The sequence below is a fragment of the Bemisia tabaci genome, chromosome 9 (genome assembly GCF_918797505.1).
Source record: "Bemisia tabaci chromosome 9, PGI_BMITA_v3".
Classification (NCBI taxonomy): domain Eukaryota; kingdom Metazoa; phylum Arthropoda; class Insecta; order Hemiptera; family Aleyrodidae; genus Bemisia; species Bemisia tabaci.
This window is the reverse complement of record NC_092801.1, coordinates 26146392-26675470: the sequence shown is the minus strand read 5'-3', so window position 1 is coordinate 26675470 and position 529079 is coordinate 26146392. Positions and strand designations below refer to the sequence as shown.

At 39.3% G+C, this 529079-nt stretch overlaps 9 protein-coding genes across 20 annotated transcripts; 1 reads left to right on the top strand and 8 right to left on the bottom strand.

Moving 5' to 3' along the window:
- Positions 1–17901: 17901 nt before the first annotated feature.
- Positions 17902–46060, bottom strand: LOC109037653 (uncharacterized). The gene is made up of 9 exons (XM_072304226.1): positions 45881–46060; positions 40482–40738; positions 32236–32431; positions 29865–30400; positions 28090–28201; positions 25428–25702; positions 23298–23388; positions 19400–19446; positions 17902–18289 (listed from the first exon to the last, which is right to left on the bottom strand). Exons 2-9 carry the CDS (start codon positions 40713–40715, stop codon positions 18206–18208), a joined length of 1575 nt encoding a protein of 524 aa, XP_072160327.1. The 5' UTR covers positions 40716–40738; positions 45881–46060; the 3' UTR covers positions 17902–18205.
- Positions 46061–53426: 7366 nt separating this feature from the next.
- Positions 53427–125519, bottom strand: LOC109037716 (putative aminopeptidase-2). Its single transcript, XM_072304467.1, has 26 exons — positions 124639–125519; positions 122563–122773; positions 121258–121553; positions 120962–121117; positions 119590–119904; positions 117643–117826; positions 117201–117357; positions 115686–115951; positions 114152–114353; positions 112721–113001; positions 109564–109841; positions 108166–108372; positions 106778–107015; positions 82159–82347; positions 80059–80348; positions 75759–75914; positions 73257–73568; positions 71848–72031; positions 70459–70638; positions 68604–68760; positions 66441–66706; positions 64345–64552; positions 59763–60043; positions 58435–58601; positions 56363–56546; positions 53427–54069 (listed from the first exon to the last, which is right to left on the bottom strand). Coding segments are annotated over exons 1-26 (5757 nt in total). The 5' UTR covers positions 124641–125519; the 3' UTR covers positions 53427–53679.
- A 3077-nt stretch (positions 125520–128596) lies between these two features.
- On the bottom strand, positions 128597–148549 carry LOC109037757 (acyl-CoA Delta-9 desaturase). Of its 3 annotated transcripts, none has more exons than XM_019052574.2 (7): positions 148270–148549; positions 147696–147815; positions 138892–139156; positions 136723–136853; positions 135258–135463; positions 133126–133311; positions 128597–130994 (listed from the first exon to the last, which is right to left on the bottom strand). In XM_019052574.2, the coding sequence occupies exons 3-7, from the start codon at positions 139124–139126 to the stop codon at positions 130598–130600; spliced, it is 1155 nt and encodes a 384-aa protein (XP_018908119.2). In that variant the 5' UTR covers positions 139127–139156; positions 147696–147815; positions 148270–148549; the 3' UTR covers positions 128597–130597. The 3 variants fall into 3 exon arrangements, with proteins under 3 accessions (XP_018908119.2, XP_018908121.2, XP_072160249.1); XM_019052576.2 differs by having other exon boundaries at positions 148399–148471; XM_072304148.1 differs by having other exon boundaries at positions 147696–148549.
- Positions 148550–151517: 2968 nt separating this feature from the next.
- On the top strand, positions 151518–226996 carry chp (leucine rich repeat containing G protein-coupled receptor chaoptin). Of its 6 annotated transcripts, none has more exons than XM_072303936.1 (20): positions 171933–172114; positions 173586–174014; positions 193715–193830; positions 196251–196465; positions 197886–198056; positions 200867–201134; positions 204365–204569; positions 205859–206175; positions 207679–207898; positions 209210–209431; positions 209871–210167; positions 213254–213364; positions 213978–214196; positions 215431–215715; positions 216566–216760; positions 217898–218182; positions 218687–218812; positions 219607–219720; positions 220163–220398; positions 221456–226996. In XM_072303936.1, the coding sequence occupies exons 2-20, from the start codon at positions 174012–174014 to the stop codon at positions 221718–221720; spliced, it is 3870 nt and encodes a 1289-aa protein (XP_072160037.1). In that variant the 5' UTR covers positions 171933–172114; positions 173586–174011; the 3' UTR covers positions 221721–226996. The 6 variants fall into 6 exon arrangements, with proteins under 6 accessions (XP_072160040.1, XP_072160037.1, XP_072160038.1 ...); XM_072303937.1 differs by having other exon boundaries at positions 171933–172133; XM_072303938.1 differs by having other exon boundaries at positions 171934–172096; positions 173795–174014.
- Positions 153710–156174, bottom strand: LOC109037654 (uncharacterized). The gene is made up of 3 exons (XM_019052422.2): positions 155978–156174; positions 154639–154899; positions 153710–154012 (listed from the first exon to the last, which is right to left on the bottom strand). Exons 1-3 carry the CDS (start codon positions 156032–156034, stop codon positions 153785–153787), a joined length of 546 nt encoding a protein of 181 aa, XP_018907967.2. The 5' UTR covers positions 156035–156174; the 3' UTR covers positions 153710–153784.
- LOC140225360 (uncharacterized) lies at positions 201164–206029 on the bottom strand. Its single transcript, XM_072303943.1, has 3 exons — positions 205898–206029; positions 202848–203088; positions 201164–201833 (listed from the first exon to the last, which is right to left on the bottom strand). Exons 2-3 carry the CDS (start codon positions 203074–203076, stop codon positions 201739–201741), a joined length of 324 nt encoding a protein of 107 aa, XP_072160044.1. The 5' UTR covers positions 203077–203088; positions 205898–206029; the 3' UTR covers positions 201164–201738.
- On the bottom strand, positions 226355–344830 carry LOC140225358 (Y+L amino acid transporter 2-like). 2 transcript variants are annotated; one of them, XM_072303941.1, is made up of 13 exons: positions 344435–344830; positions 334886–335132; positions 310852–310977; positions 239891–239984; positions 239553–239597; positions 237796–237919; positions 236245–236348; positions 235500–235596; positions 235039–235113; positions 234116–234275; positions 232811–232903; positions 231857–231912; positions 226355–230767 (listed from the first exon to the last, which is right to left on the bottom strand). In XM_072303941.1, the coding sequence occupies exons 1-13, from the start codon at positions 344702–344704 to the stop codon at positions 230765–230767; spliced, it is 1494 nt and encodes a 497-aa protein (XP_072160042.1). In that variant the 5' UTR covers positions 344705–344830; the 3' UTR covers positions 226355–230764. The 2 variants fall into 2 exon arrangements, with proteins under 2 accessions (XP_072160042.1, XP_072160041.1); XM_072303940.1 differs by lacking the exon at positions 231857–231912.
- Positions 263947–266367, bottom strand: LOC140225359 (uncharacterized). Its single transcript, XM_072303942.1, has 2 exons — positions 265666–266367; positions 263947–265378 (listed from the first exon to the last, which is right to left on the bottom strand). The coding sequence occupies exons 1-2, from the start codon at positions 266142–266144 to the stop codon at positions 264664–264666; spliced, it is 1194 nt and encodes a 397-aa protein (XP_072160043.1). The 5' UTR covers positions 266145–266367; the 3' UTR covers positions 263947–264663.
- A 15019-nt stretch (positions 344831–359849) lies between the features above and the next one.
- LOC109037722 (Y+L amino acid transporter 2) lies at positions 359850–528830 on the bottom strand. 4 transcript variants are annotated; one of them, XM_072303933.1, is made up of 14 exons: positions 528555–528830; positions 516635–516818; positions 484771–485145; positions 464465–464711; positions 440946–441071; positions 375681–375774; positions 375047–375091; positions 372654–372777; positions 370977–371080; positions 370201–370297; positions 369704–369778; positions 368156–368315; positions 366307–366399; positions 359850–364262 (listed from the first exon to the last, which is right to left on the bottom strand). In XM_072303933.1, exons 3-14 carry the CDS (start codon positions 485038–485040, stop codon positions 364192–364194), a joined length of 1506 nt encoding a protein of 501 aa, XP_072160034.1. In that variant the 5' UTR covers positions 485041–485145; positions 516635–516818; positions 528555–528830; the 3' UTR covers positions 359850–364191. The 4 variants fall into 4 exon arrangements, with proteins under 4 accessions (XP_072160034.1, XP_072160035.1, XP_072160036.1 ...); XM_072303934.1 differs by lacking the exons at positions 516635–516818; positions 528555–528830 and adding exons at positions 505387–505575; positions 505958–506246; XM_072303935.1 differs by lacking the exons at positions 516635–516818; positions 528555–528830 and adding exons at positions 365354–365409; positions 505387–506245.
- Between the last annotated feature and the right edge of the window lie 249 nt (positions 528831–529079).

The window sequence follows — 529079 nt, the reverse complement described above, 5'->3', positions numbered from 1 at the left end:
GTGTTTGCCGAAATGCGTGAAGTATTCATGCATTCTTGTAGACGCTATCCGTCTCACGCTGACCGCAATGACCGCATTGTGTTTGATGCAATGCGTGAAGTATTCGTGCAGTCTTGTAGGCGGTAATATGTGTTACATGCCGATCGCCGCGCCGAGGGCTTCTTCTTTTCATCTCAAGTCCTTGTCATCATTTCTCTCTAAGTCGCGCCGTTCCAGGCCAAATTGCGTGTTTGGTTTCTCTCTAAACTCGACTAATTAAAGGTGCTATCTCTTGTATCACTGAAAGACGACAAAATTAAAAATTACTATACTCTTAGGAAATGAGGGATTTTGTCGCCTTTCCTCGTTTGTAACTTTTTTTTTCTAAATCCAATTTTTTTTATACCTACATTAAAAACAATTGCAAAATTTGCCGCCCCCTATAGTTTGCCGCCATGGGCCGCGGCCCATGTGGCCACTGGCCACCCCCTTAATCCGGCCCTGTCTGCGCTTAGTGATTTTGTTTGCAGCCTAGGAACTTTGAAGGCGCTTTAAGTAACCTGCTCATGTGAAGTTATAAGTGGTCGAGTACTGGCTTTGTGGAGGTACTCCCTGTGCTTCCCTGCCAGGGTGAACTGAACATCTTCCAGAGCCGGCTGGGTTCGTTTCAAATACCTCCTCGCCAAACCCTTTGAGGAGCTTTTTTCGCTTCTGAGTTCAGCCACGAACTGTAGCCAATGTTTGGTACATACATTATGAGTTACTCTACTACGATATTGAAGAGAACCGTAAGTGAAAAAATATAGTTTTGAGAAAATCGGCTCAGTGGCGCATGAGCGTAAAATTTTATTGAAAGGAGCCTTCGCTCTTTATCTTGCCATCAATCACCCAAAAGACACTCAGTAATCGTTTGGATGATTGAAAATCGACGAACTTTTTTCTCAATTTTATGAGAAGGGTCTCTTTCATTCTCATGTTTCTGCGGGTGCGTCATGGACACACACTGAAAAAAAAATCTCGGTGTATTTACTATAAGAAAAGGGTATAATTACCAAGAATTCAGGGTTCTATTTGATTCCAGTTTTTTCTTGGTAAAATTACCATTTATGGAATTGGTAATTTTACCGAGAAATCCCGGTAAAATTATTGACTGTCTCGGTAATTTTACTGGACCCCGGTAAAAACGCCAATATTTTTTATCGACTGTGGTAGAATTACCGAGATAAAATGGCAAGGTTACCGGGAATTGATTACCAATAAAAGTGGTATTCTTACCTGGAAAAAACAGTAAAAATACCGGTTATTAGGTAAGCTTACCAGTCTGTCTTGGTGAAAGTACCAATGATTGGTAAAGAAAGTGAGATGGTAAAGGTACCAACGGACCGTGGTAAAAACGCCGAGAATTTTTTTTCAGTGCACGACGAACAAATTTCAAGGTTGAAAATTGGTAGTTGAGAGCACGATTTTCCTTAAAGGAACAGCACTCAGTGGATGTCTGTGAGGATAAGATTCCTTACAACTGTTTTTTTCTGAAACAACGTCAATGTGTACAGTAGTCCTGCCGCACAGTGGAGCGAGTCAATTAGAGGAGTCGGACGTGAAATGTTTGACTAAAACTGTACATTTTGATGTTTCTCTCGTCACATTTTAAAGTTCAAGGGGTGCTACTAGAAGCGAATTTCACGAGAAAACCAATGGAACCACTTTGAGAACCTCAGAATTTTGTATGAACGGAGTTATAAGTGTTTAAAGTTACCAAATTTTGTCCGACCTCTCCTATTGACTCGATCAACCGTGTGCCGGGGGGCCGGGGCCCCCGAGCCACCCGGTTCAGAATTTTCGGGGTGCCAACCCGTAACCTCAAGGATCCCAGTCGCACACAGCAACTTCATGCACGTCCCAAAACCGGTTCTGCGTGAGATAAATTTTAGAACCGGTTGGATCCGTTTCAAGGACTCTTTTGCCAAACCCTGTTGATACGCTTCTTCATCTCGGCCATCTTCGCTCTTCGCCGCTCGTTCTGGATGCGGAAGGACTTGACGGTGAACGTGATGTCCTTCACGCAGAACGCGAGCGTGGGCGGCCTGTTGGCCAGGTCGCTTTTGTCGGTGACCAAAGTGCACTTGCAGACCTTGTCCGAGCAGACGCCGCTAACAGCCCCGAGGCAGGCGGGCTCGATGATGTCTTTGTCTTTGTAGTAGACGAGCGTGCGCGAGAACTCGGCCACGAATTCGCAAGCGGTCGCGCACTGCTCGTTGAGGGTTTCCTCCTTGGAGAGGGAGTTGCGGCGGGGGAGGTTTGGGTTCCCATGAACTCGCACGTGTCGTGGATCCGCCCGATGAGGATCAGCATCCCGACCAGGAGACGCCGGTATTTCTGCACAAGAAAAACATCATGAACAAAATGAACATAATGAACGTAACGAACATAATGAACGTAATGAACGTAATGCACGTAATGAACGTAATGCACGTAATGAACGTAATGAACGTAATGAACGTAATGAACGTAATGATCGTAATGAACATAATGAATGTAATGAACATAATGAACGTAATGAACATAATGAACATAATGAACGTAATGAACGTAATGCACGTAATGAACATAATGAACGTAAAGAACGCAATGAACGTAATGATCGTAATGCACGTAATGAACGTAATGAACGTAACGATCGTGATGAACGTAATGAACGTAATGCACGTAATGAATGTAATGAACGTAATGATCGTAATGAACGTAATGAATGTAATGCACGTAATGAACGTAATGAACGTAATGAACGTAATGCACGTAATGAACGTAATGAACGTACACTGAAAAAAAAAATCTCGGTGTATTTACTAAGAAAAGGGTAAAATTACCAAGAATTCAGGGTTCTATTTGATCCCAATTTTTTCTTGGTAAAATTACCATTTATGGAATTGGTAATTTTACCGAGAAATCTCGGTAAAATTGTTGAACTTTCTCGGTACTTTTACTGGACCTAGGTAAAAACGCCAATATTTTTTATCGACTGTGGTAGAATTACCGAGATAAAATGGCAAGGTTACCGGGAATTGATTACCAATAAAAGTGGTATTCTTACCTGAAAAAAACAGTAAAAATACCGGTTTTTAGGTAAGCTTACCAGTCTGTCTTGGTAAAAGTACCAATGATTGGTAAAGGTACCAACGAACCTTGGTAAAAACGCCGAATTTTCTTTCAGTGTAATGAACGTAATGAACGTAATGAACGTAACGTACGTAATGAATGCAATGCACGTAATGAACGTAATGAACAAAATGAACATTATGAACATAATGAACATAATGATTATAATAAACATAATGAACATACATAATAAACATTTGAACATCAGTGGCGAGGCGTGAATGATCGATTATCAACACCTCCCCATTGGAAGCTGTGGTATAAAGAATCGATTGTTAAGGTGTTCGTTGCGAACACCCTGTCTATCAATCCTTTTCCATAGGTTTAAATAATAGAGCAATCGATATATCGCAAAGCACGCCACGCGACTGATGAACATATTGAACAAATTTTGTTGTTGTTGTTGTTGTTTGCTCGGCAATCTACTCTAGGTATCCAGCCTGGATATTGATGGGACGATTGTCATTGGCTGGTGTGATGTGCGCGCGGCCCAATGGCGGCTATCCCGGTATTCCGAATGAACATAATGAACTTTTGTACATAATGAATTTTAAATCGTGAAAAATCACGGTGGTTTGAATGGCCACCGCCCGATTCTCTCCCGGATCCCGATTTCCTCCCGGCTGTGAGAAAAAAAGACAATCGGCAACACCGCGGCAATCATGACCAGGAATGTAAAAGGACCGCGATCAGCAAAAAGAAACCAAGCCACATCAGTGGTTGCCAAATTTGACTGGGCTATTCACTTTTTACCAAAATAACGTTTTTGCGGTTTTCTTTGAAAATTGTAGAGAATTCGCTTCGTGCTATGCAGAAAAATTCACTGTTTTCACAAAAATCCGCACAACTGTTTTCATGAAAACAGGTAAATAACCCAATTAAATTTTGCAATAGCTGATGTGACTTGGTTCCTCTCTGCTAAACGCGGTCCAAATATAAATTGGCATTGGTTTGAAATATTGCAAACCAAGAAGTGTCCTCTCTGCACCAAAAGCAGCCAAAATCATGAAAATTGGCTTGGTAACGAACTGTTACAATACAATAATTCAAGAGGTCAAAGAGCTCATAGTAATGCTGTTCCCCCCAAAAATTACTTGAGAAAGAAGAAAGAAACTGTGATGTAAAAGGCCAAAAGTGCTCACCGTTTGTGAAATAATGAATATTCTAAGCGCTTGTCTTACGGTGAGCTTATTCGGTTCGTCAATTTTAAGTAACTTCTTCTGAGGGGGCTGGTAATTGGATGCTGATTCTCTGCGAGCCTCCGCCACCGCTGTCAGAAAGAACTGATCTACCTGTGAAATCAAAAGAGTCCATTTTAATTTATGTTTAATTTCTTCCAATGTGGCCGTCTACTGAAAAGAGATTTCAGTCTGCTGTGCTGCCGTTTACAACACTGTTGAAATGCAACGATGTCTATTTCTTTGCTAACCAGCGTGTTTATCGGCAGCGCATAGCACTTATGTGAGTCATAGATAAAGAACCTCAGCGCCTTCAATTTCTACGTATATGCAACACGCGCAGCCATTGAGCACGAATAGTTGCATTCAGAAATTTAAAGTAACCAATATTTAGTTGCACTTGCAAATCAAAAGCGAGTATAAATTTGACACATCAATGCTGAAAAGAACTGTGTGCAAATGACGTAAATGAAAAGGAACCACGAAGCATGGAAATGTTTGCATATGTTCATTTTGAATTAAGTTATGTTTATAATATAGTTCTCACTATCGGAAATACCTCCGATAATCACCCTCGCATCAGATAGAACATTTTGCGCCCCCCTCCCCCTCCCCCGGTTCACCCATGGGTCAGAAAGGAAGAGATTAGAGAGGGAGAGAGGGGGAGAGATAGAGGAGAGAGAAGAAGCTGAATGAAAAGTACGTAATAAATTAGGATACCAGAAGGGCGACGAAAGAAGACAAATACGAAAACGAAAAAGGTGACTATAAGGAAGAAGAAATAAACAAAGATGAAATGAATACGAAGAAGATGAGGGAGAAGAAATGTGAAATAAGAAGAAAAAGAGGAGAAAGATGAAGTTTATGAGGAGAAAGGAGAGGCCGAGGAGGAAGATAAAGGAAAATAAGAGGAAGAAGAAAAAGAAAGAGGATGAGGATTAAGAGAAAGATAGAGAAGAGCATAAGAAAGAAGACGAGAAAGATGAAAACGTAAAAAAAGAGGGAGGAACACAAAGGAATTTCTGAAAAATTAAATGCAAAAAGATACGCAAGAAATTATAGCACCTTATTTTTCCGCCAGAATTCTCCCAGAATTTTAAATGAATTAAAACGCAAGATGTCCAAAATCTAAGTTCAGATTCGGATTCCTCGTGAAAAATCGATGGGATTTCATGTATCATACGTTAGCACAGGATGAAGGAAAGAGGTTCAACGTAGGCATACTGCCTCTAGCACATCAGCAGGCCAGTATAGACAGCGCGGCGCGCCGCGCTGTCTGCGGAGTGGGGTGGGGGGGGGGGGGGGGGCGGCGCGGAGTGGGGAGTGGGTCAGCGGAGAAGAAACAAGAAATTATCTTCCAGGAATCAGACCCTTTTATCTGCGCCGCCTGCCGAGCGAAATCTGTCCGGGCGCCATGGCGCTAAGCATTCGGTTTCGCCCCGAAGAAATTCTGAGACCCACTCAGTGTTACCATGTTGCCAAGTTCGGCAAATATGTCAGACTCAGTATCCCTTCTTTCAGCCTCTTTTCATCACGCTATGCTACCGTATGATATATGAAACTGCACAGATTTTCGACGCGGGCCGCGAATCTGAATTTAGAATTTGGATATTACGCGTTTTAAGTTTAATTTCCAAATTTTATTTCAATTCCAACATGAAAAGTATGAGATTCAAATATGACGGATGTGATTTCTTGTGATTATCAAGATTTTTAGGGGGAAATTTTTGGGGCCACGTTGGAGCAGAGCCTTCATTATTTAGGTGCATTTGGCGCGTTGGCGCCTGCGAGTTTCGAACACTCGTACTCACCGTATCAATATGCCTTGGTTCGAGGTACAGCTTGTGCTTGTACTTTTTTAGCCGGTGCTCGGGGCTGAGGGCGTTGACGACGGTGGTGAAAACGGATTCGTGGAGGGTTTTCAGGTCCTCCTTCGTGATGAACGGGTTCTCGACGGTCGGCGGCTCCAGCACCATCTTGCGGCGTCTCGCTTCCTGCATGTATGGCGAGTCCTTCTGCAGGAACTGACCGGCCAGCACCCGTAGCTCCCGCTTGTAGTCTATCGTGCTTCTCAGGGTCTTGAAGAAACATCTGAAAATTTTCGTGGAATTGAAATTGGACCGCGTATGGCAAAAAAGAACCAAGCTACATCAGCTATTGCCAAATTTATTGGGCAATTTAATTTTTTACGAAGGACAATTTTCGAAAATTTTAAGGAATTCCCTCCGTATTATGCCGTAAATTCACTGACATTCGATCGATTCGACACTTTCGTGATTTGATTGGGTGGTCTTTCTGGGTGGTCAAGGCCTTCCATTCATCAGAAATGAACGAAAAAATTATGAAAGAACAAACATAAATGTGGTTTAATGATTTTAACCTTCGCCGCCGCGCCGCCGCGCCGCGCTGACCGCACTGTGTTTGACGCAATGCGTGAAGTATTCACGCAGGCTTGTAGGCGCTATGCGTTTCATGCTGACCGCAGTGACCGCGCCACCGCACTGTATTTGATGTAATGCGTGAAGTATTCATGCAGTCATGTAGGCGCTAATATGTGTTACATGCCGACCGCCGCGCCTAGGGCTTCTCCTTTTCATCTCAAGTCCTCGCCATCATTTCTCTCTAAGTCGCGCCGTTCCAGGCCAAATTGCGTGTATGGTCTCTCTCTTAACTCGACTAATGAAAGGTGCTGTCTCTTGTATTACTGGAAGACGTCAAAATTAGGAATTACTATACTCTCAGGAAATGAGAGATTTTGTCGCCTTTTCTCGTTTATATTTTTTTTTTTTCTAAATCCGATTTTTTTATTCCTACATTTAAAAACGTTGCAAAATTTGTCGTCCCCTAGATTTGCCACCATGGGCCGCGGCCTATGTAGCCACCCCCAAAATCCCCAAATACACGCCATAGAGCGTACACGTATTTAAATCAATTTCGCAGAATTGGAATGAAGTTACGCTCTTTCGTCCGGAAAACTACAAATGTCGAAAACATCGTAGAAAACAAAGGGAATATCTCCTCTGACGTTGTTGAGTGTATATTACCTTTTTTATGTTCATCTTTCGACAATAATGTTCAAAATATAGCAAAGTGCGTCATTCCGATTGCGAGGAGGTTTGTCAAAATTTTTCCTTTTTCTGATTTATTTTGAGGGGTTCCTTAAAAAGGTAATGGTCCGCATAAGAGACTGCCCTTAAATTACGTGACGCACTTTTTCGGCATTATTGACCCCCCTCCCCCTTGTAATGCTTTTACGAGGTAGGTTCCCATCCATTAACACGTAAAAACAAAACGGCGTAACGCTCTCCTGGAACCCCCCTCCCCCCGCCATCCACCCAGAGCGTTACGTCATTTCGAGACGGCCCCAAGGAGCGACAATGAATACGAACATAAGGTCATTCGATGGACGCTATATTTTGTGTCAGAGCGACATGCGATGTATAGCATAGATTGATTCAATTTTTTCAGCCACTCGTCATTTTTCTCGAATTTTGAGATCGCAATTCTGTTCTGAGGATACGGAAGAATTCACTTACCAATATTGACAAACAAATTCAACGTAATAAAGGCGTGGTTTTTTTATTAGAGAAATATAGCTTTTGATACTGATATCGAAACTGCACTCGAATGTGATATTTTCCCTCTAAAAAAACTACGCCTATATTACGTGAATTTGTTTGTCAAAACTGGTAAGTGAATTCTTTAGTCTCCTGACAACAGAATTGCGATCTCAAAATTCGAGAAAAATGACGAGTAGATGCGATATATTGTATGTCGTTTTGACACCAAATATGGCGTCCATCGAATCACCTTAAGTCACTCTGGCTTCGCTTATCTGAAAATCGTAATTTCACTTGTAAAATTGCATACAATTTTGAAAATCTTACTCGGTCATTTTCTCCACATGCCCCGGGCGGGTCCAGTTTGGAACGATGACAAAATCCTTCTCCTCTAGGTACGCTAGAACAGAGCTGACGCAGCCCTTGGGGACGTAGGGCTGTACAATAAGGGCCGTCTGAAGGTTCCCGCTGCCCGTTTTCGCGAAGCCCCGTTCGTCGGGTTCGCAGTGAGCTGTGTCGGGCAGATAGTGAAACACGAAGAACTTCGCCGGGTCGATGCAGAAACCATACACATCGTGGTCTTTCGCTTTCTGGGAATTAAAATGAATGAAGGAGTTGAGCAAATTGATACGCAACACGAAGAAAAGCAGAAGAAAGGATCATTAGCGGATCAAGCAATCTGGCAACATTGTTTATTCTCAATTTAAACCTATGGAAATTTATCGATTCTTGAAGAGGCCAGGTGCTCCGACAAGAATCGATTATTTAACATAGGTTTAAATGAAGGAAATCCCGACTATGGAGAACACAGGAAGGAAAAGAAGAGGAGAACAAGTTGGATTTTGCAATCGCTAGCGATAGCAATATTCGTCATGGGAACGTTAGCTTCTGGGATATGAAAATGTTAAGGTACAGTTCGTTTGTAGTATCTTCTGAATTGAAGGGGCTATATAATTTTGTGTTGACATCTCTTTTTTAACATTTTTAATTATTTTCTTTGCATACAAGAAAGCTGTTATGTACCAATTATTTATTTTCGTTGGATTATATATGGTTTTCGGAAGTTAACGCATTTAAGTTTCAGGTTCGCTTTTTCGGCGTAAAGTATACATAAGGTGTCCCAAAAGCACCGGGACTTGTTCTGCAACTTCGAAAGTAAGATAGATACAGACATGATCTTGATTTCATTTTAAAGATCAACTCAATACCTATCAATTAAAACCAAGATCAGCTCAATCGGATAAAAAGTGACCGAGTTATGGCAATTTGAAATCAGCGAGGAAAGTTTACGCCTGCGGTTTTTAAGGAAGATTCTTCATCGCCGTAAATCGAAAAGTCGGCCGATAAAGTGATGCTTATTGTGTTTTTTTTATTTTCGAGGTGTCATTTATAAACATTTTGTACCATCAAACACAACAGTTGACAGTGCGTATTATTGCAAAGTGCTAAAGGAGTTGAGAATGCACATTTCCCGGAAACGGTCGGACTTGAAAGCTTCGTGGATACTCCATCAAGACAATGCGCGGCCTCACACATCGAGCTTAACACGTGAATTTATGAGTAAAAATGGAGTTGAAGCAATCCCTCATCCCCCTTATAGCCCTGACTTGGCTCCATGTGAATTTTGGATGTTTCCTACGCTTAAAAAGGAGCTTCGCGGACGAAGATTCGTATCGAAGACCGAAATCCAATTCAAAACTTCTTCAACTCCATCCCAGAGGAAGAATTCAGGAAAACAATGTTGGATAAGTGGCAAGAGCGCATGAAAAAGTGCATCCGGTTTGATGGATGGTACTTTGTAAAGCAAAAGGAAGTTATGGAAGATTCGGAGGAAAGTGGATACGAATATTAACTTTTTGAATCCCGGTAAGCGAAAAATCTTCCTAAAAACCGTAGGGGTAATTTTCCTCACTAATTTCAAATTGTCATAACTCGGTCAATTTTTATTCGATTGAGTTGATCTTGGTTTTAATCGATAGGTATTGAGTCGATCTTTAAAATGAGACCAAAATCATGTCTGTATCTATCTTACTTTTGAAGTTACAGAACCAGTCCCGGTACTTTTGGGACACCCTACGTATATTTTTACTCTACACATATGCCCGAATACGCATCATAAGGGACCTATGTGCTTCCTAAGTTGCCAAGTATTAATTATTGTTAGATGATTGGTCTAAAACATTCAATACAACCAGTAAAAATTAACTGTCCCCTACGAGATTCGAACCCCCGCTCGTATAAAATGGAACGCCGACGAAGCGATAGAGTGGTGTCGAAGACGACTGAGGTATGTCGACACCCGTTGCGATGAAGAGAAAAAAGAACAATTAAGGGATCTCGGACGCTGAGCGGGGCTTCACAAAAGGCGTCCTTGAAGTTTCGGCGCGGTTCGGCCCTTGCGGTGATATGAGACAACGGATTAAGCGCATTTCTTTGTGAGACATTGTTTGCCTATGCTTTCATGTGTCACAAGGTTCATCTCAGCATGCATTTGCTATCGCGGCAGTAAACTGAGGCAATATTCCTGTATTCATGGATTAAATCCATCAATCGAGTTCTGATTTTGGCTCATATATCCGTAACGGGTCCTCTAGAGCAATTTTCCACCTTGTACGATGGTTTTATTTCTTTATATCTATGTTTAAAATTTGAGGTGGGATAATGGCGGCTTCTCAAGAGCAACGATGTAGGCGATATTTTGCACCAACGAACAGAAAACTGATGGCGAAAAATAACCAATCGGAACCTCCCAAAAAAAAGAATTTGCCCAAAATCGGAACTTCGTGGTTCTGCGCAGATTTACCAGTCAGACACGACATCTCAAGGTGGAAAAAAACTCGCTGAAAGCGAATTTTAGAAATCAACACAACTTGACGTAGAGACATGATTGGCTAAAAAATACAACGGTTTTTGATACATCGGAAAATCAACCAAAAATAGAAGACTGGGCGAAACGCTCAAGGTCGCAGAGGCATAGGGAATCACATAGCAATAGCAACGGAACGATTGTAAAGACAGGGGAACTCCGTTCCCATGCCAAAAAGAAGAAGAAGACGAAGAGGAAGAAGAAGAAGAAGAAGAAGAAGAAGAAGAAAATAAGATGAAGAATGAGGAGAAGAAGAAGGAAAAGAAGAAGAAGAAGAAAGAGAAGAAGAGGAAGAAATGTAAGAAGAAGAAAAGAAGAATACCCAAAAAATCAGTAAATTTCTTTGCAATATTGTTTCTTTCTATATTACCTCTCTTTTGACGACGAAAACCATGCTGACATCTTGATGGCACAAGATAGGTCTGATGCTCTTATCAAAGACTTTTCCGACTTTCTTGCACATCCATAGCGGTTTGGTCACGTCAATGGTCGTCCCGAGACACTCAAAAGCTTTCTTCTCCTTTTTTTGAAGGCCAACTATCTTTTTAAAGAAGTTCTTCTTCACCGGACCGCTCACGCGAGCAGCTTCCTGCAAAGTACACATGGATTGCTTTTAAAATGTCATTAAAGTCCGAGAGCACTTTAATGACTGTCAAATTTATTGACTTTGTTTTTTTTTGTAGTCTCTTCCATGAACGAACAACCTTAGTATCTCGGTCATTTTCCAATACGTGGAATTGTCGTATTCAGTCTTTTACTGGAACTTTCAGTGACGTATTCATGCGATTTATGATTTTGAATTCTTGCATTCTCAAGGTTTTGGTCAATAATAGCTGTTTCTTTGTGGTACAGGTCATATAGTTTCTTAAATAAGAACTAGTTTCAGGCCTTCTTTCAATAGGCATTAAATAGAAACATTTTAATGTTAAAAACGGCCATATTAGAAAGGATCGAGTATGTAAAATAGATTGAGCAGGTAAAACTGGCGTCAAATTCATGTTCAACGATCCAGAAAACACTTGAATATCAAATTTGAAATAAATCCATCGGAAACCGGAAAAATATTCTTCAAGTTTCAACTTGATGGCTTAACCGGTAGGAAAGTTACAGGGACAGTGTAGGACTTTTAAATCACCCGGGCTAATAACTAATGGGTCTGTTACCTTGACAACTGCGTCTAGAGATTCGTTCTCTGTGGGGTCCATCTGAACACATTCAAGAATTCTGTTAGATTTGAGGTCTTTCGTGATGACTTGGATGTAGAGAAGTTTTCGTGAAACCACCAGCCCAACAAAGCACAGAAACAAGAGAGTCAGCCTCAAGCACATCACACTGCAAAATGAAAGGATGGAGAGATACCTCGTTTAAATAGACTTCGACTCCCAGACCTTCTAAAATTAAACAAATTCGTGAGATACCAGGTAAAACAGGAAATATCTCTTATTGCGAGGTCTCTCTTACGCTGGATTTGAAAATCATTTTAAAACATTTTCAAACAACTGTTAAATTTTATAAGACACAAATCTTAATGTTGTTGACAACTGTTAAATTACCATAAAGTTCTTGAGTATAGAATTACAAAATCTTACTTGTGGTCATTATAAAGTACCGTTAAAAGTGTGGGAAAGTTTGATTTTATTTTCGTAATAAAGTATTATCCCAAATAAAGTTTGGAAATAATTTTAGAAAACAATTTGGGCAATAATATTGTCATCGAGACTTTTGTGACGATCTGAAATTTGCTAATTTACAGGGTGCACTTCACGAAACGAATAAATGGTAAATGAAAATAGAATTTCCGATTGCACCACAGCAGAGCGACAGCGTGTGCACGTCTATTCATGTGGGAACGAAATTCAAAACGCCTTCAATCTTTCGCTCATGCAACACGGACGACCACAGAGCACGTATAGTTGCATCCAGGCGTTGACATAAATGCCGCGTCATGCTCACCGGCTGCGGACGTTTTGTTCGCTTATATTTTTGTTTCATGGTGGTAATTTATAGAAAATCCATATCAATCCCCCTTGTAACGCTTCGTAACGCAACCCTGACCCCCCTCAGTATTTATCAAACGCTTTACGTACCCCCTGATATTTGAGAAACCAAAAATTGTGGGAAACTGTTGAATACATAGCTGGATAATAATTTGAAGTAATTTTAATGATGATGTGCAAATAACTCCAAAAAAATGAGGTTGACATATTTTAGATTCGGCTTGTTTCTCTAACAAAAGAGAGGGTTAAAGTGACGATGCCCTGCTAAAAATGGTCCGTACAAATGAGTAGAAAATCGAAGTCATATGAATAGAATTTCAATTCATATGAATAGAATATCAACTCATATGAATAGAATTTCAACTCATATGAATAGAATTTCAACTTATATGAGCAGAATTTCTCTATCCAGTTTTCCCCAACTTCTATGACTAGAGATTCCAACTCATATGACTAGAGATTTCAACTCACATGAGCTCAGAGTTGAATCTACCGTGTCCGATATCTGAGAATCTAGTCACTGCATCAAAAAAATCATAAGAACAAAATGTTTTTATTTTCCAACTTCGCACACTATGTCGAAGTCTCCTGGTCTGAAACTCACTTCTGAAAAATGAAAACAATTGAATTTATATGAGTTGAACTTTTCTACACTTCGACGGAGTTAAACAGAAAGGAACCAAGCCACATCGGGATCGAACCGAGAAAAAGAGGTTTAAAGTTTAGCTCCTGCATAAGACTCAATGTAAAAGATAAACTTCAAGTTCAATTTCTGCAAAATTTGCTCCAACAAAAACTTTGAATTTTTGGCGATAGAGAGTAGAGCAGTGGTTGAGTTCAAAACTACTCATAACTCAATTTTTTCCATAATGTGGGTTGGTTCCTTTCTGCTTAACTTAGTCCACTTATGAGTAGAATATTATAGTGAAATGAGTAGAATTTCTTCTCATATGAGTAGGATTTCTACACATATAAGTAGGAAGTTCTACTCGAATTCTAAATAGCCTACTCGTCATTTTTAGCAGGGTGGCACTGATCTCCTCTCCTCCCGTGTAACGCAGGCTCATACCTCCTCCCCCTTACGACGTTACCAATTTTATGAGCGCTCGTATAAGTAAATTTAGACATTTGAAAAAAAGGAAAAGAAGCAAAATAAACAAATATAACTTACCAATACGTTTTAAGGCGGCTCAAACCGATTCAGTTCAGTTGCAGCAGAATCACGTAAAACTTTTTTCGATACAGTCACCAGTCACAACAAAATTGTATATGTTTTATAATACGCGTATGAGGATCTTGATAAGTTCTATTATCCGGAAACTTGTCTATGTTTTTGAGGGTGTCCTGAGCAGGATCCCAAGAGGGATTGAAAATATTGAGTGCGTGATTAACCATAGCTCCGGATGATGCTGTGAGGTGCAGTCATAGATCAGAGGAAGAATAGTGCAGGGCTGAAAAACATCTCTGACGCAACCGATGCGAACGTATGCGCGCGTTCGAACGGGGAATGATTTCACACGTGTCGTTTATGCCATTTCTTATAAATCACTTTCCTCGTCGATTGCTCGCTTGCGTAACTGATTTGAAAAATAGGGGGATTTCCTGCTCTTTGGAGATGCAAAATTTGTGTTAAATTCCCAGCGAAAGATGTTGGGAAGGATTGAGAAATATTTCTGGTTGGGAAGATTTCAATAAATCTCGAACATTGCTCTAAAATTGATAAAAATGGGCCGTAACACGGACTAAGATTTCTTCGCAAAAGATTGGACAAAAAAAAAAAAAAATTCTTGCGTATCATGAAACAAATAAATTTGTCCATGGTCAATCCAAAAAATTGACTTGAATTTACTTTTGAGGCTCTTGGATTTGCTGTCAAAAAATTCCTCTTGAATCAAGCAGAGAAGATTATTTTATCAATGAAAAGCTGTGGCTGGATGCATTCAGCTGATTCCATCAGAACTGAGAGAATATATCGTTACCTTCCGGCGAGAGTATCACAAGTGCCATGCGACATTAAAAAAATTCCGCCGCAATTCTATTTATTTACAGAAAAATTGTTCAACGCAAGTGTCCAAAAATTTCACGGAATTCAGCGCAATTTTCAAACAGATTCAACCACCAATGTCTTTGTAAAAAAATAAAATGGCGGCGGAAATTTTGAATCGTCGCATTACGCTTGCGAATTTTTGGCCGGAATGTGACGATATTTCATAGTCCCGCACTGCTTTCTTCCCTAAGTTGTAAAAGTTACTTTCGAAAGTCAACGCTCAAATTCTCCGAATCGTGACGAATTATCAAGGTTTGGAGTAATTGGTTCAGCATAATCCTGACTTACTTTGAAAAATCTCGCTTCATACTGACGTTCAGCAGTCTTCATTAGGCAAATTTCATCAGCTTTAATTCTCAACTCGTCATTCATCATTAGGCGGAATTGTAAAAGTTACTTCCGAAAGTCAACGCTCAAATTCTCCTAATTGTGACGAATTATCAAGGTTTGGAGTAATGGTTCAGCATAATCCCGACTTACATTGAAAAAATCTCGCTTCATACTGACACTCACCAGTCTTCATTAGGCGAATTTCATCAGTTTTAATTCTCAACTCGTCATTCATCACTAGGCGGAGTGTAGCGTTGACTTTGGAATTTAACTTTCGTCGCACCCGATTATACTTCTTGGATTGTGAGTGCGGGATCTCTAAAATACATTGTTCCTGCTCGTGCAGCTCGGAGGATTAGTTAAGCTGATTCGATGGACGCCATATTTTGTGTCAGAACGGCATGCGATGTATCGTATCAATTGGTTCCATTTTTTCAGCTACTCGTTATTTTTCTCCAATTTTGAAATCGCAATTCTGTTGTCAGGATACTAAAGCACTCACTTACCAATTTTAACAAAGAAATTCAACGTAATAAAGGCGTGTTTTCTTAGAGAGAAAACATCGCATTCGATACTAATATCGAAACTGCACTCGAATGCGATATTTTCTCTCTAAAAAAACCACGCCTTTATCACGTTGAATTTCTTTGTTAAAATTGGTAGGTGAGTGCTTTAGTCTCCTGACAACAGAATTGCGATCTCAAAATTGGAGAAAAATGACGAGTAGCTGGAAAAATGGAACAAATCGATGCGATATATCGCATGCCATTCTGACACAAAATATGGCGTCCATCGAATCAATTTAACTTTAGAAAGTAAATTTAGCAACACAAATTCGCATGATACAAATTACGCGGATTCTGAATCTTCCACGAATCAATTCATGATTTCCCGTCGGCCCCACGCCTCTTCGGTAGAATAGGCGTGGGGCCAGATTTACGTGACGTCATTCGACCTACAATAAATTGCCGCTGAAAAGGAGCATAACCCGATTTTCCCGTGAGCTCTGGTAAGTATAGAGTTATATTGACAGTAGGGCTCATACGAAAATGGAGTTACGGGCCTACGTCTGAGGAGCGACGATATATGGGCCCGTGCGTAATAATGAATTACTCACGCAATCCGTTTTTTTTAAAACTGTGTCGGAATGTCGTCAATACTCCAATTTACGATCAAAATTTGTTGCGTAAGGTGCCAACGACAAATAATTTTTTTTCTTTAAAAGAAAAAATAAACGTTAAAAAATAATTAAAAGAAATGAGAGGTTCCTGCGGACCGAGCGTGGAGGTATTGATTGCGAATGTAATTATTTTCGAAAAATTGCAGTGCTGCCGATTTTCCCGAGAGATTTCCGGGTTTTGGAAGTGTTCGGCTGTTGTTGGTTCTCTTAATAAAAAAAAAAAACTATTTTTAAATACTCTTGGCAGTTTGGAACTGCTTATGGAACTTTCAAAAAAGTCATTCGTGTTTTTTGCGTCTCTGGAAGAATTGCATGCACCTTATTCGGAAAATCCCTTCCAACTCAAGTGACAACAACTCACGTGACTCAAGTGATGGGTCAAGTGTAGACTTCTGGAGGGGCAGGCCTCTCAGGTTCCTTATACAGTAGACTCTGAATTATCCGGATTAATTGGTGCCGGGAACGATCCGGATAAAAAAATCCGGATAATAATAGGAAAAATAACTTTCCAGTTTTCTTATCGAAACTTATCGGAATGCGTACGTAGTTACATGGTTGCAAAATCGATCCGGATAATCCAGAGTCCGGATAATACGAAGCCGGATAATCCAGAGTCTACTGTATAGTCCCACTCCACGCCTGTACGTTGGAAATTTTCTTGAAATGAACAAATTGTGCTTTGGGCAGTTTGGGTGCCCCAGTTCGGATATGCCAACGCACATTGTTCACTAATTGTCATTACTATAAGCTCTCTGATCCCTTAAATTCTCATTTTTTGTCGCAGTTCGTGCTGGGCTGATTTCCAATATGTTTGCAACTATTGACAGGGGATGAGCCTTTTAAGAGCCCGCTCTATTCACATCTCGGAAATATGATACAGGTTTTCGGTAGATTGGGGGTTTCAGGATATTTTTTCAATGATTTTTTGTCCGCGCACCTTTTTTGTCCAGTAGTTTACGCCCACACGTAAAATAACCAACAGTGACTTGGTCCAAGCGTTATATTTTAGTCGGTATGCAAAATTATACTGACAATATGGAAATGAGAAATTGAGGTAGAAGGAGGTGTTGTTATGGTTGCTCATTTTCTAAATGAAATTTTATTACTTTCTCCTTTTGAATCATCTTTTTAATTGGTCATTGGTGAATATTTGGTTTTATTTCCATCCTTAAAATATTGAATGTACAATATACCTTATATATGCATGGGTACTTTATTTTACTTTTTCTTTACGAAATTATTACTTCATTTTGAAAACATTTATACTTTTAAAACGTGACAAATATTTGTAAAACCTTTTTCAAGCGACATTAATCTCAATGAGCCGCAGTTGTGCCGACAGAAACTGCAAAAAAACCAAGAAGCACACAATCTTTAGTTTTAACCCATTTGTACATCGATCTTTTAGAGTTAAATAAGTCAAATTTTGAGCGTTTCGTTGCGCGTACACCTCGCTGCAGCACAATAAAAGCACAAAATGTAAAAGAAAAAATTAAAATGCTTTGGAAATTATTAAATTTGACACGGAACCACCAATATTCAGAAAACACACATTATATTATTATTCTTTTTTGATAAATTGATACATATTTTTTCCCATCATTTTAAATGAGAAGAATCAATGCAGAGTGTGCTAACATTTCAAAATCATGAGTTATAAAACGCTAAATATGAAAGCCTGACAAAGCGGAGCGGCGGCGTGCTGCCAGCGCAAGAGGCTCACTGGCGCCTACAAACCTAAGTGGATACTTCACGCATTGCACAATGCTTGAAGTATCCACTTAGGTTTGTAGGCGCCAATGCGCGTTTCGCGCTTCTGCTTCTTCCTTGCTGCTTCTTCCTCCGTCTATCATCCGTCAACTGTGAGGGATGTCATGGTGTTGCAACCGCAATAAGTTTGCTCAAACTCCTACTAGTTCAGTCTTTCAAGTGGATCTTTTATTTCAAACGCTCTCAAGCCTACCCCACACCGTCCTTTCTTTACGAGGTAGTGACCCTGTGAAAACCAAAACCATGAATTACGAGTGGGTCTGTTGCAGCCAATGGACAGTCAACTGAATTTATTTCCCGAATGGTTAATTCCACGAAAGCAACACGAAATATGCACGAAATTTATATGTTCCAAATAAACTTATACTTTACAGTTTAATAATAAACTGTAACGTGCAATTAGCGTAGTGTGCCTAACTAATTTCAAATTGACATCTTAATTCGGCACTTCTAAGTTGAGAGGAATCGCAGGTTTTCCCATAGATAAGAATGTAACGAAATCTTACCTACATATGAACAGGATGGCATTAAACGTAAGAAAGAAATGAAAGATTGGAAATTTCAGTGAAATATTTCATGAGGCTGTGAAATATTTCATATTTTTCAGGGGCTACAGTATGCAACCCGCATTCAATCACTGAGGAAAAAAACGCTTGGATCTAGAGTTCAGACTCTTAAAAACATTGACAAGAAAAAATACTCTTGACTCAATCGGAATTTTGCTTCAATCAAGAGCCAAGCCTCTTAATTTGAGTGGATTTCCTTTTGATTAAAAAAAAAAAAAAATCCGATTGAATCAAGAGTATTTTTTCTTGTCAATGTTTTTAAGAGTCTGGACTCTGATCGAAGCGACTTTTTTTCCAGTGAAACTCGCAAAAATAGAAGTAATCAAAATTTTTACATTTTGCGAAACATGAAAAGGAACCGGTATATTTCAATATGTTTCATAAATTTCTGAAATTTCATGAAATATTTCAGAAATTTCAAGATTTTATTTTTCATGCAATTTTGCCACCCTATATATAAACACTGTCACTAACGTTTCTCATGAACGTGGTTTTTAAGGAAGGAACATAAATAGTAGTTCAAATTACAGTACTTTATTGGGGAACTAGTGACGATTTTTGGTAACTGGCATCACTGTTTTTCTTCCATTTACGATTTAATGTATGTAAAATAATCGATTCTTGGTGAGGCAGCTTGCTTCACCTAGAACCGATATTTTTAATGGACTTAAATGGAGAAAACACAGTGTTGCCAGCTTGCAAGAATCGTCACTGATATGAACACAGCTTCCCATGGGAACCCTGAATAAAGGATGTTGTACATTTATTACCTGCAAACCCCAAGCAGGACCACAACTGTTCCGTAGAATCCATGAATCTGAAATAAAGAAGGAAGCTTCCTCAATGGTTAAAATTTTTGTGACAACCCAACTGGAGCTGTAAATACGCATTTAGGGAAGAGTGAGTTTTGTGCTGATCAACTGAAAGTTAAAATATTGATACCGCCAGAGACGGATTAAGGGTGGCACATGAGGAGTAATCGCAACAGGCACCATCACAACAGGGACTCTTCAACCCATGAAAAATAGCTTTTTTCCTAAAAACAGTTCAATTTTATGAAAAGTTTACCAAAATTCGGAATCCTGCTTCTAAAGCTCAGTGACATTCCCATAATGACAACTGCAAAATTTGAATAGTAGGCACCCAGCAGATTCAGAGAAAAAAGTGTACCTAAAGTTGACTAATTTTAACACGGGTTAGATAGGGAGTAGTTGGTTGTCTAAAGATGCGTTGTATTAAAGCGCGCACCGTAGTGAACGCGCAATGCGTGAAGTATTCTCCCGGTCTCGTAGGCGTTAATATACGTCAGGCGCGCACCGTAGAAAACGCGCAATGCGTGAAGTATTCTCCCGGTTTCGTAGGCGTTAATATACGTCAGGCGCGCACCGTAGAAAACGCGCAATGCGTGAAGTATTCTCCCGGTCTCGTAGGCGTTGTTATACGTCAGGCGCGCACCGTAGTAAACGCGCAATGAGTGAAGTATTCCCCCAGTCTTGTAGGCGCTAGTATGCGTTCTCGCGCCGACCGCACTGTGATTGTAGCGATTAGTTGAACTCGCGGAGTCTGAGTTTTTCAACTTGTCACTACTATTAAGGTGACCCGATGGACGCCATATTTTGTGTCAAAATTACATGCGATGTATCGCATAGATTAGTTCCATTTTTTCAGCCACCCGTTATTTTTCTCGAATTTTGAGATCGCAATTCTGTTGTCAGGAGACTAAAGAATTCAATTACCAACTTTGACAAACAAATTCAACGTATTATAGGCGTTGTTTTTCTAGAGAGACAATCTCGCATTCGGGTGCAGTTTCGATATCAGTATCAAATAAGATTTTTTTCCTCTAAAAAAAACCACGCCTTTATTCCGTTGAATTTGTTTGACAAAATTGGTAAAAGAATTCGTTAGTCCCCTGACAACAGAATTGCGATCTTTCATTCGAAAAAAATGACAAGTAGTTAAAAAAATGGATAAATCGATGCGATATATCGTATGTCGTTCTGACACAAAATACAGTGTCCATCGAATCACCTTACAATAGTGCGTTATAGCGTGTCCCGCTGATCATGCCACAAACCGGTTCCTCCCTTCATATTCCTCTATGATTTTACAAATGAACCACGCTCTGAAGAGGTGCAAGGCTGCTGGAGAGGGGGGGGGGGGGGCGCAGGGCGGCTAGGGTGCGCAGCCTCTCAGTGAAGGATAATTGAACTTATTATTTTCCAAATCACGTAAACGTCAAAATTGCGAATGCAAGAAAAACAAGGAAACCCGTTTAGTTAGCTTTGTTGACAATCTTCGAATTCCAAAGCATGTATGTTCTTTTAGAAGGATATTTTAAAACCAGACATTGTTGATTATACCGGAGAAAACAAAAAAAAAGCAACTCCTCTACCGTCAAAATAGACATCGGCGCTTAAGTGATTTAGAAATCATTAATATAAACTTCGAAGGATTCAGACTTTCGGCGATTCTACCTTTTTCTATTTCACTTGAGAGGTTGCCAGATTGTGCGATAAATGTGAATATTTTACAAGGATTTGAATTGGGAAAAATGCTAAAAAAGCAACTTATCTGGCAACAATAGAGTCCGGGAGGGACGAGAGGCTGCCCTCCTGGGAAAACCCATGATTTAGCCGGAAATTTCATTAAAACAATTGATTCCGTTTGAGGCATCAATTGTATACTAGGGGAAAGCTATTTTAAAATAATAATTGTAAATGGACAAAGATGCTACAGAAAAGGAAAAAGGTAAGGGGAAGGAAATGAAATGAGGATATGATTACTAATATGCAATCAGAGAGAATAAAACAAAAACATCAGAGAAATTTATGTGCGATGAAAATATAAGAAAACAAGAAGAAAAAAATCCAACATGAGTATGTTGGAAAAGCGTGCCGAATAACTGAAATGTTGGACAAATACCTCTTATTTTCACGTCTTTGCTTTTTGCATCAATTGGTACTTTTTGCTAAATTTGGGAGAAAATATTGATTCATGAACGTTGAATGTAAATTAATTTTAAAGATTCCGTCCAATTATTATCTTGATTTTAAGCTGATATGCGGCATTTGCGCACGACCGTGATTTGGGCGAACTGCCGTGCATCGAAATCGCGTTCAGTTAATCTCTTTGGATTTCGAACTGTACCTTCTCTCCTATTCGGCCGATTTGTACAAATGAGGTCTCCTTTTATTTGTACTTCAACGGAAAGTAAAGAAAAACTCGCTAAATAGACGGAAAACAATTTTTGAGAAAATTTGGTGGATCCTGGCATCACGCGGTGAATGGTTAATCGGTTAATCGCCTCGCCGTCTTTTATTGCCTTGCTCGAAACCGGACACCCAAAGCTATATCGCGAGATAACTGTAGTGGTTTAAGTGGATTTCGGCAGGGGCCATGGTTAGTACATAGTATAATGAGTCACGAGGCTCATCACAGATTGCACTTACAGTGCAAGACGCTCATTGGCTATAGAGTTTTGGCGGGAAAGAAGGTTCTAGAGTTGAGTCCTCCGAGCGTAAGAAAGCTCCTATGAGGTTTCTGTCAAATTGAATAATACGGTTTTGACAGAAAAATGTTCTCAAGGGTTTTCAATTAGCAGTTCATTAGATTTTTTGGTAAAAGACCATCAGGACTTGACAGTGTAATGGTTCAAAGACAAAGAAACGGGTGCGAGGAAAAAAGTATTTGGACGACCCGTTGAATAGCATTGGTTGATCTGTGTGCTGTACTATGGTACATCCGAGTGATTTCAAAAAGCGAGCCCTACTGGCAAGCTTAAAAACACGAGTGGGCTCATTGCGATTCGGAACTCGAACTATACTATCGTTGAGCAGTTTTTAGACACCTACGCCACCGATAATCTTCATAAGAGGTAAAGATGAACTTTTGCTACTTCAGCGAGTCAAATCGCGGAAGGATATCCATGGATTGTCTTTTTCCGCCACCCGAAGGGATGACGTCCCAGTCAAATGCGTTTTTGAAGAAATGATCGATCCCCATCATCGCTTCATCTCCACACATTCTATTCATCTGCAAATGATGGCACGCTCCGGCAACAAGGTTCTGTGACGAAATCATTTTTGCCTCCAGAGTCTCCAAAATGTATACATCTTAGTGATCAAATGTCCAATCACTGAGAAAAATGGCTCGCGGAGCGAGCCGAATGTCACTCGCGTAGCGAGTGACCGGGGGTCCAGGGGGCGCAGCCCCATGGCTGGCCGTGACGGACGCGCAAAGCGCGTCCAGAACGGCTAGTACAATCATAACAGCCGCTCTAACAACTCTCTTTGGTGCTCTGCGACGCCTAACCGCCGCAAAACTCGGTCCTCCCACAAGTCATCAGGGAGTTGGCACTCCCTCATCTCATCCAAAACCCCCTGCTGCCACTCTTTCACCGGACGTCCCCTGACTCCCCCCCCCCCCCCAGTGATTTGGAAAAAAATCGGTTCAATTTAGGGCTCGATTTCATTAGAGTAGACTTATGTTTCAGAGCGAGAATTGTACATTGGCGCACAGCAAAAATGTTACTTTCTCCTTAATGAGTTGAATTTGAGATGTTTTGATGAGCATTTGTGTTAGTGATCCATTGTGATGGAGTCAGAGACAAGAGAGCGTACCTAAGAGGAAAATTTGAAAAAGATGTATGAGCTGATGTAAGTCTACCTGAGTAGTGGCCAACGATGACAACGGCGTGATCGAGATCCTCCAAATTGCCCTTGCATTCATCCCCGTCGTATACTCCCGATAGGTAGTGCTGAAAAAAGGAAAAGTATACCCCAATCTCTTGGTAAAATAAATTTTGCACGCCGAGATATGCCTCAGACACCTCATTCGTCGAATCTCAACGATTTGAATGTATACTCGGGTGAATCGAAACGTAATTAGTGGTGGCGCAACGATATATTAGTGTAACGATACGCAATTCGATATTGCGTTCGTCGTTAATTATCTACTTCTGAAACAATTCTGAGCCACTCTCATTTCATTCACAGTTTCAGAAGTAGATAATTCACGACGAACGCAATATCGAATTGCGTATCGTTGCTCTTGCTGCAACTCCGTGGTCCGCGGGTAAACTCATGACGAAACACAAGAACACACGTCGTGTTCAGGCCGGACGATTTCACTAAACTGACTTTGCAAACAGAAAGAAACTTCTCGAATGTGATGGGAACACTTGCTGACAAGTTCAAACTTTCATCCAGACAAGTGGAAACTTGAATCATAACGTCTGAACCAATTGCACAGCTTGCGGAGGCAAAGTTAACGGAATGAAAAATTACCGAAAAATCTCGTAGGGGTATTTCTTATACACGTCTCGGGAAAATTGATGTAAATCGTTGAGTTTTCAACCAAACTAGCTCAACTTGGGCTCGTTTAAGAGCTAAGAGTATGAGCTATCACCTCCCGTAAATCGCATGTCGATATCTATTGTAGTTCCCGAATGACAGCCTTAGTGCCAGTTGTTTTGGGACAGCCTATGTAGGTTCGACATCCCCCTACTCCCCCCCTTCAAAATAAATTTTCTTTTTTTTGGAGGTCAAACAAGCAGTTCCAACGCCAAAGCGTTGAAGGGCGCTTCTTTAACACTGCGCATGCGAGGAACGTTTTCATACGGCCAAGCGAGAGTATTGCGGACGGACGATGTATAACAAATTGCCTACGTGAAGGTGGTTCGGCAGCAACATACCCGCCGCTAGTCTCTGGAAAACAATAGAAAATAGTAGTTGCGTACGTTGCCAGCGAGCGCGCTGCGAGCGCATCTGTTTCAATTACCTAGCATCGAGTCGGGCCTCTAACTTTCTATTCTCTCTGACATAACCTTAAACCTTTTTTTTTTTTTTTGCTGGTTTAGTGGCTTATATTCCGTTGGAACCTACAGCCATCGATAGACAGTATTTATTGTCCTTAGACATCATGAGATTTAGGCACATCCATGCTCCAGGCTTTCAAATTTTCAGGGATTAAGGCCGAAAGGAATCTGTTTCTGCAGATCCACTCGTCAGTTCCATGAAAATTTGTCGCCACCACCGGGATTCGAACCCGGGACCTATTGGCCTAGAGTCAGACGCGCTGACCACTAGGCCAACCTGGCCGGCTAACCTTAAACCTTCAACCCAGAGCCGCAAACAGCTGACGCTTGACGATGCTGCGCCGAGAAAATGAACCAATCACAAAATAGCACAGTAATACGTCACTAAAATGAAGAGATCACGTGACTGTTCGTGCTTTTTTCGAATCAATCTGAAAGTACAACCTCGAATATGAGGCATTTAAGCATAACGAAGCCCCAAAATAGTTTAACCAGGTAATACGTCCGTGCGAGATTGTTATGCTTAAAAGCAAAACATTTCACGAAAACTCTTACGAATACCAGATGCAGAAGAAAATCAAATTTTCCCGGGTGTACCAGAATGGCGTCATTACCCATAAGGCAAAACGGTATGTAGTATAGTACATGTTACATCGGGGGAGTCGAACGGCTGGAAAGGGCGCATCTGGTACCCAGAAGCGCCCAAAATGAAAATAGCGCTAAACATTACCCCCAGTTACAGATTGTCATTATTATTGGTTAATAAACATCGTCACAGTGTCAAAAAGACGATTTTTTTCTCCAACCGTGAAGGGCCGTGGCCCCCATCAGGGAACACGTTTTTGGAAAAGAAGTTATACCACAAAAACGTCTTTTCTAGACCCACAGAATCGACCCCTTCAATATTCGTACTTAAGCCTGGGACACCCTGTATATCTTGCATGTTACAGACCCTTTCTCCAATTAAAGAGGCTACATACTTGAAACTCGTCCGGGAAGTGTATGAGTGTAGGCAGCGGGCTGTCCTTAAGAGCTTCCTCAAGTTTTTCCTGTCTCTTCAAGTAGCTAAGCTTCTCCCCAACCCTGGCCCAGCCACCGATCCTCAAGTATCCGGGAATATCTTTACAATCACCAGTGACGGCCTTGTAAGGGTAATGTTTCGCCAGTGCGATTCCGAACACTGACATGTGTTCCAGGGCATGGTGCAGCCAGCCTCCTTCGCAACCGTCATTTTCCGGCACGCAGTCTATCAAATCTATCGACAGTCAGGACCAGTAGTTAAATAAATTGTCACTCAATTGGACGTATTTCTGCCAAACGGAACTAAGCGCCAATTTGAGTTCCTTTTGAGGAATTTGGAATGCCGGATAGCGCGTTCTGTCAAACGGATCTAAGCGCCATGTAAAAGCATTGCGAGTATAGGAATGAATGAGCCCGACGCCCGGTTTCGCCGCCAATCCAAGCCCCCCTCCACCTTCCTCCTCCGATGGCGCTTAGTTCCATTTGACAGAAATACGTCCAATTAAGAGATAGTTATTTTTTGGGAGTAAAATTAATTAATTTAATATCGGAAAAATGACAATGCAGGGAAGCTAACATTTATAGAGAACCTGAAAAGTGAGTAACACTAGGGTAATTTAGAGCAAACATGAGTACTCGCATCGTCAAAAATGGACTATCCGCTCCTCTAGCTCGTTCAAAATCACCATTGGCGTGGCGTGCTTTGCGATATATCGACTGATCTCCCATTTAAAGCTATCGATAAGGATCGATAAATAGGGAGTTCGCAACGAACACCTTAATAATCGATTCTTTACCATAGCTACAAATGGGGATTTATAGAAAATCGATTATTCACGCCTCGCCCATTGAAAATCACGATCGTCAAATGGGCAATACCGTTGCGCTGTCAGTCTGAACAGTCTAATAATAACAATTTTGGTAAAGGCATTTGGCATTCCTATCTAGTCAGCACAGTGCCTACCAAAGTTGTTATCATTGATTGAAAAATGTAATTAAATGTACTTTTTTGCCTCTAAAGGTCCTACTGATGGCAACCGTGCCAAGAAGCTTCGACCAAAAATTGTAATTTAGTAAACAGCTTTAGGTATGGTAATCCTTGCACATTTGTCTAGCACGTTGGCTATTATATACTCACTAATCAAGTTAAATAAGTGCTACTACCAGTATGTTACAAATCAATGAGCTCTGATTAAATTAGAGTACCTGTGTACGGGATAGTATTGCCATCTCTGTGCCGCTCTCTGATTGGTTCATCAGTTTTGGCTTATCATGGAGCTCCAAAGTTGGACCAATGTATACAAACCCGTCCCATAGGAATACATATTATCGGCTGAGAAATGAAAGATAATCACACTCAAAGGTTAATTTTTGGCAAACATATCCATTAAAGGTCGATCCGAACTCAGCTCAGCAGTTGATCATAAAGAAATTTCTATCACATCCAAAATCACGTCTAGAATTTTGTAGAACTTTGTCGCCATCTTGTTTGTTCACATTGGGCCAAACTAGCTGCGAAAGGGGCTGGGGTTTGTTTACATTGGTCCAGCTTTGGGTCTCCATGATAGCCGACCTATCACAGAGCGACACACTTTTTTTGCAGTAAAAGGACTGAGATGGCAATACTCAGGGTGGCACAATTGCATGAAAAATAAAATCTTGAAATTTCACGCGAAATATTTCATGGAATTTTAGAAATTTATGAGAAATATTGAAAAATACCGGTTCCTTTTCATGTTTTGTAGAATGTGAAATTGTGATTTTCTTCTATTTTTGTGTGTTTGAGTGCGGGTTGCATACTGTAGCCCTTGAAAAATATGAAATATTTCACGGCCTCGTGGAATTTCAAGAAATATTTCACTGAAATTTCCAATTTTTCATTATTTTCTTAGGTTCCATGCCACCCTGGCAATACTATCCCGTATACAGGTACTCTAGAATAGATTTGATAGTTTTATGAGTCGTCCAGAAAACGTCCCTATTTAATACTTCCTAACCAATGGTAGATGGAGAGAATGGAAAAATGGGATCCGAAAACGCTGATAACGTGCTGTGGAAGTTTCCGGAATGGACCACTAGACAAGGTACGAATTTAAGCGATCTGATACATGTTTCTTAACCAGAATTTTACGTAGAAAATGATTCACACAACGGAAATTACGGAAACCAACTCCTAACGAAGATATTAACGTTTTTATTTCACATTGGTTACGAGGAATTTGAACTGCCCGCTCACAAGAAACTCAAAACTCTACGTGAGTCAAATCGCCCACTACAACGGTTTCAGCAAGCTTCTCAATCGAGCAATGTTCATTTCCCATCATGTGTTGTTCAAACTATTAGCAATTTGCTATAGCTGAGCCAAAGCGTCAAGATTGAGGTTGCCAGCTTTTTATATCGCAGAGACTGTCATGATAGCGTTTAGCGCGCGATGCGATTCACGTAGAGCATTGAGTTTTCATGAGCGGGTGGTTTGAATTCACGCATTAAGAATCATTAAATATCTTCGTAAGGAGTTAATTTTGGTAATTTTCGTTGTGCGCATCGTGTTTTACGTAAAATTTTGGTTAAGAAACATGTACCAGAATGCTGAAATTCGTACCTTATCTAGTGGTCCATTACCTTGTTTCGAAAGATAAGTGACACCGTCCACCTCCTCCGTCCAAAGGATCTCCACTGCTCCCACGGCTGCGAAGGCCCAGCAAGCGCCGCACCGAATCTCCTCTGATAAATGCTGTCGGTCATTCCGTTGCCCAAGAGAAAAAATGAAACAATGACAAGGGTTGATTATTAGAACGACGAGCCTTGTTTCTTGTTGCATGATAAAACTAAATGTGTAAAGACTGAGGCAGTCTGCAAATGACTATGTGGATTTGTTCTATCGTAAGTTCACGATAAAAAAAAAGAAAAAAGAATGATAAACCGACAGACCCGGATCTACGTATTTGAGGCTGGAGGCAACGGAAAAATTTCCGATCTGACGCGTCTATCTTACGAGAATTAGCTTGCTGTACGATTTTCACTCTTGTGTAATCTATAGTATCATTCAAAATTGAAGGCGAAACTTGCGCGCGTTAACCGTCTCTCCTTCCGAGTCTCAGCTCCACAAATCGACAACCATGCTTCCATGCATTTTGCATTCAATGCACCCATGCATTTCGATTCTTTCTCTCTCTAAATTAATGCCTGTTACTTTCCTTACCAAGTAATATGTCGCAGACAATTGGTTGAATCAGGCATTTTGCCATATGCCCAGGCAGATAGTCAAATTTTGACGGTCATCAAAATTTTGTAAATTTTAGGCGAAGAACTCCCAGTGTTCAATGTTTTAAATGTAAGAGTTCATCAAATCTACGAACTCTCCTTCTCTTTTCCTCTTCAAATGCTTCTCGTATAGTTAAATGTGAAAAGTTTAAAACTTCTGTATTTTACAACATGCTGATAATTTCAATATAAATGCAATATTATTGTAAGATGCATATTTTTACAGAGAATTCTTCCTCTCAGGAGCAATGAATTGGACGTATTTATGCTAAAAGGAACTATGAGCATAGGGATTGCGTGAGACATAGTTCCTTTTGGCATAAATACCTTCAATTATTCTGTACAACTCTCACTCAATCTTACGGCTCTCAACTAACGAGCACACTCCTCCTTTCCCATCCGCGCGTCTCTCGTTCTCTTTAACAAATACGTCCAAATGAAGGAGTTTGAACTCCCTGAAGGGTTGTGGGCGGGTCGAGCACTGTGGCGGCTGGATGTTGCGTAACCTAAGTAAGGACATTTGAATATTTGCTTAGGCGTTTGACCAAATGGAGATTTTGCATGTGTGAGGAATTTGCGATTTGACTAATGATTCTTATGTAAAAGTTCGCGAGAAAAACAATGGCGCCACTGGTTTTCACTGAAATCAACTCCCAAGCTCAAAAAAAGCTCTCAAAGTTGAGGCTGTAATGAACAGGATATCCCACGCTATCCTGAGAGTCCACCTCTACATCAAGACAAACTCTCCATGCAAAGATAGGGGGCAAATACATTAGCAGGGTTGCTGTGATTTCAGTTTTAGAGTCCCCAAATAAGTCCCCAAGGTGGCAGCCCTGTCAATGTATTTGCTCCCTATCTTTACATGGTGAGTTTGTTTTGATGTAGAGGTGGACTCTCAGGATAGCGTGGGATATCCCCTCCATTTTGGTCTCAACTTGAGAGCTTTTTTTGAGCTTAGGAGTTGATTTCAGAGGAACCAGTGGCACCATCGTGTTTCTCGCGAACTTTTACGTAAGAATCACTTGTCAAATCGCAAATTCCTCACACATGCAACATCTCCATTCCTGATTTTACTGTTTCCCTGCGACAAATAAAAGCATCCTGCAAAAGTTCATCTTACATCGTAGCCGTACCTGATTCTCCGCGGCCGGATACTTATAAGCGGGTACTCGCCAATCGATCAACGGGACACCCTGAGGCTCAGCACCAATGATATACCTCGGCTCTGGAGCTTGGTCACCCCGGCTGGTGCCCTCCCCGTCCATCCGGACAAACGGGTCACGTCGCCTTGACCCCTGCCTTCTCGGTGCCGATGATGTCGATGATGTTCTCGATTGCGATGATATCAGTGATGTTCTCGGTTGCGATGATATCAGTGATGTTCTCGGTGGCAATGATATCTGTGATGTTCTCGGTGGCGATACTCTCGGTGTTGTCATCGGTGTTCTTTGCGATGTTCTTGGTTGTGCGCTTGGAGATCTTGATGCTCGTCTTCGCTCTTCCTTCTTGTCAGAATTAGAGCGCGATTTTCGTCGGAGCATTCTTGGATGGAGTGAGGGAGCCTCTTTGGTTTTGCTTTTGCGTCCACGACTAGACGACTGGGTGGATTTTGATTTTGAGTTTGATTCCGGTTTGAGTTTCCCGATGTAACTTTGAACGAATTCCTCACCTGCGGAGGTAGAATGAACGTCATATCGACGGTATGAAACTACCAGACCATGTATCTCGTATGCGGTGTTTAGAAATCTCGATTTCAACATGGAAAAAAATCGAATGTTGATTTAGCATCTATACTGTTAAAAAATTATGCGAAAAGTATCGAATGTTGAATTCAAATGAAACCAATGCTAACTCAACATTGAATTTGTTTAATTGGACGCAGTTAACCTAGCATTCTTTTTATTGTAAAATCAGCATGTATACTTGTCGCACATTTTTTCAACATTATAAATGCTGAAGCAGCGTTCAATTTTTCGTGTACTTTATTTTTAACGCAAAACAAATAAGTATTACTCAGTGAAGTTTTTGCCAAGTTTTCTTTGCACAAAAAATAAAAATCGCCGATGTTTTCAAGAATGGAGATGTTGCATGTGTGTAATTTGCGATTTGACTATTGATTCTTATGAAAAACGTCGCGAGAAACACGATAGTGCCACTGGTTTTCTCTGAAATCAACTCCCAAGCTCAAACAAAGCTCTCAAGTTGAGGCCAAAATGGAGGGGATATCCCACGCTATCCTGAGAGTCCATCTCTATATCAAGACAAGCTCTCTATGCACAGATAAGGAGCAAATACATTGACAGGGCTGCCACCTTATTTGGGGACTCCAAAACTGAAAACACGGCAACCCTGTCAATGTATTTGCTCCCTTTCTTTGCATAGAGAGTTTGTCTTGATGTAGAGGTGGACTCTCAAGGTAGGGTGGGATATCCCCTCCATGTTGGCCTCAACTTGAGAGTTTTTTGAGATTGGGAGTTAATTTCAGAGAAAACCAGTGGCACCATCGTGTTTCTCGCGAAGTTTTACGTAAGAATCAACAGTCAAATCGCAAATTCCTCACTCATGCAACATCTCCATTGATGTTGAGTAATTTTCCTCATACAAAATAAAGTATGCCAGGAAGTCTGCAACGTCGCAAACTGAGAAACGTGCACTTGTAGTTTCACCATCTATGACTACTTTTGCACCTAATTGCAATATTATATCAATATTTGATGGCCGGAGTGAAAAACCACGTATCTCCGTTTGCGACTTAGCAGACTTCTAGTCATACTATATTGTTTATTCGGAAAACTAGTTAGCATAATTTCTTGTACAGTTCCTTGATTTGCCCTCTCTGTTAGTAGAATATTCTGTAAACATTTGAAGCTATAAAATTGGCCTTATTCTCTTAGGAAAACTAAAAAAGGAGCGGGAATTTTGAAACACCACAAAGGAGAAACATGGTTTCGTACTTTGGGTATCGATTTTTAGAGCAATACTGCCGTGCTAAGGAAAAACGCCGTATGAACCTTCAGACGTTGCCAAATATCCTTTGATAAAACAATAATTTCATTGTAAACACATGAAAATTTTTCTTTCAATTTTGCATATCATTTTGTTCGCAATTTCACCTAAAGCTCCTGAAACTTTCAAGGAAAAATATTCTTAACTTGCCTCAAAAATAAATATTTTATCAAAGGAAATTTGGCAACTCTCGAATGTTCATACGGCGTTCTTCCTTAGCACGGCAGAATAGTGTAAAATTATGCTAAAACACTTGATATGAATTTGATTGAAAAGAAGGAGAAAGTTTTCAGGTGACCCTAAAAAATATAATTCATCTCTATTTCGAAGAATTTTTGACACTTTCCCGAAGTTCCGGAAAATAAGAATTTAGAGTCCATATACCTTGGGGCGCATTACAAAACAATTGGACGTATTAATGCTAAAAGGAACTATGTTCATAGGGTTTGCGCGTAACATAGAGCATTTTAGCATAAACATGCTCGATTGTATACTTACGAGTGAGATCCGTGAATGGGCCAATGCCGAAAACGACGTCATCTTTCCTTTTATACATTAATTTGTCGATCTTGACCAGGTTAGCACTGAATATTTTGAATCGCTTTTTCTTCTCTGCACTCGTTCCATATTGTCTCTTATACGCCTTAATGAACATTTCAAATTTTTGGGCCTTGCTTAGCTTCGATACTTTAGCCTGGACACACAAAAAACAAGAGGGTAAAGATGGTTTCAGCCCAGTAATACGTCTCTCAATCGTGTTATTTGAACAAGATGAGACATTTTATTTTGACGACAATTAAGATGAATTTTGCTGTCTTAGTGATTTCAGTGATTTCGCCTGAAAGAGGGAGGAGGCATTTTGAGGGAAAATTTAACACTTACTGCTCTCTTCGCTATCACAGGAGCATAGGGGACATCTTCAGGCCAAACATTAAATTTTAAGCGCTCAGCCGATAGGCAGCGCTTTTTGATTTCGACTTGCCTCTGAGCACTAGTATACTAGTGCTAATGCGTTTAAATGGCGCACCAGCTCATCGATGTGTAGGCTTTTTTTTTGGGGGGGGGGAGGGTCCATTTTTAAAATAAATAAAGCGGTGAAAACCGTATTTTATGCTTTTAACGTAATGCGCAGGTAGTTTCGATCGTTTGTCTATAAGAAAATTTCTTAGCGGTAGAGTAATTCTTATCGAAATTGATCGTTGAACTCAAATGAAGCCTAAAAAAACGTGCCTGATGAGCTCAACGGCGAGCTCATTTTCGGGAAACAAAAATACGCGTTTACGGTTTCCTTGGTAACCTTTGTTTGCTATCAGCTGATGTTTTATTTCCATTTCCCAGCGAAGTCGACGGAGTTTATACTTCCTTTCTTCACTAAATACATTGACTAACACCTGAGCGCTTTTCTAATACGACAGTATTAGAACTTTCCCGCTTGTTTTTTAAATGTTTTAAGTTGTATATGGTAAGTGTGAAGGAAATAGGCTCCTTTGCTATAGCTCAGTGACGCCAGTAGGGTGGTAAGAAAAATGGTCAGGGGGCAGTGGCGTGGCGTGAATTGCGATGTATCGATTGTTATGACATTTACCTATGGTAAAGAATCGATTATTAAGGTGTTCACTGCGAACACCCTGCTTATCGATCTTTTTCCATAGGTTTCAATGGCATAACAATCGATTTATCGCAATTCACGCCACGCCACTGCCAGAGGGACCGTACCCTCCGCTCCCTTCCTGTTGGCGAAAAGCGTCAGCTGTTTTGTAAAGTTTTGATTCCTCCAGTTTTTCATTTCTCAGTTTCAGTTCGGTATGATACCTTGCCCATAAAGGTGATCTAAAAGCGTCCTCCGAGTGTTATTTCTTTCCATACCACCTTTAGCTTTTACCTTTAGCCTTTAGGTTATGGGCCCAGAGCAGTGCAGTTTTTATTCGTGATTTCATTAAGTGTCCAATTAACAATGAGTGGTGACCATAAAACTAAAAGAAATATTAAGCCGTTCGACGGTACCAAATACTCAATTTGGAAGTTGCGAGTGCGAGCGGTCTTGGCCGAGTTAAAAGTCTTATCCGCCGTAGACTCGGTAACCACGGTTACGACTCAGACCGCGTCGGGCGATAACAGTGTTGCAAGTGGTGCAAGTGAAATCTCGGACGATTCGGACCTAAAAGCGAAAAATGTAATTCTCGAGTATCTCGCGGACTCTCACATTCACTTCGTTAGCAACGAAAAAAGTGCACGAGACATTTTCTTAAGTTTAGATGCCATTTACGAGAGGAAGAGTTTGGCCGCGCAAATATCGATTAAAAAGAAGTTGCTCGCGTTAAAATTCCAAGGACAGTCAGATTTAATGAAATTCTTCACAGTTTTTGACGATTTGATGACTGAGCTGAGTGCCGCTGGCGCCACGTTGACCGAATCTGATAAGGTGGCTCACCTTTTAGTGACGTTGCCAAGCAGCTATGATGGTATCGTTACAGCTATCGAGACTTTGTCAGAAAACAACTTGACATTAGCTTTTGTTAAGACAAGGCTACTTGATCATGAAACAAAGCTGAAGGGTGATGATGATACAAGCCCCAAAGTCCTCCTCTTGGACCACCAAAAACGAAAGTTCCCACTAAAGGGTTCAAAGTTCAATTCTCAAAAGTTCAATCCGAACATTAAGAAGAAGAATAACTTCAAACCTTTTCAGAAGAAATCAATGGGATGTTTCCATTGTGGCCGTAAAAATCACGTGATCAAGGATTGCATTTACAGACGCAATCAATCGAGCCAAAATTCACCGAGACCCAACTTAAAGAGCGTGAAAGTTAAAGATAAAGATGACTATTCACCCGAAAGTGCAAATATCTCTGCTTTTGCCTTCATGGCGGGTGAATCTCAAGGAAATCAAGAAGCTGGATTCTGGATCCTGGATTCTGGAGCATCGGCCCATATTTCAAAAACTGATGCATTCTTCAACAGCAGCGTGACACTAGATCCTCCAATGAAGATTGCCATCGCAAAGAGTGGAGCCTTCATCACTGCCCTTAAAAAAGGGAATATCAACGTTACGACTCAATCCGGGTTCAGCGGACTTCTCGAGGACGTTCTATTCTGCCCTGAAGTTCCTCATAATTTATTGTCCGTGAAGAAAATCCAGGAAGCTGGATTCACGGTCACCTTCGATCAAAAGGGCGTACAAATTACAAAGGGAAGTACAGTGTTTTTCAAGGGTAAGCCCTTTCATAATTTATTTTCGATTACATTTTTGATTAATTCCCAGAATGCAAACATGCAAGTTTATAGTGCGATGGGCAATACTACTTATAAACTGTGGCATGAACGCTTAGGACATATTGGCAAGGGAAAATTTTTAGAGTTGAAAAGACATAACATGTTTGATGATATTGACAGGATCAAAAATGTTGCAGTGAGTGAACATTTTTGTGAAGCTTGTATTAAAGGTAAGCAAGCAAGGTTACCATTTCACAAGATAAAAGATAAAAGTCACGTCAATAGAGCGTTATTTATAGTACATTCAGATGTGTCTGGACCAATTAGTCCTCCAACTATTCTGAATAATCAGAATTACTTCGTTTTATTTGTTGATCAATACACTCACTACTGTGTAACTTACTTGCTTCAACAAAAATCGGGAGTTTTTCCTGCTTTCAAAGATTTTGTAGCCAAAAGTGAGGCTCATTTTAATTCAAAATTCGTTACTCTCTACTCAGATAATGGTGGCGAATATTTCTCCACTGAGATGAAACAGTTTTGTATAGATAAGGGAATAACATATCATCCGACCATTCCACGAACGCCTCAGTTGAATGGGGTGGCTGAAAGAATGGTAAGAAGTATCACAGAACGGGCACGTGCAATGCTTCATGGAGCTAAGTTAGATGGCCTTTTGGGGCCTTTTGGCCTTTTTGGCCTTTTTGGCCTTTTATTAGGCCTTTTGGGGTGAAGCTGTCCTAACAGCTACGTATCTGATAAACTTGACTCCTACCAAAGCTTTATCAGCACGCATGACTCCGTATGAAGCATGGCATGGAAAAAAGCCCAAAATAGAATTTTTGAGAGTTTTTGGTTCTACGGTCTATGTCCACAACAAAACCAGGAAACGAAAATTTGATGAAAAATCCTGGAAAGCCATTCTAGTTGGTTATGAACCAAATGGATATAAAGTGTGGGACGTAGAAAACGAAAAATTTGTCAAAGTTAGAGATGTAATTGTTGATGAGACAAATTACCTGGTTTCGAGGCCTGTGCTGAATTTGAATAATATTCTAGAAAATCGAGATAAATATGGTGAAACCTATGGTGATAGGAATAGTGCAAACCATAAACTCGATAATGGTCAAGTATCAGTTTCACAGCAACGAGCTGGAGTAAATGAAAAATCAAACACGTGTGAGAAAACATGTGAGCCTTTTAAACCTGAAAACTCTAACAACGACAAAATGGATGATAAGGATGTGAATGTTAATTTACCTACAGCAAACTGTGACTCAAAGCCCCATGAACTGAGAAGGAGTGAACGAATTAAGGGATTGCCACATGTTAGTTATGATGAAACCGATGATTTAACTCGGTACATATTTTTAAGTGCTCAATCACTCGAATGTGACATTCCCTCTTCCATTAAAGAGATCGAGAAAAGCCCCGACAAATTAAAATGGAAAAAAGCTATTCAGGAAGAAATTGATTCTTTATTAATCAATAAAACCTGGAATATTGTGCCAGAGCCCATAGGAAGAAACATTGTTGCATGCAAGTGGGTATTTGCAATTAAAAACAATGAATTTGGGGAAAAAGTAAAGTATAAAGCTAGACTTGTAGCCTGCGGCTATAGTCAGAAATTTGCGGAGGACTACGACCAAACATTTGCGCCAGTTGCTCGAATCGCTAGTCTTAGAATCTTAACAGCTTTTGCAAACCAATTTGACCTGTTAATTCACCAAATGGACGTCAAAACTGCATTCTTAAATGGAGTTCTAAAAGAGGAAATTTACATGAGAATACCAGAAGGGATGGAGAGTAAAGAAAATCACGTTTGCAAACTAAATAAGGCACTATACGGTCTTAAACAAGGAGCACGATGCTGGTTTGAAACTTTTGAAATAAAACTCCTTAAGGTAGATTTCAAAACTTCACCTGCGGACCGTTGCATTTACTTTTTGGATAGGGGTGATATTTCCAAAAATATTCCCGCCCGGCAAAGTTACGTTGTGGCAACGTTGCCAAAACGTTGCAATTTCGCCATTTACGTATTCGGGCAACGTTGTAGTAACGTTGCCACAACGTGTAATTTTGTCAGCTTGCATGAACGTAATTGGCAATGTGTCTGCAATGTGTTTCAGCAACATAATGGGAATGTTGCAAAAATACGTTTTAGCAACATATTGGGAATGTTGCAAAAATACGGTGAAAAAATTTCGGTGATTTTTTTTAGGAGTACTCTGCAATTTTACTCCTAGAATTCAATGTGGACCGCAGAGAAGCGTTTCTTAGGCACCCGAAATTCACTCTAAGTCCGATAGTAGCCGCGCTCCGCCCGGGTTCCCAAGCGGGCTCCCATCGAAGTACTAACTACGCCCGACGTTGCTGAACTTCAGTGATCGCCCGTGTGTCGCTGCCACTCAGCTACGGACGCTCGCGTGATAGAGTTTGGTTATTTAGCATTAATAAACATCCCTAGATCTGGTTCAATGATAGAAAGCAATGATATTCTTGCATTTCTGTGCATAATTCTACAACGAAGGATACTGAACATAATATTAGGAAGATCAAGTTTTTAAAAAAAAGGAGTATGAAAAAAAAATTAAAAAAGAATTGAATAAATATATTCATTTTATATAAATAAAATTATTATTATTTTAATTATTTATTTAATTATATTATAATTATTTTTTATTATTATAACTATTTGGTATTTTTATTTTGTATTCAATTATTTTCTAATTATTTATATTTATTTTTTTTATTTTATTTTTTATTTTTAAATTATTTTTTTATTTTTTTTAATTTTATCTTCATTTGTATATTTTTATTGTTAATTTTTTTATTTTTTGAATTATCTATCAATTAATTTTTGTTTATTTTTGTATATACATATACATATTTTTGCGACATTGTATGAGGGCGCATTCCCTTATATTGATTGGAGAAAATCATCTGTTGAGAAACAACAGAAAGGAGAACACCTGAAACAGTGGAAAAGTGTCCCCTCCGATTTGCAGCACAGCATCTGCTTGACCTCATATCTGAGTTCTACGACCAAAATTACACAGGGATTGATACCTCACATGACACTATATGCGCATTTTAAAAAACCGAAATCCCAGAGGCCTTATTATGGCCGCCATTTTGAAATTTAGGCATTTTGGGGGGTGTTCCGGGGTCGGACCGTGGTAAACTTTTGGTATGTTGTTCAGGAGGACCTACTGATGACGTTTACATAGGAAAAGTTTGTTCAGCAATTTGTTCCGGGTCAAATCGTGTTTCTCCCTGACTAATAATGTTTAACAACGTTGTCACAATATATCTAAGAAATATTTATTGAAACGTTTTTTAATAATGTTCCAGAAACATTTCTAAAAACGTTTTGAAAATATTGTCTAAAATATAATGTCAGGCAACATTGCTGAAACATTGCTTAAACGTTGCTGCTTTACCTTTACAAAGCAATATCATCAAAAATGTTGCCTTGCAACGTTGCGGCAACGTACACATTGCTCCCTTGCCGGGCGGGTTTACGTTATTCTTTACGTCGATGACGTGGTAATAATTTGCAAAGATCTTAAAACAATGATGAGTTTCAAACGCTATTTAATGAGTGAATTTAGCATGGTAGATTTAGGCAGCATTCGATTATTCTTGGGAATTAAATTCGAAAGAGGTAATGAAGAGATAACCATGAGTCAATGCGCTTACATTGACGCAGTCCTTAAAAAATTCAACATGAGTGAATGCAATCCTATTAGCAACCCTCTTCCGAGCAAATTAAACTTCGAAGCTCTCAATTCAGACGAAAGGTGCGACGCGCCTTGCCAAAGCCTTATTGGATGTCTCATGTATATAATGCTGAGTACTCGACCCGATTTAAGCACTGCAGTAAATATTTTGAGTCGATTCGCTAGTAAAAATAACAAGGAGCTATGGCAGTGTTTAAAACGAGTCCTGAGATATTTGAAAGGATCTCGTGCTTTGAAACTTACGTATAAACGAAATAATGATCATGAGCATATTCTAAGTGGATTTGTTGATTCTGATTGGGCAGGAGATTCAACGGACAGGAAAAGTACCACTGGGTTTTTCTTCAAACTGTTTGGTGTGTGCACCGTTAGTTGGAATACAAAGAAACAGAAATCTGTTGCTGCCTCGTCTACAGAGGCAGAATACATGGCCCTATTTGAAGGGGTTAGGGAAGCTCTCTGGTTGAAGTCATTACTGCATAGCGTAAATTTGGCAATACAACGACCAATCCCTATCTATGAGGATAATAACGGTTGTATTAGCATTGCTAACAACCCGTCTAGTCATAAAAGATCGAAACACATCGATATTAAATATCACTTTTCCCGAGAGCAAGTTGAAAAAATACTATTATCCTTCATCATTTGTCCACAGGTGATCAGCCAGCAGATCTGCTCACGAAGCCTCTACCAACTCCGACCTTCTTGAAATTCAGAGCTGAATTTGGGCTCCAATCAGCCAGTACCGAGTGAGAGATTTGATGAGGTTTTCATCTGGGTTTCCCTCATCCTTGCAACAAATGTTGAATCTATTTTCTTTTCTTCCCAGATATTAGATAAAGTTAATTTTTTTAAAAAAAAAAAAAAAAAAAAAAAAGAATTTTTTTTTTGACGTTTTAAACCCCCCCCCCCCCCAAAAAAAAAAAAAAAGTCAAATTTACATTTCAAATTTACATTTCATTTTTCAATGTCAAAATTTAATCCCCAAGTTAAATTTTGAGGGGGCGTGTTGGCGAAAAGCGTCAGCTGTTTTGTAAAGTTTTGATTCCTCCAGTTTTTCATTTCTCAGGTTCAGTTCGGTATGATACCTTGCCCATAAAGGTGATCTAAAAGCGTCCTCCGAGTGTTATTTCTTTCCATACCACCTTTAGCTTTTACCTTTAGCCTTTACTTCCATCGCAGATAAGGCTCTGATCTTATCTACCTAAAAATGGACCTCTAGACAAGATACGAATTTAAGCAATCTGATACATGTTTCTGAACCAGAATTTCACGTAAAACACGATTCACATAACGAAAATTACTGAAACCAGCTCTTAACGAAGATATTAACGTTTTTATCACACATTGGTTACGAGGAATTTGAACTGCCCGCTCACAAGAGACTCAAAGTTCTACGTGAGTCAAATCGCGCACAACAATGGTTTCAGCAAGCTTCTCAATCGAGCAATGTTCATTTCCCACCATGTGTTGTTCAAACTATAAGCACTTTGCTATAGCTGAGCCAAAGCGTCAAGATCGAGGTTGCCAGATTTTTTTATCGGAGAGACTGTCATGATAACGTTTAGCGCGCGATGTGAATCATGCGGAGCATTGAGTTCCCATGAGCGGATGGTTTGAATTCACGCATCAAGAATCATTAATTATCTTCGGAAGGAGTTGATTTTGGTAATTTTTGTTGTGCGTATCGTGTTTTACGTGAAATTTTGGTCAAGAAACATAAACCAGAATGCTGAAATTCGTACTTTGTCTAGTGGTCCATTGCAGTATTCATGCACTCTTGCTTACCTGATATTGCTTTTCGGCCATTCGCTTATTCGTTTCAAGGGAGACCACAGATGACATCCAGTGGCATGGCATAAATTGACGGAGATCCACTTCGTTTAAACTGCAAACGCAAACATTCTTCTCGCACCTCCCGTGGGCCCAAGGGACGTTGAGCAAAGGGACTTTGCCCCACGTGGAAATGCAGAGGAAATCGCAACTATCCAAACCGGTTGCGTCATTTTTGGTACACAGCATGTTGGGCCTAATTATTGCGAGACCTTTAAACGAGATAAGTAAAGCGGTTTCAGGATATTTTGTCAACGATTTTTTGTCCGCGCACCTTTTTTGTCCAGGAGTTTCCGCCCACACGTAAAATAAGCTACAGTGACTTGGTCCAAGCGTTCTATTTTATTCGGTATGTAAAATTATATTGACAATATGGAAATGAGAAATTGAGAGAGAAGGAGGTGTTGTTATGGTTGCTCATTTTCTAAATGAAATGTTATTACTTTCTCCCTTTGAATCATCTTTTTAAATTGCCATTGGTGAATATTTGGTTTTATTTCTATCCTTAAAATATTGAATGTACAATATACTTAAAGGTACTTTTTTTATATTTTTTTATATTTTTTCTTTACGAAATTATTACTTCATTTTGAAAACATTTATACTCTTAAGACGTGACAAATATTTGTAAAAAAATTTCCAAGCGACATTAATCTCAATGAGCCGCAGTTGTGCCGACAGTAACTACAAACAAGCAGGAAGCTCCAACGCATTGGCGTCGGAGAGCGGCTCTGGGGGCAGTAGTTGTAGTCAAGAATGAGGGCCTAGACACATTTTGTCATTGATGTACAATCCGACAACTGTCGATTCAATCAACGAAAACGATTCAAACTGTCGAATCGCCCCAATGGCCACGATAGTTGTTAGACGTTTACGGTTTCCCTGGTAACCTTTGTTTGCTATCAGCTGATATCAAGTAATATGACTAGGAAGCTCCAACCCAGTGGTTAAAGCTTCCTTAACCGCGAAAACTTTAAAATTCAAATTTTCAAATTTTGAACGTAAAGTACATTTTTTCCATCACGAGATAAAAGCACAAACAAGTTTTGAATTGTTGACTGTATCACCATGATTCCAAAAATACAATACACAACATAGCATTGACTAACAATAAAACAGTATGCAATAAAATAAAGTCATGACAAGGAACATAGCCGAAAATGGCGCCGATTCCCATCAACCAACGCGCGGTCTCTACAATGTAACATGCTGCATTGATACTCCCCAGCTGGGACCGTCCGGAATAGCAGCTCTAGTGCAAGCACCAGAGCCGCTAAAATGAATAAAAGAGGAAAAAAAACCAACAAGCACACAATCTTTAGTTTTAACTCATTTGTACATCGATCTTTTAGAGTCAAATACGTCAAACTTTGAGCGTTTCGTTGTGCTTACACCTCGCTGCAGCACAATAAAAGCACAAAATGTAAAAGAAAAAATTAAAGTGCCTCGGAAATCATTAAATTTGACACGGAACCACCAAGACTTAAAAAACACACATTATATCATTATTCTCCTTTGATAAATTGATATATATTTTTTCCCATCAATTTAAATGAGAATAATCAATGCAGAGTGTGCTAACATTTCAAAATCATGAGTTATAAAACGCTAAATATTAAAGCCTGACAGAGCGGAGCGGCGGCGCGGCGTGCTGCCAGCGCAAGAGGCTCACTGGCGCCTACAAACCTAAGTGGATACTTCACGCATTGCACAATGCTTGAAGTATCCACTTAGGTTTGTAGGCGCCAATGCGCGTTTCGCGCTGACCGCCCGCCCGCCGTGCGGCGGCGCCTGAAGCAACTATTTCACAACAGAGGTGTTGCACGCAGTATTATACGAAATTTAACGTATTAAGAATGACAGGCATCCTTCAAAAGTACAGATCTTTCCTCACAAAATAAATCAAGATACTTATCGTACACAGGAAAAATCTTAGAGCCTTTAGCTGAGGTAAATATAGAGGTTTATCCGGTTCAGGTATGACAATGTGGGACTTACTTGACAGATAATTAAGTCCTGTTACACCAAAGAGGTGTAGAGAGTTTTAGTGAATTTTGTCTCATGGAATTGACGCTCCCCCATTTTTACCAAAACTCTCAACTGTATATTATTCTCCGTTTGACCAAACAGACAAAACAAAAAAAAAACCCTCATTCTTCCAAGACATCATATATTTTCATCCAAAAACGTCGTGAGCAATTGTCGTTTGTATTTACATGTGGACCAATTAACTTTGGGTCTCAACTGGCACGTGGACCAAAACTCTTGTGCCGAAAAAACGCATGGACGTAAATTACTGGAAAAAACAGATGCGCGGACAAAAAATCGTTGACGAAATATGAGCGAATACCGTGAGTCTGTAACAAAATTTTGCTGGAGCAAGATGGCAGCCTCTCTTCCGTCATCCTATTGACATGACCATACCAAACAAGTTTTTTGGTCATGACGTCGAACACGATGTCATTTTCGACTTCCATTATCTGACGCACTCTATCATTACGGACCCGATCTCTCCAAAAAAAATGGAAGCAAAATACAAAAGCTCTGGAGCAAAATACATTGCGAAAAGTCAGAGAAGCTTCAACGCAAAATTCTGGAGTTGTTTTTATATTTCAACATGGAACATTTTAAAACACACGGGAATGCGAATTCACTAAAAAATTATGTAAGTATAGTTTCACAGTTGACAGTTCTTTCCTCTCTGTTTTTTTTATGTAATTTTTTTTACATTTATCGCGACCTGTTTTGCCTCCCTGTTGCTTAGGCTTTGGAGGAGGAGGGGGGGGGGGATCTCGATGGCGAATCTCATGCGTCAATGTGAGCAGCGCAAGAAGAGCGTGGAACTCCTGAATACTTATAACAGCTATACAAACTCATGGGTGGTTTCACGATAACTGCGGGCCGATTATTGAGATTTAAACCAGCCCGATAAGACATAGAACTGCGATATATTGCATGGTTGAGATAGGGCTATGTCTTGTAGTGTCGGGCTGACATAGTTTCAATAATCGGACCGCAGGAATAGTTTTGTCGCCGTAACAGACAACACATTTTTCGGTCATATTTTTAGTAGTAATCTTAATCACTCGAATTTTTTTGCATTAATCTTGAAAGGGTTACGTATTATAACTTTTCCTAATGATTTATTGCTCTACTGCACAATTAATATTATGTAAATTCCGAAAATGTGCTGTCTGTTACGCGGTAAGAAGTCAGCGTAACAGACAGCACATTTTCGGCCATTTATAGATTAAAATTGAAAAGTAGAGCGATAAATCGTTGAAAAGCGTTGTAACACGTAACCCTGTATAGATTAATGCAAAAAAATTCGAGTGATTATCATTACTACTAAAAATATGACCGAAAAAGGTGTTGTCTGTCAGAGCGACAAAACTATTCCAGTTATCGTGAAACCACCCTCATCATTGTTGGATGTAAAAGTGATTTCTCCGCACTTCACTCATGACATAGCATTTTTCAGTCACGCCTTCACTTCAGTGGCGTGGCGTGCTTTGCGATGTATCGAATGATCTGCCATTTAAACCTATGGAAAAGGATCGATAAACAGGGTGTTTGCAGCGAACACCCTAATAATCGATTCTTCACCATAGGTTTAAATGGCAGATCATTCGATATATCGCAATGCACGCCACGCCACTGGCCTTCACTTAATGGGGGCACTCGACTTTTTTTTATTTAATTCAGCGAAATCTCACGCAATGACCCTCAACACGTCTGAAATGAAGTAATTTTTTGCGATCGAACATGATTTGCTTGTGCGAAATATTGAAAGTGCTATTTTTTCCCATACTCGATACGTTCATTGCTCTAATGGGAGACCAGCAATATGTACTACTGGAAATTTCGAGCTCAGCAGCTCTGGAAGATGAATAAAAAATTGGTATTTGATGATTAACCTGCGTTATGACCTTATAAAACGACAGGAAATGATAACTTCAGCAACGGTAAAAGTTTTGACATTTCCACCTCAAAAACATTCGCAAATTCGAGAGAGAGAGAGTCATTTGAAGGTTCGATTTGCCGTACCTAATGGGTCTGTTGTAGTGCTGTTGCACGCAATAGACGCAATCAGGCGGGTAGGCCTAAAATCACAAAAAAATCCCGATGGGTTCATTAAAAAAGTCCGACCTTTACTCTCTTTGCGATTTTGCATAGTTTGTAAATGGCTTTTTCGAATTTCGCGTGTTCACAAAAGGTTTTTGCTCTTCATTTCCGGAGAATAGGTTTGCTTTGAGAGAGACGTGCTAACTGTAAAGTAGTGTATTTCTTTCGGAAAATACACATTGACTATAGTGTATTTCCTTCGGAAAATACACTAGTCAATGCCAAATACTGTTTCTCATGTATGTTTTCAAGCGTTTGTTTCCTCCTTATTGGTCTGTTATGCAAAAACAAGCGTTGCAAATTTATTGAAACCTCACATAATGAAAGTCTGTAACAGTGTGTCAAATGTTTTGATTATATATATATTTATATGAGTCGCTTTTATAGCGCTCTTTGGCGCTTTACGACGCCTGATCGCCACAAAACTGTTTTGTTTATTATTTTGCTTATTCTTTAGGTTAACTTTGATTGTGTCTCTCTCTGGGCAGACCTGATTGCCGGCCCCTAAGAAAATACTGCTTGCATCAAAATGGAGATGTTGCATATGTGAGGAATTTGCGATTTGACTACTGATTCTTATGTAAAAGTTTGCGAGAAACACGATGGTGCCACTAGTTTTCTCTGAAATTAACTCCCAAGCTCAAAAAAAGCTCTCAAGTTGAGGCCAAAATGGAGGGGATATCCTCTACAGCAAGACAAACTCTTCATGCAAAGATAGGGAGTAAATACATTAGCAGGGTTGCCGTGTTCTCAGTTTTAGAGTCCCCAAATAAAGTGGCAGCCCTGTCAATGTATTTGCTCCCTATCTTTGCATGGAGAGTTTGTCTTGGTGTAGAGGTGGACTCTCAGGATAGCGTGGGATATCCCCTCCATTTTGGTCTCATCTTGAGAGCTTTTTTTGAGCTTGGGAGTTGATTTCAAAGAAAACCAGTGGCACCATTGTGTTTCTCGCAAACTTTTACATAAGAATCAACAGTCAAATTGCAAATTCCTCACAAATGCAACATCTCCATTGAACCGATTATTTTCCAGATCACGTAAGCGCCAATATAACGAGTGCGAGAAAAACAAGAAACCCCGTTTTATTCGCTTTGTTGACAATCTTCGAATTCCAAAAAATGTATGTTCTTTTAGAAGGCTATTTTGAAAAAACCAGACATGATTGATTATAACAGAGAAAACAAAGAAAAAATAACACCTCTACCAAGAAAATAGAGATTGGCACTTACGTGATTTGGAAGATAATCGGTTCGATTTAGGGAAGGCCCCATAGAAGGTGAGCGAGGACTATAGTACCTAAATATAGAGAAAATAAAATTGCTATCCTGATGTAACTCTTACGCACCACGATAATCCACCATCGTGTTTCTCGCGAACTTTTACATATAAGAATCAACAGTCAAATCGCCAATTCCTCACACATGCAACATCTCCATTCGAAAATCGTGTTACAAACTACGCAGATAGCGCTCGGAGAAATAATTTTCAGAGTTTTTTCATAAGCCCTCGCACCATTTTTGCATGATTTTACCTAAAAAGAGAGTGTATTCGCGTGGTCGTTTTTCTTGCGTGCATCAGACCCATCCAGTCTGAAAATTGTTGCATTGCGATGCATTTTTTCCCCCTGTCACGTCATCTTGCTCTTAGAATTTTAAATCAGTCACATATTGTTTTTCTGGATACTGGGGGACGGGGGGGACTACTTTTCGGGGGACTGGATTTCGACGAACAAAGAAATCATAATTTTTTTACCTCGGTACACCCGTGTTCCTTTTTTATGGATGATCACCAAAAAAAAAAAAGAGAAAAAAGAAGGCACTATATTGGAAAATTTTCGCTGAACGCCACCTCAATTTAAAGTACCTACGCAGGGAGAGTACGTAATATGTACGAGAGTAACATGTCATAAAATGGACTTCTCAGGGCCAAAAAAGCAGAAAATCTCTGAAAACGAAAAATGTAATTCACTGAAAAAAAAGTAGCTTGGTTCTAGAGTCCAGACTCTTAATGACATTGACAAGGAAAAATACTCTTGATTCAATCCGATTTCTTCTTGAATCAAAGAGCCGAGCCTCTTGATTCAGGCGAATTGCCTTTGGATTCAAGCAAAAAGTCCGATTGAATCAAGAGTATTTTTTCTTTTCTATGTTTTTAAGAGTCTGGACTCTGGATCCAAGCGACTTTATATCTATTGCTGCTTATCTTCAGATTTCAATATCAAACCAAAATGGCCGAGAATGTTCATAATTGAGTGTTCTTCCACAAAAATGAGTAAATTTGTGCAAGAACTAAGTCAAATACTTGCTTTACCAACGACTGGTCGTGACAAGTTGATGATGGCTAATGCCGTCATAATGAATCACTGAAAATAATTGGAATTTACAGATTGATCTCTACGTCTTCTTTATCTTGAGCTCTGACTATCAATTCCAAAAATCAACCCGCAGGTTGTGACAAAAAATTATAATTAAGGAGGTTAGAGAGCGTATAATAATGATGATAAATATAATATCGACGGTGTAAGCCTGCAACCATGTATCTCGCTTGCGGTTTCTTGAAAATGTCCACTACTATTTCATCTTTTAATGGAGAACTCATCGGCATCAACCCCTGACATTTTTGCAGAATTTTTTTTTGCACAGAGAAGAAAAATGACAGCAGCTTTTTTCTAAGAATTTCCATTGAGTAGTTTTCCATTCAAAAAAAAAAACGCTTTCCAGCCACAGTGGAAACGAAAGGTAGATTTCGACTAATCGTTTCTATGAAAACAATTGCGCCTAATGAGCCTGACAAGTCGGAAAATCGTCCCCCTTGAACTTGAGATTTTCCGGATAAGGAGTGGTTTTAGAGGGTAGGTGAATATAGGTCGTTTTGAAGGCCAAGACGAGACGAGTTTTTTGACGTATCACCGACCAAGATCGGACGAGTTTGAAAAATCATCCCCCTTTGGACTTGAGATTTTCAGGATAAGGGGTGGTTTTAGAGGGTAGGTGAATAAAGTTTGTTTTGAAGGCCACGACGAGACGAGTTTTTTGACGTATCACCGACTAAGATCGGACGAGTTTGAAAAATCATCCCCCTTTGGACTTGAGATTTTCCGGATAAGGGGTGGACCGATTTTCACGAAAAAGGAAACTGATCTAGACCTCATAGCAGTGAAGAACCATGCTTAGTTTCGTTTTGATCGTACGGATAGTTCCGGAAAAAAACGGTCGCAAAGGTTCGTTAGATCCCAGTTATATATATATATATATATATCGTACTTTTTTTATGACCCACATTTTTCAACTCAGGGCTTCAGGATCGATGCTCTTTGAGCGAAAATTCCGGAAAATTACGAGGTCGTGCCGTCTGCAATAGGTAGATATTTCTTCGAAATCTACCTAATAAAGCACGTCAAGAAGTCTACAACATGAGGAATCGAGAAGAATGGTTGATGACTTACATCGTCGATGTATTTCCTCCTCATACGCTAGTGATGCGTAAAGAAGTAGAATTTTTTATCTTTTAAGACGTAGATTTTTACATTTACCTTCGTGGAATACCGAGAGACCAGCAATCACCGTCAAGATTAACGTTTCAGGCCTCTGCATCTCTACATTTGTTGAAGATCACCTAAAATTATGACGATTTATATATTTTTGCCTTAAATGAAACGAAATTCTAAATAATATGGTTTATCATACCAAGTAAAAAGGTGACAAGGCTTGACTGTCGTAATAATTGTCGATAATATTGTTTGAATTAATTTTGCTTCATATCCCCATACTATTGCATACAATGAAATAAAAATTTTACAGATTTTAATCCTAAATTATTAATATAAGGAGCAAGATTTTCTCCGGTGACAAAATACATGAATTTTATATCCCGGGTATGTTTTACAAATTTGTAAGAATTGTACGGACTTTTCATAATGGTCAACTGCCTGGAATGATGTTAGGTAAAATTAGGAAAATTAAGGATTCCCAAATTTTTTCTGTAAAGAACTACTCATTTGGTAATCATGCTAATACATTATTTTACAAAATTTTTATAAATTTTCAAGATAAAAATATTTAGGATGTAAAATTTACGTATTCTTCTACCAAGCAATAATGTTCATAATATTGTTGAATAAGGGGATTTACCACCGGCGATTTGGCTTCTTTAGCCCCAAAATACCTTTAAATTGACTTTATTTTCAAAGAGTTCGACAGCATTTTTCCTATCTTGCCTTAAATTATTCAGTAACCATCATGTTTTAAGAATCTGATAAGACTTTGCTAGAGGCAGATCAAAAAATGTAAACTCGTTCGAATGGCTTGCTGCGTTCTTAATACACGGTCTTGTCGAGATGTGTGGTTTACCTCGCAGTGTTGGATTGTGAATTCTCCTCATGTGCTGCTTACCTACATTAAAATCTCTGTAGTGAAAACTAACGAGGTTAATATGCACAAGTCAATGACTCGGCTTATTAACACATTGTGTTGGAGCTCACTGCTTCTTTGTTTTTTTTTGTTTTTTTTTAAATCAAATATTTCTAAATGTACTTTGAGTAATAATATTACAGCAAAAATATTACAATAAAAAAAGTTCTGGTTTTTGTATTAAAATAATTCTTAAGCCATAATTTTGAATGGGTGACGTAGAACTTGGAAGAATGTATCAGCTCTTATTTTTTCAGCTTATTTATTTACTGATTACGTATTTGAAAAAAGAAGGGTTTCGGTTAAATATTTTTCCGTGTAAATACACTTGTTGTAGGCGTCATAATATTTTATGCATAAATGGCTAGTTGTAATTTGGACTATATGTATTGATTGTTGATGTTGCAAAATAGGAAAACTAATCAAAATTTTTCCCCGTAATTTTGTGTAATCTCTTTGAAATGAGTGAAATCCCTGGAAAATGCCGATAGAAACTGTTGGTTGATTCTGCTTTAACGAAAAAAAATAATACAAAAATAAAAATAAATTAATAAAAAATAAAATAAAATAATATAAAATAAAATAAAAAAATGTGCAGAAACTGATAATGTCACAATATGAGATCCGATCTCTCGACTTTAGCTGCTTCCAGGACTTTATGTCCACCTACCTTTCGTCCATTAAATAAATGTCCACCGCTATTTATGTCCACTAAACGTTAAGTCCAGTCTTTATTAAGTCCGCACGATTTAATGTCCAACCATGAATATGTCCAAAACTGTCCAAATTGTGGACATGTTATGTCCACATTTTTTTTTCTCATTTAAATGACAGGAACCACCTCAAAAATAAATGCATACTACTACTACCTGCATTCTTAAAAACATTTCATTCATAAATCAAGTCATGAAAGAGAACAGACTCTAAGAGCAGATAAATACATATGTTCATGTGTGCACCGTACGGATATGATAAGATGAAAACCAAAGCGGGAGCCTAGGAAACGCTCCAATGCCAAATTAAACATTTTTCAGTAACAGATGCAGTCAAAATTGAAAGTCCTTTTTAACTAGTTATTTCGTGCGCCTTCAATCTTGTAGGATACCGTGCAACGCCTCTGACGTGAAATAGTTGCTTAAGGCGTTGCGGCGCGGCAGGCAACCAGCGTGACACGCGCATAGGCCCCGACAAACCTAACGGGATACTTCACGCGTTGCGCAATGCGTGAAGTATCCCGTTAGGTTTGTAGGCGCCAGTGCGCGTTCTGCGCTGCTAACACGCCGCTCCGCTCTGTGTTAGGCTCTAATATTTAAACTCGCGGAGTCAACGTTTTTCAACTCATGATTTTGAAATGTTTGCACTCTCTGCATTGATTATTCCCTTTTAAACTGATGAAAAATAAATATGTACTACCGGAAAATATAATGTGGTTTGTGTAAATATATTAGTGGTTCCATGCCAAATTTAATGATTTCCAAAACATTCCAATTTATTCTTTTATGTTTTGGGCTTTTACTGTGCTGCAGCGTGGTGTAAGCGCAACCAAACGCTCAAAATTGGACGTATTTGACTCAAGGGGGTCGATGTACAAATAAGTTAAAAACAAAAAATTGCGTGCTTCTTAGTTTTTTTCCTCTTTTATTAATTTTTGTATAGTTTCTTTCATCACAACTACGGCTCATTGAGATTCACATCGATGCCATTGCTTGGCAAAGGTTTTACAAATATTTACCACGTTTTAAAAATGTAAATGTTTTTAAAATGAAGTAATTAATTTCATTAAAAAAAGAATGTACATTTAAGGCATATTTTATATCGGAAATTTCAAGGATAGAAATGAAACCAAGTATTTACCAAAGACAATTTGAAAAGATGAATCAAAAGAAGAAATTAACATTTCATTTAAAATATGAGTTACGATAACAACACCTCATTCTCTCTTAATTTTCTCATTTCGATATTGTCAATATAATTTTACGCACGGACTAAAATATGACGCTTGAATTTGATTTTAGTGGACTTTACATTTGTGGACTTAACTTAGTGGACGTTTAAGTAATGGACTTAACAATAGTGTGGGCTTTAGAACCGTGGACGTAAAAATTGTGGACGAAAAGTCTGTGGACTTAAAAAAGTGGACATAAAGTCCGTGTACCCTTTAGCTACTTGAATTGTATTACATGAAATTACGAATGCGAAAAATGTATACGTCGCAGGCAATTAGTCAAACCAGGCATTTTGTCAAATGCCTAGGCGAATAGTCAAATAATCTTACATGGATTAAAATTCTGATTCTTTTGCTAATTTTAGACATAATAATTATTTTCTCAAGTTGACAAGGAGTTTCCGTAAAAATTGGCATCATACAATTGTTAATAAATCAAATTTAGTCCTTTAACGAGCTTTCATCTCGGGATTTTCAGCATATCATTTGATAACGACTTTTGAAAATTCTGAAAGTTCAAATATATGAGGAGCATTTTGAGGGCAAAATACAAGATTATAGTTGGTAGTTTTGATGAATTATTACTTTCAAAACAATGGAAAATTAATAGTTCCTCGTCAAATACATACAAGTCTTTGTATACCATCAAAAGGCTATCTGCCTGGGCATTTGATGAAATGCCTGATTTGACTATTTGCCTGCGACATATTTTTTATTTATTTTTTTAAACGTTTCTGCTGCTCGGGAATCACGTAAGAGAAAGATATAGTTTGTTTCGTACAAACCTCAATGAGACCCAGTTTAGTGCCCACATGGAAACAACTTGTGTCCTGGTTCTCAAAGTCGGCTTCGTCCCCTAGGTTCCACCATCACGAGCAAAAATCGCACAAGTGCGCAAAAATTCAAAGACGAAACACATCCTACGTGGGCCCCCAATAAGGAAAAAAAGAAAGAAAAAAAAGAAAAAAAAAGAAAAAAAAAAATACGCAGAATTTGTCTGCGTCTAAAGTTCGTTAGATGCTCTTGCGGGCGGCTCAGTTTTCCCCTCTGAAATGAGGTATGAATTTAAGATTTTCAGTCACTGAGATGGACCGATGCACGCGTGCACGCAATCATAAATCATCTGGGGGTCGATTAAAGAATCGTTATCGAATAATGTTGATCGATATATACCATTGCAAAGATAGAGACTCATCTATCGAGTCGGTTCCATGCAGTAGTATGGCATGCTTTTCGATATATCGATTGATATGCCATTTAAAAGAAATAAGAAATCTATGGAAAAGGATCGATTAACAGGGTGTTCGCAACGAACATCTCAATAATCGATTCTACACCATAGCTTCAAATGGGAAAATATCGCTAATCGATCATTCACGTCATCGGTTCGATGACGATTTTACAATCGAACCACTGGATCCAAAGTTCTAAAAGAGAATGTGCTGCATTAATTCAAAAACGGTGCTTTAGAAACTATCGCCATCATCACCTCTGTAGTTAGGCAACAGTGTTCGCGTTGAGGGAAAAAAGGGGAGTGCTTTGAAATTTTTGCTCTTCAAAGCAGCAATTTTTTTTATAAAACTTTTCCTTCTTCCACCAGCGTATAGCGATTGTCTTCAGGGATGCCATTCGTACTGTCATGCTAAAAACAGCACAGCATGTCTGCCGTGCTAAGGGAGAACTCCGAGGGAACATTCGAGAGTTGCCAAATTTCTCCGGATAAAAGATGTATTCATGAGGAAAGTATATTTTTCCGTGAAATTTCCGTGGAGCTATGTTCAAGTTGCGAATAAAATCATCTGAAAATTCGAAAAAATATATTCAAAATTTTTCCAGTAAATTCGATTTTTAGTAAAAGAAAACTGGCAACGTTTAAAGGCCCATGCGGCGTTTTTCATTAGCACAGCAGATGTGGCGAATCTTCTTTCAGAGGAGCGCAACGGGCAATCTTTCGTTGAAAATATTTGACGGGAATTTCGCTTGACGGAGTAATTGGATTGCATTTTGCGAAAAGGAACCAGGAGCATTGCAATGTTGCTAAAATTGTGCATCTTCTTTTGTCATGGAAGGAAAACCTGATTTTCCATTAACAGTTTCTACTTTACTCACTAAAAACTGTAAATTTAAGACAAAAATTATCATGTTAATTTCATATTTCTTCATGGCTTCAGTAATTTTATTGCCAAGGATGAAGTTGCACAATCTTAGCACCATTGCAATGTTCCGATTCCTTTTTGCAAAATGCAATCCAATCGAACTGGACGAAAATGTTCTTTGAAATTTCAGGGAGCGCGCATAAATTACGTAACGTAGTTTTTCGGCATTTTGACCCCCTCTTCCCACTTCTAACGCTTCGTAACGCAACGGCAGACCCTTCTCTTTAAAAATTACGTAACGTTAAAAAAACAACAACAACACTGGTTACTTACAAAAACATGTATTCATCATGCAAAACAAAAAATAATCAACTTTGGACGGTAAAAAAAATAAAATAAAATAAATTAATGATATGTACAAAGAGAGCGCGAAACACCCGGGAATCGCAGTGCGGCGTTCGGAATTTTGCTGGAACAAAATACAACACCGTCAAATCAAAAAAGTGTATTCATCATGAAGGAGGGGTGGAAAATCGACTCTTAGTGGCAAACAACAAGGAAATAACTGGAAAGTGCGTTCACAGAGATGGTGAGAGGTAATCGGGTATGGCGGCGTAGTGTTTGGAGTGCCACCGGGCGTTTATGTCTATCGATTCCAGGGCTTGTTTAACGGAGAGCCCGGAGAATTTCAGGTACTCTTCGTGCTTCTGAGTGAGTTCCTTCATCTCGTCGTACTCGGCTCTTGAGATCATTTGGTTGGCGAGGACTTTGACGTAGCTGCCCATTCTGGAGTTCTTGGCGCCGTGGTAGGCGAAGATGTCGGCCACGCGCTGCGCGAAGAATTCCTTGGCGAGGCTGAAGCCTACCTCGTTGTAGGCGACCGACGAGAAGACGGAGGCGGCGTCTTGAGATCGGATCCCGGAGGTCTTGTCGATCGACCATTCTAAGTATCGGTTCAGGAGCCAGACCTGCACAGGAGTAAACATGGGTTAGGTTATAACCAGGGAAAACTGGTCTTGGAAAAAATTATTTGCACTGAAAAAAAATTATCGGTGTTTTTACCAAGGTCCGTTGGTACCTTTGCCACCTCAATTTTTTTACCAATTATTGGTAATTTTACCAAGACAGACCGGTAAGCTTACCAAAAACCGGTATTTTTACTGTTTTTTTCAGGTAAGAATACAACTTTTATTGGTAATCAATTCCCGGTAACTTTGCCATTTTATCTCGGTAATTCTACCACAGTCGATAAAAAATATTGGCGTTTTTACCGGGGTCCAGTAAAATTACCGAGAAAGTCAATAATTTTACCGAGATTTCTCGGTAAAATTATCAATTCCATAAATGGTAATATTACCAAGAAAAAACTGGGATTAAATAGAACCCTGAATTCTTAGTAATTTTACCCTTTTCATAGTAAATATACCAAATTTTTTTTTTTCAGTGTGGTCAATCAGCAACGTCCGATCCCCAAGTAGCACAGTGCAACAAAAATATCGAAATAATATTGGGATTTATAGCAATTAAATTGCAATTTTTTACCATATTATTGCAAATTTGTAATAAATTTTCTCAATAAATGCCGATTTTGAATATTCATCAAAATGAGCTCCATGTGTCAGAAAGATGGCAATATGCAATACAATAAAAAATTGCTATTTGTTTCAATTGTGTTGAAATAAAGTCCATGACGAAGTGCTCCTTCAATCAGTAGATAGGCAACATACACATCACTTCGATGAAATAGCAATAATTTTACCATGTAATTGCAATTTATTGCAATCTGTGCTACTTGAGTCAATCGTTAATCGAACGAATAATTTGACGATTGATCTATCTTATCGGGTAGAGAATTCTAAGGATCGAGCGTATAGTCAATTTTAGTAATAGCTGAAGTAGTCACCCCCAACTCTGGTCCTAAGTAGCATTTTTCAACGGAAAAGTCGCAATATTTTGAAATTCTTTTCTATTGTGTGATTCTTTACGCTGTTCGAGCGATAAAATCGCTAAGATCATCAACACCTGGACGATTAACCATATCCTGTCGCAATTTTATCTCGATAAAACCGCGTTCGATAAAATCGGAACTTCAAGATTTTTTGTTCAATAATATTGCAATAAATCGTCGTAAATAAAATCGCGTTTTTATTGCACATGTATGTGATGAAATTACAATTTATCGCTATTTTTTATCCGATAATATCACAATAAATCGGCATTGGTAAAATCGCAATACACCGTCTCTCCTAGGGGTGTTCAAACGAATTCTTACCGGAACACTATCGACATCGTCTCTTATTGAAACTGGCGGCAGTACCGACAGTGGCCATGATATCGAAAACAGCCGGCCTTATCGGAGTTTTGAGAGCTCGCACTCAATACATTGTTGCCCCGTGTGTTGGTTTATCAGATTGCCTGGCGCGGCGGCGCGTAAAATAGATGTACATACAATTGGCAACAGCTTATTTTCGCCAGCTCCGAAAACTCTGATCGCTATCGGTAAGAGCGCTCTTATCGTAACTTTTTCTTAACGGAACTGTTTCGGTGGCTTACCGACAACCGATTGTACAGCCCTAGTCTCTCCTCGAAATAATCAAATAGAAGTGGACATTCTGAAACACCACAATGGAAATACATGGTTTTGCACTTTAGTAACAGATATTTATTGATAGACGCTCGAAAAATTATCGCTTAATATTAGCAGGATTCGCTAATTTTTCATTTGAGTTTGAACCATTATACAATGTCATCAAATTGCTAAAATTATCAACTGTAAAATTTATCTCTAGCCCAGTGAAAGGATGGTGACGGAGAACTTTACAAGAAACGAGGGAATGCTAACTCCCAGAAAAACTAAGGGAGGATATGCTGGAGCGCATTTAGCAAAAAAAACCCAGCGCAATTACGGTATTTCAAAAATGTTGCTTCTTCATAATTATCTAAAAACTCTCCGAGAGTAGCGAATAGTTTTTGCTTCTCACCAAAAAATTGTTAACTTTAAAGGAAAATAATTGTGTAAATGTTCATACTGTGCGTACATTAAGTATTTTTAAAAGTAAATCAGAAGGTGTACCATTTTGGAAACCCTGTAATCGCGCTGGTTTCTTGTCACTAAATGCGATCAAGTCACTGTGTGGCGGCTATAGGAGTCGCAGAACGCTGTAAAAGCGGTTCTTATGTTTGTACGTAAAATTTATCTCTACCGATAGTAATAGTCGAAAAAAAAATTACAAAGAGGATTACGAGAGAATGAAAACAAACCTTTCTTGAACATCCGAGGGCGGAGAGTATGGTAGACTTCTCTGTAGCCAAGTTGGATTTGAGGTATCTGGCCCAAAGGAACGCCCATTCCTCATCACCGCCGTTCTTAATGGCTGTGCAATAGATTCGGCCCCTGATGTCTTTCGGGATTGGGTTGACCGTATCTGAGTTCTTGTGATTATACCTGTAATGAATCCCGGGTATTTAAGTTAGCCATCTTGCATTTTATGAGTACATATAAGTGCATAAATTCTATGCAGTGATAAGGTCCGAGGTACACTAGAATTGGATCACACTTAGCAAAAAGGAACCAGCGCAATTACAGCATTTTCAAAACCGTGAAATTTCGATTTTTGTTTTGAAAATACTTAATTTATGAAGAGTATTCAAATGCGAAGACTTGTTTTTCTTTAAAATTAACAATTCTTAGGTGAGAAGCAATAATTTTTTGCTATTTTTGGAGATTTTTTAGGTAATTTTGAAGAAGCGACATTTTTAAAATTTTGTAGTCGAGCTGATTCCCTTTTGCCAAATGCGATCCAATTATTATTATTTGTCCAAAACATAGTATGTGCGAAAAGAAAGTTTAGCAAGTGGTAACACTCGACGTTTTTCTCATCAAGCATCATAACCACTATGAAAGGCAAAGTTGTACCCCGAAAGAAAAAAATTGATACAAGAGTCTCTCCCTCCCTCGACCATCATTATAACGAGGACCCAGGACCTCTCTATTGCGAGGAAATCGGTCAGTGCCTTAAACTTCCTATATTAAATACATACATGTAATACATACAATACGTGTATTTTCCTACCGACGTAACAAGCGTGGCAATGGAACGACTCTCTCTGCAGCGACGACATGGCTCATGCGTCAAAGTGCAGGTTCGTACTTAGAAATCTGCCTTCTTAAGAGCGTAAATAATGACTGCTGCGTTGTTCACGAGTTTTCAGCGGCTGACAGATCAGTGCAATTTCACAAGAGAATAATCATTTTAAATGACAGTGATCTATACAGAGTGCGCGAAAACTTAATAGCAGTAACAAGTTGAACAACAAGTTGGTTTAACTAATCGCGACAAACAAGGTGCGGTCGGCGCGGAGCGCATACTAGCGCCTGCAAGACTGGGGGGATACTTCACGCATTGCGCGTTTACCTACTACGGTGCGCGCCTGACGCATACTGGCGCCTACAAGACTGGGCGAATACTTCAAGCATTGCGCGTTCACTACGATGCGCGCTTTATTCGTTGAAAATGCGTAATTTCTCGGTGATTGAGGGATCGTGGAGATTTTGCACCCCTAAATGGTATCTTAGTTTATTGAGTCATTGATGTCGGGGTTCGTCCGTCTTTTCTGATTGAATATCGTCATGACGAGAACCTCTCTAAGGGAAAGAGATCAGACGGCACACAGTGGATCGAGTCAATTAAGGAGGTCGGAAATGAAATTTTTGACTAAAACTACAAGTTTTGATGTTTATTTCGTCACGTTTTAAATTTTAAAGAGTGCCTCTAGTAGAAAATTTCACGAGAAAACCAATGAACCTACTTTTAGAACCTCAAGATGTTGAAAGAACGAAGTTATGAGGTTTTAAAGTTTCCAAATATTGTCCGACCTCTCCCATTGACTCGTTCCACTGTGCGGTACCTTGAGTTCTTCTTACAGAGAGAGATTACTTTACCGACATTATCAGAAAAAAAGCCAACTGCGTAGACTTATTTATGAAAACGGCTATTCAAATAAATACATATTGGTAGATACGTCATTTTAAAACGAGCAAAAAAGTCTGTTTCTCTTCTGTGTTACACTTCCCGACTACGTCAATATTGCCAACAACGTTTTGACCAAAAATATTTTTTGGCAACGTAGTGGGACGCAAAAAATGAAGAGGGTCCAATCGACTCATGGTAAAAATTTAAGTAAGGCCGTTTGAATGAATTATCAAAATATATGATTGGAGCATTAAATTCATTCGAATCTTCCCTTATGAACATATGTTATATATCTAGTTGGTAAATTTAACAGCTGCAGAACGGTTCTGTCGTCTAGGTGTTAAAAAAGAATCAGCATACCACTTCTTGAAGAGCTGCAAGGCCTGGTCTTTGAAATCACCGATCTCATATTTATCCGCCAGACCAGTGACCAAATTCTTCATTTTGATCGCCTCAAAGCCTTTAGGTGTCTCTGTTAAAGGCCCGGATCGTTTGAATGCTGAGCTTACCAGTTCCCGGATGTAATTCTGAAATAAATGACAAATGAGATATGAATGAATGAATTCATAAAATAGAACTGGGATTCCTTGCAAACCGACTGAAAACGACTCAGTTTTGAGTCGAAAAGTCTCGGATTTTTAGTGTCGTATGTTTAGCCTTGTTGTTTAAAAAACTGTTTTTTTTTCTCGGATTTCGGCCACCAACATGTTCACTGGTAAAAAAAAACCTCTTGGCTCAAGAGTGCAGTTTCTTGTCGCCGGATTTAAGAGTCTGGACTCTTGTTTCAATGCAAAATTCGCTTGAATCAATGCAAAATCCGCTTGAAACAAGAGTTCAAGACTCTTAAATCCGGCGACAAGAAACTGCACTCTTAAGTCAATGCAATGCGGTATTGGTCCAAGAGATTTTTTTACCAGTGATATAGGTCCCAAGTTTTTTCTTCATTATTTTTTATTTCTTAATTTATTCTCCGACTGAAAATGACTCAGTTTCTGAGTCAAAACGTCTTGGGTTTATAGTGTTGTATTTTTAGCCTCGTTTCCCGTTCTTTCCCCTTTGATTTTATTATTTTCTTTTTTTCATGTTTTTGAAGACCTCACCTTGAAATAACCATCGTTGGCTGTTCTTCGAAGCATGATATCGGTTTGTCTGAGGGCAGAAACTAGCCTTGTTGTTTAAAACAACTTTTTTTTTCTCGGATTTCGGTCACCAAAACGTAGGTCTCAGGTTTTTTCTTCTTTATTTTTTAATTTTTAATTTATTTTCCGACTGAAAATGACTCAGTTTCTGAGTCGAAACGTCTTGAGTTTTTAGTGTTGTATTTTTAGCCTCGTTTTCCGTTCTTTCCCCTTTGATTTTATTATTTTCTTTTTTTCATGTTTTTGAAGACCTCACCTTGAAATAACCATCGTTGGCTGTTCTTCGAAGCATTATATCCGTTTGTCTGAGGGCAGAAGCTAGCCTGGTTGTTTAAAAAACAGTTTTTTTTCTCGGATTTCGGCCACCAACACGTAGGTCACAGGTTTTTTCTTCGTTATTTTTTATTTCTTAATTTATTCTCCGACCGAAAATGACTCAGTTTCTGAATCAAAACGTCGTGGGTTTTTAGTGTTGTATTTTTAACCTCGTTTCACGTTCTTTCCCCCTTTATTCCCCCCCCCCTTTTTCCATGTAATTGAAGACCTCACCTTGAAATAACCATAGTTGGCTGTTCTTCGAAGCATGGTATCGATTTGACCGAGGGCTGAAGCAGCCGAGCTCCATGGCACGTATTCCGTTTCGTGGCTGAGATATCTGCAGACAGAGAACGCAGTCTTGTATTCCAGGTCGCCCATCCAGGCCAAATCCATCGCGTCGGCGATCAATTGCATTCGGTTCAAGGGGTGGATCTTCTTGAAGCTGCTCTCGTCGTTCAAAGCGCCTGCCAGCAGATTCCAGTTCTTCAGGTCGTAGTTTATCCTATACAAACCTGTTAAAACAAGATATCACAGTTTTATGGCGAGACCCTGAAAACACGCTCAATGGAACAACTGGACTACATTTTGCAATTTGGAACTATTAATTGCCCGGTTCAAAAACAACGTACGTACCATTAGTTTCCCTCTGCACATACGTGTTTTTCCAGAAGAACCAGAATTTATAGTTCCAAATTGAAAAATGCAGTCCGACTGTAATGCCTCACGGTTAAAAATGTTTGTGTTTATGGCTTCTTTGGGTTACTTTGTGATCGCTAGCTTGCAATTGGACCGCGCACAGCAGAAAGGAACCAAGCCAGGCAGCTATTGCCAAATTTGACTGGGCGATTTAGTGTTTCACAAGAGAGCGTGTCCGTATGGGGGACTGTACTCAGTACTGTCACAGGTTTAGCAATCCTGCGGACCCCAGCTGGTAGCCCCTGCCTTAAAGGGGGGTGGAGATGGTCACCGGCTTCATGGCGTATGAACCACTCATCAGAGGGGCAGACAGGGCTCATAGCTGTGGTGAAAGCAGCCTGTCTAGGAGACGGTACTCCAAAATCAAACCCTGGTCCTCCAGGTTGGGGGTTGGGGCATCGGGCTAACTCCCCGATACCCGGAAAAAACTTAATGTTAAAAAGCCTAATAAAGATAGCCTCGGTGATAATGGAAAAAAACGGATTTTGCGACACAAACTACGGAAAAGGACAATGGTTTTTGGGACATGGAATGTACAGGGCATTTCTAATAAATTGACAGAGGTTGTATCGGAGGTAAAAAAGTATAATGTAGATGTCGCCGTGTTAACAGAAACGAAAAAGAAAGGCACAGGATCAGAAAACTTAGGATGTTATGATCTGTTCTATAGTGGTGTCAGTAAAGATCAACGCGCACAGCAAGGAGTCGCCATACTTATCCGGAAAAGTTTGCGTCCGTCTATAACTACTTGGGAAGCAGTAGACCAGCGGATCATCAGAATGCATCTTACACTGCATGGTCACAAGGTGGCCCTGTTAGGAGTATATGGTGTGAATGATGATGCTCCCGTCAATCTAAAGGATCAGTTCTTTGAGCAACTCAACGACGAGGTTCTGAGGGTTGGAAGGACAAGGGAGGTCATTATCATGGGAGATTTGAATGGTAGAACCGGACGAAGGAATGGTTCTAAAGTTGTTGGACCTTTCGGTGAAGAGGCGATGAATGACAACGGTGCACGCATCATTGATATGTGTGAACAAAACGAGTTGAAAATACTGAACGGATTCTACCAACATCGAGATATCCATAAGTACACATGGGTTCAGCAAACTCGGGGGCTGAAGTCAATCATCGACTACGCGGTCACCAGGCAAACGAGTACCATGAAGGTTCAACAAGTAAGAGTTTGCCGGGGGTTCTCCTGTGGTAGTGATCACCATTTTCTCAAGGCGGAGATTGCATTTCCGGTTAAGTATGGGCTGCAGAGGAATACCTTGCAACATCAGAAGTGCCAGCCACAAGGAACGAAGATCGAACAAGTGCACTACAACATCGATAGCTTACAGCATGAAAGCGTGAAAGCGCTCTACAGGAAGCGGCTGGATGAGAAACTGGGAGTAGAAACTTTCGATACTGCAGAAGAGTTGTACCAGTTCATCAAAAGTTGTATACATTCAGCTGCGAAGGAAGCCCTGGGTATGTGTAATGAGAGCAAGGATGTACAGAAACCCTACTGGTGGGACAAAGAGGTAGAGGAGGTAATTGAAGAAAAGCGTAGGAAGTACCATGACTATCTGGCTTCTAGGACTGCAGACACCCGCGGCGCGTATAGGAAAGCCCAGGCGAGGGTTCGTCTTTTAATCACCAGGAAGAAAAACGAGTCTTGGGAGACCAACTGCTCAAGGATTGACACATACCTGGGGGGAAGGAAGAGTGCTGAGAGCTGGAAGCTGATCAAAGGCCTAAGAAGGGACATGAAACGGGACATTATATCTCCGATAACAATCTCACAGCTTGACGAACATTTTAATAAATTATTGACGGAAGGACGACCAGAGTTTCAAACGGGGAATGCTGAAAATATAGTCGAGGATCACTCAATGGAAATTCGAGTTGAGGAGGTGGTCAAAGCAATCAGGGAATTGATGAATGGAAGAGCTCCTGGGCCAGGAAACATTCCAGCCGAGTTAATTAAATGTGGGACTGGCAAGTTGGTTAACCATCTCAGGGATTTGCTGCAGAAGTGCATTGACGGTGATGACATCCCGAAAGAATGGAAAGAGGCCTGGATAACAGCGTCGCATAAAAAAGGAAGGAAGGATGACTGTGGGAACTACAGAGGGTTAGCGGTGACAGGAACGATAAGTAAAATTTATGGAAAAGTGTTGAAAGCGAAGATCGAAGAGGAGTGGACCCCGTTCGAGGCGGAGGAGCAAGCAGGTTTTAGGGCTGGTCGGTCTACCGCTGATCATCTGTTCTGTGTTACCCAGTTAACCGAAAAGAAGAGAATTGTTGGCCAGGAGCTTCATTTAGTGTTTTTGGATATTGAAAAGGCTTATGATAGTATTCCTCTTGTGAAACTCTGGGAAGTCCTAGAAGAAACTGGTTTTAGTAAAGGACTTATTGGGGCAGTCAAGCAGTTTTATCGGGGGGCTTTTGCTAGAATTAAGTGCCAAGGAAGGCTTTCAGACGGTTTTTTTGTCACCAAGGGGCTTAAGCAGGGATGTTGTCTGTCACCGACGCTGTTTAAGATATATCTAGAGCACGTTCTGAAGGAATGGAAAAGAAAGTGTGCCGGCATGGGCGTCCCTCTAAATGACCAAGAAACACTGTTCACGCTATGCTTTGCTGACGACCAGGTAGTCATAAGTCAAGATCACGATGACGCGGAGTATATGACCCGGAAGTTGGTGGAGGAGTACCGCAAATGGGGCCTCGAGGTTAGTGTCCGTAAGACAAAAAAGATGTCAGTCGGAGGTGCTCAGCAAAGCATAGTCCTGGAGGATGGTCAACATATAGAAAGTTGCGAACAATACAAGTACCTGGGGGTGAAGCTGACTTCGGATGGGAAGCTGGATCAGGCCATTCGGGACCGTAATCTTCTAGGAAGGAAAGCCATCGCCATGCTTAATGGGATCCTTTGGGACCAAAGGATTTCCAAAGACAACAAGAAGAGGATTTATAACTCGGTTGTCAAGCCTATTATCACCTATGGCAGTGAAGTGTGGCAGTTGAAGAAGCGGACCCAAGAAATGCTCAAGGCGACCGAGATGGATTTCTGGCGACGATCGGCTGGAATCTCGAGGAGAGAACGTGTCAGGAATGAACGTGTCCGAGAGATAATGGGCGTTGAGGGGACGATTGTGCACGATATCATGACCAAGCAATTGGTATGGTATGGGCATGTGCAGAGAATGGCTGATACCAGGTTGCCGAAGAAGGTGTTGGAGTGGGTCCCCCCAGGTAGGCGACGGAGAGGGCGTCCAGCCAAACGGTGGGTAGAGGGCATCCGTGAAGAGATGGAGAGATGCCAGCTTCCGGAGGATCTCTACCATGACAGATTCCTGTGGAGAATAGGCGTCGCAGAGCGCCCTAGCGCGCCGTAAAAGCGGCTCATACATACATACATACATACAAGAGAGCGTAGATGCGGATTTTTTTGACAGTTTTGATGAGGAATTTGCTTTGAGCTATTCAGAAAATTCACTGAAATTTGCGCAAAAATCCGCATTCATGCATGTCTTCATATAAAAACCGTTTTCTTGTAAAAAGTAAAATTGTACAGTTAAATCAGGCACTAGCTAATGTGGCTTGGTTCTGTTCTGCTTAACGCGGTCTAATCAGTTAGCTTAGTTTGAATTAGCTGGGTTCTTCCTTGTTTCTCCTATGCGGTTTTGTGCTTTGAAGTTTTCTTCCGTTGTGGTATACGCTGCAAGATGGGGGAAACTGCCTCTGAAATGCATCCGTACAATGTATTAAAGAGTGAATGAACATTTCTAACTGTGGTCCGGCTTCTATCAAATATTTGTTTTTAAATGTTGAAAAATCCACGCATTATTCGACTCCGTACATACTTTGAGTTACTTTTTTTTCGGACAGATCAACGAAAAGGACTTGGTTGATCGTTCGAAATGGATAAATCTACCGTGACTTGACACATCTGAAATCTGACATCTGGCAGCTAGCAACTGACATCTGACATCTGACATCTGACATCTGACACCTGACATCTTGACACACATATTAAACTGGGTAAAAGCAGTGTTGCCGACTTTTAAGAATCGCCATTGGCTAGGGGTGATCGGTATGAGGCAATTCACCGCACTGAGGCTCATACCTGAGACTTGGATGTTGAAAATGATCCATTGATCCTCGCTCGCTCCAAAAGTTGAGATATTCAGAGGTCCTTCACAAGTGAGCCATTTCTCCGGTTTGGTCTCGGAGAAATCAGCAATTTCCTGATACGTGTAGCTGAGAGGGACACGCCAGCATGCTTCCTGCAGGCTTCTCTCTTCCGCAGATGGCTCTATGCCAAGATAGCGCCGCTGAGGTACAAATCGTACATGGGGATCAGTGACGTGTTATAATGCTACATTTATACATTTTAGGTCAAGATTTTGCACATTCTTTGCTAGAATATGACTACGAAGGGAGGGTAACAAGTGTGTTATAATTCGATCGCATTTAGCAAAAAGGAACCAGCGCGATTACAGTGTATTCAAAATGGTGCACTTTCTCCTTTTCTTTTAAAAAACTCAATGTATGTACAGTATTAACATTCACACAATTATTTTCCCTTCAAATTAACAATTTTTTGGTGAGATGCAAAAACCATTTGCTACTCTCGGAGAGTTTTTAGGTAATTATGAAGAAGCAACATTTTCAAAACACCGTAATAGAGCTGGTTCCTTTTTGCTAAATGCGCTCCGATTCATGACATGTGTATCAGGCCATGCGAAACAACTATCCTGACTCTTGGGAGATTATGTTGCATAGCCTTTCGGAATGAAGGAGAAAAATTAATTGTATCACATTGTATCAGCTTTTCAATCATTGATATCATGTGTTACTGTCTTGAGATAAGTTTTCGGTAGCATTCAGGGAAGAGAATTTTTGATTTGTCTTTTACTTTTACGTGTCCGAGAGATAATGGGCGTTGAGGGGACGATTGTGCACGATATCATGACCAAGCAATTGGTATGGTATGGGAATGTGCAGCGAATGGCTGATACCAGGTTGCCGAAGAAGGTGTTGGAGTGGGTCCCCCCAGGTAGGCGACGGAGAGGGCGTCCAGCCAAACGGTGGGTAGAGGGCATCCATGAAGAAATGGAGAGATGCCACCTTCCGGAGGATCTCTACCATGACAGATTCCTGTGGAGAATAGGCGTCGCAGAGCGCCCTAGCGCGCCGTAAAAGCGGCTCATACATACATACTTTTACTTTTATAAAAATTACTGTAAATGTGTGCAAAAACTATGTCAAACACGTGCTTTACAAATGGCGGGTCGTAACAGTTAAAACAGTAAATCACTCTAAATAATTTGAATTCATGTATTGGCTCCCCTTTTTGGCCCTGAAAGCTCCATAACATAACATCAAAATGGGTCAGTTGCGCTTGATACAGAATCGGAGTTTGGTGCTCGATTCTTCTAGATTATCTAAAACTAATAAGATCTGTCCAAGCAGCAACTTTCTACGTTCAATATCAGCCCAGATATCACCCTTTGAAAAGTCGAGTTTTTAACGGTCATCCACCACGGTAATGACACCTTTGGCTTCTTCCACCTTGCTTTCATCTAAGTTTCATGTTGAACTACCGGTGCAAATGTGCGTCACACCGACTGTTGAAAGCAAGGTGGAAGAAACCAAGGGAGTGACTATCGCGGTGCGGGTGACGTCAAACACTCGACTTTTCAAGGGGCGATTTCTTAGTTAACATTGGACGTAGAAAGTTGCTGTTTAGATGGAGCTTATTATTTTTAGCTGGTCTACAAGAATCAAGCATCAAAACACAATTCTGTAACCAGTGGAGCCTACCCATTGCCATGAATTTTCCTAATTTTTCTGTGTTGCAACAATATTGAGAGCCTCCTCGCTCTTTGTGATACACCTATTTCAGTATTTAAGTAGGTAAAATTGCATATCCACGAAATGGAGGAGAACGTAAACTATTGACTCAGAGATTGAAACGTCTGACTCAGAGACTTTAACACATGGTAGAAAAGTTGGATGGGGTGATGCGTGTGATACAACTATTTCAACTTTCAAGTAGGTAAAATTGCACATTTACGAAATGAAGGATAACGTAAACTCTTTTCGGCTAACTGACCCATTACCGACATGTTCGTACTCTCCCTATATATGTACTCTATTAGAAACTGACGAAAAATAAAAGATGAAATTGATCCTACAACTTTTAGCACCTAAACTCACCTGTGATACTGAGATGTCTCCTGTCTCATAATTTCTGACAACGGAGAGCACCGGATATCCGGTTTGAACGGTCCACGTGTCCATGATCATCTTCACCGTGACGTCCGGGTCTAGAACACCCCTTTCGTGGGCGATTTCAGTCAGAGCTGCCCACAAGTCGTCTTGCCTCGCGTTACCGAACTTGTGTTTCGAGAGGTAAAGAGTCACACCTGCCCGGAAGACGTCTTCACCCAAAAACTGATTCATCATACGAATGATGCACGAACCTAGGTGTTGAAGTCCAGAAATTAGAGGAATTTAGAGAGACAAGAGGACTTTAGCAACTCATGCATGATACTTATTTTTTATTTTTGGCGGGAAATATAAAGAAGAGTATGGATTCGATCGACATGAATTAATCCAAAGATAAAAACGTGAATCGATTGACCTGGACCGATCGATTGATGAACCCACGAGTCGATTGACAACTCCGTGAACCGATCGACAAACCTGTGAATCGATTGAATCATGTCAATCGGTTCACGTTTCTATCAATCGGTTGATTCATTCCGATCGAATTGACACCAGTTTTTTAAAAATTTGTCGATCGAATCGGTGTCAATTGAATCAATGCCCTCCAAATAGAAAGTATTTTACGGTAAATTAAACGTGGACAACTACTAAATTGCCTGCATTCTTGATAATGAAATAGTTGAAAATATGTTTAGCTATAATAAATACTCATTGAATCCTTAAAAATGTATAGGTTCTCACATAAAAAAAACACAAAATGGGTCAAAACTATTATGTTCCACAATTCAAGTTTTATGAGACAGTTATTGAATTCAAATGCTCTATCTTTTTAGGGTGATATGGTTCATGCATAACTCTATGTAAGATTTGTGCAAAATTGAGTACTACTAAAACCATGCCATCACTTAATTCTCAGGCCAACGTCACTTGCAAAGCATATCAGATTATGCATATTTCTATGTCTCTTATTCCACCGGCACCAAAAAATGTGTTATTAGTCATAAAAGGTATTTATTTTAGGATCAAATTAGAGATTAGACCCCACCAAATTCCAGCATCATTCAAGTCAGAAGATTATCTAGTGCAGCCAAGCTTCCTTGAGCCAAAAAGAATGGATCTGAAACTGATACATCCGTCCCAGGCTAAGAGTAAAATCAGGAATTTTTCCAATGCATTGCCCAGGTAAACAGTGAAGTATTCTATTTTAAAGTTTAATTCTATTTTTTTCTTTCTTTATTTCTGAACAAAACTCTATCATAACAGGTCCTTAAAATTTCTCATGAAATAGTCAATCATTGCTCAGAATTTGTTATCTCTAACTCAAAATATCTTAATTTTTCAAAAAATATAGATTATTTAGGAATTAGACAGGGAAAATTTAGGTGAAAGATATTAAAAGGTGAATATCGAGAAAAACTGTTATTTTTATCATTTTCTATTTTCAAACAGACGAGAAACTCTAAATATTGACGTAGTTGTGCTATGGAAGAAGACAACTAACACTAAAAATGTGGTGCGAGCTGTAAGTTACACCACATTATTCTACGGGGGAAAACTTTCCAAAATGTCATTAGATTGTTTGATTTTATTTCAGTCTTGCAATAATACTTATAAAAGTTCAAATTCTTGAATCTGATACTTTTTTTTTGTCTTTGATTTTACTATTCTATTACTATTCTACTATTTTATGACTTTTAAGTTTACACCAGGAAAATTTAAAACCTTGGATAGCATTCAAAATTTAGCTTTTATTCTAGAAATTTGACAGAATTCCAATTTGACTTTTAGCCTGCACCATGAACAAACATTGAACATGCATTGAGACATGACGTTCACGGAAAAAAGAGGGAGGGGTTGTTGGATGATATGGTCATTTCCAATTAATAGCGGTATTCTTCCAATTAATTTCGGTAGTCCCCCAATGAATTTCGGTAGCCCCCAATTACTTGTGGTAGTCCCCCAATTTATTACAGTAGTACCCCAATAAATGAGATTGCTAACCGAAACGTTGTGGCTTTACCCCAATTAATCGGAGATGCCCATATCATTCAACAAATTGGGTTAGACAGTTTTAGAGGTTAACCCCTCGCACTCTTTTTCGTGTTTCTCTGCTCCTGGGACAACATATATATTAACGAAGAGGATAAAAACCTTTCTCGTAAGAGATGTTGTCGAAGATTTGAGCAATTTCATTCGGGTGTCCAATAGGGACGGAGACAGGGTGCGAGGATTGAAGAGAATCAAGACGGAACACCGCCAACATGTTTTCGGTCACCTCGTGCACTAACGAATTCCACTCTGGGTTCAGCTGTAAATCAACAAGGCGTCTCAATTCCTGCATACGTCACTTCGGTCCTACATCCAACTCTCTTCGGACATGATATCAGAGGCCCAGAATGGAACATTGAAGTCATTGGCGGGCCCAGCAAATTGGCAACATGGTATTTTCTCCAGTTAAACCTATTGAAATATATCGATTCTTGGAGGGGCCAGGTACTCCGACAAGAATCGATAATTTAGCATAGGTTTCAATGGAAGAAATCCGGTGTTGCCAGATTGCTGGATCCGCCTCTGATTGAAGTCCGTGCGTGTGTGGTTGGTTGAGTTAAGCGCAAAATAAGGACGTGACTGTGAGAAAGCTAATCGTGATTTTTCAGATGTATTCGATAAAGTAAATTTAGGGTTGCTTTGTATCCGAAGTAAGTAAAGATCGAGATATCGAACAAATTCTGCTATAGATTACAGTTTCTACTTTGATTTGTTCACTGCAAAAAAAGTCTCGTGGATCCAGAGTTCAAACTCTCAAAAAGTTTGACAACAAAATATATCCTTGAGCAGTTTAGGTTATCCAGTTTAGGCAAAAATCCGTAGGATTTTTGCCTAAATCGAGAGCCAAGCCTCTCAATTTAAGTGGATTCCTTTTTGTCTCAAGCAAAAATTCGATTAGATCAAGAGTATTTTTTCTTGTCCAATTTTCCAAGAGTATGGACTCTTGATCCAAGAGATTTCCTTTCCAGAGTTTGTTAAAAGTAGAGCCATTTTGTTCAAAGGCATATTTCAGCTGTAATTTCCAAAAAATATATTCCGTATTTGTATCGTAAAACCCAATTTAAAGTTCAGAGTGACAGAACGCAAGAATTATTAACCGTTCGAGTTGACTGATCAATTGCAATTCTATCCGTTCCGATACACTGAAAAAAACGATTGGTAGAATTTACCATTCCTTCGCGCTGTATTTCACACAGCGTGAATGAATGGTAAATTCTACCAATCTTCAAGTCGATTCTCCTAGAGGAATGGTTACTTGTACCAGTATAGTAACGTTTATCTTTCTTCTGGCAGAATTGACTCTAAATTGACGCTGTGTAGCGTGACAGCGTTGACAGCGTGAAGGAATGGTACATTCTACCGATATTTTTTTTCCAGTGTACCTGAAGCTACAAGAATTTACAACATATATTTTTTTGGGAAGAAACAGTTGAAACTTGGCATTGGGCGTACTGAATCTATGATTTTTTTTTAAAAAAGTGAAAAAAATTAAAGTGAAATCAATACGTGTCTCAGCAAAATTTGTTTGATAACTTAATGTTTTTTACCTGTGGTGTAGGTGCAGGAAAGAGAAGAGAAACCGAACCATAAAAGAAGTCTAAATCATTGTTGGTAAAGAGTATATGTTGTGGCCACCTATTTGCGCTTTGCGCTTTGGCGACGTTGTTCATGCGTGACATGTCCTCGTCGGTCAAAAATATTACTAACCTTGCAATTCGACTTTCGATTACAAAAAAATATTATGTCTTGTGGGCATGCGATTTATTTCGAATATATAAATTGTGCAGTGATAAAAGTTTGTATCAGCTCCGTCAACCAAAATCAAAGTTAGTAAGAGCGAGTAAGAGTAAATTTGTCAAGAGTCAGAAGTTGTCTACGTGCGTGTCCTAGTCAACTTTTAGAAGCCTCGTCAGAGTGGTGCAAATAGCGTCAATAGGTTAGTGCGATCTCCATTCACTTTGCTGAGCGAAGAGACGGTACCTTTCCTGTAGGATATCGTATCGAATATTTGAGCTATCTCTTTAGGGTTTCCGATGGGCACGCTCACTGGATGAGAGGATTTCAAAGCATCCAGAGCGAAAACGGTATTTAAGTTGTTGACAGTGTCGTGTTGTAGACTGTTCCATTCTGGGAAAAGCTGCAATTATAAGTACATGAATGCACATGGAATTATGGATAAATCACTAAGGTGTTCAGACCAAAATTTTGACGGTTGAGAGGACAGAAAAGGTTAATTTTTTAAAATTTTCCTCCCTTTTTTTAAGTCGTATTTTGCGAACCCCGAAAGTACCAAATTTCTTCCTTTTTGTTTTGCTTGAATTAAACATTTCATGCCAGTGTGTTTTGTTTTCAAAGTGGAAGTTTTAAGACAATTTGTTTTAGTAAATTCCTTACTAAAAACGATTAAGCTGATACCATGTCGGTCTGTCCCAACATGGTGTCCAAGTCGAGGAGTTAAACATGGTATCATGTTGCCATCAATATTGTTTCAGCATGGTATCAACATGTATCGACATGATATTATGTTGGGCACTATGCCGACACCAACAAGGTATCAACTTGGTTAATGTGGGCGACTTGATACCAACTTGGTTTTTTGGTCATGTTGATATCATGTTAGGATAAAACCCTAGTTGAAACCATGTTGATATCGTATTAATACCAACTGAGTTCGTTTGCGGACGACCTTGGTATCAACATGGTATCAACGCGATCGTTTTTAGTAGGGTATACACTATACACTTTCTCTGAGTGAAAAAGGCTAAAATAATTTTTTTCTAATCTAAAAGCGATCGCGCATATCTCTCTCATCTTCATATTTGTTCCTAAATTTTTTGCAGTATTCTTTTTTTATTTTCTGGAAAAGAAGTTCTCATTTAAAATCATCGGTAATTTAGCATATCGACGGTGTAATTAGTCCGGAACCACTTCGGTTTGCGACGTGGCAGACTTCCTGTCATACTTTATTTTTCACTTGAAAAACTACTCAACAGAAATTCTTAAAAACTGCAATGATTTGTCTTTTCTGCGCAAAGAAAACTCTGCGAAAACTTTGAAGAATGATGTCGATTTGTTCTCCTTTAAAAAAATAAAATAGGAGCTAAGATTTTCAAACGCCGCAAACAAGATACGTGGTTTCGGACTTACACCGTCGATATGTAATTCTTCCCAACTAATTTACAAGAATCTAGAATTAAAACACGATTCTATGACCAGCACAAGTGATTCATCGTTTCTTTTCTAAAGCATGGATCTAAAACGGTCCGAATCGATCATCTGTTTCCGATCGTTGTATTCCTCCACGAAATGAGGAATTTTCGGTGGATGCAACATTGTGGCAACTTACATGATGGAGACCAATGGTAGCGACGTATGTGGCGAACCCCTCGTTGAGCCAAAGGTCGGTCCACCATTCCATGGTGACCAAGTTTCCGAACCACTGGTGAGCCAACTCGTGGGCGATAACCGAGGCGATTCTTTCCTGGTTCAAAGATGACGAAGCCTTGGGGTCGAAGAGGAGAAGCACTTCCCTGCAATTATCCAAAGCGAATACCGGACGATTAATAATGATAATTGGAGTCATTCGCCGTTGTCGTGATAATTGCCGGAAGAATGGCTTTCAGTTTTGATTATTGCGTAACAATGGACCTGTTGCAAACTTTTGCTAGAGCAAAATTAGAAGTTGTATCTTATAGAAAATGTCTCAAAAATCACAATGAGCGAATTGGCTAAGTCTGAAATGCACCCCTAACTTCACGATTTACGTGAAAAATGTGTGCGTTTTTTAAGCCTCATGCTTCAAAAACGATACTATGACACAGGTGAACATTTTTTAAGAGGAGCAGCTCTTTTTAACTTAGAGACTTTAACGCACGTTAAGAAAAATTAACCATTGTAATGGAATTTTGGTGGCCGGGTTTTTATCACTGTATAGACAATGTTTTTTTGACGAGATCCCCCAGAAGAGGTCAGTTTGTTAGCAGAATAAAGAAAGAAAAAGGAAACAAACCCTCGAAAATAAATGAAATTATACAATAAGAAAGTTATTTAATTGTTCGTTTACTTTAGGTAGTTCTTTCTTACTCCTCTTCCTGTGCATACCTAATTGGGGGTGATTGACAACAACTGCTCGCAGACGTGGGAAACTTGAGGAAGTGTGTTACAAACTACGCAAATTGCGCGCTACGGAGCACTTTTCAGACTTTTTTGATTTGCCCAACGTGACTTTTGAGTGAATTTACTCTTAAAATTGTTTTCAGCCACCGAAAAAAAGAGGTAGGGGTTAAGTCCCTATTGTTGGATGATATGGACATTCCCAATTAATTGTGACAATACCCCGATTAATTGTTGTAGTATCCCAATTAATTGTGGTAGTATCCCGATAAATTAAGTTACTGACCCAAATGTTGCAGTAATACCTCAACTTGAGTTGCGGTGCTACCAAAATTAATTGGAAATGTCCAAATGAGGCAACAAATTTGGGTAGTAGAAAAATTTTGGGGGATAACCCATAACACTTTTTTTTTCCGTGGTCGGCTGTGCCTCTTGCTTGCAACAGACCCATTCAGTGAGGTGGCGTGAATTGCGATGTATCGATTGTGATGTCATTTGAACCTATGGTAAAGAATCGATTGTTAAGGTGTTCGCTGCGAACACCCTGTTTATCGATCCTTTTCCATAGGTTTAAATGACAGATCAATCGATTTATCGCAAAGCACGCCACGCCACTGAACCCATTTATGGGAAGCCTCTTACCTGTAGGTGATGAGCCCCCAGTTCTCCATGGCGCCGGCGCTGAAGTCGGGGATGGCGGCCATGTCCTGCTTGGGGAGCGGGTACTTGGTGTCGAAGTATTCCTCGTAGTAGGAGAGCACCTTGGGTCCGAACTGGTTGGCGAAGTCCGTCTGGTTGACGGCCTCCTCGCGGGCCCACACGCGGAACGTCACGCCACCCTCCGTCATCGTCGCTTCCTTGTGGGTGAAGTCGGAGACCATCCAGGCCACCAAGTACGTGGACATGGGCACGGATTTCTGGAACTTGTCCTGCACCCAGCCCGGCTTATTTGGCCTGAAAAATTAGGAATCAGTCTTATAGTGAAGCAATGTCGAGAACGATTCAGTTGTCTATCAATCAATGAAAGTGTTCAGACATTTTTTATGCACTGGAAAAAAACCTACTGGATCCAGAGTCCAGACCCTTAAAAACATCACCAAGAAAAACTACTTTTTATTCAATCAGAAGCTTAAATCAAGAACCCAGCCTCTTAATTTGAGCGGATTTCCTTTTGATTTAAGCTTTAAATCTGATTGAATCAAGAGTCCTTTTTCTTGTCAATGTTTTCAAGAGTCTGGACTCTAGATCCAATGTGTTTTTTTCCAGTGTGGATCAGTTACCCTGCAGTCTATGATTGTTGAAACTTTAACTGACCATGTCGGCAAGATAAGACAAGACATAGACCTATCTGCGCCGTGTAATATATCGATTTTCGATTTTTGTCGTGCCGACATAAATTTCAACAATCGGGCTGCTGGTCACAGAATCGTGTTCTGATGCTAGATTCTTGTAGATTAGTTAAACATGTAAAGATCTTTCCAAATCGTCGTGCAGTATCCTTTGCTTTTGAACATTCATGAAGAATATTACCTCGCATTTAGGCGTGAAAACTTGTATGGAAACTCTTAGCAGCATTAATTTGTAAAAAAATGTTTTTTTTCAAATGTATCGTATCTTGGTGGATCCTGACTTATCCTATAAGAAAACACGGAAAGGATGCAGGTTCATTCGATCCGTTTACTTGGCTCGCGTTGTTGTGAGTTACGCCAGACTGTTGCTACCAGTCGAAAAAGCCTTCAGATTCGCACGATACTTCACCACTCACCCCAGAGTTAAAATATTTGTATCATAACTAGTCATGCAGAATAATCCTTCGCTCTTTGAACATTCATGAAGTATGTTGTCTGGCATTTAGTCGGGAAAATCTTTATGGGAACTGTTGGCATTACTCTGCAAATTTCTTTTGATTTCAGACGCTGCTTATTAGTATTTGGGTACTTTCAAAAGAATCACTTCATTAGGATTTTTACGAAAGGCCAAATTTCGGTAAATGGTTCTGTTGTGCTGGTCACGGGATTCTGTATTGATGCTTGATACTTGTAGATTAGCTCAAAATAATAAGATTCATCCAAACAGCAACTTCCTACGCTCAGAATAAACCAAGATATCGCGCTTTGAAAAATTCGGTTTATGACGTCATCCACCGCGGTAGTGACATCCTTACTTTCATCCACCATGCTTTCACCAAATTTCACGTTGAGTGTTCAGAGCAAACGCGCATCACACTGACTGATGACAGCAAGATGGAAGAAAACAAGGTGTAAAGATCGCGGTGGATGACGTCTTCTACCGATATTTTCAAAGCGCTGTATTTCTGTTAATACTGCAGAGTATGGAAGACGAATGCTTCGTCGTGCGTGCTTTGTTGCTTGTTGTACATTTGAAGGCGTTTCTAAGAGCTGGTGCTACAAGCTTTTTCCCTTCATTCAAGCTATATTCAATGCGCTTGCAAATGTAAGTACATGCGATTTATTTAAGTTTTTCATAAAAACTTTATGTTAAAGGTTGCGAACTCGTTTCATATCTCAAATTGAAGACAGGAGTATTTTATTTGAAGTAATTTTGAAGGAGTAGCGACAGGGAACCGTCGCACAGTGGATCGAGTCAATCAGAGATGTCAGACATGAAATTTTTGACTAAAACTGCAATTGATGTTCATTTCGTCACATTTTAAAGTTTGAGGGGTGGTTCCAGAAGAAAATTTCACGAAAAAACCAATGGAACCATTTTTAAAATTTCCAAGTTTCAATGTAACGGAGTTATGAGCTTTTAAGTTTCCAAATTTTGTCCGACCTCTCCCATTCACTCAATCCATTGTGCGTCGTTCAGTCTGCGAGGCGTAGATGATCGATTATCGATATATCTCCCTATTTGAAGCTATGGAAAATAGTCGATTATTAAGGTGTTCGTTGCGAACCTCCTGTTTATCGATCCTTTTTCATAGGTTTAAATGGCAAATCAATCGATATATCGCAAAGCACGCCACGCCACTAATGAATTAACATTTTTTGCGCTGAATATATAGCCACGGCACGGCGTTTTGGTCGCCAGCTTGCTCTGGTGTATCCTCTTAGTGTAAGGAAAAATACAAATTTATTGGAAATAATAACGGAAAAAAGTAAAATTCTGTAGAAAGTTACTCACATGGGAATTGTCTCTTCAAGCGGCATGTTACTGAGTGATGTGTATTTTTCCGGATGCCCGATGGTTATTGTGAATGTCGCTTTCATTTTGGGCTCATCAAAACAGGGGAACGCCTTTCTGGCATCTGTAGACTCGAATTGTGTCACGCCAAGCCACCTGAGGAAAATCGATGTTAAATGTTATGTACTTACGAGCTTGTTTACAATTTTATAAATATTTTGTAAGGAGAGTCATAGGCCGGGGTCATTTAACTGTGTTTCGATGCCTGGACCTCGAACGTGAGAGAAATGTGTTCTATCGAAACGATATTTATCTAAATTACACACATTTGTTAGTGACAGTCACAGTCCATCTTCTAGAGGCGACACTGAACACTTTGTGGGCGCTTTATTGAACATCTGACACATTTCAAGAGATTTATTACAAATTGCAGACATATAATTGCACATGCGACATAAATACATATTTTTTTACAAAAAGTCATGGTTCATTTAAGGATATGCTTATAGCATATTTTGCGCTTGCCTCGAAGTCACATGTTGAACCATGCATGTGTTGTTGCTTGCTTTGTAACTGAAGGCGTTTTTGGTTTCGGTACTAAATCGCATGGATGAACTAATTATAGTTCAAGATGGCAATGGTTACACGGTGCATTTGTAGATCTAAGTGTGTGTGATGTTTTGAAACTTTTTCCACAAGAACTATGATAGAAGCCTCATACTTGTTTAAATTCCTAAATTGAAGAGAAGAATAAGTATACTTTGTGAATGAAGTAAAATGTTGTATCCATCCATTGATTTTTCTCAGGAGAGGCAACCTGATTATCGTGCACAGCACAAATTTAGAATAATAGGCTTTTTAAAAAGCATTTTTAAGGTGGTTTCATCTCTTAAAGATGAATTAAAAATATAATATCTATTTAGAAAACTCAAACAGTGTTCAAGAAATTGGCCTAGGTAGTAAAAATTTGCATGAAATTGTCTCATTCTCTGTGTGCAGTGTTGTCGAATCGTGCCATGACGAAAACTGTACTAAACTGTCTTCTAGCTGCCGTGGTAAGGAAGAGTGTCATAAGAACCATCGTCAATTACCAAATTTTCTTTCATTCTGTGCAAATTTTCAGGAAAACTCGTGAATATTTTCGTTTAAAATTTGCAGTGAATTTTCTTCGTAATTAGATCTAAATTTTCTAAAAAAATTCAAGAGAAAATAGTCTACCCAACCCAACCCAACCCAACCCAACCCAACCTAACCTAACCTAACCTAACCTAACCTAACCTAACCTGACCTAACTTTCCTCAAATATAAACATTTCATTGGAGGAAATTTGGCAACTTTAAAATGTTTATACGGCGCACAGTGGATCGAGCCAATGTAAGAGGCCGGACAACATTTTGAAACTGTAAATGCCTACGTCTCCGTTTAAACAAAACTTGAGGTTCTAAAAATGGTTTCATTGGTTTTCTCGTGAAATTGACTTTTGAAAACACCCCTCAAAATTTAAAAATGTCACGAATTAAAGAGCAAAATTTGCAGTTTTAGACAAAAATTTCATGTCCGACCTCACTGATTGACTCGATACACCGTGCGGCGTTTTCCCTTAGCACGGCAGTGCTGTTCCCAGCCGGTCATCGTGCGTAGTCTGGCAGCATAGGAATAATATCAGATGTGAAAGTTGATGGGGTCTGGCGGGTGGGGCGTCGAGACCTGACGCGACGCGCCGGACGGTGACAGAGGGTCGTGGATCAATGGATCCGATTAATGATGCGAGCCATCAGTGATCATTGATCGACAAGCGTATTGTTTAATGTATCGGCGCGCGCCTTGACACCAATGTCCCGGCCAGCAGCGTGAGCCCTCACGGCTTGTAAACCAGTCGCCGACAAAATGTTAGCGATGCCTCCAGCGTTTAAATTACCGGCCCTGGCTCATCCTTAGAATGAGTAAAAGCACGCTTCTCGTGATGGTGGCGACATAATTTGAATACATTCGCAGTGAGAAAAAATAGAAAAAAATCGGATTTTTTTTCAAAAAAAATTGAATAAATTTGAAAAACAGTAAACCATAAAAAAAATTTAAAAAGAAAAAATTAAAAATATAAAAAAATAGGAAAAACAAAAAAAATGAAAAAATAAGAAAAAATCAAAACAAAAACTCGGAAAAAAATAAAAAAATAATAAAAAGAAGAAAAAAATAGAAAAATTAAAGAACAGAAAAAATAAAAAAATAAAAAAATAGAAAAAATGAAAAATGGAACAATTTAAAAAAATAGACAAAAATAAAAATATTATAAAAAATAAAAAATAGAAAAATTAAAAAAGCAGACAAAAATAGAAAAAAACAATAAATTATAAAATCTCTCCGTTTATTATATGGCTGCGGAACCGATACTTTTGTCGGAATACAGGGTGTAGCAGGGTCAGACCGTCATAGCGCAGGTTTATGCCCATAGCGCAGGAGCGTGTGTTCTACGGGTAAAAATAAGACTTTTTTTTCTGAAAAGTTTTCCTCAAAAATGTTTCCAGTTGAGGCCACGCTTCTCTCACCCTCTCCCCAAATATTCAAGAAATTCGTCCTTGTTACGAAGCATTGGCATCTAGGGACTAAAACTCATGAAGAACGACCAAGGACTAATGAAAAGTGACGACTCCCTGTGATTTTTACCGCGCTGAATGCATCAATGGTCTTACAAATATAAAGTCCAAGGAATTCCAGAGAGTCTAAAGGGTGAAAGAACTTAGCTTGTTACCCTAAGAGATCCAGGCCTCTTGAAATTGATTAATTAGGTAAAATATGATTTATTTTTAAAGAACAGGAAAAGAGGTGCACTAGGTATATTAATGAATATGGCAAGCTAAGACTCCAATTCTCAGCAATTATCTGACTTGTGTAAATAAACCCTAAATATGATACAATTCGGATATCTAATATTGAAACACAACAATGTAATGATCATAACAGGAACGTGAAAAACTGATCCTCTATTCGCATACGATTCTTTCACAAGATCAGGTTTAAGAAAAAGCAATTTTCCGTCTTCCCACCTTTCATCGACGGAATTTGAACTGGAATTTAAAGGTGATTTATCTTTTGTTTTCTGTTCGTATTTTGTGATCCTATCCTGCTGTCTGCTCTTTTATTTTAAGATGTGCAGCAAATCTTGTCCATCTTAATGCCCCAGTTTTTGCAAATGTCTTTCCTTAAAACCCGTTTCGAAGCCGATCCCGCAATGACGCGTTTCCCCTGTTCGATAAACAGATTTCCTTGCCAATTCCTCTCTGGCAGTGAAAAAGTCGCTCTCAATAAGGGGAAACGTTTATCGAAATTGAATTAATTTGCTGAGCGTGACTATAAATCAGTGGTCAACAGATTACTGTGTCGGGCAGACAGATGATCGAAGTCATTGTTGCTACCTTGCGGGAGAATTCCTCTTAATTCTAATTGCCACGGTTTGATAAATCTGAAAAATAAATAAAAAACTGACAGCACCGATTGTGGCCAAAGTTTATATCGATGTTTCGGTTCCAACACGATTGCATTATTCATGTCTTGAACTTGTGAGAATCGCATAGCCTCCGTGAATGTCATGCGTGGATCGTCTCGAAAATATGTTTGAGGATCATAAGTACCTTACCAAATGGCCCAAGGAACCCTAAAAGACACTTTTCGGATGTTTTAAAGGCATTTTTTACCTTAAGACCTATGAGATGGACATGGTCAAAAATTCGACTCTTCAAGGCAAACTCAGATGAGTTTTAAATTTTCTTTTCTATACTTTGAGAAAACAAACATTGTGGTAAAATTAAAAGATCAAGTATCAGTTTTTAGGGGTGATTCAAAGCACTCTACTAATCATTTAAAAAAAAAAAAACCAGAGACTAGAGCTTTTAAAGGAAGGACGGGATTTAAGAGGTCTTAGAACCAAAATTTATCAAAAAAGACGACCAAAATTAGTTGTTGCAATATCCTAATTTGCATTTTATGGGGAGTTAAAATGTATATTATTACTTCCAAGGCCAAAAATGAGGAGAGTGCCTAATATTACTCTCGTCCAAACATTTTTACCTGATTAAATCCAATAGCATTGTCTTATGTAATATGGGAAAAAAGAAGAAGATAAAGACGTAAACATTCGGAGATCGCAGCTTTGAAGAGAAACCTACGGTTACTTTTGAAAGCTATTGGGAAATATGGTATTCCAGGGAAAAGTCTCATTTTGATCCAAGGTCACTGAATAAAATCCGAGAATTGGAGTACTTGATTTTGACTCACCGTAAATATTAATTTGAAATTAACTTACTTGGTTTCATTGGTTTTGCTGTCAGTGTAACTTGAGCGGTAAAATCCTGCCAAGTCATCAGGCATAACGCCACTGAACGGTATAAAGAGGGAGTAATTTTGGCCGGCTTGCAACTTTGAGTCAGTTTGGGCGATGTAATATTCATTCTCTTTGTCGTATGAATGACTGGCGATGTTGAATTTCTTCAGATTTTCAGGGTTCAGGGCCTGTGTAAGCGTCACATGGCTTTCATCTATCACGAGATTGTGTGAGTGGACAGCAATACGGTCAGTTTCTTCTATGCAGGCGATCTGAAATTGAAATTAGTGTTTTGTTGATATTTTTTCAAATAAGGGCATAAGTGAGGATTTTTTTTTAAATATAAAAATCGCCATGAGCTAGACCATACCCGGTATCTCGGGATCGATGTAACACATATCCTGATCTTTTTATTTTATTCCTTCGATTTGTTTTTGTTTCTTTCCCTCATTTTGTTTATAAATGGACCACTGTACGAGATGTGAATGCAAACGTTTTAATGTGAACATGTGTTCTGACCATGATTTGTGCACCAAAAATGACTGAAATCAACTCTTGACCAAGATATCAATGGTTTTAGTTTACATTGGTTACGGGAATTCGGAATTTCCCGCGCAGAAGAGAATTAATAGTCTGCTTGAATCTAATTGCGCAGTAGGTTGGTTTTGGCAGGCCCCTTAATCGCGCAAATGAAACCCCCCTCCCCCTCTTTCCTTGCACTGTTCAAAGTGTAAACAACATGCAACAGCTGCGCCAAAGTATCAAAATAGAGGTTGTTACATTTTCATACCGAACGGACTACTGCGGTAATGTTTGGTGCACGATTTGCCTCACGTAGACTTTAGTTATTTTATGGGCGGGAGGTTTGAAATCACGCATCGAAAAACATAATATATGTTGATAAGGAGTTAATTTCCGTAATTTTCATTGCGCAAAACGTGCAGTCATGATACGAAATCATGTATCAGAATGCTTGAATTTGCACCTTGTCTAGTGGTCCATTGTCCGATAATAGATATTATGTCACATCTTCAAATATGATCTGATTATTTATGTAGTAAGTTTTAATGGACTAGGGGGTTACGGAGGACATCCACAACCCACTATTACTATATTTTCTGTCTGGAATAATGTTACGTAAAGGATGAAATCTTGCAAGTTTTAACACATTGTAATACAATTCCTTGCAGGTTTTAGCTTTTTGAAAATATTACAATGTTGAGTATGAAAAAACGTGGACATACATATGGCAACGTCGCAGTCATAATGACACCAGAGTGAAGGACAATGCCAAATTACATTAGCAAACATTCATTCACCTCAAATGGGCAACATGATTGCTCAAAGTCTTGTGGGGCAATGAAGAAAGTCCTATCGAGGATTCGCAGTTAGCTCATAGAGCGATCAGATCCTCTCATTGCAATATTATCAATCACGGATCTGTGCAATTGCTTTATGAAAATGTTTTATTTGTCATTGTAAAGTATTATTATCACTGTCTTAATTCTGAGTAGATATCATTAATAGTCATATATTTCATCTCCTTCCACAGTCAATTGCTTTTGGCTATGGATAAGATACAGCCCCAAGAGGCGTCCGCTAAGCCTCGCGAAGAGCTTTCGGGGGGTTCGGCCGCATAGTGGCCAGGGGACGTAGCCCCCTAGTTACATAAAAACAGTGGAAAAACAAGGATGAAAAACGGGAAACAAGGCTAAAAATACACAATGAATGAAACCCAAGACGTTTCGACTCAAAACTGAGTCATTTTCAGTCGGAAACAATAAAAATTTAAAGAACCTCTTTCTCTCAGATCCCGGCCACCACCATGTAGGGCTCAGGTTTTTTATCGTTTTTTCTTTTAAATTTTTATTGTTTCCGACTAATTATGACTCAGTTTTGAGTCGAAACGTCTCGGGTTTCATTAATTGTGTATTTTTAGCCTTGTTTCCCGTTTTTCATCCTTGTTTTTCCACTGTTATCATTGTCTTGGGCTGCTCTTAAAAAATTGTATCTATGTTACATAAAAATGCACAGAAAATAATTTATGTGAGGAAAAGGATTAATTTATTCTCAGTGACGCACCTCAATAAGAGCGCTTCCCCAGAACTTGAATTCGTCGGTTTCAAGTCCGGTGTTGATGACCAAGTCGTAGTGTCGGGGCTCCACTTTTCCATCGAGGCGATACGGAGGCAGATCTGCAGCTGAGCATCCCGTCGTACCGAGAATCAGTCCTATGATGGAGTAGATGAAGTATGTGTTCATGTTTCTAATTTACTGTTCCTCCTCTGAAACAGAATAGTAAGAACATATGAGGATAGTTGCCCTTCAACAGAAAGGGTTTCGGCTGATTTCACCCCTCAATGCAAAAAATGGGGGAAAACACTAAGCATCGTGGACCGAACCAGGGTGGCATGAAAAGAAGAAATGATGATGAAAAAGAAAAAGAAATGGATAGATGGAAGAGGATGAAATGAAAGATTGAAAATTTCGGTGAGAGATTGGAAATTTTTTTGTAATATTTCATGAAATATCACGACGCTGTGAAATATTTAATGGAATTTCACGAGGTTGTAACATATTTCATGTTTTTCAGGGGCTAGAGTATGCAACCCGCACTAAAACTCACAAAAATAGAAGAAAGTCACAATTTTTATATTTTGCGAAACATGAATAGGGACCGATATTTTTCAATACCTTTCATACATTTCTGAAATTTCATGAAATATTTCACGTGAAATTTCAAGATTTTATTTTTCATGAAATTTTGCCACCCTGACCCGCACAGTTTGTAAGAGGGAGGTAAAATAGTGCTGGGTCTACACTATTTTGCGGGGTGTTCATACAAATTAAAACTTTTTAAAACATCGTGAGTCAATTCAAAGTATGGAAAACGGACTGTTGCGCCCGTTTTTTGGCGCAATTCAACACAAAATATAATTTGAAACACCTTTCAAAGTAAAATTTGTTTCTACTACAGCAGCTCTTGGAGTAATAGCAAATTTTTCTTCCATACCCAACGCAATTTTTGAGAAAATAAACGACAAAAATGTCTCCACTCACTTACGTCATTGACCTCTTTCCGAGAGAACCAAAATTCAAACACCTTTTTCCCCCGACGTGAAAAAAACATCGAACCACGACAGAGATTAAAAACCCGATAAACGTTTTTGAATTTCTTGGAATTCCTTGGACTTATTTTTGCGACGGTTATGATTGGAGCTCCATTGCATGATGCTCTCTTGATGCACGCAACCCGAGTTGCTGACGCATAACAGGGGGCATTAAATTAGACAGCTGTTTACATCATTGGAGCCCGACGCAAGCACGGTTCACAAGTGCATCGATTTTTCATTGCTCATCGTTAAAAACGCACAGCCTCCAGATTTAACGAACCCAGGCTAGAATCAGCCACATTAAGCACTATACAGGGTGATTCAGGGTTAAACGACCAGACTGCAGGAGCGTGTTCTGTGCTGCCGTGTTAAGGAAGAACGCCGTATGAACATTCGAGAGTTACCAAATTTCCTTTCGACAAAACGATGATTTTTTAAGAAAGTTATGGATATTTTTCCTTTAAATTTTCAGGAATCTTAGGTGAAATCGTGAGAAAAATTATCTGAAAAATTGGAAGGAAAATATTCACGAAGTTTACCAGGAAATTCGTGTTTTATCGAAGGAAATTTGGCAACGTCTGAAGGTGAATCGGCGTTCTTTTTCGTACGGCAGTATGGGTCAAAATAAGACTTTTTTGTTGTAAATTGAGACTTCGATTTTTTTAGATCATTTGGATTTCATTTTGCAAAAAGGAACCAAGAGCATCGCATATGTTGCTAAGATTTGTGCAACATCATCCTTTGCAATAAAAGTACCGAAATCATGCAAAAATATGAAATTCACAATGTCACATGATAATTTTTGTCTTAAATTTACAGTTTTTTCGGGCGTAAAACAAAAACTGTTTTTAAATGATCAGGTTTTTCTTCCAAGCAAAAGAAGTTGCACGATTTTAGCAACATTGCAATTGCTCTTGGTTCCTTTTTGCAATATGCACACCATTTATGAATTCCTAGCATAAAAGTAGAGGGTTAAAGTTACAAATTCTCATGAGATTCGGTTTACAACCGTTGTTGCCACAATTCAGGAAAAACGGTTTATTTTCCGAAATTTTGAGGGGTCCGTAGCTACGTCAGGGGGCACTTTCGGAAAAAACGTTATACAACTAAAAAGTCTTATTTTGACCCATAGAACTCGCTCCTGCAGGATGGCTGTTTAACCTTGGTTCACCCTGCATATGGCAAAATCATTGACGATTCTCTCAAGGTGGCTACTTCAAATGGGATTGTTGTATGCAAGCAACACAGGGAAATGATGAGTTATTTCTAAGGAAAAATCATGGAGAGATACCGATGAGCATATCAAGACACTCTGAAATTCATTCGGTAACACAGTATTAGCGCAGTCCGAGTCAAAAGTTATCAAAGTTCCCGCATCTTTGGACACTTTTTCTTCGAATTTGGCAACCACGTACACCCAGAAAGAGGTTTTGGAGAATCTAACCCGTGATCGTAAATAAAATCTCGCGAACTGCTAACGATCTTCCTCGCGTGTGGTTATTGTTGCCTTAAAGCACCTCTTTTCGCATCATCATATAGAAATGGAAGTTAAAACCAAATGCTTTGAAACGACTGAAATTAAAGTGTAGATTATTGTAGAAGTCTGCAAAATTGCTCGAAAAATTTAGGTTAGGTTTTCTTACATCCTTTTCTAACAAAACTTCGTTGCCTACGCCCGAGAAAAAGTGCCCACAAATGCGGGAGACTGATAATGCGTGATACAGGCTTGTACGTACTGTAATACCCCGGTATTCGCGACCCCGCCATCGATCCGCGATCGAATTTTTGCGGCATTACCCCGCTATCCGCGACTCCGTGACTCGCTTATCCGCGATCGGGGAAGAGAATCTTGAACCATGAATGAAATGACTGTGGGAAGGTTGTCATGGAAGTGAAGCACCAACTGATAGAGTTTTCCTCTTCCTAACCTTACTTAATTATTTTATTTCAAATCATTCATATTCATTTGTTTTGTCACTCTAGTGACTTTCTTCCGCAAACCATAGGTGAATGTAAGCATTTTTCATTTGACAAGTCCCCTAACTCTTCACTTTCCATAAGACCAATGCCCCCGTGTCCGGAAATTTGGTATCCGCGGGGTTTACGCAGAACGTAACCCTCGCGGATACCGGGATATTATCGTATAGCAAATTGTGTGTATTTCAGACGTATTCATCATACCTATCGTAATTTTAGGGCTCAGTTTTGGGCAATCTGAAAAAATTCGGCGAAAAAGAGAACCAATTTGCACAAGGCAGTATGAGTGCCTTATCGAGGGGTAATGCGGAAATACAGCTATTTTGTCAAAAATGATGTACAATTGAACCGTGATAAGGAGAAAGGAATGAAGGCCAAATCAGTTATTGCCGAATTTAATTGAGCAATATAATTTTTTACATAAAAAGGTTTTGCAGATTTTTGTACAAATTTCAGTACATTTCCTGCATGGTATACGAAGGATATTCCTAAAAATTTTCGAAGGACTTCGCACAAACGTTTTCTTGTAAAAAATTAAATTGCCCGGTTAAATTTGACAAAAGATGATGTGGCCTAGTTCCTTTCTGCTTAACGCGGTCCAATTTTTCGCCCTCTTGTTCTCAGACAACTCTGGTTTTTCGCAAATTACATGAATTTCGCCGTATCAACAAAATCACGCTGTTCACTTTAAATGGATCCGTAAAATTTTGAAAAAACAAGAATGGCAGGACTGTCTGCTGCGGTTAGGATCCACAAATCACGCAATGAATAGGAGATTGACAACGCTGGAATGGATGCGAATTTAATTGCATCATATTCGCCGGTCAATGAAAACAAACGCAACTCTCTCCGAGCGGTCGCCCGGTTGGTCAGCTACCGATAGATCAACATCCAACACTGTTGACAGTTGTTTGCATAAACACGAGCCGCTATCAGCCGCAGACGATGTTAGACGAAGTGGACACATACCTGTCACTGCGCAACTTCTCCATCTGGAGACGCGCTTCCGAACTTTGGCGTTGCCACGTTTTTCCACGAGTAATTCAAAACGTGATTGCAAGGTCATGAGAATACATCTCGTCATAAAAAAAAATAATAAAAAAAAGTAACGAGAATGGTGATGTTGCATGTGTGAGGAATTTGCGATTTGACTACTGATTTTTGTGTAAAAGTTCGCGAGAAACACAATGGTGCCACTGGTTTTCTCTGAAATCAACTCCCAAGCTCAAGTAAAGCTCTCAAGTTGAGGCCAAAATGGAGGGGATATCCCACGCTATCCTGAGAGTCCACCTCTACATCAAGACAAACTCTCCATGCAAAGATAGGGAGCAAATACATTAGCAGGGTTGCCACTTTAGTTGGGGACTCCGCAACTGAAAACACGGCATCACTGATAATGTATTTGCTCCCTACCTTTGCTTAGAGAGTTTGTCTTGATGTAGACGTGGACTCTCAGGATAGCGCGGGATATCCCCTCCATTTTGGCCTCAACTTGAGAGCTTTTTTTGAGCTTTGGAGTTGATTTCAGAGAAAACCAGTGGTACCATCGTGTTTCTCGCAAACTTTTACATAAGAATCAGCAGTCAAATCGCAAATTCCTCACACATGCAACATCTCAATTCCCATTTTCCGGCGTAAACTTTTGTACGCTGGACCATAGCATGCTAAGCACTGCCATTTTTACCATATATTTTGGTCCTTTTTGAGGAAGGAGATATTGGGTGTTACCTATGTATATTCGGGGAGAATTAGAAATTTTTGGTAGGGGTGAAATGGGGATAGAGAGGCACTTCATCAAAGGGGATCTAGGGGGTATCATAAGACACCCCACCAAAAAAGTTCCGTGGGACACCACACTTCCAAAAGAGACCTCGGGAGGTTTCAAAGGGGGCACGAGGGAGGGGGGCGACTCCTCGGGCAAAAGTTAAAACATTAAATAGGAGTAATTTTGAGCTGTTCTCATCGAATTGATCGAATTACAATTTCAAAGATGAAAGATATTTAAAGCACTCATTTGGCAAAATACCTCAAATTTCTTAAAAGGAGCCAGGAAGATTCCTGGGGGAAACCAGGCCCCCTCGCGGCCCCCCTGGTTCCGCCCATGTTCCTTAATAAGAAATACACAGTCAGTATAAAAATTGCGCAGTTAAGTGAGAAGCGATTCTCTGATTGTGCTAATCAGTCCGTCTTTCATTGCACAATCGTTTATTTTTCTTTCCGAGTCCACTTCTTAACAGTTGGTTTTTGAAATGTATTGAATGTGAAAAACCGAAAATGTAATTTACAGTGCCATTTTTTTTTAAAGATCGATTCAGTTCGTTAGTTCGTCTCCGAAAAGCGAGAAGCGAAAAATTCACCGTATGATTCAACCCTTTTTTAATGATATCAAGCAACGTACGTCACGAAATCTATTTATATGCTCCAAAAAATATCGACGATAACGAGGCCAAAAAAGGAAGTGAAGCAGGATTGCGGGAACTTCGATGACAACGCGGAACCTACAACAGCTATTGCATTTTATAGATTAAAATAAAATTGTGAGCATTCGCAGGAAAATAAACTCTGGGCCACGAAGAGCACGTTTTCAATAGGGCGATTTTCGTTGTGTTAGTCAAGTTCAAAAATTGTACTTCAAAATGTCAACGAAAACGACTCCCAGTCTAAAAAATTATAAATTGCGAGTTATTTTGTTCATTTGTGTGCCAAAAGCTTTTGTAAATAAGCTATTTGATCTATGGATTCCGTGCTAATCTTGACAGGCAGATTAGAATTTTACATAGCATTCTCTTCCAAACTACATCTTTTGTACTCGAAACTTCAAACTGCAATTAATTCGGTTGGTTTGACAATTTCGGGCTAGTTTTATTAAAAATTGTGTTGAATATTCGTCTGAGCTGAAGAATCAATAGCTTATTTTGAGGTTCTTCTTCCAGGGCTGGATTTACCTACTTGCCGCCCGTGGGCCGCCTGTATTTTGCCGCCCCCATCTCATTCGTTTTGAAACATCAATGAAAACCATCAAATGAACGTGCCAGCGGGGGAGGACTGCATGAGACGCGTTTACTTGTGTTGAACACATTTTTTGGGAAAGCCCTGTCAACACTGCTTGCAAAAGTGCACGGAACTTTGCGCGAAAGTTAAGTCTCGTAAACCTATCTCTGTGCGGACAAGGCCAAGGCCTTCCATTCATAAGAAATGAACGAAAAAATTATGAAAGAGCAAACATAAATGAGGATTAATGATTTTAACCTCCGCCGCCGCGCCGCGCAGACCGCACCGTGTTTGGCGCAATGCGTGAAGTATTCCGACAGTCTTGTAGGCGCTATGAATTTCACGCCGACAGCTAGCTGCTGAATGCACTGTGTTTGACGCAATGCGTGAAGTATTCACGCAGTCTTGAAGGCGCTATGCATTTCACGCTGATCGCACTGTGTTTGCCGCAATGCGTGAAGTATTCATGCAGTCTTGTAGGCGCTAATATGTGTTACATGCCGATGCCGACCGTCGCGCCGAGGGCTTCTCCTTTTCATCTCAAGTCCTCGTCATCATTGCTCTCTGCGCCGCGCCGCTCCAGGCCAAATTGCGTGTTTGGTTTCTCTCTCAACTCGACTAATTAAAGGTGCTCTCTCTTGTATCACGGAAAGACGACAAGAGTAGAAATTACTCTACTCTCAGAAAATTAGAGATTTTGACGCCTTTTCTCGTTTGTAATTTTTTTTCTAAATTCGAATTTTCTATACCTACATTTACAAAAATTTCAAAATTTGCCGCTCCCTATAGATTTGCCGGCATGGGCCGCGGCCCATGTGGCCACCCTAGGGTGCGTCAAAAAAAATGAAAGTCTGAAATGTTCCGCTCCCCAGGCGGCAATCGATGACGTTTGGTAAAAAAACATGTTTGCCAAAATTTGGGCCAATTTCAACCATTTTAAATGGTGCCAAAGGTCAATTTTGTGACGAAATTATGATATTTTGGTTTAGACGACCTCGATTTCGTACAAAAAACTCGATTTTACGCTGAAATCGTGCGTTTACGAGAAAAATGCCAAAGAACTCGACTTGTAGAGAATGAAATTTTACATTAGGAGGACGTCTTTGTAACCGATAAAAAACAAATTGAATTAGAAAAACTCAACTCGGTATTTATTTTTTTGGTCCTCAGAATTTCCGAGGTCTTACAAAGTAGAGGTTTAAAAGACTCATTTTTCACGAAAATAAGTCGAAAGAGGGTATAAATGAACTGCAGGCAAGTGTTGAGGATGCAAATGTCATCAGAACTTCCTCAGTTTCAAAAAAAGTTCCAACTATTTTGTACAATCCTCCAAAAAGTGTACGGCTCGAGAAGCAGGATCGTGCTATAATAGTAAGGGGAAAGTGCGGTTTGACCGGGAAAAATTGCGTTACAAACTTTCCCTACCTATGTAATCGTCATCAGTAGGTCCTCCTGAACAACTTCCTAAAAGTTAAAAATGGCCCGACCCCGGAACACCCCTCAAAAAAGTTAAAATTGAAAATGGCGGCCGTAATAAGAGGGTCCGGGAAATCGGTATTTTAAAATGCCCATTCTGTCTCATCATGCGAGGTATCATTTCCTATGTTATTTTGGTCGTAGATTTCATAAATGAATTCCGCAAGGCCCTCCGGCCAAAGGGGGCGCTCCAAATCAAAGATGGCGGCCAAATGTGAAAGGCAGGAGGTTGCATTTTTTTAAATATTCACCGAAGGAACAAGGAAAGTGAAGTGTCTTTATTTTCATGTATTTATGGCCAAGAAACTTAAATTTGATGTTATAAATGTATTTAATAAAGGAAATTTAAGGAAACATACGACTATCGAGAAAAACGTAAGCTCAGAAGGGGCCTTGCGGAATTCATTTATGAAATCTACGACCAAAATAACATAGGAAATGATACCTCGCATGATGAGACAGAATGGGCATTTTAAAATACCGATTTCCCGGACCCTCTTATTACGGCCGCCATTTTCAATTTTAACTTTTTTGAGGGGTGTTCCGGGGTCGGGCCATTTTTAACTTTTAGGAAGTTGTTCAGGAGGACCTACTGATGACGATTACATAGGTAGGGAAAGTTTGTAACGCAATTTTTCCCGGTCAAACCGCACTTTCCCCTTACTATTATAGCACGATCCTGCTTCTCGAGCCGTACACTTTTTGGAGGATTGTACAAAATAGTTGGAACTTTTTTTGAAACTGAGGAAGTTCTGATGACATTTGCATCCTCAACACTTGCCTGCAGTTCATTTATACCCTCTTTCGACTTATTTTCGTGAAAAATGAGTCTTTTAAACCTCTACTTTGTAAGACCTCGGAAATTCTGAGGACCAAAAAAATAAATACCGAGTTGAGTTTTTCTAATTCAATTTGTTTTTTATCGGTTACAAAGACGTCCTCCTAATGTAAAATTTCATTCTCTACAAGTCGAGTTCTTTGGCATTTTTCTCGTAAACGCACGATTTCAGCGTAAAATCGAGTTTTTTGTACGAAATCGAGGTCGTCTAAACCAAAATATCATAATTTCGTCACAAAATTGACCTTTGGCACCATTTAAAATGGTTGAAATTGGCCCAAATTTTGGCAAACATGTTTTTTTACCAAACGTCATCGATTGCCGCCTGGGGAGCGGAACATTTCAGACTTTCATTTTTTTTGACGCACCCTAGGCCACCCTCTTAATCCAGCCCTGTCTTCTTCCTGTGAATTGTTACTTAAACACAGTTTCTTAAGCTATATCTAGGAAGCTTTCTTGGGAACTACTCTCTGAAAATGCTAACTGTAAACAGCTACGCTATTAACTACTTTTGACTGCGGTGAGTATTTGAAATTTGTGGGTCTACCGCTACCCTAAAATATTTGTAGAGCACTCCATAATGTTCTTATATAAACACGATTTTAAATGTGGGTGGACTGGAGTTCCTACTTCTGAAGACGGTCGGTAATATAAATAAAACCATTAAAGAGAATTTATAAACTTGAGTCATGGTCCTCGGAATATCAGACAATTCAAGTCTGAATGGAGTGGTGAATCTTGTTGCCGCTTCGTTGAACACACTCAGGAAGCATGCCAGGGGCAAATCGTCTGATTATTACCCACTTAGTTCTGAATTGCGAAAATAATGAACTCATATGTTCCTTGTACTGAACATCGCAGTCACGATCGACGATGTTAAAGTTTGGCCAAGACACCTTGATTTTATAGTTATACCTATAGATAGTGGTAAAATCACCTAGAGGATTCTCCAATGACGAGGCGTTAATGATCGATTTTTGATACTTCCCTATTTGAAGATGTGGTGAAGAATCGATTATTGAGGTGTTCCATGCAAACACCCTGTTTGTAAATCCTTATCCATAGGTTTAAAAAGGCAGATCAATCGATATATTGCAAAGCAATGGAAATTTTGATTTCATGGATTAAGTTCCTCTTTCCCATGAACGATCACACCGTCACCTTCCGGCCAAAGTATTACAAGCGCCATGCGACGTTTAAAAATTTCCGCCGCCATTTTATTTTTCTATAGAGAAATTGTTCATCGAAGCTATCCGAAAATTTCACTGAACCTTCTTTGTGCTGCCGATAAGATTCAGTGAAATTTTCAAACAGATTCAACCAACAATCTCTCTGTAAAAAAATAAAATGGCGGTGGAAATTTTGAAACGTCGCATGGCGCTTGTGATATTTTGGCCGGTAAGTGCCGACATTTCGATTTAGAGATTCCGCAATCTAAACTTTTTAATTTACCTAAATGTTTACATACTTTCGAGACCACACGCTCCATCCACTCCATGACTCCATGAAATCGCAGTATCCTCGTTTTGTTCCTATGTCAAACACATAGTCCGTGCAAGGAGTCTTTGAGATTCTATAGAGTAGAAAGTCAGTACTAACTCTTACATTTGAAGGACTGCGAAGGTGTAGATTCTCGCTATGGATTAGTGTCGCTCCTTACTTGCAAGGGCAGTTTTCATCCACGACCTTCAATGCATCTGAACTGATTCTAATTTCAAAGAGAGTGCGAGCTTAATGCATCATTGATCTGACACACTTTCTGATTCGGAATCCACGATCTTTTCAATGAGGAATTATTTTCGGGAGCTTTCAAGAGTTTCCAATCTTTGCATAAAGCTACCTCGATGGGAAGGAGTCTGAGTTTTGCTTACGGGGTCTTGCGAGAAGGAGGGGCTCATACTTGCGGGTCGATTACGTCAATTCGATAGACAGAGCTGTAGGCAAAGATACAAAAGGGGTAGGAAGGGATCGTATTTGAGCTAAATTTCTACATTTTTAAATTAAAGATTATCAATTTTATTTAGATATATTTGGTATTTTAAATTATTTTACTTTTAACACTTAACTTTTAAAGTTTTTTATTGTTTAAACTTTTAATTTAAGTTATCAAATAAATAAATAAAACAATATTTAATTAAATTATTTTATTTAGTAACTAGATATTTAAAACATAGTTTTATTTAAAATATAAAAATTTAGCGGAATTTTGAAATCTTCCACACGGAAGCGGGTGGTCGCAATGGACATAGGAGGTAGATAATAGAGTAACTAACTGCAACCTACGAGAGACCCTATATTTAGTCCATCATTTTCTCCCTTAGTCTACAGGAAACAACTTATTCAACCGATAGGATCGCTTCAAAATACTCCCTATGTCTTCTTTGTCTATAATTTTGTCTATAAATTTCAGTAATCAGCCTGCTGGGGAACGTGAGTGTCCTTATTAGAAAATACATTAAAACAATATTCTCCCTTGAAAAAAAAAATCTTCGATAATTTTTTAGGTTTTCTACGTTATAATTTAAGAAAAAGTTAGGAGGACATTATGAAGCCTGTCCAATTTGCGTTATTCACAAGGAAGAAGGAAGTTGGCTTACGGGAAGGAAGGGGGGAGTGGGCCAAAGAGTTTGACAAAAAGGTTTACCTAGTACTTGAACGGCCCCCTAAACTTTTCCTCACCCCCATGAAGAATTTTGAACAGAGACCCGTGCAGTGGCAAGGCGTGCTTTGCGACATATCGATTGATTTGCCATTTGACCGCGTTAACAGAAAGAACCAAGCCACATCAGCTATTGCCAAATTTAACAGGGAAATTACATTTTTTACGAAAAACGCTGTGCAGATTCCTTTGCAAATTTAAGGAATTTGCTTGTATTATGGAAAAAATTCACTGAGATTTGCACAGAAATCCGCACACGTTTCATGTAAAAATTAAATCGCCGATTAAATTGGCAATAGCTGATGTGGCTTGGTTCCTTTCTGTTAAACGCGGTCCATTTAAACCTATGGGAAGGATCGATAGACAGGGTGTTCGCAGCGAACGCCTTAATAATCGATTCTTTACCATAGCTTCAAATGGAGAAATATCGATAATCGATCGTTCACGCCTCGCCACTGACCCCGTGCAACCCCACTAACTAATTCTAGCTACACCATACTAAGCCTCAGTCAGACTGTTGGTGTATATATACATCTAATTCGTAAAGTTACTACATTTTTACGGTCTGCAGTTACTTCCGTTAATTAATGGATAGAATTTTAGTGGGTAAAATCATCCTTCCGGGGAAACGATGTTAAAATAATTACTGTCAATCTTTTAAAAAAAAGCAACGCAATTCCAAAAGCACAGCACGGAAGATGCCACTGGGCTTCCATTAATGAAACAAGTCGTCGCTATGCTGACAAAAAAGAGTATCTACGCTTTAAAATGAGTCATGTTGTCTATTTCACTGCACGCATCCCATGGCTCACGTGAGAATGCAGGAAGCTCTCATATTTCAGATGTGTGAATTCGACGTGAAATATTCTCTGCGTGAGTGCCTTTAATGACAGCCTTTGCATGATCTGAGAATTTAGGTTGTTTTTCCTCGCTGATGAGCTGGATGTCGACTTTGTCACATTGCACGCAAAAAGAGTCAGCATCTCATCTATTTTTTTCGTATGACTCATCAGGACGCCTATAAGATCGTTCCAACCAATCGCGTGCCGCTCTAATCCTGTCACGTTCCCAATGAAAAAGGGGGAACTTCGGGAAATATCAATCATCAAACATACATCCGATCTTGGCTCAAAGACCTATTCATACGAGCCATGAAGTTTTTCGTCGAAAGAAATAAACGTACAAGAATACTTAAATTCCACATGTTTCACATTATTAAATTAAATTATAAAAATATAAATACATCAGGGATCGGAGGTATTACATGCCCCGAATCTTCTAAATAACATAACCATTATTTAAAGTTCATTTTTGTTTATAACCCTAGTATTTATCCATTTTTTGTAATTTTCTCAAAAAAAAAAAAAAAAAAAAAAAAAAAAGTACATGCGAATTGCCATTTTTTTAAATTTTAAATTTGTGTAAATTTTGAAAGCCGCACTCACTTCTACAGCATTGTGTGTTGACCGGCGTTTGATGACCTCATAAGCTCACATCCAATTTTCTCACTGGAATGAAAGTGTACTTAGGCGTTTCCTACTTTCTAAAGAACGTTCGCGAATTTGGAAAACGAGCGTGAATTCAATTGCCACTCTTATTTTTTTGCGCATCGGTTTTTGGTTTGAAGAGAAAACCTTTCAAAAAATACGTGTGAGCGATCACGTCATCTAATTGAACCACGTGTTTGTTATTGCATGCAAAGTTACACTTTAACCTTTCAATGCCTAAAGTTAAAACCTGCGCATGCCCTTGTAAAAATTGACAGTAGGATGTGTGTTTCAAATTACTATAGAGCTACAGCCGGCTGTAAGATTTCCTATAGCTGCTGTAGCCGGCTATACAATTTCTTATAGCCTTTTATAGCCGATGGCGATTAAGCAACTCACAGCCAGGCGATAAAGTGTATGCTAAACGTCACTAATTCCGGATGCTAGGACTTAGTGAGTTTTTGGACCACTGCTCTCTTTTTGGGCCGTAAAATCTTGATTTATTTTGAGAGGAAAACTCCGTACTTTTGATGGATGCCTGCCATTCTTGATATATTAGAGCGCCTTCAGTTTCGTATGATACTGTGCAATACCTCTGATGTGAAATAGTTGCTTCAAGCGCCGTGGCACGTTGCGGTGCGGCAGGCGGACAGCCAGCGCGAAACGCGCATTGACGCCTACAAACCTAACAGGGACACTTCACGCGTTGCGCAATGTGTGAAGTATCCCTGTTAGGTTTGTAGGCGTCAGTGCGCCGCCGCGCCGCTCCGCTTTGTGTTAGGCTCTAATATTTAATCTCGCGGAGTCAGCGTTTTTCAACTCATGATTTTGAAATGTTTGCACATCCTGTATGGATTATTCTCGTTTTAATTGATGAAAAAAATATGTATTGAAGGAAAATATAACGTGAAAATATATACGCCGCAAAAGTCTCACACTTTCAAAGTTTATAACCATACCATCGAATTTAATTATGCGTATTTCGCAAAGATAGCCACAGAGTATGAACAACATTCAACAAGACACAGGCCATCCCACAGTTCACGAGTTCTTATTCTACAATAATTATAATAAAGTTTTCATATCGCCTAGAAATCCTCTTCTTATCACTTAGAAATCATCTTTGACTTTTCAAACTGAACTGTGAATTTCGCGTAAATAAAACGCAACTGCTGAGACTTCGAGATGACATGACGTTTAGTCGACTTTCAGGTAGCGCGCAAACTAATGTCACGGCGAATTCTCGAGTTATAAATTGTCATCATTAGAGGAAATTACAATCAGATAATTTTAATGTTTGCAGTGTTGCTTTGTGACATGCGCGCTTTGAAGACGCAGAAATAACTCAACCGTGGCAAAAATCTCACCTAAAGGAAGACGCTTTTGCCTTCCCCGATAGTTTATCCGCCAACGCACATTGCTATTTCACCTTCAATTTTCAAAACAGCCCAAAAAATATCTTCCGTACTGGAATAACTATCCATCTAAAGATTTGTATTTGATACTGATTTTTAAAAAAAGTGAATTATGTTGAACTCTTGCCTGATAGGATTAATACAAACGCTCTTTTTATATTTGTCTTAAAGCTTTACAAAATAATATAAAAATAAAAACTCATTTTAAAATTTCTGCAGAGTGGCAGAAAATTATCATCCGTGGGTATCAAATGGTTACATCTCCAAAATTACATGGAGCCTTATGGCGTAAATAAAGTTCAAACTTTCTTTTTGATGCGTAAAAACTGGATTTCAGGGGTGCAAAATTCTTTCACTGAAAATAATTTACACTGGAAAAAAAAAACACATTGGATCTGGAGTCCAGACTCTTGAAAACATTGACAAGAAAAACTACTCTTGATTCAATCGGATTTTTGCTTGAATCAAAACGAAATCCGCTTAAATCAAGAGGCTTGGTCCTTGATTTAAGCTAGATTTTGATTGAATCAAGACTACTTTTTCTTGTCGATGTTTTTAAGAGTCTGGACTCTAGATCCAATGTGTTTTTTTTCCCAGTGTAAGACCAATTGGACTAAACATTTTGCAATTTGGAACTATAAATTCTAGACTGGTTTAAAAACAACGTATATGCCATTGGTTTCCCTATGCACATAAGTGTTTTTTCCAGAAGAGCCAGAATTTATAGTTCCAAATTGCAAAATGCGGTCCAATTTTAGGGTAAATCATTAATATCTCATTCTTTTCAAAAACTGCTCTCACCCTAAGTGTCTCAAGCCCCTCATTACACCCTGTCTAAGATGATCTTACCTTAACAATTCATTCCCCGGTGCAAAGTTAATCCAGCCCGAAACGACGACGACTCGAAAACGACACTGCACCTCGTAAAAACAAGTCGCGGATCCGTGGAATCGGATTCCGGTGCGAAAATCGAACGCGTGCGCCCGATGATCAGACGCCGAGTGGGACCCGACCCGGCTCCGCCGCCCTGGCTTCCAAATACCCGCGGACGGCCCCCCCCCCCCCCCCCCCCCGGAACTCCGTCCTCGGAGGCGCACAGTGGAACGATCTAGTGGGAAAAATGGAACATTAAATGGCACCGTTAAGCAGAGAGGAACCAAGTCACATCTGCAGCCTGATTGTTGAAATTTTGTGTCTGTCAGGTAGACATAGATGACATAGGTTAAAAGGCGGAGCGTGATTGGTCGGCTACGTCTCATCGCCGCTTTGTTGTGCCTATGCCGGGTGGAACTCACGACAAGTTAAATGCACATCTTAAGTTTCCGACAAGCCTGCCGGGCAACGGAAAAACTCCGTAAACACCATTTTTAACTTTTTGGAAATAATGTATCATAGCAGAAAAACCTGTGTACTTTGGGAAATATTTTCACAAAATTCACTCTCAAATACCATCGAGAACTCAACCTGAAAAGAGGTGCAGAGGTAAAACAGTTTTTATTTTATAAAGCGTCAAGTTCGAAAAAACGCGGGAAAATATTGATGGATTTACGGCGTTCTTGCTTAGCACGGCAGAATATGTCGTCCATTTCACTTGACAAAGGTACGATAAAGCAGAGATAAGACATAGCCGACCAATGACGTTCCGCCTTTTAACCTATTACCTATGTCCACCCGACAAACACAAAATTTCAACTGTCAGGCTGTAGCTATTGTAGCTGTTTGTAATTGGACAATTTAATTTCTTACAGGAGAACGTTTGTGCCGGATTCCTTTGAAAATCGTGAGGCATTTGATTCGCACTATGCAGAAAATTCACTGAAATTAGCACAAAAATCCGCACAATTGTTTTCATGCAAAAAGTTAAAGTGTCCCATTGAATATGGCAATAGCTGATGTGTTTTGGCTCCTTTCTGCTAGACGCGGTCCAATTGGATATTTATTTTGTCACATTAACATTTAGGAGGGGTGATTTTGAAGAACATTTCATGAGAACATAAACGAAATGATACTGTTGAAGCTTTATGCTTCCTTTCAACAAAGATGAAAGCTTTATAGGTTTTCGCATCTTGTCCAACATCTCCTATGAACTCGTTCAGTGTGCGGCGGCGGTTGAGCTCCGCGCCGGTGTCTGCGCCCGATGAATCCGAATTCGAAACCGGTGCCCGATTAATTACGCACCGATTGACATTCCGTTCGACGCCGACGCCCGCCCTTCCGATCTGAGCCAAGCGTCCCGTCGCGTCGGAGGACACGCTTCCGCGCCTGACAATGACCTCTTTATCTGGGCATTTTTGGTGTTTTTGGTCGGGGAATCCTTAGGGGGCCGCCCCAAAATTACGTAACGCAATTTTTCGGCATTTTCGACCCCTCCTCTACACCTTGTGACGCTTTTGTAACGTAGGTCCCTATCAGTGTTCGAAACTCACCTGCGAGTTTCAGGAGCCATGTGGCGCATCAAGCTCGATTTTTAGGGACCAAATTGACTTTTTGCCTATATATCACGGCGCATTTAGTGAAAAAGGCGCAAGATGTTTTAGTTACAGAACTTGTAACTGTATGCAAATGTGTAACTGGGGGCAATTTCGAAAAATCACCAAAAAGAAATTTAGGATTTTTTTTGGAGGGGGGAGGGGCAATTTTTAGGGGCCACGTTATAGCGCAGAGCCTTCTTTTTTTCATAGCGTTGCGCAGTTTTAGGACAGTCCCTTGGCGGGAGAGTGAAGACTAGGGTACCTACATTGAGAGAAAATAAAATTGCCTCCCTAATAAAACTCTTGCACAACACGATTATTTTCAATTTCAGTACTCTATTTTGTGTGTAATTTCGCAAGAATAGAAGAGTATCTTCCTTAGCATGACAGTATAGTCAAGGGGTATCGTGGTAAAGCTTAGGAGTAGCGGTATCCGGAGCAGCGTAGTTTCACGACGCGACGTTGGAAAGGAAAATTTTGCCCCGAATCAATTCAAGGAAATTTTCCAGATGCCTGATAAATCCGCGCACATGCTAGTCTAATGCGGCGTGCCATTAAAAAGTGCTTAACCTCTTTTCTAGTCATCGTAGGAGGTCAAAGGAAACAGTGGAACTCTTCGGTGAAAAGTTGGGAAGGAAAAATACCAGCCGCTTCATCATGAACTAGGAACGTAGAGCGTAGACTTGGACCTTCGTCATAGATTTGAATTTTTCCTAAATATTGCACTTTCTCATTTCTTGCGCGAAAAGAATGCCGTCTAAATGTCTAAAGAGATCAAGTGTGCATTGAATTACCACTTGCTCTTGCGTCAACCCTTGTGTTTGGGAACTAATCTCTCTGGCTCATTTTAGAGACAACATATGTGCCACGAGTTTCCTTTTGCAGATAGGTGCTTTTGTGAGTGAACTAGTAGTAGTTGATCCTTATTGCCATATGGATCGCATTTACCAAAAAAGAACCAGCGCGATTACGGTGTTTTAAAAATGTTGCTTCTTCACAATTATGTGAAAAGTCGCCCAGAATAGTAAATAGTTTTGGCTTTCCATAAAAAAATATGAATTTTCCAGGAAAATAACTGTGTAAATTTTAAAACTGTACATATCAAGTATGTTTAAAAGAATAGGGAAAGTTGGACGATTTTGAAAACACTATATTCCCTCTTGTTCCTTTTTGCTAAATGCGATTCAAATGTAGCCCAACTATGTGTTAAACAATAAAAACACACTAAAATACAAAAAGCAAATGGGTATACAAGGCTAGATGAGACATAAAACAACCAGGACGTTTCGGGTCAATTACATACCCATTCTCAACTGGAACAGAAACTAAAAAATGTAAAAATTAAAACGAGGAAATGAGCATGCAACTGACCGAAGTTAAATTAATTAATTTAATCGAAGTTATGTGTTAAATTTTACTTTCGTTTTTTCCCCTTTCAAGGAACAGCGTTTTGGAGTTTTGAAATGCTTTTAGGTTTTATTCGGCCGCAAATTCAAGAGACAGATGTGATAAAAGTTTGCGAGTAAGCTCTCATATTTCTCGCGTAAAATTGCGCAAAATTTGATTTACTCTTACCCAGGGGCTGGTCATTTTCAAACATCTCGTTGACCTAGAAAACGAAGGCCTGCCGGGATTCGAACTGTGAACCTTCAAGCGCGGAATCAGTTGCAAAATGCTGAAGTCCGACGTTCAATCACGCAACTCGTGATCAATATCGTCGGATTTCGTTTTTGGCCATATTCCTCCACACTACTTCACAACTGAGCATTTCGAGATGGTTATTGCCGAACCCAAACAGGTTTCCAGGATCATCAAACAAATAATCCTGGTGACCAATGCCCCCATGAGATACCTACGGTCAATATAACACTCAAGGTTTAAGATGTAAGTGCTTCTTGGGAAAGATGGAAAGAGGAGACAAGATGTAGCCACTATGAATAATGCATGAGAGAGCAGAATTCATGAACTAATAAATTGTGTCATCTGAGCCAGTATCATTAATTGTGTCATTTGAGCCAGTATCATTAATTGTGTCGTTTAAATGAACAAGAAAGATGGGATTAGTGCTTGTAAAAAAAAATGATGGTGACAGGACGTTAGGGTGTGTCTTATTTTTGAGTTTTCCGAAAATCAAGTTGGTCAACCCCTAAAAAGTTTCTATGTGGTCTCTAAATGAACCCCCTAAAAGGAAAAAATTTTAAAAAAATTTTAACCCGTGCCTCAAAGGGCCTAAAGGGCCTAAACCCAAAATTCAAAAATTTTGGCAAGCGACACATCAATTCTGAAGGAAAATGGCAAGTTACGGCCCTTTTAGGGCAGAAATTTCGTCCGTTTTGCCGTATCTTGAAGCGTAAGGTCACAAACGGCCCAATGACGACGTGAGGCTATGGGCTGGCGGGGCGCGCCGCGGCCGGCCCGCCGCTGAGCGTGCGCGCGCGGCAGGGTTGCGCATCGCCGCTTTACACCGGCGTAGAGGAACGAACGGTGGAGTGGGAGGGGGATATCCGGTGGAAAAGCATCCACATTTTCTATCCATAATGAAAATGCATTATACTTTTTCAATATAGGTGAGGAAATATGAGCCATACAAGGAAGTGATGAAAAGAGTGACAAATACATATATAGTTTGTACGGTTAAGAGTGTAAGTGGGGAAAATTTGCCGTAACTACAGAACAGCCCTGAAAATCTCGGGGAAATAAAAGCTGCTATTGATGAGAGGTTTAATTAAGGACTAATTAAAAAGATAGGTGCGATGTTGTCGAATCGTAAGCCCTTTACGCGATCAAAAGCGATTAGTGTAAATTTAATTGGAAAAGTTTAAGAAAAATTTGATGAAAGAAAATTGCCCCAAATTCGGGAAGTGCTTAAAGTGTTTTTCTATTATGTGAAGTTTTCGCACATTAATGTCAATGGCGGTGCGTCGAAAACCTCTGATCTTGTAATTCCAATATGGAATGAAAAATGTAGAATCCCTGTGATACATAGTGTCCATGTTTTTAAAAATGTTTACATTTTTATGAGGAGTGGAGGCGCGTATCAATAAATGCTAGCCGTCGATCGCTGGTTCAAGAGAATTTGGAGACTGATTTTACGGCAAAAATCGACGTGTTATTCGACATTGCTTTATGCAATACTCTAGATATCATGGAAAATGAAGAGGATGAAGCATTTTTAATTCTTCAGCAAAAACCTGAATGAGAATGCATAATATCCACAGTGAAGGATACTATCCTTGCAGCAGAGGTGAAGAGAGCAGACAAGAAGAAAGCTCGCGCCCAGGAGAGAGTTTCTCGACAGGAAAAATTCACGCTCGCTTATGAGTCCCGCCAAACGGAAGAAAATAAGTTTTTTCATTTCATATGAAATCACTGAAGGTTTGATGCATCAATTAGAAAGTTTTATTCAATCGGTTCAATCTGGCTTCGCCAACTTACAGCTGATGTTGATTGCCTGGCCTCACCCACGGGGCTAAATGACACATTAGCCTCGTTTACTCAAATCTTCCCCAGTAGCCGAGTGGTCAAGGGCATTGCCCACGGTTATAAAGAGTGGGGTTCAAACCCCAAGTTAAATCATATTTTTTCGAGAAACTAATATTACATTTTTGATTATAGCAAGTAACTGTGGCGGGGGGGGGGGGGGGTTCAGTACCAGAAAATGTAAGAGGGTAAGCCATATTGAACCTCTCGAATTAAACTTTCTAATTGATGTCACGTTAAATGCACTAATGAAAAGGAGGGTAAACATAGACACTATGTATCACAGGGATTCTACATTTTTCATTCCATATTGGAATTACTGCCATTGACATTCATGTACGAACACTTCACATGATAGAAAAACACTTTAAGCACTTCCCGAATTTGGGGCAATTTTCTTTCATCAAATTTTTCTTAAACTTTTCCAATTAAATTTACACTAATCGCTTTTGATCGCGTAAAGGGCTTACGATTCGACAACATCGCACCTATCTTTTTAATTAGTCCTTAATTAAACCTCTCATCAATAGCAGCTTTTATTTCCCCGAGATTTTCAGGGCTGTTCTGTAGTTACGGCAAATTTTCCCCACTTACACTCTTAACCGTACAAACTATATATGTATTTGTCACTCTTTTCATCACTTCCTTGTATGGCTCATATTTCCTCACCTATATTGAAAAAGTATAATGCATTTTCATTATGGATAGAAAATGTGGATGCTTTTCCACCGGATATCCCCCTCCCACTCCACCGTTCGTTCCTCTACGCCGGTGTAAAGCGGCGATGCGCAACCCTGCCGCGCGCGCACGCTCAGCGGCGGGCCGGCCGCGGCGCGCCCCGCCAGCCCATAGCCTCACGTCGTCATTGGGCCGTTTGTGACCTTACGCTTCAAGATACGGCAAAACGGACGAAATTTCTGCCCTAAAAGGGCCGTAACTTGCCATTTTCCTTCAGAATTGATGTGTCGCTTGCCAAAATTTTTGAATTTTGGGTTTAGGCCCTTTAGGCCCTTTGAGGCACGGGTTAAAATTTTTTTAAAATTTTTTCCTTTTAGGGGGTTCATTTAGAGACCACATAGAAACTTTTTAGGGGTTGACCAACTTGATTTTCGGAAAACTCAAAAATAAGGCACACCCTACAGGACGTGTTAAGTTGTTGAGGTTTGTTAACAGAAATGTCTAATTCTATGGAATACTGAGGCAGAGTTATGGGCATGTAATGCAATCTAGATCGCGCGTAAGTTTTGCCGTAAGGTCGAGGTGATGGGACAGTTTTGGGGAGAGGAGGAAGGAAGGGGCTATAACGCGCCTTCGCTTTCAGTGCTGCAACCTGATGCACAAGTAGAACTCACAGCAATCAGTGGCTCCCATAACCTTGTGAAGTACAGACGAGTCTCAATTATCCGCGATGCGGGTTATCCGCGGTTTTTTCTATGGTTCCCTGTGGGCTGATTGTTGAAATGTATAGACAAATCTATAGACAAAGAAGACAAAAAGGATATGAAGGCATCCTATTGGTGGAACAGGTGATTGCAATGGACAAAGGAAGTAGGTAATAGACTAACTCACGGCAACCCACGAGAGACCCATTGCTCAGTCCATCATTGACTCCTACAAGAACCATATATTTCAACTAACTGGATCGATCCATACTTTGTCTATCGCTTTGTCCAGCGATTTCAACAATGAGCCCGCTAACGGAGCTATACTGATTCTAAAACGAATGGAGAAGATTGCAACACAAGAACATTGTAATTCTAAGGGGCAAACCTCCATAAATATCTTCCGGAAATGCTGTTTGCTCAAGTAACCTCATTCCACCGGGTAAGTTTATTCATTTACTATTAATAATTACATCTCTGTCTAATATTTGACAAATTTTTCTACTGAGTCTTTTGAAATACAGCCTTTCAGTTCACTTTGTTTGGCCAGATAGCTATGGGACTAATATTTGAAATTAGGAACTACAATTCCAGGGTCAGTTCAGAAACAACGTATGTAACATTACTTTCCCTGCACATAAGTGTTTTCACTGATGAGCCGGAACTTACGGTTCCGAGTTGAGGCACTGGATGCGAAAAGGGCACTTATCGCTTGCGGTGTTTCAGAATCTCTATTGCGAATTAATCCTTTGAAGAAGAATTTAATGGGTGATTTTTCCAGAATTCTTTCTATAGAAAATTGTGGAATCATAAGGAATATTCAGTAAAATTTTTAGTGAAATGGATGCATTCACTTTCCTTACAACGAATGAAATATAAGATGAGACTCTGATTCACTGCAACCGAGATGTGCCCTTTTCGCATCCAGTGCCTCAATAGCAAAATGTAGTCCAGTGGTTAGGCTTTTTACACCTTCATGAGTACTGACGCTACATGAGTCCCAAAATGATGACGGTTAGATGATGAAGAATCTTTCGAAGCTCAACACTGGCCCAGCCCGGCGGCTTATCTCATTACGATTGCATCGATGGAATCAATGCATGCAGGCTGTCATGCGATTTGAACTGATGTCGTTTTCCGCGTGACTCATTGACTCATCCGGGTTGAATTACCACGCCACTTTTGTACACTTTTTGAAGTAAAAAGCCAAAAAAAGAGGAAATTGCAAATTTCTGCGGGACTGGTGAGGTAAAACTGCTTCTTAGAATTCGTCATGGCCCTAATAGCAATTTTAGAGCATTGCGATTTTACATGAGGATCAACTGAACGGATGTAACTAAAATTAGCTCACGTACAATTCATGTCACTTAATTTTGCGTTTTATTTACACAACGCACCACGAAATATTTAAAGGCGCTATGTCTACCACTTCGTTTGTGAAATAATAAAACTTAGAAAGAACTCGAGAGACATAAAATGGATCACATCTAGGCAAAAGGAACCAGCGCGATTACAGTGTTGGTAAAATGTTTCTTATGCATAATAATCTAAAAAAACTCCCAGAAAAACGGATAGTTTTTGCTCCCCACCAAAAAATGCTTAATTTAAAAGAAAAATAATTGTGTAAATTTTAATTCTGGACAGTTATTATGTATTTTTTTAAAAAAATAAGAAGCTGCACAATTTTGTACTTGCATAACTTTAATTGCGCTAATTTCTTTTTGCTAAACGCGATCCAAATATGCCTCTGTTACATCGCTGGTTTCATCTTTGGCAAAATTTTCTATTAAACCAATAGAAACGCCAAATCTTGCAGCGGTATCCGCATTTCGACGGTGAAACTACCAAACCACGTATCTCGGTTTGCGACGTCGCAGACTTCCTGTCATACTTTATTTTTCAAATGAAAAACTACTCAACGTCCAGTCTTGAAAATTTCTGTGATTTTTCCTCTTCGTGCGAAGAAAATTCTGTGAAAATTTCAAGGAATGATATTGATTTGGTCTACTTCAAAAAAATAAAATGCGAGCGTAGATTTTTAAACACCGCAAACGAGATACGTGGTTTGGTAGTTCCACCGTCGATTTGCGTTATACTAAGTCCGCATCCAAGGCCACCAATGCTTTTGTTTTTTTTTGCCTGGTCAATGAACCGATAAAACTGTACCTCGCCGCAACGATCGGCGGAAGAATTTCCAAACTCTCACCTGCCGCGCGCTCGCTGGGTCGATGGCCAAACATTTTCCTTGATGACGACTCACTGACCGAGGAAGTGAGAGATGATCGCTGTTGTGTAACTGTCGATGTCATTGCTTCGAAAGAAACTGCACTTGATGAGCTGATATAGAGAGTCTACAAACCTTGTTGTCTGGTTTGACAAAATAGATCATTGGGCAGGGTAAACGGATCCATCAGCAAAAATGCTGAGGGAAAAAGCTCTATCTACTCCGTCGTGATAGCAAAGAGAGCAGTAAATGCAAAAATAAAGTTTTCTGAAAACGAGCTTAGATGCGTCTGACCGGAAAATTTTATTGAAAGAAGCCCCCGTGTTTTGTCAAATTGCCACTAATCTTCCGAAACACTCCTAGAAATCGTTTGGATGATTAAAAATCCACTGATTTCACTTCAATCACATAAAAAGGGTATTTTTCATTTTCATGCTAGGCCAGTGTTAGGCAAAGCAGCCGTAAGCGCCATCTTCTGCATGCTTTCTGTAGTTGCGTTTTGGACACACAACAAACGCATTTTCAGGTTAGAAATTGGCAGAAGAGGTCGGCACTTTACTTGAAAGCACTGTTTTCATTGGCTCTTTGGAGGAATATTGTCACTTCCTGCTATCTTGCCCTCAACTACGTCATTTTGTGCGCACTTACGGTTTTCTCCTATGTCTCGTTTTGATACAAATAAGATGAATTTCGCTGTTTTAGCAATTTCAGTGATTTGATCTAAAAGAGTTTCGACGAATTTTGAGGAAAACTTGATTTCGAAAAGTTGACACTTACTGCTCTCTTCGCTATCACGTCAGTGATGGAGAGAGTCTACAAACCTTGTCTAATTTTACAAAACAGATCATTGGGCAGGGTAAACAGGTCCATCTGCAGGCAAAAAGCTCTATCTTTTTAGGACATTGGGTTGGCTATTCAACACGTTATTTTCTTCGGCTTAAACGATTTTTACTAAAAATAAAGTTTTGCTACAAAAATCTTACGGGCCAGTCTCTTCATAATTCGTTCGAGTGAGAGTTTCTTGTAGTTCAGAATAGACATTTTTCCCGAGTAATTTACAAAAGTTCAATAGTAACAGTAAAAAATATTTATTAAAAAAATAATAAGCATAAAACGCTTTGGTACGCAATTCATTAAAGAGCTCTTCTTTTGTTCTCGTAGTTATCTTCATACAATAAATTATTTGGGTCTCAGCGCACTTATGACGTTATTTTGATTGGTTTTAAACCACAATATGTTGTTTTGAACAGTTTCAATGAACTGGTCTTGAGCAAGTTTAGAATATTCAAAAATACTCTCGTTTCTTGAGATCACGTTCTTTATTTCGTCCAACTCTTTTTGCGTATTCATGTAATTTGCAAGCACGGTCAGGTACGAGCCCATTTTTGCAGTTTTCACGCCGAAGAAATTATAAATATCATCCAACCTAGAAAGAAAAGGAAATTTTCTTTATTCATTAAAGTCGTCTGATAACTTCATTTTAATAAATGCCGATTCCTTATTTTTTTAATTTTATTAAATTTTTATTTTCCAATTTTAATTTGTTTTATTTTTTTGACTGACTTAAGCACTAGCGATCTGTTGATTCTGTGAAGGCCACCTCACTATTACACCAGAATTCAAAAAATCTTATTACAAATGTCGTGTGGAATCCTTTGCTTTTCGAACATTTATGAAGTAAATCATTTCGCATGTAGGCGGGAAAACTTTGATAGAAACTCTTAGCATTGTTTGCAAATTTTTTTTAGATGTATTGTATCTTGGTGGATTCTGAATCGTCTTCAAAGAAATGACGGCAAGGATGCACGTTTATCTGATTCTTTTACGTGGCTAGCGTCGTGAGCTACGCCAAAATGCTTCTACCATTTGAAAACGCCTTCAGTCTCGCGTGATACTTCACCGCTCACACCAGAGTTTAAATAATTGTATCACAATTGTCGTGCAGAATCCTTGACTTATCGAACATTCATGAAGTATATTATCTCGCATTTGGTTGGGGAAACGTTTAGGGAAATTGTTGGCATTATTCTTGACGTTCCTTGTGATTTCAGACATAACCTAGTAGTATATGAGTACTTTCAAAAGAATCACTTCATTAGGTTTTTACAAAAGGACAAAATGGATCAGTTGCGCTGGTCATAGAATCATGTTTTGATGCTTGATTCTTATAGATTAGCTAAAAAGAATAAGATTTGTTCAATCAGCAACTTTCTAATGTCAATTTGAACCGAGATTTCGTGCTTTGATGAATTCGTTTGATGATGTCATCCACGGCGGTAGTGACACCCTTGGTTCCTTCAACCTTGCTTTTTATCAGTCAGAAAGACACACATTTTCACTGGTTACTCAACGTGGGACTCGGATGAAAGCAAAGTGGAAGAAACCAAGTGTGTCATTACTGCGGTGGATGACGTCATAAACCGAATTTTTCAAAGCGCAATATCTCGGTTAATATTGAACGTAAAAAGTTGCTGTTTGGACGGATCTTATTATTTTTAGCAAATAAACAAGAATCTAACATCAAAACATGATTCTGTGATCAGCGCAACTGACCCATTCCGCAAATTGTCTCTTACCTGCGGACAAAAAATGTTTTGGCGATGGGATATCCGATCTGATTGGCAGCAACCGATCGGAAAACGGTGAGGGAATCCTGCCGCCGAATCAATGAGTTCTCGTCAATGGACCAGCTCAAATAAGCACCCAACACTGCATCGTCTTTCGAGCATCCGAGTGCCATCAGGATGTTCTCTTTTTCTGCTGGGATGTTTGACTTCACGTATCTGGAGAAAAAATACGCTAGATTAGGCAAATTAATTAAGTTAGATGTCTAATAAAACTCTACCTGGACAGTTCATAAAATAACGGGTATAAAAGTGAAAAACTTGTAATTTTTACAAGTGCAAACATTTCATTTCAAAGAATGGAGATAGCTAAAAGACCGGAAGGAAAATTGGGGGTATGGAGTAAGAAAAGGGATAGCGAATTGAAGGGGCGCAGAATGCGTAGGTAGGGACGATGCGATAGAAGGGAAAAGGAAGGAAGGGTTTGGAAGGGGTGGTGGACACAACCAGCGTTAGGTTTTTGGGTTAGAATTTTTGGCGTTAGGGCTACCTGAGCTTAGCTTTCTATATGTTGTAGGATTTTGAATATAATTTTAATTTCACTAGATTGTTCATTTCCGGCACTGATTTTAGTGCACTGAATAAAAAAAGTCCGGCCGTGGAAGCCTTACTCGCGGGCTGTACATGTAGACATACCATCCGAGTTCCGGGCGTAGCACCCGGAGCAATCGAAGCCACGGCTGAGCACCCGGAACTTTCGGCCTCTGAGCCCGGAACGGATGGCACACGGAAAAAATGAGATTAGGGCTGGGCCCTAGAATTGCTTTACCTTATACCCCACAGGGGCAGGCCCTACGTGGGTAGGGGCAGGCCCTACGTGGGTAGGGCCCAGCCCTACCTAGACAGGGTCCAGCCCTTACCAAATAGAGCTGAACCCTGAAGTAGGTAGGTTTTGGCTCTACCCGCGCCCCTGTGGGGTATGGGTTAAAGCAATTTTACCTTCACTAGAAAAAAAAAAAAAAAAAACACATTGGATCTAGAGTCCAGACTCTTGAACAAATTGACAAGAAAAAGGACTCTTGATTCAAGCAGATTTAAGCTTAAATCAAAAGGAAATATGCTCAAATTAAGAGGCTTGGTTCTTATTTAAGCTTAAATCTGATTGAATCAAGAGTATTTTTTCTTGTCGATGTTTTTAAGAGTCTGGACTCTAGATCCAATGTGTTTTTTTTCCCAGTGTACCCGGTTAGGGCTGGGACCTTCCGCGCAGGTACCAGCCCTAAACTCGGTTTTTCCATGCATGTCAATACATCCCGTAACTTTTTTTTTCAGTGTGTTATTTGGAATAGTGGCAAACATTTAGTCATGAACGCAACCGTGAAATGCGCAAGAGACAATCGTAATTTTCACCTGTTCCACATGAGTTTCCATTCTCTCTCTCCGCTGAGCGCGACCCCTGTACAGTAGACGGATCCCCGGATATCCTTGGGGATGACGGGCGAGTCACTGCTGGAAGTCATGGCCTGCTTGAAGAGCTCCTTCGCCTCCTGTTCGTATAAATCAAGTCCACAGCGCCTGGCCATCGCGGTAATCACAGATTTTCGCTGCGAAGTTTCACTGTCATCGGGTTCCTCCGCAAGAGGACCTATTTTCTCGTAAGCCGGCCTCACGATGCTTTGAAGGTACTCCTGTGTAGGCATAAACGTGAAATAGTTTCATTATTCGTGTCCATAGAGCACATAGCGTCGTAATGTTAATGGGAGAGCTGGTGCCATGCAGGGTGGCATGAAACGTAAGAAAGAAATGAAATAAATTTCAGTGAAATATTTCATGGAATTTCACGAGGCTGTGAATTATTTCATATTTTTCAGGGGCCAGAGTATGCAACCCGCACTCAAACACCCAAAAATAGAAAAAAATCACGATTTTTACATCTTGCGAAACATAAAAAGGAACTTGTATTTTCAATATCTTTCATGAATTTCTGAAATTTCACGAAATATTTCACGAGAATTTTCAAGATTTTATTTCTCATGAAATTTTGCCACCCTGGTGCCATGTTCCGGTCGACGAGTTCCGAGCCCGGTGTGCGCCAAACTCCGGTCACTCTTTTAATACATGTTCGATCCAAAATTGCGGTGTGGTATACATAGTAATTCCTAACTTCTTCAAGGCCGGATTAAGGGGGTGGCCAAATGGGCCGCGGCCCATGGCGGCAAAATGTAGGGGGCGGCAAATTTTGCAATCTTTTTGAATGTGGGTATCAAAAAAAAGAAGAAAATGAATTACGTACAAATGAGAAAAGGCGACAAAATCTCTGATTTTCTGAGAGTAAAAGTATAGTAATTTCTAATTTTTTTGTCTTTCGGTGATACAAGAGACAAAACCTTTAATTAGTTAAGAGAGAATCAAAACTCGCAATTTGACCTTGAGCGGAGCGGCGCAGAGAGCAATGACGACGAGGACTGAGATGGAAAGGAGAAGCCCTTGGCGCAGCGGTCGGTATGAAACGCATAGCGCCTACAAGACTGCATGAATACTTCACGCATTGCGTCAAACAGTGCGGTCCGCAGCGGTGCCAGCGGTCGACGTGAAACGCATAGCGCCAACAAGACTGCATGAATACTTCACGCATTGCGCCAAACACAGTGCGGTCGGCGCAGCGGCGGAAGTTAAAATTATTAAACCACATTTCGACGATGCAAGTCGGCAATCACATAACTCGTTTGCGGTGTCTGAAAATCTCCGCAACTATGTTATTTTTTTAAAGGAGAACAAATGGACATGATTCCTTGAAGTTTTTGCAGAATTTTCCTCGCACATAGAAGAAAAATCACGGCAGTTTTAAAGAATTACCGTTGAGTAGTTTTCCGTTTGAAAAATAAAGTATGACAGGAAGTCTGCGACGTCGCAAACCGAGTTATGTGATTGCCGACTTTCACCGTCGATTTATGTTTGTTCATACAGTTCGTTTCTTATAAATGGAAGGCCTTGTCCAAACAGAGATGGGTTTACGGGTTCACTTAACTTTCGCGTAAAGTTCTGTGAACTTTTGTTGGTGTTGACAGGGCTTTCACAAAAAATGTGCCCAACACGAGTAATACGTCTCATACACCCCTCCCCCACCGGCACGTTCACTTAACGAATGAGAAGGGGGCGGAAAAATACAGGCAAGTGGGTAAATCCGTGTTAGATCCAAGTGGGTCCAAAGTGGTCCAATCCAAAGTGGGTAAATCCCATAGAGTACGTAGAGTTGTAATGTAAGTGGGAGAGCTGGCGCCACTTTCAAGCATTTTCCATGTCCCGAATTCCGAGACTCCTGTGTGACGCCGGGTCACTTTTTCGATACATAATCGATTGTTTGCGATACACGGGTACCCGGCCATCCGATGACAACAACAACAACAACAAAGGAGATAGGAATTACCACGTATTCCACACCGCCATTTTGGATCGAAAATGTATCGCGCCAGCTCTCCCATTTACATTACGACTACATGTACTCTATGTTTGTGTACACGGTTTAATGATTTAAAGCTCATCACACAAGTGGACCACGTGTAGCCGGAAGGAACCAAGCCACGTCAACTATTGCCGAACTTAACGGGGCAATTTAATTTTTAACAATTGAACGTTTTTGCGGATTACTTTGAAAACTTTAAGGAATCTCTTTTAAACTGTGAAGAAATTTCACTGAAATTTGCACAAAAGTCCGCACAACCATTTTCATGTAAAATTTAAATTGCCTGGTTTTTAGGAATAGCTGATGTGGCTTCGTTCTTTTCTACTTAACGCGGCCCATGTCATGTAACCTTTTCTTGCGCCAACTTTGAATTTTGGATTTTTTTGGGGGGTTTTATGTTTTTTTTAGGCTTCCTGATGACACGTCATTTTTTCTAGTAATTTTAATCTTGAAGTCATACGTAATTGGAAGTAAAGATGAAACTTGTTGCGATGCTCGATTTAAAACAAGCGGGAAAGTTCTAATACTGTCGTATTAGAAAAGCGCTCAGGTGTTAGTCAATGTATTTAGTGAAGAAAGGAAGTATAAACTCCGTCGACTTGGCTGGGAAATGGAAATAAAACATCAGCTGATAGCAAACAAAGGTAACCAAGGAAACCGTAAACGCGCTTTTTCGTTTCCCGAAAATGATAGTCATCGTTGAGCTCATCAGGCGCGTTTTTTTTAGGCTTCATTTAAGTTCAACGATCAATTTCGATAAGAATTACTCTACCGCTAAGAAATTTTCTTATAGACAAACGATCAAAACTACCTGCACATTACGTTGAAAGCATAAAATACAGTTTTCACAGCTTTATTTATTTTACAACTGGACCCCCCCAAAAAGCCTACACATAGATGAGCTGGTGCGCCATTTAAACGCATTAGCACTAGTATACTAGTACTCAGAGGCAAGTAGAAATCAAAAAGCACTGCCTATCGGCTGAGCGCTTCAAAGTTGTACAATCTTGGCGTCAGGATACACTTGCTCCGAAATCTGGTCTTAAATCGGATGATTCCTCTTTTGAATCTTACAGAAATTTTACCTACCGTAATTATTGTTACCTTATAAATATCATAATCCGGAGTATATCGTAGCATAGCTGCAATTTCAGAAAGATGAGCATCAGCTGCGTCCCATACTATGAATTCCGGTTCGTACTTCAGATAAGATGCTAGTTTAAAAGCGAGGTCATAATTTAAGTCACGAGTCCAGGCCAGGCTGAAGGAGTCAACCACGAGAAGCATTCGGTTCAATGGGTCAATCTTCCGAAACTCACTTTCATCGTTCAATACTTCCGACAGCATTTCCCAATTTTTTAGATCGTAGTTAATTCTGTAAGTACCTGGAAAATACACAGTTGTAATTAATAGCGGCAGCAAATAAATATTTCAAAATAAACAGGATAACTTACACAAATTTCAACACAGAGACCTAAAAATTGATCTAAACTTAGTTCTTAACTTCTCAAAATATTCTTTCAATACGTTGACAAAAATGTTACTAAAACATCCCATTTGGAAGCGCTTACTAATATGAGCATATAAAACATTAACTAATTCGATGGCTTTAACTGAAGTAATATCTACAGCAATTTACGTTTCCTAATTTTGTCTTCGTGTTTCATTTATTCCAGATATACATGTCAGCAATATTAAGCTATATAAAACTGTAAAATATATTAAAATTCTTAAAAATATCGGTTTGTTTTTCATAGTTTTCATTAAAAAAAAAATCCACAAGGAATAAAAAGAGGCATCTTCAACACGTTATACTATGTATAGGCATATGTTAGGCATGGTTGACTAACATACTGAATACATACTAACATACTACATGTTTACTAATTGCCGAAATATTTACTTTCTATTTGTGACGCATGAAAAATGCTAACATTGAAAGGTAAAGAAGAAAAAAAACACTGTTTGTAATGCTTCTTTTGTTGGTATCAGCTTGCTTCGTGCAGTAAAATGAGTAAACTAACAATGTGTTGCGTTCAGTTAGGTCACGCAACTAAACTAACCTCCCGAAGAAACGAGAAGTATAGCCAGATTTGAAGGCGTTCAAAGCGTTTGGTTGGGTCACGCAACTAAACTAACCTCTCGGCAAAGCAGGAGGTATCGCCAGATTTGAAGGCGTTCTAAGCGTTCGGTTGGGTCACGCAACTAAACTAACCTCCCGGCAAAGCGGGAAGTATCGCCAGATTTGAAGGCGTTTTAAGCGTTCGGTTGGGTCACGCAACTAAACTAACCTCCCGGCAAAGCGGAAGATATCGCCAGATTTGAAGGCGTTCCAAGCGTTCGGTTGGGTCACGCAACTAAACTAACCTCCCGGCAAAGCGGGAGGTATCGCCAGATTTGAAGACGTTCAAAGCGTTCGGTTGGGTCAATATGAATCGCACTTGTTTTCCGAGAGTGGAATGAAAGTTGATTCTGAAATAAAATCTTTCAAATTGGATTGGCCGTTTACTCAAGTTATGTACGGAGTTTACCCACCAGTAGCTTTTAGGTTGAATAGAACCCACGAATCTTCATTTGGCAAATCCGTGATCACAATGGGCCCGCTACAGTTGAGCCACGCTTTCGGTTTCGTTGAGTTGAAATCGGAGTCGTGCCCGGTCGTGTAACTTAGAGGAATCCACCAGCACTGTTTGTTTCCCAACTTTTCTTTTAATTCTACATTTTGGAAGTAACGACTCTAAAATCAATCAAATTGTATGAAAAATTCCACGATTAGACATATTGAACTGATCTATATTAATGTGTTTGATCACAGATATTCGGATGGAAAAATAGTAAAATTTATGTAAAATGTTCCCAAATTCCAGAATTGAAAGCAGTCTAAAATGCATTATGTGGAATTTTGACGGTTACACTCCCGAACTACGTTTCTCAGTTAGCGATGTCGCGGACTTCCTGTCATACTTCAATTTTGAACTGCACGGAAAAAACGGATAGCTGATCGTACATTTTACAATAGTGGAAAGCTAATTTAACCACGGGAATGGTTAAATTAGCAAATTTTTGTAAGATCTACATGGAAACATGTCGGACACTTTTTTCAACCACAACATTGTTAAAACAGCAATTTAATTTTTTTCTGTGTGGAGAACAAACCATAAAGTTAGTACTTTAAAACTTCCGTGATTTTTCTTCTTAGTGCGAAGGATATTCTAAGGTAACTTCAAGGAATGATGATGATTCGGTATCCGTCAAAAAAATAAAATCGAAGCCGAGATTCGAAAATAACACAAACGAAATACGTGGTCTGGGAGTTTCACTGTCGATTTACGAGCAAATCGATAATAGTCAGCCTGACACTGAGTATTAATTTAAATACTTCTATTATTGTTCGTAGTATTCATCTATCAATTTGGACCTCGTTTAGCAGAAAGAAACCAATCCGCATCAACTATTGCCAAATTTAATTTAATATATATTATTATTTAATAATTTAATTATCAATTTTCTTTGAAAATTTTTAGAAATTTTCTTTGTACTATGCAGAAAATTCACTGAAATTTTCACAAATATCCGCGCAATCGTTCTCATGTAAAAAACAAAATCGCTTAGTGAAATTTGGCAGTAGCTGATGTGGCTCTGCTCCTTTTTGCATAACGCGGTCCAATTATGACTAATTTTCACCCAAAAATAAAGCAGAAACATTAAGAATCCAATTAAAAACCTAGGAATTTTTGTGTGTACATATGGATTGCATTTTGCAAAAAGGAACCACTAGCATTGCAATGTTGCTAACATTGTGCAACTTCTTATGTCTTGGAGGAAAAACCCGATTATCCATTAATAGTTTCTATTTTACTCGCTAAAAACTGTAAATTTAAGACAAAAATTACAATCTAAATTTCATAGTTTTTCACGATTTCCGCAATTTTATTGCGAAAGATGAAGTTACACAATCTTAGCATCATTGCAATGCTAGTGGTTCCTTTTTGCAAAATGCAATCCATATGTTGCTATTTATCACAGGTACTTGCTCCCCTCCTGGAGAATTCTCATGTAGAAAATTTACCTGTGACACCTTCGCTGTGCCTTGTTCGTAGTCTCTTTGAACATTAACAAGAGGGTAGCCAGTCTGGACTGTCCAGGAGTCCATAATTATTTTGACGCTGGTTTCAGCCGGGAGAGCCCCTCTAACGTGAGCCACCGACGTTAGTTCGTTCCAAAGATCGTCTTTCTCCGCGTTTCCATACGCAAACTTGTTTAAGTATTGTTGCAATCCGGCTTGGAACGTTTCATCCCCCAGAAAGTGGTTCATCATACGGATGATTAAAGGACCTGAAATATAATACAGAAAGGACAAGATTAGGTTTTCGTCACACGATCATTGAATTAATCAACTTTAATTTGGAGATAACGATCACTCCAATAAAAAGAGGTTTAAAATGTAATCCATCACAAAGGACTTAATGAGAAGGACCAAGTTTGTAAACCGTTCTCATGTTTAAAATATTTTTTTTTTCAACTTTGAATTTTTGATAGAAGAAAATGTACGACTGCTTAAATTCTAAACTACTCCTTCTCATTTGTTTCCAACTTGATGTTCATTTGGACGTATTTATGCGAAATGGAACTGAAATGTGCGAGCGGAAAGATGGGGTGTGCTCGTCAGTGCTCGGTCCATAATAATGAATGAGACTTTAAAAGCGCCAGTGACGTCAGCGGTGAGGACGGGGCGCGACAAGGCGCGACACGAGCGACGACAACTAGGTCATCAGTCTTTAACTCATGAGCCCTGTCCACAACGCTTCCCTCACATGCCCACGGCTCACGAGTAACCGCTCAGTTTCTTTTGATTTAATGTCAAATCCCGCTTTTCCATTTTCTCAAAAGGATCTATATCCACTGACCACATTGTTTCTTATGCAGCTTCCACAAGCACACCCCATTTTTCCACTTCCACATGGTTTCTTTTAGCATAAATACGTCCATTTGCTTCACTTAAAAAAGGAAAATGTTTGTAGAATCCTACTATGTGTGTCTTTTATCAATAGCTTTGATTTTGACCAAGAACCCGGGTCTCCTCTCTTCCACACTTCCAACCTAGCTCATATTTTATAATAAAAAGTAATCTCACACAGTGAAGAAAGGTTCCATGGTTTAGGAAAAAATGTAACAGAAGTGGTTGGAATGATCGTGGTAGCAGAATTACCCATTTCCGAGCGAAATTGCAGCCAGCGGGTCGATTGTTGAATCGTTATCGAATGACCTTGATCGATATATAGCATTGTGAAGATAGGGATTTATCGATCGAGATCATTCGATAACGATTCAACAATCGACCCGCTGACCAGCTTACATAGGCAATATACTCCTTACGCCTTACACAATACGCATCCAGCTCACACCTTGTGCGTCTAATTGCATATCCAAGTTGGTCCGGCTGTAACGTACCTAACATTGAGAATTTGAGTTACTGGGTGAGTATGGTCACTTTGCATCGCTTAAATTCTGTTTAAATTTTCCGTCAATGACCCGAGTATCTCCTCCATCCATTCTGGGTAAATCTACGACCATTTCACCTTACCTTTGGCGTACGGTATTTTGTCGAAAAGTTGTGCTATCTCCGCCGGGTTACCAATGGGAACGGATACTGGGTGTGATGAGTTCAGGCTATCGAGAGCAAATGTATAACCTAGGTCTGTAGCCACTTGGTGGCTCATTGTTTGCCAGTGGGTAATAACCTGCGCATAAAAAAGGTATATATTAACATTTTTTGTGGTTATTTGTCTTGCATTATCACCAAAATGTATCATAACGTATTTTCATGGCATGCGATTTCTGTTGCTCTCGAGTACTATATTCTCATAATAGATAGAAAAAATGTCGCAGTATTACAATAAAAACAAACTATGTGTTTCAAAATATCTACTCCTATTTTATTTTTTTCGGAGAGAAACTAGTCAAATGTATCGCTGAAAATGTCTACGGAATAATAAAGAGTGGTCACTAGATGAGATGAGGCTTACATTTTCCATGGCTATTGCCCCAAGGTAAGATGCGAAGCCTTCTTTCAGCCAGAGATCAGTCCACCATTGCATAGTGACCAAGTTGCCAAACCACATGTGTGCTATTTCGTGGGCAGTCGTAAACGTCAAAGATTGCTGCAGGTTCACGGATGTTGATTTTGGATCATACAGAATGGCCTTTTCCCTGAAATGGTATGTAAATGAGTTACATGTTTCCACAGTATTATTTCGCAATTATTCCATTGCGTTTTACGAATACTAGTGCCAAAATGAGCTTTTGATGAATTCTGGATGGTCCAAACTTTTTGTCATAAGAACCGGCCGAACTCATGAGCCGTGGGCATGTGACATTGTGACAAGAGCGTTGTGGACAGAGCTCATGAGTTAGAACGCGTAACTCCTCGGGACAGGGTTGAAATTTTTCATGAAGAAAAATCTTGAAATTTCATGTGGAATATTTCATAAAGTTTCAGAAAAATATGAAAAATATATTGAAAAATATTTTGCGAAGATGAGAGGCGACTGGTTTTTGGTTTATAGTGTTTTTTTAGTGCGCGTTAGATACCCAACCTCCAGGGCCGGCTTTACCTACTTGCCGCCCATGGGCCGCCTGTATTTTGCCATCCCCTTCTCATTCGTTTTGGAATATCAATAAAAACCATCAAGTGAACGTGCCGGAGGGGGAGAAGTGCATAAGACGCATTTACCTACTCGGGTTGGATGCATTTTTTGCGAAAGCCCTGTCAACACTACTAGCAAAATTTCACGGAACTTTGCGCGAAAGTTAAGTTCCGTAAACATATCACTGTGTAGACAAGGTCCTCTATTTATAAGAATTGAACCAACAAATTGAAAGAACAAACATAATACTTTTAACGTCCGCCTCTGCGCCGCGCCGCGCTGGGCTGATCGCACTGTGTTTGGCGTAATGCGTGAAGTATTCCTGTAGTCTTGTAGGCGCTACGCGTTTCACGCCAACCGCTCCTGACCGCACTGTGTTTGACGCAATGGGTGAGGTATTCATGCAGTCTTGTAGGCGCTAATATGTGTTTCATGTCGACCACCGCGCCGTGCCGAGGGCTTGTCCTTTTCATCTCAAGTCCTCGTCATCATTCCTCTCTGCGCTGAGCTCCAGGCCAAATTGCGTGTTTAGTTCCTCTCTTAACTCGACTAATTAAAGACGCTGTCTCTTTTATCACAATAAAAACGATAAAATTAGAAATTACTATACTCTCAGGAGTGAAAGATTTTGTCCCCTTTTCTCATTGATATTTTTTTTTCTGAATCCGAGTTTTTTTATACCTACATTTAAAAAAATTGTAAAATTTGCCGCCCCCAAACTTACCGCCGTGGGCCGCGGCTCATATGGCCACCCCCTCAACCCGGCCCTGTCAACCTCCGAAAATATGTCTCATATTTCTCAGAACTTTGAGACATTTCAAGCAGTATTTCAAGATATGCACATATATCCGTTTGACAGAAATACATCCAATTCATTGTCAGGGCAGTCCATGCGTCCCCCCACTCAGCACGATATCTTAAAGCAATGTTTTTATTTGCAGACATATGTTGATGTAATGTTACTAATATAGATAGAATGTTAAATCAGTATCGTCAGGATAAGACTGAAAATATCAAAATTGATGTAAGCTTGATAGACCGGCAATCAAGGAGATGTCAAAAAGTGTCAACCTGATAACAATGTTGACGGGGGCAATGGGGCATATCAATATTATGTAAGATTATTGTAATGTTACTTCAACCTTACTATCAATGCTGTTGCAATGTTCAGGCAAGTCCCTGGCAGTAGCACATCAACATTGATGCAATCTTACCTCATTCTTACTAAGATGGATATGATATGGCTGCAATGTTGATGTGTAAGATGTGCAATATTATACTAAGATTGTATTAAGGTTCTATGCTGAGTGGGCCGATTATCCTCACCGGAAAGTGATGAGTCCCCAATTCTCCATGGCGTTGAAGTTGAAGTCGGGGATGGCGGCCAGATCCTGCTTCGGGAGGGGGTAGTTAATCCCGAAGTATCCCTCCAAAAAGTCCAAAAGTTGCGGGCCGACGAAGAGCGAGAAGCGCGTCTGCTCGAGGGCGTCCCTCCGAACCCAAACTTTGAAAGGGATCTGCCTCGTGGCCGTCTCCGTCGGCGGGAGGTGCTCGAAATCCGAGATCATGAAACCGACCACGTACGTTGACATCTTGACCGTCGTCTCGAACTCGGTTTTGACCCAGTGATCCCGATCTTCTCTGGAAAAGTAGCAGTGCAATAAATCGTATAAATTGATATTTAAATTCGTAGTTTTCCTCACGAAAGAACGTAACTGTATTTTAAAGTTGCCAACACTGGAAAAAAAAAACACATTGGATCTAGAATCCAGACTCTTAAAAACATCGACAAGAAAAAGGACTCTTTGATTCAATCAGATTTCAGCTTAAATCAAGAACCAATCCTCTTAATTTGAGCGGATTTCCTTTTGATTTAAGCTTCAATCTCACTGAATCAAGAGTCCTTTTTCTTGTCGATGTTTTCAAGAGTCTGGACTCAAGGTCCAATGTGTTTTTTCCCCCAGTGAAATGCCTCCCACCTTGATAACTAGTTATTAGGATTAGTTCTGCCTTGCTATGGAATAACGCCGTATGAACCTTCAGGTGTTGCCACATTTCCTTTGATAAAACTCAAATTTCCGAGTGAATTTATGGCTATTTTCTTTTCGATTTTTCAGAGAATATTTTTCGCAATTTTACCCAAAGTTCCTGGAAATTTCAAGGAAAAACGTTCATAATTTTTATCAAGAATGATCATTTTACCGGAGGAAATCTGGCAACTCTTGAATTTTCATACGGCGTTCTTACTTAGGACAGCAGAGTTGAACTCAGTCTTTTTTCTTATGAAATCGTCTTAATATAGGTTTTTTGGCGTAACTCTATGTTATGTCTTTTTCCATATTAATAATTCTGACTTGGAACAAATTTTGTCTCCAACTCCTGTTCTCTGAATCTGATCTAAAATCGAAAATCTGTCCTAGTATTTTTATTGCTGTGACTCCACGGCAAGCAACTTGTATTAACTTTAAGTCTACATATATACACTGTAATGTTTGTGCTTTATGTACCTACTTTTGATGAATAAATAATTTATCTGTTCCCCTTGCAAGTTGCTTTGTGCCAGGGAAATCTTGGGAATTTGTAACTGGCAATTTAACCGACTTTCACCTGATCCCATGCAAAAATCAGACAAAATTTTGACAAAAATGGCGCAGGAATTGAAACATTGATTTTATGATCGATTATCGATTAGACTTACAGTATAGACGTGTGTTTGACCGGCATGTTGCTTAAAGCTGTGTACTTTTTGTCGTGTATTAAACTTATTGAGAACGTCGCTTTCATTGCAGGCTCGTCAAAACATGGGAAAGCTTTCCGGGCGTGAATCGGAGAAAATTGGGTTACAGCCAGCCATCTGCAAAAAAGAAGTTCACATTCAAACCATAATCTATAATATATTATAAATCATAAGCGTAATGAATGGTAATGCTCAAAAACAGTAAATTTATCTTCAAGTGATATATTTTACATGCATTATTAACTTTGAATCTTTACCTTGTTTCATTAGATTTCTGATCCAGATAACTCGATCGGTAAAATCCCCACAGGTTGGTGTTCAGAGTGCCTTTGTAAGGGATATCGTATATGTAAGTGCGGTTTGGCTGCAGAGGCTTGTTCGTTTCGGCGATGAAAAACTCATTCACCGTGTCGTAGCTAGAGTTTGTGATTTTGATGTGCTGCGGTTTGGGAGCCCCTTCAGATCGCGCCTCCGACACCCGCAATACGTCGGTTCCTATTGTCAGTGTGTATGCGTGCAGGACAATTTTGTTTGTGGCTCGGATGCATTTTAACTGAAATTAAGGCATAACAGGAATTGTTAGTTTGCTGCATAGGGCATAAAATCATAAAATCTGAGTTCATTTGGACCGCGTCTGGCAAGGAGGAACCAAGCCACATCAGCTATTGCCAAATTTAACTGGGAAATTTAATATTTAACAATATAGAACGTTTGTGCAGATTCCTGTGAAAGCGTTTCTGATAGCAAAATGTAGTTACATTCTAAGGTTTTTTCGTAGAAGCAATACACTGTTTTTTTTGGCTACTAAACATGACTTTGATCCCTTCACCCCCCAATTATAAGAAATATTGAATTTTCTCCAGAAAACCCATTGGCAGAAAAAATCCCGGATATTGAAACCGTAATTAGTTGGAATTTATTAGATATTTTTCCTAAACTAAGCCGTCGTTTTTTTGCGTGTGAGTGTGCCAAAGTAGCAGTTGTATGTGAATAAGTGATTTCACCAATGGAGATGTTGCATGTGTGAGGGATTTGCGATTTGACCATTGATTCTTATGTAAAAGTTCGCGAGAAGCACGATGGTGCCACTGGTTTTCTCTAAAATCAACTCCCAAGCTCAAAAAAGCTCTCAAAGTGAGGCCAAAATGGAGGGGATATCCCACCCTACCCTGAGAGTCCACCTCTACATCAAAACAAACTCTCCATGCGAAGATAGGGAGCAAATACATTGACAGGGCTGCCAATTTATCTGGGGACTCCACAACTGAAAACACAGCAGCCTTGCTAATGTATTTGAGCCCTATCTTTGCATGGAGAGTTTGTCTTGATGTAGAGGTGGACTCTCAGGGTAGGGTGGGACATTCCCCTCCATATTGACCTCAACTTGAGAGCTTTTTTTGAGCTTGGGAGATGATTTCAGTGAAAACCAGTGGCACCATCATATTTCTCGCGAACTTTTACATAAGAATCTATGGTCAAATCGCAAATCCCTCACACATGCAACATCTTCATTCTATTTTATTTCGATAAGAACATGTTGAAGGCTATGGCCCATCGTTTACCTTGATGGTGACTCTTCCGTGGTAGGTAAAATCGTTGTCGTCTAAATTCGTTAAGATACTGATGTTATAATGCTCAGGGATGATGTCACCAGGGAGCCGATATCGAGGCGTCATGGCTCTGGCCGACCTGCTCCCAACCAACAGGAAATGTGAGATCCATAGTAAACAAAGGTTTATCATGCACAGAGGAGCTGTGTTGGAGCGGAGGATCCTAGAGTGAAACAAACAAGTTGAATCGACGACTAAGCACATGAGAGATTCACTAAGACCTGCTCTTTTTTCATGTTGAAAAATAATCGACTAAAATCTAGGTTACAGATAAGTGTGTATCAGTGTTCCAGAGCAAGACGGTCATAGGGTGTCTCCATGGGCGTAAATAGGGGGGCCGGGGGGCGGCCCCCCACCCCACAATGCTGCTTGGTCCCTTCCAAAAAATGTCAAGGACCCCAAGCTACTACTAACTTTGTGGTAAAAGGCATATGAAATGTAATAATTATGAGCTTAATCCTAATATAATCGATCAATGATGTCAGAAAAATAAAAATTACTCGCAAAGAGGCTTCCTCCGAGTTGGGAACGTGGAATGTAGTTTGACTGTATCCGGTTGTGGTTTTTTGCGCATTTTAGCGCAATACTTGTTTTTGTGAGAGTTAAATTAAGATAAAATCAATTAAAACCCACAGTAAGATATGATATTTTTAAAAACAAGTCAGCAAAATTTAATATTTAATTCTATTTAATTTGTCATTGAGAATGGCTTGAAACTGCTCTCAAGACGTTCCAGTTTTCAAAAAGTTTCAGGGAGAGGCCCCCCGGACCCCTTCTGCAGCTGGGTGAGTCCCCTCAGACTCTCCTTAGCCCAAGTTCTACATCCTTCTGTGCTCCCCCCCCCCCCCCCCACAGAAAACTCTTAGTTCCGCCCATGGGCGTCTCATATTTTCTAACTTAAGAAAAGTTTCGTTGCAGTTCGCTCACAATATTCTATGATAGGTCAAAATCAAGAATCATTTGAAAAAATATATTTATATTTTTTAGAAGTCTTTGAAGCGCTAAGAAGGTCGCAGGTCTATAAATTGGTGAATCGGCAATAGCATAGTCGTTTTTCAATGAAATTTACCAGTTTACAGCTCTCTAGACAATAATGTTGTCCGTTTGGCCGTATCTTTAGCCGGAAAGCTGCAAACGGTCAATTGATGTTCGGAAACCACCCTCCGGTGCGCCCTTTTGGCCTTGCTGTGAACTTGAACCTCATGCTGCTAACATAGGGGTGCGAATATAATACATTCCAGCTGAAAATCCACGAATTACGCCCTGATGGACTAAAATTTCGGTCATTTTGCCGTAACTCTGAGCGTCTGGCTTTCAACGACCATTTTTGGGGGAGCTGGAGAGGTAAATATACTTATGCATTCCTATGCAAACTGCCTGAGCTGAACACTCTCCCCCCTCAGTTTCGTACTGGTACGCATTAGAGTTCAAAAAATTTAATTTTGACTCTGATTTTAATTCTTGGAATTTCTTGGCTTTGTTTTTCCCGCGAATTGATGTGGACTCAGCACCACTTCTCCACCTTGTAAACATTCTTACCGAGCAGAGTCCATGGATTTGATTCATTTTCGTATAATGTCTACTGAATTTCGCTGTCTATACCTGAAGCATTGCAGCTTTCTTGCACTCAGAAGACTTAGTGCGTATATCTCCTTCTCTTTCCTTCGGTCTTTATTATCAAATGGATTAATCGTCTTGGAGGGGGGGAGGGGGGATCCAAAATTATTCTCGATGAGTTGCTATCAACATTTTCAGGGCACGAGACGGTTGGAAATTTCATGTTCGTTCGTTTTTATTCTCTTCTTCAGTCCTCTTGTAGATCTGGAAGGTCTGTATCATATTTAATTTTATTTATTGTTCTTTTATCAAATTCTTCCTTCACAAACAAACGAACAAACAAACAAACAAAATAACTCAAAGATGCCAGTTTATTTTTTCGTTCGTGAGAGTAGAATTTGATAAAAATATAAAAATAAATTTTCTTGAATATTTTTCTAGAGTTCAAAAAAATTCTAAAGAGGTACTTACATTTTTTGTTTTAAATAAGGATAACGTAGCTAAATCACTGTACGCATTTGACTAATTTAAGTTGTTCGCAGGGTTTAAACTATAGATCCCACCAAAAACTATGAAAACAATTTGTAAATTCTATGGACAACTGTATAAAATGTTCCTCTCGATCATTTCGATCTACTTGTTTCGGTTCAGTCGCAATGCCCTAAAGGCGGCATGATAAAGGCACAAAAATGACTATAAAAATCTCTGAACGGTGAATGACTTCGCCGTTTTCTAGGTACCTAGACTTGTTTCTCTCTCCAGAAGAAAACAACAAATCTGATTAATTTGTAATAAATAGAGTTAATTTGTTTTCTTAGCATTAACGACTGTTGAACATTTTAAAGAACGACTATTCTGAAAGGAATGGATAGATTATTTTATATACATAAATTCGAGTTCGTCCAGAGTAGTATCACTTGGTGCCCGTGTTCACGAGAAAGTTGCAATTGAACTTAAAGAAAATTGAAGGTCAAAGATCGATGCGCTTTTCATGGGACCGGTTTTTCCTTTTCTACGTTTTATGCCACGCACTTCTTTTAATTTTTCCTGGAGGCGTTTTCAAATGCAACGTTTAGTGAAGAAACAGCACATCTGCAACAAATTACGCACGAGCACAGTCAATCTAAAAACTGGAAGAGGAAAACTGGAAACTGGATGCAGTCGTTTTTAGCAAAAATTTAAAAAAATCTCAACTCATGCTTTTAATTTCGCCATTTTTGATGAGATCTTAAACACCCGCACAGTTGAGTTTTAATCGTTTTTTAATCGAAGACTGAGACAATGCTCGCTTCAGAGAATTACGAAGCACACCTCATGGCAAACATGACGTAACAAGAGACGACAGAACTGACCGAAGTGAAGATTGAGCACATACTGAACTTGATTCCCAATATCTTTTATGTGTCCAGCGAGAATTAGGTGGCACTTTGATTGAAATTGCCAGATTTTGCGGGTTAAACAGGTTTCGTAGAGGGAAGGGAACCAATCGACGATTTTACTATTTTTTTGCAGCTTGGCAATGTGCGACGATAGGTTAATGTTGACACAGCTGCCAGCTTGGAATAGAATGAAATGGCGTGAGTCTTGATTGGCAAAGTAAGAGGTTGAGGTTCAAAATTATTTCCCCTTTTACCTTTATTTCTGATCAATTATGACCGAAATCGACTGTTGGTTCGATACTCTTTGGAAGTTTATTGAGTGGATGATTCTATTTTCTGACAATTTATGATACATACTATGAATCCATACTAAAGACATATCAAAAGAGGAAAGAGCAAGTTTTAGTCGAAGAACTTTATAATTTTTTAAGATTTTTTTGATATAGACATTTCATGAGGGAAAAGCTTAGCATTGTTTAATTAAATTTTGAGAGAATGTCCTCCACATAAATGCAAAAATTCCACAGAGAGTGTATTGGGACACTCTTGGCTGGATACCTGTTTCAAAAATAAAATACTCGATGAGGAAATCTCTCCATGACTAAGTATTTCAAATCATTGATGATGGTGGAACTTAATAGACCTATTTCGTTTTAGGTTGCTCTTAAATTTTCTATTATGTATTCATATTTTAAAGATCAACCAGTAATAGATATTAGACAATTTTGTGCTTACTTTTTTGAGTCTTTTGAAAAATGCTCGCTGATGGGATAAGGATAATGATCGTGCAAAATTCTTTTGAAAATTTTAGCACATGCAAAAGTTTGATTTCACTATTTGAGCAAACGCTTTCCTAGTTTTACCTTTAATATAGTAGTACATTATTATTTTGACAGAAAAATTAAATTTATCAAATACATTTTGAGACTAGGAAATACAAGTTTCTCGGTTTCGCGGTCTGTCATATTTTTGCTCTTGCCTCTTTCTAGAATAAATCCCAGAGAATGTTTTCGCAACCACGCAGTGCAGCATAGAGCGGAGCATTGCGAGTTCACGCTTCTCGCCATCGCGCCTTCAAGATTGCAGACGCAACACAAACATCCATCAAGCACGAATAGTTGTATTTCTGCGCCGTTGCCGAGCGTGTCCTTTCCCTTAGTGTATTTCCATACCGTGTTTATGTCAATTTGTTGTATTTGTAGTGGTGTCATTTAAACAGCACAGCCCAATATAGGGGAGACGTAAAAGAACGACTTTTTTTTTACTAAAGACTTTTTTTTTTAAAAAATAAGTTTTTTTCATCTGAATTTGAGCGGCACCTTGCTAGCGTCGCAGAGCGAAGCATTGCGGGTTCACGCCGAGCGCCATCGAGCCTTCAATTGTGTAGACGCAATACGGACATCCATCAAGCACGAATAGTTGTATCTCTGCGCCGTTGCGTTGCCACGCGTTTCCTTTCCCTTGGTGTATTTCCATTTCGTGTTTTTGTCCATTTGTTGTATTGGTAGTGGTGTTTCAAGGGCCTCTTAACCAGCACAGCCAAATATAGGGGAGACTTAATCCGACTTTTTCTTTTGACTTTTCTTCTGAATTGGAGAGGCACCTTGCCAGCGTCGTAGAGCGGAGCATTGCGGGTTCACGCCGAGCGCCATCGCGCCTTCAATTGTGTTGACTTAACACGGACATCCATCAAGCACGAATAGTTGTACCTCTGCGCCGTCGCAATGCGTGTCCTTTTCTTTGGTGTATATTTCCATACTGTGTTTATGTCAATTTGTAGTATTGGTAGTGGTGTTTTAAGGGTCACTTAATAAGCAAAGCCAAATATAGAGGAGACGTAATCCGACTTTTTTTTATAGTTTTTTTCTTCTGAATTGGAGAGGCACCTCGCTAGCGTCGTAGAGCGGAGCATTTCGGGTTCACACCTCGAGCCATCGCGCCTTCAATTGTGTGGACGCAATACGGACATTCATCAAGCACGAATAGTTGTATCTCTGCGCCGTCGCAACGCGTATCTTTTCGCTTGCTCTGTTACCATTTCTTTCATTCACAGTGAAGCTTCAAAAACTATTTAACCAACACAGCCAAGGATATGAGAGACCTAATACAACTTTTTTAAACGTTTAAACGTTAAAACTTTTTTAAACGTTTGTTTTTAAACGTTTGTTTTAAACGTTTTTAAAGTTTTTTTCTTCTGAATTTGAGGAACACCTTGCTAGCGTCGTAGATCGGAGCATTGCCGGTTCACGCCGAGCGCCATCACGCCTTCAATTGTGTAGACGCAACACGGACATCCATCAAGCACGAATAGTTGTATCTCTGCGCCGTCGCAACGCGTATCTTTTCCCTTGCTCTGTTTCTATTTGTCTCATTCTTAGTGAAACTTCAAAAACTTCTTAAGCAACACAGTCGAGGATAGGAGAGACGTAACTCAACTTTGTTTTTTAAATTTTCTCCCAAATCGGAGCGACATATCGCCAGAATGCAGCACCCCCAAATGATAATTTTTGAACGTAAAAAATATGTCCCGTTTCATAAAATGGAGATTGTTGATTTTTCTACTCTAAAATAAAATGTGACAAGGGCTTTGCAACGTCGCAAAGTGAGATACGAGTATTTCTAATTTTACCATTCACACAATTATCTGTGTAAAAGTAGGATGAATGGCGCCAAACTACGGGCCTTCATAGGCTTTTCCTTGACCGTCGATCCGGATTGTGTTTTTAAACTACTAAATAAATCGTATAATGTTTTAAAAATACAACAAATTGACGGACTCACACTCTCTGATTTAACTGACCTTAGTTAATCACTCAATCACGCAAATAGACTTTAATCGAACAATAAATTTATGTTTACCTCTTATTTGTGCATTCAAGATATAACTTCAATGCATGGAAATCAATTATTACTGATGCGAGGTCCTCATGTTGTTTGAAATTAATTAACAAGGGTATAAAAAGTAGGAGGTAGTTTTATATTATGTTTTCCCAGTTTTACTTTTTATTTTCTTAAGAGAAAATGAGTAATAACGTATTTCTAAGTAATTCAGGTAAGTAGGTCATCTAATTCGACCCGAGTCTACATGATTTTTGAAGTGCGCATGATACGGAAAGTCCCGGTTTCATTTATCAAACTTTATATGTAAAATCTAAAACATGTTTTTGAATGTCACAATGAGTCAGGTTACATTCACCAAAAGTATTAGTTTGTCAAAACTCATCAAGAATTTTAATGGGTCATATCATACTTAGACGCATATTATTTAAACGACAAAAATCTACTAAGATTGGGAGTTTTGAAAAAACACATTAGTACCCACAAATACACAAGTACACAATAGTTTAAGACTACTTCAATTTGTTGTTAAAGACAAAAATTCTGTTGGAAAATACTTACAACTTCTCTACCTACATTATTAAGCCTATGACATTTCTTAGATTGGGTTTCTTGCGTTTCATTTATTGGCCATTCGTCATTTCGAAATGACGTTGAAATAATGAAAGATGCATAATGCATAGTCGTGACTTATCACAGGATTCTATTATACAGGTTTGCAGTGCACGTAAGACAAAACAAAAATACAATTTTGAATTTCTATATTTTAACAGATGATTTTTTTCGATTCAATATGAGTCTGAAGTGTGATGCAATAATGTAATGTAACAGTGATTTAATGACGGGAAGTTTTCAAATTTTTCTGAATCTCTTATCCCTATTCTTCGTCCTTCTCTTCCTCTTCTCCTTCCTCTTGTCTCTAATCATTTTCTTCTTCCAATTCCTCTTCATAATTTTTTCCTCCTCATTATTCTCCCTTCTCTTTTGTCCATCTCCTTCCCACAATTTCCAACGCGCCCTCATCTACCTTACTCCATCAGACATCCCACACCTTGAAGCACCAGATACACATGCTCGCTAGACGCGCGTCTAGACGCGAAGAGTGGGATCCGATCCTACTTGGAGCGAGTTACGGGCGGCGAGTTGCAATCTGAGTGGCTACGGAAATTGCCAAACACGGCCTAAAGTACACACGCCAATTAATTGCCGCGAGTGAAAGACGAAAGTCAATGGGAAGCCTTAATTTTGATCCATTGACGTCGATATATCGAAATCAAGGCTCTCCATTGGCTTTCGTCTTTCACTCGCGGCGATTAATCGCGTGTGTATCTATTACAGGCCTTAAGGCCCACTCGCCGCTCAATACGCGCGTCTAGCTCGCAGGTGTATCTAGCCCTTCAGTCTGACTGCCAAGGGTGTCCGCTCATGAGTAACCTCTCATCGAGGCATTTGCGGATCCAGCAATTTGTCAACTCTGTTTTTCTCCATTTAAACTTACGGAAATGTATCGATTCTTGGAGGGGCCAGTTGCTCCGACAAGAATCGATTATTAAACATAGGTTCAAATGGAGGAACCCGGGTGTTGCCGAATTCTGCCGTGATAGCGAAGAGAGCCGTAAGTGCAAAATTTTCGAAATCGAGTTTTCTTCAAAATTCGTCTTAACTCTTTTAGATGAAATTACTGAGGCAGCTAAAACAGCAAAATTCATCCTAATTTAATGAAAACGAGACGTATGTAAAAGCCGTAAGTGCACAAAAAATGACACAGTTTTTTTTCAAGACAGCCGTAGATGCATGAGAGCCAATGAGAACAGTGCTTTCCAGTAAAGTGCCGCCCTCTTCTGCCAATTTCTAACCTAATAATGTGTGTGTTGTGTCCAAAATGCAACCACGAAAGCATGCAGAAGCTTACGGCTGTCTCGCCTAACAATAACCTAGCATGAAAATGAAAAATACCCTTTTTATGTAATGGAAATAAAATCAGTCGATTTTTAACCATCCATACGATTTCTAGGAGTCTTTCGGACGATTAGTGGCAATTTGACAAAGAACGGAGGCTTCTTCAATAAAATGTTCTTGTCAGAAGCTTCTGAGCCCGTTTTCTCAAAACTTCATTTCTGCACTTACGGCTCTCTTCGCTATCACGGCAGAGAAATGTATCGATTCTTGGAGGGGCCAGTTGCTCCGACAAGAATCGATTATTTAACATAGGTTCAAATGGAGGAACCCGGGTGTTGCCGCATTGCTGGATCCGCCTCTACACGGAGGAGCTGCGGTATGGAGTCCTCCTCCCTCTCGGTAAGGATCTCCTCCGGTGTCTTTCCCCGGCTGCCCATATGCTTGATGACCATCTCGAGTGGGAGGTCGGCCAGGGGGTGGCTCCCGTCTCCGTCGCGGAGCATCTTACGGGCGACCATCCTGTCCGTGGCGGCCTTGAGGTCGTAGGCGAGTTCGAGTTGCTGGAGCCAATCGATGACGCGGGTCGAAGCGTTGGGCCAAGCGCCTGCCTCTGAGGTGCGGTAGTCCCACGGGAAGACGTGGTGGTAGTTGTGCCACCCCTCGCCCAGGCAGAGCAGTGACACCCAGAACGACTCCACGGCAGCGATTTTCCTGACCGAGGGGAGAGGATGTTTTTAGTGAAAAATAGGTCCAGACACAATTAATCGGATGAAATGGTCATTGGATTCAGCTAAAACAAGCTGCGGTTTCACGGTGATTAGTTTCCGACCAGCCTCAAGGAGTCACAGTTCAGACTAAACCAGGGCCGGGCCATAGGGGTGGGGAGGCGATGGCCCCATAACAATTTGCCGCAGAAGCCCTGGAGGGGCCCTCGCGGCGATTTTTTCGATTCGTCGTTTTTTTGTTCCCGGTAATGTTGTAATTTTCCAATCCTTTAAGTCACTACCATGCCTCAAAATCCTTGAAAATCTGTCTCTAAGAGACATAAAAAAGTCACCTAAAGTTTTTAATAAAGAATATACAGGGAAATCTAGTGGGCTCCTGGGGGCCCCAGAAATGCTGAAGGGGCCCGGGTCTCCGAAGAATCTTGAGAATGGGTTATTTTGAAGTTCAAACACTCTTGAATTTGACTCCAAAAATGCTTAAAATTGCGCTTGAAAGAGTGTGAAATTTTTAAAATTTTCCGAGGGAGGGGCCCCCGAACGACGCAGGAGGGGCCCCCAAATCTAGGTCGCCTCCTAACTTTTCGACTGCCAGTCCGCCCCTAGACTAAACTAGAATGAAGGTCAATAAATGTTGGGTTGGACACGTGTTAAATTATAAAGCATTATTTAGCGTATTACCAACGAAATACGTGAATATTTAATTGAGAAAATTAAGATCAATAAAAAGGACTCGCTGCAAGAAAAGTAACTGTCTCGCACTGAAAATTAGGATAGCAGGTATCAGCTGATACAATTATGCTTTAACAACACGTGTCTTTTTTCCGTCCAACGTCTGATAATTCGAAAATCTATTAACAAAAACTCAGTTAGAATCGATTTAGAAATTGGCATGGCAAAATTTCATCGTTTTTCATATTACACGCTTCGAGGGTCATTTAATTTTGATATGAGATTCAGGACGTCAAGATTGTAAGGACTGCGTAGTAGTAAATGGAGCATTTCGACTCGCAATTTGAAACAAAATTTTTATTCGCCGTTCGTGAGAAAGGCAAATCGAACTCGCAAAGCGTCTTGCGAGACACCGCTGTCAGCGATATAGAGGGCAATTTACTCTAATCGACAATATCCTTATTGGAGGCCGTGATTTTGGTTGCATTGGACTTGCCAGATCGAGAAAAAAATTCATACCGAAAACTTTAGTTTCGAAATGGATAATATATACCATCAGGACGTTCATTTTCGTCTTGAGAAACCCAAAACCCACGTTAGATCAGAATTTTCCAACGCTTTTTCTTCCTGACATTGAACACATTTTGAGGGAATTGCGATTTTTCAGGAACTTTTAGGCAACAAAAAAAGTTATTTTCAGACGTTGAAGCAAAAAACTCGCGAGACAAGCCGAAAGAAACACCAAAACTCCTCCAACTTTTCATTGATACGGATGTGAAGAAGCGGGCTGATAGTTAAAATTGATAAACAAAGTGATTGTCAAAGATGACAAAAAGGATATGAAGGGATCCTTGGTGGAAGCGGATGGTCGCAATGGACAAGGGAGGTATGTAATAGAATAACTAACGGCAACTCACGTTAGCCCCTTTAGCCAGTCCATCATTTTCTCCCTTAGTCTATCGGAACCACTCATTTCAACCAATAGGATCGCTCCATAATCCTTACATCATTTTGAAAGAAAAATCTGTTCAGAATTCAGTGCTAAAAAAACCGGTAATAGTAACTGTAAAAGCTCATTGAAAGTAAGAAAACGATACTTTTGTCCACTTTTCGCAGCTTTTAATGATTATATATTACATTTCGATGCAGCTTTCAACTTTCCTGCCTTTTTTTTGAAGGCACATAGTACATCACAATGACACAGTCCAAACAGAGGCGTGGCGTGCTTTGCGATATATCGATTGTTATGCCATTTAAACCTATGGAAAAAGATCGAAAAAACAGGGTGTTCGCAGCGAGCACCTTAATAATCGATTCTTTTCCATAGGTTTGAATAGCATAACATTCGATACATTGCAATTCACGCCACGCCACTGAGTCCAAACAATCTAAAAATCCTGAAATAATTAGCTTTTGTCGATCTTCATCCTCACGAAGGAGAAACTTACCTATCGTAAGGTTTGGTGCCGCTCCAGTGTGCCCAACTGTTAACAAGCCAGACGATGTTATTGGTAACCCATAAGCGAACGATCAGTGCAATTATGAAACAGTTGAACAGTGTTTCATTCCACAAATACCAAGGGACAGCAACTGGAATGAGAACACCGAAGAACGTGAACAGCGACTTGTAAAACCTGTAATCGAAGTGAAACGTGCTCTATTAAGGACATCGACTCGCAGCCAGTATACTCCTGCATCTGGAAGCGCCTTCATTTTGAGACTAAGCACCTTCCGTTACACTGTATCAACTTTAGTTGCGCAAATCATTTTTGAAGGCGATTTGACTTTTCAATGGCTGAGTGTTCCCAAGTTTCGTATGTGGTATTTTCTCAGTGAGGTTGATTAGTTAATGCGGACATGCACAGCACAGGTGCTTTGACAAAACATAGTCCATTACCACCTTAGAAAATAGAGATCAATAGGAATGTGCAAAAATAAAAAGCAAGACAAGGATAGAATAAATTGATTTTCGGATTAAGTTGTCTAAAAAAGAAGGGCTATGATGAACAACTTTTGACTTTATGGTATTGAGATCCGAAAGTGGAGGGAAAATTTTGGATCTTAATTGTTGATTGGTAGGACAGTATATTAGACAGTGGCGCGGCGTAAATTGCGAAGTATCTATTGCTCTGCCATTTAAACATATGGTAAAGAATCGATTATTAAGGTGATCGCTGCGTTTAAATGGCATACCAATAGATATATCGCAAAGCACGCCACACGGGATGCAACTATTTAAACTTGATGGATGTCCGTATCGCACCGACTGCAGTGCGAAACCACGTATCTGCATTGCGGTGTTTCAAAATTTCTGTTCTTATTTCATCTCTTCACTGAGAAACAATGCAAATTTACGACTTTTTTTTTAACCAAATCGTCTGCTATCGAATACGAAAAATCATGGAAAATTTAAGTTTTATGTTGACCAGCTTCTCGAAAAAAAATTAATTTCTAAAGAAGTCTGCAACGTCGCAAATGGAGAAACGTCGTCTCTCATTTTGGGCGACTTTCGACGACTTCTCTTGGGCGACGATTATGTTTTTCCTCTCTCAACGTATATTCGTCTGTAACGATAAAAAATGGGACGCGTTTGCTACGGCGCCTTGATACAACTATACAACCTCGACGGGTGTCCCTATTGCGTTCAAAAAATTGAAGGCGTTTTGATTCCTGCTCATACTACCTGTAGTTGATTCGATCGAGAGACGCGTTGGTCGGCGGTGACGGGGACTTGATGCAACCCACGCCACTGATATTAAAACATGACGGACTGAGAGGGGGACATTACAAGAGAGGTAAGTTGAAGGGGGGCTTCCTAAATGAAGTACTGGAGGGTTAGGGAAATGTGTGCAGCGTCCTTAAATTGCAGTGTGGTTGGATGTGCAACACTGAATATGATTTAGGTTCGCTCTGAGATTATTCTTGTGCATTTCGAGTATACATTGGCATAATATTTTTAGTTTAATACTAGCGTGTTTTTAGTTAATTATAATGTTAATTATAATTATAATTAAAGTGCCTCCATGTTGTTTCTAGAGTCCCTCTATACTGAAAGTTAAGGCAATGAATCAATTTCTTATAGGTTCCTGTATTTCAGGACTCCACAGTGTCACAAACGGGAATAAAGATTACATTTTCACCAATTACAAAGATTATAATCTGGATCGGACCGGGGAATCACGGGCTCGGCAAGGAACAAACGGAATGAGAAAAGGAACGGAGAAAGGAATTTAAGAATGAGCCGATCAAAGATTACGAAAAACTTTCAATTTGTGTAATCTTTATACCCGCTTGTGACTCCATGAGGGGGTGTTGTCTTAACTCTCAATATAAAGGGACTCTAGTTGTTTCCAGCTAAAAACTTGGCAGTGCTTTCAAGTTCATTGGCGGATCCAGCAAATTGGCAACATTGCTTTTCTCCATTTAAACCTACAGAAATGTATCGATTCTTGGAGGGGTTAGGTGCTCTGACAAGAATCGACTATTTAACATAGGTTTACATGGAGGGAATCCGGTATTGCCAAATTGCTTGATCAGCCTCTGCTCAAGTTTGCAAAAGAAATGAAACTCATGAACCCGCCTTTTTTGAAACATGACAAACGGATCGCTGCTCATGTCTGTCATGTCAATGGTGCGACCTTTTTCGATGACCATAGGATGTTTTTTCATCATGAGCCAGCCAACATGCGAGAAGAAAAAGCCACGTTTTGAGTTGTGCGGGTCGGCGTCTGTGTCGCTGAACTTGTGATGTTGCCGATGATCTCGCACCCAAACCCATAAACAATTCTGACCAAAGAGAGAGAGAAAAATAATTTTAAAGGCTCTCATGAAAGTGAAAATACTTGAACATGAAGTCCACCCAACTCTATGTGCGTGTCCTAAGTAGCGCAGATTTCAATAAGTAACAATTACATAGTAAAAATATTTCAATTCAACTGAATGTTGTGTATGTTGCCTAGCTCCTATTTGAAGGGGCACAATTTATTGAAACTTACTGCATTAAAATTGAAATAAGTTTCAATTTTTCATGGCATTGCATATTGCCCATCTTTCTGACACATGGAGCTCATTTTGTTGATTGTTTAAAATCGGCATAAATTGACTAAATGATGTAAAAATATTGCAATTTAATGGTGAAAAGAATTACAATTGAATTGAAATCAAATTGCAATTTAATTTCAATATTTTCGATGCACTCTGTTACTTAGGTATGGGTGATCATCCATGAAAAAGAGACTTCATCCCTCAGATGTATATTTTTTTATGGGCCAAATATGTCGTCGTTAAGCATAGTCGTTAAGCATAGTGTCGTCGTTTATCAAGATCATGTGTTGATGTAAGATCAAGGCAAAACGTCCTTAAAGGATTTTGAGATGTCGACGGAACATTCTCTGGTGTTTTGTGGAATAAGTTGCGACCTACACTGAGAAAAAAACTTCGGTCATATGAACCAAATGTACGATATTCAATATTGACCGTATTGTTCGGTTCACTCGACCACTCTCTCGGTTCTTAGAACCGTTTCCTCGATTCATTCAACCGAGTATTTAAACCGAACAGAACTAACGAAAAAGCTCTGTTCATGAATCCAGGATAATCGAAAGAGCGTCGAGTGATTGAGTGAACCGAACAATACGGCCGATATTGAACATCGTACATTCGATTCATATGACCGAAGTTTTTTCTCAGTGTATCAATGTGAATCGTACGCCGTGCGAAAAACGCTAAGGTCCATATTTCCGGTCTTGAGTTTATTTCAGTTGATCGTTTTTTTCAGAGTCAGACCATGTTGATGCAACAACGAAAGTGGTGTTGATAAAATTTGCCACATTTAAACATCTCCGGTTTTGTATTATTTTCTTTGAAAAAACCTGATCAACATTTGTCTTTATAATTTTTTTTGGCTTCAAAAATCAGTCGGAGGATTCACAGGTGATGTATATAAAAACTATCGCGGTCAGTTGTTTTTCTACAAACATATGTTTTTCTATCAACTTATGAGGACTATTCAAAAATAAATGATATTAAACTTATACCGTTTATACCTGTCCAGCAAGAGTTTGGCCAATTATGAGAATGACAATCAGACTTGTTGTGGCTTTGAAAGACCGATGCGTGAAGAGCCGATGTGCTCCAACTGTAGTTGAAAATCCAGCATAGCCCATCAAAACAAAAGCTGTAAACCACAGAAAATGTAATCATCTCTCTCTCTCTCTCTCTTTCTCTTGGTCTACTCTTTGATCCCGATCTCAAAAAAGTTAAAAAATCGAGTAATATAGTGATAGAAGAGAGTTTTTTGAGTGTCTTGGATGTTTCAGGGGAAAAAATATTAGTTTTTCGGCTATTTAATAAGTTTCTCGAAGACAAAACCTCGGGAGAAAACTATTAAGAACCCCTATATACTAGATAATTTAACGTCCAATGCAATTATGTTTAGAAAGTAGCCTCTTCATTGGACAAACAAGCAAGTTTCGTACCTTAAAATATAGACAATTCCTTGAGATCCCCATTAATTTTAAGTTCTTCATATTTTTACGGTCATGGTTCATAGATTAATATAGAAAGACGCTCGCCGCACAGTGAATAGAGTCATTAGGAGAGGTCGGACAAATTTGTAAACTTTAAACGCTTATAACTACGTTTATACAAAATTTTGAAGTTTTAAAAGTGGCTTCATTGGTTTCTCGTGAAATTTTCTACTTGAAGCACCCCTTGATATTTAAATTGTGACGAAATAAACATCAAAATTTGCAGTTTCAGTCCGACCTCTCTGATTGACTCGATTCATTGCGCGCCGGCCAGGTTGGCCTAGTGATCTGCGCTTCTGACTCTTGACCAATGAATTCTGGGTTCGAATCCCGATGGCAGCGACACATTTTCAAGGAAAGACCGACAGGATTCGCAGAAACAGATTTCTACTCAGTCTCAATCCCTGAAAATTTGTGAGTCTGGAGAATAAAATTGTACTTGTCTAGTGCGGTGACCGTTTGTCTACGAACTGAGGTCAAAATTAACCCTAACAAGAGATAGCTCCAAGGAGTCCAAGCTCTTAATAAAATAAAGAAGAAGAAAAAGGGGAGATGCACGACACAGCACAACACACACTGAAAAAAAATTCTCGGCGTTTTTACCAAGGTCCGTTGGTACCTTTATACCATCTCACTTTTTTTACTAATTATTGGTAATTTTACCAAGACAGACTGGTAAGCTTACATAAAAACCGGTATTTTTACTGTTTTTTTCAGGTAAGAACACCACTTTTATTGGTAATCAATTCCCGGTAACTTTGCCATTTTATCTCGGTAATTCTACCACAGTTGATAAAAAATATTGGCGTTTTTACCGAGGTCCAGGAAAATTACCGAGAAATTCAATAATTTTACCGAGATTTCTCGGTAAAATCACCAATTTCATGAATGGTAATTTTACCAAGAAAAAACTGGGATCAAATAGAACCCTGAATTATTGGTGATTTTACCCTTTTCTTAGTAAATACACCGTGATTTTTTTTTTTAGTGTAGTCTAGTGCGGTGACTGTTTGTCTACAAACTGAGGTCAAAATTAACCCTAACTAGAGATAGCTCTACGCTCTTAATAAAATAAAGAAGAAGAAAAAGAAGAGATGCACGGCACGGCACAACACAACGGCAAATCTGCCATGCCAAGGAAGAACGCCGTATGAGCCTTAATGCGTTGCCGAATTTCCCTTGATAAAATACGAATTATAAAGGAAATTTGTGAATGTTTCTCCTCCAATTTCTCTGATGATTTATTTGCTTATTTTGCCGCCTTAGAGATGGGCACAAACTGGCTCTCTTCTCCTGAGGACAATTGAAGATTTCATTGCCGTTTTTATTGATTTGACGAGTCCTTTATTTTTAGTAATTTTTAGATTTTAATATTCATATATAAAATTTATTGTGCTCAGTGTTGGATGGCTTGACAAACAGGGATATGTCCTAGTTGTTTGTAGAAGAAGAAGAAAAATGAGGAGGAGGAGGAAGAGAAGAAGAAGAAGAAGAAGAAGAAGAAGAAGAAGAGGATTTTATCTGCAACTTAACCTACAGTATCCGACAATTCAAAGATAAAACATTCATAAATTTCCTCAAAGATGAATGTTTCTTGGCGGGGAGTATGGCAACATCTAAATGTTTTTACGGCGTTTTGTCTTAGCACGGTGGAAATTTACACGGCATAAGTGAAATGTAACTTACTCCACAATAAAGTGGCGCCTTTGGATGAAAAGCACGCCTGATAAAGGCCGTAAACAGTGGTGACGTAGAGAACTAAAAATCCAACAGCATTGAACCAAACGATTTGAACGTGAAACGGTTTAACTGAGATGACGTCTGGCTCCGGTGATTTGGGGTCCTGGTTTTGGTCCGGTTGCATATCAGGCGGTAGGATGTCCGCCATCAGTTTGCTCTCTCCTGGCTCACAGATTGTCATCGCTTCTTCTTCATTTCCTCACGTGGGTACCTTCGAAGTTTAAATTCAGGTCAATCAATTTGATGAGACTAAACAAACGGGACGTCCCCCTAGTATTCTAGAGGCAAGTCGAAATCAAAAAGCGCTGCCTATCGGCTGAGCGCTTAAAACCAGCAGGTGAGCTCTAATACTTTCGTATCAGATCTTGGGTTAGAACAAATGTTTACTTGTTAAGGAGTACTACTATAATAACGTTTGCAAACATTTTCTTGTCCTCCGAAAAATAATCAAAGCTCAAGCTCTTAATATCCATCACGGTCTAAAAATATTGACACGCCTGAAAAATTGGACCAGGGCTGAGTTCCGAAAATGATCAACTGAAAGCTCCCCTACAAAGGTGAGGAAGCTCAAAAATAGACCTACAATCAGTGCAATGAAAGCTGATTGTAAGTCATTTATGTCGTACGCCCGTGGTTCAGCGCCGTCCTTTGTCTGAGATGAATTTCCCCACCTCACAAAGTCATCCAAACTTTCTTCCAAAGCTCTACCGGCATGTCCAGTCTCCAGCAGGTGAGCGATAACCCGATTCAGCTCATCATATAAGAATGAATTTTTTAGGAGCGGCATCGTTAAAGGATACATCATGAGACACTCTTGCATCAAATGGTATTCACGTGTCCCTACAAAACTAGCTTGCTGAATAAGTACAGTCTCTCTTGGGTTTGACATGAAAGGCAGGCTCACTAAAAAGGCGTTTGAGAGTACATCATAACCCCTTGAAAAATTTTGCCAGAAATGATCAATGTCAGATGGAACTGGTCGCGGAATATTACCTGGTGTCTCCAGAAAGATTCTAGATATAAAGAACATATAATTGTTTACCAATTTTGTGCTCAATGATTTCGAGTGGTTATGCTGACTGAAAAGATCAATGTCAGGTTTCAGATCGTAGAGTGTATCGATTAAAAGGTCGGATTCGTCTAAAGCCTCCAAAGAATCTATTTCTGGGTACAACACCCGGTTGCTAAGTAATGTTGTCATACTACTTAAAAATGCTGTAGAAATGATGAGAGTCGAAAAACTGAATATTGAAAAAAGGATCTTTCCCGTGACCAAACGGCCCAAATTTAGGCAAGGCGGACTTCCACAAACAAAATATGCGTACACAGTCAGGATCGATGAAGTGCCTCTGAAAGTATTCCTTTGCGCTTCGGAGTAGAGTCGATCCAAAAATTCACATTGTGAATACTGAAACAAGTATTGAGCTAAGCTGAAAATCGAGATAGTAATTAGAGTCAAAATCCAAACAATTGGAGTGAAACTTTTAAAAATTACCAACCCTTGAGACATGAAGCTACTGTGTGGAACGGCAATGCATACAGCGATAGTTTCAACACTTACAAAATAGTCCATTTTTGAGAGATCAGATTCCCCTAAATTGACTCCATTTCCGAATAAGTGTAAGTCAACGCCATATCTCAAGCCTTCCTCTCCATCCACGGACGAAATCTTAAAACTGCAGTTCACTAAGTTTGCGAGGTGTTTGACAGCAATCTCATGAAATAACACCCACCTGCTCCAGGCAGCCAGGTTTTCAACATTCAAATTAGGTTTATTATAAAAATCTATGTTCACATGTATGGGTTTCTTATGCATATTTTTCCAGGAGAAGTCGAAAAATGTATCATCATTCAATCTTTCAAAGGAAGAGAGGTTTTCCATAAACGGGTCATACTTTTCGCAACCTTGAGGATGGCAAATGATCACTTTTTGGCCCTTGAAGAAACGCCAAAAAAACCTGAAGCAAAAAATCACACTGCTAAATGGATCAATTTTCTGATTCTTGATAGTTTCATTTGCAAATATATATTCTTGTTGCCGAGAGTTCTGCTGAGGTTTGGCGTTTGAGTTACTGAAATTGCGGCGGTAGTTTTTCAAGAAAAAAATCAGGTGATTTTTGGAGTTCCAAATTATTAATGTAGAGGGCACGAGTTGCATTAAAAACTGAATCACTAAGAATAGAGTCGTCTCCCATCTCGGCGGATGATATATCTATTGTTTTCTTCACAGATTTTCCGCCCACTCGACCAGAGGAAATTTTCGTCAACTCTAATACAATGGCGAAGAAAATAACTTTCTGTGCGTGACCTTCCATCTGTTTCATGATCTGCAGAATTTGTTGGAATTTCACTGTATAATCCGAACGAATTTTTCTGTTCAATCGAATAAAAAATTAAATTAAATATTTCATCGAAATCATTGACGACGAATACCATGTTTTTGCTGTGATAAGAGGACACTGAACTTGCCAATTTGCTACCGTGGGATATTACTATGGTTTGAATGGACGCTTCGTGCAAGTGTTGAATAAAATGCTTAAACAAAGGGTCCGCATTAAATGCGATCGTGTAAAACAATTTTTGTTCCGACCTTTTAACTATGTTTTCACATGCGCTCAAAACGAACGAATACAGAGGGTCCCATTCATCGGAGGTAGTATGCTGAAGACGGGTAAAACCATACAATTGGAACTTTACCCATGAGTTGAGAAAGAACATTGCAAGGAAGAACTTGAACATTGATATCATAATGTATATGCAATCACAATCTAATAAAACACGTTAGAGGTATTTATGTCTTAAAAATACGGAAGTAGAGAAGTTAACTTAATACCTCGACGCTTCTGACAAATTTTAAAATGAAATAACAGCTTCAATATTTAAGGTTTCGGAAATCTATGGCTATTTTAAATCCTTCTTCCAGTACCAGCTTAAAGCCGCCAAAAATAAAGAAAATATCAATAAAAAACCGATATCGAATGATTTTCACTTAATTTTAGGTGTTTTGTAGTCGAAAAATCTGCACATAAGCAAGAAAGGAAAAAGCGTGATGTGGAAAACCAAAATACTGGAAAACCAGGTGAGTTGAGCACCTTTTAAAGCCAAGGATTTGACCCATTTTTCCTCCGCAAAGTAAATTGAGGAATTACACTTGGGAAGAAATGTAGCTTGTTTTGACAGCACAGCAAAATACTACAATCAAAAAGTCCATAGTTGTCAAGAATTTGTCAAAAATTCAAAAAAAAGTTCTAACTGCTAAATTCATAACGAATGGAGGAAAAGAGACTAAAAGCTCACTGTAAAGGCAAGAATAAACAATTGAAGCTACATATAGGTCAAAAGAATGTCAGTGTGCGTTATGTTTCACGTTATGTTTTTTTACCAACCGATATTCATGAAAACTGTCATATTGATTTGTTGAAGAGAGTGTTTCTGACGAGTTAACAAAATTGACCTTAAAACGTCCACTTGAGGAAACACCTCTTTCATTTTGTGCATTTCAAATCTATCGGACATAAATTTATTAATAAAGTATTCTTCCTCAATAATTTGTGGTTATAGAGTATATTTCTTATATTCTATAGTTTTTTTTCTTTTATGTGATTTTACCTGTAAAAACTGCACTCATTTTTGCACAACGGACTTACCGTATTTGAAAATATCTCCATCAAGAATTTTGAGAACGCACCGATGCATAACATTTCAGAACTTCATATTAGTATTTTTCTTTAAAAGGAAACAACTGAAAAATCAGCTCTTGTCACCAGGGCCGGATTAAGGAGGTGGCCACATGGGCCGCGGCCCATGGCGGCAATTCTAGGGGGCGGCAAATTTTGCAATTTTTTTAAATGTAGGTATAAAAAAATCGGATTTAGAAAAAAAATTACAAACGAGAAAAGGCTACAAAATCTCTCATTCCCTGAGAGTATAGTGATTTCTAATTTTGTCGTCTTTCAGTGATACAAGAGACAGCACCTTTAATTAGTCGAGTTAAGAGAGAAACCAAACACACAATTTGGCCCGGAACGGCGCGACTTAGGGAGAAATGATGACGAGGATTTGAGATGAAAAGGAGAAGCCCTCGGCGCGGCAATCGGCATGTAACACATATGAGCGCCTACAAGAATGCATGAATACTTCACGCATTGCGCCAAACACAGTGCGGTCAGCGTGAAACGCATAGCGCCTACAAGACTGCGTGAATAATTCACGCATTGCGCCAAACACGGTGCGGTCGGCGCGGCGCGGCGGCGGAAGTTAAAATCACTAAACCAAATTTTGTGTTTGTTCTTTCATAATTTTTTCGTTCATTTCTTATGAATGGAAGGCTTTGCCATTAGAGGTAGGTTTAAGAAACTTGACTTTCGCGCAAAGTTCCGTGACCTTTTGCTAGTATTGTTGACAGGGCTTTCCCAAAAAATGTGTTCAACACGAGTAAATGCGTCTTATGCACCCCTCCCCCGCTGGCACGTTCACTTGATGGTTTTTATTGATGTTTCAAAACGAATGAGAAGGGGGCGGCAAAATACAGGCGGCCCATGGGCGGCAAGTAGGAAAATCCGGCCCTGCTCGTCACATTTCTTTAAACAAAAAAAGAAGAAAAAAGAAAAATTGCATGAATGCTATTGAAAATGTCAGGAAATTGTCGCTGTAGCGTGAGGCAAATTCCCAACATTGATCAAGATAATCGATGCAATTGTTCTCTCTTGTGAAAAAAGAGAAAAAGAAATCAAACATAATTGTACTGTAATGTACTGCTTATTTTTGAACTGGTAAAATGAGATACACAGGTACTCGTCCATCATAGGTATTTTTTAGATCAATCAGAACCATGTTTATAAAGAGGAAAAGGAGCGGAATTTGCCTACATTTCAATGAGTATGCAATTTTTGCTAATCCAAAGTTGACATAGTTGCATTGCGTAATTTGATATATCGATAAACTTTCAAGAGAAGAATGGAAACATTGAGTCCGCCTTTGCCTCGTTAGGTATGCAATTTGAGTTACTTGGAAGAAAAAAATGAACTACATTTTGCAATTTATTATGAAGTAATGATTCTGGCTCAGTTTAGAAACAGCGTATGAACTATTAGTTTCCCTAATCACATCAGTGTTTTTACGGGTGGTCCAGAGATTGTAAATCCTAAGTGAGGGTCCTAATTGCAAAATGTATGACGAAATGAGCCTGTTGCGAAGAGGAGATGCAACCAATTGAATATAATTTTCACGTGTAAAATCGCACAAACTTCAGGTTGAATAGGTCTTTCGTAACTTTGGGGGTTATTTTTACTTAAAATTTAGCATCTCTTTTCTTTCCTCGTTAAAAAGCGGATCTGAGAGGCGAGAACACGGCCAAACGCAGTGATTTCCCCGAGCTAAAGCGCCTATTACTAGCTTTCAACAAAGAGAGAGATTCGACCTACTGAGTCCTGATCATAAATCGTTAATCCTCGGACATAAAGGCGTAACAAAATTTTGAGATGGCCCCTGCCGTCCGTCTAAGACCTTACTTTCCATGGATCAAGTGCGAGCAAAGTTACGCCCTTGCTCCAGAGAAGCGGTAGAATAAGGCGAGTTGACATTTATCGTGCAACAGCTATGTTTAGGGGTGGTTATAGGGTGAAGGAAATCTACTCCTTCATCCTGAAAATGGTGAAATAATGATGGGGAAACAGGAAAGTGAGGCGTCATACTAAGTTTCATCCGTTGATGCATTGTGAAATTGGGGCACGAGGCAAAGCGCGGCGTGAATGATCTATTATCGATACTTTCCCATTTTAAGCTATAGTAAAGAATCGATTATCAGGGTGTTCGCTGCGCACACCCTGTTTATCGATCCTTTTTATGGGTTTAAATAGCAGATCAATCGATATATCGCAAAGCACGTCACGTCTCTGGCACGAGGACAAAACGAGGTTTCCCAATCCATGGCTCCGATCACATCATACGAGTAATGCTGGAAACTGCCGTGCTAAGGAAAAACGCCGTATGAACATTCGATAGTTGCCAAGTTTCCTTCGATAAAATGTTTATTTTTGCGGGAGGTTAGGAATAATTTTCCTTGAAATTTTCAGGAACTTCAGGTGAAATTGCGAATGAAATTATCTGAAAAATTGGAAAAAAAATATTCACAAGTTTACCAAGAAATTCGTGTTTAATCAAAGGAAGTTTGGCAACGCCTGATGATTCATATGGTGTTTATCCTTAGCACGGCTGGAAGAGACACTTCAGAAAAACCGAACGATTGGATTTTCCTGTTTATTCCTCAACGCAGTGAAAACAACATCTTTGTTATTGAGCCGTGTTCAATTCAATGTCATTTTTTAAACATTTTATTTCCTAGGGGGCCTCATATGGTTTGCAATGCGCTTTAGGGAGCACTGATGAGAATGTGTGTGCTCTTGTGTTACTCTTGGTTAATGTATAGGAAGTGACACACAAACCAACACAAATTTCGTGTTGATTTTGGTACAGTTTGCGGTGAATTTAGCACAAAAAGTAATGGAGATACTAGGAAAACGCATTCCTTCAATTGCGATGTTGGTATTCGCCGCTCGTTTTTTATTAAATCTCCTCAAGAAAAATAGCTAGCATTTTCTCTTGAAATTGTCAACCATAAAGGCTGGGGTTATTTCGGGTTTTATTTCCCGTATTTATTCACCAAACTTTTGTGTTGAATTTGTCTCTGTGCTGGCCCTTAAAATATCATCAAAAAGGACAATTTTTACGAGTCCTGAGTGAAATCCAATGGAATAAGTTTGTAATTAGATCAAAGGCGGATCCAGCAATTTGGCAACACCTGATTCTCTCCATTTAAACCTATGTTAAACAATCGATTCCTGTCAGAGCACCTGGCCCCTCTATGAATCATGATACATTGCCATAGGTTTAAATGGAGAAAAACAATGTCGCCAATTCACTGGATCCGCCAAGATCAAAAGAGATTGTAATAGTTTTTCACTGCGAAAAAATGTGAAATGTTAACGGAAATTTCGATGATTTTTAACAAACTTTATAATGCAGGTATAGACTTTTTGAATTTTGGTTGAAAAATCTTGAAATTTTCTACTAAATTTTTGAACTTGATTTTTTTCAATCAAACTTCATTAAAAGTCCATTTGAGAGCACTTTGAGTGATCACTGTGCATATTTCTATCACTTGCAGCGACAAATCGTTTCAAAATAAAAATGGCATCGGACATTTCCTTGGTATGGAAGAAAACGTCGGGGCAATTTATACTAATTTTTAGGGACGGAAGTCGTTTAATCAGAGTTCTGCCCTGTGCTTGGTAACCAAGAAAAATACACAGTGATTTGTCTACGAGATCTCCGAATGGTCTACGAGTAAGTGTTAATGCGTTCCAGAATTTTATGAGTGAGATTGGAGTTCATTGGAAACACTTAGAAATGCGCCTCCACTTAACTAGACAGAAAAAGAATGCGCAGTGAGGGTTATTATTCATTCCAAAAATGGAGAAATTTTATTCTCCATTTATGAATTTTCATTTTTTTTTATCGTGGAGATGTTCAGAATAGGCTTAACAATTCATTCGCCTGAGACGACGCACAGTGGATCGAGTCAATAGGAGAGGTCGGACAAAATTTGGAAACTTTAAACACTCATAACTCCGTTTATATAAAATTTTGAGGTTCTATAAGAGCTTCCATTGGTTTTCTCGTAAAGTTTTCATCCAGAAGCACCCCTAAAGTTTTAAAATGTAACGAATTTAACATGAAAATTTGCAGTTTTTAGTAAAAAAATGCATGTCCAACCCCTCTAAAAGACTCGATTCATTGTGCGACGCTACTACGGATCGAGCCGAAACGTTAAGGAAAGAGGAGGAAAAAATCAAGAACAATGAAGGTTCCGGGAAAATAGAAAATGAAGAATCGAAATTCATAGTTGCTCATAGAGCGCGAACCTTGAATTATACTCGTAAGCAGCGGTGCGGTATACCTCAATTTCTAGTATTTCGTCGGAGAGACATATCATTGGATTCCGCATGGCAGCAAAAAATAATAAGCTGTTTTTAATAAGTTTTAAAATTAAAAATTAAATATGAGAACGCTATTCTTTGAAAAAGTACGCCAGATGACGCGATACATGCATTATGTTAGTGAGCATTATCCCAGATAAGACAGAAATATTCAGGCAATATTTAAACAATATTGTTTTTATATTTATGCAAACGTTGGGCCAATATTGGTTAAATATTGAGCCAATTTTAAAAGTGTACACCATATTTCCTTTTGGCATAAATACTGTGCCAATACTTTAAAGTACTGTGAAATACTGTATCAATACCGTGAAAATATTTTTATAATATTTCGGGTAAACTTATTATTTTTAAAAATACTAAATAAAGATTCTTTAAATGTTTTTTAAAAAAAATAATTTTGATTATAATATTATCAAAATATTGTCAGTATTGTGTAAATATTGCGAAAATACTGACAATATTTGCCCAATATTGTAAAAAAATTATGTCTTATCTGGGATGGTTTCCTTTATAGCGTTGTCACTAGGTATTCAGTGTCAAATGAAATTTTTAAATATTTTCTCAACAAGTAGTATTGGTCAGATCAGTGTAGATGGAACTACGGTACGTGCCTGTTTACTTCAAAGTGTAAATGGTGGTTTTGGAAGGTTAATATTTCCATTAGTATTGGATGTATACATTTGGTGTCCGATTTACTCTTAAGGACATTAATTTAATTTCTATTTTAGATAAGATATTGTAGGTACTTACCATCTAAGAAAATAAAATTAAACATTTTACTTCACGTCAACGTATCCATTGTATTGACTGCCTCAAGAACAACAATTTTTGAACCGGATTGTTTAATTCTTCAACCACATATTTCAACTTCTAAAGAAATGCAACAAAGCAAAATAAAGGAGGAGAACTTTGGCCCAAAACCTTGGGGTGATCACCATGAGTTAAGCTTCGTGTATTTAGTGTCTCCTCAAAATAATGAATTTGAAAGTACTCCGTGAATGGTCTTCATTCAAATTTTAGCAAGGGTCAATTCTTGGGGGGGGGGGGGGGATAGTAATTACACGCACAATCGAAGGATTAACTGTCCAGAGTAGCACAGAGCATAACTAGGAAAGATAGCTTCATTTCATAAGAAGAAACTTTTTAAAACTTCAAACTTCGAAAGCGAAAAAACATTAATGAAAGGGCGGGAGGACATTGTAACCATACAAAAATTATCTCAAGAGCAGAATAAGCACTGAAAGACCATTTTTACATACAATAGGGTAAGCAAAAGTTCCAAAAGCTCTCATTACTCGAATATCACATAATTAATGAGCATTACTCTAAAAGATTTCAAGTAGAAGACAAAATATGGGTTAAAATCGAGGAGATGTACACGTTCTATCATGGAAGTGTAACTTAGGCTGAGAGGGGAAAATTTAATGACTTTTTAAATAAACGCCTAACATACTGCACAAGGCGTCAAAAAAGAGCACACAATTGTCACAGCGAATTTGTGATTTGAACTTAAGAACGAAGGAGTGATCTGTATCAGCATGAAAATACATAAAATTAGCTTTCTTGAGGTGGGTTTATAGCTATTGTGACGGTCGTAAAAGCGATAGCGCAATCTTCTCGATGAAAATCCGTCGAAGGAAATGCATAGGAAATGAGTGAAAACAGCAGGACTGCAAGTGATACATTTATTAGTTAAGGTAACTCGTAACAATTTCTTCTTAACATGATGAAATCCTATTTGTTGGAGTTCAAAATTCGTTGAGGCATCGTAAAATTATTACAACAAATTATTAAAAAGGGTTAAATCTAGGTTAAATCTGTATCGGCGGTAAAATATCTAAACCTGCAATTTTTCCCCCCAAATGTATTCAAAAGTATTAGCTTTTGTCTCAATTTTGTTTTAATTTAAATATTAAATCGTTACAAGATTCATCTCTCGTGGACGAAGATATCAAAAGTAACATTCAAACATTACTGCTATAAAAACTGCCAAACATAATCGATATTCTCCTTGGAATAATTACGCTTTCATTTCAAGAACGTAATTACATTTTTTCACATTTTTCTTATCAATAGAGCTTTTCATAGTGACATTAATATATTACTTTACGGTTACGGTTACCGAATCCCCCAGAAGTTATACTTAACAATCGATGGAGATATTCCTCTATCGTAATATGAACATCATAACGGAATATAATACACTTTTGGGTGGCTTTTACAACGCTACGTAGCTATTATAACTTTTCAAGACGGTTTTATTCACGATCGCTGAGGTTATCCTAGAAGATCTAAGTCTCCTGCGTAGAAATTTTCATCGGAAAAGGTAGAGTTGCATAGTACTACGGAGATATCAACCATTAGAATCAACATTGCAACAAAGCACACAGACGAATAGAAACCCATAATTATTTTGAGTTGCTGAACTTCGAATACGATTTGAAAGCACGCACAACACAGTACACAGACGCTGTCTGCAGTCTATAAGTGAAATTCAAATTATCAACGATTACACCGCATCAAGTATCAGTGCATAATATCGAGAAAGCGAAAGTTCAGAGGTTGAATTAATTCAAATTTTCAACGCCATCCTTTGCTATTTTTTGACTCGTCGCAGACGATAAAATATTAGAGATAAAATAATTCACATGTAAGTTCTGACAAAAGTGGTATCAGTAGCGAGTCATGACTTGGGAAGAAAGGCTGGTAGAAAAATTGAATAACGCTCTCGTTTATCTCACAATTTTCTTTTTTAATTGGGAGAACGATTTTGAAAAAATGATGATCAAGGCTAAAGTGTCAGACTTATTTGTGGAATATTTATTTCGCCCTGTCAAAGGCTGAAAGAATCCGACGGTAAAAGAAGTATATATTGCTGAAAAATTGAAATGCGGTCTTTTAAGTGTGCACTGAAAAAAAGTATGGTAACGTCTACTATAAGTCTACTTGATTTTTAACACAGAGATACTATCTAGTGAAAATAACAAAAATTATAATATCCGCTAGAACTTTGACGATAATTGCCAAAATATGGTAAATCCTACCATAGAGTCTGGTGTTTTTTTATCATACTCGGATCTCCGAGTATGGTAAATTCTTCTACATTTTTTTTCAGTGAATACGGTAACACTTGTGCGTCCGACATAAAAATATAATCTTCGGAAAAACGGTGTAGCTACACTGAAAAAAAAATCTCGGGGTATTTATCAACAAAAGGGTAAAATTACCAAGAATTCAGGGTTCTATTTGATCCCAGTTTTAAGCGTGCCAGTAGGGCTCGCTTTTTGAAATCACTCGGATGTACCATAGTACAGCACACCGATCAACCAATGCTATTCAACGGGCCGTCCAAATATTTTTTTCCTCGGACCCGTTTTCTTGTCTTTGAACCATTATACTGTCAAGCCCTGATGGTCTCTTACCAAAAAACCGACTGAGCTGCTAATTGGGAACCCTTGAGAACATTTTCCTGTCAAAACCGTATTATTTCATTTGACAAAAACCTCATAGAAGCTTTCTTACGCTCGGAGGACTCAACTCTAGAACCTTCTTTCCCGCCAAAACTGTTTAGCCAATGAGCGTCTTGCACTGCAAGTGCAATCTGTGATGAGCCTCGTGACTCTTTATACCATGTACTAACCGTGGCCCCTGCAGAAATCCACTCAAACCACTGCAGTTATCTCCCGATATAGCTTTAGGTGTCAGGTTTCGAGCAAGGCAATAAAAGACGGCGAGGAGAGGGTCGCCTCGTCGAACCTATTATCTTCCACGCCCGATTAACCATTCACCGTGACGCCAGGATCCACCAAATTTTCACAAAAATTGTTTTCCGTCTATTTAGCGAGTATTACCTTACTTTCCGTTAAAGTACAAATAAAAAGAGACCTCATTTGTAAAAATCGGCCGAATAGGAGAGAAGTTACAGTTCGAAATCCAAAGAGATTAACTCAACGCGATTTCGATGCACGGCAGTTCGCCCAAATCACGGTCGTGCGAAATGCCGCATATCAGCTTAAAATCAAGATAATTGGACGGAATCTTTAAAATCAATTTACATTCAACGTTCATGAATCAATATTTTCTCCCAAATTTAGCAAAAAGTACCAATTGATGCAAATAACAAAGACGTAAAAATAGTAGGTATGTGTCCAACATTTTAGTTATTCGGCACGCTTTTCCAACATATTCATGTTGGATTTTTCTGCTTGTTTTCTTGGTAAAATTACCATTTATGGAATTGGTAATTTTACCGAGAAATCTCGGTAAAATTATTGAACTTTCTCGGTAATTTTACTGGACCTTGGTAAAAACGCCAATATTTTTGTCGACTGTGGTAGAATTACCGAGATAAAATGGCAAAGTTACCGGGAATTGATTACCAATAAAAGTGGTATTCTTACCTGAAAAAAACTGTAAAAATGCCGGTTTTTAGGTGAGCTCACCAGTCTGTCTTGGTAAAATTACCAATAATTGGTAATAATAGTGAGATGGTAAAGGTATCAACGGACCTTGGTAAAAACGCCGAGAATTTTTTTTCAGTGTTAAAGTAAACCGTGTTTCCGCCAATTTCCTCATATGTATCAAGGTCGATGGATAAAGAGCGATAAAACCCCAATAATCTCCGGCCGTCCTGTCGCCAGTTCGGGCGTCCATCGACCGAAAAATCGGGCCGGCCGGTCACGCCAGTCCATGCCGGCTCCGCTACGGCCGGCGGCGAACACCGTCCTGCCCTCTCGCTAAAACCACACATCGCCCCCAGAATCCCGGCTCCACATGGGTGGTTCTCACTAGCGCGCGCCCGGAGTCGTAAGCCGGGTCGCAAGTCGGCGCTAATCCGGTTAGCGGAAGCCCCGCAAGCAGCGTCGCAGGGGCGCCGTGCTGGTTGCCGCTCAGTCAGGCGCTGCTCTCGTGTCCGTCGCCGCGCCGTGCGGGTCGTCGTCCAGTGTGCCTTCTCTGTCTTGCGTGTTGCGTCCGCCCCTCCGCCGCCGCCGCTACAAGCCATGGTAGGTGCATTCCGTGTTGCATACCCACCACCCACCCGCTTCGCGACTGGTTGCTCGATGAGTTGTCGGGAGTTGAGCCGAGGGGTAGGGAGGGGGGGGGGGGTTGGGACAGGATGGGGTTAGGACGGGGGTAGTGTGGTGGTAGGGTGAGGGTAGGATGGGGGTAGTGTGGTGGAGGGGTGGGGGTTTTGATGACTCCTCAGCTTGTTATAACTTAGAGCATGGACTTACTGCCGTGCTAAGGAAGAACGTCGTATGAACATTCGAGAGGTGCTGAATTTCCTTCAATAAAATGTTTATTTTTCAAGAAAGTTTTGAATATTTTTTCTTGAAATTTTCTGGAACTGTAGGTGAAATTGGAAGCAACATTATCTGAAAAATTGGAAGAAAAATATTTATAAGTTTACCAGAAAATTCGTGTTTTATAAATGGGAATTTGGCAACGCCTGAAGGTTCATACGGCGTATTTCCATAGCACGGCAGCTTAGTCGCTACGTTATTTGCTCTATATTCATGTTCGATGGTTCGATTTTAGAGAATGGCCACACAAAGCGGATCGAGTCAATGAGAGGTTGGACATGACATTTTTGACTAAAACTGCAAATTTTGATGTTTATTTTTAATATACATTTTTAATTCCGAGGGGTGTTATTGAAAGAAAATTATACGAGGAAACCAATGAAACCACTTTTAGAACCTCAAATTTTTGTATAAACGGAGTTATAAGCGTTTAAAGTTCCCAAATTTTGTCGACCTCTCCTATTGACTCAATCCACTAAGTGCCACTTCACCGCATTCACGCCAGGGTGGTGGGGTGCATATAAATGATTTTTTGAATTGAAATTTCTCGTATTCAATGAGTCACTGATTGATTTATTTATTGTTAGTGGCATCAATATAAGTGATATTTTCAATCGAAATTTCTAGTGTTCAACGAGTCAATGATTGATTTATGAATTGTTAAAGGCACTACCGGTATGAACTGAGACAATAAATTATAAACAGAATTTTGGATTTAAGTTTATGTTTTATAGCTTTGGTTCGATTTGTCAAAAATCTATTAGATCATCAGACATCTCCAAAATGACGCAGTCACTAAATCCGTCTATCGCTGCTATGTTATCGAGAAGGTCGGCAAGTCGTGAAATAAAGTTTTTTGAGAAAAGGACCGTTTAGTGTTTGAGACGGAAATTTCATTAAAAATGTCTTTCAGTCTTCGTTCAACTGCCCATAACTATCCTAAAGACGCAAATCTGTTCGAGTAACTATAAGATCCATCGAAACTTACATTTGATTGTAAAAAAGGGACTTATTTGTTCCATTTTATACTTGCTACAGCTATAACATACAATGCTCCATTGCACCAGTCAAAGTTTACCTTTAATTTACTTTTCTCTCTCTTTCCTCCAAGCTCTCTAATATAGCATTTAAATGGAGCAATGGTGGCGCGTGGATTAAAATTTAGGGAGGATGGGGGTGGAGCAACATTTTGAAAAGCGAAATAGGGAGGGGTCTCTACCTGGCCAAAGGAGGCTCAAGGATCCTTTCGTGGGAAAATTATGAAAATTTGGTACCCCTAGAGCCCTTTATTTGTTGTTGTTGTTGTAATAAATCACCATTCACAAAAAGAAAATATATACCGCTTAATAGAAAGAAATTAAATTCCTAGAAAAGGGGGCAGGCGGCCGCCTCCCCTCTTCCTTTGCATAAGCCAACACTAAAGTCGTATGCTACACATTTTTATTGAAAAAATCAGTTATAAGAGAAATATGATGTCAATAATATTCTATACATAGAATCATTCAGGCGTGAGGGATACATTGAAAGTTCATGTTCTCATGTGGGTGATTCTATTTTAGTCGCTTCCAAATTAATTTGGAATTGTTTTCCAAGTGGAGCTATCAATTCCTCACTCTCCTTGAGGGCGACAATTATGGGCTGCACTAAGCTCAATGTGTCCTGGGGCAGATCCTGGTGCATTTGAGCCTCTGCAGCTTTGTGAGTTTCGGCCAGCTTAAGCATTTGATCATTCAAGAAATTCTCCTTTCGCAAGAGCTCAGTTTTCTGGAGTAAAGATAAACGTTTTTTCTTAGTAGTATTAAGTAAGAGTAAAAAAAGAGTAGTGACGTGAAAAGTGAAAACAAATACAAGTCAAAAATGAAAACTGACGGAATGATGTAATTTAATTTTTCTGTCGTGGATCCTGTTGTAAATTCACTACTTCAGCTAAACAGTGCAATCCTTTGCGACCTTTCGCTTTGTTTCCTGTACACAAAATTTTAATTTGAACAACCATATTTATCTCAAGTTGAAGATAAAGCACAGAAGATCGTAGCGAAAAAATATCTTTCCATCTTATTGCTTCGTTTATTTTGGCGAATACAAATTTAGCAATTTGTGGCTCAAACGATTCCATAAACATAGGTTTAAATCTGACCAAGGGTTCTCAAAAAAAAAAAAAAAAAAAAAAAAAAAAAAAAAAAAAAAAAAAATCCCTCAGAGGCAATTCCCGAAAATACCAAATTTTCACCCAAGGATAGAACAAATATATATGTTCAATGCTCATCAATTCGAGACCGTCGATATGTAATATTTATTTTTATGAAGGTAATTTTTCAAAGCAATGAAAGTTCAAATGCACCCATTTGAACTTGATCCACTTAAGGGATACGAAATGGTGCCATTCTTACCATGAATGCTTCTACTTCCTTGAGGTCTGATTTGCCTTTCTTGAAATCGAAAAAAATCCTACCAGCATCGAAAAATCGTCGTATGTTTACAAACGCCTCATCCGCCTCCACCATGACCTCTAAGAATTTAAGCGTCACATTGCTTTTCCGTTCAGTTGCCACTTCTAGTGTCTTCTTCAAGACAGTCTGCCGGTTAGTCTCTGCGGCTATTAGTGAATCTAGTAATTCATCAAAGCTTTTGCCTTGTGGTGGAGTAGTTGGCTACAAACAACAGAGGTTTTGGTTTATGAGTTCCCAATGGAAATAAATGTCACAATCGGATTGCATTTTGCAAAAAGGAACTACAAACATTCCAGTGTCGCTAAGATTGTGCAACTTTTTTACCTTGCGAATAGAAACTGATCATCTAAAAAAGTTATCTTTACTCTCTATAAATTATGAACTCAAGACAAAAATCACGTTTGTAAATTTAATTTTTGTCATGATTTCTGTAATTGTTTGCAAATAATTTAAGTTTTTCAATCCTAGCAACATTGGAATGCTCTTGGTTCCTTTTTGCAAAATTCAATCCAATTAACGGTTTCATACTTCAAATGCACCAAATTCTACAACAAAAGTTTCTCTCACCATCCGCTGATAAATGAAATACGTAAAAAACAACCGATCCAAACACAGAGGTGGCGTTATTTGGGGACGAAGGAAGGGATAGTAGCCCCCCTCCACCCCTCCCCTCTACCCTCCACCCTTCCCCTTGGTCCACTGTTTCAGGTGGGCTGACTGAAAGTGGCAAAACATGGCCAAAACATAGAAATCCACAGATTAACGCAAATAGTTTTTATTCGAGAGCGTTGAGTCGACCGCAGCTATATAGGAAAAAATGCACGTGAGACTTTTTTTTTAATACTATTAAAGGTTTTTTGCTCCGTTAGGACACTGCAACTTGACGTAGGAGTTGTTTAAAAAAGAGAGGGATATAATTATATTGCTATTGGAGTATCTTTGAGGGTTTTAGTGAGGAATAAGGGATCCGCAGATTTCTTCCTGTCGATTTCACATTCTAGAGACACTTCAAGGATAAGTTTAACTAAACATCTAGGAAAACTTGGGACACTTTTCAAAATAGATTTCCGTGTATAGCAACTGAAGATCGCCAAAAATGACTGAAAAAAGTCCACTGCTAGCGTGCGCCAAACATTACCTATTATTTCATCTTCACGTGCCAATTTTAAATTGCCTGAATACAGCTGCGTATAAATATGGTCAACCCTTTAAATGTGCTCTCACTTATTTATTTATAAAGCTTTTTTTCACTGCTTAAATTAAAGTTATTTAAACTCACCGAAGCCACAATCGATGAAAGGACCAACAAAATAGAGCACCCCAGAGATGAAATCATACTTTTAGTATACGTTCGAACATGAGGAACGGTTAAATTGAAACGTGGATACAGAGTTCAAGTTCGTCGGAGAAAAATCAGATAAGCGCAAGCAGCTCATTATCAAATGGTCAAGTATCAACTATCATCTTCAACTGGATCCAATTTTTCAGTTTGATAACGACCCCACTCCAACAAAATTTTCTACTACAGAAAAATGGTTTTTAGGGTCAGGCGCAACTTCGATTTTCTTCTTAAAAACTTTTTGTAACCTTCCGTAAGATTATAACCTCGATGAATATCGTTAAGTTAAAAAAAAGACCCATCTCTGGAGTTTAGAATTGTTCTTTATTTGAGGGCCCAACAAATAATAGCAACATGTATTGTATACCAGTAACTCCTAGTTCCTCTACATTTCTCTATAATAAGGGTCGTTTTGAAAACCTGTGTTTTGGTGCGTTTTTAAGTTGATTTTTTGGGGGGGTTTCCGGTGTCCAAAAAACCCCGAAGAAATTCCCGTGACATCAGGATTCTTAGTTCTTTCGATGCAAGTAGCAAAAAAACTAAAGTAACATGACCAAGGAAAATGACTGGATTTCACAATGGCTGCAAAAACCATAGTTTCGCGATGGCTGCAACAACCATGGTTTCGTAATGACTGCAAAAGCCATGGTCTCGCAACCCAAGCACCACAGTGCAACCAAAATATTGTAATTAAATTGAAATATGATTTCGATACAATTGTGATTTTTTTACCATTAAATTGCAATATTTTTACATCCTTTAGTCGATTTATGCCGTTTTGAAACGATCAACAAAATGAATCCCATGTATCAGAAAGATGGGCAATATGCAATGCATTGAAAAAGTGCAACTTATTCCAATTTTATTACAATAAGTTTCAGTAAGCGGGGCCCCTTCAAATAGAAGCTAGACAACATACACAACACTCAGTTGAACTGCAATATTTTTACTATGTAATAGAGAATTTTCAGGTGTCTGAAAGATGAATTTCGTGTTAAAGTTGAGACTACTGAGTGAACTGAACACGAGGATACCCTTGGTTCATGAATTGAACAATTATTGGGGAAGATATGACAAAATGACCTAATCTGCTAAAATACACGTGTTTAAATGGGAAATGCCGCGGCCGCCAGATGACGTCACTTGGCGGTGCATTTTCTCACTTAAAAATATTTTTTATAATATTTCCCATGAAGAAATTTTTTTGAAAAATACTGTGAAATCAGCTCTTCAAGCGCTTTCAGATGAAGCAATAAAAATTTGCATGCAAATTCTCCATTGCTACTTATTACAATCTGTGCTACTCGGGAATGGCTGCAAAAGCCGTGGTCGAGTTGGGCAATGAGGCTACCTGTGGGGGGACGGCGCGAAGGCGCTGAAAAGGCTTCGAAAATGAGGCGAGCCGGCGGGAATTCCAGGCCGGGCCCTGAAATAAAGTCGACTGTAATTATTTATTTCCGGTCTGATCCGGGCACGACTTGGAGCACCGCTAATTGAGAGAGGAACTGCCGTGCCGCGTCGCGTTTTTCGGTGGAGAGGTCGCGACGCGCTATCCGTGTCCCGTTTTTATGCGCGCTGAATTAGCCGAGCGGTCTCCTCACCGACTGATTTCAAAGGGACAGTAGTGCAGTTATTGTAGGTACAAATATAGAGTATCTTTATGGGGAGAGCATGGCCACTGGGCTCAGGGCCCAAAAATGGCGGCGCTTTATTTTGGTTTTTGAGGATCGGAGGAGGAGGGTCAGTACTAACTTTTGACGACTATCACCAACCATTGCTGTCAACCTAGGATGTATTTCTCGAAAATAGCACACGATCTACGTAAACTATGTAAATACGTCCGGAAAACTATGTAAATACTTCGTAATAATGCATTTGAGTAAATTTCGCTATGCGGTATGCATATGCAACTGCATTTTGAGTCATTTTGTATGTAAATTTACTTACAGCGTCCAACGGCTATTTTTGGGGGCTGGGAGGCTCCATTCAGCCCAAGATGGCTGGGGCAATCAGAGGTGGTAACCACGATGGTCATACTCTTCCTATAAAGGTACTCTGTTCAGATATAGACTGGTTTGGTTGCTACGTCATTCCTGCAACCCGAGATGCATTTTTCAACGAAGGAATTGCAATATTTTGAAAAAAAAAATGCTATTTTTTACGAGTTTTTGGCGATAAAATTGCTAGGATCATCGACGTCTGAGCGATTATCCTCGATATTGTCACCATTATATTTCTACGAGACCGACCGCGTTCGATAAAATCGAAATTTTATCTCAATTTATTATGATTTCCTGCTCGATAACATTGCGATAAATCGCCGTCGATAAAATCGTGATTTCACTGTAAATTATTAAATACACATGTATTATAACTTGTTTTCATGGGAGAGGAGAGGTCATATAAATAAATAAATATGTCTTAAAACATTTTTTTATGGAAACGAGGAGGCGCGGCTCAGCTTTTTGCCATTTTCGTGTTGTTCTAATTAAAAGATACATATTTTACACCCTTATTCGTCATCGATGTTAGGGATAAAATAAAAATGACACTACGGAACGACGACAATCTGGCAAACATCATCAGAGGCGGCCGGCTCCAGGTTGGGCATTAATACGGTTTCGTCACAGCTAATGTCGGCCTAACCGTGAAAAAATACTGATATCCTGGACATGGCTTCAGGATGTGGCGAGAGTTCGATGAAGCAATAGCGCTATCCTCCTCCGTCCTATCAAAGGCACTGATATCTCATAAAGACAAATAAAGTTTGTAATTTAGTGAGCAGGGGATCTGAATTTTAGGGTATAAAAGCCAGTTCTACTTATATACCACAGGTTGAAAACCTTTAGAGGTGAGTTAAATTTTGTTAAACGGTATATAATCCCTCGATGCTAATTTTCCAAATCCTTGATTACAGCTCAACTTGACGGACATCTCTCTGCTAAAAACTTTGCTTATAACTACAAATAATAATACTGAGATGCCTTCATCTGAGGAGGAACTTGACTGCATTTTGTATTTAAGGAGTTACAATTTCTAGCTCATGCATGAAAACCACGATATGCATAGGTAAACTAATCATATATACATTGTCTCTAAAATGAGCGAGAAATTGAAGCTTCTAATTGAGGAATTCTTTGAAAAAGGGGCATATAAGACTTGCAATGCTTCTGCTTCTGCATCTGCTTCTGCATCTGCTTCTGCTCTGCTTCAGAGCGCCTTCAGTTTCGTATGATACCGTGCAATACCTCTGGTGTGAAATAGTTGCTTCAAGCGCCGTGGCACGCTGCGGCGCGACAGGCGGGAAGCCAGCGCGAAACGCGCATTGGCGCCTACAAACCTAACAGGGATACTTCACGCGTTGCGCAATGCGTGAAGTATCCCTGTTAGGTTTGTAGGCGCCAGTGCGTCGCCGCTCCGCTTTGTGTCTGGCTCTAATATTTAATCTGGCGGAGTCAGCGTTATTCAACTCATGATTTTGAAATGTTTGCACATACTGTATGGATTATTCTCATTTTAATTGATGAAAAAAAATATGCAATAAAGGAAAATATAATGTGTTTTTTGTAAATATTAAGGTGGTTCCATATAAAACTTAATGATTTCCAAAGCACACACATTTCTACACAATTTCTCATAGCCTTTAATAATCGATGGCGAAAAAGCAAAAGCCAGGAGATAAAGTGTAAAGCCGGCGATAAGAACTATAGCCCGGCTGCATAATTTTTTATCGCTTCGTATAGCCCGGCCGCGGCCGTATGATTTTCTCCGCATTCTACAACCAGCTATATGATTTTCTGTAGCCTTCTTTAGCCGGCTATAAGAATTCCTATGGTATTTTGAAACGCAGCTCTTATCGCCAATTTTTACGAGGAATAACAGGAAGATTCAAAGTGAATTGTTATATTCCATTGATCAAAAAATTAAAGGTTGGTAACGGTATACGTTTGGAGCATCTTTTAATGTTTCAGGTACTGAATTTCAGTTTGAGGAACTAAAGATTCAGCTCGACGAGGAACAATCAACTGAATAATTCCAGAGACAAGAAATCCTTCATTCTTATATTGGCAATGATGGAAGCTTTTACATTTGGGATTCAACATTCAACTGTTGACCTACCTACTAGATGGATGGTTGACATCGTGTTGGGAGTTTAATTTGCAAACAAACCAAAGTTTGGGAAACTTGTTTGGCTCATGACGTTACCCAAATCATTCACCCAGAAGGTAGGCCTGCAGCCGAAAAAAGGGTGATGCCGGTCGCTCCCTTATAATTGTCCATAAAGAAATGTTGAATCCCCGAAAGTAAAAGCTTCCACCTGTCGCCAAGAGACTAGTGGAGGGTCTCTTATCTCTGGTCACACCGACTGATGAAAGCAAGGTGGAAGAAACCAAGGGTGTCACTACCGCGGTGGATGACGCCAAAAACTCGACTTTTCAAAGGAATATATTTCGGTTAATATTGAACGTAGAAAGTTCCTGTTTGAACGGATCTTATTATGGAGATGTTGCATGCGTGAGGAATTTGCGATTTGACCGGTGATTTTCATCTAAAAGTTCGCGAGAAATCCGATGGTGCCACTGGTTTTCTCTAAAATCAACTCCCAAGCTCGAAAAAAGCTTTCAAGTTGAGGTCAAAATAGAGGGGATATCCCACGCTATCCTGAGAGTCCACCTCTACATCAAGACAAACTCTCCATGCGAAGATAGGGAGCAAATACATTAACAGGGTTACCACTTTATTTGGGGACTCCAAACTTGAAAACACGGCAACCCTGCTAATGTATTTGCTCCCTATCTTTGCATGGAGAGTTTGTCTTGGTGTAGAGGTGGACTCTCAGGATAGCGTGGGATGTCCCCTCCATTTTGGCCTCAACTTGAGAGCTTTTTTCGAGCTTGGGAGATGATTTCAGAGCAAACCAGTGGCACCAGCGTGTTTCTCGCGAGCTTATACATAAGAATCAATTGTCAAATCGCAGATTCCGCACACATGCAGCATCTCCCTTCTTAGCCGATCTACAAGAATCAAGCATCAAAACACGATTCTGTGACCAGCGCAACCGATCCATTGCGATAAGGTGACATGTCTGAGAAGCAAGTTGACAGCGGCGCTTTGGGGAGTAGTGGCGCTAGTTCCGCTCGGTGGACGTGACGTCGTGACGTGCGACGGACGGGCGCGCGCCGGGCCGCGTGCTGGGCTGGGATGCTGGTGAATGAATTCGGATAATTAAAGAGTAGACGGAGATGCCCCCCGGGCCCCGAGCCTCGGCCGGCTTTGACCCCGACCCCGGCGTTTAGTACTCCAGTTTACAACTCCCGCACCAGATCCCGTCAAGATCACTACTTTTGTCTTCCACTCTCGCGGCCTCTCCACGTCCACCCACGACTTCTCCGCCGAGCCGCCTTGCCAAAATCACCCCGAAAATTACACGAAAACTGAAAGTAGATCGTCCGAAGAAAAGCGGACGTAACACTTTTAGAATGGAGATGTTGCATTTATGAGGAATTTGCGATTTGACTGTGAATTCTTATGTAAAAGTTCGCGAGAAACACGATGGTGCCACTGGTTTTCTCTGAAATCATCTTCCAAGCTCAAAAAAAGCTCTCAAGTTGAGGCCAAAATGGAGAGGATATCCCAAGCTATCCTGAGAGTCCACGTCCACATCAAGACGAACTCTCCATGCAAAGATAGGGAGCAAATACATTAGCAGGGATGCCGTGTTTTCAGTTTTGGAGTCCTCAAATAAGGTGGCAGCCCTGTCAATGTATTAACTCCCTATCTTTGCATGGAGAGTTTGTTTTGATGTATAGGTGGACTCTCAGAATAGCGTGGGATATCCCCTCCATTTTGGCCTCAACTTGAGAGCTTTTTTTGGGCTTGGGAGTTAATTTCAGTGAAAACCAGTGGCACCATCGTGTTTCTCGCGAACTTTTACATAAGAACCAACCGTCAAATCGCAAATTCCTCACACATGCAACATCTCCATTTGAATCATTTAAATTCAACTAGTATAGAGAAAATACAGAGGGTGGTGGCAAGTGATAAAATGCACATTTCTACTTCAAAGCAAGTAGACGCAGATCTAATGAGAATTGTGACTTTGATTCGTGCTGGCGTTTATCGGTGTCTGCTCCTTAAAATAAACCATGTTTCATTGACTGATAGGTCCATGTTCGTTCCTACGTCACGATTAGATCCGAAGCTGGCGGCTTTTCTTCCAGACTTCATCTATTCAACTTATGCAAAGAACTAAATTAGCTCTAAACGAGGGAAGTTGTTAAGATTGAGAAGATTTCGGACACAGGAAATATTGATTTAATTACTATGAGTTAGTATAGAGAATTTCTAGGTTTCAGTTCAACGAAAAATTTTGATGATAAAACACTTTTGTTATCAGCTCCGTTTAGCGGTTCATTTGGCGTGGTGGTTTTACGCACACACGTTTCGCCTTCATTTGAGGAGTTATACCAAACGCGCTCCCTCGTGTTAATATAGTGGTATCGCCCCTTACAGATGATGGATTGACTTAAAGTCCATGTACAAAATATTCATAGGATCTAAAATTATTCTTTAAAGAGCTGGTTCGTGTTAAGATTTGTTTTAACAAGGCGTGAGTAAGAACAAAAATTTAAAATCATGGTTATTAATTCACAAAAATGTGTAGACCACATGTCAACCAAACGAGCCACTATTGAAGAAGGGAAAAGGGGAAGAAATAAAAACGAGAGGACGAATAAATTATGTAAATTAACAGACGAAATAATGCAAATCAAAGGACAAGAAGAGGAAGCAAGACTAAACAAACGGAAATAAGGAAAAACTCTGTTTGAAAGAGAAGAACTATTATAAATAAATTGATCAAGTTTTCTGGTTTCAGCGCTTTTATGGATCAATCCAACACGTCTCTCTGGGTTTTTGGTTATAACATCGCCACCCTCCGGGCAAAATATCACAAGCGCCCTATGCGACACTTCAACATTTTCGCCGCCATTTTATTTTTTTACAGAGAAATTGTTCAACGAAGCTGTCTGAAAAATTCGCTGAATTTCCTTTTTGCTGCCGATAAAATGCAGTGAAATTTCCACAGAGATTCAACTAACAATTTCTCGGTAACAAATAAAATGGCGGCGGATATCTTGAAATGTCGCAAGGCGCGTGTGATACCTTTGTCGGGAGGTGACGACTTAATTTTAGTCCCGGACGAAGTTTCGGAGGCTACACTGTCCACCCTATTCACGGGTGATAATGAAGTAAAAGAAACGTTTTGAATTTTTAAATTTTAGCGATTTCATCCTTAACTTAAGTGTACTTTCCTTGTTTTTTAGCCTTATTTTCAAGATAGTCGAGAAATACTATTTCATTTTGACTATAATTCAACGTTGCCAATTTTCCCCTCACAAATTAATTTGTTTCCAGGAGAATCTTAAGCATGTATAACTGAAAGTTTCACTGATTTTTGATCTTACATCATGGAAAATGTATACAAATTTTAACAAAAATTGCTCAGGTTCATTCTTGTACAAATTTGAATTGTTTAAGTCAATTTTGCAAGGTTGGAATGAAGTTAAGCTCCTTCGTGAGGGAAATGATGAAATGAGTTTCACTAAAGAGTGGTAAATCGAATTTTGAGGAATTTTTTTTCTTTTTGAGTAGTAAAGAATTTGACTAGTCGAACATTGTCTCCTGTCAAGTATTCATAGTCGAGAAATACTATTTCTACTGAGTTTTAATATGAGACGAATTTTCAGAAAAAAATGATTCGGGGTAGTTTAGAATCCTACTACTAGTATATTCTCTTCTGACAATTGTTCACAATCGAGATAAAATGTTTCGACTAAGTTTAACTGAAAGCAGGTATGTCACCACGCAGTTGCATGATATAGAAAATCGTTAGGTTTCTGGCCTCCAGATTCAAAACTCCTTCAATTCATCGGATATGCAGTTTGAGCTCCGGAGAGTTAAACTAGTTGCTCGGGTAGAATCATTCTTGCATTTACGGCGCAACGGCGTGGCGGGGTATCTCAAAGAGGATCGCTGGGTTGCGGGTCCTCAGATTCAAAACTCCTTCAATTTATCGTATATGAAATTTGAGCTCCGGAGAGTTAGAATAGTTGCTCGAGAGGAATCACACTTGCACTCACGGCGCAACGGCGCGGCGTGGCACCTTGAAGAACATCGCTACTTGTCTCAATCGAGCAATGTCTCTTCTCGCATTTGCATTTTTTAGTGTTAAAAACGAGCAACAGCTGACCCGAAGCACCGAAATTCAGGTTGCCAAATTTCTAATCCCGTTACGGTAACGTTTGATTCACGTTAACTCCTATTTCTTCATTACCAGAAGTTTTGAATTTACGTGTTAAGATACATTATATATCTTGATTATGGGTTATTTCAGAATTTTTGTTGCTCAAATCGTGTTTTACGTGAGATTTGGCTCAGAAATAAGTAGCAGAATGGTTTAAATCATACCTTAGCTACTGGTCTAATAACAGTGGTTTTCAATCAATCACGGTACTTCCAGCCCTTATACCACCGCGGATAATGGAAAGGAACCATTATCACTTTAAGTTGACATTAGTGAAGTGCAAACATAAGTGAGTCATTTTTTTATACCTATATTACTAGTGGTAATAGTGGTATTATTAGTGGTTCTAGTGCTCAATGTAACATGCAATAGGTGAAATACTGCTGTGTTTAGGGAGAACGCCGTATGAACATTCGGGAGTTGCCGAATTTCCGTCAATAAAATGTTCATTTTTTAGGAAAGTTATGAATATTTTTCTTTGAAATTTTCAGGTACTTTAGGTAAAATTACAAACACAATTACTTGAAAAATTGGAAGAAAAAATTCATAAGTTCACCAGGAAATTTGCGTTTTATCGGTTAAAATTTGGCAACGCCTGAAGGTTCATACGGCGTTTTTCCTTAACACGGCGGAATAGGTCTCTGGATGTGAGCCGGGAAAATGTATTCCGAGCTAGAGAGGAAAATTAGGAGCTTATTTGACCCAGCCTAGGGAGGATTTTTTTGGAGTCTAGATCATTCAGTTCTTTGAGGATAATCGCCGATAGAACTCAATGCTCCATGTTCACCCCGCTCGTACAGAAAGTTAACCTCATGTTCAAACGCTAATCCTGTTTTTTTTTCTCCCGAATTAAAACAAGCGAGCTCAGCCGTTTGTAGGGTTTCTGTCTCTCTCGCACTCTCTCACACTCACACGCTCATGGGCAGTACACGAAAATGATGGCTCAATGTCCGAAGATCGACCGTTGTTCTCGGATTAACGATGTTTTGCGACAAAATAGATTGGACCATCGGTGTTAGGATATAAACGCATCCTCTGTATCAGGCTGAAATTAGACGTCTCTTTCAACGAGCTTATTAGAGAGAAAACGTGCGTTACTCTGTTCCTGTATTTTGTTCGGTGTACGAGTAATATATCCCACGCTTGGATGGTCCTTTTTTTGTTCCTCAACTCAGAATTCGCGTATGGTGCCTAAAAGGACCTGTAATTTGGCTCCATCTACTGTGGAACGCTGTGGTGTTATGGTTGATTGGTAGATACGTTATTTGGTGCTTCTAACATTTGAGCCATCAACACCTTAGAGGAGAGATCAAAGTAGTGTAGTACAGAATTTGAAAATTTAAAAAGGAGGGGTCACAAAAGGGTAGTGCACAAAATTAAAAGAAAGGACAAGGAAAGAATACATTAAATCCTGAGATTAATTTGTTATAAAAGAGAGAGGGATTTCATGAAAAGCTTTGAAAGAATGGTATTGAGATCAGAAAGTGGAGGGATAATTTTGGATCTTAATTGCTGATGATAGGTGGGGCAAGTTATTAAAATCAAAAAGCAAAAGCAAAAGCAAAGCAAAGCATATGACAAACCATTGATGCTATCAGGGAGACAAAAGTGTGCCTTACACGTGAGAGACAAAGTTCCATTTCGAGAATTTCTTTCCTGAAGACCTCGTTGGCTTCTAAAAACCTCCTTGTGTGCATTTGGAACATTTAGGCTGAAATCCTTTTCAAGGAGATTTTAAGTCAGACAGGTTTCAAACGGTTCCAAAATGGCATGATTTTTGAAGCTCTCACACAAAATTTTTCAATCGACTACTCCAGTAGTACCCTGAGTGAATTGATTTAATGAATTTTATGTGATGTTGATGCGATGTTCCATGAATTTTCCACCGATATATTTCGATACTCGATTGAGGTACATGTTAAAAAACTGTGCCTTTCTATTATTTCCTCATTGAGTGTCGCTAAACATTTTTGAGCGCAGTTTTCAGAGAATATTCTTGAATGGGAGAGGAAACTTACACGAAATGTTGTGAATTTTAAAATTAAGTAAGTAGGTCCCATTTGTCATTCTTCAAAAAAGTTGGACGTGACAAATCTGTTCCGTTGAAACGGAAACATGTGGTTTTGTAGTTTTACTGTCAATCTTATTCATTCCCTGATTATACGGACACATGCACAGATTGGCACGGGGTATACACTAAAAAGTCGCATAGTTTTTTAGTAGGCCATTGGAATGGATACTGAATCATGTCGAACAACACCAGGGAATGTCCGATGAATGTTGCCAGAATGGTCGGCGCAAATCATCATTATTAAATACACTTGCATTATCGAAGCCGTAATTTTGTCCTATAATCATACCAATAATACAAATAATTAAATAAAAGCATTTCTAAACCATTGTTTTTGTAAAGCTGGCGAAATAAAACTAAAAATGATTCTCAAGATACATCCACCTCTAAGAGTTCAACGTCTATTTTTCAAAGCTTTCAAAACTCGAACTACATTTTACCACACATGGCAATCATGTCAATGCATTGACAATAACGCTGCCAATTTCTACATATGTAATCTATTTAATTCTAGCCCTTGGTCACTACATTCGCAAAAACCTGGCAACGCTTGGACCAGACTCCACCCCGCAAAATCCTATTACCATGGAGTTCTGCACAGAAATCCTATTAGACTTATAAAATGCAAACAGAATCAGTGAGAAAAACCAATACGAAAGCCATAGAATGTTGCATTTTTGTAGGAACTACCCTTCCTCGCTTCCTCGCAGTGTTGAGGAAAAACGTCGTTAGAACACTCGAGCGTTGCCAAATTTCCTCGAACAAAACATTTACTTTTGAAGAAAGTTATGAATATTTTTCCTCGTAATTTTCAGATAAGATAGATTACGGTGCAAATTAAATTTTCTGAATCTTTCAAGGGGTGAAATATACTAGTTCTTCGGATAATTCGTGTTTTATTAATGGAGATTTGGCAACACTCGAACAATCATACGTTGTTTTTCCTTCGGAATCCTCCGCGCCCCAATAAATCTGCATTCCGCTTCCGGCGTGACACGGATGTCGGTCACTGCGTCAGTGAGCTTTTGAAAAGGAATCAGGTCATCTACTGCCCAGATCGAAGGGTTAGCCGTCGTTTAATAAAAAAGTTTCTCGATTTCAACGATCGGGGTCTTGCTTTGCACATTGCAAAGGGGGTCAAATTTTTGCATAGGGCGGGAGGGGGGTGTAAGTTCATTGAAATGTTTCAAAATTTGCGACGATCAGTTTATTATTGTGTATGGATTACATTTTTTCTCTGGCCCTTACAAAAGATCAAATTTCGAACGAAATCCGAAAAATTGGAAGAAAAATGTTCATAAACTTTCCCGAAAATTCGTGATTAGTCAAATTAAATTTGGCAACGCCTGAATGCTCATACGGCGATTTTCCTCAAAACGGTAGAGTATATAGTAATGCCGTGGTAAGGAAGAACCCCCTCTAAACATTCGAGAGCTGCCAAATTTCCGTCGATAAACTGTATATTTTTGAGGAAAGGTGTGAATATTTTTCCTTGAAATTTATTTCAGACACTTTAAATCAAATCACATCATTTACATCAAATTAGATACAAGATCACTAAAATGTTCCTGAAAATTGGTGATTTGCTGGAGAAAATTTGGCAACGCCTGAATGCTCATACGGCGATTTTCCTTAACACGGCAGAGTAGTACTGCCGTGCTAAGGAAAAACGCAGCATTAGCCCTCAGGCGTTCCCAAATCTCTCATTGCAAATCACTAATTTTCGGGAAAATTTTTGAGTATGTGTCTACCAATTTCTCAGATAATTTTGTTTGCAATTTAATCTAAAACTTCTGAAAATTTCAATGAAAAATATTCATAATTTTCTTAAAAAATAAAAATTTCATCGGAGTAAGTAATTTTCCTCTCTGGCTCAGAATATATTTTCTCGGCTGACACCCAGAGACCTATTTTGCCATGCTAAGGAAGAACGCCGTATGAGCCTTCAGGCGTTGTCATATTTCCTTCAATATAAAACGAATTTATTTGGAAAATTTTTCATATTTTTCCACAAACGTTTCAGGCAATTTTGTTTGCAATTTGATCTAAAGTATCTGAAACTTTAAATGAAAAATATTCATAATTTTCTTAAAAAATCAACATTTCATCGGAGTAAATTTGGCAACTCTCGGATGTTCATACGGCGTTGTTCCTTAGCACGGCTGGCAGAGCAGTACTTCCGCAAGCTTGCCCCGTCGACGAAAACTCAGGACCCGGATGAGGATGAGACAGTAGCCGGACGAGGGATTATTCAAAGCCGCTCGGAGGGTGAGCACCGAGGGTGGCGCGGCGGCACCGCGACGCTATGCGTAGCTGCGTAGGGACACGTGGACGAGCCCGTGGAAAGTCGCGGAAAAGCTCGAGACCCACTGTCCCAGTCACCCCGCTGGCGCCAAGCAACAGAGAGCGTGGCGCCAGACGACTCCCCCCCCCCCCTTCCGCAACCCCTGCGCTTCCCGGTTCCCGCTCTCCCGTCGAAATGCGTTTTCCGTTGCGTCGCCGTTGCCATCGACGCGGTCTTTATGACGCTTGCCTCATATTTCACTGGTCCATCGACGCAAGGGCGTATCTCGATTTCTACATGAGTTACAGAGAGCATGCAATTATACGGAGAATAGGGCTTGTGTGGATATTGAGATATGCCCTTATGTCGTTTGGAGTGACGATTTCTGGAATTTGGGGAGCATGATGGAATTCGTCGTCCCACTGACGTAAGAACGTATCTCAATTTCCGCATCAGCCCTGTCCTGCCGCACTTGAAAAAAAAAAAAAAAAATAAGGAAAAAAAACACATTGGATCTAGCGTCTAGACTGTTGAAAACATCGACAAGAATAAGGACTCTTGATTCAATCAGATTGAAGCTTAAATCAAAAAGAAATCCGCTCAACTTAAGAGGCTGGGTTCTTGATTTCAGTTTAAATTTGATTGAATCGAGAGTATTTTTTCTTGTCAATGTTTTTAAGAGTCTGGACTCTAGATCCAATGTGTTTTTTTTTCCAGTGTATGCTACGGAAGAACGGCGTATGAGCCATCAGACGTTGCCAAAATTTCCCTAAAAAAAAAACCGAATTCGCAGGGTAAATTATGAATATTTTTTTCTAAAATTTTCCGACAATTTCGCACGCAATTCAATCTAAAATATCTGAAAATTTCACAGAAAAATGTGCATGAGTGTCGTCAAAAATACATGTTTTATCGAGGGAAATTTGGCAACTTTCGAATGTTCATACGGTGTTCTTCTTTAGCACGGCAGTGTTCTCCATATAACTTTAGGCTTTTCAGGGCTTACGGCTTACGTGGAAATAGAAATAAGCTCTTATGTCAGAGTGACGTCGAATTGAGCGGGATGTTATGAAACTGAGGCGGGCGGCAAGCAGTGGATGCAGCTACTTACTGAATAAGTTTTTTAGGGAATCGGGCAGCTAAGATAAAGTTTAATTTTTTAGATTTTTTCTTCTTCAAAATTGCTATGAAGGTAATGAGCTTGTATAGTAGTTTTAAGTCTTGCATTGCGGAACAGTAGAGAGTGCACTGAAAGAATGTAGAAATTGACCAAATACTTGAGCATGATGGTATTTTAAGATTCATTAAAGCGCAAAGAATACAATGGTTTGGCCATGTTGGGAGAATGAAAAACAGGGGAATGCCAAAAGAAGTATTGAAGGTAAAACCATCGCTAAGCGAAATAGAGGAAGGCTTCGGCTCATATTCATGGAAGAAGTTGAGAAAGAATTATGAGTGAAGAGAGTCAGAAGATAGAGGACCGAGGTACAGGATTTACGGTGAAGAGGCGAGGCATTGTTATGGAGGCCAGGGCCGGATTAAGGGGGTGGCCACATGGGCCGCGGCTCATGGCGGCAAATCTAGAGGGCGGCAAATTTTGCAATTTTTTCAAATGTAGGTATAAAAAAATATCGGATTTAGAAAAAAAAAATTACAAACGAGAAAAGGCGACAAACTCTCTCATTTCCTGAGAGTGTAGTAATTTTTAATTTTGTCGTCTTTCAGTGATACAAGAGACAGCACCTTTAATTAGTCGAGTTAAGAGAGAAACCAAACACGCAATTTGGCCTGGAATGGCGCGACGCAGAGAGCAATGATGACGAGGACTCGAGCTGAAAAGGAGAAGCCATCGGCGCAGCGATCGGCATGTAACACATATCAGCGCCTACAAGACTGCACGAATACTTCACGCATTGCATCAAACACCACTGTGTTCACCACCGGTCATTGCGGTTAGCGTGAAACGTATGGCGCCTACAAGACTGCGTGAATACTTCACGCATTGCGCCAAACACGGTGCGGTCTGCGCGGCGCGGCGCGGCGGCGGAAGTTAAAATCATTAAACCACATTCATGTATGTTCTTTCATAATTTTTTCGTTCATTGCTTATGAATGGAAGGCTTTGTCCACACAGAGATAGGTTTACAAAACTTAACTTTTGCTAGTAGTGTTGACAGGGCATCCCCAAAAAATGTGTTAAACACGAGTAAATGCGTCTTATTCACCCCTCCCCCCCGGCACGTTCACTTGATGGTTTTTATTGATGTTTCAAAACGAATGAGAAGGAGCGGCAAAATCAAAGAAAATTCCTGTGCACTCTCTACTTTTCGAAAATTCAATAACTAATTAATAAAAGCAATGCTTTTATGATGTGTTTTTGCTTGAAACATTTAATCATTATCTATCGGTTAAAACCAAATCAACTCATTTAGTAGATGACAATTTTTTTCGAAGAAAATTGGGACCCCTTACGGTTCTTCATGGGTGTTGTTTCTTACCGAGATTGCGATGTACAAGCCTCGTCTTCACTTCCGTATGAGGACGCAAGATTCTCGTCTCCTTTTTCAAAATAATTTCCTGTGAATTTGATGCTTTTCTTCATAATTGACTCTAGTAGAGGGTTGCTCTTTTAGGCCCTAAAAACTCCATATTCCGACAGGTCCGTACTTAACCCATCCGTGTACTCTAGCAGAATGTAGTCCAATTTACCCTCGTCGAATTCCGTAGCCATACTTTAACCTAGAGTACCTGTATAGCGAGAGTATAGACAGATGTGAAACTCCGAAAATCCATCAGGCCTTCACCGATGCCTCCGCGAATAAAGTTAGGGCCCAGAAATGCAGCCAAAATTATGAATTTCAATTATCCGGAGCGATTTATTAATACAATTGTTACGAACCATCGTTTATAAAGCACGTATTTGACTTAGTTTTTGAATAAATATACTCATTTTTGTGGAAGAACGCTCATTTATGTACTTTCTTAGCCATCTTCGTTAGAATTGGAATCTACAGACTGGCAGTGAAATTTGTGGAGTTTGGTTAGAAGGGTGGCTGCACTTTTGGGCCGTTAAGCCCTCCATGAAGCGATCTGTCCATACTTTCGCTTTATAGGTACTCTACTTTAGCCCTGTGATGGAGATTGAATCGGCAACATGCTGTGTTGCTCTGCAAGTGGAACAGCTGACGAGCGCGACGACAGCCGACGGTGGCGTCGCAGGGAGATCCCTCGAACCCTCAGTTGGTCAGTCAGCCGTCCTCCGCGTCTAGCGTCAACCCTCGCGCGCTCAGTTCGCTCCGTGCTTCACCGCGCCGAGTTCGCATTAACGCCGGTCTAGACTTTACGCTAATCCTTACCCGCTTTGTGCTCGGATCCCTTGGAAACCTTGGAAATTTTGCAGTACGTTTCAGTGTTCAAGTGTGCCGTATAATAAGATGTATAAGAATATAAAATATAGTATACAAATATAAATTAACCCATATATGCCCGAAACTATTTTTTTAATTGATTTCTTATTTACTTATTATTTTTGACATTATGTAAACAGGGTAAACACGTGTTACCCAAAATATACTCACAACAAAAATAAAATAGGCATGCCTATATCCCAGACACGGCTTTTTCTGTGTTGAACACATGAAATTCCCTAATTTACACGGACACCTAAAGTTAAAAACTGCGATGGGTCGTTAACGACCCAATGGGCATATATGGGTTTTAAGAAGTAAATATAATATAAATGTTTAGTTAGTTAATATATTACGACGATCAGCAACTAGGCTACTTACGTCAGAGACCAGGAATTTACCTTAAATTTTTACATTTACTTGCTTAAAGAGTACGTGTGGACAAGGCGTAGCTGAACGCTCCGTTCATATTAAAGATATTACAGAACTTCTTTCATCAGTTCACTTTACCTCATAAAGTTCGGTTACGCAAGAAGAACGTTTTTTTTTTTTTTTTTACAAAAAATCAAAATTGGGTTCGACACCCAATCTAGTTGGGATGATTTGGAACACCGAACGTCCAGTTCATAGGACCTAACTTTTTATGTCCATGGAGTCTTACGAGACGTTTAAAAATTTATGTTGGCTCATCGTGAGGTCTTAATTCGAAATAATCCCAAATGCTACAATTTATTTTTTAAAACACTTTTTGAGCAAAAATAAAATTCAGTGACTACGAGGGTAAAATAAAAAGTAATTTATTAGAAACAGAGAGGAAAGAAAAATCACTAGCTTTAAGGAATGTCGCAATTTTCATAAGAAATTATCTGGTTGTAAAAATCAGCAGAAATCTTGGTTCAGGATAAAGATGCATGTCTCTTGAAATCTTGAGTAAAATTCGACCCGTATGTTAGTTGATACGTTTTGAAAAAGTCTAAATTTGTCAGTCTATATAGCCTATATATTTACTGATTCTGACAGAGGTTGCTTATCAAACTATCCTTAATAGAACGTATTAATTATGATCTCAGCTAGGATTATTTTTCTGTCATACGAGATGATTTCAAAACATTTAAGGAAACATTCAAATTCTTCGATAAAAATTTGCAACCAAGAAAACTGCACGAGAAAGAATTTGGGGTAGATTTTAAAAGAAGTTTGAATGAAACATTTCCTGAGCTGTTTTGCTGGTCTCTTAAGGAAAGAATTGACACCAGAGAGTGCAAAAAAATGACACAGCTCTGCTTGTGCACTACAGCTTGTGCCGGGTCTGCTTTCAGTCTCGCAAAATTCAAAAAAATGGGTTCGTCACTCTAATACTTGCAGGAATTATTAAAAATCAAGAAAGCCATCAACTTACTTTGTTACCCTCACTGAACGTACTGCAAATATTTTCCCTGTCGCCTCTTGTGTAATCGTGACATAATTTAAATTCTTTTCAGCTCATCAAGCAAAACAGGTGTTGAACTTTTCATGTTCAGAAAATTTCTCAAACATTTTTTAGTTTGTTTATTACTTGTGCCATATAGTTTACTGATTCCTTTCATCATTGCTTATTTCTTGAACCCTTGGTAAATTGAATCCACCCACACGTGACCTGGTCATCTGTGATTTTCACTCCCTTCAATAATTGTGTGTTAAAAATCTTCAGTGTTCACAGTAAAAAAGTTAGCGCGAGTTAGGACTTTAAAAAATTACACCCCTGCATGATTACAAGAGTGAACTATTCGGCAACACCGTTAGTTTCAAGTTTGAACATATGACGACCGGAATAGCATCGAAAAAAATGACGTGATTGTTTACTTTCTGGAAGATTGCAATTTGTGAGGAAGTTATTCATTTGAGAGTACCAGAAGACAGCTAGCAAAATGGTAAGTTTTCATTATTTTTTTCACGGGGAGGTTTTTTCAGCGAGAAATACGAGTGCCATCGAAGATCTTTTTAACCGTTTACACAAGATGTTCTGGTTCTCTTGCATCCTCCTTTTATCTGTGTGTGGTATAGTTTGAATAGATGCAGATGTTGGGGCTAAATTTATGGACTTGCGATTGCTTTGATGGGATAGAGACAGCATGTTGATGGACAAAATGGATTTCGATGACAAAACATGGAAACTTTTCTGGATTAGACCTTCTCTAGTGGTCCATTTAATTTTTTAAAAATGGAAAAAAAAGTGGTCCTTCCTTTCTTGTTGCAAAATGTCCCAAAGGAATTAAGTTCACTCAGATCTGATTATTCTAGCTTATGTTGCAAGATTTAATCATCAAATCATATGATTAAGACGATATCTTCCAATTAATAAGATACTGAATATCTTAATTGGACTATATTTTGCAATTTGGAATTATAAATTCTAGCCCAGTTTAAAAACAACGTATGTGCCATTAGTTTCCCTATGCACATGAGTGTTTTTCTAGAAGAGCCAGAATTTATAGTTCCAAATTGCAAAATGTAGTCCAACTAATCCATTGACTGGCAAAAATTAGGTTATTAGTAGTCTAATACACTACATTTCCACATATCCCATTATAATTTCATGCAAATTCCAAATTTATAAAGGAAGCCGATAAGAGTAAGTGGACCTAGTTCCACATTGTTTTTCAATCTCGTAGAAAAAATGAGCCCATTCGAATACATCACTTGCTTCCCGCTTAAGACAGAGTGATATATCCTTTTCTTCATGCCAAAGAAATTGAATTTAAGACCCGCATTCCTGCTGCGAAGCTATGGAGGTCTGCGTGTAAAACTAGTAAACATCCCCTCAACAGAGGGTAATGGTTATCTGATACGGGACTTGCAAAAACGTGCACAATGTCACCTTGAAAGTGTGTCAACCGATAGCGGCTTGAAGCCCTGTGTATGGACCCAGCTCTTCTTATGCGAATTATTTTCTTTCTCCTTTCTCTTACCCCTATAATTACAGCGGTGCAGAGTTAGGAAATACGCGTGTCTTGAAGCAGTGCTGCAAAATTTTGACTCCTTCTTGGAGAAATTTAAGTTAAAAGGGAGCATGTGGAAATGAATTGATTAAAAGGAACTATGTCGCACGCAAAACCTATATACATTTTTTTCTTTTTTATTTCACTTATTTTCACGTGCGGTTTCTTTCAGCATAAATACGTCCTTTTTATAAATCCTAAGAAAAAATGTATATATTTGGAACGCGTTCAGCAAAAAGGAACCAACCCACATCAGCAATTGGTAAATTTAACTGATCAATTTAATTTTTTACAAAAGGACGTTTCTGCTTGTTCGCCTTCAAATTTTTTTCAGGAATTTGATCCATACTATGGAGAAAATTCACTAATTTGCACAGCTGATTTCATGTAAAAATTAAATTGGCCGATTAAATTTGGCAGCAGTTGATGTGACTTGGTTCCTTTCTGCTTAACGCGGTCCATTTGCATAATAATCGGAGGAATCTTTCAGGGAGGGCCAAGGAATTTACACAACATTTTAAGATGAAGAGGTCAGCTTCAATGAAAATAGGAATTGGCATTGTTAAAAATGCATGGTGCATGTATTTGGATAATTGAACGTAGACTTTTATGCATGGAGAGTGTTAAAAGTTGTTTTTGCCTCGCGCCGAAAATTTAAGAGACGGCCGTGGTTTTCATAGTTGTTTTAATGAGTTTGTAAAACGTGTTTACTTTTAAAATTGATGCAATACAAACACAGAAACATGTGACGTTAAGATAATTTTTTTTCTGCTAGTTCATTATCTGTAACCATTAAACATAATTCTGTTACGTAAGTAGCTGACCCAACTATTTACTCGAAGACATCTCAACTCGACATGCTGTTTTTACTATGAAAATGCTGCGTGTACTACGTCCACGGTTAAATGAACAAATTCAATGTTGAGTCAGCATTTTTCTAAATGTAAAATCATTCATTTGATACGGTTGCATATTTTTTTTCACAGTATATTGTTAATTCAACATTCAATTTTTTCGTGCACTTTTCGTCGAGAGCCATTCTAGAATCCAGCCAAAACTCAACCAATCGGCAGGCGTACCCAGCAAGCAGGAAAATAGACACGGAATTATGCGGAGTCACGTTGGTTGCGCCGCCGCGCCTTCAAAACGGTCGGACGCAACCCGCGGGCCGCGTGCGCCACTTGTGAATGAAAACGATCCATAAACGCAAACGCGGATGTTTGTAAACAGGGGCCTCGTATTTGTGGGTGCGTACGAATGGAACATCGGCGCCCCCACCCCCCACCCCCACCCCCGCCACCGTGGCGCCGCGGCGACCCCTCCGCGGGCGGGAACGACCGATAACCGCCCCGATAAACTGCCACCGAGTGAAAGTGAAGACTAGCACCCCCTGTTCACAGACGGCTTTTCGTCTCGGTTTATTTCAATACTATCCTGCTAGGGAAGGAGGGGTCCAACTCGAGGAAGTGGTACAGTGCGTAGGGAGGGGGGGGGGATATGACCATCGTTATTCTTCAATATGGGATTCAGATCGTGAGAGCAATGAGGGGTTTTTGACCATAACGCCGCGCCGTATGAACGTTGTCAAATTTCCTTCGCGTATTTTGCATATAAACTAGGAGGAAATAGGGAGGGAGGGATTTTAAAACATGGGTAAACTAGGCCGGATTTCTCTTTAAAAAATCAATTAGTTGTCTATTTTTCGTGGTTTTTCAGCTGAAAATGAGCTGGTAACAGCTAGAAACGTCCTGCATTCTAGTGTTTTTTAATGTTTTAGCCTTGTTAACCCATGTTTTAAAATCTCTCTTTGTTTGTTCGCTCATTTGGGCTAGGTTTTTTTGCGGTTCATCCTAGGAAGCAACCCAACATAATGAGGACGAATCATATGTTTTAGCAATATTTATTTGGGATTATAAAGTATATATAAGATCGAATTTTACAGAGGGGAACCAGCTTGCTTGCAATGTTGTAAAAATTTTCATCTTTATCTTAATCGAGTAAAAAAAAGAAAATACATTCTGGAATAGCAAAAGCTGTTGTTCTCCTAGCAAAAATTTGTGACTTATAAAGGAAAAAATCGTTTATATTTCATCACTGTGCGTATATTTTGCGTTTTGTGAAGCATAGGGGAAGTCTCACTATATTTGAACACTGTATTTCGAACACCGGAACACTTATTCTCTTCTGTTAAATGCGATGAAAATAGCAAACATCATATTCGTCTTGTTAAAGTTTGGCATACTTGCGTTGAGGAAATTTTTTTAAGAAACGCGAGAAATAAAACCTTGAATAGATTGCTGCACGAGTATGTTCCGACCTACTACAAAAATCGAGAGTCAAATAGCAATGCACTAAACCGGCATATCCCGGTTTTGTCGATTTTATATTTTGAGAGAATGCATTTGTAGATTTCTCTCGCCTAACCAAATTTTTTTGAAGTAAATTTTGTAATATTTTTCTTGAAAAGTATATTTCAAAGAAATCAATTTACGAGCTTTTTTAAAATTTCTCGTTTTATCATGGCAATTTTGCAACCTCGAAATGACATTAAAGGCGCTCTTCTATACGTAGCACGGCGAAATAGAAGGGATGCAATCCATGGCAAATTGAAACTGAGGAAAAGAAGTTGGAGGGTTTGTCTGTAGGAATCACGACGAATAAGCCTAATTTAGTAGAAAGGAATTAACCAATGGCGAGGCTTGAATGTCAGTTGTCGCTATTTCCCCATTTAAAGCTATAGTAAATAATCGATTACTTATGTGTTTGTTGCGAGCATCCTTCCATCGATCCTTTTCCATAGGTTTAAAAGGGCAGAAAAATCGATATATCGAAAAAAACACCACGCCACTGTAAGGAATCAACTTTTTTTCCCCCGGGGTTCAAATATCTTTCATCGATACCCTGGGATAGGGACATTTGTAAGCGCGTCCATGTACTTGGTACTTTTTTATAGAACTTGGTACGAACACAAACAACGAATTATGACATTAACAGAACACACAACAAATGATCACATGTTTTCCTTGTTTCAAAAACAGCAAAACTACAATTGAGGGGCTTGGAGGAGAAGGCGCATAAGTGCAGTTTTTGCTATTTCGAGAAATATATGTGTCAGAAGTTTCGGAATTACATGGATTCTCATGGCGGACAGAAAGTTCAAACTAACATTTTGATGCTTAAAAATTGAAATTTGTGAGCGAATTTTTCACAGAACATGCATTAAAACTAGTTTAACTTGAAATATTAGTAATATCACAATTTTTCCATGCACTGCTTTTATGCGCCTTATATCCTCTTTATATAAGCCCTGCAATTTATCTCTTGGTCCATATTTTAGTATTGTAAATTTCCAAATTGTACCCAAATTCTCACTCATGCAATAGACACTTTACATAGGCAGGCTTCAAATTGCTGACAATAAGTTGATAGACAAAGATGACAAAAAGAATATAGACGTATCCTATCCTATTGGTGGCAGCGAGTGGTTGTAATGGACAAAGGAAGTAGATAATAGACTAACAAACGGCAACCCACGAGAGACGTTTTAGATAGTCCATCATTTTCTTACCCTACACTGTTAAAAAAAATTAGCTCAGAGCACGACCTATATAAGGAAGTCGCTCGGAAGTCACTCATCGCTCAGGGCCAATTTCCACGGAGCTGAAAATCTCCGACGTAAGTACGGAAATGCTGAGCTAAAGTAACTCAGGCATAAGGACGGGCTGCGTCGCTGGCGACTGCCCTCCCCTTACCCCTGGCATCCGTCTCATACCCCGATCCGTTCCCCCCTCTCCTCCCCTCCCTCTCCTCCCTCCCTCTCCTCCCCTCCCTCTCCTCCCCTCCCTCTCCTCCCCTCCCTCTCCTCCCCTCCCTCTCCTCCCCTCCTCTCTCCCCTCCTTCTCCTCCCTCCTCTCCTCCCTCCCTCTTCTGCCTTTCCCTTCCACCTGTAACTGCAATGTATGTTCTTTTTTTTTTTGAAAAGATGTGAAGTTGTACTGCAAATCAAATCATGTTTGAGGAACTTTCGGGCCAATATCCCACAAATTCGGAGCCAAAGTGTTTTTTGAGTTGCAAACACGCTACGGAAAATCAATATTTGTCATAGCTGAACAGCTGTCTCCAGTAATTTCGAAAACGCTTTTAGACAAAGAAAAGTTTTGTAGATATTAAGTATTTTGTGAACATAAATTCAGTGTAAGCTTAAAAAACAAATATACACGATAACAGAATTCTAACTTTACTGGACGCCACGCCATACCCGTATAATCAGGCTTTGATGCCCAAAAGTATCATACGAGCTAAAAAGAATAAATGACAATTTCGTAGAATTATACTGCAAAATTTTATTCAATACACCTGAGGTTTTTCGGCATACAGTGCCATCTCCAGACGCATAACGAACCTTCACCAAGGAAACTACAGATACTTGACAAGGAAGTACAACTAAAAGCAAATAATACATTAATGGGAGCAACATGATGGTTTTAAATAGGGAATAATCTAAATAAACTACCATGCACATGCAAATCAACAAGCGATAAGGAATGAAGCGATAAAAGAGAAAGAGATACAATTTTGCAGTATAATGGTACGAAATATGTATTTTTCCTCTTAAACCTAGTTTCATAAAACTGCTGCCCTTACCGGCGTTTTCAAAATTCCTGGAGGTAGGCTATTCTACTAGGACGAATTTTTATTTTCCGTCGTGTTAGGAACTCAGCGAACACTTTGGTATGGGATCCATGGGGTATTATCCTGGAAAGCCTTCAAACAATATTTAATTTGCTGTACACCTTCACGAGTCGCAACTAATCACTGTTCACGCAAAAGCCACTGGCTGGAGACTGACGCCGTCGCAGTCGTGAATTCCAGAATGAGATTGTAACGGTCAATGCGCGTTGATGATGCGCAGAAAATTATAGCTCTGTTTCTTCTTAAGTATCAAAAATCTGAGTGGAAAGTATCTGTCCCGAGCATACAGCTGTCTTTCCTGGAGCTATCCTGCCTGGAGCATCGAGTGACAAAATTTTGCGGTGAGTTAGATAGCTCGCTCTGGCATGGGAAGCTCCTTGTAGCATGCTACAAGGAGCTTCCCATGCCAGAGCGAGCTATCTAACTCACCGCACAATTTTGTCACTCGATGCTCCAGGCAGGATAGCTCCACAATATTTCACTCAGGCCACTCAGGCCAGAATAATTTTTAACAGTGTAATCTATAAGAACTACCCATTTCAACCAATAGGATCGCTCCATACTCTTTATATCGTCTTTGTCTATAGCTTTGTCTATCAATCTCAGCAATCAGCCCGTTAAACCGTGAAAAGGCGTGACGTTTCACCCAATCTGGCAGCCCTGCAAGAGAACCCTTCTTAGATTCTGCTTGGCTTTGACTCCAACTGGTTGCATTTGTTGAGACCGTTCGTTCCTTTTGTCATTCTTGGGACGTAAGGACCTACCTCGATTTCCACTTGAGCCCTGGAAAACATAGGGTCATACAGAGAATAGGGCTCACGGGGAGATTAAGACACGCTCTTACGACAAAGGAGCCACGATTCTCTCGAGGGGCTCGTAAAATGATTAAACGGAAAATGAAAGTTGAATTAATTGTATCAGCTGGTGACCTAGATTTTAAGGTCATTATCCCGGAGGAGGGTAAGAAAATGTATCGTGCTTTGCACTTCGTAAATTTAATGATTTAAAATCCGGATCACCAGCTAAACTTGTACGAATTTATTCACTTCCATTTGTCGTTAAAAATTAATAATTTAGGAGGTCTCCCTCCCCTCCCCCCGGAAAAGAGGGGTAACATCGCGAGACAAGATGAAACGGCATTACTAATTTCTTCTCTACAGCAACGTTTGTACTACGTTATTCTTGCACCCTAGCGGTACTGGCAAGCGATACCATAGATAACACTTTTTATCAGTGTTTGGAAAATTTCAAACAGTTCTCATGGATCTTTATGGCAGAAAGAAATTTCAAACTGACCTTTTGATTTTAAAAGTTGAAATTCAAGACAAGTTGTAGTTCAATTCAGTTGAATTTTTCTATTAGCGTTTTTACAATTTCAAAAAAGAACAAATATCTAATCGTAATGCGGAAAAAGGTTGATTTCAGACACCGATAGTGATCTTTATTTTGCAATATTTACTCTCATCCGTGCACAAATATTGTCAGTGATATTTCTGGCAACAATTTCCGGGAAAATAACCTGCTGCAAGGGTCAAAATTGGAATATTATGTAGCAAAAAGGTGCCAGCGCAATTACAGGGTTTTCGAAATTGTGCAACTTCTTCTTTTCTTTTAAAAGTACTCAATACATGTTCAGTATTAACATTTACACAGTTATTTTCATCTCAAATTAACAATCATATCACCATAAATGATTGCTAGTCTGGGAAATTTTTAGATTAGATAGAAATTTATGAGGATGCAACATTTTTACAACACTGCAATCGCGCTGGCTCCTTTTTGCTAAATGCGATCCAAGTCTACATACGCGCGGGGAAAATGATAAAACAGTATTTTTAGCGTATTTTGCTAACAATACTGAAATCATGTTGGAATATTTCCTTATTCGCAATATTGAAAACGGGTGGAAATACAGCTTGTTAGTAATGTTACCACAGCAATGCTTTCTTGGGCGGAGTAGGGTCTTAAAGTCTACCTTCCATGAATTTTGGTTGCCGCTGTGATTGCATCATTTTTCCCGCTGGAATCCAACAATATCGATTGACGGGAACGTCCTAGTTTTGTTGACATTTACCCGAGTTTTTACGCACTCTCTCACGGTTACTCACGCAGCAAGAAACGCAATTCAGTATACAGGGTCATATAAAATTTGTAGGGCACAGTTCTAACTTTAGAATATATTGGCAAAGAAAGTTGAAGTTTTTATATTGCCTCTCTGCTTAATGGAGCAATTTCTTGGATTCCGAGTCGGAAAAAATTATCTCCAAAGGAAGGGGTGGGGCAGACTCCAATTTATTTTTTTCAATCGCAATCCCTGCATCGTGATGAATTTTTAAGAAGAGCATGATTTTGGATCGGTGATAGATTGTGACCGCTGAATTTTTCCGAATTTTGTGCAATCGATGCGATCATTTTCTCTTGGCCCTTTATTGCGAGGATTATGCTGAAGATCTTTAAAATCACTGAAGAAAGACCATGAGGTTAATCCGTTTCTATACTGAGAGATAACTCGGATTGATGACCAAGTCAATGATAACACCCGAGTTAAACTGTACTGAACAAGACCGTTTTCTATCGATATAACGAGACATTAATTTGTATACAATGCATATGCAGATGGTCTGTAAAAGCTTGCCAAGTGAATGCGTGTTACTGGTAACAAAATGTGATTTTAGTTGAACGTCTAATGTAAACAACGGGTAATCCTCCAGTCATAAATCGTGCAGTGTTTATCGAAGTCATAAACGAGCATTCTCCCGGAAGATAGTAACAAGGTTATAAACGGACCGCGTTAAGCAGATTAGAACCAAGCCACATCAGCTATGGCCAAATTTAACCGGGCAACTCAATTTTTTTACAATAGAACATTTATAATTTGTGCAGATTCCTTCGAAAATTTTGAGGAATTCGCTTCGTAATGCAGAGAATTCACCGAAAATGTAGTTAGGTCTGGAAAAAGTCGATATATCGGAGCAAACGATGCGGTTTCGTTACCGTAATCAGTGAGGCCCTCCTTTGAATTTAGGGATGGCTCTTGGTTCTATCAATTATAAACTCCGCGCATAAATTGAAAAAAAAAAGAAATACATACAAACTAAAAAATCGAATTTATCTCTGTCATAAAAAATAAAAGCCACAAAATTGACAAGTGGAATCGGGAAAACTCTCACAGACTAGCTAGAAGGGTCGAGTGGTGCTCTGAAGTAAACGCTGCCAGATTGTATAAAAACGTCGTCTTAATATCTTCATTATGTGTCGAACTTTATTACGATGTATTGCAAGCGCCGTGGCAATACTGAGGTGGACTGATGTTTACTGATACCACGAGGTGTATCCTTGACAACTAGAGTGGAGGACGGTGGTAGACTGCACAAGAAAGGGAACCCTAACCCACACACCGTTGCGCCGCTCACAGGGACTGAAGAGGAAAGAAAAATGATTGCTGAGCAGTTAGGATATTGTAGCCTATCGGCCAAAGTATCACAAGGGCCATGCGGCGTTTCAAAATTTCCGCCGCCATTTTATTTTTTTACAGAGAAATTGAGATTTTGCATGTGCGAGGAATTTGGGATTTGACTATTCCTATGTAAAAGTTCGCGAGAGACACGATGGTGCTACTGGTTTTCTCTGAAATCAACTCCCAAGCTCAAAAAAAAGCTCTCAAGTTGAGGCCAAAATGGAGGAGATGTCCCACGCTATCCTGAGAGTCCACCTCTACATCAAGACAAATTCTCCATGCAAAGACAGGGAGCAAATACATTAGCAGGGTTGCCGTGTATTCAGTTGTGGAGTCCCAAATAAAGTGGCAGCCCTGTCAATGTATTTGCTCCCTATCTTTGCATGGAGAGTTCGTCTTGATGTAGAGGTGGACTCTCAGGATAGCGTGGGATGATATCCTCTCCATTTTGGCCTTAACTTGGAAGCTTATTTTGAGCTTGGGAGTTGATTTCAAAGAAAACCAGTGGTACCATCGTGTCTCTCGCGAATTTTTACGTAGGAATCTTTAGTTAAATCGAAATTCCTCGCAAATGCAACATCTCTATTGTTGGTTAAATCTGTTTGAAATTTTTGGACAGCTTTTTTGAACGATTTCTCTGTAAAAAAATAAAATGGCAGCGGAAATTTTGAAACGTTGCATGGTGCTTGTGATACTTTGGCTCAAAAGTGGCGATGTTATAACCAAGAACCCAGAGAGACGTGTTGGATTGATCCACAAAAGAGCTGAAACCAGAAAACTTGATCGATTTTTTATAATAGTTCTTCTCTTTCAAACTGAGTTTTTCCTTATTTCCGCTAGTTTAGTCTTGCTTCCTCTTTTTGTCCTTTGATTTGCATTATTTCGTCTGTTAATTTACATAATTTATTCGTCCTCTTGTTTTCATTCCTTCCCCTTTTCCCTTCTTCAATAGTGGCTCATTTGGTTGACATGTGGTCTACACATTTTTGTAAATTAATTACCATGATTTCAAAGTTTTGTTCTTACTCACGCCTTGTTAGAACTACTCTTAACACGAACCAGCTCTTTAAAGAATAATTTCAGATCCTATGGATATTTTGTACAGGGATTTTAAGTCAATCCATCATCTGTAAGGGGCGATACCACTATATTAACACGAGGGAGCGCGTTTGGTATAACTCCTCAAATGAAGGCGAAACGTGTATGCGTAAAACCACCACGCCAAATGAACAACCAAACGGGGTTGATATCAAAAGTGTTTTATCATCAAATTTTTGCGTTGAACTGAAACACAAGAAATTGCCTAAACTAATTCAGTAATTAAATCAAAATTTCCTGCTTCCCGAAATCGTCTCAGTCCTAACAACTTCCTTCTTACTAAAAACCAATAGTAATTCAAGTTGAATCTTTCGGTTTCGGAATTTACGATTAAAGAAAATGTTCACTTTTTAATCTTCAAATTTTCATGCCGATGGTGTCAGTTAATGTTCTCGAGGAGGAAAGGAAGGTATGATACACACTGAAAAAAAAGAATCTTAAATCTGCCTCCAAAAAGTATTTTCTCTTAAATCAAGAATTTTGCTGTTTAATATAGAAACTACCTTTTCACTTAACTCAAGCATTATTTTACTTGTATCAAGAAAAATTCAGCTTAAATCAAGATAAAACAAATTCTCGGCGGCATATTCAAGAATTATAATGCTTGGGTCAAACACCTTTTTTTTCAGTGAATGTTTCTTAGCATGCAAAATCTCGTATGTATTCCTTCTCATAAAAAAACTTAAAGCACGTTGAATTAGGTTTCCCGCTCTCATAGACGGACTTTTTCGAATTGAATGAGATTAAATTCATTAAGCGAAACGTTAGTTTCTTTTGAGACGCAGTGTTCAAAACTCACAGGTGCCTACGCGCCAAATGCCCCTTAGAAATCGACCATGGCGCCTAAAAAATGAAGGCTCTGCGCCAATGTGGCCCCTGAAAATTGCCTCTCCCGCCAAAAAAAATCCTAATTTAGCTTTTTGGTGAATTTTTAAAATTTCCTCCAAGTTACAGTTAATAGTTCTGTGACTTAAACATCTTGCGTCTAACTTTTCACTAAATGCGCCATGATATATAAAGGCAAAAAGTCAATCTGGCCCCTAAAAAATCGAGCTTGATGCGCCACATGGCTCCTAAAACTCAAAGGCGAGTTTCGAACACTGTTTGAGAGGTTTTTTTTTTAGAATACGAAAAAATAAATAATTATCTCAGTGGTTATTAAAATAAAAAACCCCGCTTTGCGTTGTCAAAGTACTGAAATTCTTATTGGTATCAGCCCACTGAGCGTGTTATGCGACGCATGCCTTCCACCGACTAGACCCTTCGCCCGTCTGGCACGCGCTAGGCAACTTCCTTTACCTCTGATCGCGAGGTTGCCGCTATCGCCATAGATCATCGTCTGATGGCAAGCCAATCCGTCATTATTCTGAAACCTGTTGAGGTCAGGAACAAAAACAAAACATTTGTTCAAAACTTCAGTGTATATGCGGAGAAAAGAAGAATCGCTGTTCTGTTGTGCACTGAAAAAAAGTAGCTTGGATCAAGCATGATGATTCTTGAATTTGCCGCCAAGAATTTTTTTTTCTTGCTGTAAGCTGCGACTTTTTCTTGATACAAGAAAAATAATGCTTGGGTTAAGCAAAAAAGTAGCTTATATTAACCAGAAAAATTCTCGATTTATGAAGAAATACTTCTTGGCGGCTTTAAGACTCTTTTTTTCCAGTGTGGTAATTACATTTGTGGCCGTAGTTACAATGCGATTTTCTGGTATCAGTTACTTCTTTCTTAACTTACAAAAATTCTAACCGATTTTTTTGTGTTTTTTTTGTCTTTAACTCTGAATAGAGGTTTACAAGATTTCCCTCGTTGAGAATGTGCTGTCGATGAAATCGCATCAAAAATTCAGACAAAAATTTTTTTCGGATAATTACGACTTCTTTCCATTATACACCGATACAATACACAACGAGGGTACCGGATTAAAACCTTTACTGATGATAAGTGATCTGTGCGTAACTTTATTGCCTTGGGTAATATGAGGGCAAAAGCAGTAAAGACCATTAGCGGTACTCTCAATTGAACACAATCTAAGACAAAATGCTTTTGCACATCATTCATTTTTTTGCTAGAACACAGCAGCGTCGCTGAGTCTAATAACTGCCACAAGTCACGAAACTCTCCGTACAGATTCGTGACGTGAGCTAGCTCATTTTGCGATTATTTCATAAGAATAAGTCGAATGGATTCCAAAATATTGGACTCCGAACTCGCCCTTGATATGCTTGTATCATGTTTCAGAATCGTGTTTCAATGGTTAAATTTTAAAGAATAGCAAACATTTTTCCGGATTTCAATTTTTTACATCGCATATTACTGCTGGAGATATCTCTTCCCAACGAGCATGATGATTGATTTTACCCATCGGAGAACGAAGGATATCGTAATTTCTTCTATCTTGGCTATAAAGGCGATAAGCATCATTAGGGGCAACCAGAGCTTACGTCGTCGACGGTTCCACTTCAAATATCGTTTAGATTGATTCTTTAGGCTCATACGCAGAGGCTATCGTCCTTTTTTGCCCAGAAGCGCAAAATCGGCCGAGACGTAATCTGTCGTATCTGTCGTGCTTTTGACGTAATCGGTGTGATGTATCGCACGCCAGTTTATCTAGAGTATCTAAATACGGGCGAGTATTGCCATCTCTGATTGCTCTCTGATTGGTTCATCAGTTTTAGGCTATTATGGAGCTCCAAAGTTGACCCAATGTAAACAAACCCAACCTAAACACGTATCATCGGCTGAGAAATGAATGATAATCACACTTAAAGGTTAAGTTTGACCCAAACGCAATTCAGAAGTTGAATATAAACAAATTTCCCATCACATCCAAAATCACGTCTAGTACTTTGTGGAAATTTGTCGCCATCATCTTTGTGTACATTGGGCCAAACTGCGGCGAAGGGGCTGGGGTTTGTTTACATTGGATCAACTTTGGGGCTCCATGATAGCCGACCAATCAGAGAGCGGCACACTGTTTTTGTAGTAAAAGAGTTGAGATGACAATACTCTCCTGTATACGTGGTTAACCACGTCAGAAACATTTATGAATCACCTTAAGTAGACCGATCCTACTGGAACAGCCTTTTAGGGTGCAAATCGGTACAAACTTGCAGATGCTCCACTCTTGGATCCATAGTGGCGTGGCGTGCTTTGCGATCTATCGATATCTCCCCATTTGAAGCTGTGGTAAGAAATCGATTATTAAGGTGTTCGCTGCGAACACCCTGTTTATCGATACTTTTCCATAGGTTTAAATGGCCCATCAATCGATACATCGCAAAGCACGCCACGCCACACTGAAAAAAAAATCTCGGTGTATTTACTAAGAAAAGGGTAAAATTACCAAGAATTCAGGGTTCTATTTGATCCCAGTTTTTTCTTGGTAAAATTACCATTTATGGAATTGGTAATTTTACAGAGAAATCACGGTAAAATTATTGAACTTTCTCGGTAATTTTACTGGACCTTGGTAAAAACGCCAATATTTTTTATCGAGTATGGTAGAATTACCGAGATAAAATGGCAAAGTTACCGGGAATTGATTACCAGTAAAAGTGGTATTCTTACCTGAAAAAACAGTAAAAATACCGGATTTTAGGTAAGCTTACTAGTCTGTCTTGGTAAAATTACCAATAATTGGTAAAAAAGTGAGATGGTAAAGGTACCAACGGACCTTGATAAAAACGCCGAGAATTTTTTTTCAGTGCACTGCATCCAAGACGACGATGAATCTCTCTCTTCCGAACGTAAAAACAGCCAGCAATTAAATTTGATTAATTTGGCTGATGGGGTTTCAGAAGCCAGGCACAATTAGACCCGGCTCAGAGTATTAGTTACATGCCCACATCTTTGGCTGCGTAATGAACGGTAGCGCCCAGTTGCAAGTTTCGTATCCATACATGGTTGGCAAATTGTTAGAAATGCATTTTTATTTCCTACGCCCAGTTAACTGCGTTAATTTTATCGACCGATGTAGCTACCCTTCGCCTCATATCTGACCATTGTTGCACGATTGGCTATTTAACTGTGAAAGTGGATTAATTGTAAGTCATTTCTCTAACTTTGCCAATTAATCGCTGAAAATATTAGTTTTAAAAAAATAAAAGAATAAATAATATTACCGATCTGATGTTACCAGGTAGTTAAGTGCCAGCAGTTATTGTTACCCTTTAACTAAACTGTTATAGTTTAACTAAATCTCATTTTCATCAATAAAAATTATACATTTTAAATAATAATTTAAATAATAAGTAAAATTTTTAGATTTTAAAATATTTTACTACGAATCATTTTTATTAGACCGGACAGATGACAACGTTGCCAGTGTACAAATGAATATTAATGAATTAAACAGAACAGAGTATCCAATGTATTCGATTCAAACGATAATAAAATTTTCTATAAAAAGATAAAACAGCTCCATATTTCGACAAATCCGTACTCTCCTCATATTGGTACTTTAAGTATACGCTACCCGTCTGCAGACGTAAGACATTTCGAACAGAAGAGGAGGGGGGTGTCTTGGGGGTCCAGGGGGCTCCTCCCGAAAATTTTCGAAAATCTAAAGCATATAATCTGCAGTTATTCAATTATAAGCGTCCTCCCTTCTTCTTTCCTCCGTTTCTTCCCTAGTTCCTCCTCCTTTCTTTTGGGCAAACAGGAAGAGGGGGGCGGCACGCCCCCACGCCCCAATGGATCCCCTTATTTCCTCCGAATCGAAAAGCGTCTTCTGATCTCGTCGTTCTTTAGAACCGAGATTTTGTACCCCGATGGTGCTAACCAAAGTCCTGGGGACCAATTGTTGAAATTGGTAGACAAAGCAACAGACCAATAAGACAGACGGGATATGGAGGGATCCTGTTGTTGGAAGCGGGGGTTACAATGGAGAGAAGACGTAGGTAATAGACTAACTAACGACATTCCACGAGAGTTCCTAAAAGTAGTCCATCATTTCCCCACCTACACGGAGAAAAAAACCTCGTGCGTGGGACCCGAAGTTTAGGTCATATGGATCTCTGAAGTTTTCGGATTGAGCATCTGAACACTTTAGGTCTAGCTGTCGAGGTTCGGATCACACATCTGAAACTTCAGTTCCTACATTTGAAGTACTTCAGATGCGAGAACCAAAGTTTTTCGGATGTGAGAACCGAAGTTTTTCGGATGTGGAAACCGAAGTACTTCAGATGTAAGAACTGAAGTTTCATATGTGTGATTCAAACCTCAGCAGCTGGACCTAAAGTGTTCAGATGCTCAATCCGAAAACTTCAGAGATCTGTATGACCTAAACTTCGGGTCCCACGCACAAAGTTTTTTTCTCCGTGTAGTCTACAGGAACCACACATATCAACCAATAGGATCGATCCATACTCCCAATGTTTTGTTTGTCTATTGCTTTGTCTAACGCTTTGTCTATCAATTCCAACAATCCGCCCGCTGGTATTTATCCATCAGTCTTTCCTTCCGTACAAGACAATAAAGTGCACATCAAGACGGTCCAATCTGACAACGACTCGTGCGCTTTTAATTCATGCGTGGGTCTCGCGTGCGGAGGCATCGAATTACGTTTGGGGTGCCCTACCCCCCCCCTCCCCCCGTCCCTCGCCGCGGCCCCTTCATCGCGTAAGGTGCACTTCCCCTCGGTGACCCGCAGGTGAGGCAGGGGTTCCGCCCTTGGAGAAATGAAGGGTAACGGAGCGTGGGTGCTGGAGTCGGTGTCGCGTCCGAGTATATTGACTTTGAGCCGTGCCCTCCAGAGTGTGTGCTCTGTCTTAACGTCCTCGCGTTAGTCGCGTTTCTCCGGACGGGTGCCGATGTTCAAGGCCGATTCCCGATTTTGACACTGTTTCGTGACCTTCCGGTCAAGTTCGCACTAGTTTCGCGAGTTCCTTTGCATTGAGGTTAAGGGAGGGTGATTATTTGGGGCTTTTTCAATGCCTCGCTTCGAAAAATGCTCAGCTGGGATTCTTTTTAGATTTTTTCAAAAGACAAGGAAAGGATGAAATTTTTAAAATTGATAGACAAAACTTTCGACTATGCGATAGACAAGCACAAGGTAGGATGGATTCATCCTGTTGGTTGGAATTGGTGGTTCTTGTTGACTAAGGCATAAAAATTCCGCCTCACTGTAATTCATTGAGAGAAAAAAACACTAAGAAGTGGCCCGAACTGTATGTAACAAGGCGGAGGAATGGTGCTGGGTCCACACCGTTTTGCGGGAAAATCAAAGCCAAGAGCTCCAAAAGTTATATTTAGAGTCAAAAATAAATGTTTTTAAATGTTATTAATTGTTGTTAGTGTTACAATTACCCGGAACTAGTGCCGAATTTTGGAACTTTAGAGCTTTCCCTGAATTTTTCCCGGAACCTTTGAAATTCCCGAAATGTTGCGGATCTTTTGCATTTTCCGGAACTTTTGACGGACATGGAATGAGAAGCGTAGATTGTTCTTGAGTAGTTGTTTTTTTTTTTGGGGGGGGGGAGGAGGGGGCATCTGCACCTTTTTCTAATATTCTTTTTTTTTTACTTTTTTACTTTTTCATTTTTGAATTTCGTCACTTAATTCTTCCCTATATACGAGTGGGATGCCCTATCTAGAGTAATTTTACCTATAGGGAGCAGGGCAACTTTTGAATGTTCATACGACGTTCTTCCTAAGCGCTGCAGCATAAGCCTGCTTGGCCAGATAACTTTTCCGCGCGGGGGCCTGGCCCCCAAAAAACACGATTCCTGACTCTAACCCCATCCATGAGGGGGGGGGAGGTGGCTGAGGGATATGGAATATCCCCAATACGAGGAGAAGGGATGGTGCGGGGAGCCTACGAAGGATGCTTTTGAAAAATTAACTGCATTTTGATGCTACCTTCTTGACTACCAATACGGAACTTCATCGAACTTTTGTCCGTCTGAGGCTTCAGACGGACAAAAGTTCGATGAAGTTTGCTTATGATGAGACCCCCCTACACATTCAGTCAAAACCCCTACAGCGGCCCCAAGTTCGAACTAACACCCTCTAATCATGGATCAAGGGCTCAAATCCATCGAACCTTACGTATTAAACGGGAACAATTACTCCGAGAGCTCACGCAAGTTGCTCCGAGAGAAATTAGCGCGATTAGAAGCCAGCGTTAAACTGCAAAAATAGAAGGCAAACTGTACGGAATAAAGTTCGTAATATCAAAATCTTCTGGGTGAAATTTAATGTTTTACAATGTGCAATGGCAGCACTGGGCGAATGTTATGTAATTATTCGAACAATAAGGAAGGGTAACGTGAAACATTTTCTCCTTATGTGTTTGTTGAGTTGTGACGTCATTGTTGCAACATTGCGTAGACAAACTAGTGGTTTGCACGCAAACGATTTCGCGTGTCTTTATAAATATATAGGGGTGATTTCACTTCTCAAATCAATGAAAGGAATTGTACTCTCCGTGTAAAGCACTTAAGAAAGATTGATGACAAATGTCGTAGCTTCTTTTTTGTACGGAAAGTACCTATCGGATACTACAAGACTAGAAAAATCTTTATCTCGCTTTAATTATCATGTATGTCTCGTTTGTTTTTTCAATATGTACAGATGTAATGACGTAAGTTCGGTTTATTTCGATAATTGTATTACACTCAATGCATTATCTTAGACTCAAAAATAGGTTTGGTCAAATTATGGACAAATCGGTAGATTTTTTTTCTTTTATCAAATTCTCATGAGTCGGAGTGATTTTGACAAGGAGTTAGTCATTTTAATATAATCACAAAATCTGGCATGTATTTTCTTTGTTTCCTGCACGACTAACGTGTAAAAATAACAAGAATGACAAGAATTTTAGTACATTCTATCATTGACGAAAATTAAAACTATTTTCATGCACAAAGTGGTTTATAGTGGTTGCAATAATTGATGTATTTTTTCATTTTGATCCTTCCTTTGTGTGAAAAGCATGGGTGGTTTTTTCAGACAAGATTCGGATATTGATACTCGACGATAGAAAGTTTGCTTGTACGCGCTGTGAATGCGTGCCCGATCTCTGGGCGATTTTCAAAATTCCCACCAAAAAAGTTGAGTTTGGAAGCCATATAGGCAAAAGGGACGAATGATATGCTCTTCTTCCACCCAAAATCGACAAAACTCTCAGTTGCGTTTGCACTATTTCGGTCTTTGTGGGAGGTTCGAAATGAAAAGCTGATTCCATCATGCTCAATTAGTATTGATCCGATCTCCTTTAGCAACATACCAGGAGCAGCGGCGTGGCGTGCTTTGAGATATATCGATTGATTTATGATTTAAACCTGTAGAAAAGATCAATAGAGAGGGTGTTTGAAATGAACACCTTAATAATCCATTCTTTGTCATAGCTTCAAATGGGGAAATGTCGATAATCGATCGTTCACGTCTCGCCACTGACCAGGAGGTGAGCAGACCAACAAAAATAAAATATGACCGAGTCTGCATTTTTTTCAAGCTTCCCACCAAAACTAAAACGGCGCGAACATAAGTGTGGGTTTCGTCGAATTTGATTGGTCTGTTGTAGAAAAAAGTATACTTTCGTTTCATTTATCTTGGTTCGAAGGTGCCTTTCTGTCTGGTTGCAAGTGTTGCTGCACCAACCAATCATCATGCTTTCCGTGGAGGTACTGTTGCACATCACCAAAACTATTGAAAAAATGTTAGCGAAATGCAATGCTTCTCTCCACGTGGGAAAAATTGTTCGAAGGACACTTGTTAACTATAAAAACCAACAATCAGCTTAGTTTGTAGAAAAACCCATACAATTTTTTTTTAATGACCTTCCGTAATTTCTAAAGCGACGTCTTTTAATGTTATCAATTTAAAAGTGTAATTTTCCTTCAATTTAGCAACTCTGCGCCTCCGCTTTCCTCACCCTTTTTCCCATCGAGAGACTTAGAAGCCCCACAACGTACATGAATGCACTAATCTAAAAGTATTTTTATTCGACGTCAGAATCGTCTTTTGACTTGAGTCTATTACACCGCTCTTTCTGCATGCATGATCAGATATTTCAAATACCTATATCAAGTATGAAGTAACCGAATTGAATTTAGATTCAAGTTCCCTACACAAAGAAAAATTGTTATTTTAACTGCGTGCAGTGTTATCATATGATTAGGTACTTAAAAAGTTTCCTTGGCAGCCTTCCTCTACCTTATAAAAAACAGACTATGGTATAGTTTTACTGTACCGTTAGTTAATTTTCCAACTAGCCAATACTAATCTTGAGTCACTTGTAACTTATTGGACATTTTTAAATGTCGAAATGAGGATTTAGCATTTAGCCACTCGGCCTGTGAATATTTGTGTGTATTATTTGCACTGTTGTTTACGAGTAATTTAGCCATGGTTATAACGGGTGAAATTGTTTGTTTGATTTCAGGGGACGGTGGCATCATTGATCAAATTTGGCTATTTGATCGTGATAGTCACAATGATACTCATCATCTGGGGGTCGATAGCCAGCGCCTCAAGCGGAAGCGCACTATACGGTCATCGGTAAGTCCACTAAATATATCGTGTAAGATGCAGTATACAGGGTGTTCCACGGTTAAACGGCCAGACTGCAGAGGCCGAAACAACCTCAAGCCCCCTCTTTAAATTGAAATTTGGATTTTTATTAGATATTTTATGAATTCAGGGTATAAACGTACAGGGGAGTACAAATTTTCATGAGATTTGGTTTACAACCGTTGCCAATATTCAGAAAAAACCATTTACTCTCCGAAATTTTGAGGGGCCGTAGCTCCGACTGGGGGGCAGTTTTGAGGAATACTTTAGTCAACAGAAAAGTCTTATTTTTCCTGCAGTCTGGCCGTTTAACCCTGGATCACCCTGTATAGTAGAAAAGTAAGATATCTCAGCCGACGTTAATGTGGGCCAGCAAAATACTGATTGACGTTAAAACTGTCAAACCACGTATCTCGGTTTGTGACGTTTCAAGCAGCTATCTTAACTCTCCGGAGCTCAAATTGCATATCCGATGAAATGAAGGAGTTTTGAATCTGGAGACGTGCAACCTAGTGATTTTACTTAAAACACCAGACCGTTGCGCCGTTAATGTAAGCGAGATCCCCTCGAGCAACTATTTTAACTCTCCGGAGCTGAAATTGCATATCCGATGAATTGAAGGAACTTTGAATCCAGATAAGCGCAACCTAGTGATTTGATTTTACTTAAGACACCAGACAGTAGCGCCGTTAATGTAAGTGAGATTCCCTCGAGCAACTATTTTAAGTCTCCGGAGATTAAATTGCATATCCGATGAAATGGAGGAGTTTTGAATCTGGAGACGCGCAACCTAGTGATTTTATTCAAGACACCACGCCATGGTGTCGTTGATCTCTCATTACACCTCATTTTTATGGAATACTATATTCTGTGGCAATTCGTTATAGCTGCCGTGATTTTTCTTCCCTTTGCAAAGAAAATCCTACGAAGACTTTAAGGAATGATATTGGTTTTTTCATCCATAAAAAATAAAGTAGAAGCGGAGTTTTTAGAATGCCGCTGGCAAGATACGCCGTTTAAAGACCAGACAGCGGAAGATTTAAAATTCTACAAGACAAGTTTCCCGAATCCAGCACTAAATTACAAATGAATTTAATCAAGTAAACTCAAAAAATAGATATGATCCAAAATTTGCAAATTTGCAGACGTACTGTCAAACTTTATTTTTAAAACGGGGAACTCCTCAATTATTAAAAAATTTCGTAATTTTTCTCTTCCGTGCGACGCGAATCTGAAAAAATTTCAAGGAATGATGTTGATTTGCTTTCCTTTACTAGAAAATTAGAGGCTGAGATTTTCAAACATCGCAAACGAGATACGTGGTTTAGGAGTTTGACTGCCGATATATTTTTTAGAGATCCTGCGTAGTAATTCCACTGCCGTGCTAAAGAAGAACGACGTATGAAGATTTGAGAGTTGCCAAATTTCCTTTGATAAAATGTTCTTTTTTGAGGAAAGTTATGAATATTTCCCCTTGAAATTTTCAGGACTTTTCGTCGGCATTGCGAGAAAAATTAACTGAAAAAATGGAAGAAAAATATTCATAAGTTCACCAGGGAATTCGTGTTTTATTAAAAGAAATTTGGCAACACCTGCAGGTTCACACGGCGTTTTCCCTTACGACGGCAGAATGAGTCGGTTGCGGTAGCACAGAATCGTGCTTTGGTGGTTTAAAATTATTATATAGATTAGCAAAAAATGATAAAATCCGTCCAAACGCCAAGTTAGAGGCTACGTCATGGTTCAAATGTAAACAAACCCATAATCTTGCTTTTGAATCGCGCCCTTTGCGCCATGGTGGTAAAATGCGTTCAAATGTTTCTTAGAAATTCTTCGTGTTCAAGGAGACCTTCATTAGTTATGACCAGTCAATGACTAAATTTTAATAAATTAACACAATTAACTCATGAAGCATTCGCACATGAGGTTATGTTAGTTTGTTTGGTTTGAACTAAGAGTTCCATATTATAACGAATGACGTAGTCACTAAATCAGTCTATTAGAGACTATACTGCCGTACTTGGGGAGAACGTCGTATGAGCCTCTAGACCTTTCAATATTTCCCTCAATTAAAGACGAATTTCATGGGTTGATTCTGATTATTTTTCTTCAACATTTTTAGACAATTAACTCATGGAGCATTCGTACATGAGGTTATGTTACTTTGTTTTGGTTTGAACCAAGAGTTCAATATTATATTGAGTAACATAGTCTCTAAATCAGTCTATTTGACGTAAAAATTTGGGATTTGGACGGATATGATTATTTTTTGCGTATCTATAAGCTTCAACCACTAAAACACGATTCTGTGACTAGTGCAACTGACCCATTGTAATTTAGTTACAGTTTTCAATTTTGTTACATGGATCTTCCTCTCTGAGAGAATCCCCGGATTTCTTCTTCCTTAGGTATGGAGCTCTGGAGGCACACAAGGACGACCCGCCTTGTGTTTTCAACCCGCTATGCACGTGTTCAAAAGCTGTGCCCGATCTAGGTATAGTCCGGTGTCGAAATGTACCCCTGCCGAGGATACCACCACCGCTCAACAGTTCGAAAGTTTTCATGCTTATTTTAGAGAACAACGGGCTTGAATATTTCGAGCCTCATTTCCTAGAAGGAACAGGTATGCCAAGAAATGACTTTGTTTTCCATTATGCCAAGAAATCACTATAATATACAATTTTAATCCCTATTTTAAACAGACTCTAAGAATTGATCACTTCCCAAGTAGCACAGTGCAACACAAATATTGAAATTAAATTGCAATTTGATTTCAACACTATTGTAATATTTTTTTCGATTAAATTGCAATCTTTTTACATCGTTCAGTCGATTTATGCCGATTTTAAACAATCCAAAAAATGAGCTCCATGTTTTAGGAAGATAGGCAATATGCAATGCAATGAAAAATTGCAACTTATTTCAATTTTATTGCAATAAGTTTAAATAAATGAGGCCCCTCCAAATAGGAGCTAGGCAACACACACAACACTCAGTTGCTACTTGGGTTTCGAGAATCACAGTATCATTGGGTTTTAATGATGTTACCTCACCGACCAGGAAAATTTTTTAAGATCTGTTCAAACGCTAGATTTCTTTGTTCCATATTAATGGAGATATCGTGCCTTTTGAAAAAAGTCGCATTGATATTATTATTATTTTTATTTTTGTAAACAATTTTTAGGTACAATCCAATGTAAAGATATAATACAGTAGAGATGATCAGCCTTAAAAACTTCGGACTTAGAGGACAAGGCGTATAAGTGCAGTTTTTGAAAAAAATGAGATATTAATAATTTTAAGTTAAACTAGTCTAAATGCATATTCTATGAAAAATTTGCTCCCAAATTTCAATATTTAAGCATAAATAAGTCAGTTTGAACATTCTTCTTGCCATTAGGGTCCACTTAATTTCGAAACTTCAAACACGTGTTTCTCGAAATAGCAAAACCTGCACTTCGATGCCTTGTCCTCCAAGCCTCTCAAATGTGATTTTTCTCTTGAAAATTCACCCATCTGACATTTCGTTTTCTATTCGAAGGAATAAAACTGCGTGGAGCGTGAAAGAATCCTTGTTTACCTTTGCCGTGCTACGGAAAAACGCCGTATGAACATCCGAGAGTTGCCAAATTTCCTCTCCTAAAAGATTAATTTTTGAGACGAATAATGAGTATTTCTACTTGAAATCTTCTGATACTTTAGATCACATTGCGATTTCTCCTGAAAATAGGACGGAAAATTTACGCAAGCTTTCCAGAAAACTCGTATTTTACCGACAGAAATTTGGCAACTCACAAAGGTTCATACGGCGTTCTTCCATAGCACGGCAGACCTGGTGACTGCTTATCTTCGCTCAATTTGCGATAGCCTTGAAACGGAAATGAAGGACACGCCAAAAATAACTGTTGTATTGATCCGCATGTCATATCTCTTTAACGACTGGTGTTCACGGATTTATAATCTATCGCAGATTTTTACATTTTTGTAGGGACTGTGACACCTAATTTCCTTACTTTTAATTCATAACTTCATATATTTTTTAGGTTTATATCATTTACAAATTATGCACAACCCCCTTCACCTGATACCGGGTGATGCATTTCAAGGACTGGAAAGGTCTTTATCTGAGCTGGAGATTTCTCACAGTTACTTAGCAACAATACCAAGCAGAGCTATGCGGCATCTTCAAAAATTAAAATACCTGAACTTAGAGGGTAAGATGACATTCTGTTTATCTATCTTTGGATTCTAAAAAGTCCCTGCCTATAGTCCATTCGAGTGTGATATTCAAATTCAAAAATTATCTCGCATATATTCCTTGTTCCAAAGATTGAAGCTAAACGTAAGTGAGAAAATTGCTCCCTTTCAAATGTTTTCCATGTAAATTATAAATATGAAAACATACACTTATCTATAATTACCACGAATTCGATCGAATGGTTAAGTTCCACAAGTCTTGATAACATTTTTTGCTGCGATTGACACCTTACATATTGTAACATATGGTTAACAGCCATAAAAGGGTGATGACTGATAATTGTCCCTGATAATTGTCCTTTAGGGAGTGTTGAATCCCCGAAAGTAAAAGTTTCCATCTGTCGCCGAGAGGCCAGTGGAGGGTTTTTTTGGTCTCTATTCTTGACTCCAGCGTTCTGATTGTTAAAATTGATAGACAAAGCTATCGACAAAGAAGATAAAAATGGATATGAAAGGAACCTGTTGGTGGAAGTAGGTGGTTGCAATGGACTAATGATGTAGGCAGTGGACTAACTAACGACAATCCACGAGAGACCCTATAGTTAGTCCATCATTCACCCCCCCCCCCCCTTAGTCCATAAGAACCACTCATTTCAACCGACAGGATCGTTCCACACTCCTTATTTCATCTTAGTCTATCGCTTTGTCTATCAATTTCACCATTCAGCCCCGCGGCAGGGTTGCATGGTTGCAACCCTGCCGATCTGATCAAAAACTTTGACCGTTCACTTATTTACTGCACCACAGTGGTCTTGAAGCAAAAAAAAGGAAGAAGAAAAAAAAAAATGGGACAAGAGATGTACCCTGAAACGGTTTGCAGTGGGGTTGTCTACTGCACGTGCGTGGTCTCAAAATCGCGTAAAATCAAAATTTTGGTTGATCCTAATTTCAAGATATCGTTATTTGAAATTTTCACCGTAATTTCAAGTATTCTACTAATTTTGATCCGCTTGTTTATTTATTTGTCCATTAAAACGGTGTTGATCGAATCACGTTTTTATTTTCTTTCGATTCATTTCAATTGGATACATACCCTCTCGTTACACGTATACTACCTTTCATACTCCTTTTTTTAAAGTGAACAATTCGCCTTCTGCTGCGTCCGCAGCAATTGTTGTTACGAATATGTTGTGCGGGGTCATTTTGGTTCATTACATACTCGACTCTTTGAAGGCGTTTAATGTGCGCAAGTAGTGCTATCTGTCGGAGAAGGGACGAAGTAGGGATTGAGCGATTCGTTCAATCTCGCTTCTGTTGTTCTCCAACAGAGTGCTCTACTTGCGCACATTAAACGCCTTCAAAGAGTCGAGTATGTAATGAACCAAAATGACCACGCACAACATATTCGTAACAACAATTGCTGCGGACGCAGCAGAAGGCGAATTGTTCACTTTAAAAAAAGGAGTATGATAGGTAGTCTGCACGTGACGAGAGGGTATGTGTCCGATCGAAATGAATCGAACGAAAAATAAAAACGTGACCCGATCAACACCGTTTCAAAGCAAAAATAAATAAAAAAAGCTGATCAAAATCAGTGGAAAATATGAATTTACTACGAAAATTCCGAATCGCGATATTTCGAAATTAGGGTCAGCCAAAATTTTGATTTTCCGCGATTTTAAGTCCACGCACACCATAGACTCACCTCCTGCAAACCGTTTTTGGGTACATGTTTTCGCATATTTTTGCTTCAAGACCACTGTGGTACCTTGCTGACGGTCACAATATTCGAGGGTGTAGTTTTCTCAGAGACAAGAGACCCTCCACTAGTATCTTGGCCATTGTGGAAGCTTTTACTTTCGGGACTTCAGCATTCTACTGGTGACTTACCTACATGGTTGATGTTCAACAACGTGTCGGCAGTCTCGTTTTGCAAACAAGCCGAAAATGGCCGACGTTTGGGAAAGTTGTTTGGCCCATGACGTCATCCGAAGCTCATCATCGACCATGTAGGTAAGTCAACAGCCGGAACTAGGGTGATGACAGTTGCTCCCTAGTAATGGGCCTGTTGCATGCAAGAGATACAGCCGTGCGAATAGACTTTTTAGAGGTTAAATGACACGAAAATTACGATGGTCACATTAAAAAAGTCTGAAATACACTCCTTACTGCGCAATTTGTGTTGTTAGGAACGCGCTTTTTCAAATTTCCCGCGTCTGGGGGCAGTTTTCTAACGGAAACAATTAACGGCAACTCGCGGCTATTTCCGGTCAACTAAAACTGACAACATAACCTAAAAATCGGAGCTCGTGACATCGTGAAATGAAATGTAGAAGGATTGCGTTGGATATTTAAAAGTTGATCGATTTGGTTACTGCATAAAGCGTATATGGACCACTGTAGGAGATCACGTTGGGTTTGTAAACAAACTGAAGGAAAAAATAACAACAACAACAACGACTCGGCATCTTCCGGAAATCACCGAGCCCGCCGTTTGCTTGTTTCCGGTGATTAGAAAACTGCCCCCAGGCGCGGGAAATTTGAAAAAGCGCGTTCCTAACAACGCAAATTGCGCAGTAAGGAGTGTATTTAGACTTTTTTAATGTGACCATCGTAATTTTCGTGTCATTTAACCTCTAAAAAGTCTATTCGCGCGGCTGTATCTCTTGCATGTAACAGTCCCATTACATTGTCCATAAGGAATTGTTGAAACCCCGAAAGTAAAAGCTTCTTCCTGTCGCTAGGAGGCCAGTGGAGGGTCTCTTGTCTCTGAGTTTTCTACTTCTCCGCAAATCGCTCTCAATGTTTCCGTAAACTCATGTTGCAGACAACGACATCTCGGACATCAGCATGGAGTCGTGGCGCGGCCTGGAGCACTCCCTGCGGATGCTGTCCCTGCGCGACAACGTGATCTCGAACCTGCCCCGCGGCGTGTTCAGCTCCCTGCAGGCCCTCGAGTACCTGGACCTCTCCGGCAACTCCATCGCCGAACTCGACGGCGAGCTCTTCATGCAGGGGCCGCCGCTTCTCATGCAGCTCTTCCTCGCCGACAACCAGATCAAATACGTCCCTTACCCCCAGGTCGCCACGCTCAGGTCAGCTTCCCTATATTTCTCATAAGTCGTCGACAGGTCCTTCGTGAGGGGTCCCAAATTTCGCGCATTCCTTTTGTTATTTCATTAGATATTTTTCTTAGAACTCACGTCTATTCTGCCTCGTTTATCTCCTTCTCTTCTCCTTCCGCTACTCACTTTCTTCTTCTTTCCCAGGTTCTTTCGCGTCCTTTTTTCGTATCTCTTCTCCTTCTTCCTCTTTCTAATCCTCCCTTCCTTTCCTTCTTCTAATCGATCCTCTCCATCACTCACCTCTTCTTTTTCCTGTTCTTCTTGTTCTTGCTGTTCCCTTCTATTTTCCTCTCGTCCTGCTGCCTCTTATTCTTTTTCTTCTTCTTCCTCTTCCTTTCCCTCCTGGTATCCACCGTCCCCTGCTTCTCTCACTTCCTCTTCTCCTTCTTCTTCTTCATGTCTCTCGTCCACCCTCTTCTTCTTCTATTTTCTCAGCATCCTCCATCCTCTCTCTCTCTCTCCTCTCTTCCGCTTGTTAATTCCTCTTCTTCTGCTTCTTCTTCTTCTTCTTCTTCTTCTTCTTCTTCTTCTTCCAGTCTATCTTTTCATTCTTCTGCTACTTCTTCCGTTTTTTTCAGTATCCTCCATCCTCTCCTTCTCCCACGTCTCCTCCGTCCTCTTGTCTGTCTTCTCCTTCTTCTTCTTCATGATCTTCCTCTTCATCTAGGTCTGTAATCCCAAAAATTCATCAGGTCCTCAAAGATGTCTCTAAGTCCCTAGTCTAAATCAGTAAACACTGTTGTATTTGTAAAAAAAATGAGAACGATGAGAAAGCCGTACGTGCGCAAAAATGATTGGATGATAGTGAAGTCAGACCTCCAGCACCTCTCCCATTTTTTCTTTAGAAAATAATAGTTTATCCAACTTTTTGCAAAACCAATGAACTAAAACTCGTGAAAAGTGCCCATGTATCATAAATTTTGGTGTTTAATCCACCCAATACCTTAAAATCTATCAAAATCCCAAGTCAAAGGGAGATTTTGGGGGTCTTATACCTCCTGGGGTAAAAAAAACCTTGGTCCCCTCACAGGGCCCCATTAAATTCTTCTTTAACTCGTAATTTCAATAATTTTAAAGCCATAAATGAAATTGAAGCTAAAAATAAAAAAGGTAGCTTCTTTACATATGTTTTGATCCTTAACCATTGCAAACAAGTAAAAAGCAACAATTACTCTCTCTCTTTCTCTCTCTTAAAAAAAAGCTTTAGCTCATAATGTCATATATCTGTCGCTTTAATCTATGACAAAATCATGTTGATTTGAAAAGTAAAATCAAAGCCATCCCCAGTTTCACAATACCACGAACACCCAAATAGATTTCCCCGCAAAATGGTGTGGACCCAGCACCATTTCTCCACCTTGTTACATTCGCGCTATCTTAACAATCTTCCTCATCATAACTCTACTATGCTAAGTAAGAACACCGTATGAGCCATCAGGTGTTGCCAAATTTCTTTCAAAAAATTACGCATTGTCAGGAAAATTTGTGGACGTTTCTTCTCCGACTTCTTAAAGGATTTTATTCGTAATTTGATCTGAAAAGTCTAAAAATTTCAGGGAAAATATTTATAATTTTCTTCAAAAATAAATATGTTCCAAAAAGAAATTTGACAACATTTGATTGCTTATGCGGTGCTTTTACTTAGCGAGGCAGTGCTTATACGTACATCTCAAAGATACCCACGACCACAGATTCCTATTAATCTTCCATCCGTCGATTGTTTTAAGTCGATGCATTCCATAGTTCTGCAACAAGGGGGCAACACTCCATATCCGCATCTATACAGCCGACCTCGGATTTTGCATTCGCACTGATTCCTCCACGGTAAGCAGGTGTTTGGGTGAAGATTACTTGCGAATGCCGTGGAGATGATCATCACAGCCATGAGCACAAAAACGAGCAGAGGAAGCATACGTGCTTTTTCCTGCAAACAGAGAATTCTCTTATTTAGATCAATTGGCTGCATGAAGTTTGCGGAAATCTTGTGCATAGATAACGATTGCGCACAATCTCCGTAAATGTCATTTGCGCGCAAATTTGGAAAAAAGAAGGAAAAAATGATCGTGATAAAACCACGACTTGTCACAGCAACTGCAAGTATGGGAGGGGCTATTTTTTGAAAATTTTCCGGGGGATATTTTCGCCCCTCGCTCTGGGGGTATCCTTCCCCTCCACTCGACATCAGCAAATGCCCCCTCCCCTCCAACATACTCTGGATCTGCTACTGTCGCGTTGTGTCTGATGATACAGTATCAAATATTGAACAAAAAGACTTGTTGAGTCAATCACCTGGTATGCGGAATTGAGATTATTTCTGGAATAGGATGCACTTTTTCTTCAGACGTCTACAACTTTTCGAACGCGCTCGAGAATGAGCAATTCGAGGTAATGAGTGCGCCTTGAGCTACTCAGAAAATTCAGCAGTAAATACTCGAACTCAATCGACGCGCAGTGGATCAAGTCAATAGGAGAGGTCGGACAAAATTTGGAAATTTTAAACACTCATAACTCCGTTTTTACGAAACTTTGATGTTCTGAAAGTGGTTCTGTTGGTTTCCTCGTGAAATGCTCTTCGTTGAGCACCCCTTGAAATTTAAAATGTGACGAAATAGAAATAAAAATTTGCAGTTTTAGTAAAAAATTTCATTTCTGACCTCTTAATTAACTCGATTTTTTGTGCGACGCGTAGTGATCCGCCACAAATGAAATGGTGATGTATCGTCGAGCCGCAAGCAATAAAACAGGTAATTACCCGATCGGAAATACAGGGTGTCATTGATAGGAAGTTCTTGAAAAGTCATTCAAAAAACAAGGAACGTTAGAGAATTTTAACCGACCATAAGAAATCAGAGAATTTCATTCCACAGAAAAAAGTAGGGGAAAATTCAGAGAATTTTGCCGAGGAACTTTAAAAAATCCTTCTTTCCGGCGGCTGAAACATTTTATCATTCTCTATCACAACCGTACGTTCCTCGCTTTATTGCTGAAAGCTAGGACATTGACCCTATAGCCTATACATTTTGAGTTTCTCGGCTTTTAAGCGACGTTGCACTAAATTGTTCTTGTGGAAATTATTTTCTCAAGAAATTGTATACAAGAAATTGCATCAAAAGGTCACAGAGTGGTTGTGCCTCTTTTCTTTTACATTTTTCTTTTCTTTGTACACCTCACATTTAATTTTTGCATCATTCTATTTCCAGGTCTCTGCGCACCTTAGATTTAAGTTACAACCTGATCTCAAACTTGCACTCGGCTGTGACGGAGCCTGGATTCCACCACAAACTTAGTCTTGATATTCTCCGCCTTGATTACAACGATATTCAATTCCTTCCACCAGGTTCCTTCCAACACCTCGATATCGTCAACAAAACCTACTTGAACGGGAATCCGCTTTCGCTAGTTCAGGTTGGTATCTCTTTTTCGTAACATCGTATGAGTACGTATAAGAAACCCGAATAATTTTAAAGTCCCTTATTTGGTCCCTACAGCGTGATCATCCACAGAAATATGAGCCGCAGTATAAGGAAATGCTCGGTATACAGAATGATCCAGGGTTAAAAGGCCATACTGCAGGAGTGTGTTCTATGGGTCAAAATTAGACTTTTTTGTTGTATAAAGTTTTTCCCAAAAGTGCCCCCCGTCGGAGCTACGACCTCCCCAAAAGTTCGAAAAGTAAACAGTTTAGTCAGTTTTTCCCGAATTTTGGCAACAGTTATGTGTACCAAATCTCATGAAAATTTGTACTCCCCTATACTTTTAGGCTCTGAATTCATAAATGATCTAAAAGATATCTAAATCTCAATTTAAGGAGGGGGCTTGGAGGTGTTTTGACTCCTGCAGTCTGGCCGTTTAACCCTGGGCCACCCTGTATAATGTGACCATCGTGATTTTTGTGTCATTTTACCACTAAAAAGTCCACACTCACATGATTGTATATCTTGCATTAGAGAAGTGCTTGAAACGCAAAGCCCTGACACATGTAAGGGCACAATTCTCAAGGATGGATACCAGTGTCGAGGTGTGAATGATCGATTTTCGATATATCCCTAATTGAAGTTATAGTAAAGAATCGATTTTTGAGGTGTTCGCTAGGACACCCTGTTTATCGATTTTTTACCGTAGGATTAAATGGGAGATCAATCTATAAATCGCAAAGCACGCTACGCCGCTGATGGATACCCAAACACTGGGCCGAATTTTGTCGGTTCCTTCACATAGAGGTGCAACATTCATCGATGGGTCCAAACCGCATCACCGATCAATCAGAAACGCTAATAAGCCAGACTTAAGTGCGGTCGAGACAATTTTCGAAACTCACAGGCGCCAACGCCCCAAATGCGCCTAAAAAATTGGCCATGGCGCCTAAAAAATGAAGGCTCTGCGCCAACGTGGCCCGTAAAAATTGCCCCCAAAAATTTGAATTTTCATATCAGGTGATTATTCGACATTTTCAGCACTACAACTATCTACCTTTTCACTAAATGCACCGTAATATATAGGCAAAAAGTCAATTTGGCCCCTAAAAAATCTTCAATGGCGCCTAAACATCGGGCTTGATGCGCCACTTGGCTCCTGAAATTAAAAGGTGAGTTTCGAACATTGGGTTGAGACATCCTAAGTATATCTAAGTACGGTGGAAGGACCGACAAAATTTGGGCTCTTGAAATTTTTCTAAGTGATTTTATTTTCTGCAGACGGATGCTTTCCGGGACGCGCGGATCAGGGAGCTGTACCTGGTGGACTGCGGGTTGCAGGAGATCTCGCCGTCGGCGTTCTCGGGCCTGGAGCCCTCGCTGCAGGTGCTGGACCTCTCGAAGAACAACCTGACCCAGCTCCCGGCCACCCTCCTCCTCGAGTTCGACTTCCTCAAGACCCTCAACGTCCGCGACAACGTCCTCTTCGACCTGCAGGGCAGCGACGAGAGCAGCGCCCACCAGTTCCAGTACTCCATCCACAAGCTCGACCTCAGCGGCAAGAGCAATCAACCGGTTGCGCTTCAGGATTTGCGCAGGTCAGCAGGCTAAATTGATAGACACGGTTGCCCTAGACTTCCTCTGTAGAGAGAGTTGAGACAACGCAGCTTATGGATGTCACAAACGAGAATAAAGATTACACAAATCGGACCTTTTTTGTAATCTTTGATCAACCCATCCCCGCATTCCTAACTCCGTTTCCTCTCTCACCCCATTTGTTCCTTACCGTACCCCCGATTCCCAGGTCCATTCTAGTTTATAATCTTTGCAATTGATGAAAATGTAATATTTATTCCCGTTTGTGACTCTGTGAGGGCCTGAAATACGGGGAGAATCAGAAATTGATTCAAATTGTCTTTAATCTCGGTATAAAGGGACTCTAGGTTGCCACAGTCAGGAAATACCAAGAATACCGCGAAAACCGGGAAGTGTTAGAGAATTTCAAAAAATTGGGGAAAACCTGGAAATGTCAGGGAAAACGACGAAAATGTCAAAGAAAAATCGTTAAGTCGTCACCTTCCGGCCAAAGTATAACAAGCGCCATGTGACGTTTCAAAATTTCCGCCGCCATTTTATTTTTTGACGGATAAATTGTTGGATGAATCTGTTTAAGAATTTCACTGAATTGATTTGTGCTGCCGATAAAACATTTTTAAACGGATGCATCCAACAATTTATCTGTAAAAAAGAATATGGCGGCGGAAATTTTAAACGTCACATGTTGCTTGTAATACTTTAATTGGCGAAAGGTGACAAGTCACCTTTATTTGCCTTCTCGAGAGGGTTTGACGTTTCGAACAACAAATGCCTCAAAACTATTTAGAATTTCGTCTTTTTAACCATCTGGCATATCTTCAACTGTCAGCGAATTTTACCATTCTGTGCCAGGAAACTCAGGGAAATGTCAGGGACTTTAATTTGCTAAATTCTATGGTAACCCTACACAGACAAATGCTAGACAGAGAGGACATACGGCAAATGAAGCGATCCTACTGCTGGAAGTAGGCGGTTGCAATAGACAAAGGTGGTAAGTGATAGACTAACTAGCGGTAATCGACAAAAGAACTTCAGTTAGTCCATCATTTTCCTCTTCGGTTTAGGACAATCACCCGTTAAAACCAATTGGATCGCTCCATATTCTCTATGTATTCTTTGTCTATCTGTATGTGAATACTCTATGAAAACAGAATGTGATTATCATCTTTGCGATCTCGATCAGTTTTTATGAAAACAAACAAGGGGGGAAAACGGGAAACAAGGCTTAAAATACAACACCAAAAACCCGAGACGTTTCGACTTGAAACTGAGCCATTTTCAGTCGGAAAATATATTAAAAATCAAAAGAAATCGAGGAACATAACCTGAGACCTACATGTTGGTTGCCGAGAGAAACAAACAAAAATTTGAGTGGTTTATTATTAGCCATGTTTCCCGTTTGCCCCCTTATTCGTCACCATTGTCACCATTTTCTCGGGCTACTTCGTAAAAATTTGTATTTAGTTTTTATGATTTGCATAATTTTCATTCTTCAATTCTTTCAGAATGCGGAACCTGCGCTCCTTGATCGTTTCAAGACTGAGACAAAATCACATCGGGGCCGAAGACTTCCAGGAATTCAGCATCGACCTGGAGGAGCTCAAAATTTTACATTCAAATTTGAAGTCGATAAAAAGTCATGCTTTCAAGAATGTGCGAGGGTTGAAAAAGCTTGACCTGTCCTACAACACTATTTCTTCGATGGATAGTGAAGCATTTTCGGATGTAAGGGCGTTTATATATTTTTGAAGTCCCCCTATTACGAGGGGTATTCGAGAAATAAGCTAATATTTGTCATATCTTCTAAACCAATGAAGATAATTTAAATTAGTGAAAAGTTTGTGAATTGTCCTACTCTCAGCTTCCTAGAAAACTTCAGATGTTTAAATTCGGTCTTCTGAGTGCCGAAGGTCGTCAGTTTTCTTACACCCGTCTCACCGTCTCTTACACCGCCTTTTCAACGACTTGAGCGCGCACCGTGCTGTACGCGCAATGCATGAAGTATCCTCCAGACTTGTAAGGCGCCATACCATGCGTCGCGCGAAGCGTGCTGTACGCGCAGTGCATGAAGTATCCTGCGGTCTTTTAAGGCGCTACTATACGTTTGCGTTTGATGCTACTGATGATTTTGAAGCCGCGTGCTTCCGTGCTATCGTCCTGCGAACTCTCCAGTGCGTAAATTTTGGACACGCGGTCGTGGTGCCGGGAGACGGGTGTGGAAAAACTGATCTCACCTGGTCCTCAGAAGACCAAATGTATAAAACTGAAGCATTTTAGAAAGCTGAAAATATAGCAATTCAAAATATGTTTACAGATTTAAAATTTCTTTATTAGTTTAGAGGATATGATAAACATTAACTTACTTTACAATTCCCCCTCGTAGTATGGATTAGAGAGAAAATGAACCGGACAAAACAAAATATAAACCCAAAAATATATATCTGGGACCATGTCGTCGCTCCTCTGACGTAAGGGTGTAACTCTAATTCCACATGAGCTCGGAAAAGCGCAGAGTTTTACGGAGAACAAGGTTCACGTGGAAACCGAGGTACGCCCCCATGTCAGAGGTGAGACGATCTATAGGGAGACATTTTTATTATTAGACTGGAAAAAAAGTCGCTTGGAACTAGAGTCCAAACTCTTAAAAACATTGACAAGAAAAAATACACTTGATTCCATCGCATCGGATTTTTGCATGAATCAAAAGGAAGTCCGCTTTAACCAAGAGGTTCGGCTCTTCATTCAAAGAAAAATCTGATTGCATCAAGAGTATTTTTTCTTGACAATGATAATAAGATTCTGGACTCTAGATCCGAGCGATTTTTTTTACCAGTGTAATAAAAAGTTGAGTGAAAAAATTGAAATTGATTTTTTTGATGGAAAGCTCATGTCCCTTGAAAAATATAAGGTGAGTGATTTTTCAAATTATATATATTTACTTTTAATTTTTTTCCAACCATAGGTGCGAGGCTTGTATTTTTTTGTAGGGTGCGGGGTTCATATTTCTTTGGTTTTCATGTAAAATATATTTTTCAGATCGGTCAATCTCTGACGTCACTGAGATTATCGCACGCGTTTTCTGGGTTACGAAATATACCTGGCGAGGCATTTAAACCTCTCACGAACGTGGCTCATCTCGATTTGAGCTACAACAACTTCCAGATCATCCACGAAACGGCTTTCCACTACCTTAGGAGAGTCAAAATTTTGGAATTGCAGGACAACCACATCGAACAGATCCACAAGGGCACTTTCCAGGTTAGTTTTTCAACAAACGCCTTTTTTTGTATACGTCGAAGGCAATTAGTCAAATCAGGCATTCTACCAAAGGCCAGTAGTCAAATTTTGACAGATTACGGGATTCTGTAAATTTATGGCGAGGAGTTCACGGGTTTTCAATATTTGGGGGAGAATAATACTCTTCAAATCCGCGAACTCTCCTTGTTTCTTCCTTTTTACATGCCTTTAGTACACCTAAATGTTAAAATTTTAAAATTTTTATGTTTTATGACGCGCTGAAAATCTCATGAGAAATGCGCATTCAGGATCGTAAAATCGTTTGAAATACTATTGTATGCTGCATATTTCTTCAGAAAGATTATTCTTACAGAAACAGCGAATTATTTTTTCTAAAATTAGGGTAAAAAATCAAAATTTCGATCTAAATACTTAATTTAAGACCTATTAACTTTCTCAGGGTGACATCCACGGGTTCTTGGAGGAGCTGTATCTATCGTTCAACTTGATCAAGCAGATCAACACACACACGTTCGTGGATATCTCCTCGCTGGCGCACCTATCCTTAGACGACAACCAGATATCGCGAATTGAGCGTCGTGCCTTCATCAATTTGGACAACCTTAGGTTCCTCAACCTTAAAGGCAATAAGATCCATTGGATCTCTGACGAGGCCTTCCAGAACCTGCCAGAACTAGAGCTTCTGGACCTTGCCTACAACCAGCTTAAATCTTTCGATTTTGCCTGTCTTGACCAGGTGAGTCTGCAAAATTACAATTGAATGGGCTAAAAAATGAGGAGCAATAACTAGGCGTTGATATCTCAATAAAAAAAAAAAAAAAAAAAAAAAAAAAAAAAAAAAAAAAAAAAAGTTGGATTTTGCAATCGCTAGCGATAGTAATATTCGTCATGGGAACGTTAGCTTCTCGGATATGAAAATGTTAAGGTACAGTTCGTTTGTAGTATCTTCTGAATTGAAGGGGCTATGTAATTTTGTGTTGACATCTCTTTTTTAACACTTTTAATTATTTTCTTTGCATACAAGAAAGCTGATATGTACCAATTATTTATTTTCGTTGGATTATTTATGGTTTTCGGAAGTTACCGCATTTAAGTTTCAGGTTCGCTTATTCGGCGTAAAGTATACAAAAGGTGTCCCAAAAGCACCGGGACTTGTTCTGTAACTTCGAAAGTAAGATGGATACAGACATGATCTTGATCTCATTTTAAAGATCAACTCAATACCTATCGATTAAAACCAAGATCAGCTCAATCGGATAAAAATTGACCAAGTTATGGCACTTTGAAATCAGCGAGGAAAGTTTACGCCTACGGTTTTTAAGGAAGATTCTTCATCGCCGTAAATCGAAAAGTCGGCCTATAAAGTGATGCTTATTGTGTTTTTTTCATTTTCGAGGTGTCATTTATCAACATTTTGTACCACCAAACACAACAGTTGACAGTGCGTATTATTGCAAAGTGCTAAAGGAGTTGAGAATGCACATTTCCCGGAAACGGTCGGACTTGAAAGCTTCGTGGATACTCCATCAAGACAAGCGCGGCCTCACACATCGAGCTTAACACGTGAATTTATGAGTAAAAATGGAGTTGAAACAATCCCTCATCCCCCTTACAGCCCTGACTTGGCTCCATGTGATTTTTGGATGTTTCCTACACTTAAAAAGGAGCTTCGTGGACGAAGATTCGAATCGAAGACCGAAATCCAGAATGCAATTCAAAACTTTTTCAACGCCATCCCAGAGGAAGAATTCAGGAAAACAATGTTGGATAAGTGGCAAGAGCGCATGAAAAAGTGCATCCGGTTTGATGGACGGTACTTTGAAAAGCAAAAGGAAGTTATGGAAGATTCGGAGGAAAGTGGATACGAATATTAACTTTTTGAATCCTGGTAAGCGAAAAATCTTCCTAAAAACCGTAGGGGTAAACTTTCCTCACTAATTTCAAATTGTCATAACTCGGTCAATTTTTATCCGATTGAGCTGATCTTGGTTTTAATCGATAGGTATTGAGTTGATCTTTAAAATGAGACCAAAATCATGTCTGTATCTATCTTACTTTTGAAGTTACAGAACCAGTCCCGGTACTTTTGGGACACCCTACGTATGATATTTTTACTCTACACATATGCCTGAATACGCATCATAAGGGACCTATGTGCTTCCTAAGTTGCCAAGTATTAATTATTGTTTGATGATTGGTCTAAAACATTCAATACAACCAGTAAAAATTAACTGTCCCCTGCGAGATTCGAACCCCCGCTCGCACAAAAAGTGACATTTACCCGACGTCAGAATGGTGTCTCTGCTGACTGAGCCATCTCGCCGTATGAGAGCGATGGGAGAAAATAGCACAGTTAAGTGATCTCGGACGCTGAGCGGGGCTTCACAAAAGACGACCTTGAGATTTCGGCAGTTCGGCCACTGGCGTCATAAGAGACATCGGATTAAAGCGCATTACTCTGTGAGACATTGTTTACCTATGCTGTCATATGTCACAAGGTTCATCTCAGTATGGATTTGCGATCGCGGCAGTAAGCTGAGGCAATATTTCTGTATTCATGGATTAAATCCATCAATCGAGTTCTGATTTTGGCTCATATATCCGTAACGGGTCCTCCAGAGCAATTTTCCACCTTGTACGATGGTTATTATTTCTTTATATCTATGTTTAAAATTTGAGGTGGGATAATGGCGGCTTCTCAAGAGCAACGAGGTAGGCGATCTTTTGCACCAACGAACAGAAAACTGATGGCGAAAAGTAACCAATCGGAACCTCCCAAAAAAAAGAATTTGCCTAAAAACGGAACTTCGTGGTTCTGCGCAGATTTACCAGTCAGACACGACATCGCCAGGTGGAAAAAAACTCGCTGAAAGTGAATTTTAGCAATCAACACAACTTGACGTAGAGACATGATTGGCTAAAAAATACAACGGTTTTTGATACATCGGAAAATCAACCAAAAATCGGAGACTGGGCGAAACGCTCAAGGTCGCAGAGGTATAGGGAATCCCATAGCGAAAGCAACGGAACGATTCTAATATCATGGGGAACTCCGTTCCCATGACAAAAAAAACAACTGTAACTATTTTTCCAAGCATTTCATTTGATCAGATTTACAATTTGACTTCCGGAGTATAATAGTTGCTCTAGAGAAATCACACTTGTATCAACGGTGCAACAGAGAGGTATTTTGAATAACATAGCTTGGTTTCGTATCCCCAGATTCAAAGCTCCTTCATTTTATCGGATATGCCAATTCATCTCCGTTAAGTTAGAATAGTTGCTCGAGAGGAATCATACTTGCATTGAAGGCGCAACGGTGGGGTAGCCTGAGTAAGTCGCGTGGTGGCAGGTCTACAGATTCAAAATGCCTTCATTTCATTAGATATGCAATTTGGTTTCTAGACAGTTCGAATAGTTGCTCGAGAGTAATCACACTTACATCATCAAGTTACTTCCAAATCTTTTTAAATTCACTTATGATAATTTTAAACTTTTTTAAAGAAATACCGTTGCCCTAGCAGGCAAATCGAAAATTATTTTTCGTTTTATTTTTTAATGTACCAGTTTCAGTTTCACACCGTTCCAATTTTGGTCAGTTCCGTGCTAATTTTCGACTTTTTCTATTTTTTCCTTCTAAACATTAGCTTTTAACTCTTGACCCGAATAGGCGCGTAATTGATTGAAACATATTAATGATTATCATACTTTACATTTTGGCCTCATGAACCAATTGCCAATTTAGGTGTATTTTTCTTTGCAGTTGTCATTTAATTGTTGATATGTTTTTTTGAAATTTAATGACGTCATTTTCATTTTCAGGTTGGCACGTTATCCTCGTTCAGATTGAACATAAGCTATAATGAAATCCGGCAACTGAAAGCAAACAACAGTCTGACTCAAAGAGAGCTAATGTTCCATTCAAATGTGAAGGTAAGAACTTTTACTGGCTCGTTCTACATATATTTTAAAAGAGGTGTTTTTTTTTTGTTCGTTTGTTTTATTAAGTTTGACACAGAGAAAAATGATATATTTGATATAATATTCGAGACGATTGAAAAAAGACCCTTATACAATGTTAAGAATGCAACAACTCACCGCCAAAACACGTTGGTGGTGTTTATCAAAAGATTGCTAATTTTGTGCCCGCTGACACATGCATTCAGAGCTGTCCACCGGCCAAACGTAGAGCGATGATAAGCATGCAATTTCAATGCATGCAAACTATATTAGCAGAATAAAATTCTACAGAGGTACCTTAGTAACTTTGATTCTTAACTTCGTGTAACACTGTTCTGCAGTTTAAGTACAGATGTTGTTACAAAATATGTAAACTGGCATATTGTCAATTTAAGTGAGAATTAACAGGAAAAAAGAAGATAAATTGGCATTAAAAAATAACAACTGAATGATTGAGGATTAGGTAGAAAAATATGAAAAGCAAAAATTCGTAAGCAAAAATTAGTAAGAAAAAATTCGTAAGCAAAAATTCGTAAGCAAAAATATTTCTTGAGGAAAGTCTTATTTCATTTTTTCTCTCTTGCAGATTTTGGATTTGTCACACAACAACGTATCTTCGATTGCCCACGGCTACTTCCGACCAATCGAGTCAAGCATCACTCACCTATATCTGTCGCATAACTCGCTTCTCAACGCTACCCGCGACAATTTCGGAAACATGCCTCATCTCCAGTGGCTTGACTTGTCAGCCAACCTCATCTCTGAGATAGATTTTGACTCCTTCAAAAATACACGAAAATTGCAGGTTAGTCATATGTCTCGATAAATCGTCACCTTTCGGACAAAGCATCACAAGCGCCATGCAACGTTTCATTTCCGCCGCTATTTTATATTTTTACAGAGAAATTGTGAACTGAATCTGTTTGAAAATTGCACTGAAGTTAACCTGGAGCACAAAGAAAATTCAGTGAAATTTTCGGCCAGCTTTGTTGAACAATTTCTCAGTAAAAAATAAAATGGTGGCGGAAATTTTGAAACCATATGGTGCTTGTGATATTTTGACCAGAAAGAGACAAAATATTCATGAGTGGTTAATGCAGTGGTGATTCTTGCTGTCCTTTTCATTCAATTTAAATCCATTACAAATCCTCTATGCTGAGTGAGGGCTAAATGTTTGTTAAACAAATAATATAAATTGTTTAACAAACATTTAAATGGTCGAAATTCAGTGTGCTAATGTGCTTTGCTGTAATTTCACCTGGTGAAGTGCGAGTCTAGCGGCTGTTTTGGATATTATTATCTAGCTGACTTGGAACGATCGGACCTTAGTATAACGCACAATGAGTGCGAGAACAGCTCCTTCATTTTTGGCGCACGCAATGCGCACAATCAGTAAGTTTGTTTAGTTGCATCCATGCCAGGCGTTACAATCGAAGTTGCGTTCTATTTGCCAGCCGACGCGACGCCGAGGTAAATTATATACATTGATATTCTCGTCCTTCATGCGAGAAGCATACTACTTCGCTGAGGAATGACGCCGTACAAATGTTTGAATGTTGCCAAATTTCCTCGGATTAAAAATTTACTAAAGAGAAAAATTCAGAGTTTTTTGCCTGAAAAGTTTCGGGAGAACTTGATCATACTTTAAAGAAAAATAACAAAAGAAGTTCAAGGAAAAAGTCTTGCAGGAAAATAACTAATTTATCAGGAAAAAGTGTGTACTACTAAAATGCCTATAAGATATTTTTTCGTAGCACGGTAGAATGTTTTTGTTAACTTTCTGAAGGAGCTGATACAAATAACAGGCAATTTCAACAGCAATAGCGAAACGGTACTTTCATTATAATTAGACATAAAAATAAGGTATCCGAAATTTTAAAACAGCTCAACATTAATATAGCTGTCAAGCAACATATTCATTTTTCACCCTTAATATTTCCTGTAGAGGACTCACTTTTTCCATCCGCATTTATTGAACAATTCCAATTCGAAGGGTAGCTAAGCGATTTTTTACAGCTCTCATTTCCTTTTTTTTACAGATTCTATACTTGGGCTACAACCAACTGACAGACATCCCAAGCGAGTTGTTCCGGTCACTATCAAATCTGAGGGTCGTGGACTTCCGTTCGAACAAACTCCGATCACTCCCCGACTCTCTGTTCATTGAAACCGGTCTTGAGTACGTCTCCGTGGCCTACAACCAGTTGGGACGATTCCCTATCTCATCGTTTTCGGCCGCCGCAGCCTCGACCCTCTGCCACTTGGACCTTTCGCATAACGCCATCCAGTCTATCCATGCGCCAGAGCTTTTGTCCAGATTCAGGGTAAGCACTGAGCAAGTGCTAAAATCATTATTTTTGTTCTCGTTCCTTATTTGCACCAAACCTGTACCGTTATTCGGTGAACTGAATGGTTTGACTGCCGAAATCAATATACTATCAATTCTAGCTAATAAATTAGATCTTGGATTCATAAAGAACGTACGATTCCCTGATACAAGCAATGGGCAAAACATCAACCCGGCATCAATCAAGTCTAGTCATTAGATTCAGAGAATTAAATGGATCGACAACGGGTACGATGCACATTTCAATAAGGTTTTTACAGTAATTATCATACAATATATTCATGATCAAGCCTATCAGAAAGTTCTGCAATATTAATGGACGAAACTTGATATTGCTTTTGACATTAAGCGCTCTGTACGTACTTATGCTATACTACCATCATTCGGTCTGCGGGCTAATTGTTGAAATCGGTAGACAAAGCCATTAACAAATGATAGACAAAGAGAACATGATGAATGTGGAGCGATCCAATCGGTTAATTTAGGTGCTTCTTAAAGACTAACGAGGTAAATGATGGACAAACTAAAGGGTCTCTGGTGAGTTGCCGTCAGTTAGTCTATTACCTAACTCCTTTGTCCATTACAATCGCCCGCTTTCACCAATAAGATCCCTCCATATTCTTTTTGTCTTATTTATCTATAGCTTTGTTTATCAGTTTAGACAATCAGCCCTCTGAGGCTGTATACCTTCCATCCTACTTTCTCGCCGATTGAGCGGCACCTCGGCACAAAAGTTTTACACGTTAACCTCCTTGCATGATAATAAGAGCGTACTTTAAAATTTGCGAACTGACAAAATATTTTTGATTTTTATTCCGTTTTTGCAGAGTTTGCGTGAACTGGATCTCTCATTCAATCGGCTGGTGCGATTTGAAGACGCGACATTCAGTTCGCTGTCACGCCTCTCAAGCCTGGAGCTGAGCTCAAACCCTGAGTTGACTTTCGAACAGAAAGGAAGAGTTTTCATTGGCCTTGAGACATCCCTTATCTATTTGGGATTCCAGAATTTGTCTATGTCATACGTAAGTTATATTCCTCACATCCGAGCCTTGAGTACCCGTTCCAATAAAGAGACTGCAGTAATAACAGAAAAATTAGTTGCTTTACAGAGTTGCCAGATTGCGCTGAAAAATCAGCACTTTTCCCATATTTAACCTTATGTAAAATATACGCATTATACTGTACAATTTGGCAACCTTGATTAGGCTGTTGCATGATCCTGGAATTGCTTAGTAAAAAGGTGTAACCTAAGTACAAGGGTTGTTCGTAAAGTAAGTTAATATTTGTCATATATTTTAAATGGATAAGAATAATTTAAATCTGCAATAAGACTTTGAATTGTCATACTTCCAGCTTTCCAAAAAGTTTCAGTTTTTTAAATTTGGCCTCCTGCGTGCCGAATAACAGTAGTTTTCCTACACCCGTCTCTCGACACTGCGTGTCCAAAATTCACGCGCTGGGGAATTTGCAGGACGGTAGCACGCGGCTTCAAAATTATCAGTAGCATTAAACGCAAACGTATAGTAGCGCCTTACAAGACCGCAGTATACCTCACGCATTGCGCTTACAGCACGGTTCGCGCAGCGCATGGTATGGCGCCTTACAAGTCGGCAGGATAGTTCATGCACTACGCATATATCACGTTGCGCGCTCAAGTCGTTTAAAAGACGTATTTTCTTTTCCGAATAGCACACCGCGAGCTTGCAATCTTAGGATCACAGGATCATGGAGATTTTGCAATCCTGTATGTTTTCCGGTGAAAATATAAATTACCAGTGGAAATTTTTTTCAAGTTGCTGTCACGTTCTATCGTCCGGAAAACTTCGAACTTAGTTAACTTCTTAGGAGGGAAAGCTGACATTTTTTTATCACAATGTGGCAAAATTTTTAGGGGATATTCTTGGTATCACATTCACACAAAAATGAACTCTAGCAATCCAACCTAACTTCGGCAATTTTTGCAAAATGACCAAGGTACGCCATTGGCTAATATCGGAAAATTATTGGTGAGGGGGTATTCCACCACGGCACCGCAATGGGCTAGTCTGTTGATTTCCCAAATTCCATTCAAATTCCAATTTTCTCCAAGATCTCCATTTTTAGATTTTATTCCTTTTTTTTACCCATTGAGCAGCTAATTTCGATCTTTTTCTAAACAGCTTCCAGAATTGCCGTTCACTGGTCTACTGTACCTGCAACTTTCCTACAACCGTCTTTCGAACTTCCCGGTGGAGTTGGCGATGAATCTGACGTCACTTCGAACTCTGGACCTCTCGCATAATGTCTTCTCTGAGATTCCGCTGATCGTCCACTCTTTGCCATCTCTGAGGACCATCGTCCTGTCACACAATCACATCGCTTCGTTCACCAACACAACGCTACTTGGTGGTCATAACCGCCTGAGAGAATTGGACATCACACACCTGCCTGTCACGCAATTTGAGGTATTTTTAATTAATTTGATCGGTTATTTTCTGTCCTAGGCTTTGAAACATCACCGGCAATTCATAAACATCTCTCAAACTGTTTCGGTCAAAGGCTTCGGTTAATCTGTATAATTCGAATCGACATATTAAATATATTATTTTAGAGACATTACTGACGAGAGGCTTGAGGAACACGATCTCATCCTGAAGCGCCTTCAATTTTCTGGATACTCTACGCCTCACTATGAAGTTAATTTTGCTGCCTATACGACCCTAACCCAACAATGGGTACTGATTTCTACAACTCGCACGCATAAATGCATCGGCTTTTAAGACCACGTATTGAAGTAATAAAATAGTTATTTCAATTTTAGATAAAATTGTTTAAATAATTTTTTAAATAAAATAAATCAGCACTTTATACCCAGGAGATCATTGAGTGGTCTCGAATCTCAAACAGCTCCTACCTTTACTTTTAAGGGATATTCATTATTCTATTATCGTAATAATGATTCTTTACAGATGGGTTCATTGAGCAAGTTGTCGGCGTTGAAGACTCTTCACATTAGCCCTTACAAAAGTATTCGAGATTTCAACCTGCCGAAAATTTTGGAGCAAAACACGGCGCTGAGAAATTTGCATGTCGAGGTAAGGTTATCCCTCGATTAAACCGATTTGTTGTTTTAAAAATATTTTTTTAAATAAAATAGGGTAAAGTTGATTGAGTAAATCAGTAATCAGTAAATCAGATATACCGATCCCTCTCTTTTTTAAAAGTATTGTGAATGTTTAAGGAGTGTTTCTCTTTTCGCATTTTTTTCTATTCTTTATTAAGTCGCCACGATTCAAACGGATGTACATGATGTTGCATCATTCGCAACTGAAGGCGTTTCAAGCGGCAGTATCATTATCAATATGTGGAATTTTTCGTGCTACCACCGCTGTATTAGATTTTAGTTATCTTCTCCAATCTTTTCTCCCTCGTTTTTAAATCTGATGAAGTCCATCCGTTATTTTCATCAATATTGACAGATTTTAACTCTAAAATGAACAAGCTGGTTTAGACCATTCCATTGAACTATATACATTAAAACCTACGTGTGTAAAATTTCCTGACATCAATACGTGTTCTGAAAATATTCTGTCCCATGGATGTTCTAGCAAACCCCATACTTAAAACTGATCCTTTCCTTCAATATTGTATTAAATTGAATTAACGGGATTCAACTTCTGGTATCTGATTATTCTATGACAATGTATCTGAGAGACTCATGATCTCATGAGTCAGTGAAATCATGTCAGTGAAAATCAGGCAAATTTTGATGGATAGTTTTTGAACCAAAACTCCTTTTATTACTTTAGTTTTGAATGTGCTTGAATATGGTCAAAAAATTTAGAGGATTTGTGATTTTAATGAAATAAAAAATATCCTTGGTCAATAGGTTACTCACCGGACTAATTTAGAAGCTGAAATGCGGGGCGAATTTCCTCCAAAACTTCGGAATATCACTTTGAGTGGACAATTCCTGCAATCGCTAGACTCGCATATCCTTCAGGTAACTTATATTTTCATACATTTTGTTCAGTTTTACACACTTTGAAACGTAAATTTGCAATTCCGATCATGGATTCTTTACGGCGAGTCTCGAAGTCGAACCTAATCGAACGAAGATTTTGATTTTTCGAATAAGATTCCTGTGAAATAACCACGCAACTAAAACATAAATTCAAATATTTTAAATTACAATTTTATGAAAAATGTAAACGTTTATAAACCCTCTAAAATATGTAATATATGCATAGCTACTTCACAGGGATGCTTAATGAGAAATCGAACTCTTCGTCAGATGAGTACTTTCTGTTAGAATCAAGTCACATCAAACCAAACTAAGGAAAAGAGGTTTGAAGTTTAATTTCTTCATTAAGCTTAAGTTTTTAGAGTTAAGTGTCTTCAAGTATGTGCAACATTATTAATCGCTAAAAAATGACCGTTCGCAGGGTATTAGGTTCCCGCGGCTTTTATTCATGATGCGCAATACATCGGTGGGAGTTTTGCCACGATCCATGTTCGAGCACACGGGTACGGCCCAGAACATCAGCCTGGACATCAGGAACAACAGCATCCACACGCTGGGCAACCCCTCAACGGCGGACTTCCTGGGGGTCCCAAGGAAGACTTTCCTCACCCAACTTCTCGTCGCTGGCAACCCCTGGACTTGCAACTGCGAGCTCGGGTAAGATTCCGCACCATCATCAACTGCACTGAACAGGCAAACACTGAAAAGAAGCGACTAGATTTGGGTAGAAATACACTGTTAAAAATCAATGATTTACTCTGAGTGAATAGCCGGCGAGAAAAAAAAAAAAAATCCAGCGCGAATTTCGCGTCATCAGGTCTCCAGTCGTACTTTCTTTTTTTTTTTTGTTGGAAAACTAGTCAACGTAATTTTTTGAGAGCTTCATTGGTTTTTTCTTCTCTGTTAGCAGAAAATTCTATATAAATTTCAAGCTATAGCTATAAAATTGGATTGTTTCTTTTTCTTCTTCTGCGTACGACTAGGGCATTAGGGTTCCTCAGGCCATCTAGCACATATCACACTGACTTACATAAATATTATAAAATCTAAAAATCGTTAAAAATAAAGGACGGAGGGGAGGATGGCTACCTGCCTCTGGTAAAACACCCAGTCTGCTCATAAGAAAAATAAAATAAAGTGAATGGAGATGTTGCATGTGTGAGGAGATTGCGATTTGACTGTTGTTTCATATGTAAATGTTCGCGAGAAACACGATGGTGCCACTGATTTTCTCTGAAATCAACTCCCAAACTCAGAAAAAGCTCTCAAGTTGAGGCCAAAATGGAGGGGATATCCCACGCTATCCCGAGAGTCCACCTCTACATCAAGACGTACTCTCAATGCATAGATAGGGAGCAAATACATTGGCAGGGCTGCCACTTTATTTGGGGACTCCACAACTGAAAACACGGCAACCCTGCTAATGTATTTGCTCCCTATCTTTGCATGGAGAGTTTGTCTTGATGTAGCGGTGGACTCTCAGGATAGCGTGGAATATCCCCTCCATTATGGCCTCAACTTAAAAGCATTTTTTGAGCTTAGGAGTTGATTTCAGAGAAAACCAGTGGCACCATCGGGTTTCTCGCGAACTTTTACAAAAGAATTAATAGTCAAATCGCAGATTCCTCACACATGCAACATCTCCATTGTTTCCATTCAAAAAATATGATAGAAACGGAAATTAATGAAACACTTTTTTTTTTCCAAATTTCAGGTGGATCGAGGTGTGGCAGCGGAAAAAGCGGCAGTTCCTGTGCCGCTCGCCAGATGACGCTGTGCGCACTACGACGATCGCGGTCGAATGTCTGGAGGCTGAGGATGACCTACGAAAAGCCGAGTGCTTCAACATGAAGAACGAATCCCTAATCGAGGTGCTCAAAAGTGACATCGAGTGCGGCTGGGGAGCCGCCTCCCTTCCCCAGACAACCACTTTCCTTCTACTCCTCTCTCTTCTCATCACTAAATTTTTAATTCTATGAATTTAAGAATGGAAACACTGTGTCGAACTGAACCATAGAGTATACAGAGTCGTAATATAATGGAGTGAGCTGGGGCATGTTCTGGTTGACTAGTTCCGAGCCCGGTGTTTGTCGAGATTAGGTCACCTTTTCGATACATTTTCGATCAAAAATAGCGGTGTAGAATACGTAATAATTCATATCTTCTTTGTTTATATCAAATAGTCTATCGCCGGTCGGGTCCTATTCCGGATAGCGATTTTTCGAATGAATAGACTTGGGAAGATCGATTTGATTTTCGATACAAAAATCGGATGGAAAAAATCGATATCAGAAAAAATCGGTTTTTTCCGAAATCGATTTTAAAACACTTAAAAATTCAAGTTCGGCACCAAAAACATAGATACTAATAAAACTGAACTTGAATGAAACTCGGGTTTCACAGAACCTAGGTCTTATGTGACACACTGAGAAAAAACTATGGTTTATAAACCTATTAGAGTTAAATATGGAACACCTATAATAGTCGTAAATAAACTAATGATTCTCGGTCTGTGAACCATACTAAGGTCTCTGTACCTAATTAAGGTACCCCGTACCATAACTAAGGTATATGTGCTATTATTATATGTAGAGGTACTACTATTAGTGGTGTTCCATATTTACCTCTAATAGGTTTATAAGCTATAGTTTTTTCTCAGTGCACATGAACGTCGATTTCGATTTTTTTTCAATAAGTTGATTTCCGCTCGAAGAATCGATTCTGATTGTAAATCGACCTCGAAAAATCGATTAAAAATCGTCATCCCTAGTCCTCATGCATCGAATTCAATGGAATATGTATCGAAATGGAGACCCGGCGTGACTCAAGCGTCACGGAATTGTGGATCGGTAAAATGCTTAAAAGTGGCGCCAGCTCTCCCATTCACAATACGACTCTACGTATTCTATGAACTTAACACTTCGGTTTCAACATAATTCAAATAATAATATTCTTTTTCCACATTGAAGCATGAGATCGAGTCCATTTTGATTTTACTTACCGGCCGACATTAATTAATTTTCCATTCATTTGACTCCAATTGACTTTAAATCCATTTGACTGTCGGTAAAGTACATAACCGGAAAAATGACTGAAGTTTGCCTACACTTCGGTAGGTATGCAATTTGAGCTACTTCAAACTTTAAATAATTGTATCACGTAATTTAGTTCTTTGCATAAGTTGAATAGATCAAGTGTGGAAGAACAGCCGCCACCTTCGGATCTAGTCGTGACGTAGGAACGAACATGAACCTTTCAGTCAATGAGACTAATGAAATATATGGAAAATAATTATATTATTGAAACCAACATTGAATTGAGCTTTCTATAATTTTAACTACTTTATCATCCATCCGTAAGGATCAAGAGTGACATTCTTCATAAATGAAGACTGCAAAAGTTGAAATGTTACAAATCCATGTCGGTAAAAATATATGGCAGCTGTATCTAAATTCATTATGATGAGAATAAAATTCAACTTTGACATTTTTGAAGTTTAATTTGCGTAGCAAATTTTAAACAGGCGTTCTTGTGCCTAGGAGGGATATAAAAAATACTTTCAAGTTGTCCACTATCATAGATAGCGTGCTTTATCACTAGCAAAAAAAAAGATCCCTACTTTTTGTAGTCTGCCTCAAAAAAAAAGTAAACAATTTCAAAAATATTTCAAAATAATTGAGCTTTTGCTCACATTTTCAATACCTTCAAGAATTGGTTTTAGATAATATCACGAAGTAATTGTGGGTGACTGTAAAACTCACGATAGGTCGAAAATGTGACAGACTTGAAGTCCAAATTACAGTTAGAATAGAGATACATTTTTCAAATTCTCCAATTTATCCGTGAAAAGCATACGGATGTACGATCAAAGTCACTCTCGCAAAGTTAATGGGCACGTATTAGCTTTCTTGGCCAGTGGCAAGAACGATTTTTACTCTACGTTCCTATACATAACTGAATCGACTCTGAAAGACTAATATAACTGACATTTTTTACGTTTAATCTCTCCTTTTGTACATTTTATACTCGTATTTATTATCAGAACGTACCCTTCGTCCCACCGAAAATCCATCGTAAATGTTATTTCATAGAAAATCGTCATAAAGTTAAACTGCAATGTTATGGCCGTGAGTACATACATTTTAGGTTTGTACATAAAAGACTGCTTAGCTTTTCTCACTCATCAACGACTGAATAATGTTTGGAAAGTTGTATTGTACTCAAATGAGAGATAAGATTATCGGTGCAGGAAGCCTTTGCTCATTTTACGGGGTCACCTTATTTAAAAGGATTTATGAAAAAATAAAAAAGGAGGGCAAATGTTTCACACTCTGTGGCCGTAAGGATTCCTACAACTTTGAGAGGAGAGAGGATATTCAGTTAAAAGTTGCTTTTGAGAATTATTGTAAACAGCAGTGGCGTGGCGTGTTTTGTGATATATTGATTGATCTGCCATCAAATGGGGAAATATCGATAATGAGCATTCGCACTCCTCGCTACTGGTAAGGACCTATGATGTAGATTGAGGGATCGAAAATGAACAAAAATAGTTTTACGATACATTTATAAGTTAGAAAAAACGGTCTCTTCTAGGGTTACTGTGGTGGATGTTTCATTCATGATTTGCATTCCAATGTGTAGTGTTTAAGCTTAATATTAAATTTAAAAAAGATTGATAATTAATACTTATTTTCCTATGGAATACGACTTTTCATTTCTTTCTAATTTATTTAATTCAATGCATGCACATTTTTGACGCCAACCCATTGCTGAAAATGAGTTTAATACTGTCCTAAACTAAAAAATTTACAGCTTAACGGTAAATTCGACTTCTTACAGCTTTAAAATGCGATTTTCGTGCAAAATGAAATTTTTCTAAGAACAATAATGGCACAAGCCATGAAAACATTTTGATTCTCAATAATGCATCATGTTTTTTTATTTTTGTTTATGCATATTTTTAATTTTTTTTTTTTTTTTTCGATAAAATCAGTATTGTAATTCATATTTGTGATTTCCATGCAGTATCGTATGCCATCTTTATTCTGCTCATTTTTAGCAGGATGAAAGCTGTACAATAGGATAGTATGAATCAATATCTCTTTTAATATGAATAATGATCTACCAGAGCTTTTTCTTCACATACGTCAATGTAGCATAAAATGAAATTGAATACAGCATTGAGGTCGTAATGTGATTTACACGGACGATAAATAATAATACCATATCCGTTAAGTAAAAAGGAAAACTAGTAATTTCTTATCTGTTTTATTTTACCTGTTACTTTCTTAAGTATCGATCTGTTTTCCATTGTCTCTGCCGCAATTTTTCATCGGCAAGGAATTTGTTACTTATAATTTTTACGACTTAAGTTAGGCTTGTAAAAATTGTTAAGATAAGTGTAAATATGAATTGTAGCTTTTCGGTTTGTTGCATTGTATTTCATGGATGTATTTTGTTAAATGTGTGTGAGCAATTTAAATGTAGATCAGCATCGTTTTTGATTCGTATTAATGTTCAGTCTGTAGGAAAAAAACTTACTTCTTAGTGAGCTCCAGTATATCACTGATATGAATAAAGGAAAAATTTCTACTTAAAATAGTATTCTTTCAATTCATTTTCCTCTTATATTTGTGAGCATCTATGGAGACGAGGCAACGTTAGTCTACAGAAAATCAAAATTCAATAATGGAAAATTTGCAGGTGTCTGAAATTTTGAAAATTTCATCTTTAAAATGATACTGCTAGGAAAACTGAGTTCGAGGATATCCTTGGTCTCTAAATTGGATACTCATTGGAGGAAATATGACAAAATACCCTATTCTGCTAAAATACATGTGTTCAAATGGAAAATGCCGCCAGATGACGTCATGAGGAGGCACATTTTCTCACTTTTAAATCTATTTTTCTCCCATTTCCCAAGCCAGATAAAAATTACGAAAAACACTGCGAACTCAGCTCATTAAGCACTCTGAGATGAAAGCGATAAAAATTTTTTGTGCAAATTCTCCCTTGATACCGGAATACGACGGTGTATTTTACAAACGTTTTAAGACAAAAGACACTAAAAATAACCCTCGTTTGTTTTTCACGCTCCCCTGCCTTTCCCTCACCCCGTATGCAGTGACGTGACGTGCTTTGCGATATATCGATTAATCTGTAAATATAAACCTATGAAGAAGGATCGAAAATAAGATGTTCGCAACGAAACCCTTAATAATCGATTTCTTTACCATAGTTTCAAATGGGGAAATATCGATAATCGATCATTCACGCCTCACCACTGCCCGTATGTGATGAGATAGGAGGCTTCATCCTGGCGAACACCTCTTACATCCGAGCGTATTGAGAACCTTTTAAAAATTCATAAGTAATTATGAAACTCTTGAGATTAAAAGATGCAGAAATTAAGATAAACTCTAGAGTGTCTGTATTTAGTAAACTTCATTGTTGCCAGATTTTGTTAAGAAACCATGGCAAATCTGGCGACCTGGGTAACTTTTTTTCATGATTTAAGCGGAAATGGATTTCTGATGTGTGTATTGTATTCATGAAAATTGATAGGTACCTATCGGATGGACGAATCTAGGATTTTGAAAATAAATACAGCTGATTTAAGAAAGAAAAAGTTTTTTATCTCATGGATTTCACCTTCAGATCAGTATTATAATTATAATTAGTACTTTACTTAGAGCAGACACAGAACATTAATAAATACAATTAAGACATGCACAGTAACGGAATGTGAACAAATCGCAAGTTAATACCCTAATCGTGTAACCTAATCGTGCGCGAAAATATAACGAACGCAATTGAGCGAACATCTCACATGGTCTTCTCACGTGCGCGAAAAAAAATGGAACGCGTACCCATAATATTTTAGCAAAAATCTGATAAAATTATTGTCATTCGAAAAACCAGTCTAGAAGTCAAAATAGAAATTCTTGTCATGATTCACCACTGAATCAATTTGTTTCATCGGACGTTATTTTTCTCTAGATTCTTTTTTCTTGGAAAGGGAAGTTGGGAATAGGTCACAATAACTGTTGTTTCACAAAATTAATGGTTTACTTAAATTTATCTAAAACAAAATATAATCCATTATGATACTCATAGCCAGCACTAATTTAGAATTATTGTGTACATTAAATGGAATATTATTTTTCCTGCAGGGAATTCTTTTTAATTATCGGCTTTAATTACCTAACCCTGCATTGATTTTAAGTGCACTTACATCAGTGCATGCTTAAGATCAGGAATGTTCATTTAAGTGCACAGCAGAAAAAATAAGTCACTTGCAGAAATATTTATCGTCCCACAAAAAGTCATCGTGTGACGGTAACTTTTCCTCGTTCTACTTTTATTTTTGGCACGTAAGCCAATATAATGATAATTGGCCTTAATTGTAGAAAAAAATAAAATACGGAAATAAGTATCAGTAAAGTTTTACATTTTGGAGAAGTAGAGCTTTCACCTCTGAATCGGTTTTTCAAGCACAAAGTTCACATCTACAACTAACAATTTATTGTCATTAGACGATAACATTTAAAAAAATAAATGCTTCTGTCATCATTGTAACAAAACATGTTTTTCACAGAGTCTTGTTTTTAAACTTTAAGCTAAAAAGGAACCTACTCATACAAATTAAAAGCACCAAAAAATCATTAATTGTGTATAAAATCTGTTGAACAAAATGAAAATCGGTTTTATGTTATAAATTTACTTGTTATGACACAAGGGCAACAATTTGATATGAGCTTTTAGACTGCAAAAATACAGATAAAATATACTTAAATAGGTATTTTAAATACCTTTCAACAAAATTTCGAGGGTATTGTCTCTTAATTGTTTAAGAAAGCAAAATTTAAACTTTTTAATTTAGTAAATGCAACTTTTTTTCGCTTTCAGCGTATTGGTATAACATAGCTTCGGTTTCAAGGACAGGACGTATTTCAATATGTATACCTCATAATGAAAATTATTTTATCAAATGGAAGATTTGTGACCTAAGAAGACACTTCTATCATAAAGGTTTGAAAAATATAGCTGCGGCAGTTGAATAAATAGAGTTGTGAAACATATTTTTGACGAACTAACACTTTAAAAATATCCTTTCTTAGATATGAAGAACTTCGAAAATAACCTGAGAATTTCAAGAGAGGCTGTAATACCTTCGTATTCTATCCTACATCCAAAAATAACTACGTTATGTAAAAGTAAGGTACTTCAAAAAGAAGCTAAAACTTCAAACTATTAAAACAACTAGTCTTATAGCCATGAGATGTGCTCAAGCATATTCCAAACTAATGACGCTATGGTGTTACAGAATGATCAAGCCTCCAGATTTAATCTGGTTGCTGGAGATGAAGTACGATAGTGTCATACACTATTGTGGTAAAGTCATCGTATATTCTGTATACATTTCAATTTCGATGGTATGACAGACACAAAAAACAGGTCCACTGACGGTATATTGGACTCTGCAAAATATGCAGTTGACGTGTCATGGATATGATATTAAAAGTACAACTAAAAATTGTAGAAAATTATAGAACTCAATGACGTTCACTCACTTTCTTGAAGTATTAGCATTAATGTATAATTTTTGTGTCCACGTGTAAATATCGCAGCCAAATAGAAATCGCCGGGAATTTGCAAGTTGCTTTTATGCTATTTCGACAATTCACGTGATAACATCGGTATAATGAAGGTTCGATGAGTAAAAGTCTTCAGAATAACAATCTCGACTTGGAGCGCCTTCATTTTTTTCGATACTTCACGCGTTGTCACGGAGTTAGTGTAGTTGCCTGGCAGGTCTGAACTGAACTAAGACCACGGATTTCACCACACGCTGAACTATGTGTGCGTGTTTCTACCCTGTTTTGCGGAGGAAAAAAATTCCGCATAAGAGGTTAAATAATCAGCGCTCTCACTTTGTTTCTTTATTTCTTTATTTGATGTTTTACTATTTATTCACTAGTGCCTTACAAATTACCGGTCATTCCTAATTATTTGAGATATGTTCTTCGGTATTGTGCGTGTTAGTCAGCTCCAAGTCGACACTAGAAATCTAATTTTGCAAACTTTGAGCAGTGGTGAATTACATTGAATTTCTTACGTCATGAATCCAAATTAAATCTAAAAACTAATGACTTCAAATTAATTAGCAAAAATTAAAAGCCTAAACGAAGTAATACGATTTGAATACACTTGATCTAAGTATCATAATTTATGAAACTAGAGTACTTTTATAGGGAGAGTATGGACAGTGGAGCCTCATGGAGGGCTTAGGACCCAAACATTTCATCCCAAAAATTTGCGATACAGTCGCGCTTTCATCGACGGAGATATTATCGCAATATTATCGGACAGAAAATCTTGCTAAGTTGAGAAAAATTTCGATTTTATAAAACGCCTTTTATAGAAATATATTTGCGATAGGTAAGTTTGAGAATAATCGCTCAGATGTTAATGAGCCTAGCGATTATTATGGCCAAGAAATTGTAAAAAATCGCAACTGAATTTCAAAACATCGCAATGTGTCCGTTGAAAAATGCTTCTGGGGTTTCGGCCTAAAATGGCTGAGGTAATTAGAGGTGGTAACTGCAGTGACCATACTCTTCCTATAAAAGTACTCTAAAGGTAACTGGCAGAAGAGTATGACACTTGAACAGTCGCGTGGCGTGAATTGCGATATATCGATTGTTATGCCATTTAAACCTATGGTAAAGAATCGATTATTAAGGTGTTCGCTGCGAGCACCCTGTTTATCGATCCTTTTCCGTAGGTTTAAATGGAATAACAATCGATATATCGCAATTTACGTCACGCTTCTGCACTTAAGTGATGGGACGCACAACTTTTTTGGTTAAATAAAGTTTGGACCCACACAATTCGGACATACTATCTCGGAAGCAGAGTTGCTCTCTACAAGGTTCAAAAATGTTGCGCCTTTAGAATTATCTTCTCTCTAACGAATTGAATAAAAAACATTGCAATCTCTCCAGGCAAAAGCACAAAATCATTAAAGCTTATTACATGAAGCAAAACCTTGCCAGTTTCCTTAAGCTAAATGCGTATGGAATATGGAATTAATTGAATGGTATCTTGGATAAAAGAAACCATTGTAATTATTAGAAAAACATTCGATAGCAGTCATCGCGAGTAAAATGCAACTCAAAATACACTTTTTGGAGGAACCCAGTACACGGGAAACTGAGCCTTATATTTTCATCCCGATAATCGAGTTTAAAATTGATTTTTTTAAAAGTTTTCGCGAATTCTTTTAATCTAAACGCGTTTGTCCTAGTGAGCCTAAACTTATTCCAACTATTTTCTTCATCCAAGACACCCTTCGTAAAAACAAAATACATCATGAAGTATCAAGGGGAATAAAATCGAACATATTGCCGCTAAGGAAAAACGCCGTATGAGCCTTTAAACGTCGCCAAATTTCCTTTACTAAAAACCGAATTAACTGGAAAAATTTTGAATATTTTTTTCGAATTTTTCAGATGATTTTGTACGCAACTTGAGCATACATACTCGAAACGGAAAAATATGCATAACTTTCCTCAAAAGTACATATTTTATGCGGAGAAATTTGGCAACCCTCGAATGTTCATATGACGTTCTTCCTTAACACGGCAGCATAGAAGACCTCAACTGCACGTCCCAACGTATTCAACCTACACTGTGCCACTGAACGAAAGTTTCGTTGAGACCTGAGATACTAAATTAATACAAAGAAACATTCCTAGAACTATGTATAGCCCCTTAAAAAACTAGAGGCTGGTTAATTAAGTAAGCATTTCGAAATCCGTGCAGTTAAGTTCGCAAATCAAGATCGCAGTCTGAAAATGTCTTGCGTCCGTTTTCGTAGTTCCAGGACGATTTTATCTAATTCGGTGTGAGTTCAAAAATGATTCTGAGGATTTCGGCCGATTACCCTAACTTTACAGTGTGGATGGGGCCGACTGCTTACCAACGACCATCATTGACTTCTGTAGAGCATGTGTCATTTTTACTGGAAAAAGACAAAAAACAAAACAAGAAATAAGGAATTATCAACTCGTTAAGTTCAAGAATTTAAACAAGAAAAAAAAATTCAACCAAAAATTTCCAATTTCCCTGATTGCATAAAATGATGAGTGGATCGCGTTGAGCAGAAAGGAACCAAGCTACATCAGCTATTGCCAAATTAAACTTGGCAAATTTAATTTTTTACATGAGAACGGTTGTGCAGATTTTTTTTTGCAAATTTCAGAGAATTCTCTGTATAGCAAGAGGCAAGGTCCTTGACATTTTCAAAAAAATCCGCGCAAACGTTCTCTTCTAAAAAATTAAATTGTTCAGTTAAATTCGGCAGTGGTTAATGTGGATTGGTTCCTTTCTGCCAAACGCGATCCAAGTGATAGATGCTCGCATTGCTCAAAGAGGAATACAATTGAATGATGCCTACTTTATACGATCATACGCTAGAACTACAAGAGCATGTATGTAATTAAAGCGTTTCTGAACGTGAGAATGTTTAATAGCACTCTCGTAAGGACCAGGAAAACAAGTTAAATTAGAACAACTAGATGGACACCATGGTCTGAAAAAAGTTTAAGCAGATGTTTTGAGGGTTAAAATTACTTTAGTAGCTCGATCTAATTTCACGTGTAGAGGTTTTACACTGCCCACATCTGTTTAAAATGATGAATGTTGCAAAATTATCAAAAACTATACCGAGCATTTTTTTTTGAAACAATTTTAACAAATCAAAAAGGGAATGAAGAACAGGGTGTTCTCAATGCTCAGTTATGGTATAACTTAATCAGAACTTCCATTCCACTCAGCCCAAAATAACAGTTATATTTAATTTCTGTGTTGTAGTATGCAATAGTAGAATAATTTTTCCGGAAAATCTTGAGGTATTAGTTTCTTCGCCGCAGTGTCAATTACAATGCAGGTAATTTGAAGAATAAAGTAGACAAAATATTATATTCAGTGAACATAAAGCTTCTTAAAAAAAGATTCATCCTAAGTTAGTAGCAAATGAAGGGAATTTCAAAGAATAAGAAGACGAGTGGGATAAAATTAAAATATAAAGGAAAAATATAAAGATATGAACCTTTCTTCCAGGTCGCACAACAACTAATAACTTTTGTAAAGTCTGCGTAAACTTTCCTATAAAAACAAAAAGATAACGATTTAAAATAAAATAAAATAGCTTCGCAAATAAAAATAAGGACAACTTATAAAAAAGAATAATTTAAAATCATAAGAAAAATGAGTAACGCATGACGCTTCAGAATAAGATAACGATACAAAATAAAATAAAATTGCTTACCAAATGAAAAGAAGGAAAACTTATAAAAAAGAATAATACAAAATCATAACAAAAACGGGTAACGCATGACGGAGAGACGAGCTTCAGGGGGTTGAACCGTGAAGCGATCAGGGGACGTAGCCCCCTGTAAAAAAAAAATATTCAATTACGTGGTACGTGTGATACTAGGACACATTCAAATAAAATATGAACTTATATAATTAAAAACTGCGGACCTACGAGTAAAAAATTGTTCCTATAAAAATATATATCTATACGATTTGTAATGTGTTTTTTCGATAAGCACATCGTCAAGAACCTTTATTTTCTCTATGTTAACTTGGAGTCTCATTCAGGTTGATGGATCGCAATTAGGGGATTGGGAAAACTTTAAAATGTTTTACTCTCCCGTTATTCGTAAGTTATTTTCCAACAAATCGTCACCTTTCGGCCAAAGTATCACAAGCGCCATGGGACGTTTAAAAATTTCCGCCGCCATTTTATTTTTTACAGAGACATTATTAGTTGAATCTGTTTAAAAATTTTACTGAATTTCATCAGTAGCACAAAGAAAATTCATTGAATTTTTCAGATAGCTTCGTTGAACAATTCCTCTATAAAAAAATAAAATGGCGGTGAAAATGTTGAAACGTCGTATGGCGCTTACAATACTCTGGCTGGAAGGTGACGCAATAAGGCTTCTTGAGAACAAGGTTAATAAAATGAAATGAATGATGATCTCAGAAAAATACTTACCGACGGCTCTTTGCAATGGCTTTGGTTTGTTTTTCCAAGCTATGAAGACAAGATACACTGGAACACTAGTCAAAATCATCAGACACCCGATACCTAAAACAAAATTACACTCCTCTTAATGTACATTTAGTTATTTCCTCACAATGTAAATAGTCGGTATGATTTTGGTTACTTATTTAAAACAAATTTACTCAAATTATTTCATCTTTCAAGGTATGAATGGACTGATATAAAGTTTTGACTGTTAATAAGACTCAAATTTTACTCTTTAAGATAATTTATAGGAGTAACGAAAAACGCATAACACCTGTTGCGCGAGGCAGCTCGAGTGGTTGAATTGGAGATCAGTGGCGATTCTTGAAAGTTGGCAACACTGCTTTTCCTCTAATTAAATGCATGCAAAACAATCGATTCTTGGTGAGGTAGCTTGCCTCATTTATTATCGATCTATCGATATTTTTGATGTGTTTAAATTGAGGATTAAAAGTGTTGCCAACTTCGAAAATCGCTGCTGCTGGAGATGAGAAGGAAGAAGAAAAAAAGAGGAAGAGGAAAGGAGAGGAGGAAGAGGAGGAGGAGAAGAACAATAATAAGAAGAAGAGGAGGAAGAAGAGGGAGACAATGACATTGTGACTTTTTTAACCAGCCATTGGGCTAAGAATATTGTAGCTGAATGCATAGTTTACTTTTCTACCCATTCGTTTAAGTCTCCAAGCCATGTTACCCACTGAATCAGTAGTTAGTATCAAAGAGAAAACAAGAGCCGCAATATTAATCAGTGGTGAGGCGTCAGTGGTCGATTATCGATATGTGCCCATCTGAAGCTATGGTGAAGAATCGATTATTAAGGTGATCGTCGCGAACACCCTGTTGATCGATCCTTTGCCATAGGTTTAAATGGCAGATCAATCGATATATTGCAAATCACGCCCCGCCAGTGATAATTATAATAATTACACCCCCAACAGTTGCACCCCCTTCTTTTACGAGTCGCCTTTGATTGGCTGATTCGATTAGTGCCTATACTTTCGGGGCCATTATGGAAAATGACACGGGGCTAATATTTCATCGAAAATGTCTCGAGGACAAGGAATCATTTATCCGTCGGAGATTTCAAAAATCAAAGATCCAGATTATTCTGAAGAGATTGATGGGTAATACAAGACCCTTTCCTCGAACATCCCGTACAGTTCGACCTGGAATTTTGTTTTTTTTATTGTTTGCAATTGTAATTTGTTGCCAAATATCCTCTCAGAAAATATCTATTTTTGTTGATTGAAGGGTGTTTCGAGGACCCCATCCTACCTGTCTCAACAGGGCTGGCGATCATAGGAACAACAGTTACGAAAACGCTGCAAATTATGTACAACGCGGGGAAGAAGAGGTTCACTTTGATTGGTCGATGTAGTTTTGGTTGTGTGTATCTCAGCACTGGAAGACATAGAACAGCTACTCCGATGGACAACTGTAAGACAAAATGAACATTTATTTTCATTCAGCACTAAGCATTTATTTCTGTCATTACAATCTTTGGCTAAAAATCACCTATGGGCTCCTAGAAAAGGTATTAATTCAAACACCAAATTCTTTGGGCTAATTTAATTGGAATCAACCTTCCTATGCATCAAATTTTGCCTGATTTTTTATGGTTTATTTTTAAAACAGAAAACTGAGTATTATTGATATTTGTAATTTTTTAATATTGTAATTCTATGGTATATTCACAGAAAGTTTAAAGGTTGTAAGAAGTTCAGCTCTCTGTTGAATGAATAAAAAATGAGAGAAAATTAAGCAACGCAAAATGCAATCAAGCTGAGTTCTAATAATCCATCTCTATGTTTACTATTAAAGATATTACGTAAAAAGTTATGAGGAATTCGGAAATCAACTGCTAAGTTGGTTGTTTTCATGTTCTTTTGACACTGATCAAATGGAATGCGAATCATACAAGTACGTCGTCTGTGTTTTTTAAATCGAGTTCATCAGAAATTCTGGAATTGCAAACATTTGCCGTGCTAATACGCACTAATATTTGAATTCCTTTATGATATGAATGAAGAATATTTTTCAAAATTCTAAAAGATAACGGAAAAAATAGTGTTTTAGTGGATAGTCTACAATCGATTATCCAAATCATGGCATTTAAAGTTTTTGGCCGCATTTTTAAGATGCATTTCCGCATAGTCACAATTACTGTATTATGATGAGACAAAAATAAATTGACTTACCCAAGTAGCAAATCCAACGTAATTTATTAACGCGTAAATGTCAGAGACTGTAAGGTACAGCATGGACAGGAACGCCTGTAGGAGAATAGATATACAAACTTAAGTAAAATTAGAAAAATAAGTGTCAATCATAGGAGAGTATGCAAATCTTCGATTTTTAATTTCCTTTCACATTTAATTTTTAGGGGAAAAATTATAAATTTATTTCGAGTTTGAATAATATTTTCTTTATTTTAAAGCCCACTCAATAAAGCAAAATCAAGAATACAGAGGCAATAATTATTAAAATATGCCATCGTAATAGAAAAATCAAAACATGCAAAAATTGTTTGAGTTTGTAGCATTTTTACTATTTTCTCAACTACGATGTAGAATGAATTGGAGATGAAAAACATTTGTGAGGAGAGAGGGGGAGGGGCATCATTAGAGAAAAAATTTGGGAAAAATATAAATTAACTCACAATACAAAGAACAGCAGGCGCAGGGGTTAGTCTGTGAATTTGGATCATTGTTAAAATTTCTGGCATTTGTCCTTCACATGCCCCAGCGTAGAATAACCTGGAATATATTAGCAAAATTAGTGCTATTTTAGTTAATTTTGACGTATTCATGCTAAAAGGAACTATGTTCAACGCAAATCCTATTCAAATAGTTCTTTTTAGCATAAATATGCCCATTTAATGTTGACAACTTAACAATTATTTGAGAAGAAGGCGAATAATAAGGTCTGACATCTTTAGTGTTGAATTTTATCAACTGGTTTTTTTTTAGGTGAATTCTGTAGTTATGTAGGACGCATCTTGATTTCATAATCCTTCCTCTCTCTTTCCCTTTTCTTTTTCTCTATTCAATTCTTTCTTAAATTATTAACACCTTAACACAAAATCTAATACAAATTTTCCATTAAAATCGGCATCAGTGAAAATCATTGGAGAACAATTCAGAAATATTAAATGTTATAATTGAACGGAACCGAAAAAAATATATTATTTTATACCAACTATTCAACTCTCCAGGATTAACATTTCCAGGCGAGTGAAACAGGCAACGCATAATAAAGTGTAACTTGTTGCATTCATGAATCCGAAGGCGCCAGTATAGCTGGTGCAAGCTTTGAGTTTTCTGTTTATTTTGTCTCCTCGTCCTCATTCTTCCTCTTCTTCTCTCTGTTGTACCAACAACATAATTTTTCCCGTGTCAACTCACCTTGAAGATGTTAAAAGTACTCCATTGACTGCTCCAAAAGTAGACATGGCGACGAACACAGGAATTGTCCAAGCCATCACTCCGAAAAGTCGGTCAGCAAAAGTCTGACAGAAATGGAAAACACGATATGATAGATATTTCTCAGAAGACTTTTAAGCAGCGGGAAAGCTACATTCAATAAGAGAGAATACTTGTAAAGAAAATCTCGGAACTGTAGCCTTGGTTATGTGATAAAAGTTTCAGAAAAAGGAAACGACAAACTAGACCACGTTTAGCAGAGGCATGAGAGGAACTAAGCCACATCAGCTATGGCCAAATTTAACGACGCAATTAAAGTTTTTACACCAGAACGTTTGTGCGAAAACCTTGGAAAATTTTAGGGAATTTGCTTCGCACTATGCAGAAAATTTTAGGTAATTTGCTTTGCACTATGCAGAAAATTTACTGAAATTTGCCCGAAAATCCGGAAATCGTTTCCATGTAAAAAATTAAATTGCCCAAGGAAATTTGGCAATGTCTGATGTGGCTTGGTTCCTTTTTGCTTAACGCGGTCCAATTGGGCTCTCTTCATTGTGCAGTCAATTTACACATTGAACATACAATCCATAAATTTTTAAGTCGGAAAGATGTAATTCATCTATTAGAGAAACTTCAATTTTCAGCGAAATTATCGGTGAGGGACAGAATGTCAGGCAGAATATCATTGATTGTCATCTGTCATTTTGTGTCATTTCTCTAATTTCCCAGCAAGTTGTGCTTAGTAGTTTTTTTCGTAATTGACTGCTCTCAATTTTGCAGGAGTTCAGCTTTGCTGGTGCCCTGAGATGAGTAAAATGCGGTCTGGAAATAAGATGCGGGTTTAGTCTGAAGAACAGCTACCTATTTGGATTACATTTTGCAATAAGGAATCACTTGATTTCTGACTCTTCCATAAAAGCACCTTTCTGCATAGGGAAACCAATGACACACAATGTTGCTTCTAAAATGAGCCAGGAATAGTGGTTCCTTATTGCAAAATGTGGTCCATTTGTAACTGGTCACAAGTAAGAGGGAATTAGTCATCGAAAACTCAAAATTCGGTTATTGCTACCGGAACAATAGGAACAAAAGAAACATATATGTATCATTCTATGATCAGGACACGAATTGCCACATTGCAGTGCTTTGTAACACCCTTTATTAACGAAAAAATGGATCAAGCTCTCTTGTAACATAACATCCCATATAATATTACAAGATTAAGTCATCATTAAGATTCAAAAATCAAGAATTAGGAGTCAAGATTAAGTCATTAGAGTAGTGCTTAACGCATAACGCATAACGCCTGAGGAGGCAAATGCAAGGGGGCGGGGGCGCTAGCGCTCAGGAAGCGTAGCCCCCTAACATTTTAGAACATTTTAGAGAATTCTTCGGCGACATCTTAAAATCAAATTTTCCCACCCAACTCGACAAAAATCACTGCTGAAAATGTCATCATATTTTAAGGCCCCTTTTCCTTTTACGGTATGAAGTTTAGCTAAAGACCCTGAATTTGAAAATACGTTAACTCACCACTGCTACAGCTTCGGAATTCAGCACCTCTTGCGGTGAGAGTGTCGTGTAGAACGCAACATTCGCCAGCACGTAGACGACAGTCACCAAAGAACACGATATAGCTATGGCTTTCGGTAGGTTCCTGATAAAATCAAAACAGAGAAAGTGATCTTAAAATTACCGCTGTCAGTTAATCATACCCTTAACCTAAGGTTAAGGATGCTGGTGCGTCAAACATTAAAGAGTAGGACATAAATATTATATGATGTCTTCCACAGCGGCATGTAGGCAGGTAGGCTCCTGATAAAATGTGCGATTTCTTTCGACATTTTTGCAGTGGTGAATGCATAGCTGAATTGCACTCCAGCTAGAATTGTTTTAGCAAATGGGTGGTTTTTATACGAGGAATAAAAATAAACAAGTGGTTACAAATGAAAACAAAATAATATGAACTATGCAAAACGATAACTGGGCATCGGAACTTGGCGGTTTTGAAAACGCCTTCAAATGCGGCGTGATACCTCACGCATTCCGGAGAGTTCAAATAGTTGTATCATTGCTCCGTGAGAATGTGACGGAAGATTTAAATGGAAATAGCCTTCATGCACGCTGGGCTTGTCGATTTCCCAGGGATTAGTCCAGATCGCTAACATCCAATCAAGAGTCCAATCTAGCCAATGCTTAGAAAGCGTGAGTAATTTTGCTACAGGTTAAGCAACTTTAGAAAATTGATGGCACTACCAGTAGTGAAAGAACTTGATCGGATCGAGAGAAATTTCCTCTTGAATCTGATTATAAAGCTTTAATAAAGTTTAAATAGTAATGTGTAATAATGGTTTTTGATCAAATAAGATTTTATCAAGGACTGTTCTGCTAAGTATTCTGTTTCAATAATCTTACTACAGGTGGTAGCAATTAACTGCTCTCATGGGGGCCTGGCGGTAATTCAAAACTAGGAACCAAAAGTCTCATTTTGCTAGGATTTTGCTTTAATTTTCGGTTTCTAAGGCTTAACTTCAAAAATATGATATATTATAATCTGGCGGTAAAGATCGATTCATCCAAAATAGATGAGAGATAGACATTCCAAATTAAGGGGGAAAGTGCTGCATCTTTCAATCTGGAAATATTGAACCACATAAATTCTACTGAGAAACTAATTCTTGAATTATCTTCGGAACGTTTCATCCCACAAAAATCTGAAAAAGAAGTATTCTCCCGCCACAAATCTGCTGAAAATAGCCAAAATTTCAGTTTTGGTTCCTAGTTTCAAATGCCCATGGATTTTTCCGCCAATGGCGCTCACAAAACTATTCACTCTCTTCCGCCGATGTTAGCGATCTGGACTAATCTGTGCAGAGAAAGTGCTCTTAAAATTACCGCTATTAGTTATACTCATACCCTCAACTTAAGGTCTGGAACTCACGTTATTCTGCTTAGTTAGTTGGTGAGGAGAATCAAAGCGCCTTCATTGATTCCCATATGCAACACATACAACATACATCCGTTAAGTACATATAAATAGTTGTATTCAAGGATCACAATGAACCGCTCCGCGCTGTGTATTTTGCTCTATTTTTGACACTTTATCAGCGGTCTTGATTGAGTATTTTAGGCTTTGACCAAGCTCATTTCTCTAATTTTAGTATTCTTGAAACATTGAATGCATTTTAAAAGGGTAGCTTTTTCATTTTTAGTCAGCTCAAAGTACATTTTACGAGGTTCAGCAACATAATATACGTATTTAAATTGTAGAAATAAAAAAATATTTTTACCTCACGGGATCCTTTAACTCTTCTATTATGAAGTTGAGGTAGTTCCTGTAACAAAGAAAATTAGAATATGACATGCTTTGCCAATATCATCATCTTTACATGCAAAAAATCTGTAAAAGACTGGATAAGAAACTGAAAGAGAAACTTTGTTCGAAAAATACCTGAAGCTTTGCATTATGTTTATTAAGGTAAAAGCTCATGGCAAGTAGCTTGATTCTACTTTCTTATGAAATTTTTGAAAATGCATCCTAGATCCGAGTGTTAAAAATATTTAATTAATCTGCTTTTGGAAGAAATATTATGAATTGAAAAAATCCAAAAAAAAAGGTTTCGCTTACCAGCCGTTATATGCGAACAGTCCAGAGTAAAATGACAGTGCTATGGACGTAACTTCCGTTGTGGTGTTGTCAAACGTAAAATGTTGAGTTTGTCCTGCAACATCAAAAAACAACAACATCTTAAGTAAACAATTGCCAAAAGTAACCTTCATATTAAAAAACTGTAATTTTATACAGTGAAAGAATATTCAAAAAGAAAATTAGATGTAAAAATCTCACACAAGTAGAGGCTCGTAATAATTGTATTATTCGATTATTTTCTCCCTTCAAAATTTCACTCCTGGATTTTAATGTCACAGGAGAGTCAAAAATCCAACTAATCGCTGCATCTATTGTGACGCAGGTAGCCCGGTAAAAGTTTGGTTTGCCGTTGGTGAAAGCAAAATCAAAGCTTCATCGTTAACTTTTCTACAAGTTCTAGTAGCGTGATTTCTTGTCAAATTTCGATGAAATGGGGGAGAGAGGGTGACTTTGACTAGCGTCAAGTCCTTTGAGATCACTTCAGTAAGAAGAAATGAAACAACTCTACGGTCTATGACTTTGAGCACCGCATTGCTGCATTTCTGCATTCCCTTGCTAGTACGTGGTTTTTTAGACGTCTGTATGTGCTTGGTTTCCTTTTCTGAACTCAGCGTATTTGAAATTAATAAAACCTTTATGAGAGGCCCTTTTCATTCCCCTTTGTTGATTAATGGTTTCCATTTGAAATTCCAGTAGCCAACGCGTGATATCCCGTGCTTGCTGGTTGTCGAACATAGCCAAATAGTCTCCTTCCTTACGCAATTTCACTCAGTGACTTGGATTTCCCAGTGCGATGCGACAAATCTGCCACGTTATGAACAAAACGTAGTGTGAACATTCCGGCGTTGTCAAATTTCCTGTGGTCACAAGGGAATCCACTTAAGTTTCTCGGAATATATTCCATTGAACCTCATTTGATGGATTAGGGTCTTAGTACCTTATTATTCTCGAGTATTTCGCCTATTTTCGAGTTGGGAACGGACACTTTCCATTCTGTGCCGGAGGCCGAAAGTTCCGGGCTTAGCTCCCGGAGTAATCGAAGCTGCGGCTCCAGAACCCGGAACTTACGGCCTCTGAGCCCGGAATGGACGGTATGTCTATATAGCCCGTAACTTTTTTTTTCAGTGTACCAGTCAGGAGGTATCGTTCCTTAGGCCGTGTCTCCACGGGACGTTTCATTAGATTTGTTCCAGTGAAAAATCTCACTTGCGAAGTTGCGGAAAATATCGAGTTAGTCAATAATAATCACAGTGCCAACTAAGAGTCATTGTGGAGTGTCAGGAATGACTTAAAAAGAGGTAGACATTTTGTTGTGTCGTTGAACGGGAAAAAAGCCCAGAAGTTTTATTCCTGCAATGGAGAATTTGCATGCAAATGTTTTATAGCTTCATCTGAAAGTGCCGAAAGAGCTGATTTCACTGTATTTTTTATAATTTTTTTCTGATATGGGAAATAGTATAAAAATAGATATAAAGTGAGAAAACGCACCGCCTAGTGACGTCGTCTGCCGGCATTTCCCATTTCAACACACGTATTTCAGCAGATTAGATCATTTTGTCATATCTTCTCCAACAGTTGTTCAATTCATGAACCAAGGGTATCTCGTGTTCAGTTCACTCCGTAGTTTCCACTTAAACACGAAATTCATCGAATTTCAGACACCTGCAAATTTTCTATTCCCTTAAAAGCTCTCTTTTCGCAGAGAGAGTTACGCAAATTACCAAACCCCAATACTTGTGCGAGACTCTGTAACGCTATGAACGGCATTTTTATCATCCGATCTTGACCATCTTTGGCTCGTTTTAAAAGAAATTGTAGTGTACTTTTATTTCAAAAACTATTTTTGCCGTAATCTCCATTATAAACGAGTTATTTCGGCTTTTCGGCCGAAAAATGTCATCAAATTTTAGACACCTCACCGAGAAAAAAACACATTGGATCTAGAGTCCAGACTCTTAAAAACATCGACAAGAAAAAATACTCTTAATTCAATCAGATTTTAAGCTTAAATCAAGAACTAAGCCTCTTAATTTGATCGGATTTCCTTTTGATTTAAGCTCAAATCTGCTTGAATCAAGAGTCCTTTTTCTTGTCTAATGTTTCAAGAGTCTGAACTCTAGATCCAATGTGTTTTTTTTCCAGTGCTGCAAATTCTCTATCATAGTTTTATCGGCGGAAATATGGCACAGATCCAAGACTCATGCGGCGTTTCAGCTTAGGAAAACAGAAAATCCAGCCTCGGAATGCGTAGGATAATCCGGTTGACACGTACCAACGTACCACGCGGGGATAATAACTCCATTTGCTCCGGCAATCATCCACACGCCGAGCGGGAAAATCGAGCCGGGAGGCGACACATCGGACGTATTCATGCTAAAAGGACGTATGTGCATAGGTTTCGCGTGAGACATAGGTCCTTTTGTCATGAATAAGTTCATGTAATCGAATTGATCGCTGATCCGACTGGAGATCTTTCCTAGATCAAGATCGGACCCGGATCCTGGCTGATCCGCATGGGAGCCGAACCTCCGGCGCGCGGTCACCTAACAAAGTCGTTCCTCCCCGGATACAGTGCGGATATTGGCCAATGAATGGCACGTGACTGGAATGTCTGCCGCAATAGCGAAGAGGGCAGTAAGTGTCAAATTTTCAAAATCGAGTTTCCTTCAAAATTCGTTGAATATCTTTTAGGTGAAATCACTGAAATAATTGAAACTGAAATTCATATTATTTTCATTAAAACGAGATGTATGAGAAAAGCCGTGGGTGCGCAAAAAATGATGCTGAGCAGGAAGGGACAAATTTTCAAAATCGAGTTTTCTTCAAATTCGTCTAATATCTTTTAGGTGAAATCACTGATATAAGTAAAACAGCAAAGTACATCTCATTTTCATTAAATCGCGACATGTGAGAAAACTGTAGGTGCGCAAAAATGACCTTGTTTCAGGCAAAAGAGCCGTAGGTAACATTATTTCTCCAGAGAGCCGATGAAATCAGTGCTTTCAAGTAAAGTGCGACCCTCAACCGCCAATAAACACACGTGCACGTTAGGAGGGCGATTATAAAAAAAATGGTCTTGGATTTTGGCTCTTGGTAAAAATTTGGGAGATAGGTAACATGAATGGAGCTGGAACAAATTTCGGACCGATCCGTCAAATTTGAGGGTGCGCACCCCCTTTCGATATAGAGAACTCGCGATTTCTTTCATTTTCACATTCGGGAAATTTTACAACTTTGCCATGATAGCGAAGAGAGCAGTAAGTGTCAAATTTTCGAAATCGAGTTTCCCTCATAACTCGTCGATTATCTTTTAGGTGAAATCACTGAAATAGCTAAAACAGTAAAATCCATCTTATTTTCATTGAAACGAGACGTATGAGAAAGCCGTAGGTGCGCAAAAAAATGACGTTTGTTTCAGGCAAAAGAGCCGGTAGGTAACATTATTTGGACGTATTTCCACCAAACAGACCTATGTGCGGGTGAGAAATATGGGGTGTGCTCTAGGAAGCTGCATAAGAAGCAATGTAAAAGTGGGCGTGGTTCCTTTTGAAGAATTGGAAAAAGCGGGATTTTACATTCTATCAAAGAGACCTATGTGCAACTGAATGCGGAACTCATGAGCCGCGGGCATGGCAAGAGAGCGTTGTGGACAGGGCTCACGAGTTAAAGCGCCCCGACGACCATCTCCCCGTCGTTCGAGTGCGCACTATCATTGCCGCTGACCGTCACTGGCGCACAATTATTCCCATTCACTCTTACGCAAAGAGAACTAACGAGCACACCCCACATTTCTCACCTCCACATAGTTCTCTTTGGTAGAATTACGTCCATTTCTCCAGAGAGCCAATGCAATCATGCTTTCAAGTAAAGTGCTACCCTCTTCCACTAATTTTTGACATGAAAATGTGTTGTGTGTTCCAAAACGCAACCACGAAGGCATGCAGATGATATCACTTACGGCTGTCATGCCAATCAATAACCTAACATGAAAATAAAAAATGTCCTTTTTATGTAGGTAATTGAATGAAATCGGTCGATTTTTAAGCATAGCCAAACGATTCCTAGGAGTCTTCCGGATGATTAGTGGCAATTTGGCAAAGAACGGAGACAGCTTTCATAAAAAATTTTCGGTCAGAGGCTTCTAAGCCCGTTTCCTCAAGACTACCATTTTTGCACTTACAGCTCTCTTCACGAGTAAGTGACATTATTCCTCCCGAAGCCATGAAATCAGTGCTTTCAAGAAAAGTGCGACCCTCAGCCGCCAATTAACATCTCCAGAATCCATTCAAAAATTGTCTGAGATGGCATGTCTGACGGTTCGCCAATTGTCCGACTCAATTTTCCTTTGCATCACTCCCATCCGCATTGCACCTCTACCTCACTTTCGGCTGCAACGGTGTGCGAAAAATCAGTTCTAAATGTGCGTCATTACTGCCGAGAAAAATGATCAATACCGGCGAAACCGGGCACAAGCACAACTGGACGTATTTCTATCAAACGGAACTTATGTGCATTATGACGTGAGGCCTATTATGCACATCTTCTTGTGGGTCTCAGGGCGCATGTTTGAATGCACATAGTTCCGTTTGATAGAAAATACGTCCAACTGATGAATCGATTATTCCATTAGAAGCGCACCGCTCCCCTGGTTGCCAAAACAACGGATTTAACCATCGCAGAAAGCTCACTAGGCCTTTAAAACTGAACCTAGCAAAGGGATGTCATCTTGGTCACTGACTTCATTAATGCTCCAATAATTTTGCAAACTCCAGACCACCCAATTTTGAGAAATGCATTACGTTATCTTCTATACTATAAGCTCCGAGACCTCCTAAATTTGCGTACCTGGTAACGCTTAGTTCCAGCGTTCTACCGGGCCGATTTTCATGATTTTTGCGGTTATCGACATGTGATAGTCTTTAAATGAGCCCGCTGTCACAGAATTGAAAATAGGATCCATGTTTTTTTAGATACATGCCCACGGTCATGGGTGTCGCACTTAGTTGGCTCACAGTTCCGTTTGCTTAATTGGAGAAGCGGGATTTCACGTTCTGTCAAACGGAACTATGTGCACAGTGTATGAGCCGTGGGCACGTATCTAGAGCCTTGTGAACAGGGCTCATGAGTTAAGCGGCAGGTGGGAGAGGCGCGACGGAGGCTTCGTCACTGGCGCTTTATATTTCCCATTCATTCTTTTAGCCCGGGTACTAACGAGCGCACCCCATCTTTTCCCCTGCACAAAGGTCTGTTTGATAGAAGTACGGCCAATTTCAGCCAGCTGTATTCGAAGCTCTTGGTCACATTCGCCGATCTAGCAACCGCGGTGGTGCTGGTGTGGCGGTCGGGAAATATTTCAAGAGCGCTACTGGACGCTGTCCGGTCCGCACTTTCACTCTCTCCCTCCACGACTCTCTCCCATCTCGGCTGTCGCTCAGCGGAGCTCAAGGTCGCTGCATCCGATTTCCCGAGCCGAAACGGGGGTGCACCGTATGCAATCTCCGACGGAGATCGATCGCCCCCGGAAAACGGAAAATTGCACTCCACTCCACGGCCCCGCCGCGGCGGGCGGAAAATGCGAAAATTGGACCCCGCCAATCGGAAATGCATAACCGAACAATGCGAAATCGATCATGTGATAAGAATCTACTTATTCACTCCTGCCTATTTTTTATCGATGACTCGCCGAACGCATAACGCTGGGCACTGCGGTGCGGCGGGGACTCTGTATGGATGTAATTCAATTTCGACAAATCTTACGTTCAACAGCGGGCTGATCGTTGAATGGTAGACAAAGCGATAGACAAAGGAGACATAGGCATAGGCGGTTCTAGACATTCATGCTTGGGGGTGCCCAGAGGTGGAAAATGTCGGAGACCGGCCCCGAAGGGGACGGTCGCTCAGGGGAGGCCTAAGTTTCGGCCCTCAAGTTTTACCCCTTTCCTACCCTCCTTTCTCTTTCTCTCTCCTTCCTTTCTACTTAAATATCTATACATTTAATGTAGAAAATTTTTAGCAAAACTTTCCATCAAAACTACAGTCTTACCATAAAAAAACAGTAGATTCTTTGTAAAACACGGCTATCAACATTAATTCTGTTTAAAACATTTTCAATTAATTGCTGGGATTTTTTCTCAGTGTGCGCGAATACAGAATCTTTAAACCCTGGTAAAAATTGGCGATAGGAGCTGCGTTTCAAAATACCATAGGGGTTCTTATAGACGGCTAAAGAGGGCTATTGAAAATCATATAGCTGGCTGTAGAAAGCTGAGCAACTCATATAGCCGGGCTATACGAAGCTATAACAAAGTATACAGTCGGGCTATAGTTCCTATCGCCGGGCTAAACACATTCTCGCCATTGGCTATAAAAGGCTATAAGAAATTGTGTAGAAATTCGTGTGCTTTGGAAATCATTAAGATTGATACGGAACTACCTTAATATTTACAAAACACACTATTTATATTTTCCTTTAAAACATATTTTTTTTTCATCAATTAAAATGAGATGGTCCATACAGAGTGTGCAAACATTTCAAAATCATGAGCTGAAAAACGCCGACTCCGCGAGATTAAATATTAGAGCCTAACACAAAGCGGAGCGGCGACGCATTGGTGCCTACAAACCTAACAGGGATACTTCACGCATTGCGCGGCGACGCACTGGCGCCTACAAACCTAACAGGGATACTTCACGCATCGCGCGGCGACGCACTGGCGCCTAACAACCTAACAGGGATACTTCACGCATTGCGCAATGCGTGAAGTATCCCTGTTAGGTTTGTAGGCGCCAATGCGCGTTTCGCGCTCTCTGCCCGCCCGCCGCGCCGCAGCGTGCCGAGGCGTCTGAAGCAACTATTTCACACCAGAGGTATTGCACAGTATCATACGAAACTGAAGGCGCTCTAATATATTAGGAATGGCAGGCATCCATCAAAAGTACGGAGCTTTCCTCGCAAAATAAATTAAGATACTACGGCGATAAAAGAGAGCGGTAGTTTAAAAACTAACTAAGTCTTAGTATCCGTATTTAGTAACGTTTAGCATAAACTTTATCGTCCGGCTGTTACTTAATCGCCATCGGCTATAAAAGGCTATAAGAAATTGTACAGCCGGCTACAGAAGCTATTGGAAATTTTACAGCCGGCCTTAGGTCAATGGTATTTTGGAACACAGATTTTACTGCCAATTTTTACCAGGGAAAGCAGTAATTTCACGGTTCCGATAACCGTACTTAATTTTTGCTTGGGGGTGCCCGGCACCCACTGGCACCCCCGTAGAACGCCTATGGACATAGGGAGTAGGGAGCGACTCTATTGGTTGAGTAGAGTAGCTCCTGTGGACTAAGGAGGGAAATATTGGACTATTACCATTGGGTCTCTCGTGAGTTACCGTTAGTAAGTCCATTACCACCTACCTCCTTTGTCTATTTTAACCATCCGCTACCACTAATAGGATCCCTCCATATCCATTTTGCCTTCTTTGTCTATCGCTCTGTCTAACAATTCCGACAAACAGCCCCTGGATAGCGTTATGGTGAATCTGATAATGGCGGTATGTTCATGTCCAAGTAGCACAGATTGCAATAAATTGCAATTATATTGAAAAACAATCAATAGAGTCATAAAAGGCGTTGGCGGAGAGATGATGCGTTCGTTATCAGTTGCCCGATAACTTTTGAGAAGATAGGCACATGTGGCGTTTGGGTTTCACAGAGCGCCAGAGTGCGTCGTAAGAACGACTTTTACGTATGTTTTGTAAAATTATTGATACTGCTTCGGAGCCTTCCGTATGTTGCCCATCTGGTGATGGGTACTTGACTAGGGGCCGTGGTTAGGCCAAGTGATGATGTTACGAAAATTCTCGATAGCCTTGTAATTCGGTTGCTTGAACCGAAAATGCAGTTCTTAGAAACGAAAGTACGGTTACATCAGCCAAATTGCACGGTTATATTAACCTGAGTCCACTGTCCAAGACCGCACTGTTTTTCTTAGAGCACGTATATACTCCAGATCACCCCAATCTACACATCCAATAGACACCTGGACATTTCTCTGCCGAAAGAAAATGCGGCACTCATGAGCCATGGGCAAGTGACAAGAGCCTTGTGGGCAGGGCTCATGAGTTAATGCTGTCCACCCACGCGGAGCCGCGGCGGCTTCGTTGCTGCTGACGTCACAGGCGCTATATACTTCCCATTCATTCTTACGGCCGTCGACTAACGAGCACATCCCATCTATCCCACCTGCCTCTGGCTCCGTTCGGCAGAAATACGTCCAGTTGGCGCTTACCTCCGTTTGCTTTAATGTAAAATCCCACTTCTCCATTTCCACCAAAGGAATCACGCCCACTTTTACATTAGTTCTTATGCAGCTTTCTAGAGCCCACCCCATATTTCCCACCTGTCTTTAGTTCCTTCAAGCAAAAGTACGTCCATCTTATTAACAAGCCTATATGTAAAATTCACAACGTAGCCAACGCTCGAATCCTCGGACCAGAATCGCCTAATTACGCGAATTTGAGGTTATATTGGGCCCCGCGTTCCATATTTCTCGTGGTTCCCCATCTCCATTCCGTCCGCCGACAATGGCTCCGCCGAAGCACGCGCTGACAATAATTGGTTTCTCGCCGCGGACAATGCATGCGTGAGAAGCGCCCGGCCGACCGCGGTCCTCCGCCAGATGAGCCGCGAAACTCGGCAAAAGTTAGAGTACCTGTATGCGGGAGAGTATTGCCATCTCTGTGCCGCTCTCTCATTGGTTCATCAGTTTTGAGTTTTGGGTTATCATGGAGCTCCAAAGTTGGACGATGTAAACAAACCCGATCCAGAGGAATACGTATTATCGGCTGAGAAATGAATGATAATCACACTCAATGGTTAACTGTTGGCAAAAATATCCATTAAGGTGATTCGACGGACGAGATTTTTTGTGTCAGAGCGATATGCGATATATCGCATCGATTTGTTCCATAATCTCAGCTACTTGTCATTTTTTTCGAATTTTGAGATCGAACCTATGTTGTCATGAGATTGAAGAATTCATGTACCAAATTTGACAAACAAATTCAACGTAATAAAGGCGTGGTTTTTTTAAAGGAAAAATATAGCATTAGATACTGATATCAAAACTATATTTTTCGTTATGAAAAAAACCACGCTTTTTTACGTTGAATTTCTTTGTCAAATTCGGAACATTAATTCTTCGGTCAGCTAAAATTATGGAAAAATCGATGCGATATATCGCACGTCGCATTGACGCAAAAAATGGCGTCCGTCGAATCACCTTAAAGGTCAAGGCGAACTCAAATCAGAAGTTGATCATAAAAAAATTTCTATCACATCCAAAATCATGTCTAGAACTTTGTAGAACTTGGTTGCCATCTTGTCTGTTTACATTGGACCAAACTAGGGGCGGAGGGGCTGGGGTTTGTTCAAATTTGTCCAACTTTGGGGCTCCATGATAGCCGACCAATCAGAGAGCAGCACACTATTTCTGTAGAAAAAAGATTGAGATAGCAATACTCTCCCGTATACAGGTACTCTAGCAAAATTTGCCGGGGTAGAGTGAGGATTTCTTTTTAGATTCGGCAATGATGCTCGCGACGAACTTGAGAAAAATGGACCCCCGGACGAGGGGGAAGGAGGCTGCGGCAGGACTGCTCCGATGGCAGCAACGTCATTCGTGAGGGAATTGCCCGCGAATAATTGTCAAAATCGATTAGTTTGGTCCGGGCTTGGCGCTTGCACGCCCCAAGTTGTCAAGTGGACCGTGATGGGCTCGACGAGGGCTCACTTTGAAAAAACTCTCCGGGTCTGAGAGGCGCGATCTTGGTCTGTGCAACGAACATTCTGCCGTGCTAAGGAAGAACGCCGTACACGGAGAAAAAAACTTCGTGCGTGGGACCCGAAGTTTAGGTCATATGGATCTCTGAAGTTTTCGGATTGAGCATCTGAACACGTAAGGTCCAGCTGCTGAGGTTTGGATCACACATCTGAACTTCAGTTTTTACATCTGAAGTACTTCAGACGTAAGAACTGAAGTTTCAGATGTGTGATCCGAACCTCGACAGTAGACCTAAAGTGTTCAGATGCTCAATCCGAAAACTTCAGAGATCCATATGACCTAAACTTCGGGTCCCATGCACGAGGTTTTTTTCTCAGTGTATGATCATTCGACAGTTGCCAAATTTCCTTTGACAAAATGTTCATTTTTTGAGAAAAGTTATGAAAAATTGCCCTATAAGTTTCCAGAAATTTTCGGTGGAATTGCGAAAAAAATTATAATAAGAACCTCCCATCTCTACCAATTTGATTGCTGCATACTCCCAATGTCTCCTTTTTCTATGCCTTGTCTATCAATTTCCAGAATGACAGGAACTCTGCAATGCCACGAACTAAAATATGTGGTTTGGGAGTTTCACCGACTAAATTGATTTAATTTTCCGATAAGGAACTGAATTTTCTAATTCATCCATGAAAGCACTTACCTCCATAGGGATAGTAATGTTATAACGCCGTTCTTAAAATGGGCAAGAAATAGTAGTTTTTTTATTGCAAATGTTAGTAAAAATGGACCACATTTTGCAATAAGAAACCAATATCCCTGGCACTCCTCTAACTTAAGGGCGTATCTCAATTTCCGCATGAGATCGAGAAAGCATAGATTCATATCTAAAAACAGGGCTCACGTGAAAATTGAGATACGCCCTTTCGTCAGAGGAGAGACGATATGTGCTATTGGTACTCCTAAGCAGAAAGGTGCTTTTACAGAAGTGCTGTAGATATTGGTTCCATATTGCAAAATGTAATCCAAGTAGCAAACGCATCATTTTTTTAATTGAGAAAATGTCAACGAACATGTTTGTGCGAATCGACAACGCTACTACAGCAGAGAAAATTCTTCCTCGTTAAAAGCAGTCGTGTCGACAAGCTACCCTTGGACGGACACACATGCGCATTTTGGCGGCGGCATGAAATATATAAGCAAAACACGTCCGAGATAGTCGATTGTCTTTGGCCGCGGATTTGACACATGTCACCCTGGCACTCCTCGAGGATCAATCGAATTCGGAGTTGGTTGGCCCGGACCAGGACAATCGTCAGGAATAAATAAAGGACGAGACAAGAGAATCGAATTTTAGAAAGTTTCGATGTGACGTCCGCTTGGAACAAAGGGCGCGCGGTGTAAATTGGTGACCGGAATTAGAGCCTCCGACATCGACACTTGGACGAGGAGCAGGATCGTCATACGTGACCTCATCGTGAATGTTACTTTGAGACTGCGTTTGGGCAGTGTCAAGCAAAAGAATGCCATCAACAAATGCGAAAATTCCTGTGTATGTGCTAAATTATGTAGCGTCGAGGAAAATTCTGCCGTGCTAAGGGAAAACGCCGTATGAGCATTCAGACGTTGCCAAGTTTCCTGCGCTTAAAACTGAATTTACTGGGAAAATGGACCACCAGGCAAGGTACGAGTTACAGGATTCTGATACATATTGCTTAACCAAAATTTCACGTAGAACACTACTCGCGCAACGAAAATGACTGAAACCAACACACCTAACGAAGATATTAGCGTTTTTATTTCACATTGGTTACGAGGAATTTGAACTGCCCGCTCACAAGAAACTCAAAGCTCCACGTGAGTCAAATCGCGCACTACAATGGTTTCGGCAATCTTCTCTATCGAGCAATGTCTCACCATGTGTTGTTCAAACTATAAGCAATTTGCTATAACTGAGCCAAAGCGTCAAGCTTAAGGTTGCTAGATTTTCATAGCGCAGAGACGTGTCATGATAACGTTTAGCGCGCGATGTGAATCACGTAAAGCATTGAGTTTTCATGAGCGGATGGTTTGAATTCACGCATCAAGAATCATTAAAGATCTTCGTAAGGAGTTGATTCGGTAATTTTCGTTGTGTGTATGGTGTTTTGCGTGAAATTTTGGTTAAGAAACATGTGTCAGAATGCTGAAATTCGTACCTTGTCTAGTGGTCCATTGTAAATATTATACTCCAAAATTTTCAGACACTTTTATAGGCATTTTAATCTAAAATACCTAAAAATCGCAAGGAAAAATATGCATGAATGTGGTCAAAAATACATGTTTCATCAAGGGAAATTTGGCAACTCTCGAATGTTCATACGGTGTTCTTCGTTAGCAAGGCAGAATTCGTGGCTTAGTTTGTCGTTTCAAAACGTCGGTTCGCTGTTGTAGAAACTGGGGTAAAAAGTTGAGTTTTTGATAAAAAAAGAGGCGTATGCAAAAACGACATTTTTCGCCCCCCACTAAAACTTATTCAAACTTCGTCTATCAGTTACTAATACTGGAGCGCTTCTTTCCCCAAATTTTCAGACCCCCAAAAAATTTTGGGGGGGCGCTAGGGGGGGGGCGGAAGTCAAAACCTGTGACCCTCGATATCTTTCGAACGAAACAAGATATTGAGGCCCGGTTTGGACGAAAAATCGTCTAAAATTGCATATTTTAAGATTCTAAAGGTCAAAATCCCAAAATTAAATTTTTAACTTAACTTATGTGCTTTTTTTCAGTTTTTGAGGAAAAACAATTTCTTTTAAACAGATTAAACTGAAATTTCACATTTTTTGATTTGAACCAAAACCAGTTTTTAAATTGTTCGTCTTTTTCCGCATCCAACGAGTGGTCGTATAAGCTGGGGAACCGAACGGTTCCGGAGTTATGATCGATTGAAGTTTCCGCTCAACGCGCGCCGACCGATTTTCGCGCGCAAAAAAGTCGGATTTGACTGTTATTAAATCAGATTTAATGTTCAAACTGAGCAAAATGCATTATAAGGGACTCTTGAGGGTCGCTGAGTCCAGAAATTACAGATACTTCCAAAAAATTCACGTTTTTAAAATTACAGCTCCGTAGCGCTATTTTAGAGGCCCACTGAGCGCCGACCGGCCGCTCAGTGGTCCTGTACGGAGCTGTAATTTTAAAAACGTGAATTTTTTGGAAGTATCTGTAATTTCTGGACTCAGCGACCCTCAAGAGTCCCTAATAATGCATTTTGCTCAGTTTGAACATTAAATCTGATTTAATAACAGTCAAATCCGACTTTTTTGCGCGCGAAAATCGGTCGGCGCGCGTTGAGCGGAAACTTCAATCGATCATAACTCCGGAACCGTTCGGTTCCCAGCTTATACGACCACTCGTTGGATGCGGAAAAAGACGAACAATTTAAAAAACTGGTTTTGGTTCAAATCAAAAAATGTGAAATTTCAGTTTAATCTGTTTAAAAGAAATTGTTTTTCCTCAAAAACTGAAAAAAAGCACATAAGTTAAGTTAAAAATTTAATTTTGGGATTTTGACCTTTAGAATCTTAAAATATGCAATTTTAGACGATTTTTCGTCCAAACCGGGCCTCAATATCTTGTTTCGTTCGAAAGATATCGAGGGTCACAGGTTTTGACTTCCGCCCCCCCTAGCGCCCCCCCAAAATTTTTTGGGGGTCTGAAAATTTGGGGAAAGAAGCGCTCCAGTATTAGTAACTGATAGACGAAGTTTGAATAAGTTTTAGTGGGGGGGCGAAAAATGTCGTTTTTGCATACGGCTCTTTGTGAACGGACGTATTACCTGGTTACATTATTTGTGGGACTCGTCATGTTTAAATATTTACATCGGAAACGTTCTCTCCAGACCACTTTTGAAATAGTCACGTGATCTTTTCATCGAGGTTCCAACACTTTTCTTTCTCCTTGGACCAGCGCTATCTATCCATCTATATACCTAACAACTTCACTTTCCTCCTTTTCCCGAAATGTGTAGTCTAGGTCTTTCGAGGCATCATATTTTGAACCAGTTCAGGTCCATTGCAATTTTGTACAAGTATCGTTACTCCTGCAAACTGACCGCTTTCAATCAGCCAGAACTCTCGACCATTTTTCGCTGTCCGTCGGCTAAATGCCGCCGGGTTTTTAAAACGCCCAGCGGAGAGTGTCCATCAACCTGATCGTTCACAGCCCCAATCGGAAGAAATCGAAAACTCGTCCAAATAAACGCACGCAGATAAATCGTTGTTTCTAGCCTGATTCGCGCGACGCGACGCCGCACAATGGATCGGGTCAATCACAGAGGTCGGACATGAAATTTTGGACAAAAACTGCGAATTTTGAAGTTTTTTCGTCACATTTTAAAGTTTAAGGAGGGTTGCAATTTTTCATGAAAAGTAAAATCTTGAAATTTCAGAAAAATATGAAAAATATTGAAAAATATCTTTTGAAATTAAATGCAAAATTTAATGCAAGGCAACTGCGGTTTTTGCTTATTTCGTGTTTTTAGTGCACATTGCAGTCCCAGCCCCTGAAAATATGTTTCATATTTTTCACAACTTTGTGAAATTTTATGAAATATTTCACGGAAATTTTCAATAGTTCTAATTTTTCATTTCACCCGTGCAACCCTGAGTTTAAGTAGTGCTTCTGCAGGAAAATTCAGGAGGAAACCAATGAAACCATTTTCAGAACGTCAAAGTTTTTTATGAACGGAGTTATAAGCGTATAAAGCTTCCAAATGTTGTCTGACCTCTCCTATTGACTAGATCCACCGTGCGACGTCGGCGGATGAAAGATACCCGCGGTTGAGCGGAAAATGGGGAAAGGGGCAAAATCAATAAGAGTGAAATTGGAGGACGGTCCATTCTGTGTCGTGGTCAGGGACGGAGCGACGGACCTGGAGTGCATCCACCGTGGATGCCATTTCCCGCCGCTGGACATCACAGAGCTGCCGCGCAGAGGAGGAACACCACCAGGCGTTGCCACATTTCCCTTCACAAAATACGAATTTTCAGGAACATTTGTGAAAATTCCCCCTCCAACTTTTCAGAGGATTTAGTTCGTAATTTGATCTAAAAAGTCTGCAAATTTCAAGGGAAAACATTCATAACTTTCTTCGAAAATAAATATTTTCTGAGAGGAGATTTGACAACATTTGAATGTTCATGCGACGGTTTTTCTTAGCACGGCGGAGCGGGCTCGAGGGTTTTTCCGGAGCCGTGGAAATGTGGCTATTGCACCGGACAGATGTCGTTTGTCCGGCAGGCTCCGGCCGGAGGCTCTTACGAGCATCCGCTGCAGAAATCGAATGCGCTTCATGCTCCACTTAGTGACGCCGCTTTACAAATAGTTCTTTCCAGTGGGTCAATATTAGGCGACGTTTGGTGGCGAGATAAAGTTTATCCTCGCCAAAATTGGATTTTATGACGACTAGTTTGTAAAGCCAACACTTTGTGTTGGAGGATTTCGCTCTTTCATGATCTTTGGGCATGAATCGTCGTTTCTCAGGCAAAACAACGGAACTGAAAATTGAATCAGTGAGGACGAAAACACACCAACTCGGAAAAATTAAAATAATCAAGACACGCTCGAAACTGCACAGTAGGTGAAGCAGTTACTTCAAGAAAAATATGTTTGCTGCTGAAAGACAAGTACTTATGGACACTTCAAAGGTCCAAGTTGGGACAAATGCGCTATAACTTCAATGATCTTTATGTAAATTTACTGCCTTTGGTGGAAATTGAGCATTTTCGAGTTACCGAGTTGGTGTGCTTTCGTTCTCACTGATTCAATTGATGTTGCAAAGTTCCATTCGAAAATTTTACCTTTATCCTAATTTAACTTTTCAATTTTACTTTTTTAAAACGTAATCTTACTGTTAAGCGTTTATAATTGAAAGTGGTGCTGATTTGTTTGCAATACTGCATTGTTTCTTTATTGAAATTTGAAGTGGATACTGAGGAATGAATTAATTGAAAGTTCCTATATTCAATTTATGAATGAAAAAGTAACGTTTTTTGTGTAAATAAAATCACATTTCTTACTCATGAAGTACTAAAGCTTACACTTGAATCAACCTGAGCACTGAACTAATGTTGGTATACTTCTTGAAAGACGAATTTTCCTGAGTGCTAATTCTTTTTCACAAGATTAGAGTGGCCTTTAATCAAAAAGGAAATAAAAATTGTGTGAAACCGTGCCTCAGTGATGCTATGCTGTTCATCCACAACCACACCAGGAGGGTGCTGCTCAATTTTATGCCCCGGGATTGCCAGGAAAAAAACAGCTTGAATTTACAGGGACATCAGGGATTAATGGTTCCATTCTCGAGAGGGGTCCCTGCATGGCAACTAGTTCGGGTCTTCCTACGGAAATCTACCGGGACAAACGACCAACGGCAACGGCAATTATCCTCAATTGGATAATGCGTATCGGCTGATCCTAATTCTGAGCGCCCAATTGAAAGCACACGGACTTGGTGCTTGCTGTGTAAGAGACGGATTCACTCCCACGCGGCTATTTAAGGAACGCAACAGGTGGACGCTCTAAATATCCCGTGTGCGGTCACGAACCATACAGTCAAAGGAGAATGGAGCTCTTGCATAAGTAAGAGATTTAAGATTTAAACTTTTCAAACTTTTCAACTTTTACTCCAAATGCAGGAACAGTTCAAGAATGAAGAACATCTACAGATGAAACTAGAAGTCGTATTTTTACATCAAGCGGACTAACAAAACAATTATCAACTTCCGCCAAGCGCATGAAGTTAGAAATTATATAGCGATCAAACTAAAAACTGTTAAAGTCTCTATACTTATACCTCCAAAATCACAGATGCTTCAGTATTTTACATGTTAAAATAGGATTTTGTATTTCATCTATCAAATATAAAATTCGGATAGAAGTAAAAGCTAAAACAACAAAAATAACTAATGGTAAAATTGTCTCTAAGGACTCCATAACTTGATTATCTATCGCTGGACTGAAGATTCAAATGTTAGGTTTTTATGTGCTTTATTTCTTGCGTCAATTTTCGCAGAATGGTGCTACTGGTGTTTCTGAAACGAACTCCAAAGCTCAAACAAGACGTTTCATCGCAAATGCGTTGTAGGGTGCAACTTTCAGTGGCAGAAGGAAGTAATGTAGTCGTCCATACCTTTCCAGTCAAATAAAACATAAAAGAGAACCATGAGAAAACATTTTCCTCGGCGAAGAGTTGAACCCCGACCTTCGGAATTCAGGCCGGGCCTTGGGCGACAGGAGAAAAGATGGAAACGCGACGACTGAGGCGCAAACCGTAGCGTAAGCGCAATGCTTGAAGTATCTATGCAGTCTTGCAGGCGCTAACGGTGCGCGCCGCGCCAGCAGTAGAGTACGCGCAATGCGTGAAGTATTCATGCAGTTCTGCAGGCGCTAACATGCGTTCCGCACCGACTGCAGTGTTTCGCGCGATCATTCAAACGCGCAGCCCTTTGTAACTTGTGATTTTAAGGTTTTTTGCAAAGGTATACTTAGTATGGACCAGTTGCGTTTTAATTTGATAAACAATAAAAACTACCGAAAATCCAACTAATTTTTGTCTCTTTATTTCCATATCGATGGCCGAAGTTTGAAATCACGAATTTCCGTGAACGACACTGCAGAGTTCCTGTCGGACTTTTCCATTTCATCTTTGAAAAGCTATAGTTGATGTAATTTCTTGCAAATTTCCTCGATTTATCTCTCAGGAGAATATTCTGTGCAAATTTATAGCTGTAAATATGGCTTGTTTCTCTTTAAAGAAATAAAATAGAAGCGGGAATTTAAGGAAATAAAGGAATCCGCCCAAAATGTCTCTTGTAAAAAATTAAATTGCTCACTTCATTTAGTTTGATTCCTTTCTGCTGAACGTGGTCCATTTCTTCCTTGAAATGTTCAGAGAGTTTTACTTGAACCTAAATTAAAAAAAGATTTCAAGAAAAAATAAACATAATTTTCCTATAAATATTTTATCGGAGGAAATTCAGCAATATTCGAATGTTCCTCCGGCGTTTTTCCTTAACGCGGCAGTATGACCATCTTCCCTCCCTCCTCCGCAATGCGTAACGTAATTTATGAACGGGCGTTTTTGAGGAATCAAGAGTAAACTTTTTAAGAACTGCCGTATTCTAAGTGATGACACTGCAATACTGTCAATTGATTAATTGGATTTGTACCCAGAACAGGGAGGAAGCAATAACGGTTCAGTGCGTAGCGTAGCGTCGCGTCACAGCCAGCCATCCGTAGCGGACATGGCTCCTAAATAGTCACAGGTAAACACAAAAACACAGTAAGAATTAATGCCACGAGTTCTACTAATTCAGGATGTAGGTAATGCGACAAATTAAGAACAGAGAGACTCCACACAATTTTTAGCTCTCACAAGAGAATAAAAATTGGTATTTTTTTCGATGAGCCTACGTGAATCACTTAATTAAAACCAACATGTTCAAAAATGATTCAAAAATCACTTTTTTGGGGAGGAGTTTCGTTGTACTTAAGAAGATTACGCCTAAAATATGGAAATAGGATGTATTTTTAAAACAAAGATTACTTCTAAAGGTTATTATGTCAAAAATTTAACAGATCCGAACATAAATTGATCTTAATTTTGCAATTAGGAACTAAAATCTCTGACTCATCCGAAACACACGTATGTGCACAGGCGCATACATAGTACATACGTTGTTCCTAAACCAAGGCGGAGATTCTAGTTCCTAATTTCAGAAGAAAGTCCAGTTAAGTTATACGTTTTCTGAAAATTTGGCGGTATTGGTATTGAATTGGTATTTGAATTTAAGCGAGTTCTTTCAAAGAATATTTTTTATATATTCCGTTTTCACTTGAATCTTATAAATAAAAAACTTTTTTTTAACAGTTAAAACAAGTTCTTCAGGACGAATGATCCTCGAACTGCTCTCTAAAATTCCCTTGAAACGTTTTTCAATTATTTATCATAAAGATCAAAAGAAACAAACTTGTTTTCCGACGTGCTGTAAGGAAAGGAACACGGTGAAGGGGGAGACGTTGCGTTACTGCAATCGTCTTGCCTGTGACGTCACGCTGGGTGACTCCTCGATCCCAACTTCTTTGTTTACACTACTTCCGCCCTTTTGAACCGGTCGCGAGAAGGCCCCGCGTTTTTCGCCGTGGGTGCCCGCCCCCCCCCCCCCCCCCCATCCCCTTCGCCACGATTCGCGGATCGACGGTTTCCGGGTGGATCCCCCGCCGAAAATGGCCCGAAGGTTGTCAAACTTACCGGTAAATCATCTAATTTTACGATCCTTCGGTTTGATGTGGATGAGACATCCGTCCAGTCGGCCAACTGTGGAGAGTCGGTTGGGAGTCCTGGAGTTTGTTATGTAAGGTGTTTTCTAATTGGATAGTGTTGTAACTGGGCATTGGAACAAATGGACGTATTTATGCTAAAAAGAACTATGTTACACGCAAACCCTATGCACATACGAGGGGGGACCCAAAAAAAACCGGAATTTCGCTGTAACTTGGCAACAATGGAAAATATTCGGGTTCCACCGCTAGGAGGTGTAACTAGGAGCTATGAAGAGTCACTAGGCCAAATTTCAACATCGTAGCACATTTTCTTTCCATTTTGGCGAGACTTGGCTTCAGGGGTGTTTGGCGACTTCGTAGTTTTTTAAGATTAGTCAATTTCAGTAACAACACTTAGAGCTCAAATTTTTCTCTCTTGCTCGTTAAAAATACGGTTTTCTCTGTTAACCTTTTAAAGTGCTGCTTCCAAAGGACAAGCCTTATCAAAAAGTTCAGTGTAATTACGGTTTTTTCAGTTTCAAAATGGTCTGTATCGCCCGAAACCCCTGTATGGCTCTAAACCGCTATCGCCATCGGCTAGAACCGCTGAAAACATGAAATAAATCGCGTTTTTGTGAATGAACATGGTTAAATATCGTTTCGTCTACTAGCAGATATCACTTGGATTTAATACAGAAATATTCAGAACATTGCTGTGAAAAATTTTGGCATAAATCGCGTTGTTGCCGAATTGATCCCCTATTTTGCGCTCTAGCCGGTGACGACCGCTTGGCGTTCAGCCTACGTTCGAACAATAAATCACACTTTAAAACGAAGAAAAACATTTGTTCACTTATGTTATAGGTAAATCATGTTCTCTGCAACATTCACTTCAAAAATTGACAGAGTTTAGCCGCACACAGCCTATGAAAATCACCTATTTTAAAAAACTACGAAGTCGCCAAACACCCCTGAAGCCAAGTCTCGCCAAAATGGAAAGAAAATGTGCTACGATGTTGAAATTTGGCCTAGTGACTCTTCATAGCTCCTAGTTACACCTCCTAGCGGAGGAACCCGAATATTTTCCATTGTTGCTAAGTTACAGCGAAATTCCGGTTTTTTTTGGGTCCCCCCTCGTACTTCCTTTTAGCATAAATGCGTCCAAATGGACTGAATTAAATAGGGAGGAGCCAAGTTTTGTGGAAAACGAGAGGTCTGCTTTTTGTTGAATTTATTTTCTTTGTTTCAAATTTTCAATTTTAATGAACGGCACGACTATATCATCTCGTTTACGTCTCACAAAACAAGTCAATTTTTTTCTTTGCAAAATTAATTCAATTTTACTTGACTTTTCAAAAACTTAGCTCTCCTCTCCTAACTTCGAAAACTGTAAAATCAATTCAGAGAAAAAAATCACTCTTTTGTAGTATTTCAATGTCTAAAGTTGGCCATTAGATGTGACTCGTAAATTTTTTTAAAATGTTCCTAACTTCGCAGAGTTTATTGCTTTTATCCGAGTTTGAGGAAAGTATGCAGCTTACTCTCCTGAAATTTTTCCGGCCTCTGAATTTTTTTAATTTAGAGGAAAATTTTTTTTTTCTTTTCTTGAAAAGGTTGTTCATACTCCAAACTTTCCAAGCAAAGAATTCGGAGGCCGAAAAAACATCCCAGGAGGAAAACCTGCTTAATTTCCAAAAACTTGGATGAAAGCGATGAATTCCGCGAAGTTGGAGAAAATTTTAACAATTTTTAAGAGTCTTATCTAATCATTATAGGAAGGAAAATGTATAAAACAGAATTGGAGACATTTTTTTTTAGAGAGGATTGAATCAATTTCGGAAATCTTCATTGAAAGTATGAACAACAGTTCCAAAGAAAAGTGCTCATGTTATCCTTCAAAATTTGTTGTAGGTATAGGAAGAAATTAATGAATGTAGCTCTTAAATTTACCAATCTTTCGTTTCGAATTTTTTTTTTAAATTCCTCTATATTTCCTATCTTTTTCACATTACTGTTCAATGAATCGTTTCCGCATTGAAGAACATGCATTCACACACTTCCTCTTCATAGGATTCTCGGAAAAATGGACACGGAAATTTTCTGTATGAAAATAAATAGCAGAGAAAACATCTAGACCTTGGTCAGACGGGGTAACTTGAATTCGCGCTCCTCAGACGTAAAGGCGTATGTCACTTTCAACGTGAGCCCTATTCTCCGTATAACTCCATGCTAAACAGAGCTGATGTGAAAACAGAGAGACGCCCTGACGTCAGAGGAATGACGAATTGACAGAGGCGAGGCGACAAGTGTTTAATCAAGTCTGCAAGCGACTGCAGCGTTAAAGAGCCAGTGCTATTGATTGAACTGTTAGCTCAATGACATTGTTAATATATTGCCGAGGAAAGGGTTGGGGGTGTCTCTGATCACCTCCGTTTCCCCAGGCAATTTGAGTCAATATTAACTTGATCGTTGGCTCCTTTGCTTGGCCTCGCGAGGCCAGACTCAGGCGGACTCAGGAGGTTCCTTTCTTTCAGTTTTTTTCCGCCGAAGGTCCATTTTTACAAAGGTCGTGCTAGAGTCCCTTCACACTGAGAGTCGAGACAAAACCCCCTCATGGAGTCACACACGGGAATAAAGATTACAGAAATTCAACGTTTTTTGTACTCTTTGATCTGCCCATTCTCAAACTCCTTTCTCCCTTTTTTCTCTCATTCCGTTTGTTCCTTGCCGAACCCGTGATTCCCTGGTCCATTCCAGATTATAATCTTTGCAATCGGTGAAAATGTAATCTTTATCCCGTTTGTGACACTGTGAAGGCCTAAAATACGGGAACCAATCAGAAATGGATTCACATTGTCTCGACTCTCAGTATAAAGGGACTCTAGGTCGTGCTAATAAACTGAGGAAAATATTTAGTCATATGTACCGTACTGCCGTGCTAAGGAAGAACGCCGTAGGAACATTCGAGAGTTGCCAAAGTTCCCTTGATATAACATGTATTTTTGAAAAAATTCATGCATATTTTTCCTTGAAATTTTTAAATATTTTAGATTAAATTGCGTACAAAATTGTTTGAAAATTTTGGAAAATAATATTCGCAATTTTCCTTGTAAATTCGGTTTTTATCGGAGGAAACTTGGCAACGTCTGAAGGCTCATACGGCGTTCTTCCCTAACGCGGCAGCGTAGGTATAGTGTTCAGTATCAGCTGTACTATTCGATTCATGCAATGTTTCCAATCCATGTTCGTCAAAAGTTCCGGGATTCGGAACTTTTTTTTACAGTTCCTCCCACTCCATGCCCGTCAAAAGTTCCAGGACTCTTTTTAGATTTTTTCAAAAGTTCCGAGAAAAATTCGGAAAATGCGGAAGATCCGAAACGTGTCGGGAATTCCAAAAGTTCGGGGAAAATTCAGGAACCTCTCAAAAGTTCCGCAATTCGGCACTAGTTTCGGGTAGTAGGAGCACTGGGTTTATGTGACCGTCATGGTTAAAAAAATTCAACACGTAATTATGTTTATTTGAACTTTTGATCGACTAAGATACGAAATGGTGTGTTATACCAATGATACACCATTGGACCGCGTTATAAACAGAAAGGAACCAAGCCACATCAGCTATTGCCAAATTTAATCGGGCAATTTAATGTTTTACATGAAAACGGTTGTGCGGATTTTTGTGCAAATTTCAGTGACTTTTCTCCATAATACAAAGCAAATTCCTTAAAATTTTCAAAGGAATCTGCACAGACGTTCTCTCGTAAAAATGGCAATTTCCCAGTTAAATTTGGCAATAGCTGATGTGGCTTGGTTCCTTTCTGTTCAACGTGGTCCCATTGTGGTCGGGATTCATAAGTTGTTGCTGAACTTGCCGAAAAGAACACGAAAACATGTCAAATAAAACATATGGTTGGGTAACAGGCAGATTACACACCATATCGATGGTGGTACTCCCAAACCATGTATGTCGGTTTGCGACGTTTCAGACTTCCTGCCATACTTTATTTTTTGAATGGAGAGCTGCTCAACGTCAATTTTTGAAAATTTCCATGATTGTTCTTCTTTGTCCGAAGCAATTTCAGAGGAAACCTCAAGAAATGATATTGATTTGTTCTCCCATACAAAAATAAAATAGGAGCGGAGATTTTCAAACACCGCGATCGAGATTAGGATTCGTGATTCGGAGTTTCAAGTGGGAGATATGTATCAGAAAAAAAAATCAGACACAAAAAAATTCTCCAAAAAAAAAAAAAAATCACACACAAAAAAATTGTTTAAAAAAGGATTTTCACAAAAGGATTTTTTTAAACAATGATTCTTGGCTCTATGAACTGCGAGGAAAAAATCATCACATGCCTCCTTACAACTAAATAAAAAACGAACAGAAATTTGCGAGGTCTTAAAATGAGATACGCGGGTTTTTTTACTCTCTCTGTGATACGACGTCAATCATACATTTTCTTGCGAAATTTTGATCCCGTAAAATTTTTTGGAATTTACATTGAAGTTGATCGCTACTGTTGAAGATTTCAGCTTCATTTTTTACAAAGGTTTCATCTTTTCAATTTTTTTCATCAGTGTATTGCGTCTTTTGCACGGGTTGTGACGTTGAACATAGTCAAATTGAGGAATAAGGCGGCAAGATATAATGTCGTCACTATGTGGATTTGACTGTTGGCTCTGCAAGGTGTATCTCTCAGCCTAATGTCGATTAAGTTCGTTAAGTTCGTGTACCTATTGAAATATTCCCATTGACAGTGAATGTATGGGGTTGCTGTGGTGTCTCTTTTGTATTTACATTGTGGTAAGTTGTCTAATGTGATAACATTGTGCGAATGCTGCGGTGAAATTGCATGTAAATGTCATTAATGTTAAAATAATAAGTTGCACAGGCCCAGGCCCACAGCTGGGATGGAGTCAGGATCTGAAATGGTAGTGGTTAAAATATGTTTAAAGCTCTACTAGGGGCTTATGGGGCTGCTTCGCAGCCCCTTATTTTTCCTGTACACTTTTCGCTTTCACATGTTTTTTTTTTTTTTTTTTTTATTTATTTTCATTTAATTTTCTGTTTTGTCTTTGAATCGGGTCTAATTATTTTTTTGAGAGAATAAATATAACAAATGTTTTCAAAAATTGTAATTTTATTTAGTAAACTTTAAACTAAAATTTTGTTTTAATCTTCATACAAAATTATTTTTTAGGTTTTACATTTGTTTTCAAACTAATTTTAAAGAAGATCTTTTTTTTATTTTTTAAATACTTTGCTTTTTTTTTCGATTAAATTGTTGATTCTTCTTTTGCCATTTTTGTCCTGCTTTTCTTCCTATATTTCCTACAACTTTGCTCTTCTTCTTTCCTCCTTTTGTCTTTTCTTTTTTTGCTTCTTCTTTTTCTTCTTCAGTAGCTGTTCCTTCTGGTTCTTCTTCTTTTTCTGCTCCTGTTTTAACTTCATCTAATTTTTCCGCTTTTTCTTCTTCGTTTTTTCCATGTTCAGTCTGCTTTCTGGTTTCCATATTTGCTGGTATGTTATCTTTTTCTTTTTTCGTTTTCTCACTATTCCACATATAAGTCAGTTGTTTATTACCCATGTATGTTCCTAACTTAACTTGTTTGATAAAAATGGTTTTTCCCAAGTCTTCGTGTTCAATTTCATTGGTAGTTTCGTTCCACAGGATTATGTCAATCTGGAAAATGTTAAAATATAACCTTTATAGTGTTCTACACGCAATTTTGATTGACTTTGACGGACGTAGTCCAGGCGGTCACTTTCAATTCTAACATAAGTGTCAACTAAATATTGCTGAAAGAGTTTCTTTGCTTGGTGTACATGAGAAAAATCTTCTCTGAAAGCAAGCCTGTGACAGGCAAATTGACGCATTGTAAGTTTATTGCGTTCCTTTTGCTTCCGAGGACCATTATGAATCAAAGATGGATCCCATCCCGATTCTCCATACGGAAATAGAAGGGGATATATCATCGGATCACAGTGTGGACTGAGGACTGATAAAAGTTTAGGACCACCGTGCTTGAAGTTGACCACTACGTGACGGTACCCTGGAGGCTCTCCTTCGGATGAATCAAAAATACCGGCAATTTCGTCCGCAGAAGGAGTACTTGATGTTCTTTTATCCATGGCAATGTTATCAATGAATCGTATGCTAAAATCTTGACAACTTTGAGTATTGTCGATCATTGTCGATGCTTTTTTGTAAACGTTTGAATAAGGATTATGAGACAGAATATTACCCAACGAAAGAAGAATTTCTTCTTTTAATTCATTATTTTCGTCGCGTGCAGTACGAACATTCAAAGATGTAGACGTGTCAACTATATACAGCTGTCCGTAAACTGGAGATTCTTCATTGGGGGGCAAAAGGTCAGAAATGTATCTAAAATTAAAAAATAAAATTTAGAGATGAGTAATAAAATAATAACAACACTATTAAACAGAATTTTAAGTCTTATTATTTTCTCTGAACTGTTTATTTTTAAAATGTTTAAAAACAAAACGGAATAGACAAAGTCCAAATAGTAACTAACAGAGGAGGAAAGATTTAAATGCAGTATCCGGAATGCAGCTGCATTCCGGATGCGTTAAGGGGTGGGAAGGAGGGAGGGACGGACTGAGAAACTGAAAAAAGTACGTTACGTAACGGTAAATATTAAATAAACTTACCTATATATGGATCCTTGAACTTTAAAGCAATAAGGTCCATCACCCGGAATATCAATTCGATTTGCAGAGAAAGAGGCAAAAGCAACAGCACTATTATAATTTCTGATATGCTTTATGAAATTTGGAGAATATAAAAATAATGATTTCAAATCGGTATTTGTCCGAATACTCGGTAAAGAAATTAAGCCATTTTGGCAGCAGTTATTAAAATGACCATTGGACATTTCACCCTGAAAATGGCGAGCATCACAATGATGACAAATTATATTCATTGAACCGACTGAAAATTTGGTAACAAAATTTTCATCAAAGTTCTGATCATCAATTTTATACTTCCGAAATGAAGAAATGAAACTTTGATTTTCTATACTAATAACAGAGTTAAGTTCTTGCTTCACTAAACGAACATGCGAAGAATTCTGGAAAACGCGACCACGTTTTGGAGGACGACCGCCTCGGTCATTGAAAATTTCACTCATAACAACTGTTAAATTTAAAATTAAAATTAGTAAAAATTATTATTATTTTAACAAAATCATAACTGAAAAGTTCAATTTTTAAATTAAAAAAAATAAATCAGAAGAAAAAGGATGAAATGAAAATGGAAATTAATAATAAACATATTTATACACATTGAAAAGAAACAGCGTGAAAAGTTCTGATCGGAAATGAGAAAAAAAACTTGGAGGTTATGATTGACTTAATGAGGAAAAATTGGCAATAGGAAAAAGATGGAACCAATCATGAAAAACCGTAAAAAAAAAAAAAAAAAAAAAAAAAAACGCGGGAAAAGAAAAATGTAAGTTGATGGCAGTTGAGTGTTGGAAGTAACCTCACTTAATGATGATTATTGAATGAAAACAGCTGATAAAAAGACAGCAAACAGTAAAGTAAGATGCGTAGCAACAAAACTTTTCCGAAAAACAAAAAACAAAAACCCCCACTTCCCCTCATCCAATTTATGAGTTTTTAGGGATTTAAAAATCGGGGACGAACCCCAGAAAATAATTTATAGTTTTCCCGAAGCATTGAGAACAACACCTTTCAAATGAACCAACGCCCCTCGCAATTAGTACAGTGGTTGATTCACAATTTCATTCTATTTTTCAAATTAGATATTAAGATAGCAAACTTAAATCTGTAGACTTATGTGAAAAACTGTCGTTGATTCTTATGTTTGGGGGTCACATACATCCTAAAAACTATTCGATGGGGCCAAATTTTGCACAGCCCTACTCCGCGTTTTTTCCTTCGGCTATTCTACTGGGAGCCGATGTCCCAACCACACAGACTGTGGTGAAATTGCCCGAGTGTGAAAATGAAAAAAAATTGCGAGTTCGTCTATTGAAAGGGGGTGCGCACCCTCAAATTTGACAAATCGGCACAAACTTTTTTCCGGCTCCATTCTTGTCACCTATCTCCCCACATTTTTACCGGGAGCCAAAATCCAAAAACAATTTTTTTTTTCATAATCGTCCCTCTAGTGTGCACGTGTGTGTTCATTTTACGTTTTTGCGCCATTTTTTTAGGAGACGAGGACTGTAATTTTTTATTCATTAATTTTTTTTTGTCGCGTATTTGCCTGAAATGAGACTAGCGATAGCTATAAGCTCTCTGACATGCAATATTTTCATTTTTTGTCACGATCAGTTCTAAACGTGCAGGGCAGATTTGCGCGATCTTCGCGACCATCAGCAGGTTATAATCCTTAGATGAGCCCGCTCTATCAGTTTTTGTGAAAAAGACCCAAGTTTTCTTACTACATTACGTGATCAAGTAATGAATTCTCCCGTTTAAACAACGTTGATGGCCAAACTACGAAACCACGTATCTCCGTTTGCGACGTTGCAGACTTCCTGTCTGGTATACTTAAATTTTTCTGCAGAAAACAAGTCGCTCTATTTTCTCGATATTTCCTTGATTTTTCTTTAGTGGTGGCAGAAAGTTTTCTCCATACATTTCAAGCTGAGGGGTTAGCTTCTGAGAGCAGAGTGGAAATTTTGAAACATCGCAATGGAGATATGTGGTTTCACACTTTGGTCCTCGATGTAAATGTTCATTTTCTGTCACAGTTCGTTAGGCTGGCTCGTATCTTTGAAAGTTGAGAAAAGTTCAGGTCTCCGTCGTTTGAAATATGATACAATGTGAACAAATGAAGAATCTTCTTGAAGAAAAAAATTGAAAAATCTTTTTAGAGGTCTCTCGAGCGTCCGAAAGGGTGCGTATCAAACATTTTGTATTTTGGCAAAAGAAGTGTCGTTTCTCAGTGGAAATCAGCAAACTGTGCGTCTTCAGGCCAAAAATGTTGTCTTCTTTGGCCGTATCTTTAGCCGTAGAGCTGCAAACGACCAATTGGACTGCATTTTGCAATTTGAAACTATAAATTCTGGCTCTACTGGAAAAACACTCAGGTGCATAGGGGAACAAAAGGCACATACGTTGTTTTTAAACCGGGCTAGGATCTATAGGTCCAAATTGAAAAATTTAGTCCAATGCAGGCGCGGGAACCAATCACCCTCCGGCGCACAGTGGATCGAGTCAATAAGAGAGGTGGGACAACATTTGGGAACGTTAAACGCTTATAACTTCGTTTAAACATAGTTTTGGGGTTCTAAAAAGGGTACCATTGGTTTATTAGTAATATGTTCTTCTAAAAGCACTCCTAGAAATTTAAAATGTGACGAAATAAACATCAAAATTTGCAGTCTTAGTCAAAAATTTCATGTCCGACCTCTCTGATTGACTCGATCCACTATGTGGCGGTTCGTTCTAAAGATCTACTGGCCCGATTTTCACGATTTTGGTGACTGTCGACAAAATATATTCACTAGATATACCCGCTATATTTTAATTAACTCACGTGGCCCGCGAAGCGCCGTCTGGAGGCTGGACCGCGTAGTGGCCATGTGGCAAACCCCATGATTATTTATTTTAATGTACAGTTCCATTTTTAGACGTTGGCTGCTGCAACATCCAATACTCAAATCTCCCGATCATTGAGGAAAGAAGAGACAGACACCAGAACTTTCGCGACCTATGTCTCCCAACTATCGAGTGAAGAGAAGACAGACACCAGAACCCTCGAGACCTATGTCTCCCAACCATCGAGTGAAGAGGAGGCAGACATCAGAACCTTCGAGGCCTACGTCACCCAACTATCGAGTAAAGTGGAGGAGACAAGTGTCTCGGCAGAGATTGACTCTTCTTCAGAACCCTCATTGAAACCTCGTAATGCACCATGCTGCTGGTATTTTTTCGGATGCTGTTGTGACGACGACTGCCTGGTACCATTTATTCTAAGGGAACGGGACGAGAGAAGAGCGAAAAGAGAAGCCAAAGTGAAGAGACAGAGAGAAATGCTCGAAAAAAATGGTCGGTCAGGATGGAATCCCTTTGCATGTCTACTGTCTCGATCTTCCTCTGACCCGGTTGAAAAAGAAGTCACGAGCCGAAGCTCGTCGTTGAATGGAAGTGAGAGCGGACAAAGAGAGCAGCGTGAAGTACATATACAGGGTGTCCCAAAAGTCCCTTCCACCCCCTCTAAAATTTTACCTAATTGATATTTTGAAACGAAACTTTGGGGATGTTCATCGATCAATGTTAGCTACTTTTGGGGCCCCCCAAAATTTTCAGGCCCCCCCGTGGGGAGGGGCTGCGGACCCCAACTTTTTTTTTTCAAATAGCAACCCCTATCTTGTGATACCTCATTCGAAAGAGCATTAAAAACTAAGAATTTTGGCGCAAACCGCAGATCAATATCTTAACTTTTGACTGAGTTATGATAGGTCAAAGGTCAAATTTGACCTATTTTCAAAAAATCATAACTTCGGTTCAAATTATCGTAATGAAAAAAATGAAACGGGAAAATTTACCAAATTGTAAGCACTTTTAAGTAAAAATCACAGAAATTACTTCAAACTAATTTTAAGGGGGGTTTCGGACCCCCAAATACGTAAATTCAAAGGTCATTAAATTTTCCTGCGAAATAAGCCAATTTCCCCCAGATTTGCCTCCACGTTAGTTCAGTAAGGTCAAAATCAGTTCAACATTACGTTGGCAAGTCCCCAAATTTCGGAAAAAGTTTAAAAAAACGAAATTTAAGGTGATTAAATTTGACCGTTTAATTTTTTTTTTTTACTTTGCTCGAAATTTGGGGACTTGCCAACGTAATTTTGAACTGATTTTGATCTTACTGAACTAATGTGGAGGCAAATCTGGGGGAAATTGGCTTATTTCGCGGGAAAATTTAATGACCTTTGAATTTACGCATTTGGGGGTCCGAAACCCCCCTTAAAATTAGTTTGAAGTAATTTCTGTGATTTTTACTTAAAAGTGCTTACAATTTGGTAAATTTTCCCGTTTCATTTTTTTCATTACGATAATTTGAACCGAAGTTATGATTTTTTGAAAATAGGTCAAATTTGACCTTTGACCTATCATAACTCGGTCAAAAGTTAAGATATTGATCTGCGGTTTGCGCCAAAATTCTTAGTTTTTTATGCTCTTTCGAATGAGGTATCACAAGATAGGGGTTGCTATTTGAAAAAAAAAAGTTGGGGTCCGCAGCCCCTCCCCACGGGGGGGCCTGAAAATTTTGGGGGGCCCCAAAAGTAGCTAACATTGATCGATGAGCATCCCCAAAGTTTCGTTTCAAAATATCAATTAGGTAAAATTTTAGAGGGGGTGGAAGGGACTTTTGGGACACCCTGTATGATATTACTATACCATAGTCCGATCGGGACCGATATGCAAATGTCTTAAAATATACTAACTAACTAACTAACTATAAATTGGTAAAATTATAGCTCGTGTTAAAGTATTAATAGGTCGGACTTAAATTCGTTGTTTTGTCAAAGCTTTTCGACTTTAAGCCATTATCAGGACTGATATATAATATTATACCAAAGTCCGATTGGCACCGATATACAGATAAATTAAAATCTATTGATTGGTAAAAGCATAGCCAGTGTTAAATTTTTAATTAAGTCGAACTTAAATAAGTTGTTTTGTCGAAGCTTTTATCGGCTACACGGCATTATCAGGACTAATATAAACAGAAAATAACTTGATCTGAGGGGCTTGGCGGACAAGGCGCAAGTGCAGTTTTTGATTTTTTTGAGAAATATGTGTTTGAATTTTCGGAGTTGCATGGATCCTCATGAAGGAAAGAAGGTTTAAACTCACTTTTTGATTCTTAAAAATTGGAATTTGGAAGCAAATTTTTCACAGACTATGCAGTAAGACTAGTTTTACTTGAAATCATTAACAGCTCATTTTTTTTCAAAAACTGCACTTGTGCGCCTTTTACTCCAAGCCCTTCACCTGTAATGCCGTGCTAAGCAAGAACGCCGTAAGTCCATCAATATTTTCCCACGTTTTTTGGAACCTAACATTTTATAAAATAAAAACCGTTTTACCTATGCACCTCGAATTTTCAGGTTAAGTTCTTAATAGCACTAAAGAAAGAATTCTTTAAAAACATTGTCCCAAAGTACACAAGTTATTTTGCTATGATACATTGATTCCAAAAACTTTAAAGTGGCATTTAAGGCGTTTTTGCGTTGCACGGCAGTGTACTTGATTAACATTTTATTAGAGGATGAAGGAAATTTAGTTGTGTTTTCTGATTATTATCAGAATTATTTCTTATCAAAAGAGGGAAGTCGCAACTTATTGTCCACTAGAGTGCAATGCATGTGGTAGGTATAACTCATTTGCTGTCAAATTTATGTCTGTTTGAATATAAAGTAGTGGCTCGTCATTTTTCAAAATCCATGACATTTTCAGTTGGAAACTCCGAACAGTTTCCCGGAAAAAGGACAATAAATTGAGAGTGGTAATTTCGCAGCGATGAAATGCTTTTACGTTCGTCCGTCTGAACACGGACAAATGTCATGGATGATTGGAACGGGTCAATGTTCACGGTAAAAATTATTCCATGACGTCATGAAAAAAATCTCTCGAAAGGAACTGAGACTCGCACCGTTGCAAAGGCTTCATGTTAAACAATCACAATGCGCAGAATCCATTAAATTTTCTGTCGCCCATGATGGCTTGTCAATTTTTTCTGTGCCCAAAAAGCACTACCAACTCATGTTGTGACGTCGCGCCAGGGAACTACGAGAACCAATCAGGAAGGGCAAAAAAGTAGACGCTTGTAGCTTCACAATTCGCAGTTTTCTGAACTTTGACATACAACGGACACGTTGCTTTTCAAGACCGCAGGATTCAACGTTGTGATTGTGAACGTGATCTTTGATTTTTCAAGTAATTTTTCTTGGTTAAGCTTCAAGTAAGGCTGTGGAATATCCGTCGAACTAGTCATATTGACATTGAACTTATGAAATCTCTGTTGTGTGTCACCAGTATTTTCCTCGTGGTAAGTTTCGTGTACATAATTTCTTTTAATCCCTTGTGCGGCAAGTTATTCACCTTCATATCGTATACTCATTTTGTAAAGGGTCTGAAAATTATTTTAATTTTCAGAGTTTCTTTCATCATTTCCTAAAGGTCACTTTACTTGTCATAACGGCATATCATTGTGAACTCGATAGGTAATGACTGAAGTACTGCACATAAATATGTTTGCAAATACACGTGCACTGTTCTAAAAAATAAAACCTACTCCGTTCTCATACAAAAGGTAAGTTGGATCAAGTTAGACTCAAACTAAGCGGAAATGAAAGGCATTAAGAGTCAAACGCTATATTCAAAACCTCACAAGTATAAAAGTCAAAATTGACACAAAAACTTTTACTTTTGTATGGCTTATGTGGCACTTTTGAAGGACTGTGTACTTCGTTACAGGGATACAGCCCTACAGCTTTAGAACCCAGTCCTACTGCCTATAGTTGGCGCTATTTTAACGAAAGTGGTAGAGCTCAGCGCTAAGGTGATTTTTTCGTGTGACTCTCTCTCTCTCTCTCTCTCTCTCTCCCACCTCTTCATTTTGGGAATGCAGGGAAATTATCTGCGATACTGTAAGAATTTGATTTTGAGAGAATATCTAAGATGCTCAATTACCTTCTTTTGAGCGTTCACCACGTTAGTAGTGCACGCTCTTTCTCGTCTTTTTGAATCGAGTATGTTACTAAAGTATCCATTGATAAAGGCCCGCACTGCTCCATGGGAATCGGCGCCATTTTTCGTGACGGGAAGCAATACCTAGTTTCTCAATTTTTTTCATGTATCGTTTCTAACTTTCTTTTCCTATTCTGTCCACTTTATGTAATGCCTGTAGGCTTGTCTTTGAGAAATCAATATCTTTACGTTTTAAAACTCTGCAACGTGCTTTTTTTTGGTAACCATGAGGTAAAAAGTGGCGAATTTGCGCGCAAATATGAAAATTTAAGCCCCAAATGCTCATCAGCCCTATCATATGCCGGATTGGCTGGGACGTTTAAAATAAAATTGGGTATGGATTTTTGATTAAGAGCAAGGGGCGGGGCTGTGATCGAACCGACGTGACTAAACCTACTAAACCTAACATTCTTTCAAACAGATTCAACCAAACATTTCTCTGTAAAAAAATAAAATGACGGCGGAAATTTTGAAATGTCCAATGGCACTTGTGATACTTTGACCGAACGGTGATGATTTAACATGGAGTTGATTGGAGTCGACCCCATTAATTTTGACACAGTATTTTAATTTTTAGGTTCTCGCGCCTGGAGCACTCGAAATATATGGATTCCAACCGTCCAGCGCAGTGGCTACGGTTGCTGACACCAGTGCCCTGACAGCAAGCTACTCACCTCAGGGAATCAGCCTGACACCTAGATGTCTAATTCAGTATTTGTTCAAGAGGAAGAAGAAAAAAAAACAGGATGCTAAAAAAACAAAAGACTTGCTTGAATTTAATGGTCCCACTAGCAATGGAAACGGTGTGCCTTGGCCATTAACACCACCCCAAAATTCGCCGGACAAAGGAGGGAAAAAAAAGGGTCGCAAAAGTAGAAAGTCACCTAACAGGTCATCTCAAGGAAGTGGGCAAAGATAAGACCACGCACGGAAAAATTTATATTAATGATGTAACAATTTTGTAGTTAAAAAAAGTGTCCGACATGTTTCAATGTAGATTTTACAATAACTAAATGCTAATGTAAGCACCCCCTAGTTAAATTAGCTCTCCACTAGAGTCCTTTTATAGGGAGAGTTGAGACAACGCGGCTTATGGATGTCACAAACGGGAATAAAGATTACACAAATCGGACGTTTTTTGTAATCTTCGATCAACCCATTCCCGAATTACTGTCTCCTTCCCCTCTCTTTGTTCCTTGCCGTGCCCTATATTCTCCGGTCCAACCCGGTTTATAATCTTTGCAATTGGTGAAAATGTAATCTTCATTACCGTTTGTGACATTGTGAAGGCCTAAATTACGGTAACAAATCAGAAATGGATTAGCATTGTCTTTACTCTCAGTATAAAGGGACTCCAGAGGAATTGATCTGTACGAATAGCACTCATGAATGCAGCCCAAGTTCTTTTAATAAATTTCACGATTTTAAAAGAAATGTAAATAAACTAGTATTCTTTCACTCTGAATAATTTGCAAGCAGCGAGCACCATTTTTGGGAGTTCCTAAGAGCTCCGCTCAACCTAAAATGGCAGAGCCAACCAGAACTGAATCCATTATGTTTATGATGCTCTCACTATTACGTACCATACTTATATTCACTCCCATCAACAATATATTTCAAAGACTCCACATAAGATAAGGCCTCGACGCACGATTTTTATTACCAACGCTTATAGCCTGTGTCACACTATCAAAATATATACATTCAAGTCGCTTTTACAGCGGGCCCGGGCGCTCTGCGACACCTAATCGCCATTCTTGTCAATCGATCCAGAGGTCATTTGGTAAATGACATCTTGTAATTTCCTCTTGAATGCCACCTATACATGAGTTTGCTGGACGTTCCCTCCGTCTCCTCCCAGGAGGAACCCAATCTAGTACCTTCTTAGGCAATCTGTCATCCGCCGTTTGTTGAACATGACCATACCAGACAAGCTGTTCGCTCATATTTTCATGCACGATGTTCTGCTTGGCGTTCATGATCTGACGCACTCTAGCTTTTGTTCCTTACGTGATCCCTCCTCAAGATTCCGGCTGATCTTCGCCAGAAATCCATCTCAGTTGCCTTAAGAATCTTTTCGGTACGATATTTCATGGGCCATACTTCGCTGTCGTAGGTCACTGTCAAAATACTCCATCAAAATGTCAAGGTCGAGTGCTGTAATTGGACTGCATATTGCAATTTGGAATTATAAATTCTGGCTCTTTTGGAAAAACACTTATGTGCGTAGGGAAATTAATGGCACATACGTCGCTTTTAAACCGGGCTAGAATTTCTTTAAATTGGACCTTTGTCCAAATTGCAAAATGTAGTCCACTTTGTCCAAGTCATCGAATAAGCCAATCACAACACCTAATCTTCATATTTTTTTTTATGACCAGCTTTGATCGTGTGACGCAGGCTCATAAAAATTGTAGGAGTTTTGAACACATAGACCTCCCTGCGCATACTTTATTTAGGTGGTTGCCAATTCGAATATTGTTGTTTATGTCGAAAAATGCTTCAAAATTTCTGAAAAATATGATGCCTTTTGAAATGTCACGTGAAATTTCAAGTAAAAAATTATGTGAAATTTCAAGGGACATCTCGGTCTCAAAACATTATTTGTGTCGCCTTCCACATTGAAAAAAAATTCTCGGCGTTTTTACCAAGGTCCGTTGGTACCTTTACCATCTCACTTTCTTTTATACCAATTATTGGTAATTTTACCAAGACAGACTGGTAAGCTTACCTAAAACCCGGTCTTTTTACTCTTTTATCCAGGGAAGAATACCACTTTTTTTGGTAATCAATTCCCGGTAACTTTGCCATTTTATCTCGGCAATTCTACCACAGTCGATAAAAAATATTGGCGTTTTTACCAAGGTCCAGTAAAATTACCGAGAAAGTTCAATAAACGCACGCCAATTCCATGAATAGTAATTTTACCAAGAAAAAACTTGGATCAAATAGAACCCTGAATTCTTGGTAATTTTACCCTCTTCTTAGTAAATACACCGAGATTTTTTTCAGTGCATGCAAGCTGACAATCGCGCACTCTGGCGTCCAGAATATGAAAAGAGCCCCGATCGCTCCGAGAGGAAGCTAGGTAAATTAAAGTGACACTCTCGACTCGCCGCGCCGAGAAGTGCCCCTCCGTTTCACGTGTTTACGCCTTTACAACCGGTAATTGTGTCCTCATTATACCCATCCAGATATTTACCCGTCGCAGCTGATGCCCCAATCTCCGCTTTAATTAGAAAAACGAGCGCCGTGATTTGTTTCCTACAGAGGGAGAGACGTCCCGCCAAGCAACAACCGCCCAAACTCCGAACGGTAACACGATGTGGATACGCGCTTTTGACCCGAGCTCGAAAACGCGTATTTTCAATGCAAAACGTCATGCAGATACGTGGTTTTGCTCGAGGTGGTTGTTTTTCCTGTCCCACGATGCAGTTCCTCAGAGTGTCATTTTCTACACTTAGGCATGATAATGGAGGAGAGTGTACTGTTGAGGCGTGTCGTGGTTTGCGATGGATCGATTGATCTGCTGTTTAAACCCATGAAAAGGATCGATAATTAGGGTGCTATCGAAATGTACCGTAATGATCGGTTCTTCAACATGACTACAAATGGTATGAAAGATGCTTCGGCTGGTGCACTGGTCAAACATGGCGGGGGGTATTCCTTTCGTTAAGTGAGGGTTTCATGGTGTGTCCATATTGGTTTGAACTGAGGAAAATAGTCATTTTGATTGCTTTTTGCCACGATTATTTGGATCGCATTTAGTGAAAAGGCACCAGCGCGATTACAATGTTGCAAAAACGTCCGCAAAGGGACAAACCCTGGTAAAAATTGGCAGTAGAATCTGTGTTCCAAAATACCATAGACCTACAGCCGGCTGTAAGATTTCCAATAGCTTCTATAGCCGGCTACACAATTTCTTATAGCCTTTTATAGCCGATGGCGATTCAGCAACAGCCAGGCGATAAAGTGTATGCTAAACGTTACTAATTACGGATGTTAGGACTTAGTGAGTTTTTGGAATACTGCTCTCTTTTTGGGCCGTAGTATCTTGATTTATTTTGCGAGGAAAGCTCCGTACTTTTGATGGATGCCTGCCATTCCTAAAATATTAGAGCGCCTTCAGTTTCGTATGATACTGTGCAATACCTCCGGTGTGAAATAGTTGCTTCAAGCGCCGTGGCACGCTGCGGCGCGGCAGGCGGGCAGCCAGCGCGGAACGCGCATTGGCGCCTACGAACCTAACAGGGATACTTCACGCATTGCGCAACGCGTGAAGTATCCCTGTTAGGTTTGTAGGCGCCAGTGCGTCGCCGCTCCGCTTTGTGTTAGGCCCTAATATTTAATCTGGCGGAGTCAGCGTTATTCAACTCATGATTTTGAAATGTTTGCACATCCTGTATGGATTATTCTCAATTTAATTGATGAAAAAAATATGTATTAAAGGAAAATATAATGTGTGTTTTGTAAATATTAAGGTGGTTCCGTGTCAAACTTAATGATTTCCAAAGCACACGAATTTCTACACAATTTCTTATAGCCTCTTATAATCGATGGCGAAAAAGCAACAGCCAGGCGATAAAGTGTAAGGCCCGGCGATAGGAACTTTAGCCCGGCTGCATAATTTTTTATCGCTTCGTATAGCCCGGCCCTATGATTTTCTCCGCATTCTACAGCCAGCTATATGATTTTCTGTAGCCTTCTTTAGCCGGCTATAAGAATTCCTATAGTATTTTGAAACGGAGCTCTTATCGCCAATTTTTACCAGGGAATGGTTACTTCTTCATCAGTGGCGTGGCGTGGCGTGAATTGCGATGTATCGATTTTATGCATTTTAAACCTATGGTAAAGAATCGATTATTAAGGTGTTCGCTGCGAACACCCTGTTTGTCGATCCTTCTCCATAGGATTAAATGGCATAACGATCTTTACATCGCAATTCACGCCACGCCATTGTTCTTTATAATGGTCCAAAAAATATCGTAGAATAGCAAATAGTTGTGGCTCCCCACCAAAAAATTCTTAACTTTAAAGGAGAATAATTGTGTACATATTAAAACTGTGCTAATATTCATTATTTTTATAAGAAAAGAAGAGGCTGCACCATTTTGAAAGCACTGTAAATGCGCTGGTTCCTTTTTGCTAAATGCGATCCATTTTTCATGATATTTTCGATAACTGAAAAATTTTCCAGTTAATTATATTTTATTTAAGCTTGCTAAAGAGCCGTGATGAGGGTAAACTGTCACCGGAGAAATAATCAATTTTGCGCTCGATCTCTCTGGTCAAGGAGTTGCGAGGGAGTAAGAAAAGTACGTTGAACATAGATGTAATCTCTTAAAGACCAATTAATATACAATCACCGATTTTTTTTTCCAGAATTCAGTGTTGGCACCTTCAAAGTTTGATACCTCAGGCAAAAAGATGTATAATGTGTTAAAAGTAAGAAAATCATCGTTCCGCAATTATTTTTGCGCCCCATGCAAATATGTTATTTTTTTATATCATGTGGCGAGCGTGATTTTTATGAATTTTTTTGCTGTATATCCTGAGAAAAAATTTCAGTCATAACTGTTAAGTTGAATCAATCAAATTTTAAAATAAAGGCGATAATATATAATGTGACAAAGGTGCTTACCTTTTTCGCTTTCAGCTATTTTTTAAGTAAATTTGAGAGGATAATATACGTGGTTTTTTTTTTACTTTTTTACCACTGTCTGTTGTGCTAACGAATCAACAGGTACTTCAATTTGAGGAAATGAGACCCGCATTGCCATGCCGATCAAATCGGTCTTCATAATAGATTTCGTTCAAAATTTCCTGTACATATAGTAATTTGATGCATCGTCATTTTTTAAATCAAATTTGTTTCCGGAATTAATATTCTGGATGCACCTGCTAAGTCTATCAACCATTAATTCAAAATGATATAGATGGAAATACATAAGTTGAATCAAAATTACTATATTTTTTTAATAAACAAAATACTGTCACATTATTTACAATTATATTTCAGCACTACATGTATACCTGTACAAATATACAAGGACGTAATTTATAATAAGTTTCGCAGAGGAAAACAAAGATGCTTTGAGTACAACTAATATTGATTTACAAATTGATCCACTACACAGTTGTGAAGCCTCATACTTGTTTTTATAAACATAAACAACACGTCATATAACTAGTACACAAATAACATCTAACACGGGTAACAAATTAATTGTCAATTCAAAAATACTATCTAATTAGTAAATTAAAATTATGGCGATTTCAAAAGAATAAAACTAATAGGACAATAAAGTCTACTTTACTTCAAACATTCTTAAATATTGAAGATGTGTATGATATTCCAATAAAATCTATTACATTAGAAAACTCAAAAGGGATAAGCATCACAGTTAAGAGAGGAAAATTTTTGGACTAAAGAATCCCAAAATTTTCATTGGCTAGTACTTACTAAAAGGATAAAATAAAAAGGCACCAATAATAATCTAATTTTTTGCACCGATTTAACAACAAGTTTTGCCTCGATTTTTTTTATAGAATCTGTTATAAAATTTTAAATAATATAAGAAGAAGTCGCATGATTGCGACGTTTTAAAATATCGATGTTGTCATATTTTTTTAGAAAAAATAATAGAAAAAAGATATTAATACGAGTGGTTAGAAATTTTCGCAATATGCTCTGTAAGTAATGAAGGAACATTCCAAGTAATTATATGCATAAATGGGTTTCCTCTAAAAAAAATAAAACGTGGCTAGAAGTCTGCTACATCACATGTTTTGCGACATTTTTTTAACCATAAAAATGCGACGTTGTGTGATTTAACATTTAAACGGTAATACCTGGGGATCACTCTGTAAGCATTTCCTCATTATGTTCCTGTATACACTCAATGTGTGGCGGCAAAATAACGAATGCTCTCAAGTCATAGTGTTCTATGAAGAATAGTCACTTAAAACATAGCTTTTCATCATCGTCAGTGAAATGATTTGATTTTACCTTGAGAAAAAATTCTATTTTATCGATAGAAATAAATTCATCATTACGCCGTACACCTCATTGCATAATGCCTGGATTATTTTTTATTTAATTTTTTTCAAGTATCTGAGCGTTAAAACTCAGCACGTTTAGCAGTGACACAACATGGAAACAGAACAAACAAAAACATTTACTTTCTTGCATTTTTAGTGAGAGAAAACACATTCATCAATTTTCAGTCCCTCCTATTTCAAATTTAGAAGTTTGGTATTTTAATTTTAGAAGTTTTAAATTTCAATTAAGATACTTGATAAAATACCAATAACCCGGTAAAAAGAGAACGCATCTACTCACGTTCATCTGTCTCAATCTAGGCACCTAATTCTATTCAATCAATTTGTTGTCAATTTTAGCAGACTTTCCTCAAACTTTCTATTACTGGTAAGATTGCGAGCGTTATAGAGCTTGGAGCCTTTCTTCACTGAACTTCGCATTAAAACTACCGAAAATCTCTACTACAACTCGCATTTCAAAAAAGTAATGGTTCGCTTTGTTTTATTTATAAAATACGCGACTGCTCCAGCGGGTACTTTCATTATTGAAAACTTTAGTTTAAAAACATAAATGGCTCCTGTAGGATCCTTTGCTTCTAAAATATCTCCGAAATGTATGGTGGGAAATAGTCGGGCTAACTTTTTCTGATAACTTTTCAATTTCAATTTTCAGAGAGCCTACCCTGAATAAATCAAGAGCAATTCCGAAAAAAGTAATGGAATCGATCAGGTGTAAAGTATCACTTCAAATCAGTTTTTTAATTTTTAAAATCAACTAGCAAGCTAAAATTTTGGTTCATTGAAACTTTAGCGCTCCCAAAAATAATCCAAATTCGCCATTTAGTATGCATTGGCATTATCAAAAAATATCCATCGTCGCAATTTAAGAGGGGAGGGGTATGGTTTCAACGGTTGAGATACCTGATGCAAGATTGCTTGGACGGTGGAAAGGTACCGACAGAATGGAAAGAGTCTTGGGTGTCACCTATATACAAGAAGAAGGGTAGAAAAGATGAGTGTGATAACTATAGAGGACTGTCGGTTGCAGTACCCTGAGCAAAGTGTATGGAAAAATCTTGAAAGCAAAAATTGAAGAGGAGTGGAAAGAACATGAAGCGGAAGAGCAAGCAGGTTTCAGAGCCGGTCGGTCAACGATTGATCACTTATTTACCATCATCCACGTCATAGAGAAAAAGAAGGGAGTTGGCCAGGAATTACATCTAGTGTTTGTGGATCTCCAGAAAGCTTACGATAGTGTGCCGTTGATGAAACTTTGGGAAGCCTTGAACAAAAGGGGTTTTAGTGGGGGACTAATTAGTGCTATTAAGGAATTTTATGGTGGGGCTTTCTCTAGGGTTAAATCGCATGGGGAGTTATCGTTGGGGTTTTTAATTACTAAAGGACTGAAACAAGGGTGTTGTTTGTCGCCAACCTTATTTAAAGTGTACCTGGAAGAAGTTTTAAAGGAATGGAAAAGATGCTGTTCGGGAATGGGCGTCCCGCTACGTGAAGATGGCACCCTTTATACTCTGTGCTTTGCTGATGATCAGGTGGTAATAGCTCAGGACGAAGAAGATGCGAATTACATGACGCGGAAGCTAGTGGAAGTATACCGAAAGTGGGGAATGGAAGTAAATGTGGTTAAGACGGAGAAGTTGGTTATCGGTGGTGATCAGCAAAGCATTGAACTGGAGGATGGCCGGAAGATCCTGGACTGTGAAGAGTATAAATATCTCGGAGTTTGGTTAACTAAGGACGGAAATTTGGATCGGGCCATTAAAGATCGGAATGTGCAAGGCAGGAAAGCTATCGCGATGCTAAATGGGGTTCTCTGGGACCAGAGTATCTCCAAGGAGACCAAAAGGAAAATTTACAACGTCATCGTGAAGAGTATCGTAACTTACGGGAGTGAGGTCTATGTTCTCTTTGATTCTTGACGTCACATCGCTTCACGAGGAAAACGAGTCCCAAGCGCCTTCATCTTCAGCCATAGGCAACACGCGCTTCCGGAGAACATGCATCGTTGCATCTAGAAAATCTCATCCGTAAGATCGATTGAGTATCTTTCAATAATTTTACCGTGTACCTTGGCACATTTTGCCGGATATCATAATTTCGTAGTCAATAAAACATATTGCGTGCAATTACGCGGACGTGTTTTGCAATATATCTATTGATCTGCCATTTATACCTACGGATCGATAAACAGGAAAACCCATGAAATAGAATTGATAAACATGATGTTCGCAGCGAACACCTTAATAATCGATTCATTACCATATCTGTAAATGGGGAAATATCTACTATAGTCGATCATTCACGCCTCAGCACTGGTTGTGTGCAGGCGATTACGACGCAATTTGTGACAAAGAGGAGAAAAACGGAAACGAGTGACAGACTGTTAGTCATTTCTCCGTGACTTTTTCGTTGTTGTTGAAAGTCTAAAACCCCGTTTCATTATACTTTTTCTATCTTTTTTGGGGAACAAAAAACGAGTGCACATTTTCTCCAATAATGACACCTGTTTTTTTTTCTTTTCTTTTTTTTTTTTTTTTTTTTTTTTTTTCGGTTTGCAGGATATTCTGAACCATTTCCAAGTAATGAAAGTCGGTATACTGTGCTTTGAAAAAAGTGGTAACAACACAATTGAATACATGTGCCTCTGCTAGGCATATGATTTCAGAGAAATAGACATTCAATCTGTATGCTGTATATGCAATAAAAGTTCAAGAATGAGCAAAGAAAGCAAGCTGACATTTTCTTTTGAAATTGTCAACCAAAGGCTGGGGTTATTTTTGTTTTACGTCCGTATAAACCAAACTTTCGTGTTGAAATTTCTCTCCATGTATAATATTTTCCACTCAACATTTCCCAACGCATCGTTCGATCGGCCAATCGCTCGCGACAGAGGCGTCAAACCGGATGTCACGGATTTTCAAGAAAAGTAGCTGACATTTTCTTTTGAATTTACAACCAAGCAGGGCTGAGGTTTTTTGTGTTTACTTCCGTGAACCAACTTTGTGCTGAAATTTCTCAGTGGAGGATATTTCCAACGCACCTCGTTCGATCAGCCAATCGCTCGCGACAGAGGGCGCCGAAACCGGATGTCTCGGAATTTTTCAAGAAAAAACTAACAGACATTTTCTTTTGAAATTCTTAACCGAAGGCTGGGGTATTTTGTTTTTTACTTCCCCCAATTAACCAAACTTTTTTGTTGAAATTTCTCTCAGTGGGGGCTATTTTCTACTCAACATTTCCCAACGCAAATCGTTCGATCAACCAATTGCCTCGCGACAGAGGGCGCCGAAACCGGATGTCTCGGGATTTTTCAAGAAAACTAGCTGACGTTTTCTTTTGAAATCGTCAACCAAAGATTGGGGTTATTTTGTGTTTTGAGTCTCGTGTAAACCAAACTCTTGCGTCGAAATTTTGCTCTGTTTAGGATATTTCCCACTCAACATTTCCCAACGCAAGTCGTTCGATCAACCAATCGCCTTGCGACAGAGGGCGCCGAAACCGGATGTCTCGGAATGTTTCAAACCGGCAGCGAGCAGCGCGTTTAATTACTGTCGCCAACGCCGCGCCGCCGCTCTGGAAAGCGTTGTCGGGCCGTCCAGGAAAAATTCGAATTTCCCGCGCGTCTCGTTATGCGTTTCCGCGGAGAACAATGCCGCTTTTCCGGTGGCGGAGAATAAGAGTCAAGAGCAGTCTAATTGATTCGCTATGTTCGCTCCATTGGACTATTTAAATCTAAAGGAGCTACCGCCAGTCGCGACATGGGCCCCGTCGCGCGTGTATTCTTACGGGACTCGGGGCTCACGTCGCGACGGAGATAGCTCCTTTCGATTTAAATACGCCCCATTGTCTTAGGCCGGGACGTGAAACGTGTGCCGTCGTGGTCGTGCGAGAGGCATCTCTCTCAATCGAAGAAAATAGAAAATAAATTGCCGCCGAGTCCGACTCTCAGATGTTATTTAATTGTTTTCTTCTTCTTCTTATCATATAGTTTTTTTCGCATCGCTTTTCCGCGGACTCTCGCTCAGTGCGTGTGTGAGGGGCACGAGGCGTTTAAGTTATTTCGGATGTTTCTAGGGCCTCCTCTGTAACTGATGGCCGTATTTTTATATATTAAAGTCGCACTTTAAATAGCCCTGTTCCTTCGGGAGCAGAGGCGGATCCAGCAACTTGGCAACACCGGATTTCCTCCATTTAAATCTAAGTTAAATAATCGATTCGTGTCGGAGCACCTGGCCCCCTCAAGAATCGATACATTTCCAGAGGTTTAAACGGGGGAAACAACAATGTTGTGCATTATTTCTGAATCCGGTAATGTTCGGGAGGCCTCATCTGACTTATGTGCTTTGCGATATATCGATTGATCTGCCATTTAAACCATGGAAAAAGATCGGTAAACAGGGTGTTCGCAACGAACACTTCTAAGGAGAAAATATCGATAATCGATCATTCACGCTTCGCCTCTGATTAAAATATTCCAATTTTAACGCATGAGTTAAAAAATACGATTTTGTAACGCAGATTCAAACTACCCGCTCAAAAACAAACTAGAGCCTACTCGTGTCAAAACTAGTACGTACTAAATTAGTTTTTCACATGGAATAATTTTCCTGTGTACTAACTTTTTTTATTTTTGTTTTATAAAATTAATGTATTTGGTATCAGGTAAAGAAAGATATGTGTTTACAACGAACACCTCAATAATCGATTCTTCAAATAATCGAAAGCTCCAAATGAGGGAAATTTCGCTGATCGATCTTTCACGATCCGCCACTGCTTACATTTTGATTAATGGAGTTTTGAGGAAGTCTTTAACGTATACCATCATTGTAGAACAGTTTATATGGGCCTCAAATTAGATAAAATGGTATTTTTTGAAATATATTCCTGCAAGCGAATAAAGTGATTGGTCACCGTAAAAGATAAAAAGACACATGGAGGAATTCCATTTTGAAAACTTTAAAGCATAATGTTTGCAAAATTCTCACCATTTTTTCATTTGTGCTCCGTAATTTCAGCGATCACAAATCAATTTAATCGCTTCAGAATATACTGTTGAATTTAATCAAGGTCTGTGAAAATGGAACTTTATATGATGCTATGTTCAAGGCTCTTTGATCCTTAATCTCAATATAAACTAAATAGTGCCCCTCTAAGGAAAGAAAATCTACTGTGCCCTCCTTGAAAAATCTTTAATTCTGCCCATGCCTTAACGAGAGCGAAAAAATTCCCTCCTTATAGAGAAAGACTTCCCAAACGCAAATTCAACGACGAATAAAACTTTCATGAGCAACTCCCCGGGTAAAGTTGGTCGAAACTCGAGATTAACACTTTGAGGGCGCAGAGATATAATTTAATACGAGTGCAAGAGATATTATTTGCTGCACTGCCATGACTATTCACTCACGCAAGTTTTTACACAGTATAAAACAGAGACACATTAGCGAAATGATTAATCATCACAAACATGGTTTTTTTGTGTGAATGTTTATGTAATCTTGTGAACGCGTGGCAAATGTTATCAAAATGGTTGCAGGCATGTTAAAATGATCCGGAAAAAAATGAAAGTGCACTTTCAATTTTATGTAAATATCAAGGCACACCTCGAGTTGACACATGGAATGAATCAAAAGATAAATCAGACTTGCTCAATTTTGCATGAAAGGGAAAAAAAATCGTATACTTCTTTTGCTTATATGAACATTTTATGGTAAAAGGAACTATGTCTCATGCAAACCTTATGCACATAGTTTCTTTTAGCGTAAACGCGTCAATATGCATGAATGGGGCACCCACGAATATTCATATTTTTTCGGTTACAACGTTAAACCGGAGATAAAACATTATCCCCGGACTGCGCATGCCCGAGGCCAATGACGTCTGCGCGGTTGCAATATTTCTCAGAAAAATGGAAAACATTTCACTTCTTGATTGAAAAATAAAAATAAATGAACATGATAACATTAAAGGATCACCTGTCAATGTGATGTAATGGATCATTAACCAAATTTAGACCTTGAGCACTTCAGCAGTGCATATTTTTTTCAAAGAAGTACGTAGAACACGTTGTACTGACTGAAAACTTCCAAAACTATCCCATACGTAAGAAATAAACATTCGTTGTTTACATTATAAACAGAACATTACAATCCCCGCACGCAAAAAAACCATATTCAAAGTAGGCCGAATAAGGCATTAAAGCACCCTTGAAAGCGGCGCGGCGAGAATGGTCGAAATCGATATTTCCCGATTTGAAGCTGTGATAAAGGATCGATTATCCAGGTGTTCGTTGTGTTCAATCGATCCTTCATCATGTCAGTCGATAAATCGCAAAGCACGCGACGACGTTGGTTTCAATGCGTCCATTGTATTCTACAAAAAATTCGATAAAGAAACTTCCAAAGTGGAGCTTAAAAATTTTGTGTCCTGTCTTGAGGTCCATTTATTCACAACTGTCGTTAAAAAATTAATTTGCTGTTCATTATGTGATTACAATGAAAGACTAAAGATAAATGGTCATCGAACAGCTAACAATAGCAGAAGAATGGGTTGAGAGACGAATTGAAAAAATTGAAAACCGATTCAAACAAAGTGAGAGTTGATCAATTTTGTGAAAAAATGAACCTGGGTCTATTGGTTTTGGCAAAATCCGAATACCTATGTGCTGTTTGGCTACACTGTCAAGCGTGCGTCTATGTGGGAATAATGGACGTGAAAACGTGAACCAATACGGATATATTACGTTGACCTATGGTTTACACTTAACATTGTCAGACTTCTACTAAAACACCGATTTTAATGCGTAATGAGTCCTCTCAATCCCTCCAAAAATTCACCTCCGAAAATCCTCCAAACCCTTCCAAGGATCTTCCTCCTCTTCCAAAAAAAAATAGACAACTAACTAAGTTTCATTAAAAGCACATATTGACCGTTTTCTATCTGAGCACGGGATTTATTAGGCAAAATTTTTAAAAACTTTTCTATCGGTGAATTCATCAAGCCAAGTGATATTGATGTAAATGATACACATCAATATCACTTGTTTTTCATTCACAGTAAATAAAATTTTTTTCACATTATATCTTGGAATATGTCGAAACCAGGAAATTATATCTAATTCTATGGCGCGGCGTTTTAAATCTTTTAGCAGACTTCAGCATTCAAATGAAACCGAGAAAACATGCTTTCCAGATTTGATAGATTTCTCTCTTCCGGATGAAAAATATTCTATTACAACTTTTTTCTTCTCTTTATTTTTTAGCCATAAGTCCGGATTTAGATTTGTTATCGTTCCTATACCCTAACAATACAAGCCGCACTGGAAAAAAATTCGCTTAATTGGATCTAGAGTCCAGACTCTTAACAATGTTGACAAGAAAAAATACTCTTGACTCAATCGGATTTTTCGTTGAGTCGAAGAGTCGAGCCTCTTGAATGCGGCGGATTTCCTTTTGAATCAAGCAAAACTCCGATTGAATCAAAGAGAATTTTTTCTTGTCAATGTTTTTAAGAGTCTGGAATTTCGATCCAAGTTACTTTTTTTCCAGTGAGCAAGAAATCCTACAGCTAATCCAAATATCCAAAATACATATACTATTGAACGGTCAATTTTGCCTCACAGAGTCACAGACGAATACAACTTCTTTTACTCGCTTGAAACTTGATGCAACATGGTTGGTTCATTTCTATTGAACTCGGTTCATTAGTTCACCTCAAAATTTTGACACACGCTGGAAAAAAAAAACACACATTTGATCTAGAGTCCAGACTCTTAAAAACATCGACAAGAAAAAGTACTCTTGATTCTATCAGAATTTAGCCTAAATCAAGAACCAAGCCTCTCAATTTAAGCGGATTTCGTTTTGATTCAAGCAAAAATCCGATTGAATCAAGACTATTTTTTCTCGTCAATGTTTTCAAGAGTCTGGACCCTAGATCCAATGTGTTTTTTTTTCCAGTGCAAGCTTTACAGACGGTTTTCTCACGTCATGCTCCCCTTTTTGGCTTCTAAATCCACGTCATGACGCGTCGCGTCTCACGTTTTGGCATCGTGGACATCGACATCGACTCCTAAGCGTAACCTAATCGACCGCGTAATGAAAAGATTGCCCCGAACCAACCATTGACCGCCATCAGGTCAATTTTCGTCGGTAGTTTGCGGCTGTCTGTAAATACCGAATCTCGGGTGATAGATGAGTGGTTGCGTTAAGTAACCGGTCACCGTCGCCACATCCGGGCTGTACCGGAAGTGGCCCACGCATCCATTTTTCCGCGTTGCCGAATTCAATGTGAAATATCGGATCGCCTGTGGTTTAAACGAGGTTTTTGCACGACAATGGAGATGTTGCGCGTGTGAGGAATTTGCAATTGACTATGGATTCTAATGTAAAAGTTGGCGAGAAACACGATGGTGCCACTGGTTTTCTCTGAAATCAGCTCCAAGCTAAAAAAAGCTCTCAAGTTGAGGCAAAATGGAGGGGATATCCCACGCTATCCTGAGAGTCCACCTCTACATCAAGACAAACTCTCCATGCAAGATAGGGAGCAATACATTAGCAGGGTTGCCGTGTTTTCAGTTTTGAAGTATCTCCAAATAAAGTGGCAGCCCTGTCAATGTATTTGCTCCCTATCTTGCATGGAGAGTTTGTTTTGATGTCAGAGGTGGTCTCAGGATAGCGTAGGATATCCCTCCATTTTGGCCTCAACCTGAGAGCTTTTTTGAGCTTGGTAGTTGATTTCAGAGGAAACCAGTGGCACCATCGTGTTTCTCGCGAACTTTTACATAGGAATCAATAGTCAAATCGCAAATTCCTCACACATGCAACATCTCCATTAGGCGGCTGCAGTCGATAAAAGCAGTGCTCCCATTTCCCGGAAATAGTGCCAAAGTTTGGAATGTTTGAGATTCTCCTGAATTTTTCCCTAACCTCTGAAATTCCCAAAATGTTCCGGATCTTTTGCATTTTTCGGAACTTTCTCGGAATTTTGGAAAAAATCTGGAAAGAATCCCGGAACTTTTCACGGTTATGAAGAGGGACAAATTGGAACAAAGAAGTTCCGAATCCCGGAACTTTTGAAATGAAAAAAAAAAAAAGAAATTGAAAATTTACAAAATGAGCGCAATCATCCTAGACTCACGACTGAATAAAAACCGTCCAAAGAAGTAAAAGTTATCCGATTTTAATGTTTAAGCTGTACTGCCGGGCTAAGGAAGAATGCCGTTTGAACATTCGAGAGTTGCCAAATTTCCCTCGATGAAATATTTATTTTTGAGAAAAGATATCGACGGTGTAAGTCGGCAATCACATAACTTGGTTTGTGACGTCGCAGACTTCCTGTCATACTTCATTTTTTAAACGGAAAACTACTCAACGGAAATTCTTTAAAACATCCGTGATTTTTCTTCTCTGTGCGGGGAAAATTCTGCAAAAACTTCAAGAGATGATGTCAGTTTTTTCTCCTTTAGAAAAATAACATAGAGGCGGAGATTTTCAAACACCGTAGACGAGATATGTGATTGCCGACTTACACCGTCGATATGTATATTTTTCCCTGAAATTTTCAGGAACTTTAGGTGAAATTGCGCAAAAAATTATCTGAAAAACTGGAAGGAAAATATTCAGGAGTCTACCCGGAAATTCGTGTTTTATCAGAGGAAATTTGGCAACGCCTGAAGGTTTATACGGCGTTTTTCTTTAGCACGGCAGTGTAGGACTCGCATTTTAGTGTCGTTTACGAATATCCAGCGTGGGCCGTTAGTCTCGTGTCTGGTGGATTAGAGAGAGGATTATGTCATTAAATCATGGTTCGAAAAGTCATTTTAAGCGATAATCCGGTCATTAATACGACATAATTTTTCAATCACTAAAGTGGATGTCATTACAAACGCAAATCCGAACGCAGAACGAACTTGGTCAAATGTAGACTAATAACTTAGGGATATTATTTACCACTTGGTGGTATGATGTCACGCGCTCAGGGGCTCTAAAATTTTGGACATCGACAGAGAGGCTCTTCAAGTGAATCTCGCCGCATACGCTGCCATACTACGGAAAAACGCCGTATGAACCTTCAGGCGTTGCCAAATTTCCTTTAATAAAACACAAATTTCCTGGTAAACTTATGAATATTTTCCTTCCAATTTTTCAGGTAATTTTGTTCGCAATTTTACCTAAAGTTCCTGAGAATTTCAGGGGATAATATTCATAAATTTCCTTAAAAATAATCATTTTAGTGAGGAAATTTTGGCTATACTCTCGAATGTTTGTACGGCGATTTTCCTTAGAATGGCAGTACAGTTAGGAGGGCTGGAGAGGTTCTTTTCTTTCTAGTGGGAGCCTGATTATGTCAGCACGATGAGACATCGAAAATCGTTAACGGGACGATTTGACGTCATTTTGTTGTCACACTCAATCACCCTGGATAATTTGAATTCATATATTGGCTGCCCTTTTGATGGGCCTTAAGAGCTCCATCACCTAACCTCACATCTACTGAAATGTCCGCACTCTCCCTATAAAGGTGCTTTATGTCCGAATAGAAGAACAGAATGGCGGTTTAAATGGACCGCGTTCAGCAGAAATTATAACCAAGCCACATCAACTATGGCCAAATTTAATTGGATAATTTCATTTTTTACATGAAAACGGTTGTGCGAATTTTTGCGCAAATTTCAATGAATTTTCTGGGTAGTACAAAGCAAATTCTTTAACATTTTCAAAGGAATCCGCACAAACGCTCTCCTCTCATAAAAAATTAAATTGCCCAGTTAAATTTGGCAATAGCGGTAATGGATTGGTTCTTTTCTGCTGAACGCGGTCCAAATACAGTTCTCTGGAGCCCAGATAATTTTCTGGAAAAACTTTGATAAGTATACCTTTTTTGACTTTCTAACCTTCCTTCAATCATGTGGGTGCAATTAGAATAATCATATAATTGTAGTGACGGTCACGGTGAGTTATCGTTAACGGGACGATTTGACGTCATTTCGTTGACTTTTAATTATCGTTGAAACAAAGAACCGGGCGAATGGAGGAAAATTTCACATTTCCCGGACACGGCGCGGGGTGCGAGACAGGAACGAGACGGTAGCGATAGGTGATGACAGCGGAGATTTATTTCCGAGTGAGCGGTCAGTTTTGGGGCCCCCCGTAATTGCCGACCGCTCCCCGCGCCGTCCGGGGCCCGAATTTCACGCACTTAATCTTGTCACGTTCCCGCCGTTTAACCTCCAATTACACCTACCGGAGTGCCAACTCATTTCCACTCACCGGTGGGTACTTTTTCTTTCGTTTGTCCTTTTCCTTTCTGTCTGCCCCCCCCCCCTCCGAGGCGTGTTTCGCGTCATGCTGTTTTCGCTACTTTTTTGCGATCTCTACCGGCTGAAACTTTTGACGAATTAGCAAGGAACAAAAAGAACTTCGGCACAAATCGAATAGTCAAAGTTGAACTACATTTTGCGATTTGGAACTATAAATTCTGGCTCATCTGAAAAAACACTTATGTGCATCGGGAAACTAATGGCACATACGTTGTTTTTAAACCAGGCCCGAACTTATAGTTCCAAATTGCAAAATGCAGTCCAGTTATGGTGTAGAGTACCTTTATAGACAGAGTATGGCCATTCGTATCTTTGTACTACAGGAAAAATGTGCCGTTTTTTGATTGGTCAAGGGTTTTATGGTGCTCTTACGACCGTAAATAAAGAAGCAAGATGGCGACTCATTGTAACATTCACAAGAAGCTAAAATTTGAAAAAAAAATTCAATTTCACGGCGGTAACAATTTAAACTAGCATATCTACGAATAACACATGAAAAACACATGAAAACACTCCTAAATCGCCTTTCGCCTTTATCACAGGAGGATGTAAGATGTGTATTACCTCAAACTCGCTTGCTGATTACAGCCATATTGTAAGTTCATTTACGGCCGTAAGAACATCGTGTCAGCATATTTTCTCGCGACTAATGAAAAACCGGCACAGAAATGGTCATACTCTGTTTATATAGGTGCCTCAGTTTGGTACACTGAAAAAAAAAATCGGTCGTGTGAACCGAACGATCGGTGTTCACTATCATCCCAACTATTCGGTTTGTCGAACTGAACTATCGATTCGTGTAACCGAACGTTCGGTATATTTGACTAAACTTAATCCGTTGGTTCACTTTACCGCACAAGTTCGGTTACACGAACCGAATTAGTCGGAGTGATGTGGAACACCGAACTTTGGTACATACGACCGAACTTTTTTTCAGTGCTAGACGAATTGGACGTACACTGAACAAACTCCTCTCTAAAGATATAATTTTGACTTAAAGCGTCGTTTCATGTCGACAAAATTTGTTATTCTTATAAAGTTAAAACTTGTGCGACTTTAACTGATAGTCAGTTTTTTTTAGTTAAAGAAACGTTTTGTTTTCGTTAAGTTAAATTTATAAAAAAATTAAGCGAAGCAACGTTTCTTTAACCCCCAAAAAACTGGCTTTAAGTTAAATCAGCACAGATTTAACTTTTGAAGAAACCAAATGTTTTCGACAAGAAACTACGATTTAAGTCAAAATAATGTCTAAAGAAAATGCGTTTTCGTGCCTCTCTTCTGAACACGGTCCATATTACCACGCTTCGGAAAAACGTCGTATGAACATTCGGATGTTGCTGAATTTACCCAGATAAAAAACTATTTTGGAAAAAAAAAGTTACGATTATTTTTCTTCAAGATTTTCATGTATCTTAGATCAAATTGGGAACAAAATGGTCTGAAAATTTGGTAGACAAATATTTACAACTTCTCGAATCAATTCGTAATTCATCAAAATAAATTTGGGAATGTTTGGAAGTTCATAAAGGGTTTATTCATAGCACAATAGCATGAACTGAGGTTAAACCTATGAAACCCGAATTTTTTTTTTCACTGCAGTGAGCCATTTTTTTCCCGTGAATATTTTCCCGCCAATTTCACAAAGAATTTTACTCGTATTTTGATCCACATTATCTGGAAATTTCGAGAGAAAATATTAAAAATTTCCACGAAAAAAATTATTGAAGAAAATTTGGCAACTCTCGAATGCACATACGGCGTTCTTCCTTAGCACACTGGGAAAAAAAACACATTGGATCTAGAGTCCAGACTCTTAAAAACATTGACAAGAAAAAATACTCTTGATTCGATCGGATTTTTGCTTGAATCAAAACGAAATCCGCTTAAATTAAGAGGCTTGGTTCTTGATTTAAGCTGGATTCTGATTGAATCAAGAGTACTTTTTCTTGTCGATGTTTTTAAGAGTCTGGAATCTAGATCCAATGTGTTTTTCTTTCCAGTGCACGGCAGCATGAACCGAGGTTAAACCCATAAAACCGAAATTTTTTTTTTCACAACAGTGACCTATTTTTCCTCGTTCAAAATCCACTCAAAATCACCGGCCGATCCTACGAAACGACATCCTCCTTCTTGATGACCCTCAAGTGCAACGGCACAGACTCGTTGGTCTTCCGGACGGTGCTCTGGTCGTACTCTAGGTCAAAGGGCGCCGGCGCCTTGGCGGGCACCTTCGCCTCGTAGGTCTCGTGGAGGTTCAGCGGGAGCCTTACAGAATCAGCCACCTTCTCGCGGGGTCGTGACTTCCGCTTCCGGTGCCCGCTGCCCGACCGGAAGTGCCGACTGTCCTCCCGCACCAACTCCTCCTCGGTCATCAACCTCTGTGACCCGTCACCGTCGATGTCGATGCACCACCGGCTTGAAGAACTCGATATCGGTGCGACCCTCTTTGTACCGACCCACGCCTGGGATCGGCGGGGATTTGACGCGTCGCGGGGTATGGGATCGACCGTACTGACTCCGGCCTTGGTTCGTCTCCCGGAGCTCGAGGTTGAACTTGATGGGCGACTCGATGATCATCGACTGCTCGTGCGGGACGATCTTCAGGAGTAGCGCGGGGGGTTTCGGAGGCTTAGCAATAGGGCGCCTGTAGCCTGGGGGAGGTCGCGATGGCACGAAACCTCCGGAGGTTTGAAAGTTACTCGGGAACCCGTCGTTAGACTGCTCTGGGCGGCTGTCGATCTGGTTATCATGGCTTGGTCTTTGACGGGTATCATACTGGTGATCGTGGCTCGGCCTTTGGCGGGTATCATACTGGTTATCATGGCTCGGCCTTTGGCGGGGATCATATTGGTTATCGTGGCTCGGCCTTTGGCGGGTATCATACTGGTTGTCGGAGCTCGGTCTTGACTGGCGGTAGGTATCCGAATACGCGGGGTAGCTATCCCTTGACCCGTTGTTGATTTTATTGTAGTAATTTATATTCTGATTCTCGAACTGTTTAGTCAAATCGATTGATTTGACCATTTGGATATCTTTACCTCGCTTGGGGTTTAACTTAATGGTAACGGCGCCATTATTCCGGGTCGGAAATGAGGGTCCGGTTTTGAATCGTTGCTGACGGTGTAGCTGTTTGCGTTCCCTGTGGTGGCGTCCACACCCGGCTCCGAGGGGTACGTAGTCGCGGGTTGAAGTAACCATAATTGGTAGTTTATAGAGGAAGAGGGGTGGATTGTTGGCAGGGGTGGCGGCAGTGGTTGCAAGGCCCACGGAAGGGGTGACTTCCCGGTCCGAGAAGAGGGATTTACCGTCGGTAAGGGAGGCGGTAAAGCGGTTAGTGACCATGGAGGTACTTCCCTAGCACCGTCGGAAGTCGCGCGTACCTTCGGCCGCCTCACGTGCCGCACTAAAGGTTGAAAGGGTTGGATCGAAGGGATAGGTTGAATCAGAGGTTGCGCTATAGGCACGGGTGGGAAGGGGTTCTTTTTTATCACCGTCCCATGCTTAACCACGATATTCTCCATAACGGGGATGTATTCAGGGGCGTCTTCCTCCCTGATCGGTAGGTACAAATACTTGTCACTAGATGGCAGCCCTGACATGGACGAGATAATCTTCATGGGTTGATTGTCTTCGGAGGTCGTCAAGTCGACCATACCCATGATGCTGTCCATGATCTGGGATATGATCGGGGCGCGTTTGGTGCGGGCGGCCAGGTCGGAGAAATCCACGCCGAAGAATCCGCCGCTGCCGCTAGGGGCGCTATCGTCGCTCGAGAATAACCCGTCATCGTCGTCGACCTCCCTTTCATACACCTTGATCGTGTGTTTCACGACATTCGGCATGCCGGGGGAGGTTTTTTTAAGGTAGGCCCGAGCACTCGGCACAGAGCTGTACGCGGTGGTTCTTTTTAGGGGTCGCCTGCGTAGAGCAAAATTGGCCTGCGTAGGGCCATGTCTACAGTCAGGCACATGATTTGGGAACGAGGAACTCAATTTTTGGAATTGGGGTGGGTAGACGTAAGGGCTGAATGTAAAATTATCCTGATAGAGGTTCTTCTCGAACATCGGTCGTCGGAGGAGATTAGGGTGCTGATCGGGGAGAATAGGGTAGAAAGGGACGACTTCCGTGGTGGGTTCTTCGGGACTTTTACTGGGAAACGCACTACCACTGGCGGACGGGAATGCTTCCCCGTTCTTGTGGAAGAATTCAGGGTTGTTGATGTAATTATGGTCTTCCGCCGCCGCGAACTCTGAATCAGGGACACTCTCAGTGGGTCCCTGAACCTTAACGACGAAGAAGGTGTCGTTTTCGGAACCTATCATCACGGTCCGATCCGTGTCGATCCTCGGGCTACTGGTTACTTTTGGGTTGAGGTTGTGGTTGCTTAGGTCAACCTCCTCCTTGGAACCGGTTCCTTTCTCTTCCGCGTTTTCACCATTCCACTGCGGATTTTTACCATTCCATGTGGAGTTATCGCTACTCAAAAAAGAATTTTGACTATTAATCGTGGCGTTATCACTATTCAAGGTGTCGGGACTATCCCACGTAGAATTTCTGTCACTCCAATAGGAGTTCTGACTATTCCAATTTAAAAGGGTGTTTTTGTTATCTTCATCTGAGCTATTGACTAATTTTATATTTAAATCTGAGCTACTTGATAAGTACGGGTGTGGACTACTAGATAGATAAGGGTGTGGACTACTAGATAGATAAGGGTGTGGACTACTGGATAGAAAAGGGTGCGAGCTACTAGATAGATCACGAATTTTAGAACTACGCACAATTTTCACTTTTTCATTATGATTGTTGAACATGTTACCTACCCTTGAGCTATTCACTATTCTAAGTTTAGTCTGAGGGGTCGTCGTCTTGCTCACAAATTCATCGTTAGTTGATTTTGGGGTCGTATAATGGTTCACAAAGTCTCGAGTCCTGTTCTTCGGAGTCAACTTTTGACCCCAAATTTCTGTCGGGGTGGACGTCGATTCTGTCCGCGAAATTTCGACTCGATTCATCGGGGAAAGAGAAATTTTACCCGGCACCGCGTCAATTTTAACTTCCGCGTGCCGCATTTCCCTGGGTCTTTCAGTGATAGATTCTACCCGGCCATTACTTATAAATAATATTAGAAGCAAAGTTCCAAATTTGGAGAATGGGCTCATAGCCCTCGAGCCTATAAATAACTTGTCAAAACGAACCATGATCACGTCGTTTTGAACCTTAACTAGCAACTATGTTACCCTCTTAAATGTGCTGAAAATTTGCAAATATTAACCTTTGCGAAATTAAAATAAGAGTTAAATTGTATTCGAATTACCATAGTCAAGATATTATAATTTGAGCAGGACTATTGCCTACATTTCAAATTGAATAAATATTAGCGACGAGAATGCAACAAAACTACAACTAAAACTTGTTTCCTCTACACCTACAAGGATCAAAATGCGCACTTTTTGACGCAATCATTTGCCAGTCGTGCGTCAAAGACTATGCACGTACAAATAGAAAAATTAGGCTAAAAATTCAAGGAATCTACTTTTTTAACGCCAAATTTATCGGTTTCCCGTTTGGGAGCGGAAAGTAACTTCCAACAATGACTGAATGTTAGTGTCAAACCTGACACAACTTCTGGTCCACACAATGCTATAAAAAGACGCGAAAAGTGATTTTACCATCCCAGCTCGTCCGAAGAAATAAGTTTCCGCGTCAAACACATCGAGCGTTTATTTTCACGCTGAGCGCTGAGCGTGTTAGCCCAGTTCTGATTCGTTCTAGGTCTTCGAGGCTGAGGGCCGGGCGGGCTGACGTGAAAAAAGTAGCATTCCTTCGGCAGTTACAACCGCCAATTGAGACAACTATTGCTTTCTACCGAGGGCTTAATTGTTGGGAACAAATTAAAGATGACAACTGCGAAAAACAGCGTGTGAGGGTCCTCGGTTCCTCGTCCTTGAGCGGTATGTCTGGACACTCTCCCTTCTGGGCTGGAATCTGGGCTCCGAAAATGACTTGCGAGATGATATCACAGTTCAGGAATGGTGATATCCGTTATCGATGACACACAACTTAAGACTTTTAAGGTTCTCGCGTAACGCACGGTGAAGTTAGGAGAAGCTATGACGAACACTGAGAAAATTTGAGACACTAGAATTCATTCAGATGAAAATTCCAATTTTTTTATTACTCTTTCGCAAATTTTAGGTTTTTACGGCGGATGTATTTCCCTCAAAATTTGGTTCAAAATCAAAAATTTTAAGCACACTTAAAGTCACGGATTGAGACAAAGGTTCGTCGGACGAGATTGTATCCAAGCGCACTGTGAGAAATGAGTTTTGATTTTTAAACGCACTTAAACAAGAGCTTCCATAAACGTTTGAAAACTCTTGTAGTCGTAACAATTTGTGCAAGTTTGCTGAAACTGCAAATATAAAGGTTATCTCATGAGCAATCGTAAATTCACCAGAAAAGATTCTGAATGAGAGAATATGTGAAGTAAGTAACTCGATGGAAATAGAATTTTTCACTTTGAATAGTTTCACACTTTCGAAATGTGCCGCACAAATTAGGTTGCCAGCTTTTTAAACTTTCTGACTGCGCGAATAATTAGTTATGAGTTTTGCGTGATCTTTAAGTCGATATCAGTTCGTTCCGTTTTTCTTAAAACCCTTGCTTTAATCGTGAGGTCTAAATATGAATTTCTAGGTAGATTCACATGGAAATTCACTTACACCCGCGGTTGGTTTTTTATTTTAATGTCGGAAAAACGCACTTTCTCACACGTAAATTTTTCCTAAAAATAAAAGAGAAAATTTAACGAGTGTGGTATATTTCTCGATTGGCACAATGGTGGAGATATACAGATCTAACACGAGGAGAGTCACTATTTCCACAAGTTACGGGCTTTGTAGAGTGTCAGAATTGACAAACTATTCGCGTTAAACGATACTTTTTGCATTGGCACAAAATCAGAGCTAAATTCCAAAAGCTCGCACGATGAGATTACAATGTCCACAAGTTCAACGGTTTAAACTGGCGAAACCGACAAAAAGTTCGCGGAGCACAATTGCGAAAATCCAAGAAGTGGTACTAATATCCAGAGCTACCAGGAGGAAGTCACGGTTTCCTTGGGTGAATCAGGTTGACACTTTGGCGATCCCGACAAAAAGTTCGCGGGACACAATTGCGAAAATCCAAGAAGTGGCACCAATATCCAGAGCTACCGGAGGAAGTCACCGTGTCCTCGGGTGAATCAGGTTGACACTTGGGCGATCCCGACGAAAAAATCGCGAAACTTAATTGCGAAAATTCAAGAATTGGCACCAATATCCAGAGCTACGGGAGGAAATCACCGTGTCCTTGGGTGAATCAGGTTGATACTTGGGCGATCCGACAAAAAGTTCGCGGAACACAATTGCGAAAATCCAAGAAGTGGCACCAATACCCAGAGCTACCGGGAGGAAGTCACCGTGTCCTCGGGTGAGTCAGGTTGACACTGGGCGATCCCGACAGTAAATTCGCGAAAAAACGATAAGGGTTTTGGCATGACACGCCACGCGGCCTTTTTCCAAAGGGCGTACGCCGAGAGGTTCACTTGCTCCGCGATTCGCGCATGACTTCCGCGGGTCGGCGAAAAACTCGGGGGAAGACGGAACGGTCGAGACGACGCTCGGCGAGATGAGAACGCAACTGGACTTGGAGCGTCCGCGGACGGTAGGAGGGCTCCTGGTGAAAAGGAAAACGCGGGGCCGCGGCGAATCGTCCGCGAAAGGAGATGGAAAACTCGAGCGGGCCGCGCGGAAATGACCCGCCGGTGTTGAGTGCTACGAGGATAGGATCTGTTGCATGGGAGAGGGCTCATAATGTCTGTAAAAAATTCTGTGAAAAGTGTTTTAAAATTTGATCGAGTTCAGAGAAAGGATCCAATCCAGCAAGCCAAGCAAGAAATTAAATTGCGCAATTAAATTTGGCAATAGCTGATGTGGTTTGGTTCCTTTCTGTTTAACGCAGTCCAATTCTACGGCATTCAACAGTGCAGATCCTTATTCGGAATCGAAGGTTTTGAAACAGACAGAAGGATTGACAATATGTTTTAAAATCACCTTAACTGCGCATCTCATGTTGCCTAATTTTAGGGTTGCCGGTGGTTTGGGAAATCGGGAAAATCAGGGTAAGTCAGGGAATTTGTGATGACCGGAAAAAGTCAGGGAATTTCTTACACATCTACAAATGGACCGCGTTTAAACGAGAGGAACAAGCCACATCAGCTATTGCCAAAGTTAAGTGAGCAATTTAATATTTTATGAGAGGACGTTTGTTCCGATTCTTTTGAAAATGTAAAGAAATTTGCTTCGTTACTACGCAGAAACTTCGCTGAAATTTAAAAAAAAAAATCCAATCGACGGTTTTCATGTGAAAAATTAAATTGGCCAATTAAATTTGGCACTTGCTAATGTACCTTTGTTCCTTTCTGCTCAACGTGATCCAATTCTAGACTTCCATGACCATAGTATTTATACTGCTGTGATAGCGAAGAGAGGAACAAGTGCAAAAATGAAGTTTTGAGAAAAGGGGCTCAGAAGCGTCTGAGCGGAAAATTTTATTGCGAGAAGCCGCCGTTCTTTGTCAAATTGCCAGCTAGTCGTCCAAAAGACTCTTCGAAATCGTTTGGATGATTTAAAATAGACCAATTTTATTTCAATTACATAAAAACGGCGTATCATTCATTCTCATGATAGGCTATTTTAGTTTTAGTACCGACATTTTTTGTTATATGAGAGGAAGAACACAAAGCAACCTGAACGCGTGGTTTACTTTTCTAACCTTTCGTATAAGTCTCCGAGCCATGTATTCTATCACTTGGTGACGATCAGTGTATTTTAGAGTGTTTTAGTCAGTATGACCAACTTGTCTTAAATATTGAGGGCTAAGAAATAACAATACCACCTCTCTGAAAATTTTGGATAAAGTGAGTTAGCGACTTTGCCGCGTTCTACAGTATTAAGTTTCATAAGTTGGAAATCAGATAATCTATGAAAGCTTGAAATTCGTTGATCACTTAAATCAGCTCCTTTTTTTCCGTTATCATAAATGATTGAGATGCAGTCAAAATGTAGTTCCTCCATAGGCACTATGTTATTCGGACGGTTCAACAAATGACAACTTCTATGCATTTCTGAAGAGGTGTAAAAAGTGAAAACTCCCTTAATTTTGAATAAGCAACACGCACATCTATGGAACACAAATAATAGCATCGAGGCGAAACAACCAACTCACAATACGCGTAGTATTTGAGGGTTGCTCCACGGAGGCAAAATTTTCGGTATAGATCGAATTATTGTCGAGTTGGGTTGTGAAACTGGGTTTTAAGATTTTGCCTGGAAACACTCTGATGTCGTAGAGAAAAACAAATTGCGGACTTTTAGTCCATTTTCGTACCGCAATTTATTCCACTAATTGGAAAACATTCATCAAACTACACTCACATCTACATCAAGAGTTTAAAAGAAAGACTTGTGTGCAATAGTGAGGGATTGAAAAAGTATTATGTTATGTCGTGAGGGGGGGGGGGAGGGTGGATTCTTTAGATTTCATAGTTGTGAGTCCTTTTTACGATTTTATACTTGAAATCTTTCTGTTTTAAGGCATACTGGCTAAAATCCGCTAAACATAGGTACTAATTATCAGTGTGTAACAAAATACATGGTTCGGAGACTTAAACGCAAGGTTAGCAAAGTAAACTACATGTTTACGTAGACAAAATCTTCTCGGCACAATGACCGGTTAAAAAAAGTCACAATGTCGTCTTCTTCTAATTTTCCTTCTTCTCTAATTGTTTCCTTCTTCCTCCTCTTCTCCACCTTTTTCATCTTTCCTCTTCTTCCTCTTCCTTTTCTCAGGATAACTGTAAAATGCTGACTTCAAACATGCTACAACTTCCGTTCTATAACCATTCAGTCTTTCAAATGGGCATTACCTTTAATTGGATCGTATAAAGCCAGAGTCTTTTTTTCATTCATCATCGACATAAGAGCATATCATTAAGTTTAAGGAAATTGTCGACATCAACATGAGCGGAAATAACTATCCCGGGAAAAATATGAAATCAAAAATTGAATTTCATCAGTTTCGTTTTCTACGAAGGCATTATCACTGGCTGCCGAGAGTGGCGTAGCCAGGTACGGCCACGAAGTGTCGGTCACAGAGGTAGTGGACAATGACTTTCAAATCTAGATACGCTGATTCATCTGCGATCCCTCACCGGCGAAACACGCATTACGGTGCCTCGGACTTCTGTTACGTCAGAATGAAAATTATGGGGGAATCTTTGCCACGTTTGACGAAAATACCCGCGACTATAGGACGATAAATAATCTTAAAATTTAAAAAAATACTTTACCAATAAATTGGAGGAGTTTGATTATATGTTGTTTAATAAGCTAAATGCATACTCTGGTGATTCATTAATATATTAGCCTAACATAGGATTTTCTATATCAACCAGTTTAGGTTTAATCGTATAAATTTGGTTAGAAAGGTTATAGTATTAATTTATGGTTTAAGGATCGCTGGATACCCATTTTCTAATATTGCTTAGCTCTACTTTAACCAAGTCGGGTCTCTTGAATTGGAAATTGGAAGACGAAAAGAATGAGTAGGAGGAATTAAAGAGGAGAAGAGGAGCTAAAAATAAAATGGAGAATGAAAGAGAAGAAGAAAAAGAAGGGGCAGAGGATGGAAGAGAGGAAGAGTAATAAAGGGACATTGGTGGAAAAAAAGAAGAAAAAAGAGGAAGACAAAGAAAAAGGCGAAAAAATTAAAATTTGCTGACTAGTGTTCTTCTTTGTATTTTTATCCTTTTTTTCTCCTTGTTCTTTCTCTTCTGCTTATCCATCTTACTATTTCTTTTCTGATTCTAACTTTTCCTCCTATTTTCTTTTTTATCCTTTTTCTACTTATTTTTCTTCCTCTCTCTTTTCTTCCTTATATTCTTCTCCTCTTCCTTCCTTCTTTTTACAATTCTCTTTCATATCTCTTCTTTCTCTTCCTATTTTTCTTCTTCTTTTTCGTCTTACCCCTAATCATCTTCATTTTTTTTCTCTCTCTTTAATCTTCCTCTCTTTTTTACATTTTCCTTCCTCTTTTATGATTCCTCAGAAGTCCCTTACCATCATGCCGTGCTGAGGAAGAACGCCGTATGAGCCTTCAGGCGTTGCCAAGTTTCCTCCGATAAAAACAAATTTACTGAGAAAATTGCAAATATTATTTTCCGAAATTTTCAGACAATTTTGTACGCAATTTAATCTAAAATATCTGAAAATTTCAAGGACGAATATGCATGAATGTTGTCAAAAATGCATGTTTTATCAAGGGAAATTCGGCAACTCTCGAATGTTCATACGGCGTTCTTCCTTAGCACGACAGCAACCCCCCCCCCCCAATTTTCTTTCTTCCTCGCCCCCTTACTTCGCGACGGAGATCCGTGATTTCATCATCCGACACGACAACACCGTCCGCAGTGGCGGGTACGGCCCGGACCACTAGCGAGGCGATGGAGCGAGGAAACGGACACACGGTGATCGACAGTTGTCCACTCTTGTGTCTTGTCTTGTCTTGTCTTGTCTCGTCCTCTTCCACCCCCCCCCCCTCCTTCCGGTGATCCGGACCCCCGAGGGGAAATCGATTCTGGATCGATGTCGTCTCTTGATTAATCCAATTTCGGGCCGAGATTAAAACGCCGGTGTTTCCTGAAAGAACACCGTGTGGGATATAGCTTTCCGAGGTTATTGAAATCTCTCTTTCTCTCCGCAGTCGGCGCACGGAACCGCCGTTCGTCCTTTTATTTTCCCGCCGCGTTATGTCGGGAGCTATACTGCCGTGCTAAGGAAAAACGCCGTATGAACATTTGAGAGTTGCCAAATTTCCCTTGATAAAACATGTATTTTTGACGACATTCATGCACGTTTTTCTTTGAAATTTTCAGATGTTTTAGATTAAATTGCGTACAAAATTGTCTAAAAATTTTGGAAAAAAATATTCACAATTTTCCTAGTGAATTTAGTATTTATCGAAGGAAACTTGGCAACGTCTGAAGGCTCATACGGCGTTCTTCCTTAGCACGACAGGATAGATATGCGATTCGGGAGACATGGTGAAATATTAATCTTGTTTATTTCTTACATTAATTGGATAGCGTTATGCAAACTGGTCTCATTTACAATGAGAGTTTTAAAAAGAGACCTTTATGCAATAATGTCTTGCTAAGGAAGAACGCCGTATGAGCCGTCAGACGTTGCCAAATTTCCTCCGGTGATTTGATGTCAAACATCGCCGAATTTTATTGATTGAATGGATTAAACCAAAACGATGTAATATTGAATTTCTTTATTAAAAGGGTGTTTTTTTTGAAAAGGCTTTAAGCTATTAAGACATTCAATATTACATCGCTTTGGTTCAATTAATTCAATCAATACATTTTCTCTGTCAAGATACACATGTTCATAGGGAAACCTGTGAATATTTTTCCTCCAATTTTTTGAAAATTTTTACTAGCATTTAGATCTATATTATCACATTACAATATTACAATCTACATATTAAGAGAAAAATTTTCAGGAAAACCTGTGAATATTTTTCCTCCAATTTTTGAAGAATTTGACTCGCCTTTAGATCTACATTATCTAGAAATTTCGAAAGAAAGTATTCAAAACTGTCCTGAAAAAAATTCTTTGAGGAAATTTGGCAACTCTCGAATGTGCATACGGCGTTCTTCCTTAGCACGGCAGAATAGTGTAGGATTATGAGCAATCTATTCGCCAAACTAAGTAGACCTAATCCAGAGGCGGATCCAGCAATTTGGCAACACCGGATTTCCTCCACTTAAACCTATGTTAAATAATCGATTATTGTCAGAGCACCTGGCCCCTCTAAAAATCGATTTATTTCCATAGATTTAAATGGAGAAAAACGACGTTGTCAATTTGCCGAATCCGCCGATGACCTAATCTGACGAACGGAGTTCGCAAGTTGATATGTTGAGATATTCATCAGTCATACTAACTAAATAGATGGTTTCAATCGAAATCATTAATGGGTCATATTTGATACATCAAACAGGTGAGATTGTACCGATATCGATTGGTTCAACACGTAAACATAGCCTCAAAAATCAATTGAGTATAATCTGAGGGAAAGGGTCGCGTGTAACAGATTTTTTATTTTATGAGTGTAAAATGGAATGAAAAGTGAAAACGGTCGAATCCTGCAAAAATTGCGTAAAACTTCTCAGAAATCCGCGAGAGCGAAGATTTCGATCATTCTGCTTTGCAAAATATCATTTGACTGCTGGAATGCTGACAGCTCGCGCAGTCGCGACACACGTAGACACGTGACGTGTCAATCAGGCTAATCAATCGATTTATAGATTTGAATTCCTGAAACGTGCGCATAAAACTCATTGTTAAAGATATGACAAGTTGACAGACATATTGCGAACAGTTCCAGCGGCAAGGCGTGAATGATCGATTATCGATACTTTCCCATCTAAAGCTATGGTAAATAATCGATAATTAAGGTGTCTGTTGCGAACACCCCGTTTATCAATCCTTTATCACGGGTTTAAATGGCAGATCAAGCGATATACCGCAAAGTACTGAATAGTTCCTGTAATAGCGGAAATAAGAACTGTCGAGTTATGAATGGAGCGAATGACAGAAGTGGGAGATGATGAACACAATGAGCAGTATAAAAGAAAATAGAGGATCAAGTATAGTGACTGAAGTAGTAAGTAAGTATTCAAGTTTCTCGACTCAAACAGTAGACTCTTTCAGGGCCGGATTTACCTACTTTCCGCCCATGGGCCGCGCCTGTATTTTGCCGCCCCCTTCTCATTCGTTTTGAAATACCAATAAAAACCATCATGTAAACGTGCCAGCGGGGAGGGGTGCATAAGACTCGTTTACTCGTGTTGGACATATTTTTTGGGAAAGCCCTGTTCACACTATTAGCAAAAGTTCACGGAGCTTTGCGCGAAAGTTAAGTTCCGTAAACCTATCTCTGTGTGGACAAGGCCTTCCATTCATAAGAAATGAACGAACGAATTATGAAAGAACAAACATAAATGTAGTTTAATGATTTTAACTTCCGCCACGCGCCGCGTCGACTGCACTGTGTTTGACGCAATGCGTGAAGTATTCACGCAGTCTTGTAGGCGCTAAGCGTTTCACGCTGACCGCACTGTCTTTGGCGCAATGCGTGAAGTATTCATGCATTCTTGTAGGCGCTATCCGTTTCACGCTGACCGTAGTGACCGCACTGTGTTTGATGCAATGCGAGAAGTATTCGTGCAGTCTTGTAGGCACTAATATGTGTTACATGCCGACCGCCGCGCCGAGGGCTTCTCCTTTTCATCTCAAGTCTTGGCCATCATTTCTCTCTAAGTCGCACCGTTCCAGGCCAAATTGCGTGTTTGGTTTCTCTCTTAACTCGACTAGTTAGGTTAAAGACCTAACCTCCTAGTTAAAGATATTAATCTTTTTATTTCACATTGGTCACGCGGATTTTGAACAGCCCGCTTACAAGAAACTTAAAGCTCTGCGTGAGTCAAATCGCGCACTACAACGGTTTAAGCAAGCTTCTCAATCAACCAATGTCTAATTCCCACCATGTATTGTTCAAACTATAAGCAATTTGCTATAGCTGAGCTAAAGCGTCAAGATTGAGGTTGTCAGATTTTCAAATCGCAGAGACTGTCATGATAACGTTTAGCGCGCGATGTGAAACACACAGAGCATTGAGTTTTCATAAGCGGGTGGTTTGAATTCTCGCATCAAGAATATTAATTTTTTTCGTAAGGAGTTGATATCGGTAATTTTTGTTGGGCGCATCATGTTTTACGTGAAATTTTGGTTAAGAAACAAGTATCAGAATGGAGATATTGCATGTGTGAGAAGTTGCGATTTAGACATAAGAATCAACAGTTGATTCTGTTGATTTTTATGTAAAAGTTCGCGAAAAACACGATGGTGCTGCTGGTTTTCTCTGAAATCAACTCCAAAGCTCAAAAACAGCTCTCAACTTGTGGCCAAAGTGGAGGAAATATCCCACGTTATCCTTAGAGTTCACCTCTACATCATACAAACTCACCATGCAAAGATAGGGAGCAAATACATTGACAGGGCTGCCACTTTATTTGGGGACTCTAAAACTGAAAACACGGCAACTCTGCTAATGTATTTGCTCCCTATCTTTGCATGGAGAGTTTGTCATGATGTAGAGGTGGACTCTCAGGATAGCGTGGGATATCTCCTCCAATATAACCTCATCTTGAGAGCGTTTTTTTGAGCTTGGGAGATGATTTAAGGGAAACCAGTGGCACCATCATGTTTCTCGCGAACTTTTACATACGAATCAATTGTCAAATCGCAAATCTCTCACACATGCAACATCTCCATTCTGAAATTCGAACCTTGTCTAGTGGTCCATTAGAGCGCAGACGGAACTCGTGGTTTGGGAAGCCCTGGCGCGGTGCGTTTCCGGGGCGGGCAGAGCTACAATTTAATGCATTAGAGCGCGTGCGCAGATCGGGTCGGGTGCGACGCGACGAGACGTGCGCACTGCGCATGCGCAGCTCTGGAAATGAGGATCCGTGCCGACAGCCGACAGCAGCGACGCGACGATGTCATTGCGGCCCGGCGAATTAATATCACGTTTATGTAATTGATAAGCGTGTAATTAGACGGTAATTATCGCGACAGTGTCCGCGCGCTCAGGCCGCGTGCATGCCTGTGGTCGGTGGTTGATGCGGTCTTGGTTTTCGAGGATCATTGAGGAGTCGTTGAATTTCTCGGAAAGGGGTTTTGTTTATTTGTGCGTGCTTCTTCGGGTCTTGTAATCGACTTACATGTGGATTGTATTTTGCAAAAAGGAACCAGAAGCATTGCAATGATGCTAAGATTGTGCAAATTTATCTTTTGCAGAAAAATAACTGAAATCATGAAAAATACGAAATTTACATGGTAATTTTTGTCTTAGATTCACAGTTTTCAGCGAGTAAAATAGAAACTGTCAATGGATAATCAGGTTTTTTTCCAAGACCGAAGAAGTTGCACAGTCTCAGCAACATTGCAATGCTCGTGGTTCCTTTTTGTAAAATGCAATCCATGTGTTGCAGGCAATAAGTAATCATCGACAATTGGATTGCATTTTGCAAAAAGGAACCACAAACATTCCAATGTCGCTAAGATTATGCAACTTCTTTTACCTTGCAAATATGAACGGATCATCTAAACAAAAGCTTTATCTTAACTCCCTATAAACTATATATTCGATGCAAAATTAACTTAGCAAATTTAATTTTTCGCAAGGTTTCAGTAATTTTATTGCAAGGAATGTAAGTTGCACAATCTTAGCAACATTGGAACCCTCTTGGTTCCTTTTTGCAAATTGCAATCCAAGTTACAAGCGGCTCTTGGATTGCCTCGATAAATTGGAATAATTCACATGGGAATAATGACGGTTTCGCTGGTACATTACCTCAAAACTATGAAGCCAGTTTGAGGCGCCTTCAATGTCCATTGATACTCCACGCTTTGTCACGTAGTTTCTCCAATTGGCAATCCAACCTTAATCCAGCTGAGGACACTGATTTCATTATACGCACACGCAAATGTAGCACTAGCAGCTGGCGCTCAAGGAGAAGAAACCCTTGTTACAGTTTAATACATTACTGTTCGCTTTTTTTCATGGTTTTTTCCTGAATTTTATCTTAATCTATTTATCGCCAGTAGATTGCAAATGCCGGCCGGCGATTTCTAAAATAATGATGTTGAGTATTTCCCAACTAAAAAATTAGGTACGACAGGAAGTCTACAACGTTACAGAATACTTTTTTTCCGCTTAAAATTCTTGTCGCGACAATCAGCATCGCATTGAGGCGATGCAATTTTAAAAAACTCAGAGATTCTTTCGCTACTTCTTACTCTTAGTCTATGTAATTCTCATTCAGTGCGAGTCAAAATGACGTGTTATTAAAATCACTCGGAGCTGAATGAACTATGCTAAACTGCACTGAAAAAAAGTTACGGGCTATATAGACATACCGTCCGTTCCGGCCTTAGAGGTCGAAAGTTCCGGGTGCTGGAGCCGTAGCTTCGATTTCTGTGGGTGCCACGCCCGGAACTTTCGACCTCTGAGCCCGGAACGCGGACGGTATGTCTATGTAGCCCGTAAGTACGATTTCCAGGGCCGGATTTTTTTTCACTGTATCGTTGATTTCACTCCTTTCACGCGTTATAGTTCTTTTGACTGTAGTGTATTTCACTACTATTTGGAGTCCCATAACTCCGGTTCGGATTCGTGAGAACTACTCCTTTTTAACTACCGAATTTTACCTAAAGGAAACGGCGCACAGTGGATCCAGTCAATAGGAGAGGTCGGACAAAATTTGGAAACTTTTAACGCTTATAACTCCGTTTATACAAAACTTTCAGGTTCTAAAAGTGGTTCCATTGCTTTTCTCGTGAAATTTTCTACCCAAAGCACCCCTTCAAATGTAAAATGTGACGAACTAAACACCAAAATTTGCAGTTCTAGTCAAAAATTTCATGTCCGGCCTCTCTAATTGACTCGATCCACCGTGCGGCGGTCCGTTAAAAATACAAGAATTCCGGTTATCTCGTAAAAAAATAAGGGAAATTATAAACAGACCGTTCCTCCGGGCGAGGAAATTCTCGTCTGTGCAGTGGTGTTTAATAGAAAAGCTGTCGGAATCGAGCCAAGAGAAGCAGAAAATATTCTCCCCCGAGTATTTCCTGACCCAGTTTTCACCCCGCACGGATGGCTCCTGATGAGACATTCACAGGAGACGCCCCGAACAGCTCCCTGCAAATGACTCCTCAATCAAGAGAGTTCATGGAGCCATTGAGTCCAAGAATGCAGCTTAATGCTCCGGAAGCCAAATTTCAGAGCGAAGACTATCAACGCCTCAGACATTCGATTTGAGATCTCTTGAAATCTTGCCCCGGTTTGATAGTGAATGACTGTTTGAGACTGAGAGCAGATTATTGGAGATATAATTTTATTGTTAGTGCTGTACTTCCGAAACGATTGAATCGTGTGTTAAAATCATTTTCGAAAAGCACTGGAAAAGTGAGGGGGGCGGATTCTGCAGTTTTATTCCTGTCGTTTTGAGACAAATGACAGGTAAGCAAACAAGGCTAGAGGTATTTTAAATCGAGTCCAGTGCCGAACGTCGCAAACTAGCTAAGTCTGTATTTTTCATGAGATTGTAAAAAATATGCACTATTGGACCGAGGATATCCAAAAGGAACCAACCCACATTTTCGAAAAAATTGATTTTAGAATAATTTTGAGTTCCAATAGCCGTATATTTTCTCCTGCCAAAAACTGAAAGTCGAAGAAAAGAAATTAAATTGTGAAAAGAGGGGTTACAATCTATTTTCTACATTGAACCTTATGCAGCAATTAAACTTCAGACATCTTTTTCTCAGTTTCTACTTAAGTTTCAGGGCTCTCAACTGGAGGGTGGGTTCCTTTCTGATGAACTCGATCCAATTAACGGATAGCCCTGCGAAACATTTTATTTGTCCTTGTGCTATAGTAAACATCACACTTTTGACCTTTTCCCGTCTCTCGGAAAACCACGAGTAACGAGAATATCTCTAAAACAATTGTAAAGATTGTGAAAATAACGAACCAAGATGCAATTGTTGTCGATATTTCCTTGTTATATCCCTTTTGAAAATATATCATCCAATTGCAGAAAAACCACATCAATAATTTCCAGGGAAACTGTTGCATACTTTCCTTTTAGAAAAAAGGAACACGAGCAGAAATTTGAAACGCCGCAACCGAAGATACACGTTTTTTACTTAAGTTTTCGACCTATTTTCAAAATCTTCACGTCATTTTTTTTATGAACTTTAGAATACCTTGTTTTCTTTTATATGTTTTTTGTGCATCTTCAATCTATACTGGGAAAAAATGGTTGGTAGAATTTACCATTCCTTCACGTTGTATTTCACACAGCGTTAATTCCGAGTCAATTCTGCCCGAGGAAAGGTGAACGTTACTGCATATTGGCACTCTGCCGTGCTGAGGAAAAACGCTGTATGAACCTTCAGACGTTGCCAAGTTTCTTTCGATGAAAACCGGAATTACTGGGAAATTTGTGAATATTTTCCCCCAAAATTTTCAGACAATTTTGTGCGCAATTTAATGTAAAATATCTGAAAATTTCACAGAAAAATGTGCATGAGTTTCATTAGAAATACATGTTTTATCAAGGGAAATTTGGCAATTCTCGAATGTTTACACGGCGTTCTTCCTTGGCACGGCAGTACAGGTAACCATTCCTCTGGCAGAATCGACTTGAAGATCGGTAGAATTTACCATTCCTCCACGCTAAGTGATACAGCGTGAGGGAATGGTAAATTCTACCAATCTTTTTTTTTTCAGCGTAGATAACGGCATCACGAATGTAAGTTGGCATCGTCGGATGAGTAGTGCCCGCTGCATTCGCGGCCATTTGCACGACGTTCGTGAACTCTCACTTTCATCGAAACCGCCAAAAAAACGAGGCAAAACAGAAGCAATATTGTATTTTTCACAGCTCCCGAAATCTGATACGGTCCGTCCTGAGTCACGTCGGATTATACCCATCGGGGTTTTGAGATCTCGATCTCGAGCGCGAGTAATGATTCGAGTGCGATTCTTACCTTGGAAAAGTTGGTAGACTCCTGCAAGGATGATGACGAACAGGGCGAGAAGTTTGGCGTACGTGAAGTAGTCCTGGACCCTGGTCGCCCACTTCACAGAGTAGCAATTGATGAACGTCAGCACCACTGCAACAAAGAGCACGATAAAGTCTTAGAAAAAAGTCTATAAATTGGTCGCACGGAAAAAAAATGAATTTGCTGATTTAACAATTTTGTAGTCAAAAAAGTGTCCGACATGTTTCAAGTTTCAATGTAGGTTTTATTATAAGAAAATGCTAATTTAACCATCTCCGTGGTTAAATTTGCTTTCCACTATTGCAAAATGCACATTTGAAACATGTTGGACATATTTTTAACAATTTATTGGTGAAATCAGCAATCTATTTTTTTCCGTGCATGGGATGCGCTCTTCGAGCACGGAAAAAAATTAAATTGCTGATTTAACAATGTTGTAGTGGAGAAAATGCCCGACGTGTATCAATGTAGATTTTACCATAAAAAATGGTAAAAATGGTAATGGTAATATGATTGTATAAAAAATGGTAATTTAACCACCCCCGTCTTTAAATAAGCTCTCCACAATTCAATGACCAACAAAAAACCCTTAAACTTGTTTTTTGTTGGTTAGTACTCGTATTGCTACAGAAACTTTCTGTGAATCAAGTGCACTTCCTCCTTGTCGCAAAATCAATACTTAATTTGTTTTTCTTTCTTTCTTTTTTTTAATGTAAACAAATTTGATTTTTATTGTAACTTCTACAAGAACTACATGCTTCCTATCTTTCAAATCATAGTCGGTTATAATTTGTATCAACATAAACGCTGCTCCTCTACCCCTGGCAGGGCCGGATTAAGGGGGTGGCCACATGGGCCGCGGCCCATGTCGGCAAATCTAAGGGGCGGCAAAAATTTGCAATTTTTTAAAGTGTAGGTTTAAAAAAATCGGATTTATAAAAACAAAATTACAAACGAGAAAAAGCGACAAAATCTCTCATTTCCTAAGAGTATAGTAATTTCTAATTTTGTCTCTTAGTGATGCTGGAGACATCACCTTCAATAAGTCGAGTTAAGAGAAAGACCAAACACGCAATTTGGCCTGGAACGGTGCGACTTATTGTTAGAGAGAAGTGGTAACGAGGACTTGAGATGAAAAGGAGAAGCCCTCGGCGCGGTGATCGGCATGTAACACATATTAGCGCCTACAAGACTGCAAGAATACTTCACGCATTGCATCAAACACAGTGCGGTCATTGCGGTCAGCGTGAAATGCATAGCGCCTACAAGACTGCGTGAATACTTCACGCGTTGCATCCAACACAGTACGTTCAGCAGCGGTCGGCGTGAAACGCATAGCGCCTACAAGACTGTCGGAATACTTCACACATTGCGCCAAACACGGTGCGGTCTGCGCGGCGCGGCGGCGGAAGTTGAAAACATTTATCCACATTTTTGTTTGTTCTTCCATAATTTTTTCGTTCGTTTCTTATGAATGGAAGGTCTTGTCCACACAGAGATAGGTTTACGGAACTTAACTTTCGCGCAAAGTTCCGTGAATTTTTGCTAGTAGTGTTGACAGGGCTCTCCCAAAAAATGTGTTCAACACGAGTAAATGCGTCTTCTGCACCCCTCCCCCGCTGGCAGGTTCATTTGATGGTTTTTATCGAGCTTCAAAACGAATGAGAAGGGGGCGGCATAATACAGGCGGCCCATGGGTGGCAAGTAGGTGAATCCGGCCATGACCCCTGGTTGTATTCCTTCACACAGTGTCTACTTTAAAAATACTTTGGGCAAGGGTGAAATCTGCATGCACCCAGCGGCAGTAAGAGGAAAAATCTCATCGAATTTTCCTGGCAGTAATTTCAACTTTGATCGATAAAACTCATTTAAAATGAGGTTCTGAAAGGCTGAAACTAATCTTGAGGATTTTCTTCATTAAAAATGGATCTAACAACTCTCGTTCCTTTACAGCTCTGGGGCTCAGATGCGTCAGAGAGACGATAGGTCCCCACGGGCACTAGTATGGATTACAAGGCATCTAATACGACCAGCATCGCTGCCAAACACAATGGAAAATCACACTGAAAAAAAAAATCCCGGTGTATTTACCAAGCAAAGGGTAAAATTACCGAGAATTCAGGGTTCTATTTGATCCCAGTTTTTCCTTGGTAAAATTACCATTTATGGAATTGGTGATTTTACCAAGACATCTCGGTAAAATTATTGACTTTCTCGGTAGTTTTACTGATCCCCGGTAAAAACGCCAATAATTTTTATCGACTGTGGTAGAATTATCGAGATAAAATGGCAAAGTTACCGGGAATTGATTACCAATAAAAGTGGTATTCTTACCTGAAAAAAACAGTAAAAATACCGGTTTTTAGATAAGCTTATCAGTCTGTCTTGGTAAAATTACCAATAATTGGTAAAAAAGTGAGATAGTAAAGGTACCAACGGACCTTGGTAAAAACGCCGATAATTTTTTTTTTTCAGTGTTATTTCTGGTTCAAGTGAAAATTGTACTTTTCAGTTTACCTTTTTTCAACATTCCTGCGTGGAATAACGTTCTTTATTCCGAAAAAAAGACCGACAAATTTTCTTCTCCGGAAGAAAGAACGTGACTTCATTCCAAGATTGAAAAATTTACTCAACTATTAAAGTTTCTCCAGAAATATGACCGATAATTTTTTTTTTAAAATCAGATTAATTTGTTAACAAAGTTCAAAAGTATAGGTATACTCATCATTATAATTTTATTTCCTCCGATTATACTTTGGTGAATTGAGGGGCTCGGAGGACAAGCCGCTTAAGTGCACTTTTTGCTACTTCGGGAAATGCATATTTGAAGTTTCGAAACTGCATGAATCCTTATGGTGGGAAGAAAGTTCAAACTGACTTTTTGATGCTTAAGGATTGGAATTTGGGAGCGAATTGTTCACAGAATATGCATTAAGACTAGTTTTACTTTAAATCATTAATACGTGAATTTTTTGAAAAACTGCACTTTTACGCCTTGTCTTTTAAGCCCCCCCCCCCCCCCCCCCCCATTACGAATTTAGCAGGAAGAAATCGTGCACATGCTGATTTCTCAGAAAAAGAATCAGAGGGAAAATTAGTCAGAATTTCAATGAATCAGAGAATTCTTTTTTATTCAAAAACGTTTGAGTTCTCTAGAAAAAATACAATTTACGAGATAAAATTTTGCAATGGTGAAATGTGATAATGTTCTTTCGTTTGAGAAATGACAAAATGACAAACCAAATCCATATAATAAGTGGGTTTAAAGTTTGCTGATAAAAAAAAACCGGAACACGTAGCGTTACGGGGAAGTCTTAATCAGTCATGTTGCGAACTCAAAAGTGTAAATTTTAAATGCAGCTTAAAGCTTCTTCTTAGCACGAAGAACTTCATCGCGGTATTTTAAATATTCAAAATATTGAGGGACAATTTTCGTGGGCTAGCTTAACCAGTGGCGTGGCGTGTTTCCGATACATCGATTGAGCCATTTAAACCTATGGAAATGGATCGACAAAGAGGGTGTACAGAGTTAGCAACGAACACCTTAAAGATCGATTTTTTTATCACAGCCTTAAATTGGGAAATATCGATTAACGCCTCGCCATTGGTCGCTGAACTTGACAAACATTGCTGTCCTGAAATACCTGCTATCTTATGAGGTTCATCCTCATTATGAGGTTACAAATCCTTCGATTAGTCATCAAGTCCACGTTCAAAATTATTTTCATATTAGCGTATATAATGCACGGTTGACCGCAAGATCCATGCTCCTTTGTAAAACTTGCAAGGCATTCGGCAACATTTGGTATAATTTTCTCTTTCAGTTTCTTGGAAAATACTTTTAGCCTCGGCTCTCCACTTAACTATCGCTTCGCAAGAAGCTTTTACACAATGAAAGAGCGAGACTGCTGATATAAATAACATTAATTGGTTCTTGGAATGATTGCTGCATCCAGTACAACTTACCTAGATTAGGTCAAAGTTCTGTTCTTACTGAGCTTTTCCTGGATGGATTAACCTCCAAGCTCATCGAAGGTCTCTATAGTCTAGATTTTTCTAAGTTTTTCTCTTTAATATTATTTCGTCATCTCGCTTGATATGGTTTTACTTGTGGACTGGAGGTTGTTTTTTTCCTATGGACGCTCACGTATGCTCTACAAAATCTCATAGCCAAAAATTAAAAACGTAAGGATTTTTTTGTGGGCCAACATTCTTTAGAAACTGTGAGCAAAGACTGCACAAATCACCTACACTCGAGGATGAGACTCAACTTGAGTCTCACTGCCTTGAGTCACTCAAGGCAATGAGATGACATCGAGTCTTTACGTATCGTATATCTTGCGTGAAGTATATCTCGTTAGTTGAAGGCGTTTTAAGCGTCCCATGCACAGTGAATTTATATTACTTGAATTCATGTCCATGCGTGCGCGTATATTTTTATCAGTAATAACGCTGATTTTTATAACCTGGATGTGTTTTTTAACTATAGCTTGTAGTGGCGAGATGATCTCTTCGTCCTTAATCAATTGAAGTATATAAACGGCTGATATCTTGATTAATTTTAGCGATGTCCTCAGAATAAAATTGGAACGTATGAGTGTCAACGCGCCATTCTACCAAGACTTCTTATGAAAAATGTAGTTGTGAAGCCTTCCAATGGTGCATGTATCGATCTCTCGTTTACCATTTCTAGAGCTCCCATGAATAGTTTTCCGCACGTTTATAGTTAAGCGGGGCACTCTTTACAGGGAAACTCAGCAAAGCGTCTAGTTTCAATTTGACGTTCTAATTTTCAGAAAATAAGACAAAATAAATACCGATTTTGGAAATGTATACATTGATAATCAATAAATTGGTGCTGTCCTCTACGTCTAGATAATTGAATATTCTACACTAATATTACTAGTGCACTGGAAAAAAAAACACATTGGATCTAGAGTCCAGACTCTTAAAAACATCGACAAGAAAAAATACTCTTGATTCAATCAGATTGTAGCTTAAATCAAGAACCACAGCCTCTTAATTTGAGCGGATCTCCTTTAGATTTAAGCTTAAATCTGATTGAATCAAGAGTAGTTTTTCTTGTCAATGTTTTCAAGAGTCTGGACTCTAGATCTAATGTGTTTTTTTATTTCCAGGGTGTCGAGGCGTGAATGACCGATTATATCGATATTTCCCCATTTGAACCTGTGGTAAAGAATCCATTAATAAGGATGCGAACACCCTGTTTGTCGATCCTTTTTCATATGTTCAAATGGCATAGCAATCGATGTATCACAAAGCACGCCACACCACTGAATATCACCACAAGTCCTCCGATAAAATGCTCTATTATAATGCTCATAACTTAAAAAGTTACAAATTGGCAATCAAGATTATCAATCACCATTATAAGCATTGAAAATTGAGGGTCAGCTAAAGCAGCAGAGGTCATTATGGTCCCAGGATGAAACAATCGCAAAATGTGGTCATTTTTAGATGAATAGCTTCTCGGCACAGGTGCTGAATTATTTGCGTCATTAATTTTATCTAGTCATTAAAAGGCGCAAAGGCCGAGCTGATAAGACCATGTAAACATTATTACAATGCACCTCTCTTTTTTCAATGTTTTCTTGATATTGACCCTGCATCGACGGCGTGTCTTCCCGCAATTTTTTCAGTTGGTTTTCGCGTGAGTGGCTGTTGTTAAAAATGTCTATCGAAGAGATTGGTGATATTGTCCAAGTTGCTCTGCACATCGTAGGTGATCATTGACTTTTGGAGAACAACATGCCCTTAAGCTGTAACATTTTCTAACGTGTCAAGTCTTCTCCGCACAAAGTTTATTTAGACTGAGTTCAGCCGAACATGGAACCAACACATTTGGAAAAAGTTGGCTCATCGTATAATAATTTGTCGTTTAATTTTCTGAAGGGGAATAAATCAATATTATTCCTTGAGATTTTCACAGAGTTTTCTGTGCAGGAAGAAGAAAAATCAATAGTTTTCAAGAATTGACGTTGAGTAGTTTTCCGTTGAAAAAATGAAGTACAATAGAAAATCTGCAACGTCGCAAACCCAGATCCGTGGTTTGGTAGTTTCACCGTCATAATTAGCACAGTTAAAAAGAGAAAAAACAGCGTCTCAACTTAAAAGAATCGGCGTTTATGTTGCTTAAATGCGGCAACAAAGCGAGTAGCCGGAAATCCCATGAGTGAATCTTAATCGAGGAACTTGACCATTAACTAAACTAGCTCGAGTCCGAACTCTGAACTTAAACGTCTGGAGAAAGAGGTTACAGTCTGGGTATGAGCTTCTGAATCTGTTCACCAGTAGTTTATCCTCTTAGTTTTCATTGTATTTTGACTTCAGGATAAGTCTAGATCGGAAAGTCTCACTCAAAGTTGCGGCAGAACTTGGAAAATTAAATCCCCTGACATATCCCTTTCCCCGACACGTTTTGGTAAAATTCCCTGACAATTCTGCCGTCCTAAGGAAGAACGCAGTATGAGCCTTCAGGCGTTGCCAAATCCCCCTGGCAAATCACTGATTTTCAGGAACATTATTTAATATTTACCTGTCAATTTCTCAGATAATTTTGTTTGTAATTTGATCTAAAACGTCTGAAAATTTCAAGGAAAAATATTCATAATTTTACTCAGAAATAAACATTTTATCGAAGGAAATTGGGCAACTCTCGAATGTTCATACGGCGTTCTTCCTTAGCACGGCAGAATTGAACGAATTTCAGATTTGTTAAAAGACATATTAGAAATATTTTTCAGGCAAAATTTGTTGTTCGAAACGTCAAACACACGCGAGGTTTTTGGAACACAAAGGTAATTTGACGATTTTGCCCTGACATTTTTGTCATTTTCCTGGACATTTCCAGGTTTTCCCGGTATTTCCTGACTGTGGCAACCCTGCAGTCATTCTCCGGTCCCTTTTCAAGAATTTGCACGATTTAACAGCAAATATTGCTGTGCTCTTTCTTCTTTTCCGCAAAATGTAGTCCAAATAAGTAACTGTTTGTCGATCAAAATCAACTTTTTTTCTACTGGATTAGAGACAAATAACCTATACATTACTCTAATTAAAACGTTGACGTCAACAAATTTTTGGCGAATGACGTTCGTCTTGGAACCCTGCCAATCACTTCCAACAAGCAAGTCTCTTCCTTCCTCTCAAGGAAATCGGTTACCTTTTACCAAACGCTGCCCAGTATGTCAAAAATGAGACTACAAAAACGTGTATTTTGGGTTACGACACTGCAGATTTCTTATGATATTTCATTATTTAAATTTAAAAATATTCATCGTCTTTTTTTAAAAAACTTTCCTGATTTTTCCTCTATGCGTGAAGAATTTTGCAAAGAAATTGTTACCTATTTTCTTGGTCTGCTCTTTTTTAGTGAACGAAAATGAGAGCGGTGATTTTGAAGCTCCGCCGAAGAGATACGCGTTTTTTGAATTTCACCGTCGACATGTCGTCACCATCTGGCCACATTGTTACAAGCGCCATGAGGCGTTTCAAATGAATTACATTTTGCATAGAGGAACCAGAAGTATTGTAATGATGCTAAGAGTGTGCATTTTCATCCTTTGCAATGAAATCTCTGAAATCGTGAAAAAATATGAAATTTTAGATGGTAATATTTGTCTTAAATTTACAGTTTTTAGCGACTATAATAGAAACTGTCAATGGATAATCAGGTATTATTCCAAGACCAATAAGTTGCACAATCTTAGCAACATTGCAATGCTCCTGGTTCCTATTTGCAAAATGCAATCCAAATGTTCAGCAGCTAGGTATTTCATTTTTTACAGAGAAACTTTTGGTTGAATCTGTTTAAAAATTTCACTTAATTTTGTCGGCAGCATAAAGAAAATTAAGCGAAATTTTTAAACAGCTCCGTTGAACGAATTCTCTGCAAAAAAATAAAATGGCGGCGGAAATTTTGAAACCTTGGCGCTTGTGATACTTCGGCCGGAAGGTGACGATGTATCCTTTCTCGCATTAACAGTGAAAATTATTATCTCATTTGGATTAATTTCTTTTTTACTCTCATTTTATGAAGCTAATCCCCCCACAGAAGCGGCTAAACGGTAATAACTCAATCCCAACCGACCGATAACTCATTTTGACGCCGAATCCAACACTCGTTGAACAGGTCTGATACAGTGGAGTGGCGTGCTTTGCGATGCATCGATTGATCTGCCATTTAAACCAATGGAAAATGATCGATAGATAGGGTGTTCGCAACGAACACCTTAATAATCGATTCTTTACCATAGCTTCAAATGGAGAGAGCGATCATTCACGCCACGCCACTGGTCTGATAACTCATTCGCGTGGCTCTTCGGCGCTTTTTCGTTGATAAAACCGGCCGAACACGACATTTTATCGCCAAATTCGGCGAGTTGTCCTACTGGGCGGGCGGAGCGAGAAAGGGGGCATGTCCAAAATTGCAACACTCGAAAGTAACGAAGAATGTTCCGACCATGATAAATGATTAAATTGCAATTATTCAGGATTAAGCCTCTGACGTCAGCTTTTATTGCCAAAATGAGCACGAGCGTTCACCTCAGAGGTTCGTCCGACACTTTCAAAGAGTCAAACGAAGGTCACTGTTGCCAAAATGAACGGATCAAACGGAATGTCTCTCTGAATGAGAGAGGGATTTGTGATTTCATCATTTGGACCGCGTTTTGCAGAAAGGAACCAAGCCCCATAAGATATTGCAAAAATTGGGCAATTTAATTTTTACCTGAAAACGGTTGCGCGGGTTTTTATAAAATTTCAGTGAATTTTCTACATAGCAAATTCCTTAATATTTTCAAAAGAATCTGTACACACGTTCTCTTGTAAAAAATTAGGTAAATATTGTCCAGTTAAATTTGGCTATAGCTAATGTGGCTTGGTTCGTTTCCGCTAAATGCGGCCAATTTATGCTTAAACGTCCGTGTGATAGTCCTTTGGTTGTTAACATCAAACTTTATCACCCTCGCATTATTTATCAATGTTGTTTTGGATATTCTCCTTTACCAGGACCATATCATCCTAATTTACATACTGATTGTGAGTGATGTGTCATCTACTTACATACTTCAGTGACTCGGATTTTAAATTATCAGATTTGCATCGAGAGAAACTTTCTAGATCACGCCGGAAACTTCCCACATGCTGTTCAGTAATTTGTTCGACTTCTAAACATATGACACTATCTCAAAGATGCAACACACCTGCTTCTAAATGTTGTTAAATCAGTTTCTTTTGTCTCGAAAGTTTCGGTCCATAAACCGCTTTGAATTGATTGAATAAAGACGTCTTGCGTCTATAGGGCATTAAACCTTCATTTTAATTGTATTGTCAGTGCATTTTTATTCAAACAGAATGGACCGTCTCATGAATAAACTTTTCCTCCCACGTTGAAGATGTGAATGTTGTATCCCATCCTTGCGATACGTCTTATGCGTTCATTAACATACCTGATTTGATCGGGCATCCTTCCTGCGCCATCTAATTTTCAATTTTTTCTACAGTTTGATACGACCTCTTTTGAGCCAATGTAAATTTTAATTTTTGCGGACCTATAGACCGTATTCGATAACGGTTCGATGTATCGTTTGGTTCAAAACAATAGAACATAACCTCGAACCAAATTGTACCTAAGGATTTAAGTTGGAAAAGTTGAAAATGAGATATTTCCTGACAATTTCACTTTGCATTGGCATTTGGTACTCCAAAGAATAAAAAATCTGTTACAAAAGACCCGCTCTCTCAGATTTCTGAATTTACTTTTGAGGCCATGTTTATGTTTTGAACCAATCGATATCGATACAATCTCACCCGTTTGATGTATCGAATACGATCTATTAAAGATTCACCGAAAGAAAATTCATTCAGACACAGTGTTAATATCAAACATGTCTTCGAGTTACTCAGATTTCTGAGTTAGTCGCCGTGAGTACTTCTCAGCAACGCACAGTAGATCGAGTCAATCAGAGAGGTCGGACATAAAATTTTTAACTAAAATTGCAAACTTTGATGTTTAAATTTGTCAAATTTTAAATTTTACGGGGCGTCTCCAAAAAAATTTCACGAGGAAACCGATGGGACCACCTTCAAAACCTCAAAGTGTTGTATGAACGGAGTTATAAGCTTTTAGAGTTTCCAAATGTTGTCCGACCTTTCCTATTGACTCAATCCACTGTGCGACGGAGAAAATTCCTTGCTCACGAATGAAGGAATTGGATTCGTAAAGGCATAAGTAGACGCGTGAGTGAAGATACCGTTTCGGACTCTTTCCAGTCACAAAGTTATGTTAACTCGGATTCAGTTTCAATATGGAACAACTCAAAATTCACTCAGAGTCAAAATTATTTCCAACTTGAAATGGTTGGGAATTGAAGTTTACTTTTCAAAAAGATACCGCCGCCTTATTGATGAGAAAAGGGGTCTTCTAATTACAAGTATGGAAGATATTGCATTTATCTTACGCGAATATTCTTATTAGGAAATTACCAATTATCAAATAGATAAAAATGAGGTGATTCGTTAGTTTGAGACCCTTAGAATTGAATATATTTAGAAGACTCAAAGAGCTTTTCAGTATTTTGAAACTTTGAGTAATTGTAATATCAAGTAACATTATAGACTCACGGCATTCATAAGCTGTGAAACCTGGATTTTAATTTATATATCTATCTTATGATTTTTTTTTTAAAAAAAAGAAAAGTGTTCGATGTAAACATTTCATAAAGCAAAATTTGCCCATCATAAAAAATCATAATTCATACATTTACTTTCTCCCTCCCCTTGCGGGTAGAGGAAGTATTGTCACCTTATAGGAAAAAAAAGAAAAAATAGTTGAAATTTCATCATTTCTAGGCGTCTAAAGGTGCCTGGAGTAAAAAAGACCGAATTTGAAAAAATGTGTGTCCGTCCGTCAGGTGTCCCCCACATCTGTGTACAGCCATATCTCAAACTCTAATTGTTCAATTTCATTCAGAATTTGCACAGAGGACCATATCTATGGTCTCCTTATGCACGTTAAACGATTTGAGGGTGCGCTACAATTTGGGGGGGGGGGGCAAGGGCCAAACATGATTCTTAGCAAAATCACACGGAAAGTTCATTTTGAAGGACTGTAATTTTCGAAAAAATGCCTTTAATTCTTTAAAAATGTGCTTTTTTTTTTTTTTTTTTTTTTACATTTTTTTGCGATGTAAAACTTGGCTTGATTGAAAAATACGTGTCCTCGGAGTAATTCTTTCCCAGAACGTAAGGATACCAGAGGGTACGAGGTACGTCTCGCCGGTGTTTCTCATCTAATCCAAGGACAATTACAGTGTAATCGGGTGATATGAGCGGGTCTCGACTGTCAAAGACACCACGTGGGTAATTATGTTAAACATCGTCGCCTCTCTGGCGTAACGGCGCACCTCAATATCCACATGAGCCCTGGTTCACGTATAAGTCCATGATTTCTGGGGCTCATGAGGAGATCGGAATACGCCCATACGCCGGGAGGGCGACGACATTTCTCTCGTTGCAGCCACCGCAAGTCCTCTTTTGTTGCCTACTCTGCATTCTCGATGTAATCAGAGTTCTAAGTGTATAAAAATAACGAATACCCGGTGTATATTAAATGGGACAATGGTCTTTTAGAGCTGCAAGACTTCATTTACAGAGTAAGTTCTTTGGCGGGCAAACGAGGAAGTCCGAGGCGTTGGGTGTGCGGCTCTTCATCCATCAACGCTGACCCGTCAACACTCAACACTCAACTCTCGCACATGCATTATGCACCATCAGCGAGGAGACTCTATAAATTGCGGATCATCATTCCGCTATTGTTCATTGTATGATTTATGTCCTTGCGCGGAGGAAAGTGGTTGTGGGTGCACGGTGCACGCCCGCGCAGATGGGAAATATTTCACGGAATGTGGCGACTTTTCATAAGTCACCGAGTTGGGAGAAAGGGGGCCTCGGGTAAATGATAAATATGGGTAAGGTTATAATGGAGAATTTCACGGAAAAAATTAAATTGCTGATTTAAAAATTCAATTGCTAAAAAAAAGTGACTGCAATGTTTCAACGTAGATTTTACATTACTTTTCGTTTTGATCTTATGCGAATCATTTATCAAGCCCTTCCAAATTCGCCGAATGTTATGTATTCATCGAGATTCTACAAATCCAATGACCTCAACAAAGTTTTACGGCGGGATCTCGAAGCGCGTGACTGAGCTGAGTTCAAAATGCCCGAATCGCTAAATTTCCACGAAACAACCTCATCACGAGCTCGATGTCGGTTCGTTAAAAAGATACATTACAACCGTCATAGTAATAACGTTACGCAATGACTCATTGAGAGTTAGATAATAATTAAGTCTGCCCAATTACAGTGCATCGACTCTGTTATCAGCACATGCTCCGACACTCTGTATTTTTACACGCAGCGTCAAATTATACATCCGCGAGGTGAATAAAAAATAAAGAGAGAAAAAACTGATACAAGTTTATTCTCGGTAAAGGTCACACAAATGAGGTTCGTCCACGAAACTGCATGTTTCCAGTTATAGCCCTCCACGGTCCACGCAGTATGTGATTCGATGGTGAAACTCCCCTCGAAGCACGAAACACAGTAGAATTAAAATTGCACCGAATGAATCGAAAGAAAATTGTTAATTTTAATTTTTGGGAAGGATTTTATAATTTTTACGATTTTTACTTTCAGGTAATTCTTATCCTCCAGGGGTGAAACAGCTCATATCAGGTGAGCGTGTTTTACTCGAACTGTTAAACAATTCCTGAGATCATCAATATTCTATGTTTAAAGTGATCAAAATACAAATTATCCCAAAAAGACAAAACCAAGTTTCCGTTTCTCAATTTTACCTCACTGATAATACTGTAATTAGATCAATTAATTCATACCGTAAATGGTCTGATAAAATTCAATTTTGGAAGTATCTTCCGCAGAAATCTCCAGCCAGTCGAATAAAGTGATTTCAGAGCCGTGGGAAGATGAGAAGGGGTGGCATTAATGTAAAGTAATGACATTTTTTATTTATTCCTCTGTGTAGCCGGTTCAAATTGAAATGGAGCTTTGCATGTGTCAGGATTTAGCAATGCTTACGTAAAATTTTGCGAGAAACACGATGGTGCCACTGGTTTTCTCTGAAACAACTCCGAATCTCAAAAAAAGGTCTCAAAGTTGAGGCTGTAATGGAGGGGATATCCCACGCTACCCTAAGAGTCCTTGCTCTGTATCAAAACAAACTCTCTATGCGAAAACGAAGATAGGGAGCAAATACACAAGTAATAAAGTCCCTCAACAAAGTGGCAGCCCTGATAATGGATTTGCTACCTATTATTTGCAAGAGTTTGTCTTGGTGTAAATGTGGACTCTCGGGGTTGTATGGGATATTCCCTCCATTACAACCTCAACTTTGAGAGTTTTTTTTTTAAGTTTTATCGTTGATTTCAGCGAAAACCAGTGGCGCCATTATGTATCTTGCGAAACTTTACACAGGAATCAGTACTTAAATCGCAAATTCCTGATACATGCAATTCCTGATACTGCTACCGCGAAGGAAGAACGCCGTATAAATCATCTGGCGTTGCAAAATTTCCCCCGGAAAATCACGAATTGACAGGAAAATTTGTGATTATTTTTCTTCCATTTTTTCAGAGAATTCCATTCGTAATTGGATCTAAAAATGTTGAAAGTTTAAAGAAGAAATATGCATAACTATCTTCATGATAATTACTAATAAAAAAACTATCAACATAAATAATTATTTTCTAAGAATGAACTTGGCAACATTCGAATGCTCTTACGACATTTTTCCTTAGCATAGCAGCATTGAGCGTGGCTCTCTGACAGCCCTCGCTATTTTCGCCCAAAAATGGCAACGCCGCGCAACACCCCCATCAAACCTGGAACGCGGCGCCATGCCACGCCGTGCAATGGAATGCGTCTCATGGCAGCTGCGTGCCGGCTGGCGAGGGATGTCACGACTCACGTATACGCAACATTTTTCGAAAATGGAGCGAGCGGGGATCGCGAAGGGATAACCCGGTTTTTAAGCGACCCCTATTGTCAAATTTAAGACGTTAAGTGGGCAATCGATTCCTTGATTATGAATAGAAAGAGGACTGCGGGGAACAGGAGCGATCTTATTATTGGTTGCCGCTTTTGGTTTCCATAGACAAAGGGAGAAAATTTTAGATTAACAATAAGGTCCCTCTTGGGTTGCCGTTGGTTGTTCTATCACTTACCTCCTTGTTCAATGTAACAACCCGCTTCCGCCAATGGGATCGTTCCATTTTTTATTTGTCATCTTTGTTTATAGCTTTGTCTATCAGTGTTAATAATCAGTCCATAAACCAGTGAGTAAAAAAAAAAAAGAAAAAAAAATCAGGACTCCTTGATCAAATTTTTGAAGTTTAAAAATGACGGCCGTGGTTCAGAACCGAGACTTAGTGCGTTACAAAAGGAAGGAAGCAAAACAAGTCATTAATTATTTTGATGTCCTGCGCGAGTTCGTGCTTTTTATGTCCCTTTCAATTGACCTAATAACGTGACGGTCAGATAGTTCCACTGTTTTAACACGCAGGAACTAACTGGCTACTTTAACGAGGATATCTCAATGACTTTACGGAGGTATGTTTCGCCTTCATGTCGCTGGGTATGCTGAACGGGCTCTTGCGCGTTAAAATATTAGTATCAATTGAACGTCCCATTATCAGGTATGCCGCAAAGCGCGGAAAAAGTAGGCTAATATTTCGATTGTAAAACTGCAAAAATGCGCAACTTGGTTGCACTACTTTAAAAATCCCGCTCGTACTTTATTTTTTAAAATGAGACCCAACCGACATTACGGCTTGATATTTTCTCAGTGTATTCATCACATGAAAAATAAAGATCCCCGAAGTTTTGGGAAATGACGTTTGGTAGTTTCCTATGTAAAAAATTAGGTATGACAAGAAGTGTGCACCGCCGCAAATCGAAATAGGTACGCATAGCTGCAGTTTCAAAATAGATTTGTAAAACATTTCGAAATTAACTCAAAAATATTTTAAGTTTTCCGTCATGCAATTATTTTTAACAATTCTTTTTAAACGCTATTCAGACGACTTTAATTATTGTTACCTACCGTCAAATTGTTAGTTTTAAAGCTTCTTTGAGAGCATTGAAAAAAATACTTCCTCTCTACCCTAGGGGAGCGAGAAAGTAAAAATTAAAACATGTTTGCAATAACTTCATCATCAAGAACAATTTCAAAATGTTGCTAAAATACTATTGATTTACAGGGCTCAGATGCAATACGTATCTCTCTTTGGTGTGAAATGAGCGAATACCAAACGGCAATGAAAAGTGGAATTGTAGGGATTTTTTTCATTTTCAGCTTATCGCTCTTAAATTCTATCCTTTTTGGTTGAGGTTGTGTTCTATTGTTTCGAACCGAACGATACATCGAACCACTATCGAATACGATCCGTGACACGAGAAAAGTGCACGCACCGGATTATCACACCCACACCCACGTGCAAACCCGCGCCCTTCACCCCGATCTCCCCCCGAACATCGTGGCAACACCGGGGCGTAGTAGGAGTCAGGCGGGCGGGGTGGGGGTGCCTTCATTGATTTTTCCCCCTTCGCACGCAGCCCGCCACGCTCGCCAGCGCCCCTCCCACCCCACCAACCACCCCCCTCTTTTCGCCAACCCCCTCCTCTTCAGACGCAGCATCCAGCCACTGGAGTACATCTCGACTGTAGTGTTAGACTCCCCTGGCACGATAGGCGACCCGCAATGCATGCTGAATTGGGGTAGGGGCTCTCGATGGTCAAATAGGTGAACCTATGAAGAACGGAATTTCATTCGATCGTTTTTACATTTGTCTTAGAGCCAATGGGTTACTTCTGCCGTCCTTAGCAAAACTCCATTCCAGATTTTTTCAGCTTTTGACTGAACAAATTTTAAATACTGAAAAACTAACGACCATCTCTGTCGTTCACAGGAAAAACGCCGTAAATCCTATCAAGACTCTATATTTTTCTTGCACACATACTGTTCTATTACGAGAAAACCTGATCACCATGATGCTTCATTTTGTAAATTTAAATTCTCAATGGTATGCCGCTGTCTGCAAATTTGAAGTATTTATTGAACACTCTTGTATTTTACCGGATCTCATTTTCACATTTTTTTATCCGTCAACTGATGAGAAACGTTCAGAATTTTGCATGACGTTCCTATTGTGAGACTGCGATGCGATGCGGCGAGAATCTGCGCGCATGCTGATAAATTCTTGGTATTTAATTCCTGCAATCACGCACCTTCATGAGGAAAGAAATAAAATGTTCTCAAGTAAATCAATTGCGTCTGATTCCTAATGATTGAAAAAAAGCAAAAGTAAATAATTTAAGAGACCCTATTTGGATCTAAATTATGAAACGCACTATTTAAAATTCAAGAATCTGGAAATGGCATCATGCTCTAGATCTTGTCGCTTAGTCACCCACATTCTCCCCCCTCCCCTCAAAAAAAAAGAAAAAAAAGAGAAAGAAACCTTGACAATCCTTTTCTGAGAAAGCTTGACATACAATTTACAGTTGTTCAGGATAGAAGTACCAATTAGGAATGTAAAAATCTTCAGCGTGACCATTGAGTTTCCTTAGTTCGATTACGAAGAATATGTTTGGTTCATTTACTTCAAAATTAAGTGAAAGTCACCATCCGTATCTAGGCTGAATATGTTATTTGATGCTCCATAAACATGTATACTACTACATGAAAAAAAAATGGTTCAGCCTTTGCTGTTTTAGAGAAACCGAGCGGTAAATTCTGTACGAAAAAATTGGTTTTATTTTCCTCTCCCTTTTCTCATTTTTCTTAAGGGGCCTTCATAGCACTTAGAACGATCGATTCACATGTCTGTCGATTGACTCCCGGATTTTTCGATCGAATCGGTGTCAATCGATTCACGTCGATCGATTCACGTTTTTATTTTTCGATTGATTCAAGTCGATCGAATCGACACCTGTTTTTTAATAATTTGTCGATCGATTCTCGTCTCTATTTGTCGATCGATTCAATTCAATCGAATCCGTACCCTTCATATTTACATCGTCACCTCCAGTCAAAGTAGGTATCACAAGCGCCATGCGACGTTCAAAAATTTCCGCACCATTTCTTTTTTTTTTTTACAGAGAAATCGTTTGACGAAGCTGTCCGAAAATTTCACTAAATTTTCATCGTGCCGCCGATAAAATTCAGTAAAATTTTCAAACGGATTCAACCAACAATTTCTCTGTAAAAAAAAATAAAATGGCGGCGGAAGTCTTTAAATGTCGCATGGCGCTTGTGATGTTTTGGCCGAAAAGTGACGACAAGTTGAACCAATCAATACCGAACAGTGGCGTGGCGTGCATGAATGATCGATTATCGATATTTCCCCATTTGAATCCATGGTAAAGAATCGATTACTAAGGTGTTCGCTGCGAACACCCTGTTAATTGATCCTTTTCCATAGGTTTAAATGACAGATCAATCGATATATCGCAAAGCACGCCACGTGACTGATACTGATACAATCCCACCTGTTTGATGTATGGAATACGATAATTAATAGCGGCGGCGATTAGTATCGCGGGGGAGGCGGAACGTCATTATCGTGCGGCATCACCATTCGTCATCTCCGCGCCGATGGCGGGATCACGATCTCCGAGTGCAAGTGCAACAGTCGACACTTAATCACGGTGCATTTGCATTTTTAATCCGGATCCACCGGAGCATCGTCGCACCGGCGACAGACGTGTTAACAAATCATTTGAGTCACGTATTTCAGTCGCGTGAGCAGCGCCGCGGCTGCTAGATCGCCTCCGAAACTCTAAAAATCCAGTTTCCGGGATTTTTAGTGTATTTTCCGATGAAAATATGCCGTTGCATATTTTTTTACAATTTTCCTTTTGAGATCTGCCGTGCAAAGGAAGACATTTTCAGAGCATTGAAAGCAAACTGATCCATCGATAGGTCAATTTTTTTGTCGAATATGCACCGACACACAGTGAATCGACTCAAGGGAGAGGTCGGACAAAATTTGGAGACTTTAAACGCTTATAACTCCGTTTAAACAAAACTTTGAGGTTTTAAATGGACCGAGTTTAACAGAAAGGAACCAAGCCACATCAGTTTAACTGGACGATTAATTTTTTTACGAGAGAACGTTTGTTCGGATTCTTTTGATAATTATAAGGAATTTACTTCGTACCGTGGAGAATTTTCACTGAAATTTTCACGAAAATCCGCACAACCGCTTTCATGTAAAAAATCAAATATCCCGATTAAATTTGGCAATAGCTGATGTGGCTTGGTTCCTTTCTGTGTAACGCGGTCCAAATGTGGTTTCATTGGGTTCCTCGTGAAATTTCCTTTCAGAAACACCCCTTAAAATTTAAAATCTGACAGAATGAACATCAAAAGCAGTTTTAATCAAATATTTCATATCCGGCCTCTCTGATTGACTCGATCCACCGTGTGCCGTAGGTAGATTTAGAAAATGCGCCATTCGTTGTAAAGTACAGTATTTGGCAACGTCGCATAGTGGATCGAGTCAATGGGAGAGGTCGGACAGAATTTGAAAACTTTAAAAGCTTGTAACTCCGTTCATACAAAATTTTGAGGTCCTGAAAGTGGTTCCACTGGTTTCGTCGTAAAATTTTCTTTCAGAAACACCCTTTGAAATTGAAATTGTGAAGAATTAAACATCAAATTTTGCAGTTGGAGCCGAAAATTTCATGTTCGACCTCTCTGATTTACTCGATCCACTGTGCGCCGTATGAGAATTCGAGAGTCGCCAAATTTTCTTCGGTAAAATGTTTATTTTGGAGGAGAGTTATGAATATTTTTCCTTGAAATTTCCAGGAGCTTCAGGTGAAATCGCGAAAAAAAATATTTGAAAAATTAGAAGGAAAATATTCATAAATATACTAGGAAATTCGCATTTTATCAAAGGACATTTGGCAACGCCTGAGGGTTCAAAAGACGTTCTTCCCTTGCACGGCAGCGATGGATCCCCAGCTTTTAGCTGTGAGTTCTCCTACCATTTTGGTTTATATATCAGAAGCAAATAATCAAATCAGGCATTTTGTCATCTGCCTGGCAAATAATCAAATTTTTCTTACCTACTTGGATTGAAATTCTGATTTTTTTGCTAACTTTTTAGACAAAATAATTATTCACTCAAGTAGAGAATGAGTTTCTGTAAAAATTGGCATCATTTAGATATAAAAAAATGAAATCTAGGTCTTAAACGAGCTTTTTAAAGGGATCACCAACGTGCCATAAGTTCAATACATTTTTTTGACTTTGTTAGTTTTTGACAGAGACAATATATGCTACTAGTTAAATTGGAATCTACTTCAAAGCTGATATTAATACTCATTTCACACGTGATTAGTTGGTTTAATTAGGCAGGAAGCTCCATCATTTCGTTGAATGTACAATACGACCCTTTGGAAGTTAATGACCTTGCTTGAAAGAAATCACACTTGCTCTCAAGGCGCATGATGTGGTTCCTTAAACTAGATAGCTAGGCTAGGTTGCGAGTCCCCCCATTCAAACCTCCTTCATTTCATCGGATATGCAATTTCATCTCCGGAGAGTTAAAATAGTTGCTCAAGAAATCACGCTCGCATTAACGGCGCAACGGCGAGCGCCGGCGTGGTTTCGGGTCCCCGGATTCGAAGTTCCTTCATTTCATCGGATATGCAATTTCATCTCCGGAGAGTTAAAATAGTTGCTCTAGAGGAATTACGCTCGCAATAACGGCGCAATAGAGTCCCTTTACACTGAGGGTAAAGACAGAGCGAAGCCATTTCTGATTGGTTCCCGTATTCTAGGCCTTCACAGTGTCACAAACGAATATAAAGATTATAGTTTTACCAGTTGCGAAGATTATAAACTGGAATGTACCGAGGAATCACCTCCTTTACTCATTCCATCCACCCACTTCAGAATCGCTCCATTTTCAGTTTGTATCCTTTGTCTATTGCTTTGTCTATCAATTTCAATCATCAGCCTGCAGGAGCATATATTCAACATTTTTTATTAGATCTAAAATCTATGTGAGGAATTTGCGATTTGACCGTTGATTCTTACGTAAAAGTTTGCGAGAAACACGATGGTGCCACTGGTTTTCTCTGAAATCAACTCCTAAGCTCAAAAAAGCTCTCAACTTGAGGCCAAAATGGAGGGGATATCCTATCCCACGCTATCCTGAGGGTCCACCTCTCAATCAAGACAAACTTTCCATGCAAAGATAGGGAGCAAATACATTGATAGGGCTGCCACTTTATTTGGGGACTCTAAAACTGAAAAAAACGGCAACCCTGCTAATGTCTTTGCTCCCTATCTTTGCATAGAGCGTTTGTCTTGATGTAGACGTGGCCTCTCAGGATAGCGTGGGATATCTCATCCATTTTGGCCTCAACTTGAGAGCTTTTTTTGAGCTTGGGAGTTGATTCCAGATGAAACCAGTGGCACCATCGCGTTTCTCGCGAACTTTTACATAAGAATCGATAGTCAAATCGCAAACTCCTCACACATGCAACATCTCCATTTCGAAGATCACCGTGCGCCACCCGCGCTGTAAATAATTTCGCGATCCTCTTATCTCGTCGCTCCTCTGACGTAAGGGCGTAATTCGATTTTCGCATGAGCCCCAGAGAGCATGGATTTATATGTAAAAAAGGGCTCTCTTAGAAATTGAGATAAGTCCTTACGTCAGAGGAGCGACGACGGTCTGTCCAAGCTGAACGCATTATGCAAGCTTCCAAAGCTCTCCCGAATAAAAGTTCGCCTCCACTGGACTCCGGCTGCGCCTGTTAGCGAAAGAAAATTGAATTGCCAGACACCCGCAGGCATGCCCTCTCGTCTTGTCGTTCTTTTGATCCGAGTTGTCCCTCCATTAGACATCATCTGTTTTTAGACCATTTCCGGTGTAAGCGAGAGAGCAATTGGTATTTTAAGCCAATATTGACTTTTTCTAAAGGAAAGAATGTAACTGCATCTCAACATTGCAAAATCTCCACACAAAGTGGGTATATTGCAAGCAAGAGACACAACTGGTTGTCTAGTTGTTGTTTATGGAAGTTTGTCTTATCTTATTTATGGGTTTGTGTGCATCAGGAAAGGGATGTAGAGTTAGAGAAATAATAATAAGGTATTATCTTGTTCAAGTAAGTTTCTCTTTAGCCATACTCGTTTTTATTTTATTTTATATATTTAATTTAGGTTTTTTATATAGGTTTACTCTAATTTTGGGATTAATAATTAAGATGGGAATATTTCCCTTTCATTTCTGGTTTATTTTAAATTGTGGAAAACTCGACCGGACTCGTTTCTGGATAGACTTTCCAATAAAAAATTCGCTTAAAATCACGTTAGGCATATTAAAAAAGTCTGCATTTACTCCTTAACGCGTAATCTGCGTAGTATGTAACACGCTTTTTCAAATTTACTACGTATGCGGGCAGTTTATCATGGGAGATCGAAAGCATGTTTTTTTTCGGATTCACTTGGTTTTTCGGCAAAAATAGGTTCACGACTGACTTTTCGGGGTTCTGGCGTTTAGATAGATGTGTAATACTTTCTCCGAAAATCATCAAAGATCTTGATTTTCGAAATTTTAATTTTCTTCCACTTGAGCCAGCGGGACAGTCGAAAACACCGACCCAAGAGAAGGGACATTGAAATTTCAAAAATCAAGATCTTTGGTGTTTCTTGGAAAAAGGTGGAATGTATCACAGGTTCATCAATTAAAACGCTAATTCCTCGAGAAGCCAGTCGTTAACCTATTTTTGCTAAAAAATCGACTGAATTTGAAAAAAACACATCGTTTCGATTTTCCATGAGGAGTTCAAAAGCGATCGTCGGGTGTCTGATTGGCTGAAAAGCTAGCGCAGGAAGATCAGGCCAGGTCAGGCGGTCACGATTTTTTCCTATTCCATGTGGGTTCTTATTTGAATCAGTGAGTTCGAAAACACACCAACTCGGATTTTCACTTTTTTACGGTTTAGTAACACTTATGGATAGAAGCGTCTGCACGAAAAAGGAAATTTCGAAATTGCAATCGGAAACTTGTTGTTCCAACAAGTTATATAAATATTCAAGCGGTATTCAGGTTGGAAAATGTAAATTTTTTAGGGCAGACTATGACAAATCAGTATCTGAAAGTCGGTGAGAACGAAAACACACAAACTCGGAAATTTTTAAACTCTTAATTCTTCGTTGTCAAACATGGTGTATCGATTTCAACTTGGTGCTTTACAAAGTCTCTAAGTACTTGTCCTTTGGCACCAAAAAGCTTTTTCTTCAACTTACTTCTTCGCCCGCTGCGCAGTTTTAGGTGTTTCCTGAACAATTTTTTTTTTCCGAGTTGGTGTGTTTTCGTTCTCACCGATTTTCAGATACTGATTTTTCATAGTCTGCCCTGAAAAATGTATATTTTTCGACCTGAATGACGCTTGAATATTTATATAACTTCTTGGTATAAGGCATACTGAACCGAAAAAAGAAAACCGCAAAATCGGATGGTCACCCGTTTCCCTTGAAATGGCCAAAAATTGATATTTCCAATGAAATACTTCGATTCTTCCCTTTTCCCGTCGCCCTTTCGAGCACTTCCGATTGCAATTTCAAAATTTCCTTTTGCGTGCAGTTGCTTCTATCCATAAGTGTTACTAAACCGTAAAAAAGTGAAAATCGAAAAAAACCCGAGTTGGTGTGTTTTCGAACTCACTGATTCATTTTTGAGTGTTGGTGATCTGTACAGTCTTTGCTCACAGTTTCTAAAGAATGTTGACCCACAAAAAAATCCACACATGTTTTTAATTTTTGGCTGTGAGATTTCGTAGAACTTTACGTGAGCGAGTCCATAAGAAAACAAGCAGAGAAATCCAACATGAATATGTTGGAAAAGCGTGCCGAATAACTAAAATGTTGGACACATACCTACTATTTTCACGTCTTTGTTATTTGCATCAATTGGTACTTTTTGCTAAATTTGGGAGAAAATATTGATTCATGAACGTTGAATGTAAATTGATTTTATAGATTCCGTCCAATTATCTTGATTTTAAGCTGATATGCGGCATTTCGCACGACCGTGATTTGGGCGAACTGCCGTGCATCGAAATCGCGTTGAGTTAATCTCTTTGGATTTCGAACTGTAACTTCTCTCCTATTCGGCCGATTTTTACAAATGAGGTCTCTTTTTATTTGTACTTTAACGGAAAGTAAGGAAAAACTCGCTAAATAGACGGAAAACAATTTTTGTGAAAATTTGGTGGATCCTGGCGTCACGGTGAATGGTTAATCGGGCGTGGAAGATAATAGGTTCGACGAGGCGACCCTCTCCTCGCCGTCTTTTATTGCCATGCTCGAAACCTGACACCCAAAGCTATATCGGGAGATAACTGCAGTGGTTTGAGTGGATTTCTCCAGGGGCCACGGTTAGTACATGGTATAAAGAGTCACGAGGCTCATCACAGATTGCACTTGCAGTGCAAGACGCTCATTGGCTAAACAGTTTTGGCGGGAAAGAAGGTTCTAGAGTTGAGTCCTCCGAGCGTAAGAAAGCTTCTATGAGGTTTTTGTCAAATGAAATAATACGGTTTTGACAGGAAAATGTTCTCAAGGGTTCCCAATTAGCAGTTCATTCGGTTTTTTGGTAAGAGACCATCAGGGCTTGACAGTATAATGGTTCAAAGACAAGAAAACAGGTCCGAGGAAAAAAATATTTGGACGGCCCGTTGAATAGCATTGGTTGATCGGTGTGCTGTACTATGGTACATCCGAGTGATTTCAAAAAGCGAGCCCTACTGGCACGCTTAAAAAGCCACCGTAAAAAAGTGAAAATCGAAAAGAAATCCGAGTTGCTGTGTTTTCGAACTCACTGATTCGTTTTCTCTTTGGTGTTTATCCTTGGACCACCCTATGCACGAAAATGATATGTTGATTTGTACTCACTTATGCAGCAGACGGCGAGGAGCCTGACGGATAGATCGGGCGGGTCGCAGTCGACGAAGAAGGGCTTGAGGACGTAGATGCTGAAGGTGAGGGCGACGATGGCCTGGGAGCAGGGGCGGACGATCATGCACTCGATCCAGAGCCGGATGAACGCCAGGAAAGGCCCGAACGTCTCCATGATGTACGCGTAGTCCGCCCCCGACTTGGAGATCATGCACCCCAGCTCCGCGTAGCAGTAGGCGCCAACCTGCGGTCAAACATGTCATCGCAATGTCAAACATTTGTAGAAATAGATGGCAGGAAACGCATCTGTCGCAGGCAAATCAGGGCCGGATTAAGGGGAGCCAGACACCCTATCTTCCCAATGTTAAAGTTTGTACCTTTTTCTCAGGATCTACTGAACAAAAATTACTTCTCTTTTTTTTGTTTTGAACTTTGAACCCTCCCGAACATTTAAATGCGGGCTTTTTTTCAAATTTAAAAATTTGAAATTTTGGTGAATTTTTGAAATTTCTTTGTTAGAAATCATAGAATTTGGGCATTTGAAATCAAATTAAAAAAAATCCTGCTCGAATTTTTGGAGAAGCTCGTGTTAAAATGTGCAGGAGAGTGCAAGGATTAGAACAAAACAAAGTTTTTGAAAATCGGTTCGGTAGATCCTGAGAAAAAGGTACACGAGTGCTGGAAAATATAGTTTTCGGGGAATGAGGAATTTAAAAAAAAACAGCAAAATCAGTTCCAGTGTAATTAGTAGTGTATTTAGTAAACCCTCCCTCACTAAAACATGCGTAACTTCAAAACTACTCATCAGATCAAGTAAAACTTGGTCTGAAATTAAACGTGAGGAGTAGGAGATTAAGATTAGCCAGAAAATAAAAAAAAAAAAAAAAACAACATTTTTTTTCTATTTCCAAGTGTCTGGCTCCCCTTAAGGGGGTGGCCACATGGGCCGCGGCCCTTGGCGGCAAAATATAGGGGGCGGCAAATTTAGCAATCTCTTTGAATGTGGGTATCAAAAGTAGGGAGATAAAAATCGGATTCATCAGAAAATAAATTACAAACGAGAAAAGGCGACAAAATCTCTCATCTCCTGAGAGTAAAAGTACAGTAATTTTTAATTTTGTCGTCTTTCAGTGATACAAGAGACAACACCTTTAATTGGATTGCATTTTGCAAAAAGGAACCAGGAGCATTGCAATGTTGCTAAAATTGTACATCTCCTTTTACCTAAGAAGAAAAACCTGATTATCCATTAACAGTTCCTATTTTACTCGCTAACAACTATAAGTTTAAGACACAAATCATGTCAATTTCATACTTTTTCATCGTTTCAGTAATTTTATTGCAACGGATGAAGTTGCACAATCTTAGCATCATTGCAATGCTTCGGTTCCTTTTTGCAAAATGCAATCCAATTAGTCCAGTTAAGAGAGAAACCAAAACGCAATTTGACCCTGAAACGGAGCGGTTCGGCGGTCGGCATGAAACGCACAGCGCCTCCAAGACTGCATGAATACTTCACGCATTGCGTCAAACACACTGCGGTTAGCAGCAGTCGGCTTGAAACGCATAGCGCCTACGAAACTGCATGAATACTTCACGCATTGCGCCAACACATTGCGGTCGACGCGGCGCGGCGGCGCTGGAAGTTAAAATATTTGGTTTGGCTGGAAGTTAACCACATTTATGTTTGTTCTTTCATAATTTTTTCGTTCGTTTTTTATAAACGGAAGGCCTTGTCCAAACAGGGATGGATTTGCGGAACTGAAAGGTTAGTGTTGACAGGGCTTTCACAAAAAATGTGCTTAACACGAGTAAACGCATCTCATACATCCCTCCCCCACCGGTACGTTCACTTGATGGATTTTATAGATCGTATTCGACAGATCACACAGGTAAGATTTTATTGATATTGATTGGTTCAATATGTAACCACAGCCTCAAAAGTCAATTTAGAAATCTGAAGTAACGGGTCTTTTTTGATCGAATTTTTATTCTCTCGAGTACCACATGGTATTTAAAAGTGAAATTTTTAGGGATTTTCTCATTTTCAGTTTTTCCAAATTAAATCCTAACATTTTTGTTTTTGGCTATGTTCTATTGTTTTGAACCAAACGATAAATCGAACTACTGTCGAATACGGTCTATTGATGTTTCAAAACATATGAGAAGGGAGCGGAAAAATACAGGCGGCCCATGGGCGGCAAGTAGCTGAATTCGGCCCTGAGGCAAATGGTAAAATCAGGAAGCTAGTCAAATGACTAGGTAAATACAGTGAAAGCTCGCTAAGTCGAATTGTGTAGGGACCAAAAAAAAAAAATCGACTTAAGCGGTAATTTGTCTTAATCTGCAGTCAAAAATGCCATCGGAATGTTTGGAATTTGTGGAAATAGACCACAGGAAATATATCTGTCGCAGGCACATAGTCAAATGAGGCATCGAAGTGTCAGGTGCATAGGCAGATACAGTGAAAGCTCGCAAAGTCGAATTGTGTAGGGACCGAAGAAAATTTCGACTTAAGCGGCAATTTGTCTCTATCGATTCTCCATTTAACACGAACAATTTCGATACCATGCTTTTTACGGAAACGAGTAATTTTTAGGGGTCTGGAGGAGAGGGAGAGAGAATAGAAGCTCACATCATGCCTTTAACAACATGTAAATAATAATTTAGCTGTATAGGATCGCCTTCTCTTCCGAATCTTCGAGCTGTTTTACGGAAGGGACAAAGAAACAGAAGATATTTGGTGTCTTGAAGTCCCTGGGACAAGTGATTTTCTTTAATAGCCTTGTTTACGACCAGGTGTTCGTGTTTAAACGCCCCTCAGTGGATCGAGTCAATGGGAGAGATCGGACAAAACTTGGAAACTTTAAAAGCTCATAGGTTCATTTATACAAAAATTTAAGATTTTAAAATTGGCACTATTGGTCTCTTGAAATATTCTTCTAGATGCATCCCTTAAAATTTAAAATATGACAAATTTAACATCAAAATTTGCAGTATTAGTCAAAAATTTCATGTCCGACTTCTCCTATTGACTCAATCCACTGTGCGACGTAATAAATCTCACCCTCTCTGAACCGCGCTCGATCAAGAGACCTGTAAAGTTAATCACGACAGAGTGACGTTTTCAGACTACTGTTTGATGCTTGATGAAACTACCTACATTTTTTTTTGCCCCTTACTACCGAATGCTCCTGCATCGAAGTGATTCATCCACAAAAAAAAAAAAAAAAAAAAAAAAAAAAAATGGATATCATACTCGATTTATACGAATAGCACAGATTGCAGTAAATTGCGGTTACATGATCAAATTTTTGCCACTGGGTCGCAAAGTGGAACGACCTAATAATAGAGGTCGGACATGAAATTTTTCGCTAAAATTTTAAATTTTGATGTTCATTACGTCACAAATTCAATTTCAAGAAGTGTATTTGAAAGAAAGTTTAAGGGAAAAAATAATGAAACCACTCTTGAACTTTTTTGTTCCATATTTTCGAAAACATTAGCTTTCAAAGCTTCTACGAATATTCTTTATGAGGAGAAAAAAATCACTGAAATTTTCAAAAATTGACGTTGAGTAGTTTTCCGAGTAGAAAATGAAGTACGACAGAAAGTCTGAAACGCCGAAAACCGAGATAAAAATGTCTGCAGTTTCACCATCGAAAAGACGCATTATCACTGAAACGAGACTCTTCTGGTCCTCCTAACAAGACAGTCTGGTGTGCATGAAAAGGACGTTTTGTGGACCAAATACGGCTAAGACCTTTATCTTAGTACCTAACAAGGTAGTTTTTTCCGCGTGAGGCATTTTTGAAGTTAATTTTCAAATTGGATTCAGGGGGGAAAGGCGGGAAAAGCTGAGACGTCTTCCAGAAGAAAGTGAGAGAGATTTACCGCCAAAACTTGACAATTTAAACTTTCCTTGTTTTAGAATGCGTTGCCTGGATAATGTACTATCCCTCAACTTAGTCCTCTTTTTTTTAATGCGAAGATCCAGAATTCGTGTATTTTAGAAATCCCCCATCGACGGTGTAACTCGGTTTGCGACGTCGCGGACTTTCAGTCATAAGTACTTTGTTTTTTAACGGAAAACTACTAGACGGCAATTCTGTAAAACTGCCGTGACTTTTCCTCTCTGTGCAAAAAAATTCTGCAAAAACTTATAGGAATGATGTCATTTTGTTCTCCCCCTGGTAAAAATTGGCAATAGGAGCTGCGTTTCAATATACCACAGGAGCTCTTATAGCCGATAAAAGATGCCAATTGAAAATCATGTGGCTGACTGTAGAAAGCGGAGCAAATCATGTAGCCGGGTTATTCGAAGCTATAAAAAAGTATACAATCGGGCTATAGTTCCTATCGCCGGGCTTTACACTTTATCGCCGTTGGCTATAAGAGGCTATAAGAAATTGTGTAGAAATTCGTGTGCTTTGGAAATCATTAAGTTTGATACGGAACTACCTTAATATTTACAAAACACACATTATATTTTCCTTTAAAACATATTTTTTTTTTCATCAATTAAAATGAGAATAGTCCATACAGAGTGAGCAAACATTTCAAAATCAGAAGCTGAAAAACGCTGACTCCGCGAGATTAAATATTAGAGCCTAACACAAAGCGGAGCGGCGACGCACTGGTGCCTACAAACCTAACAGGGATACTACACGCATTGCGCAATGCGTGAAGTATCCCTGTTAGGTTTGTAGGCGCCAATGCGCGTTTCGCACTCTCTGCCCTCCTACCGCGCCACAGCGTGCCACGGCGTCTGAAGCAACTATTTCACACCAGAGGAGTATCATAAGAAATTGAAGGCGCTCCAACATATTAAGAATGACAAGCATCCTTCAAAAGTACGGAACTTTCCTCGCAAAATAAATCAAGATACTACGGCACAAAAAGAGAGCGGTAGTCCAAAAACTAACTAAGTCCTAGTATCCGTAATAAGTAACGTTTAGCATAAACATTATCGTCTAGCTGTTGCTTAATCGCTATCGGCTATAAAAGGCTATAAGCAATTGTACAGCCGGCTACAGAAGCTATTGGAAATCTTACAGCCGGCTTTAGGTCTATAGTATTTTGGAACACCCATTCTACTGCCAATTTTTACCAGGGCCTTTAAGAAAATAACACGGAGGCGGAGATTTTCAGATATCGCAAACGAGCTCTGTGATTGCGGACTTATACGCCGTCGATATGCACTCTGCTGTGGTTTCTAAATCAGTGGAACAGTTTTTTGAAATATTTCCTCTCTAAAAATGCCCACGTGGGTGGGGATAGTTATGCCACTTCATGATATCCGATTATCCAAATCGGTTATGACAAGGATGAAATCGTGAATCTTTTTTTGAAGATCCACGCCAACGTGGCAGCGTCAGTTGACTTACTGCCGAAATAATCTGGATAGACGTTAGCGAAAACTGAAGCTCCCCTGGCTGACCGTAATTACTAATTAGATTACACAGGCTATAACTCTAAATTATTCGGTAATTCAGTCAACAGCTAGTTATTGAATAGATAAAGCTCAATTAAAGGCAAGTCAAACACTATTGGTATTTTAGTCGAGTGTGAATAATATGTATTCCTGATTGACTCTCGCGTGTTTGTTTCCGTCAAGTGAAAAAATTAGTGCCTCCGCAACCAATTGACCAATTACATGTTAGTGATTTCATATCTACACTGAAAAAAAATTCTCGGCGTTTTTACTAACTATCGGTAATTTTACTAAGACAGACTGGTAAGCTTACCTAAAAACCGGTAATTTTACTGTTTTGTCAGGTAAGAATACCACTTTTATTGGTAATCAATTCCCGGTAACTTTGCCATTTAATCTCGGTAATTCTACCAAAGTCGATAAAAAAATATTGGCGTTTTTACCAAGGTCCAGTAAAATTACCGAGAAAGTTCAATTATTTTACCGAGATTTCTCGGTAAAATTACCAATTCCATAAATGGTAATTTTACCAAGAAAAAACTGGGATCAAATAAAACCCTGAATTCTTGGTAATTTTACCCTTTTCTTTGTAAAAACACCGAAATTTTTTTTTCAGTGTACGTCTAAAATGTCCCTGTCTGATGAAATGCCTCTCCAAAGAACTCATTAAGCGATCATTCACGAGGAAAGGCTCGCCAATGCCCGGAAGAAAATGTTAAAAGGAAACAATTTTTGTCGATTCAGGTTGGAAATTGCAATTAGAATTTTCGGCAAAATATGCCTCAATATATGAATGTAAAAAAAAATTTAGTGTTTCTAAATAGCCGCACGTCGTAATTTTCTTTTTCATTTATGATCATGAATATTCTCAGAGAGCTTCACCCTGGGAATTTCGCATTACGTCCACTAAAGTGCTAACAAAGAAAAATTGCAAACATGTGTTCAAAATTTCAAAATTTTCAAACGAAAGCAATTTTTCGGTTGCTCGAATTTACGTCTTAAGTTTACGGCGATGCAGTCGTTGCATGGTCAAGGGGTCAAACTGCCGAGTTAAAATTGCATTCGCAAACAATTTTTTTCGGAAAATTCTTCGCTTTTTATTTTTACGTTTTACAAATTATTTTCGCGTTGTTGATACGCAAAAGCAAAGCATTGCTCGTGAATTTGTTTTCAATTTTGATTGCGTAATGTGTTTATCTGGGAATTCTTTCATTTTCCAAGCTGATGTGAAAATCTCGATTTGAACGACAGCTGAGTCCAAAACTCGAGGACCGTCCGCTTGTGATGAGATCGGCATTTTTTTGGTTCTTTACAATGCAAAATTGCAAAAATTACATTTTTTAAAAAAATCAGAACATTCATTTCAGGACGAATGTGAATACGTTCTCTGCTATTTTCTTTCACAATATTAACCACGATTATCTTATGTTTTAATTTGTTCTCTAGGCTCTTGAGATGTGAAGATTCGAAAAGAAGCTTTAAAAATATTTAATGAATTCTGCTCTTTCGTAAATTTTCTCGCAAAAATAAACATTCTGTTGGAAGAACTGTGGCAACATATGAAGGTCCATGCGGCGTTTTTGCACGGCGTATGATAATAATTTGTTTTATTTATTAAAACAGGAGACATCTCCGTTGAAATCGAATGTTGAAATTTTCGGCATTTGGATTGGTTGCTTTTAAGACCCTCCAGACTTGAGGATCAGAGCCCGATTTTATTCATAAAACAACCGACCTATCCACCGTCATTTTAACAAAGAAAGGATTTTAAGAAATTTGCATAGTATTTGCTTGATAGACACTAATCTGATTTGAACATTAGAAACCAATTTTCAACTTTGAAGCACGATTCGTCCCCACGCAAGAGAAAGGTACTTCATTTTAAGGTTGCAAAATTGGCTCAAAAACTTCAGTTTTTTTCAAGAGTGTACCCAAAAAATTTTCGTTGACAAAAACTCAATTTTTGCACGAAATTAGGGGGAAAATCGACGAAAATTTCAGTTAGAAATTCTCAAGATTCTTCTAGTAATAATACTACTTTTGAAGAAAAATTTGGCAACATTAAAATTTAGTTACGTTCTTTCGTGAGGGGAACGCCGGACTTTAAGTCTAATATACATAGTGCCACGGGGTGGGTACCGAATTGTTAAAACTTCAGACGCGTTTAGCTCAGGATGTCAGTAGCGGAATGTCAATCAACCTCCTCAACCGTGAAACTTTTTAATTGAATTCGCGAGAAATTGACACAAAAATAAAACGTTTCAAAAAGTACACCTTTACAAGGTTACATGATTCGCTTATGGGCGCATTATTCATCGATAACGTATTTATTTTTAAACTCGAGTCTAAAACCTACGGCTCACAGTGGATCAAGTCACTTAGAGTGGTCGGACATACATTTTTTTCTAAAACTGCAAATTTTGATGATTATTTCGTCACATTTTAAATTTCAATGGGTGCTTTAAGAAGAATATTTCACGAGAAAACCAAGGAAACCACTTTTAGAATCTCAAAATTTCGTATAAACGACGTAATAAGCTTTTAGAGTTTCCAAATTTTTTCCGATCTCTCCTACTGACTCGATCCATTGTGCGACTTGTGGACAGTCCGGACAGAGGAAGAGTTAACTTGATATTGATTGATTATGGCTTAAATTTGTGTTCTTCCATCTATCGGAACTGTCTGCGGACGGGAAAAAAAGGCAAGGCGAGGAAAAAAGCACGGATACGCCCTTTGTGCCCACGTTTACGGAGATGCTTTGTCAAAGGCTCGGGGAGTACATAAATAAATTACAAAAATGCATTTTATTTTATCAAAGCTTGGAATTGAGGCTTAGCGCTGAATTTATGCGTACAGTATTAAAGCGTATAATCCTGTGACTCACGCACGTGACAAACTATGGATCGTATTCGATACATCGAACAGGCGAGATTGTATCGATGTCGACTGGTTAAAGATGTAAACATAGCCTACAAAGTCAATGGAGTAGTCTGAGGGAACGGGTTTCTTGTGATGGATTTTTTATTTTTATGAGTATAAAATGGCAATGAAAAGTGATTCAGGTTTTCTTACTTGAATCCTAAAATTTTTGTTTGAGGTAATTTTCTATTGTTTTGAACCGAACGATACATCGAACCACTATCAAATACGATCTATAAAAGGTTTGAGAATGATACTGGATGAAGAAAGTCTGCCCACTGGGCTCTCAATAGGGCACTACCTTTCAATGCAATCCATGAAAATTTACGTGGCGATGCCACCAGTCTACTACAGATATGGCCATTCATGTCGAAGGAGCTCAAAACTGTCGACTAGCCTCAGTAGCGCCTTCAATGCTGATGCATACCTCCAGTTTTGCAGACATTAGAACTTCGCAGTTTGCATTATTTTAAAGGCATTGAGCGGTGGTTAGTGCCTAACTATCCTCGGCAACATCTCTGCGTTTTTAATTTATATTCAAGTCAAAATAAATAATGTTCCATTAATCGCATAAGATCTCTCCCCTGAATTTCTTCGAGAGCGCAGTGATTTTGGCTTAAAATTTGTGCATATATTAAAATCAGCCGTTGTTAAAAGCGACACGTTCAAAAAATCTGGAAACGAGTTTTTTGTGAAAAAAATATCTTTTTAGTCAAATGTCCCATCGTCTGTGTGGGAATCACGCAAAAGCTCGAAACATTACCTGCATTTTTAAAACAAAAATAATCTTTTGAGGACATTTCGAGCAAAAACGTATGGGTCTTGGTTCTTTTGAGGAAAGAACTTTGTCAAATCTTGGGTTCCCTGTATTTTAAGCTTTATATATGTCTGAGGCCATTTTTTCAAATTTGGTGTTTTTCACTCCAGGTACCTTCAGACGAAGTTCAGTTTGACAAACCAAATATTCGGGATGATTTTGAACGCCGGACGTTCGGTAAAGTGAAAACTGACAAACTTGAAAAACTGAGAGATCGGTTTGACAAACTGAAAGTTCGGTTTCAGAAATCGAAAGTTCAGTTTGACAAACCAAATATTCGGGATGATTTTGAACACCGGACGTTCGGTTCACATGACCGAATTTTTTTCCCCCCAGTGTGAACAGTTATAAGTTGTAAGTTGTAAACGCAACTCACCATGGAGAAGACACCGGATATAGTCCAAACGATGAGCGCCATGTTGACGGAGCCCGTGGTCCTGAGCACCCCGGACGGCGAGACGAAGATCCCGGAGCCGATGATGCTCCCGACGATGACGGTGATCCCGTTGAGGAGGGACATCTTCGCCTCGAGCTTGACCTCCGAGTCGTCCTTCTTGTCGGTCTCCGTGTCCGAGCCCAAGTCGATGTCCTCCATCGTCGCCCGCAGCGGCACCTTCTCCGGCGGAGGCTCCGGCGTTTGGGACATCGTCGGGCGGGTGTGCGGCGCGGAGGGAACGAGAGGTTAGGTTTTCGAGGGCTTCGAGGGTCCTACTTGTGTTTCATGGTCGAGTGCGAGGGTTTGGCTGGGTCGCTGAAACAGAAAGAAAGAAGCGATGGTCAAATATAGTGACTTACCAGGCTTATTATTGAAATCGATGGACAATGAAAAAAAATCTCGATGTCTTTACTAAGAAAAGGATAAATTACCAAGAATCCAGGGTTCTACTTGATCCCGATTTTTTCTGGGTAAAATTACCATTTATGGAATTATTAATTTTACCAAGAAATCTCGGTAAAATTATTGAACTTTCTCGGTAATTTTACAGGACCTTGGTAAAAACGCCAATATTTTTTATCGACTGTGGTAGAATTACCGAGAAAAAATGGCAAAGTTACCGGGAATTGATTACCAATAAAAGTGGTATTCTTACCTGAAAAAAAACGGTAAAAATACCGGTTATTAGGTAAGTTTACCAGTCTGTCTTGGTAAAATTACCAAAAATTGGTAAAAAAAGTGAGATGGTAAAGGTACCAACGGACCTTGATAAAAACGCCGAGAATTTTTTTTCAGTGGACAAAGCTGGAGTACCTATACAGGGTGATCCAGGGTTAAACGGCTAGACTGCAGGAGTGTGCTGCCGTGCTAAGAAAGAACGCCGTATGAACATTCGAGAGTTGCCCAACTTCCCTCGGGGAGACATGATTGTATTTTTGACCACATTTATGCGCATTTTTATTTGAAATTTTCAGATGTATTAGAGTAAGTTGCGTACAAAATGGTCTGAAAATTTTGGAAAATAATATTCACAATTTTCCCTGTGAATTGGGTTTTTATCGAAGAAAATTTGGCAACGTCTGAAGGCTCATACGGCGTGCTTCCTTAGCGCGGCAGTAAGGAAAAACGCCGTATGAACCTTCAGGCTTTGCAAAATTTCCTTTGATAAAACATGAATTTCCTGGTTTTATGAATATTTTCCTTTCGGTTTTTTAGATTATTTTGTACGCAATTTCACCTGAAGCACCTGAAAATTTCAAGGAAAATTATTCATAGATTTTCTCAAAAATAAGCACTGTATCGAAGGAAATGTGGCAACTCTCGAATGTTCATACGGCGCTTTTCCTTAGCACGGCAGTGTGTTCTATGGGTCAAAATAATAGAGTACATGGTGTCGTAATGTAAACAGGAAAGCTGGCGCCTTGTTCTGGTCGACGAGTTCCAAGCCCGGTGTGCGCCGAGCATACGTCACTTTTTTATACATTTTCAATCCGAATTGGCGACGTAGTAAACGTAATAATTCCTATCCTCTTTGTTTACATCGGATTTCCGGGTCCCCGTGTACCGAAAGTATTCGATTATGTATCGAAAAAGTGACCCGACGTGACACAGGAGTCTCAGAATTTGAGACCTGGAAAATGCTTAAAATTGGCGCCAGCTCTCACAATTACATCACGACTCTATGGATAGTATGGCCCAAAAGGGCAGCCAATCAATGAATTCAAATGATCCAGAGTGATTTATTGTTACAATTCTTACGAGCCGTCGTTGGTAAAGCACGAGTAAGCCTACTCATCATTTTCAGCAGGGAAGGCAAACCAATTATGTGTACCTACATAGCGAATGTTGAAAAAAGACTTAAGTGCAGTCGTATAAAAGTGGAGCTATACGTTAGATAGAGACGCATAAAAAATTAGGGAGCGCCCCGACTTTTCTGGAGACGGGTAGTATACTCTTAAAACCATCAAAAGCTCCAATAAACTCCATTGCTATTTAAGTTTTTTTTACACCCTTTTTGATGAGGCCCACCCACTGAGTGAATTTTCCGATTGAACACATAGTTTAGTAGCATCACATCTAGAACAATGAGTAAGGACAAACATCCAATCTATTCGAAGCCACCCGAAAGACTTTTGTAATTTTTATCTTCCATTCTTCTTGCAAGGCCTCTTGTATAGAATTGCCTCACAACCAGCTTCAAAATGATTAATTTTAACTCGAAAATTCATTCGCTCGATGGCTCTATCGAATAAGTTTCAGTGTGGATGTGACTGCTCTGCAGCTTGACAGTTGAAGTCAGAATTCCCGGTCACTACATCAAGATTTTATCAAAACTCTTTTACGTGACCAAGCATATACTCTCTGATGATATACCTCAACGGTGCTACAGGGTTTTTAGGAAGTCCGCCTCCCCCAAATAACCTTCGAACAATTATTCGCCAAGAGCCAAATGATGATTTAAGAGGGTTTTAGTCTGAAGTACCGACCTTTGGGTATACTCAAAATTTTGAGGTGACCCCCTCACTAAAAAAAAAAAAAAAAAAAACAAGCAGTGAACTCCAACACAATGTGTTGATAAGGCGCGTCATTAACTCGCACATATCAACCCCTTTAGTTTTCATTTACAGAGATTTCAAAAAAGGCAAGCAGCACAACAGGAGAATTCACGATCCAACACTGCAAGGTCAACGACGCACCTTGACGAGACCGTGTATTGTGAATCTAGAAAGCTATTCGAACAAATTTAAGTTTTTTGATCCGCCTCAAGCAAAATCTTATCAGATTCTTGAGGAAAAGTGCTACGGAAAAATTTAAGCGAAGAAAGGAAAAATTCTGTCGAATTCCTAGAAGATAAAGTCGATTTAAAGGTATTTTGGGGTTAAAATACCCAAATCACCGGTATTATAAATCCCGTTATATTATTGAAAAGAAATTGACTCGATATAAATGCAATTGTATTAAATATGTCTTGATTTTGTTATTTTAAACGTCTTTTCATGCAAAGAAGCTCAACCATGTCCATGCTTTATTCATTCATGAATTGAAAGTATGCAATCCACATCCCGAAAATCTACCGATTTGCCGTAAAAAATCGCAGAAACTTGATATACCAGGTCGATGTACCCACTCTTTGAATTTACCAATCAATTTAGTGAGTGCACGTAGGTATGTGAAAGTCAAAATGCTATAGTCATTTTGGGTGCATTCATTTTTCATGAAACAATTGTAAGTAATTTCAATCCCGAAAAACCATAAATTTTCCGTATAAAATCGAAAAAATCAAAATATGTCGACTCCCTGACGTGAAAATTGAATTCTACGTGTGAAAATACTTATGTATCGATATGCTGAACAGAATGCCCGCCTCTCCTCGTAATGTACAAACCGTTCCTATACTCATCTTAAAATTGTTCTCAGAGCTTTGTGTTATTATCAGCTTCCATTTAAACCCCGGTTTGATGGCCGAATCGGCTGCCCAAAAAGCAAGCCATTTTTGAAGGGCTCTATGAGAAATTCGTGATATTATCAGCTCTCAGGAAATCACCTCATGGGTAAAATTGCTGATATAAATCGAGTGCTTAAAATAATCGTATTCAAGAAACTAAGGCATTAAACTATGGAGTCAATTTCGTTTTAATAATATAATGGGATTTACTTGTCTTCAGGTCAAAACTCATACAAGGAAGCCCCTTGCAAGAGGCTAATTTTTTGTAATTTCACTCATTTTTTCTCTTTTTTATAATTGAATTGCTTGTCACATTCTGAGGTCAATCATATTAAATTGTAATTTATACATTCCCCCCCCCCCTTCATTTTATTTTTTGTTTGGAGAAGTTTTGTTGATTTCTTCGGATTTCGAATACTGTAACTTCTCTTCTATTTGGACGATTTTTATGAATGAGACCTCTTTTAATTCGTTTTTAACGGAGAGTAAGGAAAAAATTGCTAAAAACTCGCGAAACAATTTTTTTTGAAAATTGGACGAATCCTAGCGTGACGGTGAAATGGTTAATGAAGCGTAAGTAATTTTGCGAGGAGCTGAGGATCCCGGCATCGCTTGGCAACCGTCATAAGCTATTGTTCGTCGAGACGCCGACGCAGTGAGCAGGAGCGTGGGAAAGAGAGGGGTAAGTGGATTCCTGTATGAGCCACGTTTAGCTAATGGTCTATTGAGTCTCGAGGCTCATCACAGATTGCACTTACACAGATTGCACTATCAGAGCACGGGTACCAACTTTTGGAAATTATAACCGAGGTTACAGATCTGTCAAAGCAACGTTTTGAACAAAACGGAGGAGTTAAATTCTCATTTCGAGAGTGCCGACCTGCTCAGCCATCCTCGAATCAATTCGCTTGATTCTGCTTATATATGCATAATTTAAATCAGCGCGTCGCATTCTTAGGCTTTTTTTGAAAAAACCAAGTAACGTAGACTCTTGGTATTCACTGCACATAAACTAATGAGCCCCAGAATGAGAAACAACTTTAAAATCATAATTATTGATGGATAAATAAACTTTTTACACGCTTTGGAAAATCTCAGAAGTTCGCGGTAGTCACTTTTCGGTAAGGAACTAAGGGACTCGGTTATTGTATCGAGCAGGGTTCGAAACGATCGCAAAGGCGGTATACTACGTATACGCGCCAAAAGTAATTGGTTACCCGTACAGTTTATTCCATATGGGACACGGAAAGCTTTGGTTTATATAACCGAAAATTCGGTTTGCTGAACCGAGATTCGGTAATGCAAATCGAAGTGTTCGGTGAGTAATTACTGAACTATTCGGTATGTGCTTACTGCTTACCGAATAGTTTGGTTATTTACCGAATAATTATAGATTCGCTTTACCGAATTTTTGGGTTTGCAAACCAAACGGACACTACGGTAGGTGTAACCAAACTTTTTTCCAGTGTGCTCTGCTGAGCAAACCCTAACTTAATAATTTAAACGGGAGCCTTCATTAATTATTGCATCGCAAGAAGAAAGATGAGTAAAAATAAATAATAATCATAAATAAAGCGAGAAAATAAATAAATTTGAAATTCAAAATGTTCCAAAATAATTGACAATTTTTGAAGAAAAAACGTAACGCAATTAAAAATGGGCTCAAAAGCAAGCACTACTGAGCAAGGCATACTCTCAAAACTTCATTTGACTCATAGTGAAACCGTTTATAAGTTACTTCTGGGAGGCGCCGGACTTTCTGAAGACCCTGTATGTGGACGTTACGTCGCAAATTGTATCGGCCTATGGTGTCATCACGAGCACACTTGCTGATTTGTATTCATAAAAACTGCCCTGCGGGCACTACTCATTCCTGGGAATTATTGCTCATGTCCAGCGAGGTGATAATCTCGCGTTCAACCGAAGACGCAGTTTTAAGGAAATTCCGCGAACCCCCACGACCACGGTAAGGAAAAACGCCGTATGAACATGTGGAAGTTGCCGTATTATGGCGGTAAAATGCACATTTTCTGTGAGTTTCGATGAATTTCTCCTTTGAAATTTCTGAAGAATTTTCTTCTCAATTTGATATTTAAATGAAAATTTCGAGGGAAAATATCGATAATTTTTCTCTCAAATAGATATTTTATCCGGTGAAATTGTCAACGTCCGAATGTTCATAAGATGTTTCTCCTTAAGCCGGCAGCGTGCCTCCCGATCAACCTGAGACAGGCTAGTTATCGTTCGAGTTACGATAGCTGACCTCATATTGTGACAGGAGTTAGTCATAATGTTACGAATCGCTCGAATTATTTGTAAGAGCGAAAGGAAATATGTGCAAAAAAGTGGACGGGGAAAAAGGAACCGTTGTCGGGGTTCAATGGAATTTATGAAATAAATAATTATTCTACGGCGTTGTCAGATTTGACATTTTTTAAATGAGATTTTAGACGCCAGATTGAAATTGTTAGCATCGGATCTCAGACACTGTTTGCGACCCCGCTCAAGGAAAAAGAAGAATTCGAGTTAAATTGTTTCTTAAAAAAATGAGGTTCACTGCAGAGATTGATCAGAGCTGATAAATTTTTTGGTAAAACTCTGGGTGTTCCTTAGAAATGTAAACATGACAAACCAAGGAATATGCGGAGTTTAAATTGAAATGTTACATTTTCCCCTATTTATTCAATTTCTGAGGGCAATCGATTTTGCTGTATTGGTTTTTTCCAGAGAAATTGATTATTTATAGTTGCTCTATCGATGTTAGGTGCGAATAACCATTAAAACATATCCAAAATTTTCAAAAATCTACTCTCGACAAACATTTAAGAGCTTGAAAACGAGACAACGGAATTTTAAAAAAATGGAGTTACAGTTTTGGGTCAGTTTTACCAGGAAAAGTATACTTCAGTGTTACTGAAAACGAACTTCTGCTCTTTTATAGTAGCAAAATACATTCTATTGAATTTTGCAGGTGCTGTCAATAATAGTCGTAATATCCAGGTGCCAAATCACCATCGCTGGTAGGCCAAAAAGTTATGAAGGCGATAGCGCCTTCATTTTCACATTGTTCAACACGCACATACGCACATCTTTTGAGCACGAACATTTGCATTCTGTCAGCTGTCAGTATTACCATCGTACCAACGCATCTATTCATAGAAGAAGAATAGCGCGCCTTCAATGTTTACATATGCAACACGTACTTCCATGGAACACGAATAGTTGCATCAAGGATCAAGGCGCTGTCATGAAGGTCACATTTTTGTTTTCATCTGAGGGATGTTGGCTATCAAAGAAATGTACTTTTTCAATGCCTGTAAAGTCTTCTTTAATCGAATGATTGCCATAATAAATCATCGTAAATTAACCTTTGCTTTCACGAAAACACAATAAACGTTTACACATCAGTTGAGCCGTGATACCGCCGACCCTGATCCAGCAACGATATTATTTTATATTTTTGCTTGCCGCATACAGGTCGGGGTATCTAAAATTGTATCGATGCGTTTGGCTCCTTTACTTAAACTTGCACCATTTATATTCATTATGGATTGACATTTCTATCTGACGCCCATGAGTGTACCGGAGAACGATTTGTATCGAAAACAAAATCGATGAAGTCTGGCTTGAGTCTTGACTCTTCGTTCAGCTAAAATATTCAAGCTTCAACTTCAGTCTTTGCCACTCTAACATTGTTACAAAATACCGTTGGTTTTGAAAATTGTCCTTTTTTGAAAAGAGAGAGTGAATGGGGGGGGGGGGATTTAGAAAACAGAAAGAAATCTTAAATTCGGTTGAAATTTTTTGGCGAATGGAAAACATTTTTGGTGCATGCTATTATGCTCTTATAATACCTCGCAGCCAAAAAATTAAACTTTCGCCTCCTTTAATGGTGAAAAATGAAAGCTCTTAAGTATTCAAGTTTGGCACTTTTTAAACTAACGAAATTCTTGCCTATCTTCTCAAAAAGAAAATTAAAATATAAAAATCGGAAAACTAAAACAAAAGATGTACTCGACCCTATAAACCATTTCTCCGCAAAAATGTGTATTCTAACTAACATGTCATGCTCACAGCGCTTTTGTGCGCTCTGCGACCCCCAACCGCCACTGATAGCGATTCTGCCATAGCTCTTCCAGCCAATCACAACTCCTCATTTCCTGCCTTATTTTATATCAATCCACAATTTGGTAAGGCGTCCTCTACGTTTTCTGCCATGAAAAATCCAAGCTAGAACCTGCCTAGGCAACCGATCATCTGGCATCCTTGGCATCCTTGGCACATACTCATAAAAAAATTATAAAAATAAATGATAAATTATAAAAAATTGTATTCTTCCAAGTGAAAAAGTTTTTAAAACTAAATAGATCATGTTCCTTATTTTTGCCGAGGAACTTTCTCAAATTACAACTAATCTCCGGACGTTTACAGAAATGTCTCCATTATTGAATTTTTAAATTTTATTTTATTTCAGTGGCAACACTGCTATGGTGGCGCTTCACGGTGATAAAACCTGCAGTTTTCCCGCTTTCGCAAGTGACGCGACTGCGTAGTACACAAAGGAGGAGCGATGGAGTAACCGCATTTTTGCGGAATGCAAAATGCCAATCGACGCGACTAAACAGTGTTGCAAACCTCCGGAAAATTATCTTACTTTTTTATCTATGTATAAATTCGCGTATAAATTTTTCAGTGCCTTACTAATTAAGCATATCCTCTTGTAGAGTCAATACCAAATAATTTCACGCACTTATAGAGTGCGACAGACGATCTGACATCTTGATTCTTGTATTCGCTGTATCAATGTGAAACTGAAGACAGGTGATCTTCGGCGACACTAAAAATTGAGTGAATTTATCTGACGTGGACTCTAGGTATCAAAATTATCTCCCTCAGTGGCTACTCGCCCATTTACCCACGAGAATTCAGATAAGAGATTGAAATTCTTCCGAATTTTAAATTTTATTTCACGCAAAATTTTATATTAGCTTCGATCGATTCTTTGATCTTTATTTTGTTGCCCGTCCTGCTCGCATAACTGTGACTACTTCTGAGAGTTGACGACAATTTTTCCCTTTATTTGAATACATTGTAAGTAATCGGTATCGTATCAAGTAGGACATCTTGCAGTCTGAATAGGCGTCAAAGCAGTTTAGCATTCAAGTGAACGAATGAAACCGCGCAGTATCAATTTGCTGGTATTGCCGCACCTCCAGTGCAGTACTTTCTCAAAAAGAAGAGTTAGAATATAAGTCAGAATTAAATGCTTACCAAGCGAAAGTGCTTTTGAAATTTAGGACTAAAAAGTCGCAATTAAACTTTGCTTGAACTGTGCTTGTCAAAGCAGCTGATGATGTCACGAGAGAATGGTTAAACGCTGATGGTGTGTGATGAGATTAGTCCAGATTAGTCGTGGCTCATCAAAATCAAGACATCTAAGAGGCGAGACAGGGAGGGTCAGTGGGTTAATTTGAAATTTATAACAGGGAGAGTGGGGGAGTGTCCCACCGTCAGGGACAAAATGCCAAACTCGAGTTAATGATGTTGTCTGATGTAGATTAAATGCCGAGATAAATTACGCATAATATGCTCCTCTCTCAAGGGCAGCGACGTTCAGATCAATTTTCGATGCTCAAAAATCTCTCCAGTCATGCTCTAGTCTCGTCTCGTGCCTCCTTATGAAATTGATGTATATATTTCGCCTTCAATTGACAGAGTATCCTACATGCGTTCCCGAGTGTCGTAAAAGTGGTATCAAAATAATGGTATCGTTGTCACTGCTGTTTTGCCGTGCTAAGGAGGAACGTTGTATAGACTCTCAGACGATGCTAAGTTTCCTCCGATTAAAACCTAATTTACAGGGAAAATTTTGAATATTAATTTGCAATATTCTCAGACCATTTTGCACGCAACTTAATCGTGAATATAAGAAAATGTCAAGGAAAAATATACATGCACGTTGTCAAAAATACAAGTTTTATCACGAGAAATTCGGCAACTCTCGAATGCTTATATGGCGTTCCTCCTTAAGACGGCAGTGTTGATCAAAAGAAGTATCCCGGAGACATTTTGCTTGAAAGTTCGTTGTGAGTGCTGTGTTTAATTGCGTTCGAAACTAATTTTCGGTAAGTACAGAGTTTAGATAGAAAAACTATGACTTATAGTTTTCTAACCCTTACTTAATTTGATTGAACTCTCTATTGTCAAATATATCAAAAACGCTTGGAGTAAATTATTACCTTATTTTTTATTAAAATGCAAGACGAAAATTTTGATGTGAGGATCTTATCAAGTAAACGAGTATGATGAATTCAGCGCGAAGAGAACTATAGAATGACATCATAACAGCCCTGGTAAAAATTGGCGATAGGAGCTGCGTTTCAAAATACCATAGGAGTTCTTATAGCCGACTAAAGAGGGCTATTGAAAATCATATAGCTGGCTTTAGAAAGCGGAGCAAATCATATAGCCGGGCTGTACGGAGCTATAAAAAAGTATACAGTCGGGCTATATTTCCTATCGCCGGGCTTTGCACTTTATCGCCATTAGCTATAAAAGGCTATAAGAAATTGTGTAGAAATTCGTGGCTTTGGAAATCATTAAGTTTGATACGGAACTGCCTTAATATTTACAAAACAACATTTTTTTTTTTCATCAATTAAAATGAGAATTGTCCACACAGAGTGTGCAAACATATCAAAATTATGAGTTGAAAAACGCTGACTCCGCGAGATTAAATATTAGAGCCTAACACAAAGCGGAGCTGCGACGCACTGGCGCCTACAAACCTAACAGGGATACTTCACGCATTGCGCAATGCGTGAAGTATCCCTGTTAGATTTGTAGGCGCCAATGCGCGTTTCGCGCTCTCTGCCCGCCCGCCGCGCCGCAGCGTGCCACGGCGTCTGAAGCAACTATTTCACACCGGAGGTATTGCACAATATCATAAGAAATTGAAGGCGCTCCAACGTATTGAGAATGACAGGCATCCTTCAAAAGTACGGAGCTTTCCTCGCAAAATAAATCAAGATACTACGGCATAAAAAGAGAGCGGTTATCCGTAATTAGTAACGTTTAGCATAAACTTTATCGTCTGGCTGTTGCTTAGTCGACATCGGCTATAAAAGGCTATAAGAAATTGTACAGCCGGCTACAGAAGCTATTGGAAATCTTACAGCCGGCTTTAGGTCTATAATATTTTGGAACACACATTCTACTGCCAATTTTTACCAGGGAGGCGCTTCCCTCCAAACTATGTGTTCAAACACACAACGCTCAAAATGATGTGTTTTATAGCGCCGTATGATAAAAGAAGGCTTGAAGCATACATAAGTGATGGTAGAATTTTATTTTTATATTTATTTTTTATGCGAGAAAATGTCTTACGTCTTGCACTTGCACTGAAACTGGTTGCCAGGTTTCGTTTTACTACTTTGTATATTTTGTAACGCTCACGAGAACCGGGTGTTATTGCTCGGAAGAACATATTTTAGAAATGCAAGCTCGGTCAAAAAGTATGAATTAAATTTTCCAATGGAAAAAGTTATTCTGACAAATCCTGAAGAATATCCCACCAGCAGTTACCAACGAACCAACTTAACCAACGAAAAGATTCCTATATTAACCCATTAAATTTTAATCCTTCATTTAAAAGAAGGATTTTCAGAGTATCAATGGGCCTGTCGCAAACTACGTGGATTTGCGAATTGATGAAATTAAAAGCTACAGACGAGATGAGCGCGGCAGCCACAGGCCATTGGTCCACTTAAAGAAGTTAGAGGTGACATGTTGTAGGTGCTTGTCAGATGCCAGCAAGTAACAAATAATGCGGGCAAGAGATGTCATTGATGTTGCATACGCTTGTATTAGAAGGCGACTCGTCCACCGGGATTAGGAAATTTACCTTTTGCATTAGAAATATTAGGGTAATCTTTTAAGGAGGTAACGTATTACCTATACTCACATGAACGTCGATTTCGATTTTTTTTCAATAAGTTGATTTCCGCTCGAAGAATCTATTCTGATTGTAAATCGACCTCGAAAAATCGATTAAAAATCGTCATCCCTAGTCCTCATGCATCGAATTCAATGGAATATGTATCGAAATGGAGACCCGGCGTGACTCAAGCGTCACGGAATTGTGGATCGGTAAAATGCTTAAAAGTGGCGCCAGCTCTCCCATTCACAATACGACTCTACGTATTCTATGAACTTAACACTTCGGTTTCAACATAATTCAAATAATAATATTCTTTTTCCACATTGAAGCTGAGATCGAGTCCAATTTGATTTTACTTACCGGCCGACATTAATTAATTTTCCATTCATTTGACTCCAATTGACTTTAAATCCATTTGACTGTCGGTAAAGTACATAACCGGAAAAATGACTGAAGTTTGCCTACACTTCGGTAGGTATGCAATTTGAGCTACTTCAAACTTTAAATAATTGTATCACGTAATTTAGTTCTTTGCATAAGTTGAATAGATCAAGTGTGGAAGAACAGCCGCCACCTTCGGATCTAGTCGTGACGTAGGAACGAACATGAACCTTTCAGTCAATGAGACTAATGAAATATATGGAAAATAATTATATTATTGAAACCAACATTGAATTGAGCTTTCTATAATTTTAACTACTTTATCATCCATCCGTAAGGATCAAGAGTGACATTCTTCATAAATGAAGACTGCAAAAGTTGAAATGTTACAAATCCATGTCGGTAAAAATATATGGCAGCTGTATCTAAATTCATTATGATGAGAATAAAATTCAACTTTGACATTTTTGAAGTTTAATTTGCGTAGCAAATTTTAAACAGGCGTTCTTGTGCCTAGGAGGGATATAAAAAATACTTTCAAGTTGTCCACTATCATAGATAGCGTGCTTTATCACTAGCAAAAAAAAAGATCCCTACTTTTTGTAGTCTGCCTCAAAAAAAAGTAAACAATTTCAAAAATATTTCAAAATAATTGAGCTTTTGCTCAAATTTTCAATACCTTCAAGAATTGGTTTTAGATAATATCACGAAGTAATTGTGGGCGACTGTAAAACTCACGATAGGTCGAAAATGTGACAGACTTGAAGTCCAAATTACAGTTAGAATAGAGATACATTTTTCAAATTCTCCAATTTATCCGTGAAAAGCATACGGATGTACGATCAAAGTCACTCTCGCAAAGTTAATGGGCACGTATTAGCTTTCTTGGCCAGTGGCAAGAACGATTTTTACTCTACGTTCCTATACATAACTGAATCGACTCTGAAAGACTAATATAACTGACATTTTTTACGTTTAATCTCTCCTTTTGTACATTTTATACTCGTATTTATTATCAGAACGTACCCTTCGTCCCACCGAAAATCCATCGTAAATGTTATTTCATAGAAAATCGTCATAAAGTTAAACTGCAATGTTATGGCCGTGAGTACATACATTTTAGGTTTGTACATAAAAGACTGCTTAGCTTTTCTCACTCATCAACGACTGAATAATGTTTGGAAAGTTGTATTGTACTCAAATGAGAGATAAGATTATCGGTGCAGGAAGCCTTTGCTCATTTTACGGGGTCACCTTATTTAAAAGGATTTATGAAAAAATAAAAAAGGAGGGCAAATGTTTCACACTCTGTGGCCGTAAGGATTCCTACAACTTTGAGAGGAGAGAGGATATTCAGTTAAAAGTTGCTTTTGAGAATTATTGTAAACAGCAGTGGCGTGGCGTGTTTTGTGATATATTGATTGATCTGCCATCAAATGGGGAAATATCGATAATGAGCATTCGCACTCCTCGCTACTGGTAAGGACCTATGATGTAGATTGAGGGATCGAAAATGAACAAAAATAGTTTTACGATACATTTATAAGTTAGAAAAAACGGTCTCTTCTAGGGTTACTGTGGTGGATGTTTCATTCATGATTTGCATTCCAATGTGTAGTGTTTAAGCTTAATATTAAATTTAAAAAAGATTGATAATTAATACTTATTTTCCTATGGAATACGACTTTTCATTTCTTTCTAATTTATTTAATTCAATGCATGCACATTTTTGACGCCAACCCATTGCTGAAAATGAGTTTAATACTGTCCTAAACTAAAAAATTTACAGCTTAACGGTAAATTCGACTTCTTACAGCTTTAAAATGCGATTTTCGTGCAAAATGAAATTTTTCTAAGAACAATAATGGCACAAGCCATGAAAACATTTTGATTCTCAATAATGCATCATGTTTTTTTATTTTTGTTTATGCATATTTTTAATTTTTTTTTTTTTTTTTCGATAAAATCAGTATTGTAATTCATATTTGTGATTTCCATGCAGTATCGTATGCCATCTTTATTCTGCTCATTTTTAGCAGGATGAAAGCTGTACAATAGGATAGTATGAATCAATATCTCTTTTAATATGAATAATGATCTACCAGAGCTTTTTCTTCACATACGTCAATGTAGCATAAAATGAAATTGAATACAGCATTGAGGTCGTAATGTGATTTACACGGACGATAAATAATAATACCATATCCGTTAAGTAAAAAGGAAAACTAGTAATTTCTTATCTGTTTTATTTTACCTGTTACTTTCTTAAGTATCGATCTGTTTTCCATTGTCTCTGCCGCAATTTTTCATCGGCAAGGAATTTGTTACTTATAATTTTTACGACTTAAGTTAGGCTTGTAAAAATTGTTAAGATAAGTGTAAATATGAATTGTAGCTTTTCGGTTTGTTGCATTGTATTTCATGGATGTATTTTGTTAAATGTGTGTGAGCAATTTAAATGTAGATCAGCATCGTTTTTGATTCGTATTAATGTTCAGTCTGTAGGAAAAAAACTTACTTCTTAGTGAGCTCCAGTTTATCACTGATATGAATAAAGGAAAAATTTCTACTTAAAATAGTATTCTTTCAATTCATTTTCCTCTTATATTTGTGAGCATCTATGGAGACGAGGCAACGTTAGTCTACAGAAAATCAAAATTCAATAATGGAAAATTTGCAGGTGTCTGAAATTTTGAAAATTTCATCTTTAAAATGATACTGCTAGGAAAACTGAGTTCGAGGATATCCTTGGTCTCTAAATTGGATACTCATTGGAGGAAATATGACAAAATACCCTATTCTGCTAAAATACATGTGTTCAAATGGAAAATGCCGCCAGATGACGTCATGAGGAGGCACATTTTCTCACTTTTAAATCTATTTTTCTCCCATTTCCCAAGCCAGATAAAAATTACGAAAAACACTGCGAACTCAGCTCATTAAGCACTCTGAGATGAAAGCGATAAAAATTTTTTGTGCAAATTCTCCCTTGATACCGGAATACGACGGTGTATTTTACAAACGTTTTAAGACAAAAGACACTAAAAATAACCCTCGTTTGTTTTTCACGCTCCCCTGCCTTTCCCTCACCCCGTATGCAGTGACGTGACGTGCTTTGCGATATATCGATTAATCTGTAAATATAAACCTATGAAGAAGGATCGAAAATAAGATGTTCGCAACGAAACCCTTAATAATCGATTTCTTTACCATAGTTTCAAATGGGGAAATATCGATAATCGATCATTCACGCCTCACCACTGCCCGTATGTGATGAGATAGGAGGCTTCATCCTGGCGAACACCTCTTACATCCGAGCGTATTGAGAACCTTTTAAAAATTCATAAGTAATTATGAAACTCTTGAGATTAAAAGATGCAGAAATTAAGATAAACTCTAGAGTGTCTGTATTTAGTAAACTTCATTGTTGCCAGATTTTGTTAAGAAACCATGGCAAATCTGGCGACCTGGGTAACTTTTTTTCATGATTTAAGCGGAAATGGATTTCTGATGTGTGTATTGTATTCATGAAAATTGATAGGTACCTATCGGATGGACGAATCTAGGATTTTGAAAATAAATACAGCTGATTTAAGAAAGAAAAAGTTTTTTATCTCATGGATTTCACCTTCAGATCAGTATTATAATTATAATTAGTACTTTACTTAGAGCAGACACAGAACATTAATAAATACAATTAAGACATGCACAGTAACGGAATGTGAACAAATCGCAAGTTAATACCCTAATCGTGTAACCTAATCGTGCGCGAAAATATAACGAACGCAATTGAGCGAACATCTCACATGGTCTTCTCACGTGCGCGAAAAAAATGGAACGCGTACCCATAATATTTTAGCAAAAATCTGATAAAATTATTGTCATTCGAAAAACCAGTCTAGAAGTCAAAATAGAAATTCTTGTCATGATTCACCACTGAATCAATTTGTTTCATCGGACGTTATTTTTCTCTAGATTCTTTTTTCTTGGAAAGGGAAGTTGGGAATAGGTCACAATAACTGTTGTTTCACAAAATTAATGGTTTACTTAAATTTATCTAAAACAAAATATAATCCATTATGATACTCATAGCCAGCACTAATTTAGAATTATTGTGTACATTAAATGGAATATTATTTTTCCTGCAGGGAATTCTTTTTAATTATCGGCTTTAATTACCTAACCCTGCATTGATTTTAAGTGCACTTACATCAGTGCATGCTTAAGATCAGGAATGTTCATTTAAGTGCACAGCAGAAAAAATAAGTCACTTGCAGAAATATTTATCGTCCCACAAAAAGTCATCGTGTGACGGTAACTTTTCCCTCGTTCTACTTTTATTTTTGGCACGTAAGCCAATATAATGATAATTGGCCTTAATTGTAGAAAAAAATAAAATACGGAAATAAGTATCAGTAAAGTTTTACATTTTGGAGAAGTAGAGCTTTCACCTCTGAATCGGTTTTTCAAGCACAAAGTTCACATCTACAACTAACAATTTATTGTCATTAGACGATAACATTTAAAAAAATAAATGCTTCTGTCATCATTGTAACAAAACATGTTTTTCACAGAGTCTTGTTTTTAAACTTTAAGCTAAAAAGGAACCTACTCATACAAATTAAAAGCACCAAAAAATCATTAATTGTGTATAAAATCTGTTGAACAAAATGAAAATCGGTTTTATGTTATAAATTTACTTGTTATGACACAAGGGCAACAATTTGATATGAGCTTTTAGACTGCAAAAATACAGATAAAATATACTTAAATAGGTATTTTAAATACCTTTCAACAAAATTTCGAGGGTATTGTCTCTTAATTGTTTAAGAAAGCAAAATTTAAACTTTTTAATTTAGTAAATGCAACTTTTTTTCGCTTTCAGCGTATTGGTATAACATAGCTTCGGTTTCAAGGACAGGACGTATTTCAATATGTATACCTCATAATGAAAATTATTTTATCAAATGGAAGATTTGTGACCTAAGAAGACACTTCTATCATAAAGGTTTGAAAAATATAGCTGCGGCAGTTGAATAAATAGAGTTGTGAAACATATTTTTGACGAACTAACACTTTAAAAATATCCTTTCTTAGATATGAAGAACTTCGAAAATAACCTGAGAATTTCAAGAGAGGCTGTAATACCTTCGTATTCTATCCTACATCAAAAAATAACTACGTTATGTAAAAGTAAGGTACTTCAAAAAGAAGCTAAAACTTCAAACTATTAAAACAACTAGTCTTATCGCCATGAGATGTGCTCAAGCATATTCCAAACTAATGGCGCTATGATGTTACAGAATGATCAAGCCTCCAGATTTAATCTGGTTGCTAGAGATGAAGTACGATAGTGTCATACACTATTGTGGTAAAGTCATCGTATATTCTGTATACATTTCAATTTCGATGGTATGACAGACACAAAAAACAGGTCCACTGACGGTATATTGGACTCTGCAAAATATGCAGTTGACGTGTCATGGATATGATATTAAAAGTACAACTAAAAATTGTAGAAAATTATAGAACTCAATGACGTTCACTCACTTTCTTGAAGTATTAGCATTAATGTATAATTTTTGTGTCCACGTGTAAATATCGCAGCCAAATAGAAATCGCCGGGAATTTGCAAGTTGCTTTTATGCTATTTCGACAATTCACGTGATAACATCGGTATAATGAAGGTTCGATGAGTAAAAGTCTTCAGAATAACAATCTCGACTTGGAGCGCCTTCATTTTTTTCGATACTTCACGCGTTGTCACGGAGTTAGTGTAGTTGCCTGGCAGGTCTGAACTGAACTAAGACCACGGATTTCACCACACGCTGAACTATGTGTGCGTGTTTCTACCCTGTTTTGCGGAGGAAAAAAATTCCGCATAAGAGGTTAAATAATCAGCGCTCTCACTTTGTTTCTTTATTTCTTTATTTGATGTTTTACTATTTATTCACTAGTGCCTTACAAATTACCGGTCATTCCTAATTATTTGAGATATGTTCTTCGGTATTGTGCGTGTTAGTCAGCTCCAAGTCGACACTAGAAATCTAATTTTGCAAACTTTGAGCAGTGGTGAATTACATTGAATTTCTTACGTCATGAATCCAAATTAAATCTAAAAACTAATGACTTCAAATTAATTAGCAAAAATTAAAAGCCTAAACGAAGTAATACGATTTGAATACACTTGATCTAAGTATCATAATTTATGAAACTAGAGTACTTTTATAGGGAGAGTATGGACAGTGGAGCCTCATGGAGGGCTTAGGACCCAAACATTTCATCCCAAAAATTTGCGATACAGTCGCGCTTTCATCGACGGAGATATTATCGCAATATTATCGGACAGAAAATCTTGCTAAGTTGAGAAAAATTTCGATTTTATAAAACGCCTTTTATAGAAATATATTTGCGATAGGTAAGTTTGAGAATAATCGCTCAGATGTTAATGAGCCTAGCGATTATTATGGCCAAGAAATTGTAAAAAATCGCAACTGAATTTCAAAACATCGCAATGTGTCCGTTGAAAAATGCTTCTGGGGTTTCGGCCTAAAATGGCTGAGGTAATTAGAGGTGGTAACTGCAGTGACCATACTCTTCCTATAAAAGTACTCTAAAGGTAACTGGCAGAAGAGTATGACACTTGAACAGTCGCGTGGCGTGAATTGCGATATATCGATTGTTATGCCATTTAAACCTATGGTAAAGAATCGATTATTAAGGTGTTCGCTGCGAGCACCCTGTTTATCGATCCTTTTCCGTAGGTTTAAATGGAATAACAATCGATATATCGCAATTTACGTCACGCTTCTGCACTTAAGTGATGGGACGCACAACTTTTTTGGTTAAATAAAGTTTGGACCCACACAATTCGGACATACTATCTCGGAAGCAGAGTTGCTCTCTACAAGGTTCAAAAATGTTGCGCCTTTAGAATTATCTTCTCTCTAACGAATTGAATAAAAAACATTGCAATCTCTCCAGGCAAAAGCACAAAATCATTAAAGCTTATTACATGAAGCAAAACCTTGCCAGTTTCCTTAAGCTAAATGCGTATGGAATATGGAATTAATTGAATGGTATCTTGGATAAAAGAAACCATTGTAATTATTAGAAAAACATTCGATAGCAGTCATCGCGAGTAAAATGCAACTCAAAATACACTTTTTGGAGGAACCCAGTACACGGGAAACTGAGCCTTATATTTTCATCCCGATAATCGAGTTTAAAATTGATTTTTTTAAAAGTTTTCGCGAATTCTTTTAATCTAAACGCGTTTGTCCTAGTGAGCCTAAACTTATTCCAACTATTTTCTTCATCCAAGACACCCTTCGTAAAAACAAAATACATCATGAAGTATCAAGGGGAATAAAATCGAACATATTGCCGCTAAGGAAAAACGCCGTATGAGCCTTTAAACGTCGCCAAATTTCCTTTACTAAAAACCGAATTAACTGGAAAAATTTTGAATATTTTTTTCGAATTTTTCAGATGATTTTGTACGCAACTTGAGCATACATACTCGAAACGGAAAAATATGCATAACTTTCCTCAAAAGTACATATTTTATGCGGAGAAATTTGGCAACCCTCGAATGTTCATATGACGTTCTTCCTTAACACGGCAGCATAGAAGACCTCAACTGCACGTCCCAACGTATTCAACCTACACTGTGCCACTGAACGAAAGTTTCGTTGAGACCTGAGATACTAAATTAATACAAAGAAACATTCCTAGAACTATGTATAGCCCCTTAAAAAACTAGAGGCTGGTTAATTAAGTAAGCATTTCGAAATCCGTGCAGTTAAGTTCGCAAATCAAGATCGCAGTCTGAAAATGTCTTGCGTCCGTTTTCGTAGTTCCAGGACGATTTTATCTAATTCGGTGTGAGTTCAAAAATGATTCTGAGGATTTCCGCCGATTACCCTAACTTTACAGTGTGGATGGGGCCGACTGCTTACCAACGACCATCATTGACTTCTGTAGAGCATGTGTCATTTTTACTGGAAAAAGACAAAAAACAAAACAAGAAATAAGGAATTATCAACTCGTTAAGTTCAAGAATTTAAACAAGAAAAAAAAATTCAACCAAAAATTTCCAATTTCCCTGATTGCATAAAATGATGAGTGGATCGCGTTGAGCAGAAAGGAGCCAAGCTACATCAGCTATTGCCAAAGTAAACTTTGCAAATTTAATTTTTCACATGAGAACGGTTGTGCAGATTTTTTCCCCGCAAATTTCAGAAAATTTTCTGCATAGCAAGAGGCAAGTTCCTTAACATTTTCAAAAAAATCCGCACAAACGTTCTCTTTTAAAAAATTAAATTGTTCAGTTAAATTTATCAGTGGCTGATGTGGCTTGGTTGATTTCTGCCAAACACGATCCAAGTGATAGATGCTCGCATTGCTCAAAGAGGAATACAATTGAATGATGCCTACTTTATACGATCATACGCTAGAACTACAAGAGCATGTATGTAATTAAAGCGTTTCTGAACGTGAGAATGTTTAATAGCACTCTCGTAAGGACCAGGAAAACAAGTTAAATTAGAACAACTAGATGGACACCATGGTCTGAAAAAAGTTTAAGCAGATGTTTTGAGGGTTAAAATTACTTTAGTAGCTCGATCTAATTTCACGTGTAGAGGTTTTACACTGCCCACATCTGTTTAAAATGATGAATGTTGCAAAATTATCAAAAACTATACCGAGCATTTTTTTTTGAAACAATTTTAACAAATCAAAAAGGGAATGAAGAACAGGGTGTTCTCAATGCTCAGTTATGGTATAACTTAATCAGAACTTCCATTCCACTCAGCCCAAAATAACAGTTATATTTAATTTCTGTGTTGTAGTATGCAATAGTAGAATAATTTTTCCGGAAAATCTTGAGGTATTAGTTTCTTCGCCGCAGTGTCAATTACAATGCAGGTAATTTGAAGAATAAAGTAGACAAAATATTATATTCAGTGAACATAAAGCTTCTTAAAAAAAGATTCATCCTAAGTTAGTAGCAAATGAAGGGAATTTCAAAGAATAAGAAGACGAGTGGGATAAAATTAAAATATAAAAGGAAAAATATAAAGATATGAACCTTTCTTCCAGGTCGCACAACAACTAATAACTTTTGTAAAGTCTGCGTAAACTTTCCTATAAAAACAAAAAGATAACGATTTAAAATAAAATAAAATAGCTTCGCAAATAAAAATAAGGACAACTTATAAAAAAGAAAAATTTAAAATCATAAGAAAAATGAGAAACGCATGACGCTTCAGAATAAGATAACGATACAAAATAAAATAAAATTGCTTACCAAATGAAAAGAAGGAAAACTTATAAAAAAGAATAATACAAAATCATAACAAAAACGGGTAACGCATGACGGAGAGACGAGCTTCAGGGGGTTGAACCGTGAAGCGATCAGGGGACGTAGCCCCCTGTAAAAAAAAAAATATTCAATTACGTGGTACGTGTGATACTAGGACACATTCAAATAAAATATGAACTTATATAATTAAAAACTGCGGACCTACTAGTAAAAAATTGTTCCCATAAAAATATATATCTACGATTTGTAATGTGTTTTTTCGATAAGCACACTGTCAAGAACCTTTATTTTCTCTATGTTGACTTGGAGTCTCATTCAGGTTGATGGATCGCAATTAGGGGATTGGGAAAACTTTAAAATGTTTTACTCTCCCGTTATTCGTAAGTTATTTTCCAACAAATCGTCACCTTTCGGCCAAAGTATCACAAGCGCCATGGGACGTTTAAAAATTTCCGCCGCCATTTTATTTTTTACAGAGACATTATTAGTTGAATCTGTTTAAAAATTTTACTGAATTTCATCAGTAGCACAAAGAAAATTCATTGAATTTTTCAGATAGCTTCGTTGAACAATTCCTCTATAAAAAAATAAAATGGCGGTGAAAATGTTGAAACGTCGTATGGCGCTTACAATACTCTGGCTGGAAGGTGACGCAATAAGGCTTCTTGAGAACAAGGTTAATAAAATGAAATGAATGATGATCTCAGAAAAATACTTACCGACGGCTCTTTGCAATGGCTTTGGTTTGTTTTTCCAAGCTATGAAGACAAGATACACTGGAACACTAGTCAAAATCATCAGACACCCGATACCTAAAACAAAATTACACTCCTCTTAATGTACATTTAGTTATTTCCTCACAATGTAAATAGTCGGTATGATTTTGGTTACTTATTTAAAACAAATTTACTCAAATTATTTCATCTTTCAAGGTATGAATGGACTGATATAAAGTTTTGACTGTTAATAAGACTCAAATTTTACTCTTTAAGATAATTTATAGGAGTAACGAAAAACGCATAACACCTGATGCGCGAGGCAGCTCGAGTGGTTGAATTGGAGATCAGTGGCGATTCTTGAAAGTTGGCAACACTGCTTTTCCTCTATTTAAATGCATGCAAAACAATCGATTCTTGGTGAGGTAGCTTGCCTCATTTATTATCGATCTATCGATATTTTTGATGTGTTTAAATTGAGGATTAAAAGTGTTGCCAACTTCGAAAATCGCTGCTGCTGGGGATGAGAAGGAAGAAGAAAAAAAGAGGAAGAGGAAAGGAGAGGAGGGAGAGGAGGAGGAGAAGAACAATAATAAGAAGAAGAGGAGGAAGAAGAGGGAGACAATGACATTGTGACTTTTTTAACCAGCCATTGGGCTAAGAATATTGTAGCTGAATGCATAGTTTACTTTTCTACCCATTCGTTTAAGTCTCCAAGCCATGTTACCCACTGAATCAGTAGTTAGCATCAAAGAGAAAACAAGAGCCGCAATATTAATCAGTGGTGAGGCGTGAGTGGTCGATTATCGATATGTGCCCATCTGAAGCTATGGTGAAGAATCGATTATTAAGGTGATCGTCGCGAACACCCTGTTGATCGATCCTTTGCCATAGGTTTAAATGGCAGATCAATCGATATTTTGCAAATCACGCCACGCCACTGATATCAATAATAATGGACCACTAGACAAGGTACGATTTTTAGCATTCTGATACATGCTTCTTAACCAAAATTTCACGTAGAACACGATGCGCACAACGAAAATTACCGAAATCAACTCCAAGATATTTAATAATTTTTGATGCGTCAATTCAAACCACCCGCTCATGAAAACTCAATGCTCTACGTGATTCAAATGGCGAGCTAAACGTTTATCATGACAGTCTCTGCGATATAAAAATCTGGCAACCTCAATCTTGACGCTTTGGCTCAGCTATAGCAAATTACTTATAGTTTGAAAAACGCATGGCGGGAAATGAACATTGCTCAATTAAGAAGCTTGCTGAAACCGTTGTAGTGTGCGATTTGACTCACGTAGAGCTTTGAGTTTCTTGTGAGCGGGCAGTTCAAATTCCTTGTAACCAATGTGAAATAAAAACGTTAATATCTTTGTTAGGAGTTGATTTCAGTCATTTTCGTTGCACGAATCGTGTTTTGCGTACAATTTTGGTTAAGAAACATGTATCAGAATCCTATAATTCGTATACCTTGTCTAGTGGTCCATTACAACCGACAGTTGCACCCCTTTCTTTTACGAGTTGCCTTTGATTGGCTGATTCGATTAGTGCCTACTTTCGGGGCAATTATGGAAAATGACACGGGGCTCATATTTCATCGAAAATATTTCGAGGACAAGGGAAAATGTACACGTCGGAGATTTCGAAAATCAACGATCCACATTATTCTGAAGAGATTGATGGGTAATACAAGACCCTTTTCTCAAACATCCCGAACAGTTCGACCTGGAATTTTGTTTTTTTAATTGTTTGTAATTGTAATTTGTTGCCAAATATCCTCTCAGAAAATATCAATTTTCGTTGATTGAAGGGTGTTTCGAGGACCCCATCCTACCTGTCTCAACAGGGCTGGCGATCATAGGAACAACAGTTACGAAAACGCTGCAAATTATGTACAACGCGGGGAAGAAGAGGTTCACTTTGATTGGTCGATGTAGTTTTGGTTGTGTGTATCTCAGCACTGGAAGACATAGAACAGCTACTCCGATGGACAACTGTAAGACAAAATTAACATTTATTTTCATTCAGCACTGACAATTTATTTCTGTCATTACAAACTTTGACTAGAAATCACCTATGGGCTCCTAGAAAAGGTATTAACTCAAACACCAAATTCTTTCGGCTGATTTAATTGGAATCAGCCTTACTATGCATCCAATTTTGCCTGATTTTTTCTGTTTTATTTTTAAAACAGAAAACTGAGTATTATTGATATTTGTAATTTTTAAATATTATAATTCCATATGGTATATTCACAGAAAGTTTAAAGGTTGTAAGTAGTTCAGCTCTCTGTTGAATAAATAAAACATGAGAGAAAATTAAGCAACGCAAAATGCAATTAAGCTGAGTTCTAATAATCCATCTCTACGTTTACTATTAAAGATATTACGTAAAAAATTACGAGAAATTCGGAAATCAACTGCTAAGCGAGTTGTTTTCATCGAGTTTATCAGAAATTCTGGAATGGACCACTAGACAAGGTTCAAATTTCAGCATTCTGATTTGTGTACCTTATCCAAAATTTCACGTAAAACACGATGCGCACAACAAGCATTACCAAAATCAACTCTTTACGCGAAGCTACTTAATGATTCTTGATGCGTGAATTCAAACCATCCGCTCATGAAAACTCAATGATCTACGTGATTCACATCGCGCGCTAAACGTTATCATGACAATCTTTGCGATATAAAAATCTGGCAACGTCGATCTTGACGCTTCGGCTCAGTTTTAGAAAATCGCTCGTAGTTTGAACAACGCATGGTGGGAAACACTGAACATTGCTCGATTGAGGAGCTTGCTGAAACCGTTGTAGTGCGTTATTTGACTCACGTAGAGCTTTGAGTTTCTTGTGAGCGGGCAGTTCAAATTCCTCGTAACCAATGTGAAATAAAAACGTTAAGTTCTTCGTTAGGAGTTGATTTTAGTAATTTTCGTTGCGCGAATCGTGTTCTACGTGAAATTCTGGCTTAGGATCATGAATCAGATTGCTTAAATTCGTACCTTGTCTAGTGTTCCATTGCAAACATTTGCCACGAAGAATATCTTTCAAAATTCTAAAAGATAACCGAAAAAATAGTGTTTTAGTGGATAGTCTACAATCGATTATCGAAATCATGGCATTTAAAGTTTTTGGCCGCATTTTGAAGATGCATTTCCGCCAGTGGCGTGGCGTGAATTGCGATGTATCGATTGTTTTGCCATTTAAACTTATGGTAAAGAATCGATTATTAAGGTGTTCGCTGCGAACACCCTGTTTATCGATCCTTTTCCATAGGTTTAAATGGCATAGCAATCGATACATCGCAATTCACGCCACGCCACTGATTTCCGCAGAGTCACGATTACTGTATTATGATGAGACAAAAATAAACTAACTTACCCAAGTAGCAAATCCAACGTAATTTATTAACGCGTAAATATCAGAGACTGTAAGGTACAGCATGGACAGGAACGCCTGTAGGAGAATATGTATACAAATTACAGTAAAATATAAAGGTTTAAAATTAGAAAAATAAGTATCAATCATAGGAGTGTATGGAAATCATCGATTTAAAATTTCCTCTCACGTTTCATTTTTAGGGGAAAAATTATTAATTTTTTTTTGAGTCTAAATGATATTTCCTTTATTTTGTTTGTTCATCAATTTAGAGCTCACGCAATAAAGTTCAAACAAGGATACAGAGGCAATTATTATTAAAATATGCCATCGTAATAGAAAAATAAAAACGTGCAAAAATTGTTTGAGTTTGCAGTATTTTTACTATTTTCTCAACTACGATGTAGCTAGAATGATTTGGAGATGAAACACATTTGTGAGGGGAGGGAGGGAAGGGGACCATTAGAGAAAAAATTTGGGAAAAATATAGATCAACTCACAATACAAAGAACAGCGGGCGCAGGGGTTAGTCTATGAATTTGGATCATTGTTAAAATTTCTGGCATTTGTCCTTCACATGCCCCAGCGTAGAACAACCTGAAATATAGTAGCAAAATTAATAAATTTATCATTTATTATTATTTATTTATTTATTTTTATTTTAGTAAATTTTGATGTATTTACGCTAAAAGGAACTATGTTCCACGCAAATCCTATTCATATAGTTCTTTTTCGCAGAAATATGTCCATTTAATGTTGACAACTTAACAATCATTCGAGAAGAAGGCGAATAATAAGGTCTGACATCTTTAGTATTGAATTTTATCAACTGGTTTTTTTTAGGTGAATTCTGTAGTTATGTAGGACGCATCTTGATTTCATTTTCCTTCTTCTATTTTTCCCTTTTCTTTTCCTCTGTTTAATTCATTATTATAATAATTAACACCTTAAAGCAAAATCTAATACTTTTCCATTAAAATCGGCATCAATGAGAATGATTTGAGAACAATTTAGAAATATTAAACCTTACAATCCAGCGGAACCGAAAAAAATATCTTATTAAATCCCAATTATTCAACTCTCCAGGATTAAAATTTCCAAGCGAGTGAAACAGGCAATGCGTTTTAAAGTACAATTTGTTGCATTCATGAATTCGAAGGCGCCAGTACAGCTGGTGCAAGATTTGAGTTCTCTGTTTATTTTGTCTTCTCTTCCTCGTTCTTCCTTTTCTTCTCTCTGTTGTACCAACAACATAATTTTCCCCGTGTCAACTCACCTTGAAGATGTTAAAAGTACTCCATTGACTGCTCCAAAAGTAGACATGGCGACGAACACAGGAATTGTCCAGGCCATCACTCCGAAAAGTCGGTCAGCAAAAGTCTGGAAAGTAATGGAAAACACGATCTGATAGATATTTTTAGGAGACTTATAAGCAGGGGAAAGCTACATATCAATAAGAGAGGATACTTGCAAAGAAAGTCTCGCCTCTGTTATGTGACAACAGTCCCAGAGGAACAGTGGCGTGGTGTGCTTTGCGATACATCGGTTGATCGGTCATTTAAACCTATGGAAAAGTATCGATAAACAGGGCGTTCGCAGTGAACACCTTAAAAATCGATTATTTACCACAGCTTCAAATGGGGGAAATATCTATAGATCGCAAAGCACGCCACGCCACCGCAGAGGAAGGAAACGACAAACTGGACCGCGTTTAGCAGAGAGGAACTAAGCCACATCAGCTATGGCCTTTAACGAGGCAATTAAAGTTTTTACAACAGGACGTTTGTGCGAATACCTTTGAAACTTCTAAGAAATTTGCCTCGCACCATCCAAAAAATTCACTGAAATTTGCCCAAAAATCCGCACAATCGTTTCTATGTAAAAAATTAAATTGCCCAAGGAAATTTGGCAATGGCTGATGTGGCTTGGTTCCTTTCTGCTTAACGCGGTTCAATTGGGTGCTCTTCATTGTGCCCTCGATTCGCACATTGAATACTATAATTCATCAATTTGTAAGTCGGAAAGATGTAAAAAATCTCCAAGAGAAACTTCAAGTTTCAGCGAAATTTTCGGTAAGGGGCAGAATGTCAGGCAGGATATCATTGATCTGTCGTTTTCCCGATTTCCTAGCAAGTTGTGCTTAGTAGTTTTTCTTTCGTGGTTGACTGCTCTCAATTTTGCAGGCGTTTCAGCTCTGCTGGTGCGCCGAGATAGATAAAATGCGGCGTGAAAATGAGATGCGGGTTTAGTCTGAAGAACTGCTACCTATATTTGTATTTACATTTTGCAATAAGGGATCACAATCTCTTGCTCTTCCATGAAAGCACCTTTCTGCAAAGGGAAACCAATGACACACAATGTTGTTTCTAAAATAATTCAGAAATAGTGATTCCTTAATGCAAGTTGTGGTCCATTTGAAACTGTTCACGAGTGAGAGGGAATTAGTCATCGAAAACTCAAAATTCAGTTATTGCTACCGGAACAATAGGAACAAAAGAAAAATCTATGTATAATTCTATGATCAGGACACGAATTGCCACATTGCAGTGCTTTGTAACAATCTTTATTAACGAAAAAATGTATCAAGCTCTCTTGTAACATACCATCCCATATAATATTACAAGAGTAAGTCATCATTAAGATACAAAAATCAAGAATTAAGAGTCAAGATTAAGTCATTTTTATTAAGTGATTAGAGTAGTGCTTAACGCATAACGCATAACGCCTGAGGAGGCAAATGCAAGGGAGCGGGGAGCGCTAGCGTTCAGGAAGCTTAGCCCCCTAACATTTTAGAACACTTGAGAGAATTCTTCGGCGACATCTTAAAATCAAATTTTCCCAACCAACTCGACAAAAATCACTGCTGAAAATGTCATCATATTTTAAGGCCCCTTTTCCTTTTACTGTATGAGGTTTAGCTAGAGACCCTAAATTTGAAAATACGTTAACTCACCACTGCTACAGCTTCGGAATTCAGCACCTCTTGCGGTGAGAGTGTCGTGTAGAACGCCACATTCGCCAGCACATAGACGACCGTCACCAAAGAACACGATATAGCTATGGCTTTCGGTAGGTTCCTGATAAAATCAAAACAGAGAAAGTGATCTTAAAATTACCGCTATCAGTTAATCATACCCCTAACCTAAGGTTAAGGATGCTGGTGCGTCAAACATTAAAGAGTAGGACATAAATAATAGATGATGTCTTCCACAGCGGCATGTAGGCTCCTGATAAAATGTGCGATTTCTTTCGACATTTTTGCAGTGGTGAATGCATAGCTGAATTGCGTCCCAGCTAGAATTGTATTTAGCAAATGGGTGGTTTTTATACGAGGAATAAAAATAAACAAGTGGTTATAAATGAAAACAAAATAATAATATGAACTATGCAAAACGATAATCCGGGCATCGGAACTTGGCGGTTTTGAAAACGCCTTCAAATGCGGCGTGATACCTCACGCATTCCGGAGAGTTCAAATAGTTGTATCATTGCGCCTTAGAAATGCGACGGAAGATTAAAATGGAAATAGAGGTGTCGTCAGCTATGTTGACGGTTGTTTACTTTCGGTTTGCAAGCGCCAACGACGAATTTGGGCTTCTGAACAAAGCGGCGTTCGCTACTTTCCACATTGAAAACATCAGTCTCATGATCGTATCGTAAAAAACTACTTATCAGTTATGATTTGGGACTTTTTTGTGGTTGTGATTTCTGTGTAGCTAAAAATTAATGTGTTGCAAGGTTTGAAAGTATTAAAAAACTCATCTAAGCTTGTGTTCTTGCTTCTGAGAGAGCCAGATGTTTTCATGTTAATAGTAGTGACACGAAAACGCCTATGCAAACCGAAAGTATAAACACCCGTCAACTTAGCTGAAGAAACCTCTAGCCTCCATGCACGCTGGGCTTGTCGATTTCCTTTGACATTTTTGCAGTCGTGAATGCATAGCTGAATTGCGCTCCAGCTAGAATTGTATTTAGCAAATGGGTGGTTTTTATACGAGGATTAAAAATAAACAAGTGGTTAGAAATGAAAACAAAATAATATGAACTGCGCAAAACGATAATCCGGGTATCGGAACTTGGCTGTTTTGAAAACGCCTTCAAATGCGGCGTGATACCCCACGCATTCCGGAGAGTTCAAATAGTTGTATCATTGCGCCGTAAGAATGTGACGGGAGATTAAAATGGAAATAGCCTCCATGCACGCTGGGCTTGTCGATTTCCCAGAGATTAGTCCAGATCGCTAACATCCAATCTAGCCAATTCTTAGAAAGCGTGAGTAATTTTGCTACACGTTAGGCAACTTTAGAAAATTGATGGCACTACCAGTAGTGAAAGAACTTGACCGGATCGAGAGAAATTTCCTCTTGAATCTGATTATAAAGCTTTAATAAAGTTTAAATAGTAATGTGTAGTAATGGTTTTTGATCAAATAAGATTTTATCAAGGACTGTTATGCTAAGTATTCTGTTTCAATATTCTTACAACAGTTGGTAGCAGTTAACTGCTCTCATGGGGGGCCTGGCGGGAATTCAAAACTAGGAACCAAAAGTCTCATTTTGCTAGGATTTTGCTTTAATTTTCGGTTTCTAAGGCTTTAAACTTCAAAAATATGATATAAAAAATCAGGCGGTAAAGATCGATTCATCCAAAATAGATGAGAGATAGACATTCCAAATTAAGGGGGAAAGTGCTGCATCTTTTAATCTGGAAATATTGAACCACATAAATTCCACTGAGAAACTAATTTTTGAATTCTTCGGAACGTTTCATCCCACAAAAATCTGAAAAAGAAGTATTCTCCCGCCACAAATCTGCTGAAAATAGCCAAAATTTCAGTTTTGGTTCCTAGTTTTAAATGCTCATGGATTTTCCCGCCAATGGCGCTCATAAAACTACTCACGATCTTCCGCAGATGTTAGCGATCCGGACTAATCTGTGCAGAGAAAGTGCTCTTAAAATTACCGCTATTAGTTTTACTCATACCCTCAACTTAAGGTCTGGAACGCACGTTATTCTGCTTAGTTAGTTGGTGAGGAGAATCAAAGCGCCTTCATTGATTCCCATATGCAACACATACATCCGTCAAGTATAAATAGTTGTATTCAAGTATCACAATGAACCGCTCCGCGCTGTGTATTTTGCTCTATTTTTGACACTTTATCATCGGTCTTGATTGAGTATTTTAGGCTTTCACCAAGCTCATTTCTCTGATTTTAGTATTCTTGAAACATTGAATGCATTTTAAACGGGTAGCTTTTTCATTTTTAGTCAGCTCAAAGTACATTTTACGAGGTTCAGCAACATAATATACGTATTTAAATTGTAGAAATAAAAAAATATATTTACCTCACGGGATCCTTTAACTCTTCTATTATGAAGTTAAGGTAGTTCCTGTAACAAAGAAAATTAGACTATGACATGCTTTGCCAATATCATCATCTTTACATGCAAAAAATCTATAATAGGGTGGATAAGAAACTGAAAGAGAAACTTTTTTCAAAAAAACCTGAAGCTATATGCGTTACGTATATCGACGGTGTAAGTCGGCAATCACATAACTCGTTTGCGGTGTCTGAAAATCTCCGCCTATATGTCATTTTTTTAAAAGGAGAACAAATTGACATCATTCCTTGAAGTTTGTGCAGAATTTTCTTTGCACAGAGAAGAAAAATCAAGGCAGTTTTAAAGAATTGCCATTGAGTAGTTTTCCGTTTAAAAAATAAAGTATGACAGGAAGTCTACGACGTCGCAAACCAAGTTATGTGATTGCCGACTTGCACCGTCGATATAGTAAAAGCTCATGGCAAGTTGCGCGATTTCTTAGTTCTTGGTATGAAATTTTTCTTGGTACGAAATTTTAATCTTGTATGAAATTTTTGAAAATGCATCCTAGATCCGAGTGTTAAAAATATTTAATTAATCTGCTTTTGGAAGAAATATTATGAATTGCAAAAAACCAAATAAAAAATGTTTCGCTTACCAGCCGTTATATGCGAACAGTCCAGAGTAAAATGACAGTGCTATGGACGTTACTTCCGTTGTGGTGTTGTCAAACGTGAAGTGTTGAGTTTGTCCTGCAACATTAAAAAACAATATCTCAAGTAAAAAATTGCAAAATGTAACCTTCGTACTAAAAAACTGTAATTTTATATAGTAAAAAAATATTCAAAAAGAAAATTAGATTTAAAAATCATCACACAAGAAGAGGCTCGTAATAATTGTATTATTATATGATTTATTCCCTTCAATATTTCACCCCTGGGTTTTAATGTCTCAAGAGAGTCAAGAATTGAACTACTCGGTGTATTTATTGTGACGCAGGTAGCCCGGTAAAAGTTTGGTTTGCCATTGGTGAAAGCAAAATCAAAGCTTCATTGTTAGCTTTTCTACAAGTTCTAGTAGCGTGAATTCTTGTCAAATTTCGATGAAATGGGGCAAAGAGGGTGACTTTGACCAGCATTAAGTTATTTGGGATCACATCAGTGAGAAGAAATGAAACAACTCTACGGTCTATGATTTTGAGCACTGCACTGCTGCATTTCCGCATTCCCATGCTATAAGTACGTGGTTTTTTAGACGTCTGTATGTGCTTGGTTTCCTTTTGCTAAACTCGGCGCATTTGAAATGAATAAAAACTTTATGAGAGACCCTTTTCATTCCCTTTTGTTGATTAATGGATGCTATATGAAATTCCAGTAGTCAACGCGCAATACCCTTTGCTTGCTAGGTTGTCAAACATATAGCTAAATAGCCTCCATCTTTGCGCAATATTACTCAGTCACTTGGCTTTCCTAGTGCGATGCGGCAAATCTGCTACGTTATAAAAAAACGTAGTGTGAACATTCCGGCGTTGTCAAATTTCCTGTGATAAAAAAGGAATCCTATAAGATTTCTCGGAATATATTCCTTAGAACCTTATTTGATGGATCAGGGTCTTGGTACCTCATTATTCCCGAGTATTTCGCCTATTTTCGAGTTGGGAACGGACTCTTTCCGTTCTGTGCTCAGAGACCGAAAGTTCCGGGCTTAACTCCCGGAGTAATCGAAGCTGCGGCTCCAGAACCCGGAACTTTCGGCCTCTGAGCCCGGGATGGGCGGTATGTCCACATAGCCCGTAACTTTTTTTTTCAGTGTACCAGTCAGGAGGTATTGCTCCTTAGGCCTTGTCTCCACGGGACGTTCCATTAGATTTGTCCCCGTGAATAATCTCACTTGCGAAGTTGCGGAAAATATCGAGTCAGTCAATACTAATCACAGTGCCAACTAAGGCCTTGTCTCCACGGGACGTTTTCATGGGATTTGTCCCAAGTTCGAATCGCAGGAATGAAACTTCTGGGATTTTTCCCAGTTACCGTCTCCACGGGACGGGGCTCATACAGTCCTGCGACTAGTTTGCGCGGGAAGATAAATTACTTAAAGTCGAGTATTTAACCGGGATTAAAATAATAATTGCACTCAATTGACAATCAGACACATTGTTTTAACTAAAAAAACATTAACAATGGAGTAATGAATAAAATATCGCACAATTCGTTTTCACTTCTTCTTCCTCTCTCAGTGGGTAATAGGGGTACAAGTACCATACTTGGTCTGGGAAAAATATTGATTAACTTAATATTTTTCCCAACTTCGTAAGTGGGGTTTTTCGCAGGGACAAATCCCGTGAAACATCCCGTGGAGACAAGGCCTAAGAGCCATTGTAAAGTGCCAGGAATGACTTAAAAAGAGGTAGACATTTTGTTGTGTCGTTGAACGGGAAAAAGCCCAGAAGTTTCATTCCTGCAATTCGACCTTAAGAAAAAGCCCGTGAAACGTCCTACGGAGACAATAGCCATCAATATTTTGACTCGAAAATGATAGTTTTATCGGCGGAAATATGACACAAATCCAAGACTCATGCGGCGTTTCAGCTCAGGAAAACAGAAATCCAGCTCGGAATGCGTAGGATAATCCGGTTGACACGTACCAGACGTACCACGCGGGGATAATAACTCCATTTGCTCCGGCAATCATCCACATCCCGAGCGGGAAAATCGAGCCGGGAGGCGACACATGTGGACGTATTCGTGCTAAAAGGAACTATGTGCATAGGGTTAGCGTGAGACATAGGTCCTTTAGTCATGAATATGTTCATGTAATCGAATTGATCGCTGATCCGACTCGCAGATCTTTCCTAGATCAAGATCGGACCCGGATCCTGGCTGATCCGCATGGGAGCCGAACCCGCGGCGCGCGGTGGCGTGGCGTGAATTGCGATATATCGATTGTTGTGTAATTTAAACCTATGGTAAAGAATCGATTATTAAGTGTACTCTGTGTATCGATCATTTTCCATAGGTTTAAATGGTAGATCAATCGATGTATCGCAAAGCACGCCATGCCACTGGCGGCGCGCGGTCACCTAACAAAGTCGTTCCACTCCGGATACAGTGCGGATATTGGCCAATGAATGGCACGTGACTGGAATGTCTGCCGCAGTAGTGAAGAGGGCAGTAAGTGTCAAATTTTCGAAATCGCGTTTCCTTCAAAATGCTTTGAATATCTTTTAGGTGATATCACTGAAATAACTAAAACAGCAAAATTCATGTAATTTTCATTGAAACGAGGCACATGAGAAAGCCGTGGGTGCGCAAAAAATGATTTTGAACAGGAAGAGACAAATTTTACAAATTGAGTTTCCTTCAAAATTCGTCTAATCTCCTTAAATGAAATCAATAAAATAGCTAAAACCGTCGGTTGTCGTCGCACTCGTCAATTGTTCTACTTGCAGAGCAACACAGCATGTTGCCGTTTCAATCGGAATTGTACGCCGTGATAACGAAGAGAGCAGTAAGTGTCAAATTTTCGAAATCGAGTTTCCTTCAAAATTCGTCTAATATCTTTTAGGTGAAAGCACTGAAGTAACTAAAACAGCAAAATTCATCTTATATTCATTGAAACGAGACATGTGAGACAGCCGTAGGTGCGCAAAAAATGACGTAGTTTCAGGCAAAAGAGTCGTAAGAAACATTATTTCTCCAGAGAGCCAATGACATCAGTGCTTTCAAGTAAAGTGCTGCCCTCTTCCGCTAATTTCGGACCTGAAAATGTGTTTGTTGTGTGTCTAAAACGCAACCACGAAAGCACGTAGATGATATCACCTGCGGCTGTCTTACCTAACAATAATCTAGCATGAAAATTAAAAATTCCCTCTTTATGTAAGTGAAATAAAGTCAGTCGATTTTTAATCATCCAAACGATTTCTAGGAGTCTTCTGGACGATTAGTGGCAATTTGACAAAGAACGGAGGCTTCTTTCATTAAAATTTTTCGGTCAGAGGCTTCTGAGCCCGTTTCCTCAAAACTCCATTTTTGCACTTACCGCTCTCTTCATCAGTAAGTGACATTATTCCTCCAGAGAGCCAATGAAATCAGTGCTTTCAAGTAAAATGCGACCCTCAGCCGCCAATTAACATCTCCAGAATTCATTCAAAAAATTGTCTGAGATGGCATGTCTGACGGTTCGCCAACTGTCCGACTCAATTTTCCTTTGCATCGCCTCCCATCCGCATTGCACCTCCACCTCTTTTTCAGCTGCAACGGTGTGCGAAAAATCAGTTCTAATGTGCGTCATTACTGCCGAGAAAAATGACCAATACCGGCGAAACCGGCACAACGCACAACTGATGATCGATTATTCCATTAGAGGCGCACCGCTCCCTTGTTGCCAAAACAACGGATTTAACCATCGCAGAAAGCTCAACTAGGCCTTTCAAACTGAACCTAGCAAAGGGATGTCATCCTGGTCACAGACTTCATTAATTCCTAATAATTTTGCAAACTCCAGACCACCCAATTTCGAGAAATATATTCAGTTATCTATGCTATAAGCTCCGAGACCTACTAAATTTGCGTATCTGGTAACGCTTAGTTCCAGCGTTCTACCAGGCCAATTTTCATGATTTGTGCGGTTATCGACAGGTGATAGTCTCTAGATGAGCCTGCTGTCATCAGAATTTGAAAATAGGACCCATGTTTTTTTAGATACATGCTCTAGATACATGCCCACGGCTCATGGGTGTCGCACTTAGTTGGCTCACAGTTCCGTTTGCTGAATGGACCACTAGACAAGGTACGAATTTCAGCGTTCTCATACATGTGTCTTCACCAAAATTTCACGTAAAACACGATGCGCAAAACGAAAATTACCAAAATCAACTCCTTCCGGAGATATTCAATGATTCTTGGTGCATGAATTGAAACCACCCGCTCATGAAAACTCAATGCTCTACGTGATTCACATCGTGCGCTAAACGTTAACATGAACGTCTCTGCGATATAAAAATCTGGCAACCTCAATCTTGACGCTTTGGCTCAGCTAAAGCTAATTGCTAATAGTTTGAACAACTTATGGTGGGAAATGAACATTGCTCGATTGAGAAGCTTGCTGAAACCGTTGTAGTGTACGATTTGACTCACGTAGAGCTTTGAGTTTCTTGTGAGCGGGCAGTTCCAATTCCTCGTTACCAATGTGAAATAAAAACGTTAATATCTTCGTTTGGAGTTTGTTTCATTAGTTTTCGTTGTGTGAATCGTGTTTTACGTGAAATTCTGGGGGATTTTACGTTCTGCCAAACGGAACTATGTGCACAGTGTATGAGCCGTGGGCGCGTATCTGGAGCCTTGTGGACAGGGCTCATGAGTTAAGCGGCGGGTGGAGGAGGCGCGACGGCGGCTTCGTCACTGGCGCTTTATGTTTCCCATTCATTCTTTTGGCCCGAGTACCAACGAGAACACCCCATCTTTTCCCCTGCACATAGGTCTGTTTGGTAGAAATACGTCCAATTTCAGCAATCAGCCAGCTGTATTGGAAGCTCTTGGTCACATTCGCCGATCTAGCAACTGCGGTGGTGCTGGTGTGGCGGTCGGGAAATATTCCATGAGCGCTACTGGACGCTGTCCGGTCCGCACTTTCACTCTCCCTCCACGACTCTCTCCCATCTCGGCTGTCGCTCAGCGGAGCTCAAGGTCGCTGCATCCGATTTCCCGAGCCGGAAACGGGGGTGCACCGTATGCAATCTCCGACGGAGATCGATCGCCCCCGGAAAACGGAAAATTGCACTCCGCTCCATGGCCCCGCCGCGCCGGGCGGAAAATGCGAAAATTGGAGCCCGCCGATCGGAAATGCATAACCGAACAATGCGAAATCGATCATGTGATAAGAATCTACTTATTCACTCCTGCCTATTTTTATCGATGACTCGCCGAACGCATAACGGGAGGCACTGCGGTGGGCGGGGGTTCTGTACGGATGTAATTCAATTTCGACAAATCTTACGTTTAACAGCGGGCTGATCGTTGAATGGTAGACAAAGTGATAGACAAAGAAGACATAGGGAGTAGGGAGCGATCCTATTGGTTGAGATGGGTGGTTCCTGTGGACTAAGGAAGGAAATGATGGATTAACTATAGCGACTCTCTTGAGTTACCGTTAGTTAGTCTATTACCTACCTTTTTTGTCCATACCAACAATCTGCTACCACTAATAGGATCCCTCCATATCCCTTTTGTCTTCTTTGTCTATCGCTTTGTTTGTCAATTCCAACAAACAGCCCCCTGGATAGCGTTATGGTGAATCTAATAAGGGCGGTATGTTCACATCCAAGTAGTTCAGATTGCAATAACTTTCAATTATATTGTAAAACTACCATTAATAGAGTTATAGAGGGCGTTGACGAAGAGATGATGCGTTATCAGTTGCCCGATAACCTTTGGGAGGATAGGCAAATGTGGCGTTGGGTGTCCCAAAGCGCCAGAGTGCGTTGTAGAAACCACTTTTACGTATGTTTTGTAAAATTATTGATGCTGCTTCAGTGCTTCGGAGCCTTTTGTATGTTGCCTGTCTAGTGATGGGTACTTGGCAGGGGCCGTGGCCAGAATAATGTTACCGAAATTCTGCATCAGCTCGTGGCTCGGTTGCTTGAACCGAACATACAGTTCTTAGAACCGAAAATACGGTTACATCAACCGAATTGCACGGTTATATTAACCGGTGTCCAAGACCGTACTATTTTTCTCAGGGCACATAGATGGGTACTCCAGATCACCCTCATCTGCATATCCAACAGACATCTGGAATTATCTCTGCTGAAAGGAACCAGAGACAGTCGGGAAAGAAGGAGTGTGCTTGTTAGTTTTCGGGCCGTAAGAATCAATCGGAATTATAAAGCGCCAGTGACGTAAGCGGCGACAGCCGCGTGAGGAGGCCAGAAGCTCGTGATGGTCTTCAATTCATGAACTCTGCCCACAACGCTCTTGTTACATGTCCACGGCTCATGAGCTATAGCATACAGATGGACACATTTCTTCCAAAGGGAACTGCAGACGAGTGGGAAAAATGGGATGTGTTCTAGAAATCTGGATAAGAAACAATTTTAAAGTAGGCGCGATTTCTTTTGGAGAAATGGAAAAGCGGGCTTTTACACTCTGTCAAACGAAATTACGTGCCAAATGAATGCGGCACTCATGAGCCATGGGCAAGTGACAAGAGCCTTGTGGACAGGGCTCATGAGTTAATGTTGACCACCTACGCGGAGCTGCTTCGTTGCCGCTGACGTCACTGGCGCTTTATACTTCCCATTCATTCTTACGGCCGTCGACTAACGAGCACACCCCCTTCTTTCCCACCTGTCTTTGGTTCCGTTTGGCAGAAATACGTTTAGTTGGCGCTTATCTCCGTTTGATTTAATGTAAAGTTCCACTTTTCTATTTCCACAAAAGGAATCACGACCAGTTTTACATTGTTCCTTATGCAGCTTTCTAGAGCCCACCCCATATTTCCCACTCGTCTTTAGTTCCTTTGACCAAAAGTAGGTCCATCTTATCAACAAGCCAATATGTACATTAAAATTCACAACGCAGCCAACGCTCGAATCCTCGGACCACCAATCTCTGGTTCTGTTTGGCAGAAATACGCCCAGTTGGCGCTTACCTCCAGTTGATTTAATGGAAAATCCTACCTTTCCATTTCCACAAAAGCAATCACGCCCACACTTTCACACTTATGCAGCTTTCTAAACCCACCCCATATTTTCCACCCGTCTTTAGTTCCCTTGACCCAAAGTACGTGCATCTTATCAACAAGCCAATATGTAAAATTTACAACGTAGCCAACGCTCGAGTCCTCGGACCAGAATCGCCTAATTACGCGAATTTGAGGTTATATTGGGCCCCGCGTTCCATATTCCTCGCGGTTCCCCATCTCCATTCCGTCCGCCGACAATGGCTCCTCCGAAGCACGCGCTGACAATAATTGGTTTCTCGCCGCGGACAATGCATGCGTGAGAAGCGCCCGGCCAACCGCGGTCCGCCAGATGAGCCGCGAAACTCGGCAAAAGTTAGAGTACCTGTATGCGGGAGAGTATTGCCATCTCTGCGTCGCTCTCTCATTGGTTCATCAGTTTTGGGTTATCATGGAGCTCCAAAGTTGGACCGATGTAAACAAACCAGAGGAATACGTATTATCGGCTGAGAAATGAATGATAATCACACTCAAAGTTTAACTTTTGGCAAAAATATCCATTGAAGGTCGAGCTGAACTTAATTCAGAAGTTGATCATAAAAAAATTTCTATCACATCCAAAATCATCAATCATCAGAGAGCAGCACACTATTTCTGTAGTAAAAGGATTGAGATAGCAATACTCTATACAGGTACTACACTGTACGTCACTGTACGGTACACTGTACGTCACTGTACGGTACACTGTACTACTGTCATGTCTATCTCGTCTGTCGTAAGTGTCGTCAGCTAAGTTGCCGGTTGTTTACTTTCGGTTTGCAAGCGCCAACGACAAATTTGAGCCTCTGGACAAAGCGGCATTCGCTACTATCCACATTGAAAACATCAGTCTCATGATCGTATCGTAAAAAAAAAAAAACTACTTATCAGTTATGATTTGCGACTTTTTTATGGTTATGATTTCTGTGTGGCTAAAAATTAAAGTGTCACAGGGTTTGAAAGTATTAAAAAACTTATCTAAGCTTGTGTTCTTGCTTCTGAGAGGGTCTGATGTTTTCATGTGGATAGTAGTGACGCGAAAACGCCTGCAAACCGAAAGTAAACAACCGTCAACTTAGCTGACGACACCTCTAGCAAAAGTCGTCGGGGTAAAATGAGGATTTCTTTTTAGATTCGGCAACGATGCTCGCGACGAACTTGAGAAAAATGGACCCCCCGACCGGGGGAAAGGGGGCTGCGGCAGGACTGCTCCGATGGCAGCAACGTCATTCGTGAGGGAATTGCCCGCGAATAATTGTCAAAATCGATTAGTTTGGTCCGGGCTCGGCGCTCGCACGCCCCAAGTTGTCAAGTGGACCGTGATGGGCCTGACGAGGGCTCACTTTGAAGAACTCTCCGGGTCTGAGAGGCGCGATCTTCACTGAAAAGAAATCTCGGTGTATTTACTAAGAAAAGGGTAAAATTACCAAGAATTCAGGGTTCTATTTGATCCCAGTTATTTCTTGGTAAAATTACCATTTATGGAATCGGTAATTTTACCGAGAAATCTCTAAAATTGTTGAACTTTTCGGCAATTTTACTGGACCTTGGTAAAAATGCCAATATTTTTTATCGACTGTGGTAAAGTTACCGGGATAAAGTGGCAAAGTTACCGGGAATTGATTACTAATAAAAGTGGTATTCTTACCTGAAAAAAAAAAAACAGTAAAAATACCGGTTTTTAGGTAAGCTTACCAGTCTGTCTTGGTAAAATTACCAATAATTGGTAAAAAAAGTGAGATGGTAAAGGTACCAACGGACCTTGGTAAAAACGCAGAGAATTTTTTCTCAGTGTTGGTCTCTGCAACAAACATTCTGCCGTGTTAAGGAAGAACGCCGTATGAACATTCGACGGTTGCCAAATTTCCTTTGACAAAATGTTCATTTTTGGGGAAATTTATGAAAAATTGCCCTTTGAGTTTCCAGAAATTTTCGGTAGAATTGCGAACAAAATTATAACAAGAACCACCCGTCTCAACCAATAGGATCGTCTTCTTTTTCTATCGCCTTGTCCATCAATTTCCAGAATGACAGGAAGTCTGCAATGCCACGAACCGAAATATACGGTTTGGGAGTTTCACTGTCAACATGGATTTAATTATTTTCCAATAATTCCAACTGAATTCCCTAATTCATCCATAATTGCACTTATCTTCATAGGAATAGTAATATTATAAGACGCCGTTCTTAAAATGGGCAAGAAATATTAGTTTTTTATTGCGAGTTGTAGTACAAATGGACCACATTTTGAAATAAGAAACCACTATCCCTGGCTCATTTTAGAAACAACATATATGCCATTGGTTCTCCTAAGTAGAGAGGTGCTTTTACAAAAGAGCTATATATAATGGTTTCAAATTGCAAAATGTAATCCAAGTGGCAAACGCATCGTTTTTTTAATTGAGAAAATGTCAACGAACATGTTTGTGCGAATCGACAACGCTACTACAGCAGAGAAAATTCTTCCTCGTGGAAAGCGGTCGAGTCGACAAGCTACCCTTGGACGGACACACATGTGCATTTTGGCGGCGGCATGCAATATATAAGCAAAACACGTCCGAGATAGTCGATTGTCTTTGGCCGCGGATTTGACACATGTCACCCTGGCACTCCTCGAGGATCAATCGAATTCGGAGCTGGTTGGCCCGGACCAGGACAATCGTCAGGAATAAAATAAAGGACGAGACAAGAGAATCGAATTTTAGAAAGTTCCGATGTGACGTCCGCTTGGAACAAAGGGCGCGCGGTGTAAATTGGTGACCGGAATTAGCGCCTGCGACTTCGACAGTTGGACGAAGAGCAGGATGGTCATACGTGACCTCATCGTGAATGTTACTTTAAGACTGCGTTTGGGCAGTGTTAAACAAAAGAATGCCGTCTACAAGTGCGGAGATTCCAGTGTATGTGCTAAATTATGTAGCGTCGAGGAAAATTCTGCCGTGCTAAGGAAAAACGCCGTATGAGCCTTCAGACGTTGCCAAGTTTCCTGCGATTAAAACTGAATTTACTGGGAAAATGGTGATGTTGCGTGTTTGAGGAATTTGCAATTTGACTGTTGATTCTGTTGTTAAAGTTTGCGAGAAACACGATGCTGCCACTGGTTTTCTCTGAAATCAACTCCCAAGCTCAAAAAAAGCTCTCAAGATGAGGCCAAAACGGAGGGGATATCCCACGCTGTCCTGAGAGTCCACCTCTACATCAAGACAAACTCTCCATGCAAAGGTAGGGAGCAAATACATTGACAGGGTTGCTGTGTTTTCAGTTTTAGAATCCTCAAATATAGTGGCAGCCCTGTCAATGCATTTGCTCCCTATCTTTGCATGGAGAGTTCGTCTTGATGTAGAGGTGGACTCTCAGGATAGCGTGGGATATCCCCTCCATTTTGGCCTCAACTCGAGAGCTTTTTTTGAGCTCGGGAGTTGATTTTAGAGAAAACCAGTGGCACTATCGTGTTTCTTGCGAACTTTTACATAAGAATCAACAGTCAAATCGCAAATTCCTCACACATGCAACATCTCCATTGTGAATATTATACTCCAAAATTTTCAGACACTTTTAAAGGCATTTTAATCTAAAATATCTAAAAACTGCAAGGAAAAATATGCATGAATGTGGTCAAAACTACATGTTTCATCAAGGGAAATTTGGCAACTCTCGAATGTTCATACGGTGCTCTTCCTTAGCAAGGCAGAATTCGTGGCTAATTTTGTCGTTTCAAAACGTCGGTTCGCCGTCATAAGAACTGGGGTGAAATGTTGAGCTTTTGATATATAAAAAAAAATGTGTGCACGGACGTATTACCTGGTTAAATTATTCATGGGCCTCGCCACGTTTAAATATTTACGTCGGAAACATTCTCTGCAGACCACTTTTGAAACAGTCACGTGATCTTTTCATTCAGGTACCAACACTTTTCTTTCTCCTTAGACCACCGCTATCTATCCATCTACCTACCTAAAAACTTCACTTTCCCGCTTTTCCCGAATTGTGTAGTCCTAGTCTTTCGAGGCATCAATTTTGTGCCAGTTCAGGTCCATTGCAATTTTGTACAAGTATCGTTACTCCTGCAAACTGACCGCTTTCAATCAGCCAGAACTCTCGACCATTTTTCGCTGTCCTTCGGCTAAATGCCGCCGAGTTTTTAAAACACCCAGCGGAGAGTGTCCATCAACCCGATCGTTCACAGCCCCAATCGGAAGAAATCGAAAACTCGTCCAAATAAACGCACGCAGATAAATCGTTGTTTCTAGCCTGATTCGCGCGACGCGACGCCGCACAATGGATCGGGTCAATTACAGAGGTTGGACATGAAATTTTTGACAAAAACTGCGAATTTTGAAGTTTTTTCGTTACATTTTAAAGTTTAAGCAGGGTTGCAATTTTCCATGAAAAATAAAATCTTGATATTTCATGAAATTTCAGACAAATATGAAAAATATTGAAAAATATCTTTTGAAATTAAATGCAAGGCAACTGCGGATTTTGCTTATCTCGTGTTTTTAGTGCGTATTGCAGATCCAGCCCCTGAAATTATGTTTCATATTTTTCGCAACTTTGTGAAATTTCATGAAATATTTCACGGAAATTTTCAATAGTTCTAATTTTTCATTTCACCCGTGCAACCCTGAGTTTAAGTGGTGCTTTTGCAGGAAAATTTCACAAGGAGACCAATGAAACCATTTTCAGAACGTCAAAGTGTTTTATGAACGGAGTTAAACACTTTTAAAGTTTCCAAATGTTGTCCGACCTCTCCAATTGACTCGACTCACTGCGCGACGTCGGCGGATGAAAGATACCCGCGGTTGAGCGGAAAATGGGGAAAGGGGCAAAATCAATAAGAGTGAAATTGGAGGACGGTCCATTCTGTGTCGTGGTCAGGGACGGAGCGACGGTCTTGGAGTGCATCCACCGTGGATGCCATTTCCCGTTGCTGGACATCACAGAGCTGCCGCGCAAAGGAAAAACATCACCAGGCGTTGCCAAATTTCCCTCTACTAATTACGAATTTTCAGGAAAATTCGTGAAAATTTCCCTTCCAATATTTCAGAGGATTTAGTTCGTAATTTGATCTAAAAAGTCTGCAAATTTCAAGGGAAAACATTCATAATTTTCTTCGAAAATAAATATTTTCTGAGAGGAAATTTGACAACATTCGAATGTTCATACGACGGTTTTTCCTCAGCACGGCGGAGCAGGCTCGAGGGTTTTTCCGGAGTCGCGGAAATGTGGCTATTGCACCGGACAGATGTCGTTTGTCCGGCAGGCTCCGGCCGGAGGCTCTTACGGGCATCCGCTGCAGAAATCGAATGCGCTTCATGCTCTACTTCGTGACGCCGCTTTACAAATAGTTCCCTCTCCAGTGGGTCAATATTAGGCGTCGTTTGGTGGCGAGATAAAGTTTATTCTCGCCAAAATTGGATTTTATGACGACTAGTTTGTAGAGCCAACACTTTGTGTTGGAGGATTTTGCTCTTTGATGATCCTCGGGCATGCACTGGAAAAAAAACACATTGGATCTAGAGTCCAGACTCTTGAAACCATTGACAAGAAAAAGGACTCTTGATTCAATCAGATTTAAGCTAGAATCAAAAGGAAATCCGCTCAAATTAAGAGGCTTGGTTCTTGATTTAAGTTTAAATCTGATTGAATCAAGAGTATTTTTTCTTGTCGATATTTTTAAGAGTCGGGACTCTAGATTCAATGTGTTTTTTTCCAGTGTGAATCGTCGTTTCTCAGGAGAAATAAAGTAACTGAAAATTGATGTTGCGAAATTTCCAATTGAAAATTGTGCTTTTATCCTAATTTAACTTTAACTTTTCAATTTTACTTTTTTAAAATGTAATCTAACTGTTCAGCGTTACTAATTGAAAGTGTTGCTGATTTGTTTGCAATACTGCATTGTTTCCATATTGAAATTTGACGTGGGTACTGAATACTAAGGAACGAATTAATTGAAACTTCCTATATTCAATTTATAAATGAAAAAGTAAAGTTTTTCTTGTAAATAAACTCACATTTCTTGCTCACAAAATACCAAAGCTTACACTTGAATCAATGTGAGCACTAAACTAATGTTGGTATACTTCTTGAAAGACGAATTTTCCTGAGTGCTAATTCTTTTTCACAAGATTAGAGTGGCCTTATATCAAAAGGGAAATAACATTTGTGTGAAAACCTGCCTTAATTTTTCTTGATGCCATGCTGTTCACCCGCATCCACACCAGGAGGGTACCGTTCAATTTTGTGCCCAGGGATAGCCAGGAAAAAAACAGCTTGAATTTACAGGGACATCAGGGATTAACCGTTCAATTTTCGAGTGGGGTCCCTGCATGGCAAGTAGTTCGGGTCTTCCTACGGAAATCTACCGCGACAAACGACCAACGGCAACGGCAATTATCCTCAATTGGATAATGCGTATCGGCTGATCCTAATTCTGAGCGCCCAATTGAAAGCACACGGACTTGGTGCTTGCTCTGTAAGAGACGGATTTGCTCCCACGCCACGCGGCTATTTAAGGAACGCAACAGGTGGACGCTCTAAATATCCCGTATGCAGTGGCGTGGCGTGCTTTGCGATATATCGATTAATCTGCCATTTAAACCCATGAAAAAGGATCTATTAAAAGGGTGTTCGCAGCGAACACCTTAATAATCGATTCTTTACCACGGATTCAAGTGGGGAAATATCGATAATCGATCGTTCACGCCACGCCACTGCCCGTATGCGGTCACGAACCACATAGTCAAAGGAGAATGAAACTCTTGCATAAGTTACAGTCCCTTTATGGAGAGAATTGGAACAACGCAGCTTATGGATGTCACAAACGGGATTAAAGATTACACAAATCGGACGATTTTTGTAATCTTTAATCAACCCATTCCCGAACTCCTATTTCCGTTCCCTCTCTCATTCCATTTTTCTCTGCCGTTTTCCCAATTTTCCGGTCCATTCCAGTTTATAATCTTTGGAATTGGTGAAAATATAATTTTTATACCGTTTGTGACACTGTGAAGGCCCAAAAATGCGGGAACCAATCAGAGATGGATATGCATTGTCTTAACTCTCAGTATGAAGGTACTCTAGCATAAATGAAAAATTTAAGATTTAAGTGTTTTATTTTTTGCGTCAATTTTCGTGCCACTGGTGAAAAATGGCACCATTCGTGTTTTTGAGACGAACTCCAAGGCTCAAAAAAGACGTTCCAACGCGAATGCGTTGTAGGGCGTTTCTCTCAGTGGCAGAGGGAAGTAATGTGGTCGCCCGTACCTTTCCAGTAAAATAAAACCCGAACGAAAATCATAAAAAACATTTTCTCCGTCGAAGAGTCGAACCCTGACTGCCAGGGTTCAGACCGGGCGCGGAGGCACTTGGCCACGCAAAGTGACACGACACGATGGGAAACGGGGAAACGCAACGACTGAAGCGCCCGTAAGCGCAATGCGTGAGGTATCTATGTAGTCTTGCAGGCACTGACAGCGCGCGCTGCGATGGCCGTGGAATACGCGCAATGCGAGAAGTATTCATGCAGTCTCGCAGGCCCTGACGTGCGTTCCGCACCGCACCGACCGCAGTGTTTAGCGCGATCATTCAAACTTGCGCAGCCGTTTGTAACTTGTGATTTTAAAGTTTTTTGCGTACATATACTTAGTATGGACTAGTTGCGTTTTAATTTGGTAAACAATTAAATTCTACCCAAAATCCAACTAATTTCGTCTCTTCATTTCCATATCGATGGCCAAAGTTAGGAACCACGAATTTCCGTGTGCAACATTGCAAAGGCTCACGGACTTTTTCATTTTATCTCTGAAATGCTTGTAGATGTAATTTCTCGCAAATTTCCTCGATTTTTCTCTCTGTCAGGAGAATGTTCTGTGGAAATTCCACGCTGTATAGTTCACTTGTTTCTCTTTTTCGTTTCTTCCTTGAAATGTTCAGAGAGTTTTACTCGAACCTTTTAATAAATCGGAAGATTTCAAGAAAAAATAAACACAATTTTTCTGAAAAATGAATATTTTATCGGAGGAAATTTAGCAATATTCGAATGTTCCTCCGGCGTTTTTCCGTATAGCGCGGCAGTATGGTCCCCTTCCCTCCCTCCTCCTCAATGCGTAACGTAAATTATGAACGGGCGTTTATGAGGAATCAAGAGTAAAATTTTTAAAATCACCGTGTTCTAAGTGATGACACTGCAATACTGTCAATTGATTAATTGGATTTGTACCCAGAACAGGGAGGAAGCAATAACGGTTCAGTGCGTAGCGTCGCGTCAAAGCCAACCATCCGTAGCGGACATGACTCTTAGATAGTCACAAGTAAACACAAAAACACAGTAAGAATTAATGCCAGGAGTCCTACTAATTCAGGATCTAGATAATGCGACAAATTAAGTACAGAGACACTCCACACAATTTTTAGCTCTCACAAGAGAATAATAATTGGTACTTTTTTCGCTGAGCCTACATGAATCACTCAATTAAAACCATATGTTAAAAAAAAAAATTCAAAAATCATTTTTTTTTGGAGGACTTACGTTGTAAGTAGATAACGCTTAAAATATGAAAAAAGGATGAATTTTTTTAAAACAAAAATTACTTTTTAAGGTCATTACATGCAAAACTTTTACAAGTCCGAACGTAAATTGGTCTTACTTTTGCAATTCGGAACTAAAATTGATTGGCTCAACCAAACACGTATGCTCATAGGCACACACATGCGGTACATAAGTTATTCTGAAACCGAGCTTCAGAATCTAGTTCCTAATTGTAAAATAGAGTCCAATTAAGGCATACGTTTTCTGCAAATTTGGCGGGAATGTCGAAATTGGTATTGAAATGAGTTCTTCCAACAAACGTTTTTATATCTTTATTTTTTTCGTCAAACCTGAAAATGGAAAAAACATTTTTTTAACATTTAAAACAAGTTCTTCAGAGCTAATGATCCTTGAGCTGCTCTCTAAAATTGCTTTGAAACGTTGAAATAATTCATTAAAAATAGTTTTCTAAAGATCTATAGAGACCAACTTGTTTTTCAATGTGCTGTTAGCAAAGGAACTCGGTGAAGGGGGAGGCGTTGCGTTACTGCAATCGTCTTGCCTGTGACGTCACGCTGGGTGACTCCTCGATCCCAACTTCTTTGTTTACACTACTTCCGCCCTTTTGAACCGGTCGCGAGAGGGCCCCGCGTTTTTCGCCGTGGGTGCCCCCCCCCCCCTTCCCCACGATTCGCGTATCGACGGTTTCCGGGTGGATCCCCCGCCGAAAATGGCCCGAAGGTTGTCAAATTTACCGGTAAATCATCTAATATTACGATCCTTCGGTTTGATGTGGATGAGACATCCGTCCAGTCGGACATCAGTGTAGAGTCGGTTGAGAGTCCTGGAGTTTGTTATGTAAGGTGTTTTCTAATTGGTTAGTGTTGTAACTGGGTATTGGAACAATTGGACGTATTTATGCTAAAAAGAACTATGTTACACGTAAACCCTATGAACATACTTCCTTTTAGCATAAATGCGTCCAAATGGACTGAATTAAATAGGGAGGAGCCAAGTTTTGGGGAAAACAAGAGGTCTGCTTTTTGTTTAATTTATTTTCTTTGTTTCAAATTTTTAAGTTTAATGAACGGTAAGACTATATTATCTCGTTTACATCTCACCAAACAAGTCACATTTTTTCTTTGCAAAATTAATTAAATTTTACTTGATTTTTCAAAAACTTAGCTCTCCTCTCCTAACTTCGAAAACTGTAAAATCAATTCAGAGAAAAAAATCACTCTTTTGTAGTATTTCAAGGTCTAAAGTTGGCCATTAGATGTGACTCGTAAATTTTTTTAAAATTTTCCTAACTTCGCAGAGTCTATCGCTTTTATCCGAGTTTGAGGAAAGTATGCAGCTTACTCTCCTGAAATTTTTTCCGGCCTCTGAATTTTTTAATTTAGAGGAAAAGTTATTTTTTTTCTTTTCTTGAAAAGGTTGTTCATGCTCCAAACTTTCCAAGCAAAGAATTCGGAGGCCGAAAAAACATCCCAGGAGGAAAACCTGCTTAATTTCCAAAAACTTGGATGAAAGCGATAAATTCCGCGAAGTTGGAGAAAATTTTAACAATTTTTAGGAGTCTTATCTAATCATTATAGGAAGGAAAATGTATAAAACAGAATTGGAGACTTTTTTTTTTAGAGAGGATTGAATCAATTTCGGAAATCTTCATTGAAAGTATGAACAACAGTTCCAAAGAAAAGTGCTCATGTTATCCTTCAAAATTTGTTGTAGGTATAGGAAGAAATTAATGAATGTAGCTCTTAAATTGACCAATCTTTCGTTTCGAATTTTTTTTTAAATTCCTCTATATTTCCTATCTTTTTTACATTACTGTTCAATGAATCGTTTCCGCATTGAAGAACATGCATTCACACACTTCCTCTTCATGGGATTCTCGGAAAAATGGTAACGGAAATTTTCTGTATGAAAATAAATAGCAGAGAAAAACCAAACATCTAGACCACGATCAGACGGGGCAACTTGAATTCGCGCTCCTCAGACGTAAAGCCGTATGTCACTTTCAACGCGAGCCCTATTCTCCGCATAACTCCATGCTTAACGGGGCTTATGTGAAAACAGAGATACGCCCTAACGTCAGAAGAAAGACGAATTGACAGAGGCGAGGCGACAAGTGTTTAATCAAGTCTGCAAGCGACTGCAGCGTTAAAGAGCCAGTGCTATTGATTGAACTGTTAGCTCAACGACATTGTTTATATATTGCCGAGGAGAGGGTTGGGGGTGTCTCTGATCACCTCCATTTCCCCGGGCAATTTGAGTCAATATTAACCCAATCGTTGGCTCCTTTGCTTGGCCTCGCGAGGCCGGACTCAGGAGGTTCCTTTCTTTCAGTTTTTTTCCGCCGAAGGTTCATTAGTACAACGGTCGTGCTAATAAACTGAGGAAAATATTTTAGTCACACGGAAAAAAATTAAACGTTGATTTAGCACTCATACTGTTAAGGTGTCCGACATGTTTCAAATGCTGATTTCACATTACAAAAATGCTAACATAACATTTTAATTTGTTCGTTTTGCAGCGGGCGTAGTTAAGTTAGCATTTGTTAAAATGTAAAATCAGCATTTGAAACTTGTCGGACATCTTTTTAACAGTATAAATGCTAAATCAACATTAAATTTTTTTTCGTGCATATGTACCGTACTGCCGCGCTAAGGAAGAACGCCGTACGAACTTTCGAGAGTTGCCAAAGTTCCCTTGATAAAACATGCTTTTTGACAAAATTAACGCGTATTTTTCCTTGAAATTTTCAAATATTTTAGATTAAATTGCGTACGAAATTGTCTGAAAATTTTGGAAAATAATATTCGCAATTTTCCTCGTAAATTCGGTTTTTATCGGAGGAAACTTGGCAACGTCTGAAGGCTCATACGGCGTTCTTCCTTAGCACGGTTGTGTGGGTATAGTGTTCAGTATCAGCTGTATTATTCGATTCATGCAATGTCTCCAATCCATGTTCGTCAAAAGTTCCGGGATTCGGAACTTTTTTTACAATTTTTCCCACTCCATGCCCGTCAAAAATTCCAGGACTCTTTTTAGATTTTTTCAAAAGTTCCGAGAAAAATCCGTAAAATGCAGAAGATCCGAAACATATCGGGAATTTCAAAAGTTCGGGAAAATTCAGAAAACTTTCAAGAGTTCCTAAATTTGGCATTAGTTTCGGGAAGTGAGAGCACTAGGTTTATGCGACCTTCATGGTTAAAACAGATTCAACACATAATGAAGAATTTGCGGGTGTCTGAAATTTGATGAATTTCGTGTTAAGTGAAAACTACTGAATGAACTGAACACGAGGATACTCTTGGTTCATGAATTGAACAATTATTGGAGAAGATATGACAACATGATCTAATCTGCTGAAATACACGTGTTTAAATGAGAAATGTCGCCAGAAAACGTCACTAGGCGGTGCATTTTCTCACTAATAAATCTGTTTTTATACTATTTCCCATATCAGAAAAAAATTATGAAAAATACTGTGAAATAAGCTATTTAAGCACTTTAAGATGAAGCAATAAAGAAATTGCATGGAAAGTGTCCATTATGTTTTATGTTTATTTGGACTTTTGATCGACTGAGATACAAAATGGTGTGTTATACCAATGATGCACCGTTGTGGTTGGGATTCATCACGGGAAAAAAAGTGTCAGGGGTTATATCCCCCAAAATTGTTCTACTACCCAAATTTGTTGGATAATATGGACATTTCCAATTACTTTTGGTAGCACCGCAACTCAAGTTGGGATAGTACGGCAACATTCGGGTTAGTAACCTAATTTATCAGGATACTACCACAATTTATTGGGATACCACCACAATTAATCGGGGTATTACCGCAATTAATTGGGAATGTCCATATCATCCAACAGTTGGGACTTAACCTCTACCTCTTTTTTTTCCGTGATGAGTTGTTGCTGAACTTGCCGGAAAGAACACGATAAAACATGTCAAATAAACACATGGGTGTGTAACAGGCAACTTACACACCATATCGATGGTCGATTTGCGACGTTACAGACTTCCTGCCATACTTCATTTTTTGAATGGAGAGCTGCTCAACGTCAATTTTTGAAAATTTCCATGATTGTTCTTCTTTGTCCGAAGCAAATTCAGAGGAAACCTTAAGAAATTATATTGATTTGCTCTCCTATACATAAATAAAATAGGAGCGGAGATTTTCAACACCGCGATCGAGATTCGTGGTTTGGGAGTTTTAAGTGGGAGGTATGTATCAGAAAAAAAATCACATACAAAAAAATCCTCGAAAAAAAAAAATCCTCTTTGAGCACACATGATTCTTGGCTCTACGAACCGCGAGGAAAAAATCACCATATGCCTCCTTAACTAAATAAAAAACGAACAGAAATTTGCAAGGTCTTAAAATGAGATACGCGGGTTTTTTTACTCTCTCTGTGATACGACGTCAATAATACATTTTTTTGCGAGATTTTGATCCCGCAAAATTTTTTTGAATTTACATTGAAGTTGATCGCTACTGTTGAAGATTTCAGTTTCATTTTTTACAAAGGTTTCATCTTTTCAATTTTTTTCATCAGTGTATTACGTCTTTTGCACGGGTTGTGACGTTGAGCATAGTCAAATTGAGGAGTAAGGAGGCAAGGTATAATGTCGTCACTATGTGGATTTGGCTGTTGGCTCTGCAAGGCATATCTCTCAGCCTAATGTCGATTAAGTTCGTTAAGTACGTGTGCCTATTGAAATATTTCCATTGGCAGTGAATGTATGGGGTTGCTGTGGTGTCTCTTTCGTATTTACATTGTGGTAAGCTGTCTAATGTGATAACATTGTGCGAATTCTACGGTGAAATTGCACGTAAATGTCATTAATGCTAAAATAATAAGTTGTACAGGCCAGGCCCACAGCCGGAATGGAGTCAGGATCTGAAATGGTAGTGATTAAAATACATCATCATTAATATAAACTTCGAAGGGTTCAGACTTTCAGCGATTCTACCTTTTTTTATTTCACTCGAGAGGTTGCCAGATTGTGCGATAAATGTGAATATTTTACATGGATTTGAATTGGGAAAAGTGCTAAAAAAGCAACTCATCTGGCAACAATAGAGTCCGGGAGGGACGAGAGGCTGCCTTCCTGGGAAAACCCATGATTTAGCCGGAATTGTCATTAAAACAATTGATTCCGTTTGAAGCATCAATTGTATACTAGGGGAAAGCTATTTTAAAATGATAATTGTAAATGGACACAGATGCTACAGAAAGGGAAAAAGGAAAAGGAAAGGAAATGAAATGAGGATATGATTACTAATATGTAATCATAGAGAATAAAACAAAAACGTCAGAGAAATTTATATGTGATGATTGCGATGAAAGTATATAAGAAAACAACACGAGTGGGCTCATTGCGATTCGGAACTCGAACTATATCCTTGAGCAGTTTTTAGACCCCTACGCCACCGATAATAATCTTCTTAAGAGGTAAAGATGAACTTTTGCTACTTCAGCAAGTCAAATCGCGGAAGGAGATCCATGGATTGTCTTTTTTCGCCACCCGATGGGATGACGTCCCAGTCAAATGCGTTTTTGAAGAAATGATCGATCCCCATCATCGCCTCATCCCCACACATATATTCATTGCAAATGATGACACGCTCCGGCAACAAGGTTCTGTGACAAAATCATTTTTGCCTCCAGAGTCTCCAAAATGTATACATCTTAGTGATCAAATGTCCAACCACTGAGAAAAATGGCTCGCGGAGCGAGCCGAATGTCACTCGCTACGCGAGTGATCCGGGGTCCAGGGGGCGCAGCCCCTTGGCTGGCCGTGACGGACGCGCAAAGCGCGTCCAGAACGGCTAGTATATGTTTAAAGCTCAAAGCGAACTTAAATCTGTGGACTATTGTGAAAATCTGTCGTTGATTCTCATGTTTGGGGGTCGCATACATCCTAAAAACTATTCGATAGGGCCAAATTTTGCACAGCTCTTCTTTTGCGTTCTTTCCTTCGGCTATTCTACTTGGAACCGATGTTCCAATCACACAAACTGTTGTGAAATTGCCCGACTGTGAAAATGAAAAAAAATGCGAGTTCTGTCTATTAAAAGGGGCTGCGCATCCTCTTTAACAAATTGGTCCAACATTTTATCCAGCTTCATTCTTGTCACCTATCTCCCCACATTTTTACCGGGAGCCAAAATCCAAAACCAATTTTTTTTTTTTTTCATAATCGTCCTTCTAGTGTGCACATGTGTGTTCATTTTACGTTTTTGCATACTTTTTTCAGGAGATGAGGCCTGTAATTTTTTATTCATGAATCTGTTTTGTCGCGTATTTGCCTGGGATGAGACTAGTCATAGCCATAAGCTCTCTGACACTCAATATTTTCATTTTTTGTCACGATCAGCTCTAACGTACAAAGCAGATTTGTGCAATTTATGCGACCATCGGCAGGTTATGATCCTTTGATGCTCTCTATTCAGATCTTGTGCAAAGACCCAAGTGTTCCTACCACATCACGTGATCAAGTAATGAATTCTCCCATTTATTAAATAACGCTGATGGCCAAACTGCGAAATCATGTTGTCCTCGAAGCCCTTCATATGTTCTTGATTAACATTTCATTAGAGGATGAAGGGAATTTAGTTGTGTTTTCTGATTATCATCAGAATTATTTCTTATCAAAAGGGGGAAGTCGCAACTTATTGTCCACTAGAGTGCTATGCATATGTGGTAGGTATAACTCATTTGCTGTCAAATTTATGTCTGTTTGAATATTAAGTGGATTTCACTTTTCAAAAAAGAACCATGAGCATTGCAATGTTGCTAAGATTGTGCAACTTCTTTTGCCTTGGATAACAAACCTGATTAACCATTGAGAGTTTCTATTTTACTCGCTGAAAACTGTGAATCTAAGACAAAAATGACAATGTAAATTTCATATTTTTTTATGATTTCAGTTTTTTTACTGCAAGGGATGCATTTGCAGAATCTTAGCATCATTGCAATGCTTCTGGTTCCTTTTTGCAAAATGCAATCCAAGTAGTGCTTCGTCATTTTTCAAATTCCATGAAATTTTCAGTTGGAAACTCCGGACAGGCTCCCGGAAAAAGGACAATAAATTAGACTGCATTTTGCAATTTGGACCTATAAATTCTGGCTCATCTGAAAAAAACACTTATGTGCATAGGGAAACTAATGGCACATGCGTTGTTTTTACACCGGGCTAGAATTTTATAGTTCCAAATTGCAAAATGTAGTCCAATTATGAGGAAGTAATCTTTTTACAACACTGTAATTGCGTTGGTTACTTTTTCCAAAATGCACACTAACGGCACACTAATGGCACATACGTTGTTTTTAAACCGGGCCAGAATTTATAGGTCCAAATTGCAAAATGTAGTCCAATTGCGAGTGGTAATTTCGCAGCGATGAAATGCTTTTAAGTTCGTCCGTCTGAACACGGACAAATGGATGATTGGAACGGGTCAATGTTCACGGTAAAAATTATTCCATGACGTCATGAAAAAAATCTCTCGAAAGGAGCTGAGACTCGCACCGTTGCAAAGGCGTCATTTTAAAAATCACAATGCGCAGAATCCATTAAATTTTTTGTCACCTATGATGGCTTGTCAATTTTTTCTGTACCCAAAAAGCACCACCAACTCATGTTGTGACGTCGCGCCAGGGAACTACGAGAACCAACCAGAAGGGCAAAAAAGTAGACTCTTGTAGCTTTACGATTCGCAGTTTTCTGAACTTTGACATACAACGGATACATTGCTTTTCAGGACCGCAGGATTCAACGTTGTGATTGTGAACGTGATCTTTGATTTTTCAAATAATTTTTCTTGGTTAAACTTCAAGTAAGGCTTTGGAATATCCGTTGAACTAATCATATTGACATTAAACTTATGAAATCTCTATTGTGTGTCACCAGTATTTTCCTTGTGGTAAGTCTCGTGTGCATAATTTCTTTTAATTCCTTGTGCGGCAATTTATTCACCTTCATATCGTATATTCATTTTGTAAAGGGTCTGGAAATTAGTTTAATTTTCAGAGTTTCTTTTATCATTTCTTAAAGGTCACTTTACTTGTCATAACGGCATATCATTGTGAACTCTATAATGACTGAAGTACTGCACATAAATCAGTGGCGTGGCGTGAATTGCGATATATCGATTGTTATGCCATTTAAACCTATGGTAAAGAATCGATTATTAAGGTGTTCGCTGCGAACACCCTATTTATCGATCCTTTTCCATAGGTTTAAATGGCAGATCATTCGATACATCGCAAAACATGCCACGCCACTGACATAAATATGTTTGCAAATACGCGTGCACTGTTAAAAAAAATAAAACCTACTCCGTTCTCATACAAAAGGTAAGTCGGATCAAGTTAGACTCAAACTAAGCGGAAATGAAAGGCATCAAGAGTCAAACGCTATATTCAAAACCTCACAAGTATAAAAGTCAAAATTGACACAAAAATTGTTACTTTTGTAGGGCTTATGTGGGACTTCTGAAGGGCCGTGTAGGTACTTTGTTACAGGGATACAGCCCTACAGCTTTGGAACCCAGTCCTACTGCCTATAGTTGGCGCTATTTTAACTAAAGTGGTAGAGCTCAGCGCTAAGGTGATTTTTTCGTGTGACTCTCTCTCTCTCATCTTCATTTTAGGAATGTAGGGAAATTATCTGCGATACTGTAAGAATTTGATTTTGAGAGAGTATCTACGATGCTCCATTACCTTCTTTTGAGCGTTCACCACGTTAGTAGTGTACGCTCTTTCCCGTCTTTTTGCATCGGATATGTTACGAATGTATCCATTGATAAAGGCCCGCACTGCTCCATGGGAATCGGCGCCATTTTTCGTGGCGAGAAGCAATACCTAGTTTCTCAATTTTTTTATGTATCATTTTTACCTTTCTTTTCCTATTCTGTCCACTTTATGTAATGCCTATAGGCTTGTCTTTGAGAAATTAATATCTTTACGTTTTAAAACTATGCAACGTGCTTTTTTTGGTAACCATGAGGTGAAAAGTGGCGAATTTGCGCGCAAATATGAACATTTAAGCCCCAAATGCACATCAGCCCTGTCATATGCCGGATTGGCTGGGACGTTTAAAATAAAAGTGGGTATGAATTTTAAATTAAGAGCAAGGGGCGGGGCTGGGATCGAACCGACCTGACTAAACCTAGAGTACCTGTATAGCGAGAGTATGGACAGATGTGAAACTCCGAAAATCCATCAGGCTTTCACCGATGCTTCTGCGAATAAAGTTAGGGCCCAGAAATGCAGCCAACCTATGAATTTCAACTACCAGAACGATTTACTAATACTATTGTTAAGACTTGTCGTTTATAAAGCACGTGTTTGACTCAGTTTTTGCATAAATTTACTCATTTTTGCGGAAGAACGCTCATTTCTGTGCATTCTCGGCCATCTTGGCTAGAATTGGAATCTGCAGACTCTGCAGACTGGCAGTGAAATTTTGTGTGTCAGAAGTTTGTTAGAAGGATGGCTGCACTTTTGGGCCCTAAGACCTCCATGAAGCGATCTGTCCATACTCCCGCTATACAGGTACTCTAACTAAACCCAACATTCTTTCAAACAGATTCAACCAAAAATTTCTCCGTGAAAAAATAAAATGGCGGCGGAAATTTTGAAATGTCGCATGGCGCTCGTGATACTTTGACCGAACAGTGATGATTTGACATAGAGTTGATTAGAGGTAGTCGACCCCATTAATTTTGACACAGTATTTTAATTTTTAGGTTCTCGCGCCTGGAACACTCGAAATATATGCATTCCAACCGTTCAGCGCAGTGGCTACAGTCGCTGACACCAGCACCCTGACAGCAAGCTATTCACCTCAGGGAATCAGCCTGACACCTAGATGTCTATACGAGTATTTGTTCAAGAGGAAGAAGAAAAAGAAACAGGAAGCCCGAAAAACAAAAGATTTGCTTGAATTTAATGGTCCCACTAGCAATGGAAATGGTATGCCTTACCCATTTTCACCATCCCCAAATTCGTCGGACAGAGGAGGGAAAAAAAAGGGTCGCGGTTTTTCATATAAAAGTAGAAAGTCACCTAACAGGTCATCTCAAGGAAGTGGGCAAGGATAGGACTACGCACGGAAAATGTTATATTAATAATGTAACAATTTTGTAGTTAAAAAGAAGTGTCCGACATGCACGGAAAAAACGAGCTTAGGGTTGAGACCTACATGTTAGTGCTGGGCACTAACGAGGGTTAGATCAAATGGAGCCAGCAAGTCAGAGGAGTGCTGGGCACTAAACAGCTCGAGGCTGGGTCACTAAGGAAGAAGTAGTGTCAAGCCCTAAAGTGACTTCGGAGCGAGCGTAAAATATGAAACGCCTCCGCCTGGGATCGAACTCGAGTTGCGCCGGTGGTAGACCAGCGCGTTACCACCAGGCTATGGTGACTCCGACGTTCCGTGGGTGAATTTACACCTGTTAAGCGCAACTACGTCTCGCGGCATCTGATTAGCACTACTCATGTTCAGTGCCCACCTGTACTGCCTTTTTCCGTGTGTTTTAATGTAGATTTTACAATAGCTAAATGCTAAATATAACCCCCCCCCCCCCTAGTTAAATTAGCTTTCCACTAGAGTCCCTTTATGGGGAGAGTTGAGACAACGCGGCTTATGGATGTCACAAACGGGAATAAAGATTACACAAATCAGACGTTTTTTGTAATCTTTGATCAACCCATTCCCGAATTACTGTCTCCTTCCCCTCTCTTTGTTCCTTGCCGTACCCTATATTCCCCGGTCCAACCCGGTTTATAATCTTTGCAATTGGTGAAAATGTAATCTTTATTACCGTTTGTGACATTGTGAAGGCCTAAATTACGGTAACAAATCAGAAATGGATTAGCATTGTCTTTACTCTCAGTATAAAGGAACTCTAGAGGAATTGATCCGTACGAATAGCACTCATGAATGCAGCTCATGTTCTTTTAATAAATTTTACGATTTTACAAGAAATGTAAATAAACTAGTACTAGAGGCTTATGGGGCTGCTTCGCAGCCCCTTATTTTTCCTGTACACTTTTCACTTTCACATGTTTTTTTTTTTTTTTATTATTATTTTCATTTAATTTTCTGTTTTGTCTTTGAATCGGGTCTAATTATTTTTTTGAGAGAATAAATATAACAAATGTTTTCAAAAATTGTAATTTAATTTAGTAAACTTTAAAACTAAAATTTTGTTTTAATCTTCATACAAAATTATTTTTAGGTTTTACATTTGTTTTCAAACTAATTTTAGAGAAGATCTTTTTTTATTTTTTAAATACTTTGCTTTTTTTTCGATTAAATTGTTGATTCAAAAAAAAAAAAAAAAAAAAAAAAAAAAAAAAAAAAAAAAAAAAAAAAAAAAAAAAAATTAGAGATGAGTAATAAAATAATAACAACACTATTAAACAGAATTTTAAGTCTTATTATTTTCTCTGAACTGTTTGTTTTTAAAATGTTTAAAAACAAAACGGAATAACCGGAAATGCATCCGCATCCGCATCCGGAATGCAGCTGCATTCCGGATGCGTTAAGGGGTGGGAAGGAGGGAGGGACGGACTGAGAGAAACTGAAAAAAGTACGTTACGTAACGGTAAATATTAAATAAACTTACCTATTATATGGATCCTTGAACTTTAAAGCAATAAGGTCCATCACCCGGAATATCAATTCGATTTGCAGAGAAAGAGGCAAAAGCAACAGCACTATTATAATTTCTGATATGCTTTATGAAATTTGGAGAATATAAAAATAATGATTTCAAATCGGTATTTGTCCGAATACTCGGTAAAGAAATTAAGCCATTTTGGCAGCAGTTATTAAAATGACCATTGGACATTTCACCCTGAAAATGGCGAGCATCACAATGATGACAAATTATATTCATTGAACCGACTGAAAATTTGGTAACAAAATTTTCATCAAAGTTCTGATCATCAATTTTATACTTCCGAAATGAGGAAATGAAACTTTGATTTTCTATACTAATAACAGAGTTAAGTTCTTGCTTCACTAAACGAACATGCGAAGAATTCTGGAAAACGCGACCACGTTTTGGAGGACGACCGCCTCGGTCATTGAAAATTTCACTCATAACAACTGTTAAATTTAAAATTAAAATTAGTAAAAATTATTATTATTTTAACAAAATCATAACTGAAAAGTTCAATTTTTAAATTAAAAAAAATAAATCAGAAGAAAAAGGATGAAATGAAAATGGAAATTAATTTTTTTTTTTTTTTTTTTTTTTTTTTTTTTTTTTTTTTTAATTGGTGTTTTAACAACAATCTACAATATATGTAATAAACATATTTATACACATTGAAAAGAAACAGCGTGAAAAGTTCTGATCGGAAATGAGAAAAAAAACTTGGAGGTTATTGACTTAATGAGGAAAAATTGGCAATAGGAAAAGATGGAACCAATCATGAAAAACCGTAAAAAAAAAACGCGGGAAAAGAAAAATGTAGTTGATGGCAGTTGAGTGTTGGAAGTAACCTCACTTAATGATGATTGTTGAACGAAAACAGCTGATAAAAAGACAGCAAACAGTAAAGTAAGATGCGTAGCAACAAAACTTTTCCGAAAAACAAAAAACAAAAAACCCCCACTTCCCCTCATCCAATTTATGAGTTTTTAGGGATTTAAAAATCGGGGACGAACCCCAGAAAATAATTTATAGTTTTCCCGAAGCATTGAGAACAACACCTTTCAAATGAACCAACGCCCTCGCAATTAGTACAGTGGTTGATTCACAATTTCATTCTATTTTTCAAATTAGATATAAGATTCTTTCACTCTAAATAATTTGCAAGCAGCGAGCACCATTTTTGGGAGTTCCTAAGAGCTGCGCTCAACCTAAAATGGCAGATCCAACCAGAACTGAATCCATTATGCTCATGATGCTCTCACTATTACGTACCATACTTATATTCACTCCCATCAACAATATACAGGGTGTCCCAAAAGTCCCTTCCACCCCCTTTAAAATTTTACCTAATCAATATTTTGAAACGAAACTTTGGGGATGTTCATCGATCAATGTTAGCTACTTCTGGAGCCCCCCAAAATTTTCGGGCCCCCCCGTGGGGAGGGGCTGCGGACCCCAACTTTTTTTTTCAAATAGCAACCCCTATCTTGTGATACTTCATTCGAAAGAGCATAAAAAACCAAGAATTTTGGCGCAAACCGCAAATCAATATCTTAATTTTTGACCGAGTTATGATAGGTCAAAGGTCAAATTTGACCAATTTTCAAAAAATCATAACTCCGGTTCAAATTATCGTATTGAAAAAAATAAAACGGGAAAATTTACCAAATTGTAAGCACTTTTAAGTAAAAATCACAGAAATTACTTCAAACTAATTTTAAGGGGGGTTTCGGACCCCCAAATACGTCAATTCAAAGGTCATTCAATTTTCCGGAAAAATAAGCCAATTTCCCCGGATTTGCCTCCGTATTATCTTAGTTAGGTCAAAATCAGTTCAACATTACGTTGGCAAGTCCCCAAATTTCGGGAAAAGTTAAAAAAAAAAAAAAATTTAAACGGTCAAATTTGATCACCTTAAATTTTTTTTTAACTTTTCCCGAAATTTGGGGACTTGCCAACGTAATGTTGAACTGATTTTGACCTAACTAAGATAATACGGAGGCAAATCCGGGGGAAATTGGCTTATTTTTCCGGAAAATTGAATGACCTTTGAATTGACGTATTTGGGGGTCCGAAACCCCCCTTAAAATTAGTTTGAAGTAATTTCTAAGAATTTTTCCTTAAAAGTGCTTACAATTTGGTAAATTTTCCCGTTTTATTTTTTTCAATACGATAATTTGAACCGGAGTTATGATTTTTTGAAAATTGGTCAAATTTGACCTTTGACCTATCATAACTCGGTCAAAAATTAAGATATTGATTTGCGGTTTGCGCCAAAATTCTTGGTTTTTTATGCTCTTTCGAATGAGGTATCACAAGATAGGGGTTGCTATTTGAAAAAAAAAAGTTGGGGTCCGTAGCCCCTCCCCACGGGGGGGCCCGAAAATTTTGGGGGGCTCCAGAAGTAGCTAACATTGATCGATGAACATCCCCAAAGTTTCGTTTCAAATATTGATTAGGTAAAATTTTAGAGGGGGTGGAAGGGACTTTTGGGACACCCTGTATTTCAAAGACTCCACATAAGATAAGGCCTCGACGCACGATTTTTATTACCAACACTTATAGCCTGTGTCACACTATCAAAATATATACATTCAAGTCGCTTTTACAGAGGGCCCGGGCGCTCTGCGACACCTAATCGCCATTCTTGTCAATCGATCCAGAGGTCATTTGGTAAATGACATCTTGTAATTTCCTCTTAAATGCCACCTATACACGAGTTTGCTGGACGTTCCCTACGTCTCCTCCCAGGAGGAACCCAATCTAGTACCTTCTTAGGCAATCTGTCATCCGCCGTTTGTTGAACATGATCATACCAGACAAGCTGTTCGCTCATATTTTCATGCACGATGTTCTGCTTGGCGTTCATGATCTGACGCACTCTAGCTTTTGTTCCTTACGTGATCCCTCCTCAAGATTCCGGCTGATCTTCGCCAGAAATCCATCTCAGTTGCCTTAAGAATCTTTTCGGTACGATTTTTCATGGACCATACTTTGTTATTTTAGGTCACTATCAAAATACTCCATCAAACTGTCAAGGTCTAGTGCTGTAATTATTTGTCCAAGTCATCGAATAAGCCAATCACAACACCTAATCTTCATTTTTTTTTTTATGACCAGCTTTGATAGTGTGACGCAGGCTCATCAAAATTGTAGGAGTTTTGAACACACAGACCTCCCTGCGCATACTTTAAGTAGGTGGTTGCCAATTCGAATATTGTTGTTTATATCGAAAAATGTTTCAAAATTTCTGAAAAATATGATGCCTTTTGAAATGTCACGTGAAATTTCAAGGGACATTTCAGTCTCAAAAAATTATTTGTCCCGCCTTCTACACTGAAAAAAAATTCTCGGCGTTTTTACCAAGGCCCGTTGGTACTTTTACCATCTCACCTTTTTTACCAATTATTGGTAATTTTATCAAGACAAGACTGGTAAGCACACCTAAAAACCGGCATTTTTTCTTTCTTTTTTCAGGTAAGAATACCACTTTTATTGGAAATCATCGCAATTGCCGGTAACTTTGCCATTTTATCTCGGTAATTCTACCACAGTCGATAAAAAATATTGGCGTTTTCACCAAGGTCCAGTAAAATTACCGCGAAAGTTCAATAATTTTACCGAGATTTCCCGGTAAAAGTACCAATTCCATAAATGGTAATTTTACCAAGAAAAAACTGGGATCAAATAGAACCCTGAATCCTTGGTAATTTTACCCTTTTCTTAGTAAATACACCGAGATTTTTTTTCAGTGCATGCAAGCTGACAATCGCGCACTCTGGCGTCCAGAATATGAAAAGAGCCCCGATCGCTCCAAGAGGAAGCTAGGTAAATTAAAGTGACACTCTCGACTCGCCGCGCCGAGAAGTGCCCCTCCGTTTCACGTGTTTACGCCTTTACAACCGGTAATTGTGTCCTCATTATACCCGTCCAGATATTTACCCGTCGCAGCTGATGCCCCAATCTCCGCTTTAATTAGAAAAACGAGCGCCGTGATTTGTTTCCTACAGAGGGAGAGACGTCCCGCAAAGGAACAACCGCCCAACTCCGAACGGAAACACGATGTGGATACGCGCTTTTGACCCGAGCTCAAAAACGCGTATTTTCCATGCAAAACGTCATGCAGATACGTGGTTTTGCTCAAGGTGGTTGTTTTTCCTGCCCCACGATGCAGTTCCTCAGAGTGTCATTTTCTACACTTAGGCATGATAATGGAGGAGAGTGTACTGCTGAGGCGTGTCGTGGTTTGCGATGGATCGATTGATCTGCTGTTTAAACCAATGAAAAGGGTCGATAATTGGGGTGCTGGCGAAATGCACCGTAATGATCGATTCTTTAACATGACTCCAAATGGTATGAAATATGAAAAGTGCTTCGGCTGGTGCACTGGTCAAACATGGCGGGGGGTATTCCTTTTGTTAAGTGAGGGTTCCATGGCGTGTCCATATTGATTTAAACTGAGGAAAATCGTCATTTTGATTGCTTTTTGTCACGATTAGTTGGATCGCATTTAGCGAAAAGGCACCAGCGCGATTACAATGTTGCAAAAACGTCCGCAAAGGGACAAACCCTGGTAAAAATTGGCAGTAGAATCTGTGTTCCAAAATACCATAGACCTACAGCCGGCTGTAAGATTTCCAATAGCTCCTATAGCCGGCTAAACAATTTCTTATAGCCTTTTATAGCCGATGGCGATTAAGCAACAGCCAGGCGATAAAGTGTATGCTAAACTTTACTAATCACGGATGTTAGGACTTAGTGAGTTTTTGGAATACTGCTCTCTGTTTGGGCCGTAGTATCTTGATTAATTTCGCGAGGAAAGCTCCGTACTTCTGATGGATGCCTGCCATTACTAATATATTAGAGTGCCTTCAGTTTCGTATGATACTGTGCAATACCTCTGGTGTGAAATAGTTGCTTCAAGCGCCGTGGCAGGCGGGCAGCCAGCGCGAAACACGCATTGGCGCCTACAAACCTAACAGGGATACTTCACGCGTTGCGCAATGCGTGAAGTATCCCTGTTAGGTTTGTAGGCGCCAGTGCGTCGCCGCCGCTCCGCTTTGTGTTAGGCCCTAATATTTAATCTGGCGGAGTCAGCGTTATTCAACTCATGATTTTGAAATGTTTGCACATCCTGTATGGATTATTCTCATTTTAATTGATGAAAAAAAAAATATGTATTAAAGGAATATGTAATGTGCTTTTTGTAAATATTAAGGTGGCTCCGTATCAAACTTAATGATTTCCAAAGCACACGAATTTCTACACAATTTCTTTTAGCCTTTTATAATCGATGGCGAAAAAGCAACAGCCAGGCGATAAAGTGTACAGCCTGGCGATAGGAACTATAGCCCGGCTGCATAATTTTTTATCGCTTCGTACAGCCCGGCCGTATGATTTTCTCCGCATTCTGCAGCCAGCTATACGATTTTCTGTAGCCTTCTTTAGCCGGCTATAAGAATTCCTATGGTATTTTGAAACGCAGCTCTTATTGCCAATTTTTACCAGGGAATTGTTACTTCTTCAGCAGTGGCGTGGCGTGAATTGCGATGTATCGATTTCATGCATTTTAAACCTATGGCAAAGAATCGATTATTAAGGCGTTCGCTCCGAACACCCTGTTTGTCGATCCTTCTCCATAGGATTAAATGGCATAACGATCGTTATATCGCAATTCATACCACGCCACTGTTCTTCATAATGGTCTAACAAATATCCTTGAATAGCAAATAGTTTTGATTACCCACCAAAACATTCTTAACTTTAAAGGAAAATAATTGAGTACATATTAATACTGTGCTTATATTAATTATTTTTAAAATAAAAGAAGGGGCTGCACCATTCTGAAAACACTGTAATTGCGCTGGCTCCTTTTTGCTAAATGCGATCCATTTTCCATGCTATTTTCGATGACTGAAAAATTTTCCAGTTAATTATTTTATTTATGCTTGCTAAAGAGCCATGGTGAGGGTAAACTGTCACCGGAGCAAACATGAATTTTGTGCTCGATCTCTCTGGTCAAGGAGTTGTGAGGGAGTAAGAAAAGCACGTTGAACATAGAGTCCCTTTATTCTGAGGGTTAAGACAATATGTGAATCCATTTCTGATTGGTTACCGTATTTTAGGCCTCCCTAGTGTCACAAACGGGAATAAAGATTACATTTTCACCAATTGCAAAGATTATAATCTGGAATGAACCGAGGAATTACTGGTTCGACAAGGAACAAACGGAATGAGAGAGGGAGCAGAGAAAGGAATTTGAGAATGGGCCGATCAAAGATTACGAACAACGTTCAATTTGTGTAATCTTTATTCCCGTTTGTGACTCCACGAGGGGGTGTTGTCTTGACTCTCAGTGTAAAGGGACTCTAGTTGAACATAGATGTAATCTCTTAAAGATCAATTGATATACAATTCCAATTTTTTTTTTACAGAATTTAGGGTTGGTACTTTCAAAGTTCGAAAATGACGTGCAGACCTCAGGGAAAAAGATGTATAATGTGTTAAAATTAAGAAAAGCATAGCTTTGCAAATGTTTTCGCGCCCTATGCAGATATGTTCTTTTTGTATCTCATGTGTCGAGCGCGATTTGCTAATAATTTTTTTAAGTAACACTGAGAAAAAATTTCAGTTATAACTCTAAAGTTGAATCAATCAACTTTTAAAATAAGGACGATAATAAATAATGCGCCCGAGGTGCTTACCTAAATTTTTGCATTCAGATATTTTTTAAGTAAATTTGAGAGGATGACATCAGTGGTTTTTTTTTCTTTTCTACCTCTGTCTGCTGTGCTAATGAATCAACATGAACTTCAATTTGAGGAAATGGGCCCCGCATTGCCATGCCGATCAAATCGGTCTTCATAATAGATTTCGTTCAAATTTTCCTATACATGTAGTAATTTGATGCATCGTCATTTTTTAAATCTTTGTTTCCGGAATTAATATTCTGGATGTACCTGCTAAGTCTATCAACCATTAATTCAATATGATAATCACACATCATTAATTGAAAATGATATAGATGGAAGCACACAAGTTGAATCAAAATTATTATATTTTTTCAATAAACAAAATACTGTCACATTATTTACAATTATATTTCAGCACTGTATGTATACCTGTACAAATATACAAGGACGTAATTTATAATAAGTTTCGCAGAGGAAGACAAAGATGCTTTGAGTATAACTAATATTGATTTACAAATTGATCCACTACACAGTTGTGAAGCCTCATACTTGTTTTTGTAAACGTAAACAACACGTCATATAACTAGTAAACAAATAACATCTAACACGGGTAACAAATTAATTGTCAATTCAAAAATACTATCTAATTAGTAAATTAAAATTATGGCGATTTCAAAAGAATAAAACTAATAGGACAATGAAGTCTACTCTACTTCAAACATTCTTAAATATTGAAGATGTGTATGATATTCCATTAAAATCTATTACATTAGAAAACTCAAAAGGGATAAGCATCACAGTTAAGAGAGGAAAATTTTTGGACTAAAGAATCCCAAAATTTCCATTGGCTAGTACTTACTAAATGGATAAAATGAAAAGGCACCGATGTATTCATTTTTTGCACCGATTTAACAACAAGTTTTACCTCGATTTTTTTTATAAAATCTGTTATAAAATTTTAAAAAATGGAAAAAAAAGTCGCATGATTGCGACGTTTTAAAATATCGATGTTGTCATCATTTTTTAGAAAAAAATAATAGAAAAAAGATATTAACACGAGTGGTTAGAAATTTTTGCAATATACTCTGTAAGTAACGAAGGGACTTTCCAAGTAATTAAATGCATAAATGGGTTTCCTCTAAAAAAATAAAACGTGGCTAGAAGTCTGCTACATCGCATGTTTTGCCATATTTTTTTAACCATTAACATGCGACGTTATGTGAAATAACATTTGAACGGTAATACCTGGGGATCACTCTGTAAGCATTACTTCATTATGTTCCTGTATACACTCAATGTGTGGCGACAAAATAACAAATGCTCTCAAGTCATTATGTTCTATAAAGAATAGTCACTAAAAACATAGCTTTTCATCATCGTCAGTGAAATGATTTGATTTTACCTTTAGAAAAAAATTCTATTTTATCGATAGAAATAAATTCATCATTACGCCGTACACCTCATTGCATAATGATGGATTATTTTTTATTTATTTTTTTTTCAAGTATCAGAGCGTTAAAACTCAGCACGTTTTGCAGTGACACAACATGGAAACAGAACAAACAAAAACATTTACTTTCTTGCATTTTTAGTGAGAGAAAACACATTCATCAATTTTCAGTCCCTTCTATTTCAAATTTAGAAGTTTGGTATTTTAATTTTAGAAGTTTTAAATTTCAATTAAGATACTTGATAAAATACCAATAACCCGGTGAAAAGAGAACGCATCTACTCACGTTCATCTGTCTCAATCTGGCACTTAATTCTATTCAATCAATTTGTTGCCAATTTTAGCAGACTTTCCTCAAACTTTCTATTACTGGTAAGTTTGCGAGCGTTATAAAGCTTGGAGCCTTTCTTCACTGAACTTTGCATTAAAACTACCGAAAATCTCTACTACAACTCGCATTTCAAAAAAGTAATGGTTCGCTTTGTTTTATTTATAAAATACGCGACTGCTCCAGCGGGTACTTTCATTATTGAAAACTTTAGTTTAAAAACATAAATGGCTCCTGTAGGATCCTTTGCTTCTAAAATATCTCCGAAATGTATGGTGGGAAATAGCCGGGCTAACTTTTTCTGATAACTTTTCAATTTCTATTTTCAGAGAGCCTACCCAATAAATCAAAGAGCGATTCCGAAAAAAGTAATTGAATTGATCAGGTATAAAGTATCTCTTCAAATCTGTTTTTATGATTTTTAGAATCAACTTGCAAGCTAAACTTTTGGTTCATCGAAACTTTGCGCTCCAAAAAATAGGCAAAAATTATCCACATTCGCCATGTAGTATGCATTGGCCTTAAAAAAAATATCCATCATCGCAATTTAAGGGGAGAGGGGGGTATGTGCTCTTTGATTCGTGACGTCCCATCGCTTCACGTGGAAAACGAGTTCCGAGCGCCTTCGTCTTCAGCTATAGGCAACACGCGCTTCCGGAAAACATGAATAGTTGCATCTATAAAATCTCATACGTAAGATTGATTGAGTAACTTTCAATAATTTTACCATTGCCCTTGTCATATTTTGCTGGATATCATAAATTCGTAGTCAATAACACATATTGCGTGAAGTTACGTGTCGTGCTTTACGATATATCAATTGATCTGCCATTTATACCTACGGATCGATAAACAGGAAAACCCATTAAAGAGAATCGATAACGGTTCGCAGGTGTTCGCAGCGGAACACCTTAAAAATCGATTCTTTGCCATATCTGTAAAAGGGGAATTATCGATACTTGATCATTCACACCTCGCCACTGGTTGTGTGCGGTTGATTACGACGCAATTTGTAACAAAGCGGAGAAGAAAGGAACATGAGGTGACAATTGTAACTTCCCGTTAGTTTTCATTTCTCTTTTCCATGAATTTTTCGTTGCTGTTGAAAGTCTAAAACTCCGTTTCATTATAATTTTTCTATCTTTTTGGGGGAACAAAAAACGAGTGCACATTTTTCCTCAATAATGCCACGTGTTTTTTTTTTTACGTAATGCAGAATATTCTGAACATTTTCCATGTAATAAAATCGGTATACTTCGCTTCAAAAAAAGTGGTAACAACACAATTGAATACATGTTCTTTTACTGGGAATATGATTTCAGAGAAATAGACATTCAAACTGTATGCTGTATATGCAATAAAAGTTTAAGAAGGTGGAAAGAAAGCAAGCTGACATTTTCTTTTGAAATTGTCAACCGAAGGCTGAGGTAATTTTGCGTTTTACTTCCCGTTATACCAAACTTTTGTGTCGAAATTTCCCGCAGTGAAGGATATTTCCCACTCAACATTTCTCAACGCAAGTCGTTCGATTGACCAATCCCTCATGCGACAAAAGGCGCCGAAACCAGGTGTCTCTGATTTTTCAAGAAAACTAGCTGACATTTGCTTTCGAAATTCTCAACCGAAGGCTGGGGTTATTACTTTCTGTATTAACTAAACTTTTGTGTTGAAATTTCCCTCAGTGAAGGATATTTTCAACTCAAAATTTCCCAACGCAATTCGTTGGATCAGCCAATCGCCTTGCGACAGAGGGCGCCGAAACCGCATGTCACGGAATTTTTCAAGAAAACTAGCTAACATTTCCTTTCGAAATTCTCAACTGAAGGCTGGGGTTATTTTGCATTTTACTTCCCGTTAAAACCAAACTTTTGCGTCACAATTTCGCTCTGTTTAAGATATTTCCCACTCAACATTTCCTGACGCAATTCGTTCGACCAACCAATCGCCTCGCGACAGAGGGCGCCGAAACCGGATGTCCCGGAATTTTTCAAACCGGCAGCGAGCGGCGCGTTTAATTACTGTCGCCAACGCCGCGCCGGCGCTCCGGAAAGCGTTGTCGGGCCGTCCAGGAAAAATTCGAATTTCCCGCGTCTCGTTATGCGTTTCCGCGCCGTTCCGCGGGGAACAATGCCGCTTTTCCGGTGGCGGAGAATAAGAGTCAAGAGCAGTCTAATTGATTTCGCTATGTTCGCTCCATTGGACTATTTAAATCGAAAGGAGCTACCTCCGTCGCGACGTGGGCCCGGTCGCGCGTGTATTCTTACGGGCGTCGGGGCCCACGTCGCAACGGAGATACCTCCTTTCGATTTAAATACGCCCCATTGTCTTAGGCCGAGACGTGAAACGTGTGCCGTCGTGGTCGTGCGAGAGGCATCTCTCTCAATCGAAGAAAATAGAAAATAAATTGCCGCCGAGTCCGACTCTCAGATGTTATTTAATTGTTTTCTTCTTCTTCTTATCATATAGTTTTTTTCGCATCGCTTTTCCGCGGACTCTCGCTCAGTGCGTGTGTGAGGGGCACGAGGCGTTTAAGTTATTTCGGATGTTTCTAGGGCCTCCTCTGGAACTATTGGCCATATTTTACTGTCACTATTTTTAAATAGCTCTGTTCCTTTGGGAGCAGAGGCGGATCTAGCAATTTGACAACACCGGATTTCCTCCATTTAAACCTACACTGGAAAAAAAAAACACATTGGATCTAGAGTCCAGACTCTTGAAAACATCCACAAGAAAACGGACTCTTGATTCAATCAGATTTAAGCTTAAATCAAAAGGAAATCCGCTCAAATTAAGAGGTTTGGTTCTTGATTTAAGCTTAAATCTAGATTTAATCAAGAGTGTTTTTTCTTGTCCTTGTTTTTAAGAGTCTGGACTCTAGATACAATGTGTATTTTTTCCAGTGTATGTTAAATTATCCATTCGTATCGGAGCACCTGGCCGCCTCAAGAATCGATACATTTTCGTAGGTTTAAATGGGGGACTCAACAATGCTGTGAATTTACTGGATCCGCTAATGTTCGGGAGGCCTCATCTGATTTTTCTCTCGTGGCGTGGCGTGCTTTACGATATATCGATTGATCTGCCATTTAAACCTATGAAAAAATATCGATAATCAGGGTGTTCGCAACGAACACCCCCATTGTCGATTTTTCACCAGAGCTTCAAATGGGGAAATATCGATCGGATTAAGGCTTTCTTGATCCTTAATCTCAATATAAATTAAATAGTGCCCCTCTAAAGAAAGAAAATGTTCTTTGCCCTCCTTGAAAAATCTTTAATTCTGCCCATGCCTTAACGAGAACAAAAAAATTCCCCCCTGGCCCTTGTAGAAAAATACTGCCCAAACGCAAATTTAACGACGAATAAAACTTTCATGAGCAACTTTCCCGGGTAAAGTTCGTCAAAACTCGAGATTAACACTTTGAGGGCGCAGAGATATAATTTAATACGAGTGCAAGAGACATTATTTGCTGCACCGCCATAACTATTCACTCACGCAAGTTTTTACACAGTATAAAACAGAGACACATTAGCAAAATGATTAATCATTACGAACATCGTTTTTTTGTGTGAATGTTTATGTAATCTTGTAAGCACGTGGCAAATGTTATCGAAATAGTTGCAGGCATGTTAAAATGATCCGAAAAAAATGAAAGTGCACTTTCAATTTTATGTAAATAATCTCGGCACACCTCGAGTTGACACATGGAATGAATCAAAAGATAAATCAGACTTGCTCAATTTTGCATGAAAGGGAAAAAAAATCGTATACTTCTTTTGCTTATATGAACATTTTATGGTAAAAGGAACTATGTCTCATGCAAACCTTATGCACATAGTTTCTTTTAGCGTAAACGCGTCAATATGCATGAATGGGGCACCCACGAATAATCATATTTTTTCGGTTATAACGTTAAACCGGAGATAAAACATTATCCCCGGACTGCGCATGCCCGAGGCCAATGATGTCTGGCGGTTGCAATCTTTCTCAGAAAAATGGAAAACATTTCACTTCTTTATTGAAAAATAAAAATAAATAAACATGATAAAATGGATTACATTTCGCAATAAGGAACCACTATCTCTGGCTCTCCCACAAAAGCACATATTTCCATTGGGAAACCAATGGCATGTATGTTGTTTCTATAATGGGCCAGAAATAATGGTTCCTTATTGCAAAATGTAATCCAAATTAAAGGATCACCTGTCAATGTGATGTAATGGATCATTAACCAAATTTAGACCTTGAGCACTTCAGCAGTGCATATTTTTTTCAAAGAAGTACGTAGAACACGTTGTACTGACCAAAAACCTCCTAAACTATCCCATACGTAAGAAATAAACATTCGTTGTTTACATTATAAACAGAACGTAATAATTCCCGCACGCAAAAAAACCATATTCAAAGTAGACCGAATAAGGCATTAAAGCACCCTTGAAAGCGGCGCGGCGAGAATGGTCGCAATCGATATTTCCCGATTTGGAACTGTGATAAAGGATCGATTATCCAGGTGTTCGTTGTGTTCAATCGATCCTTCATCATGTCAGTCGATAAATCGCAAAGCACGCGACGACGTTGGTTTCAATGCGTCCATTGTATTCTACGAAAAATTCGATAAAGAATCTTCCAGTGTGGTGCTTAAAAATTTTGTGTCCTATCTTGAGGTGCGTTTATTCTAAAATGTCGTTAAAAAATTAATTTACTGTTCATTATTTGATTACAATGAAAGACTAAAGATAAATGGTCATCGAACAGCTAATAAGATGCGACTCTGAACAATAGCAGAAGAACGGGTTGAGAAACGAATTGAAAAAAATTGAAAACCGATTCGAACGAAGTGAGAGTTGATCAATTTTGTGAAAAAATTAACCTGGGTCTATTGGTTTGGGTAAAATCCGAATACCTATATGCTGTTTGGCTACACTGTCAAGCGTGCGTCTTTGTGGGAATAATGGACGTGAAAACGTGAACCAATACGGATATATTACGTTGACTTATGGTTTACACTTAACATTGTCAGACTTCCACTAAAACACCGATTTTTATGAGTAATGAGCCCTCTCAGTCCCTCCAAAAATGCACCTCCGAAAATCCTCCAAACCCTTCCAAGGATCTTTCTTCTCTTCCAAAAAAAATAGACGATCAACTAACTAAGTTCCATTAAAAGCACATATTGACCGTTTTCTATCTAAGTACAGGCTTTATTGGGCAAAATTTTCAAAAAGTTTTGTATCGGCGAATTCATCAAGCCAAGTGATGAAAATTATTCACAACAATATCACTTGTTTTTGATTCAAGTAAAGAAAAAATGTCCACTTTAAGATGTTGAAACTAGGAAAATTATATCTAAGTCTACCGCGCGGCGATTTAAATCTTTTAGCAGACTTCAGCATTCAAATGAAACCGAGAAAACATGCTTTCTAGATTCGATAGATTTCTCTCTTCCGGTTAAAAAATATTTTATTACAACTTTTTTCTTCTCATTATTTTTTAGCCGTAAGCCCAGATTTAGATTTGTTATTGTTCCTATACCCTAGCAATTCAAGCAGCACTGGAAAAAAAGTCGCTTAAGTGGATTTAGAGGCCAGACTCTTAACAATGTTGACAAGAAAAAATACTCTTGACTCAATCGGATTTTTCGTTGAAAAGAAGAGTCGAGCCTCTTGATTTAGGCGGATTTCCTTTTGATTCAAGCAAAACCCCGATTGAATCAAAGAGAATTTTTTCTTATCGATGTTTTTAAGAGTCTGGAATCGAGTTCCAAGTTACTTTTTTTCCAGTGAACAAGAAATCCTACAGCTAATCCAAATATCCAAAATACATATACTATTGAACGGTCAATTTTGCCTCACAGAGTCACAGACGAATACAACTTCTTTTACTCGCTTGAAACTTGATGCAACATGGTTGGCTCATTTCTATTGAACTCGGTTTATTTGTTCACCTAAAATTTTAACACACGCTGGAAAAAAAAAACACATTTGATCAAGAGTCCAGACTCTTAAAAACATCGACAAGAAAAAGTACTCTTGATTCTATCAGAATTTAGCCTAAATCAAGAACCAAGCCTCTTAACTTAAGCGGATTTCGTTTTGATTTAAGCAAAAATCCGATTGAATCAAGACTATTTTTTCTCGTCAATGTTTTCAAGAGTCTGGACCCTAGATCCAATGTGTTTTTTTTCCAGTGCAAGCTTTACAGACGGTTTTCTCACGTCATGCTCCCCTTTTTGGCTTCTAAATCCACGTCATGACGCGTCGCGTCTCACGTTTTGGCATCGTGGACATCGACATCGACTCCTAACCGTAACCTAATCGACCGCGTAATGAAAAGATTGCCCCGAACCAACCACTGACCGCCATCAGGTCAATTTTCGTCGGTGGTTTGCGGCTGTCTGTAAATACCGAATCTCGGGTGATAGATGAGTGGTTGCGTTAAGTAACCGGTCACCGTCGCCACATCCGGGCTGTAGCGGAAGTGGCCCACGCATCCATTTTTCCGCGTTGCCGAATTCAATGTGAAATATCGGATCGCCTGTGGTTTAAACGAGGTTTTTGCACGACAATGGAGATGTTGCACGTGTGAGGAATTTGCAATTTGACTATGGATTCTAATGTAAAAGTTGGCGAGAAACACGATGGTGCCACTGGTTTTCTCTGAAATCAACTCCCAAGCTAAAAAAAAGCTCTCAAAGTTGAGGCAAAATGGAGGGGATATCCCACGCTATCCTGAGAGTCCACCTCTACATCAAGACAAACTCTCCATGCAAAGATAGGGAGCAAATACATTAGCAGGGTTGCCGTGTTTTCAGTTTTGAAGTATCTCCAAATAAAGTGGCAGCCCTGTCAATGTATTTGCTCCCTATCTTTGCATGGAGAGTTTGTTTTGATGTAGAGGTGGCTCTCAGGATAGCGTAGGATATCCCCTCCATTTTGGCCTCAACCTGAGAGCTTTTTTTGAGCTTGGTAGTTGATTTCAGAGGAAACCAGTGGCACCATCGTGTTTCTCGCGAACTTTTACATAGGAATCAATAGTCAAATCGCAAATTCCTCACACATGCAACATCTCCATTAGGCGGCTGCAGTCGATAAAAGCAGTGCCCCCATTTCCCGGAAATAGTGCCAAAGTTTGGAATGTTTGAGATTCTCCTGAATTTTTCCCTAACCTCTGAAATTCCCAAAATGTTCCGGATCTTTTGCATTTTTCGGAACTTTCTCGGAATTTTTGAAAAAATCTGAAAAGAATCCCGGAACTTTTCACGGTTATGAAGAGGGACAAATTGGAACAAAGAAGTTCCGAATCCCGGAACTTTTGAAATGAAAAAAAAAAAGAAATTGAAAATTTACAAAAATGAGCGCAATCATCCTAGACTCACGACTGAATAAAAACCGTCCAAAGAAGTAAAAGTTATCCGATTTTAATGTTTAAGCTGTACTGCCGGGCTAAGGAAGAATGCCGTTTGAACATTCGAGAGTTGCCAAATTTCCCTCGATGAAATATTTATTTTTGAGAAAAGATATCGACGGTGTAAGTCGGCAATCACATAACTTGGTTTGTGACGTCGCAGACTTCCTGTCATACTTCATTTTTTAAACGGAAAACTACTCAACGGAAATTCTTTAAAACATCCGTGATTTTTCTTCTCTGTGCGGGGAAAATTCTGCAAAAACTTCAAGAGATGATGTCAGTTTTTTCTCCTTTAGAAAAATAACATAGAGGCGGAGATTTTCAAACACCGTAGACGAGATATGTGATTGCCGACTTACACCGTCGATATGTATATTTTTCCCTGAAATTTTCAGCAACTTTAGGTGAAATTGCGCAAAAAATTATCTGAAAAACTGGAAGGAAAATATTCAGGAGTCTACCCGGAAATTCGTGTTTTATCAGAGGAAATTTGGCAACGCCTGAAGGTTTATACGGCGTTTTTCTTTAGCACGGCAGTGTAGGACTCGCATTTTAGTGTCGTTTACGAATATCCAGCGTGGGCCGTTAGTCTCGTGTCTGGTGGATTAGAGAGAGGATTATGTCATTAAATCATGGTTCGAAAAGTCATTTTAAGAGATAATCCGGTCATTAATATGACATAATTTTTCAATCACTAAAGTGGTTGCCATTACAAACGCAAATCCGAACGCAGAACGAACTTGGTCAAATGTAGACTAATAACTTAGGGATATTATTTACCACTTGGTGGTATGATGTCACGCGCTCAGGGGCTCTAAAATTTTGGACATCGACAGAGAGGCTCTTCAAGTGAATCTCGCCGCATACGCTGCCATACTAAGGAAAAACGCCGTATGAACCTTCAGGCGTTGCCAAATTTCCTTTAATAAAACACAAATTTCCTGATAAACTTATGAATATTTTCCTTCCAATTTTTTAGGTAATTTTGTTCGCAATTTTACCCAAAGTTCCTGAGAATTTCAGGGGATAGTATTCATAAATTTCCTTGAAAATAAAAATTTTAGTGAGGGAAATTTGGCAATTCTCGAATGTTTATACGGCGTTTTTCCTTAGAATGGCAGTACAGTTAGGAGGGCTGGAGAGGTTACTTTCTTTCTAGTGGGAGGTCTGCAGCCTGATTGTTTAAAATATCAGCACGATGAGACATCGAAAATCGTTAACGGGACGATTTGACGTCATTTTGTTGTCACACTCAATCACCCTGGATAATTTGAATTCATATATTGGCTGCCCTTTTGATGGGCCTTAAGAGCTCCATCACCTAACCTCACATCTACTGAAATGTCCGCACTCTCCCTATAAAGGTGCTTTATGTCCGAATAGAAGAACAGAATGGCGGTTTAAATGGACCGCGCTCAGCAGAAATTATAACCAAGCCACATCAACTATGGCCAAATTTAATTGGATAATTTCATTTTTTACATGAAAACGGTTGTACGAATTTTTGCGCAAATTTCAATGAATTTTCTGGGTAGTACAAAGCAAATTCTTTAACATTTTCAAAGGAATCCGCACAAACGCTCTCTCATTAAAAATTAAATTGCCCCGTCAAATTTGGCAATAGCCGATGTGGATTGGTTCTTTTCTGCTGAACGCAGTTCAAATACAGTTCTCTGGAGCCCAGATAATTTTCTGGAAAAACTTTGATAAGTATACCTTTTTTGACTTTCTAACCTTCCTCCATAGACGTGGGTGCAATTAGGAGAATCATATAGTTGTAGTGAGGGTCACGGTGAGTTATCGTTAACGGGACGATTTGACGTCATTCCGTTGACTTTTAATTATCGTTGAAACAAAGAACCGGGCAAATGGAGGAAAATTTCACATTTCCCGGACACGGCGCGGGGTGCGAGACAGGAACGAGACGGTAGCGATAGGTGATGACAGCGGAGATTTATTTCCGAGTGAGCGGTCAGTTTTGGGGCCCCCCGTAATTGCCGACCGCTCCCCGCGCCGTCCGGGGCCCGAATTTCACGCACTTAATCTTGTCACGTTCCCGCCGTTTAACCTCCAATTACACCTACCGGAGTGCCAACTCATTTCCACTCACCGGTGGGTACTTTTTCTTTCGTTTGTCCTTTTCCTTTCTGTCTGCCCCCCCCCCCCCCCCCCCGAGGCGTGTTTCGCGTCATGCTGTTTTCGCTACTTTTTTGCGATCTCTACCGGCTGAAACTTTTGACGAATTAGCAAGGAACAAAAAGAACTTCGGCGCAAATCGAATAGTCAAAGTTGAACTACATTTTGCGATTTGGAACTATAAATTCTGGCTCATCTGAAAAAAACACTTATGTGCATCGGGAAACTAATGGCACATACGTTGTTTTTAAACCAGGCCCGAACTTATAGTTCCAAATTGCAAAATGCAGTCCAGTTATGGTGTAGAGTACCTTTATAGACAGAGTATGGCCATTCGTATCTTTGTACTACAGGAAAAATGTGCCGTTTTTTGATTGGTCAAGGGTTTTATGGTGCTCTTACGACCGTAAATAAAGAAGCAAGATGGCGACTCATTGTAACATTCACAAGAAGCTAAAATTTGAAAAAAAAATTCAATTTCACGGCGGTAACAATTTAAACTAGCATATCTACGAATAACACATAAAAACACATGAAAACACTCCTAAATCGCCTTTCGCCTTTATCACAGGAGGATGTAAGATGTGTATTACCTCAAACTCGCTTGCTGATTACAGCCATATTGTAAGTTCATTTACGGCCGTAAGAACATCGTGTCAGCATATTTTCTCGCGACTAATGAAAAACCGGCACAGAAATGGTCATACTCTGTTTATATAGGTGCCTCAGTTTGGTACACTGAAAAAAAAAATCGGTCGTGTGAACCGAACGATCGGTGTTCACTATCATCCCAACTATTCGGTTTGTCGAACTGAACTATCGATTCGTGTAACTGAACGTTCGGCATATTTGACTAAACTTAATCTGTTAGTTCACTTTACTGCACAAGTTCGGTTACAGGGACCGAATTAGTTGGAGTGATATGGAACATCGAACTTTGGTACATCCGACCGAACTTTTTTTTCGGTGATAGACGAATTGGACGTACACTGAACAAACTCCTTTCTAGAGATATTATTTTGACTCAACGCGTCGTTTCTTGTCAACAATTTTTTTTTTTTTTTTTAAAGTTAAATTCGTGCGACTTTAACTGATAGTCAGTTTTTTTTAGTTAAAGAAACGTTTTGTTTTCGTTAAGTTAAATTTATAAAAAAATTAAGCGAAGCAACGTTTCTTTAACCCCCAAAAAACTGGCTTTAAGTTAAATCAGCACAGATTTTACTTTTGAAGAAACCAAATGTTTTCGACAAGAAACTACGATTTAAGTCAAAATAATGTCTAAAGAAAATGCGTTTTCGTGCCTCTCTTCTGAACACGGCCCATATTACCACGCTTCGGAAAAACGTCGTATGAACATTCGGATGTTGCTGAATTTACCCAGATAAAAAACTATTTTGGAAAAAAAAAGTTACGATTATTTTTCTTCAAGATTTTCATGTATCTTAGATCAAATTGGGAACAAAATGGTCTGAAAATTTGGTAAAAAATATTTAAAACCTCTCGAATCATTTCGTTATTCATCAAAATAAATTTGGGAATGTTTGGAAGTTCATAAAGGGTTTATTCATAGCACAATAGCATGAACTGAGGTTAAACCTATGAAACCCGAATTTTTTTTTCACTGCAGTGAGCCATTTTTTTCCCGTGAATATTTTCCCGCCAATTTCACAAAGAATTTTACTCGTATTTTGATCCACATTATCTGGAAATTTCGAGAGAAAATATTAAAAATTTCCACGAAAAAAATTATTGAAGAAAATTTGGCAACTCTCGAATGCACATACGGCGTTCTTCCTTAGCACACTGGGAAAAAAAACACATTGGATCTAGAGTCCAGACTCTTAAAAACATTGACAAGAAAAATACTCTTGATTCGATCGGATTTTTGCTTGAATCAAAACGAAATCCGCTTAAATTAAGAGGCTTGGTTCTTGATTTAAGCTGGATTCTGATTGAATCAAGAGTACTTTTTCTTGTCGATGTTTTTAAGAGTCTGGAATCTAGATCCAATGTGTTTTTCTTTCCAGTGCACGGCAGCATGAACCGAGGTTAAACCCATAAAACCGAATTTTTTTTTTCACAACAGTGACCTATTTTTCCTCGTTCAAAATCCACTCAAAATCACCGGCCGATCCTACGAAACGACATCCTCCTTCTTGATGACTCTCAAGTGCAACGGCACAGACTCGTTGGTCTTCCGGACGGTGCTCTGGTCGTACTCCAGGTCAAAGGGCGCCGGCGCCTTGGCGGGCACCTTCGCCTCGTAGGTCTCATGGAGGTTCAGCGGGAGCCTTACAGAATCAGCCACCTTCTCGCGGGGTCGTGACTTCCGCTTCCGGTGCCCGCTGCCCGACCGGAAGTGCCGGCTGTCCTCCCGCACCAACTCCTCCTCGGTCATCAACCTCTGTGACCCGTCACCGTCGATGTCGATCACCACCGGTTTGAAGAACTCGATATCGGTGCGACCCTCTTTGTACCGACCCACGCCTGGGATCGGCGGGGATTTGACGCGTCGCGGGGAATGGGATCGACCGTACTGACTCCGGCCTTGGTTCGTCTCGCGGAGCTCGAGGTTGAACTTGATGGGCGACTCGATGATCATCGACTGCTCGTGCGGGACGATCTTCAGGAGTAGCGCGGGGGGTTTCGGAGGCTTAGCAACAGGGCGCCTGTAGCCTGGGGGAGGTCGCGATGGCACGAAACCTCCGGAGGTTTGAAAGTTACTCGGGAACCCGTCGTTAGACTGCTCTGGGCGGCTGTCGATCTGGTTATCATGGCTTGGTCTTTGACGGGTGTCATACTGGTGATCGTGGCTCGGCCTTTGGCGGGTGTCATACTGGTTATCGTGGCTCGGCCTTTGACGGGGATCATATTGGTTATCGTGGCTCGGCCTTTGGCGGGTATCATACTGGTTGTCGGAGCTCGGTCTTGACTGGCGGTAGGTATCCGAATACGCGGGGTAGCTATCCCTTGACCCGTTGTTGATTTTATTGTAGTAATTTATATTCTGATTCTCGAACTGTTTAGTCAAATCGATTGATTTGACCATTTGGATATCTTTACCTCGCTTGGGGTTTAACTTAATGGTAACGGCGCCATTATTCCCGGGTCGGAAATGAGGGTCCGGTTTTGAATCGTTGCTGACGGTGTAGCTGTTTGCGTTCCCTGTGGTGGCGTCCACACCCGGCTCCGAGGGGTACGTAGTCGCAGGTTGGAGCAACCATAATTGGTAGTTAATAGAGGAAGAGGGGTGGATAGTTGGCAGAGGTGGCGGCAGTGGTTGCAAGGCCCACGGAAGGGGTGATTTCCCGGTCCGAGATGAAGGGTTTACCGTCGGTAAGGGAGGCGGTAAAGCGGTTAGTGACCATGGAGGTACTTCCCTAGCACCGTCGGAAGTCGCGCGTACCTTCGGCCGCCTCACGTGCCGCACCAAAGGTTGAAAGGGTTGGATCGAAGGGATAGGTTGAATCAGAGGTTGCGCTATAGGCACGGGTGGGAAGGGGTTCTTTTTTATCACCGTCCCATGCTTAACCACGATATTCTCCATAACGGGGATGTATTCAGGGGCGTCTTCCTCCCTGATCGGCAGGTACAAATACTTGTCACTAGATGGCAGCCCTGACATGGACGAGATAATCTTCATGGGTTGATTGTCTTCGGAAGTCGTCAAGTCGACCATACCCATGATGCTGTCCATGATCTGGGATATGATCGGGGCGCGTTTGGTGCGGGCGGCCAGGTCGGAGAAATCCACGCCGAAGAATCCGCCGCTGCCGCTAGGGGCGCTATCGTCGCTCGAGAATAACCCGTCATCGTCGTCGACCTCCCTTTCATACACCTTGATCGTGTGTTTCACGACATTTGGCATGCCGGGGGAGGTTTTTTTAAGGTAGGCCCGAGCACTCGGCACAGAGTTGTACGCGGTGGTTCTTTTCAGGGGTCGCCTGCGTAGAGCAAAATTGGCCTGCGTAGGGCCATGTCTACAGTCAGGCCCATGATTTGGGAATGAGGAACTCAATTTTTGGAATTGGGGTGGGTAGACGTAAGGGCTGAAAGTAAAGTTATCCTGATAGAGGTTCTTCTCAAACATTGGTCGTCGGAGGAGATTAGGGTGCTGATCGGGGAGAATAGGGTAGAAAGGGACGACTTCCGTGGTGGGTTCTTCGGGACTTTTACTTGGGAACGCACTACCACTGGCGGACGGGAATGCTTCCCCGTTCTTGTGGAAGAATTCAGGGTTGTTGATGTAATTATGGTCTTCGGCCGCCGCGAACTCTGAATCAGGGACACTCTCAGTGGGTCCCTGAACCTTAACGACGAAGAAGGTGTCGTTTTCGGAACCTATCATCACGGTCCGATCCGTGTCGATCCTCGGGCTACTGGTTACTTTTGGGTTGAGGTTGTGGTTGCTTAGGTCAACCTCCTCCTTGGAACCGGTTCCTTTCTCTTCCGCGTTTTCACCATTCCACTGCGGATTTTTACCATTCCATGTGGAGTTATCGCCACTCAAAAAAGAATTTTGACTATTAATCGTGGCGTTATCACTATTCAAGGAGTCGGGACTATCCCACGTAGAATTTCTGTCACTCCAATAGGAGTTCTGACTATTCCAATTTAAAAGGGTGTTTTTGTTATCTTCATCTGAGCTATTGACTAATTTTATATTTAAATCTGAGCTACTTGATAAGTACGGGTGTGGACTACTAGATAGATAAGGGTGTGGACTACTAGATAGATAAGGGTGTGGACTACTGGATAGAAAAGGGTGCGAGCTACTAGATAGATCACGAATTTTAGAACTACGCACAATTTTCACTTTTTCATTATGATTGTTGAGCATGTTACCTACCCTTGAGCTGTTCACTATTCTAACTTTAGTTTGAGGGGTCGTCGTCTCACTCAAAAATTCATCGTTAGTTGATTTTGGGGTCGTATAATGGTTCACAAAGTCTCGAGTCCTGTTCTTCGGGGTCAACTTTTGACCCCAAATTTCTGTCGGAGTGGACGTCGATTCTGTCCGCGAAATTTCGACTCGATTCATCGGGGAAAGAGAAATTTTACCCGGCACCGCGTCAATTTTAACTTCCGCGTGCCGCATTTCCCTGGGCCTTTCAGTGATGGATTCTACCCGGCCATTACTTATAAATAATATTAGAAGCAAAGTTCCAAATTTGGAGAATGGGCTCATAGCCCTCGAGCCTATAAATAACTTGTCAAAACGAACCATAATCACGTCGTTTTGAACCTTAACTAGCAACTATGTTACCCTCTTAAATGTGCTGAAAATTTGCAAATATTAACCTTTGCGAAATTAAAATAAGAGTTAAATTGTATTCGAATTACCATAGTCAAGATATTATAATTTGAGCAGGACTATTGCCTACATTTCAAATTGAATAAATATTAGCGACGAGAATGCAACAAAACTACAACTAAAACTTGTTTCCTCTACACCTACAAGGATCAAAATGCGCACTTTTTGACGCAATCATTTGCCAGTCGTGCGTCAAAGACTATGCACGTACAAATAGAAAAATTAGGCTAAAAATTCAAGGAATCTACTTTTTTAACGCCAAATTTATCGGTTTCCCGTTTGGGAGCGGAAAGTAACTTCCAACAATGACTGAATGTTAGTGTCAAACCTGACACAACTTCTGTTCCACACAATGCTATAAAAAGACGCGAAAAGTGATTTTACCATTCCAGCTCGTCCGAAGAAATAAGTTTCCGCGTCAAACACATCGAGCGTTTATTTTCACGCTGAGCGCTGAGCGTGTTAGCCCAGTTCTGATTCGTTCTAGGTCTTCGAGACTGAGGGCCGGGCGGGCTGACGTGAAAAAAGTAGCATTCCTTCGGCAGTTACAACCGCCAATTGAGACAACTATTGCTTTCTACCGAGGGCTTAATTGTTGGGAACAAATTAAAGATGACAACTGCGAAAAAACAGCGTGTGAGGGTCCTCGGTTCCTCGTCCTTGAGCGGTATGTCTGGACACTCTCCCTTCTGGGCTGGAATCTGGGCTCCGAAAATGACTTGCGAGATGATATCACAGTTCAGGAATGGTGATATCCGTTATCGATGACACACAACTTAAGACTTTTAAGGTTCTCGCGTAACGCACGGTGAAGTTAGGAGAAGTTATGACGAACACTGAGAAAATTTGAGACACTAGAATTTATTTAGATGAAAATTCCAATTTTTTATTACTCTTTTGCAAATTTTAGGTTTTCACGGCGGATGAATTTCCCTCAAAATTTGGTTCAAAATCAAAAATTTTAAGCGCACTTAAAGCCACGGATAGAGACAAAGGTTCGTCGGACACGATTGTATCCAAGCGCACTGTGAGAAATGAGTTTTGATTTTTTAAACGCACTTGAACAAGAGTTTTCACGAACGTTTGAAAGCTCTCGTAGTCGTGACAATTTGTGTAAGTTTGCTGGAACTGCAAATGTAAAGGTTCTCTCATGAGCTTTCGTAATTTCAACAGAAAAGATTCTGAATGAGAGAATATGTCAAGTAAATAACTCGATGGAAATAGATATTATTTACTTTGAATAGTTTCACACCTTCGACGTGTGCCGCACAAATTAGGTTGCAAGCTTTTTTAACTTTCAGACTGCGCGAATTATTAATTATGAGTTTTGCGTGATCTTTTAGTCGATATCAGTTCGTTCCGTTTTTTTTTTAACCGTTGATTTAATCGTGAGGTCTAAATGTGAATTTCTGGGTAGATTCACATGGAAATTCCTTTGCACCCGTGGTTAGTTTTTAATTTTGACGTCGAAAAAAAAAACACTTTCTCACACGTAAATTTTTCCTAAAAATAAAAGAGAAAATTTAACGAGTGTGGTATATTCCTCGATTGGCACAATGGTGGAGATATATAGATCTAACACGAGGAAGTCACTATTTCCACAAGTTAAGGGCTTTATAGAGTGTCAGAATTGACAAACTATTCGCGTTAAACGATACTTTTTGCATTGGCACAAAATCAGAGCTAAATCCAAAAGCTCGCACGATGAAATTGCAATGTCCACAAGTTCAGCTGTTCGTAAACTGGTGAAACCGACAAAAAATTCGCGGGACACAATTCCGAAAATCCAATAATTGGCACTAATATCCAGAGCTACAAGAGGAAGTCACCGTGTCCTCGGGTGAATCAGGTTGACACTTGGGCGATCCCGACAAAAAGTTCGCGGAACACAATTGCGAAAATCCAAGAAGTGGCACCAATATCCAGAGCTGCGGGGAAGAAGTCACCGTGTTCTTGGGTGATGACACTTGGGCGACCCGACAGTAAATTCGCGAAAAACAATAAGGGTTTTGGCATGACACGCCACGCGGCCTTTTTCCAAAGGGCGTTCGCCGGGAGGTTCACTTGCTCCGCGATTCGCGCATGACTTCCGCGGGTCGGCGAAAAACTAGGGGGAAGACGGAACGGTCGAGACGACGCTCGGCGAGATGAGAACGCGACTGGACTTGGAGCGTCCGCGGACGGTAGGCCTGGTAGGAGGGCTCCTGGTGAAAAGGAAAACGCGGGGCCGCGGCGAATCGTCCGCGAAAGGAGATGGAAAACTCGAGCGGGCCGCGCGGAAATGACCCGCTGGTGTTGAGTGCTACGAAGAGAGGATCTATTCCATGGAAGAGGGCTCATGATTTCTGTAAAATTTTCTGTGAAAAGTGTTTTAAAATTCTAGTCTTCCATAACTGCACTGGGAAAAAAAAACACATTGGATCTAGAGTCCAGACTCTTGGAAACATTTACAAGAAATAATACTCTTGATTCAATCGGATTTTTGCTTGAATCAAAACGAAATCCGCTTAAATTAAGAGGCTTGGTTCTTGATTTAAGCTAGATTCTGATTGAATCAAGAGTACTTTTTCTTGTCGATGTTTTTATGAGTCTGGACTCTAGATCCAATGTCTTTTTTTCCAGTGTATTGCCGAATACTGGGCAATTTAATTTTTTACAAGAGATTGTTTGCTCGGATTCTTTTGAAAATGTAAAGGAATTTTCTCCTCACTATGCAGAACATTCACTGAAATTTGCACAAAATTCTGGACAACCGTTTTCATGTAAAAAATAAAATTGCCCTGTTAAACTTGGCAATAGTTTATGTAGCTTGGTTCCTTTCTGCTTAACGCGGTCCATGTACCCTGAGAGTCAAGCGAAGGCCATTGTTGCCAAAATGAATGTACTACCGTGATAGCAAAGAGAGTAGTATAAGAGCGAAAATGAAGTTTTGAGAAACCGGGCTCAGAAACGTTTGAGCCGAAAATTTTGTTGAAAGAAGCCTCTTCTTCGTTCTTTGTCAAATTGCCACTAGGCGGCCGAAAGATTCTTCGAAGTCGTGTTTGGATGATTAAATGTAGACCGATTTTATTTCAATCACATTAAAAGGGTATTTTTTATTTTCATGTTAGGCTAGTTTAGTTTTAGTAACCAAAATTTTTTGTTAGTATGGTAAGAAGAACACAAAGCAACCTGAACGCGTGGTTTACTTTTCTAACCTTTCGTTTAAGTCTCCGAGCCATGTATTCTATCACTTAGTGACGATCAGTGTATTTTAGAGTGTTTTAGTCAGTATGACTAACTTGTCTTTAATATTGAAGGCTAAGAAACAACACCGCCTATCTGACAATTTTGGATAAAATAAGTTAGCGACTTTGCCGCGTTCTACAGTATTGAGTTTCATAAGTTGGAAATCAGATAATCTATGAAAGCTTGAAATTCGTTGATCACTTAAATCAGCTCCTTTTTTTCGTTATTATAAATGATTGAGATGCAATCAAAATAAAGTTCCTCCATGGGCACTACGTTAATCGAACGATTCAGCAAACGACAACATCTACATGCATTTCTGAAGAGGTGTGAAAAGCGAAAAAGCCCTTAATTGTGAATATGCAACACGCACATCTATGGTACACGAATAGTAGCATCAAGTTGAGACAACCAACTTACAATAAGCGTAGTATTTGTAGGTTGCTCCTTGGGGGCAAAACTTTCGGTAGATTGAATTTTGTCGAGTTAGGTTGTGGAACTGGGTTTCAAGATTTTGCCTGGAAACACTCTGATGTCGTAGAGAAAAACAAATTGCGGACTTTTTAGTCCATTTCCGTGCCGCAATTTATTACACTGATTGGAAAAAATTCATCAAACTACACTCACATCTACATCAAGAGTTTAAAAGAAAGACTTGTGTGCAATAGTGAGGGATTGAAAAAGTATTATGTTATGTCGTGAGGGGGGGAGGGTGTGGATTCTTTAGATTTGATTAGTTAGATTTGATAGTTGTGAGTCCTTTTTACGATTTTATATTTGAAATCTTTCCGTTTTAAAGCATACTGGCTAAAATCCGCTAAACATAGGTACTCATTATCAATGTGTAACAAAATACATGGTTCGGAGACTTAAACGCAAGGTTAGCAAAGTAAACTACATGCATGTTTACGCAGACAAAATCTTCTCGGCACAATGACCGGTTAAAAAAGACACAATGTCGTCTTCTTCTAATTTTCCTTCTTCTCTAATTGTTTCCTTCTTCCTCCTCTTCTCCACCTTTTTCATATTTCCTCTTCTTCCTCTTCCTTTTCTCGCAGGATAACTGTAAAATGCTGACTTCAAACATGCTACAACTTCCGTTCTATAACCATTCAGTCTTTAAAATGGGCATTACCTTTAATTGGATCGTATAAAGTCAGAGTCTTTTTTCCATTCATCATCGACATAAGAGCATATTATTAAGTTTAAGGAAATTGTCGACATCGATATGAGCGGAAATAACTATCCCGGGAAAAATATGAAATCAAAAATTGAATTTCATCAGTTTCGTTTTCTACGAAGGCATTATCACTGGCTGCCGAGAGTGGCGTAGCCAGGTACGGCCACGAAGTGTCGGTCACAGAGGTAGTGGACAATGACTTTCAAATCTAGATACGCTGATTCATCTGCGATCCCTCACCGGCGAAACACGCATTGCGGTGCCTCGGACTTCTGTTACGTCAGAATGAAGATTATGGGGGAATCTTTGCCACGTTTGACGAAAATACCCGCGACCACAGGACGATAAATAATCTTAAAATTTAAAAAAAATACTTTGCCAATAAATTGGAGAATTTTGATTATATGTTGACGTAATATTGCTCAGCTCTACTTTAACCAAGTCAGGTCACTTGGACTGGAAATTGGAAGACGTGAAGAATGAATAGGAGGAATTAAAGAGGAGAAGAGGAGCTTAAAATAAAATGGAGAATGAAAGAGAAGAAGAAAAAGAAAGGGCAGAGGATGGAAGAGAAGAAGAGTGGAAGAGTAATTAAGGAACATTGGTGGAAAAAAAGAAGAAAAAAGGGGATGACAAAGAAAAAGGCGAAAAAATTAAAATTTGCTGACTAGTGTTCTTCTTTGTATTTTTATCCTTTTCTTCTCCTTGTTCTTTCTCTTCTGCTTATCCATCTTACTATTTCTTTTCTGATTCTAACTTTTCCTCCTATTTTCTTTTTTAAGCTTTTTTCTACTTATTTTTCTTCCTCTCTCTTTTCTTCCTTATATTCTTCTCCTCTTCCTTTTCTTCTTTTTACAATTCTCTTTCATCTCTTTTTTTTCTCTTCCTAGTTTTCTTCTTCTTTTTTGTCTTACCCCTAATCATTTTCATTTTTTTCTTTCTCTTTAATCTTCCTCTCTTTTTTACATTTTCCTTCCTCTCTTATGATTCCTTAGAAGTCCCCTTACCTGCCGTGCTAAGGTAGAACGCCGTACGAGCCTTCTGGCGTTGCTAAGTTTCCTCCGATAAAAACCTACTTTACTGGGTATATTGCATATATATTATTTTCCAAAATTTTCAGACAATTTTGAACGCAATTTAATCTAAAAAATCTGAAAATTTCAAGGAACAATGGACCGAGTTTATCAGAAAGGAACCAACCCACATTTTCAAAAAAAATCGAGTTAAGAATGTTTTTGAGTTCCACTAGCCGTATATTTTATCCTGCTAAAAACTGGAAGTCGAAAAACATAAATCAGTTTGTGAAAAGAGGGGTTAAAGTTTATTTTCTACGGCGAGCCTTATGCAGGAATGAAACTTCAAACCTCTTTTTCTCCGTTTCAAGTTAATGTGGGTTGGTTCTTTTCTGATGAACTCGGTCCAAATATGCATGAATGTTGTCAAAAATGCATGTTTTATCAAGGGAAATCCGGAAACTCTCGAATGTTCATACGGCGTTCTTCCTTAGCACGGTAGCATCCCCCTCCCCAATTTCCTTTCTTCGCCTCGCCCCCTTTCTTCGCGACGGAGATCCGTGATTTCATCATCCGATACGACAACGCCGTCAGCGGTGCCGGTACGGCCCGGACCACTAGCGAGGCGATGGAGCGAGGAAACGGACACACGGTGATCGACAGTTGTCCACTCTTGTGTCTTGTCTTGTCTTGTCTTGTCTTGTCTTGTCTCGTCCTCTTCCACCGCCCCCCCCCCCTCATCCGGTGATCTGGACCCCCGAGGGGAAATCGATTCTGGATCGATGTCGTCTCTTGATTAATCCAATTTCGGGCCGAGATTAAAACGCCGGTGTTTCCTGAAAGAACGCCGTGTGGGATATCGCTTTTCGAGGTTATTGAAATCTCTCTTTCTCTCCGCAGTCGGCGCACGGAACCGCCATTCGTCCTCTTATTTTCCCGCCGCGTTATGTCGGGAGCAATACTGCCGTGCTAAGGAAAAACGCCGTATGAACATTCGAGAGTTGCCAAATTTCCCTTGATAAAACATGTATTTTTGACGACATTCGTGCACGTTTTTCTTTGAAATTTTCAGATGTTTCAGATGAAATTGCGTATAAAATTGTCTGAAAATTTTGGAAAAAAATATTCAACATTTTCCCAGTAAATTCAGTATCCATCGAATGAAACTTGGCAACGTTTGAAGGCTCATACGGCGTTCTTCCTTAGCACGGCAGTATAAAGATGCGATTCGGAAGACATGGTGCAATATTAATCTTGTTTATTTCTTACGTTAATTGGACAGCATTACGCAAACTGGTCTCATTTACAATGAGAGTTTTAAAAAGAGACCTTTATGCAATAATGCTTTGCGTAGGGAGAACGACGTATGTGCCTTCAGGTGTTGCCAAATTTCCACTTATTAAATACGAATTTCCTCGAAGAATATGAATATTTTTCTTACAATTTTACAGAGTATGTTGTTTGCATTTTCGCCTGAAGCTCCTAAAAATTTAAAAGAAAAATATTCATAACTTTCCTTAAAAATAAGCATTTTATCGAAGGAAATTTGGCAACTTTCGAATGTTCATACGGCGTTCTTCCTTAGCACGGCAGTATAGAGATGCGATTCGGGAGACATGGTGCAATATTAATCTTGTTTATTTCTTACGTTAATTGGATAGCGTTATGCAAACTGGTCGATCTCAATTACAATGAGAGTTTTAAAAAGAGACCTTTATGGAATAATGTCTTGCTAAGGAAGAACGCCGTATGAGCCACCAGACGTTGCCAAATTTCCTTCAGTGGTTTGATGTCAAACATCGCCGAATTTTATTGATTGAATAGGCTAATCCAAAGCGCTGTAATATTGAATATCTTCATTAAAAGGGTGTTTTTTTTTTTTTTAAAAAGACTTTAAGCTATTGAGAAATTCAATATTACATAGCTTTGGTTCAATTGATTCAATCAATACGTTTCCTCTGTCAAGATACAAATGTTCAGGGAAACCTGTGAATATTTTTCCTCCAATTTTTTGAAGAATTTTACTCGCATTTAGATCTGCATTATCACATTACAATATTACAATCTACATAATAAGATACAAATTTTCAGGGAATCATGAGAATATTTTTCCTCCAATTTTTTGAAGCATTTTACTCGCATTTAGATCTACATTATCTGGAAATTTCGAAAGGAAGACTTCAAAACTGTCCTGAAAAAAATTATTTGAGGAAATTTGGCAACTCTCGAATGTGCATACGGCGTTCTTCCTTAGCACTGCAGAATAGTGTAGGATTATGAGCAACCTGTTTGGCAAACTAAGTTGATCCAATTTGACGAACGGAGTTCGCAAGTTGATATGTTGAGATATTCATCAGTCATACTAACTAAATGGACGGTTTCAATCGAAATCATTAATGGGTCGTATTTGATACATCAAACAGGTGAGATTGTACCGATATCGATTGGTTCAACATGTAAACGTAGCCTCAAAAGTCAATCGAGTATGATCTGAGGGAAAGGGTCTCGTGTAATAGATTTTTTATATATGAGTGTAAAATGGCAATGAAAAGTGAAAACGGTCGAATCCTGCAAAAATTGCGTAAAACTTCTCAGAAATCCGCGAGAGCGAAGATTTCGATCATTCTGCTTTGCAAAATATCATTTGACTGCTGGAATGCTGACAGCTCGCGCAGTCGCGACACACGTAGACACGCGACGTGTCAATCAGGCTAATCAATCGATTTATAGATTTGAATTCCTGAAACGTGCGCATAAAACTCATTGTTAAAGATATCACAAGTTGACAGACATATTGCGAACAGTTCTAGTGGCGGGGCGTGAATGATCGATTATCGATATTTTCCCATCTGAAGTCATTGTAAAGAATCGATTATTAAGGTGTCCGTTGCGAACACCCCGTTTATCGATTCTTCACCATAGGTTTAAATGACAGATCAATGGCAAAGTATGCCAAGCCACTGAATAGTTCCTGTAATAGCGGAAATAAGGATTTTCGAGTTATGAATGGAGCGAATGATGGAAGTAGGAGATGATGAACACAATGAGCAGTAGAAGAGAAAATAGAGGATCAAGTATTGTGGCAAAAGTAGTAAGTAAGTATTCAAGTTTCTCGACTCAAACAGTAGACTCTTTCAGGGCCGGATTTACCTACTTGCCGCGCGTCCATGGGTCGCCTGTATTTTGCCGCCCCCTTCTCATTCGTTTTGAAAGACTAATAAGAATCATCAAGTGAACGTGCCAGCGGCGGAGGGGTGTATAAGACTCGTTTACTCGTGTTGGACGTATTTTTTGGGAAAGCCCTGTTAACACTACTAGCAAAAGTTTACGGAACTTTGAGCGAAAGTTAAGTTCCGTAAACCTACATATCTCAGTGTGGACAAGGCCTTCCATTCATAAGAAATGAACGAACAAATTATGAAAGAACAAACATAAATGTAGTTTAATGATTTTAACTTCCGCCGCCGCGCCGCGCCCCGCGCAGACTGCACTGTGTTTGGCACAATGCGTGAAGTATTCCGACAGTCTTGTAGGCGCTATGCGTTTCACGCCGACCGCTCCTGCACGCACTGTGTTTGACGCAATGCGTGAAGTATTCACGCAGTCTTGTAGGCGCTAAGCGTTTCACGCTGACCGCACTGTCTTTTGCGCAATGCGTGAAGTATTCATGCATTTTTGTAGGCGCTATCCGTTTTACGCTGACCGCAGTGACCGCACTGCGTTTGATGCAATGCGTGAAGTATTCGTGCAGTCTTGTAGGCGTTAATATGTGTTACATGCCGACCGCCGCCACGCCGAGGGCTTCTCCTTTTCATCTAAAGTCCTCGTCATCATTTCTCTCTAAGTCGCGCCGTTCCAGGCCGATTTGCGCGTTTGGTTTCTCTCTTAACTCGATTAATGAAAGGCGCTGTCTCTTGTATCACTAAAATACGACAAAATTAGAAATTACTATACTCTCAGGAAATGAGAGATTTTGTCGCCTTTTCTCGTTTGTAATTTTTTTTTTTCAAAATTCGATGTTTTCTTTTAAAAAATTGCAAAATTTGCCGCCCCCTTGATCCGGCCCTGGACTCTTTTAAATTTAAAGACCTACAAAAATAGCTCCTTTGAGTCAAGATAGTAGGATTCGTAAATCTGACCTGTGTTCTTTGCTATATTAATGGACCACTAGACAAGCCACGAATTCAAGCATTCTGATGCATTTTCTTAACCAGAATTTCACGTAAAACACGATTCGCGCTACGAAAATTACTGAAACCAACTCCTAACGAAGATATTAATCTTTTTATTTCACATTGGTCACGCGGGTTTTGAACTGCCTGCTCACAAGAAACTCAAAGCTCTCTACAACGGTTTCAGCAAGCTCCTCAATCAAGCAATGTTCATTTCCCACCATGTATTGTTCAAACTACAAGCAATTTGCTATAGCTGAGCTAAAGCGTCAAGATTGAGGTTGTCAGATTATTATATCGCAGAGACTGTCATAATAACGTTTAGCGCGCAATGTGAATCACGCAGAGTATTGAGTTTTCATGAATTCTCACATCAAGAATCATTAAATTTTTTTCGTGAGGAGTTGATATCGGTAATTTTTGTTGGGCGCATCATGTTTTACATAAAATTTTGGTCAAGGTGATTCGATGGACGCTATATTTTGTGTCAGAACGGCATGCGATATATCGCATCAATTGGTTCCATTCTTTCAGCTACTCGTCATTTTCCTCCAATTTTGAGATCGCAATTTTATTGGCAGGAGACTAAAGCATTCACTAACCAATTTTAACAAAGAAATTCAACGTAGTAAAGGCGTGGTTTTTTTAGAGAGAAAATATCGCATTCGAGTGCAGTTTCGATATCAGTATCAAATGCGATATTTTCTCTCTAAAAAAACCTCGCCTTTATTACGTTGAATTTCTTTGTTAAAATTGGTAAGTGAGTGCTTTAGTCTCCTGACAACAGAATTGCGATCTCAAAATTGGAGAAAAATGACGAGTAGTTGAAAGAATGGAACCAATTGATGCGATTTATCGGATGCCGTCCTAACACAAAATATGGCGTCCATCGAATCACCTTAAGAAATAAGTATCAGAATGCTGAAATTCGAACCTTGTCTAGCGGTCCATTAGAGCGGAGACGGAACTCGTGGTTTGGGAAGCCCTGGCGCGGTGCGTTTCCGGGGCGGGCAGAGCTACAATTTAATGCATTAGAGCGCGTGCGCAGATCGGGTCGGGTGCGACGCGACGCGACGTGCGCACTGCGCATGCGCAGCTCTGGAAATGAGGATCCGTGCCGACAGCCGACAGCAACGACGCGACGCGACGATGTCATTGCAGCCCGGCGAATTAATATCACGTTTATGTAATTGATAAGCGTGTAATTAGACGGTAATTATCGCGACAGTGCGTCCGCGCACTCAGGCCGCGTGCCTGTGGTCGGTGGTTAACGCGGTCTTGGTTTTCGAGGATCTTTGAGGAGTCGTTGAATTTCTCGGAAAGGGGTTTTGTTTATTTGTGCATGCTTTTTTGGGTCTTGTAATCGACTTAAATGTGTTGCAGGCAATAAGTGGGTTGCATTTTGCAAAAAGGAACCAAAAGCATTCCAATGTCGCTAAGATTTTGCAACTTGGTTCACCTTGCAAATATAAACTGATCTTTTAAACAAAATTCATCTTTACTGTCAGTAAACTATACAGTCATGACGAAAATGACCTTGGTAAATTCAATTTTTTGCGTGATTTCAGTGATTGTATTGCAAAGAATGTCAATTGTACAATACTAGCAACGTTGGAATGGTATTGGTTTCTTTTTGCAAAATACAATTCAAGTAATCATCGACAATTGGATTGCATTTTGCAAAAAGGAACCACATGCATTCCGATGTCGCTAAGATTGTGCAACCTTTTTTACCTTGCAAATATGAACGGATCATCTAAACAAAAACTTTATCTTCACTCCCAATAAACTATATATTCGATGCAAAAATTAACTCAGCAAATTCAATTTTTCGCAAGGTTTCAGTAATTTCATTGCAAGGGATGAAAGTTGCACAATCTGAGCCCTCTTGGTTCCTTTTTGCAAAATGCAATCCAATTTATAAGCGGCTCGTGAATTGCCTCGATAAATTACAGTAATTCACATGGGAACAGTGAAGGTTTCGCTGGTACATTACTTCAAAACTATGAAGCCAGTTTGAGGCGCCTTCAATGTCCATTGATACTCCACGCTTTGTCACGTAGTTTCTTTAGTTGCCTATCCAACCTTAATCCAGCTGAGGACACTGATTTCATCATATGCACACGCAAATGTAGCACTAGCAGCTGGTGCTGAAGGAGGAAAAAACCTCGTTACAGTTTAATACAATACTATCCGCTTTTTCCCCATGAATTTTATCTTAATTTATTTATCACCAGTAGATTGCAAAGCGCAGGCGATTTCTAAAATAATGATGTTGAGTATTTCCCAACTAAAACATTAGGTACGCCAGGAAGTCTACAACATTACAGAATACTTTTTGTCCGCTTAAGATTCTTGTTGCGACAATCAGCATCGCATTGAGGCGATGCACTTTTAAAAAACTTAGAGATTATTTCGATAAAATGACCCATTATTAAAATCACTCGGAGCTCAATGAACTATGCTAAACTGCACTGAAAAAAAGTTACGGGCTATGTAGACATACCATCCGTTCCGGACTTAGAGGCCGAAAGTTCCGGGTGCTGCAGCCGTAGCGTCGATTTCTCTGGGTGCCACGCCCGGAACTTTCGGCCTCTGAGCCCGGAACGCGGACGGTATGTCTATGTAGCCCGTAAGTACAATTTCCAGGGCCGGATTTTTTTTTCATTGTGTAGTTGATTTCAGTCCTTTCACGCGTTCATGGTTCTTTTGAGTGTAGTGTATTTCACTAATATTTGGAGTCCCACAACGCCGGTCCTGAGTCGTGAGAACTGCTCCTTTTTAAGTACCGAATTCCACTTCAAGTAAACGGCGCACAGTGAATCGAGTCAATAGGAAAGGTCGGACAAAATTTGGAAACTTTTAACGCTTACAACTCCGTTTATACAAAACTTTCAGGTTCTAAAAGTGGTTCCATTGCTTTTCTCGTGAAATTTTCTACTACTAGCACCCCTTCAAATGTAAAATGTGACGGAATAAACACCAAAATTTGCAGTTCTAGTCAAAAATTTCATGTCCGGCCTCTCTGATTGACTCGAACCACTGTGCGGCGGTCCGTTAAAAATACAGGAATTGCGGTTATCTGGTAAAAAAATTAAGGAAATCATAAACAGATCGTTCCTACGGGCGAGGAAATTCTCATCTGTGCAGTGGTGTATAATAGAAAAGCTGTCGGAATCGAGCCAAGAGAAGCTGAAAATATTCTCCCCCGAGTATTTCCTGACCCAGTTTTCACCCCGCACGGATGGCTCCTGATGAGACATTCACAGGAGACGCCCCGAACAGCTCCCTGCAAATGACTCCTCAATCAAGAGAGTTCATGGAGCCATTGAGTCCAAGAATGCAGCTTAATGCTCCGGAAGCCAAATTTCAGAGTGAAGACTATCAACGCCTCTCTGCCGTGCTAAGGAAGAACGCCGTATGAGCCTTCAGGCGTTGCCAAGTTTCATTCGATAAAAACCGGATTTACTGAGAAAATTTTGAATATTTTTTTCCAACATTTTCAGACAATTTTGTACGCAATTTACTCTAAAATATCTGAAAATTTCAAAGAAAAATGTGCATAAATTTCGTTAAAAATACATTTTTTATCGGAGGAAATTTGGCAACTCTCGAATGTTCATACGGCGTTCTTCCTTAGCACGGCAGCTCTGACATTCGATTTAAGATCTCCTGAAATCTTGCCCCGGTTTGATAGTAAATGACTCTTTGAGACTGAGAGCAGATTATTGGAGGTATAATTTTATTGTTAGTGCTGTACTTCCGAAACGGTTGAATCGTGTCTTAAAATCATTTTCGGAAAGCACTGGAAAAGTGAGGTGGCTCGGATTCCGCAATGTTATTTCCTGTCGTTGTAAGGCAAATGACAGGTAAGCAAACAAGGCTGGAGGTATTTTAAATCGAGTCCAGTGACAAGGCTGCCACTTTATTTGGGGACTCCACGACTGAAAACACGGCATCACTGCTAATGTATTTGCTCCCTATTTTTGCATGGAGAGTTTGTCTTGATGTAGAGGTGGACTCTCAGGATAGCGTGGGATATCCCCTCCATTTTGGCCTCAAGTTGAGAGCTTTTTTTGAGCTTAGGAGTTGATTTCAGAGAAAACCAGTGGCACCATCGTGTTTCTCGCGAACTTTTACATAAGAATCAACAGTCAAATCGCAAATTCCTCACACATGCAACATCTCCATTCTGCCAGAGGAAAGGTAAACGTTACTACATACTGGTACAGGTAACCATTCCTCTGGCAGAATCGACTTGAAGATTGGTAGAATTTACCATTCCTTCACGCTGTGTGATACAGCGTGAAGGAATGGTAAATTCTACCATTCTTTTTTTTCAGTGTAGATAACGGCATCACGAATATAAGTTGGCATCGTCGGATGAGTAGTGCCCGCTGCATCCGCGGCCATTTGCAGGACGTTCGTGAGCTCTCACTTTAATCGAAACCGCCAAAAAAACGAGGCAAAACAGAAGCAATATTGTATTTTTCACAGCTCCCGAAATCTGATACGGTCCGTCCTGAGTCACGTCGGATTAGCCATCGGGGTTTTGAGATTTCGATCTCGAGCGCAGTAGTAATGATTTGAGAACCTGTACGAGTGTACGGGAGAGTATTGCCATCTCTGTGCCGCTCTCCGATTGGTTCATCACCTTTAGGTTATCATGGAGCTTCAAAGTTGGACCCATGAAAACAAACCTGACCCAGGAGAACACGTATTATCGGCTGAAAAATGAATGATGATCACACTTAAACGTTTATTTCCGACAAAACTATCCATCAAAATTCGATCCGAACGAAATTCAGAGGTTGATCATAAAAAAATTCTATCACATCCAAAATCACGTCTAGAACTTTGGAGAACCTTGTCACCATCTTGTTTGTTTACTTTGGGCCAAACTAGGAGCGGAGAGGCTGGGGTTTGTTTACATTAGTCCAACTTTGAAGCTCCATAATAGCCGACCAATTAGAGAGCGGCACACTTTTTGTATTGTAAAAGGATTGAGATAGCAATACTTATCCCATATACAAGTACTCTTAGTAATGATTTGAGTGCGATTCTTACCTTGGAAAAGTTGGTAGACTCCTGCAAGGATGATGACGAACAAGGCAAGCAGTTTGGCGTACGTGAAGTAGTCCTGGACCCTGGTCGCCCACTTCACAGAGTAGCAATTGATGAACGTCAGCACCACTGCAACAAAGAGCACGATAAAGTCTTAGAAAGAAGTCAATTAAGTCGTCAAAGTCTATAAATTGGTCATTGGATGTGCTTTTCGAGCACGGAAAAAGATTAAATTGCTGCACCGAAAAAAAAGTGAAGTTGATTAAACATTCTGAATGTAAAAAAGTGTGCGAGAACTTATATAAAATGCTGAATCACCCGCTACGATAGTTACTTCAGCAATTCCGAAATGTAAAGCTAACTGCTGTGGCGGGTAATTCAGTAGTTTATATATAACTTTCGCACATTTTTTTACATCCAGAATGTTAAGTCAACTTTAATTTTCTTTTCGGTATGATTTAACAATTTTGTAGTGAAAAATGCCTGACGTGTATCAATGTAGATTTTACAATTAAAAAATTGTAAAAATGGTAATGGTAATATGATGGTATAAAAAATGGCAATTTAACCACCCTAGTCGTTAAATTAGCTCTCCACTATTCAATGACCAACAAAAAACCCTTAAACTTTTTTTTTGTTGTTTAGTACTCGTATTGCTACAGAAAATTTCTGTGAATCAAGTGCACTTCCTCCTTGTCGAAAATTCAGTACTTAATTTGTTTTTCTTTCTTTCTTTTTTTTAATGTAAACAAATTTGATTTTAAATATTGTAACTTCTGCAAGAACTACATGCCTCGTATCTTTCGAGTCATTGTCGGTTATATAGTTTGTATCAAAATAAACGCTTCTCCTCTACCCCTGGTTGTATTCCATCACACAGTGTCCACTTTAAAAATACCCTGGTAAAAATTGGCGATACGAGCTGCGTTTCAAAATACCATAGGAGTTCTTATAGCCGACTAACGAAGGCTATTGAAAATCATATAGCTGGCTGTAGAAAGCGGAGCAAATCATTTGGCCGGGCTATACGAAGCTATAAAAAAGTATACAGCCGGGCTATATTTCCTATCGCCGGGCTTTACACTTTATCGCCATTGGCTATAAAAGGCTATAAGAAATTGTGTAGAAATTCGTATGCTTTGGAAATCATTAAGTTTGATACGGAACCACCTTAATATTTACAAAACACACATTATATTTTCCTTTAAAACATTTTGTTTTTTCATCAATTAAAATGAGATGGTCCATACAGAGTGTGCAAACATTTCAAAATCATGAGTTGAAAAACGCTAACTCCGCGAGATTAAATATTAGAGCCTAACACAAAGCGGAGCGGCGACGCATTGGCGCCTACAAACCTAACAGGGATACTTCACGCATTGCGCGGCGACGCACTGGCGCCTACAAACCTAATAGGGATACTTCACGCATTGCGCAATGCGTGGAGTATCCCTGTTAGGTTTGTAGGGGGCAATGTGCGTTTCGCGCTCTCTGCCCGCCCGCCGCGCCGCAGCGTGCCACGGTGTCTGAAGCAACTATTTCACACCAGATGTATTGCACAGTATCATAAGAAATTGAAGGCGCTCCAACATATTAAGAATTACAGGCATCTTTCAAAAGTACGGAGCTTTCCTCGCAAAATAAATCAAGACACTACGGCACAAAAAGAGAGCGGTAGTCCAAAAACTAACTAAGTCCTAGTATCCGTATTTAGTAACGTTTAGCATAAACTTTATCGTCTGGCTGTTGCTTAATCGCCATCGGCTATGAAAGGCTGTAAGAAATTGTAAAACCGGCTACAGAAGCTATTGGAAATCTTACAGCCGGCTATAGGTCTATAGTATTTTGGAACACACATTCTATTGCCAATTTTTACCAGGGTACTTTGGACAAGGGTGAAATCTGCATATACCCAGCGGCAGTCAGAAGAAAAATCTCATTGAATTTTCCTGGCAGTAATTTCAACTAAGATCGATAAAACTCATTTAAAATGAGTTTCTGAAAGGCTGAAACTAATCTTGAGGATTTTCTTCATTAAAAATGGATCTAACAACTCTCATTCCTTTACAGCTCTGGGGCTCAGATGCGTCAGAGAGACGATAGGTCCCCACGGGCACTAGTATGGATTACAAGGCATCTAATACGACCAGCATCGCTGCCAAACACAATGGAAAATCATTCGGAGCTCCAAAAACACTCACAGTCGATTTCAGACTGAATCTAATTTGGATTGCATTTTGCAAAAAGGAGCCAGGAGCATTGCAATGTTGCTAAGATTGTGCAACTTCTTTTAAATTGTCTTGGATGAAGAACCTGATTATCCATTAACAGGTTCTATTTTACTCGCTAAAAACTGTAAATTTAAGACAAAATTATAGCGTAAATATCATATTTTTTCATAGTTTCAGTAATTTTATTGCAAAGGATGAAACTGCACAATCTTCGTCAACAAAGTTCAAAAGTATAGGTATACTTATCATGATAATTTTATTTCCTCCGATTATACTCTGGTTAATTGAGGGGCTCGGAGGACAAGTCGCTTGAGTGCACTTTTCGCTATTTCGGGAAATGCGTTTTTGAAGATTCGAAATTACATGGATCCTTATGGTGGAAAAAAAGTTTAAACTGACTTTTTGATGCTTAAAGATTGGAATTTGGGAGCGAATCGTTTACAGAATATGCATTAAGTCCACGTTCAAAATTATTTTCATATATTTACGTTTATAATGCACGGTTGACCGCAAGATCCACGCTCCTTTGTAAAAATTGCAAGGCATTCGGCAACATTTAGTATAATTTTCTCTTTCAGTTTCTTGGAAAATACTTTCAGTCTTAGCTCTCCACTTAACTACCGCTTCGCAAGAAGCTTTTACACAATGAAAGAGCGAGACTGCTGATATAAATAACATTAATTGGTTCTCGGAATGATTGTTGCATCCAGTACAACTTACCTAGATTAGGTCAAAGTTCTGTTCTTGCTGAGCTTTTCCTGGATAGATTAACTTCCAAGCTCATTAGGTCTCTATGGTCTATATTTTTCTAAGTTTTTCTCTTCAATATTTCTTCGTCATCTCGCTTGATGCGGTTTTGATTATATTACGCTAAGAACCACTTTTTAAATGTGCATTATATACATATAGGTACAGATATAATTAATTTTTTTAGATAAAATTAGAAATTTAATTTTTTACCTGACAACGGCTAAGTGGATTTTTTTGCAAATTTAAGTGAACATTTAGCGAAGTCTTATGCAAATTCCACAAAAATTTCACAAAAATCCGCTCAAACACTCCCTTGTAAGAAATGAATTTTCTCAGTTTAATATAGCAATACCTGATGTGGCTTGGTTTCTTTCTGCTAAACGTGGTCCATTTCATGTTTGTGCCACCAGAAGACTTGAGCATTTATTCGGCGATTTCGTGCCCTGACATGGTGCATTAAAATACTTAATGGTTTCGTTTTCTCGAAATTACGTTCTTTGAGCTACAACATTTAAACTACAAAAACTCTGGTTCGGTTTAAACATTCTAGATGTTTTATCCCTAAATGTTGGCATGGTATTTTCCTATTTTATCTTGTCAATTACTCATTTCTGATAGTTTGTGGACTGGAAGCTTTTTTTCTCATGGAGTCGCTCACGTAAAGCTCTACGAAACCTCACAGCCAAAAATTAAAAACATGTGTGGATTTTTTTGTGGGTCAACATTCTTTAGAAACTGTAAGCAAAGACTGCACGAATCACCAACACTCAAAAATGAGACTCAAGGCAATGAGATGACATCGAGTTCTTTACGTGTCGTATATCTTGCGTGAAGTATATCTCGTTAGTTGAAGGCGTTTTAAGAGTCCCATGCACAGTGAATCTATATTACTTGAATCATGTCCATGCGTGCGCGTATATTTTTATCAGTAATAACGCTGCTTTTTATAACCTGGATGTGTTTTTTAACTATAGCTTATAGTGATGAGATGATCTCTTCGTCCTTAATCAATTGAAGTATATAAACGGCTGATATCTTGATTAATTTTAGTGATGTCCTCAGAATAAAATTGGAACGTATGAGTGTCAACGCGCCATTCTGAGACTTCTTATGAAAAATGTAGTTGTGAAGCCTTTCAATGGTGCATGTATCGATCTCTCGTTTCCCATTTCTAGAGCTCCCATGAATAGTTTTCCGCACGTTTATGGTTAAGCGAGGGCACTTTTTACAGGGAAACTCAGCAAAACGTTCAGTTTCATTTGACGTTCTAATTTTCAAAAAATAAGCAAAATAAATACCGATTTTGGAAATGTATACATTGATAATCAATAAATTGGTGCTTCCTCTACGTCTAGATAATTGAATATTCTACACTAATATTACTAGTGCACTGGAAAAAAACCCATTGGATCTAGAGTCCAGACTCTTAAAAACATCGACAAGAAAAAATACTCTTGATTCAATCAAATTGAAGCTTAAATCAAGAACCACACCTCTTAATTTGAGCGGATTTCCTTTAGATTTAAGCTTAAATCTGATTGAATCAAGAGTCTTTTTTCTTGTCAATGTTTTCAAGAGTCTGGACTCTAGATCTAATGTGTTTTTTTATTTCCAGGGTGTCGAGGCGTGAATGACCGATTATATCGATATTTCCCCATTTGAACCTGTGGTAAAGAATCCATTAATAAGGATGCGAACACCCTGTTTGTCGATCCTTTTTCATAGGTTCAAATGGCATAGCAATCGATGTATCACAAATCACGCCACACCACTGAATATCACCACAAGTCCTCCGATAAAATGCTCTATTATAATGCTCATAACTTAAAAAGTTACAAATTGGCAATCAAGATTATCAATTACCATTATAAGCATTGAAAATTGAGGGTCAGCTAAAGCAGCAGAGGTCATTATGGTCCCAGGATGAAACAATCGCAAAATGTGGTCATTTTTAGATGAATAGCTTCTCGGCAGAGGTGCTGAATTATTTGCGTCATTAATTTTATCTAGTCATTAAAAGGCGCAAAGGCCGAGCTGATAAGACCATGTAAACATTATTACAATGCACCTCTCTTTTTTCAATGTTTTCTTGATATTGACCCTGCATCGACGGCGTGTCTTCCCGCAATTTTTCAGTTAGTTTTCGCGTGAGTGGCTGTTGTTAAAAATGTCTATCGAAGAGATTGGTGGAATTGTCCAGGTTGCTCTGCACGTCGTAGGTGATATTGACTTCTGGAGAAAAAATGCCCTTAAGCTTTAACATTTTCTAAACGTGTCAAGTCTTCTCCGCACCAAAGTTTTTTAGATCTTCACCGAACATGGACAACATTGAAAAAGTTGGCTCATCGTATAAATAATTTGTCGTTTAATTTTTCTGAAGGGGAATAAATCAATATTATTCCTTGAGATTTTCACAGAGTTTTCTGTGCAGGAAGAAGAAAAATCAATAGTTTTCAAGAATTGACGTTGAGTAGTTTTCCGTTGAAAAAATGAAGTACAATAGAAAATCTGCAACGTCGCAAACCCAGATCCGTGGTTTGGTAGTTTCACCGTCATAATTAGCACAGTTAAAAAGAGAAAAAACAGCTTCTCAACTTAAAAGAATCGCCGTTTATGTTGCTTTAAATGCGGCAACAAAGCGAGTAGCCGGAAATCCCATGAGTGAATCTTAATCGAGGAACTTGACCATTAACTAAACTAGCTCGAGTCCGAACTCTGAACTTAAACGTCTGGAGAAAGAGGTTTCGTCTGGGTATGAGCTTCTGAATCCGTTCACCAGTAAGTTTATCTTCTTATTTTCATTGTATTTTGACTTCAGGATAAGTCTAGATCTGAAAGTCTCACTCAGGGTTGCGGCAGACTTTGGAAAATTAAATTCCCTTATATATCCCTTTCCCCGACACGTTTTGGTAAAATTCCCTGACAATTCTGCAGTGCTAAGGAAGAACGCCGTATAAGCCTTCACGCGTTGCCATCCCCCTGGCAAATCACTAATTTTCAGGAACATTTTTTAATATTTACCTGCCAATTTCTCAGATAATTTTGTTTGTAATTTGATCTAAAACGTCTGAAAATTTCACGGAAAAATATTCATAATTTTCCTCAGAAATAGACATTTTATCGAAGGAAATTTGTCAACTCTCGAGTGTTCATACGGCGTTCTTCCTTAGCAGGGCAGAATTGAACGAATGGCAGATGAATCAGCTATTACAGAAAGGGCACAATCGACATTTTTTTCGAAATTGAGTTTTTTGCGGTTTTCGCATTAGTGCATGTAGACACATCCTGTAGTGCAGACAGGGCACTATATTCGCATTTTTTATGTGTTTTTGACAGGGGTTAAGTTCCTCACGTAGAGCAGAAAGGGCACTGTTGCAGCAATATAGTGCCGTTTCTGCAGTACATGCCCACTGGGTGTGCGCGCATCGGCAGCGGCAACTCGTCGTTTGTTTTGTTTTGATCAGGTTTTGATACGATTGAGAGGTTAGTATTGCGTTTCGAAACGACAGTGATCACGCTACACGCTTCACTCACGCTGAAAATGAAAGGAGTAATAATAATTGAACCTTGAGTGTAGGAAGTGAGAGGAGCTCTTAACAGGTTGGATGAGGGAGTAGGTAGAGGATTACTACGCTATTAAACTTCAAAGGATACATTTTTTTTTATTTTTTCTATTTTTATTTTTTTAAAATTCTTGACTTGAAATAAGCCAGAAATATTTTTAAAATTTACATAGCTGTGGGCAAACTACATGGTGAAAGTTCGAAATCGCATACCATCAATTGCGACATTGCCAATTTTATTTCGTCTTCTTTTTTTGTTCTTTAGTATTCTCTGTTAAAATTTTGTGTAAATTTTCTTCACACCATCAAGATTGTTTTCTGAAAATTTCATGGGAAAATCTCTATTAGTTCTCTTTAAAAAAATAGTATAAAAAGAGAGCAGAAATTTTGAAACGTTGCAATGGAGATATACAATTTCCAACTTTCGCTATAGTCATGCATCATTGCCATACATTTGAAATGAAAAACAAGGGCTAAAATAATTTTCTGGCTTCATTTTATCACTCTTAATGGCTCCTTCCCCCATGTATTACAGAAAGGGCACTAATGCTCTTCCTTCAAGTGTCATTATTTGCAACCCAGAAAGAGTATCATGTAAAATTTTTTTATGGAAATTGTAAGTCTACTTGGGGGACAAAAGAAAACCTCGAAAATTTTTTTTCCAAAAGCTTATAGTTTACTTAAATCAGTTTTTTGCATTTTCTGAACAGTTAACATTTCTGCAATAGTGCCCTTTCTGCAATATGTGATTCAGATGTTTAAAAAGACATAGTTAGAAATATTTTTCAGGCAAAATTTGTTGTTCAAAACGTCAAACACACTCGAGGTTTTTTGAACACAATTGAAGGTAATTTGACGATTTTGCCCTGACATTTTCGTCATTTTCCTTGACATTTCCAGGTTTTTCCGGTATTCCCTGACTGTGGCAACCCTGCAGTCATCCTCCGGTCCCTTTTCAAGAATTTGCACGATTTAACAGTAAATATTGCACATGTTCTCTTTCTTCTTTTCCGCAAAATGTAGTCCAAATAAGTAACTGTTTGTCGATCAAATTCAACTTTTTTTTCACTGGATTAGAGACAAATAACCTATGCATCACTCTAATTAAAACGTTGACGTCAACAAATTTCTGGCGAATAACGTTCATCTTGGAATCCTGCCAATCACTTCCAACAAGCAAATCTCTTCCTTCCTCTCAAGGAAGTCGGTTACCTTTCACCAAACGCTGCCCAGTATGTCGAAAATGAGACTTCAAAAACGTGTATTTTGGTTTACGACGCTGCAGATTTCCTGTAATATTTCATTATTTAATTTTAAAAATATTCATCGTATTTTTTTAAAAACTTTCCTGATTTTTCCTCTATGCGTGAAGAATTTCGCAAGAAAATTGTTACCTATTATGTTGGTCCGCTCTTTTATAGTGAACGAAAATGAGAGCGGTGATTATGATGCTCCGCCAAAGACATACGCGTTTTTTTTGATTTCACCGTCGACATGTCGCACAGAGGATCGAGTCAATAGGAGAGGCCGGACAAAGTTTGGAAACTTTAAACGCTTATATCTCCGTTTATACGAAACTTTGAGGTTCTGAAAGTGGTTCCATTGGTTTTATCTTGAATTTTTCTTTCAGAAACACTCCTACAAATTCAAAATGTGACGAAACAAACATCGAAATTTGCAGTTTCAGTCAAAAATGTTACGTCCGACCTCTCTGATTGACTCGACCCAATGTGTGTCGTCACCATCCGGCCACAGTGTCACAAGCGCCATGAGACGTTTCAAAATTTCAGCCGCTATTTTATATTTAAAGAAAAATTGTTGGTTGAATCTGTTTGAAAATTTCACTTCATTTTGTCGGCAGCATAAAGAAAATTAAGCGAAATTTTTAAACAGCTCCGTTGAACGAATTCTCTGCAAAAATATAAAATGGCGGCGGAAATTTTGAAACCTTGGCGCTTGTGATACTTCGGCCGGATGGTGACGATGTATCCTTTCTCGCATTAACAGTGAAAATTATTATCTCATTCGGATTAATTTCTTTTTTACTCTCATTTTATGAAGCTAATCCCCCCCACAGAAGCGGCTAAACGGTAATAACTCAATCCCAACCGGCCGATAACTCATTTTGACGCCGAATCCAACACTCGTCGAACAGGTCTGATACAGTGGCGTTAGCGTGCTTTGCGATGAATCGATTGATCTACCATTTAAACCAATGGAAAATGATCGATAGATAGAGTGTTCGCAACGAACACCCCAATAATCGATTCTTTACCATAGCTTCAAATGGAGAGAGCGATTATTCACGCCACGCCACTGGTTTGATAACACATTCGCGTGGCTCTTCGGCGCTTTTTCGTTGATAAAACCGGCCGAACACGACATTTTATCGCCAAATTCGGCGAGTTGTCCTACTGGGCGGGCGGAGCGAGAAAGGGGGCATGTCCAAAATTGCAACACTCGAAAGTAACGAAGAATGTTCCGACCATGATAAATGATTAAATTGCAATTATTCAGGATTAAGCCTCTGACGTCAGCTTTTATTGCCAAAATGAGCACGAGCGTTCACCTCAGAGGTTCGCCCAACACTTTCAGAGAGCCAAATGAAGGTCATTGTTGCCAAAATGAACGGATCAAACGGAATGTTTCTCTGAAAGAAAGAGGGATTTGTGATTTCAACATTTGGACCGCGTTTTACAGAAAGGAGCCAAGCCACATTAGATATTGCTAAAATTGGGCAATTTAATTTTTACCTGAAAACGGTTGCGCGGGTTTTTTATAAATTTCAGTAAATTTTCTACATAGTACGAAGCGAATTCCTTAATATTTGCAAAGGAATCAGCACACACGTTCTCTTGAAAAAATTAAATTGTCCTGTTAAATTTGGCAATAGCTAATGTGGCTTGGTTCCTTCCCGCTAAACACGGCCCAATTTATGCTTAAACGTCCGTGTGATAGTCCTTTGGTTGTTAACATCAAACTTTATCACCCTCGCATTATTTATCAATATTGTTTTCGATATTCTGCTTTACCAGGACCATACCATCCTCATTTACATACCTACTGATTGTGAGTGATGTGTCATCTACTTACATACTTCAGTGACTCGGATTTTAAATTATCAGATTTGCATCGAGAGAAACTTTCTAGATCACGCCGGAAACTTCCCACATGCTGTTCAGTAATTTGTTCGACTTCTAAACATATGACACTATCTCAAAGATGCAACACACCTGCTTCTAAATGTTGTTAAATCAGTTTCTTTTGTCTCGAAAGTTTCGGTCCATAAACCGCTTTGAATTGATTGAATGAAGACGTCTTGCGTCTATAGGGCATTAAACCTTCATTTTAATTGTATTGTCAGTGCATCTTTATTCAAACATGGCGACTCATGAATAAACTTTTCCTCCCACGTTGAAGATGTGAATGTTGTATCCCATCCTTATGTTCATTAACATACCTGATTTGATCGGGCATGATTCCTGCGCCATCTCAAATTTAATTTTTTCTACAGTTTGATACGATCTCTTTTGAGCTAATGTAAATTTTAATTTTGGCGGACACATCAAAGCTTCTTTGTAAAAAAAAAAAAAAAAATTCAGACTCAGTGTTAATATAGAACATTTTTTCGAGTTACTCAGATTTCTGAGAGTCGCCGTGAGTTTTTTTCAGCAACGGAGAAAATGCCTTGCTCCAATGTTAACGAATAAAGGAATTGGATTCGTAAAGGAATAAGTAAGCGTGTTAGTAAAGTTACAATTTTGGAATCTTCCTGGTCCCAACGTTACTATGTTAAATCGAATTCAGTTTCAATATCCATGTACAACTCAAAATTCACTCGAGCCAAATTTTTTTTTAACGGTGTTGAAATGGTTGGAATTTGACATTTACCTTTCAAAAAGATACCGCCTTGTTGATGAGAGAAGGAGTCTTCCAATCACAAGAGAACGGAAGGTATTGCATTTATCTTACGTGAATTCTTATTAGAAAATTGCCAGTTATCAAATAGATAAAAATGAGGTTGATTCGTTAAGGAATCCTAAGAATTGAATATATTTAGAAGACTTAAAGAGCTTTTCAGTATTTTTAAACTTTCAGTAATTTTAATATCAAGTTACGTTATAGACTCACGGCATATATAAGCTGTGAAACCTGGATTTTAATTTTTATATCTACCTAATGAATTTTTTTTAAAATAAGAAAATTGTTAGATGTGTACATTGCATATAGCCAAATTTACCCATCATAAAAAATTAAAATTCATACATTACATTCACTTTTTCGCTCCCCTTACGGGTACATCAGGAAGTATTGTCATTTTAAAAGAAAAAAAAGAAGAGAAAAAGTTGAAATTAGGCGTCTGAAGGTGCCTGGAGTAAAAAAAAAACAAATTTGAAAAAATGTGTGTCCGTCCGTCAGACGTCCCCCAGATCTGTGTACAGCCATATCTTAAATTCTAATTGTTCAATTTCATTCAGAATTTGCATGGAGGACCACATCTATGGTCTCCTTATGCACGTTAAACGATTTGAGGGTGCGCTACAATTTGGAAGGGGGGGGGGGCAAGGGCCAAACATGATTCTTAGCAAAATCACACGGAAAGCTCATTTTGAAGGACTGTAATTTTCGAACAAATGCCTTTAATTCTTTAAAAATGTGCTTTTTTTTTTTTTTTTTTTTTTTTTTTTTTACATTTTTTTGCGATGTAAAACTTGGCTTGATTGAAATATACGTGTCCTCGGAGTAATTTTTTCCCACAACGTCAGGATACCAGAGGGTAAGAGGTACGTATCTCGCCGGTATTTCTCATCTAATCCAAGGACAATTACAGTGTAATCGGGTGATATGAGCGGGTCTCGACTGTGAAAGACACCACGTGGGTAATTATGTTAAACATCGTCGCCTCTCTGGCGTAACGGCGCACCTCAATATCCACATGAGCCCTGGTTCACGTATAAGTCTATGCTTTCTGGGGTTCATGAGGAGCTCGAAATACGCCCATACGCCGGAGGAGCGACGACATTTCTCCCGTTGCAGCCACCGCAAGTCCTTTTTTGTTGCCTACTCTGCAATCCCGATGTAATCAGAGTTCTAGGTGTAATAACAACGAATACCCGGTGCATTTTAAATGGGACAATGGTCCTTTCGAGCTGCAAGACTTCATTTACAGAGTAAGTTCTTTGGCGGGCAAACGAGGAAGTCCGAGGCGTTGGGTGTGCGGCTCTTCATCCATCAACGCTGACCCGTCAACACTCAACGCTCAACACTCGCACATGCATTATGCACCATCAGCGAGGAGACTCTATAAATTGCGGATCATCATTCCGCTATTGTTCATTGTGTGATTTATGTCCTTGCGCGGAGGAAAGTGGTTGTGGGTGCACGGTGCACGCCCGCGCAAGATGGGAAATATTTCACAGAATGTGGCGACTTTTCATAAGTCACTGAGTCGGGAGAAAGGGGGCCTCAGGTAAATGATAAATATAGGTAAGGTTATAATGGAGAATTTCACGGAAAAAATTAAATTGCTGATTTAAAAATTCAATTGCTAAAAAAAAGTGACTGCAATGTTTCAACGTAGATTTTACATTACTGTTCGTTTTGATCTTATACGAATCATTTATCAAGCCCTTCCAAATTCGCCGAATGTACTATATTCATCAAGATTCTACAAATCCAATGACCTCTAAAAAGTTTTACGACGGGATCTCGAAGCGCGTGACTAGCTGAGTTAAAAATGCCCGAATCGCTAAATTTCCACGAAACAACCTCATCACGAGCTCCACGTCGCACAGTGGATCGAGTTAATAGGATAGGTCGGACGAAATTTGAAAACTTCAAACGCCTATAACTCCGTGTATACAAAACTTTAAGGTTCTAAAAGTGGTGCCATTGGTTTTCTCGTGAAATTTTCTTCAAGAAGCACCCCTTATAGTGTGAAATGTGACGAAATAAACATGAAAATTCGCAGTTTTTGTCCAAGATTTAATGTCCGACCCTTCTAATTGACTCGATCCACTGTGCGTCGGTTCGTTAAAAGGATACATTACAACCGTCATAGTAATAACGTTACGCAATGACTCATTGAGAGTTAGATAATAATTAAGTCTGCCCAATTACAGTGCATCGACTCTGTTATCAGCACATGCTCCGACACTCTGTATTTTTACACGCAGCGTCAAATTATACATCCGCGAGGTGAATAAAAAATAAAGCGAGAAAAAACTGATACAAGTTTATTCTCGGTAAAGGTCACATAAATGAGGTTCGTCCACGAAACTGCATGTTTCCAGTTATGGCCCTCTACGGTCCACGCAGTATGTGCTTCGATGGTGAAAATCCCCTCGAAGTACGAAACACAGCAGAATTAAAATTTCACCGAGTGAATCGAAAGAAAATTGTTTGTGTTTTCATTTTTGGAAAGGATTTGATATTGTTTACGATTTTTACTTTCAGGCAATTCTTATCTTCCTGGGGTGAAACAGCACAAATCAGATGAGCACGTTTTTACTCGAACTGTTGAAAAATTCCTGAGATCCAATATTCTATGTTTAAAGTGATGAAAATACAAGTCATCCCGAGAGGACACCACCGAGTTTCCGTTCCTCAATTTCATTTCACTGATTATACTGTAATTAGATCAATCAATTCATACCGTAAATGGTCTGATAAAATTCAATTTTGGAAGTTCCTTCCGCAGAAATCTCCAGCCAGTCGAATAAAGTGATTTCAGAGCCGTGGGAAGATGAGAAGGGGTCGCATTAATGTAAAGTAATGACATTTTTTATTTATTCCTCTGTGTAGCCGGTTCAAATTGAAATGGAGCTTTGCATGTGTCAGGATTTAGCAATGCTTACGTAAAATTTTGCGAGAAACACGATGGTGCCACTGGTTTTCTCTGAAACAACTCCGAATCTCAAAAAAAGGTCTCAAAGTTGAGGCTGTAATGGAGGGGACATCCCACGCTACCCTAAGAGTCCACTCTGTATCAAGACAAACTCTCTATGCGAAAACGAAGATAGGGAGCAAATACACAAGTAATAAAGTCCCTCAACAAAGTGGCAGCCCTGATAATGGATTTGCTCCCTATTGTTTGCGAGAGTTTGTCTTGGTGTAAATGTGGACTCTCGGGGTTGTATGGGATATTCCCTCCATTACAACCTCAACTTGGAGAGTTTTTTTTTTAAGTTTTGGCGTTGATTTCAGCGAAAACCAGTGGCGCCATCATGTATCTTGCGAAATTTTACACAGGAATCAGTACTTAAATCGCAAGTTCCTAATACATGCAAGAGCTCCATGCTACCGTGAAGGAAAAACGTCGTATGAATCATCTGGCGTTGCCAAATTTCCCCGAGAAATCACAAATTGACAGGAGAATGTGTGATTATTTTTCTTTAAATTTTTCAAAGGATTACATTCGTAATTGGGTCTAAACATTTTGATCGTTTCAAGAAGAAATATGCATAGCTATCTTCATAAATAAGTATTTTCCAAGAATGAACTTGGCAACATTCGAATGCTCTTACGGCGATTTTCCTTAGCATGGCAGCATTGATCGTGGCTTTCTGACAGCCCTCACTATTTTCACCCAAAAATGGCAACGCCGCACAACACCCCCATCAAACCTGGAACGCGGCGCCATGCCACGCCGTGCAATGGAATGCGTCTCATGGCAGCTGCGTGCCGGCTGGCGAGGGATGTCACGACTCACGTATACGCAACATTTTTCGAAAATGGAGCGAGCGGGGATCGCGAAGGGATAACCCGGTTTTCAAGCGACCCTTATTGTCAAATTTAAGACGTTAAGGGGGCAATCGATTCCTGATATGATCAAGGAGCAGGGCCGGATTTACCTACATGCCGCCCATGGGCCGCCTGTATTTTGCCGCCCCCTTTTCGTTCGTATTGAAACATCAGTAAAAACCATCAAGTGAACATGCCAGCGGGGGAGGGATGCATTACACGCGTGTACTCGTGTTGGACACATTTTTTGGGAAAGCCCTGTCAACACTACTAGCAAAAGTTCACGGAACTTTGTGCGAAAGTTAAGTTTCGTAAACCTATTTCTGTGTGGACAAGGCCTTCCATTCATAAGAAATGAACGAAAAAATTATGAAAGAACAGACATAAATTTGGTTTAATGATTTTAACTTCCGCCGCCGCACCGTGTTTGGCGCAATGCGTGAAGTATACTGACAGCCTTGTAGGCGCTGTGAGTTTCACGCCGACCGCTGCTGAACGCACTGTGTTTGACGCAATGCGTGAAGTATTCACGCAGTCTTGTAGGCGCTAATATGTGTTAGATGCCGATCGCCGCGCCGAGGGCTTCTCCTTTTCATCTCAAGTCCTCGTCATCATTTCTCTCTAAGTCGCGCCGTTCCGGGCCAAATTGCGTGTTTTAACTATTTGGTTTCTCTCTTAACTTGAATAATTAAAGGTGCTGTCTCGTGTGTCTCTGAAAGACGACAAAATTAGAAATTATTAGACTCTCAGGAAATGAGATTTTTTGTCGCCTTCTCTCGCGTTTGTAATTTTTTTTTTCTAAATCCGATTTTGTTTTATACCTACATTTAAAAAAATTGCAAAATTTGCCGCCCCCTATAGATTTGCCGCCATGGGCCGCGGCCCATGTGGCCACCCCCTTAATCCGGTCCTGTCAAGGAGAATATTGGCGAGACAAGATTACTGGTGTGCTAAGAAAGAACGCCGTAAGAACATCCGAGAGTTGCCAATTTTCCCCGAACGTAACATGTATTTTTGAAGAAGGTTATGCATATTTTTCTTGAGAAATTAAGATGTATTAGATTAAATTTCGAACGAAATTGTCTGAAAAATTGGAGGAAAAATTTTCAGAATTCTTCCAGTATATTCTTCTTTTATTGAAGGAAATATGGCAACAGCTGAATGCTCATATGTCGTTCTTCCTTAGCACGGCAGAGTAATACACAAATATAGCCCGAATAATTCAATTAAAAAACACAAGAAAATGGGTAACTAAAAGTATAAAATATAGAAACAAAAAGGCTGGGAAGCTTGTAATCTTTACAAATTTATATATTTTTTTTGTGTCCTGGTCAAGGAGGGGGTTGAAATCATCGCAGAACGTCCGAGGCTCTGTGTATATATTTTTTTAGTCTTTTATACACCAGATTTTTTATTCTTTTGATTACCAAATGGAAATGAAAAGTGAAATTGTAAGGAATTGTTTCATTTTCAGCTTTTCCAACTTAAATCCTACAATTTTTGGTGGAGCGTATGTTCTGTTGTTTAGAACCAAACGATACATCGAACCACAATCGAATACGATCCGTGAGACGAGAAAACTGCATGCACTGGATTATCACACCCATACTTCCACGTGCAAACCCGCGCTCTTCACCCCGATCTCCCCTCGAACATCGTGGCAACACCGGGGCGTAGTAGGAGTCAGGCGGGCGGGGTGGGGGTGCCTTCATTGATTTTTCCCCCTTCGCACGCAGCCCGCCACGCTCGCCAGCGCCCCTCCCACCCCACCAACCACCCCCCTCTTTTCGCCAACCCCCCTCCTCTTCACGACGCAGCATCCGCCGCTGGAGTGATCTTGACTGTAGTGTTAGACTCCCCTGGCACGGCAGGCGACCCGCAATGCATGCTGAATTGGGGTAGGGGCTCCCGATGGTCAAATAGGTGAACCTATGAAGAACGGAATTTCATTCGATCGTTTGTACATTTGTCTTAGAGCCAATGGGTTACTTCTGCCGTCCTTAGCAAAACTCCGTTCTAGATTTTTTCAGCTTTTGACTGACCAAATTTTAAATACTGAAAAATTAACGACCATCTCTGCCGTTCACTGGAAAAACGCCGTGAATCCTTTCAAGACTCTATATTTTTCTTGCACACATATACTGTTCTATTACGAGAAAACCTGATCACCATGATGCTTCATTTTGTAAATGTAAATTCTCAATGGTATGCCGCTGTCTGCAAATTTGAAGTATTTATTGAACACTCTTGTATTTTACCGGATCTCATTTTCACATTTTTTTATCCGTCGACTAATGAGAAACATTCAGAATTTTTCATGAAGTTCCTATTGTGAAACTGCGATGCGGCGAGAATCTGCGCGCATGCTGATAAATTCTTGGCATTTAATTCCTGCAATCACGCACCTTCATGAGGAAAGAAATAAAATGTTCTCAAGTAAATCAATTGCGTCCGATTCCTAATGATTGAAAAAAAGCAAAAGTAAATAATTTACGAGACCCTATTTGGATCTAAATTATGAAACGCACTATTTAAAATTCAAGAATCTGGAAATGGAATCATGCTCTAGATCTTGTCGCTTAGTCACCCACATTCTCCCCCCTCCCCTCAAAAAAAAGAAAAAAAGAGAAAGAAACCTTGACAATCCTTCTCTGAAAAAGCTTAACATATAATTTATAGTTGTTCAGGATAGGAGTACTAATTAGGTTTGTAAAAATCTTCAGCGTGACCATTGAGTTTCCTTAGCTCGATTATGATAAAGATTTTAAATTCATTTACATGAAAATTAAGTGAAAGTTACCATCCGTATCTAGCGTGAATATGTCACTTGATGCACCATAAAAATGTATACTAAAACTCAACAAAAATGGTTCATTCTTCGCTGTTTCAGAGAAATTTCCGAGTGGCGCATTCTCTAAAAAAAAAAAAAAAAAAAAAAGTTTTATTTTCCCTCTTTCTCTTTTCATTTTTCTTAAGGGGGATTTATAGCACTTAGAACTTATCGATTGGTCGATCGATAAATTCTAAATGTTAGCATTTTTTCAATAAAAAAATCCCGAGAGTTACGAGTCACTCGTATATCACTTCGTAGCACGTCTGGTACGCTTATTCTTGAAAGTTTACATTGAAAAACTCCGGAGTAACTGAAAAAAAATCCCAGATTTTGTGCGAAAAATGCATACTGCCCATATAGATCGATTTCGATACATCAAATAGGTGAGATTGTATCGATATCGATTGGTTCAATATGTAAACATAGCCTCAAAATTCAATCGAGTAATCTGAGGAAACGAGGGTTTTCTGATAGATTTTTTATTCTTATGATTACTAAATAGCATCGCAAGGTAAAATAGTTAGGAATTTTCTCATTTTCAGCTTTTCCGACTGAAATCCTGAAAGTTTTGTTTGAGGTTATGTTCTATTGTTTTGAACCAAACGAAACATTGAACCACTATCGAATACGATCTATTTATATGTTGAACCAATCGATACCGATGCAATATCACCTGTTTGATGTATGGAATACGATAATTCAGCAGCGGTGATTAGTATCGCGGGGGAGGCGGTACGTCATTATCGTGCGGCATCACCATTCGCCATCTCCGCGCCGATGACGGGATCACGATCTCCGAGTGCAAGTGCAACAGTCGACACTTAATCATGGTGCATTTGCATTTTTAATCCGGATCCACCGTAGAACCGTCTCACCGGCGACAGACGTGTTTACAAATCATTTGAGTCACGTATCCAGTCGCGTGAGCAGCGCCGCGGCTGCGAGATCGCCTCCGAAACTCGAAAAATCCAGTTTCCGGGATTTTTAGTGTATTTTCCGAAAAAATACGCCGTTGCATTTTTTTTTGTTACAATTTCCTTTTGAGATCTGCCGTGCAAAGGAAGAAATTTTCAGAGTATTGAAAGCAAACTGATCCATCGATAGGTCAATTTTTTTGTCGAATATCGACGGTGAAACTACCAAACCACGTATCTCGGTTTGCGACGTCGCAGACTTCCTGTCATACTTTATTTTTTAAATGAAAAACTACTTAACGTCTAGTCTTGAAAATTTCTGTGCTTTTTCCTCTTCGTGCGAAGAAAATTCTGTGAAAATTTCAAGGAATGATATTGATTTGGTCTACTTCAAAAAAATAAAATGCGAGCTGAGATTTTTAAACACCGCAAACGAGATACGTGGTTTGATAGTTTCACCGTCGAAATGCACCGACACACAGTGAATCGACTCAAGGGAGAGGTCGGATAAAATTTGGAGACTTTAAACGCATATAACTCCGTTTAAACCAAACTTTGAGGTTTTAAAAGTGGTTTTATTGGGTTCCTCGTGAAATTTCCTTCCAGAAACACCCCTTAAAATTTAAAATCTGACGGAATGAACATCGAAAGCAGTTTTAATCAAATATTTCATGTCCGACCTCTCTGATTGACTAGATCCACCGTGTGCCGTAGGTAGATTAATGAAATGCACCATTCGTTGTAAAGTACAGTATTTGGCAACGTCGCATAGCGGATCGAGTCAATGGGAGAGGTCGGACAAAATTTGAAAACTTTCAAAGCTTGTAACTCCGTTATTATACAACACTTTGAGGTCTTAATAGGGGTTCCACTGGTTTCGTCGTAAAATTTCCTTTTAGAAACACCCCTAAAAATTGAAAATGTGACGAAATGAAATTAAAATTTGCAGTTGGAGTCAAAAATCTCATGGCCGACCTCTCTGATGTACTCGATCCACTGTGTCCCGTATGAGAATTCGAGAGTCGCCAAATTTTCTTCGGTAAAATGTTTATTTTTGAGGAGAGTTATCAATATTTTTCCTTGAAATTTTTAGGAGCTTCGGGTGAAATCGCGAAAAAAAATATTTGAAAAATTAGAAGGAAAATATTCATAAATTTACTAGGAAATTCGCATTTTATCAAAGGAACTTTGGCAACGCCTGAGGGTTCAAAAGACGTTCTTCCCTTGCACGGCAGCGATGGATCCCCAGCTTTTAGCTGTGAGTTCTCCTACCATTTTGGTTTATATATCAGAAGCAAATAATCAAATCAGGCATTTTGTCATCTGCCTGGCAAATAATCAAATTTTTCTTACCTACTTGGATTGAAATTCTGATTTTTTTGCTAACTTTTTAGACAAAATAATTATTCACTCAAGCAGAGAATGAGTTTTTGTAAAAATTGGCATCATTTAGATATAAAAAAATGAAATCTAGGTCTTAAACGAGCTTTTTAAAGGGATCACCAACGTGCCATAAGTTCAATACATTTTTTTGACTTTGTTAGTTTTTGACAGAGACAATATATGCTACTAGTTAAATTGGAATCTACTTCAAAGCTGATATTAATACTCATTTCACACGTGATTAGTTGGTTTAATTAGGCAGGAAGCTCCATCATTTCGTTGAATGTACAATACTACCCTTTGGAAGTTAATGACCTTGCTTGAAAGAAATCACACTTGCTCTCAAGGCGCATGATGTGGTTCCTTAAATAAGATAGCTAAGCTAGGTTGCGAGTCCCCCCATTCAAACCTCCTTCATTTCATCGGATAGGCAATTTCATCTCCGGAGAGTTAAAATAGTTGCTCAAGAAATCACGCTCGCATTAACGGCGCAACGGCGAGCGCCGGCGTGGTTTCGGGTCCCCGGATTCGAAGTTCCTTCATTTCATCGGATATGCAATTTCATCTCCGGAGAGTTAGAATAGTTGCTCTAGAGGAATTACGCTCGCAATAACGGCGCAATAGAGTCGCTTTATACTGAAGGTAAAGACAGAGCGGGGCCATTTCTGATTGGTTCCCGTATTTTAGGCCCTCACAGTGTCACAAACGGGTATAAAGATTACAGTTTCACCAATTGCAAAGATTATAAACTGGAATGGACCGGGGAATAGGTGGTAAGGCAAGGAACAAATGATATGAGAGTGGGACGGAGACAAGAATGGAGATGTTGCACGTGTGAGGGATTTGCGATTTGACTATTGATTCTTATGTACAAGTTCGCGAGAAACACGATGGTGCCACTGGTTTTTTCTGAAACCATCTCCCAAGCTCAAAAAAAGCTCTCAAAGTGAGGCCAAAATGGAGGGATATCCCACCCTACCCTGAGAGTCCACCTCTACATCAAGGCAAACTCTCCATGCAAAGATGTGGAGCAAATACATTGACAGGGCTGCCACTTCATTTGGGGACTACAAAACTGAAAACACGGCAACCCTGCTAATGGATTTGCTCCCTATCTTTGCATGGAGAGTTGGTCTTGATGTAGACGTGGGCTCTCAAGATAGCGTGGGATTTCTCCTCCATTTTGGCTTCAACTTGAGAGCTTTTTTTGAGCTTGGGAGTTGATTCCAGATGAAACCAGTGGCACCATCGCGTTTCTCGCCAACTTTTACGTAAGAATCGATAGTCAAATCGCAAATTCCTCACACATGCAACATTTCCATTTCGAAGATCACCGTGCGCCACCCGCGCTGTAAATAATTTCGCGATCCTCTTATCTCGTCGCTCCTCTGACGTAAGGGCATAATTCGATTTTCGCATGAGCCCCAGAGAGCATGGATTTATATGTAAAAAAGGGCTCTCTTAGAAATTGAGATAAGTCCTTACGTCAGAGGAGCGACGACGGTCTGTCCAAGCTGAACGCATTATGCAAGCTTCCAAAGCTCTCCCGAATAAAAGTTCGCCTCCACTGGACTCCGGCTGCGCCTGTTAGCGAAAGAAAATTGAATTGCCAGACACCCGCAGGCATGCCCTCTCGTCTTGTCGTTCTTTTGATCCGAGTTGTCCCTCCATTAGACGTCTGTTTCTAGACCATTTCCGGTATAAGCGAGAAAGCAATTGGTATTTTAAGCCAATATTGACTTTTCCTAAAGGAAAGAATGTAAGTGCATCTCAACATTGCAAAATCTCCACTCAAAGCGGGTATATTGCAAGCAAGAGACACAGCTGGTTGTCTAGTTGTTGTTTATGGGAGTTTGTCTTATCTTATTTATGGGTTGTTGTGCATCAAGCAAGGGATATAGAGTTAGAGAAATAATAATAAGGTATTATCTTGTTCAAGTGAGTTTCTCCTTAGCCATACTTGTTTTTATTTTATTTTGTATGTTTAATTTAGGTTATTTCTATAGGTTTACTCTAATTCTGGGATTAATAATTAAGGTAGGAATATTTCCCTTTCATTTCTGGTTTATTTTAAATTGTGGAAAACTCGACTAGACTCGTTTCTGGATAGACTTTCCAATAAAAAATTTGCTTAAAATCACGTTAGGCAAACTGAGAAAGTCTACATTTACTCCTTAGTGCGTAATCTGCGTAGTATGTAACACGCTTTTTCAAATTTACTGCGTATGCGGGCAGTTTGTCATGGGAAATCGAAAGGTTGTTTTTTTCGAATTCAGTTGCTTTTTAAAGCAAAGATAGGTTCACGGTTCATAGGTTGACATTTCGTGGTTCTGGTGTTTCGATTGATGTGTAACGCTTTCTCCAAAAATCATCAAAGATCTTGATTTTCGAAATTTTAATTTTCTTCCACTTGAGCCAGCGGGACAGTCGAAAACATCGACCCAAGTGAAGGAACATTGAAATTTCAAAAATCAAGATCTTTGGTGTCTCTTGGGAAAAAGTGGAATGTATTGCGGGTTCATCAATTAAAACGCTAATTCCTCGAGAAGCCAGTCGTTAACCTATGCTTGCCTTAAAATCGACTGAATTTGGGAAAAAACACATTGTTTCGATTTTCTATGAGGAGTTCAAAAGCGATCGTCGGGTGTCTGATTAGCTGAAAATTTAGCGCAGGACGATCAGGCCAGGTCAGGCGGCCACGATTTTTTCCTTTTTCATGTTGGTTTTTATTTGAATCAGTGAGTTCGAAAACACACCAACTCGGGGTTTTTTCGATTTTCACTGTTTACGGTTTAGTAACACTTATGGATAGAATCATCTGCGCGCAAAAGGAAATTTCGAAATTGCAATCGGAAAAGAGAAGAATCGAAGTATTCCATTGGAAATACCAATTTTTGGTCATTTCAAGGGAAACGTGTGACCATCCGATTTTGCTGTTTTCTTTTTTCGGTTCAGTATATACCTTGTTCCAACAAATTATATAAATATTCAAGCGTTATGCAGGTCGAAAAATATAAATTTTTCAGGGCAGACTATGAAAAATCAGTTTCTGAAAATCGGTGAGAACGAAAACACACCAACTCGGAAATTTTTAAACGCTTAATTCTCTGTTATCGAACATGGTGTATCGATTTCAACTTGGTGCTTTACAAAGTCTCTAAGTACTTGTCCTTTGGCACCAAAAAGGTTTCTCTTGAACTAACTTCTTAGCCCACTGCGCAGTTTTAGGTGTTTTCTGAACAATTTTTTTTCCGAGTTGGTGTGTTTTCGTTCTCACCGACTTTCAGATACTAATTTTTCATAGTCTGCCCTGAAAAATTTATATTTTTCGATCTGAATAACGCTTGAATATTTATATAACTTGGTGGTACAAGGTTTACTGAACCGAAAAAAGAAAACCGCAAAATCGGATGGTCACCCGTTTCCTTTGAAATGGCCAAAAATTGGTATTTCCAATGGAATACTTCGATTCTTCCCTTTTCCCGTCGCCGTTTCGAGCACTTCCGATTGCAATTTCGAAATTTCCTTTTGCGTGCAGATGCTTCTATCCATAAGTGCTACTGAACCGTAAAAAAGTGAAAATCGAAAAAAACCCGAGTTGCACTGAAAAAAAATTCTCGGCGTTTTTACCAAGGTCCGTTGGTACCTTCATCATATCACTTTTTTACTAATTATTGGTAGTTTTACCAAGAGAGACTGGTAAGCTTACCTAAAAACCGGTATTTTTACTGTTTTTTGCAGGTAAGAATACCACTTTTATTGGTAATCAATTCCCGGTATTTTTGCCATTTTGTCTCGGTAATTCTACCACAGTCGATAAAAAATATTGGCGTTTTTACCAAGGTCCAGTAAAATTACCGAGAAAGTTCAATAATTTTACTGAGATTTCTCGGTAAAATTACCAATTCCATAAATGGTAATTTTATTAAGAAAAAATTGGGATCAAATAGAACCCTGAATTCTTGGTAATTTAACCCCTTTCTTAGTAAATACACCGAGATTTTTTTTCAGTATGGTGTGTTTTCGAACTCACTGATTCGTTTCCTCTTTGGTGTTTATCCTTGGACGACCCTGTACATGTAATAATATGTTGATTTGTACTCACTTATGCAGCAGACGGCGAGGAGCCTGACGGATAGATCGGGCGGGTCGCAGTCGACGAAGAAGGGCTTGAGGACGTAGATGCTGAAGGTGAGGGCGACGATGGCCTGGGAGCAGGGGCGGACGATCATGCACTCGATCCAGAGACGGATGAACGCCAGGAAAGGCCCGAACGTCTCCATGATGTACGCGTAGTCGGCCCCCGACTTGGAGATCATGCATCCCAGCTCCGCGTAGCAGTAGGCGCCAACCTGCAGTCAAAAATGTCATCGCAATGTCAAAAATTTGTAGAAATAGACGGCAGGAAACGCATCTGTCGCAGGCAAACAGTCAAATCAGGCAGCTAGTCAAACGCCTAGGTAGATACAGTGAAAGCTCGCTAAGTCAAATTGTGTAGGAACCAAGAAAAAAATTCGACTTAAGCGGCAATTCGTTTTAATCTGCAGTCAAAAATTTCATCGCAATGTCAAGAATTTGTAGAAATAGACGGCAGGAAACGCATCTGTCGCAGGCAAATGAGGGCCGGATTAATGGGGTGGCCACATGGGCCGCGGCCCATGGCGGCAAAATGTAGGGGGCGGCATTTACATATAGCAATCTCTTTGAATGTAGGTATCAAAACAAGCGGGAAAGTTCTAATACTGTCGTATTAGAAAAGCGCTCAGGTGTTAGTCAATGTATTTAGTGAAGAAAGGAAGTATAAACTCCGGCGACTTGGCTGGGAAATGGAAATAAAACATCAGATGATAGCTATCAAAGGTTACCAAGGAAACTGTAAACGCGTTTTTTCGTTTCCCGAAAATGATAGTCACCGTTGAGCTCATCAGGCGCGTTTTTTTTAGGCTTCATTTAAGTTCAACGATCAATTTCGATAAGAATTACTCTACCGCTAAGAAATTTTCTTATAGACAAACGATCGAAACTACCTGCGCATTACGTTAAAAGCATAAAATACAGTTTTCACAGCTTTATTTATTTTAAAAATGGACCCCCCCCCCAAAAGCCTGCACATCGATGAGCTGGTGCGCCATTTAAACGAATTAGCACTAGTATACTAGTACTCTAGAGGCAAGTCGAAATCAAAAAGCGCTGCCTATCGGCTGAGCGCTTAAAAAAGAGAGATAAAAATCGGATTCATGAGAAAATAACTTACAAATGAGAAAAGGCGACAAAATCTCTCATTTCCTGAGAGTAAAAGTAGAGTAATTTTTAATTTTGTCGTCTTTCGGTGATACAAGAGACAACACCTTTAATTAGTCGAGTTTAAGAGAGAAACCAAACACGCAATTTGACCCTGGAACGGAGCGGCTCGGCGATCGGCATGAAACGCATAGCGCCTACAAGACTGCATGATACTTCACGCATTGCGTCAAACACACTGCGGTCAGCAGCAGTCGGCCTGAAACGCATAGCGCCTACGAGACTGCATGAATACTTCACGCATTGCGCCAACACATTGCGGTCGAAGCGGCGGCGCTGGAAGTTGAAATATTTAACCACATTAATGTTTGTTCTTTCATAATTTTTTCGTTCGTTTTTTATGAATGGAAGGCCTTGTCCAAACAGGGATGGGTTTGCGGAACTGAACGTTGGTCATTGTTGCCAGGGCTTTCACAAAAAATGTGCTTAACACGAGTAAACGCATCTCATACACCCAGTCCCCACCGGCACGTTCACTTGATGGCTTTTATAGATCGCATTCGACAGATCACACAAGTGAGATTATATTGATATCGATAGGTTCAACATGTAACCACAGCCTCAAAAGTCAATTTAGAAATCTGAGATAACGGGTCATATGTGATCGAATTTTAATTCTCTCGAGTACCAAATGGCAATGAAAAGTGAAATCGTTAGGGATTTTCTCAATTTCAGCTTTTCCAAATTAAATCCTAAAATTTTTGTTTGTGGTTATGTTCTATTGTTTTGAACCAAACGATAAATCGAACCACTGTCGAATACGTTCTATTGATGTTTCAAAACAAGTGAGAAATGAGAGGAAAAATACAGGCGCCCCATGGGCGGCAAGTAGGTAAATTCGGCCCTCAGGCAAATAGTGAAATCAGACAGCTGGTCAAATGACTAGGTAGATACAGTGAAAGCTCGCTAAGTCGAATTGTGCGGGGACCAAAAAAAATTCGACTTAAGCGGCAATTCGTCTTAATCTGCAGTCAAAAATGTCATCGGAATGTTTGGAATTTGTGGAAATAGACCACAGGAAAAATATCTGTCGCAGGCACATGGTCAAATGAGGCATCTAAGTGTCAGGCGCCTAGGCAGATACAGTGAAAGCTCGCAAAGTTGCGAATTGTGTGGGGACCGAAGCAAATTTCGACTTAAGCGGCAATTTGTCTTTACCGATTCTCCATTTAACACTAGCAATTTCGATACCATGCTTAAATTTACGAATACGAGTAATTTTTAGGGGTCTGGAGGTGAGTGACACGTATGTGACAAAGGGAGAGGGAGAGAGAATAGAGGCTCACATCATGCCTCTATCAACATCTAAATAATAATTTAGCTGTATAGGATCGCCTTCTCTTCCGAATCTTCGCGCTGTTTTACGGAAGGGACAAGGAAACAGAAGATATTTGGTGTCTTGAAGTCCCTGGGACAAGTGATTTTCTTTAATAGCTTTGTTTACGACCAGGTGTTTGTGTTTAAACGCCCTACAGTGGATCGAGTCAATGGGAGAGATCGGACAAAACTTAGAAACTTTAAAAGCTCATAGGTTCATTTATACAAAAATTTAAGATTTTAAAATTGGTTCTATCGGTCTTTTGAAATTTGCCTCTAGATGCACCCCTTAAAATTTAAAATGTGACAAATTTAACGTCAAAATTTGCAGTTTTAGTCAAAAATTCCATGTCCGACTTCTCCTATTGACTCAATCCACTGTGCGACGTAATAAATCTCACCCTCTCTGAACCGCGCTCGATCAAGAGACCTGTAAAGTTAATCACGACAGAGTGACGTTTTCAGACTACTGTTTGATGCTTGATGAAACTACCCACATTTTTTTTTTGCCCCTTACTACCGAATGCTCCTGCATCGAAGTGATTCATCCTCCCGGAAAAAAAAAAAAAAAAAAAAAAAAAAAAATGGATGTCATACTCGATTTATCCGAATAGCGCAGATTGCAGTAAATTGCGGTTACATGATCAAATTTTTGCCACTGGGTCGCAAAGTGGAACGACCTAATAAAAGAGGTCGGGCATGAAATTTTCGCTAAAAGTTTAATTTTTGATGTTCATAACGGCACAAATTCAATTTTAAGAGGTGTATTTGAAAGAAAATTTCAGGAAAAAACTAATGAAACCACTCTTGAACTTTTTTGTTCCATATTTTCGAAAACATTAGCTTTCAAAGCTTCTACGAATATTCTTTATGAGGAGAAAAAAATCACTGAAATTTTCAAAAATTGACGTAGAGTAGTTTTCCGAGTAGAAAATGAAGTACGACAGAAAGTCTGAAACGCCGAAAACCGAGATAAAAATGTCTGCAGTTTCACCATCGAAAGGACGCATTATCACTGAAACGAGACTCTTCTGGTCCTCCTAACAAGACAGTCTGGTGTGCATGAAAAGGACGTTTTGTGGACCAAATACGGCTAAGACCTTTATCTTAGTACCTAACAAGGTAGTTTTTTTCCGCGTGAGGCATTTTTGAAGTTAATTTTCAAATTGGATTCAGGGGGGAAAGGCGGGAAAAGCTGAGACGTCTTCGAGAAGAAAGTGAGAGAGATTTACCGCCAAAACTTGACAATTTAAACTTTCCTTGTTTTAAAATGCGTTGCCTGGATAATGTACTATCCCTAAACTTAGTCCTCTTTTTTTTAATGCGAAGATCCAGAATTCATGTATTTTAGAAATCCCCCATCGACGGTGTAACTCGGTTTGCGACGTCGCGGACTTTCAGTCATAAGTACTTTGTTTTTTAACGGAAAACTACTAGACGGCAATTCTGTAAAACTGCCGTGACTTTTCCTCTCTGTGCAAAAAAATTCTGCAAAAACTTATAGGAATGATGTCAATTTGTTCTCCCCCTGGTAAAAATTGGCGATAGGAGCTGCGTTTCAATATACCACAGGAGTTCTTATAGCCGATAAAAGATGCCAATTGAAAATCATGTAGCTGACTGTAGAAAGCGGAGCAAATCATGTAGCCGGGTTATTCGAAGCTATAAAAAAGTATACAATCGGGCTATAGTTCCTATCGCCGGGCTTTACACTTTATCGCCATTGGCTATAAGAGGCTATAAGAAATTGTGTAGAAATTCGTGTGCTTTGGAAATCATTAAGTTTGATACGGAACTACCTTAATATTTACAAAACACACATTATATTTTCCTTTAAAACATATTTTTTTTTTTCATCAATTAAAATGAGAATAGTCCATACAGAGTGAGCAAACATTTCAAAATCAGAAGCTGAAAAACGCTGACTCCGCGAGATTAAATATTAGAGCCTAACACAAAGCGGAGCGGCGACGCACTGGTGCCTACAAACCTAACAGGGATACTACACGCATTGCGCAATGCGTGAAGTATCCCTGTTAGGTTTGTAGGCGCCAATGCGCGTTTCGCACTCTCTGCCCTCCTACCGCGCCACAGCGTGCCACGGCGTCTGAAGCAACTATTTCACACCAGAGGAGTATCATAAGAAATTGAAGGCGCTCCAACATATTAAGAATGACAAGCATCCTTCAAAAGTACGGAACTTTCCTCGCAAAATAAATCAAGATACTACGGCACAAAAAGAGAGCGGTAGTCCAAAAACTAAGTCCTAGTATCCGTAATAAGTAACGTTTAGCATAAACATTATCGTCTGGCTGTTGCTTAATCGCTATCGGCTATAAAAGGCTATAAGCAATTGTACAGCCGGCTACAGAAGCTATTGGAAATCTTACAGCCGGCTTTAGGTCTATAGTATTTTGGAACACCCATTCTACTGCCAATTTTTACCAGGGCCTTTAAGAAAATAACACGGAGGCGGAGATTTTCAGATATCGCAAACGAGCTCTGTGATTGCGGACTTATACGCCGTCGATATGCACTCTGCTGTGGTTTCTAAATCAGTGGAACAGTTTTTTGAAATATTTCCTCTCTAAAAATGCCCACGTGGGTGGGGATAGTTATGCCACTTCATGATATCCGATTATCCAAATCGGTTATGACAAGGATGAAATCGTATCTTTTTTTGAAGATCCACGCCAACGTGGCAGCGTCAGTTGACTTACTGCCGAAATAATCTGGATAGACGTTAGCGAAAACTGAAGCTCCCCTGGCTGACCGTAATTACTAATTAGATTACACAGGCTATAGTAGTATGATTATGGGAAGTAGCCCTCACCCAGCTGCCAGACTGTGCAGAAAAATCCGAATTATTTCGCGATGGTGGATATGTGATATGTGTGTTATAGTATACAATCTGGCAACAATGTTTTATGTTGTGACGTCACCAATGTTGTCAAATTGTGCAGAAAAATCGGAATTAGGGATATGCCAACACCTGCCATATATGGGGCCACCTACGTCACCAGACGTCACTAGCGTGTGGTTAATTGTTGCGGGTTGCCTACCTATCGTTACCAGTGTTGTAAAATTGTGCAGAAAAATGTTGATTATTTTAGGATGATTTTGTAACCATGGTGTGACGTCACTAGCGACTGGTAAATTGTTGCGGGTTGCCTACCTATCACCCACGTTGTCAGACTGTGCAGAAAAATCCGAATTATTTCGCGATGAAGGATGGGTGATGAATGTTTTAGTGGATGATCTGTCATCAATGTTTTATGTTACGAGGTGTTGTAAAATTGTGCGGAAAAATCTGAATTTTTTTTAGGATGAGGGCTGGGGTATGGTGCATGATTTTCCAACCACGGTGTGACGTCACTAGCGACTGGTTAATTGTTGCGGGTTGCCTACCTATCGTTACCAGTGTTGTAAAATTGTGCAGAAAAATCGGAATTAATTTACGGCGAGGGCTGGGGTATAGTATATGCTTTTGCAACCATGGTGTGACGACACTAGCGTAGACTGTATCGTTACCAGTGTTGTAAAATCGTGCAGAAAAATCTGATTTAACCGGGGAGGGGCGTGGGTCACTTGAGAGTTGACTGGTTAATTGATCCGGCTTGCCTGACAGGGGCGACGGGTAAGTTTATTCGTTACCAGTGTTGTGTATAAAATGTCAGCCGTCTTTTCATGCTGTGACGACACCAACCAACGTTGAGAAATTGAGCGGGAAAATTTGAATTAATGACGGGCATTGCTACGGAACATGGTAACAATGTTGTAAAATTGAGCGGGAAAATATGATTTAACCAGGAGTCGGGTATTGATTAGTGTACGGTGTATGGCATCCGTGTTTACTGTTGCGGGTTGCCTAAACGTGAAGGGGCTACCATTAGCTTTTTTAAACCACAACCGTTTAATCCTTATGGGCTACCTACCTACCCACCCGAGCGAAGCATGATATGTTAGAGTCAACAATTTGCCTGTGAATTAGGCGGGAAATTTGAAGGAGCAGACGTTGCAAAAAATCTGCAAAAACCTATCTTCACAGGGTTTTTCATGTGCCATGAGTCCTTTACCGTGACGATATCTGCTCTATTAGCAAACATACACAGTACAACCATTCGGGTAAATACGTTTGACCAATGACCTGCATCATTTTACGCGACGTCATGCGAAGCATCCATTATGTGTCGTCACCCCACCCAGCTAGCGACCTTACCCGCTCTACTAGGAATCATACACAGGATGAGGTCCGAGGTTCTCCCATAAATTCGTAGCGGGTTGCCTATCCATCCGGGGGAATACGATTGAGTGTCATCACTCTAAGCATCCATTCTATGACGTCACCCTGTTGTATACCACAGTATCAACGTTGTATGATCGGAAAAAAGTTATACCATGCTATACGTGAGATGATAGAAAATTCGGGTGTAAGTATCGACAGCGGTGACTAGAGGGGCTAATGAGTCGAACTCTAGATGCGACAAGTACAATGCTCTCATCGCGGAGATGTGCGTATGTCTGCGGTTCGATTGTTGATTCGTTATCGAAAGACCTTGTTCGATAAAAAGCATTGCCGAGATAGGGATTCATCGATCGAGTTCTGTCGATAACGATTCAACAATCGACCCGGTCGCGCGACTGCGCGAGCCCATATTCAAGGTCGGCCAGTTCTCGCTACTCGTTTTCCTGTTAGAGTGTCATTCGGAAACCACACATGTTCCACACAAACTACTCATTCACTTAGCTCCTTTCACCATACATATAACTGATGAAAAATCACGAATGACTCTGGAAAGTATCACTACTTATACGGGGTTTTCGCGGTAACTCTCATTCGATAATCTCCAAATATCCGTTCCCAGTGATGCCATCCTTCGACAAGTTTCAACTTGTCTCGATCAACTTCCCTATAATATATTTCTGATTCCCACGGTTTGGCAATAGCCGAGGACCTGCGGTCCCGCTCATTTAAACGCGTGGTGCTGGTGCGGGTGTGAAAGCCATCAATAATTTTCGATTATTTAAACGGTGATGTTTCTAGTCAGTTGTCGACCATCATCCTCATCTAAATCGATATGATCCGTTTTGAATTTGGAAAATGAGTCATTTTTCCTTTCTTTTTGAGACAAGTGAAACACTGATGGGGTATGAACCACGACGGGATGTGCAAATTCTCGTTCCCTGATTGCTCCCGCCCGGGGAACACCGGTAGACAAATGATGTTTCAGTATCATGAGCCTTGGCTGCATTGGCTAGAGGAATCGATGGAGCTCGGATGAGGGGGAGAAAAAAAAACAAGAAGAGATTCGTTTATCACATACAGCAGCAGATTTATTGATATAAAAAGGAACATGAGTATTGTATATTTGCCACACACACTTTCATACTGTGCTATGAACCGTCGAGATCATGATGGGTCAAATTGAAACCGTGCTTTATACTCATCACTTTCCTAACGATTAAATGACGACACTGGTTTTTCAATTCGCAAAGAGCATAGGGGAAAACCATCATCGGAAAAGTCTTAACATCAAACGAGCCAGGGTCTAAAGCGCTCACAAAATTTGAAATTGAAGCGTTGTCCAAATACTGACATTTTCTTAATACTAAATCACAAGTTTCGGAAAAAAGTTTTTGAAATTTTTGCTGATTGTCAACAGCTTTGATCACTACTGCGCTAATCGATGGAGCGAGTTTCTTCAATTCTTTCCACGCCTTCTCTTGAAGCGCTATTTCTCTCGGACACTTACGATGAGATGAATTTTTCTGACCGAGTACAAGACTTTTCCGTCCCAGAATCCTGCCAAACTTCAAAAATCTTGATACGGTCCCGAGATAGCGCGTCTCCCCAAAGTCGCTGTCCCCCTCAAAATACGCATCGATGTCCTTGTCCCAGCGTGTAAGCTCTCTCCACTCGCTCGGCTTAAGGGCGACCATGTTTTGAACTGTAGCGTAATTGTAAAATTTGATGATCGGAGTAAACTGTTCATTACAACTATAACCGATCACTATCTGCTGTTCACCGTTCGGGGTCAGGAAAAAAGATGAGTTTCCCATCGTTTTCGATACGATAGGGCCTCTGCACACACCACGACCGGGTTTTATCGGAGACATGCTCGAAATTTGATAACAAATCACTTCGACCGAGCCGAGCTGACAGCAAAAGCGGACCACACCGACGAAAAAACGAACAGAAAATGGTCGCTGGTGTGTAAAAATCCACGGTAAGAAGACATCGTGATCCAGGAGGAGGAGGAAGAGAAGGAGGAGGAGGAGGAGGAGAGGGGTCTGCAACACGCATTTAAAACGTATCAGGTCGAGTATCCACTCAAATGAAGGCGCCCTCGTCCCGAGTCGCTGACATTCAAAGCCTCAGTGTCAAGGTATGATAATGGAGTATCCCATTTGAACCTATGATAAAGAATCGATTATGCACATGGTGCTCGTTACGATCGATATTTTTCAAAGGTTTAAACGGCATAGCAATCGATACATCGCAAAGCATGCCACGACACTGGAAACCGTATGTATGTATAACCCGCTTTCACGGTGCACTAAGGCGCTCTGCGACGCCCACTCTCCACAGCAATCTGTCATGGAAGAGATCCTCCGGGAGCTGGCATCTCTCCATCTCATGCCCTCTACCCAGCGTTTGGCTGGTCGCCTACCTGTCAATCGATACATCGCAAAGCCCACCACACACACACACACACACACACACACACACACACACACACACTACTGCAAAGTCCATAGCCGTCTTCATCCCGCAAACAGTACCATGCAGCAACACCAGATTACCGATTCGTTCAAATCAAGGCGGTATCATCCCGAGGATAGCCCCGGGCAAGGCTTTCACGTTATAAAACCACCATTTTCAGTCCGGGAGAGGGTACCCAACGAGCTAACTATCACCTCTATTTCGTCCATTCCATACCCTCAAATATGGCGTCACTAGTGAGGTGAGGTGTAATAATCGACTATCGATTATTGCGGTGTTCGATCTCGTGTCATATCAATCGATACATCGCAAAGGGAACCATGGCAAACGGTATCAGATTGCCTATGAAGCTGTGATAAAGAATCGATTATTGCGGTGTTCGATCTCGTGTCATATCAGTCGATACATCGCAAAGGGAACCAGTCTCATAACGCAAACGGCAACAGATTGCCTATGAAGCTGTGATAAAGAATCGATTATTACGGTGTTCGATCTCGTGTCATTTCCATCGATACATCGCAAAGGGAGCCAACGCAAACGGTATCAGATTGCCTATGAAGCTGTGATAAAGAATCGATTATTCCGGTGTTCGATCTCGTATCATATCAATCGATACATCGCAAAGGGAACCAACGCAAACGATATCAGATTGCCTATGAAGCTGTGATAAAGAATCGATTATTGCGGTGTTCGATCTCGTGTCATATCAATCGATACATCGCAAAGGGAACCAGTCTCATAACGCAATCGCATCAGATTGCCTATGAAGCTGAGATAAAGAATCGATCATTGCAGTGTTCGATCTCGTGACATAGGTTTGAATATCATATCAATCGATATATCGCAAAGGGAACCAGACTTTTAACACAATCGGTATCAGATTGCCTATCCACTCAAATGAAGGCTGTCTCGTCTCGAGGATACGCCGTAACAGTTTGGTCCAATCTCCCGTACCACGGGGATTCCCCCTCTTCCTATCCTCTCGGTGGAAGGGTTCGCACATGGTCCACGAAATCATTGGAAATCGAAGCAAAATCGATCGACTTCGAGCGGGTGAGATGTCATATTCTGCGCATTCAAATCGAAGAAACGTGATGGAAATCGTTACTGATCGAACAACCGATTCGTGATGAGACAACACAAACAACGAGAAAAGAGCAGGCGCTCAAGCATATGATGGTGAAAATTGGTCATAGTCGATGCCAATCGAAGCTATATCGATAGGAATCGGTGAAAAATCTATGAGCCTCTCCACTAATCGGAGGCAAGAGAGCGAAGTTCTTCGCTTAAAATACACAATCAAGGTTGGTTCCCAGCATTCACCATCATCTCATCATCTACCTTCGCGTCGTCAGAACTCAATAAACATTAGTGAAAATCGATACCGCCCACACAAGAAATCGATACCACCCACACAAGCAATCGATTGAATTCGATCCTGGTAAGCTGCTACCAAGAATCGATTCCCATCTTTCTCACCTCTCGCTGCGAGATCCGAGCATGGCGCCCGATCACCCGTCTTTCCCCTTCGTTTGAGCTTCGCTCAAGGCGAAGGGGAAAGACTGATCGGGCGTCATGCTCGGATCTCGCAGCGAGAGGTGAGAAAGATGGGAATCGATTCTTGGTAGCAGCTTACCAGGATCGAATTCAATCGATTGCTTGTGTGGGTGGTATCGATTTCTTGTGTGGGCGGTATCGATTTTCACTAATGTTTATTGAGTTCTGACGACGCGAAGGTAGATGATGAGATGATGGTGAATGCTGGGAACCAACCTTGATTGTGTATTTTAAGCGAAGAACTTCGCTCTCTTGCCTCCGATTAGTGGAGAGGCTCATAGATTTTTCACCGATTCCTATCGATATAGCTTCGATTGGCATCGACTATGACCAATTTTCACCATCATATGCTTGAGCGCCTGCTCTTTTCTCGTTGTTTGTGTTGTCTCATCACGAATCGGTTGTTCGATCAGTAACGATTTCCATCACGTTTCTTCGATTTGAATGCGCAGAATATGACATCTCACCCGCTCGAAGTCGATCGATTTTGCTTCGATTTCCAATGATTTCGTGGACCATGTGCGAACCCTTCCACCGAGAGGATAGGAAGAGGGGGAATCCCCGTGGTACGGGAGATTGGACCAAACTGTTACGGCGTATCCTCGAGACGAGACAGCCTTCATTTGAGTGGATAGGCAATCTGATACCGATTGTGTTAAAAGTCTGGTTCCCTTTGCGATATATCGATTGATATGATATTCAAACCTATGTCACGAGATCGAACACTGCAATGATCGATTCTTTATCTCAGCTTCATAGGCAATCTGATGCGATTGCGTTATGAGACTGGTTCCCTTTGCGATGTATCGATTGATATGACACGAGATCGAACACCGCAATAATCGATTCTTTATCACAGCTTCATAGGCAATCTGATATCGTTTGCGTTGGTTCCCTTTGCGATGTATCGATTGATATGATACGAGATCGAACACCGGAATAATCGATTCTTTATCACAGCTTCATAGGCAATCTGATACCGTTTGCGTTGGCTCCCTTTGCGATGTATCGATGGAAATGACACGAGATCGAACACCGTAATAATCGATTCTTTATCACAGCTTCATAGGCAATCTGTTGCCGTTTGCGTTATGAGACTGGTTCCCTTTGCGATGTATCGACTGATATGACACGAGATCGAACACCGCAATAATCGATTCTTTATCACAGCTTCATAGGCAATCTGATACCGTTTGCCATGGTTCCCTTTGCGATGTATCGATTGATATGACACGAGATCGAACACCGCAATAATCGATAGTCGATTATTACACCTCACCTCACTAGTGACGCCATATTTGAGGGTATGGAATGGACGAAATAGAGGTGATAGTTAGCTCGTTGGGTACCCTCTCCCGGACTGAAAATGGTGGTTTTATAACGTGAAAGCCTTGCCCGGGGCTATCCTCGGGATGATACCGCCTTGATTTGAACGAATCGGTAATCTGGTGTTGCTGCATGGTACTGTTTGCGGGATGAAGACGGCTATGGACTTTGCAGTAGTGTGTGTGTGTGTGTGTGTGTGTGTGTGTGTGTGTGTGTGGTGGGCTTTGCGATGTATCGATTGACAGGTAGGCGACCAGCCAAACGCTGGGTAGAGGGCATGAGATGGAGAGATGCCAGCTCCCGGAGGATCTCTTCCATGACAGATTGCTGTGGAGAGTGGGCGTCGCAGAGCGCCTTAGTGCACCGTGAAAGCGGGTTATACATACATACGGTTTCCAGTGTCGTGGCATGCTTTGCGATGTATCGATTGCTATGCCGTTTAAACCTTTGAAAAATATCGATCGTAACGAGCACCATGTGCATAATCGATTCTTTATCATAGGTTCAAATGGGATACTCCATTATCATACCTTGACACTGAGGCTTTGAATGTCAGCGACTCGGGACGAGGGCGCCTTCATTTGAGTGGATACTCGACCTGATACGTTTTAAATGCGTGTTGCAGACCCCTCTCCTCCTCCTCCTCCTCCTTCTCTTCCTCCTCCTCCTGGATCACGATGTCTTCTTACCGTGGATTTTTACACACCAGCGACCATTTTCTGTTCGTTTTTTCGTCGGTGTGGTCCGCTTTTGCTGTCAGCTCGGCTCGGTCGAAGTGATTTGTTATCAAATTTCGAGCATGTCTCCGATAAAACCCGGTCGTGGTGTGTGCAGAGGCCCTATCGTATCGAAAACGATGGGAAACTCATCTTTTTTCCTGACCCCGAACGGTGAACAGCAGATAGTGATCGGTTATAGTTGTAATGAACAGTTTACTCCGATCATCAAATTTTACAATTACGCTACAGTTCAAAACATGGTCGCCCTTAAGCCGAGCGAGTGGAGAGAGCTTACACGCTGGGACAAGGACATCGATGCGTATTTTGAGGGGGACAGCGACTTTGGGGAGACGCGCTATCTCGGGACCGTATCAAGATTTTTGAAGTTTGGCAGGATTCTGGGACGGAAAAGTCTTGTACTCGGTCAGAAAAATTCATCTCATCGTAAGTGTCCGAGAGAAATAGCGCTTCAAGAGAAGGCGTGGAAAGAATTGAAGAAACTCGCTCCATCGATTAGCGCAGTAGTGATCAAAGCTGTTGACAATCAGCAAAAATTTCAAAAACTTTTTTCCGAAACTTGTGATTTAGTATTAAGAAAATGTCAGTATTTGGACAACGCTTCAATTTCAAATTTTGTGAGCGCTTTAGACCCTGGCTCGTTTGATGTTAAGACTTTTCCGATGATGGTTTTCCCCTATGCTCTTTGCGAATTGAAAAACCAGTGTCGTCATTTAATCGTTAGGAAAGTGATGAGTATAAAGCACGGTTTCAATTTGACCCATCATGATCTCGACGGTTCATAGCACAGTATGAAAGTGTGTGTGGCAAATATACAATACTCATGTTCCTTTTTATATCAATAAATCTGCTGCTGTATGTGATAAACGAATCTCTTCTTGTTTTTTTTCTCCCCCTCATCCGAGCTCCATCGATTCCTCTAGCCAATGCAGCCAAGGCTCATGATACTGAAACATCATTTGTCTACCGGTGTTCCCCGGGCGGGAGCAATCAGGGAACGAGAATTTGCACATCCCGTCGTGGTTCATACCCCATCAGTGTTTCACTTGTCTCAAAAAGAAAGGAAAAATGACTCATTTTCCAAATTCAAAACGGATCATATCGATTTAGATGAGGATGATGGTCGACAACTGACTAGAAACATCACCGTTTAAATAATCGAAAATTATTGATGGCTTTCACACCCGCACCAGCACCACGCGTTTAAATGAGCGGGACCGCAGGTCCTCGGCTATTGCCAAACCGTGGGAATCAGAAATATATTATAGGGAAGTTGATCGAGACAAGTTGAAACTTGTCGAAGGATGGCATCACTGGGAACGGATATTTGGAGATTATCGAATGAGAGTTACCGCGAAAACCCCGTATAAGTAGTGATACTTTCCAGAGTCATTCGTGATTTTTCATCAGTTATATGTATGGTGAAAGGAGCTAAGTGAATGAGTAGTTTGTGTGGAACATGTGTGGTTTCCGAATGACACTCTAACAGGAAAACGAGTAGCGAGAACTGGCCGACCTTGAATATGGGCTCGCGCAGTCGCGCGACCGGGTCGATTGTTGAATCGTTATCGACAGAACTCGATCGATGAATCCCTATCTCGGCAATGCTTTTTATCGAACAAGGTCTTTCGATAACGAATCAACAATCGAACCGCAGACATACGCACATCTCCGCGATGAGAGCATTGTACTTGTCGCATCTAGAGTTCGACTCATTAGCCCCTCTAGTCACCGCTGTCGATACTTACACCCGAATTTTCTATCATCTCACGTATAGCATGGTATAACTTTTTTCCGATCATACAACGTTGATACTGTGGTATACAACAGGGTGACGTCATAGAATGGATGCTTAGAGTGATGACACTCAATCGTATTCCCCCGGATGGATAGGCAACCCGCTACGAATTTATGGGAGAACCTCGGACCTCATCCTGTGTATGATTCCTAGTAGAGCGGGTAAGGTCGCTAGCTGGGTGGGGTGACGACACATAATGGATGCTTCGCATGACGTCGCGTAAAATGATGCAGGTCATTGGTCAAACGTATTTACCCGAATGGTTGTACTGTGTATGTTTGCTAATAGAGCAGATATCGTCACGGTAAAGGACTCATGGCACATGAAAAACCCTGTGAAGATAGGTTTTTGCAGATTTTTTGCAACGTCTGCTCCTTCAAATTTCCCGCCTAATTCACAGGCAAATTGTTGACTCTAACATATCATGCTTCGCTCGGGTGGGAAGGTAGGTAGCCCATAAGGATTAAACGGTTGTGGTTTAAAAAAGCTAATGGTAGCCCCTTCACGTTTAGGCAACCCGCAACAGTAAACACGGATGCCATACACCGTACACTAATCAATACCCGACTCCTGGTTAAATCATATTTTCCCGCTCAATTTTACAACATTGTTACCATGTTCCGTAGCAATGCCCGTCATTAATTCAAATTTTCCCGCTCAATTTCTCAACGTTGGTTGGTGTCGTCACAGCATGAAAAGACGGCTGACATTTTATACACAACACTGGTAACGAATAAACTTACCCGTCGCCCCTGTCAGGCAAGCCGGATCAATTAACCAGTCAACTCTCAAGTGACCCACGCCCCTCCCCGGTTAAATCAGATTTTTCTGCACGATTTTACAACACTGGTAACGATACAGTCTACGCTAGTGTCGTCACACCATGGTTGCAAAAGCATATACTATACCCCAGCCCTCGCCGTAAATTAATTCCGATTTTTCTGCACAATTTTACAACACTGGTAACGATAGGTAGGCAACCCGCAACAATTAACCAGTCGCTAGTGACGTCACACCGTGGTTGGAAAATCATGCACCATACCCCAGCCCTCATCCTAAAAAAAAATTCAGATTTTTCCGCACAATTTTACAACACCTCGTAACATAAAACATTGATGACAGATCATCCACTAAAACATTCATCACCCATCCTTCATCGCGAAATAATTCGGATTTTTCTGCACAGTCTGACAACGTGGGTGATAGGTAGGCAACCCGCAACAATTTACCAGTCGCTAGTGACGTCACACCATGGTTACAAAATCATCCTAAAATAATCAACATTTTTCTGCACAATTTTACAACACTGGTAACGATAGGTAGGCAACCCGCAACAATTAACCACACGCTAGTGACGTCTGGTGACGTAGGTGGCCCCCATATATGGCAGGTGTTGGCATATCCCTAATTCCGATTTTTCTGCACAATTTGACAACATTGGTGACGTCACAACATAAAACATTGTTGCCAGATTGTATACTATAACACACATATCACATATCCACCATCGCGAAATAATTCGGATTTTTCTGCACAGTCTGGCAGCTGGGTGAGGGCTACTTCCCATAATCATACTACTGGCTATAACTCTAAATTATTCGGTAATTCAGTCAACAGCTGGTTATTGAATAGATAAAGCTCAATTAAAGGCAAGTCAAACACTCTTGGTATTTTAGTCAAGTGTGAATAATATGTATTCCTGATTGACTCTCGTTTGTTTGTTTCCGTCAAGTGAAAAAATTAGTGCCTCCGCAACCAATTGACCGATTACATGTTAGTGATTTCATATCTACACTGAAAAAAAATTCTCGGCGTTTTTACCAACTATCGGTAATTTTACTAAGACAGACTGGTAAGCTTACCTAAAAACCGGTAATTTTACTGTTTTGTCAGGTAAGAATACCACTTTTATTGGTAATCAATTCCCGGTAACTTTGCCATTTAATCTCGGTAATTCTACCAAAGTCGATAAAAAATATTGGTGTTTTTACCTAGGTCCAGTAAAATTACCGAGAAAGTTCAATTATTTTACCGAGATTTCTCGGTAAAATTACCAATTCCATAAATGGTAATTTTACCAAGAAAAAACTGGGATCAAATAAAACCCTGAATTCTTGGTAATTTTACCCTTTTCTTTGTAAAAACACCGAAATTTTTTTTTCAGTGTACGTCTAAAATGTCCCTGTCTGATGAAATGCCTCTCCAAAGAACCCATTAAGCGATCATTCACGAGGAAAGGCTCGCCAATGCCCGGAAGAAAATGTTAAAAGGAAACAATTTTTGTCGATTCAGGTTGGAAATTGCAATTAGAATTTTCGGCAAAATATGCCTTAATATATGAATGTAAAAAAAAATTTAGTGTTTCTAAATAGCCGCACGTCGTAATTTTCTTTTTCATTTATGATCATGAATATTCTCAGAGAGCTTCACCCTGGGAATTTCGCATTACGTCCACTAAAGTGCTAACAAAGAAAAATTGCAAACATGTGTTCAAAATTTCAAAATTTTCAAACGAAAGCAATTTTTCGGTTGCTCGAATTTACGTCTTAAGTTTACGGCGATGCAGTCGTTGCATGGTCAAGGGGTCAAACTGCCGAGTTAAAATTGCATTCGCAAACAATTTTTTCGGAAAATTCTTCGCTTTTTATTTTTACGTTTTACAAATTATTTTCGCGTTGTTGATACGCAAAAGCAAAGCATTGCTCGTGAATTTGTTTTCAATTTTGATTGCGTAATGTGTTTATCTGGGAATTCTTTCATTTTCCAAGCTGATGTGAAAATCTCGATTTGAACGACAGCTGAGTCCAAAACTCGAGGACCGTCCGCTTGTGATGAGATCGGCATTTTTTTGGTTCTTTACAATGCAAAAATTACATTTTTTAAAAAAATCAGAACATTCATTTCAGGACGAATGTGAATACGTTCTCTGCTATTTTCTTTCACAATATTAACCACGATTATCTTATGTTTTAATTTGTCCTCTAGGCTCTTGAGATGTGAAGATTCGAAAAGAAGCTTTAAAAATATTTAATGAATTCTGCTCTTTCATAAATTTTCTCGCAAAAATAAACATTCTGTTGGAAGAACTGTGGCAACATATGAAGGTCCATGCGGCGTTTTTGCACGGCGTATGATAATAATTTGTTTTATTTATTAAAACAGGAGACATCTCCGTTGAAATCGAATGTTGAAATTTTCGGCATTTGGATTGGTTGCTTTTAAGACCCTCCAGACTTGAGGATCAGAGCCCGATTTTATTCATAAAACAACCGACCTATCCACCGTCATTTTAACAAAGAAAGGATTTTAAGAAATTTGCATAGTATTTGCTTGATAGACACTAATCTGATTTGAACATTAGAAACCAATTTTCAACTTTGAAGCACGATTCGTCCCCACGCAAGAGAAAGGTACTTCATTTTAAGGTTGCAAAATTGGCTCAAAAACTTCAGTTTTTTTCAAGAGTGTACCCAAAAAATTTTCGTTGACAAAAACTCAATTTTTGCACGAAATTAGGGGGAAAATCGACGAAAATTTCAGTTAGAAATTCTCAAGATTCTTCTAGTAATAATACTACTTTTGAAGAAAAATTTGGCAACATTAAAATTTAGTTACGTTCTTTCGTGAGGGGAACGCCGGACTTTAAGTCTAATATACATAGTGCCACGGGGTGGGTACCGAATTGTTAAAACTTCAGACGCGTTTAGCTCAGGATGTCAGTAGCGGAATGTCAATCAACCTCCTCAACCGTGAAACTTTTTAATTGAATTCGCGAGAAATTGACACAAAAATAAAACGTTTCAAAAAGTACACCTTTACAAGGTTACATGATTCGCTTATGGGCGCATTATTCATCGATAACGTATTTATTTTTAAACTCGAGTCTAAAACCTACGGCTCACAGTGGATCAAGTCACTTAGAGTGGTCGGACATACATTTTTTTCTAAAACTGCAAATTTTGATGATTATTTCGTCACATTTTAAATTTCAATGGGTGCTTTAAGAAGAATATTTCACGAGAAAACCAAGGAAACCACTTTTAGAATCTCAAAATTTCGTATAAACGACGTAATAAGCTTTTAGAGTTTCCAAATTTTTTCCGATCTCTCCTACTGACTCGATCCATTGTGCGACTTGTGGACAGTCCGGACAGAGGAAGAGTTAACTTGATATTGATTGATTATGGCTTAAATTTGTGTTCTTCCATCTATCGGAACTGTCTGCGGACGGGAAAAAAAGGCAAGGCGAGGAAAAAAGCACGGATACGCCCTTTGTGCCCACGTTTACGGAGATGCTTTGTCAAAGGCTCGGGGAGTACATAAATAAATTACAAAAATGCATTTTATTTTATCAAAGCTTGGAATTGAGGCTTAGCGCTGAATTTATGCGTACAGTATTAAAGCGTATAATCCTGTGACTCACGCACGTGACAAACTATGGATCGTATTCGATACATCGAAGAGGCGAGATTGTATCGATGTCGACTGGTTAAAGATGTAAACATAGCCTACAAAGTCAATGGAGTAGTCTGAGGGAACGGGTTTCTTGTGATGGATTTTTTATTTTTATGAGTATAAAATGGCAATGAAAAGTGATTCAGCTTTTCTTACTTGAATCCTAAAATTTTTGTTTGAGGTAATTTTCTATTGTTTTGAACCGAACGATACATCGAACCACTATCAAATACGATCTATAAAAGGTTTGAGAATGATACTGGATGAAGAAAGTCTGCCCACTGGGCTCTCAATAGGGCACTACCTTTCAATGCAATCCATGAAAATTTACATGGCGATGCCACCAGTCTACTACAGATATGGCCATTCATGTCTAAGGAGCTCAAAACTGTCGACTAGCCTCAGTAGCGCCTTCAATGCTGATGCATACCTCCAGTTTTGCAGACATTAGAACTTCGCAGTTTGCATTATTTTAAAGGCATTGAGCGGTGGTTAGTGCCTAACTATCCTCGGCAACTTCTCTGCGTTTTTAATTTATATTCAAGTCAAAATAAATAATGTTCCATTAATCGCATAAGATCTCTCCCCTGAATTTCTTCGAGAGCGCAGTGATTTTGGCTTAAAATTTGTGCATATATTAAAATCAGCCGTTGTTAAAAGCGACACGTTCAAAAAATCTGGAAACGAGTTTTTTGTGAAAAAAATATCTTTTTAGTCAAATGTCCCATCGTCTGTGTGGGAATCACGCAAAAGCTCGAAACATTACCTGCATTTTTAAAACAAAAATAATCTTTTGAGGACATTTCGAGCAAAAACGTATGGGTCTTGGTTCTTTTGAGGAAAGAACTTTGTCAAATCTTGGGTTCCCTGTATTTTAAGCTTTATATATGTCTGAGGCCATTTTTTCAAATTTGGTGTTTTTCACTCCAGGTACCTTCAGACGAAGTTCAGTTTGACAAACCAAATATTTGGGATGATTTTGAACGCCGGACGTTCGGTAAAGTGAAAACTGACAAACTTGAAAAACTGAGAGATCGGTTTGACAAACTGAAAGTTCGGTTTCAGAAATCGAAAGTTCAGTTTGACAAACCAAATATTCGGGATGATTTTGAACACCGGACGTTCGGTTCACATGACCGAATTTTTTTCCCCCCAGTGTGAACAGTTATAAGTTGTAAGTTGTAAACGCAACTCACCATGGAGAAGACACCGGATATAGTCCAAACGATGAGCGCCATGTTGACGGAGCCCGTGGTCCTGAGCACCCCGGACGGCGAGACGAAGATCCCGGAGCCGATGATGCTCCCGACGATGACGGTGATCCCGTTGAGGAGGGACATCTTGGCCTCGAGCTTGACCTCCGAGTCGTCCTTCTTGTCGGTCTCCGTGTCCGAGCCCAAGTCGATGTCCTCCATCGTCGCCCGCAGCGGCACCTTCTCCGGCGGAGGCTCCGGCGTTTGGGACATCGTCGGGCGGATGTGCGGCGCGGAGGGAACGAGAGGTTAGGTTTTCGAGGGCTTCGAGGGTCCTACTTGTGTTTCATGGTCGAGTGCGAGGGTTTGGCTGGGTCGCTGAAACAGAAAGAAAGAAGCGATGGTCAAATATAGTGACTTACCAGGCTTATTATTGAAATCGATGGACAATGAAAAAAAATCTCGATGTCTTTACTAAGAAAAGGATAAATTACCAAGAATCCAGGGTTCTACTTGATCCCGATTTTTTCTGGGTAAAATTACCATTTATGGAATTATTAATTTTACCAAGAAATCTCGGTAAAATTATTGAACTTTCTCGGTAATTTTACAGGACCTTGGTAAAAACGCCAATATTTTTTATCGACTGTGGTAGAATTACCGAGAAAAAATGGCAAAGTTACCGGGAATTGATTACCAATAAAAGTGGTATTCTTACCTGAAAAAAACGGTAAAAATACCGGTTATTAGGTAAGCTTACCAGTCTGTCTTGGTAAAATTACCAAAAATTGGTAAAAAAAGTGAGATGGTAAAGGTACCAACGGACCTTGATAATAACGCCGAGAATTTTTTTTCAGTGGACAAAGCTGGAGTACCTATACAGGGTGATCCAGGGTTAAACGGCCAGACTGCAGGAGTGTGCTGCCGTGCTAAGAAAGAACGCCGTATGAACATTCGAGAGTTGCCCAACTTCCCTCGGGGAGACATGATTGTATTTTTGACCACATTTATGCGCATTTTTATTTGAAATTTTCAGATGTATTAGAGTAAGTTGCGTACAAAATGGTCTGAAAATTTTGGAAAATAATATTCACAATTTTCCCTGTGAATTGGGTTTTTATCGAAGAAAATTTGGCAACGTCTGAAGGCTCATACGGCGTTTTTCCTTAGCACGGCAGCTATACAGGGTGATCCAGGGTTAAACGGCCAGACTGCAGGAGTGTGCTGCCGTGCTAAGAAAGAACGCCGTATGAACATTCGAGAGTTGCCCAACTTCCCTCGGGGAGACATGATTGTATTTTTGACCACATTTATGCGCATTTTTATTTGAAATTTTCAGATGTATTAGAGTAAGTTGCGTACAAAATGGTCTGAAAATTTTGGAAAATAATATTCACAATCTTCCCTGTGAATTGGGTTTTTATCGAAGAAAATTTGGCAACGTCTGAAGGCTCATACGGCGTTTTTCCTTAGCACGGCAGCTATACAGGGTGATCCAGGGTTAAACGGCCAGACTGCAGGAGTGTGCTGCCGTGCTAAGAAAGAACGCCGTATGAACATTCGAGAGTTGCCCAACTTCCCTCGGGGAGACATGATTGTATTTTTGACCACATTTATGCGCATTTTTATTTGAAATTTTCAGATGTATTAGAGTAAGTTGCGTACAAAATGGTCTGAAAATTTTGGAAAATAATATTCACAATTTTCCCTGTGAATTGGGTTTTTATCGAAGAAAATTTGGCAACGTCTGAAGGCTCATACGGCGTTTTTCCTTAGCACGGCAGCTATACAGGGTGATCCAGGGTTAAACGGCCAGACTGCAGGAGTGTGCTGCCGTGCTAAGAAAGAACGCCGTATGAACATTCGAGAGTTGCCCAACTTCCCTCGGGGAGACATGATTGTATTTTTGACCACATTTATGCGCATTTTTATTTGAAATTTTCAGATGTATTAGAGTAAGTTGCGTACAAAATGGTCTGAAAATTTTGGAAAATAATATTCACAATCTTCCCTGTGAATTGGGTTTTTATCGAAGAAAATTTGGCAACGTCTGAAGGCTCATACGGCGTTTTTCCTTAGCACGGCAGCTATACAGGGTGATCCAGGGTTAAACGGCCAGACTGCAGGAGTGTGCTGCCGTGCTAAGAAAGAACGCCGTATGAACATTCGAGAGTTGCCCAACTTCCCTCGGGGAGACATGATTGTATTTTTGACCACATTTATGCGCATTTTTATTTGAAATTTTCAGATGTATTAGAGTAAGTTGCGTACAAAATGGTCTGAAAATTTTGGAAAATAATATTCACAATCTTCCCTGTGAATTGGGTTTTTATCGAAGAAAATTTGGCAACGTCTGAAGGCTCATACGGCGTGCTTCCTTAGCGCGGCAGTAAGGAAAAACGCCGTATGAACCTTCAGGCTTTGCAAAATTTCCTTTGATAAAACATGAATTTCCTGGTTTTATGAATATTTTCCTTTCGGTTTTTTAGATTATTTTGTACGCAATTTCACCTGAAGCACCTGAAAATTTCAAGGAAAATTATTCATAGATTTTCTCAAAAATAAGCACTGTATCGAAGGAAATGTGGCAACTCTCGAATGTTCATACGGCGCTTTTCCTTAGCACGGCAGTGTGTTCTATGGGTCAAAATAATAGAGTACATGGTGTCGTAATGTAAACAGGAAAGCTGGCGCCTTGTTCTGGTCGACGAGTTCCAAGCCCGGTGTGCGCCGAGCATACGTCACTTTTTTATACATTTTCAATCCGAATTGGCGACGTAGTAAACGTAATAATTCCTATCCTCTTTGTTTACATCGGATTTCCGGGTCCCCGTGTACCGAAAGTATTCGATTATGTATATCGAAAAAGTGACCCGACGTGACACAGGAGTCTCAGAATTTGAGACCTGGGAAATGCTTAAAATTGGCGCCAGCTCTCACAATTACATCACGACTCTATGGACAGTATGGCCCAAAAGGGCAGCCAATCAATGAATTCAAATGATCCAGAGTGATTTATTGTTACAATTCTTACGAGCCGTCGTTGGTAAAGCACGAGTAAGCCTACTCATCATTTTCAGCAGGGAAGGCAAACCAATTATGTGTACCTACATAGCGAATGTTGAAAAAAGACTTAAGTGCAGTAGTATAAAAGTGGAGCTATACGTTAGATAGAGACGCATAAAAAATTAGGGAGCGCCCCGACTTTTCTGGAGACGGGTAGTATACTCTTAAAACCATCAAAAGCTCCAATAAACTCCATTGCTACTTAAGTTTTTTTTACACCCTTTTTGATGAGGCCCACCCACTGAGTGAATTTTCCGATTGAACACATAGTTTAGTAGCATCACATCTAGAACAATGAGTAAGGACAAACATCCAATCTATTCGAAGCCACCCGAAAGACTTTTGTAATTTTTATCTTCCATTCTTCTTGCAAGGCCTCTTGTATAGAATTGCCTCACAACCAGCTTCAAAATGATTAATTTTAACTCGAAAATTCATTCGCTCGATGGCTCTATCGAATAAGTTTCAGTGTGGATGTGACTGCTCTGCAGCTTGACAGTTGAAGTCAGAATTCCCGGTCACTACATCAAGATTTTATCAAAACTCTTTTACTTGACCAAGCATATACTCTCTGATGATATACCTCAACGGTGCTACAGGGTTTTTAGGAAGTCCGCCTCCCCCAAATAACCTTCGAACAATTATTCGCCAAGAGCCAAATGATGATTTAAGAGGGTTTTAGTCTGAAGTACCGACCTTTGGGTATACTCAAAATTTTGAGGTGACCCCCTCACTAAAAAAAAAAAAAAAAAAAAAAAAAAAAAAAAAAAAAAATAATTGGTTACCCGTACAGTTTATTCCATATGGGACACGGAAAGCTTTGGTTTATATAACCGAAAATTCGGTTTGCTGAACCGAGATTCGGTAATGCAAATCGAAGTGTTCGGTGAGTAATTACTGAACTATTCGGTATGTGCTTACTGCTTACCGAATAGTTTGGTTATTTACCGAATAATAATAGATTCGCTTAACCGAATTTTTGGGTTTGCAAACCAAACGGACACTACGGTAGGTGTAACCAAACTTTTTTCCAGTGTGCTCTGCTGAGCAAACCCTAACTTAATAATTTAAACGGGAGCCTTCATTAATTATTGCATCGCAAGAAGAAAGATGAGTAAAATAATAATAATCAAATAAGCGAAAATAATAATTGAAATTAAATGTTCCAAAATAATTGACAATTTTTGAAGAAAAAACGTAACGCAATTAAAAATGGGCTCAAAAGCAAGCACTACTGAGCAAGGCATACTCTCAAAACTTCATTTGACTCATAGTGAAACCGTTTATAAGTTACTTCTGGGAGGCGCCGGACTTTCTGAAGACCCTGTATGTGGACGTTACGTCGCAAATTGTATCGGCCTATGGTGTCATCACGAGCACACTTGCTGATTTGTATTCATAAAAACTGCCCTGCGGGCACTACTCATTCCTGGGAATTATTGCTCATGTCCAGCGAGGTGATAATCTCGCGTTCAACCGAAGACGCAGTTTTAAGAAAATTCCGCGAACCCCCACGACCACGGTAAGGAAAAACGCCGTATGAACATGTGGAAGTTGCCGTATTATGGCGGTAAAATGCACATTTTCTGTGAGTTTCGATGAATTTCTCCTTTGAAATTTCTGAAGAATTTTCTTCTCAATTTGATATTTAAATGAAAATTTCGAGGGAAAATATCGATAATTTTTCTCTCAAATAGATATTTTATCCGGTGAAATTGTCAACGTCCGAATGTTCATAAGATGTTTCTCCTTAAGCCGGCAGCGTGCCTCCCGATCAACCTGAGACAGGCTAGTTATCGTTCGAGTTACGATAGCTGACCTCATATTGTGACAGGAGTTAGTCATAATGTTACGAATCGCTCGAATTATTTGTAAGAGCGAAAGGAAATATGTGCAAAAAAGTGGACGGGGAAAAAGGAACCGTTGTCGGGGTTCAATGGAATTTATGAAATAAATAATTATTCTACGGCGTTGTCAGATTTGACATTTTTTAAATGAGATTTTAGACGCCAGATTGAAATTGTTAGCATCGGATCTCAGACACTGTTTGCGACCCCGCTCAAGGAAAAAGAAGAATTCGAGTTAAATTGTTTCTTAAAAAAATGAGGTTCACTGCAGAGATTGATCAGAGCTAATACATTTTTTGGTAAAACTCTGGGTGTTCCTTAGAAATGTAAACATGACAAAGCAAGGAATATGCGGAGTTTAAATTGAAATGTTACATTTTCCCCTATTTATTCAATTTCTGAGGGCAATCGATTTTGTTGTATTGTTTTTTTTCCAGAGAAATTGATTATTTATAGTTGCTCTATCGATGTTAGCTGCGAATAACCATTAAAACATATCCAAAATTTTCAAAAATCTACTCTCGACAAACATTTAAGAGCTTGAAAACGAGACAACGGAATTTTAAAAAAATGGAGTTACAGTTTTGGGTCAGTTTTACCAGGAAAAGTATACTTCAGTGTTACTGAAAACGAACTTCTGCTCTTTTATAGTAGCAAAATACATTCTATTGAATTTTGCAGGTGCTGTCAATAATAGTCGTAATATCCAGGTGCCAAATCACCATCGCTGGTAGGCCAAAAAGTTATGAAGGCGATAGCGCCTTCATTTTCACATTGTTCAACACGCACATACGCACATCTTTTGAGCACGAACATTTGCATTCTGTCAGCTGTCAGTATTACCATCGTACCAACGCATCTATTCATAGAAGAAGAATAGCGCGCCTTCAATGTTTACATATGCAACACGTACTTCCATGGAACACGAATAGTTGCATCAAGGATCAAGGCGCTGTCATGAAGGTCACATTTTTGTTTTCATCTGAGGGATGTTGGCTATCAAAGAAATGTACTTTTTCAATGCCTGTAAAGTATTCTTTAATCGAATGATTGCCATAATAAATCATCGTAAATTAACCTTTGCTTTCACGAAAACACAATAAACGTTTACACATCAGTTGAGCCGTGATACCGCCGACCCTGATTCAGCAACGATATTATTTTATATTTTTGCTTGCCGCATACAGGTCGGGGTATCTAAAATTGTATCGATGCGTTTGGCTCCTTTACTTAAACTTGCACCATTTATATTCATTATGGATTGACATTTCTATCTGACGCCCATGAGTGTACCGGAGAACGATTTGTATCGAAAACAAAATCGATGAAGTCTGGCTTGAGTCTTGACTCTTCGTTCAGCTAAAATATTCAAGCTTCAACTTCAGTCTTTGCCACTCTAACATTGTTACAAAATACCGTTGGTTTTGAAAATTGTCCTTTTTTGAAAAGAGAGAGTGAATGGGGGGGGGGGATTTAGAAAACAGAAAGAAATCTTAAATTCGGTTGAAATTTTTTGGCGAATGGAAAACATTTTTGGTGCATGCTATTATGCTCTTATAATACCTCGCAGCCAAAAAATTAAACTTTCGCCTCCTTTAATGGTGAAAAATGAAAGCTCTTAAGTATTCAAGTTTGGCACTTTTTAAACTAACGAAATTCTTGCCTATCTTCTCAAAAAGAAAATTAAAATATAAAAATCGGAAAACTAAAACAAAAGATGTACTCGACCCTATAAACCATTTCTCCGCAAAAATGTGTATTCTAACTAACATGTCATGCTCACAGCGCTTCTGTGCGCTCTGCGACCCCCAACCGCCACTGATTGCGATTCTGCCATAGCTCTTCCAGCCAATCACAACTCCTCATTTCCTGCCTTATTTTATCAATCCACAATTTGGTAAGGCGTCCTCTACGTTTTCTGCCATGAAAAATCCAAGCTAGAACCTGCCTAGGCAACCGATCATCTGGCATCCTTGGCATCCTTGGCACATACTCATAAAAAAATTATAAAAATAAATGATAAATTATAAAAAATTGTATTCTTCCAAGTGAAAAAGTTTTTAAAACTAAATAGATCATGTTCCTTATTTTTGCCGAGGAACTTTCTCAAATTACAACTAATCTCCGGACGTTTACAGAAATGTCTCCATTATTGAATTTTTAAATTTTATTTTATTTCAGTGGCAACACTGCTATGGTGGCGCTTCACGGTGATAAAACCTGCAGTTTTCCCGCTTTCGCAAGTGACGCGACTGCGTAGTACACAAAGGAGGAGCGATGGAGTAACCGCATTTTTGCGGAATGCAAAATGCCAATCGACGCGACTAAACAGTGTTGCAAACCTCCGGAAAATTATCTTACTTTTTTATCTATGTATAAATTCGCGTATAAATTTTTCAGTGCCTTACTAATTAAGCATATCCTCTTGTAGAGTCAATACCAAATAATTTCACGCACTTATAGAGTGCGACAGACGATCTGACATCTTGATTCTTGTATTCGCTGTGTCAATGCGAAACTGAAGACAGGTGATCTTCGGCGACACTAAAAATTGAGTGAATTTATCTGACGTGGACTCTAGGTATCAAAATTATCTCCCTCAGTGGCTACTCGCCCATTTACCCACGAGAATTCAGATAAGAGATTGAAATTCTTCCGAATTTTAAATTTTATTTCACGCAAAATTTTATATTAGCTTCGATCGATTCTTTGATCTTTATTTTGTTGCCCGTCCTGCTCGCATAACTGTGACTACTTCTGAGAGTTGACGACAATTTTTCCCTTTATTTGAATACATTGTAAGTAATCGGTATCGTATCAAGTAGGACATCTTGCAGTCTGAATAGGCGTCAAAGCAGTTTAGCATTCAAGTGAACGAATGAAACCGCGCAGTATCAATTTGCTGGTATTGCCGCACCTCCAGTGCAGTACTTTCTCAAAAAGAAGAGTTAGAATATAAGTCAGAATTAAATGCTTACCAAGCGAAAGTGCTTTTGAAATTTAGGACTAAAAAGTCGCAATTAAACTTTGCTTGAACTGTGCTTGTCAAAGCAGCTGATGATGTCACGAGAGAATGGTTAAACGCTGATGGTGTGTGATGAGATTAGTCCAGATTAGTCGTGGCTCATCAAAATCAAGACATCTAAGAGGCGAGACAGGAGGGGTCAGTGGGTTAATTTGAAATTTATAACAGGGAGAGTGGGGGAGTGTCCCACCGTCAGGGACAAAATGCCAAACTCGAGTTAATGATGTTGTCTGATGTAGATTAAATGCCGAGATAAATTACGCATAATATGCTCCTCTCTCAAGGGCAGCAACGTTCAGATCAATTTCCGATGCTCAAAAATCTCTCCAGTCATGCTCTAAGTCTTGTCTCGTGTCTCCTTATGAATTCGATGTATATATTTCGCCTTCAATTGACAAAGTATCCTACATGCGTTCCCGAGTGTCGTAAAAGTGGTATCAAAATAATGGTATCGTTGTCACTGCTGTTCTGCCGTGCTAAGGATGAACGTTGTATGAACTCTCAGACAATGCTAAGTTTCCTCCGATTAAAACCTAATTTACAGGGACAATTTTGAATATTAATTTCCAATATTCTCAGACCATTTTGCACGCAACTTAATCGTGAATATCTGAAAATGTCAAGGAAAAATACACATGGACGTTGTCAAAAATACATGTTCATCACGAGAAATTCGGCAACTCTCGAATGATTATACGGCGTTCCTCCTTAAGACGGCAGTGTTCATCAAAAGAAGTATCCCGGTGACATTTTGCTTGAAAGTTCGCTGTGAGTGCTGTGTTCAATCGCGTTCGAAACTAATTTTCGGTAAGTACAGAGTTTAGATAGAAAAACTATGACTCATAGTTTTCTAACCCTTACTTAATTTGATTGAACTCTCTATCGTCAAATATATCAAATACGCTTGGAGTAAATTATTACCTCATTTTTCGTTAAAATGCAAGACGAAAATGTATTTTTTGATCTGAGGATCTTATCGGGTAAAAGTGTGTGATAAACTCAGCGCGAAGAGAACTATAGAATGACGTCATAACAGATGCTTCCCTCCAAACTATGTGTTCAAACACACAACGCTCAAAATGATGTGTTTTATAGCGCCGTATGATAAAGAAGGCTTGAAGCATGCATAAGTGATGGTAGACTTTTATTTTTATATTTATTTTTTATGCGAGAAAATGTCTTACGTCTTGGACTTGCACTGAAACTGGTTGCCAGGTTTCGTTTCACTACTTTGTATATTTGTAACGCTCCTGAGAATCGGGGTCTTGTTGCTCGGAAAAAAATATTTTAGAAATGCAAGCTCGATCGAAAAGTATGAATTAAATTTTCCAATGGAAAAAGTTCCCTGGTAAAAATTGACGATAAGAGCTGCGTTTCAAAATACCATAGGAATTCTTATAGCCGGCTGAAGAAGGCTACAGAAAATCATATAGCTGGCTGTAGAATGCGGAGAAAATCATACGGCCGGGCTCCGGGCTATACAAAGCGATAAAAAATTAAGCAGCCGGGCTTCAGTTCCATAGCCGGGCTTTACACTTTATCGCCTGGCTGTTGCTTTTTCGCCATCGATTACAAAAGGCTATAAGAAATTGTGTAGAAATTGATGTGCTTTGGAAATCATTAAGTTTGATACGGAACCACCTTAATATTTACAAAACACACGTTATATTTTCCTTCAATATATATTTTTTGTTCATCAATTAAAACGAGAATAATCCATACAGGGTGTGCAAACATTTCAAAATCATGAGTTGAATCACGCTGACTCCGCCAGATTAAATATTAGAGCCTAACACAAAGCGGAGCGGCGACGCACTGGCGCCTACAAACCTAACAGGGATACTTCACGCATTGCGCAATGCGTGAAGTATCCCTGTTAGGTTTGTAGGCGCCAATGCGCGTTTCGCGCTCTCTGCCCGCCCGCCGCGCCGCAGCGTGCCACGGCGTCTGAAGCAACTATTTCACACCAGAGGTATTGCACAGTATCATACGAAATTGAAGGCGCTCCAACATATTAGAATGACAGGCATCCTTCAAAAGTACGGAGCTTTCCTCGCAAAATAAATCAAGATACTACGGCATAAAAAGAGAGCGGTTATCCGTAATTAGTAACGTTTAGCATAAACTTTATCGTCTGGCTGTTGCTTAGTCGACATCGGCTATAAAAGGCTATAAGAAATTGTACAGCCGGCTACAGAAGCTATTGGAAATCTTACAGCCGGCTTTAGGTCTATAATATTTTGGAACACACATTCTACTGCCAATTTTTACCAGGGAGGCGCTTCCCTCCAAACTATGTGTTCAAACACACAACGCTCAAAATGATGTGTTTTATAGCGCCGTATGATAAAAGAAGGCTTGAAGCATACATAAGTGATGGTAGAATTTTATTTTTATATTTATTTTTTATGCGAGAAAATGTCTTACGTCTTGCACTTGCACTGAAACTGGTTGCCAGGTTTCGTTTTACTACTTTGTATATTTTGTAACGCTCACGAGAACCGGGTGTTATTGCTCGGAAGAACATATTTTAGAAATGCAAGCTCGGTCAAAAAGTATGAATTAAATTTTCCAATGGAAAAAGTTATTCTGACAAATCCTGAAGAATATCCCACCAGCAGTTACCAACGAACCAACTTAACCAACGAAAAGATTCCTATATTAACCCATTAAATTTTAATCCTTCATTTAAAAGAAGGATTTTCAGAGTATCAATGGGCCTGTCGCAAACTACGTGGATTTGCGAATTGATGAAATTAAAAGCTACAGACGAGATGAGCGCGGCAGCCACAGGCCATTGGTCCACTTAAAGAAGTTAGAGGTGACATGTTGTAGGTGCTTGTCAGATGCCAGCAAGTAACAAATAATGCGGGCAAGAGATGTCATTGATGTTGCATACGCTTGTATTAGAAGGCGACTCGTCCACCGGGATTAGGAAATTTACCTTTTGCATTAGAAATATTAGGGTAATCTTTTAAGGAGGTAACGTATTACCTATACTTTTTACAGTGCGGTTTACCTAATCTTTCATGACGTTTAAAAGTATTGTAATTAATAAAAATACGATGACTGGTCCAGCTGCTGTAGGATCAACAAAAGCTTCCAGTGGATTAATTTAAGCACACTGTTCAATATCACTATTCAGTCTTCACTAACAATGAGCCTTAAATTAATCAAAATCTTTATTTAACAGGCTCAAAACCTTATTCCAAAATTCACACATCTCGAGGTAATAGTGTTGGTTCCTAATTCGCAAAACACGTAACTCTGTTTTTCCTCTGTATTTCCTAACTGTTAGGACTATTTTCAAAAATGCTCAAGGCGTGGTGAAAATCATCTCATCATTTCTATCTCCACGAAATATTACCTTTTCACCATAAAAAATACGGAATGAAACCCGTTTTTTGCTCTCCTGAAAACTCGGGATTTTCGAGTTAAGTGGTGTGGTACTTTCACCATCGACATGCGCTATTGTACGCGCCAGATTAACAGTGGCGTGGCGTGCTTTGTGATACACCGATTAATCTGCCATTTAAACCTACGGAAAATAATCGATTAACAGGGTGTCAACAACGAACACCTTAATAATCGATTCCTCACCATAGCTTCAAATGGGAAAATATCGATAATCGAGCATTCACGCCTCGTCACACAGTGGATCGAGTCAATTAGAGACGTCGGACATGACATTTTTGAGTAAAACTGCAATTTTTTATTTCTATTTCGTCACATTTTAAACTGAAAGGGGTGTTAATTGAAGAAAATTTCACGAGAAAAACAATTGAACCGCTTTTAGAACTTCAAAGTCTTGTATAAACGCAGTTATAAGCGTTTAAAGTTTCCAAATTTTGTCCGACTTCTGCTATTGACTCGATCTATTGTGCGTCACTGCAAACTAAACCCCTGGAGAGTTTTACCCCATCGCGGTATAAGAGACACTCGGCCACTTATTTTGAAACCTAATATTAAATAGGCCGTATCTATGGCAACTTTGTTTACGCAGAGGCAAGTTAGCTTATAATTTCTATTGTTGGAACACAGTCCACTGTTAAAGTATTCAGGTATCAAACGCCCCTTAAAAAGATTGTAATTTATTGCCGATTCGACTTTGACCCGGCGCCTGGAAATAATAGGTTTATTGATTTTAATGGAACGTATTTTATCCTATGTTTAAAGGTTGCGGTAGTTTTCCGGATAACAGGTGAATATTCAGGTGAATGCGGGGCTATCACCGTAAAAGTTAAATTTGAAGCACTGAGGATCAAATCGTTGTATCGTTGTTGAAAGAACGTAACTGCATTTCAATTTTACCAAAATTGCCCTCGCAAATTTTTTTTACCAAGAGAAGCTTGCAAATTTCTGGCTAAAAATTTCACTGAATTTTCTACTGATCTCGAGCAAGAATTGAAAAAATTTTGGACAAAAAGTGCACGGGTAAATTCCAGCAAAATATTGAACTTTGTAAGTCAATTTTGCAACCTTTAAATGGAGTTACGTTCCTTCATCCGGGAACGATGAAATGGGTACGAAGTCCTTTTCCACACTTTAAGAGAACCGCGCAAAAATTGCTTTGCACTGAAAAAAAATTTCTGTGTATTTACCTAGAAAAAGGTAAAATTACCAAGAATTCAGGGTTCTATTTGATCCCAGTTTTTTCTTGGTAAAATTACCATTTATGGAATTGGTAATTTTACCGAGAAATCTCGGTAAAATTATTGAACTTTCTCGGTAAGTTTATTGGACCTTGGTAAAAACGCCAATATTTTTTATCGACTGTGGTAGAATTACCGAGATAAAATGGCATAAGTTACAGGGAATTAATTACCAATAAAAGTGGTATTCTTACCTGAAAAAACAGTAAAAATACCGGTTTTTAGGTAAGCTTAGCAGTCTGTCTTGGTAAAATCACCAATAACTGGTAAATAAAGTGAGATGGTAAGGGCACCAACGGACCTTCGTAAAAACGCCGAGAAATTTTTTTCAGTGGGTGAATATGTCCACTGAATAAAAACCCGATGTAATGATATCGACAGGGTTTAACTATTTTATGTTGCTTGGTGGAAAATGAACATTTCACCATCGTTTACGTGAGCGTGTAAGTACTTTGAAAACCACCGATTCGTACTATTGTACGCAACACGTGCCCGTCTTTTCTCTCTGTCGTCCCGCCCCCTCCTTCTCTCTCTTTTTTAGAGGCGACTGCCTCTTGTTTGTTACGCGACTGAGATGGATTATGGGTGATATTAATTTCGCCGTCAGGTATGACAGATTATTATCGCGTTTGGAATTTTGCTGCCGTTCACGAGGGGCCGCAAAAAGTGGCATAAGAGCATTCGAATGTTTCTAACATTCATCCCATAAAACGTACACTTTGAGAAACATTGGACAAGACTGCACGTAAAATGCTCCGTAAAGGTCAAAGAAAGAAATTTACAAGTTTTTCAGAAATGTCATATTTTCTGAGGAACAATTGAGGGGCTTGGAGGACAAAGTGCATTAGTACAACTGTTGCTATTTCAAGAAATACGTGTTTAAAGTTTCAAAATTACATGGAGCCTTATGGTGAAAAGGAAGTTTAAACTCACTTTTTGATACTTTAAAATTGGATTTTGTGAATTGTTCACAGAATATACGTTCAAACTAGTTTTACTTGAGGTCATGAATAAAACTCGTCTTTCACACCAGAGTTTAAACATCTCAATTTTTAATTTTTAGCACGGCCAAGTCTTTTCCCCCGCAAACGGCCATCGTTGAATAATGAAAGAGAAAAAAGAAGAAGAAGGAAATTGGATGAAACATGAGCCAGCAAAAGCTACCGACAAATATGTTAAGACCTCTGAAGAGGGCTTTATTCAAGAATACAAAGACACTTGGCGAGAAGTCCAAAAGGGTTAGGGGCGTTTTCAGGGGCAACGCGCATTTGAATACGGCTCGCTCCGACTTTTTGCGCAACAGATTTTACCCCTCAAATAAAAGAGAGGTGAGCGAAAAAAAAACGAGATTCTTGATGCGGGCTACCCCTTATTGCCCTGTACTCTAATTAGTAAAGTCCTCTCATGGTACATAATTCCCAAGGTATTAATTCAATTCCGAAAGATTTCTCACGAGAGATTCAGCAGCGGAACCTGAAAATCTTCATTTTTCTGTCCGAAAAGAAAAAGGTTATATCGTCATCTCACGGCCAAAATGTTAAATTCCTTCGAAAAAGTGAATGTGACGAGAAATAATATGCAATTTAGGCCTTTTATAAAAGCTTTATTTCTCCAATCGCGAGACGTTCCCACACTGACAGGAAAAGTTCGGTTGTATGAACCAAAGTTCGCGGTGTTCCATCATCCCAACTACATCGGTTTGTCAAACCAAATTTATGGTTCGACAAACCGAACTTCCGGTTCGTGTGACCGAACTTCAACGGTAAAGTGAACTGACTAACGAACAAAGTTTAGCATATGAACCGCATGCATGGTTAAATGAACCGAAAGTTCGGTTTAACAAATCGAATAGGTGGGATGATACACTGGAAAAAAAAGAATCTTAAATTTGCCGCCAAGAAGTATTTCTTCTTAAATCAAGAATTTTGTTGGTTAATATAAGGTACTTTTTTGCTTCTTGAATCGAGAAAAAGTCAGCTTCAAGCAAGATAAAGAAAATTCTTGGCGGCAAATTCAAGAATTATCATGCTTGACCCAAGCTACTTTTTTTTTTTCAGTGTATAGAACACTGAACGTTCGGTTCATATTACTGAACTTATTTTTCAGTGCATGAACACTTTTTCAATCAAAAATTATTAATTGCATTACACAAATTTATAATATACCTATAACGCATTGACGCATTTAATACGTTATTATTAAACATCGAACTAATCATGAAGCAAGAGGACAGGTGAAAGAAGATCGCATATTTTTTAATATTTTTTTTCTGGTTTTTTAGGTTACCGGCAAATTACCCGGCAAATTAAAACGGTAAAACTTCGACTTTAATCGTCGGAAAAGGATCGCGTGCCTGCCACACTCACTGATCTCGGACATTCTAAAGCACATTTTGTCTGAGTCGATGAAAGCACAGACCCGTGAAAACCGCAAGCCGCTTTCGTTATCCAACGCCTACTTATGGCAAAAGTTTCGGAAAGTGAAAAGATTTCCCTCATTGCCTATTTTGGTGAAGAATAGTGTTAAAAATGAGATCTCACTTTGAAACACTATTTCGCCAAATTCGAGGATTCTGGTGCAGAGATCTGAGTGACCCTAACCACGCAATGGTTTCATTTGTATAAGATTAAACTAGACGGATGCAAAAAAACTTGATATTTATGACCGCGGTGGCATTTTCCGGCGCCTGCGATTTACTCTGCGATTTTCGTGAGACATGGGCAGCTAAAGAGATAAATGTAGACGACAGTGGCGTGGCGTGCTTTGCGATGTATCGATATTTCCTCATTTGAAGCTGTGGTTAATAATCGAGTATTAAGGTGTTCGCTGCGAAGACCCTGTTTATCGATAGTTTTCCATTGGTTTAAATGGCCGATCAATCGATTTATCGCAAAGCACGCCACGCCACTTGTAGACGACTCTCCGAGTCTCAACAATGGTGAAAACTTTTGATTTTGGACGTCGAAACTTTTTTCCTTAAAATTTTCAAATGTCTAAGATTACATTCCGAACAAAATTCTTCGAAAAATCAAGTGGGAAATATATATAAATTTCCTGAAAATTCGTGATTTGTCAAAGGAAATTCGGCGACATCTGAATAAAGGCGCACACGACGTTTTTCCATAACACGATAGAGAACCAGCCCAGCTAGAGCTTTTCTCTAGAGTAATCCGTATCCGTGATAGGGAGAACGACGTATGAACATTCGGACGTTGTCAAATTTACTCCAATAAAAATGTATTCATAAGTAAGGGTATAAGTGTTTTACCTTTAAATTTCCAGATTACATTGCGAATAAAATTTACTGGTGCGAGGGGAGGGGGGTTTGTATCATAAAGTATTTCCACTGACCTTGCTTTTAGGCCCATGGAACACCAAAAATTTTTATTGCCTGCCCTGCTAAAAATGGTGAGTACAAATGAGCAGAAAATCAAAGTCATATGAATAGAATTTCAACTTATGTGTATAGAATTTAATTCATATGAGCAGAATTTCTCTATTCACTTTTCGCCGACTCATATGACCAGAGATTTCAACTCACATGAGCTCAGCGTGAAATCATCTACCTGTTTCCGATATCTCAGAAACTAGTCACCGCATCAAAAAAATTATAAGAACAAAATGTTCTTATTGTTCACATACTATATCGGTGTCTCCTGGTCAAAAACACCACTTTTGAAAAATGAAAAAAATTGGATTCATATGAGTTGAATTTTTCTATTCTTATAAGTAGAATATTCTAGTGATATGAGTAGGATTTCTACTCATATGAGTAGGAAATTCTATTCATGTGAGTCGGCGAATTTTGAATAGCTTACTTATCATTTTTAGCAGGAATTATATTGATGCTCTCCTCCACGACGACGTCACAGTTTCGACGTAAATGATGAACAGTTTGAGTTTAAAGCGAGGTTTCGGGGGATCAGACGAGTCCGTAACGCGACCGCATGCGTCGCGTTACACGCACATTACTCGCACTAACGCACGACTCGACACGAACGTTACAGATACACGCATCTCGTCAACGAGACCTCTACACATCTGCGTGAATTCAAAGTTACAATGTTCACATTCCAGCACCGTTTCCGGGGTCTGTAGGTAACCTCTCCCACATCAAAGGAGGAAAATTTAATTCCTGAAATTACTGGCATGGCAAACCACTGAGCGAGGTCATCCACCGCGGTAATGTATAGATTAGTCCCTCCCATATATGATCTGGCAATCAATTTTGATGAATTTCAATTTTTAGCGTTGACATTCGTCTATAGCCTTAAAATTATCAAAATAACAACACTGGAAGAAAAAACACATTGGATCTAGAGTCCAGACTCTTAAAAACATCGACAAGAAAAAATACTCTTGACTCAATCAGATTTAAGCTTAAATCAAGAACCAAGCCTCTTAATTTGAGCGGATTTCCTTTTGATTTAAGCTGAAATCTAATCGAATCAAGAGTCCTTTTTCTTGTCAATATTTTCAAGAGTCTGGACTTTAGATTCAATGTGTTTTTTCTCCAGTGAAGTTTAAGGAGGATTTCAGGAGGTTTCGGAGTATTAACTTGAACTTTGGCTGGTAAAGGTACTGTTTTCGGGAAACTATCAGAGTGAAAAATATTTTCGAAAAATGTTGATATAATTTTCAAAAACCGAGAAAAATGCCAGCAAATATCCATGGACATTTTAGGAGATGTCAAGATGCCTTGGATCTTTAAGGGTAACCAACATGTATTTCGGCTGATAAAGGTGCTATTTTAGAGCAAAATTGCGTCGAGTGTAATGTTGAGAAATGAGGGGCTTTGAGGACAAGGCGCATAAGTGCAGTTTTTGCTATTTCGAGAAATACGTGTTTGAAGTTTCAAAATTACACGGAGCCTCATGGCGAAGAGAAAGTTTAAACTCACTTCTCGATGCCTTTAAGTCGGATTTCAGTCGTGAATTTTTCACAGAATATACTTTCAAACTAGTTTTAGTTGAGTTCATGAATATCTGATTTCTTTTTAAAAAATTACTTATGCACCTTGTCCTCCAAGCCCCTCAAACGGTGATTTAATTCTTGAGTGAAATGAAAGGAATGGCCCCAAAAAAACAAATTTATAACCTAAAGACCCAAAAACTCCTGAAACCCTCTTCTATTTAACTTAATATTTTGGTGTTTTTGAGGCCATTGAGGTATCCAACGCTATGAAGAGTGGTCATCTTCCATGAAATTAAATTCACAACTGTCGCTTTTCACATACTGGTAGTGAAATAGTTGTCTCGGGGTCTGCATGGCAATGTTGATCCGGACGCATAATATAATACTGCCGTGCTAAGGAAAAACGCCGCCCGAGCCTTCAGACGTTGCCAAGTTTCCTCCGTTTGAAACTGCAATTACTGGGAAAATTGTCAACATTATTTCCTCAAATTTTCAGACAATTTTGTAAACAATTGTATATAAAATATCTGAAAATTTCAAGGAAAAATATACATGAATTTTGTCAAAAATACAGGTTTTTTCCAGGGAAACTTGGCAACTCCCGAATGTTCATACGGCGTTCTTCCTTAGCACGGCAGAATAGACCGCAGACTGAACCAAGTAGGTATTCAGTGCGCTTAAATTGATTGATGGGTTTTGTTGTTGGTTTTTTCTGTTTTTCAAATCACGTGTCTCGCTCTTTGAAAGAACGGTGCGTTGTCCAAGGACACATCGGTGTGCAATGTCCTGACAGGATGACCGTCTCAGCCATGGTTTCGGAGGGAATCGTGGGTGCTAATACGGAGCAAAAACCTCGTATGTCGGCGGGGTTTCTCAATGGAGTTGAGTGGTTTTTTCTTAGCGCGATATTATACCACGCGCGTGCAAGTTGCGTCATTTTGACTGCGGACGCGTGCGTAAAACTACGGCTATTAACAGAGAGCGGCTTGCATGGAATTTCACATCTTCTATACATTATCGGGAATTGACGCATTTTTGCCACAAGGGGCTTTTTACGAATGAATAAAACGGAAAAGTATAATTTGAAGTATTCACTGGAAAAAACACACATTGGATCCAGAGTCCAGACTCTTAAAAACATCGACAAGAAAAAGCACTCTTGATTCAATCAGAATCTAGCTTAAATCAAGAACCAAGCCTCTTAATTCAAGCGGATTTCGTTTTGATTCAAGCAAAAATCCGATTGAATCAAGAGTATTTTTCTTGTCAATGTTTTTAAGAGTCTGGACTCTAGATCGAATATGTTTTTTTTCCCCAGTGTATTCTATTTTACGGAAATTCTATGTATATATTTTTTTCTGGATTTTTGGCTGTCAAGTTTTGACTTTTTAGTGAAATCCAAACCACAAGATTACAAACCGGCCATACTTTTCTCTCATTTTCTAACTTTAAAATCTCCAGTTCCCTTATGCTCTCCATGTCAACATTCTCCCCTCAAAATCGACCATATTTTCTATGTTGCTGAAAAGCCTATGTTGCACGCATCAAAATTCAAAATTACCTACTCCCCTCCAAACACCCATCCTTCAAGCTCTGATGATCCAAAGTAACTACCGAAATTTTAAAGCTCTTTAAAATAGTGAATTTTAAAATCCAAGGCAAATTCCTGGTCCTCGACGTAAATAGCTCAGTTGCTAATCGTCGTAATTAATTGACTAACCAACTGTTGAATATTTAAAGCGCTACCACAATGAAGAGATATCGAGCCATGACATTTCTATTTTTTACGTGAAACACTTCAGGACTCACTCAACGAGATATATGATCGACACAGTATTTCTAAAAACTTCACAAAGCAAACTCGCGCGCCAAGCAATCTATTTTTGCTGTTGCAAAATTACGGGCGATTTACAGCAAACTAAAGCTGATGAAAAAATGTATGAAAAACTATTATGACAGAAACCAGCGATACACGAAAAAAATTAATGTACGTCTTCCTATGCATTTTTCATTTTTTTCCACATAAAACTCAAAAAAAAAAAAAAAAAAAATGTGTAAGTAGAAAAACCCGATATCTGGCTCATAAAATCTAGTGCAAAAACTGTACAAAACCAGGGAGAATAAGGTAGTTTTTTTATTGGTTTGCGAACATGCATTAAAACCTGGTAAAAAAAATTACAAGTTTTCACGATTTTTTACGGAAATCAAAGTTAGAAAAAACGAAAAACATCTATATGATTTACATTTTCCCTGGACAGCAAGAGAAGTTTTAAGAAGTTGCACATCAGATTACTCGTAAAACTAAAGTATTGAGTATATAATTCACTAGGTAATATAAACTAGGTTCAAAGTGTGTATTCTTGGCTTTTGACGGCGCTAAAAAAGTGAAAAAGCCGACTTATATCTTTCCCCAAAAAGTCACATGAAAATTGTTGATACCTAAATCTCTTACACCTTATTCTTTTAGACGGTATACAAATTATTCAATTTACCATGATCAGTGACCCTAAATAGCAATCTAATTCAATATCAAGAATCCTGAAACACATAAAATACAATCGTTTGTTCACAAAAATGTTCAACCTATGCTGTAACTCTCGCGAGAGAGTTAGTTACCTACTTAGTTACCAGATAAGTAGTTACAAGTTACTATTCCACTAAACTACTACTCAAAGACGCACACAATTGTTTAGTCAAAATCGCTAGAAATGTGATTTAGTTTTGCTTAAAAGAGGAACATGGGCTTGAAAAAATCCGTCGGAAGATCACAACTAAATTACTGAAAACAAGGGTTACTAAACCAAATTCCTATTCGCCATTGGTAAATTCAACATATTTGGGAAATCAAAAAGTCACTATTATCATACGAAAATAGCAAAGGAATCCAAAACATTGGACACCTGGCCCTTTTCCCGTAAGTACAAAACTTTGTCTTCTTCCTCTCCTTCTTCTACGAACGACCAGGGCATGACGACCAAGCACACTGAATTATAAATATCACAAAAACATAAAATTGGCAAAGAAATAGGATTCATTGAATCAATAAAACAAAAACAGCGATGAAATATTCAATCATCTTCAGGAGAGGAAAGCCAGCTTAAAACTGTTTACTTACCACAATTATTAGTTATCCTTTAGAGCGATCAAATCGAATACCAACAATCCTTACTGAACACTGAAAAAATAACCGGTAGTTTATGCACAACGAATTTCAACTTGAATCACCAAATCCGAATTATCCGTCGTATAGATCACAACTTAATTATTCAAAATAGGCATTAAAAACATTCTCAACACACATAAACTAAAAATTTCCGGCGAGACCGAATATTCACAATAATTTTACAAAAATATCCAATTTAAAAAAACGCGCGGTCTGGGGCCAAGAACAGTCGGAACAAAGAAAAAATTATGGAAAATAAGTAGATTCCTATCCAAAAAATGCAGAAACTATGCAAAAAACTAAATCAATAATTAATTGATTAATAAGTATCCAAATTCTGCAGAAATGGAAAACATTCAACTTTAAAAACACATGGACCGGGGCTAAAAACAGTCAGAGGGGGAAAAATTGTGAAAAATACGTAGATTTTTATCCAGAAAATGCAGAAACTATCCAAAAAATTATATTAATAATTAATTAATCAAAAATTGCCAAAATTCTGGAGAAATGAAAAATATCCAACTTGAAAACACGCGGTCTGGGGCCAAAAACAGTCAGAGGTGGAAAAATTTGTGAAAAACAAATAGATTTCTATCCGGAAAATTCAGAAATTCGGTGTTGCGAAAATAACTCGAAAATCGGTGTAGGGCTGGGGGACCGCACAAAAAAGGGAAAACACGCCGGTGTGAGTCACGTGGACCGGAAACGGGCCGGGAAAGCGGAAATGGCGCGCGGAGGAGCGGAAGTTGAGAGCGGAGTGCCCGGTGAGCGCGTCGCGACTAGCCGTGCGGCCGGCGCAGCGCGCTGGGCGCGAGGGGGCTCAGCCTCTCAAAGGACCATTGAGTGCGCGCGCAGCCGTAGGTTGGGCGGCATTTGCGCCTCCTGAAGCCGTGTTGTCGGTTCGTGTGATTTTAAGGAGCCACATTTTTAACGATTCACAAAAAATATATCGGGGATTGTGTTCAAAATTGTCATAACCTACTGGATAGAACCAATAATATTTATAAAATGATTAAATTTTTTTTTTTTTTTTGAAAAATCGAGGTTTTTGAAAATTTGTTCGAAAATATTTTGAGGTTAGTTTGAGCTAAATTTGACGACATTTTTAGCGATTTAAATCAATTTATATCAAGGGTAGGTAGAACCAAAAATATTCCTGAAATGATTTAAAAGTGTTTTTGAAAATTTATCGAGAATTTTGAAAAAATTGTTTGAAATTATTTTGAGGTTAGCTTGAGCTATATTTGACGATAATTTTAACTATTTAAATCAATTCATATCAAAGATAAGTAGATGTAGGTTTTTTTGAAAATTTATCTAGGATTTTAAATAATTTGTTTGAAAATATTTTGAGGTTATAGTTTGAGCTAAATTTGACGATATTTTCAACAATGCAAAAAGATTTGTCTTGAGGATTGTATTCATAATCGTCGCTGAAATAACCTCCCGGTGAAACCAAAAATATCTCTGAAATGATTTAAAAGTAATTTCGAAAATTTATCGAGAATTTTGAAAAATTTGTTTGGAAATATTTTGAGGTTAGCTTGAGCTGAATTTGACGATATTTTTTCACGGAAAAAATGGATTACTGATCAAAAATTAAATTGTTAAAAAATATTGCCCGACATGTTTCAAACGTACATTTTGCAATACTGGAAAGCTAATTTAACCACAGGGGTAGCTAAATTACCATTTCTTTTTTTGTAAAATCCACTTTGAAACATGTCAGACACTTTTTTTTTTTTGAAATTGACCAGCGCTTTGAAAGTCGAAGATCGAGAATGGAGATGTTGCATGTATGAGGGATTTGCGATTTGAGTGTTAATTCTTATGTTAAAGTTCGCGAGAAACACGATGGTGCCACTGGTTTTCTCTGAAATCATCTCCCAAGCTCAGAAAAAGCTCTCAAAGTGAAGCCAAAATGGAGGGGATATCCCATCCTACCCTGAGAGTTCACCCCTACATCAAAACAAACTCTCCATGCAAAGATAGGGAGCAAATACATTAGCAGGATTGCCGTTTTTTCAGTTCTGGAGTCCCCAAATAAAGTGGCAGCCCTGTCAATGTATTTGATCCCTATCTTTGCATGAAGAGTTTGTCTTGATGTAGACGTGGACTCTCAGGATAGCGTGGGATATCCCCTCCCTTTTGACTTCAACTTGAGAGCTTTTTTTGAGTTTGGGAGTTAATTTCAGAGAAAACCAGTGTTCCAGTGTTTCGTGTTTCTCGCAAACTTTTACATTAGAATCAACCGTCAAATCGCAAATTCCTCACACATGCAACATCTCCATTGCTGATAGCTCGTCACATTATATCCAATGTCACTAGACAGGCGCAATCCGTCAGTGGCGTGGCGTGCTTTGCGATATATCGATTAATCTACCATTTAAACCTACGGAAAATGATCGATAAACAGGTGTTCACAACGAACATCTTAACAATCGATTCTTCACCAAATTTTCAAATGGGGAAATATAGATAATCGATCATTCACGCCCCGCCACGATCCACGATGAAGAAGACTAACGAGGCCAACCAATCAAATAACTCCATTTTACCTTAGTCTCTCCCGTTCAATCGACCAACACACAATTTCACCGCACTGAAAAAAAAAATTCTCGGCGTTGTTACCGAGAAAACGGCAACCACTACCGAGAATTCCCGGTCGTATTTGATCCCGGTTTTTTTTCCGGTGAAGTTACCATTTTGGGATATAGTATTTTAACCAAGAATTCTCGGTAAAATTATTGAACTTTCCCGGTAATTTTACCGAATTATGTTAATTATACCGGACTAAAATCGGTGAACCACCAAGATTTTTTTTCCACTTTGGTAGAATTACCGTGATAAAATGGCACAGTTACCGGAACTTGATTACCAATAAAAGTGGCATTCTTACCTGAAATAACGAGTAAAAATACCTTCTTTTGGGTAAGCCTACCAACATGTCCTGGTAACATTACGAGTAATTGGTAACAAAAGAGAGATGGTAAAGTTACCAACAGACTTTGGTAAAAACGCCGAGAATTTTTTTCAGTGCGATAGACCCATTTTTTACGCCACATTAATTGGCCTCAGCTCCATCAAAATCACGCGAACATCAAACTGATTTCGAGATCTTACTTTTCTGAATAATTTGACAACGTGTCAGACGCAGACGCGAGATGACGTAACACGTACTCAAGGTTACTCAGCTTTTGCAAAGGCGCAGTCGACCTTTCCCGCGCTCACCCTTCCGTCAAACCACCCTCCCCCCCCCCCCCTCTGGCCCGCGGAGGGACGAATTAGGGGCGCGAATGATTCAGAGACATCTTTCGCTCCACCTTTTTTCGCCTCAATGGTCGGCGATTTAAAATTGGAAGAGAAAAAGTCCGTTGGAGCTGCGTTCTCGGTTTTCCCTTTTGAGGTAGCTTTTCTACCGAAGAAATATATTCACAGTGGTCTTGAAGCAAAAAAAGCCTTCGTAAATTTAATTTTTTGCATGATTTCGGTAAGTTTTTGCAATCAATGTAAGTTACACAATCCTAGCAACATTTGTATGCTCTTGGCTCCTTTTTGCAAAATGTAATCCAGTTTTTACCATGATTTTTGGGAGGCAAAGCAGGACCAATAAACTCTACACGCAAAATTGCGTTACGGTAATCTCCCCGATTGAGTAATGCGCAGTGGTCTTGAAGCAAAAAAAAGTGACAAAAATGTTCCCAGAATCGGTTTTCAGAGGGTGAGTCTATGGAACGTTTGGACTTAAAATCGCGGAAAATTAAAATCTCGGCTGATCCTAATTTCGAGATACCACGATTTGAAATTTTTATAGCGAATGTAAGTTTTCTACTGATTTTGATAAGTTTTTTTTTTTATTTGTCCTTGGAATCTGTGTTGATCGGTTCACGTTCGTCCTCTTCGTTCGATTCATTTCGATCGAATACATACCCTTTCGTTACATGCAGACTTCCTATCATCCTCTTTTTTTAACCTTAACAATTCGCCTTCTGCTGCGTCCGCAGCAATTGTTGTTTCGAACATGTTGTGCGTGCTGATTTATAGTCCATTACATACTCGACTCTCTGAAGGCGTTTTTTGTGCACAAGTAGCGCCGTCTGTCGGAGAACGAACGAAGTAGGAATTGAGGACACCGCACCAAGAACAGCCTATAACTTGGAACCGCGTTTTGAGAAAAACGCATTTAAAGTTTTGTTTTTGATGTACTGCGCAGACTTTTCTATGCAGGTACCCTGTTTTGGTGTTTTTGGGTGACCTAACCCTTCTATTGAAGGATGCCAGGTACATTTTGCGATAAATTTTGGGTTTACACTCTATATTCAATTTAAAAAAACGGTTTATAGGCCATTATTACACCCAACAGTCATTTTGGTGGCAATATGAAGTATAAATCATTTTCATCACGCACGATTGACGCAAAATGAAAGAATATCGATAGTAAGTAAAGAAAGGGGTAACTAGCACCTTATACAGGTGATCCAAAAGTCCCTTCCACCCCCTCTAACTTTTTACCTAATTGAGGTAAAGATTTGAAACTTGGGGGATATTCCTAGGTCAAAGGGAGCTACTTTTTGGCCCCCCTAAAATTTTCAGGGGGGCCCCCTTGGGGGGGCAACGGCCCCCAACTTTTAATTTTCAAATGGGAAGACCCCCTTTGTGATAGCTCGTTCGAAAGAGCATAAAAAAAGAAAACTTTTCGCGCAAACCCGAAGTCAATATCTCAAACCGTTTCAAAATGGCGGCCGGTTAAAGTTCAAAATGGCCGAAAATTCACACCGGTGATTTGTCGATGGATTTGCGCGAAAATCGGTATGTAGGGGTATTTTGACAAGAGAAAAACGAATTTGACGTTAGATTTTCAAAAAAACCGAAATTTCCAAAATGGCCGCCGGTTACAGTTCAAAAAGACAAAAAATTGATTTTTTTAGAAATCTAAGTTCAAATTTGTTTATCTTATGCCAAAATACTCTCAAATTCCAAGTTTTAGGCAAATCCATCAGCAAAAAACCGAGGTGACAATTTTCGGCCATTTTAAACTTTAACCGGCGGGCATTTTGGAAATTTTGGTTTTTTTGAAAATCTAACGTCAAATTCGTTTTTCTCGTGTCAAAATACCCCTACATACCGATTTTCGCGCAAATCCATCGACAAATCACCGGTGTGAATTTTCGGCCATTTTGAACTTTAACCGGCCGCCATTTTGAAACGGTTTGAGATATTGACTTCGGGTTTGCGCGAAAAGTTTTCTTTTTTTATGCTCTTTCGAACGAGCTATCACAAAAGGGGTCTTCCCATTTGAAAATTAAAAGTTGGGGGCCGTTGCCCCCCCAAGGGGGGCCCCCTGAAAATTTTAGGGGGGCCAAAAAGTAGCTCCCTTTGACCTAGGAATATCCCCCAAGTTTCAAATCTTTACCTCAATTAGGTAAAAAGTTAGAGGGGGTGGAAGGGACTTTTGGATCACCCTGTATTATGGAACGCCGTTAGTGTCAAAACCCTTTTCTTGCGCGCGCGGAATTTTTTCTGGCGCGCGGAAAGAAAAAACCCGTTTTTCGATGAAAATCTCTGAATTTCCGGATTCCGCGCCTGTTTTCGATATATTTGCGCCGTTTGTGTCAAGACTATTTTTTCCGGCGCGCCGCTTCAAATCTGTTCCGCGCGCGGAATTTTCGATATATCGATTCCTGCTCGCCGTTTGTGTCAAAACTATTTTTTTCCGGCGCAGCGCTCCAAATCTGTTCCGCGCGCAGAATTTTCGATATATCGATTCCTGCTCGCCGATCGTGTCAAAACTGTTTTTTTTCCGGCGCTGCACCAGAAAATAATTCCGCGCGCCACTTTTTCGATATATCGATTTTTCTGCGCGCGGAGAATATTATCTCTCTTTTGAACGATTTCCATTAAACCGTTGGAGGGGAAAAAGTGCAGTGTTGCCGATAATTTAAATTTCAGTTAATTGATCAGACAGGGAAATTAGAGTCCCTTTATACCCAGAGTTAAGACAACTCGATTGTCAGCTTATGAGTAAGAGGATAGATGATGTTTATAGCTGGATTTTGTTGTGAGAGAGAAAGATGGCTATTTTTTTGTATACTATGGGTTCAGGGTTTTAAAGAATTTGTATGAGGGTTGTTGGGAATTTGATGTGTTTAGAGAGTTGGTATTTGAGGTTTGTTTTGTTATTTCGGCATTCGAGGAGGATATGTTCGATGGTTCCGATTTGTTTACATTGACAGAGGTTGGTAGCGGCAGTTTTAATTTTAACATTATGGGCAGGAAAGTTCCCATGTCCGATTCTGATAGCGGAAATTTTTTGTACGTTCATTTCACACCAAAAGACAACTTTATGGGGGTGGGGGGTGTAACGAAGAATTTCATTCTCCGTTTTAAGTTTTTCCCCTTCTTTTGTAGACCAAAATAGCGACAAATGTGTCACGGCTTGGCGACACCGCGCCACGACGCCCGGTGACGGTACATCAGCTGTTTGAATAATGAAAAGAAATGGAATACAGTTTCTCTTTTTTTCTCCCTCGAAGATAACTACGAAATCAGGGTTTTCCGTAGATTTACCCATAACGAAAAATTGTAAAAAATTCTAAACTACTATAAACGTCTGTAGGAAATTTTCCTACATCCATTTCTGTAAATTTTATATTTTAATTAATTTTTCTTGTAACGAAAATATTGCAATGAATGTCGAGATCGTCTTCCAATAGCTTCAAATCAATCTGATGGCCCTCTAAGCCAAACATTGCTCATCACCCTCTCCTTCCGGAGGGTCACCTTCTCTCATCTTTTTTAACTCTTTCTCGACTCGAGGTGCACGTATGTGAGTAGCATCTCGTCGAGCCCTCTGTCCAGTTCACTTTCCTCTTTTCTCTTCCTCTGTGCTGAGGTGCACGTTAGTGAGTAGCATCTCGCCCAGCTTCACTCCTCCTCTCCTCTTACATGTACACTGCAATTTCAAGCCTTGAGGTGCACGTTAGTGAGTGGCACTTCGGCTAAATTATTATTATCTAAATTTTGAGTGTACTTCGAGTAAGATCCTCACAAATTTAGCTAATAAAAGGACATTCTTTTTGTAAATTTGAGACATAAGATTTTGGATCATTCTTCCCCTTTTCCAAACTCATCATTTTTAAATTGGCGCCCGAATCCAGGATCCCGGCGAGCTCATTCCGGCAACTACAGTAACGTTGGCTTATCTTATACCGAAGGACGTATGTGCCTCTGAAGAAACGGGATTTGCCTCGTTACATGGGGGTGGGGGGGGGGGGGGGGGGTCAGACATTTGATTTTCGAAAATTCGAAAAATAAGAGCGTTTTTTGCTAAAAAGTGTGATTAACCAAGGAAGAAGCTGAATATCCACGATTTTTATTTTTTAATCCGTTAGAGCATACTCTGAAATTGATTTACAAAAAAAAGTTGGCAACATCTCGTTAGCTTCGGCTGCTACGCCCACTTTAAGAAAACTAGTTTTTAGCGTTAAAAATCAGGGCTGAAACGTCGTATCTTCAGCTCGGTTGGCCCTTCGAGTGAGTTGGGTTCGATTGGGGATTTTGCCCTTAAAAAACATACCAACACGAACTAGTGTGTCTAAACTTAAACTTAAAATCTTTAAAACTCCAAAACTTATGAGGCTTTTTCAAACACGAGACATCCCCGTTTTCCGAGTTTGGAGAGTGCATTTTTAGAAGAGGCCATAAAACTTCAAGAATTTTTTTCTCAAGAAGTATTGAAGATATGAAGCTGAAAGTTTGGGTTTTTTCTTATAATGATCGATAGATTAAGTAAAAAAAATCATGGAAATCCGAGTCGGGGTGGTTACAAGTCCGTTCGAATTAACATGGAGTGACCCATCAGGTATTCGGATAGGCACTGCATTGTATCGAAACGTGACTTTTCCGAATTAGTATTTTTTTATGCGATCAAACTTCTTTTCAAAAACTCCTTGAAACTTTGAAATGTCCTTGCATAATTTTTGAGAAGTCCTTCTAAAGTTTTCAAAAGTCCTTGATTTTAAGTTCCATCAGTCTTGGAAAACTCCTTGGAAGTCCTAGATTTTGATTTTACATTTTTGCCACTAACCCTGTTCACTAGGGTGTCCCTTGAAAAAATCGACTTTCGAATTTTCAGCCGGTCCAACCGGAATTAAGTTCTAGTATATAAAAAACCCCTAAATCCCAAATTTCAGCGAAATCGAACAACTTTTAGGGGTCGCAAACCCCCCCCCCCCCTCCCTTATTTCCCTTATTTTTCCACAGCGAACGAAAAATAAGGGGGCAGGGAGGTAAATGTGCTTCTTTTGACCTGAAAATTCGGCGATGTAATGTAATTGATATTCTAAAATAGATACCAAGGAGAAATTGCAAAGTTCTGCAGCATTTTCAAAATGGCAGTGCCACTTTCCCATTAAACTCACGATTTTCAAGGTATTCGGGGCGAAAACTGTGGGGGACCGGGAATTGTTTTGATCCAACCGACTTAAAACTTGGTATACACTTGGTCCAAAGGCTCGTCAAAGGGGGTGAAGAATAGAAAGACATGAGTCATATTTTTTTTTTCAAAATGGCGGCGGTTATCTATATATTTAATATCCTAAGGCCTTTTTTGGCCTCCAACAGTTTGTGCTAATTCGATCTCGGAAACTACTCGACCGATTTTCCTCGGATTTGTTTTAAATGAAAGCTCTTACGCTGTAGACGTGCCAACATCCCTTGGTTTTTCGATTTGCGCGACCGAACGTTGCAAAATTTACCTTGATTTGATAACGACATATTTGCATTTTTGACGCTGGACAGTTTGTGCTAATTCGATCTCGGAAACTACTGGACCGATTTTCCTCGGATTTGTTTTAAATGAAAGCTCTTACGCTGTAGACGTGCCAACATCCCTTGGTTTTTCGATTTGCGCGACCGACGTTGCAAAATTTACCTCGATTTGATAACGACATATTTGCATTTTTGACGCTGGACAGTTTGTGCTAATTCGATCTCGGAAACTACTGGACCGATTTTCCTCGGATTTGTTTTAAATGAAAGCTCTTACGCTGTAGACGTGCCAACATCCCTTGGTTTTTCGATTTGCGCGACCGACGTTGCAAAATTTACCTTGATTTGATAACGACATATTTGCATTTTTGACGCTGGACAGTTTGTGCTAATTCGATCTCGGAAACTACTGGACCGATTTTCCTCGGATTTGTTTTAAATGAAAGCTCATAGGGTCTAGACGTGCCAACATCCCTTGGTTTTTCGATTTGCGCGACCGAAGTTGCAAAATTTACCTCGATTTGATAACGACATATTTGCGTTTTTGACGCTGGACGAGTCATATGGTTGGGGGACCTCCCACCCTCTGATTTTCCGTTTCCCTCTCCACGTAAACCCATCCCTACCTGCTCTACACGTGTCACCCTTCTACCCTAGCATGGGTCCTACGGCAGTTTCACTCATGTCGGGGGTCGGCTCATGTCTTCTTCCAAGAGAATTGGTGATTTATCTTCACCCTTTCGCACCGTTACATTTTCAAAAAGTGTTCTGATTTTCTTTTCCAGGAGTGTTATTTATTTTTCAAGGTTGTTTCTTTTTCTAAAAGTAGGTAATTTTTAGTTTCCTATTCTTTGTTTTTGAATTTATCATTTTGCCTCCAGGAAGTCCTCTAAGCACTGGTAGTAGCAAAATTTGGCTCGCTTCGCGAGCCAACAGTTACTCGCGGAGCGAGTAACTGGGGGTCCAGGGGGCTTGCCCCCGGCTAGCGGCGCAAGCGAGCGTAGCGAGCTGAAGCAGCTAGTTCTGATAAATTTTCTAATTTTTTCCGCAGAAAAAAGGGGGCGGGGGTACAATAATGGTCGGATTGACCTGAAGTTTGATCGGCGCGTGTGATTTAACTCGTTCAAACAATGAGATGAAAAACATTGGTAATTGAGCCGACCAAAAAATTGTACACCTTGAAAACTAAAAGAAATCAGTGGTTTTACGCTGCAGAAAGAAGGGGGCTGTGGCTGCGGGGGCCCTGAGTGACGGTGGGTCAATTGAAGAAATCATGTCAAAAAAATACCTGAGAAGAATGTTTAGGCCGAGTCTCATGCTCCTATCGCATCAGCACTTTTTTTTACCAGAGGAAAATGTCTAATCCCTAAATATGAGACAAAAAGACATAGAGAGGGGGGGGGTAGCGACCCCTAAAACCCCCTCCTTCTATTCTTCACCCCCTTTGACGAGCCTTTGGACCAAGTGTATACCAAGTTTTAAGTCGGTTGGATCAAAACAATTCCCGGTCCCCCACAGTTTTCGCCCCGAATACCTTGAAAATCGTGAGTTTAATGGGAAAGTGGCACTGCCATTTTGAAAATGCTGCAGAACTTTGCAATTTCTCCTTGGTATCTATTTTAGAATATCAATTACATTACATCGCCGAATTTTCAGGTCAAAAGAAGCACATTTACCTCCCTGCCCCCTTATTTTTCGTTCGCTGTGGAAAAATAAGGGAAATAAGGGAGGGGGGGGGGGGTTTGCGACCCCTAAAAGTTGTTCGATTTCGCTGAAATTTGGGATTTAGGGGTTTTTTATATACTAGAACTTAATTCCGGTTGGACCGGCTGAAAATTCGAAAGTCGATTTTTTCAAGGGACACCCTAGTGAACAGGGTTAGTGGCAAAAATGTAAAATCAAAATCTAGGACTTCCAAGGAGTTTTCCAAGACTGATGGAACTTTAAATCAATGACTTTTGAAAACTTTAAAAGGACTTCTCAAAAATTATGCAAGGACATTTCAAAGTTTCAAGGAGTTTTTGAAAAGAAGTTTGATCGCATAAAAAAATACTAATTCGGAAAAGTCACGTTTCGATACAATGCAGTGCCTATCCGAATACCTGATGGGTCATTCCATGTTAATTCGAACGGACTTGTAACCACCCCGACTCGGATTTTCATGATTTTTTTTTTTTTTAAGGGACACCCTACTGTTCACTGTGCCTAAGAATTTGTCAGCAACTGCAAATGAGAAAAGACTACAAGTACCTATATAGTCTGTTCAATTGTTTTTAAAAGCAACAGGTAAATTCCCAGGAAAGAGAATGCGATGAATTTATGTGTTTTTAATCTAGATTGGATTGAAACACATTCACAGAATAGGTGTTCTTATGTAACCATCTTCTTTTTTCAATTCAAGGTGCAGTTTATGCGAGGGGAGCTCTACTACCGTAATATGATCCGAAGACGGCTACACCGAAGGAGGAAGAAGAAAGTTCCAGGCTGCGAATGCTATTGGTTAGTATTTACATAACCTACGAAGTTCAACCATAGCTGCAATGCTTATGTCTTTGAGAAGAACCCCAGAAAACACGTTTTCATCGCTTTTAGATGATGTTGTGTTGACAGAAGAACTGAAAATAATATAAAAACAAAAGTAGAATTAAAAACATGCATTAATACTTCATTAGATTTTCAACATTCTGCACTCAACATAATTGGTTTCACGCAGAAATGCTGCATAGAGTCGGATTTGTATTGAAGGAGAAAGGTTGCAACTCTTATTGTCCTAAGATCCTAAAAGCCATTCTGCATGCATGGATCTTAACGTTTCATTTTCACAGACACGCATTCAGCCTGTTGTGTCAAATCGTTTTTCTCAACAAATTATAATTTTCAGAGGTTTTCAGAGGCTTACACACACAGAGTAATTTATTAATTTTTATTACTTTCTCGCTCCCCTGGGGTAGAGGAAGTATTGTCATCCTCCAAGAAAGGTATCAACTGTTAAAGTGGGATTAATCACTATCAAAACCACGCTAGAATTTTTACTTTTTCGCTCCCCTAGGGTAGAGAGGAAGTATTGTCATCCTCCAAGAAACAGAAAAGAAAGTTGAAATTTCATCATTTCTAGACGTTTTAACGTCCCTGGAGTCAAAATAACCATACTTGAAAAAATGTGTGTCCGTCCGTCCGGCGTCCCTCAAATCTGTCTACAGCGATATCTCAGAATCTATCCGTTCGATTTCATTCAAAATTTGCACAGAACACCATATCTATGGTCTTCTTATGCACGTCAAATGACTTTGGGGTACGCTAAAATTTGGGGGGGGGGGGGCTAGGGGCCAAACCTAATTTTTAGCAAAATCACACGGAAAGCTCACTTTGACGGACTGTAGATTTTGAAAAAATGCCTTTAATTCTTTGAAAGTTGACACAAAACACTACCTGAGTCATTAATTTAAGTTACTAAAAGATCTTTGGACTAAATTTAAAAAATTGAAGGGATACGGGTCCCCTACCGAGGGCACTTTGTTCGCGAGATCACTTGAAGAGCTCACTTTGAGAGATTGTAGATTTTGAAAAAATGCCTTTAATTCTTTGAAAACTGGCACAAAACACCATCTGGGTCATTAATTTAAGCTCCTAAAAGATTTCTGGACTAAACTCAAGTGGGATCACTGACGGAGGGCACTGTATTCTAAGAGATCACACAGAGGGCTGGCTCACTTAGACGGACTATAGATTTTGAAGAAATGCCTTAAATTCTTTGAAAGTTGGCATCAAGCATCACTAAGGTTTCATTTCTTTCAGCTTCTAAGATATCTTTGGACTAGACTCTAAATTGGAGAAGAGCCGACACCGCCTACGCGCATGCAACTTCAACTTTTGGGCGTGTGAGCATTTATCGGCGAGTAATCGCTCAAATTGACAGCGCTGGCCATGATTTAAGTGTTCTAATGCCCTTCAAGTATCTCTGAGGAACCTTAATATTTTTTTGAGGGGGAGGGCTGTAGGGCAAAAACCAGAAATTTACAATTGACGGTTCACCGCTGAAAAAGACCGAAGAATAAACTATACAAACTCAGATAGTGCTTTAAGTCAGGTAAAACCTAGGACTTCAAATGCGTTACCTCCAAAATCACTCCGTACAAGTACATGAAACAAAATTACATGACTAATTGGGTACTTACATAGTATGAATTATGCAAGCTGACACTAGAACTAATACTTACAATTGGATCTTTATTGAAAGCTACTTCGGTGTTCGTGAACTTAAGTAAGCATCCCAGCAGATTCCGTCTTCCGCGGTTCCTTTCTGAGGATAGGCGAGTGACTTGTCAGACCGCGCCGCGCTGCTGTCTCGCTGGGAACCCTCTATCTAGATGTATAAGAGCCAACGTTCTGTACGCCTGCGCGCCGTCAATATTTTCTTTTTCCCTCTCTCTTGTATTAATCCCCGTTTTCTTCACTAATTTGCATCAAAATTCTCTACATCGATTAAGTTATTGAACTTTCAGTTCATCCGAAATTCATAACCGTCATCGTTCGATCAAAATTCCAATCAAACTTTATGATTTTGTGGAATCACAGTATTCATATTCCAGTAGAATTATCTATACCGGCTTGAGTGAGAAAGTCTTGTGCGATCCTTGCACCACGATGGAGGGGTGAATCCCCCCCCCCCATACGCCGGCGCGTAGCGCCGCTACGCGACGCTTGCACGCATAGGTTGGCCGATTTCTTGTTGCGTTTTCTGCATGTTGTGATTATTGGGGATTGCTATATCCATCAGGTAGGCTGTTCTTTTGCTTTTTTTCACCAGAATTATGTAGGGCCTGTTATGTGGGGTGGTCTTATCCGTGATTACTCTCCGATCGTAATAGAGCTTACACTTATCGTTTTCTAGCACAATGTCTGGAGGATATTTATAATACGGCGTTTCCTTATTGATAAGCTCGTATTTCATGGCTAGGTTATGGTGTAGAATGTTGCAGACTTGGTTGTGCCTTTGGAGGTAGTTCGATTGTGCCATGGCTGAACAGGCTCCGGTAACATGTTGTATTGTTTCAGGTGACTTACGGCATTTTCTGCAGGTGTCATCGGTTACATTCGGGTCTTTGGTTATATATTTGGCATACCTAATTTCTCGCGCAGATAACTTGATCTTGTATCGCGGTAATGAATCCTTCGGTTTCTCCGAACAGGTCCCCTAGGGTGCATCAAAAAAATGAAATTCTGAAATGTTCCGCTATCTAGGCGGCAATCGATATGACATTTGGTAAAAATAAAACATGTTTGCCAAAATTTGGGCCAATTTCAACCATTTTAAATGGTGCAAAAGGTCAATTTTGTGATGAAATTATGATATTTTGGTTCAGACCTGATCGATTTCGTACAAAAAACTCGATTTTACGCTGAAATCGTGCGATTACGAGGAAAATGCCAAACAGCTCAAGTTGTAGAGGATGTAATTTTACTCTAGGAAGACGCCTGTACGTGTAAACGATGAAAATCAAATTGAACTAGAAAAACTCAACTCGGTATTTATTTTTTTGGTCCTCAGAATTTCCGGGGTGTTACAAAGTAGCGGTTTAAAAGACTCGTTTCTCACGAAAATAAGTCGAAAAAGGGTATAAATGAACTATAGGCAAGTGTTGAGGATGCAAATGTCATCAGTACTTCCTTAGGTTTCAAAAAAGTTCCAACTATTTGGCACAAGCCTCCAAAAAGTGTACGGCTCGATAAGTAGGATCGTGCTATAATAGTAAGGGAGAAGTGCGGTTTGACCGGAAAAAATTGCGTAGCAAACTTTCTCTATGTATATCGTCATCTGTAGGTCCCCCTGAACAACTTCCTAAATGTTAAAAATGGCCCGACCCTGGAACACCCCTCAAAGTAGTTAAAATTGGAAATGGCGGCCGTAATAAGGGGGTCCGGGAAATCGGTATTTTAAAATGCTCATTCCGTCTCATGTGAGGTATCATTTCCTATGTAGAAAGCGTCCAGCCCACCTACAAACTAGGGACCTCAAAGAGGCTCATCGATGGAACTGTTGACTGTTGGCTTTCAAAGATCGTCGGGCCGACGATCTTTGAGGGTAACCGATGTGTTCGGGATACATCACAGATCAGATCTTGAAATTTTCAAGGCATTCCGTGCAGAAATGGCTGAGAAATAGAAGAATTAGTGCCAGTTTGAGAGCCCCAGTTTGTACGTGGGCTGGACGCTATATTGGTCGTAGATTTCATAAATGAACTCCACAAGGCCCTCCGGTCAAAGGGGGCGCTCCAAATCAAAGATGGCGGCCAAATGTGAAAGGCAGGAGGTTGCATTTTTTGAGCTTTCGTTTCTCTCCTTAGTCGTATGTTTCTTTTAATTTCCATTATTATATACATTTATAACATTAAATTTAGGTTTCTTGGCCATAAATACATGAAAATAGAGACACTTCACTTTCCTTGTGCCTTCGGTGAATATTTAAAAAATGCAACCTCCTGCCTTTCACATTTGGCCACCATCTTTGATTTGGAGCGCCCCCTTTGACCGGGGGGCCTTGTGGAGTTCATTTATGAAATCTACGACCAATATTACATAGGAAATGATACCTCACATGAGACGGAATGAGCATTTTAAAATACCGATTTCCCGGACCCCCTTATTACGGCCGCCATTTCCAATTTTAACTACTTTGAGGGGTGTTCCAGGGTCGGGCCATTTTTAACATTTAGGAAGTTGTTCAGGGGGACCTACAGATGACGATATACATAGAGAAAGTTTGCTACGCAATTTTTTCCGGTCAAACCGCACTTCTCCCTTACTATTATAGCACGATCCTACTTATCGAGCCGTACACTTTTTGGAGGCTTGTGCCAAATAGTTGGAACTTTTTTGAAACCTGAGGAAGTACTGATGACATTTGCATCCTCAACACTTGCCTATAGTTCATTTATACCCTTTTTCGACTTATTTTCGTGAGAAACGAGTCTTTTAAACCGCTACTTTGTAAGACCTCGGAAATTCTGAGGACCAAAAAAATAAATACCGAGTTGAGTTTTTCTAGTTCAATTTGATTTTCATCGTTTACACGTACAGGCGTCTTCCTAGAGTAAAATTACATCCTCTACAACTTGAGCTGTTTGGCATTTTCCTCGTAATCGCACGATTTCAGCGTAAAATCGAGTTTTTTGTACGAAATCGATCAGGTCTGAACCAAAATATCATAATTTCATCACAAAATTGACCTTTTGCACCATTTAAAATGGTTGAAATTGGCCCAAATTTTGGCAAACATGTTTTATTTTTACCAAACGTCATATCGATTGCCGCCTGGGGAGTGTTGTGTTCCTGCCCTATCTCTATACCATTATTCATTTTTCCGAACTAATTATTAACCAAGGAAAAAAGCCTTACAATCCGACGAAAATTCATTGGAGCCGCTACTGCGCATGCGCAGCTGTGCGCAACTGGGACACACGAACTCATCGATGTGGGTTGGTGCCACCACTCTTCGCATGAGAATTTTTCAAAGTTGTCTCGCCTTCCGTAACACAGGATGCACGGTCTACGTATATGTATATCTATTGAGTACTCTTGGACTATGTCGAGTAGACGTTTTAGCTGTTTAGCGGTTGCAGCGTATACCTTCATATCGTCAACATGCATCAGATGCGTCAGATTTGCCTGAATGTTACATATCTTTTTTTGGTCCTCAGAATTTCCGAGGTCTTACAAAGTAGCGGTTTAAAAGACTCGTTTCTCACGAAAATAAGTCGAAAAAGGGTATAAATGAACTATAGGCAAGTGTTGAGGATGCAAATGTCATCAGTACTTCCTCAGGTTTTCAAAAAGTTCCAACTATTTGGCACAAGCCTCCAAAAAGTGTACGGCTCGATAAGTAGGATCGTGCTATAATAGTAAGGGAGAAGTGCGGTTTGACCGGAAAAAATTGCGTAGCAAACTTTCTCTATGTATATCGTCATCTGGAGGTCCCCCTGAACAACTTCCTAAATGTTAAAAATGGCCCGACCCTGGAACACCCCTCAAAGTAGTTAAAATTGGAAATGGCGGCCGTAATAAGGGGGTCCGGGAAATCGGTATTTTAAAATGCTCATTCCGTCTCATGTGAGGTATCATTTCCTATGTAGAAAGCGTCCAGCCCACCTACGAACTAGGGGCCTCAAAGAGGCTCATCGATGGAACTGTTGACTGTTGGCTTTCAAAGATCGTCGGGCCGACGATCTTTGAAGGTAACCGATGTGTTCGGGATACATCACAGATCAGATCTTGAAATTTTCAAGGCATTCCGTGCAGAAATGGCTGAGAAATAGAAGAATTAGTGCCAGTTTGAGAGCCCAGTTTGTACGTGGGCTGGACGCTATATTGGTCGTAGATTTCATAAATGAACTCCACAAGGCCCTCCGGTCAAAGGGGGCGCTCCAAATCAAAGATGGCGGCCAAATGTGAAAGGCAGGAGGTTGCATTTTTTGAGCTTTCGTTTTTCTCCTTAGTCGTATGTTTCTTTTAATTTCCATTATTATATACATTTATAACATTAAATTTAGGTTTCTTGGCCATAAATACATGAAAATAGAGACACTTCACTTTCCTTGTGCCTTCGGTGAATATTTAAAAAATGCAACCTCCTGCCTTTCACATTTGGCCGCCATCTTTGATTTGGAGCGCCCCCTTTGACCGGAGGGCCTTGTGGAGTTCATTTATGAAATCTACGACCAATATAGCGTCCAGCCCACGTACAAACTGGGGCTCTCAAACTGGCACTAATTCTTCTATTTCTCAGCCATTTCTGCACGGAATGCCTTGAAAATTTCAAGATCTGATCTGTGATGTATCCGAACACATCGGTTACCTTCAAAGATCGTCGGCCGACGATCTTTGAAAGCCAACAGTCAACAGTTCCATCGATGAGCCTCTTTGAGGCCCCTAGTTCGTAGGTGGGCTGGACGCTTTCTACATAAGAAATGATACCTCACATGAGACGGAATGAGCATTTTAAAATACCGATTTCCCGGACCCCCTTATTACGGCCGCCATTTCCAATTTTAACTACTTTGAGGGGTGTTTCCAGGGTCGGGGCCATTTTTAACATTTAGGAAGTTGTTCAGGGGGACCTCAGATGACGATATACATAGAGAAAGTTTGCTACGCAATTTTTTCCGGTCAAACCGCACTTCTCCCTTACTATTATAGCACGATCCTACTTATCGAGCCGTACACTTTTTGGAGGCTTGTGCCAAATAGTTGGAACTTTTTTGAAACCTGAGGAAGTACTGATGACATTTGCATCCTCAACACTTGCCTATAGTTCATTTATACCCTTTTTCGACTTATTTTCGTGAGAAACGAGTCTTTTAAACCGCTACTTTGTAAGACCTCGGAAATTCTGAGGACCAAAAAAATAAATACCGAGTTGAGTTTTTCTAGTTCAATTTGATTTTCATCGTTTACACGTACAGGCGTCTTCCTAGAGTAAAATTACATCCTCTACAACTTGAGCTGTTTGGCATTTTCCTCGTAATCGCACGATTTTAGCGTAAAATCGAGTTTTTTGTACGAAATCGATCAGGTCTGAACCAAAATATCATAATTTCATCACAAAATTGACCTTTTTCACCATTTAAAATGGTTGAAATGGCCCAAATTTTGGCAAACATGTTTTTTTTTTACCAAACGTCATATCGATTGCCGCCTGGGGAGTGTTGTGTTCCTGCCCTATCTCTATACCATTATTCATTTTTCCGAACTAATTATTGACCAAGGAAAAAAGCCTTACAATCCGACGAAAATTCATTGGAGCCGCTACTGCGCATGCGCAGCTGTGCGCAACTGGGACACACGAACTCATCGATGTGGGTTGGTGCCACCACTCTTCGCATGAGAATTTTTCAAAGTTGTCTCGCCTTCCGTAACACAGGATGCACGGTCTACGTATATGTATATCTATTGAGTACTCTTGGACTATGTCGAGTAGACGTTTTAGCTGTTTGAGCGGTTGCAGCGTATACCTTCATATCGTCAACATGCATCAGATGCGTCAGATTTGCCTGAATGTTACATATCTTTTTTTGGTCCTCAGAATTTCCGAGGTCTTACAAAGTAGCGGTTTAAAAGACTCGTTTCTCACGAAAATAAGTCGAAAAAGGGTATAATGAACTATAGGCAAGTGTTGAGGATGCAAATGTCATCAGTACTTCCTCAGGTTTCAAAAAAGTTCCAACTATTTGGCACAAGCCTCCAAAAAGTGTACGGCTCGATAAGTAGGATCGTGCTATAATAGTAAGGGAGAAGTGCGGTTTGACCGGAAAAAATTGCGTAGCAAACTTTCTCTATGTATATCGTCATCTGGAGGTCCCCCTGAACAACTTCCTAAATGTTAAAAATGGCCCGACCCTGGAACACCCCTCAAAGTAGTTAAAATTGGAAATGGCGGCCGTAATAAGGGGGTCCGGGAAATCGGTATTTTAAAATGCTCATTCCGTCTCATGTGAGGTATCATTTCCTATGTAGAAAGCGTCCAGCCCACCTACAAACTAGGGCCTCAAAGAGGCTCATCGATGGAACTGTTGACTGTTGGCTTTCAAAGATCGTCGGGCCGACGATCTTTGAGGGTAACCGATGTGTTCGGGATACATCACAGATCAGATCTTGAAATTTTCAAGGCATTCCGTGCAGAAATGGCTGAGAAATAGAAGAATTAGTGCCAGTTTGAGAGCCCCAGTTTGTACGTGGGCTGGACGCTATATTGGTCGTAGATTTCATAAATGAACTCCACAAGGCCCTCCGGTCAAAGGGGGCGCTCCAAATCAAAGATGGCGGCCAAATGTGAAAGGCAGGAGGTTGCATTTTTTTGAGCTTTCGTTTCTCTCCTTAGTCGTATGTTTCTTTTAATTTCCATTATTATATACATTTATAACATTAAATTTAGGTTTCTTGGCCATAAATACATGAAAATAGAGACACTTCACTTTCCTTGTGCCTTCGGTGAATATTTAAAAAATGCAACCTCCTGCCTTTCACATTTGGCCGCCATCTTTGATTTGGAGCGCCCCCTTTGACCGGGGGGCCTTGTGGAGTTCATTTATGAAATCTACGACCAATATAGCGTCCAGCCCACGTACAACTGGGGCTCTCAAACTGGCACTAATTCTTCTATTTCTCAGCCATTTCTGCACGGAATGCCTTGAAATTTCAAGATCTGATCTGTGATGTATCCCGAACACATCGGTTACCTTCAAAGATCGTCGGCCCGACGATCTTTGAAAGCCAACAGTCAACATTCCATCGATGAGCCTCTTTGAGGCCCCTAGTTTCGTAGGTGGGCTGACGCTTTCTACATAGAAATGATACCTCACATGAGACGGAATGAGCATTTTAAAATACCGATTTCCCGGACCCCCTTATTACGGCCGCCATTTCCAATTTTAACTACTTTGAGGGGTGTTCCAGGGTCGGGCCATTTTTAACATTTAGGAAGTTGTTCAGGGGGACCTACAGATGACGATATACATAGAGAAAGTTTGCTACGCAATTTTTTCCGGTCAAACCGCACTTCTCCCTTACTATTATAGCACGATCCTACTTATCGAGCCGTACACTTTTTGGAGGCTTGTGCCAAATAGTTGGAACTTTTTTGAAACCTGAGGAAGTACTGATGACATTTGCATCCTCAACACTTGCCTATAGTTCATTTATACCCTTTTTCGACTTATTTTCGTGAGAAACGAGTCTTTTAAACCGCTACTTTGTAAGACCTCGGAAATTCTGAGGACCAAAAAAATAAATACCGAGTTGAGTTTTTCTAGTTCAATTTGATTTTCATCGTTTACACGTACAGGCGTCTTCCTAGAGTAAAATTACATCCTCTACAACTTGAGCTGTTTGGCATTTTCCTCGTAATCGCACGATTTCAGCGTAAAATCGAGTTTTTTGTACGAAATCGATCAGGTCTGAACCAAAATATCATAATTTCATCACAAAATTGACCTTTTGCACCATTTAAAATGGTTGAAATTGGCCCAAATTTTGGCAAACATGTTTTATTTTTACCAAACGTCATATCGATTGCCGCCTGGGGAGTGTTGTGTTCCTGCCCTATCTCTATACCTAACTGCATTCTTTCTCTTCATACGTCACATTACCGGACCTTGCACATTCCACCCTCTATCTAATCACCCTGCGCGGAGTCCGGCTTTGCCACCCGAAACCAGTAATTTAAAAGAGATCGTTAGATCATTAGGGGCACTCTTGGAAGGCCCGCGACCAGGAGTCCACGCCACAATTTGTTGTTCTTCGTTTGTTGTTCTTCGTTTCCGAGTTTTGTACAATAAATGTTTTAGCAGTTATTTCATTGTGTTGGAGTTTTTCTCTCTCGTTGGAGGGAATAGTCAATCCAAGATCCCAACAGGAGCGGAACATTCAGAATTTCATTTTTTTGACTCACACTAATAAGGTCCCCTTTTCTTAGGCATAAGTTCGATGCATCTTTATCGACATGACTTTGCTGAAGATGGTTGGGATATCTGCCGTAGAGCTCCTTCTGGATACATTCCACGTTGCTTTTCTTGCGTGCTATAAGCCTTATTTGGTGGTCTATTTTCGTTGTTCTGTAGGTTGAGAGTGGTGAGTTCTTGATCCATAGACACAACTGCTTCGTGCAGTGGCGAATCTTGCCGTCTTCTGTAGAAAAAATCCTGGAGGTTTTCAACTTTGTTTTACTAGTGGTACGCTGAGATCTATAAGGCCTCTCCCACCCTCTGCTCTGGGTAGTGTGAGCCGTATCGATGATGCCTTGGGATGGTGGATGCTGGTGCACGTTATGTTTGGTTAGGAGAGTTCTCGTTTTGCGTTCGATCTGTCGATGTCAGTTGGGGTTTACTGGATAACACCGAATGAGTACGTGAGTAGGGTATAGCATAGGCGTTAATTGCTTTGAAATGGTTTTTCCTGTTCAGTTTCGTTCGAATTAAGTACAGAGCTGATTCGCTTGAAGTATTGGTCCTTGAGGTTCTCTTTGATCTGTTGGTGTTCGATGAGTTTTGCTAGTTGGAATCTGAGATGTAAACATCTCCCTCCTGCATAGCCTCTCGTGATACCGTTCATAGCTTGGTATGCTTCTACTCGAAGCTGGCCTTTTCCAATTGTCAAGGTTTGCATTTATCCATTCCGAAGCTCATGCGGATACAGGGCAAAGACATTGAACCACGTAGACCGTGCGTCCGGCTCGGTTTAGTACAGGCGGAGCGAAGCAAGTCCCTCGGAGCCTCATGATGGGCGGGCGGGGAAGGGGAGAGAGCGTGTGTCCCAAGCACTCGAAGAGACTGCAGAGAGGCAATGGAGAATTCATGCCCGCGCTCGGTTTTTCACAAATATCTCGTTTAGAGTCCATTTTCAGACAAAATTCCTATGGAAAAAAGTTTTAGAACACGTAATTTTACACCGAATTGCATTGTTTCATTTTTCCGAACTAATTATTAACCAAGGAAAAAAGCCTTACAATCCGACGAAAATTCATTGGAGCCGCTACTGCGCATGCGCAGCTGTGCGCAACTGGGACACACGAACTCATCGATGTGGGTTGGTGCCACCACTCTTCGCATGAGAATTTTTCAAAGTTGTCTCGCCTTCCGTAACACAGGATGCACGGTCTACGTATATGTATATCTATTGAGTACTCTTGGACTATGTCGAGTAGACGTTTTAGCTGTTTAGCGGTTGCAGCGTATACCTTCATATCGTCAACATGCATCAGATGCGTCAGATTTGCCTGAATGTTACATATCTTCCTTTGATTCTGAATCCGTAGCCTGTGGCGTTTAGCATCGTTGATAGAGGGTTTAGAGCAAGACAGAACCGTAAGGGGCTCAGAGCGTTACCTTGGAAGATTCCGCAGTTTATTTTTCCAATATTACAGTACCTAGTATTAGTTGCATCCATTATCACAATTTATATGTATTCGTCGTGTTTTATCATCGAAATGAGCGAAGAAAAAACATTTACTTTTATTTTCACCGAATTAATGAGATAGTTTTACTGCCAACTAAGCTAGCAAATGTTAACGTCGAAGCTACTTTATTTGTTTCACGACTCCAAATTGTAGGAATTCTAAGACAAAGCTGATAACGTATACATCATTCCTTATTTAATGCAAGGTTGAAGTACTTAATGATGGTGGCGGAAGAGACAATTTTGGTAAAAGTGGGAGAAGAATCTGGAAGAAAAGTTCATAAAGATATCTCAAAAACTCCACCAGATGATGAGCACTTCACCCTCAAAGCATTTTTCACAATATTAAGTTATGGACTAAATACTTATAGGCATAATCTGATGGATCGGAGCGGTTTCTTACTTACCTAACTTAAATTAGTAAAGTTGTTAGGTACGTAGGATTCACGGACTCTGACCTAACCAATATTTTCTTCGGGTTCTCGAGATATGTTCAGATGTTTAGAATTCTGGACATTCAGCTATTTTCCACACACAAAAGAATTTGTATTGCTTAAGGGCTTATCCAACCGTTTCATTTACACGGCTCCTCAACAACACATATCGACACTTTACAGCCATAATGCTCCGCTTTCAATGCAGTACTTACATCAGGCTCAAGGATAGGATGTTGGAGAAATCAAACATTTGATCCACGCTTATCAATTAAATCTTATCATAATGAGCAGCTTATGACATAGACAGTAAATGTTTTTCATCAAATTTCATTACAGTGTATCTGTAAGGCCTTGTCTCCACGGGACGTTTTCATGGGATTTTTCCCAAGTTCGAATCGCAGGAATGAAACTTCTGAGATTTTTCCCAGTTACCGTCTCCACGGGACGGGGCTCATACAGTCCTGCGACTAGTTTGCGCGGGAAGATAAATTAGTT

Excerpts from the sequence above, each read along its gene's own strand:
- LOC109037757 (XM_072304148.1), bottom strand. The coding sequence starts at position 139,126 with ATGACAATCTGTGAGCCAGGAGAGAGCAAACTGATGGCGGACATCCTA. Across the intron at positions 136,854-138,891 it reads AGGCGCCACTTTATTGTGGA|CTTTTGTTTTGATGGGCTAT; the intron begins GTAAGTTACATT and ends TGTGGTTTACAG. Across the intron at positions 133,312-135,257 it reads TTTGTCATGTTTCAAAAAAG|GTTTTACAAGTCGCTGTTCA; the intron begins GCGGGTTCATGA and ends CTTCGATTACAG.
- LOC140225359 (XM_072303942.1), bottom strand. The coding sequence starts at position 266,144 with ATGAGTGAAATTTTCAATGACCGAGGCGGTCGTCCTCCAAAACGTGGT. Across the intron at positions 265,379-265,665 it reads GTTCAAGGATCCATATATAG|ATACATTTCTGACCTTTTGC; the intron begins GTAAGTTTATTT and ends TTTTAATTTTAG.
- chp (XM_072303939.1), top strand. Across the intron at positions 216,761-217,897 it reads AGAATTTGTCTATGTCATAC|CTTCCAGAATTGCCGTTCAC; the intron begins GTAAGTTATATT and ends TTTTCTAAACAG. Across the intron at positions 218,183-218,686 it reads TGCCTGTCACGCAATTTGAG|ATGGGTTCATTGAGCAAGTT; the intron begins GTATTTTTAATT and ends GATTCTTTACAG.
- LOC109037653 (XM_072304226.1), bottom strand. The coding sequence starts at position 40,715 with ATGCTGTGTACCAAAAATGACGCAACCGGTTTGGATAGTTGCGATTTC. Across the intron at positions 25,703-28,089 it reads CACTTATCTTTCGAAACAAG|ATTTGATAGACTGCGTGCCG; the intron begins GTAATGGACCAC and ends GACTGTCGATAG. Across the intron at positions 19,447-23,297 it reads CATCGTTGGCCACTACTCAG|ATTCATGGATTCTACGGAAC; the intron begins GTAGACTTACAT and ends TCTTTATTTCAG.
- LOC140225360 (XM_072303943.1), bottom strand. The coding sequence starts at position 203,076 with ATGCTTCCTCTGCTCGTTTTTGTGCTCATGGCTGTGATGATCATCTCC. Across the intron at positions 201,834-202,847 it reads ATTAATAGGAATCTGTGGTC|ACCTAGATGAAGAGGAAGAT; the intron begins GTGGGTATCTTT and ends TTGGGATTACAG.
- LOC109037722 (XM_072303933.1), bottom strand. The coding sequence starts at position 485,040 with ATGTCCCAAACGCCGGAGCCTCCGCCGGAGAAGGTGCCGCTGCGGGCG. Across the intron at positions 375,092-375,680 it reads CTGTTCGCATATAACGGCTG|GAACTACCTTAACTTCATAA; the intron begins GTAAGCGAAACA and ends TCTTTGTTACAG. Across the intron at positions 364,263-366,306 it reads GCCATTGCAAAGAGCCGTCG|TAAAAATGACACATGCTCTA; the intron begins GTAAGTATTTTT and ends GTCTTTTTCCAG.
- LOC109037654 (XM_019052422.2), bottom strand. The coding sequence starts at position 156,034 with ATGATTTCATCTCTGGGGTGCTCTATTTTGTTGGTCCTTTCATCGATT. Across the intron at positions 154,900-155,977 it reads TTTCATCGATTGTGGCTTCG|CCAACTACTCCACCACAAGG; the intron begins GTGAGTTTAAAT and ends TGTTGTTTGTAG. Across the intron at positions 154,013-154,638 it reads AGGAAGTAGAAGCATTCATG|AAAACTGAGCTCTTGCGAAA; the intron begins GTAAGAATGGCA and ends TCTTTACTCCAG.
- LOC109037716 (XM_072304467.1), bottom strand. Across the intron at positions 117,827-119,589 it reads TGGGGACTCATCACTTTCCG|GGAAAAGGCCATTCTGTATG; the intron begins GTGAGGATAATC and ends ATACCATTTCAG. Across the intron at positions 82,348-106,777 it reads ACGTCATAAGTGCGCTGAGA|ATTAGAAACATGAACACATA; the intron begins CCCAAATAATTT and ends GAGGAACAGTAA.
- LOC140225358 (XM_072303940.1), bottom strand. The coding sequence starts at position 344,704 with ATGTCCCAAACGCCGGAGCCTCCGCCGGAGAAGGTGCCGCTGCGGGCG. Across the intron at positions 335,133-344,434 it reads TATCCGGTGTCTTCTCCATG|GTTGGCGCCTACTGCTACGC; the intron begins GTGAGTTGCGTT and ends GTTTGACCGCAG. Across the intron at positions 235,114-235,499 it reads CGCCTGCTGTTCTTTGTATT|GCGTTCCTGTCCATGCTGTA; the intron begins GTGAGTTAATTT and ends ATTCTCCTACAG.